At 37.8% G+C, this 546,051-nt stretch overlaps 6 protein-coding genes, 3 long non-coding RNA genes and 1 other non-coding gene across 21 annotated transcripts; 9 read left to right on the top strand and 1 right to left on the bottom strand.

Moving 5' to 3' along the window:
- The first annotated feature begins 25,725 nt into the window (after positions 1-25,725).
- Positions 25,726-34,827, top strand: LOC113526223 (uncharacterized). Of its 2 annotated transcripts, none has more exons than XR_004578251.2 (3): positions 25,726-25,922; positions 31,929-32,018; positions 32,168-32,303. It is a non-coding gene; the product is annotated as an uncharacterized LOC113526223 (long non-coding RNA). The 2 variants fall into 2 exon arrangements; XR_004578250.2 differs by lacking the exon at positions 32,168-32,303 and adding an exon at positions 33,408-34,827 and having other exon boundaries at positions 25,731-25,922.
- A 23,462-nt stretch (positions 34,828-58,289) lies between these two features.
- LOC113526249 (uncharacterized) lies at positions 58,290-60,393 on the top strand. Its single transcript, XR_003402750.3, has 3 exons — positions 58,290-58,369; positions 58,457-58,517; positions 59,222-60,393. It is a non-coding gene; the product is annotated as an uncharacterized LOC113526249 (long non-coding RNA).
- A 27,580-nt stretch (positions 60,394-87,973) lies between these two features.
- LOC113523953 (uncharacterized) lies at positions 87,974-90,828 on the top strand. Of its 3 annotated transcripts, none has more exons than XR_008301773.1 (4): positions 87,974-88,223; positions 88,686-88,767; positions 88,889-88,977; positions 89,225-90,828. It is a non-coding gene; the product is annotated as an uncharacterized LOC113523953 (long non-coding RNA). The 3 variants fall into 3 exon arrangements; XR_008301772.1 differs by having other exon boundaries at positions 89,183-90,828; XR_008301774.1 differs by having other exon boundaries at positions 88,889-89,499; positions 89,637-90,828.
- A 31,512-nt stretch (positions 90,829-122,340) lies between these two features.
- sona (SON DNA and RNA binding protein a) lies at positions 122,341-132,518 on the top strand. The gene is made up of 8 exons (XM_026912716.3): positions 122,341-122,494; positions 124,741-124,859; positions 125,508-125,700; positions 125,782-125,861; positions 125,996-128,515; positions 128,608-129,044; positions 130,359-130,425; positions 131,230-132,518. The coding sequence occupies exons 2-7, from the start codon at positions 124,832-124,834 to the stop codon at positions 130,401-130,403; spliced, it is 3,303 nt and encodes a 1,100-aa protein (XP_026768517.1). The 5' UTR covers positions 122,341-122,494; positions 124,741-124,831; the 3' UTR covers positions 130,404-130,425; positions 131,230-132,518.
- Positions 132,519-134,911: 2,393 nt separating this feature from the next.
- rcan1a (regulator of calcineurin 1a) lies at positions 134,912-144,023 on the top strand. 2 transcript variants are annotated; one of them, XM_026913012.3, is made up of 4 exons: positions 134,912-135,606; positions 142,218-142,391; positions 142,531-142,690; positions 142,800-144,023. In XM_026913012.3, the coding sequence occupies exons 1-4, from the start codon at positions 135,487-135,489 to the stop codon at positions 142,973-142,975; spliced, it is 630 nt and encodes a 209-aa protein (XP_026768813.1). In that variant the 5' UTR covers positions 134,912-135,486; the 3' UTR covers positions 142,976-144,023. The 2 variants fall into 2 exon arrangements, with proteins under 2 accessions (XP_026768813.1, XP_026768815.1); XM_026913014.3 differs by lacking the exon at positions 134,912-135,606 and adding an exon at positions 140,054-141,130.
- Positions 138,590-138,662, top strand: trnat-cgu (transfer RNA threonine (anticodon CGU)). The gene has a single exon. It is a non-coding gene; the product is annotated as a tRNA-Thr (tRNA).
- Positions 144,024-145,546: 1,523 nt separating the features above from the next.
- Positions 145,547-149,376, bottom strand: dnajc28 (DnaJ (Hsp40) homolog, subfamily C, member 28). Of its 4 annotated transcripts, none has more exons than XM_053234051.1 (3): positions 148,083-149,054; positions 147,718-147,864; positions 145,547-147,085 (listed from the first exon to the last, which is right to left on the bottom strand). In XM_053234051.1, exon 3 carries the CDS (start codon positions 147,079-147,081, stop codon positions 145,951-145,953), a length of 1,131 nt encoding a protein of 376 aa, XP_053090026.1. In that variant the 5' UTR covers positions 147,082-147,085; positions 147,718-147,864; positions 148,083-149,054; the 3' UTR covers positions 145,547-145,950. The 4 variants fall into 4 exon arrangements, with proteins under 4 accessions (XP_053090026.1, XP_026802843.2, XP_026802834.2 ...); XM_026947042.3 differs by lacking the exon at positions 147,718-147,864 and adding an exon at positions 149,276-149,372 and having other exon boundaries at positions 145,548-147,085; positions 148,083-148,190; XM_026947033.3 differs by lacking the exon at positions 147,718-147,864 and adding an exon at positions 149,276-149,369 and having other exon boundaries at positions 145,548-147,085; positions 148,083-148,286.
- Positions 149,377-149,380: 4 nt separating this feature from the next.
- mab21l3 (mab-21-like 3) lies at positions 149,381-155,576 on the top strand. Its single transcript, XM_026913033.3, has 7 exons — positions 149,381-150,829; positions 151,045-151,185; positions 151,277-151,348; positions 151,508-151,799; positions 152,661-152,842; positions 154,520-154,714; positions 155,116-155,576. Exons 1-7 carry the CDS (start codon positions 150,782-150,784, stop codon positions 155,347-155,349), a joined length of 1,164 nt encoding a protein of 387 aa, XP_026768834.1. The 5' UTR covers positions 149,381-150,781; the 3' UTR covers positions 155,350-155,576.
- Positions 155,577-168,039: 12,463 nt separating this feature from the next.
- Positions 168,040-179,489, top strand: atp1a1b (ATPase Na+/K+ transporting subunit alpha 1b). Its single transcript, XM_034304483.2, has 22 exons — positions 168,040-168,211; positions 171,759-171,866; positions 171,964-172,023; positions 172,108-172,311; positions 172,408-172,521; positions 172,986-173,120; positions 173,222-173,339; positions 173,450-173,718; positions 173,870-174,178; positions 174,421-174,555; positions 174,856-175,051; positions 175,152-175,327; positions 175,407-175,543; positions 176,481-176,631; positions 176,875-177,043; positions 177,131-177,285; positions 177,368-177,491; positions 178,410-178,555; positions 178,647-178,777; positions 178,900-179,001; positions 179,120-179,211; positions 179,309-179,489. The coding sequence occupies exons 1-22, from the start codon at positions 168,200-168,202 to the stop codon at positions 179,335-179,337; spliced, it is 3,072 nt and encodes a 1,023-aa protein (XP_034160374.1). The 5' UTR covers positions 168,040-168,199; the 3' UTR covers positions 179,338-179,489.
- An 82,862-nt stretch (positions 179,490-262,351) lies between these two features.
- On the top strand, positions 262,352-528,347 carry lrp1bb (low density lipoprotein receptor-related protein 1Bb). Of its 5 annotated transcripts, XM_026912643.3 has the most exons (92): positions 262,352-262,611; positions 343,006-343,128; positions 360,148-360,285; positions 381,637-381,756; positions 382,861-382,989; positions 387,091-387,348; positions 388,932-389,094; positions 406,382-406,604; positions 410,024-410,210; positions 410,403-410,546; positions 412,034-412,270; positions 412,737-412,917; positions 416,725-416,944; positions 417,181-417,370; positions 419,491-419,613; positions 419,797-419,937; positions 420,587-420,712; positions 422,834-422,950; positions 428,089-428,169; positions 428,530-428,700; positions 429,782-429,961; positions 430,827-431,027; positions 433,106-433,351; positions 433,996-434,193; positions 434,805-435,009; positions 436,189-436,353; positions 436,781-437,025; positions 440,177-440,308; positions 441,165-441,392; positions 442,925-443,099; positions 443,371-443,465; positions 443,760-443,909; positions 449,078-449,218; positions 449,867-449,992; positions 450,231-450,362; positions 451,798-451,932; positions 452,043-452,172; positions 453,125-453,251; positions 453,449-453,600; positions 453,930-454,054; positions 455,490-455,861; positions 459,254-459,443; positions 461,308-461,512; positions 463,087-463,279; positions 464,435-464,560; positions 466,867-466,995; positions 467,219-467,338; positions 468,854-468,967; positions 469,645-469,794; positions 470,386-470,508; positions 473,046-473,165; positions 473,566-473,694; positions 473,847-473,969; positions 475,984-476,124; positions 476,473-476,660; positions 479,067-479,250; positions 480,126-480,211; positions 483,175-483,297; positions 488,417-488,598; positions 488,687-488,886; positions 489,913-490,101; positions 490,184-490,332; positions 490,441-490,534; positions 491,014-491,130; positions 491,707-491,826; positions 493,205-493,324; positions 496,505-496,621; positions 497,330-497,436; positions 500,571-500,703; positions 501,238-501,344; positions 501,703-501,835; positions 502,137-502,259; positions 504,148-504,270; positions 504,484-504,624; positions 504,904-505,038; positions 505,984-506,103; positions 507,285-507,526; positions 507,811-508,034; positions 510,165-510,271; positions 511,005-511,121; positions 511,340-511,513; positions 513,841-513,966; positions 517,451-517,615; positions 519,330-519,491; positions 520,178-520,352; positions 521,289-521,393; positions 522,617-522,730; positions 523,697-523,773; positions 524,270-524,360; positions 524,727-524,877; positions 525,371-525,445; positions 525,737-528,347. In XM_026912643.3, the coding sequence occupies exons 1-92, from the start codon at positions 262,518-262,520 to the stop codon at positions 525,875-525,877; spliced, it is 13,926 nt and encodes a 4,641-aa protein (XP_026768444.3). In that variant the 5' UTR covers positions 262,352-262,517; the 3' UTR covers positions 525,878-528,347. The 5 variants fall into 5 exon arrangements, 4 of the variants coding, with proteins under 4 accessions (XP_026768444.3, XP_053089968.1, XP_053089967.1 ...); XM_053233993.1 differs by lacking the exon at positions 522,617-522,730; XM_053233992.1 differs by lacking the exon at positions 525,371-525,445.
- Positions 528,348-546,051: the final 17,704 nt, after the last annotated feature.

Here is a 546,051-nt window from a genome sequence, read left to right as displayed (position 1 = left end):
TTTCTATGCATTTTTACATAAATGGGGTCCTGGCGTTCCCCCTCTTAAGTGTATTCCTACAGTGATCAGCCATAACATTAAAATCAACTGCCTATCATTGTGTAGCCAAAACAGCTCTGACCCGTCGAGACATGGACTCCACAAGACCTCTGAAGGTGTGCTGTGGTATCTGCCACCAAGACTTTAGCAGCAGATCCTTTAAGTCCTGTAAGTTGTGAGGTGGGGCCTCCATGGATCAGCCTTGTTTGTCCAGCACATCCCACAGATGCTCGATCAGATTGAGATCTGGGGAACTTGGAGGCCAAGTCAACACCTTGAACTCTCTGTCTTGTTCCTCAAACCATTCCTGAACAATTTTTGCAGTGTGGCAGGGAGCATTATCCTTCTGAAAGAGGCCACTGCTATTAGGGAATACCGTTGCCATGAAGGGGTGTACTTGGTCTGCAACAATGTTTAGGTAGGTTGTATGTGTCAAAGTAACATCCACATGAATGCCAGGACCCAAGGTTTCCCAGTAGAACATTGCCCAGTGCATCACACTGCCTCTAATGGATTGCCTTCTTCCCATAGTGCATCCTAGTGCCATCTCTTCCCCAGGTAAGTGACGTACACTCACCTGGCCATCCACATGAAGTAAAAGAAAACATAGCTCTTCTGTTCTGAGATTGGACCAGATGGGCTAGCCTTGTCTCATGACCCTGTCGCCAGTTCATTGGCTGTCCTTCCTTGGACCACTTTTGATAGGTACTAACCACTGCATACCGGGAACACCCCACAAGACCTGCCGTTTTGGAGATGCTCTGATCCAGTTGTTTAGTCATCACAATTTGGCCCTTGTCAAAGTTGCTTAGATCCTTACGCTTGCATATTTTCCTGCTTCCAACACATCAACTTCAAGAACTGCCTGATCAGTTGTTGCCTAATATATCCCACCCCTTGACAGGTGCCATTGTAATAAGATAATCAATGTTATTCACTTCACCTATTAGTGGTCTTAATGTTATGGCTAATTGCAGTAAGTACATTTTTTTTAATAATTAAAAAAATATATTTCTGATCAATCTGATCTGATTGTGTAGAGCATTTTGCAATGTATATATAAAGTATAAATATAAGGTATAAATAAAGTTCTGGTGTGAGTTAATCACCCTTAATCCACAGACTGTTGAATTCGTGAATCTGAATGGCCCAAAGGTGTTTATTAATTTTCTATAACAGCATGGATCGGAAAATAGTGCCGGCTGCCAGTTGAAGTCCCAGCTTATTATTCAGTTATTCCTCTTAAAGTATATTATTCAATGCTATTATTATTCAGTGGTATTAATTATTCAGTAACTACATTGAATCTAATAGGACAGGCATGTTGTAAGGAGAGTGAGGAAAGTATAGACCTGCTGATGGATCCTGGAATGTTAACTTCTCTTATTTGTGTCTAGATTTAGATTTAGATTTTTTTTTAATATATTTCTTGTATTTTAATATGTATTTCATGTACATATTTAATTTATCTGTCCATTTAGCAAAATTTTACTATTTTACTTGCATTTTACTATAAATTAACTTCATGCAAAAAATTTGGGCCATATTCAGCATTAAGTTATGCGTGCGTCATGAGGAGTTAATACTGATATTGTGCACATTGATATTCAGACTATGGACTTTCGTGTTACTCGGACAGTTCCACAGAAATTGCATGCAGGGTTGGAGTTTGCCAAAAACAGAGAATTGTCTCAGTTGCACTGAATTCTGGCCTAAAACTTAATCATGTGAAATATCAGATCGAGCGAGGAGCAGTAGTTAGTCCAGCACCACTGTCTGACAGCTTGTTCTGACCACAATAAGTACATCTAAAATATAAATGTGTATGTAATAACTATAGAATGACATTCCAGGGCAATATTAAATACACAAAAATGGCACTATCAATTAATTAATTTCATCATCCCTGTAAGGTCCACAGAAAGGAATTTTTACTGGCTACAACACTTAACAGTAGATACAACATTTTTTTACCACTGCCTAATCTGAATGCTTTCTGTCACTGTTCTTCTAGCTCATCATGCAAAATAATAAAATGTGCTGGATCAGGTGCTTTAGAAAGATGTTGAATAATAAGGAAGGAAGCCATATTGTTAAATTAAACCACATTTGCAGTTAATAATATGATAATTACAACTAGGACTATTCATGCAACAATATACACTATATGACCAAAAGGTTTGTGAACAACTGACCATCGCACCCATTTATGGTTCTTCTCCAAAATGTTGCCACAGAGTTGAAAGCACACAATTGTATAGGATGTCTTTGCTGTAGCATTACAATTTCCCTTCACTGGAACTAAGGGGCCAAAGCATGTTCCAGCATTCACAGCCACGCTCCAAAATCTAGTGGAATAGGACTTCCCAGAAGAGTGGAAGTTATTATAACAACAAAGGGAAAACTAAATCTGGAATGTGATGTTCAAAAAGCACATATAAGTGTGTTGGTCACGTGTCTACAAACTTTGGGCCATGTAATGTATTAGCAATATACTAGACCCCTATTAGATATGTAGACTCAAATTAGATTTAAATGCTTGCCATCATCTCATTTATATAGTCATGGGGAAAAATTGTACCTCCTTCAATTCTATGTTTTTAGTTAGCAGTGCCTAAATAACAATTGTGTGGTCCTTGCTAACTTCTATACGCAAACAGATAACCTCAGGTGATGACAAAAAAACACAACAGATTTCAATATGTAGTCATTTTTTTCCCAAAAAGTAAAGCAACTTTCGGAAATCAGGTGGGAAAAATAAGTACACCCTATAATTTAGTAACACGTAGAACCACCTTTAGCAGCAATAACTTGAAATAAATGTTTTCTATAGTAGCTTATCAGTCTCTCACATTGTTTTGGAGAAATTTTAGCCCATTCTTCTTTACAACATTTGCTTAAGTCCATTAATGTTTGAGGGCATTTGTGTATGCACAGCTTAAGATCCCGCCGCAGCAGCTCAATGGGGTTGAGGTCTGGACTTGGATTTGGCCATTCCAACACCTTAATTTTTTTCTTGTTTAGCGATTCAGATGTTGATTTCCTGGTGTGCTTGGGATCACTGTCGGCCCAGCTTAAGCTGGTGGACAGATGGCCTCACATTTGTCTTAAGAATGTTCTGGTATAAAGTGTCGTTGATCGTTGTCTCAATGACTGCAAGTTTCCCAGGTCCTGTGGCTGCAAAACAAGCCCAAATCATCATCCCTGCAACACCATGCTTAACAGTTGGTATGAGGTGTTTGTGATGATGCGCTGTGCATGATGACCAAACATCTCCACCTTGGTCTCATCAGTCCAAAGTATATTGTTCCAGAACTTTTGTGGGTTGTTCAGATGCAGTCTTGCAAACCTAAGTCGTGCTGCCATATTCTTTTTGGAGAGAAGGGGCTTTTCCCTAGCCACCCTTGCATGAAAGACATATTGTTCAGTGCTTTTCTGGCTGTGCTGTCATGCATATAAACATTTAATTTGCTTACAGAGGCCTGTAGGTCACATGATGTAGCTCTTTGGTTTTCTTTATTTCTCTGAGCATTAAACAGTCTGACTTTGGACTGAATTTGCTGGGACTCCCACTCCTGGGAAGATTGGCAACTGTCTTGGAGGATCTCCATTTGTAAACAATTCTTCTCACTGCAGAATTGTGAATTTCAAATTATTTGGAGATGGCCATATAACCCTTCCCAGATTGATTATTTGTTTATAGAAGTTGGTGAGGACCACACAAATAAATAAAAACTTAGAATTGAAGGAGGGTGTACTTTCTTTTTCCCATGACTATACATCATCATTTTAGTATTTCTTTTGCTTTTATATTATATTGTATTGCAGTTGACAACAAAAAAAATGCCTTCTGCTTCCTCAGTATCCCTTGAGTTTTTCCTTAAAGCCAAGTGCTTGTGTTTAAAGCCTGCCGTCTAGACACTGAAAAACGCAGTCTTGGATGCTTCTGCTCTGGCAACCTGTGAGGCAAACTATTACCAGTCTTAATCGATCGCCCAGAAATTTCACTTAACAACCCACATAAACTGACTCTGAATATGCATAAATATTTATGGATCTTTTGAACTTAACTCATCATGTGAATATCAAAGCATTGTCAATTAAAAAAAAAACATTTTCAAATTGTTCACATCTGCTCAAAAAATAAACGTGCCGCGCCAGTTAAGGTGTTCCGGTGCTGCTGTCAGACTGATTCGTAAATCCAAAATACCTATCTGATGAAAATCCAGTCAGTTCACAGTCTAATGTAGTTGCTGTGGTCAGAAATTACTAAACTGGTTGTAATGAGCATATAAAATAAAAGCAAAATAAAATAAAATGGCTCATGCTTGTGCAAAAATTGCAAGTAGGTGGCAAGATAACGAGACCACTTACTGAACCATCCTGTTTGTTCTCAGATTTCTGCAAAATGGTTCTCTGTGTTTATAATCGTTTTTAAAGATTTGGTCATTGAGCCATTTCCCCAAGCCCATTAAGTTCTTTAACTTCAATTTATCATGGCAAATGGTCTGAACATTTATTATCAGAGGGTAACATAACCCACTGTAAAGCCCTGGCCCAGCATAGCTTTAAACTTTAAGTGCCCTCATGAACTTCTTCCATTAACACTGGGGGACAGGAGTGTATATTGCTTACTGAGATTCAATAACAGTTTTTTTAAACATGGGTGGAGATAGACTTAAATGTTAGTATAGTAAGGCTAGTAATTAATTAAGAATTAACCGGGAGTAATTCTTGAACAGAGAGAACAGTTAATGTACCTTGTGCACAGTGCATGTTAATTGATACACTATGTAAAATCTTGACTGAAGCATCAAGTTCACTAGTACATAACCACTAGTCTAGACAGAAAAGTGCCCCTGTATTATTAACAAAGGGTTTACTAGGAGATACGCTGTGTTTGTTTATGAAAACGGATGTCACACTTATTGTCTGGAAAACAACAACAACAACAACAACAACACCAAGGAAAAGGAGCCAAATCAATGAACCTTGTCATATAGGTCTGGAGGCCATGATTGGAAGGAAAGAGCTTGAAATCTATTTTTAAAAAAGTGTAACATTATATTGGTTTATAGGAATGCTTTTAAATTCAGTTTCACACTCTTCTATGGTAGGGTATTATCTAAAATATGATAGAGGAATGTGTGTAATGACTGCATGGGTGCATTTTGGATTACAGCCTTTATCGTTGTTGGCTTATCACATGTTTGACAGACACTGAAAAGGAGAGAATTTCAATTGCACCTTCATGCATCATGGCAGACCAGTGTTAAGATTTTTTTTTTCTTTGTGGTCTGAATCATTATAGTAGTTATCTTCGGAGACATTCGAAATAAGTGCATGAATATGTAGTATAGATAGCATAATGTCTCTTCAGTACGTTCTTTATAACAACACACGTCTTTGAACAAAATACCAGTTTATTATATATATATATATATATATATATATATAATATTCAGTACTAGTTAACGTTGAATCGGTGCAAATAGAAAAGAAGCCGCTTGCACATCATCCAAAAGACAATATACTTACCTTCTACAAAATACTACATAGCACCCCAGATAGCATACTTAGTAATAAGAGTAATGAATAATTGGACACAGACAAGCACTTAGCATACAAGTCACATAAAAAGATGCTTTAAAATGAGACTCCCACGTACATAGAGAATAGTTGCTTGATTAATGACTCTGAGAGAGGGAGAAAAAAATTGAGATGATTGGAGTTGTTTTCACTTTACAGCCTGCCTTACAGCTTAAGCTGGGCGCAGATGTAGCAGGAGCAAAGGACCATGAAACAAAACACAGACCACCACACCTGCCTGCACACCGAGCCATACTAGAGTCGAAACCCAGAAAAGGAGCAAAGTTGAGAATATTGATTTAAGATTTGATAAAACAAATAAATAACAGCTTGCTTGATGATTTGTGGTATTATTAATTATTTATCTAATTAAAATTGCATTACACATAGATTATGCATTCATTTAAGAATAGAAGAAATGTAAAATTTTTTCATCAGTATACCACAGATATCATGCTTCCTCCACTTGTTCAAATGGATTGTGAGAATCAAAGGTTGTTCACCAAGAGAATATAATGTTTGTGTCTGAATCTGTACTCCATGGTCTGTATGAGCTTGAAACCTGAGCTGCTGAATCTGTGAAGATTAAATTTAACTAGTTCCTCTTATTCCCATGTCTTTGTGGCCCAGTCAGTCGCTAGAAGCATTCATCAGCTGTCAGCCATGCTGTATGCTTCATGTCTTAAAGGGCTCTGCTCACTCAAACACAGCCTGAGAGCTGAAACTAAAAGGGAGACACTTTTATCAATAAGCCATTAGTGGCCCTACACCAGATGCCTCCTGTTTCCGAATGCTGCTTCCTATAGCCTTACTAATAGCCTATTCACCGCTTCTAGCATGGTCCACTCATGCACAGACATGGTCAGCTTGTCATTGAGCTCAGAGTCTTACTGTGGACGCTAGTGATGTGTAGAAATCTAGATGAAGAAAAGAATGCATTGTGTCACTCACTCACTCTTAGATTTACTGAGTCACTGTTCATAGTGTAGATGCTTTAGGCAGCTCTGAGGTTGCATAACTATATCATTAATATATTAGACATGACCAGATGAAGTGTGACTTAATTAAAGAGTTACTGTGAGGATATCCTGTACATAATCATACATATCCATTGTGCCCAATATATACACAAAGACACATAAGTAAGGTTGACATCTGGGCTTAATATATTTTAAAAGTTTCATTTTACTGAGTGCAATTATAGCCAATTAACTAAGATGATCATATGAAAAGGATGGGGTTGGCAGACTCATACACCAATTACACGGACATTTTCCTTCACAGGCATAACGCTTAGAATTATCATGCTCCTGCCTGCACTCTTCAGGTGTAGATCCATGGAAATAGAAGGTAATTTTTATCAATCACTCTTCCTGTAGCACACAGTCTTTCTATTGAGCTTTTCAGATGTCTAATCATGGCTGTCATTCAACAACCCCTCCCACAATTTGTGGAGTGCTATAGGTGGAAAAATGCCTTAAGATGTCTTTTTCCCCCTGCAGAGCAAATAGTGTAATCATTTTAAAACCTCCACTGTGTCAAATCCTACGTCTATAACAGCCTGCCATCACTGAGCCATCAGAGCCTAGATCACAGCTAAACCATATCCTAGATAAATGACAGCAACTATATAATAATTTTGGAACAGGCACTAGGCAAAGTTATCTGGGAAAAGGCTACATCTGCAATTATTTAAAGAGGGAACTTGGTTTTTTAGTCATCTTTTCAAAATTAAACTGATTGCAGTATTTATAGATTTTGTGTTCCAACCTAGCTGCATTAATGAAGAGACTATTATGATAAAGCAACTATATGAGGTCTGACAAGCAACAGCGATGCCAAGCATAAACAACAGAAAAAGGTTTAATATTCATCTGTTTAGATGTTAATTGCATTTAGCTGAAACCTAATATAGTAAAAATTTCCATTAATCTGCATATATAGAGAAATTTTGTTGCTTAATGTCAATATTATATTTTGAATGGTGACATTCATCATTCAGTTCATATGTAGCCTGATGTATGTCTGATAAACTGGCTTTCTGTATCTCAAGTCTACAAAGCCAAACAGGACTATGTTTAGGTTGAGAGAAGGATTTCATCCATCTGTATCTGTACCTTTATCTTAGTGTACAAAATAGATTTTGATAGCAGACACAGATGCACACACACACACACACACACACACACACAGGTTACATTTTCTCAAAGGCTGACTTTGGACTCTAGTGAAGGTCAGCTTTTTTCAGTGTTGCAAGAGCTACCCTTTGTTTTGATGTTGATTCTTTTAAGGCTGAGAATGACATATAGAAATGTCATATAAAACCAGAAATTGTCTACCACCATCCGCTATCACACTTCTTTTTCAACTCTTTTAAATATTCAGTGATGCAGTGAAGAATGCCTGCTAAAATATACCTTGTTGTTCCTCTTGAAGCTCAACTGAATAAGATTCAAAAGAGATGCCAAGTCACGTAACCATTCATAATTGTGTGTATGCTATTCTTCCTCTGCTATTCTTCCTCCTACTGCAAAATGCACACTTTTCACTTTGACAGGAGAATACCCATACGATGACTCAGATTATACAATTTCACCATTATACAATGCCAACATACAATCCAGCACCAGGGTAAAGCTCATCCTACCTTCCAAAAATGTCTCTTAACAGACCAAAACAATTCAGCATTTAACTAAAAACACCTAGCCTACAAAAGCAAGAGTGATTCTGCAGTTTAACCCTTAGGGAAGCTCAGTCCCCAGTGACAGTGTATTGTGGGTGTCCCACATGGATACCTTAAAGTTTGTTCTTGATGGTCCCACATGGGTTGAACTTCCCATAAATAGTTTGTACCCAATACTCACCTGTTCTTCAGTGGATCATATCACCTGGATACTTTAGGCTTGCAGCTAAGAATGTATGTTGTAATCTGCATGAAGACTATGATGCTTATACTTAACATCCATTCAACACATTTAATGCTGTATGACACATTAAATGTGGAAGTGTAATAATAAACCTACTACTAAGGGTCACCCAGAAGAGGATGGGTCCCCTTTTGAGTCTGGTTCCTCTCAAGGTTTCTTCCTCATGTTGTCTCAGGGAGTTTTTCTGGCTTGCTCATTAGGGATCTAAATCTACATCCGGATTTCTGTAAAGCTGCTTTGTGAGAATACGAGTTGCTAAAAGTGTTATAAAAATAAAATTGTAATTAAATTGAAACATTGAGGAGCTATAAATATTTCTCTTTCCATAAAGAAATACACTATGGTTGTTCGATTTTGCAAAGAAAAAAAAAAAAAAAAAAGAAAGAAAGGAAGAAAAGAAAAGAAAAGAAAAAAAGACTAAAGATACTAAGTTACTAAAGATAGTAAGTTTGGTACTTATTTCTCTCTCTCTCTCTCTCTCTCTCTCTCTCTCTCTGCGTTTGTGTCCTCTTACTCTTGCTCCCTCATTGCACCTCATCTCTCCTCTGCTCTGTATTTGCCCTATCATAAGCAAACAGATATTTTGACTTTTCTTATGACAATGAAAAGGAAAAAGGAATGACTGGATGAAACTGACTTCATTTCTTTCATTGCACTTTCATTTTTTCATTGTCCTTTGGAATATTTTTTTCCTCTTCATGCCTTCATAAGCTGTTTCTCTGCCCTGCCATCTCTCTGTCCTCATGCAATGCTGAGTGGAATAAATGTACATTTTCAACACCCACAGACAACATGATTACATACGAATTTTATATTCTGAAAGGTTAAACATGTTACTAGTAAAACTAGTGGACTATATCTTAGATTTATTGTCACATCACAGTTTATGAAGGGATAAAAGTTCATTTGCAGAGGACCAACAACAAAGCAGTCAGATAGAATATAAATAAAAATAGAAGGAAAGAGAAAATAAAATACAAAAATATATACAGTATGTTGTGTAACATAATATAAAGTAAATAAATAGTAGAACAGTACAATATAAATATATGTATCAAGGTATATGTACAATCCCAATTCAGAAAAAAAGCTGGAATGGTAAATGAAATGCATATAAAAACAGAAAGCAATAATTTATAATTTTACTTTGACTTGTATTCAAACAAAAACAGTATAAAGACAGGTATTTCATGTTTTACCTAATGAACTTTATTGTTTTTGAATACATTTGTTTATTCTGAAATTGATGCCTGCAACATTTTTTTTCCAAAAAAAGGTGGGAAAGGGACAATTTAAGACTAATAATGAAGCTACAAATAACAGAGTGATGTGAAACAGGTGAGCCAATCATGTTATAGTATATAAGGAGCCTCCAAGAAAGGCCTAGTCCTTCAAAAGCAAGGATGAGTCAAGGCTAGCCAATTTCCCAACAAAATCATCAGCAAATAATCCAGCACTTTGAGAACAGCGTTTCCCAAAGACAAATCTGTAGAATTTTGGGCATTTCATCCTCTACAGTGCACAATATAATTAAAAGATTCAAGGAATCAACTCTGTCCAGAAGCGCCGCCTACTTCTATGGGCTCAGTCACATCTGAGATGGACAGTAGTACAGTGGAAGTGTGTCTTGTTGTCAGACGATTCAACATTTCAAATAGTTTTTGGCCAAAACAGCCATCATGTTTTTCGGATCAAAGAGGAAAAGGATCATCCAAGCTGTTATCAGCATCAGGTCCAAAAGGCAGAATCTGTCATGGTATGGGAGTGTGTCAGTGCCCATGGCATGGGTAACGTGCACATCTGTGAGGGCATCATTAATGCAGAAAGATATGTAAAAAAAATTTTCCAGGGACATCCTTGCATTTTCCAGCAAGACAACATCAAACCACATTCTGCCTGGATTACAAGTGCATGGTTTCTTAAGCAGAGAGTGTGGGTGCCAGACTGGCCTGCCTGCAGTCCTGACCTGTCTCCAATTGAGAATGTGTGGCACATTATGATGCGGAAAATATGACAACAAAGGCCCCATACAATCGCGCAGCTGAAGACCTGCATAATGGACGTTCTGTGCAGCTGAAGACCTGCATAATGGGGGGAATTCCACTTGCTAAACTTAACAAACTGGTGTCTTCAGTGCCCAAATGCTTAATAAGTGTTATTAAAAGAAATGGTGATGCTACACAGTGGTAAACACTTGACTGTCCCAACTCTTTTGGAGCATGCTGCAGTCATCTTATTTGAAATGAGTGTTTATTTTCAAAAACAACAGCAACAACAACAACAACTATTAAATTCACAAGGTAAATCATCAAATAATGTTTTCTTGTAGTGTTCTAAATATCATGTGGTGCTGAACAGAATTTACAAACAGAATTTGTTTTTTATTAGCATTTCACTTTTGTGGACTTGGGGTTGTAAATAGTTAGGTGGGTAAGTAAATTGTTGAATGCAGTAGTGTATTGCAGTCTGTAAGTACACTTCCCTACATGAAGATAATGTGAAATTAATGGCTGACTAGTGCACTGTACAGTTATTCAGCAGCCTCAAGGCCAGTGGGAAGTAACTGTCTCTGAGTCTGTCTGTGTTTGTGTGTGCTTGTGTTTGTGTGTCCTAATACTGCAGTACCGTCTGCCCAAAGGCAGTTGTGCAAAAAGGCTGTGGTTTGGGTGGCTGGGGTCTTTGATAATCCTCCCAGCCCTGCTCAGGCACTGTCTGGTGTAAATGTCCTGGCGTGAGGGAAGCTCACCTCGAACGATGCACTGGAAGACAAGTGACAGGATGGTAATATGGAGTAAAAATATTTTAGGAAACAACAATTTTAAATTGTTATTATTTTGTCTTCTGGGAAACAATATAAATATTGTATGTAACTTCTGAGGGGCAGTACTAAATAAAAAAAATAATAACAATTTACACCGATCATCCTGTCCAAACATTTACATCACCCTGGCTCTTAATGTAGTGTGTTGCCTTCTTGAGAATCAATGAATATTTGCACCTTTTGTAATAGATTTGTGTGAGTCCCTCAATTATCCTAAGTGTGAAAAGATGGATCTCAACATCATATAGCCACTGTTGGAAAGGGGTCAAATATGCAGAAGATGCTGGAAAAGCAAATAATGTGCAGGAACTGGAGGATTTTTCTGAAGAAGAGTGGGCAGTTTAACTGCTCAGGACAAACAAGGGACTCATGAACAACTATCACAAAACATAAAAACAGTTGTCGATCATCCAGGTAACAACACACACTATTAAGAATCAAGTGTATGTAAACTTTAAAACTGGTTCATTTGTGTAAATTCAGTTATTATTGTGTCTTGTGGACTATATGTAAACATATGAATAGCTTATTCAGGGAAGCACTAAATAAAATGCAAAATGCAATTTTTATGATCCCTCTTTTTTAAAAAAAAAAAAATTATTAACATTTTGCAGATTCTGAAACATGTATGTAAACTTATGACCCCAATTGTATGTAAAGTATTCAATATACTGCAGATTAGTCTACTCTTCATTATAGAAATATCAGTTTTTGCTTTTCTCACAAATGATATAAACTATATTCAGTTACTCTGTGCTGTTTGTATTTTCTTACTTTCTTCCATTTGCATGTTTCCTTTTATCCTGTCCATCCCAACTTAAGTGTCTGTTACAACCTTTGATTCCTGTGATGAGCAATTAACACTAGAGCAGATGTTGCCCTCTTTAATACGTGGCTTTCATTTAGTTAAGGCAGATTTGCTAAATTAGAGTTGCCAATATGATGCTACTAGAGCCCTTGGCTAATTCCTCTTCATAGAATGATGAGGCTAAAAATGTCTCCTTCTGTGTTTCTGTACTGGGAGGTCAAGTCTACTGCTGCTAATGCTCTTAATTTCTGCCCAAACACATCTTCCAATGTCACTCTCAGACAGAGTGAAATGCCAAAGGTCCAGAAGGCTGCAGCAGGGGGTTGGAGCTCTCAAAGCTCAACAATTACCAGTGTGTCTTCATGGAATCTGTGTAGAGAGAAGCATAGGAGCTATAAGTACTTCACATGCTGTGAATGTCATTGAGGCCAGAATTAAAGGAAATGATGGTTTAGTAACTTGAGGTCAAACATGTCCTAAGTCTATTGACTGATATTTCATTTGAATCATTTCTATCAGCCTAGACTTTGCCTAAAACAGCTTAATTAATTCTGAAGATAGTTTAGATGTGCAAATCTCATTTAACCTATTGCAGGAGACCAAGCCGCATATCATGTGTACTGCATGATGTTTTCCATATTAAACCTATATGAAAAGTTCTTAACAAGGTTAGATTTCAGGGTAGAATCCAGGAAGTAAGTAGAATGTATACGGGACATTTTGGACAAAAGTCATTTATCATGTGTTCAAGCAAAATGTTTCTGAAGCTGTAGGAGGTGAATCCATTTGATGTTTGAAATAATGTATGTGGTTGCCTGTAACAATTCCTAAGCTGGGGGAGGGAATGCGGAAGCTGGAGTCAGGCTTGAACACTCGTATTATTTACTTTTGCTTTCAGCACTTTTTATTTTCATGCACGCAAGCACACACACACGGCTTGGTGCTGGTTACGCTCTCTGTCTCGAGGCTCTCATCTCTCCCCTCTTTGTCCTTATCACTGAAAGGCAAAAACTCATTAACAGAATTCGCCACAGGTGCGCATTCCTCACCAATCACCTTCTCCGGCTCTGCCCTCCATTCACAAACCGGCGCCTCCGCTTCCACATGCCCCCACTGCCTGACTCAGGCCGGGTAGCCACCTGGTTTGCCACCGACTACAGATGACAGACACTCCTTCTCTATGGTGCTGTACTTAGTCTCCCGCCCAGAGAGCTTGCGGCTGATGTACAGCACCGGGCGCTCCTTCCTCTCCACCATCTGGGCCAACACAGCCTCCAGCCCTCTGTCCAAAGCCGCCAGTCTGTAAAATGAAAGGGAGAGAGAAGTCAGGAGAGTGTAACAGTGGTCTGCCACAGAGTACGGCTTTTACTTGAGTGAAAGCCTGCTGGCATGGATCCGGCCACTGGACCGGATCTGGCGCCCCCTTTTTAGTGAGATCAGACAGCGGGCTGGTGAAGTCTGAATAATTAGGCATAAACCTATGATAATAGCCAGCCAGCCCCAGAAACTGTCTCACCTCCTTTTTGGTCTTGGGTCTTGGGCAGGCCGCAATTGCTGCTGTCTTATCAATTTGGGGATGCACATGCCCATGGCACAAGTGGAAGCCCAGATACCATACTTCCACCCATCTAATTGCACACTTCTTTGGGTTCATTGTGAGTCCCACCCATCCCAGTGATCTCAGGACAGCCCTCAAATGCTGAATGTGCAGCTGTCAATCATTACTGTAGATTGTAGATTGTGCTGCTGTAATGTCATCTAAATAGGCAGCAGCATAAGCAGCGTGTGGACAGAAAATTCTGTTCATGAGTCGCTGGAACATCATGGGGGCCCTGAACAACCCAAAAGGAAGGGTCATGAATTGGTGTAACCCAAACGGAGTGGGAAAAAAACATTTTTTTCACCAGATATTGGAGTCAAGGGGATCTGCCAATATCCCTTTGTCAAATCCAGTGTTGAATAAAAGCGAGTCGCACCTATCCTATCAAACAGATCGTCATTGATGGCATTTGGTATGCATAGAATTTAGACATCACAATGACTTTTCTAAAGTCCAAACAACAACAGACCATCGTGTCAGTTTTGGGGAAAAAACTGAGCATAGCATTGAGTTCATCCTGAGTTCATCCAGAGTTCGTCCCACTTTTTTGTGTTCAGGCATACGATAGGGTTGGCTGTGTATCACCACCCCTGGGGGTGTCTCTATGTGGTGGTCTATTAGATCAGTGTGACGAGAACATGTCCAATCTCTGCTTGCAATTTCAACGTCTATGATTTGGGACGGTGAAAGGTGGTCTCCATAAGGGACCAGGGTGTATGGAGCCACTATTTTTATGTTTACCTCCGGTTCCAGCTCCTCCCGGTCTGGAACAACCATTGCCAAAGCCACAGAAACCGCCTCCCTCCATGGTTTGAGGAGGGTAAGCCGCAGTGTGACCTCAAAGGGTCCTTGACACATGGCAAGAAATTTAGAGCTTGACGTGGGCAGCAAAACGAGCACTTTATCTCCCAGTGCAAACTCCCATAGCTGAGTACCCCTGTTATACAGCCGGGATTTAGTTTTTACTATTAGAAGGTCCCTCCTCCCAATTTTCCCAAATGATGTCGAGCATGGTGAGAGGCTTGCACCCATATAATAATTTGAATGGGGAGAACCCTGTGGAGGCTTGCGGGACCTCTCATACTGCAAATAAGAGGGGCTCTAACCACTTATGCCAATTCCGTGCATCATCGTGTATGAACTTCCAAATAATATTTTTCAGCGTTTGATTAAACTGTTCAACCAGCGCATCCATTTGAAGATGATACACGCGGGTGGGAATCGATTTAATCACCAGCAATTCGTAAAGCTTGTGTAGTGTTCATGACATGAACGATGTGCCCTGGTCAGTCAGCATCTTTTTCGGTATCCCGACTTGGGAGATAATATGGAAGAGTGCCTCCGCAACATTACGATGCTGCAGAGAGGCACTGCTTCCGGGTATCGTGTTGCGTAGTCCATTAGCACTAGCACAAAGCGATGCCCTTGTGCCGTCCATTCTAATGGCCTGACAAGGTCCATACCAATTCTTTCAAAGGGGACCTCAAAGGGGACCACCGTTTGGGGTGGCCGATGGATTCACCAGCTGACATTCGCGACAAGCTGCACACCACCTGTGAACATCGCCACAAATGCCTGGCCAATAAAACGAGCCATTAGATTGTCTAATGTTTTGTCCTGCCCTAAATGCCCAGCCATGGGATTATAATGAGCCACCCAGAAGAACATTTCCCAATGGCTCTTTGGGACCAACGGTTGGGTCGTTTCCTCTCTGGTTTGAGTGTCCTGCATCACTTGGGACAACCTATCCTTAATAATAAAAAAAAAAAATAGGGGTGGGAGAGTGCAACATTAGGCTGAATTTGCTGATCATCGATTACTCTCACTTGGTCTACTCTACTCTGGACTACTCTCACTTGGTGCCTTCAGGGTCTTGTTGTGCGACTGCTCCAAGGGCAAATCCCTGAGGGGAATCCCCGCCAAGATGGGAGTAGCGGGGCCCTCCCTACTCTCTGTCTCCCCCTGACGTGGAGCTGATGTCGTCGTCCCCGGCACTGCCTCCCCAGCCAATTCCACAGTCCACACTTTCTCTCATTACTGCAGGACCCATCCACAAACATTTCTTCCAGATCACTGCCCCCACCTCCATCAAGTAGCACTGGTCCTGAAAGTGCCTGGGCTCCCCACATCACCAGCAGACTGGCCTGGGGAGCGGGCTTTAGGTGAATGGGCCCCCATTTCTGTGGGGTAGGGAGAGGGGTGGGAGGGGAGCGAGACAAGTGGAGGAATCACCTGCCCCCGGATACGCTGCCAGGTGGTCTTCGGCCAGCTGGACCGCCTCATTGAGTGATGCCGGTCAGTGGCACTGAAACCACTTCGCCATCCCATCCGGAAGTTGGGCAACAAACTGCTCTAGCACCACAAGGTCGATCATATCTTCGGTGCCGTGTCCCTCAGCCAGCAACCACCTCCGGCAGGTGTCTCGGAGCTGCTGGGCGAATGCAAATGGGTGGCCAAGCTCATGTAACTGATGTGCTGTTCTAGGGTGCAGCCGATCCATTGCAAAACCGCGGTTTCAGATCCGGGTATTCCAGGATGTTGGCGACCGAGTTGGGCTGAGAATTGGGCTTCGCCAGTCAGGAGCGGCAACAGGCAAGCCGCCCACTGGCCCCCGGGCCAGCCCCATGCCACTGTGGAGCGCTCATACAACTCAAAAAAGGCTTCTGGGTTGTCCTGTGGACCTATCTTGGAGAGGGTGACTTGTGGCACCTGCTGATCCATTGCCTGAGCGTCAAGCAGGTCCTGGATGCCCTGTTCCTGATCCCTGGCCAGCTGGCCTGATGCTGAGTCTGGTGGAGTTTGGCAAGGGACGTGATGATCTCGGCCAGTGGTGAGGACTCCATGACGGCCTCTTCCTCAGTGATCCCGGGTTTCAGCACCAGTGTAACAATTCCCAAGTTAAGGGAGGGAATGAGGAAGCTGGAGGCAGGCATGAACACTCAAAGTAAAATTTGCTTTTATTCTTTACTTTTGCATTCAGTGCTTTTTATATTCACACACTCGAGCACACACACATGGCTCGGTGCTGGTTACTCTCACTCTCGAAGTGCTCATCTCTCCACTTTTTGTCCTGGTCACTGAAAGGCAAAAACTCATTAACAGAATTCGCTGCAGGGGCGCATTCTTCACCAATCACCTTCTCAGGCTCCACCCTCCATTCACAAACCCGATGTTCCAATTCATATAGCCAAAAAATGACTTTTATTCCACAGTGCAGTTGAATTCTCGAATCTGATTGGTCATAAGATGTTGGTGAGGGAACAGAGGTTTATAGCTGCTGTAACGTAAGTGATAACAGAAACTAACTTGTTTCATGGATTTTCCATAACATTAAATCTAACTATAAACCATTAAAATATGTGATGTGTCATTTGTTTATCAATTAAATGTTGTAATTGTTGGAAAATCAATGTGGTAATCTTATGAAACAATAACTGTGCCACAACAATCTGAATTTAAAATGTACAAATTCGAATTTCCTGCCTTTATTTGTATTTGTAAGTGTAGTTTTGTAGAATTACATCAAATTAAAATTTCATTCCATGACACAATCCAGTACAAATTCAGTTCTTCAAAATTCAAATTGAAATTTTCAACACACTATATCTGGGAACGAAAGGAGCACAGATTCTATCACCACCTTTCCAGTCAGTGATGTAGTATATTGAAAATTTTAATATGAATTTGAAGAACTCAGTTTGAAATAGATCATGCCAAAAACTGAATTTCTAAACCTGATTATAAAACTGAATTTGAAACCTTGCTCACAAATTCAAGCCATGGAGTAAACTTTCAGTTTGATAATTCAACTACAAAACTTCACTTACAAATATAGAGGCAAATTAAAATTCAGATTTGTAAATTTTAAATTCAAATTGTAGTGGAACATCTCTTATTCCATAAGATCTTTTCACTTATGTTTCCTCACTTCATTGCTCTGCAAAACAAACTAGAAATGCAAAATTGAGATGTTATTAATGTTATGTTCATTGCTGCAGAAGGTGACTCAACGGCAAATCCTTCATTTCAAACTGATAAGGGAATCTTCTTTTGGTTTGTCTGATGTACAGCTGATTGCTTCTCTTGCAAATGAAGAGTGATGGGTGACAAAGACTGATCCTTTGGTGTCTGTGATTTTATTGGCTGTGTTAATAAATTTGCATGTTGCACATCTTGAACTGTTGTATTCTGTGGCACCAATTTGTCAGATTATTTACTCCTGATGAACATGGCTTAATGTTTTTGTTTTATCTCTATGAGATGACTGGAAGTTTCTTAAAAAAGATGTGCAATCTCAGGATTGTCTTGAAGGATTTTAAATAATCCAGTCACAGTAATATCAGCAGAATAATAGCACTCTTCTAGCTGGATGATGCAGCACGGTTCAGCTTGGCGAATTACCAATAATTCTCCACGTTGTCACTATTTCCACTGCCACAGGAGCTGTGCCGAGTTGAGATATATGGGTGGAGCTAAAAATAGTGCAGACCATTGATTGATCAAACACAGTCACCACAGAATCATCCTGCTTAATGTCTCTGGCTGGAATTGCTTCTCTACCAGTAGAAAAATCTTAAGTATTACATTAACCGTACTGTTTTCTTATTGCTATGTTGTTTGATCTTACATTTCTTCAACATAATCCAAGTAAAATCCTCCATCTTCTAGAAAATCTCAAATGTCTTTCTATTCATTCTGTTTGCACTGTACACAGGATATAACATAATGGAGCTAGGTGCCTTACCGATTGTATTCACAAATAGTGTAGAAAGACTTTCAGCTCAGTGCAATATTGCTCACTGTGTGTGTGTGTGTGTGTGTGTGTGTGTGTGTGTGTTTATCATCTGGTAAGGTTTGCTCTGTATTTTCTATGGCTGTGTTTGGGAGCATGGGCAGTCATTATGTGAAAGTTTGCTCCTCTATATTTTTACTCAATATTAATGTGTTGTCAATTAAAACAAACTCACTGTGTCTCATGCCTAGGGTACGTGCATACTACAAGCAGCATGACTATCACCCTCCGTTCCCCACTTCATGTACACACTGAGCTATGCTGTGGCATAAACCTGCCAGCAATAGCAGAAGTGAATAAAACCATTCAATTCAACAACCGTTCATGGAAGTGAACTCAGTATGCGAAAACAGGGATTAGCTGTTGGTAGAAGTTATTTTAGCATCCACCACCCGAGTTTAACTTGATTAACTTTAACCCAGCAAGTCTACCAATCTTGGAAGCATAGGGCAATAGTGTTTACTGTGTATTAGTAACATCATGTAACTGTGTATTAGTACTGTGTATTAGTAACATCATGTAACATCCAACATCATGTGCCATCCACTACACTAGATCATGATTCAACCAAGAAAAAATAAGTAAATTATGTTATCAATTGTTTTGCAAAATTATTGATGTAATTAGTCATTTAATATTGCTTTACCATGCTTTAGCCCCAGATTGCACACACACACACACACACAGACACCTAGCTAACATGCTCAAATTATGACTCCATGACATCGCATGCAATTTGTTTGGGAAGACTTTGGCACAATGTTGTTTTGGATCACAGTTAATTATTCCTCTTTTTATAGCCTTTGACAAATTAGAATTTTTTTCAGTTGTTGATTGTAGTCAGTTGTGTTTTACCAGAGAAACAGTCTTCCCAATTAACCAACAAGATCATTGCAATGTTGCTGAGATGGAAATGGAGTGTATATATGTATGTATTCTATGTGCTGCTTTGTTATGTATACAAATTGTTATGTATAAAACATTGATGCAAATATTTTACAGAATAAAGAATACAAAGATATATTAAGCATTGGATACGGCTTATTCAAAACCATCAATTTGTGCTGAATATCGCTTTTTCAAACTATTTTGTATAAAAGAGTCTTGAAAATACAGTTCAAGAATCATTCTCACTCAATAGATATAAGGTCAGAAAGCTTATACTAGGAGTATGAGATGACAAATCCAATATTCTTCCATGTTTGTAAAGGCAAAAAGGTGTCATATTCAGCCACCTTGTGACCCCCCACTGACATGGATAATGAGACACAAGGTTACAGAAGGTCATTCTGAACCAGTGGAGAAAGAAAAGCAGTTCAATATAGTAATGGGCGGAAGTTCCTAAGAACCAACACTTCTGCTATGCCCCTTGAGGCTCACATCTTCACTACTAACAATTAAATGTTTATTACCCTTGATGCTCTGATACATCTGCTAAACTCTGACTGATAGCTGTCTCTTCTGCAGCCAGAGGAGCTAAAGGAAGAAAGAGACAGATTGACGAAGGTGGAGAGAACAGTGGAATAAGGTGGGCAGCGAAGAGGAACTTGAAGAGAAGAACTGTACAGGGGGAAGGATAGAGGGAAGCAAGCTGATCGAAGAGGAAAGTTTAACAAATAGAGAAGCATGATTGTGCTTCAAGTGGATGGCCAAATGAAATGAAATGAACAAAGCAAATATAGACTGAATTGGGCGGAAATGACATTCAGCATCCAAGGCCACTGCAAATTTTTACTAAATCTATAGAAGCCATCAACATGTTTGACATCAACATATATTGAATTTTTTTTTGACCCCTCACATAGAAATACTTTTGGGTTAATCATTTTTACGAATTTTATGAGTCTTCTGAATCTAACTACAAATAAATACCACACAGACAACAGGACCAGACTAATACCTGTAAATTATTGCTACAGTTATCAACTGACAGCTATCAACCTGTGAAAAGAATCTGACCTTCCATTTTCTTGACCTTTGTCATGGTGAAATCTGTTTTTGATGCTCTAGCGAGAATGACCTTTCATCTCCTTAGATGTATTCAAACCTACTGCTTATCTTATATTCTGTATACAGCCTGATAGAATTTGTTTTTCTCACAACCTGGTGTTTGAATCAGCCCTTCATATCACAAATGAAAAGTTTGTTTGTGTATGTGTCTGTGTGTTTGTGTGTTGGCAGAGGATTGCTAGAGTAATGGGTAATGAAAACATGCAAATTCTTCATTTAGACTGAACCCACGTAGATATCCATTGTGCTATCATAAAATTGGCAGGGACAGATGTGAAAGCCAATCCTTAGCATTCACGTCCATGAAGGAATAATTGGAGGAGCTGCCAGAAAGTGCAGAACTCAAAGCAATCATTAACAAACAACCTTCTTCCAAAGAATGATATTGAAAATGGAAGTAAGATTACTGAGAGTCTAGCAGACTGTATTTGTGCATTTTTCAGCCTATGTGTGTAAGCAAAAGTGTCAATGTGTGATTTAGTGGTAGTTATACCCTATAGAATCATACTCATGTATTTGCAGACACTGATTTATGACAGTCATCAATCTCTCTCTCTCACACTCTCATGTTTTGACATAACAAAAAAAAAAGCTTTTTATAAATGCTATACACTGAACACAGAGGCCAAAAGGTGAATATGTACATTATCAAAATTTCCCAAATTCTTCTTACAGTTTTCCTGCAGAGTGTGAGCATGAGCTGTTCCAGGATAAAGAGCACACACCTGCCCATCAAACCATCATCATATCATTATATTCAAATCCCAGCCTCATATTCAAATTTAGCTAGTGTTTAGTCTGATGGGGAAAATCCAGGTCAGACTTATCAAAACCTGTTCTCAGCATGTAGTGTTTGAAACATTCCCCCCACCAAAGACAGGTAAAATATACAGACAGGCAACAGATTAATGGAAAACCACTGGCTGTGTTATGATGTGGTGGCATTTTTCTGGCATGGTTTGTATCCACTTGTCTACTTAAAGCAGAAGAGTCACTGCAAATCAAAATATGGTTGAATGATCACCTTTATCCTATGATTAAACATTTCTATTCTGATGGGAGTGGTCTCTTCCAGGAGTTCAGGAGACTTGTAGAATCTGTGCTAAGGATCACAGAAGCTATATGTGGCTCATGCTGGCCCAAGACCTTACTAATTCACTTCATTGTTTTTTTCCTTTAATTTGTCACCATTCTCTAGGAACAATGTTTTCTTCTTTTCTCAAACTAGCCTGTATGCACTGGCATGATCTAGTAACTTTGCTCCTTGTGATTCATGTTCAGAAGAAACTCCATTTAGTCAGCTGCATATTAAGGAAGTGATGCGGAGATCAATAATGCATTCTGCATGGTCACAGCTTAACTAAGTGCGCTTGCTGAAGGTCCCATTTCCCATGTGGCAGTGCAAATGCAGAAACACTAAAATATGATAGAGCTATATGTGAGGCAATTGAGCTATCAGTGATTAATAGGCTGAAAAGATGAAATATATATATGTCTTACAGGCACACCACAGAAGATCCAGAATCCTTTTAACTTATGTCATTTCCTCTCTTCATTTCTTACAACAGATTTAAAATTCACAGTAGTCTGGACACTGATTAAATTCCTGCAATTATGCTTATCGTTTTGGAATTGAACATCATGATAATGGTACTTCTCAGTATCTTACCTCTCTCCTAATAAGTTTTCGGCTCAAGCGCACTTATCAGTGAGAAGTGTTTAATCCACGGGAGAGGAAAAGCAAATAATCTCACAGCTTGCCAGCGTAACTTAAAAATTGGAAAGTGTGCGAATCTTTAGTGCACTCATGCCAGGACAACAAATTAGTACAGAGTGGAATATTACATCTGAACAGGTCAAATATGCGTTCACTTCTGAAAGCAGCTGAAGAGAAAGCTGTTTAGAGGCACTAAGGAAAAAGCCTCAGTAGGAGTGATAATTAGAAACATTATGGCCTCCAATTTCATCAAACGGTTATTGATTTTGAGTGGAGAAAATCATCTGCGTCAGTGTGTGCATACATGTGTGTACATCCTGCACAGTGTCATTCTGTCTGTCAGAATGGCAGGGTTTCCAGTATACAGGAGTGTTTTATATAATGTTAACACTAAATCTGCAAGCTTTGTGGTAGTATATTATTAAGTCATTATATAACTGAACTTGACCTTATTTGATCTCTCTCAGTCTACATATTTATCATCAATTCTTTATTGACAGGCAGTGCAGATGCATTGAGAGCATTAGTAGGCAGCAGATGCGCAAAATAATCGATCATCAGCTTGAGCTGTGCCTGAGCGTACACTGAAGGCACTATCTTAGCATGCTGCTCTTGCTGTGTCTGAAACAATGCTAATGGTACTAACAACACACTCTCATTGTATTGCTCCTAATGCTCAAGCCATTATCCACCCTATTCCCCCCTCCCCAACACACACACGCACACAAGCATGCACATACACATACACACACACACCCACACACACACACCTCCCCTCATCCCGCTCCTCTGTGTGTTTGTCTGACTGTCACACATCTAAGTCATTACCATGAGGAACAGAGGATCCGGAGTGAGGATAGGAAATGAGCAGCCAATTAATAGAAACCAATCAAGCCCCGAAGAAAGAAAGTTAGACTTTAGTTTTTGTCTTTAGAGTTTTTGTTGTGAGTGAAAGGAGGGCAGGCATAGTGTTGTGAAGGAGCTAGCTACAAGATGTTACTCTACGAGATTAACCTTTTTTTTAATAGCAAATGATGCAGCATTTCCAGTAAAGAGCTGTGTGGCATGACAAAACACTACATTGCCTTTTCCCCTTTCACATAACCAGTTCAGTTTTGTTTTTGAATTAAACAAATCGCCATGTGTAAACGTGTATTTTATCCTGTCAGGAACCAAGTTCAATACTTTTAATTATTTTAGTATGTGGTCTGCATGTCTGGAGAGTAACAGCATTGTTCTACAGCTACAGAGGATGATGATAACATTATTATTTAACATCCATGGCCAAGTTTAGCAATGGTTATGAGCATGAAAGATTCACAGAGTATTGATACAGGTTTGTTTATAACCTACGCTATATGGCCAAAAGTATGTAGCTACCTGACCATCACACCCATATGTGCTTCTTGAACATCCCATTTCAGAGTTGGACCCCTCTTTGCTGTTATAAAAGCCTCCACTCTTCTGGAAAGGCTTTCCACTGGATTTTGGAGAACGGCTGTGTCGATTTGTGGTCATTCAGCCACAAGAGCATTACTGAGTTCAGGCACTGATGTTGGATGAGAAGGCCTGGTGCTCAGTCTATGTTCCAGTTCCAGTTCACTGGGGTTGAGGTCAGCTTTTTGTGCAGTTCTTCCACTCCATCCTTGGCTCTATGGACCTCACGTTGTTCACAGAGCATTGTCATGCTGGAAAAGGTTTGTGACCCTTTAGTCCTACTGAACTGAAATCTAAATGCTATAGCATATAAAAACATTCTAGACAATTGTGTGCTATCAGCTTTGTGTTAACTGTTTGGGGAAGGCCCACATATGGGTGTGATTGTCAGGTGTAGGTCATAAATGAACATGTATCGGCTGCTGCATGAAACCTTCATGCTCATAAACATTGATAAACATGGCCATGGATGTGAGATAATAATGTTTTCATCATCCTCTGTAGCTGTAGAACAACGCTGTTATTCTCTAGACATGTGCACCACGTATAGTGTATAAAAACCAGAAATAAAAATACTGTCAACATCCAAAACTTTAAGCACAAATTTAAGGACATGCATATAGTGTGGAGCTTGTTAATTAATTAATTAATTAATTAATTAATTAATTTTTTTTTATTGTTGTTGATTACCTAGCTGGTAGAGTTAAGAGGCTGATCAGGAGTGACAATGTTAGGTGCTGAGCATTTTCTGTTAAATTAATAAAATGAAGTAGTCAAAATGGCTAACTGTTTAAACAGAGTATAACAGCTGACCTCAGGTATTTAGCCTAATATTTAGCATCACCCATTATGAAATGTCAAGAAATCATTGCCAACATAATATTATTATTATCATTATTATTATTAGTATTATTATTATTATTATAACAATATTGTTGTTGTTGTAGCAAATGTATCTATTAAATTCAATGTTATATGGATTACCATACACACATTAATGATTACGCATACCCTGTACAAAGCATGTACAGTATTATTCTGGACAATAATGTAGCTGCTCAATAAAATTAAAATGTCACAGTAGTTTTCCCTCAGTTTGACAGAGTCGCTTCAATGTAGTTAGCTACTTTTTCTTGGCAGTTTGAAGTGTTCCTAGATACTTTATCAAAAAAAGTAGTTCGGCTGTAGTTTAACTAGTTTAAATAAAGAGTAGGTTGTAGCTTGACAGGTTAGATAAAATGTAGCTTCCCCAACACTGTTGCCATTGCATGATGATATGAACAGAGACTACCTATAGAGAGTGAAACAGGAAAAGCTGGAAGAGTCAGAATCAGATGTGAGACACTGACTACAAGATGAGTATAAGTCACAGCTGGGTGTGCAAAGGAAAATTATTATCAAAACATTCTCTTTAAGTTCCTTCATAACTTGATGCATCTGTGGGATATGGATACGCAGCAGTTTCCGAGCTTCCTTCAGACTTACAGCCAGGAGAATGATTGACATGAGGATCTTACTGACAATATTGCTCTCCACTCTGTGGTATTCTGAGAAACTCATTTCACTCTGGGCTCTCGCTATAGATGGAGTTTGCAGTCAATACACAATGTGCGCTTGAATACTTCATACTTCTTATATCTGAGTAACATGATACTACATTTGTGGTGGGATTATTTATAGCATGTTTTGTCCTGATCCAGGTAGCATCACAAAGCAGAGGCAGCAGGATATACATGCTAGCCTTTATTAAAATCCAAATCAGTAGACTAAATCGTAGTTGAAATCAGGCAGGGGTCAATCGATCACACATTCAGTGCAACGAAGGATAATCAAAATCAAATATGAAGGGCAGAAGCAAAGGTCAAACCAAGAATGGCACACAGAGAAAACAACCCTCAGAAATGCACGTGGGGAAATGGCAAAACCTTAGGCAAGGATTAGAGGTGAGTAAGCTGGTATACACTGAGCTAAAGGAAGATTAAACAGGTGCAGTCAATAATCAGGTGAGTGGGAGAGATATAATATCCAGACTGGATTCAGGTGTGTAGCTGTGGTGGCTCCTGGATTGATGATAGATTTGGATGCTGGATGTAGTATATCCAGGTATTTATTTAATAAATATTTGCATAGACTCTGTAATGACAAAAAATAAAGAATGCTAAAAACAAAAAAACATCAGAAGGTAAGAAAAACAGACAGTATGAACTTCTTTTGTTTTGTTCAAACTAATTTTAAACCTTACAACAGCATTCTGTTATTGATATACAGACCATGCTCTCATAATATCAATTACTATCCTTGTGAACACTACTGAAGTCAAATGAGTGAAGCTTCTGAAGCATTTTGTGACTGAACATCATACAGTATTAAGGCAATAAGCCAAGACAGGACTACTGAGCTCCCAGCACATTAAAAATGCATTACATAGCTTTTGCCTTAGAGGGCAGTTGCTTACCTGCTATTTGATTTAGGAGCAAGAGTTGTTTCCACGTGCTGCTGTATCTATCCCTGAAAAAAAAAATTAAAACATTAGTTCATAATATGCTAGCCTAACACCAAACGAGACCTTAAGCTTGCATAGCTAGACACACATTTTTTTGACAGCACACAAAAATGGCCTTCTCTCTCCTTTTTGTCAGGACACATGACCCATTTTAGAGGACAAGGCAGATGCAGCCAGGCTGCACAGGCTGAACAAGTCACAGTAACTCTTTTTAATAAAAATCCTAAGACATTATTAGATTTTTTTTTTCCTTTTCATCATCTATTATATTTATTCTCAAGACTATTCAGAGCATGGTTAATCATTTTTAAAATGTAATATACTCCTAAGGAAATAAAATTTTTATTGATTCACTCTTTACATTTTTGGTTCTTTTAAAATAATTTGCTCACTGAATGCTGTTCGAAGCAAACAATAGCAGGCCTATCATGAGTTTATGTGGTGCATCAAGTGTGTGACTATCGTTTATGTCCAGACAATCCACCTTTCAAACCTCTGTCAATAGTCACCATTGTGATAAAAATACAGTTTTTGAGGATGATAATCATGTGCGATTCAATTTTATCATCAGCCATTCACTCTGTGTAAACACTTGAGGCAATAACCAGGTTTTTCACTGCATGAATCTGTAAGCACAAGGGTCTTGGGTAATTAAGAAAAAGGGACAGTTGCATGAAAAATGCATCAAAACAAGTGCGTGTGAGGTTTTTAATTTCTCCCAGAGGGTTGGCAATCTGTGCAAACTTGTATAAATAATCAAGGACTGAGTAATATGAGTAAGGCTTGGTGTGTTATAAATATTTTCATCCATTTGTGTATCCACCTTATGTGTGAGTGGGCTTGAGGGAATATAGTTTTGTTGCCACTTGAGTCACTAGAAGGATGCATACATCTAGAAGTAAACACTGCATTCTGCAATGGCTTATACTTCTCTCGCACAAATACGGTTGCAGTGGGATTTACCGGGGAGAGTGTGCAAATGCGGGTGGTTAGGCTAATTTGGAATAACAAAGCAAGGTTGAGCTAATTTAGATGCAATAGATTGTCTCATTAGATTTTATGGTCTAAATCCAATCTTCAGGGTCTGTAACCTAGTCCAGAAGTCCATGAGGACTCGAATGACAATGCAATATTACAGATGTAATGTGCCCACATATTAAACAATATCTCACCATTGCAAATTGGTTGAAAGGCAAGTCAATACATGTACAATATAGAATTTATTGAAATAGAATAGCTGCAACACCGGAGACAGGTTGAACCTAATTTTGAATGTTTTTGTGTGTATATGTGTGTTTCTCTGTTTAACTATAAGCATGGCTGTATATGTAAACATCAGCTACTATGTAGCTGAACAGTTCTTCCTCTCCTGCTTCATCTCTCATTTTCTTTCTCATATTTACACACACTCAGACATGATGGTGTGAAAAGTAGTGGCTGTTCTATACACTTTAATTGCATACATTTTCATCTCATCTTTGAGATGGAAGTGTCACGAAAAAGTGTTTTGATTTAAGTGTATCTGCTGCCACCCTCATGGAATTTAACGAGCAAAGGGGGAGAAACATCTGGATGCTTGCTACAGAATAAATATAGCCCATGAGTGGAAGGCAGAGTCTGTGGTGAAATGACATGCATGAGTGCTAAATTAAAAGTAACAAATTAACTTTCATCAAACACAGTTGATTTATAAGCATAAATGTCTACTAAAGTGCAAATTTCCAACTGATGATCAGATAGAGAATCCTGAGACTGACACCATTTATCTTCTTTTGTTCTTTTTTTCTTACAATCCAACTGTAATTATTTTAATTATTTTTCCAAGTTGATTAAATATTCCACACTTAAAAATCTTGAGCATTCCAGACCGTATCCCCTTCTAATTAGACACTAACAAAGAGACCCACAAGGATTTAAGTGTAGAGTATTTGTTTATACACAGCAACTGTACAGTCCATAATCTAAACTTGAGTGATGGCAAAGGCAGACACAGCCACAAAAACAGCTCCACAAAAATGAAAATACATAATAACAACATAACATTGTCATTATTATAACAAACATTATATGTTATAATTTGCAACATTGCATTATTATATTATTATGTATGTCTACATTTCATGTAGATGTAATATAATAATGGAACATAAATTAGACATGTATTAAAGAATGACTGTAAGTCTAATTAGTACATATTCACTTGTCAAGAGCACTAACTTTGATCAACAGCGGCCTGTGACTAAAAATTTTGGTGGGACAGGACAACATTAATAATGACATTGCCTCAAGTAAAATTAAGTTGGGAGGTTAGCACTCTTGACTTATAGTATAGGCTACCATCTACTGAATTTTTAGACGAACCCCGTAACTGGCAGTTTGAGATTTGACAATATTCGTTTCGAGCAGTTTTAGATGTACCTTTGCTCAACTGTGTTTGATACAGCAAGTGTGTTGTGTTTTTTCTTATTTTTCTCAGCCTTTGCATGGGAAACAAGGTCACCATGGTGCACACGCATTTCTGATGTACAGACTTTATCCACTTTGTAATCCCTCTTTCCCTCATCCAATCCTTGTAATATATATTACAATATAAAGGTTCTGTACAGAAATGGTTCTGTCCACTTTGACAAATTTGCCTTTGATTGTGAAAATATATTAGATTTAATTCCAATTATTTCCTATTAAACTGCTATATTTGCTAAATTTTTAATCTCGCCAACTAGACAACTAGCCAATTTGGTGTAAAACAAACAAACAAACAAGCAAAAAACCATGCCCCTGGCAACATTGTTATTAACTGTCCATCCTGCTGCTCCTCTTCCACCAAAAATATTTATAATGCAAGCAGCATGAATCATTCCCTATTAGGCCCCGGTTAGCACTTTTGGCAGTTCCCATTTTTTGACCACTAATTCTATGGCACTAAATGGGGCACTGAGCATGTTGCCCCATGATTACATAGCATCTAAAAAGATGACCAAATTGGTAATATTTATATATAATATATTGTAATATTGGCTTATATCTATTAAATAGCAAATTATTAAATTAATAAATCCGTGGTCAAACAAAAGAAGTAATTAATTCCTATTTCAAAGGAATTTAAAATGTATGGAGCTGTGAATGAGGACTTTATGAAGATTTACATTTTTTGAACAGGTGATATACATGGTTAGGCTCTGCCCCACCTGCCCCAATGGATGAGCCACGACTGCAATTTATTCAGCCAGCTATTCAGTTTTTAACCACATGTAGCCCTGCCCCAGGCACCACTCTGAAATATTACAAGTGGGAAGTCGAACTTACACAACTATATGTTACAGCACAAAGTTTAGACAAGCAAAACTTCTCTGAACTTGACCTGAATGAGAATCACTTTCATCTGGGTGAGAGTGAGGGATGAGGTGAATATATTTTAAAGTTGGCCACAAACCCCCTTGTGGTTGAGGCTGGATGAAAAGGCCCAGCAGGGTGTGTTGTATATAGTCTGACCTTGCTGTGGTGCCACTGACCTGAGGGATATTACAGAAATCAATCAAACTTTTATGTCCAGGACTCCAAAGCAGCATGCAGTAGTGATAAGGCCAGTCAGCTTTTGATGGAGAATCTACAGCAGGATTGGATCTGGAGAGGAGAAACAGGAAAAGTGGTGGAAAGATGGCATGTGAAGATTACCTACCTTTTCATCCATCTGACAGCCTTTAATAAGGTTTAATTCATCCGTGGTCAATACTATGCACCGTTCCCTGTGCAGGAAAGAGTTAATATTAGTGCGGGCACACTTTATGACTAAGTCCTGTCCTGATCTATATTACGTCAGTTTCAGCAAAGTCCAAGGACTTATTCAAGTGCTGCTTATTCAAGTGGGCCAGTTTCTCAGATAACTGACATTTTGGCTACACAAGCAATAATCAAACATACAAATACTGACAGACTTAAAAATGTCATACAGCATTATGTTTTGCTGTCACCATACTAATTGAGAAAGGTTTGTTTAGTGCCTTGAGGGTGCAGAATTAGACATGGCTGAAAGAAAAGCCTCTCCAGAAAATTAATAGAGTAGAAGTTAATGGGGAACATATGCCTGTGCACTGCTGCATTATGGAGGGGTGAGGGAGAGGGCAGGCTGGATGGTGGCACCCTTCACTGTCACACTGTACTGTAGTATCATGTCTAGAGCCAGGGGTCCTGTCAAGTCAGCATTGTAGTGCACTGCTGAACTTCGCAGTAAGATGACAGTTTAATCATATTTAATACACAGGCAAAGGATGCAGAAGGGTCAGTCTCTCAGTAGTCTCAATTCTCATTATGGTGGAAGATCTGCATAGTGGATTAATAACATTTGCAGTGTGCTTTTGAGGTTTGAGGTGCATAGTGACTCATGAGAAAAAAAAAAACTAGTACCTTTACATAAGAATGGCAAGAAATGACACAGAATTGTAGAGAATCCACAACAACTTTTTTTGACTTTACAACCACTTTGTCACATGCAGCAAAACAGTTGGTGGTAACCTTTGCCATATCCAGGTGAATACCTACATTGTTTTTACTGGCAGAGTATGATTGAACTTTCACCTAAACTGTTTTATTTATACTTTGTTTCTCTCTTGGCATTTAACATTCAGTGGTTGTGTTTTTTTTTTAAATATATCTTTTATTCTCATTACTAATATATTCAGTTTTGTAAAAACACTTACAGTTGTTCATGCTTGTTGTGTTTTATGCATCTTGTAATGCACAGTTTCCCAACCCTGTCCTGCACATTTTAGTGTTTTTCCTGCTCTAACATGCCTGATTAAACTATTCAGCTAATTAATATCCCTCCCTGAGTTGAAGAGTGTGTGTGTGTGTGTGTGTATGTGTTATAGCAGGGAAAACACTAAAATGTACAGGACAGGGTTGGGAAACTCTGTGCTGTAATGCATACAGCTTCAATCACACTGAAGCTCACATGAAATGGACGTAGTGAAAGACAGAAAGCATTTACCCTGCTTTACATTTAGCTTTTGTTTTATTACCTAAATTTTGTTTTGAAAGCTGGTCAGTAGGTTAAAATGATAGCCTAGGGCAACTGGAGCAATGCTTATGAGAAATGAGTATTCACTTTGGGTGTGTAACCTGATCTAAACCAAATAAAAATACCATATACCCAGAATGGAGCCAGACATCTGGTATATATCAAATTTTAGCTTTAAGTGACTGTTGGCCATGTCTATAGCACATGTAAAATTATATACACACTACCTGATAATGGTAGAACAATTTTTCTAAGTGTACAGCCATTAGAGATTTCAGCCATATGTTAAATATAGCAATGTAAATTTGATCCCCTAACAATAGACTCATTAAATGCGTTATATATAGCCAGCAGGTAACGGCCGAAATCACTGCTTGTATTTCATGCTCCTCCCCTTCTCTTCCTTAGAGGTGATCATTTACTATTATGCCATTTCATACTGGAACAGACTTGTATGAATGGCTATGTCTTCCCATTTCTTGGGCCCTGATATCAGGATTAACAAGTACCAAATAAAAACTACAGACATAAGAGGATGTGAACCAGTGGGTCAGCACCAGTGTCATGAGTATGTAATAAATATGTGGCAGTTGTTGTTGTTGTTGTTGTTGTAGTAAGGCTGATGATATGTATGATTTGGAATTTAATGAGTGTTTTGTACTGTTTAGTGTTTCATCGCTTAACCATGGCACCATCTTGGGAAGCTAACAACATGTGTTGAAAGGAAGTAAAAAAGACTGGAGAATCACAAAAGTCATGTAAGTGTCAAAACAATTCATGAAGTCATTCCACATGAAGCTTATGATACTTTGATAGAGCCAGGTCTAATTCATTAATTTCTTATTACCATATGTTTTCAATGTCCAGCAATACACATACACTATAAATGTTGACATCATGATTCCAGGTTATCAGGATAATTTACCAGCTAAGAGTGCTACTGAGGAGCGGGTGAACCTGAAGGTTAACATGTCTTTAACTCCAACATTATGAAATGGTGTAATAAAAGTGATGAAATATGGAGTTTAGTCTTCTCAATGCAGATGCATTATGCATGGTAATATCTCTCTCAAGTACCCCTGTGCAACTCTATTAATTACTGAATTATGGCCCTATGAACAAGGCAGAAGATGAAGTAACGATGGGGAAGCTGGAGAAAAATAGGGAGAGTGTGTGTGCAATACTGATTGCATTACTGATACATCATATCCACATGATTGGATTCCTCATATGCCTCAGTGTATTTCAATGGAAAGAAAGCCAAAAGATAGCCAAACTAAAACTCATATGTTAGGTAAACAGTTATTTTCTCTGTGATATGGTAACATGCCACTGTTGTGACTCAGTAAATAATCTAACCTGCATGTTTAATGTTATCATCAATAATCGATGTACAGTGCTACAGGTTTCATGTGTGTGCTTATACTGTGTATCTACATCTCTACCATGGGAGATAGGAGAATGCTTTACTAGAGGAAAACAGCAACTGTCAAAAAACAGTCACACATACAAATATACACCACATATATTTTCACATACCCAGCACTAAAGGAATCACTACAGGAAGTGCAAATCTCAAAGGTTCCTACTGCAAAAAAACTTTCAAATTTCCTAAAGATAAAGTGTGATATTTTTCAAAGGAAAAATCTTTTTTTCATCAGAGTTCTACTATGAAGAAAATAATAGAATTGATCACACCTAACCATGATGCCTTTCTAACTTCAGAGGGCTCTTTTTTTTCCATTATCTCTTTTAGTTCAGCCAAAACTAAAACTAAAGATACTAAAGATAAATGAATGAAAGAAGAATGAAAAGACAAAGAACAACAACCTGTAAAACCTGTCATTATTGAATATGTTTTATCTTACTTATTGATGAAACCCCACTTATACAAGTGTGCTAGTACCTCTAGGATAAATTGCACTGAGTTCCTTTATTATAGTTGGAAAGAAAACAACCTTACAAGCCAAATGTGTTAGCCATAGTATATTGTATCTTTATATAACTCTGGTTGAAGTCTTCATCATAACTTCTTGGAGGTGTGATTTTAATGACTCAGTGTACAGGTTCTATCTAAACTCAAGTGGAATGGTATGTGCAGTGCCTGAGGCACAGGAGACTCATCTCAGCTTCTCTCTCTGATCCAGGCTCCTCTGAGCTCCTTGCACATAATAACTGTGACAGACACTTCAGCGGGATGGTGGACACTGTATGGGAAAGTGAAGAGAACACACTCGACAGTGAGAAGTTCTCACTGGGATTCAGTCTCAACTCTTCTTTCAGGGACACAGCTCATTAACAGCTCATTAAAAATATCTACCACTAAGTCCTTCAACGACCAATCAGGTTTAGGAGGTGACATGCTTAGGAGGTGCCTGCTGATGTTTTTGTAAAATTAATAAGATTCTAATATAGTGCAGATGTCTAAATGGTTCAGCTGCAAATAAGCATATATAACTGTGATACAGTTGGGGTCATAAGTTTACATATGCCTTGCAGATTCTGAAAAATGTTACTAATTAAAAAAAAAAAAGAAGGATAATAAAATTTGCATTTTGTTTTTTTTTTTTTATTTAGTACTTCCCTGAATAAGCTATTTCACATAAATACAAATTTACACGAATGAACCAGTTGAAAAGTTTACATATGCTTGATTCGTAATAGTGTATGTTGTTACCTGGATGATCAACGACTGTTTTTATGTTTTGTGATAGTTGTTCATGAGTCCCTTGTTTGTGCAGAGCAGTTAAACTGCCCACTCTTCTTCAGAAAAATCCTCCAGTTCCCGCACATTATTTGCTTTTCCAGCATCTTCTGCAAATTTGACCCCTTTCCAACAGTGGCTATATGATGTTGAGATCCATCTTTTCACAATGAGGACAACTGAGGGACTCGCACACAACTATTACAAAAGGTTCAAACATTCATTGATTCTCAAGAAGGCAATGGGATGATAGGTATAAATTGTTACTATTTTGTTATTATTCTGGGACACATTTAAATATCTTATGTAGTTTCTGAAGGGTAGTACTAAATGAAAAACAAAATTGATGTAAATTTGTGTAAATTCATTTATTATTGTGTCTTGTGGACTATATGTAAACATCTGTTATGTGAAATAACTTATTCATGGCCGTACTAACTAAAAAACAAAATGCAATTTTTATGATCCCCTCTATTTATTTAGTAAACTTATGACCCCAGCTGTAAATAAAGATACTTTACTAAGCCTAATACAGATGTAATCATGTCACCACAGACACAGACATGTGATGGACACTACTGACCATGCAGAGCCCTGTCCTACGACTGCTAATTCTACTTCCAATACAAACACTTATAAAGTTTTTACATTACTGTTAAAAATTCACATCAATTCATCAGTATTCTACATCTCTGCATGATGTTAACTCCAGTTTCCATCTCATCGATTTTAAATAGTTTGGCAATGCGATTTACTCTAAATGTACTGATGGGTAAATTGTATGTCACTCCCCAATATGCACATTATTACCCGCATGTACCAAAGTTGTCAGGTTGAAATAAAAGAATGAGTCAAAACTTTTCACTTCACTAAATAATGACAGTGTGGTCATTTCTTCCAAAAGACAGATTTCTTATGAAACTCATTTTTTCCAACTCATGTACCAAGCAAAATCTCAAAATCTAACTTACAGATCTATACTGTTGGCCTATAGTAGACTATATAACTGTTTTTTCATGCACATACAATTCAGTGAACATTCCTGGACCAATATACATCAATAACTTGAGCAATATATGGCAAATATACACTCACCAGTCACTTTAATAGGAACATCTTTACACCTGCTCATTCATGCAATTATTCAATCAACCAATTGTGTGGCAGCAGTGCGATACATAAAGTCATGCAGATACAGGTCAAGAGCTTCAGTTAATGTTCACATCAAACATCACAATAGGGAAAAATGTGATCTTAGTCAGGGCTGAATTTAGTCTTTATTGGGTGTGCAGTCAAAATATCCGGGGGGCATCTTTTACAATCACGCTTACTAATGAAATATAATATTTGCATTATAATGAAGATCTGCAGGCTCCATGCCATATGTTTTGTTTAAATTTTATTTTAATATTCTTTTCTGTGTAGCCATCCACAAGGGCAGTGGAATCGTGTTCCTGTAGCTCAATGCCATCTTGTAGACATGGAAGTGTTATTTTTTGTTATTAATTTATCATTTTATTTTTATTTTATTTTATTTTATTTTTGCCATATAAATCTAAGCCAAGTGTGTCAAACTCAAATTCTGCTCAGGCCACATCTGCATTTTTGTGAGACTCTGACACAACCTAGCACCCCCCTAAATCCGGCCCTGATCTCAGTGCCTGACCATGGCATGGTTGTTGGTACCAGATGGGCTGGTTTGAGTATTTCACATATGCATATCTGTAATTAAACACTACTGCAATATGACTGAAAAAGTTATGGAAAGATGTCGATATTTATTCCATTAGCAGCATGTAATGTAGCTGCATCTACAGCAATCTATTCAAGAAGGAACACTTGCAGACCACAAACTAAATCCTTGTCACTGGCATTTCTAATTAAACAGCAGTGCTGCAATATAAAATATGTCTCCAGAAATTTAGTTCTGAATCAAAAGTGTGCATTCTTCCATTTACAAGCAATCATACGACTTCAGAAAGCTTTTCCATAATTCACCTTATGAGTCCTGTAGCATGAGTTAAGTGACTCTGAACTATCTTTCAACACACAGTTGCAATGAAGATTGCAGTCTATAAATAAATGGACAGTGATGCATTTTCATGTTTTGACTCTCTGCTACAGTTTATTGGCTGTAGATAAAAATACATTTCACTTATTGAAGACAAGCAAAAAAGCCAAAAATCCAAAATAACAAGCAACGAACAAAATAGCTGCATTACAGGCCAGACAAAGGACCACCATACCGAATATGAACAGACTCTGATTGCAAAATAGCTGTGACTAAGCACTAATACTTCAGTACAAATTTGACATTTTGTACTTTATCTTCACACATTTCCTTCAAATTCAATGCACTGGAGTACAGAGAAAAAACTCACAAAAACACATTGCTTAGTTCATCTCAGTAATTTAAATAGTAGTCCAGTCATAATGAAGAAGCCCACTCCCAAAATTCAGACACTATCTCTGTCTCCACTTCTGTCTCAACTGTAATCAATGACTGCTTCTCCCAGTCTTTGTCAATTCCATGCGCTCATAGGTCTCCCAAGGGTCTTAATAGATGTCTGACCTTCCTCAAGTCTCTGATGTAGCAATAGTGCTATTTCTTACAGCTTAGCATCTGTAAGCTGTTACCAGGCAACCAGATCCACTGTATCAATATGCACTATATACTGTAGAGGTACAATATCATTTTTTGTTATATGACATAATGTTATGCTCATATCAGTTTTCCCAATAGTGTGTCTGGAAGAAGAATTGTAGAAAAAAAAACAATACATACTGTATATGATATTTTTTTTCCAAATATTATTTCATATAAGTGATTCATGATAAGAGAAAGAATGTTGTGTATACACAAATTTATCACAGATAAATCCTCATGTACACATGCTCCAGAGGTATAGCCTTAACAATAAACATGACAAACAGAGCGCAGAAGAAGCCAAAATAGAGAGTATAGGGTGCAGAGGAAAGACAGGAGGGGGGGGAAAGTGAAGAAACCTTTGGGCCTAAGAGAATAAAGCAGCCATGGCAGATTTCTCTCTCACAGCTAAGGCCTGCTGAAGTCCTAAAGGAAATGAACTGATATTTTTGTTTGTCTGTGTAAAAAAACGAGGATGGGTGTGAGGGAGCTATCTTGGGGATCCCGAAGCGAGATTCACTGAACTGAGAACAGGCCATGATCATGAGTGACATCAGGTGTATTTATAAGCCATCAAAGTCCTTTGTGAGTGTGTGTGTGTGTGTGTGTGTGTGCGTATATGCAGCTACAGAGTCAGGTAGTGTGAGGAACAATAAAAAAACAAATCTTGTTATCCCTTGCCCCAAATAGAAGTCTCAAAAAATCAATAATAGGTTTGGTATTGCAAGTATTGGTGTTATTTTTCACAGTATAAATGAAACAGTGCATTAAACAGCCTGAAAGTGCAAATGGTGATGTGTCCAAATTGATGTGTTCTTTTCTTTTTTTTTTATGGAAAATGATAGATCCCAATGCCAATTCTCACATTTTACGGTCACTACATCTGCATTTATATTCTATTATAGTAAAATATGTTCCAATAAACAGCCTTATCAGGGTTAAAAAAAAAAAAGCAAACCAAACACATTCTTCTTGTAATTCTCATTACATTCTTAATTACAAAATGAAATAAAGATCTGTAATTAGAAGCCCTACGAACTGATATATCTACTTGATAATATCTGTACTTGTACCCAACTGAGTGAATTTTTTTTTCTAAGGAGCTTACGAATGCAGGTTTTGAATGCTTATTAGCCTGTAGATAATTGTTTTGCTGAGATTCACAGATCCATCAAGCTCATGGAAACCACTGAAAAAAACCAGAAATTTCAATAGAAACCATTTAATTACACAAAAACACATAAGTACAATTCTTGTTGAAAGAAACCTGTTAAATTCCTTCATTATTTTCCTTGGAAAATCACAGCTCGAAATCCTATTGTTTCCTGATGACAACAGAGATAATATTATATAGCACTTCTTATTGTTCAAGGTTGCCTTTATTTACTTATATGGTTATTTATGTGTGTATTTATTTATTTATTTATTTGAGTGTTTGTTTGTTTACCTACCTACTTACTTACTTACATTAACTGCAGCAAGAAGCAATCTTGATTTCAAAGGAAACAGACAGATAATGGTGAAAGGTGCCATGTTATGGATGTTATTCTAAGAAAATGGCTGCATCTTTATTCGGGTAGAAGACTGCAGAAACAAATTTCGTATTGGCATGAAATGAGAGAAATCATCGGCGAGCTCCTGAGGCTCATATAATATTCTTTATGTTCCTTGTCATTCCTGGGGAAATTGGGTAGTGTGCAGAGAAAAAGTGAGTTCTCTATACTATCTGTTTCACAGCGCACAACTTTGGACTCAACATTCAATACATTCAATAGTAAGTGCACTGAATATTGTAGAAGAGTTTAATTGTAGTCAGCTTTCATTAAAAAAGATTAAGGATTCAAAGGATACCGTGACAGTGAATAAAAATGTTTTTGGATGTTTACAAATTCTCTGTACTTGTTGCAGTAACAGTTTAACTTTTTAAAATATAAAAATATTTGAAACTGCTTGTGTAAGGCATGTAAAAGCATTCATAATAGCATGCTATTAATAGCATGCATTCTATTAGGACTAGAAACATGGTGATTGATTGGGCAGGGCTCTAAGCAAATAGAAAACTTTGGACCTTGCACCCAACTACATGATTCATAAAGTAAACTGAGGACACTGGAGCTGTCAGGGTGGCAGTGCTATCCACTGTGTCACCATACTGCCTCACAGCCCCAGGGTCCCCAGTTCAATCATGAGCTCAGGCTACTGAGTTTCAGAGCATGTTCTCCTTGTGACTGCACTGCCTTCCTCCAGGTTTTCTGGTTTCCTCTCTAAGTCAGTTTGTGTTTGATTATTTTAGCAATATATATGTCTTATCGTTTTTTTTTTTTTTTGTGGTTTTTTTTGGCTACATCTACAGTCACAATAGATGCTCCATACTGTGTCTCTGTTTTTATAGCATCACTGGCAATGTTAATTTCCATTTTCAAGCTTGTATATTTTGGTCTGTATATGGCTTTTTGTAAAATGCCACAATATTTCTGTTGAATAGTACATCATATTGTCATTAAAATAGTCATCAGATAAATCATTAATGACATCTAATTTAGGTATTCCTAAGACAGTAAGCATTATGATTGATTTGTACAATAAGTAGTATATTTCTAATTTTGGTATCATTCTTTTACAAAGTAATGCAGTCAGAAGCAGTGAGTCAGCATTTTCTTCATCTCAATTAACTATTTTAATGACATCCCCCTTTTTAAGGGGCATAAATCTTAAATCTTTTGGTAGAACAGAAAGGGGAAAGATGTATAATATTTTCACTGTTTTTATCTGAAATTAACTGACTTTCCAAATTGCTAAGTTTAATTGAAAGTGATTTATGCAATATACAGGATTTCCTCGCCTGAACTAGTAGTCACATAATTAACACCAGAAATACAAACTTTTTTCCCTTTACTGTCCATTTTAAGAGCTGTGTTATTATGCTGACAAGAATAGAAAGGGCATGAACCAGCAGTGTGCGGTCCCATGCTGATGCCCTGAATGGCCAGTGCTATGACTAATAACACAATTAAGCACAACTTTAAAAGTTCCTAATACCTACATTTCTGGCCTCGCATGTAATTGAACTTTACATTTACATCTCTGAGCAGATGTGTAATTGTGAGGGATGGAAAACTTTCTGAACTCTAATCCATAAATCTATATAATGATTCATAAAAATGCAAATGAAAAAGGTAATGAGAGAATTTTCTATGATGAACTTTTAAAACTGAGCAGAGGTAATGATATTATAGCAGTGCTGCTGCAAGCATGGTTCAAGGGATCTCTGTGACTGATACATAGCTGCATGAACATGCACACACACACACACACACACACACACACACACAGACTTATGTGACATGAATGAATGTGGAATGCTAATTACAACAAATGATATCTGAAAATTAAAAATTGCTGGTAGGCTGCATTTAACATGAATGTACAACAAACAACCAGTTTAATATTTTTCTACATTGATTCATAACTTCAAATTAAAATAACTGCATCAGCCAGACACACACACACACACACACACACACGCTACACAAAAACAGTTTTATTTATTTTATGAGATTTTTCTTATCATATTATATTATACTATAGGCTATGTCTTGTATATTTTCTTACATTAAGTCTACATTCTTTCCTAGAGATGTGATTCCACAGAGATACCATAACTCTTTGAAAGAGTTGTCTAGATTTGTGGAGAATGTAAAGTTCTGTTTTCTTATTTTCTTAATATACAGTGAATGTAGAGTTCTGTTTTCTTATTTTCTTAATGTAGAGTAAATATACTGTATATAGACTTTTTTTTTTTAAAGAGTTTTCTTACTGGGCTTTGTGAAATCTTTTTTTTGTCTTTTCTGATTGTGCATTTGGTTTGCCTTGTTTCTTGTATTTGCTTTTTGTCTCGTTTTTCCAGTGTGGAGCAGAAACGTGTCAGCTTGCTTTGGTCCATTCTACCTGTACCGACTTAGACTTCCTTAAAGCTTTAATAAATGTACTCACCACTTACTATTAGCTATGTAGCTTTGAGGTGTTCCACATAAATGTAAAGACGAAATCTTTTGTTGTTAGATAGGTTCAGTGAGTGCTTCAATTATTGACATACATCTACTGTAGATATGTGTTCTGTGTATATGCGTTCTCTATTTTCTGTGTAAGCCATGTCATTCTAAAAAGCTAAAACTAAACTACTAACTAGATAGCTAAATTTCACTAAAGAAGGTGGTGTCAGATAGCTAGCTACTAATTGCAATGATAAAATAACAAGCTATACTATTTGTGTAAAATGATTATGAATTAGGCTACTGACCACGGCAGCTCTGAGCTCGCTGTCTAGCTGGTGCTGCAATGTTTAATTCTGAGGCATCAGTCATGTTCATTACTGTTTCATCGATTGGCAGTTGGTTATGAGATTCTACCCCTTTGAGAGGTCTCCAAAACATCATATGGAGAAGCCATATATCTGGGTGAGACAACTGAAATGTGCACTGTGCAATCAACTTTGAGATATACAATATGTATTCTATTTAAAAGCCACCATCCACATTTCCATTGGGTGGGACTTAAAATTACATATTGAAAGTCTGTAGTCCAATAAGAATTAATATTTCCTCCCATTGAGATAGATTGTAATTCTATCTGCCACAGAAGCCCATAGAAGCCCATAGAACGTACTCGGTTACTAATGTAACCTCGGTTCCCTGAGATGGGAACGAGTACTGCGTCGTTAGACGCTATGGGGAAAACTCCTTTTTCTCCGATAACTGAAGCCTTTACAGTCATGCAGTGAAACTGCAGAGCCATTGGTTCGTGCAGTGCAATAAAGCGAACCGATGGCTCGGCAGTGGAACTACACTCGCACTGCGTCGCTAGATGCTATGGGGAACCAATACATTTACGCCGTGCCATGAAAGTGGAACGATAGGCATGAACCAGCCTTGAGCAGTAAGGCTCAGAGGGACCAGTTTAAGAAGGGTGAAACCAGCAGGAGGCAGGAGGGCTGAACTCACCGAGGACAGCCCAGCCTAAGTGGATAGTTCCAAAATAATCCGGTGTCATCTCAGCACTTTTTAGAAAGGGCCAAGAACGCACAAGGAATACGCCTGTCATAAACAGGCGCGTGCCCCTCAGGCAGATAGGATCCAAGCCTGCAAGGCCGGAACGTCGCAGGGACGGTAGGGGGCTGGGACGGATTAAGCCTCCTGGAACCCTTGAGGAAACGAACAACTAGGTTGTTCTGGCCCACAGACTGTCCTGCTATAAGACCATGGGAAGCTGCTATAGCTGCCACATAGACCTTGAGCGTGGAAGGGGAGCGACCCTTGTCCAACAGCTCTTGTAGAAAGGACAATATCACTGATATTTCGCAGGAAATAGAGACTTCGCCGCAGGTTGCGCACCACCTTTTTGGGGACGAGGAAGTAACGACTGTAGAATCCTGACTCGCTCTGCGCTGGCGGGACAGTTTCTACGGCACCCTTCGCCAGTAGAACCATCACCTCGGAGCGTAGGACGTGAGCGTCCTTGCTCTGCACTAAGGTGGGAACCACACCGCTGAATCGCGGGGGTCTTCGAGCGAACTGGAGTGAGTAACCTCATTTTACAATCCCCAAAACCCACTCTGGGGATGGCCTGCCAGGCTTCTGCCCGTGTGGTGAGGGGTTGGACTGGTTCGAGTGGCAGATCACCGTGAGGGGACCTGACACTCGTTATAAGTGGAAGAGGAAATTTGCTCTCTGTCTGAAAATGTTTGTATTTTATTTTTCTCGCTATAACAGTGGCTGCTTGTGTGGGCGATTTCAGAACGGGCCCAGTGTCCACAACAGTATTTACAAACCTACTGCCACCGGCACCTGGAACAGAATGGGGTGCTTGGGGGCATAACAGAGATCGTTTGGGGGGTGGTTCGGTGATGGCGAGACTTCGCCCCCTCCTCTCCCTGTCTGGTAGATCAGGACGATGCCCGAGGCACAGGATCCAGCATCAGCTTGGGCCGGGGTCCTTGGCATCTCAGGAATGAGTGGCGTCTGGCCGAGCGGGAGCTCAGCAGAGGCTCAGGCTTTTGAGTAGGCTGAACAAGCGCAGGCGCAGGTCTAACCGGCTGCTGCGTTGGAGCAGGTTTGGGGCGACTGGTGAAGCTCGCAGAGCTTGAGCGCTTCTGCAAGAAGTGTCGCAATGCCTGGGACGACTTCTGTGCAGCAGTAAAATGCTCAGCAAACCCTTCAATGGCGGGTCCGAACAGCCCCGTGGGAGAAACCAGAGAGTCGAGGAAAGGAACCTTTCTGCCTCTTTCATCTCCATCAGGTACAGCCATAAGTGGCGCTGCAACACCACAAAATTGGCCATTGACCTCCCGATGGCCTGAGCCATCGCCTTCGTAGCTCAAAGGGCCAGGTCCGTCGCACTGTGCAGCTCCTTAAAAGCCGCAGGATCGGGCACCGACTCGTCCTTAATTTGGAGGAGTTTGGCCTGACAGACCTGGAGCATGGCCATGGAGTGCAGAGCTGAGGCCGGCAGCTCGGCAGTGGGCGGGCAGAGGTGTGCGGCCACTGACTCATCCATCGGAGGTAGTCTCTCATAGCCCTTTTCGTCTGCGCCGCAGCGAGGCTTGTCGAGGGTGAGCAGCTTCAAGTCTCGTAGCTCAGCGGAGAGAAGATCTTCTTCGATCTGAGATCCTATGACGCTATGCCTGCTTATATAGCCAGATGGCTCAGCCCATCCTGACGGGCTTCCTTGTCATAGGCGCGTGCAGTTCCGCTGCCGAGCCATTGGTTCGCTTTATTGCACTGCACGAACCAATGGCTCTGCAGTTTCACTGTGTGATTGTAAAGGCTTCAGTCATCGGAGAAAAAGGAGTTTTCCCAATAGCGTCTAGCGAAAATTATGAGTGTAGTATCGAAAGGGAAGCCTGGCTTCACTGGATTTTGATTGGTGCTGTGTCAGGGGCTTCAGAGGAGTTTTTTGGACAGGCTGTGCTGTCCACCCCAAAACTGTTTGTGTTGAATGAACAAACAGCGTAATATCACAGTGACATATTTGACTGAAAATATTGAAAATTTTGAATTTGAATTTCCAAACACATTTCTACATTTAATATAGAAACATTTCATTATCAAATTTTAATTCAATATTAGGGGAAACCTGGCTTCCTGTAATCTTAAATCAGTCATCTGCCCATGACCTAACTATAGGAGTCTAATATTTTGTTTTGGAAGATTTACCAATACTAGAATCCCTAAATAGTACAAAATTTGTATTTGTATTTTCTGTTAGATGACTGCTTGACAAAGCAACGGTGTACAAATTGCTGTGAACAGCATCCTGTGATGTGTAAATCAAATGTATGCAGTATTGCCTAGTGACTGACTAAATCTATGTGCAGGTAAACCATGCTGTGTAATTTTGCATTCAATTTTGCATTCAATCTTGCAAAGTGGCAAGTTTGCACCGTCATGCTACCTGTCTCTGATAGATATATCTACAGTATTTTTGTATACAAAGATTATACAGTCTGTATTATACAGTCTGGTAGTTTTCATCACTCAACTTGGCCTGGAACCACCTACTTTCATATAAAGTGGTCCTTTGACATCACAATCAACCAACCCCACGATGTTGTTTTTGTGTGATATGTTAACCAAGAATTTCCTCTCATTTATTGAATTTTAAAAGAGTTGATGAAAAATTCTGAAGGCCATCCATCATTTCCATGGAAACAAAATAAGGCATTCAATCTAGACATGCACGGCATTCATATAACATCAAAACCATTCTAGCAACACTTTACCAGCAGAAAATCCCTCTGTATGCAATCAGTCAGCAACAGTGGCAGAACTGCATACTTCCGTCTTTGTGAATGCAGAAGCAGACGTAGTAGCATTTCAAAAGTTTAGGTGAGATAGTGAACAAATCAAACAAAGCAAATACAACACTGCAGTGTCCTTAAATGCACAAATAATTCATGCAAACATCTGTTCTTGAGCTTCATTCATTTTCCGATGTGCTTGACAGAAAGAAATGGCTTTGCGTTATTTGCTGGACTACTGACAACTTAAAGTTCAGTACCACTGTACTACCACTGGCAGTACTACCACTGGCAGTAAACACCTAAAACATGGGACTATACCCTCTCAATTTGAATTGACATCAAACATCTGTTCTGTTCCTGCTACATATCCCAACTACGCAGCTGTTTCTCCTCCAGATAAGTAAAATAACTTCTATATACATTAAAATATTATAAAGTGACAATTTTTATCTTGCCTTGCACATGCCCTGATTGCTGCCAATGTTGGCCAGCTAGCTAATTGGTGTTGTTTTCATTAGCAACTGTCTTAAACAAACTAGCTAGCCAGCAAAATGTGAATAATATAGCTAGCTATTTTCGGATTCACCATCACCCATGCATTTCGGTACATAAACAATGTTTAAAGTGGTAACGGGAATGCCACTATTCATTACCAGATATGACAGCACTGTTGATTTTGATTTACTGTAATGCAACCTCTGAGTAGGAGACTATGGTCCTACTTTATAAAAGTCTTTCTATTAAACATGCAGCTACACACAAACCATACAGGTAACAATTGTGTATGAAGTCATGCTTAAAATGAAGTCATGCTTGTTGGTAAAGCAGTAAATTGCAATTACCTTCACCATTTTACACACAAGAGCCCAAATTGAAAGTAGTATTTACAAGATATCCTCCTGCAATCCATCTGTAACAGTGCAGTAGTTAAATTATAGTTGCCTGCATAGTTTATATGTATTCGCAGAGATAGACCGCAATTGTGAAAATGGTGCTACAACAAAAGCAACAACCTGGAAACAGTGTGGTTCAGCGGATACAATGAAATGCTGTTAGTAATACCAAGGAAACTATTGGGTAACTATTGATGAATCTCACACACTTTTTTCAAACCATGTGACTATATCTTGCTCCAAAACCTTACTGTTGACACTGTATTCAATTTTTTTTTTTTCAGACAGGCAAAAACAAGTGCACAGAAGTGCATACGTAAAGCAGTGTGGAGATTGTTACTGGCAGGACTGTATCTGCATTGCTTCCTACTCCTAGTAACACAGAACGGCCTACAAACATGGCTGCCGACTACAATTCCCAGACCTCCGCAGAGTATACGCTCAGGGTCTTGTACCTGCCTTACTGTTCTACTCTAGTGTTCATGGTTATGAATACGATTTTGATTATTTGGTTTATGTCTTTGTCTTTTGCCCATTTAACTCTTTTTGCATCTCACCTGACTTCTGCCTGTATTCTGAATTCGATTCTGCTTTACAGATTCGTTTGCCTGTTTTAAAATAAAAACTCTTAACCTGCAACTGCCACCGTCTCCGCCGCCTAACCAGGCTACATATACACAGATCAGTCTGTGTTAGATATACACATTATATATACAAATGCATGGCAAAACACTTGACCAGTGGTTTTTGCAGTTAAGTGAGCTAACTCACATTTTCTGATAACTTTGGACTTTTCAGACTTAGATCAAGGCAGTGATGACAAATTTCATCAGATTGGAACATAAATCTAGGATGTTTTGTTTTGTTTTGAAATAAAAAGCTGCAGTTTATTGTTGTTGGGACCAGCCAAACAACCCACTTCACTGACATATGTAGATTCATTTTCATGGAATTTTTTAGGTGTTTAGAAAGAAAATGTGAGCCTTAAAACTGCAGAAGTTTGCTGGGGGATTTCTACCATATTTTGGAGATAGTAAGCATAAATCTTTTTCTTCAGAAATTATTTAAGAAGTACTGCAACAAGATAAGCAGAAAACTGTTGGTAATACAAAGGCAGAAGGTCCATACATTCTCCCTGAGCATTAGATTTCTGAGATATGAGCAACAAGAAAATACTGTCAGAGTGTTACTTCCACTGTAAGGCTTGTCACTGGCAGGAAAGCGCAAGGGACGCATGCACAGTTTGTGACTGACAAGGTGCCCATAAACAAACAACAGAGCAGATGCCATTTGTGGGGAAAAAACCCTCTAGTAAAATTTGTGGCACCTAATTCCTGCTGGCTGTCAGTTGTTAGACTGCAGTAATTAAGCTACTGCTAGCTGCGGCAGTAAACACACAGAATTATGGGACTATTTGAAACTGATGGACTCTAGAGTAATATGAAATTCATTGGGGAACAAGCTCCATAAGAGATGCCCAAAAAAGAAGAGAAATTAGTTCTCATTATACCTGCTCTTTGTGCTGCCACATAGAATTCCAACACCAGTCTCATTAATAGCAATAATTGTAATATTAATTGGTTTTTTATGATTTACATATTATTATGTAAGCATATGTGTATCAAGGACGAATTAATTTCCTAAAGCATTTCATTTTACTTGATGGTCGTCATTCAATGCATAATACAAGTGGGTAAATATTGCAAATTGTGTACATCAACCAGTAAGTAGTCATCATCTAACACTGACTGTCATACAATCATTGATTATAAGTTGTGTTTCAATGGAAAATTAGTGTTTACTAAGGCTCTCCATTCAGCCTCAAAATGATGATCAAAAACAGATGTAACTATGTAGATTGCAGTGTTTGAAATCATTTTATTTTCTTATGATGTCAAACGTCAATCAGGAGCCTGTCACACAGAATTCATTATTATCCACACAGCCTCTATGCTCCAATCTAAAATATTTTCTTCATAAAGCAGTTGTATATCATAGTGTTGTAGAGTATATGCTGCATACATTTTGTTCAGGGATAAGAACTTTGTTGGTGATTAAAATTTAAATCTTCTTACAATGAGCATACAGAAGGGACTATGGGAAAAATGTCCTGTTAAATTACAGTTTAAAGCAAAAAAAAAAAAAAGAAAAAAAAGTATACAGCAAATAAAATGTGTTTCATAACTCCACACTGTAGGTTTCACAAGCTCAGCAGTCTCAGACAGGAAAAATTCACGGACACACAGTGCATTTTAAAAGGCAAACAATTAGTAAGCTGAATAATCATACAGATGATTCTCATCACCCATTAAATCGACTAATTCCCCAATTTTATCTCTGCTGTGCTTAGCATCTAAAACCTTCCACCCTGACAGTTACACTCTTATTACTCTATTATTGTTATTACTGTGTTTTATTAGATATCATGACTGTATATTCTGTTGATTAAATGATTGCTTTGTGATTATTATTTGTAGCTTTCCTGTGTACTAGCACTTATTTGTTTTGCCATTCCTTTTTTTCCTCCTTCAGCTTTCCTGCACTTGCCTCTGGTCAATTGGATACTTAGCTCTGCAGTAATTGTCAGCTCGTCAAACAGCTAGATTATTGCATTTGTAAACACCTTCATTTATAAGTTGCTATGGATAAAAACATCTGCCAAATGAATACATGTGAATGTACTAGTCATCACAGTGGTGCCAAGTTCTTTCACTGTGAACTGGAATATGCAGAAAGATGCTCTGAAAGCATCGGGTAAACACTCTATAAGTCAATCTTGCCAACTATTTGAATAAATTAAAAAAAAAAACAATTTCGTTTTAATTGGCAAGTGTGGAAATAATGACAAAACCATACACACACTTCCTGGTAAGATGTGTACAAGTTAGTTTGCAGTTACCTAGTGTCCATCAGAGAAATGGTGCACTCAACAACAACAAAAAAAAAAACAGGACACAATCCAGGCACAGAGCCGTCCAACAGTGGCTACTTGGTACTCCTGGGATTTGAACTCACAACCTTTTTTTATATTTATTTATGATAACTATGACTGAAATAATTTCTTAACTGTTTGGATAGTGAATGACACAGCATTCTGGGAGATGGAGAAATAAACAGGACAAACACACACATAAAAGCAAGAAAGCAAGTGGGAGAGGGAAAGGATAACATAGAGAAATAGAGACAGAGGAGCTAGATTTGTGTAAATAGAGGAAAGGTGATGAGATTTAACCATGAGAGGCTCCATACATAGGGGGAAAATAACACTTTTTAGCAAAAAACTCTTCCAAAATTTTTTTTCAGATAGCCTTTAAGAATGTCTTTGACAAAGGAAGAACATATTGAAATCATTTTCATGGCTGGATGGACTTTAACAGGAAACATGGCAAGCACATCACATGCGACACTGTTGCCAAACTTATAACAAATTCAAAAAGACTGGAAGTGTTGTGGATCAACCGAGAAATCGACGTCCACGAACATCCACTGACGAAGGCACAATCAACGTGGAGCTGGCTTACATAGTCCGATATTCATGGAGACTTTTGGGACAGCCTTTATATCTATCTATAAATCAAGCTAGCTAGCTAGCTAGCTAACCGGCTATCTTCCTCCCTCTCTGTCCCTTTTTTTGTGATCTGATTCTCAGTCTCTTTTACCAACATTAATTATTCACTCCACTGTTAAAGTTTGTGAAGGGCACAGCAACCTCTAACAATCTACCAAAATTTAAGTTGAAACACCTCAACTTCTCATTACAAGTGTCTGTCAGGCAAACGCAAGGACTACACAAGATGCAATAGTAACTTACCTGTTGGGGAAAGACTTTACTGACCTTCTACACATATAGTCTGTTCTTTTCTCAGTGCCGGTGTGGTTTTGTAATTTCACACATGATGATTCTGAAAAACATTCACAATATGTTAACCTAACTAAAATGTCACATTTGCTCAAACGTGAGCACAGAGCCATTCATCTAAATGGAAATGGACTAAACTTTGAAATGCACTACCTAGACTTTCTGCACTAATTTAAAAGTATTTCACCTTACCATGGACTGATGAGGGTGGCAAAATGAAGCCTTGTGAATAGCAAAAGGAGAGAAGAAAATTCAGCGAGGTGAAATAAAGGCTAATAAGCTTAACCCGTTAGTTGTTTGTGAGGGCAGTCTGCAATTATAGAGACGACTTTGTGGTTTTATTCTATCTGCCCAAGAAGACAGAATAAGAATGCCGCTCACCTAATCCCAATTGCAAATGGTGATTTAGATTTCACACTGACACTGGGTTATAAGACAAAATTTTACCTGGTAGCCTTTATTATTGATGTGGAGGAAGTGCAGGGTCTAGGGGAGAACATGTTCACTCCATCAATAACCTAGTACCTGCTCTGTTGTTAATGTAATCTCTGGTGTCCTAAAAGGTATTGTATACAAAACTCTAAAGTGGATGAATATAATTCAAACACAGGCAGCATTTTATCCAAGCACATTTGTCTGGTTTTGTTTAAAAGGAGAGGTGAGTCCTGTCGAGGGCTTATCAGGCCTGAGCCTGAAGGACTTGTTTAGATAGCACGGTAGCCACCATGTTTAAACATGAGCCACAGAGGTCTGCTGCTCCCTACAAATGAGCACAGGAGCTTTCCAACTGCAAAATTGAGTGCATGAAGTTCCACAGAACATTCACCTAACAAATATCCCAAAGAAATCCACGTGTGAATGTACACACATAAACAGTGCAAGGAAATCTTGGTTTTAGTGGATATCTGCAGAAGTGCAGTGTCAGGTGAAGCTTTCTATGGACCAGAATACCAAGCAATAAAACATGTCAAGTGGTGTCTGTGGTGGCAGAAGGACTCACCTGTCCTCCATCTGCCATTTCCCAAGTTCATGTGCTTTAGCATTAAGCAGCTGTTCAATGCAGTCCTCAATGCAATAATGGTGTACTCGCATACACATGTGCACACACACATACACACACAGTAACGATCTGGACTGACAATATGAGCTGCAGTAATGGAAAAGAGCAACATTTTCTCGACTTCCCACACATGCTGAGACAGGCAGGACGCTGTAGTGGACACCGTTTCTTGGTGATGAATATGAGCTGGTGGGAAGAGACCTCCCTCTGGGCAACTAATGGCCAAACAGTTTGTTTGTTTGTGCCTTGATGCATTTATGTGTTCCATCAAATGGTCTCTACACTCTAGTAATGGTGCTTCTCCCCGAACTCATTTGCAACCTTGGAAAGAGATGAGACAAGAAGTGGGGAGTGGCTGAGGTGGAGGTTTGTTGAGAAAGGGATGGATGTCTATAAACCTCCATATTCACCTTATGGTCTGTGGAGCATGCTATTTGTGTTTTTCTATTCTTTGTTCAGTTTTGCTTTGCCATTTAATTTTTTTTATAATATAAAAATTATTCTATTTATGTCTGGGCCCCATCTCTCTCTCTCTCTCTCTCTCTCTCTCTCTATCATATCTTTCCCAGATATTTCTTAGTAATAAAAGCAGAAAGGCCTCAGGACCCATTTCCATAGTCCAGCCAACAACTCCTCTAAGTGTTCTCTTTGTAATGGCTTTGATACAATCATTTTAAGTGGTCTCCTTGATTTCCTGCTGTTCAAAATTTGCAATTTGAAGAAAACAAGATGGGCCACTACCTCACACTATCCTGCACGGCATGACTGAAAGGTTCAACTATCATGTCTAAGCTTATTTTCTCTTTCTTTCAAAACCTATTTTGGCTGAGAGCCATTTTTGCTAGCTTTTCAGAAGCCATTTTGTGCTGAACTGAATGTAACCAATGAGCCATGCTATTACATGTTATTTACAGTTTATGTGAAATATTATCATCATAGAGGAATAAAATTAGCTTGTTCTGAAAGTTTTCTTTTATTTATACTTTTCATACAAACAAACAAGCCTAAATAAATTGGGAGCCAGCAAAATATGTCACTAATACTCACATCCAGCCCAGTTCTCTAAGAATTAAAAACAAATGCTAATTCCATTCAGTTCAATACCCATGCTCTATTTGTCTGAGCACAGGAAGTATCTAAGGTCATTTGAAGCCTGGCTTAATTTTACAAGGTAAATCTTAGGAGCACCATCCTGTTCTCTGTTATTGCTTGGATTGAATTTGCTTAGCAACTGTTTCAAAACTGTAGCCTAGAGACATTCAACTCAAATTTGTAAAGGTTTAGTTACATCAAAATCCTTGCTTACAAACATCCAGCAACTAACATGACTGAATGGCACCAGCATTCAACTTTTAACCATTAATGATTAGTTTAGGGCTATAAATAAATAAAAAAGAGTGATCATGTTTTGTTTTATAGTGGTGCTTCATGTTATCACATCTGACTAGTGCCATTTTGCATCTGATACATTGGCACTGAATGTGATTCGAGAACAAAAAAGGACAAACTTCTCTGTCCATTCATCTTTAATCATTTTGTTTTTGATGTTTCTTAAAAACAAGCCATGTAATCAGACCAGAGAGGGAAAATAAAATGAAAAATCTCTGAAAGTCTTTGAAAACTCACTCCTTTCTGACCTAATGTCTTTAGCCCTGTAGCTAGTATGTGTTCTGATGAGCACAGTGGATCAGGAGCCTATCTCTGTTTGGGAGGTGGGGGGAACCAGATAACCCAGAGAAAACCCACCCAAACACCAGGAGATCATACTCAGAAACTCAATACAGCCAGCAACACTGGCTCAGGATCTAACCAGGGACCCCAGAGCTGGGAGATGGCAATGCTATCTGCTGTGCCACTGTGATGCCCCAACCCCCCAACTGCATGAAATAATACCTTCAAATGCCCATTGCAATTAGTGTGGATGTTCTCAACTATTATTCCAACATTATAACTTAGTATTACTGCCACAGGGATAAACACATTCTTCTGAATGCAGGCACAGAATGCATCCTACTGACCATGTCCTGAACTGTTGAACCTAATTTTTGGCAACAGAACTACATTACAAACAGCACTGATCCCATAAAAAAAAAGCCTAAGAAAAAAGCATCTAATGATTCATTCATTCTTGTTCATGTTTAACCTAATCAGAATAGCAGCTGATCAGGAGTCTATCCACAGAACATGTAACTGTTAAAATATATAACTAGCTTGATAGATAAAATAAAAACTACTGTATAGGATCCAATTCTGTTTCAGCCTTTGTTTTTCTTCTTTTTTGTTATTTACTTTGCCTATGTGCAATCTAATATGCAAGTCATGAAAAAACATGGACTCGCAGATCTTTTTTCCGAACCTTCCTGTTGTCGCAGTCGTTCCGGTGAGGTGATATTTCTCTGTGTTCCTTTTTATCTGTGCCAGCGCATCACGCTTTGTGGTTGATAAGGGAGGAAATGCCGTGACAGTCACAACACAGACTGGCATTTCGCATCAACAGCAGGCCAAGGTTGTAGGAAAAGTTCAGACTGAGTAATTGGTGTGTAACTCTGGAGAACACTGAGAGAGCAAGACAATACAAAACTGTAGCCGAATGTAATAAAACCAACATGCTGTGTGCATAGATCAATGTAATGATTTTCCTCTATTGCCAAATGTCACCATACAAGAGTGATAGGCTCATTACAAATAGGATGAAATTATCATTCTGCAAATGGTGCTCAGGCCTACTGCCAGTCATGTCTGTTACCCACAGTGAAAAGTGCAATTAGCTTCTGTCTGGCTTTTGTCATATGTCACAGTGTTAAATGTGTAAACACAGGACAAGCTGAATCTGAGCATTTTAGTCATTTAGCTCACTGTGTCAATAGACAACTTGGATGTTATTATTTTTAATTCTTTTTCATATATAATATTACATGACTGGCATTATAGCCTCAACAAAGTAATATTTAGTCACCTTTGACATAATGATTATTGTCCCATGCAACATGATTTAAAGACAGTGGTCCACATCTGCTTTTGGAATGTGGAGAAAAAGCACCAGCAAGGTACTAGCACTTTAATCCTTGTCCTAGCACAAGGGTTCCCAAACTCTTTGGACAAACAACCTCAACTGGACGTTATAAAATTTCTGTGACCTCAAGCCTTGACCACCTTACTTTAATTATTTTTTTTAATTCCAGATTTATAATATAGGACTACTGCAACATTTGGACATTTTATGTTTGTAACATATGTATGTGTGATGTAAACAACTAAAGACCAAAGGAATATTTCTTGCACTAATTTACCAGTTTAATGGAAAGTGTTGTGCTGTTATAGGAAAATCCACACTGGGGTGGTGTGATACAGCCCCACACAAAGCAGCCTGCTTTATACTTGATGCATGATTTTGCGTGTGAATGCAGAGGAAGTGGTAATGTGAGCAGTATTCATACATTCACTTTGTATCTTCTGTACATCTGGAAAATTTAAAAGTAACATCCACTAGATGGCACGTCAGAGTGAAAACATCCCTGTCCATCAGGTTTCCAAGTCGAACTATAAAATGTTTTGCGATTTCATGCACAGTGATGTTAAAACACAATGACCAAATCTGTCTCTCTAAACACTTTCTGCCACTGTCATAATTACTGTAATGTGTCTCAAATCACAACTCTGACCTTACACAACTAACTATAATAGGAAAACCGATTAGTGTTAGAACTCAATGCTCTAGAATAGTACATAAGTATATAATTTGAGACACAATGCTAGTTTGATTAATGGAGGTAGATGGATGGGGGATTTTTATTATTTTTTTTTTGCTGAACTACATTAGTACAGTGTGTCAGAATAGTGAAAAAGACTAAAAAAAAAATCACATATTTCAATGTGGATTGTCTGACTGTGATTCCCAGGCATATTTCCAAATATTTGCACACAAAATCCGTCTTTGATATTTCTACTGTTAATTTGTAAAATAACTGAATGACACAAAACAGGAGATTGTGAGTTTATCTCACGACCCCGTTTGTAACTCAAGTGACTCCGAGGTTGGGAACCCCTGTCCTAGCATCTTATGAGCAAAGGCAAGATGAGGTTTCCGTGGAGGAAAGCTACATAAGCTTTATATACACAGTCTAATATTGTCTATTCTCTAACTGCACTTCCCAAAGAAACTGAACTGACGGTATATTTAATGAAATGAGAGGGCATAATATATGGCCTTGGCTAATGAGGGAATGATCCATTCTCTAAAAATGTTACCCTGACAGCAAATTTATTCAGTACTTAATAGTGAATAAGAGTCAAGGATTTTTTTTTCTGTAACAAAAAGAGTCAAATAATGGTCAGTTCTTCTGTCTGTCTTGTTTATCCTTTTAGCAATGGTTACATTTATTAATCCTCTTTGAAAAAGAACTATTCCTGAATTTTGTATGTATGACCATTGCAAAGACGGAAACTGAACTTGAAACTTGAGCAATGAGGCAGGTATAAACAGATGATGTAAATGATACGAATAAACAAATGAATAACAGTGTAGACATGAGTAGGCCTTGTTTAAATGCTGTTGACATTTGCTATTGGCTGTTGTGATGAATATCTAATAAAGCATCATTACTGAATAGCCTAATATGAATTAATCTTTTTGAGAAACGTTCTCATTATTGAGGTTTAATTTAGATATACTTTCTCATTATTAATGTTTAGTAAATGGGAACATTTTTGTTTATAACTGACTGAAACAGACTTCTTCAAATTTCAGGGTTAGTAAATCACATTTTGGGTGTAAAATTAATAGACTTACACAGGCACTGCCCCGTAATTTGCACATTTACATGAAAAAAAGCCCAATATTCATATTCATTACACTAAATCAACAATGCAAAATGGACAAGTCATGCTATGATGCACAAATGAAGGACACAAACCTCGACAGACCTATTAGTAAAACAGCTTGCATGTTTTTAGGGGGTTTATTTGCAAATGTTATCAAGTTATCAAGATGCTATCAAGACAACTAAAGAACCCTTAAGTAATCTAAATTCCAAAGCTCGTATGACCTTCAGCCCATGACCCTGAAATTAATAGAAGTCTGTAGAGGAATATTTAAAGTTGTATTGAGTCTTCTAAATTGTAAAAGCACTCAGAAGAATCAGGGAATGAGGAGATAGGAGGTTTCCTGAGCAAGGATCCAGCGATGGTTTTTATTATACACTCTTAAAAAATTTAGAACCCTTACCAGTTCTTTCCTTGCACTTAAAGCTTCTGTGTAGAACCCTACAACAGAAAGGATTCCAAGTTGAACCATTTTTAGGAGCTAAGATTATTCAATAAACCCTCAAAGAACCCGTGCACATGCAATGTCTGCATAGTATACAGTATATGAGTTGACAACATAGTGTCATGTACTCCCATTGGGAGGTTTTGAAGCCTTGTTTGGTCTTGAAAGTCTCCATCTTGACTGAGTTTGCGCAGTAGGTCAAAATTGGAGCCAGAGTTTGCGTAGTAAAGACTGTTGGAGCCAGAGCATGAGCAGTAGATATGACCAGTCAGACAGTGTGTCCACCTCTTGCCTGCCCATATTGGTCGTGAACATTCCCGTTCATCGTGCCGGGAGTGCAGACAGTGACAGGCATATGACATGCAAAAAGTTACGATGACACAGCGTTACTAATTAATATGTAACATATGTCGCTAAATTGTAGTTATATTATATATTGATTTCACTGTTGTCAGGAAAAGATTTTAGAGCTTTGAGCCATGACTGAATGAGATACACTTTTCAAGCTAGCTGACATTAGTTAATCCATCATATTAATCAAAGTAATGCAAGTAGAAGTAGCTAATGTAATGTACCAATTGAAAATATACTGGTAAAAAGCAGTTAACATTTACACTCCACTCAAAGTGCAGATATGTGCTGTTTTTTGTGCAATAATGCAGTGCAACATCGAACTGAGTTAGTTACAGTTAAAAAGCTAACAATATAATATAAATATTTATAAATATGGGATATGCTGTGTGTATTGACAGGAATGTTGGGTGTGTGGGAGTTGTGCAAAGAAATCCTAGGTATATATTTATATGTGTTTGTATAAATAGTCCTAGGTGTTGTCCTGTTGAGGGCCCGAATGGCTTGTAGGAAGAAGCTCGTCCTCATTCTCTCTGTGTTGGCCTTCAGGGAGAGGAAGTGCTTCCCTGACTGCAACAGAGAGAAGAGTCCATTGTTAGGATGGCTGAGGTCCTTCATTATCTTCCTGACCTTGGTCCAACTCCGCTTGCTGTAGATAGACTGCAAATCAGGGAGCTCAGTTCAGATTGTGCGCTCAGTTGATTGCACCACCCTCTGGAGAGCCCGCCTACCCTGCTTGGTGCTGTTCCCAGACTAGGCTGTAATGCCGCCTGTCAGGATGCTCTTGATGATGCAGGTGTAAAAGTTCCTTAGCACCGTAGAGGGCAGTTTAAAATGCCTTAAGTGTCTAAGGTGGTAAAAACGCTAACAGGCCTTCTGCACCAGGATGTTAATGTGACCTGACCATGACAGGTCCTGCGTGATGTGAACACCAATGTACCGGAAATTGTCCAATCTCTCCACTGGGGCACTGTTCATACTAATGGAGTGGTAGCTCAATATTAATATTGAATTAATATTATGACATATAGCTATCAAGGTAATTTTCATCTTCCTTTCAAGGTGTTTCAGTTTGCTAATGTTATCTAGTGATTGAGCTAGTTTAAGCATCAAAATTAACCACATACCAGAAAAACTGCAAAGAACTCTCTGAGGGTCTGTTAGAACAGTTTACAGCAAAAGACACCGTAAGCTTCAGGTATTTATTGTAAAGTACATAAGGCTGGGGCTCCTGAGTGGTGCAACAGAAAAGTATTCATCCTATCATCCATAGATGTCAAGTTTGAATCCTGTTGATGTTGCAGCCATCCATGTCCAGGAGCCCAAGAGATGAGTGGTATACTCTCTTCCCTATCAAGCACAGTAACACTAGCCAATCATGGGTGTACGTGCATATGGGGGCAGATAGTGTTTTCCTCCGAGTTACACCGCCCCCTGTGTGAGCTTGAAAGTTACAAGAGTTTGAAAAATGATGCCGTCTGATAGGGGAAAGATGTTGTCCGATAGGGGAAAGATGCCTGATGTGTGGGAATCGGCCAAATCGGGGAAAAATCCCCTAAAATTTTCTTTTTAAAAAGTATGTGAGGTTCGACTATCATTCAGCTATCACCCCAAAACTGTCAATCATCTCATCAACCATACCTTTTTAATCATCATCATCAACAACTCCTATAAAATGCATTTTTCATAAGACAAAACACTGGTTGAGATATCAAGGTCAACTGAACTTGTAAAAATGACAGAAACCAATTCCCAAAAATAATTTGTGTAAATTTGTCTTGTTCTCCATTCTCTAAAACAGGTGTGGGTGGGGTTAAAAATTATACTGCAGCCAGAGGGCCTCAGGGACATCTTTGGCTTCACTTTTTCACCCGTTATGCCGTCCACCCCTATATACAGTCATTGAGCACATGCTGTTAGTGGTATTCTCCACTTCTTTCCAAAAATGAATTTCACTACGCAATATAAATTACTTTGTTCAACAAATGCAAGTGTAATAATATTAATTAAAGAAGAAACAATGGATAAAATTGAAAACTTTGGATAAAAGCTTATTAAAATTGCCCATATGATAAGTCACTTGATAAGTAGACTCTTGCATAGCCTAGAAAATCAAAATTTGAGTATGTACATGTCATGTGCATGTAGAGGTAGAATGCAAGTGTGTAAAATCAGTGTGTAGTTTGTGGAGGTTGTCCAAGAATCACTGTCATAGTGGTCAAGGGGTCAAATAACAGGCAGGTACCATGAATATGTATAATCATAAACTATAATACAATGTGATGCTCAAGACCAACAAACACAATACTATAGTAACACTGACAAGACACAGGAGGGTATAAATTGAAACTAATCAAGGCTTAACACAGAACACTTGGACACAATCAAGAATCATACCTATGACAGGACAGGAGAGGAGACTAGATTAGACTCAGAACAAATGCACATGACCAGACACAAGCACATGATATAAAATCAAAAGAAAAGCAACCAGCGCTTGCCATGGTGGGGAGCATGCTGCACACTGACAGGTAGAATTTGTGAAAGTACATGTGCAGTCATTTTTAACTGATGTTTAGAACACCTTGTTATACATGCTCATATGCCATTATGCTCAGTGACAGGTGCTAGAGCTGTGAAACAAGTGGTCAAGTGATGCCGCATTTAAATAATGCTTCAGTGAGTCTCATTTGGTTAATACTCTACATTTTACATTGATTCCTCCTGCACCTATAATTAAATCAACACCCTATAAGACACAGATAGTGAGCGTCCTAAACCATCTTTGCCCTTTTCACAACCTATTAGTGTTCATGATTTAGCAGATTTCTAACCATAATCACTTGTGTTCAATTACTAAAATAACTATTACAGTAACTCAAAACCTCTTGTATAGTATTGCTAGTAGGGCTGAGCAGTGAACTGAAATTTCTGGTGTATTTTTAGCATTTTCATTTGAGTGTAGCCTCTGGATTTTGCCTTTACTTGTTGTGTCTGGACTCCGGACACTGGTTGCTTGCTTTCTCACCTCATATTGCCTGTGATCCTGCACTGTATGTTGGCTGCTGTTTGTAAAGTCACTATGTTTGTCTTGAGGATAAGTACAGTCTTATGCATGGTAACTTATCTACTATTCTGGCAACAGCAATACACAAAGAGACAAAGAAAAATGTATCAATAACCAGTACCAGTTATTTTCAGCATGAAAGGAGCTAAATGCGCATGGCCCATAAATATATGTTTAGTGCAATTTTAACTGCTTTTCTTGTTGTAAGAATGATTGATAGATAATACTCACTCAAAAAGTAACAATGCAAACGAAGGGATATGTCTGTATTGTAAGACCATGTCTTACCATGTTTTTGTCTCTATCTTCAATACAGAGTGACAAGACAGTGGCAAAACATCCCATCAAATGCCAGGAGCTTGAAGTTAAGTGTCACCTGGAACATTAACCTGTCTATCTTGCACTTGTTTCTGGTCAACTGGGATACCTATATGTCTGTCAGCACTATTAAGAGCATGACAAGTGAAAAGCATCTGTCAAATGCATTAATCCCAGCAATGTACCAGATTAAGCTTAATCTAAACCTGGTTAGAACTGCTTACAAAATGTAATGCTTCCAACATGATATGTACCTTTTGTTCCAGTCATGTAATATCATACATGATCCAGAGAAGCACTGCTTGTTTCTTTGACAGGTGTATTAATACATAATCCTAGAGCGTATGTGCAGTTCTCAGCTACATACCTACAGTACATACATAATAGGTTTGAGTTACTGACTCAAAATTTCAGAACTCAGTGTGGATACATATACTGATGCTGTCCTTGCCTAAATTACAGCCCATTAGACTCATTACTTAGCATTAATCAAGATAACACACACATTCTGAATTGGCATGGCTTCCTTGGGGAGTCTTAGCTATTAAGTGAGTGCAGATTGTGTGTTTAAACTCTGAACCTGCTGATTGCAAATCAGGATTGAACCACCCAGTCAGAACTCATGGTGATAAGGTGAACCTGTGTTACATAATCTCCTACTGCTGCACATTTTCCCAATTATGTTTATGGGGACATTCGAAATGGAAACCATCAGTTTTTACAGCTTAATTAAACCTGAAAAGTTAATCTGCCTTAGATTTGTATTTTATTTACATAATCGTTTTAATTTAACCAAGTTCACGGGGAGGGAAATCCATTAAGGCCTCATTCCACTGGCAGAGATAAAGTTATTATTCAGGTTGAAGTCTTCCTGCCCTAATTATATCATCCGGTCTGCCATGAATATTTCCATGCAGATGTAAGACCCAAACACTATTATGTGTGTTTATGTCCAGCCGCCGGCTGATAAAATCAGCAATACAAGAATATATTTACATATAAATAAAAAATAGATCCAATTAAACTGAGGTTTATTGCCCTGGCTGTACATCACTGTCCATGGAAATGGGCAGGTAATAACACTGCCAGTTTAGTGACAGATATTCAAATGGTAATCAGAATAAATGCAAGAATTATTTATGCTGTAACCTTTTTGAGAATGTGACTCAAATAAAGCCATTAAAATCATTTGCAATCAATCTATCAATCCAGTCTTGACCAAGTTCAAAGCATACTGAATGAGTGTATAATCTGAAGATGTTCCTAAGTGATAAAACTTAGCACTTTCATTGCAAAGTGCCATCTGTAAAACTGATTTTAACTGTAAGCTGCTGAAAGTGATGCCTACAGAGTAACTGCTGCACTGCAACTGAGCAAATATATAATTCTTTACAAAATCCATATTGGTTCAGGTTCTGAATTCCGAGGTAAATTATTGTCTTTGTTAGCAAAGAGAGACTGAATAGGAGACAAAGATATATGAGCCATGTCTCCAGCTCTTTCTTGCTGCTTCTCAAAAAGCTGCTATGCAATTTACTGACATTGAAATGCAGGCCAAGGCCAAAATGAAATCGCAGGCAGTTGCAATCATTCATCAGGCCCAATAATTTAACATACTTTAAAACAAATCTTCTTCTGTTTTTTGTTTATCAGTAACATGACATGCTGTTTTGAGACTGTATGGTGAGACACTGAAAGGGTCATTAAATACAAAAGCAGTGTGTGCAATCAGAGGAGACTGTGCTGCCATCCACAGGACAACAAGATAAAATCAGTCTCAGAGCATAGTCTGCACAGAATACTGTCAAAGGGAACTGTGAAAGGTGTACACACAATACAGGATTTACATAATCCTAGAATATTTTATACAGATTTTCCCCTTGGGACACGGTGGCTTAGTGGTTAGCACATTTGCCATGTGCCTCCAGGGTTGGGGGTTTGGTTCCTACCACTACCCTGTGTGCACAGAGTTTGCATATTCTCCCTGTGGTTCAGGGGTTTCCTCCAGGTACTCTGGTTTCCTCTCCTAGTCTAAAGACATGCATTGTAAGCTGACTGGCATGTATAAATTGTCCAGAGTATGTGAATGGGTGTGTGAGTGTGTGTGTAATTGTGTATTGTGATGGGTTGGCACCCCATCCAGGGTGTCCCATGCACTGAGTCCCCTAGGATAGGCTCCCCATGACCCTGTGTAGGATAAGTGGTACAGAGAATGGATGGATGGATCCTCCCCCAATTTTTCTCCCCAATTTTGGTCACCTGCCAATTCCCAACCACCAGCAAGCTCCTCCCGTATCATACAACAGCTACCAACTGGGAAGGGTAAAGGCTACCACATGCTTTCCACGAAACACATGCAGCCTTCCAGCAGCATCTTTTCTAACTGCTGTTCCTGCTGCGTCACAAAGCAGCACAACCAGTGTTGCCAGCACTTTTCAGAAGAAAGTAGATAACGCATGCTCAAAAAGTGACTAGAAGTTATAGACAAATTTGCATAGTCAGTGATTCATTGTGACCATTTGCACGTCAAATAAAAATTAATGTACACGAAGAATTTTTGAAGACACTTAGAATAGAAGATAATAAAATACAATGAAATAGAGTTCTTTCAACATAGAAAACAATATATTATTTTTTTCGTATAGAAAAAAGTCATCTTTAGTCACAAACTAACCTATTATGTATTTAAAAAATAACAGATCTGCTATCAAAAACATAGACAAAATAAAGCAGTGCTATTGAGAAGTCATGAAGTAGATGTGAAGGAAACAGTTACCGATGGAAGAATTAACTTTTATTACTTGTAAATATCACCAAGAAGAAAGTTTAAAATAAAGAACAAAGAAGTACTATGGTAGGACAAACAGTGGTGATCAGTGATTGGTCGTTGGGAACAATGGTGTTCAGTGATTGATCTTTGGGAACAATGGTAATCAGTGATTAGTCAATGGGAACATTGGCTCATGCAAGCACAACTATAAAATAAGTATTACACACTAATGGAGAGTCATAGAGGCAGTTGCTAACATCTGCTCGAAAGGTCAATTAGATTTGTCCCTAGGCTCATTTTTGAAATAAAGTCACTAAATAGGTCTAAAAAACCTACCAAATCTAGTGTCAAAGTCTCAAAGCTGCCAACACTGAGCATGACACACTCGGAGAAAGGCATCATCTGCCCGCTTCTAATTACATGAGCTCACAGATGCCCATGATTGGCTAGTGCCACTGTGATTGACAGGGGAGAAAGTGTATGCCATCCCTCCCACTCAGACAGCATGGCCAATTTTGCTTCCTTGGCCATGGATGGCTATGGTATCTTCAGGATAGTAACTCACGATCATGAGGGTGACAATCTTTGCCTAATGATCTAATCACACATTAAATCATTAGGCAAAGACACAAATTATGTATCAGAATGAAATCTTCAAAATTTCATTTAGCTTAAATCCCAAATCTTGAGAAAATGTGTGCAATCCCATTAGCATATGACACAATGGCAGTTCATTTTGACTTAGGTGCTTTATTAAAACCATAAATCTCAGAGTTCCACAAACTTGTCCTCCATCTATAGTCCACTGCACATGTGGAGTATGTGTACATCTCTTTAAGGTAGAAGCATAGTGACTCTCTGGAGCTTTGTACCAATCTCGTGTTTTTCCTCATGAGAACATGCAGTTGTTTAAGAACAAACTGTTTTGGATTTCTGGAAAAGCTTTGCCTGGAAGGTTCAGTCTATTACCCAGCCTTAAGTACACATCATGAATGTGTACAACAGTCTCCTCTCTCAGCTAAAGCAAGGGCAATGCTTGTGCCTGTCCTTAGGGGACTCTGAGAGGAAGAGGGCTAATCTCACAGGAAACTGAGCCTAGGAGTTTGATTGATTATGGTCTCTTATTGTCCGCAGCTGTTCACTGCCTGAGTGTACTTGTAGGCTTTTGATTTCTAAAGCACATAAGCTCCTCTGTGATCACAGCTAGATCTCACATAGCATAAATTATTTGTGAACTACTGAACTAATGTCTACCATGTTTTTTTGTATTAAATGTTTACTTTTGCACAAGTACTTTGCTTATAAGAGACAAGGCTGTAAAATGTAAACATGAGCTCAGTGATGCCAGTCTGTTGTCATTAGAGCAAATTATCTGATAACAATTTTGCAAATGTATTTATCTCTCATTTGAGTCGCTGCATGCTTTAGCAGGTGCAACCCTACAGAAAATATCTCTCAAGATCTCTCAATCCTCTTTAAGTATTTTCGGTATTAAAAGCTTAAGATTTGTGTCTAAAATGTCTTTAATCCTCAAGGTAATATTTTCATGCTTTATTCTTTCTTCCAGCAACACACAGGAATATATTTAATTAGAAATCATAATTCGTCTATCCGTTTGTCCATTCATTCATTCATTCATTCATTCATTCATTCATTCATTCATTCATTCATCTTCAGTAACCATTTTATCATGCTCAGTGTCACAGTAGATTCAGAGCTGATCCCTTGCAGCACCGGACATGAGGTGGGAATGCATTTAAAACAATTAGATATAATTGAGTTTTAATGACTCTCGAAATGTTTTAATGGCATGACTATTAAAGGTTAGCCAACATTTAGTGATTGTATCAAAGGGGGGCATTTCCATATATTAACATGATGGCCTGCTATTAGCATTTACATAACATGGTTGTGTCCAGCATTTTTTATTAAAACTTTTCAGAGTGGGTTTGGTTGTTCTGGACACACAGCTCCTAAACTGTATTCTGTTTCCTGTGATGAACATGACAGATGTAAATCTACACTGCTAACTGCTGACCTCCATCATGACTTGCTCTAATCCCTTGTGCGAACATGTGGTGTTGTCCATGCAGTGCTCAAATAAAGGAATTTAGCTCCATATTAATATTTCATATACAGCATACTATGTGTGTTGCTGGTACATGTGTAGCAGGTGCAGCAACATCTTTAGGGATTTTAAACATCATGTTATGTGGACTATGGATCCATGGCCTATCCTGGGAACACAGGCGGTGAGGTGGGAATACACCCTGGATGGGATGCCAGTCCATCACAGGGCACCATGCAAACACACTTTCACACCTACATCACCAATCCACATACCGGCATGTTTTTGGAAGGTGGGAGGACACTGGAGAACCCAGAGGAAACCCACACAAACATGGGAAGAATATATAAAACTCTACACAGACAGTAACCCTTGCTCAAGATCAAACCAGGGACCATGGAGCTGTGAGGCAGCAAAGCTACCCACTGTGCCACAGTGCTAACCTTAATAATATTTCAGCACCACCATTTAATGTACTGACACAGTAGGTTCAAGAAAAGATTGCACTGTATATAATATAATTAACATATGATCAGGTAAAAAAAACTGTTTTAAGCATTACTCCTTGTAACTAGTAAAGCCTATATTCTTTGTATGTTCTCTGGTGTTATTTGAACGAATATTTGTATGTTATTTGATTAACATATATCAGGGTCACTGTGTGAATGACCTTCTGAAGTGGCCAGTTCACATCAGAACAAGCTTCATCTGCGCTTTAGTTATTTTCTTACATCTTCAGATATTTTTTTGCATTTTTTATTCATGCATTTGTGCTTCTTCATGTCTATTATGAAAGCTTCAGTACACTGATATCAGTCTCATTCATAGAAGTATAAAGAAGTGTGTTTGACTGGTTGATCTTATATATAAAGTTTAGACCTTCTTGCTCTTGACCCAGACCTTTTTATGCTATCGTATTGAAATCGCTTGTGTTGAAAGACATATTTGAACTTTCTCAGCCACTTCCAAGTGTGCACAGTGGCCCATGTCTTCTGTGTTTGCCATGCCTTGCATGTGACTCCCACAGCTTCAATGCTCCCTCGCACAGTTCCTACGAGTCCCTGGAACTGTACTGGAAAGAATTAACACCTTTTTTGTCAAAAGATGTTCTCTCCATTGTTGTTTTGATGATGGTGGTGGAGAGTGCTCTGTTACATGTTACTCCAGTGAGTCCTCATGCCCTGTGGATAGGGACATTGTCATCCTGGAAGAGATAACTTTCATCAGGGTAGAAGTGTTTCCCACAGCATAAGAGAACCACTGTTTTTTTCCCCTTTAATTTGTCACCCATCTATAGATGTGTATACTGTATATACATGTCTGTGTACACATTCTTTCAAGTCAAGTCAAGTCAAGTGGAGTTTATTGTCATTTCATCCATATACAGCCAGTTAGTACATAGTGAAACGAAACAACATTTCTCCAGGACCAAGGTGCTACATAAGACAAACACAGAACAACACAGAACTACAAGGGACTACATAAATTTATACATAAAGTGCACAAGTGCAAACATATGCAGACAGCACAAGACAGTACAATGACTACTGGGATAGACAATGGGCACAGTAAGTCCCAGTGCAGCGCCGACTAGTACACAGTTCTATTAGAATGTGAATCCAGTGACAATAGTGCAAAGAGTACAATATAAGTTGCTGAAATAGATGTAAATGTATTGCAGAGATGTGCAAAAAATTGCAAAGAGGATGGAGGATGCACAGTTGTGTGTGTGTCCTTTCAGTCCAGTTTCTGAGTATTGAGGAGTCTGATGGCTTGGGGGAAGAAACTGTTGCACAGTCTGGTCATGAGGGCCAGAATGCTTCGGTACCGTTTGCCAGACAGCAGGAGGGTGAAGAGTGTGTGAGAGAGGCGTGTGGGGTCACATGCTGGTGGCTTTGCGGATGCAGCGTGAGGTGTAAGTGTCTACGATGGAGGGAAGAGAGACCCCAAGTGGTAGGTGGTAGGGTGGGAGATGTGCTTTCCACAGGCTTCTCAGAAAGTACAGGCGCTGCTGGGCTTTCTTTGTTATTGAGAAAGAAAGACATTCTAAACATTCCCAAAGATCTAGCTCCTATAGATTAGCTGGAATATGATAAATTTATTCATATGGACAATGGAAAATTGTTATATCCTTGCATGTGACCTCATACTGTATAATAATTATATAATCACAGCCATTTTGAGGACCGAATAAGGGACTGACTGCATCAATGCTATTGAGTCTCAGCTTCATTAGGGAGATTCATTTTCATTTATACTGATAATCGACTGCTCTAATACACTTGACTACATACAATGCATCTTCAGCAAGCAGCAGTGCAGCAGAACTCCCTGTCATGCTGCCTATGTCTCTAGCTAGCTACATTACAGGACAGCTGGGAAGTTTATCTCAGCAGCCTGTATTGCTAACATCAACAAACGTTATTTAGTTAGCTGATATTGACTTACCCTCCCTATAATGACAGACTTTTTCTCCTCCAGATGAAACACACTGGGATACAGGGATTCAGCACTAAATATTGTATTAAACTAAAAAAAATACATGCATGTTTGGTTCACTTCACGCTTTTGGGTTGATTCAGTGTCGAACTGCTTTCTCTCTGTGATTCAACCTCACTAGAGTTCAACTGGAACTGGACCGAGACCACCTTGCTGAGATGGTCTCGGCCCAGTTGTTCTGCTTCGCACCTGAGTGTAATTGCTGTATTCTCTCCCTAGATGAATCACACAAAAGCAGCAAATGCACCAGGGTTCGACATATTGTTTAAAAGTAGTTGACAGTATGGCTTGCTGATTGTTTGTAGAGTGTCTACAGTGGACCATCCTAATAGTGTTTGGATGTAAATGGCCATTGTAATACACCTTTTCAGTTATGCATATAAAACAATAATAACACTGTTACTGTGTTACATATTATACCAAACAAATATATTTAGAAGGGAAACATGAGTAGGTAATTACAGTATAGTGTAGATTACTGATGTGCATGAGTGTACTTTTCAGTTAAACTGTCTGTACTATATTTCCATGGTGACAGCATCCAGTTGGCCAGTTATTCCTATGCAGCAGGTCAACTGGAAAAATGTCAATGCACAATGGCTTCCTCCTGCTGCCATTCGTCAATGACCTCCCATTACCATAGGTGAAATCTGATGCATCTGTTAGTGTCACTACCACCTCTTCCCTCCTCTTTATCAATTCTCCACTAGCCCTTTAGACTCCGGTTCTCTAGCCTGTGACATTTGTGTCATTTTGTGCAGCTGTTGCTAATAACTGAGGTCACACACCTCACTGAGAAAGTCTAGATCCTGACATTTTCTCCACTAGCTGTAATATCCAATCATTGTGTTTCCAATAACACGCAGGTCACCACCTACATTATTAAGCAGCCACTTGCCTTTTGTTACAAACACAATGCTCACAGAATCTCATTTTCAATAAAGGGGAGGGGTTGCTCAAAAAATGTACAGAGGGTGAGACAATAGAAACAAGGATAAAGAGATGATGAAAGGGTAGAAAATAGAAGGAGTGGCATAATCATTTGAAAATCATTTCAACCGACTGATTTAGAGTGGAAAAGCCATGAAGTAGACAATAGAATGATCATAAACACATTAAATTAGTACTGATTATGGCAGATTCAAAACTTAATATTTCATCCAGTGACTACAGTATACCCATGTTGAAGTGTATACTGTATGAATGTACGGTATGTGTTTGTCTTACTGTCCTTGTGAGGAGCTTCCACTGACATAATTATTAATGCAGCTGTTTAATGCTGTGTATACACCAAAATCTACCCCTAACTTTAAGCTTAAGTACACCAGTTGGCTTTGTTAGTTTTCTACTAAGCTCTAAAAAGAAGCAGTTTTTCTTGTAGGGCTCAGCCAAATGTTCGCATGAGATCAAAACTGTCAGATATTCATCTCCTTGTGGGAACATTTAGTCCCCAAGAAGATATAAAAACATATGCATGTATCTTCCCGCACACTGTAGATTACATCTGCATCTCTTCTACTCTCCAAGTGTTGATTGCTGAACTACAATCTAAAACACATTTTCCTCCTTTATTCCAACTGATTTAAGTATCCATGGGCTTACTTTTTCTTTCCTTCATTCAAAAAACTAAAGCTAAGACTAAGAACCATTAAACTCTAGACTTGTATCTGCCCGTTTAGGCTTCCATCTGACCAACGACCTTTTAAACAAAGCAGTACATAATTTAATAAAACTGCTTTATTTCTGTATTTTATGGCACTAAAGAGAGATTGACTTGGTATATCAGGAAAAAGCCTATCCTACATTATCTACTCATGAGCAGAACCCTAGCCTTCTAGAACATTACCCTACTGAGTGACAAGCTGTCATTTGCATGGTTCAAAGTGGTTCACCTTGTACTGATACTGAATTATAGTTTCCATGTGATGAATCAAATTGCAGCCTGGTGAAGTGGACAGAGATGATAGACTGTTATGCAACCCACTCCTTTTCTAAGTCTGATCTTGTTCACTCCGTGTGTGTGTGTGTGTGTGTGTCTGCTGTCTGTCTATATGTCTGTCTGTCTGTCTCTGGTTTAATCTTCTTTCGTTAGCTTTCCATCTTTTTGGCCTAGTAGATCTAGTTGTTTCCATGCATGTTTTCATTTTCATTAATTCCATCCTTTAATTCATTTTTAAGTTTATATTTGATATGAAATGCTGAGATGCTGAATGAATTTGCTCTCTCTCTCTCTCTCTCTCTCACACACACACACACACACTTACTGAGTCTCTGCCTCCCCTTTCCTTCCTTGCTTTACCTGTCCTTTTTGGCAGAAAAAGCTCATCTGACTACTAGGTGAGCCTTGAGTGTTCCTGTAATTGAGAACATTATTATTGATTCTCCATTTGGCATCTAGTTCTGAGACTTTGGGCAGCAGAGTGTATTGAGGTGTGCACTGACACACTCTAGTCTAGGAATAAGCTCTGGAAATTTGCAATTACTCCAATTTCTCCTGAACTTTTTTTTTCAATATGAATACTAAGCAAAAGTGTCAGATGCAATTGTATTTTAATCTTTCTTTTTAGTTGTCATTCTAAGTCTAAATTCATGTTCAATCCAAGGCAGTTAATTCTACCTTAAACATATTGTGTTCTTATTTAAATTCTCCCCCACTCCTAAGATTTTCCAAGACTGGAGCCATTAGTAGAGTTTGATAAGTTCTGATTGAACCATTCATCTGTGCTGTTGACATTGCCAATGTCACTAAGGACTCTGATTTAGAAATGGTTCAGTGCCTGCATTACCATAGTTACACTGAGTAATATATTACCAAGGCACCCAAACAGTGACATCAGATGTCTTGGTTCAGGGTGACAGGAGCTGTGGAAAGTCACAGTCTCCACTGACAGTGAGAGTTATGGGATCTGAGTTTAAAGTGGCACCTTTAAAAGCAATGGAATGCCATAACTTCCACTTAATGCTGTTGTTTAAGATCAAAAGCTGTTCGTTATATTATTTCATTTATGGACAAGAATATTTCTGTAATGGTGCATTTGGCAGATGTACAGAAATTTGCTTTTCGCAATTCCATAACCATTTTTGACAGAGATCACAAGGCTTACATAGATGGATACTTTAACAGCTCCAGATCACTGATGAAAACAAGAGATTAGGCTGCATGTGTTGAGAAAGATTAAAAAGAGTTTCTCCATTTACGCAGAATACATTTTTGGAAACTATATCATATAGTGCTGTTGATGTAATGCATCTGTTGGTATGTTTATTGACTGAACACACTCTAATTTATTGAAAAGGTCTTAACCATTAACCATCAGCAATGTAAACATACATACTTGCAGTCAGGCATTCAATAGAGACTTTGCAAGAGCTTCTAATTAGTGATTGTAGCTTAAGTGGGGAGAAATAGAAGCAAACAAGCTGGAGTTCTGGGTGATTTCTACTTTGAACTAGTTCCTAAAGGTTCAGTAGTAAGGTGTGAGAGTCACAGAGAATTGATCTTTACACCTATTGAGTGGAAGTGCCAGTGCATTCATGGCTTCTACAGCACTACAGAGGACACAAGAGTGAATTTAACAGACCAGAGGTGGCAAACCAGTGAACCATTATAGAAGACACTGAAACCAATAGATGGATCAGCATGTGTGAAGAACTGCAGGTCTTTAGGACTGACACAACATCCTGATAAAAAGTAATGGAGAATAGAGGAGTCAAAAGGGAAGTTCCATGCTGCAAGTGTCATCCAGAAAGATGGGATCATGAAGTGAAGGGACTGACTTCATGATGAATGAAGGCTCAATGCAAAGAGATATGTCTAATGCTTTGAGATTGATTCAACCTCAGTATCTCAGTATCACTCAAAAGGAGAGAGAGGAAATGCCATGGGAAGGAATAAGACCAAGGATAAGTGTTATTATCCATCATTAGCAAGTATACAGTACTGAGGCCCAGAGTGTCAAAAATATCAGATGTAAGACAAACAAATGTCAAAAATAAGACAAACAGCTAACGAGATACCAGGCACATGCAATGACACTATGATAAGAGAAGCAGTCTGACTGACTGTGGCATTGTTGAGCAAAAGTGAGGAATGGACAAGGCCAGTGATGTAGGCTGTGACAGAGCTGTGAGAAGTTGTGAGAAGTTATAATGAAGGGCTTCCAGCATGAGATACAGACTATGCTGACAGGTTTAAAATGGTAGCTCGTGTTTAGAGGGGACACATGGACACATGGAAAGAAGATGAAGAGATTGGCACTATTATAAAAATCCCAGACCCTTCCTTGACCAGTAGAGAGGACTTAGCAGCAGCAGAGATGAGTTTGTAGCATGAGAGGAACAGATTGAGGATATCTGTGAGACATGGGACAAGCCAAAGTTATCACACCAATTTTTTGGTGGTAAAGAGCGCATCCTTGCCCCTTCACAGCTCCACGGTTCCTGGTTTGATCCAAATCTGACAAGGAATACTGGAAGGTTACTAGTTGTAATTTGTATAATGACATAATTAAAACAGAAATACACTATATGGACAAAAGTATGTCGACACCTGATCATCACACCCATATGTGGGCCTTCAGAAAACAATTACCACTAGATTGCAAGCACACTATCGGATAGATTGTCTTTATATACTGTAGCATTATGATTTCCCTTTACTGGAACTAAAGGGCCAAAACCTGTTCCAGCATGACAATGCACCTATTCACAACGTGAGATCCATAAAGACATGGTTTGCCAAGTTTGGTGTGAGAGAACTTGAGTGGCCTGCACAGAGCCCTGACCTCATCCCCACTGAACACCTTTGGGATGAAATGTGCACCAGGCCACCTTGCCTGACATCAGTGCCTGGCCTCTCTAATCTTCCTGTGGCTGAATGGACAAATCCCCACAGTCACGCTCCAAAATCAAGTGGAAAGGCTTCCCAGAAGAGTGGAGGTTATTATAACATCAATGGGGGACTAAATCTGGAATGAGATTTTCAAAAAGCACATATGGGTATAATGGTCAGGTGTCCAAATGCCATAAAGTGTATATAAAAGTCTTGTTTTTCATTGTTTTAAACAACAACAGCAACAACAACAACAACAACAATAATAATAATAATAATAATAATAATAATAATAATACATCAATTGCATTGTGCTGTTATCACTTCATTATGAACCATAGCACAAGTAGGACTCCACATCATAAACCATGACTAAAGGTGGATACTGGCAGTTGGACAGACTAGGAGACCAATTAAAGCAGCTGATAAAGATAAAGTTAGTTCAGTTAGTTCCTGTAATTACTTACACATTATAGCAGCTATAAATAGTTCTTACATTACCAACTTCTTTTTTCTCTCTCACCTGAAGTTAAAAAGACAAAACGCATACAGCATGACATGTTACTGAGAAACTGCAAAGTTGCAACATCCTCTGTCCTGAAGACTCTCCCATGGTGGAAAATGTACAGCCTGTTACAAAGCACTGACACCTGAGATTCCTTTCACAACTGTAAAAAAAAATCATCTCCTTACACAAAGCTTCACCATCAGCTTCATCAATAATTATGTGTATTTCTTTGTGAAACAACAACACAATTTTAAAAGTCATTTTATTATTAGGCTTATATTATGTTGAGCATCCATCATACAAGTCCCTGTGAATGAACTGTTACTATAGAAATTTTTAACATATTAGAACGATTGCATAAATAGAAGCCTGTGAACTGAATTACAGCTGGCGTTCCTGTCAGAGCTCCTGTTATAGAAAATTAATTAAAACCTTTAGTGCAGGGTTGTAGTTATAGTTGTAAGCCTAATTGACTGGTCCCTTAAATCGAACAGGTTTTAAATTTATGCCAGGCACATTAATATGTTTTTGAAGAAGGTTGTTCAATTCCTAGTTAAATGCCTGTGAACTTACAAGCTAGCATAAATAATGTCAACGCTAAGCTAACTGCAATTATATTAAAACTAGTATGTGATGCAACTTTTTTTTTAGTCTTTTGGGTTAATTTGTAATCTGTGGGCCATAAAAATATCTAGTCACCCTACTAAAAAATAATATTGTAATAATCAGAAAATAAATCTGTTCTGCAATCACAATAATGGATCTCTGTTTGTTTGAAAATCTCTGTTTTATATGTTTTTAATCTGTTTGTGTTCTTGGATTAGGGTTTGGGTTTAAAATGAAGAAATGTCAGCTAACTACAGGGATCTAACTAGCACAAATGAAAATGATCTGCAGTGTAATTTTTGCTCTGTAAACCTCTAAGTCTCCTGTTCCTCTTTATACGACAATACAGTACCTAAAACAGCTCTCTCATTTTGAGGCCTAATTAGCTAGAGAAACAGATCTTTAATTTTCTTCTACAAATAGACCTTGGAAATAAAATCACATTATCCACAGTTCCTTTGAAATTCCTAAAAAAACTGTAATGGTCTTTTGCATGGGTTTCATTTCTTTATGCAACACTGAATTTGAGCTAATTATATCCCTGTGACTCATATCAGTAGTCCTCAGCATTACTGAATGACCAGGGTACAAATTACATTGGATTTGTTTTATCTAAATATCTAAACTGATGGTTTTACTTTCACTTAGAGATCATTGCCTTTGAAAACTGTATGACATTTAAATGAAAATGAGGCAACTATGAATTCAGAAGTCCATTTATTTATTTATTTACTTATTTACTTACTTACTTACCTACTTACTTACTTACTTACTTATTTGGGTAATGGTGCTGTTTAAAGCCATCAGCAGCTGCAGTCTCCTGGTGTTAATAGGACGTTTCACTGTTTTGTATCACTTCTCTTGGGTTGTAAAATTCCAATTCTATCAACAGTCCTTCTGAAACCGTTATTCCAGTAGTCTTAGCGACATCATCAGTAGACAATACAAACAATTCATTTTTCATGAATATAAATTCTGACTTACAATATGAAAGCTTGTCAGATGAATGAAAAGGAAGAAGGGAAGCCAGTTTCGTTGGCTGTACCTTTAACGGGAATGTACATACCACATACATACTAGCCAGCTACCAGTGAGTGTGGCTTCTTCATGATCTATTTCCACTAGCGGAGCAAAAATAATAAAATTATTTGGCCATATTGTGTTTGAAATATCAGTTACTTGCTTCTTATTTATAAAACTGTTGTATAAAAGCAGTATCGCACTCGCAATCTTACTGTTATACTGAATATCTGCATGGCTGTGATACAGCACTATGTTATACAGCAAGAGTAACTTCTAACCCAACTGCAAGCATAAATCAGAGCAGTGTATATTAAACCAATTTTGTTCCTTTTCACACCGTGACCTTGTTTAAACATTGAATACACGTCAAACAGATGTCAGTAACTGTAATCATTCTGAACTTTTAGACTTTTTCATTTTTAGACAAAACTTTGTAAATGCTTTCCAGTGACCTTTTTGATATCATTGCAATGAATAATGTAGCTGATATCAGAAGAATTTATTCTTTCCTCATAGTTTTAAGGAGTTTTGCGAGAGGACACATGGAGGTTTACTTGTAGGCTGAAAGATGAACATGAATGATGATGAACAAGGAATGACAAATATAAAAAGGGAATTTAGCATATTTCAATCACAGCCAGGAGAGACTGATTATTTAAAAAAAGCATATTAAATTAATGCATTTGTTGAATATGCATTCTGTTAAAGGGTTCTGAAGATTAGCCTTGACTTACACTAATTCAACACAAGTTTGTACAAAATTCTTGATATGCAAAACTCTGGAAAAGTACTTACCAGGGCCAAAGTAGTAGTGCATATTCTTGGTAATTTCAATTTGAGAAGTGGTAGATTGGGAGTTTTAATGTCAACCAAACTGCTTAATTATTAACTCACTTATTCACTTGTTAGCCAATTAGAAAGGAGAAAGATCTTACATTTTTTGATTTGTTATGTTGTTATGAAGCATAGCTACTAGGAAATAAATAATTTCTCAATGGTCTTGAAGGAGCCAACATTCAAAATATACCAGTTTACAGATATCCAGTGTAACATGGTGACAGGATAAGAAAGGCACACTGCTCCAGTATGGCCTTAATTCCCCATCCTATTATACACTTACACTAGCTGGATCTCTCAAAACTCTCCCAGCATTCCACTGAGGCCTCTGCCCTTGAATAAAAATTGATGACATCTATATTTAAAGCAGTTATATTATTAACAGCTCACTTTTCATGCTTCCATCTTGGCCCATTTTCTCTGAGATGCTCTCCTCATGGATTTTTAAAGAGGCATCTCTACTCCCCAAAATAAACTGATCTTCAGCTATACCTTGGCAGATCCAGCTGACTTCAAAGGCAGCCAGCCAGTCTCAAGCTTTGCCTCGATCTCCCACTCCTAAGAGCAGATAAGGGGCTGGATATTCCCATGACATGCCCAAGAAAAATCTGTGTTTTAAGTGGGGAGCTGTGATTTCCCCACAGACCTTCTACAGATGCCATGTTGCGGATGGTGTAAGTCAAATAATACATGCACAAAAACATCACAAATATGTATATAGTATACACACACACACACAAAATGCAATGCAGTCAGAACAAATAAATAAATAAAAAATTCACGGTAATAAACCTCATTAAAATGTTAAAAACTAAAATGTTGTTTACAAATGTTATGCAAAAACTTTCTGAGAACACCCAGAACAATTGACAGAACAAAACATTCCTAGAACCTTAATGTTCTGAAAACATTCTCCCAGCCATAAATTATTATCTGGAATAATACATGTCTTCAGCTTACATTCACAGGCCCATATTACAAGTTAGTGAATTACAACTGTGACGTAAGTTCAAAAGTTACATCAATATTTATGCTGGGAAAGTTATGTATATTCAGTAAGCTTACACAGTTGCTAGAGTTGATTTTCTGTGAATCCCATTCAGATTATTAAAATTATCTGCATGTAGCTTTAAGGCTAATACTCTGCCTGCAAGTTTATTCTTGAGTAGTGGTTTCTGAGACAGGGTTTTTCAGTAGCGTCTAGACCACTGTCCTTAAGCCCTGAAAAGATAGGAATAGAAATGCAGACTGAAGGAGCACATTGTGTTTTTCCTCCTTTGACTGTAATATGAGGTAACATTAAAGCAAGAGACAAATTGAATTCAGGTAAATAGATAAGGAATATAGTAAGCATTCAAGTAAATAATAATAGGGATCTAGTAGGCTTTACTGCCAATGTTGTTGTTGTTGTTCTTTCAGCTGCTACCATTAGGGGTCGCCACAGCAGATCACCTTCCACTGTCCACATATTGATTTGGCACAAGTTTTATGCTGGATGCCCTTCCTGATGCAACCCTCCCCATTTATCCGGGCTTGGGACTAACCTAGCCTTGGGACTAGACTAGCCTGTGCACCCCCAGTGGCTGGGGTGAGATGATGATGATGAGATCAAGAGTCCCATATTCCATGACCTGTAAAATAGCACTTGATCCAGTCTGCCCTTTTTTTTTGCACAATAAACTAGAAGTACAGAGTGTGAAGCTTAAACAAAGGTGAAAAACACTGCAATTAGTGTAGCATGTAGCTGCAAGTGGCTGGATAGGTCATGAAAACATTACATTATTTTTAATATTATGCACCAGTAGCTAAATGCATGCTCAATTTAATGTGGCCATGAAATATTAAATTAAGGTCATGAAATTATAATTATATTGTGGTTACCACAAACTGTCAGAGAGTAGCACAAAAATTAATACTGCTCCTCGCTCGAGATGATACTGCACATAACTTGCAAAGTTATTCCACTGTTTTTGCTCCTAATGCAGAATTAATGCTGAAATTGCACATTTCTGTATCCAAAACTTAGACATAAGTATCGACTTACATTTTCCTCAGTAGTTGTGTGAAAGTCTGAAGTTATGTCTGAGGTTTGAATACCAAATGTATGCAATTTCACTATTTAATTCTCACTGTGCACAGTCAACTCAACTCGACTATGGCCCATGACAACACACATGCATGCATGTCTAGCTGCAACTCAAAACACTTTTGAAAACACAGTGAGCAAATGAGGTCTCTTTGTGGGAAGACAACAGCAATACAATGTGCCATAAAGGTTAATGACGATGCTTCACCAGTGTATTTTCATGTTCTGTTCTGTTCTCTGCCACTTTATCTTCAATTGGAGACTTAATTTCAATGAGCTGCCTGTGTGTCGAGATTGTATCACCTCAGTTGCCTTCTGATCTCTGTTGAAAGATAGCATAATCTCTGTGGTGTTTGTCATGCATCTGTGTAAGAGAATGTTCTGTGCTAAATAATGTCTTTTCCATTTTCCCATATTTTTACATTTCAGGTATTTAGGATTGCTCTGAATTATTCAAACTCATACCACTATCACACACCCAGACATGCACATGCTCAACCTTATACGAACGTTGCACAAACAGTCTGCAGCTTCTTTCTCTGTTTGGAAAGTGCAAAAGGTTAATCACTTCTGCTGATTTGTGCTTAATGACTGTCAGAATGTTGTGAAGGTCACTGCATGCTACAGGGGAAAAAGGTTTGAGTCAGGAAGACTGATAGAAATTCCTGAAGGGATATCCATAAGCTAACTCAGCATCTACAGCAGCAGTGAGAAGAATATCATATATAATATTGATGCAGACATTTATTCAATATTAAATATAAACCGTAACCTGCAGGAACACAAGTCAGATTGCCTTTTACAGGGCTAAGGCATGCATATTTTATTGGTACATCTCTTATTAATATATGATTGGTTATTTAAATAAATCTCTCTATGAAACTCTTTCAATCTCTCTCTCCCACTCACTCTCTCTCTCTCGCTCTCTCTCTGTGTCAGCAGTGCGGTATTTGAGGCTGATTGTAATTTGTTGCATACATACACATTTCTCTGTGATTTCAGAGTAGTAGATTCTTCAGCCTGACTGTTTGCATATGAAAGAGAGAGGAGCTCTGTGTGCAACCAGCCAGGCTCAAATCACAGTCACACAGATCTGGTTTTATATACCACATGCAGTATGGCATAACTAGAAAGGCTCAATATATACAAGAGCTAAAACAATAGTCGTATGCACTACTTTTAGATAACTGTTACACCAGAACTATTGATTAATGTGTATATATTGTACATTGTACTCCAGAATTATTATTATGTATACATAAAAAGAATGCATTTTTGCAGTGCTATTATTGTTTTTTCTAACACTAGTTTCAAAATTATTAGCATCCTTACAATTTTAATATTTGGTATAGCCTCCCCTGTAAACAATATTAGCACTGAGCCTTTTACTTTACTGTCTAACAAGAATGTAGACTTTCTATATGCTTTCTATATATTTGTGGTCAATTCAGACCACAGGTTAAAATTTGAAGATTGTGTCAGTTACTGTAAAACAATGATTTTGTGTCCCTTCAACCATTTCTGTGTTGGCTCTATCTACATCCAAGTGTTAACCTCCTGGACCCAGTTTTGGGGACAAATATTCTGGTACTTAGCTGTTCATGATGCAGTCAAGCTTCACAAATGCCTTCCAACACCAGCCCTAATAAATATTTCAAATGATTAAAAGATTTTTTTAGGGAAAAGATTTTGGTCTTGATACCAGTCAAATATCAGTGGTTGCTAATTTACAAAAAAAAAAAAAAAAAATCACTTTCCTCATAAAACCTTCAGAACTTAGGCAGGTCACAGATATTAAGTACTTTAGTAAAAATTAGTTTGTCACATTTCTGATATAGTTGAATAATGATAGAATTTTGTTTTAATTATTTGTTATAATTATTGGTAAGTTGTTAATATTGTAGTTATGGTGCAACCAGTTACCATCAGAAGTCACATAATTATTTGAATGGAGTCTACCTCTGTGCAATTAAAGTGCAATGTGATTTCAATATAAATATGCTTGTTCCTGATTCCTCTTCCAGAGGCTGTTAGAGAACATACCTAAACAAACAGCATTATAAAGACCAAGAGCTATCAAAACAAGACCACACAAAACAAGGAGAGTTCTGGAAAGTTATCAATCAGGCCTTTGCTCATTAAAAAATATCCCAAACTCTGAACATTCCAAGCACCATAAAACCCATTATTAAAACATGGAAAGAATATGGCACAACCACGACTGTCCACCAAAGACAACAGATGAGGCCTTCTACCAAAAGTCAGTGACCCGGTAAGAAGGGCATTAATCAGAGAAGCAACCAGGTGGCCAATGGTAATTCTGAGTTGGAGTTGGAGAAATCACATCTCAGTTGGGACAAGCTGTTCATAGGTCATGGCAAGCTAGGTCTTATGGAAGAGTGATGAGAAAAAAGCCATTACTGAAAAAAAAAACCCATGAAATTCTGCATGGAGTTTGCCAAAAGACATGCTGCAGACTCATCAAACCTGGAAAAAGGTTCTCTGGTCTGATGAAACCAAAATGGAACTCTTTGGCCTTGGCATAAAGTGATACATTTGATGGAAACCTAAAAACACCTTTCCCACAGTGAAGCCTGGTGGGAGTGGCATTGTGTTGTGGGGATGCCTTTCATCAGCAGGGAACGGGAAATTAGGTAAGGTTGAGCTTGAATACATTTGCCAAGAAGAATGTGCAAAAATGTCAGGATCCATATGTGCAAACCTGATATTCCACATATTCATATTTCGCACGACTTCACAGCTGTAATTGCAGCCAAAGGTGGTTCTACCAAGTACTGATTAATTTATTGTTTAATTAACCTTTGTGCCACAGAAAAATATTTTGCCCCTTGAAATCTTATACATATCATGTAAACAAAATCTTAAAACATGAAACCAATCCTAATTATTCAGTTCCAGAATGTAACACTACAAAATCGGGAAAAGATTTGGGGGGAGGGAGGGTCACGATAGTACATAATCTAGTTTATCTGCCATAAGTTTGACATAAGTCTGACAATAGCACAGTTGTGATTATGTCCATGTAAATTGATATTAAAAAAAATTTTCAAATAATTATTTTTTAGAGTGTATGAGGAGGTAATCTTTGCCGTTATCTATAATAGCTTCTATGAAACCCTTCCTCCTATTTAACTCCCAGGGGGCATAACATCACTAATCACCACAATGAAACAGCAAGCCAACTGTACAAACGTTGTGGTAAGATGACATTGACTGCAAGCAGGCCATTGTTAAAAGTTATCTGGCTTAGAACATATAGCTAATGTTAACTTAAAGCTGACGAATCATGCCAGCAAAACAGTAGCTACTCCCATTAGCAAATTAAAGCAATAATAGCTAGTAAGGTAATGCTTATAAACTTAAATTAGCTGATGTTAGCTACTGTTAGGCTCAAGAAAATGTTAATGCATAGTGCTAGCTGTCTAGTGTGTGAGGTTATATTTGTGCATATTACAGCTAATGTTAGCTGGTTAGTTTATGTTAAGCATATTAGTTGTATAGCTAATACAGTTACACAGTATGTAGTTTGGAAATGTTTGCTGCTACTTATTTCTGTTGTTGAATGATTTGATTTCTCTGCTAAATAATTCAGCTTGGTCTTGTCAGCTGCCAAAACACAGGCTGAGCTGGTCAAGCAGGCAGACCATCTTTGCCAGCTGCTAAATTATTTTTTAGCTTCCTTATTACTTGACTAAGATTATAAGGAATAAATATTTGTCTATGATGTAGCATTAGTAGCACTGATTCAGAAACTTTCTTCATACCACCATTTACCAGCTGGCATCTATGGTTACCAGCAGCTTGACGTGTGTTTAGGTGGCTAGCAGCTGGTCAGAATAAGCTGGATTTTTCAGTAACATTACTAAAGTTGTAGCTAGTTATAGTTTCTGGAGATACAGAATGTGTGTCTAAACTGAAGTAGTATAATTTTTACAATGTTAAGGAAATGTAGAGGTAAATATATGAGGGTTAGTTGGCTATGTAGTATTTTTATAGTGTTGTTATGTGTGTGTAGCCTCACCTTACCTTATTCATAATTGCTTTTGGAACTGTATTAAAAAAAATCATGTAGTTTTTTTGTGGGACTCTATGTGCATTTTAATTTATTATAATTCTTGGCAACTCCACACAATGAAGCAGTCATCTGCTTTTTGCTAAATGTTGTATCTAAAAGGTTAGACATTTCTATGACGTGATTAATGTACTTACTAATTTTTCTATCTATTTTCATTTTGTAGAGCTGGGTAAGTGGGTCATGAATTCAGATTGAAGATAATGACTGTCAAAATAACATAATTAAATAAAATAAATGTAGCTGAAGCACTTATAGCTGCAAATGTCATATTTAAGCTCTCAAAAGTGTTAAATATAATCTACTTTTTTTTTTTTTAACAAAATAAGAATAACATTGCCATAACATTTTAGAGAAACTGGATGGTGGTTTGAGAAAATGAAGTGCTGTGAAATGTATTATAACCACAAAAATTATTATAACAATACAGTATGTGTTCCATATGGCACTGTACCACTGGGTAAGCCTGTTATGGCAACCTGTTATGATCATTTAACCTTAATCATCAGATAAATGTACATAGGTAGCTTGCCAGAACATTCAGAAGACAACATTGTAGTAAGCCTTATGGCTATGTTTGGATTATAATCCTAAGTATTCTAATTTACTGCCCAAATCAGACTTTTTGTTAGTTTCCACATTTTATTTTTAATGTACATGATATTTGACACCAGTCAGAATGGGCCATGCTCCTGAACTGACAATGTGAAACCATGCAGTTACCATTATGACAAAAAAAAATGACCATTGTCAATGTGAAGCTGAATGTTAAAGTTGAGATTAATCATATGAAATGAGAAGCGGTCAACATCAGCTAGTTTCTTTTAGTTGTAATTCATGTAAGTACTGTTAAATTGCTGAGCCATAAAATAGAATTACAGTACAGTAACAAAATAGTTAATTTTAGATAGTTTAGAAATAATCACAAGATCGTCATGCAGCAATGTTAGAAAACAAAAATAATATTAAGAAGAAGAGAAGAAGAAGAAAACTGCTGTTTGTCACTCCCCATATCAGTGCAGGTAATAAAATATCATTTGTTGTCAGAATTCACAGATACATATTTTGCTGCATTTCAGACCAGTTTTTTATGAATGTAAGCAACTAAGAAAAATCTTGACTGCAGATCTATCATCTTGACTATGATGACCCTGTACATTTTTAGGAGCACTTTTATTTCTGCTGGCTGTTTAGTTGAAACAGTTCTTGTTTTTTTTTTTTGATGTAAGACCATGAGAAGTCAACGTGATAAGTGATGAAGAAGGCAAAGTAGTAGATGAGGCTGCACTGTGGGTGGTGAAACACAATTATTTACTATACTCACTCTGTTGCTATGGAAAGATTGTTAGTCCACATCTACCTGTCTATCAGTGAAAAGGACAACTGCTGAGCAGATCTTATTTGGGTCTTGGCCCAGTCTTGGCACAGAACTGATAATGACATAGTATTGTGTGGGGCATAGTATCCTGTGTAGCATTGTTCTGACCTTATTAGACATGACTGCCTTGTTACTTCATCTTGTAGGTGTACAGCGAGAGACTATATTTCATTTTTCCCACAATTTGTGTCAATCATTCCCCAGCCTTCATCAATGTCTGTTTCTGACCAGAGGACCAGCACTGCTGGCTGGTTATTTTTGGTTGGTGGACAAACTCAGCAGTGACACTAATGTTCCTGATATACTCATACCAGTACCACACACACACACACACACACACACAAACACACACACACTACTAACTCAGTGTGACTGCTTTACTGAGATTGATTCATTATCCAGATTATATCTGGTCAGTGATGGGTCTCTGGTGGTCATTTTCTATTGATGATTGTGGTGTAAGGGGATTAACAAATGACCTATATGGCAGATGTACCTAATAAAATGACCACCAGTATCTCTGTTGCTGCTAGTGTGTGAGCATGAGAGAGACTAGAGGTTTATAATACAGCCATGAGAAAAAATAAAGCACACCCAAAGTACAGCTCTCTAGATTCTGTTTGGTCTGTAGATTCTGTTCAGTTGTTCAGTCTTTTTCTGATTGTGATGCCATGAACATAAGCATTTAATGTGCTTACAGAGGCCTGTAGGTCACATGATGTAGCTCTTGGGTTTTTCTTTATATCTTTGAGCATTAAATGGTCTGACCTTCGACTGAATTTGGTGGGACTCCAACTCCTGGGTAGATTGGCAACTGTCTTGAAGGCTCTTCATTTGTAAGCCTTCTCACTGGTGAATTTCAAGTTGTTTGGAGATGGCCATATAACCCTTCCCAGATTTCTGAGCAGCAACAATTGCTTCTCTGAGGTCATGGCTGTGCTCCTTCCTTCTTGGCATGTTGTAGCCACACACCTGAGTGCTCCAGAACACCAGACTGCCAAAATGTATGCTTTTAAAGAAGTATTCTCATTTCTTGATGATTAACTAATCTTTTGCATTTCATTAGTAACACCTAGCTGCTAGTCACTCTCTTAATGATTGTGGAAGTAGGAAGGGTGTACTTATATTTTCCCACCTGGTTTCTGAATGTTGGTTCACATTTTGAGGAAAGAAATGACAACTTATTGAAGTTTGTTGTATTTTTTCATTTTTATTTTTATTTATTTATTTAAATTTTTTTTTTTTGGTCACATGAGGTAATTTGTTTGTTTATAGAAGTTCGTGAGGACCACACAACTGTTATTTTAGGCCCTGATAAATTAAAACATGGAATTGAAGGAGGGTGTACTTTCTTTTTCTAGTGACTGTAAATGTGTTAGTGATTGTAAATTGTTAATGTTCTTACCATAAAAATTTAGCTTTGAAGTTCTAATATTTTAGATTTAAAGCACTTCTGAACATAGGAAATAAACGCAATGGAAAAAGAAAATTCATACTGTCATGGCTAACAAACTACAATCATTACTACTCATTTACATCTATATTGCTCTATAAATGCCTAGCTGATTTACAGATCTAATGGAAAGAATAACATTCATGTTTCAGTAATATTTATTAAATTTAAACCAGTAAAATCATGTACATCTTTCAAGCATTAAAGAACATTTAAAAACAATCCAAATAGCATTTTGTAGTGAGGTGCTCTTGGTGAATTCATTGTTAAATTGTGAATGTTTTCAGACATTTCAGGTCAAGGTAAGTGAAATTGTGTCCTTTTGTAATTTTTCATGCATGAAGTGGTTTGTAAAATGCATTGACCAATTCCCAAAATCCTTATATTGTATTTTATATTGTATATTGAAAAAATAATAATAAAAAATCTTCAAGGACTGTTAGATAGCACCCCCTACGCAACATAACACAGTGCATGGCATCTTTCAGGGGACCCATAAAATTTTTATGACCTTTCTGAAAGGGGTGAAACATCTCCAACTGCCACAGTTCCCCAGAGCCTGACATTAGATCTCTAACATGGAGTTCCTTAATGCTACTCTTTACAAACCTATGCATGGTGCCAAACAGTGATAATTTCAGCAAAAAAGAGTCAGAGAAATCCACACCCTGGTGATAATTTCGCCGTGCATGCATTGATGTACATATGGCTGAGTCTAGGATTTCTAGAAGGTCATAACCAGTTTTGCAAATTAATCAATTGACCTTGTTGCGTTCCATGAAGGCAAGCCTCCAGTGCGTACCTTGTTGTGCCCGGTATTGGCCCTTATTTAGAATGTACGAAGGTCATCCAATCCTCTGATCTGTTAATAACTGCCTGAGCTCCTTGTCATTCAGAACTAGTGCTGACCCTGTGAGATCTCAGCAAGAAGGTGTCAGGAAAAGTGACTGTGTGAGTTATTTGCTGCAAATACTGCATCATATATCATTACAAGTGATTCTCGCCATCCCTGGCAGTTATCCAGGGTTCACAGAACCACAATAACATATGCAATTAGTGTTAATTCTAGCACACTGTGGGTTCTTCAGTTTGTCCCTCTATGGAAACAGTAGAGGAAGGTAAGAACCCTTAACTATCAAAGAACACTTCTTTACCCCTTTTTTTTCTAATAGGTACATATACATCTTCTCTTGTCTAAACTGCAATGAATGATTATTTTGATTTGGACCACATTTCTGTGCAAATGCAGGGATATGCAAATACTGTAACCCCATTAATCCCACCGACACTGGCACTAATTAACACTACAATCAAGCCAACACTATACTGCAATCTACATTTCATTAATGAAGCTCATAATTTGCTCTTAGTAAAGCTAAGAGCTTTGTAAAAGCAGTGGGGTAAGACAGGGTTGTGCTGTGTTTATGGATGGGATAACAGCAAACAGCTGTCTCACTGTATCCTCTCTCTATTCAGTCATGATGATCAACCCACTCTAGATCATCCAGTTCTCTCCACAAATTCATGAAAAGATGTTTTCATCCTGTTTAATGAGTTGTTGTTTTATTGCCCCCAGAAACACTTGAAAACGCTGGAAAAAAACCAGAAGTACAAATGCCAGCACCGTCATCATGGTGTGTGAAATCTGGCTCTGACAGTTCTTCAAATCGTTTCCTTTTGCTTCACCATATTTTCTAACAAATTTAGCTGGATCTATTTCCCGAAAATATATAAAAACTAGTAGTCTAATGTAAACCACCAGAAACCTGACTTGGCAGTTACAAAGGATAAATGAATGAATGCTAAATGCATTACACAGCAACTCACATGCATGTTAATGACTGTGGTTTTTCTTTGTCCCATGACCATCGTATTTTATCACTTGTCCACGTAAAAGTAAAATCCTCCACTTAGCCTGTGAAAAAAAAAGAATAGTCCACCTCCTATTTGTATCTGTATTGTATCTATTTAGAGTACATTATCTGTTCATTCTGAAAAATGTATTTGATATATCATGCAGGTGTAGGTCAACAGTTTCAGTTAATGTTCACATCAAACATCACAATGGGGAAAAATGTGATATCAGTGACTTGGACTGCAGCATGGTCGTTGTGCCAGACGGGCTGGTTTGAGTATTTCAGAAACTGCGGATCTCCAGGGATTTTCACACACAACAGTCTCAATGGCTCAAAGCTATATTTACATAGTTTTGATTGTGGAATACTATGACAGGCTTAAGAACATCAAAAGTATTTTTAATCTTCAGAGTCATTTTTTTAAACAAAAAAATCTTCATTTTAATTAGTTCTTCTTACGTTTGACTGGTGAAATTTATTTTCAGCCGAGCTCTTTTGCAGTGAAACATGGCTATGTAGTACCAGCCCCGCATACTTTCATACAGTATGAAGCACTGGAAATTGGAAATTTTAACCAGTGCCAGCTAAAAACTCTAAACATATCCCAGGTTTTTAATTAACAGTAATTTCTCTGACATTTTTCTTTGGGCTTCATTGGGTGAAATTATAAGGCTGGTTTAGGAACACACTCATACCCAACTCTGAGTTGAAATTTGTCTTGGGTACTGATATCTTCTCATAACTGATAGCTCTTTTCTTTGTCTATCAGGTTTGTGGCAACATGACCATAAATTTAGTTATCACTAAAATTCTGCCAAATGCATCTCGTTTCTTCACAGATTTAAGGTTTAGCACTCCATGACACAGAGAGTTACTTTTACTAGATCTTTAAATGACATGCTATGGCTGCTGGATCAGTGATTGACAAAGCATTTCTTTTCATGCATTACCTCTCCTCACCATTATTCTATCCAAATACAGCTTGTGGATTTTCACCTTTACCTGTATTGTATATTTCGTGGCAGTTATGAATCTTTCATAGCCACAGAATAAAGCTCCCCAGATGCCCTGTCCTCATTCATCATTAATGCTATGTGCCAGATCTGGAGACTAATTCAATGGAGTGCGTATGGAACCTTATTGTATCTATATGTATTGTACTCTGGCTCAGTAAATGGGAATTTATTTAGGATTTTTTCAAAGCATAAACACCTGTCTACTATATTTATTTCTTTCAGTTAGAAAATGCTAACAATTTATGCTTACCATACAAATCACAAAATATTAAGGAATAAAATTATAAAACACTAATGCACCTGGTTTAAACATTCACCTGCTCTGGTTCTTCTCTCCTCATAGACCTCATTAATATGTAAAAGTGCCACAGCAGTAGTTTATTGGAAGGCAAAGGCCAGACAAAGCTTATTAATCCTGGGACGATTAACTAAGTATTCATACATCAACATCACTAGAAGAAAATTAGCAGAGAAGTGAGTTGCACAGAAATTGACTATTATTCTTCTTAAATATCTGAAATAAATCCCTACAGATAAACATACTTTACCACTTGAACATACTCTACCACTATTTTCAAAATATTTACTAAAAATATCAAAATGGTCCAAATTCATTATTTTTTGGCAGTCTCTGTGCACTGTGCACCCTCTGTATGTGATCTAGCTATGACTGAAAAAAAAAAAATCTTAGCTTGGAAGTAGGCCTGCATTCCACCCATATAATGCAAATCTGCTTTTATGTCAGAAGATAATGTAATTGTTTTCCTCTCGGTGTGATTTCTGCAAAGTTAGATGTTCCCTTCAGTACATTCCCTTGCACATCTGGCCTCAAGGCATTCTTTTATCTTTCCATCTGTTCTTTCTTTTTCCCCAAAAAAATGTCTCATTTGCACGTTCTCTGACATCATGCCACATGGCTCATTTTTGTTTCTGTTACCCTTCATTGTTACAATGGATGAATTTTCTTTGCATTATGGGGTATTCTTATATATATATATATATATATATATATATATATATATATATATATATATATATATATATATATATATATATATATATTTTTTTTTAAGCACTTAGTGAGGTGCTAAATATTCCACACAAGTGCCATTGACATCATAGCCAGTGACACAAGCAGCACCTGAAAGATACCCAAAACTACAACACTTTCACATTCACCAGAGGCAGAGCAGGAATAAAAACGTCCAAGGCTGTAGAATTCATAATCACCTTAAGCACTCTTGGCTACCAGCTCATAGGAGAAAGCTCAAAAGTACCGTGTACTGTGATGCTTTAATCTGTGCACTAACTTTCACCATTACCTCACAGATCCCCATGAGGAACCCTGTCATCCAGCTAAGCATTTATCCAAGAACCTGCTTCTAACAATGAAGATCACCAACCCTGCTCCTTCAGCATCCACCATCACCTCTTCACTGAGGCTCTCCACTTTCACTAACCCTTTATTGCTTGAAAATAATTTTAAAAAAAAAAACCTCTAAGACTCAACTTGATCTTGTTGTCATGTTCACACTTTGCCTCAGGCATATACGACATCAAGCTCAACGGGAGGGGAAGTCTTAAAAAAATTAATTTTTATGGTTACCACTGGCTCCACCCAATGCAACTTGCTCCATGCCCCCTGAGTACTAACACCTGAGGCTTGTTAATTGCTGACTATTAAACCCTCACCACATGCAGTTCCTTACCATGAGTCTGTCTTTTGTCTTCCTAGCCTAGCCTAGCTCTCTGCTCCTGCTTTGGTTTATTGTTTGTAACCTTCTGCATTAGCTTTCTGTTTCTAGACTGAGTGTCTTCTAGATGCTGCGGAAGGAAAGGCAACACAATAAATAGGAATGGTTAGCATGAAAGAAATCCTAACCTCCAACAACAGCACCAATAACATCAACATCTCCAGCAACTCTCCAATGTCTACCCACCCTGCAACTTGGTCTTCATGGTGACACCCTTGGATTGTGTGATTTTGATCATTACAGTAAACTTTACAACGTGTTGGGACGCTGAATTTTTGGTGTGATGATATTATGAATATGAATCCTGGGATAAGCATGGAACACTTTTTTTCTAATCGCATAAGGATTCTTACACTACAGCAGCAGGAAGTTAGTCATAAGATAGCTTGGAGTCTGATAAATTTAGCTTTTGTTCAACCTTTAGATCTTGCACAATTTTCTAGTGTTTGGTAGTATTTTATATAAGGCATCATAGAATAAACCACACATTATCCATCTATTTCCCTAATATTCAGAGAAACAAGGAAAGTGTGCCCCTGTCCCTGTTGCTTTTTGTCCCTCACAGTCACATTGAGCACTAACGCCAGCCTATAGCTACAAGCAGGAATGGGCAATAGCACAAAGTTTTGCTGTATGCTGATTTTCTCCTCTTTCTCTCATATTCATATGCTTTCACACCAGCAGGTTTGAAAATGCCTTCTGAGTTTGGACAGTTGCCAGGATATGAAATAAATCAAAGTGCCTCCTCTTTCCTTGCAATGATAAGGTATGTCAAATGTCATACAGGTTTTTCATGCGTTTCGTGCACAAGTTTATCTTATCTTTGGGTGTCTGTAACCTTTAGGTATAAAGATCTGTTTCACAATAATTTCTAATTTGTATTGTAGAAGGCCAAGCACACTAAGAAACAGTGGTATGCCCTTCCCCTGTCTTGTGCCATGAGGATTAACTCTGTGAAAATAACAGTGATGCTGAGGTTTGTATTCTTTTCTTAGACCATTCTGACCTTAATGCCCAAATAATATTAAAGACTTAAATGTATATGCACTTTTATTTGGAATACTATTTTACATTTATTAAGGAGGGATATTCTAGAAAGACAACAGAAGAAGAATATTACACATTACTATTTGGCAGCCAATATAGAAAAATTACAGTTTTGGGGTCTTGGTGTTTGTCAGATGGGCAGATGTTCTCCCTGTGTTTGTGTGGGTTTCCTTCAGGGTTCCCCAATTTCCTCCCACCTCCCCAAAACGAGCTGGTAGGTGGATTGGCTACACTAAATTGAATGAGCATGTGAATGTGTGTGTGCATGGTGCCTTGCAAAGGACTGTCGTCGTATCTGGAGTGACTTGTGCTCAGTTTTTCCAGGATGGACTCCCTGACCAGGATAAAGCAGTCACTGAAGATGAATGAATGTGCATCAGATAGAGTTGCTCTACAGTGTGGGCTCTCTTGTAACCTCACTGTTCTCTCACCTGTGGCTCATCACACATAAGTGAGTGTCTCTTAAAGAAACCCAGTGGTTACAGAGGGTTTGGTCCAGTTCAGAGTTCATTTTAACAATGAACAAGCCCTTCTCTCCCTCGCCAAGGCAAATGCCCTGTTCCCCTTCTCTTATTGACTGCATTTCAGTTATGGGAGAGGAGAGGTGTGAGATGTGTAAGAGGAACCGAAGCCGAGTTCAAAATGTTTCGGTTATGTACAGGTACAGAGTTTCATCAAAAATACTTCACTGTTCTTAGGAATCCCTCGGAGTACACTTGAAAACTGAACATTGGATCAAAGTTTTTAAAAATTGCATTGCAACTTGTTGCAGGTGCTTCTCAACTGAAAATGATTTTTACTTTTAAATGTTGGAATTTTTTTTTCAGTTGAGAAAAACAAAATAAACAGTTGAGAAAATAAAACATTTTTAGTGTAATTGAATAGAAGATTTCTTAAATATAAATCTACATGGCCAGGGGTTAGTGTCCATCTTGCACAAAGCCATTCAAAGAGCCTCCATTCCCCTGCTTTACACACTGAAAATACAGTACAGCTGGGGATGAAAATCCCAGAAACAGCTTGGCAGTTAGCAGTAAAACTGGTACGCGTGTCATCGGTGTGCATCATGGTTTGCAGACATGGACTTTACAGGTGGAAGTACTCCACAAGCTCCACTTATTAAGAACAAAATTGGCAAGACCAAAACCACAGAATTAGACACAAATGGTCTACAGTGTCAATGAGGTCCAGGCTCCCTTAGCCACATGTTTTGGCTGTGTCTGAAAGTCCTCTATGTGGGGCATAGTTGTGAACCCCAACCCTTGGCTGTATTATCTGGAGTTGTCCCAGGGGAGGTACTAATAAAAAACACAGGCAGAATTTATTGCTTTCTTCAAAATGTCAGCAAGGCTGATTCTCCCTAAATGGAAAATTGATACCACCCGCTCAGAAAAGCTAGATAAATGAGGCAATGTCTCATCTTAAATTCGATCATCTTAGGCACACTAATGAAGGCTCCACCCAAATATTTTGAACAAGAATTTGTCCAAGTGAACACAAGACACTGTGCACCTCATTTTTACAAAAATCCTATTTAGACATATGAACTCATGTAGAGTTACTTTTCTGGTTGCACGCCTGTCTGAAAATTGACTGAATTGTCTATTTGTACAAAAGCTTCAAAAAAATGAAAAAGTATATTGAATTAATGTTTAATATGATTAAGAAGCAGGAATTGAGGAACTGAATTACAGCCAGAACTATTGTTAGAGCCGTGCTGTTATAGAAAATTAATGAACATCTGATCAAATGATATCTGAGAATTTAACAGGAGAGTAGTAGTTGTGTGTGTGTGTGTGTGTGTGTGTGTGTGTGTGTGTGTGTGTGTGTGTGTGTGTGTGTGTGTGTATATATATATATATATATATATATATATATATATATATATATATATAATTATTTGTACCAAATAGTATTGGTTATTAATACTTACTAATGACCTTTCAATAAATTGTATACAATTATTAATTAATCATAAATTCAAACATCAGTTATAATTAATGAACCATATACAGTATTACTTGCTTATAGAGTTAAAGTTTATTACTTTTAAGCCAAACACCATTTTATGTTAGACCAACGACTTTAGATTTGGTGTCACTTTTATATTAAGATTTAAGTCATTTTGAGTCTATCAAAACAAATGCTCAAGCATTTCAATATAAACATGTTATGTAAATCATTAGATTAACAAATTTATTTTTATAGTCAGTAACAGAAATAATTCTGTCTTTTCTGTTCCACAATCATGTTCAACCTGTGTGGGTGTGCATGACTGTGCAGAATGCGCTGCCTTGCTTTTATTGGCTCTTTACTCATCTTCACAGGTGCAGCAGCCGATAAAGAGTGATGTGTGATAAAAGTGAGTGTTTGAAAGTCAGGCATCCTTTCTGCACAAGCAGATGCTTTTGTTCCTCTAAAGAGGCTGAATTTGTTGTAATTCAATAGAGCAGACAGGCAATTTAATAGCATAAAGTACTTATTTCATTATGCCTTCCACCCAGGCCAGTGCACTACATGTAGCACTGACATTTGTAAAGGTCAAAAACCTTTTTATCAGTGGCTGTGCTTAAAAAAATTTTCACCTCTGTTGCTCACAACCGAGTGGAGAGAATCTCTGTGGAAGTTAAAGGTATTGAGTGTGATGAAAAACTTGGAATTTTAAACATTATTTTATATTCACTACAGGATTTCAGAGGCGTTGATCAGTTCATGAAGATGGTTCTTTTAATATTAAATAATATTAATATTTTAAAAAGCTTCTACTTTATGCCATTGTAGGATTTCAGACTAGAAGTATCACTGATCGATAATTCTTGTATCTATAAGAAAGAAGAGCTGAGTGCTGAATCCCTCTGTGTATTCTCACATACTGCATTGCTGCAGAAAACTTTTACGTGTAACAAATATGCAAAACCCTCAGGAACCTTTTTTTTTGTTAATTGGTCATGCTTTGTGGCCCCAATGTACAAAGGCACTTTTTAATTCTCCCCTACTAAAGCTTTTTTCTATTCACCTCGCTGCAGCATATTATCAGAACTTTCACTAGTGTAGAGCTTTCAGACTGCAGCCATCCTCCATTTGCTGTCTTCTCTGGGGACACTGGCCGACACTGAATTTAAACAGCCAAGAGGCAGCTGGTCACATAGCCAAACTCATGTGAATAATTCAGAGAGCTGACAGTCTCAGAATGGGATTGACGTACTAATGTAATCAGCCAACACATTTCACATTTTACATGAAAATCCTGTAATTAATTGGGGAGTTAGAGCCGAGGCACTGCTGCGCCAGTCCAGAAATGTTCTCCCACAAAGTTAGAGAGATGAAGCCATGGTGTGGGGTTTAATTGAGCATCCAGCATCCCCTACCTGTCTGAGAAACAGAAGTGCTGCCATCAACGGGATGAGAGCTCTCTATGCGTTTCTGCTCAGGTAAAGAACTTTCGAGAAATTACTTAAAAAGCCCTGAGTAGTAGTCAAAATGACAAGATGTTTAATGTTGTGAAAAGAGAGAGGCCAGTGATCTTTTTAGACGAAAAGGTTTAAAATGAGGTGTTCCTGCCAGCCTAAAACTGATGCAGCTTTTAAAAAAAAAATCAATCACTCTAAAATAGAAAAAATAGGTCTGAAAGGAGAAAATATTTACTACTTAGTCCAGGTTTCATACTCACCACTCTAACTTTAATTTTAATCCAATAATCAAACAACATAATATATTTTGGTTTATGCACTGCTAGTATTGCTGGGAGGTTGAATCTCTGATATATATACATATATCGGGGTGTGTGTGTGTGTGTGTATATGTATATATGTGTGTGTGTATATATATATATATATATATATATATATATATATATATATATATATACACACACAAACAAACACACATAACATGATTCATCAGACCAGGCACCTTCTTCCATTGCTCCACGGTCCAGTTCTGATGCTCAGGTGACTACTGTAGGCACTTTTGGCAGTGGACAGGGGTCAGCATGGCCACTCTGACCGGTCTGTCATCAGAGAACGCTGAAATTCTTTTCTGCTCATCATGAAATCTCACCATTTTCTTTTGACCTCTCTTATCAAAAAGATGTTTCCACTAACAGAACTATCGCTCACTCCATGTTTTTGGTTCACTCTTTACAACTGTGGTGAGCAGAAAAGCATCTCAGCATTGGGTTCCACTCCTGTCAACAGTTGAAGATTAGGAAAAAAAAATCACCTGGTCTTTTTCCAGTCTTCAATTTTCCAGTTTTGGTGAGTCTGTGCCCATGATTGCCTCAAATAGCCTTCTTTATAACTAACATCTTTGGTGGCATCCAAGATTTATTTAATGAGATTCTGAGTTATCTTTTTTAGTTTAGTTAGTTAACAGCTTCCTACTTTAGCCACAGAGCCATTTCATTAACTGCTGATAGTTGCACCACTGGGCAAGTAGCCCTTGCTTCATCTTCACCTAAAGAGAGGGGTGTCCTGCACTCTTATCTCTTCATATGTACAGTCTGGTCAAACAGATCAGGTGTTAAAGCTTAGAATTTAATGCTAATACCTCCATCAACACCATTGTGCTTGTCATCTCCTAGATCGTTAACCAGCCGTTTCAAGTCTCTACGTAACTCAGTGCAAATCCATTATATAGCTGCATTGTATTCTGAAATTTTGAGTCAAACATTTGCTGTCTCCATTTCTTCTGTGTTGGATTCCTCATTAATATAACATTGAATGTCACTGGAAAATGGAGAGTCAGGAAAGATGCTCTCACTCTTTCATTTTTAGGCGCTACAAGTGAAAACTGACTAATATCTTATGTAGATTTAGATTTTTATGCTAATGTAGATTTTTTTCTACATATAATATTTTTAAACACAATTGTAACTGCATTAGAAATGCCCCCTGTATAACTTCTCATGGGAAATACAGAAATACACCACCAATCAACAAATTATTACCACAAACTAATACCATTTCAATATGAACATTTTGAATGTGCTTTAGAGTGGGGTTTGCCTTTAAGGAAAAAGCCTGAAATGCCATGCCAAGGCAGTTGGTTCTGCTGCAGTTACAATGAGCTTAAGAGTTAAGCAAGCATAGTGAGGATTTAATACAGAAATTGCACACATTCAGTCCTCAGACATAACTAGACATAACTTCGATCCTTGATTTTTTTGGGGGGCTTAAAGGCAAGTGTTTGTGTTTAAACGTAGTGCTCTAGATGTTATTGAAAATCCCTATCTCAGATATCAAGAAAATGAAAAATCTGGCAACCTCAGAGGTGTGAATTATGCCCAGGTGTTTTGCATAATATGAATGGCACAACCAGAATATTGACTTAGGTGCATATTTAACCTATCTCTGAATACATGTAACTTTCCCCATGTAAATATTGACATAGCTTTTGGACTTAAGCCCCTTTATTGATATAATCAACTAAGAATTGCCTAGCTACTTTTGTGCAATATGTCAGGCATAAATTACTTTTGAATATAATATACCTTTCTGTTACTCAAGTGACAAATGACACTTTTCTCACTGCTGTTAAAAGCAGGGTGGAAAGGCTTTAATTACCACAACTATAAATATTCAGGTCAGCAACCCCCACATTCAGCCCAGACCTACACACTTCACCCAGGTCATATAGATGAGTACAGATAAGGCTACATATGAATAAAACATCATGTTCTTTTTGATAAACAGCACTTAATGTAGGTCACTGGGATAAATAGAGGAGTGCAAATATATACGGTATATTGACATATATGTAAGGATATCTAGTGTTTCACATGAAAGTCCGCTCATAATCCTGGTCTCCTCCTAGGTCTGAGCAGTGGATCATGCTCCGAGTCAGCTAAAGAGCAGAAGCTTCTAACTCACAAAGACGATTATGGCCTTATCCAATTTTGCCCTGCTACTGACTCAGCATTGTGAGCAGAGGGATGAAAGAACAGAGTGAGGGACATGTAATGATATAATCAGTAAAGCAGTGAAATTAGTTCAATTTTAGCATTACTGGTAGATACAGGGCAGGAGTGATGTTTGGTGAAATTTAACATTATCTTGACCCCTGAATGCAGCTCCATAGATTATTGTATTATATTTATACTCATTCTGGGCACTGGTTGCTGACCTGTTTCAAAAATAGACCAAGGTGACCCTGTACTATATTGCACATGTTGGCTTGTCTCTATGGAGTTCGTTACTTTCCCCACACTGTTCGCAAGCAGCTGCTTCTAGGTTATTCCACAAGCTGAAAATATATCAGCACAAAATACATTAGCATATTACTCATGGGCAGTTAATTCTGAAGCATCTGAATAATCAATTATTATAACTGATATACATAATTGAGAGAGCTGTAATTTTGTTCAAATTTCATGGCTTCTGTTCCTGGGAACTGAGGAACAGAATATGCTTAGAAATAGTAAATGGTAACCTTGGAAATATCCATTTAGGCTGCTTATGCATATGCATTTAGGCCAGTTCAACATTTAAGACTAGTAATCTCTGTATTTTTAAGCACTTATTTCAGTATAGTATATGTCGGTATAGATAACCATGAAGATTAATAATAGTATGTGATACCAAACGGTTCTCATATTGACCACATTATAAGTACCATTTTTAGTGGTACTGGAGTTGAGCATCTGTGCATCACAAATGTGCAGCTCTCTGCTTCAAACACTTGATGAAAAACTGAAACCAGCACTATAAGTGTGATAATAATATGTATGATAATATAAAATAATTATTTTCCCTATAAGAACATGTAACCAAATATACTGACAATACACAAAAGTTAGTGTAACTGTATCTGGTTATTCACTATTCATTAGCATTTGCAATGCTAGTATTTTGGGTGAGTGAATCTCATACAAAACCCATTTGAATTTAAACTATACAGTATCTGATTCATGATCCAAGTACTGTAGCTCTACGTGACCCCTCCAGGCATGCAAAATATAAGATACCAACACAGTCTGAAGGCTATTGCTCTAGGCACTAAACTAGAATCAATTAATCAACTCAATATCAACATCAAATCAAATTAATACTCTGCATCTGTTTCCCTTTCAGTTAAAGCATTTTGCTTATAAATGGTAATACTGAGTCTTAATTAGTTAATGTACCTTACATGGCATTTAATCACTGATGCATGAACTATACTAATGAAATTCCATTTTTTATTTCCATCCTTTATTTCATATAGTACAAATGTAAATGATCTGCCTAAGCAGTGAAAGCAGGTGGTAAAAGTGTCCAGTTTGTGCTGAAATATTTTCCTGCCTATAGAAAAAGATATCGTTGTAAATGATATTCTTATATAGTGCTTCAGATTGACTTAAATCTCTTAATAGAGTCATGGCTTATGGGATGAGATTTTGCCTATAAATTTGCCTTACACCAATCAGCCATAACATTAAAACCACCTGCCTAATATTGTGTAGGTCCCCCTTGTTCCACCAAAACAGCTCTGATCTATTGAGGCATGGACGCCACAAGACCTCTGAAGGTGTGCTGTGGTATCTGGCAAGACATTACCAGCAGATGCTTAAAGTCCTGAAAGATCCTTAAAGAACCCTTAAAGAATTTGGGGTATAAGTCAACACCTTGAACTCTTTGTCGTGTTCCTCAAACCATTCCTGAACAATTTCTGCAGTGTGGCAGGGCACATTATCCTGCTAAAAGAGATCACTGCCATTAGGGAATACCGTTGCCATGAAGGGTTGTACTTGGTCTGCAACAGTGTTTAGGTAGGTGGTGCATGTCAAAGTAACATCCACATGAATGCCAGGACCCAAGGTTTCCCAGCAGAACATTGCCCAGAGCATCACACTGCCTCTGCTGGCTTGCCTTCTTCCCGTAGTGCATTCTGGTGCCATCTGTTCCCCAGGTAAGTGACACACACGCACCCAGCCATTCACATGATGTAAAAGAAAATGTGATTCATCAGACTAGGCCACCTTCTTCAATTTCTCCATGGTCCAGTTCTGATGCTCACGTGCCCGTTGTAGGTGCTTCAGGCAGTGGACAGGGGTCTGCTGGTGAAAAAAAAAAATCTTCAGAAGTAGAATTGGCAGCACTATTAGTATGGTGATTTCTGGTGATTTCTGGTGATTTCTGGCTCTAACAGTTCTTCAACCTCAGCTACATCAGCTACAAGTTCATAATTAGACTTTTTCCTTTAATCCTGCTCATGTATTTATTAATTTTATTTGTACCTGCCTACAAGATTTTCTAATGAATTTGGTTTTATTAGCCTAATTTAAACCAGTTATTAAGGATGCTATAAATATATTGCACAGTGCCAAATGTTGTCTTGTGCGCTTCATATCTGGAAGCTTGCTGAAGCCTATAAGAAAGTAAAACCTGCTACTTGCAACTCCCAGTCACGATGCACACCTCTAGTCTCAACCAGATGTCCTGTGAAGTTTTCTGGCAAGCTTTCTCAAAAACAAAATAATGGTGTGCCTCCTATTTGTATCTGTATTTGTCTGTTTAGAATACATTTACAATCTAATAATATATAATTAATACAGATTGTATCTATAAATACAATCTATTAATTACAAATACTGTATTTGTATTTGGTTACAACCTACATTCTCTGGTGTATACCTGTAGCACTGCGCTGAGAGATACAGAATAAGGATCCATGTGCAATAAGGAGGTTTATTATGGTAAAATACAGAGTCAAAACAGGAAGGGTCTTTACAAAAGAATAGGCCAGGGACAAAAAAACAGGGTCGTAATACAGGCCAGGGCCAAAATATCAAAAACAGATCAGCGTCAGAACAAAGGGGCAAAGGGGCAAGGCAAAGGCAAAAACGATTCAAAGCAAAACAGGTCAAAACAGATTCTATCCAAAAGAGTCCAGGCTAGATTTTACAACATATATTCTGTTTTTATAATCTTTAAGTATGACTTTGATTACCATGTTTGCCTGTGATCTCAGCCCTGCTCTGGATTTTAAATTTTGATAAAGCCTAAAAAAAAAAAAAAAAACTGCTCAGGCCTTGCTTTATAGCAATTTAATGTAATGTACTTAGCAGCATACTATTACTACTACTACTACTACTACTACTACTAATAGTAATAATGTATTATTATGTTGCTAAGTGAAAGAAAGCCATGGGGCAGGGGCATTTGCTGCATGTCTAAAATGGTTACCTCTTAAGATGCAGAGTTATTTATATTCATAAATGAATTTCTGAACAGAATGACTGGGGAAGTTTGACCAACAGCTACAGAAGGTCTGAAGTGACATGGTTTAAAATGGTAATTTAAAGATTATATGATTTATCTGTTGGATATGTCTATGGGAGAGTAGGATAATGTCTGCCATAAGATGATATCCATGTCTATGCTAGTGATATTACATATCATCCATATGTTCAGACACTGTTACAAAGTCGGCTACACCATGTCTAGCAGTAAATGAATAGAGTTTTAAAAAGCGCTACTGGCTCAAACTGCAGAGAATCATCTCTCAGTTGAGCTGCTTCATATATCATCTGTAACAGTTTATTTTAAACCTGACTGCTGACTTTAAGAACCCTACAGTGTTATCATGATGTCTCAACAGCTTCTGACAGAGAACAGCACAGTGCAGCAGTAAGCTGACAACAGGACAGATGTTACATGTAAGGCAACATACTGTGTTAGGAACAAGATGCAGCCATCCAACTCTCTTTCGAAGATGAGCGCTGTAGTCAAATTTGCTGGCAACCAATAGTGTGCATCTGTTCTTGTGTTTATGCCCTCCCCCTCTCTAGTTTCCTCTCTCTCTCTCTGTCTGTCTGCCTTCTTCCCCCGGGTAGAACACTGTGCTCTAAGCAAAGTGAGACTGACAGATGCTCAAGTTCACCTTAAACTCAGTTTAATTGAATTAGAAGCCAAAGCACATAGACAGGCACGTTTGAGGCACCAAGAGAAAATTAGAGACACTTTTTAATTTTATTTACTAAGTCATGCAGATAGGTTTGCATGATGAATTTTAGAAGTAGGGAATATATGACATGGATGACTTGTGCTTCCTCCTGTGAAGGAAAGAAAGAACATTAAAAACTAAAAACAATGATTTCAGAACAGGCACTTCTAAACAACAGAAGAGTTGAATTATGTTGCGTTAAAATGGATGGATAGAGCTACAAATACCAGTATCAACATGACGAGAAGAATATCCTTTCATAGTGTAGATGCTCTGAATTTTGGCCAAAATTGACTTTTTCTGCCTATAGCATACTTTTACACCTCTACTTTAAGAAACCATATGTATATTTTACCAAAACAAATTGGAAATGTTTGTGTTTATTACTTTTGAATCTTGCCTAGGCTATCTTCCTGCAAAAATCATGTTGGGTAGAAACCAGTTTAACATATGCAGTGGTACAAACACAGTCTGCATAAAGATGACTAACACCTTTTCAAGCTTTGATCAAGTTGTTGGATAGTTATGTGCTGTAGTCGAAGACTTAAGCCTTTCACTTCAGCTTGGAATCAGATACCAGCTGTCACAATGTCTGCAGTACTCCTGCGCTGTAGAACTGGAATCTTTAAATGCAGTTTTCTCCCTTTCCATTTTTGGGGTTAGCCAAATTGGATATAACTTGTGGTCGAGATACATGCAAAAGTGAAACACATTTCAGTTCAGGAAGGCCTGTAGTTCTCAGAAATATATATAGTAAAAACAATTTTCCAAATTTGACCATGTGGAAGGTTCTCTCTGGCCACCACACATATGTGTTAGCCAGCTAACTCTTTGTAACTTGTAATTCTAGGCTTTCAAGGGACACTCCGTCCAAAATCAAAAATGTATCTATCAATACATCTGTTGTAAACATGCCTACAGTAGTTGTGTCTTACAGCGATGATGCAGTGAGCTATGTAGTGAGATTTTCAGGTTTCAGTACTGGGGAAACCCCTTCCTGATTATATATCTTGGAGGTAGAAGCAGAATTTGAAAGACTACAGCGGCTATTTGGGTGGGAGGGGAATGGGGGAAGAAGAGGGAATGTTCTTGCTAGATAATGGTATGTTCAGGGATGTGAGATAACTGGCTACAGTACCTCTATTAAGCAATCACTTGCTTTGTAAGTAAATTATTGCTAGGGAGCGAACGGATTACTCAAGCAACAGAAATGATTCAATGAATGAGGATTTTCTGAGTTACTGTTAAACAGTGACATCCAACCATACAGGTTTGAGTCAGAATATACAGAAGACAAACTGCACCAGTTAGAAAAACAACAGGAGGCAAGCAGAAAGCAATTCTAGGTCTTACAAAATTACACTGAGCCAATTAACTGAAGTTAGCAACAACAAAAGTAGCTACCATAATGCTAGCTAGCAATGTTACCTTTGTGTTAACAACTTTACTAGCCATCATACTAGTAGTTACATGGGTGAAGACAAGCATTGCTCATATCTCAGTTCAATCCTTTTGTTTTGGGCACAGAGCTTCTCTGCTGTCCTTTTTTGTACTAAATACAGACAGAATCACCATTTTCTTTTACATCTTCTTTGGTGGAAAACCAATTCCTTTTTTTAGTCCTCCAGTTTGAAGTACTGGCTGCACACAGAGAAGTGTGTGCCTCCTGGTTAGAAGTAGATGTGATTGCTCTAGCAAATAAGATACTTGGTTATAATCTGACTGAAGTATCTATCAAGAATTTTATCTAGGAATCAACCCGACATTAGCTAAAATGATATCTGTGTATTATTATGGATTACCACTAAAACACAGCGAGTGCTCTTTGGCTAAAGTAACACTTTTAAATGGTGTATTTTAGAAGATTCTTATGGCTTGGTGTCCTTTCAGTGGCTAAATGATTCTAAGAGGTGGTCTAGTCTGCAAAGAGCAGACATTTATACACATATCTTAAAGAAACTCTGAGCCTTTATACTATAGAGAAATTAATGTAGGCATACAAGTCTCTTGAAGTTTACAACTTTGTCGTTTGTGGGCAAGTTACCTTTCCTTTTACAATCACAGTATCAGGGATATTGTTACAGTGAAAGCCGAGGTGATGCCCAGACGGATGCTTTAAATTCTGTTGTAAGTTGAACAAAGTTATGTGTTCATTACAGGCAACTCATCAGTAAGAACGTGACTGATGTAGAGCTACATTGGTTTGTTAAAGCAATTTATACCACAGCACAGTTGAATTCTTGAATCTGATTGGTCAGAATGTGTGCATTATTTTTGTATAAAAACATAGGTAGTTCCAGCTGTAACATGAAGGATAATATTAATGTGCTCGTTACATGCTCGTTACTAATACGTTACATGCTCCTTTTGTGTGTGTCCTTGTGTATGCGTGCGTGTGTGTGTGTGTGTGCATGTGTATGTGTGAGAGAGAGAGAGAGTCTGGTGAAGGAATGGCTGTTTATTGCAGTTATAACATAAGTTATAACAGGAACTAATTTGTCTCTCAGATGTTCCAAGACATTAAATCTAACTATAAATGTGCAATGTGTCGTTCATTAATAAATGAAACATTGAAATTGGTAAATCGCTGTGGTATAGGTGGAATAACACACTCCAGACTGATGTTATCCAAAAATAATGCACTCCGCTTGCGTGTTATGCCACATGGACACATGTCCGGGTCAATAGAGTGCACAATCCAACATTATAGAAGACAAATTCTGGCTTGCATTTAAAAATCAGTAATCAGTATGTTTTTTCCCAGAACATTACAATGTTATCAAAATACTGCTGTGTTTTGTTTCCTGGATCATGTCAGAGTGAGACATCAGAGTGACGTGTCTCACTCAGAGGTCCAGAATGGTTGATCAGTAGGGATTCTCAATGGTTAAATACATATTGGAGTATTGCATGCTGGGTATTGTAGAGTTTGCTACTTCAATGGGTGAAAACAGGAAAACAACACAAGATCATGAATTCTGCTAGAACACTGACATTAAGTGATACAATCCTGTGCAGTAGGATACTACATTCCATGACAAATAATATATTAAATTCTAATTTTATGCCGGAATTGTTCTTTAAGCATTTTGAAAATGATCTGTGATGGCAGGGTGGCATTTATAAGCTGGGATTGGTATTTTTCAGTTTAGTAGAAGGACTGAAAATTTAACAAAATTTGGAATTTTTTAGTTGCTACTCCTTTTTGGCGTTTCATTTTGCTTATTTCATCGTTTCCTCATGCATTCCCCCATATTCGCAAAGCCTTTCATGTTTCTCAGTAATTCTATGCTGTGGTTTTTAATCCCTAGTTTGCTTTGTATAGTTTCCAGGCTTTGGAACACTATGGAGCTTTTTATTTGGAATGGCAGTGTGGAAAAAGCACAAGAAAAAAGTTTTGATGGAAGATGCAGCAATGTGTTAAAAGTAATGGGCTGCTGGTGATTATGATGATGTAGAGAGTAGAAGACAGCAGGTACTCGGTGGCCTAGCCATGTTAGCTAAATAAGGCTAAGGAATGATAAGCATTGTATATAAGCCTTTTTAAGCCTAGAACTGGTTTGTAATGTGCTAGAATCACACAGTTATTGCTGTTTAGTCTTTCAGAATCTTTACTAAGCTACTTAAAGAGAAATGACAGGTGTGGAGTAACTAGCGCCACTTTAAAGCAAATCCACAGGCTGATTTTTGCTCCCAGTCTGCCCTTGCCTGCAATAGACATCAGCAATTATTTTGGTAAAGAATACTTTAAAAACCTCAAGCAGATCAAGTCTGCTTGCCAGAGTCCTCCATGTTACATTTTGTAAGAGCATATAAGTTCTCAACAGTGCAAAACAGAGTCCCTATAAATTATATAGATTGCAAGAGAAAGGACCTCAAGGCCAACTGACTATGTCAAGCACCACTGACAACATATATGCCATCTAAAAAATACCTTAGTGTCTTTGAGAAGACTTTTTCTGACAACACAAGTTTATGCTGTGCTGAGTCTGTAACTCTGAATGAGATGTTATTTCATGCTCCTGACTTTGGGTGTGCATCAGGGCAATTTCTGAGGCACATACGTCAGCCCCTGTCTCTGCAAATGGAGACAACAAAGGCTTTCTGAAAGGGTTCCTAGACAGAGGCGTTAGAAAAATAACTGTGAACCCCAACAATCTACCACTCAAAGTGATCTGGGCAAAAAGACCAAATTTTCCTAATGCTATGCAATAGAGAGGGTGTGATTATTGAATCTTTTCCAGTGGACTTTGGCTCATTCCCAACTCTCTGAATGCTTTTTTTTTTTAATAATGTTTGATAGGGATTTGTTCATTTCTATCATCCAAGCAGCAAATGCCAAGATGTTTGAATGTTGACATCAATTCTAAAAGACATTGCAAGGACAAGGGGTCCCAAATTGAAAAACACTGGTATTGAGTGAAAACAGTCATCTCTGCACTGTGTTCAACATTTTAGGGTCTGTATTTTCACATTTCACAACATAGAAATGGCCTTGTTTTCATCAAATGCAACAAGTCGACCCACAGGCAACAGAGCTGCTACTTTCCTTTTACACTTGGAATTTATCTGTTCCAGTCTGTGCAATCACACCAGATGACACTTTTCTGATTCTACATTTTCATCTGCAATGCTTTGATTTCAGTGCAGCTGTCGATTGCTTTTACGGCTCTCTCAGTGTCTATAAACCCTCAAGAATTCAATCGGCCTGGTTCTAACAGAATTATTAATATTAAGATGTCTTCTCTGGGCCTTCCCCTGGAGGCCAGTCTTCTTAAAGTCATCATGAATTATAGCCTCATCGCTTCACTTATTGACTTTTCCCATGTCATCTAATATCTCCTCTACCATTTCTCATTCTCTCGAGAACCACATAGTCATTTTAAATAAATAAATAAATACTGTACTTACATACATACATGCCAAATACACACACACACACACACACACACACACATATGTATATGTATGTATATGTATATATCTCTGTGTGTGTAGATATAAAGTTTATTTGTCATGTGCACAAAATGTCAGTGACAGTTGTAGATTGAAATGCTTTTTGTGAGGCTCAAGTACTTTACAACTGTGCAAAACGAAAAAAAATGCATCAGAATATAAAAGAGGAGAGGAGAGTGGAAAGAGGGGGAAAGAGATTATTTACAAATACAGTACATGTTCAAAATATGCAGAATATATTGGTATGTATGGTATGTGTGCCTAGATAGTATAGATAGTATGAAAGTAAAGTGCAAATCCTATCTGTAAACACCAGAATATGTGCAATAACAGTATGTGAACAAGAGTGTAAGACATAGTAAAATAAATAGTAGCTGTGTGCAGTTGTAGTGTCTGAGCAATCCTCTATAGACAGAGGAGAGTATATAAAGCAGATGAAGCAGCAGTACAAAGTAGCATTTACAAAAAGTAAATATTTACAATTAAGTTAGATGTAGTACTATGTGTAGTGTGTAATAAATATGTACAGTATATCAATGGTAATGCTAATGAAGTGGTAATAGTGTTCTTAGAAAAATTGCAACATGCCCAAAAGTGACAGAAGCATGTGAAGAGGTTGTTCGTGAGTGTCCTTGAGCTGTCAGTGAGGTGACCAGTGTGTGGGAGGTAGTGGAGGCATGAGTGACAGAGAGGAAGAAGGAGTAATGACTGGATTACAGTTTATTCAGGATCCTGATGGCCTGCAGATAGAAACTGTTCTTCAGCTTGCTGGTTCTGGATTGAATGCTGCAGTACCGTCTGTCCGATGACAGTCTGGTAAACAGTCTGTGTGCTGGGTGATTGCCGTCTGTGGTGATTTTGCGAGCCTTCTTCAGACATCGTGTGTGGAAGATGTCCTGTAAGCCTGGGAGTTTGTTGCCAATAATGAGTTCAGACCAGACAGTCATGCACCCAGTCAGGATGCTCTCTATGGTGCATTTGTAGAAGTTGGTCAGGCTTTTTTTTTGGGGGGGGCAAACTTCCTGAGCCTCCACAGGAAGTAGCGTCACTGACAAGCAGATTTCACCACGGTCTTAGTGTGAAGGGACCAGGTTAGGTCATCGGTGAGGTGCACACTGAGGAACCTGCAGCCTCCTGTAGTCCATGATCATCTCCTTAGTTTTGCTGATGTTGAAGCAGAGGTTGCTGTCATTGCAGCACTCTGATAATGCCCTGACCTCATCTCTGTAGGCTGTCTCATCTCCTTCCGTGATGAAGCCCAGGATGGTGGTGTTGTCAGCAAACTTGGAAATGATGTAGGAGCTGTGCTTGGCGACACACTCGTGAGTGAACAGGGAGTACAGGAGGGGGCTGAAAACGCATCCCTGTGGAGCTGTGCTAATATTCTTCTCCTTTTCCTTTCAAATCTGGTCAAACAATATTTTGTGACTCTTCCAAGGAAAAAGGGCATCAATTGATATTTTGTTTTGTTGTTGTTCCTGCTGTCATTTTGTTCCAGTTATTTTAAGTGCTCTACATAGCCAGTATCCATACTGACGTAGAGGGATCTGGTCTGCAATGCACAGGGTCTTCGACAATATTGCTGTGGGATTTTATTACGTTTTGCTGCGGTCAGTACATGGTGTGGATTCTGTTCGGCTTCTGTGAGTGAAATTGGATGGTGGTACATTGCACAAAAGTATGAAGTAGTTTATTGCTATTTTGTCCCCTTTGCACAGTGGTCTCATGCCTTGCCACTGATAGGTTGGAATATTGCTGGAGATTACCTGGTTGATGTATACTATTGTTGCAAGTCATAGCGAAGAAGAGTTTTAATGGTTTTATCGGATTTTTCTCTCTGCTTTAGATACTTTATTTTGTATTTATTTTGTATTATTGATTCATATCTATGTTTGTTTTCTTTCATTCAGTCGAAAGGCTTGTGACTGTGGATCCACATGGCTATTGGTTATGTATTGGTCCTAGCCATTCCAGTTTAGTCAAATAAATTCTCTGTGAGTGAGATTTCCTCAGGGTGGCACAGTCACTAGTGAGATCTTATCCTTCTTATATTGGAACTGCGACACCAACATATACTTCTCCCAGTGGAGGGTCACTTTGTTCCAGGCTCACCTAGACAGCTCAAATAGGGACACAGGTAGATCAATACCTGTTCTCTCAAGGTGACCTCTTCCTACAGTCCAAACTCTTCAGAGATATGCACTGTGCAAGAAAGTCAAGTGTACGCTCTATCCAATAACTAATGACTTGAGAGTCATGGAGCTGCACTGCTGTTACAATCTGTCTCTCCGTTTGGAGGTTTATTTGTGTTCTCACTCACACACGCCAGTGACCATGTGAGTGGCACCAGGTATTCAGCTCAGCTATCAATCACAAGACTACACAGAGACCTGAACATCTGTCAACTCGGAGAAAATGTTTCCTTTAATGACCACAGGCAAGGATAAGCACTGCAGCACTTCAGAGGCAGCATGGCTAAAGAGAAACGTTCATTCCAGAAACACTAAGACAATAAGATTGCTTCCAGTATATCCATAAATACACTCATATTCTCTCCTTGTCTCTCTTTCTCACTGTCTTTCTCTCTAGCTATCAGTTTATCTACATATAAAAAGACATTACCGGTTAGGTTATGGCAAAGGGTAGGGTGAGGCAGTAATAACGTTTTCTGATTCAAAACATCAGTGTTGCACATTACAATTCATATGAATTTTTCATGAGAGTGAGTTGCAAAGAGCATTCACTCATTTAATGACAAGGAAAGATATCTAACTACATCTAGTTCCCTTGTGACTTTTTAAAATAGAAATGTGCTCGTACAAACCCCACCTAATTTGCTATATCAACAGGATAACATCTATAAGATAAATCACACTCTATCTGTTCATTTCCTTATTCAATTAGGTGCAGTATTCTGTGAGTATCCAGAGAGTGATTCATACTTCTGAGTGTATAGTTCCTACAGCATGGGAGGCATCATCGCCTGCAGCAGCAGAGATTGCCCTCTCATGTGTTGCCTGGGTTGCTGCTTCACCAGAATGAACCTGAGTTACCCCATGTATCCAGTGACTTTTAGCTGATAGCATACATAGTTAAAGTATATTCTTGTGAATACGAAAAGATGAATGCTGAGAGTTGCTCTTATTAAGTTCAATAAAGAATTCATTCTATGCCATTTTAATGGTCCAGCAATAATGCAAAGCCTGTCAGGCTTTAGACATTTACCTGAGAGGTGTACAATGAAAGATAAGTAATCATGCTTAAGACCATTATGTACATTTTTCACACTACCACTGCCATTTTTTTTAAATAAGTGAACTCATTAATGAACGGAGTTTATCCAAGAATCCAAAAGATGCTTTCAGATGTGCTGACATATTGACCACTGTTTCTTATCATTACAGAACAACCACATCATGACTAAATGGAATAACTCCATTAAACCATATTAAAGCTCAGACTGCAGCTAAGAGTGATTTTCGAGAGCGTGTCAGACTGATGTAGATGTTCATTAGTCATGCACTAAAAGCGGCACTGCTGATGAGTTTATTAACAATGGTGCTTGTTTTAATCAAATTCTCTTTCTCATCCATTTTCAATACCGTTCAGCCCCAGAGGATTTCACGTATTGGCTTGCTTAAGGATTGTGCAATCACTTTAAAAGTACTGATTACACAAACTATATAAATATGACTCTCAGCAAGAAGAGCCTGTCATATTAATCCTGGATAGGTCACTGAACTATGACAGCATTTAATTGTTTTAGTTATTTCTCTTTCCCTCTCCCACACACTGTAGGTTTGGTGTAATTTCTGTGGACCATATATATAGGAACCCTGTGGGAGAAGAATATCTGCAGCTACTGTATATTCAATTTTATAAACTCTACTAATAAATCTTTATCAAAATCAGAGACATTGAGTATTCCTGTGATGGAAAACATAGAAAGTCTCGTATGAATGCATACATTATAAAACTAAGTTCTACTGAGTTCACCATAACACAGTGCAGCACCACCATAAATGCAAATCATAAACCCAAGTGACACAGAAACCTCCTCACTCCAGAACTGCTAAAGAGACTGCTCAGTCATGACATAGACTAGCAACACACACACACACACATACACATGTACATGCTGATGGATTCTCTGAAAGGTAGTATTTTCCACATTGAAAGCATGAGATTGGTTTCCAACTACAGCCTACCCTATTATTTTGTATCCAAATAAGATTGAAAATCGTATCTCCACAACTCTAGATTGCATTACAGAAATACATTGTATGCTTTTCTCTGGTATTTTTTAGAATATCAATATTCACACAGGAGAAAGGAGATGAGGGGATCAAGGACAAATAAGACAGAAAAAAGGAGAATAGATAGGTGGATGTATATTTTATATATAACTAACAAGAAAGGTTCATGAAATGTGACTTGTGTGGTGCAACATGAACCCAAAGCACTGCTCTCAGACCTTTTATGCATCATCCATTTAGGGCTAAATTTAGGAATAAATGTCAGGAAGTACATTTTTATTTAGTGTACCATTTCAACCAAAATGAGAAGCGTAGACATTTAGAAGATAAGGGAAAGGTACAGTAGAGTATTAATGATCCATTCTTTGGGGCTCATTTATCAAACTTGAAATAAACAAAATAATTCCAAAATAAAATAATTCACAGGAGCATTTACACAAGAAATCCATGGTATTCATGAAACTCGGTTAGCTCAGAAAAATGTTTGTGTACATTTACGTATAAGAACTCACTAATATGAACCATGATTTTTAGGCTTTAACTCGTTTAATTTGCAGGACTTACTGCAATTTTATAGATGGATTAAGTTTGTAACTTTTATGGATTGTGTTGTAACTTTTAATCACTTATTTATTTCAATTACACAAGCAAAATTAATGAACATTTTAGGAACATTTGTTGTTTCATATTAATGACTCGAAGGAAACCAATCCAAAACAAATCCAAAATAAAGACAAATTACACTAGCTATTCACAATGGCACATTATAAAAGGAGGAAGAGTTAGAGTGCATTTGTGGTAGCTGGCACACCACTGTAGCTGAGCTGCATTACTGGAGGATTTAGTGCAAGTCTTGTTTAGTCTCTTTTGGTCATCATTTCGTTGTTTTCAGCTCTCTGTGAGCTTTTAAGAAGTTCGTGGGCATCACAAAACTTGGTACTTTACAGTGATTGGTATTTATCAACATATGCACATGAGAAGAAAAATAGCATTACTGAAACTTGTACATTTGGTTTTTGTAAATGTTTTGTTTGCTTTTTATGCACAACCTTTACGAAAAGATCGATAAATGAGGCCCATTATGTCTATTATTGGGCAGTTGGAAAAACCAGTTGATCTGGAGATACCGTTTCCTTGAATTGAGTATGCTTGATTTTTATCTGCAGCTCTGAACTTAAGGTCATATTACTGCTGTGAATACTCTGACCAAATATGAAAAAAGGGATTTATTGGCAGATCTCAGTGAACATTCACTGATGGCAGTCTACTGTTTAGTCACCCACTGACGCAGGTGCTGTAAAGCCAAAAGTAGACTACTTGGCATAGGACCAGTCTTTCTTGGTAAACTATTTATTACTCACCAAGACCTTGTTTTTTTTATCCCCTCCATCCATGAATACTACTGGTACACATGATAGCAGTCTTCAGAATCTGAAAAAATGCATAATTTATACAGTTGTCAAGACAGTTTCATTATTTTGACTAATTTCCATGCCTTCTTGATATTTCGCTGAAAGTGAAGACAGACAGAAGACCATGGCATTTAAAGAGATAAGAAAATAGGGAGAACCCACACCACGTGTCAGCAATACATTTGCTTAAATTGTGAGATTATGTTTCATACAAGCTGCTGTTTGGGTTTGATGGGGCCGTGTTGATCCATCGTGTTCAGAAGATATGTAAGGCTTTAGCTTAAAATGTTGAGATGAATGATTGAAATTCTCATTTGAATCTCAATCTGAAAGATTCTGGCTGCTGTTTTTATAGAGAAAAGTGAGCAGTAGAAAGAGAAAACAAAAGAAGATATAAAGCTTTAAGCTTTCTCTGAATTTCTCAGCTCTGGTGTGGTTTTTACGGAGTACTGTTATACACTGTATGGAAAAAAGTATGTGGACACCTGACTATAACACTCATGTGCTTTTTGAATATCCCATTCCAGATTTAGTCCACCTTTGCATTAGTGAGGTTAGGCAGTGATGTCGGATGAGGAGGCCTGGTGCACAGTGAGCATTCCAGTTCATCCCAAAGGTGTTCAGTGGGGTTGAGGTCAGGGCTCTGTTCAGGTCACTTGAGTTCTTCCACTCCAACCTTGACAAACCATGTCTTCATGGAGCTCTCTTTGTGCACAGGGGCATTGTCATGCTGGTACAGGTTTGGGCCCCTTAGTTCCAGTGAAGGGAAATTGTAATGGTAAAGCATACAAAGACATTCTATACAATTGTGTGCTTCCAACTTTGTGGCAACAGTTTGGTGAAGATCCACATATGGGTGAGATGGTCAGGTGTCCACATACATTTGGTTATATAGTGTAACAAGCTGCACAGTAAGACCCTAAACCAAACTCAACACATCTGAAAGGCTGCCCATATGAACAACATAATGGAAGATCAAGAATTGGGGATGAAAAGGGATCAGAATGGGTAGAGCACTACATAGAGACTGTGTCGGAGTCACCTAATGGATACACTTCTATTATTCAGATAACAGATGGGAAATACATCCTTCTCTCTCATCAGCAATTAGATTTATGGCAAAATATTTTTACTAGCTTTTGATTTGAAGGTGTAACATAATGTCATGTGAATTCTAAGTGTCCTGCAGGAACTGGTCATAACAAAGGCCACAGTGATTATGGGCACAGGTAATCAAAGCAGTAAAACAGAGATGTTCTTAAAAGTTATTATAGGGGTTGCATGCCTAATTATATATGTAATATAGATATTAACATGGTTAGCATGTAATATAAACTACACAGTTCATATCATATTAGCTTAAATATCATATGATCTCATATTAGCTTTTTTAAACATCAAAAAAAAAAAAAAAGATTAAAATTGATATGACTTCAGCAGCACCATTGGCACACACACAAGATGCAGTGACCTAAGAAACTAGGATAAAACCTAATCAGTGGAGAAAATGGATTAATCTGCCAAACTACCAGAGATTCATGGCCACACAGTGTAATTTTTTATCAATCCACACCATCTTCATATTGTATCTTCGTATAACAGTGAACTATTAGCTCATTATGCATGCTTTCTGTGGCATGACAATATGCCCTCTTTGTACTTACATTAAGCAAATTATTTATTATCACAGGCCTCCTTTATCACATTTTTGTGACTCCATCTTTTCCTTTGATCTTTATACAATTCAGCTGAGTGTCTCTCATTAGCTAATGAGAAGAAAATATGTCTTCCATTACCAAAAACACAATCATCATCTAAATGTGTTGTGTCAGTAATTTTGACAAATGCCGTCAAATCAGTAGTGCATTTGACAATCAGTAGGTGCATAAATGTGATTACATGCATAAACAGGATTCCCTTCAGTTTCTGTGTGTGATACTGTTAAAATGTGTAACTATGAGATCAAATAGGAGTAAGGAATAAGGATAATGGTTTTTGTTTTTGGTGATTTACCTTTGGTAATGTGCTGACTTTGCTGATAGGGATGCAGTCTGTCACATTCTAAACTGTAGTTTACTTAAAGAAACAGCGGGGCAGTCACCCAAAAACACATAGTTCACACAGGTCACACAGTTAAATCTAAATGTGATTATAGGTCATAGGTTACATAGTTAAATCTAGCTGTGATTATAGGTGATAGGTTACATAGTTCAATTTAAATGTTATGCAAGAGCACATGTTTTCACTGTTAGGTAGGGTTAGTATACTATATATTACAACAATATATATAACAATATATATATAACAACAAGAAGCTAACAACAAGAAGCTCTTTGGGTCATGTTTTTGAGACACAAGCAAAAACAAGGTGTGAGCTTGGTGCATTGGATCTTCATGACCACTTGTGCAGGTGGAAAATGGTAAAAATGACCAGGGAACATTAATTAGATGAATACATTAAGAGGTGTGGGTAAGTGTGCTGCTTCTATATCCTGTCTGAGAGGATACACAGTGCAGCACAGTGATGTTTTTATAATGACATACATTCGACTTTATAAACATTTTACCGATATAAATAACCAGCTGGCTGACAGGATTAAAGTAAATATATTTCCTGTCTCTGTCTTTAGATTTTATGTTAATATTTTACTGTTAGTCTTACCCAAGAGAGAGTGTGAAAATGCAGCAAATATTCAGGAGAGACAATCTGACCTGATGTGAAGTGCCTATAATGATGTTCGTATTCTAACAGCATTGATATTGCTGACTATTATGTAAATATAGTAATGTTATTTTAGATTTGTAATGGCTTTTTATTTATTTATATGGGGTAAAACACTACTTATATGCATGTAAAATGCAGCAGGATAGATGGATGCACATTTAAATAGATGCACTAGTTAAAACAGAAGCGGGTATCTGACTAAAACATGCTTCATAAAAGATTTCGGTATTAACTGGCCTTTAGGAGGGACAACTGTATAGTTTTTTTTTCTTATTTGTTAATTATTAAATAATTAGGTCTGTCCTATTTATGTTGAAGTGGGGTGATATAAATAGTGAACATCCACAAGACCAAGTAGTGAGAAATGAGACGGGGGCTTATAATGCTGAGCTTGAAGTCAGGAAAAAAAACAATTTATCCATGCTAATGCTACTTTCACCTCGCATTGGAAAAACCACAATTCCCCCTCTTGGTGTTACAATATAGTCAGCAAGGGCTAGGGTATCATCAGCGACTGTATTTCAGAAAAATCTAGTACCCAACATGTATAATTCTGTTCTAATATTTAGGAGTAGCACATTTTACTAGTTTTAGTGCATTTTTTTCCCCGTTTTGTAGCTGTGCTGCTGAAAGTGGATGAACTGTGTATCATCAGCATAGAAGTGAAAGCCAACATCATGTTTGCAAACGGCATGTCCAAGGGGCCAGAACCACATGAGACATCATAGAGCAAAGCAATAGACAAGTAGTTTAGACAGTATTGAGTCTAGAACATTTGCAGCTGGTGCTTTTTGACACAGGGGAAGCATGGTTGTTGATTATAGCTAATACCAAAAAATTATTTAGTACTCTGACCCTTCCTGTGGTTTGTTAGTACTTTTATAATATATTCCACACCCTTTGTAGAAAGTGATCTGTCATACTAGTGTGGAGTCTTTTCAAGTGATTTGAGAAGCACTGTTGGTAAAATAACCAACTTTAGCAAATAATCTCAAAAAAAAAAAAAAAAAAACACAACCTGCATAATGCAAGCAATTAGCAAACCAGCTTTACCACCAAGGATTTGGTTGTCAGCAGGCCAGCAATAATCAACACAAATCAGATTGGACCATCACCAAGTTTCTTTTTAGCTCTTTTTCTAGCAGGGTTTCCCAATTCAGTTTGGTTATTACCCTGGACAAACACACTAATCAGTTAATTACCAAACTCAGTTGTTCTTGGATTTGAAACCTCCCCAAATTTGAGTAAACATTGCTGCTAAGGTCTGGAGTAATTTAGAAATCATAAATGTCCTGCTATTTGTTACTTTAGTTTACAAAAAAAAGAATCTAAACTTCTTCTTATTGCTGTCTGTCAAGCTTGGAAAAATAAGCAACTCATGAGCCTGAAGATAATTAATGAGAGGTGCTTTCCATGCTTTTACAGGAAGCCTCAAGCCTGTTTTTATACCCTCTTCACTTCTTCAACACTGTTTACTTCTTTGATGCCATGTTCATTGTACCATGAGACAAATCTTCAAACAATACTTTTTTCTCTTACAAGATGGTGCTACACAGTGCAGGGCAGACCTCATGAGGTAATGACTGCTTTGGCTATAGACTTAGTGTATAGTCTATAGATATTCTCCCTGTTTAAAGCAAGACCTCAAAAACAGCTTAGAACAGAGGGACTGTAAGTATCTTGCTACACAGGTGCCAAAGTCAGAAACAGATCAACTGGAACCAAACCAAAGTCCAAACCGAAAGGGGCACTTTCCTCTGTATGAACATTAGATCACCAACAATTATATTAATATAGCAATAATAATAATAATCTTTATTTATATAGCACATTTCATACAAAAAAGCAATTCAAAGTGCTTTACAAAATGACAGTTATATAAAACAGTAAACAAATACAGTAAATGCAAAGGATATAGTATTTAATACAAGAAATACTTAAATAGAACATAAAAGATATATGATTAATAAATAATTAAAAATCTAATTTAAACTCAAAATATGAAAATAGAGGAGCGGGAGGGGTGAATTCTTAATATTTACAACCAAGAATTAGTATATGTAGTGCTATTGCTTATTTTCAGTAACACCAGACACCACATCATAAATGGTAGCAATACCTCCATGGTGTCCATGTGCATAAATGTGCATAAGGGTTATGTTTATAAATATATTCAGCTGGAGTACATTTTTCTGGTTTCAGTCACACTTCTGTAAAGCTGAGACAAATCAGATCATGCAAGCATCATAAAAACACTGACACTAACATGGGTACTTCAAAGATATTTTCGAGGTTAATGCTACTAATCGAGGACAAAATGTTGCCTTGGCTTGTTCCCACGTTTGAATGGAAAAAGGTTTCAACCAAGATATTAGCATGACTATGATCAAGTGTAGCCTTAGAATAATCAGCTTATTTGCAATCATAGTTCTTGAAATCATGATCTTGTCATCTAAAAAAAAAAAGGAGTCAGTCATTTTTAGTCGGTTTTACCCTGTTTCAGCCAGGCTTGCCAGAAAACAAACTTCTATTCATGTTACATTTCTTGCTGGCCATTTAGTATCCATCTGTGTTTATATATATATATATATATATATATATATATATATATATATATATATATATATATATATAAAACCGGGTACTCCGGTTTCCTCCCCTATTCCAAAGACATGCATTGATTGGCATTTCCAAACGGGTGTGTGGTTGTGCGTGCAAATGTGTCCTTCGATGTCCCCTGCCTTGTGCCCTGAGTTCCCTGGGATAGGCTCCAGGTTACCCCATGACCCTGTGTAGGATAAGAGGTACAGAAAATGGATGGATGGATAGTATATATATATATACACATATACACACACACATGCATATATATATATATATATATATATATATATATATATATATATATATATATATATATATATATATATATATATATATATAGTGCATTCAGAAAGTATTCAGACCCCTTAATTTTGTACATTTTGTTATGTTGCAACAACAACAAATACTAATAAGGCTCCTGATTATTTCTATCCCTCAGCCTCTAAGGCAGACAGACACATGTTGCCAAATAAATATTAGATAAATCAGAAATTGAGCCATGCAAGATAAAAAAAATTAAAAAAAAACAACAGCAAAAGAAATAATAATCCCCCTTAGATATTGAGTTTTGTAGAGTTTTGTTCTGCTGATTTTCTGATATCTTGATAATAAAATGAATTGACCTTTCGGTTTCTAACATAATTTGCCTGTAGGCTCTCAGGCTTGACCATGGTCTTGTTTCATAGTATGCATTCATGTAGTTATTAGTGTTTATAATTTTCTCTTGTGTGGGCCTGAGAACAGACCCCCATGTTCCACCAACCCTAAACAGTCTGGGGTGAGAGCATTGCTATTTTCTCCACATGAATAAATGATTGTCCTAATTACATCAGATTTAGCTGCACCAGAAATGTCAAAATGCAAAGTGAAAAATAAAATGAATTTGTTTGAATAATGATACATTTTAGTCAGATTCATTTTAACTGAGAGTTTTCGAGTGAGGGTGGAATGAGGGTTGAGGTGCCCTGCGCTGTGTCCTCCAAGCTTTGAAGCAAATGAATGTGAGTATCCACATCAGTGGGCTGTCTACCATGATTACCTGAACAATCTCCATTTCACCGTTCTGCGGTCTTTCTGTATACCCAAAGGTTATTCCATTTTAAAGGCCATATATAAAGAACGTCTGACTGAAATCTGTCTTTCTTTTTTATCTTCATGAGTGCAGCAGGATGGAGCTGGCTGAATGGAGGTGAAGGTCATAAACAGGAGCCTATTTGCCACTGCTGATAATGCCAGCAAGAGTGCAAGTTTGCTACTCCTAACACTCATGCAGCGTTGCCAAGGAAATGAATTTTTTTTTAAATAATTGACGCTTGATGTGAGTGAGTTTCTTTGTTGTCTATCTTGAGGATTTTCATTAAATTCTCTGTTTGATAAATATAGGTTAGTAAATGTAGTCAATAAAGCATAAATTAATTGTAAGTACACAACCACTTACAGTTGTTTGCTTATCTATTCAAAAGCAGGCAAATATTAAATGAAAACAAACCATACTGTGCAAAAACGAACAAGACCCAATACATCGCTTCATCTGATGTGAAGTATGTATATAACGCTTACCTGATGATATGGTAAAGGCTTGTCACCCGACTGAACTTGAGAATGACAAAACAACCTAAAGCGCTTTACACGGTTATTTCTGCCGATAACCTAACACAACACTGTTGTCAATCTACATGTAACTTTAACTCTCCCACATTAAAAGCAGAAAGGACTAATGGCATTTAATAAAATATAATAGCCTTGATGTCACTTTTAACTGAGGCTGTGATTGTCTGAAGTGGTCTCACCGTTGCACTGATTAGTAATAATACACCATTAACCCCTCAACCTTCCGCCTGAGACCACACAACATCTATCTTCTTACATGGCCTAATTGCAGCTTCCCTTCTGAGGACAGAGTAACTCAATCTAATGCAGCGCTCCTACTCTGAACTTGTCTGGATCAAATGTCTGTCAAACTGCTGCAGTTATAACAAACCATGTTTTGTGCCCTCACACGTACTAGTGTTACCCTAAATAAGTGTTCCATCTAGGTTCAAGTGATTGTGAAGGGGATGTGCAGCCTACAGCAAATATTCATACCACCTGAAGTGCAGTATATTACAAAGTAATACACAAATAAACAGAACTGGATCTGTTGTGTTGCACATAAAATGCACTTCCAGACTTGCTACTTCACACCAAGTCATTCTGTTTCATCCTTATATTTGATATGTTGAGTGCTGTTCAATCATCATTATTAGTACAAATTCACAGGAAATAACAGCTGTAAATCAGGTGTCACAGTAATTAAAAGATGGCCATCAGCATTTGTTATCATTTGGGTGGTGGGATGACTAATAATTGCTGATGCAAACCTATCAGAGAGATGTATTGGGTTTCCCATTACGATTTATCCTGGGTGAAGAAGCAAACATAAAAGTCATCACGTTGTCATGTTGTCACTCTTTATAAACATTCGTGTTGCTTATCAGATTATGTGAAATCTAAGATGAATAAAAAGCTAGTTTAAATGTGGGATGAAAATAGCTGGATTTAACTTGCCACAGAATGATGAGATAAATTTGGGCTTGTTTTAATGTTCACTGATGTACAGTGCATATCATCATAATATATCCCAAAGTGGTTACTGAACATATGCTCATCTAGCATACTGAGATTGCATCCACTTTAAAGTCACTCATACACGTACTGGAATAGTATTAAAATTCATCTAACTCTGCTAAGTTAAATTTAAAAAAAAAAACTTTAATTAATAGTCCTACAGAATATAAGAAAAATGTACAATAGGTCCAGACTTATCATAAAAGCAAATGTGAGAGTCATATTTTTGCTTTACCAGATATGTCAGACTGCAGAACGGAACAATGTGAAGCATGGTTTGAGTGTTTAAAATAGGTTTTAAATGTGAAAGGTCTGTTCTACTTGGAAGCACAAATAGGGGTAAGTGATCTATTACTTTCTCCAGTGCGCTTGTCTGCATTATATAATATTTAAAAAAGATTTCATTCTGTTGACAGACCTGTGCTTGATGTCAGTTGACCAGCTAAATTAGAGTTAATGCTGTTTCCTGGTCTTCATGAGTCAGAAACTCAATTTCTGCAGTGCTCTGGACATGCCGTCTTCTACCTTCACATAAGCAGAGCAATTTACAGTGGCCAACCTCCTAGAGCTCAGGTAATTTAATTCAGTCATGCATGGCATTGCGTAAGAGTATTAAAGAGGTGAATTGCCTTCATGTATGCCACCGTGTATCCTATTTTTTACCTCACCATAATGTAAAAAAATATAATACCTCATCATAATGTAAAAAATATAATGTATGCAGAGATAAATATAAGAACTGTAGGGTACAAATACTTCATCCAGTACTGTCTAACTTTCATAACTTTCCTAAAACTGAAACCACTGAAGGTATGAATTATATTAAATATTTTATATTACTAAATGAATAATACTAAATGTTTGTTTATTGAACCTGTTCTTGGATGATAAATAAACGGCTGAAAAACTGTTTTCGATTTGCAAATGGTGATTTTTTAAAGAAACTCATACAGAGAATTATTATTTGGATGCTCACAAAAAGCTCCAAGAGGTCAAAAGGGCAGAGGACAACGTGTACTCAGACCACAGAGGAACTTCATTATTTATTAATATGAAACTGCTGGATTAAAGCTGAAGATATCAGACACTGTGATCTCACACTGCCCCCTGCTGGATATAATTTCATAATTCTTTTAACATATTCCTTGCACTCTAACGAATGACGTGATTGTGCACTGTAGTGGGCCTAGCAATGATCCATTTCTGTGTTTGCATTTGTTTATTGTGTGCTTTGATTTCATGTACATCAACATGTACATGAAACTAGTGTTTTGGGGGAAAAATAAATTTCAAAAATTACTGCAATACCTAAAAAACTGGAAGTTTGACTAGTCTTTACCTATGTTTAGGCTCAAAATATAATTGACAGTAAGTTTTAATAATTTTGTAATATTTTTATGAGTGGTGCCAATAACTGTGGAGTTGACTGGAATTTATTTGTCTTATATATACTAACACTGTCTATTAAGTTTTTTTATTTATCGGATTGACTGAATCATATCTGTAACTTGCAAATAATGCAACCTTAATGACAATAACTTGTTTAGCTTTTTCCAGTTTGCCCTTCTGTACCTTCTGAGCGGCACTAATAGTGATTAAACTGTAATAAAACATAGCTTCAAGCATTAAAAAAAACTATCCTGTCCATTATAAAATATCTAGATAGAACAATAAAATAGCAGACCTAGACACTGCTGACATAAAGACCAAACTACTGCTCACAATACACAGAGCAAAAATCCAACAACCAGAGACTATGCACTAGCCTGAGGGAGGTAGGCCTTGAAAAAGCCTTGAATAAGCCTTAAAAGTGTCAAACTGCCTGCTGTGGATGAGACATGAAACATCCAGGGTACATCCATGCAGTGGTTGCCAAGGATGAGTTGCTAATTTCTCAAACAGATAGGGGTTGTGGATCATGTTGAAACAGATGTGCCATAGCAGCATACGCCCCTCCACTAAATCTACAACCTACAGAAAATCCTGACAATGATTGGAAAAGACCACTCAGAAGTTCCTAACTTAATTCAGAACATAGTAGCAAGGTTCTGAGTGCAGGCATTAGCATGAATTTACAGACACAATCAATTGGCAAGGATTGCATACAGGACTATCTACAAGGAGAGTAGTGTAAAAAAAAAAAAACCTGAGATCATGTGGGACCTCCAGACCCAAACAGATAATAAACCATCTAGACACAGTAATAATAGTAGGAGAAAATCGCAGTGGTGATAGCGGTGACAATCCCAAGTGTCATGGCAAGATCCAAATGAAGCAATAAAAGAAGCTGGAGAAATAGCAGGGATTAAAAAAAGGAACTAGACAGAAGTTAAAGATCAACATCAAGTCTGTCTCATTCAAGACAGAACAACCTGGTGCTGTGACTCCTAGACCAGAAGAGTCTCAGACTGGTAGAGAACAATTTCAGAAGTAGCTAAAATCCTGCACCAGGGGCTACATAATGATTTAGAAGATAGGAGAGCTCTTGGCTACCATCTTTAGTCTGCCTAGCTCTCTCAACTCCTCATATGTGCACTCTACTCAAACACAGAAGGTTCCAAAGCTTGTACTTTGGATGCTAATACTGCAGTTAATGCCATCGTTCTCGTTGTCTCATAGATCTCCTACCTAGCCGAAAATAGAAAAACATATTCAGTGATTGGATGGATGGATGGATGGATGGATGGATGGATAGATAGATAGATAGATAGATAGATAGATAGATAGATAGATAGATACTTTAGTTTAGGAGGGCACTCCTCTACCATTATACTCTCACAAACACACACACACTGAACAGTTAATTTCCATTCCACAGTTATTGCACATGTATATAAATACCAGGGATATTGCACATGTATATATATATATATATATATATATATATATATATATATATATATATATACAAATAGAACTCTAGCATATGTACATACACACTGATCTATCTTTTTTTAATGTTACTCCTCCTACTTGGGCTGCTGTGTCAACTTAAACTTCCCCTATGGAGGATGAGTAAAGGTACGTCTTATCTTATCATGTGCACAAAATGTCAGGGACAGTTGTACATTGAAAAGCTTGTTGTGAGGCTCGGGTACTCTACAGCAGTGCAATACAACCTATATACATAAGAAGATGAGGGAGAAGGAGAAGAAGAAATACACTGATTAGCCATAACATTAAAACCACCTGCTTAATATTGAAGTGAAGTGACTTGTGGCCAAGTATGGTGACCCATACTCGGAATTTGCGCTCTGCATTTAACCCATCCAAGTGCACACATACAGTAGTGAACACACACACACACACACACTGTGAACACACACCCAGAGCAGTGGGCAGCCTTTTTTACTGTGGCACCCGGGGAGCAGTTGGGGGTTCGGTGCCTTGCTCAAGGGTCTCAGTCATGGTATTGAGGGTGAAAGAGAGAGCTGGTCATTCACTCCCCCCACCTACAATTCCTGCTGGACCTGAGCCTCAAACCCACAACCTTCAGGTTCACCGTCAACTGCCCCCATACATTGTGTAGGTCCCCCTTGTGCCACCAAAACAGCTCTGACCCGTCGAGGCATGGCCTCCACGCGACCTCTGAAGGTGTCCTGTGGTGGTGCCAGCATTAACTTTTTCAGCAATTTGTGCTGCAGTAGCTCTTCTGTGGGATCGGGCCAGACGGGCTCGCCTTCACTCCCTATGCGCATCAGTGAGTCTTGGGCACCCATTACTCTGTCGCTGGTTCACCAGTTGTCCTTCCTTGGACCACTTTTGGTAGGTACTAACCACTGCATACCGGGAACACCACACAAGACCTGCTGTTTTGGAGATGCTCTGACCCAGTCGTCTAGCCATCACAATTTGGCCCTGGTCAAAGTCACTCAGATCCTTACGCTTGCCCATTTTTCCTGCTTCCAACACATCAACCTCGAGAACTGACTGTTCACTTGCTACCTAATATATCCCACACCTTGACAGGTGCCATTGTTACGAGATAATCAATGTTATTCACTTCGTCTGTCAGTGGTTTTAATGTTATGTGATACATAATTTCAAGGAGACATCTGTCCAAAATTCCTTCACAAAATTCCTTCCTTCCTGTCAGTGGTTTTAATGTTATGGCTGATCAGTGTATATACAAATACAATAGAAATATTAATATATTAGGCATAATGGTTATGTATATAGAAAATGGTTATGTAGATAGATAGATAGATAGATAGATAGATAGATAGATAGATAGATAGTTTCAGCCTTTATATATATATATATATATATATATATATATATATATATATATATATATATATATATATATATATATAATGTGTGAGTATGTACAGTCAGGTCTGGAAGTATATGGCATTTACCATTTAGGAATTACAGCCATTTTAAGCAAAGTACCTCCATTTTCAGGGGCTTAAAGCTATTTGGACAATTGACTGACAAGAAGTTAATTGACCAGGTGCGGTTACCTCAAGACTAATGAAGTAGATAAAAGGTGTGGAGTTGATATCAGGTATTGAGTTGGCATTTGGCAGCTGTTTGACTGGGACTACCAATATGAAGCCCAAGGAGATCTTGCAAAATGTTTATGACAATAAACGCTTTGAATCCTTGAATCCTTTTATATATATATATATATATATATATATATATATATATATATATATATATATATATATATATATATATAAACGAAGAAATATGTACAAACATTGTATACAAAATATGCAGGATATATTAGGCATACTGGTTAGATAGATAGATAGATAGATAGATAGATAGATCTATCTATCACTAGGTGGCGCTACATCCGTGTGTGTGCGCGTGTGTGTGGGAGGTAAGTGGAGAGCACGTGCTCCTGGGATACTGGACGGTTTACCCGCCGCACAATGTCATGGCGACCATCACCGAGCAACTTTACTGTGCATTCGTAACACAGGATAATTCCGGAAATCAAAGTTAGCGGTCAGTACATTTATTTCATATCTGCACGCACTGTTAGTTCAGTTTACTCTGCTGTACTTTGTATCGCATGCAAAGCTATGTGAGTGCAGCTAGTGAAGAATCGCGCTGTTGTGTAAGCCGCTAAACGAGCTTTAGCTGGCCTGCTAGGAGGCCGGTGAGATTTAGCGACCCTGCTCCTTTTGTTAGCGCTGCAGCCATTCTGTGAAAAAGGAGAGGGGTATATTCCTGCTCCGGCAGCTGCTGGTCTCCTTTATACTTCAGCACTGCGGTGTAATACCAGCAGCTTCTGAATGGTTTGGCGTTAGACTAAAATTAGTGGAGAGACATTTCTTACACACGTTTGCTCGGTTGTTAGCTCTCCACCGAGCCGCTGAGCTAGCTGTGCTCATGGGCCTAGCCAGATGTTTATGTTTTCAGACGAGACGGAAAATACTGTTAATTGTGCCTATAAAGTTGATATTCAGAAAATAATCATTATTTAACAACAAATTCCCACAAAACAACCCTGTTTAAATTATCTTCATGTACGCTGCTGTATCGCTTGTTAGGTAAACTTGGTTAGCTAAGAAAAGCTCAACACAAGCTAGCTAGCGCTGTTCTTCCTGCTGCAGTGTCCTGCGCGTCGCATCAGCCCCACACCGCTCACAGACACACTACCAGCCTTCCACATGGTGTTTAACAGCTTCCCTGCGTCTTCACCTCGCTTTGTGACTGTAGCTCAGAGCTGCTAACTAGGGTGAGCGCTAACTAGCGCGCTAAAACGTTAGCATGGCTAATTCTAGAAGTATCTGCGCTGGCTTTTGTGGAGGTTTCCGTTAGCATGGCTGCAGTTAGCTGTAGCGCAGCTGTACACGGCGTGTTTGAGCCAGTTTTACACGAAGGTTTTGTGTGTTTGTGTCTAACAGAAGTGGGGAGATGTTGCAGAAGTGGGGAGATGCAGGTGTTTATCCGCTGAGTTTTCAGCTCTTTGAGCTGGAGCAGCTCTTTTCCTGACTTTATGACTTTGTCGCTTCATGACTGAAAGTTTTGGCGCTATTTAGCCCCAGCTGCACTCTACCGTAAAATGAGAGGAATAACCGGTTTCCGTAAGATTTATTTACTATTTAAAATTGCTGATTGAAGGCCAGAGGTCTCCTTTAAAGTATAGATAATTCCACAAGATTTAAACCGGGTAGCTGTGTGTGTGTGTGTTTCTCAACAACTTCACTGGCTAAGTGTAGTCCGTTAGCTACTATATAATACCAAGGAAGACAAATCGTAACTGTCGAGTGTGTGTGATATCTGTATATTTACTGTACAACATAATTAGGAAATAGAAATAGTTTATCGTTAATGTGATGCTAAACCGAGTTCCATAGTGATGTGAAAAGGGTTATTTCCAAGTAAAGTGCTTCCCATAAAAAAAAATTTTTTTAAAAAGCTGTTAAAGGCTGTTTTTCTTTTTCTTTTTCTTTTTTTTTTTTATTTAAACTTTGTCTCTAATCAAATGCCGTGCACAGGACATTTAATGTCCCTCAAAAAAAAAAAATATATATATATATATATATATATATATATATATATACATATACATACACACACACACACACACACACACACATACATATACATTATGTGTGTGTGTGTATAAAGAATTAATCATTTCGGGCTGTACTGTTGTAGGAAGGTAATCCACTGTGGGGTGGTGTAATGCGTTCCCCACGTAGATTATGGAAGTGTGTTATTCCGCTTATACCACAGCGATTTGCCACCAATTACACTTTAATAAATAATTTATTAAATTTCTTACTGAATGAAATGTTGCACATTTCAACAGTTTACAGTTAGATTTCGTGTTGTGGAACATCTGCGAGACAAGTTAATTCTGTTCTCTCACTTTATAGCTGCGCCACATTTATTATTTTATAGCCTTGAATTATGTAGATTGTCTGCCATGTAAGTCCCTGTGAATGTTGTTACTATAGAAACGATAACACATCATCCCATGATCTGTAAATGTATGCATCAACAAAACTTGCATAAATTGCGTATGAGGATATTAAGTTTGTTTAAATTCAATAAGCTTTTTTTAAGTTATGCTTGGCATGGGAAAAATTAATTGTGCTTGATAATTTCACTGAATGAACCCAGTACCTAAGTAAAATCAGACATTTTTGTATTGAACCTGTACTCTAAAACATTGTACCTGGGTTATTTGTGTCCAGTGTTGTTGTTACTGTTAACAAGGTCACTTTTGTTTTCAACAGAGTGAACAGTGAGGGTAACATCTCTGACATCCACGTCAAAGGAAATCCCCCTTTACGCTAAACTCGAAAGGACGGCTGTAGAGTTGTAGAAATGGAATGTGCCGTCAACACCAGTGTTGGTATGTTTCACTTAATATATTTTGATTAATATTATAGTTATAAGTAATAATTTTATCTCATTGTAAAATCTACTTCTCAACTGTGCGTTCACTGTCAGACTAGCATTATGACAGCATACAGATCATAACCGAGAAACTGGAGTGTAGTCAAATATGAAAATATACACATTTTACTGATTCTGTGGCAGTACATGGAAAAAAATTTTATGCTAATAAAATAGCACTTCCGAAGAACACACAAAGTGAAAGGTTAGTGATTTGAATAAATAGAGCAAGTGCAAGTTTCCACTAATGGTATGATAATTAGTGCCTATGGGTATAATGGCTGTGCCTGGAAAAGGATATGTTTGTGTTGGGAGGAAGCACAAAAAAGTTTTTGGTCAGCAAATAAATTGGAAGCCTTTTGTGAATATTTATCCGTGCTTTTGGTGGTCAAAAGCAAAAATCTGGAATATATCACAGTTTGAAATTCATTGCAGTGACATCAATGGCAGTTTCAGGATGAGTTAAATGTGGTGAAGAATGTAAACTTGACTGGTTTTCATCAGAGCTCACAGTTGCATATCCTGGATTTAGACATGAGAAATCTTTAATACAATGCAAAAAAAAAAAAAAAAAAAAAGAGCTGTGAACATTTTCCCCACACAGAGAGTGGTGATCCAACTGAAACTATTCGGTGTGAAGATAATGCCCTCAGGGATGGCAGTGAAACACCACGAAAGAAAAACAAGAAGCACAAAAAGCACAAAAGTAAGAAGAAGCGCAAGAAGAAGAAGGATGAAAAAGATAGCAGCTCTGAATCTGGAGTGGAATCCGACCAGGAGTCTCAAACAAAATCAAGGTAAGGGTTTGTTTAATATGCATTTAAAATAAATCTACATTTGCAGTTAGACTTCTAAATGCATTGTGTCTTTTACCCCAGTGTAAAGAAAGAAGACTCATCCAACTTTGAGTCTGTCAATCGTGATGAAGATAAAGAATCAGCAAAAAATTCTGTTGCAGGTGAGAGTTTGTCTGTATTCTTACTTAACTAATGGTAAAGACAAGATTAAACTCATTGTGAGTTTTGTGGACTGTAATGTGCTTTTCCAAATTAATGCTACTTTTCACATGTGTTGAATTTCTTTTTCCGACAGAACCACATGATGACGACTACAAGGCAAGAAAAACAAAGCGTCATACAGGGAAAAAGAAGAAGAAAAAGAGACGAAAAGAAGAAGAAAAGCAACAGAGAAATTCTCCTCGTTCACGTTCATCTGAATCTCGCGCTTCATCTGAATCCGAGTCTGAATCGGAATCTGAGTTAAAGTTGTCACAAGCATTGGACACCTCTAGCTTGGACAGGAGGTCACCAGTGACTGCACTGAAGCTTTCAAATGACAGGTGTAAAGATAAGCTGTCACTACCAGATGATAAAAAGGGAGAAGTCACTAGCAAATCTGAGCATGCTGAAGAAGAATGCATAAAACCAGCATGGAGGGAAGATGAGTCTCCACAAGATGCATATTTGCAAACCATAAATCAAGAACAGCACAATGAAAATGACATCAAAATTGAGAACCTTGAAAAGAACGGAAGTTTTAGCAAAGCTCAGGAGCTCCCTGACATAATCCCCAAGCAGGAGAATTTACACAAAGAGCAACTCGTACAGAAGAACATAGCCAAGGAACCACAAGAGAATCGGAGAGGAAAGGGGGATGAGTCAGTCTCAAGATTAAGGTCTCGATCACGTTCTGATGATAAATCGAGCCACAGTCGTTCAAGAACTCCAAAGAAATCCTCTGGTATATCAGCACGCAGGAAATATAAATCACAATCCAGAGAAAGGTCTGTTTCTAGCTCGAGAAGGAACAGTAGTACCCAAAAAAGGCATTCAAGGTCACCATCAGAAAGTCGCAGGTCACGGTCAAGATCTATCAGAGGACCAAAGCGCAAATCAAGGTCCTTGTCTGGAAAGCGAAGGCGTCGCTCTGACTCCAGGTCCAATACCAGAACCAAACGATCCAGGACCAAGTCCCCACGACGTGGCCGGCGAACAAGATCTCGATCTGTCGTAAAGCTACGCCGTTCACGGTCAAGGTCAAAACGATCAATTTCTCGCAGAAAGAACCGTTCAAGGTCACGCTCAAGATCTGCTCGGAGAGGAAGGCGCTCACAGTCACGTTCTCGAAGGAGGACACCACCATCCCGTACACGAAAGTCTCGGTCCAGATCAATCAGGAGAAGGAGACGAACCCGTTCAAGGTCCATTGTGATCCTCAGGCGATCTAGATCCCGAATGAAGAGAAACAGACGATCTAGATCACGGTCTAGAAACCCAAGAAGACGAAGCAGATCTTCCTCTCCCCTGCGTTCCAGGCGCTCCAAATCAAAATCCCCTGTTCGACAAAGGAGGTCAAAAACTCCACGTAGGACAAGGTCAGAATCAAGATCTCCTAAGCGCAGTAAGCGGTCGAAATCACGTTCTCGTCATTCAAAGACTGCCTCGCCTAAATATAGTAGAGGAGCAAAAATAAGTAAAAGTAAGCGATCGAGATCAAATTCACAGAAAGACACATCCAGATCTAGATCTAATTCAAGAGGAAGACTTTCCTCAGATAGAAGTCAGTCTCCAGCTAAGAGCAGGTCTAGATCTTTGTCACCAGCGAAAGACCAAGATTTGTCAGATAAAAGTGATTATAAAGAAATATCAGAGTCCAAAATAGAAGAAGCTACCACTGAAGTAAACCAAACCGCTCCCACAGAAAAGTGGAAGCCACTGATGGATAAATATCTATCTCCGAAAAACACCTCAGATGAGACCTTGGAACAATCAGAACTTGAATCAAAAAATAAAAACTCCAGTAAAGAGTCTAAAAGCTCCTTGGAGGGCACTGGGAGACAAAATGCATCTAGATCAAGGTCCTCTTCATCAGAACCATTACCTCAGGATGGGAGTTCTGGGTCAGATGATAACGAGCAGTCTGATAACTCAAGATCACGAACACCAAGTCCAGCTAAAAAAAAATCAGGGTTAAAGCCCAGCAGGATGTCTAAGTCACCAATTAGAAGGAAGCGCTCTAGGTCTGCTTCCTCAACCCATAAGACACGGTCCAAATCGAAGTCTGTTAGTGGTAGGGAAAAGTCTAAATCTCCTACAAGGAAACGAAGATCTAGATCTTCCTCACACGGCCTAAGAAAGAGGTCTACATCTAGGTCCCCTGCCCGGCGAAGGAAATCACGTTCAAGATCAGTCACTCAGAGGGGGAAGTCGAGGTCTAAATCTCGTACCAGGACCAAGCGCTCAAAGTCTAAATCTCCCAAAAGAAAACGCTCTAAGTCTAGATCACCAGTACGAAAAAGGCGATCTAAATCACGTTCTCCTGCTCGAAGGAAGAGGTCAAAGAGTCTAGAAAAAAGCAAACGATCAAAATCTCGTTCCCCTACCAGGAAGAGAAGGTCACGATCACGGTCAAGGGCCCATCATTCACGATCTAAAAGATCTCGCTCGGCATCTCATCGGAGGAGACCCGTGTTTCGAGGTCATTCTTTTGACAGGCGAGATCGATGGAAGCGTGAGCCAAGCCATTCTCCCATTCTAATTCTCCGTAAAAGAAGGTCCACCTCAAGAACGCGCCGTAGCACTAGCAAGACACCGCCACGCCTCACTGAGCTAGGTAAGTGCATACATTGAGATGTGTGTCTATGCAGCTGAAAATGGGCATCTTAGCAGCTTGTTCATTCATATTGTTACCTTTTCTTTTCACAGACAAGGATCAGCTGTTAGAGATCGCTAAGGCTAATGCTGCAGCAATGTGTGCTAAAGCAGGGATGCCCATCCCAGAGAGCCTTAGGCCCAAGGCTATCCTCCAGTTGCCTTTGCCAACTCCTACTTCAGCCCCTCTGTCTTTGCCGCTGCCCCTGCCAGTTCCCAACTTGCCCATGAGCATCCCAATGGGAATACCTGGTATGCCTGCAATACCGAACATGCCTATGAATGCTGCTATGGCTAGTATGACAGCAGCCACCATGACTGCGGCACTGTCTAACATGGGAGCCTTGGCAGCCATGCCCCCTATGCCTCCACTGCCCACCATCACCAACAAACCTCCCCCAGCTCCCACTCCTAATCTGGCAAACATTGAAGAAGTGAAGAGAAAAGTGGCACAGCAGGCTAACAGCATCAGTATTAAGGAGCTGACAGAGGTGGGGAAAATTGCCACGCTATACTAAGTGTTTGCAACAGTTTTTTCATAATTGTCGATCTGAGCTACATGTATACACTAAGTAAGGAATAAAACACGATGGGTCGTGGTGATATGGGAAAATAATCCACAACAGGGAGGTGTGATGCTGCCCAACGTAAACTGGAGAACTGTTATTGTTTTCCTGTAACAGCATGCCTTGAAGTGTTTTACTCCTCTTAAATCACAGTGAATTGTCCCAGATTACAGTTTCTAATTTAGTAATCAACAACACATGCTTTTCAAACTTTTATACACTCATCATGTACTTTATTAGAAACACCTGCAACGTTCATGCAGTTATCTAATCAGCCAATCATGTGGCAGCAGATAAAATCATGCACATACAGGTCAAGAACTTCAGTTAATGTTCACATCAAACAACAGAATGAAGAAACAGGGGGATTGATTGTGGCATGGATGTTGGTACCAGACAGGCCAGTTTGACTATTTCAGAAACTGCTGATCTCCTGGAATTTTCACACACAGCAGTCTCTAGAGTTTACACAGAATGGTGCGAAAAACAAAAAAAACATTGAGTGAGCGACAGTTCTGTGGCTGGAAACGCTTTGCTGGTAAGAGAGGTCAGAGGATATTTGAGTTACTATATCATTCCTGTCAGCTCAGACCATTCTGGTCATTCTCCTCTGATCTCTCACCTCAGCAAGGTGTTTCAGTCTGCAGACTCTGTGCTCGCAGGATGTTTTTTGGGTTTTTTGCACTATTCTGTATAAACTCTAGAGACTGATGTTTGTGAAAACCCCATGAGATCAGCAGTTTCTGAAATACTCAAACTAGCTCATCTGGTACCAACAACCATGCCACAGTTAGTCACAGAGTTTACACTTTTTCTTTATTCTGATGTTTGATATGACTATTGCATTGTGCTGCTGCCACATGATTGGCTGATTAGATAACTGCATGAGTATACAGGTGTTCTAATAAAGTGCACAGTGAATGTTGTTTAACGTTATAACACGTCCGCTAGACAAGTTAGTAGCTGTTATCACTTGTTACAGCAGTCTTTTTTTCCCCTCTTTTTGTAGTTAGTAAACCAAAAAAACAGGTTGTCATGTTGCAGAGTTCTGACACCCGAGACTACTTTCATGAATGTTAAATAAACATTTAACAGAAAACTCACCATGTCAGTTATGACTGTTCTGACCATTCAAGTATATAATGTATTATATTCAAGTATATAATGTATTTATCAAATATCTTCATCAAATGAATGCTGTATTTCATCGTTCTAAAAGTGGTGTTTCTCTGTTTTTAGAAATGTAAGCAGATTGCAGAAAGTAAAGAGGAAATGGGTCTCTGATGATGAAGACTATGGAAAATGGGTAAGGTTTTTTTAATTTGCTTATTTGCCAATTATAGAAACTTGCAAATGAAACCAATTCTGGGTAAACATGGAAGTTCAGAATCTAAAGCTCTGCAGTACCTATTTTTAGTTACAAACTACACTACCTGTCAAATGAGATTGTATTTCAGGAGCACTGACTGACCATATGCTTTATCAGCTAGATTCAAATGATTTCCGGATTATTTTAATTTTTTAATAAAATCCTATGTATTATACAGAGGCATTTGCTCCTCAAGATTGTTAACAGATCTTATTAATCTTAATCGACTACTGTTTCTGCAAACTAATTGTCTTCCCATATGGCCATTTAGCTAATATATATTTCCTTATTTTGATCAGTATGTATATGGAGTTTTGCGTGCGTATTCAGTATTTCTTGAAAACAGTAAATTGTCACCAGAAGTTGGCTTGTGCATTCTGTTTGCACTGTGGTCAAGTTTACAGTCAGCATTTTACTGTCTGGAGTAGAATTTTATTTTGACCTGATTGTAATGTGATCAGTCCTGTGAAATTGAACAGTCAGGTCCATAAGTATTTGGACAGTGATACAATTTTGGTAATTTTGCCTCTGTACACCACCACAACGGATTTAAAATGAAGCAGTCAAGATGTGATTGAAGTGTAGACTTTGAGCCTTAATTCAAGGGGTTTAACAAAAATAGTGCATTAACAGTATTAATATTAATATTGCAATTTAGGAATTACAGCCATCTTGTACAGAGTATATTAACCACTTCTGTTAATTGCCTGCACTTACTCTCACATTCTATTTATTTTGCAGTAAATGACTTATGCGTGGTTAACTGTAACCTTCCTTGATGGTAACCCATTGTTCAAAGCTGAATGAGAAGACAAAATGATGACACCACTGGATATTAAACTGTAAATCTAGGAAACAGTACTGATTCCCGTGGATGGTATAACAGTCTCATTTTCTGATGACACCACTGTATGTGGCAGAGTTATTCTTGTCACAGGACTTGATCTGCTACATGAGATCATTTTGTGTGTCTTCAGGGAGATTAAGGGCCTTCTTGTATATCAAGGCAAACACACTGCTTGGTCAGATTCACAGTGAAGTATTGTTTGAATTTCAGTGTGGTCTCTCTTGACAGTTGAAAGAATCAACTTTTTTCAAGCTGCACTCTTGTGGATTTTTTTGACTAACAGTGTGAATTTTAGACCACCAAGCTCCATGACTCGCATCAAATGTAAATCCCATATAAAATGTAAATCTCATTTATAAAGTACTTTTGTGATCAGGATTCCATTGTTGTTTGTTCTTAACTCTTTTGTGAAGTATCCTTTTTTTTTTCTTTTTTTTTTTTTTTTTAAAGAAACTAAAATTTGAGGATAAATTGTCACTAAATGCTATGCTTCATAGATGATATTTTACTTGTGCAGGTTTGCAGTTGTATGTGATCTGACCCTGAACTGGGAGTGTAAAAAAAAAAAAAAAAAAAAAAAGTCACGCTGTACTGGATTTTAGAGCCTGACAGGTGTACAGTACCATTTTATCTTATAATTTGAATTGATTGGAAATGTATATGGCCAGTAGAGGTTTGTGATGGGGTGCTTTTGTTTATGCTGTTCGACATTCTCAGAACGGTCAGATTAAAATACGAGTGCATAATATGTACTTAGGAGAACTGCTCTTGTTGAAACACCTGTACTTTATACAATATGTTCAGTGACTTGTCTAGGTGTTCATGTTCATTTTGGTGCATTTAGCTAATTCTCCTGATTTTCTTCACATATCCTAGCTTCTTTTTTTTTTTTTTAAAATGTCCCTTTCTTAGGCCACTCTGTAATAGGAATGTAATCCACTTGAAAATTGAAATTTTTTTTTTTTTTTTTAATTTAAATAATGTTTAAAATGAGTGGTACTCAACCTATATGAGGCAGTGTGCATTATTGTACCTTTTGTGTAAGTACCATGTTCCTATCACAAAGTGTCGTATCCACAATTTTGATTACACAGTATGGGTTGGATTCTCCTCTGCTGTAAGACAAGCCTGCTTTGTACATAATGCACCATATGATTATTAAAATAAATTCCCATGACCACTGGTTATTTTTTTCTCTTTTTGTTAACAGTTAGCATTATATTCAAGTGCCTCTTTTAAGCAATCATAAATCCACATCCTTAAAACACACTTAGTACAGTTTTACTACATAGTATATAATTGTGAAAAAGAGTAATATACACTCACTGTCCACTTTATTAGGAACACCTGCACGTTCATGCAGTTATCTAATCAGCCAATCATGTGGCAGCAGTGCAAAAAAAATCATGCAGATACAGGTCAAGAGCTTCAGTTAATGTTCACATTGGGAATTGGGAAAAAGTGTGATCTCTGTGACTTTGATTGTGGCATAGGCGTTGGTACTAGAAGAGCTGGTTTGAATACTTCAGAAATGGCTGATTTCCTGGGAATTTCACACACAATAGTCTCTAGAGTTTACACAGAGTGGTGTACAAAACAAAAAAAACCCATTGACCAACAGTTCTGTTGGTGGAAACGCCTTGTTGATAAGAGAGGTCAGAGGTATCATCGGCTCTTTGCAGACTAGACATGTTTCACACAGATGAGAGGCCACAGTGTGCCTTAATACTTACAGATAGGACACTCATCATTGAGGGTTAATTCAGCACATCATCATTTCCTGTATGAGGCAACATTCTTGACCCTAAAACAGAACAATAGCAGGCCTCACTCAACTCACTGTGGTTCACCTGTGTTGCCTTGGCCTGCTGTCTCCCCTACCTCAACCACAGCACCTGTGTGACGCCCTGCATCCCACGAGTAACGGGGAACTACTGACTGTCAATGACCTTCAGCTTGATCAGGACCTGGACCAATACCCACAATTACAGAGCATTGACTGTGATGCGGACATACAAAGTCCTGAAGTAAAGCAGGTTGACTGTTTCAATCCTGAGCTCGTTTTAGTGTCTGTGTGGAGTTTTGAATTTTCTCCCCATGTCTGTGTGAGTTTCCTTCCTTTTTTCCAGTTTCTTCTCACCTCCCAAATACATGCCAGTAGGTGGGTTGGCTGTACTAAATTGCACCTAGGTTTGAATGAGTGTGTGAATGTGTGCTCATGGTGCCCACACACACACCCACTCACACATACCTGATGTGTGTTGTTAATTTATTCTTATGGACCTAGCTATAAAACAGTATTGCACACACTAGCAAGCTGATGAAAATAGCAAGCGCTACAGCTGCAGTCAATTTAGGGCTGGCAACTTTTTAGACACTTAAAGTGACTTTTTTTTTTTTTTTTTAAAGAAGGGTGTAGTGACTGTCCTGCACAGTCGATACAGCTCTCCAGCTTACATAACAGCTGCTACTTCTACAAGTTCACTCAACATGAGCTAACAATCACTGTTTCCCAACAGCCAGTCACTTAGGATGTACAGCCATATGAAGCAGAAGCCTTTATTTGCAACATATACATTACAGCACAGTGAAATTCTTTTCTTCACATATCCCAGCTTGTTAGGAAGCTGGGGTCAGAGCACAGGGTCAGCCATGATACAGTGTCCCTGGAGCAGAGAGGGTTAAGCTAAGCTAGCCTTGCTCAAGGGCCCAACAGTGGCAGCTTGGCAGTGCTGGGGCTTGAACCCCTGACCTTCTGATCAGTAATCCAGAGCCTTAACCACTGAGTCACCACTGCCCATACTAGCCCATACTGACCCTTACGCAGTTTTGCCAAGTCTTGGAAGTGGACAGTATTCATCGAGGCAAGACATTATTTATGAGATTCTTACAAGTCTACTAAGAATTAGTAGCATATGTTTATTAATAACTTCCTTTTATGGGTACCAGCTCATGTGGGAGTCTGGGCAATGAGTTAGTAGACAAATTGGCCAAACTCACATTAAAGCACTTGGATATAGACATTCAATTAAGTCATTATCATTAAGTAAGACAGAGATTAAAGGAAAAACAACTCATGGCAAAAAATGTGGAATAATGAAGTCAAGGGCAGACATTTGTATAATATTCAGAAACAAGTAGGTGATGAGAGAACAATTTATAAAAACAGGAAAGATGATTCAGTCATTACTCGTCTGTGAACAGGTCGTTCTGGACTAAATCACTCATTACTCCTCAGAGGAGAACATGGAACAGGACACTGTCATTTTTGTGGTCAAGCAGAGACAACAGAGCATGTGATATTACAACACAGTAAGTATGAAAAAAAAAAAAAAAAGATCAGATTTTTTTTTTTTTTTTTTTTTAACTTTCCCTGCATGTTGATGCTCCACACTCCAGTCCAGTGGGTGGCGGTAATGCAGCGAAAGCTGGCTTTACCAACCGCACAGAAATGTTAAACGAAGTAGAAGACCCAATCACTGATCACCACTGTTTATCCGCACTTCTTTTTTTTCCTTTCTCTCTTGTTAACAAAATAAATCATTCAATGTGTAACCGTTTCCCCTGAGAAGAGTTGGTTGGCAGCACTGTGTGTAAAGCTCACACCGGGAATGTGCTCAGAGCTGTGAACTCTCACTCAAACACACACAACAAGCTGACTTCCAAATGACTGCCTGCTCCCTGTCAGAGGTCACACTGCGTGTGGTTGGGCTGTAAATAATTGCGTTTACAGACTGTATAGATATCCCAAAACACGACCAGCGGTAGCTCCCTTTTCTGAAAGGCTTTAGATATATATATTATATATATGTAGTTAAATATTATACGTAATTAAATATGAATTAAATAAATATGAAGTATTTCTGTGGCTTTAATTTTGAAATATGCTTTGCCGGTAGTTGTCTACAAAACTCGATATAGTTCACATATTAAACATGAGCTATTTTATGGTTTAATATTATTCTGCTGATATCTAAAACACTTTTACTACACATTTCACAGATAAAATATTACGAAGCCTTTCAGAATATCTGTTTTTTTTTAAACGTTTGAAGTGTGCTAAAAGTTGCTGGCTAACCCACAAGCCGGCTAGCTGGAAGGCTCGCTAGCCGTCATTAGCTGAGCGGAAGGTGAGTGTGGAGACTGTAGTGATGCAGCAGGCAGACATGGCGGAGGAAGAGGAGCTGCTCAATGTGCAATTCACTGCTCTTCCTGAGTCTCTAATCGCGTATAAAGTTGATGAGGATGTGCTCCGACACGGACAGCTCCGAGTGAGTAGCTAACTGACTGCTAGCTGTGTTTATGCTAATGTCGCCTGTTAGCTGGAACATGAATGTGAACACAGAGAAGAACCTGGAGCTTAGATTTCTGAAGGAATTTATCTACATAACCATTTTCTATATACATAACCATTATGCCTAATATCTTGCATATTTCTATTGTATTTGTATATACACTGATCAGCCATAACATTAAAACCACCGACAGGAAGGAAGGAATTTTGTGAAGGAATTTTGAACAGATGTCTCCTTGAAATAATGTATCACATAACAATAAAACCACTGACAGTTGAAGTGAATAACATTGATTATCTCGTTACAATGGCACCTGTCAAGGTGTGGGATATATTAGGCAGCAAGTGAACAGTCAGTTCTCGAGGTTGATGTGTTGGAAGCAGGAAAAATGGGCAAGCGTAAGGATCTGAGTGACTTTGACCAGGGCCAAATTATGATGGCTAGACGACTGGGTCAGAGCATCTCCAAAACAGCAGGTCTTGTGTGGTGTTCCTGGTATGCAGTGGTTAGTACCTACCAAATGTGGTCCAAGGAAGGACAACCGGTGAACCAGTGACAGGGTCATGGGCGCCCAAGGCTCATTGATGTGTGTGGGGAGCGAAGACTAGCCCGTCTGGTCCGATCCCAAAGAAGAGCTACTGCGGACTTGACTCCAGTCCGTTGAATTATTAGAAAAATATGAAAATATTGCACACCCGAGGTGTAAAGTATTACCGTCTCAGGTGTGCATTATTTTTCTAATAATTCAACGAGCCAGAGTCAATTATTCCTTACATATATATATATATATATAATGTGTATGTGTGTGTGTGTGTCTTGACAGGGCAAGCAACAAACAAATCCTATTTTTGTCAAGTCAGGTGGGTTTTTATTGTCATTCCTCTATATAGCTTGTATACATTGGAACGAAATGTCGTTTCTCCTGCACCATGGTGCAACACATAACAGTACAAAAGAATACGTAAAGTGCAAATACACAACAGTGTGAGACGAGTGCAGGACAATAAACAGACAGAGTAATAAATGTACAGAACATCGGCTGTAAACTGTATTAAACTATTGAGTACTGTAGCAGTAATAAGTATAGCAGCAATATTGGAAGCAAACAAGAAAATTATTAAGGTCCATGGAGTTATTTTAAGCACCGACTTTCGTCTTAGCTAGGTTTTTAAACTTCTTATTCATAGGTTAGGGGTGAGTCAGAAATTGTTGTGTTGCCAGAAGCCGTGTAACAGCTTGACTGTTCTGAGTTTGCTTTAGAACCTTTTTAACAGTATTGCCAGTTCTTTTCAGGGGAAATTAGCTAATGTCGTGAGTCACTGGATGACCTCACAGACTAATTTGCGTATTTACTGAAGCCTCATGCTCATTTGCATATCAAAACGTGTTACACGAAGAAGGAAGGTTTTCTGAAGACACTTGGAATAGAACTGTTTTATCAGAATACAACATAATAGATTATAAATTATTTATTATAGATAAAAGCCTTCTTTGGTCACAAACTAAGTATTTACATATTTACAAAATGCTATAATTGCTATCAAGAACACAGGCAAAATGAAGCAATGGTAGTGAGTGGTCTGGAAATAGATACGGAGCAAACTTACAGATGGAATAACTCATAACTTTTATTACTTGAAAACATAGCCAAGAAGAGAGTTTAAAATAAAGAACAAGGAAGTGTGGAAAGAAGTGATGGGACACACAATGGTAATCAGTGATTGATCATTGGGAACATTGGTAATCAGTGATTGATTGTTGAGGAAATAGTGAGCAGTGATGGGTCATTACTCACACAAGCGCAGCTCAGTCAGGCTTTTGGTGAGTCGACCAAACCTACTCTCTCAACTCATATAATCGGTGGCTATGATGTGCGCTGGAGAGCTATACTGAGTGCAGGGAAGTCACTTATATGATAGATTTGAGATAAAGTCACTAAATGGGAGTAAATAGTCTCCATACCTAGCGACAAAGTCGTTATTTTGGCAGCAGTGTTCTTCACGTGTAATATGTACAAGATAATTGTTTAGGTGTATGACTGTGCAACAGTGCTGCAGTATTGTACAGAACAGGGGTTCTCAAACCTTTTACAGGCAAGGACCCCTTTAACTGTTTTTTTTTTTTTTTTTTTTTTTTTTTTTTTTTTTAAAGAAAGAAAATGAGCTCCATCAGTACAGATTTATTTTACAAATCACACAGATACAGAGATCAGACATGGCACTATCACAAGTTCCAGACATTGAACTTTTACATGCAGCAATTTAAAGCCTCTGTCTACTGGTTGATTGTTGTTAGCTCTGTGACAGAAAATAATAAGACAAGGTTTTACTCAAAGTGCCATACATAACAAAAAAGAAAAAAAAATCTTGACAAAAGTTTGTGTCCAGTTTATGAACTAGATACTCAAACACTCCGACATGGCGGTGATGTTAGTTTCCAGATGGGACAGAATAACCAGCTGGGGGGAACAAAAAGTGTGTTTGAGTGGAACAGGAAAAATTTAAAGGTCATATAGTATTCAAATTTCTTAAATGTGTTTAAACCATTGGTGTGGTTACATGTGCCACTACACTGAAAGCTGCCATTATGTTTATTTTTTTTCTTTACACCATACAATATCTAGAACCTCTGTTGTAATTTCAGTCATTTCTTCATCAAGAGTGACTCAGAAACAGTGTGACGTACAGAAATTCTGTAGAATTTTGAATAGTCTAATTAATGGTGTAGTGTGTACTTTTGAATGCTGTCACTGGCATCATTCCTGCATGTGTTTTCTAAATTAGTACTTTTCTACCTATTTGAAAAAGAAAGCCTAATTTCTTCATCCTGAGCCTGTGTAGTATTTAACAGTGGTATTTGATACAACATTGTATTCATAAATTTTTTTTATTATTTTTTTTGAATATTTTAATGTTATTAATATTTATTAATAATTACCTTCAAATAATAATAACAAGGCACCTGGCTAGCTCAGCTGGTAGAGCATGAGACTCGTAATCTCGGGGTCGTGGGTTTGAGCCCCATGTTGAGCACCAAACCCAACCACTGGGGCTGCATAAGCTGCTGCACTCTCACTTTTATCCCAAACCTGGATAAAATGGGAGATTTGCGTCAGGAACGGTATCCGGCGTAAAATCTGTGCCAAATCAAACATGCAGATCATGGCAGTTCCGTAACGGAGACAGAGGATCTGCTGTGGTGACCCCTGACAGGAGCAGCCGAAAGAAGACGACCTTCATATAATAATAAGTCTGATGACTTTCAGACATTTTTCATGATTATACTAAATTCTGTCTTATCTGAGTGCTTTAAGGTGTTTGTAATTAGACTGATTTCATGGTTAAAAAGAAAGAATTGTTTCATTATTTATTATAATAATATATATATATATATATATATATATATATATATATATATATATATAATATAATAAATATAATATAATTTATTATAGGCATCATATGGATTTTCAAAAAAAAAATTTTCAAAATGCCTTGTGTCGTAAGAGTCAGGCTTCAGCTGGACTCGGTCAGCTGATAGTCGTGTGATGGAAGATTCCACTGAGTTAAATGTCTCTGGAAAGTCTGGAAATGCACAAATGGACTGCGATGTTTCCTTAAAGCTCATAAACAGTTCAGTCAGTGGAAAGTGCAAGTTGTTCCTGTTCTGAATCAGGAAAGTCCTCTAAAGGACATTGAGAACGAGACCCGAGCGATCATAGGGAAGCTTGACAGAAGCTTTGTGTACGAGTTCCACAGTTTAACATTACCTTCACTTTGTGACTTGTATACTTTTTGATTACATCATTACCAGTCATTATCCAAAGCCTTGTTATTATTGTTTACCTACAGTTCAAGCTGTCATTATCTTGTGGCCTACTAACATGTCAGGTTTTTCTGAAATGTATGTTGACAGTCGTATTCCTATGTTGTTAAAAAGGATATCAATATGTAATAGTATAGAATCAAGTGGTAGATAAATTACAGACTCTTCTTTTTTAAAGATGTTTAGTGCATGATCTGTCAGTTGGTTGAAATGCCCAAAGCCTCTGTTTAGAGAAATTTCTACATCTGTTAAAGCTGCAGTAAATGAGCAGTTTGAGTTGACTGGAATATGTGGTCATTTGTTAAATGCCACCCTTGTTAGAAGCCCTGCATCACAGCACCTACATTCTTTCCCTTTGTTTTATGTTGGTGTCATATTTCCACCTTTCCACTGCACAAGTGGTCTGGTCTCACTCGAATAATGGTCTTGTTCAGCAAACACACACACACACACACACACTAATGAGTGCTTAGATATAGTTGCACTCATCTCAGTGACTGTGACACAATGGTTTGACTATTTCACCTGAGAGACTTTAGGTTAGGGAAAAGAAAGGCCTGTATTTGTTTGGCTTGCCAGACACGGAGCGAAAGACGTCATGTAGTGTAAAAATAAGTCTGACGTCTTCGTGCTGAATGCCACTTAAAATGATGGACTGACTGCACCACAATAAAGGGACAAATCCACTGGCTCTGGAGTCAGAGAGAAGGGGTGGGGGAGCAAATGGATAGAGCAAAAGCAGAGAGCATGAGAGAGAGAGAGATGAAGGGAATTAACACCCATGGAAAGTATGCTGCAGGGAGCTGTTGATAACACAGCTGCCTCATTGCACAGCTCAGCTGATTTAGATTTTCCATCCCGCTCATGAAGAGGGAGGGTGTTCAGGGAGTGAGAGAGAATCGCTATTGTGTGTGATAAATTACAGTGGTCCAGCTCTACATGCCCAGCTGGAATGTGTCAGAACGGAGCAGACTGAGGTTGGTAAAACTGAGTTTAGGTTATAGTCAGGAGTGACACAAATTTTCCAGCCCTTGTGCTCTCGGTTTGAGTGGAGATGAGTCAGCACAGACAGCAAGGAAGGAGGAATGTAGTTTCACTCACTCCCTCCCTTCCTGAAGGGGCTGGGCCTGTCACTGTGCCGCTGAGGCTCTTACATAAAGAGCAGAGAACCCGCAAGTGTGCAGTCTGACTGAGCCACAAAGACGTTTCATCAGTGGTGCAAAAACACGTGCTCCCTTCCAGAAGATTCTTTTTGGACAACACAGCTTTCCTATGCTCTGCTAACAAGTCGGCGTTCCTCCATCATATCATCTTTTTTTTCTCTCTCTCTCTTCCTGCTGGTTTTGACGTGTTGCTCATTTTGGCTGTGACCTATTTCCGGCATCAAACCCACAGCCTTGACTTCAACAGACAGAGAAAAGAGCAAGATAGAAGAGAAAGAAAAGGCCGCCTAACAGGAAACTTGAAAAAGACTAGGATTTATTTCTGATCCCGATCTCATTCTGCTCTCACGCTGGGGAAGGCAAAACGGACCCCTTTCAGATTTCTCACACCTCAAGTCCGCTGCAGGATTCAGCGAGCATCCATCATGCACCTGAAAACCATGAAGTGCAACCGCTTCTGCCTTATCGCATCCCTAGAGGATCTGGATATGTTTAACAGACCTGAGGCCAGGGTACTGTATTTTAGTGCTTTTAGCCAATGATCTTTTCTGTGCACCAAAAAACACCTGAATGTGACTGTGGTCTAGTAAGAGTAGACTGATAAAAAGATACCTGTTTTTGTTTAGAACTTTTGTATAAACATTTTAGAGGGATTATTATGGATATAAAATTGTACTGCAAACTTCTGACTTTTTAACATCACTTGGCAAAAATGGCAGAAAGTAAATAAAGCAGGATTTGCTAGAGTGATTACAGAAATGTATCCTAGGTTGTATAACTGTATATAATTCTTCTGAAAAGTCACAGAACCGATAATGAACAAGAAACATCTGAGAAAACCATCGGTTGTGTAACTGTTAAACAGCATACCTGAACACACCATTCTTCTACAATACATGAAATTTAAAAACCCAGTTTAACATCAGTTCAGTAGTCAGATATCAGTGGCTTTCCTGAAGTATGGCAGACAGACACAATAGGCAGGGGAGAGTAAGGATGGTGAGGTCAGGAACGTTGTCTTCTGAGTTTAAGGGACATCACATATGCCACTATAATATGGAATTCAGTATTGCTCTGCTTTTCCAGGATACTTTTGTCCAGTCACTACTGTGAGTTAATCAGTTAGTCATGTTGTCAGACAAAAGAAAAAGAAAAGACTGGGAAATGGAAAATAATGGAAATAAGCAGGGGTGGAATGACGAATGAGGAGCAATTCAGAGCTATGAGTCTGACGTGAGTGACGACATAATGCTCAAACACACACATTTATAAACACTCGGTAAATGACTGTGGCTCAGGCAGTCGGCTCTTAATGCAATCCTGACACTGTTTTGCATGGGGTCGAGATCCAGTTTTCTGCCATCATGTCTGTGCTCCTGCATCCCTCAGTGATTCTCTCTTGTTACCCTGGAAACCAAGATCTTCTGGTGCGAGCCTAGAGCCAATCATTTACAGTCCTTGTATAGAATTAGCATTTTGTGTGCACTGAGGATTAATATAGACACACTCACAAAATGTCAATCTGTCGCAGCCTATTTCTATGTAAAATGTGTTTTCAGGTATCTGTGTATTTACTTCAGTGTTTGCTTTCTCCCTTAGGCTAGGTTCGAAGAGCTCTTCCGTGCCTTTGATGGTGAAGTTACCTTTCAGTTTTTCAAGAGCTTCAGGCGAGTGAGAATTAACTTCAGCAATGCTCTGGCAGCTGCAGAGGCGAGAGCAAGACTCCACAAGAGCGACTTCAACGGCTCAGAGCTCCGACTTTATTTTGCCCAGGTATGTTAATGTTTTTTTAATATTTCTTTTCTTGTCTTTCTGACTGGCAACAAGTTTTATTTCAGTGACTGACATTTTCTGAAATCTTTCAGTACCTTTAGTCATTGCTCCCTCTGTGATTGTGTCTTTCCCTCTTTAGTCTGTACATATAGGAAGTGCACGACTGGAGCCTCCTAAACCAGAGAAGCAGTTCCTCCTCTCTCCACCTCCATCTCCTCCTGTGGGATGGGAACAGGCTGAGGATGCCACACCTGTCATCAACTACGACCTTCTCTGTGCCATTGCCAGACTTGGCCCAGGTGCCTTCATGCATACAATAAAAAGAAAAACTGCTTGGTTGTATTTCTTTAAAAAAAAAGTACTCTTTCCTGATCTTCACTCATTGTCTCTCTTTATGAATCTTTCTAGGGGAGAAATACGAGCTACACTCTGGAACCCCCACTACCCCCAGCGTGGTAGTGCATGTGTGTGAGAGTGATCAGGACAGCTCTGGTGCCGAGGACGATACGGACAGCTTCAGACGGCCGCGTCCCAAAATCATCCAGACCCGGCGTCCAGATTACAGCTCCTCCATCACCCAGTGAGCATGAGGAGTATGTCCTTGTGCTGTTAAGTTTGTTTTTCTGTCTCGGGACTGTCGGGCGTGCAGGTAGTCTGTCCCCATAGAGGATGTGTTCAGTCAGAGCTCAGCCCTGCAGAGAAAGACACATTACATCTGCACTGTCTTTCAGGGGAAAGTGAGTTTATTGCATGCATTTGTTGATAAAGTGGCTCATTTCAACACATCTAAAGGTTAAGGGGGTTTCATGGATGGTTTCCATTGATGTCTATGGCTACAGAGAACAAAAGCCTCCTGTTGTGGCTTTATTTATTTCCTTTAATTTGAGAAGCATGTTTTAGGGCAGTCCAAGGTGCATTTTTATGATGGAATTTGTTGTCATGGTTTTGGTTTTTATTTGATTTTGATCAATAGACTCCTCTTTGATGTTGGCATCAGTGGAAATGTGAGGCATTATTACAAAGCCTTTGTATGAATGTTCGTTAATCTTAGACTCTGAACATTTGTGGTAATGGGTATTTTTTTTTTTTACTTTATATGTTGGTTGTAAGGAATGACAAGGAAGTGAAAATACAGATTTAATTTAGTAAGCTTCCTTTCTCAAAAATCATGTTGTATGTTGAATTAACCACTTGTTTACCACTAATTTGACAAATGGTTTTGGTCAGTAGGAAATGTTTATTGGACATCCTGACACATTATCTTGATGATAATATTTGTATGGAAATACCATGTCATGACTGAAATTTGTATTAAGTTCCTTCGACCATAACACTGTAATACAATCAGTTTTAATGAGGGACGACCTTCATGCCCTTTACTAGGATTTGCACAGGTTACATTTGTTACATGGTAAAAGTCATTGTACTAATGTCTGCTTTATTCGGCCTAATTGTGGTGTTTGACTGTGTATGTATGTTTACCTCATTGTAATGTCTTAATTGTCTGACTGCTCAGAAATTTGAAAGAATCTGCTTGGTTTCCACAAAGTTGTTGACTCAGTAATGGCTTGGATGTATGTATTGTATTTGTACCTTAACAACCAAAATAATAAATCAGGATTTTGACATGTACAGTTGTCCTTGAAGTGCTTTTACATTTTGTCATGATTCCACTTGCGTTGTAAGTTTGTTTAACGTGATGATTTTGGGTCCACAAACCACTGAAGTGTTTAAATGAATTCAGTCTTTTTTGCTTTTTTTTTAACAAGGAATGAGTGGGCCCTTATACGCTGCTATAATGCAGTAATGAGGCATGTAGAGGACTTTTCAAGGTGAAGCGTGGATTACTCTAGAAATAGAATCCATGAGGCTCAAAAGACCTCGCATGTCATCACCAATGCCTATTTCAATGTGCAGCATTGTTCCCTCTGCTGTAGCGCTATTAATCCACAAGGTCAAACGGATGTCTGAACACTCTGTTTTTTACTCAATAAGCCCTGTCTGCTTTCTGACATTACTTCTTTATTACATATTCATAAAAAGATCCAAGGATAGGTTACTACTTACAGTTACATTGTGTGTATCAAGTCACTATATTCACCAATGTTATACTGGTTTAAAATATATTAAATTTTATATATACATATATATTATTTTCCCATGCTATGAAATCATTTGAATGACCTCTAATAAGTAGATGTGGAAAAAAAATATATATATATTTCACATCTACTTATTAGAGGTCATTCAAATGATTTCATAGCTTGGGAAAATAATAGAGCATATTTGGTTTCAGAGTCTGCTCCCTTGAAAAATACGTAGCGATGACATGAGGACGTTGCCCGCACCGACCTTCACTCTTTTAGATTCATTAAACATGCTGATGACTTGAAAGTGATGTGTGTGTGTGTGTGCGTGACTGTTTCATGTATGTGGGTGGATCCGTAGTCTCTAAGAGTCTCTGTGTGCCTATAATTTATGAGATAAGATCCAGGGAGGCTACTATACACCACAGGTTTTGCTTCATTAAATCATTTTATAAATCAACCCACTGGAGATTCAAAGGTATGTCTTTTTAGTAGTTTTCTGTGACTGTTTTTTTTTAATGATATTTAAATCTGAAATATATAAAAATTTGATGCTTTTCCTGATGTTGAACTGTAATTAAGTAATAATTCAAAATGCTGAAGAGCAATATTAACTCATTATGGGTTTCTTTTTTCTAACTAGCAAAGGCAAATATGCTAGCACCAAATCATTCAGATGTGCAGTCTCTCCTGCTCTCCTTGCTTCAGCATTATCTTAATGAAACCTGGAACTTTCCAGCAGCGCCTCTGCCTCCTGCTGCTCACCAGCCAGCTGAGCCTTTGAGTGCAGTGCCAGTTAAAGCGCAGAGCCATGGATTCATCTACATTTTACTGATGGTTGGGCTCTTCAGCTTTTTCACCTTCGGCATCATGTTCAGTTTTATCCGCTCTAAAAAGCTGGAGAACTCGCAGGATCCGTACCACCAGTATATAGCCAGAGACTGGGCGAGCGTTCTGGCTCCGTCTGCAGCCATAATGCGGGCTCTCAAAAAGGAGTCTGTGGTTATTGGAAACCCTGCAGCCTTGGAGCATCTGCCAGGCTGAAGAGGCAAGAAACTGGAGCAGTGAGTGAGCACGGATATCTGATGACTGCTAAGTGCAAACATTTTGCTTTTAAGGTGATTACAAAGTCAAATTAGCCAAAAGATTAAATTGCATATTTCTCAAAAATCACAGTATTCACTATATGACTCTTTGCATCTGAAATAGAATGCTTACTTAAAAAAGACATAACACTGTATGTATGTATGTTATTTTAAATATGATTTTATTTACATGATGGTGATTTGTCACAGTGATGCATGAGAACTGAGCCATGTTTAATATATTTTCTCTTTTAAAACAATTCCTGTAATTCCTATATACGCAAATAATAATAAATGATAAATCATTGTAAAAAGACTTGTGTAGTCTCCTCACTTTGGTGCTGTTTACGGCAGCATTCGGAAATACAGCATTATTCAGACATCGTTTCATTTGAGCAGACTGTGAATCCACATAATAAGTCCTTGCCAAGAGTTCTGCTGAGAGGTGTCTGCATTCTCTCTCTCCTCTAAGAGCTTCCTCTCTTTCTCTAGCTCCTTTTCCTTTCTATGTTGTTGATCAGCTTTCAGTACTTTCTCCATCTCTCTGTTCATATTAAAATGAACCATCTGCCAACTCATCAGAGGCACGATCAAGTTAAAATCATCCACTTTCTTGTTGAGCTTGACCAGTTCTTCAGAGAAAGTGGCACAGTGTTCTTTCCACTGGATCTGCTCTGAGTGTTTCATTGGGTTTCCTAGTCTGGCCCGAGCTTCCTTCAGTCTGTTGCGCATCTTCTCAATTGTCTCACTAATCTCCTTCTTGGCCACTATCCACTCAGGTTGGTAGCCGTTATCAATGAGGATGCGATTGAGGTTGTGGGTCATGGGGTCGGCATAGGGGTTGTGCTCAAACTTGCTGAGTGGTTTGCCGGCGCCGCTTAGGTTGTGGAAGTCACCACGTGCCATTGACTCCTGGATGAGATCCTCAACCAGCCTCTCCACAGCCTGTGTTATCTGGATCTTCTTGCTTCGCAGACGTGTATCCCTCAAAACCATGGCTCCCTCTTCTGCCGCTGCTTTCTCCATGATTTTGTAGCGATACTCTAACACCTGATCTGTAGCTCTGTCCATCCGGAACTGTTGATACTGACGTTCACGCTGGCTGGGTGTTCCAGAGCCCACACCTTCATAGCTGAGGTAGTGTCTGTGCTGTGGTGCATGACCTTTAACCTTTTCCTCCTCTTCTTCTTCCCGAGTGTCCTGAGATATAGATCTTTGCCGTGCCAGGTGGGCTAGTACAACTCTGTAAGCCTCCTCTATGTGAGAGAATAAAGCAGCATCAGCGGTGGGGGCTCCAGAGTCAGGATGGTACAGCTTGGCCATGCGTAAGTAGGCTTCTTTGACCACAGCATGGCTGCTGACTCCGTCCTCAGGCAGCTGCAGGAGGCGCAGACTTTCTCTTAAGCCACGGCCAGGTCGAGTCCTGGAGCTGAGCAGGCGAAGAGTGATGGCACTGTAGACAAAGAGGAGTCTGTGATGGTCTCCAGGGTACAGTCGCAGCAATGCAGAGCAGCTCATCGTGCTGAAAAGGAGAACACGTGCAAATATCAAGAGAAAACACAAATATTAAAATCTTACCAATTATCTTTTTTTTTTAAACTAACTGGATACTTAAACTCAGTGGCATGCACTTTTAAAAATATATTAATTTCAAAGTGCTGACCAAAAGGCATTTAAAATCATGTATTTTATAATTCAGATCTTGTGTAGATAATTTTATAGTCAGTACAGCACACTAGTTGCACCAGCTGAAAGTAAGTTCTACCGTAATCTAGTCTGAATGTAAATGGCCACTACATCTGAGTTTACAAACCACTAAATGATTGATGGTTGTATTAGCTTACATGCTCTAAGATTGTGTATACATTGAGCAATGCTGCCACGCACTATATTAAGGGGCCAAACACAGACGGTGCTTAGGCACCCTATTGGAATTGTATGTTTTCTTCTTCTTCTTCTTCTTCTAATACTTTGAGGGGGGCATGGTGGCTTAATGGTTAGCATGTTTGCCTTGCACCTCCAGGGTTGGGGGTTCGCCCTGTGTGTGTGCAGGGTTGGGGGTTCGCCCTGTGTGTGTGCAGGGTTGGGGGTTCGCCCTGTGTGTGTGTTCTCCCCGTTCTTCGGGGGTTTCCTCCAGGTACTCCGGTTACCTACCCAGTCCAAAGACATGCACTGTAGGCTGACTGACATCACTAAATTAGTGTGTGCGATTGTGCCCTGCGATGGGTTGGCACCCTGTCCAGGGTGTCCCCTGCCTTGTGCCCAGAGTGCCGTGGGAAAGGCTCCAGGCTTCCTGCGACCCTGTGTTTGATAAGCGGTACAGAAAATGTATGGATGGATGGATAATACTTTGATAAGGGAATCTACTTATGTCATACACATATTGACCCCAAACTTGCCACATATGTTTAGCAACATGACTTGATGTCAAGAAAAAATCCTTGAGTTCATTTACATCTTGGGAGGGCTACTGAAAAGAAGAAGCAGGGCAATATCTCATTAACGGCTTCACGTTTTACCTTTAGCTCCTTGGGAAAAAGTGCTGATGGTCCCAGTGGCTTCTGATCTTCCCCCATCACTATGGAGTGTGTCCAAAAGTGCCTGGCCCCCTTAATCACTGCTTGCCCCTATATTGTTTTGTTTGTATTTTGTTAGGAGGATTTCTTCATTTGGATTCATAGTATATGAACACTGGAAATGGACACCTCACAGAAACACAGTTTCTGTAAGGGAACACATGAAAGGGAGGGATTATAAAACTACAGACAGGCTATTTTTATACTAGCCAGTGTAGAGAGCTTTTTCATGCCGCGCAAAATGTCGTCAAACTGACATTATCTTCTTCCCTGCGTCTCAGTCATGGAGAAGCTTCTGTTTCTGGTTGTTTATGTTTCTTATGCTACCTTCACGTGCTATCGGAATGCTCGAAAATACGAGTTTCCCCACTAGAAAGCTGCACATGATTGACGCCTCAAGTCGTAATTACGACTGCGAAACTCGGAGATAATATTGATACCCGAGTTTCCGAGATGGTAGGAGCAGAGTACAGTTTCTGTACTGAATGACAGGTTTTGTTCATTTTTCTAAGTGCAGCTAATTGCCATTTTGGTCATATTCATGCATGTACTATATCAGCAACCATTCTATGCCTGTTGTACATTTTTATACCGTGAAAATAGCTTGTATTTGACCAAACCTCCCTAATCATCAGCAAGCTACTTGAGTAATGTGTGTTATGGTGTCAAAATAAAAGTACAATTAAAGAGAAAAGAAATATGTATGAATGAACCTGGCGTCGTTCATGTTTCATGTTCTTTCCGACAACAAAGCATGTGAACACAACTTGCTCGTAATTACCACTTCAGAGGTGGAAAGCAGGAGAATTCAGATAGCACCTGAAGGCAGCATTAATGGCTGGTGATGGTGACATACGTCACTATGTGCGACAGTTTTTTTTTTTTTTTTTTTTTTTAAGATGACTTTACGCATTACTAATTACGAGGTACCTTATTCGTCTATGGTGCAAGCGAACGTTTACACCATTCTCGTTTAAAACTACTCTCAGCATTTGGTTTAGGAGCGACTTTACAGCCTGATTTGGTCAGGTTTAGTTCAGCTGGTGCAACTGGCCCTGAATAGAGACGCTGCTAAAAGGCAAGCCTGTAGTAAATTTAGCGCATAAAATAGCATTAAAACAGAAAATGTCCCATACCTCAGTTTATTCTAAAAATCCTTCCATTTCCAGTAGAGCTCAAGTCTAAATGCCCTTGTGCCGAGAACACGGCGGTTTGTTGTCTTTCGATAAGGAGAAATGCTTGCTGGGATTTGTAGTTAATAAGCTTGTAGTCAAAATTATGACTGCAGTGTAGGGAACTAACCTCAAGATGGCGCCAAACTCCACATACCTCTCTATGAACCTGCAGTAAAATGCTGTGCTTCATTCTCCAAAGTCCGTAAAAAAAACCCTCAGCTAAATGATCCTCTGCGGATAGTAATTTAGGAGTTAATGTACAGTGAATTATATGATGATATTTAAAGCATACACTAACAATGACCAATAACACTGGATTTTGATTAGCCATAAAACTGATGAAGCCTGCAGTAGCCTTTTCATTTTATATGAAATAGCTGAGCGTAGTTAAGTTGTAGGCTGTTTAGTCATATACATAATGGCTCTAATCTTGTTATTCATGATAACATATTGAGGTAGTTGAAGATTATTGAAACATCAATGTACAGACTGCAGAAATTTAAAATGTGACAAGGGTTCCAATAATAAGTGTTAATACTGGGCCCCCTGACGGGTAAATGCTTTGGGCTTCCTGACACAGGAATATATATATATTATTCTCCTGGTCAATTCCTAGAATTTTTCAGGGTTCATTCGGCTTTCCTGTCTAATCAGAGTCCTTGGAATCAACCCTCACCTTCCCCGCTTTATGGTACTGTCAAACAGTGGTATTCAGAATATAAAACAAGTTGGAGACTGTTTGTATTCAGTAAATGATACATATTGGAATTGGTATTAAGAGCACAGCTACTTTACAAATGTTTAAGTGAAATCCTGTAGAAAGCCTTGCTACTAATACAAATCTGTATCAATCTGTAAAAGAAACACAATTAATGCTTTAAAATCAGGCACAGTGGTGCACCACACACAGTATTCAACACCAGAGTTAATGCACCCATTTTCGTGAAATGGTGTCAATACAGCTGGCGATCGAAACAAAATTGAGTAGAGCTGGCCCTTATTCAGGTCACCAGTGGCCCACTGGGTCCTAAAATAAATTTTTACTCTGAAAGAATCTCTCCAATTATACTGATGACTCTAGAATTCAGTCACAGAAAAGTCTTCTTCTGTCTTTATTTATTCAAAATGAAAAGAAGGGCTTATGTAGTACATTTGTAGCACAAATTTACATTGAGACATGCAGATTGTTTGTCTGTGTTCACATGCCTGGTCAGTCTAATGTAGGCTGTGTGAGTGGATCAGTGTTTATTTGGCTCCCCAGAGGACCATGGGACCATTTTACCATCTGAAAAAAGATCAATGCAATGAGATCAATCTGCTTGAGTGCTTTTCCATCAGTTCTGTCCATGTTACGTGGGTTAGGCTACAAAAGAAACGTCGCACAGATTGGGACACAGACCTCTCAAGCTCAGAACACAGAGAAAATATTAAAGCAGAGAAGAAGCCACAGCATAACAGGATTGTGAAATGACGAACTTTACTGAGGAAGATCTGGACCATTATTTACAGAATCAGGTCATGCAAATAATGAGTGGATTTGCAATGATTTATAGAATTGAATTACTGTATATACGCTATAGGACTGTATTTTGCTTTTTAATTAATTGTAGCAAATGGATTGATATTCATGTGTTTAATGTATAATTTATGAATTTGTATTTGAATGTGATTAGGGAGGCATAATTGAACAATTTTGTGGCAAAGTGGTGACATTAATGCATTCTCTGCAGGTGGATCTCAGACACCGGCAGGTCTCTAAATCTGTAGAGGAGGTGCAAAAAATAGTCAAAGACCTAACTGCTGAGATCAGCTCAAAGGATTCCCGCTTCCATTCCATCGCCAACACAGGAGTTCACAATAACAGCTTCAAAGTAATATTTTTTATATGTAATTAATGTATGTATGTATGTATGTATATATATATATATATATATAAACTTGACTTGTTTGTGTTATCTCTAGGATCAGCCTGCTCTAGCATCAAAATGGGCTGCATTACTTCAGGGAAAGGGTACTTTCAATCCTGCCATTCAGGTAAAACCGCTGAAATGAACGCTATTAATTAATAACACTCTTGTACTATCCTTTACAGAGACATCATTCAAATTTCACATGTTGAAGTTGAATATGTGAATATGAAACAAGGTTATATGAAACAAACAACGTTGATCTTGCTACTTGTGTGTACCGCAGGTGCTGACTCCCACTCTGTTCCTGATTTCGGTGCCAGTACGGGGTCTTACAGGTTATAAGGAGAGACGGGCACGTCAGTGGCGGTATTACACAATGAGTGGTTCACAGCTCCTTTCACCAGTCCGAGAACCAGAGAAGCTGCACCAGTGGCTGGAACTGGAAAGCTTCACTAACCCTATTCAGGAGTGGCATGATGCTCGTGTGGCCATCGAAGGTGATCTTGTGCCCTCCAAAGTAGTCAGTGTCTTTAGGGAGCAGGTAGAGGCAGCCATTAAGTCCTGTGGGCTGACAGGTGAGCTTATATATTTCTTAAAATTATTTATTTTATAAAATTCTACATTCTGAAAGCAAAATAAATACCAGATCTTCAAAATCCAATTAGGAACCATGAGGATTGTCCGTTGCTGTGTAGTAGAAATTGTTTGAGTTTGAAAAAAAATGTTTAGATCTAACAAATCTAACACAGTCAAAATGGAGGTTTGTAAAAAACAGGCAAAGTTTATATCATAAATTCATAACATCAAGAGTGGCTTTGTTTTGCAGCATTTGTTATGGTTTATAACTGTTTAAAATTCTAATATACACACACACACACACACACACACACATTATATATATATATATATATATATATATATGTATATATATATATATATATATATATATATATATATAACACACACATATGTATGTGTGTGTGTGAACAGTGTTCAATGTTGCATTCAGTGATGTTGAGCTAGTGGTTTCTGGATGATCAGTTAGTCTGTGCTGCTAATTTTGGACTATCAGGGAGAAAATCTATAGTAAAGAGCAAATCTATAGTAGAGAGACCATGCGAGGTCTGTGCTTTTACGATTAGCATTACTGCCTATGCTTGCCTCAGGCACACACAAACACACACACACACACACAGAGAGAGAGAGACAGAGAGAGAGAGAGTGTGTGTGTGTGTGTGTGAAACATTCAGTGCTCAGGCACATTCAGATACTCACCATTGTGTTACACAAGTCTAGCATCACCACTTCACTACACTCCATGACCTTTCCATGCAGCATTAGCATACTATTCCACTAAATTCTGTTACTCTGGCTTTATGTTGATTCCATGTCCTCTTGCTTTTATCAAACCCTGTTCTTTACTTTTGCTGTGAAAGAGAAATTGAACATTCAGGAGTCACTGGGCTCAGTGGTACGTGTGGCAGTGGAGACATCGGAAGTACAGATAGAAGTGGAGCTGGTGCCTACAGTGGAGGTAATGAACTGCTGGCCTAAGAGAGCCCGCTGGCCTCGTCTACTACAGAGGTGGCCTTCTAAAGAGTGCACTCGCTGTGTTAAGGTGAGAAAGTGAGTTGAGGGATGTTATACATTCGGAAAAAAATAACCCCCTATGTATGTTCATGGTTTTCATGGTTGAAATACACTATATGGGCATATGTGGACACCTGACCATCACACCCATATGTGGTTCTTCCCCAAAATGTTGCCACAAAGTTGGAAGCACACAATTGTATAGGATGTCTCTGTATGCTGTAGCATTACAGTTTCTCTTCACTGGAACTAAGGAACCCAAACCTGTTTCAGTATGACAATGCCCCTGTGCACAACAACACATCATTTGCCAAGGTTGGAGTGGAAAAACACAAGTGACTTGCATAGAGCCCTGACCTCAACCCCACTGAACACCTTTGGGATGAATTGGAATCCCCAGTGCCTGACCTTACTAATGCCCTAACGGATAAATCCCGACAGTCAACCTCCAAATCTAGTGGAAAGCCTTCCACAGAAGAGTGGAGGTTATTATAACAGCGAAGGGAGACTATATCTAGAATGAGTTTGTTCAAAAAGCACATATGGGTGTGATTGTCAGGTGTCCACATACTTTTGGCTATATAGTGTATATTCAAGACATTTGGCTTACTAATATTACATAGCTGCTATGATCTGATTAACTGAAAATGTAAATTAACGTGAATTAGGAAATTTGAGAATTTGTCATTTAGTTTATCCAACTTTTGCTAGTGTGCATCATATCAAACTGCGTTAACAAGGGCAACCCAGTGCTGTGAATGTCCATTCTCAAAAATCTCAAGCTATAAACAAACACTATTAGCATAACAGCCAGTTAATGTTATTTAGCTAGCATTACTAGCTAAAAGAACCTCACAACTGAGGTTACAGCTACAAATTGGACAATACAGCTAATTGGCTGGCTATCATTTTAGTAACTGGCTATCTAATATAAAGTTATAATATTTTGCTTTTCAAAGCAGAGTACTTGGACAACACTTGAAATATGTCTCCAGATTAATGCTAGATGAGCTTTTCATAAAGAATTTTTTCTGTCTTTTATAAATATCAGTCCCAAAAAAATGACCTGTCATTCTCCGGTCCGCAGTGCTAATTAGCAAACAACTAAAATGGATGTTCAGCAAGAAAAAGGCAACTTATCATGCAGCATAAGCTGTCTCTACCTCTGAAAAGCTCTAATGCACTCCCTATTAGCATATCACCTCTAATGAATTTATTTATTTGCCTTACCTACTGGGAATGCCACATAGGATAACAAGGTTTTGCATTTGGGGGCATCCTCACACACTCGTTATAACTTTTCTGGTTCAGCTATCACTATCACTGATAGGAACTGGGTTGTCTTTTGTGTCCAGGGTTTTGACAGGATGATGCATGACTTATCTGTGATGATGTACTATACATGTTGGGAAACACACTAAATCTTACTTGACAGTTCAATTGAATTACTACTTTATGCTTTCCTGTTTGACTCACAGGAGTGCAGGAATACAATTTTATGTTTTTTTACCCCTCTACTACTACTCTTCTTTAAAAAGTTACACTCTTTAGCTTTAAGCTGACAAAACCACATTGTCTATTGTCTATGATGAGAGCTTAATTTAATGGGCTGAATAGGAAACATAATTAAATATTATACATTAATACATTAAAATGGTGGCATTGTTATTTCTTTCTAAACACATTTTGTTTTTGTCCTTTGCAGTCTTTTGGTTTCAACCTCATGGCTACTTCTAATTACCACTGGCTGCTGTCATTCTCACGGGCAGAGCAGGTGCTGCTGGCTGGTATAGATGAGGATGGTGGCTGTAGGAGGAAGTGTTACAGGGTGCTACGACAGCTGAAGGAGGATGTATGGTGTCCAGGGAGCAAACCTGTCATCACTACCTACCATTTACAAGTATCGTATTATTTAGATTATTGCTCTGTCCACCTCGGCCTTGTGCAAATGTACTGCAATCATTAAACCCATGGTTAGGCAGTACCAGTGTAGGCCACTAGAGGTCCCTCTAGCTCTGATTAACATCCTCATCACTCTGCAGTTAGTTACATGATTCACTTTAATAACTTAATAAGAAATTTCACTGTGAACTTTTTTTGAGATGCTTTCTATCTTATATATTTATATATATATATATATATATATATATATATATATATATATATATATATATATATATATATATCAGCTTATATATGTATGTATTCAGCTTGTCACATGTAATTGTTCTTCCAGTTTGGTGTACCTGCAATTATAAACATGTTTGTGTGTTCCTGTATTTTTTTCTGGTTCTGCTTTAGACTCTGCTGTTCTGGACATGTGAGAAGTATCCGAGCACCAGGGATTGGTGCAACTTACGAGAGTGTGTGCTGCGTTTGGTGCAGAAGCTGCATAAATGTGTGTCACAGCGCTATCTCAGGCACTACTTTGTGTGCACCTACAACCTGCTGAAGTACACCAACACAAACGAGCTAGATGACATGGCCAAAAAGATCTCGGAGTTCCTCAACAATCCAAGCGCCTATATTAATTAGGAGCTCTTTTTGCTTCTTATAGCATTGTATTATTTGAGTAATGTGTAATGTGGAATTAATAGCTTGGCACATAATAGAAATACACAGTTAGATGTGCAGTTATGACTAACATTAGGGTCAAATGTATAGATGATACTGTAGAAGAGACAGAGAAGTCAGTACAGTTACATTATGTATTAGATGTTTGAATACATAACTGTTGAATAAAGAAAGCTAATTTCATGTTACCCTTGAAGTCAATGTAGGTTTTTTTTATTTTTTTTGTCAAAGTTACTGAACAATTACAAAAACTAATAGGAGAGTGTTTGGGCAAGACACATGTTAAATGATATTTAATGAATTTTAAATGTTTATTGGTATGTCGTTCATTTCAAGGTTTTTATACTTTCCATTCACCACGATAGGGGAAAAAGATATAAGGATAAAGATGTTATAGAATGAGATCTAATATGAATGTTTTTCATAGCTCAAATGGTATCTATGTAATGTCTGAGACATCCCTGCCTCTATAGAATAATTACGACTAACATGCTCATGATCCACTTAGATTTATAGCATGTCAAGTCAAGTGGGTTTTATTCCCATTCCTCTATATAGCTTGTATGCATTGGAACAAAATGTCATTTCTCCAGATCCATGGTGCAACACATAACAGTACACAAGACTTCATTAAGTGCAAATACACAACAGTGTGAGATGAGTGCAGGACAATAAACACACAGAACATAACAATAAATGTGCAGAACAATAAAAGGACAAAGGACAACAAATACACAGAACATGGGCTGTAAACTGCAAATTATTTGGTAGTGTAGCAGCAATAGATATATCTGTATCAGCAATATGTGTAGCATTCCATCATGTACCTTCTGCAAGATGGCTGGAGGGTGAAGAGTCCATGGGATGGTTGCGAGAGGTCATCTACAATGCTGGTGGTTTTTGGAGATGCAGAGGTTGTTGTACAAGGTGTCGAAGGTGGGTAGAAAGTCTCTGTTGGTCTTTTCAGCTGCTCTCACTATCTGCTGTAGGGTCTTGCAGTCAGAGACTGTGCAATTCCCGTACCACAGGTGAGACAGCAGGTCAGGACGCTCTCCATTTACCCTCTGTAGAAGGTGGTGTATGGGAGTGGGGAGTTTGGCGCTCTTCAGCCTCTGCTGGAAGTGGAGACATTGCTGGGCTTTCTTGGCTAGGCAAGTGGTGTTGAGAGTCCAGGAGAAGTCCTCTGTTATGTGCATACCAAGAAGCTTGGAGCTTTTGACTCTCTCCACAGTTGTTCCATTGATGTGCAGTAGTGAGTGGTCTACTTGGGTCCTCCTGAAGTCAACAATCATGTCTTTAGTCTTATTGACATTAAGAGATAGATTGTTGTCTCTACACCATTCTGTGAGCTGGTTCACCTCCTCTCTGTATGCTGACTCATCATTGTTGCTGATGAGGCCCACAACTATAGTATCATCAGTTGAGTGTCATCACCCTCTGTTGAGTGGTTGGGATGGTAGGTGTACTGAAATGGGTCCAATGTGTGGGAAGGCTGCTCTTTATGTGTTTCATGACTAGCTGCTCGAAGCACTTCATGGTGATAGGCGTGCAACAGATCTGTAGTCATTCAGGCAGAACGCAGATGATTTCTTCGCCACAGGGATGACAGTGGTCGTCTTGAAGCACGCATGGATGACTTCTTCAAAGGAACTGTTGAAGATGTCTTTAAGGACATTTGCAAGCTGATTAGCACACTCCCTGAGCACCTGGCCAGGTATGTTGTCAGGACCTGGAGCTTTCTTTAGGTTAACTCTTGACAGAGTCTTCCTGATGTCTACTGCAGATGGACAAAGTACTTGGTTAGTGGGAGTTGCGGTGGTCTTCCCTCCTGGCATGTTGTTCTGTGCTTTGAACTGTGCATAGAGATTGTTCAGTGCATCTGGGAGCGAGGCTTCATCACAGATAAGTACTTTAGCTTTGTAGTCTGTTATGGCCTGAATACCTTGCCACAGATGGTATGCTGTGAGTCCTTGGTATTTAGGAAATGACCATGGACTCTTTCTGCATAGTTGTGCTTCGCCTTTCTAATAGCCTGGGACATATTGGCCCTTGCTGTGCAGAGGGCTGTCTTATCATCAGACCTGAAGGCAGTGTGTCAGGTTTTCAGCAGAAAGCACACTTCAGCAGTTATCCACAGTTTCGGGTTTGCACGTGTGGTGATGGTCTTTAAGAAAGTCACATCATCTATGCACTTGCTGATGTAGACAGTCATTGCTGCTGTGTATTCCTCCAAGTCCAGTTGTCTTGTGGTATGTAGCAGCCTCTCTGAACATATTCCAATCTGTGTGCTCAAAACAGTCCTGAAGTGCTGAGATGGCTCCCTCAGACCAGGTTCTCGCCTGTTTCAGATCAGGTTTGGCACATTTCAGAAGTGGTATGTATGCTGGAATTAGCATAACAGAGATGTGGTCTGAGCAGCCGAGGTGGGGCAGGGTGCAGCCTTGTAAGCACCATGAATGCTGGTGTAAACAAGGTCTAAAGTGTTTGTTCTACAGGTCCTGAAATCAACATGCTGGTGGAATTTTGGGAGCACCGATTTCAGGTTCACATGGTTAAAGTCCCTGGCGACAGTGAAAAATCTGTCTGGATGCACAGTCTGTAAGTTATTGATGGCCCCGTAGAGTTCACTTAGAGTTCACATTGGAGAGGAGAATGGATGGTAGAGCCAGATGGCTAGGGTTAGCCTTTAGCCTAGCATGGATGCCAGAAAAAAAACAGAGACAATAAATTGATTTAAAAAGTGTGGGTGCAGTTATGGTGGAATGCAGATTAACAGAGGACTAGATATCATTGGTGTAGCAAAGAAAACCGAGAATGTGTTGCTGAGTAAACTGACCAAAAGGAAGTGTGTAAATTATAGAGAAGTGTCTGTCAGTTAGACAGGAAGTGAGATGAGAGGCAGGCCTGAAGTGTCTTATGGACTTTATCAAAAGTCTATTATGGAATTTCTCAAAAGCAAACCTAAATAAAGAAGAAAAAAGAACATTTACGGCACCAGAGCAGCAAAGAGGAGGTCATAAACAACCCTAAGGCGTGCAGTCTTTGTACTAAGAAATAGATGAAAACCAGACTGAAAAAATTTACAGTGACTGTTAGACTGTTAGACTAAGTGAGACTGTAGCTTAGAGGCAGAATTTTCCAGCAGTTTTGAGTTCAGAAGGAATAATGCTAGAGGTCAGGCTAAAATTAACCAAATGGGAGAAGGGGGAGGCAGTGATTGCAGGGGGTTTTTAAAGAGTGGAATGGATGCAGAGTCTATCTGACATGATAATAAATTTAAAATCCTAATAACATGAGAAATATATGCAGACCTGGTGGCCTAAAACTGGAAAGAAGAGGCACACAGTGCTTCGAAAGAAAATTGCAAAAAAGAAGGGCTAAGGCTGGATATTAGGTGGTGACTAGAAATGGTTTTATTTAGAAAGAAATGAGCCACACAGCACAGAAGAGCTTAAAAGAGTAACAACTAGGGAATATAAAGTATGTTTATGGCAGCAAAAAATATTTCAAGCTTCCAACTAGCACTGTTAATGATGGTGGAGCGACATTTAAGACAGTTCTATATGCAGATCAAGCTGGTGAGTGAATAACGAGGCCGGATTTCTTCTAGAGCACCTTAAGTCTACTAGTTCTTTTCATGACCTGGAGCTTTAGATAAAAGTATAAAGAGGAGTGAGAGAAGTGTTTAGACCTAGTCTTCATGGGAACACATTCTTCTAAAGCAGCAGAAATATAATGATTATGTTAGTGCAAAGTCTCAGAGGGGAGAGAAGAGGTGCATTTGAGGGAGAGAAGGAGAGGAGTTCAATAGAGTTCAGGTTTTGAAATAAGTCTTTTTATATGGTTTTGGAGAAATGGAATTCAATACGATTATTGTCAAAAATACCAGTCTCATAACTAGGACACTGAAACTTGAAGTTTTGTTCAGTGAAACATCTGAGTTGTAGATGGTATTAAGGGTTTGGTAAGATGTTTTGCAATCATTAAAACATGTGCATGCCCCTGGAAACTGTGAATTGCTATGTAAACATAACATGGGGGGAGCATAGCTTAAGATACTGTTAGTAAGATTATTTACAATTATACTGTAAACCTCAGAACATTTACCAAGTCTCTATGAACAACTTGAACATAAAATGAAATATTGTATACAAAAGATGCTGAACTTCTTAAAGTAAATGAAGCTGAATGATAACACCTGCATTCTCCACTCTCTTCTTTAGCTAACCTATCTCATACAGAACTATGATTAAACCACCTATCCAGCTTTTGCCAAGGTACACTTTCTAAACTGCTCAGCTGTGTGAGTTTAAACTATGTGATGTTCTACTAAAGCGAGGATGGATAGAGCTATTTTTTCTCTTTAATTAGAGGCTGGCAGCTGTAGAGGTGAACACACAGAGGAGTAAGATTAGATGAAGTGTGGCAATAATTGCAGTGAGAGAGAGAGTGCACCACATGTGAGAGACTGAGTTGCCAGACCGTGTCATAACAATTAACACCTTGTCATGATGCAGAACCATACAGTGTAGCTTTTAAGTAACTATACATTTTTGCCTCTGCGCTGCAGCAAAATTGGAGATGCAAGATGCATCTGTTCACTCAGTTACCAAACTGCATATGGTCCTGTGAAGTGTGGACACTATGCACTGTATATAAAAAGCTCTCTGAGATCTGATGTATTGAGGAAATGCTGTGGACAAAAATGGTCACATAGAACATAATGAAAGTTTACAATATATTATATAATCACAGTAGAACGAATAATCACCAATAAACTGTGCAGCGCTGTCTACTAACATTATTTTAGAGTCTTACATGAACTGACAAGTTATACCGAGTAAAGAATGAAAGCAATAGACTGTATGACTGATTCTAGCTAATCCTTACAACTGAAAAACAGTCCCTAAACCTGTTAGTAGGTGCATTCACTTCTCTAGATTGCCCTTGTGATGGAGTGGTCTGATCCAAGGTATATTCCCAGGATAGGATCTGGATCCACCACCACCCTGACCAGGATAAAGTGCTTACTGAAAATGAATGAACGAATGAATGAATGAATGAATGAATGAATGAATGCAAAGCATGAACAATTCATGTCATACTCTCACCTGACTATTCCGCCCCATACCACCAGAGGCCCCCAACACCATAATACTAGGCCACTCATCTGAAGCTCATCTGATACTCATAACTTCATCATTTACTCACTGTTTATATACAGTATGCCAGGTTTTCATTAGCTCATTGCAAAATCTTTCCTTCCTCTATATTCTCGTGTTTGGTTTTTCTTGTTTCTGATAATGCTAGGATTTGTTTACTGATTGATGCACTTTGCCTGTCCCTCTTGTTTTGATTGCCTATTGTTTGTCTGTTTGGTTTTGTCTGCCTTTGCGACTATCACTGTGTCCTACATTTATTCTGAAATAAACTCTGCACTTGGATTCTGCCTCTCACGCTCTCTCTCTCTCTCACAGTGCAGCCAGTTACAGCATGCATAATAATAATATCTCCCAGAGAACATCTGCTATGGATGAGCCAGCTAATCAGAATCTTTACAAAGCTCTAATCAATTCAAAATTCAATCAGTTGCATTAGATTGGGTTAAATTAAACCCTGTAGGAAGATAGTGCTCCAGGGTCAGAGTTAGTAACCAAACAGAATAACCACTTGATATATCTAACAGCCAGCCACAGTGTCTCATGAACTATTATGCTTTTTTTTTTTCGCTTTATGTATTTTACTAGGTAAACGCATCATAGGCAGTGTCTCAGTCTGGAGTAACTCGGGTCCAATGGTCTGTTTTGTTCTTTTCTTTTCCTTCCTTTATACTAGCTGTTTAAGCAATGACAGTAATCTATACTCTATTATTCACCCAGAATTTAAAATATAGCCTACTTTATAAGCAAATACATTATTAATCAATGTAGAAATTATCTCTTATAGGTTAACCTAATGCACAGACATCGACTCACTTTGCAGTGATTACATTTGAAAGCCTAATTTGAAATGCTAGCTCCATGATTTGTATTGAGAATGTCCATGCCAAAACCACTTACCCCCAAATGATCATTTATCTAAGCGAAAGTGATATACTGTAGATACATGAAATGTTAAATTCTTGTAATTTCATTATTACAGTGTCCCTTTTCCTCTTGTGCATAATATAACATAATACAGACTCGTTTTTATCACTACATTTTATTACTGCAATTTACATCTAAATGAAAAGAGCTCAGCTCCCTTGTGGCCACATCCATTCTGTAAGTCAGTTCTGAATGCTGTAGGTATTTAACACAAATTAAGAGGTTGTAAATACAGTGCTGGCAGGTTGTGAGAATGCTTTGTGACTGCCAGCAATAAATCGACTACTGGCTGCCCAAATCATCAGAGAGATTATTAAAAATAACAAAGCCTCGTGAATGTAGCTTAACTGTCAAATGCCAGGTCCGTGGCTTAAGGTACATGTTGCCTGGCAACAGTAAAGTAGGCTCAGACTAATGGCTACCATCTTTCAAATTTCTCTTCCCTGCTTACCAGTAGCCCATGCCAGACATAATAGAGATTCATGAGCTTGAATGCTGCTGATAGTTTTCTTTCACATTAAGTATGCTTAGTGTAATAGTCAGACAAAATGACAGAAATATAGAAAAGTTTAAGGATTTGATGGCACACGTTTTTGCAGTGCAGTTATTTATGATGACTTCAGTATATTCATAAGTGATTATGTGACTGTTTTTGTCATGCTCACTTTCCCACAGGAGCTTAACTTCCTCCCTGTACAATTGTCAGTTGCTTTTTTTTGAAAGAGCTGACCTATAATCTTTAAAGTATGATTAGATTTTACACAGACTAATTTAGTCTGTGTTTATAGCATTTCTGTGTGTGTGTGTGTGTGTGTGTGTGTGTTTTCAATGCTGTGCTGTCTCCAGTTATTGAGTGCACAGAAACAAGCTGCTCTTTGTTTCAGGTGCCAGGCTTAGGGTAGGCAATGTATTACTGTGTCAGTCTCTTTCTCTCTCTCTCTCTCCGTTATTGACTCTTTAATGTAATCTTGGATCTTTCAATGACTTGACAGACTGATGGTGTGGTGTGGTTGGAATAGCATATGGAAGTAGCGAAGTGGATAGTGACTGCCTAGTTACGCACATGGTTCAGGGAACATTTTCTTGGATGGCCCCCATCTTACACCCTTTGTTTGTTTCTTTTTATTTCAGGTACTGCAAAAAAGGCAATACAGCACAACCACTGAATCACATCCTGCTACATAATAGTGCCAGTGCTGAACAGCTTTCCCCGTGTGTACTGTCATTTTTTTTTTTATAGTCTGAGAGACTATTATTATTGTTATTGTTGTTGTTGTTGCTGCTGCTGTTGTTGTTGTTGCTGTTGTTTAATTATTTAAGGAATTTAAATAATTTATTTTTTTAAAGATTTTTTAAAAAGACAGAAAGTAAGAAAAGCAGTCCATATCAGAGCAGTCCATATCAATTCTGTTCTGGTCTGTAAAACTTTTGAAGTACAAGAAATGCATGTGCATGTGCTTTTCCAGCTTCAAGGACATTCAAGGACCGCTGTCTCATCTGTGCCATTGCTCTACTGCTCTTTATTTTCTGAAGAAAGTCTGAATCTGTTTCAGTATAGATTTACTTGTTCGGAATATGATTTCTTATTGTTGGATTGTTGTTGTTTTTGAGGCTAATAATAATAATAATAATAATAATAATAATAATAATTATAATACTAGGGGTGGCACAGTGGTGTAGTGGGTAGATATTACCTAGTACATAATTTGTTGTTGTATGGTGTTAAAACACCAGTACTGGAATACCATGTAAGTACAGACACAGCCAAATTGTTTCTGCCCTCCAGCAATATTCACATTTGTCAAGGTGTTTTTAGCCCATCAAAAATTGCACTATTAATTTCAGCAAAAAATGGACAGTGGCGCAGACATATGCAGGCTTTTCCTGCACACCAGGGGACAGAATAAATGATGAATATAATTCTAGATTGATCCTTTGTGATCACTGAATAAATGAAGATTTTTTGCTTTCATCTGAAGCTTTCCAACTTAGTCTTTACTTCCAATCATGCCTCCAGACTCGTCTGCTGCAGAATTCTGACTGCTATGTAAATTGATGTCACTACAAATGTGAGTGCTTATAAATTCATGAGGGAGCTGTGTAATTTCCTAAAGTAAAGTACTTTATTTTCCTACAGATTTAGTTTAAAATAAGATAGAATAGAGGGGGTCACAGTGGCTTAGTGGTTAGCATGTTTGCCTCGCAGCTCTGGGGTTGGGGGGCTTGAATCCCATCCCTGCCCTGTGTGCGCAGAGTTTGCAGGTTCTCCCTGTGCTTAGGGGGTTTCCTCTGGGTACTCCGGTTTCTTCCCCCAGTCCAAAGACATACGTTGTAGGCTGACTGGCATTTCCAAATTGTCTGTAGTGTGTGAATGTGTGTGCAATTGTGCCCTGTGATGGGTTGGCACCCTGTCCAGGGTGTCCCCTGCCCTGTGCCCCGAGTTCCCTGGGAAAGGCTCCAGGCTTCCTGCGACCCTGTGTAGGATAAGCGGTAGAGAAACTGGATGGATGAATGAAAGATAGAATAGAACATATTCTAACTTCTTTACTAAAGTTGAGTGAAGACCTCAACAGCACTGAGATGTCAGGTAGTGAGCAATCTACTGACAGCAACAAGAGGAGATTTCTATCCACACAGGCCACTCAGGTCCTTGTTCAGTCCCTTGTTATTTTGAGACTGGACTACTGCAACTCGCTCCTGGCAGGTCTGCCTCTGAATGCCATTCGACCTCTGCAACTGATCCAGAATGCAGATGCCCAACTTGTTTTCAAGCTTATTAATTTCTCCCAAACCACCCCATTGCTTGCCTACAAAGTCAAAAATGGACCAGCCCCCTCAAAGCATTTACCTCAAATCACACCCCGCACTGCACCACGCACCCTCCGATCCTCTAGCACTGCTCGACTGGTTACACCATCTCTCATGTACAAAGAAGGCATGCATCGAGACTCTTCTCTGTTTTGGCACCTAAATGGTAGTTTGAAATTCCCCTAGAGTCACTGGCAGTCTTCAAATGACGACTAAAGACCTACCTCTTCCTGAAGTTCTTAAATTAGCACTTTAATGGCACTTTAATTAAAAATAAATAAATAAATTTATTAATTAATTTAAAAAATGTGTTGTTAGTGTACTTTTCTTACTATATTACCTCACCAACAGAGTTTTTAAGCTCATGATATTCTTAGTCTGTGAACTAGTGAACCAGTATCAGGATATATTTATTGATAGAGATTTCAAATCACTTCTGTAAGTCGCGCTGGATAAGGGCATCTGCCAAATGCCATAAATGTAATTGTAAATGAATAGAGCAGGAGAAAATGGAGACAGAGCCAGCTGGCATGCCACACAAAAAGAGTGACTCAAAGATGAAATATTGACTGACGGAAAGAGAAGTGATACAGGAGGCAATACAGGGCCTCTAATTCACGAAGGTAATAAATAACCATGGGAGACACCAGAGCAACATTGAGTTTAAAAGATAAAACAGTAGGTAAAGATGGATCAGTGGTTTCAGTTTGCTTTGGTTTTAGGGTACAAACTCTCTGACTACAGGTGAAGCAAGAAAATTAAGAGGCCTGGGCCAGACATTTGTCTTTTAACTATAGGGCTTTAGTTCTTATTTGTTTCATTGTTTAGCTTGTTGTATCAGTAAATATCTCAAGTCTGAATTAGTCAATGTTATTTAGATATGTAGTGGACCATAAAGCATAAACTACTTTCAACTGAAAAGCTTATCTACTGATATCATATATAATTGAATTAACCACACTGATTACACATAGCACTTCATCAAAATAATAATGGGTTCACATCATTCACAGTCACTTCAAAAGACATTATAAGCTGTATGTGGAATGTATTTAAGAATGGGAAAGTAAACTCTCTGCCTTGTTTCTGCTGTAGATAAGACTTGTAAAGCTGCTTATCCTCCTCATACTCTGCCCCATGCTGGTCTGTTCTTATCTCACCTAATGAACACTAGCACACACAGTTCCAACCAAAACTACATATAGACACATGACAAATAAATGAATACAAAAAAAAAAACCAACAATCAAATAACCAACCAACCAAACAAACAAATGAACAAACAAACAACAAAAACGATTGCTCCATTATGCTGTGGGGGCATTTGGCTGGCATGGTTTGGGTCCACTAATCCCCTTAGTGTAAGAAACTACAAGTACAAGGTTATTCAGACTGATCACCTTTATCCTGTGATGAAACATTTCTATCTTAATGGGAGTGGTCTCTTCCAGGATGACAATATCATCATCCACAAGATACGAGGGACCACTGCATGATTTAATGAGTATGAAAATGATGTAAATCATATGGTACGGCCTTCGCATCTCAAGCCACAATAATGAGAACACCAACTGAGAGAATATCTTTTGGAATAATGTGGTTCAAGTGGTTCATGGTTCCTGTACAGGTTCAGAGACTTGTAGAATTTTGTCAAGGCGCATTGTTGGCTTTCTGTCTGTCAGCTGGTTTGTCAGCTTGTGGCCTACCATCTTTCTAACACACTTTCATTTCTATACTTTCTACTGCCTCAATACTGAAATGCAAAATGCATTTACTTACATTTTTCTAATAATGATAGATCATTTGCTGAGTCTCTACCCTGTAGTTGCTTTGTATGACTTCATTTTTATCTTAGTTTATAAATTATAGCTGAATAAGAATGCTGAGTCAGTTATACCACCATAATGTTGTCCTGTAGTCACTTTTCTTGTTATTTTATTACTGTTCTGTGGTGTTTGACACATTATTAAAGTCTATTACAAAACAACAGCCTCTATCTGACTGAACATTTTGTCTCAAAAAGTTTTTTTCAAGTAGCCACTCTGAAAAGCCATTCTCTTGCCATGCTGTTATCTCAAGGCTGTGTCTGCAGCATGCCACAACACTCACAGTTTCACAACAGGAGCCTTGAGAAGATAAAGCCCTGGATAATTCAGTGCTGTCCAAGCTGACATTCCTGTGAAATGTGCATTCAACTGCATCAGCACATAGATAATGTGTATGTTTTCCAATTTCTGTTAGAACAGGAAGCAAAAATACAGAGATGCACTTTGGGTAACAGTTTTCACTGTTGAATGAGAACGGGAGAATTGACAAATATTTAATAGAATGTTTGTCAGAGTGTAGAATACAGTGTAGAATAGAATGAGACAGAAAAAGCAGAAAAGAGTTGAATAGCTACAGATGGTCCCTGGTGGTCTAGCGGCTAAGGATCCTGCGCTCTCACTGCCGTGGCCTGGGCTCAATTCCCAGGCAGGGAACCATCCCAGCCACTGGGAGTGTACTCTCAGTGCCGGTCCCAAGCCTGGATAAAACAGGAGGGTTGCATCAGGGGGGGCCTCTGGTGTAAAAAACCTGTGCCAAATCAAACATGTGGACCAGTGGTCTGCTGTGGTGACCCCTAACAGGAGCAGCCAAAGGAACAACAACAACGACTTGCATAGCTACAGATAATCACACTTTTCATAACCTATGTTTTACAGTTTGTGATAAACACAAAATATCTCTTTGAATTTCAGAAAGTGCCACTAATCACTGACACCTTAAAAACAAAACAAAAACACAGTAAAGGGAAACCTATATACTGAGTAACCACATTCTAGATGCCTAAGGGTTAATTCCACATTAAGTTCATTGGTTTATCATATTGCCTACAAAGCCACTTATTAAGTTCATCCTTAAATGTAACCTTTAAAATCAAATGTAGTTTGTTGTGGCCAAATCAAGAACTGACACAGGTTATGGCTAAAGAAATATTGTGTCTATGCAGTGTGTTGATGAAGATATTATTTATTGTTCAATTATAGTGAACCAAGTAAACTGAAAGGTGTAGGGAGTTGGGTATTCAGTACTGGACTGCCAAAGTTTCATTCATTCATCCATCCATCCATCCATCCATTAATTCATTCATCTTCAGTAACCTTTGTATCTTGGTTAGGATGGCGGTGGATCCAAATACTATCCCTGGAAAACAGGTTGTCAGGTGGGAATATACTCTTGATGGGATGCAAGTCCACAGCAGAGTGCCATGTACACACACATTCACGCCTTGGAACAATTTAGAGTAGAACTTCTCTAGAGATACCAGAGAAACTCCACAGGGACACTGGGAGAACATGTGTGACTCCACACAAACAGCAACCCGAGCTCAGGAAAGAGCTGAGGACCGTGTGAGGTGGCATCGCTACTGTACCACCCGGTCCCTAACGTTCTCCGCTCTAACACACCTACTCAACATGGCTACTCAATTCAGTTAAAATGTTGAGTTAGTAAGTAAAAATGGTGAGAATTGTGTGTTTGAGTGGGGATACCACCAAATCAAACATTGAATGATAATATTGGAGGACCCAAACATTTCAAAGAGAAAGGAAAATGAAAAGTAATGTCATTGTTATACTGATATAAAATGATTTCGGTAAGATAATTAAGCTGTACAGTACATTCATCCTCCAAAACAGGGACTGCTCATCACTAGAGCCCAAACCACGCCCCTAGGCCCTGTATTGCCATGGCGACCGCAGCATACGTCATCCGAGTAGCAGCTATAAAACTTAAAGGCGTGTGTCCCGGTGCTGTGCAGCGGAGCGAGTTTAAAGTGTGTCACTTTGTTTTCATTGAGCAAGAACAAGTCGTGGGAGCTCAGCTAGGCAGCGGAGAACTACAGAAAGAACTTGAAGAAAGTTGGAGCTTCAGCAAAGATGGGACGCGGAGTGAGTAAAACTAGACAAGCAGTTATAAACATGTTGGGTGGGAACTAGCCAAAATATGTTACATACATCCAGCCATGATGTAGCATCTTAATACACTGCTGTTAATGAGAACGATACACATTGTACAGGTACAGCTGGTGGTGCATGCATCTGCTGCAATCAGTGTTCATTTCATTCAAACTCGTCATTAAACATCATGGTGGATATTATGTGGAAAAACTCTGACATGGTGTGTGATATTGACTGCCTATGTAAACATGACTGTCATTTCAAACAGCCATAGAGGAAGTACTTGCCCAAGGTAGAAGGTGCTTCTGGAGAATCTGATATGATACTACAGTATGTTCATGTGATATCTGTATTTATGCAATATATAGGCTTGTACTGAACAAATCCCGAGACAACGAATGCAAACAAAAAGCATTCTCAAAGCCATCCTCCTGTGTGGAAAACTCCTATTCTATATACCAAGTGCCAGAATCTTTGTTTACTATGTTCTGAACTAAACTATTAAAGCAAGACATAGAGCTATAAGGATGTAAAAAGTAAAACACCTGTTTGCATGTGGTCTTGTAAAACTGCAAGCAAAAAATAGTTTGATTATTATCATCTGTAAACTGTGTTAATTATGAACTATTTTAGTATGTTTGCCAAAAACAGTTTATAAACTGCTGTATTCCTTGGCATGTAGAATCATCTTATTTTCTTTCTGAAGTATCACTTATGTAAAATTAGGAAAAGGGAAAATATTTTCCCTTAAGATAGAGTTACCGAATAGGGCTCTTATACGCAATATAATGCAGGTGCGTGCTTCAGCGGACTGGACTAGGCTGGCAAAATTCACAAAAAAGAAAAAACTTTTCTTCAATACTTATATTTTTTTCTTCACAATGGAGAGGTCTGTTATGAAGACGCCAAACATGTAAACAGTGATTTTCGTGTGTCTTTTTGACACAGTTGGTGAAACCTGTTTTAGGGTTTACTCTTAAAATTGTATGTATTCATATGTATTAATAATATTAATGTATGGGTTAAAGTTTTTTTTGGGTGGCGACAGGTGGGAAGGATTTCACTCCATTGTAATTTGATGAAAAATCGTGAAGATAAAAATAGGATTTAGACTAACAAGCCAAAAAATGTTTTGTTATATAATCTAGTAGTCCATTCAAATGCCTGCCTGAAATGGTCTTATCATCCATGGCAACTGAACAACCCCTCACTGTGAGAAGACTGATGCTTGAGTGCTCAAATAACTTCCATCCTGCTTTGGATGCACAGCAGCTCCTTTTTTCACTCCCTGAGGCACTCTTTTGGCCATTGTCTAATAGTGGTGTGTGATCCCTATCACAAAGCTTACAGTGTCACAAGTTGTTGTTGCTGTTGTTACTCCTCTGTCGCTCCACTGGGACATATTGTACTCAGTGTGTTATGGTTGAATGAATTATCTACCTCAGTGCAACAGAGTGGAACATGCCATGCTGACTGAAATGTCCTAAACCATTGAGAAGACATGCTTGATAAAAATTATACCACCACACAGTGGGCTGGGAACAAGATAATTATATGTACATTATTTTTATTATATTACATTAGGATTGATAAAGTAGGTCTACTAATTGTACTTCTGATCCTTTCAGCAAAGCACCATGGATGTTCTGGGATTGGTGGTGACTTCATTTATAGATTATAGATTATTATGTACAGATAACATAATGCATATGTCATGTATTATGTAGTCTATGCTATTCGTCACCCCAGATTCTTTATCTAATTGCTGCTTTTCAGCAATATGGGCAATCTGACTATAGGGCAATTTTAAAGTGGTGTAATTCAGTGTCTCTACATGTGACGCACAAAAATATAAACATCCTCACTAACGCAACACTTCAACTGTGAACAGTGGTTGAACAGTCATTTGAATAAAACATGAGTGATAAAGGCCATCAGAGGGTCTTTATCCACTGTGAAACTCCCAGTTTCAGGTATCCAGAGAGCAATTAATGGTGATTAAGTATTAACATACACTGATATTCTTTTTTTGAAATATGTAACTGAGAGGCTAATAAAAAGAAAGGTGACTTTTATGTCCAGACATGCCTTCTTTCCATTGCTGCATTCTTTCCAGTGCAGTCATTTGTTCCACTTAGAGTGACACCAGTTCAGCATAATAGCTGCACATGTGCATAGCTGCGATGGTCATTTAACTACGAAACAAATGTTATTATAGAGCACTGTATTGCTATTTGACTTGTTATACAGGGTTAATGTTGAGAAAGTAAATGCCTAAAGAAAGTAAATTCCTAATAACAAGATCATTTCAGATTGTTATTTATTAGAATATTCAAGTGGTCATGTAAACAGCATTATACACTGTACTGACCACTTTTCCAATTTTACTGACATACTGTGAAGTGGAAACGCAGGTGATGTTGACTGTCACAGATCATACACATGAACACAGGACACAACTTGTCACAAAATATTCACAAGTTGGCATCAGAAGCTTGCAGAAAGTCTCTCAGGTCCTGTGTAGATGTTAGTATCAGGTCAGTATCGGCTATTGGCTGATGGAGCTCTGATATTGGTATTGGAATGAAAATGGGGGAAAATGGGACTGGTGCCTCAATAGTTCTTCTTATCTAATAATATAGTGTCTGCATGAGAATTACATCAGTTTAGGTATAAGTTACTGTGTTCAGTGTTCACCTTAACATAAACCACTTTCTTTGTGTCAGTCTACTGTAGTTTGTATTTTTGCAGAACCAGATTTAATTTAATAAACAAAAACTTAAGTAATTAGTAAAAATTCTCCGGCTGACAAATCTTTCTTAAAAATGTTTTGCGAGTCATTTGGCTTCAGGTTTTATTAGTTCCAGCAGAAGCCCCTTAAATGAGTAGTGAAATATATTTAAGTTTATAAGACAAATCCACATAGACATGAAAAATTATCCAGATGACTGAATACTATATATTTAGCACTGTGTAGGTCAGTCTGTTTAGTTTACAATGACAATAGTCATTATAATGTCTTTTGGCATGACCAGCTGCTACATAATAATACACTTTCCCTAGCATACCTGTACCTAGCTTCTGGTTTATTACAGTTTACTTCTGTTCTGTTTGCATCATTAATATTTTGTACAACCATAATGCAGTTTTTATAATGTAGCGCCAGTAATTATTCTATTATTAATAGGCCTATGTGTATTGCATATATTATGTTTATTGTTTGGTAACATATGCTAATACAACTTCAAATTATGTTTGTGATAATACATGAAGGTTCAATTCGTGATTTGGGCTGTTTTTTTTTTTTTTTTTAAATTGAATCTGTTTTGTTCAAAAATCTGTGACCATGACCAATTTCATTTCTAATCACTATGCCACATACTGCCTTACTCCATAATCTTTGAGATTATAGCAAAATTTTTCTGCAATTTACTTCATTTACAGTCAGGTAATGTTGGTCATAATATGATTATTTTAAAAACGAATTCAAAATAAAGATCTTCCAAAATAAATCTTCGCGTGGTCTGCACCGTCACAGGGAGGAGGACGAGATCAATATGACCTGGCAGCAACGTCAGAGCAAAGTGGGAAGAAAAAGAATAAGAACAGAAAAGATATGGATGAGCTGAAAAAGGAAGTGGATTTGGTAAGCATTTTAACTTTTTTTTTTTGTTTTGATAGCACTGACACTGGAACATCAGACAAAATTTTGAAAATTTGTTTTTACTGATATTTCTGTTAAGGATGATCACAAGCTGAGCTTAGATGAGCTTCATCGTAAATATGGTACAGACTTGAGCAAGGTAAGGGAATTAATGTATTTTCACAATTAAGAGAATTAGTTTGACATCGAACCAGATATTGTTCTATTTAACTATCTCTCCCAGGGCCTTTCAGCCTCACGTGCACAAGAAATTCTTGCCCGTGATGGCCCCAATGCCCTCACTCCTCCACCTACCACCCCGGAGTGGGTGAAGTTCTGTAAGCAGATGTTTGGAGGCTTCTCCATGCTGCTGTGGACTGGCGCTGTTCTCTGCTTCCTTGCTTATGGTATTCTAGCTGCAATGGAAGATGAACCAGCCAATGATAATGTGAGCAAAAATTGGAAATAAATGGTACTTTTAGTCTGTTTTATATAATTATATTAAATATTTTGCTCACATTCTGCCTTTTGCTGTGCAACGCAGCTATATTTGGGAGTTGTGCTGTCAGCTGTTGTCATCATCACTGGATGCTTCTCATACTACCAAGAGGCCAAGAGCTCGAAAATCATGGACTCCTTCAAGAACCTGGTGCCCCAGGTAACTTAATTATTACCTTATAGCAGATATAAAGCTGTTTTAAACATTATGTAGTAATGTGTAATTCTATATACAGTATTTGCATATTTTGAAATGGTTCAATCACTGATCAAAATGAGATCTTTCACTATTTAGGTAGTTTACAAGATTTATTCATGCATTGCAGAGTGCTTTTGACTTAAAAATATTGTCAATATGTGCCCTGATAATCCCACAAGAATAAAGAAATGAACAGAAAGATATCAGAGTGCCCAGAAAGATATCAGAAGCTGTACAGTAGTATTTCCTCTGTTTCTGAGGGAATGTGTAAAAATTAGAATTGATAAGTACCCTGTACGTAATTGCAACTGTAAAGAAATGGAATCAGCTGAAACAGTTAGAAATAGAAGCAAAATAGACTTGGGTTACTTCCTGTTATATCATTTTAAACCTTCTAACTTTTCATTTTAAACAAATCTCCCCAGCAAGCTCTGGTTATCCGTGATGGTGAGAAAATGCACATTAATGCTGAGGATGTGGTTATGGGTGATCTGGTAGAGGTAAAAGGTGGAGACAGGATACCGGCAGATCTGCGTATCATTTCTGCACATGGTTGTAAGGTAGGTCTTATTAAGAGCAGTTCAAAAAATCCATTGTAGATAACACTTACTGGTTACAAGACCAAAACATTTGCATAACACTCGTTTTGACTATTTTATAGGTGGACAACTCATCTCTTACCGGAGAGTCAGAACCTCAGACTCGTTCTCCAGATTTCTCCAACGATAACCCTCTGGAGACCAGGAATATCGCTTTCTTCTCTACGAACTGTGTGGAAGGTACTTCACAGTAATTGCAAGGATGCTGTGCATATTATTTTGTAATATTAATAATAAATTGTTGAAAGTCAGTAGAGACGATCCTGGTAATTGTAGTGATTTACCTTTAGGCACTGCACGTGGTATTGTCATCAGCACTGGCGACCGTACTGTCATGGGCCGAATTGCCACACTTGCTTCTGGTCTCGAGGTGGGCAGGACGCCCATCTCCATTGAAATTGAACACTTCATCCACATCATAACAGGCGTGGCTATCTTCCTTGGACTTTCCTTCTTCATCCTCTCTCTTATCTTGGGCTACAGCTGGCTTGAAGCAGTCATCTTCCTCATTGGAATCATTGTTGCTAATGTGCCTGAAGGTCTTCTCGCTACTGTTACTGTAAGTAAAAATAAGTATGCATTTTAGCTTTAATTTAACCCTGTGTTGACCAAGAAAGACTAAGTGAACCTTAATGGAAGTTATCTTTAATTTTGTCTTTCTTTTTTTTTTTTTTTTTTTTTTTTTTTTTTGTTTTTTTTTGTTTCCTTAGGTGTGTCTCACATTGACAGCAAAACGCATGGCAAAGAAGAACTGCCTGGTGAAGAACCTTGAGGCTGTGGAAACCCTGGGCTCCACATCGACCATCTGCTCAGACAAGACAGGAACCCTGACCCAGAACCGCATGACTGTTGCGCACATGTGGTTTGACAACCAGATTCATGAAGCTGACACCACCGAAAACCAGAGCGGAACCAGCTTTGACCGAAGCTCAGCCACCTGGACCTCCCTGGCACGCATTGCTGGTCTTTGTAATAGGGCTGTTTTCTTAGCAGAGCAAACTGATATTCCTATTTTAAAGGTATTCTTTCCCATATTATAGCCCAATGATAACACAAGATTAGTTATACTTGCTACTGCTGTAGGTGCATGCTGTTTTTGCATATTGGAAAAGAATAATACATTTAACTAATAACTTAAGAGACTGTGATAACTTGTTAACAATAACCACGAAACATTTAAAAAAAGATTATTTAAAAAAAGTGTTGCATTTTGTAATGTAATGTGTACTTTACCCCACTAATGGTCTGATCTTCCTCATAGAGAGATGTTGCTGGAGATGCCTCAGAGTCTGCCCTCCTGAAGTGTATTGAACTTTGTTGTGGATCTGTGAAAGAGATGAGGGACAGACATACAAAAGTGGCAGAAATCCCCTTCAACTCAACTAATAAATACCAGGTTAGCCCAATGGATATTTTAAACATTCTTTTTATTGTGTAACAATTTTTAGCAGTAGCCGCTTCCCAAAATGGTTTCTTATGTTGTATGATATCATATAAAACAGAGAAGCAAGCTATTGTCAAACATCTTAACATGATGCTTAATTTGATGATGAACCCAGATCTAATTTCAGTAAGGATGAGCACTCGGTTGAATAATGCATGATGCATGTTTCAATACAATACAGCTAAGCAGAAAATGACATTTATGAAACATTAATTAATTTCTTATTCCATTCATTTTTATTTAAACATGTAGCTCTCAGTGCACAAGAACCCAGATTCTGCATCAGATTCCAAATACTTGCTTGTAATGAAAGGAGCACCAGAGAGAATTCTGGACCGCTGCAGCACCATAATGATACAAGGAAAAGATCAGCCTCTGGACGATGACATGAGAGAAGCTTTTCAGAATGCTTACCTGGAGCTGGGAGGGCTTGGAGAGAGAGTGCTGGGTAATAAAGGAAAAAGGGGAGATGAAAAGGGAGTAAGTCATATAATTATGATTTAGTCATTTAGCAACTAAAAATTGATTATTACTACTATTGCTACCAGGATTTTGCCACTTCTACTTGCCTGAGGAACAGTTTCCAGAGGGCTTCCAGTTTGATACAGATGATGTGAACTTTCCTACTGAGAATCTATGCTTCGTTGGTCTCATGTCCATGATTGATCCCCCGCGTGCAGCAGTGCCAGACGCTGTGGGAAAATGCAGAAGTGCTGGTATTAAGGTATGGCCATCTGACTGTCTCAACAATTGCAGTACTGTGTTCTTAGTATTATTTAATATTTAAATATTTCCTTTTTCAGGTTATAATGGTTACTGGTGACCATCCTATCACTGCTAAGGCTATTGCCAAAGGTGTTGGGATTATCTCTGAGGGCAACGAGACTGTCGAAGACATTGCTGCACGCTTGAACATTCCTATCAATGAAGTCAATCCAAGGTATGATTGTTTATTTTAATGCCCAGTCCCAAGTTTCCCAGAAATCTGCTTGACTAGACTTAAAAACTGGCTGCTAACATAAATTTAAATTATAACAAGTATATAAATTTACATGTAGGGAGCACAAATCATAAAATAGTCATCCTTTTTAAAGAAAGTATTTGAGGTAGCACATTGTTTTCACCCTAGACAAAAATTCAGAAAGCTGTTGACCAACTTGTGGCTATGAGCTGTGTTTCTCTTAACATTGGACGTAAGATATAATATTCAATCCTGGCTAGCATTTTTATTTTTTCTCAGCATTTCTAACTGTGAAGTGGCTGTGTGTTGTGCTAGCAGGAGGGGCTAAGCAGAAGTTAAGCAGATTCTGAAATGACTGTATTTTGTCCTTGAAAGCTAACCCTAGTAGGACCCAATATGTTTAGTTCAGCAGGCAGTGGGTTACAGAACATGTAGCAAATGCTATAGTTACAGCATCAAGGTGCATTCCACTACTGTGAACTGTGTGTTGGTTAAATATTCATACTAAATAAAAAAAAAATTGTTTTGCAAAAGTCAAGAGAGTAGGGTTTTTTTCTTTCTATGGTTGTTGAATGGGAGAAGAAGAAAAAAAAAACAGGTGACTGCTGGCCTATTGTGCCTACTTGTCCATTAATAGCCCAGCTACATAATCTTCTTGTCCCGTGTGCCTGGGCTACTGATTTGTCCACCCCTGAGCTTGAAACTATACAGCAGTGGACTTCTGCTGCTGAGAAACCCTGCTATAAATAACAAGCACTCAGATTATCAAGAGCAGGACACGACAGTGCAAGCAGGACTTACTTATGTACTGTAAAAGCTGAAACTATAAATGCCTCACTACATCTTCTACAATGAATGAATGAATGAAGAGTAGTCAATGTCTTTTTTTTTTTTTTTTTTTTTTTTTTTTCAAAAGAGATGCTAAAGCATGTGTGGTCCATGGTGGAGATCTTAAAGACCTTAGTTCAGAACAGCTAGATGACATCCTGAAACACCACACAGAGATTGTGTTTGCTAGAACCTCACCCCAGCAGAAACTGATCATTGTTGAAGGGTGTCAGCGCCAGGTAATAATTTCTTTCCTGTTAACCTGATGTGTATTGGAGTCGCATGATCGAGAAATGTTGGAAAAATTTCTGCTTTCATCTCATGTACAATGTTAGAATCACTGAAGTGGCACATCATGATACAAATACAGGAAAATCTAATAGATATTTAATAAAAACTAGAGGTTTTGACTTCTTATTGCAGTGTGCTAGACATCTGTCATCTCTAAATCTCATTAAAACATAATTTACTGTGTGCCACAGGGAGCCATTGTGGCTGTTACAGGTGATGGTGTGAATGATTCTCCTGCACTGAAGAAAGCTGATATTGGCGTTGCTATGGGCATTGCTGGCTCGGATGTATCCAAGCAGGCTGCTGACATGATCCTTCTTGATGACAACTTTGCATCAATTGTGACTGGAGTAGAAGAAGGTACATAAACTGTGTGTTCATGGTATTTGCTGAATCCTGCCAAGAATGCTATGTTACTGTTAAGGTTTATAAATTTCTTCTCTTCAGGCCGGCTGATCTTTGACAACCTGAAGAAGTCCATTGCATACACTCTGACCAGTAACATCCCTGAGATCACACCTTTTCTGCTCTTCATCATTGCTAATATCCCTCTGCCACTGGGAACTGTCACCATTCTGTGTATTGACCTCGGAACAGACATGGTCAGTGTAAAGCCTCCCGTTAACAGTATGCTTGTAATTGTGATGCCAGCTAACGCTGTTTTTTTTTGTGTTGTTTATTAAGGTCCCAGCTATTTCCCTGGCATATGAAGCTGCTGAGAGTGATATCATGAAGAGACAGCCCAGAAACCCCAAAACGGACAAGCTAGTAAACGAAAGACTCATTAGTATTGCGTATGGCCAAATAGGTGAGGATGTCATAATTTTATGGTTTTTAAATGGTAAAATTAAATGACTCAAAATAGCTTCCTTTGAAGCAGACTTCAGTCCTTAGTTAATTTCATAAGTAGCATCTCAGGAGATGTGTATGGGTAGGAAATGGAAAAAACTGAAAACATGGGACCTCATTTTTCAAATTTGATTTGAATGAATTTATTCCTAAATCGTTCACAGGAGCATTTACACAAGAAAATATGAAATACAGTGAAACTGCAATTAGTTCAGAAAAATATTTGTGAATGTGAAGCTTAAATAATAGGCTTAAAATCATATAATTGGCATGAATTACAGCAATTTTATATATGGATTAAATTGTTCAGTTTATATAGCTTATGCACACATTTTAATTAACATTTTGTTAAGCTCAGTTAATGACTTTTAATGACATTTAATATTAATGACTTGAAAGAAAATAATCAAAAACAAATCTATAAATTAATACAAATAAGACTTACCATACAATTAGGACAAAAGAAAAGCCTCCATATAAAAGGAGGAAGAGTTAATGTACACCTGTTGTAGTCAATACGCTGCAGTGGCTGAGCTGCTTTACTAGAAGATTTAGTGCACTCTACCCTTTTACCATTTAGGCATCAGCTCTTTGTGAGCTTTGCCTTTCATTGAGTTTTATGGGCATCACTAAGTGTAAATCACTTGTGCAGTGAACATGCATTGTAATTTACAGATACTTGTCAATGTTAGTGTGACGAAAATCAGCAAATTTCATACATTTGTAAATCTAGTGGGAAATATTAGTTTGTTTTGGCCTACATTTACACATCACACAATACATTTACATACGACATTACTGAAAGACAAATGAGGCCTATAATATGTAAAAGTCTTTGTTTATTCTTTTATGTAAACTGGTTCCACATTCTTCTCAGGTATGATACAGGCACTAGCTGGCTTCTTCACATATTTTGTCATCCTGGCTGAAAATGGGTTCCTGCCAGCAAGACTACTTGGAATCCGTGTGCTTTGGGATGACAAATATGTCAATGATCTTGAGGACAGCTATGGGCAGCAGTGGGTAAGTTTAACACAGTTTTGCTCAAATCAGGCATTATTGGTTATTTATTTCAATGGGTTGTGCTCACATCTTCCTTCCTGTGCAATTTCAGACATATGAGCAGAGAAAGATTGTGGAGTTCACCTGCCACACTGCCTTCTTCACCAGCATCGTGATTGTGCAGTGGGCTGACCTGATCATCTGCAAGACCAGGAGGAACTCTGTCTTCCAACAAGGAATGAAGTAAGTCATGTAGAATAAATAGAGATACTTACCTGAGAATATCAGGAAGCTTGGACCATGGTTATGAAGGGGATATTTTCCCTAATATTAACTTGGCTAAATTTTTTTTTTTTTTTAATCAGGAATAAAATCCTCATATTTGGACTGTTTGAGGAAACTGCTCTTGCAGCCTTCTTGTCTTACTGCCCAGGGCTGGATGTGGCTCTGAGAATGTATCCACTCAAGTAAGCTGATTTAATGCTTTAGTTCTATAAATATAATGTATTTGGTATTAGATGAGGTACAATGAAATCTCTCAATCATGTGAATATTTTGAGATTTAATTATTGGCTCTTTCTTCAGACCCAACTGGTGGTTCTGTGCTTTCCCATACTCTCTCCTCATCTTTATCTATGATGAAATCAGAAAGCTCATCCTCAGGCGCTATCCTGGAGGTAAATACAAAACTGTCTTCTCTGTCTTATCCCAAATATAAAAGCTAGCATCTAAAGACAGTAATTGTAATTGTATTCTTACTCCTTTACTTTTTAGGCTGGGTGGAGAGAGAGACGTACTATTAGAACATCATATCAACAGAACCTGAGTCTTTTTGTTTAGTGCTCTGATAGTTTTGGTACTCTGGATTTTAACCTCTTTACATTTAAATATGTTTTTAACCAATTTTATACACCTTTTAACTGTGTAATATGAATAAACAATTAATGTAGACCCATTTCTTTCATTTAAAGTACTTACTGGTCTCTTTTTATTATATATTTAGGGATATATTCTGTATGTCTTGTGGCATATTTACACTGGATGGCTCTTATAATCTGATCAACAGTGAAAAGATGAGAAAAATAGAAGAAAGTGGTGCCTTGGATACCATCAAGCACCTCTAAAGAATTTCATTTGTAGTGAGGAAGTACTTTGTGGGAACCAGGGTTAGCCTGCACTGGATGTGTTTCAATTCTCCATGACAACATGGTTCCTTTTAATGGCTTTGTTCATTCATTCATTCATTCATTCATTCAAGCCTCATTTATGTGTAAAAGCTATTTAAATGCAACACCACTGTTTTATTCTGTTTTTTTTCTTTTGGAGAGACAGTTATACACAAGGAGACAATCAGTGATGAATTGGTATTGTCCAAATACACATAGTGATGCACATATTAAATTAGAGAATTTATGGTTTTATACACATTATCATTATTTGTCATCACTAGAGGAGAAATAAATGATTAAATGTCTTAGAGAGGGTGAAATAATGAGTTCAAGGGCTTGGTAGCTCAGCTGAGGCTATCTCCAACTTACCACCCACCATCAAACTCTGCCAGAATTTCCCATGCTTCATTAGAATGAATTAATGGGGAGAAAATAGTGTCACTGAGTTGTCAAGCTCTGGGTTTTGATTAATTGTTTCTTTACCGTGGGATGAGCCTAACAAAATATTACACTACCAGGAAAAGATTCTAATAGGTGCTTATACATAAGATATTTTTAAGAATCCATGGACTCCTTGACTATATCCGCTGCCCAATGCGTGGGCCAAGTCACGCTGCATTTTAGCACAGAAAACTGAGGCCCTAGCTCAAACCCTTCTTCTGTTCTGAGGTGCTTGAATTGGGCTTTAGTTGAACTGAGAATGTGACTTGGCAAGAGCAGCTTTTGTGCAGTTGAGTGAAAATGGGGCTCTTGTTGGACTGGAAGAGGGAGCTTAGTTCTGGGGCCCAGCATGTCACACCATGGATGAATTTCAGGTCACTTGTAACTTATGCAATATCAGGGTCTTTATGCACCCATGTTTGTGCATAGTCACAATTTTGGCAGATGAATAGAATTTAGGACCCAATCGCAAAATAAGTTGCTTTAATTATAGTAGTGCATTAATACGTTATACAGGAGCATCATAAAAGGTCATGCAATGTGTTATCAAAGATTCATGAATATTTAAAAATTAATTATCTCTAGCTTGTTTTTTGAATTGCCTTTGAAGGCTGACACCATCGGACTTCATTTCATATAGCTTAGGGGAACTTGTTTGTTGCCTACCTGCAAAATTTAGTAGGTTACAAGGTTTGCTGACTGAGTAGAAATAGAGTCTAGCTGTTCAAGTAAATGGTGATTGTCCAGCTATAAATTATTAATTTGATAATTCGTATTGCATTTGAGAACATGCTAGCGCTTGTCATCTGTCACTGGAGTAGTGCTACTGACCCCAAAGCACACACAAGTTCACAAAGGAATTTAGGTTAGGGTTTTATTTAGAACATAGCCACAGACTATATACAAGTATTGTGGCTCTATACCTTGACTCACAAATGCTTGCACATTCACATCAAAGACCATACAACACCAAGGATATTAGACCTGAGCAGTGGACACAAAAGACTGACCTTTTGAATAATTGATGTGGCAGGAGGACTGGTGAAAACACAGCAATTAACCAAGCTGTCAGTCATAAGGCAACAACAGACTGATACCACACACCTTCAGGATGGCTGGAGTCTGGAGCTGCTAGAGTTATTGGCTAAATACTCCAGTCAAAGCATTCTGTTAGAATCCAGCTATTAAAACACATTTAATAGACAAGGAGCCTAATATATGTTTTCAGTGACAGAGAAGAACTTGGTTGGTATTAAATTACTTAAAGGTAGCAGCATGGAATTAAATAAACAGTGCAAATCTACAATGTAGTGAGAGAGGGATAAGGTTAAGAGAGAAAGGACAAATGTACTTCAGAGAAACCTCAAGGTAAAGGGTTGTGTAGACAGCAATCTCCTTGAAATCTGTGATGGCTGTTTGGAAAAGAGGTTACTGCAAGGATGGGTGGGAACTGTGAAAATCCTCACAGCTTTCTTTTTTTAATGTGGACAAGTGCAAGGCCCCGATGGAGGAGAACAGGCAGCCAAAGAGTCTCTTAGCAGAGTAACAAACACAACCTGGCATTGGAACCAGAGGGGAACCAGACAGTGATGGAGGCAGCGAGGTTACCCTCAGTAATTGCAGAACAGAAATAGGTCTCAATGGGCTTAGAGACATTGCGCTTTCTGAGATGGTGCTGAATGAAGACTGTCTGTCAAGATTTTGTAATATTTCCTGGAATTAGTTTTTTTTATTGAAGGTGCTGCAGAGCTGGTCCCTCAGTATTTAAAGAGTATAACCCCTTCTTAACATAATATTCTGTATTTACAGATATTTATATTTACATCCAGGAGAAGGCAGCCAGGTGGCTGTTTATGAAAGTCCATCTTCACTTCTATTGTTTACCCGTAGATTGATCTATGAACAGGTGGACAAAAAAAAAAGTCATAGTTATTTACAACAATATATACTGTACATGGGAGTCAGTGAAATGCAGAAGATTAAGTTTTAGGCCCTCACAGTTCACTGGAAGAAAGAGAGCAGCTAGAAGCCAAAACACTAATGCTATTATGTGACCATTCATTTCACACCAATGAACAAATGCAAATTTGAACTGAATACGAAGAGCCCCTAGGCTGAAAAATGCCCTCAAGAGGTGGGAAAGGGGACCACAAACGTTTGGACTGGCTCTGGATAAGTAAATGGTGCCACCTCTTTGCCATCCCATGTCTAAAACCTTGCACACTGAAACAAAACATCAATCTAAATATATTTTTGCCCTCAGACAAACTCTGGCTCATCCACAAAGGAATAGATTTCAAGCTGTGAGTCATACATTTGAAATTATACTACTGATTTAAAAGCCAGCCACACTTGCATTTTTTATTTATTAAAAAAAAATAAGAGGCTTGGAATTATTGGTGGTTGTCACACTGAAAAAACACATAAATATTAGCTGAGGCCATCACTGTCAACTCAACTGGAGTAGACCTGCTGAAAACACAGAATACACACTCAATTACATTACGCAGTAAACTCTTCTCTTCTTGTGTCAGTGTTGGAGACAACTGTAGCAGGACCCTCCTCCATCCAGTACATATCAAGCTCCTTTAGTCCAGACACTGAGATGGTCATTGCAAAACACTAGGTCTTCTTCCTACAATCATTTCTCTGTTGGAAGTATTTTGTGTTCATTATATTTTTTGTCAAGGATACACTGCACACAATTCAAGTTGTAGATCCAATGACATTCACTGAACTTCACATGCTGCAGTTTGTGAGATGCACTCAGAAAGAGCTTCTATTGTGGAAACTCTTCCAAAAAGCTTGTTGTTATGGATGTGCTGTCTCATAGCTGATTTTGAAACTTGACAGCCCCAGGAATCAACCGAACAGTGCAATTTAATACATTTAATATAATATAGGTATACCTATATACCTAATAGGTATTTGCATATGTGCAAACAATTTGGCAATATGGTTTGATTCATTTTTAATTATTCTTTAGGGGTGTCAATAATTTTTTTTAATTTGTTAAAAAAAAACAAAACCTTATAAGAATGATTTATATCAGATTAATGCCACATAGTTTTGCTTTTGCTTGAATGGATAATCTGAGAAATTGTGTGTAATGTGTAAATTTTATTTTAATTCAATAACTGTTGCCCATTTTCTCAAAGGGTGCCAATAATTTGGAAGCTGAATTCAGCCTCTACTTAGGTCTGAGTGTCTAGAAGTTTGTAGAGATCTTGTGGGCACTGAAGTGAATTTTAATAATGTGCACTGTATGAATAGTCAATGGGTTTAGGCTGCATTTTCAAAAATTGTTGAATATAGTTGTATTTTTTGACTATGCTATATGCTACTGACAGGTCTGGGGTTTGGAGACATAGCGTCTGTTACAACAGCGGAAAAAATATTCACTATAGAACAGAAACTGAATGACGTTACAGTAAGTGGTATATGCCACTGAGCAATAGACTATAAGATAGCACCTTGTTTTACTCAGAGAGGTTTTTATTTTCTATTGTCTGAGGTTGTTGCTTCTTTTCAGTCTGAAAGGGCAGGACACTTGCACTTGAATTAAACTGAATACACCATGTGCCCTGGAAAGACTCTTTCTTTGTATACACTGCTGAAATTTGGTTTTTCAGAGTTTAACTTTGCTCCCTGCTGAACTGCTGTGAGAAATAAAATGTCTCTTGGGTGTGAATGAAATACTCAGCTACTATTAAAATATGAATGTACATACATATATTTGTTTGCAACAAAATATTTCAAATTGTAATTTTTTATTTTTACACTTAACAGCTATCGATTCAATTAATCAAAAGGACAACACTTATAGTCCAATACAATGATACTAAATGCTATACAAACCTCCTCAGGGAGGATAGCAAGCTGGATGCTTCTTGAGACTTGCACTGGATTCTCAGTTAAGCAGATTCAAAGCTTCTATAAGATTTAATAGAATAATTATAGCCAAATAAGGGTTTCCTTGACTGTGATTAAACCATGGAATATGCAGTATGTGAGGGTGTGTGTTACCTTAGCATACAATTTACCTTAATTGCTACATTAGTGCTCCCTCTTCTGGTCACTTATCCACATCAGTTACATGCAGTTCTTAAGGTTGCGTAGCAGATTAGAAAGTCAATCACATGAGGACAACTGATTAAGATACATAGATATTGTAAATGTATGTAATGAAATTCATTTGTTGGAATTTTTTCAAACATCATATGTGGAGATATTTTAGAAATAATTTTAGAAAAACTTTTATAAATGTAAGTATAAAAAATACTTCAAGTAAGTAATCATATCTTGCACAAAGCCAAATCGATGTGGATATGGTGAGGGCTGTGTTTTAACAAGCAGAGACTGAGGCTGGTGGCTGTGCTTGTGGCTCTCATCAGGCTTTGATTTATGTTCTCTTGGTGAATAGACTGGAAGAGATGTTGGACTAAACCATGCAGAGCTCATGCTGTTAAGCACAAGCGTATGAACTCGACCAAAACAAATCTGCCACATCTCATTGGCTCTCCAGTATGTAGAGAAATCACATTTATATGAGCATTTCTGCTTGTGACCCCCTCACATATCTTCAATTTCAATTTTCTCTACTTTTTTATGATCTCAAGGCCTCTTTTATTTGCACCATTTTAGGACCACAGTATGATGCCAGTGTTATTATCTTCAAGTCTGAGCTTGTGCTGTGACCAAAAATGTCCTATTCAAACTGGGTTGCCTCACCACTCGCCGAGACATTTCAGCTCCACACAGAGGAAGCAATCAATAGAAAATGGAATCGAGAGAATAGACAGAGCCAGCCACTGCATGGCAATGGAAAGTATGAATTAATTATCATTTACACATTTGCATAGTAAGGCTGTTTAAAAGGAAAATGTCACCTGAAATAGATGTTCAAAGGCAATGAACAGAATATGAGTGAAAAGAGGGGGGTTTTTAACTGCATCCTTCCTGTTCAAGAGTGCAAATACATTACAGATGTACACAGTATGAACATGTTCATCCACCACTCTAGACTTCAGCTGTGCTACAATTCACTGGAGAGAACAAAAACTCCTCTTTTAGCACCAGGCCTCTTTTAATTGTAGAAAATCTATTTCTGCAGCATGAATTAATGATCAGGGTTTGGACCCTAAGGTGTCTGAGATATCCTAGAGGCAGCTACATGTACTGTGCATAAGGCATCAAACATTGATCATTTCAATACAAAGGACACAACTCAAAAGACTGACAACATAATGACCATATTAAAAAGTATAATATTCCATTCATTATATGGATAGAATAAGTTTCAGAAGGCACCTATATGGAGACTGTTTGATGTTGAATATTCATGGACCTTTCCTTATGTATTGTTCCCAAGGCACTACTTATATTCATTATATTATAAAGACTTACATGGAAGCAGCTTTGTTTAAAGATTGCATACCTTTCTGATATTCAGCACTTAAAATTGCCCATAATTTTATAGCACATAATGTAATAAGCTATAAATGTGTACTGTCACATGGAACAATTAGATTTTTGAATAGATGATTGAATAGCTGGAAAAAAAAATAAGAGAACATTTCTGAAAGGAAGCAATAGACATTTGAGCTCTAATAGGCTCCATCATGATTTTTTATTAGTTTTAGTCTTTTTTCCTCTATTAGGCCTGTTTGCATCATACACATATTCATTATACATGATGCACGGAAGTTCCCTAACGGATAATCATTACTTTAGAGTAGAGACATGGCAGTATGATAACAATCTGTCATTGTAATGGCTGATAACCTAATTGGGTACACTCTATTAATCCTGCACTAGGGCCTTGTGTTACATGAGTTGACAATTGCTCTATAGACTGTCATATTTACATGGCTGAGGCTTATACTATGTGATCAATGTGTGCTTCAAGCCATATATTTACATGGCCCACTGCATCAGTGACAGTGTTATAATTATCAACCCCGACTAACGATATGAAGATGACAGATACATGCTTAAAAATAATGCCCTTGCTGCTAATTGCTTGGTGACTTTAATTAAACTACAAGCACTTTAAATGAATCCTACAGCTTTCCAGGCCTGTGCTCACAGCAGTGTGTGTTTTGCTCATGCAAGCGTTTCCTTATGGCAACGATGTTTAAATTGGTACACCGTGATTAGAATAGGATCAATGGCAACGAGAGGGAGAGGAATGCATAGGTATTCGTTCCGGCTGGATTATTGCTGGGTCAGCATTCTACAATCAACCAACGTGTAATTTATGTTTGTAGAAAGGGTAGTGAAAATGTAAGACAGGGACTTTTTTCTCTGGAAAAAGTACAATGTTTGCATTACAATGTTGTCAAAGTCATTAATTTGAGCGATTCATAAATTACACTGAAGTGCCACCAGATATTAGCTGTACACACTCGTAGAAATCAAAAAGGGAAATAAAATCTAGAAATGTGCTTACAACTCACACACAAAAAAACCCCACAAATAAGTGTGCATTCTATCAAGGATAAGTGTAATTTGTCACTGTGATTCTATATCCATTGTGTTCAATGGTTCTGACTCACACTGTTGGACACAAAAGAGCATCTTCATTCACTGGCCACACAAATGCAGCAGGAAGGACTTCAAAGCACTTAAAGCTTCGCTTCTCTCTGAAATGTGGCCCTGAGTTGTATTGTTGTTCATGCTGTGTCCTTTGTTTTTCTCTGCACTGCTTGAGGCTGGGAGTTAATGGAAAAGCTGCGCTGCAGTCAGAAGCAAGTTGAATAGCCAATGAGTTCAAAATGGACATGGTGTTTTTACACCATCTGGCCACCTGGTGGCAGTCACATCATTTTGATACGCAGCTATTTATTCACAACTATTCAGTTTTCTCTCCAGCACATGCATCCAGTAATCTGGAAGTCTTTTCACTGTTAAACTTGAAAAATACTGATAAATATTAATAAACACTGAAAGTCTTTTGGTAATGGTATTGCAAGTCAAAAAATGTTAAAATCACACAAAAGAAAGTGAGTTGACACACTGCTTCATTAAACTGCTTATATCCTTCCTTCCTGTCTGATGAGAAGAATGAGAGCAGAGTTATGAGAATGACTGGGTGATATTTTTTAAAATATTTGTCAGAATATTTAGCTTGGTTGGTTTTCTTAGAATGAATGTATTCAGGAGCATGTTTTTTTGCACCTGATACTGGGTTTTCTATCAAGAATACCAACATTTTGGGATCATTATTTTTATTATTATTATTGTAATTATTATCAGTATGTATGTGAAGCTTTATACTGAACATCCTGGGAGTTTGTTCTCTAATTTTTATGGCTGAATGTTGTGCTCGTGAAAAAAAAAGAGTAATGACAACGTGCATTTGCATTTTCACTCAGCGTTTTCCCACACAAAATATCTTGAATTACTGACCATCGATCATGTGGGCTTTAAGATGATTTAATTGTGGCCTGTCTCTATAAAGTTACATTTTTCACAAAGCCACTCTTGGTAGCCCTTCGAAACCCATAAAAGGCAGGAGAACTTATAACCTTGATGACTACAAGATAGAAAATGAAGTGCAGTAACATGCTTTTCTCGTGCACATTGTCAGGCAATCCTGGCCCCTGGGATAGCATAAATTATTCATGTCACTGTGGTATCCTTACACATATCATACAGACAAATGGAGCGATAAAAACTAGCCTTAAGCTCAGTTGAGAGCTGCTGTGTATGTGTTGAACGGCCATGGGTTCTGAGCGGCAGTCCATCATACATGTGACAGACAGCTCATGTTATTGATTCAGCAGGAAGTGCATGGCTGCGAATCTAAGGCTGCCATAGAGGTGATTGAAAAGACTCCTGTTGCTTCACAACTCCATTCACTGCCAGGCTTCACTTCTAGACAAAGGCAAATATGGTGGATAAGAGTGATGAACTGCAGGGAAAATGTCAAGTAGTATACTGCATATCAGTAACTCTAAATCAGATTTTGCTTTTGACTGAATTAGTTCCCTATCTATCTATCTATCTATCTATCTATCTGATCAGTAGATAATACTCTCTTTAAGATCTCTTTTCATTTTCTCACCAATTCCCATTCTTCTGTGCATGTATATTGTATCTAAAATGCACCACTTTTTTGGCATCCTCTTAACCAGGATGCTCCGACTTAACAGTAACTGATTAATTGCTGAGTCCTGATTGTGGTCTTAATGGTATCATTTAATGCCAATGAAGTGAGCAATGCACCCAGACGTGTTCATCCTGGGCATTTGAGCTTGGAAGCCTTGCCTCAAACTTACACTGAATTTAGTTATACATTATATTTAACCATTCATTTATGCTTTAACAACTTCTGTGCCCACAGGTGCAGTACACACAATGCAGATATTACTGCACAATTCAATAGAAATACATGGAAATGCACAATATTGAAGTATCTTCTCTATATATTCCAAAATCTAAAAAGAATACTGTAACATATGTTTGATATATCGAATATATCAATATTTATTATGGCTATACTAGCGCTTCTAGAGCTGCCTGCTCTAATCAAAGTTGAGTGTAAGAAAAGTGTAATCCCCTCTGTCAGGAGATGAGGGACATGTAAGGAATGCCAATACTAGTTATGTCATTAAAAGAAAGAAGAAGGGGATATTTAACCTGCATACGCAAGGTGTCAAAAAAGAATCCTTGAAACTGATAACGAGCTGCTTGATATGGCTGTTTGATAGAGGTGGATGCCCCTGTGGAATGATTCTCGGGCAGAAGGATTGCCTCTTGAGTGGCATGCTAAGCCTTCTGAGGTGATACCTTCATCTCAGGGTAAACAGAAAGTGAAAGCAAGGATTAAGAGTGGCTTAACCACCGACCAGAAAGTGCTAACAAGAAGGTTAAATGAGGTTTTGGTAGATTCTTATACATGTGCCCTTCCCTAACCTTGCGTAACTCATAATACTGAATGACACTTAATACTCCTGCAGTTTTAAATGACAAAACAGTCTGGGAAATCTCACAGTAAAGGGTGATTTGCTGTCTTCTAAGTGATAGGGCACAAAATGCAGAGGACATTGAAGTAATGGTGTATAATGGTGCGTAGTGGAGGCCTGGATCACAAAGACTGTGTCAAGAGAATTGAACAGGCGTGAATGAATGCAACTCCAGATTACATGTCTTCTCATGTACCACTGAAGCCTGTTGCTGTCCCCTGCCTATGTTTTTTCTCTGGGGCTTATTTGCCAAACTGTTTTGTTCTGCAGTGAACAGTGATCAATCAGATTTATAGATTGGACATTATGCTTGCAGTTCAGACTGTGAATGGTGAATAAAAAAAATCAATGAATACCTGATGTGCATACAATGAGTGAAAGCATTGAATGTAGGCAAGGTTATCCATAGAAGGTTTGTTTAAATATTGCACATAGCCCTTGGTTAGAATGGACTTTGGTCTGTTATTTTTGTCCTCTAAGTAGGGGAATATTTCATTTGTTACTTATTAGTTTGTTGGGTATCAAATTGTGCCTAGAATGAAAACTGGCTGAATAATTTGCCTTGGGGATTTTTGCCTTGCTTAATTTTTACTAATTCTAAGGCTTTGAATTATTAAAAATTGGCGAGCAGTTCCTTTACTGTTATTTCACTCTGAAGACTGACTGCGTTTAGTCGGGCAGCTGGTTCCACAAGGAGAATGGATTTCTGTTAAGCAAAGTTCTCCATTCTTGGCAGTACTTGGGGAAAAATGCTTCATCTCAACCTCCTTAACTACCTGTTCCATGTGAATCCGTATTGATTTGAGGGGAAAGACAGAAGTGTGAAGATTTATAGAAATATCTTATTCGGCAGAAATAGTGTTTTCCCCCTGGAAGTCATAAAGTGTGGTAATGTCCTTCCTGTCAATCTATAACATCAATGAATAATCAGCTACCACCTCTTTATAGTACAGAGGAAGAGATGTCAAGCCCTTCCATCCTTTCTTTCTTTCACATTCTCTTTTCCACTGAACAACGATCAAAGCCATCTAAATAGAAATGTCTCTTAATAAAGCGAGGGTCTAAATCATGGGGCAGTGCTTGGTGAATAAAGAAAAAACTATAGCTCACCAGAAACCACTCTTTAAATGTGCTTTGAAGCTTTTGAATGATTATTTTTCCTATGTCACATTTGCTTAATAAATACATTTCCATATCCTTATCATAATCACCTCATGAAACAGATCGTTATATAGCTGATCATATACACTGATCAGCCATAACATTAAAACCACTGACAGTTGAAGTGAATAACATTGATTATACCATTACAGTGGCACCTGTCAAGGAGTGGGATATATTAGGCAGCAAAAGGAACAGTCAGTTCTCCAAGTGATGTGTTGAAAGCATGAAAAATGGGCAAGCGTAAAGATATGAGCGACTTTGACAAAGGCCAAATTGTGATGGCTAGACAACTGGATCAGAGCATCAGAACTGGACCCTGGAGCAATGGAAGAAGGTGGCCTTGTCTGATGAATCATATTTTCTTTTACATCATGTGGATGGCCGGGCGCATTTACGTTGTTTACCTGGGGAAGAGATGGAACCAGGATTCAACATGTGAAGAAGGAGGAGGCAGTGTGATGCTCTGGGCAATGTTCTGCTAGGAAAGCTTGGGTCCTGGCATTCATGTGGATGTTACTTTGACACATACCACCTACCTTGTTGCAGACCAAGTACACCCCTTCATGGCAACGATATTCCGTAATAGCAGTGGCCTCTTTCAGGAGGATAATGCTCCCTGCCACACTGCAAAAATTATTCAGGAATGGTTTGAGGAACATGACAAAGAGTGCAATGTGTTGATGTGTTGAATTGCCCAGATCCCAATCCAATCGAGCATCTGTGGGATGTGCTGGACAAACAAGTCCGGTCCATGGAGGCCCCACCTCACAACTTACAGGACTTAAAAGGATCTGCTGGTAACGTCTTGGTGCCAGACACCACAGCACACCTTCAAGGGTCTTGTAGAGTCCATGCCTCGATAGATCAGAGCTGTTTTGGTGGCACAAGTGGGACCTATACAATATTAGGCAGGTGGTTTTAATGTTAAGGCTGATCAGTGTATATTATTGCACAGATTTTAATGAACAAAGTCAACTTCTCAGTTTTTATGAATCTGCTCTACATAATCCTACTATAATTAAACATACACAAATGTTCTGCCAAAACAGATGTTTACAGATCACAAAAGTAGACCTAACCATTTCCTCACAGAGTGCACAGAGAGTGCACTGTCCTCAACAAATGTGATCTGATGGTCATTAAAGAATGGTCAAGTTTTCAGCCAAGATCTTGTTATTGACTTTTATTTTACATAACAGTTACAGCATTCAAATTTCCTATGTCAAATACCATTCCAGCCTCTTCACCCATCTCATCAGAAAATACACCACCTATCTGCTGTCCACCAGAGAGTGAAATTACAATCAATACACCTGCAGAAATATTACTAACATTGTTCCACATGAGGAGTCCCAAATACAAGATGTTAACAAATGGACAAGGTTAGCTAAAGTTGAGCTAATGTTGCTTTAGCTCCAATGGCAAACCATCAAAATAAAAAGAAACTGAATTGCATTATTCCAAAATGAAAATTCAGAAACCTTTAATAAAAATAAATAAATAAATAAAGAAAGAAAGAAAGAAAGACCTTAAATATTATAAAATGATTGCACCCAAAGTGATAGAGGAATAAAGGCACAGCGACATACATAGATATCAATAAGAGGGGAAAAAGGATGAAAGTATTTAAAAGCATAGAGATTAATTGAAATATTATGGTAAATGATCAGATTTACTTTAGTTCATGTTTTTAGTAAATTTATTCTTAGTGAGGTGTATATACCAGGATGTGACTTATGTGACTCTGCATTGGCATATTTATATAGTGTAGCTGCAGTGTTACATTATAAAACTTCTGTTTATTGGCATTCTTTCTTAAGTTACATTGTTCACAAGTGCACTCAAGCCAAAGGAATAAAATAATAACACATGCATACACTATATGGCCAAAATATTTTGGACACTTGACCATCACACCCATTTGTGGTTCTTCCCCAAAATGTTGCCACAAAGTTGGAAGCACATAATTGTATAGTATGTTCAGTAACTTCAATTCACTGTAACTAAGAGGCCCAAACCTGTTCCAGCATGACTGTGCGAAACTGTGCAAAAACTGAGGTCCATAAAGACGTTATCCCAAGGTTGGTGTGGATCTGAGTGGCCTGCACAGAGCACTAATCTTGACCCCTCTGAACACTTTTAGGATAAACTGGAATTCTGACTGCGCGCCAGGCTTCCTCACCCGACATCAGTGCCTGACCTCACTAATGCTCTTGTGGCTGAATCGGCAAATCCCCACAGCCACTCTCTAAAATTTAGTGGAACTTTTAGCCAATTTATAGTTAGAGAGTTTGAACTGGTGTATAATGTTGAATTATAAGCCAGGGTCTAGCACATAGATTCCATCATACACATGAAAGGTTCTTATTTAATTCCTGTTGCCATGAGCCTCTCAGATGGTTTAGCATTTGTGTGTATATAGAGTTAATAATGGAGCTGTTCTTCTTTCAGCTGCTCCCGTTAGGGGTCGCCACAGCGGATCATTGGTCTGCGTATTTGATTTGGCACAGTTTCTATACCGGATGCCCTTCCCACAACCCTCCCCAGTTTTATCCGGGCTTGGGACCGGCACTGAGCGCGCACTGTTGCATGCAACCCCAGTGGCTGGGGATGCTTCCCTGGCCAGGAATGGTACTAGGGTTGCAGCAGTGAGAGCACTGTGGCCTAACCACTAGTCCGCCAGGGACCAGAGTTAATAATAGAGTGAATGTATAAAATTATACCTTTTATATTTGGCTTTTAATGAAGCTGTTTATCAAAAAAAATGTGCTCTGGTAGCTAAATTAAAATATGGATTGATTTCTATTAGTAAAGTTCACTAAGTGAGACATTGCAATAAGTGAGACTATGAAGTATAGAAGAAAAAAATTGTGGCAATGTGACTGTAGATTTGAGGGACTTGCATAAATTTTCTGACACAAAGGGGGTGAGAAAATTATAATTAACCTTATAGCAAGATGACTAGAATATCTTTTATCTAGTCATCCAAAAATAATAGCAGTAACAAAATCGGGAGGGCCATTCCACCAAGTTCCTTTGGTTCTTGTGCCTTATACAATGGCTCATATTCTTCTATTCTATCTGCAATTAACTTTTCCAAATTATTAAAAATTGCTCTTCCTGACAAATACAAAAATGATTTAGGACAATCATTTAATGAAACTCATGTGACCTGCTAGAGAAAAGGGTAATGTGGACCATCTCAAAAGACCTTTGTTACAGCTTTCAGAAAGTGGGTCAAAGTTTTATTTAAAAAAGGGCATTAATGGAGCATCTAACCTAAATGCCTGGGTATTTTAAGCATGCCATCATCAGTTTAAATGGGATGATCTGAACATTTGCAAAACAGTTTTTTTTTAAAAATTTTACAAATTTAATTTAGAAACAGTTATTCTACCAACAACCAATACAGAAAAAAGAAGATATTTGATTAAATGCGCAAAGCAGCAATTCAAATGTGTATAATGAAACTTTAATTTCCACCTCCACAGAGATAGTACTGACATTTGCCAAGTGGTTGAACTATAATAGTAACCAGTAAAGGAGACAGAAGACCTGCTCATTTTGTACTAATCAGAAGATTAAAACATCGAGGCTATAGATTTGTTCAGACTGAAGTGCATTCCATAATATCAGTATTTTTCTCTGTATTCAGTGAGTAGTCAATGGAGCAGGGTGAGCAGTGTAAATAATGTTAAAAGGAGTTATATAGGTTGTTAAAAGCATTAGATTAGTTAGGTAAAGTTAGCTAAATTAGTTAAATTGTTAGTTAGATTTTTGCTAGCACCATAACGTGTTAACACATTATAATTATTACATCAACTACCTAGCTATTCCAGTTAGCACGTTTTTTTGTTAGCTAGTTTACATAGCACCATTTCCACAGCATCAGAATTCAGCCTCTGATATTGCTGTCATGCCCAGTAAAGGTTTTTAAAATCCTCTGGGAACAGGGGTTGGTGGACAGACATGTACTTCTATTTCGTTAAATCCAGTTTCTGTCCCCCCACCATCTCAGAGTTAGCTAGAGTTTGCAGGAGTAATTGCTAAATAGAGAAGGTCTAATCTTGTACCCAGCTGTCGTAATCTGATTGACATGGAATGCTGTTGTGTAGTGGCGCCTGGACAAGAACAGCCCATAACCAACCCACTGACCACATTACTCTAGTTCAAACGCACACACTCAGGTTAACAGACTGTTCAGAATCAGAAGATTGGAAAATGGGCTACTCCATGCACAGCAAGCAGGGCAGCAGTATGGCTACCAGGGCATGGCCAGTTCGAACACAATGAACCAAATATTTTATGAGGACAAACTAGCATCTAACAAGAATACATTCAGTTTTAATTCATTTGCAGCCAGTGTAATCTACTGCTATAATCTACAGTATACCTACCACTTTGCTGACACTACTGAGCATCAATATTATTTGTATTTTTAATATTAATCTATAACCTCTCTTAATTATACAGCTTAAAAACAAATAAAATTATTTTTAAAAATACTTTATGTACAAATGACAATGTGTAATAATAAACCCATCCAAGTACACACAGTAGTGCACACACACCCGGAGCAGTGGGCAGCCTTTTTTGCTGCGGCGCCTGGGGAGCAGTTGGGGGTTCGGTGGCTTGCTCAAGGGTCTCACCTCAGTGGTGGTATTGAGGGTGGAAGAGAGTGCTGGTTATTCACTCCCCCCACCTACAATTCCTGCCAGACCTGAGACTCGAACCCACGACCTTCAGGTTCACCTTCAGGTTGCAAGTCCGACTCGCTATCCATTAGGCCACAACTCCCCCAAGTGTGCATAATATGCATAAGAAAACATACATAGATTGAAAGCTCCTTATTCCAATTCAGGCTAAGAAAATTAGATATACCTTTAAGAGAAAAGTTAGATTTTTTATCCTTTGGCTCTTCAGGGTATCAGTTGTTTTATTAAATGTTTTATATGATATGATTTTTGTTCCACGGAGAAGACCAGATGACCAAAAATTCATATGCACAAAGTTGAAGATTTGCCGGAAGGTAACAATTCATTAGAAATAAAAGAAACAAAGCTTGCAGAGCATCTTCAGCTCTCAGTTACTGAAATTGTTCAGTTTATAAAAGCAACGTATATTAAAACACTAGCAACACCAAAAAAAAAAAAAAATCATGCCAAAGTAGAACTCAACAGATTGGAGAAGGCCTGGAACACTGTTTTAGAAATCAGCTAGAAAGGCCTTCATGTTTTCTCTGAAATCAGTAAATAAAATGGAGAATTCACTGGCCCAGAATGCAGCATTAACATTAGTGCTCTGCTTGTTGCGTTATTACTGTTGTTTATATAAGAAGATTCATTGGTGATTGTAGCTAATGCAAGTACAAATAAAACCCATTTACAAAATCACTACCACCACTCCAAAAGCTCTCAATGCTTCAGATGATAGTATTTATATAATACAATAGCCATTGGAAGACACTGAAACTTTAAACACTGTTAACTGTTTGGTAGCGATTCTGAGGGACTATTGTAATCTTGTATATTTTAAGAAATTCCATAATGAGCTTTGACAAATGGATGGCTGTTGCTGCATGGTCTTTATTTCTACACAGCAATTATACAGGGATCCAACAGACATGTGTTTCAGTGAACTAAAGTAAACTGAAGTCTCATACTAATTGCATGTCAGTGTTAGTATTTACACACATTACAGATATTATAGCCAGGAGCAGCTAGTACATATAACTTTAGCAAAACAGTATTAAACTCACCCTATGGGTTAGGAATGGGATGGCACTTAAGTTCATATGTGAGTCAAGGCAGGTGACCGAATACTTTTGGTAATATAGTGTATATATATATATATATATATATATATATATATATATATATATATATATATATATATATATATATATATATACACAGTCAGGTCCGGATGTATTTGAAGAATGATGGAGTTTTAGTGATTTTGCCTTTATACACCACCACAATGGATTTGAAATAAAACTTCGATATAGGTATTTATATTCATATTATTATACATACATACATATATATATATATATATATATATATATATATATATATATATATATATATATATATATATACATATATATATATATATATATATATATATAAATATGACATATAAAATATGGCATTTACCATTTAGGAATTACAGCCATTTTAAGCAAAGTATATATATATATAAGGTGTCCAGTATGATGTGGTTCACTTTGCACCATCGACATACTCAAAAGTTTTGCTGCTGAGTGTGAAGATGTTTGGCGGATAGTCCTGTGGATACTATATGTTTTATAAAAGTGTCTTTTACAAAAGAAGTTAAATCAAAAGAACTGAAGTGTAGTATGTACAAAAGTGCAAAAATATTATATTATTGTCTTGTCACTGGTTTATTTCCTTAGTGTGTCATGATTTCTTTCACCTGCTTTTAGTTACTTCCTTGATTAGTTTGTGTATTTAGAGAGAAGCCCTTCTGTTTCTTTGTCCAGTTGCAAGATCTTATCATGCTTTATGTCCGTAAAGTTCCAAGCCGTATAATTCTATGGACTTCCAGCTGACGTGCCCACTGCATATTCCAGTATCATGTGACAGACTAGTTCCCACCAGATGGATTTATATTTCAGTGCAACTTGTATTTTCAGTACCTGGAACATCCAAGGCCTGACAAGATAGAGAAGGTTAGGTTTATGTTATCTTGGCTTATCAGTGAAGCTTGTGAGTGGGTGGAGAACCTGATAATAATATGGACACCCAGGTTTGGAGACCCCCTTTGACATTGGTGGACATTGTCATAATGGTTTGCATTCAGTGATTAATGATCTGAATGAGGCTACAAGTTTGCAGTATGCAAGTGAATATTAGAGATTCAGAGAAATCCTCAATTACAGATTGAGATCAGTAGAGGAGGAAACGATGGAGGGGTTCACATAGTGGTCAATCTGAGATTGTAAGGAATTCTAGTTTTGAAACTCATCCTCTTTTTCAGCTGTATGTGTAAGGGTGTGTGGGCCACACTTGGCTGTATTCCCAGACTATGTTAATGGGCAAACCACTCAGTAAATGTATGACTTTTCTCATATTATCAGCTAACTTTCTCAACCAGTGTTTTACAAAAACTGAAAAGAAACCTTCTCTTTACGTCTGCAAAAATAAGGGCTTATCTTTTCTTTGCAAAGCTAGAATATATTAGGCAGTTTTCCCTTTTCCTTTTTTTTCCTTTACTCCAAGAGACTTCTAACATCCAGAATCATTTTACCTGTTCTATTACTTCTATATTTAGTAATGTTACCAAATGTTATGTTGATAGAATGCTACTTTTGGACCTGTCAATTTGTACTTGGTCAACGGAATATCTTGAGGGACCATAGACAAACTAGTGGAGGCAGTATATCATCAATGAAGCCACATTCAGTCTGTAAAAGTCTGGATGTCAGATGTGAGCTCCATGTCACAGGAGTGGCTCTCCTCAAATGTCTGCAAGCTCTGCTCTGGAGGTAGCCAAACTATGTCCAGGTTTCAGTGTGGGACCATTGTTTTGCATGAAGGTTGGAGATGTTCTGCACCTTTCAGAAAGGTTTTGCCTATTGAATGTGCATAATCGCCTGGGTGCCACTGCAATTGGAATGTGGAAATATGCATCCTACAGATCTATGGTTACAAACAAATGGAATGGCAGTTGTTTTAAGAAGAGATTTAGAGCTCTCAGATCCCACTGGGGAGGATTCTACCTCTTTTTTGGAATCTGAAAACACTTTGGCTCCTTGTCTGTGTACTATTTCTATTTCCCGTTTCTCTAGTAGCAAGTGCACTTCCACAGTCAGTGTAGCCCATTGACTTGGGTATCATGCCTCTGTGGTGCTGACCCAGTGGCCATGGTCAACTGTGAAACTGTAAACAATACTCTAAGGACAGTGTGCTCAGTAGCCACTGATCTGATGTTATCCAGCTCCAATCTCTTTTTGTGGCCATTATCTGCTTAAGAGAGCAAATGTTTTGCTGTGTTATAGATACAATAAATTACATCTGCCACCATATTTTGCAAACTGGCACGGTTTTACACAGATGGAGGGATTTATACACAACGGTTTATCAGCCTGTACCACTAATGAGGAGACTGGTCTCTCTACCAGAGGCATTGATCGCAAGTCTAGGGTTTAATCAGCTAAGTTATCCAGTAGTTAATATATTTGAATTTTGTGGTCTTTAACAGTCAGGAAATTATTTCTAATAAATTCTACTAGTCTGGCAGCATTATATAAACAAGAAGTGCCAGAAATATAAACAAATACATGCCAGAAATGTAAACAAATTTAATTGCACCTCTAACTTAATTAGGACTCCTATCTACCATCTACCATGTGTGCTGAAGAGAAAATGCTACACTAGTCAAACCTTATGCAGTAATTTCACTTGTTTTGTGTCCCTGCACAAACATAATTCAAACAACTCCACAAACATTCAAAAGATGAAATCTATGCAGATTATTGTGAATCTGCAGTATCCCAGAGTTGAAAATAACACAGGTTTCTGTGTTATTTTGTAGATGAGAAGGCATATGGTACCCTCTAGAAGATTTGAAGATCTTGGAAAATATCCTCAGGACATAAATGATTATTTACTTGTTTCAGAATTAATCACAGTAAATCATCATATAGTATTCTGACAGGAGCCTTGTCCAGAAAACAACAAAATAATAAATCAGAATTCTGGTCTTGTTAGGATGACTGAGAGGCCTCTGAAAGCCACAGGGAAATGCTGCTATACTTATCCTGTTCTTCTTTTTTTTTTTCTTTTTTTTTTTCACTATTGGATATATGATATTCATTTTGTGTCATACCTCCCATCTTCATTCTTAGAGGAAGAATGCATTTAAAATTTGCACTAAACTGATTTAATAATATGAAACTGACAACATCTATAAATAGCACAAATCATCCACATCATATAAACATGTGGTATATAAAGGACTATGTAAAATTTTTGAATTTAACAAACCTTACACTTGAATAAGAAAGAAAGAAACATACAGAATATGTAAACATATTAATACCTTGAATTCTATTCGGCTATACTATCTACCATTACTGTGCATTCTAAAGCGGCTACACTTCACATGATGTCCCATAACTAACACCATCTGCTGCATTAATTAACATTAAATAAATAAACCAAGTTAACAAAGTAATGTTAACAAAGTGAGTTAACTCATGCATTAATTGATGTTTGTTTAAAAGTTAACGCAATACACATGAATTGACTAATGTTTATTCAATCAATGAATAAAAATATAAAAGGTTAAAAATATAAATAAAAATATAAAAATAATAATAAGAAGAAAAACATTTTATTACAGCATGGTAGGAAATGTTGATAACTAACTGGATTCTCCAGGTGTAACTACTGAAACTTGTCACACAAATGCCGGAATCCACAAGACTCCACTTCCCAGAACACACTGCAGCCTACACTGCAGCCAGAACAAACATGGCCACCATGGACTACAATCCCCAGCACAACACTCCACCAGCACGTTCACAGTCTCCTGAGTTCTAATCACGCAAACCTGTTCACAATTACACTCACACCCTATATATACAGACTTCAGACACGTACCCAGTTGCAAAGTAATGCGCAGTGTACTCATACCTGAACTTACCAAGCCTCGTATTCTGTGTTTTGAGACTATGGTTTTTGATCTTGTTTTGCTCTCTGTTTTTTTGGATTTGCCCTTACAGTGTTGTTTGTAGATCACCTGACTTCATGCACATTTTGGAACTGTGTGCTAGTGTTGAAAATAAATCTTTTAACTGCATTTGTATCCATCTCCGACTCCGTTGCATGACAGCTATTCAGCCTCACTTCTGGACTTTGCCAATTAACGATTGTAAAAACATGTTAATTAAGGTGTTGGTTCATGTTGGTGATTATGGACTAAATTTTACTCATGGATAGGATAAAAATGGTTTATGCATTAGATTATTTGGTTTATTATCTAAAAAAAATTATTAATATGTGTTAGTATCTACCATAAATCCCAGAACAGTGCACCTCCTTGCCAATAGAGGTCACTAGCTGCGTTTACATGGACACTAATAATCCGATCGTAATTGGACTAGAAGCACCATCAGATTTAAAAAGTCACATGTAAACACGTCAATCGGAATGAATTGACCAAAACTGATTAAAATTTCATTCGGATCGTAAGGGGTAGTTTAAACCTTTTCTAATCCGAAGGAGAGGACATGTAAACACTTCATCGGATTGAAAATGAAACCAGATAGTTCTGCGCATGTGCAATGACGTACAAATCACGTAATGACGTGTGACGCACGGCTGACTGACAGCTGCTTTATCGGCCCGCTCACCATGCCCTTACAGAACATGTAAACGAATTTCTTGACCGTGCTCTTATGGACGCCAAATTGGTTGGAGATCACACGGTATTCTGCACAGCTGCCGTGTTTGCGACTCGCATTGTCAGCGGTATTGGGGCTCTGACCGTAGCCTCACCAGGTGCCATGTACCCCTCCACCATTGAGCATAGTGTCATAAATGACTGTCGTGTCATCCTAAAATTCTCCTTCCACTCCTCGTCTGTGAAGTGGTGCAAGACGACGTTGTCCCACCGGTCCTTGCTTCAGACCCTCATCCACAGACGCCTTGTTCTGGGCTCGGGAAGGGGCATTTTAATTGCTTGATAAATACACGCAGTACCGCACAAAACATCACGCGCTCGTCGTCTTCTAATTAGCAGCTGAAATAGGCAAATGTTAAGTCTGCTTTTTAAAATGAAAAAAAAGAAGCAATGGCAAGAGAGTGGCTGCTAGTATCTGCATGTTGGATCGGCGGGAAACATGTATTCGTGCGCTGTGCGCATGTCAGAAGATCAAATCCGATTCTGTCATGTAAACGCACATATCAACCCGATTACTTTATTCATCGTTCTTGTAAACACTGAGATCGGATTTCATTCCAATTGAAACAAAAAGTGTCCATGTAAACGTGACTACTGTCTCCAGTTGTTCAGGTTTTCATTTCCCATTCACTTCCTGTTCCTTGTTTATATAAGCACATTTCTCATGTCTTAAATTGCACTACCACATTTCCTTTCCTTCCTTCCGTTCCTTGCCTCTTAGCTCCTCCCTCTGTGGAAGCAAGGGGAGGATGCAGAGGAAGGAAATGAAGATAGGATGAATCAAGGACAGACTTTAAAGTGATATCACTTATTGATGACATGCTGAACAGCTATACAAACTGAATTAATTGCACATTAACATTAAAATGCCTAAACATTGGAAATCTTACAAATGTTCCCAATGTTCCCTTTCCTAGACTAAATTGAGCTAATTATTATATTATCAACATGAAATAAAGATGCAGGTAACAAAGGTGACACAAGTAAAAACACTTACATTTACAAAAGGGTATTCCCGCTATGATAATTTGTACTATAGGCTTACATCCAACACACCAATAAAATTACTTCAGCTTAGAAAACACCTTCGTATCCTCACTCTAGAAGCATCCTATTTTTCTGCTCCTTGATTCCTCCAACTGCATTATAAGAATTCTTAGTAACACTTTAGAGTACTGTTGAATACAAATGAATGGTTCTTCAATAAAACTTATCTTAGTCCTGTTAACAACTAAGAGCTACTGGTTAATTACTCAGTAAGTATGTTAGTAAGAGTTCACTATTAACCCAGTGATTACTGAGTTTTAAAGCAATAATTACTGGGTCTTACATTTCTCTGATAGGAGTACTAACTAACTATGGCACTTTTATAATAACTACTGATTAATTACTGATCACATCAAAATTAATTCCCAATAGTTAAACCAAACCTTCCTGGAGACCTAATATAGTGTCTGAAATATAACTGTTTATATGAATTATTACAGGTCTACTCAGAGGAGTACAGGGTCTGTGTGCTGTTTTTATTCAGCCAGTCAAGACCATACCATATCAGGTAGAGATGGTGGGGAATAATTTATGGAAATTAAGCAAGGAAAAGGATCAGCTGTAGACTACACACTCTGGCCACTGAAAGCAGTTGGAATGGACCATCATTAAAAAGCTTTTTGTTGTGGTCTGAATTATGCTTTGTAATCAGAACTGCCATATAAGGATGACCAGCTCTTCCTAGACCAGTTCATTTAACTAGCTGTAAGCACAGAAAACCTCTTAAAGGCCTAATGTCCTTACGTCAGCCCCTGTACAGTTCCACAAGCACCAGAAAAAAAGCCTGAATATGAGGAAATTGAAATAGGTCACATTAGACCATCTGCAGAGGAAAACATTTCCAAAAACATTACTCTGGACTCTATGTATACTGTAGAGAAAAGGGGCACTTCCATGCTGAATTCACCTCTCATCCTCAGAGAACATATCCATCCAGGTGAGCACAGCCCTCAGTTACATATATTTATATGTCTATATTTGTCATTTCTATAGTCTAAACTCCCACTATCTTCCAGGACCGCTTGAATCAGGAGCAGCAGGGAACTTTCTGGATGCAGAAAGAGAAGAACATTTAAACATCCCCTCGTTCCCATGTTTATGCTCCTTCTGTAATCAAGTACACTGGGCCAAGGGAAAGTCAATATGAAAACAGTACCACTGACCATGTACACAGAAGTCACAAAATCCCCTTACAATCCCACACACACACCCCACATGGAAAGATGGAGAATTAACCTTGTTCAGCCCCATACTACAAACAATGCATATCCTTTCCTTGTCATGCCACACAAGAAGAAAATCCAGGGACTAAGTTCAGATCCCTGTCAAGACCTCGCAGAGGTGTTTTGCAAAGAGAAAGCCCCTGAATTACCTCTGCACTGAGCAAGGTTTTCTGCATTCGTCCTTCTGCCAGGAAACTCTTTCCCATGCAATTGAGCATATCTATTTCAGTCCCTGAAACCCAGGCTGTGAATGTGTACATGAAGAAAGCATTGGCCTTGGGGTACATTCATCCCTTCATGTCTCCAGAAGCAGCAGGGTTTTTCTTTGTTGAGACAGGAAACCTGCTTCCTGCATTGATTATTGGGGTTTGAATGCTGTACATGTAACTGTGAAGAGCATGAATCTTTACTTAACTAGACTCCCACAGTGAATATATCCTGACAGACATAATAGAAGGAGATGAGTGAAAAAAAAAAACACATTCATACAGTAACTGCCTATTGTCAATTTGAATATTTAGCAATGTAATATGGACTGGTCAATGCCCTTGCTGATTTAAAAGTCTTCATGAATGGTGTACTTAAGGAGTTCATGAATCACTTTGTCATTGTCTACTATTAATATATATTAATAAAATATATATCAATTTGTGAAAATATATTAGGACAGGAAAAATGCCACAGCATAAAAATATGTACCACTCACAAAGAACCACAAAGCAGTACACACAGTTTGCAGTACAGTAAGAGCATGGCTTCCGCGTATCAGATTTTTAATGTGCGGCTCAAGAAGACAGCATAGATAAACTATACCATCTGCCGAATGTCAAGATCTTTCATACAGATGGTCATCAGGAAAATCCAGGAGATTGTGTCTGTCTCTAAAAATTCTTTTCCTTCGAAGTGCCCTTATTATTTGTGCTCCAAGCGCCAGAGGATTCTCTACAAATGGTGAAACCTTCACTACAAACATTAAAGGGTTAACTTTCATGCATCAGATTTATATCACTTTGCTCACAGCTGATTGGACCAATTTGGGGTGAGTTCTCTTACCCAGAATAAAACTTGCTCCGGAGCAGGTTAGCCATGTAGTGTAAGTTACCATGACAATGAAAACCGCTTAAAACAATCCACCTTGTTGAAAAACCAGAGTTTGCTCAAACTAAACACAAACTTAACTGGGTAGCCACCAAAACCAGCTTTGTGAAACAGGCCTCTGGCCACCGTCACAGTTCTGGGGTATATTATGAGTTCTCAGTGGGTGAAAATGGACATCTCAAAACTGATAATCTCCTGGCCACAACCTAAGAATATATAGACATTATAGTTATATTATATGCAAATTTTTATATAATGTTTATCTGAGATTTCATTTTGTAGCTGCCCCACTTGCAACATAAGCATTAAAAAATTCAGATGGATTTATCAGCACCCTCATTCTCCATCATCCTGACCCCTCACTCCTATTCAACATAGAAGTGGACACTGTAGCAGTAGACACAAACTGACAGAAAGGACACTGTACTGGTTTTATTAACAAAAGGTGCAACTACATATAACAACTGAAAGGAAAACATGATATATAAACCTGAACAGGAGCCTCAACTGAAAAAGAATAGAACCAGGAAGTAAATAAAAACACAACAAACCAGGAAAGAAGCTACAGAAATGGCAAGAGAAAACAGGCTACACAAACATAAAAAGAGTTAGCTGAAAATTACATGACAAGGAATGATCTGGATAACTGATATAGGCAAAAGCATATACTGAAAAAGTGGTTGAGCGAGAGCACTCTGGCAAGCGCAGTGTTGCGCAAGGAACTGATGGCATGGTGAGTCTTTTATAGAACTGGTGCTGAGCAAGAAATGATGTTCAGGTTTTAGTACTCTGGCATGGTGGGGCTCTGGGTTTGCACTGCCGAGGGTGTGGTGTTGTGAGCTGTGGGGAGACGTTGGCTTGCTGGCTGGACTGGGCAGATTACAGACACGTCTGAAAATGTTATCAGGTCCATCTTGCCTCACTGTCATGGTGATCCCAGAAATTGCAACCTTATGCTTTTTTCTCCAGGGGTTCATCTGAGCAGCACTCAATTATGACAGTGGTAACTGGGAACTATTAGCCATATAGGCATCCCTCGAAGAATGGACACATTGGCTGGAGGGGCCCGAGCACCTGTTCTTAATAATCAATGACCACAAAAAAAAAAGAGTATGTTAAAGCAGAAAAGAGACTCAGTCACCTTCACCTGGTTCCTATTTATGGTCACCTATAGACCTGGATCGGAAATTACTAAGGCTGATGCCCTGTCTCGACTCTATGATTCACCACTAGAAGACCCACATGACCAAACAATCCTGTCCTCATCATGCATTGTAGCACCCATTTGCTGGGAAATCCTAGATGATATCAGTAGCACTCAAGAAACTGATCCTGTTCCTCTAGAGTGCCCAGCAAGAAAACGCATGTCTGTCATGAATAGCTACTCCATTGGATTCACACCTCTCTCACTGCTGGACATCCAGGAATTCAGTGAGCCACCACCCTGGTGAGTGAGACATTGTGGTGACACACCCTGAACAATAACATGACATCTAGTTCATCAGATTTTGCAGGATATATTCACAGTCAAGAAGAACACCTTGTCAGTTTACACTGATCAGCCATAACATTAAAACCACTGACAGGTGAAGTGAATAAGATTAATCTTGTTACAATGGCACTGTCAAGGTGTGGGATATATTAGGCAGCAAGGGAACGGTCAGTTCTTGAAGTTGATGTGTTGGAAGCAGGAAAAATGGGCAAGCGTAAGAATCTGAGTGAGTTTGACAAGGGCCAAATTATGATGGCTAGATGACTGGGTCAGAGCATCTCCAAAACGGCAGGTCTTGTGTGGTGTTCCCGGTATGCAGTGGTTAGTACCTACCAAAAGCGGTCCAAGGAAGGACAACTGGTGAACCGGCAACAGGGTCATGGGCTCCCAAGGCTCATTGATGCGTGTGGCGAGTGAAGGCTAGCCCGTCTGGTCAGATCCCACAGAAGAGCTACTGTAGCACAAATTGTTGAAAAAAGTTTATGCTGGCTATGATAGAAAGGTGTCAGTACACACAGGGCATTGCATCATGCTGCATATGAGGCTGCTTAGCTGCAAACTGGTCAAAGTGCCCATGCTGATCCATGTCCACCACCAAAAGCGACTACAATGGGCATGTGAGCATCAGAACTGGACCATGCAGCAATGAAAGAAGGTAGCCTTATCTGATGAATCACATTTTCTTTTACATCATGTGAATGGCTGTGTGCATGTGCGTCACTTACCTGAGGAAGAGATGGCATCAGGATGCACGATGGGAAGAAGGCAAGCCGGCAGAAGCAATGTGATGCTCTGGGCAATGTTCTGCTGGGAAATCTTGCATTCATGTGAATGTTACTTTGACATATACCACCTACCTAAACACTGTTGCAGACCAAGTACACCCCTTCATGCCAATGGTATTCCCTAATGGCAGTGGCCTCTTTCAGCAGTATAATGCTCCCTGCCACACTACAAAAATTGCTCAGGAATGGTTTGAGGAACATGACAAAAAGTTCAAGGTGTTGACTTGGCCTCCAAATTTCCCAGATCTCAATCCGATCGAGCATCTGTGGGATGTGCTGGACAAACAAGTCCAATCCATGGAGGCCCCACCTCGCAACTTACAGGACTTAAAGGATCTGCTGCTAACGTCTTGGTGCCAGATACCACAGCACACCTTCAGAGGTCTTGTGGTGTCCATGCTTTGACAGGTCAGAGCAGTTTTGGCAGCACAAAGGGGACCTTTTAATGTTATGGCTGATCGGTGTATATATGCTTTATATTATTAAGTTTGAGTATGTGAGCTGCTAGGGTCTGCCAGGAATTATAAATGAAATAGAATCCATACGTGTCCAGATATTTAGAAATGCAATATATTTAGAAATGCAGTGTCAGCAAACTGACACTGGATTCAATGATTTATAGATTTAGCTTAAATAATTATAGATATAGCCTCAAATAAAGAAATGCAAGTATGGTATATTTTATAAATAAGCATTTGCTAGTTTTCTAACCATTTATTTAAAGTTATAATAGTGTATGCAGCAAAAAAATATTTGTGAATATATTTAATTTATAAATCAGTAATTTCATTTGGCATTTTTATTGATTTATAATTAATTATTTATACTGATGTCCCATGGGTGTATTCCCACCTGGTACCCAGTGTTCCCCGGATAGGCTCTAGATCTACCGCAACCCTTACTAGGAGACGGCAGTTTTTGAAGATGAATGAATGAATGAACGAATGAATGCATGAGTGAATGAATGAATGAATTACATTTGTGAATCATGTTTTGTGCAGTCGTGTTTAAGGAGACCATAGTCTCGGAGACCACAGTTGTGTTTAAGGAAACCTTCTCCCTTTTTCCATAGTGCTTCCATAGTCACAAAGAAAAACTCACTATAGTGTCACAAAAGTAATGTTTAGGAGGGCGAGTTCTGTTGTTTTAGATCAAAATCCAACTTTCCCTATTTGGCTTACAATTAATGAATGCCATGATTGGGATATATGTAAATATATTCTGGTCTTTATCTATTTATTGTAACATTTCATTTATGCCAATGCTAGCAATAATTGCCTATACTTATGTGGCAGCAGGGGTACTGTTGAGTGCTGGCTGTGAGTAAGGGGAGGAGTTGTAGAGAATAAACAAGCAATGAATGATGGTCTACACCTGTGTGTGGTTATGACAGCTATTTATGTGCTTCTTTTCCTCCTCAGTACACTGCTAGATCCAACAGAGAGTCTTGAGCTGACCTATCTTCCCTGAATGAAACTGAGCCAAACAGTTTTTGTGTTTTTGTGTGTATGTTTATGTGTTCCTTTCACGTCTTCATTTCCAATAAGACTAAATGAGACATATCCCTAGATTTATCACACTCCACTAAGCTAAATAAATAAGAAGAAAGAAAGCAAGAAAGGGGGGAATGGCAGCTTGGTCTCACAAAACGAAATCCGTATTTCACTTTGCTTTGGATTGGCAATGAAATTTGGAAAATGGAATTTAATTTCATACAGGTACAAAGTCCCCGTAATGCCCATTTAGCGATGTTTTATGTACATTTGGTGTTCAATGAGATTAAAAACCTATATTGTACACCTGAATTTATTTACGTTTGTCATAATTAATTGGTCTAAATACTATCAGTGTTTATATTTTACATTTTTACTGAAGTTAATTACCCATAGAAACACTTCAGTTATTCTCCTGTTATTAACACCCGCAGTCATTCAATGTTGAATATTATTGAATAAATTAAAATAGCTGTTTGAAACATACTATTTGTGAAAATCATCTTTTCAAATAGCTGTCCTTGACTGTAAATATCACTGGTAATTTATAGTGCAAAGTGACAGAAGCCATGTATTGCTTGCAGGTTTCTTTTATCCACCATTTTTAAATAAAGAAAGCCAAATAGTGCACTGACTATCTGTAGTCCTCTCAAATAGAGGCACTTCAATACAGAAAAAGATATAACATCCTCTATTTGGGCAAGCAATTGAGATAAAGTGTAAAATGTCTGAAGTATTTGCTACCTGCAGTGACAGTAAGCTTGAAGAGATTTCTCTTTTCACTGCCTTGTACCATAAAGAAGCACTTCAGAGAGACCATGACTAAAATAATATTTATAATAAAAAGCTTGTAATAAATGTTGTTTAGGTTAATGTTTCATTTCCAGAGTCACACTGGAACCATGGCACAGATACCAATGAAGTATTGGTGTACAATGAAGTATATTTGTCTGTGGATAAATGCAGAATTCACTCATCTTTTATGCAGATGATATTATTGAGTTGCTTGTATAACTTTGACAACAGGGGGGAAATGCAGCCAAATGAACCAAAGAAACTATTTGCAAGGTAAATTTTTTAATTTCATCAATTTCATCAACATTGTTATGTTTTGCTGGTTACATGCAACAAGAATGTTGGTTTTATAATTTATTATAGACTGCAAATGTATGCTTCTCTTTATGTCTATTCTTCCATCCCTCTCTCTCACTTTCTTCACTGAACTGAACATCAGGACTAAATGCTTCTCCTCAAGGATCACAGCTCTGCTAACCTCAATTATGCTCTGCTTGATTGAAATGAATATTTAAATGGATGAATATAAATGAACAAAAGGCCACTTCAGTTTGATCCTTCAGAACTTAGCACCTTTTGGCAGAAACACATGCTTTTATAAGTCACCCTGTGTGAAATATTATAGATGCATTTAAGTACAGCATTCTATCATCTTTGATGGGAAGATTTCATGACACAACACCAAAGACACCAGTCCATAAAGAAATGGGGATTTCTTATCAGGTACAAATAAAATATGATTACATAAATGAATTAAAACTGTGTTTCTGAGAATAACTTTTTATCAGTGTCTGGGTAAGGAGCATATTTAAATTTCAAAAGATTCTTGATTCTTGCAAAAATGTTCAGGTTCAAGCAAAAAATCTTGACAATGAAATCAGTAAAACCTTTTGACCATAGTCAAGCAAGAGGGAGTGTTTATTATTTAATCAGTTTCTTTATCTCTATGAGATTAAACAATCATTTATTCATTCATTCATCTTCAGCAAGCACTTTATGCAGGTCGGGGTGGATCTGGAGCCTATCCTGGGAACCCTGGCACGAAGGAGGAACACACCATGTATGGGGCAATAATCCATCACAGGGCAGCATGAACATGCATTCAGGGACAATTTAGAGTAGACAGTCCCACTACTGGCATGTATCTGTGAAGTGGGAAGAAACCAGAGAACCCAGAAAAAACCCACATGGGCATGGGGAGAACATGCAAAACTCAGGAATGACCCTGGGATCCTGGAGCTGTGAGACTGCAACACTACCTGCTACACCATCTGCCATCCTCTATAAGATTATGATTCTATTGTTAATATACATTCCTACCCTCACAGAACAATGGTTTTAGTTGTAATTTCAGTGTACTATGCTCATCTTTGTTTAACTGCTTATTCAGCTTTCTGGGCTCTATAATCTTACTTGTGGTCTTGGGTAAATTCAGCAGCTGCTCTGAGTATATAACTCATTCTGACAGTATGAAGGGAGGATTTTCCTTGTGAGATGCTTAATGAGCATTAAGAGATTAACAGAACAGAGGAGAGAATTTGTGTGGAAGCCTTTTGCAGTGCATTGATTGTTGACAGGATTTAGTTTTATGTCCTTAACTGTTTGAGACGCACCCACAGTCATATGAGATTGACTGTGGCGTGACATAAGCCATCAACCATAACTCAAATAAAGGCAATTAAAAAATATTTTAATAAAAACCAATAGTTCTGTTTTCCAACATCATTATCCTTGTCAGAGTTGAATTTAATCTGAAGCCTGTCCTGGGAACACTGGGGGCAAGGCAGGAATACACTTTGGATGGGATGCCAGTTGATCACAGAGCACACACATTCACACAGTCCTTCACACCTAGGGGCAATGACTACTCTCTAGGGACAATGATTACTCTTTCTCTCTATTTTTATTATTGCATGATTGCCATTCAATCAGGGATTAAAGTGAAAATCTGAAGGTGGTGGAACTCAAATGGTGAACATTGCAATAGAATACTGTTTGTATAGATTTGGTGAATTTCAATTAATTTAACTTAGGTAGTGTTTTTTTTTTTTGCGTGTGTGTGTGTATTTGGAGTCAATTCTGTAGTAACACGATTGGATTACATTATGGACTAACTAGTTGGCTATCTTACTCACCAAGCCAAGAAGCTAGCTACATTTCTATGAAATCTAATAAGCAAATTTAGACATGATGAGGACTTGTGATATTCTTTTCTTATTTATCACCACAAGTTCTGTTAGATCAACTTGGACAGTTAACTCAACATAGACAGTAAACTGGATGATGTCTGTTAAAAATGAAACATGATTGGGTCTTGCTTTTTACATGTGATTGTACTACGATTTTTGTTCCTATTGTCCATCATGCCAGAGGTCAGGGTGCTGTTCTGGATCGTTTCTGATTGCTTTAACCCATGCATACAATCATATGGCCAGTGCGTGAAACTCTTAGGCACATGCAAAAAAAAATGCTAAGAAGCAAAGATGCCTTCAAAAATAATGAAATTAAATGTTTCTACATAAAATAAGTATATAAAGTGCAGTACACAGTAAGCTAAGCACAGTCAACATTTGATGTGATTACCCTTTATTTTTTTTTGCAACAGTAGTCTCAGGTACACTTTGTGCAGTTTTATAAGAAAATTGTCTGGTATGTTTTTATAAGTATCTTGGAGAATATGCCACATCTGGAGACACTGACTGTTGCTCTTGCTTCTGTTTTTGCATGCAAAACCCAGCAGCCATCAGTATGTGGTGTATTAAGTAATTATGTTGCTTTCTTTATTGACATGCAAACATTTTTCTGTAACATTTCATTATTTGTTGGAAAAGTAATATTTGGAAATCGAAAATGTTTCGTATTGATTCAATAATGCATATGTCATAAAATAAGCATCTATAATAAAGTTTGTATTTAAAAAATAGGGTGCTTAAGACTTTTGCACAGTGCTATATATGATTACAGTTTCATACCTGTGTAGTTAGGCAGATAGGATATGGGGGGGGGACTGAAAAATGAATTTTAATACATTGTTTAAGGCTTGCCTGCCTTAATCAAGAAGAAGTACATATTAAATGTATTGGTTTCATGGAGGGACATTGCTAAATTGCCTTGAGCATATCATTAGCCTTTGTTTATTGCATCTTAACTAATACACCTCAAGCAAACACGTCCTCTTTTTTAAACTTCTGTGTTTGTTCATATAACATTTCTTTGACAGGATAAAATTGCTCTCTTCAGAAGGCATGGTAATTCAGGCATGAGCGGAGTCTTAAGAAGACATGTTAATTTTAGTTTACTCGACTGCATTATATTCACTTCTGTCTAATTTATTCATGGTGTTGCTAAAGAGACAGAGTGAAACAAATAGAAAATCTATGTAGCATGAGTTTGCATCCATAAATGCCACAAAATAAGAGTAGCAGATTAGCCATGTCATTACAGTGAGGTAAGAATGCCGGTCAGTGATTCATAGACTGTCTGTCTGAACCCTAGCTTAAAGAGTCTTATCCCCACACATCAAGCTGTCACATAAAATGCTGATCCATTAATTCACTTAAAGCTAGGTTTTATGACTCCTCCTTTCCTCATCCGTGTTTATTGCGTAATCGATCTTATTTTATTTTATTTTAGTTCTTTTAACATTGTCAGTGTGTCTTTGCCACTATTTTCTTTCACGGACTACACAGGCAGTGATTATGTAGAGCTGAGAGAGTGAGTGAGTTGTTTCCTCATCATTTGGAGTGTTTTGTGCTCTTTAAGCTGAAGGTCATGCTTATTGAGGCAATCATGAAGCTGACGCATTGTTTTTATAAGTGTATGCCTGCTCAGTGAGGACTGTAATGTGTGTTTGGACAGCTTTAGCCATAAGCCAGACAGAGCAGGGCTGTTTCATACACACACTACTCACATACACACACTATCTACACTGCACAGTGTATTTAACCAGTGGTCTAAACAGCAGTGTGTTTGGAAACCTTTAAGGCAGGTGAGATAAACCTCTCAACTGGCTATTAATCAGAGTAATTGAATAAAATACAGATCTCTGTGTGATGACAGTTCTGTGCCATGACAATTTGTACAAATATTTCTTAGTTATATTTTAAGCACAAAAAAAAAAAAGATTGTTCTATTATTCATCTAGTGTGTGCTACTATGTGCTATTGTTGGAGAAAGACAGAGATGGCAGCCTGGTGTTTCACATTAATATCTTTTTAAGAAGGTGAAATATTTGCTGAGCCTACTTCAGCTTGGGCCAGGATTCATTACATAAAATTGTCACTCATATATGGTATTTTATTAAAATGATTGAAGGATAAAATATTGTTACATTGCAAAATGACTGTCCAGCTTGATGTGAATTTAACACGCATTAGGGTGAAACAACTGGCTCTGACTTCTCATCTACTGTTTATAGGTCTGGAGCTAACCAGCCACATACAGTGTTCAAGATGTTGGCTTCATCCCCACTTTTATTTGTTACTTTGAAAATTTACTATATTACTAATGATATTTTTCAGACAATAGTAAGAGGGGTGTATATTTATGTATACATGGATAGAATCATATTTAATTGTAAGCATCCAGTTTGTAAGGTTCTATAACCATTAAACAGCAGCTCGTACACTGGCATACACTGGTGTTCAAGGATCTAACCTTGCCTCTAAAATCAATAATGCAGTGCAATTTCAGCAAAAAACTATTAGTATGTTCTTTACAAATATGGCACATATTAATCCAGACCCAGATATATTTGTATCAGTGTTAAAGCTCAGAGTTTAAATATCTAGACATCATAAATGATTCATGAATCTCTATTAAGTCTCAAGTGAAGGAAGTATGGCATAGGGTGAAGTTTAATTACAGTTCTTTCACAGGTCACTTGAAATCATAGCTTATTGATTGTCAGATTTGTGCTCATTAGAAACTTCATTGTGCTACTTTGTCATCTTTACTGATCAGCTGGCTAATTTTCTTGACATGTTTTCCTCCCTCTGTCTGGTTTATTTTTTCCTATTGCTCTAGCAACAGCTTGCTTGTTATTAACCTAACATTTTTAATTTAGTAAATGTGCTGTATTGCTGTTGTCTTCAAATTATTCAAAACACTGTTATCAATTCCAGTTTAAGCCTTTTATATAATATGACGGTTCATCTTTTTTTAATTTAGGCATGAAAATATACTGGCGTAGTCTTTTCAAGACTGAACAATTTTTATCCCAGATGTCTTTATCTGTAATGACCTGTGAATGACTGTTATTCCAAGTGAAATACCTTAATGGATATTATACTATATGTGCAATGTTGATTTTTTGTCACTCAGTACGCAAGGAACCATTGACTGATTCTACTCAATATTAACACCACAGCCTCCAGCAGTGGAAAAAGCATGTCCCTTCATAATTACAAATGATATCACACTATGGGATAATTAATGAGTCTTCTCAGGAAGAGTCCACATTGCCAGTCAACGCTGGCATTTTTAGTGACAATTAATTCAGTGTTGTGTGACTGAAAAGCATTATTCCTATTTGTAGATAAGAGCTCTTACTTATTGGATTTCAATGTCACCTTCACTGCAACGCAGTCATAACACTCCATCAGATTTTTTTTTTTTTTTACATACTTATTTCAGCAAGCATATTGCAATAGGCTGGCCTACTTGAACATGTAGCCTGAAACATGTAGAATGTTCTCCTCCCTAAGGATGAGTGATGTCTGTTTTAAGAAGGGCAAATGTAATTTTATGAATTATCACATAGCATCAAAAAAGAACTCACTTACTCTCTCTTCCACATTTCCCTTCTTTTCTTTCACTTATTCTTTTACTGCATTGTCTTCCTCCCACTGCATTACCTGTCATACTAAATTATCACAAGAAAGAATTTTTAATATGTCAACTAAGCAGTAGACCTTGCCTGTTCCAAATGCCAGATGCTGGAAGTGAGCTTTAATATGACAGCTTTACCAGGCATTAATTTCACACACGTATTTTACTAGATGGACTATTTTACTAACTTTTCGTCCAATGAGGCAAATAAACAAAAGCATAATGATGACTTACAGGCCAAAAAAACACAAACACACTCTGTAATCTGTAAACCTTCTGTAACCGTGTTACCTCCACGCATGCATAAATCACTACGCTCTTAGCACCACATAGGAAAGGTAGCAGTGTACACTACAAATTTACCTTAATACTAATATCATGATTTTGTTTGCACTATTATTTTACATGCTTAGGCATAAATGTAAAATAAAAGTTTGCCTTTTCATATGTGTTTAATGGTGAGCAGTATTTTTGTTGTTTTATTCCGTCTTTTCTTTGTCTATAAAGTATTTCCATGCTATTTTATCCTCAGCAAAAATAAAAAAAAATGAAAATTTCCTTTTCTTATGTTTCTGATTCATGAACATTGGACAGCTTTAAATGGTATGTTTTCCATGAAGAACTGACAGTTAATAATAGCACTGTCACACTGTTCACCTTTTTTTTTTTTTTTAAATAATAGTAATATAACATTACTAGTTACTAGGTACAGTAATACAGTACATTACTGTAACTAGTCCATGACAATAAGCATATTGCACTTGTTATAGTAATTTACCAATTACTGTAGTTAGCCCTTATGGTATGTTTCTGTGGATAGATTTACTGTATTTGAACTGTAATTCAAATCACATTCTTATATTAATGCACTCATCATAATGTTATTGTTTCTAAAGTAACTCACAAGAATTTGTAAAGCAGATAATCCCATAGATTAAGCCTAACAATAAGCACATTTTAAAAGAGAAAATTTAGCAAAGTGTATAAGTTATTTTCCAAAGTAAACCATTCAACTGTTGCTATGGTGAAGTATCCTACAAAGACTTGTATCAGTCAGAGAAAAAGCTGTTCTTTTACGGGGGTGCTTCTGTGCTGCATTTTCCTTTTCTTATGTTTCTGATTCATGAACATTGGACAGCTTTAAATGGTATGTTTTCCATGAAGAACTGACAGTTAATAATAGCACTGTCAGACTATTCATCTTTTTTTTTTTTTTTTTTAAATAACAATAATATAACACTACTAGTTACTAGTTACAGTAATACAGTACATTACTGTAACTAGTCCATGACAGTAAGCATATTGCACTTGTTATAGTAATTTACCAATTAATGTAGTTAGCCCTTATGGTATGTTTCTGTGGATAGATTTACTGTATTTGAACTGTAATTATGTTCTACAGAAATATAGCTAGAGCAGTTAAATTTGCTTAGCATGTATTCTACTGTAGAAGTTTTCTTTTGTTTAATTTCACAATTTTATTTCTGAACAAACTATCATTAGTGGTCAGCCTTTACTTCTAAAGTCATACACTCAAAATATAATATAATTCATTCATCTTTAATAACCATATTGTTGTGGTCAAGTTCACAGTGCAACACCTATTTAATCTTATTTTATGTAATGTCTTTTAATAATTTGTATTGGATCGGTCATAGAACTCAAGACCTAGCATGCTAAAAATGACCTACAAAATTCTGTTTTTACTTTCCTCAACAAGCTTTTACATAAACTTATTCTTAATTATGTATAATTTTTTTCATATATTAGTTTTTGTTCATTATGCTAAGTAAAACAAAGAAAACAAACAAACAAACAAAAAGCAGAATTTAGTTCTTAAATAGTCAAAATAATAAATTTTATAAACATGTCTGACTATTGGTTCAAAATCCACTCAGAACTCCTGTCAGACTAGTTTTTATTAGCTAATAGCTAGGAATTAGCAGGGTAAATAGTGTGGATTTATGAACTCCTGTCAGAATAGTTTTTGTTAGCTTATAGCTAGGAATTAGCAGGGTAAATAGTGTGGATTTATGAACTCCTGTCAGAACAGTTTTTGTTAGCTTATAGCTAGCATACTCTCACCTCTGTCAGATTTGCTTGTGTTAGAGAGTAACTAGCATTATCAGTGAAAAGTCATAAACTTTTATGAATATGGCTTTAAAATCCTGTCAGGTTAGTTAGCGCTAGCTAGATGGTTAGAATTAGCAATTAGAGCTCCAAGGATGTGACTGAAAAGTGTGGCAAAGACTAAATTCACTCCAGCTTACAGTAATCACTTTCAGAAATGTGACATTAGGAATGAATAAAATAAATTTATTGTGTTAGGACATAGAAGGACATTCATCTTTTAGCATTTTAAAGTTTTCAAGATGTAGCAGAGGAGAAAAGTGTGTTTTTATTTAACCATACTGTCATTTGCTGTCATTTTAATTCAAATGTAATTTAATATAATTGCAGAATGACATCACATTAAATTCCCATAATACATACAAATACAACACATATTACAATTTTGTACTGTATGATGTTGTTACAGTATTTTCCTGCAATAATAAAGTTAATTACTGTATAAAATACAGCAAGGGTTAACAATGCAAGGGCTCCAATCTCTCTGTCACTAATCAATAAAAGAGCAGAAAGGTGAGCTCATCTGATATTCTACTGTCCAGACCAGCAGCCATAGGTTTGGAGTCTGTTAGCTATAACATAAAAGAATGTCTGGAGAAAAAAAATGTGAGACTTTACACAGGGACTATATCAGCAGACTTTATTTCAGACACAAGACATTTTCCTGTCTGTGCACCTATCTTCTTTAACAGCATGAGGGAACAGAGGGAAGTGCTGTTCCTAGTATACCTTCCAGAAGATGCATGGTTGTCAGATAGTAGAATGACCTTTGAGTGATGGCATCTGCCTTTGGGAGTCAAAGAAAGAATAAGTAATCAATTCTCAGCCAGCCTGCTGCATCCACTAATAAGGCACACTGGATTTCCTCTGTTGCTGAGGAGCACCACTTTACTGTCGTTTTCTAGGCTTGATGTTCAGCTACATGAGTGTCCTCACTGGATAAAGACATTTCAGGCACCCATTACATTCTCTGTCTGTAAGATTAGCAGGAATTCTCAAGGTCTTGAGAGCTTAATATGCTCTATGCCAGTTTCATTTATATATATATATATATATATATATATATAGGCACTGTTGAATTTTCAATTCTGATTGGTCAGACGGTGTTGACTGATTTTCTATAACAATGTAACTCTGACAATATTCCTGGCTGCAATTCAAATCACATTCTTATATTAATGCACTCATCATAATGTTATTGTTTCTATAAGAAGAATTTGTAAAGCAGATAATCCCATAGATTAAGCCTGACAATAAGCACATTTTAAAAGAGAAAATTTAGCAAAGTATATAAGTTATTTTCCAAAGTAAACCATTCAACTGTTGCTATGGTGAAGTATCCTACAAAGACTTGTATCAGTCAGAGAAAAAGCTGTTCTTTTATGTTGCTTCTGTGCTGCCTTTTTTTGTCTTACTGTATTCATTTCAACAGAGAGATGAAAAAAGAGAAGGGCTAGGTGAAAAACTACCATTCATAGCTTTAATAACATATACTCCTGGACAAAAAAAAAAAAAAAAAAAAAAAAAGGTCATCTGTAAACCTTCTGTAAAAGGGCCAAGGGCAAAATAGCAAAATATTCAGCTTTTAATGGTCTGAACAACAAATCATTCGTCAAGAAATGATCAAGAATTAAACAAATAGATAAAGTTACTTAGTATGGGACAGCTTTACTCTTTGATTTCTTTAAATGTTTAAGCCTTGTGGGTAAACATACGGACAACTTTTTATTATTATTTTTTTAATTTTATCTTAATTATGTATACCCAGACATGTGTTAGTTTGAACTTTACATCAAACATTTTAATCATTATGATATTACCTTTGAATACATGAAGACTATATAAGTAAATTTCCCTGTTTCTAGCTTTTCCCCAAACAGTTCACTGAGGCAAAAGTAAATGAGCAAATGGTGGCACAGGAGGTCTCAGGAGTGCATTTGTTTAATTCTTACTAATTTTCTGACCAATGATTTTTTGTTAAGACCATTAAAACTTAATATTTTGCAATTTTGGGCTTGGCCCTTTTTTTTTGCCCAGGAGTGTAAGTGACAACATGAATTAACTTCTTTCACAGATATTCTACCACATTAAATATAACTATAAATGGATTAAAATAATACAGTACATGAAGTGAGTAATTGTTGGTAAATTTCTGTGGAATAAGACGAATAAAACAATTCCAGATGAGTTCTTATAGGAAAACAATTAACTCTTAACTTAATATTGGGCTGCATCACAGCACCATGTTACTGATTATTTTCCTGTAACAGGATTCCCCACCATATTTTATTCCTTACCTAGTTACCATTAAACCAAAGCAGTTGCAGTGTTTAGCAGTTGATATCAGCATGTTATTACACCTCCATTCTCAAAGAAAGAAAAGGTCCCCGGAGTGTTCTTAGCAGCCAAGCATTTATCACGAACAAAAACTATACTGGAGATGTAGCCAGGGCAAAGGAGGGCTTTAATGGGCATTGAGGAGAAATCAGAATGAAAATGAATATGAGTCAGACTCGCAATAAATCTGAAAGCCTGTTTCTATTGTTCCTGTTCTTCCTTCCTGTCATGGGGAATTGATGGAGAGCCATGTGGTCTAAAAATGGGGACGTACTGCAGATAAGAGAATAATGCTGTGCCAGTGAAGTGAAAAGGATTCACTCTCAAGGGAGGACATCTGGACAGACTCCAAGTCAGTGCAAAAGAAGCTTGGTCTTCACCACCAAATTAAATTTGTGTTCTCCAGAGACATTGGTTCATGGGTGGGGTATTCTACTAATTTCTCTTTTATTTGTTTATTTGCTTTCTGTGAAAAGATTAAATCCGTATATACCTTATTGAGCATATCTGTATTAAGTTAATGTTTTCTTAGCTTAAGTCTAATACAAGACCATATGGAATTCATGCTTCATTTTCCTCTCTCTGAAATGCAAATATTTTCATCTGCTTGTATAATACCTGCCTTTTCTAACTCGGCAGGGCACAATGAATTCAGGAAATGTGTTACTGCTAATTAGAATGGCCTGATTTGCACTGAAGTAGGAAGTGAACCATACATCTATTTCTAGGTGTTTGGTAGGTAAGCCTCATCAACAGGACAATACAAACTGCAATCCTGCAATTTGCCCCTAATTAAATTGAAACAAGAAAAAAAAAACAATTAACAAGGAAAGTAGGTTGAAATCCATTTTTATACTCAGTGGTGTGTTGGCACAAATTTCCACCAGCTTAATAAGTGCCAGGGAGGTTGCAGTATGCAATAAGCCCCCTGAGGTACACCTGTGTATCTCATTCTTGCAAAGAACAGGTGGAACAGGCAAACAGGCACAAGGAATATTTCCAAATTATGGAGAGATTTTGAGAGACAGGCAGGTTCGGTGGAACACCCAGCTTGTCTCATTATGGTCCGTGAATCCCTCATTAGAAATGCCTGGTCTTTCCAAGCGGGCCCAATCAGAGGCCCAATGCATCTCAGCATTCTTTCATTGCATGCCAAAGCCAACAGAGCCACATAAACCCTGCCTGTTGGTAATGAGGTGCTGATAGAGAGTGCTGACCAAATAGTGGAGTGATTGCTGTGACAGCCAGGCTAATGTGAGGGATGATACCCAAGGACGAGTGCCAGAGAGCTGACTAAACATGGTGCAGAATTCTGATTATAGCCAAGCCGTTCAGATTATTGGTCTTTCCGTTTCTTTTAAATCCTCTCTTCCTCTTAGTAACTGTCTTTCTGCCTGTCTTCTTTTGCCTTTTGTTTTTTAAAGGTAACACCACCTCAGCTGACAGAAACATTCTCAGGCAAAGAAAGAAAGAAGTTGAGTATGGATATTAGAAAAATAGCATTTCTGTGAATGTCAAATGTCCTTATTATTTAGCCAGTTGGTGCAGTAAATCGAGATTATTCTCTTTTATCAGCCATGACCAACATGTCTATTGCATAGCCTCACAGGCATTGTTGATAGTCTCATCATAGTTCCCACTCATCTGAGATGCATTTTCTGAAATTTTCGATCTGTGGTGCAGTTCGTTTTCCTCTGTGCCCCAGGATCTCATTTGCATTTTTAACAGAGAATCAAAAATCCCTCTGAAGCTGTGCATACTAACTGATCATAAGGCCAGAGCAGACATGTTGAGAATGAGATCTGGATGAGCCTCATACACTGTAGCTGATAAGTGAATCTCTGTCCATGGTGCTGAAGATCGCTGTGGCTGGCAGTCCTTTAGATTGATTCTTTAGCACTCCACAGGTGCAGAGCCTCAGTCTGGACCTCATTAACTGATAGCAGCAAAGATGGAAATATCAGCAGGGAAAAGTGAATCAGAAGGAGTGCTCAGATGAGGAACTGTCACACAGCAGTTGCAAAGGTGTTGGCTGAACCTAGACAGTAACAAAACTGTAACCTTTCTGCAAGACAGAAAATTCACTTTCTTTGACAAACAAATATATAATTAACACCAATTTTAATGGATATTACACTTCTTCAAATATCTTTTATAAAAATATGATTTTAGATATACACACTCAGCAAAAATAGCACTAAACTGTAATATTCTTTGTCACTGGGGTGGTATCATCAAGGATATTTCTATTGTACATTTCTATTGTATCTTTCACCCTGTAACATGGATATAGAGTACCTGTCAAAATGATTTGAGGTAAATAATTGCATAATTATGTATGAGCGTAAAGATTTGTAAAGATACTACATGTACCTTTCTGGGCAAAATATAAATACAAAAGGAACAAATAGTGTACCATTGATAGTACCATCCCAGAGATAAGGAAAGGTATGGTTTGGCACCCTTTTTTGAATGTACAGTGGGGTCCAAAAGCCTGAGAGCACTAGTGAAAATGCTTCTATCCTTCATTCTTTTCTAATGTAATTCAACAATTTTCATTACAAATGATATTATTGACAACAACTTAAGTGAAAAGTAGAATCTTTGAAATGAATTTCAGAATTTCTTAGTATTTTGTATGTCCGCTTTTTTCTTTAATGACAATGTTCACTCGAGCTGGCATGGACTCCACAAGTTTGTGCAAAACCTTATAATCCATTTTTAATCAAATCCATCGGAGTGTCATCTGAACACTTCAACAGAACACTTCAATGTTTCAATAGAAGAGATTAGGCATGAGGAAAATCTGACATTGTGTACAAAGCAGTTAACATGGTCAATATTACACATTTGCTTACATAAAAATAGTGTATAATCTTGAATATTTAATATGCATATTGATTGAACATTATTGAACATTTACTTTCTTTGTTTTAAATATTTCAAAATCTTAAAACCTTCTGTTTATTTCCAATTTTGAATAAAAAAAAATCCCAGATTTTCAATGAGGTCTCAGACCTTAGGACCCCATATGCTTTTTCATGCCATAGTAGAGCAGCATAAGGTAGGTCTCTCCTCTTATAGCATTGCAGGTAGTAACAAACTGGGCTTAACATAGTCTAAGGCATTCTTCTCCATTTTATTCAAGCAGCTAATCACAAACCCAGTGCACCTGCAAATTAGTTGGATGATGTCAAGTAACGATGCAGATGCTGGCTGGTATGGTGACAGTTGAGAGCTGAATCCTGTCAGCTATGTTCTTAAGAATCCGCACACTTGATGGTTTATATTGTATTTAGTATTGATCATGAGTCTGCAATGCTCAGCCGTGCCACTCAGGAGCACTCAACTTGTGCAGATTTTCCAAATTGTTGGAGAAAAATTACAACAAAAGCTGTCATTTTAGAACCATAAAAAAACCCTACATTTTAGAGCTTGAAGTATGAGTCAGACATATAATTAAACCTCTGTGAGGGTACTGCTCAAGTGTTGCTATTTGATTAAACTGAGCACATAATTATAGTCCTCTTGTAATAGGCAATTAAATTGATGGAGCTGGTATAGCTTCAAATCTGAAATAATTCTCAAAGAACAACTGATAAAACAAAGCCAGGGAGTGGGATGAGCAGGATTGTTTTCTGGGATTCCAGATAACTACACATAACTTAGGCACTTATTTGTATTTCGTCCTTTATTTTGAAGAGCGTAAGTGGGTTTAAAGTCAAGCATGCCAGTATGCATAAATAATCAGCTTTTACCGCTATTAATTATGTGTGTTGGCTGGCATTCTCTGTTCATAACCCTTTTCATAATTTAAAAAAAAAATTTAAAAGTGGCAAAGCATGATTGAGAAATTTGTGAGTATGATAGATTATTATTATAGTTTTCCTCAGTAGGTTTAGGAGATTTATATTAAACTAAAACATATAAAACACATTGGCTGTCAGAGCAATCATTTATTTGTATACTTTTAGTGGATGCAGCTTAACATTTAAAAACATATTTAAAAAATTCCATGCTAACCAGTTTCTGTCAGTTTGTGTGTCAAAACAAGCCTTTCTTATTTTTCATCATTTGAGCATTTAAAAGCTAAAACTAGATTCACTGTTTTTGATATTTTGATGCTACTGCTTATTTGATGATATCTGGGTTTTGATCATGCAGTCACAGTAAGAGCTACCCAGCTGACAGTAGCTAAAAGACATGCTCTTGTTGAGAGGCTTTGCCCTTTCATCTAATACGCAGTAACTGTGACAGTCACATTGACAACAAGTTATTTTATTCTCCTAACACTTCAGTAATACTGAGTAATCATACTAAACAGCATGTCATTACACCATTATTGCCATTACTATTTAAGTACACTAAGTTAATACTAGCATGCATTGTGCAGTTTGGAGCACAGTCTATTCTATCTAAGTGTGTGCCTTTGCAGCTATGACATTTCTGCATGCATTGAACAAACCATACTATGAAATGCTTTTCTGCTTGTTTCTTGCAGCAATTACTCAACAGTCAACATATAATTCAGCAAAAGTAATTTTCAATGAAACTTTGTAGGCACATTTGCAACCAGTAAAAACAAACATGATTTAATGAGAAAGTCATAACCTTTCCAACAAGCAAAGATGATGGTTTTAGTTTTGTTTTACTTTCATGCAAATGAAGGCATAAGAAAAGGTACAAATGCTAACCCTGTCTCTAATACTAACCTTAACTATTGTAACTTTTCATACATATTAAGTTGTTCTAATGCAGCAAAAAAAATACAGGATTTATTCTTTGCAAGACTGTCATTGGATGCTTTAGTATGTAAAAAAGCCTAAAACATTAATTGCTTAAGATGGTTAAAAATCCATATTCATAGACTCTGAAACAGAATGTGTTTTGAATGAAATGCTTTCATTCAAAAGCAAGGTAATTGCTTTTATTCAAAATGTTTGTGGTTAGTTGCACAGCTACACTGTAAGAAATGTCCAGCAAAAACTACAGTACATCATATTGCATGCAATCTACTGTAATGTCATATACAGTCAACTTACCTTTCAGTAGGTACAGTATCATTCAGGCTGTACAAAACCTACTGTGAAACCGCACTGATTTACTGGCAGCAATTTGCCAGTACTGCATTGTAGTTTACAATAATTTTACGATGTAGTCATTACAAGAAGTATGGTTTTTATTTACGTGAAGTCTGCACACACACACACTGCACATTTCCCTCTAATTGACATCAAACTAGTGTATATATATATATATATATATATATATATATATATATATATATGCACTCACTGACCACTTAAATAGGAACGCTTGTACACCTGCTCATTCATGCAGTTATTCTATCAGCCAAACATGTAGCAGCAGCGCAGTGCATAAAATCATGCAGATACAGGTCAATGCTTTCAGTTAATGTTCACATCAAAAACCAGAATGCAGAATGGGGAAAAATGTGATCTCACAGTTGACAGATGAAGGTTGGAAAAACACTGCCTGGTCCTTTTTTCAATCTTTAACTGCCAGGTTGTGGTGAACCTGTGCCCACTGTATCCTCAGATTCCTCTTCTTGGTTGACCGGAGTGGAACCAGATGTGGGGTTCTGCCTCAAGGTTGAAACATGTTGTGTGCGCTGAGATGCTCTTCTGCTTACAACGGTTATAAAAAAGTGGTTATTTCAGTTATTTCTTGTCTGACCATTCTCGTCTGACCTCTATCATCAACAAGGCACTCCTGCCCACAGAACCACTGCCCGATGAATTTTTTTTTTTTTGCACTGTGGTGCACCTTTTCTTTTTTCACACCATTGTGTGAAAATGCTAGAGACTGTTTTGTGTGAAAATCTGAGGACATCAGCAGTTTCTGAAATACTTAAACCAGACTGTCTAGCACCAACAACCATGCAATACACAAAGTCACTGAAATTCAATTTTTTTCCCAGTCTGATATTTAATGTGAACATTAACTGAAGCTCTGGACTTGTATCTGTGTGATTTTATGCATTGTGCTGCTGCCAAATAATTGACTGATTGGATAATTGCATGAATGAGCAGGTGTACAGATGTTGGTGTGTATGTAGTTGCTGAGTATATGTGTTTTTATTTTGTTATGAATTTAAAAAGTATACAGCATTTATATGGTTTAACCAACCAGACTTCTTGCGAAAACTGTGATGAATTTACTGGTTGCACATTTGCACTATTTCTCCATGTAGTACACAATAATAGAAGAGATTTATTTATAATCGCACTATCCAGTGTCACCCAGATGAAGATCGTTTCCCTTTTGAGTCTGGTTCCTCTCAAGGTTTCTTCCTCATATTGTGTCAGGGAGTTTTTCCTCGCCACCATCGCCTCTGGCTTGCTCATTAGGGATAAATTCACATATTTACAATACATTTTTTTAATTCTTTTATTTCTGTAAAGCTGCTTTGTGACAATGTCCATTGTTAAAAGTGCTAAACAAATAAAATTGAATTGAATTGAATTATTATGTTATGAAATAAAACAAATTCAGTTACTTTAAGTGCAGTGTTATTAACTACTGTGAGTTGATCAAAAACAAAAATCAGCAATAAAATACCAAAACAAATTAGCAACATGCCAATGCTAAAATTGGTTAAACTTTTTTCAATCCACAATCTGTGCTTTTTTTATGTGTATGAATGAAGTGAAAAACGCCATAAAATCCATCCAAATGACACCGTCTATTCTTTGTGAACTTGTGTAAGTGTGTGAGAGACAGCATGACATCCAGCCAGCAACATGTTTGGAGTCTAAACAAGAGCTTATAAATGCATGAATTCAATTCTCAGCCTTGTGTGGAAGTAGCATACGTCTTATTTTGGCTATGTTTCTTAAACGATAACGAGCATCAGTTGTTAGAACAAGGTCATTAAATGTAGCTTTTGATTGCATAGGCCTTAGACAAAACAGACATGTAGCGTTAGGTGAAATCACTTACTTGATTATTTGCAGTACTCAACATCAGTACGTCTGTATGATCAGAATTCAGGAGAAGCTATTCTATTTCTACTCATCCAACCTTTGCTCATTTTGTATACGAACCTAATACTTTTCTATATAATAATTCTTTGAAGTATAAGAAGCTGTAGCTAACACAAGACCCTGGTTGTAATTGTTGAAAGATTACTCAGAAGACCTCAAGCTTATTTTTCAGTCATATTCACTCCCATTGTCAAAGATTTTATTTCAGGACAAATAAATTGTTCACTGTTCCATTAGATGTATCTTCTAACAATTGTTTGCTTTGTACAAAATAGGACTCTACTTTTGAAAGTAGACCTCAGTATTTAACCCAGAAATGATTGGATAAAGCTGCGATTTATCACATGGTACACTGATAGTTCACTTAGATCTGGACGTTTATCTATGATGACTGCAGCTGTGTGTGGTTTGAGTACACACTATGTATGTAGACAAGACCTGGTGAAAGAAATTAGTACTCATCTGAAATTCAAAACAAGACAGTAATTAGCTGTGGTGTTCAAGAGGGCTGTACATGTTTTTTGTTTTGTTTTGTTTTCTTTTGTCTTTTTACATATTGAAAACTTTAAAAGAAAAAAATGTCCTTTTATAAAACAGCTATTTTCTGAAATCAATTACTTTGAGTAAATTATGGCACATTCTTAAATGTTCATAATTTCACAACTAATGCTAGTTATTAGCTAACATGAGCTAATCTGACAGGATTGAGAGTATGTTAAATACACATTCAAAGATATAACTGATTGCACTAGCCATCCTTCTATCATGACCTAACCTGAAGGGATTTCTGAAAGGGTTTTAAATCATATTCATAATATACATGATTTTACCTGCAAGCTAGTTGCTAGCTAAGACAAAACTAGTCTGATGGGGATTGTGAGAGGATTTTTAAGCAATAGTAATAATCTATCTTTATTATTTTAACTGCTGAGGACTTAATTTAGCTGTCAGCATTAGCTGCCTGGGATATTATGTTAAAATGTTTTACTTAGCATGATGAACACAAACTAACACAATTATTAAACATTAAATAAGAATGAGTTAAGTTAAAGTCAGCAAAGTTGTTCAGCAAAGGAAACAGCATTTTTCTAGGTCATTTTAGCATGCTAGATACATCCAGCATTTGCCTATATAGAGTGGTAAGCTGTGTAACTTTTTTATTCACTCATTCCTTTTCCTTTTGCTTTTCCCGGTGAGGGTCACAATGGCAACAAACTGAGATATTCAGTCCAGATTTCCCTATTCCCAGCTACAGATTCTCAAGAGAACCAGATGTTCCCAAACCAAAAGTGAGATTTAATCTCTCCATCGTGTCCTGGGTCTGCCACAGGGCCTCCCTCCACTGGGACATGCCTGATATAGCTCTACTGGGAGCAGTCCAGGGGTATCATTTTAAGGTGCCCAAACTACCTCGACTAGCTTCTCTCAATTTGGAGGAGCAGTGGCTCTACTACAAGGCTGTGCTGGATTGTCTAGCGTCTCACTCCATCATAGAGAGTAAGCCCAGAAACCCTGTGGAGGAACTTCCTCATTTTCAGTGCCTATACTCATGACCTTATTCATTCACCCACTCACAGCTCATGGCCATAGATGAGGATAGATCTGTAACTTGTAAAGTACTAATTATTGGAAGGTGTTATTTAACATAAGATTTATTAGGTGATGCAAAACTAGGAAACATTTTATTAAATGAAACCTACCTTGTAAACTGCATGTAGACCGCATTTATACTCGTGGTTTCTTAGTCTTTTTTACTCTTATTCTTGAGTATCAGGATTATACCTGGATGGAGATTATCTACATAAAAATGAAAGTGTAAATGCACCCAAGACAAATTAGTAACAGAAGTAAATCTGATCACTCAAACCATTTCAAGAAGTGGTCTGAGATTAATTATAGCCAAGTTATACAATGCATATGTCCCCCTGAGCCACATTTGATGGCAAAAAACCCTCCTCACAGAATTCATTCTCCTTTTCCAGCAATGGGGCTTGAGTTTTACTTCTCCTTTTTGCACACAAAGATAAGACATGTGCCTAGAGAGCAAAATAAAACATGTTTTGTATATAGCTAGAAACATAGCATAGCAGATTGAGTAAAAACATGCACACATGTAACGAAAGTCTTTATAATAAATTCTCTTTACTCGGTAGCTACCTTGGCAAAGCTCCCAGGCAGTTATTTCCAGTCATACAAGAATGGTGTAAATAATTTTTGGTCTTTGGCTTCAGCAACACAGGAAAACATATTTAATGATGTTGTTCTGACTATCTAGCATGTGTGCATGGTAAAGACATGACAATGCAAACCATATTTATTGCTGTTTCTATGATAATGCTGATAATCAAATCAGAGATCTGAGTGCTAAATCATATATATAAACTACATACGGTAAAACATAATGGCTTCTATACCGTCATGAGTGTACGTGAATGCCAATGTTGATGCTTTTGAAAACATTAGCAAGATTAAAAACAGCATTTTTTTATGTGGCAAGTATTTTATTCATAAAACAACTAAAAACCAAGAACAACATTCAAAGTTAGTGTTCTAATATAATGAGCTGACTTTTATATTAACATGAAATACAGCTATCGGATTTCATTCTGGACATCTGGAGATGTAATTTGGCTGCAAATCCATGTGGATAACATTATAATCAGGATACAATCCAAATACAAGACACATGAAATGGCGAGGTGTAAATGGAGTGTTTGATTCACCGCTCCATCAGGTTGGTTGCATGTTGGTTCCAAGTGCTGCTGAAGATTTGAATTTGTGTGCATCATTCTCTGTGGACGATTGGGCACTGCACCAGATCGTCCACTGTGACACCGTGACAAACGCAGCTGTGCTGCAAGTGTGCTTACTTCTGGTATCAGACTCCTCCCAAAAGTCAGACCAAAGCCATAAATTAACTTTGACTGTTACACCGATTTCCAAAGGTAAACCGGATTTGGACCACAGTCTGCTATTTGAGTAACTAGTTTACCTGAGGTTTAGCTAATCCAGCTTTTACAGGTTATTTCATTCAGGGTTCACAAATACTGGTATTATCAGTGTATTACATTACTAATATGTTATTTTGCCCAAAGTGTAGCCTTCTAATAGCATTAGAATTTAACCTTTATGATGTGCAAATGATGAGGAAATAAAAATACTTCTGTAGTCACTGTGTGTGTGTGTGTGTGTGTGTGTGTGTGTGTGTGTATACTCTCAAGCATGTAGGAGTGCATGTTACCATGACAAGCAGACATTTTGACTTTTTATTTGTACATTTTTAAAGGTAAAAAGGAATGTAGTGGGGGAGAACTAATGTACAAATTGTGCAAATGTACAACAGTGTCCCTGAAACATGAAGGATGAGGACAGTCAACATGTGGCACAATGAATAGCTGCATATTTTTTGTTTATTCCTATTATCTGTAAGAATCATTGTCATGCAAACATTTTGTGGACTTATAGACTGAAACAAAGAAACAGCATAAAACAAAAGCAACAGGGTGTGTTTGCTCAGGTATGATGCTTGTTTCACACACTCCCTGTGGATTGAACCACTGAATGGATGCGTATCTGCTTTATAAAAGCTGTCTGTTGTATTAGCCTTTAGTGGCCACAACTGCATTTTTAGTTCTTATTTGTTTCAGATAAAATAAAAAGATAAAAGTCTGTTGTATTTAGTTTGTATTTAGCTAAAGTGTCCCATTTATATTGAACATTTGAACTTTTTCCTATAACTTATGACTAATTCTATACGATTTCTTTTAGTAGTTGCTATTTCTCATCTGCTAAACTCACCTCTATCTCATTAAACCTACCAGTCTGTGAGGTGAACAGCTAACATGTTAATCATCTACCATGTCACTCATGCTGCTTTAATTCTGTACAATTGATCTAAAAAAAATTCAAAGTGGCAGTACATCACACCTAATGGCAGCACAGCTAACTGTCTTCTTGTATATATCATATATCAGTTACAGATGTGTAATAAATATTGTGAATTTTTATGAATTCCTGTAAGCTCCCATAGCACATCATAATACAAGATATATGCATTATATCAGTTATGAATACTATAGACAAGGAGTTCTTTTTTACAGTAAATCATATTGGTGTCCATTATTGTAAGCATTGCTCATTACACAATGCCACTGTAAGCAGCGTGCTCTGAGGCTTAATCTGCCTATGCTCATGATGAAAAGCATAGGTCAAATGATTTTGTTATGATTGAGTTAGATGTGCTGTATTTCTTGACTAATGGAATGTAAAATACTACACTACAAAGTCTTTATTTTACTGACTAAAACATATTTACTTTGCTTCCAATGATTAATGCTTCTTATTTTCTTACACTTATTTCTCTGCTGTAATTTATCGGTTAATCAGGGTATGCAAGATGCTGGCTTTCCTGAGGCTATTACAGAGGATTAAGTATCACCTATGCCAAGCATAAACAGCAATGTTATTCAATATTCAATGCATTTAAATCAAGTCATTCTGGATTCTCACAACAAGGTTGGAATTTACTTACAGTCCCCGTGATGGCATATTTTTCATAAATAATTGCATTCAGCAAATAGCGCTGAGACGGTGCTGCTACTTAAGCTTAGCCTGGTCATAAAGAATATGATCATGCTCTCAAAGACTCTCACAATGGGCATGTAGAAAAGAGAATTTAATTAGAGGAGCTTAATGCGTCCTTTTATTAGGCCTGGAGGGTATTCTTCCCCTTTTCGTCTGCATATTCATGACTGCTCTCGTCTATTGTGAGGCATTAAGAAAAGAGCACAAGACTGTGGTAGAGGAAACAGGCTTCTTCAAGTAGCACAAAAACAGCATGGTTAGGAAGTACTGATCACAACTGACAGCAAGTAAAGCACAAGATAAACAGAAATAGGGTGGCTGGTCCTTAGTGCAGCAGCTTCAAAATGCATTTGGTGCAGGCGGTCCCAAGGTTAATAAACCAGAGTAGTGGGACGAATGACAAGCACTTGACATGGAAAGATCTGCGGTAAACATTTTAAATTTTCTTTTTACTCTGAAAAGGTATGAGACAACTACCATGAAAGCAATGAGAAAATTCCACTATAAAACGGAGAATATAAGGCTTTGGGCCTTTGTCTTCTTCTTTTCTTATTCTTTTTTACTTCTTCTTCTTCTTCTTCTTCCTTCAGTAGCACTTTACATTAAATAATAGAACTAAATAATAGTGTTAAGTAATAGTAATAAATGAACACTATTAACCAAGTTATCTAGGTTAATTATTCAGTAAATAATAGTAAATTAATGATTATTAATGATGATATGAATAGTAAATTAATGATGATAGTTCACTATTAACTTATAATTACTTATAATTAAGCAGTGATTACTGTTACTCAACAAACCAATAACTTCATACCTAACAAGGGCTCCTTGATAATACCTACTAATTAATTGCTGGGCAAGTCAAGATTAATTGCCAATTGCAGCATCTTACCTTCCCCTTTCCTTACCCCATTCCAGCACTGAAATGTAAACGTCTATTTCCTTTACTATTGTTCACACAAACAGGTCTCCTCAGAGGAGCACAGGGTTGGTGTGTTGTTCTTTTTATTCAGCCAGTCGAGTTCTAAAGGGAGAAATGGACAACAATAACCTAAAAACTACAAGGTAGTAATGTAGCAATGAATTTTTTATTAATGGGTTGGGATGTTTTCACTGTTCGTGGTCACACTGAGGATGCAGTAAAACCACCCTGCTTTTCACTTTAAAATACTGTTCAAGATAATTATAGGCTCACATGGCAGGAACATATCTTTCTTTATTTCTTTCTTTCATTTTTTGAGTAGGTACCAAAATTGAAGCTGAAGTGCATATAATATGCAGAAATCCATTATTAATCAATATTACATGTGTCACTGATGTGTGTCTGTATCAGACAAGTTAATTTCACCTCTGTCCTTTTCAATTCCTTGAAGAAATTAAGATGCCGTTCCAACTGTGATGGGCTGACAGGGTATTCAAAAGTCTTCCTGCTGTAATAACTTTATCCAAACAAGTTGATCGTATTAACATAATTGAAAAGATACCAATCCAAGGCAGCATCAGAAGGGAATGTCAGGTAGACATGGTTCTAATGGATTGTAATAACTTTGTTAGACTCATTTGTAATCATGAGAGACCTATTTCAAGACCAGTGAGGATCAGTGAGACCTATTTCAAGACCAGAAGAATGAGTATGATAGTTCATGTGAGCACGAATTAATTATAACATTTGAGGTCTCAAGACAGAATAGCTAAATCACAAGATTTCATAAATATGTTTCATTTGCTGCTGTTGTGTCACAGCTTGTGACTGACCCCACATTTACAGTTTAAGCAAGCTATCATATAATTATGTTCCTTCAGGAGACTATAAGTTGTCCTCATTAGTTATTGTGGCAAAACCTGGTTTCATTAACTGGACATGATAGGCTTTTATGCCATTTATGATCCATTTTAAGCTGTACTAATTTTGTTGGTGAAATTTCAGTTCCAAGCATCTGTTTCTATATTGGTAGAGATTGACAGTTTTTTTTTTTTTTTTTTTTTTTGACTCTCTTCATTGTGGAGGGCCGCTGATGGAACAAGATTGAACATAATGATGTCTCTTCATCTAAATCCTGCAGTCAGTGTGGTAGCATGACTGTGACTTTCCAGAGGAGGACAGCACACTGCAATATGTCAAGAGTTTTTTCACTATTACACATGAGAACGTGGACCCGTATCACAGCCCATAGCCAAGCATTATGGACAGATCTTCAACTCCCAGAGGAAGTCATTATATTAGGACTCAGCTGTACCACAGGATGTCTACTGAGGAGGGAGAGAGAGAGCTGCCAGGGAATACAAGAAAATGACAGAATAGCAGAGACAGATTGGAGGATATAAGAAAGAAAAAGTCTCTCCACGTCAGCAAGTCAGTTCCCCGTATCAATATTTTCAGTATCACAAAGAAGTTTGGACTTCTCTCCATAACAACAGTGTGAAAACACTGGATAGAAGTTATTTTACTTCCCTGCATTGTTCATCTTTGAATACAGATGAACGATTGTTAACCCAGCTCCAGAGATGGCTGGAAGCAGAAGACAGCATTCAGCTCTGCTGCTTCAAATATTAGTAAAACTGCCTGTTGTAAAGAAGGACGATGCTGTCATAAGATGCTTAAACAAAATGGCAACAGCATAGTGAATGCTATTAGTGTCTAGTTACCACCTGGCCATACTTTTAACAGGCTTTTTCCCAGGCACAAAAATTATCTTCCAAGTTTGACAACTTAACACCTACCAATCTAATACCCACAATAAAAATAAATAAATTAAAAAATAATAATAATAAAGAAACCTAGGCAGTTAAATGAATATATTGGGTATTGGGTCATGCTCCAGGATAAGATTGCAATACCTAATTTAATTAGCATTTCCAATAAACATTGTAATGAAATAAGAGTTCTATATATGCAATTATATCTAGTAATCTAGTTTCAGTGGAAATTGTAGTAGCAATTCTGCATTTAATAAAATTTCATTAGGCTTCTTTCACTTTAGGAAATTTTAATGAGTTTGCTTTTAGGTGCAAAGAAATGGAAGATGAACAATGGGGTATCTGGCAGTGTCACATAGCTACCAGTATGCTTAATTAAGCAGGATAAGGACAAATAGACCTTAATTTGAGTATTAAAAATTAAACAGTTTTAACATTCAGCAAACATTTTCCTAAAATTGTGTTTATGTGTGTGCTGATATTTTGAATTATATTTTTCTTGGGACAAACTCAAGTTTGTTTATTTTGTTACAATATAGTTATTGAATTTCTAAATAAAATATTATATTGCTGGTATCACAAACCACCTCTCTTAGTGCTGCTCTCTATTGTTTTGTTTTTTTATATTGACCATGTCAGTTTTGTTTTGACATTCAGTCTTATCTCCACCACTGCCCTGTCATTGCTGTGTTTCCTGATTGTGTCCAGAGGTTGTGTGTTTAGTCTTTGATTATGTCTTTATATAGCCTGTTGCTATTCTAGTTTCGTTGCATCTCAAGGCTTCTTGTTGGATTTTCTTGATTACCTAGAGAAGGCATAAACATAACCATGAACATAAAAAAATTCCTATGCCATTTATTCTGAAGTAGCATTTTCATTTAAACAGCATGCTAATAAGCAAAATAGCACATAGCCAAGTGTAATATAGAAGATAATCATATTGGTAACAGGTGCTTTATTAGTATAGTTGAGGAAAAATTCAGTATGATTTATCCTGCAACAGAAGACTATGGAATGCAGACTGAAGGATTTGCAACAAACTATTAAACATGACAGCTTTATTGAAAGTTTTGGTGATTTGTTTACTTTATATTTACAGCCATAGTTTTAATCCTATTTATTGGAGTAAAGAGCCAAAACTAAGCTTGCATCACCTGCCAGGGATTTACAGACTACATTGCATGAGCTGTATTCAGAGTAGACAAGTCCCTAAGTTACATCAATATTTACTCAGGGACACACACACGTGCTTAAGTCGATTTTCTGGGTGATCCAGTCAGATAAAGCAAATGACCTGCATGTAGTTCACCTTCAAAGTTGCCAGTTTTTTCTTGAGTAGAAGCATCAGAGATGACGTATTCCAGCACATCCTATTATTTTGTATTCTTTTTTTTATATTTGTGCACTGACATTTAATCTGTGCATACAACTTAATGAAGCCACAAGATACTTAATGGAGGCCATGAAATCGTAAAGTATTGTAATGTAAGATATCTATTGCTCTTTTAATTCACTATTTTGAGATGTGAAATTAATAAAATGTAACTGAGGCACACCTCTGTTTACCAAAAAAACAAAAAAACTCCACCCCACATGTGTAACAAGTGTACAACTTCTGAAGTCCAGGGTTACATGTGAGGTCTGAATACTGATGTGCTCAATTTCAGCATTAAATCCTCACTGCTCCCATGTGACTCAACTCCGAATATGTCCCTATGTGCACATGTTCTGTAGGTGCACAGTGACATTTTACATGAATATTTACTTGCAGCTATTTATAGTAAATCTGAACGTTCCAACCACAGGTATATAGGCTAACAGATTATCCCGACCTCATTTTGTAAGAAAAACATAATGGACTGTGACACAATCCTTTGATACACTGACAGCACATGTGGAGAGCAGATAAATTTTGCAATACTATTGGACAGGTTTTGATAACCTGTCAAGCACCACATGGTGCCTTGGAGAATGGGCCAACTTGAAAAAGCTTTGAGCAGGTTCTCTGGGTTTAGCCATAATGTAAAAAAATAACCATTTCAGCAATTTGTGTCAAATGTTGTGAACCACACATCTGCTTTATGTGAACTGTTACTTGGTCTGAAATTGTGATTGACCATCTAGAACACACACATGAAAAAAAAAAAAATGACAGAAAAGATTAGTCTGACTATACCCGACGGGAAAGGAGTGGAAAATGGTTAGAAATGGAAAAGTGGTTGTGGTGCCCTAAAAACATATCCTTCCTTCAACTCATCAAAGGAAGTCCTCTTGAGGTGCAGGACTTAGCAAGCCTAGGAAGTACTCATTCATTACTTCTCTGAAGTACTTGATTGATGTAATCTAGTCCTCTGTCGGGGTTTTCAGCAGTAAATGACAGTGGCCTTGCATCAGACCCCCACTGATTTCTGATGCTGTTTTGACACTTTTTCCCCTTCAGTTTAGCTAATGAATTGTAGATTCGCACATCTTGGGCAAAATACAACATTAATTATTATAAACTTTCCTCATTTTCCTTCGAGATAACCACCTGAACACCTTATGAGGTGCATAAAACAGAGTTTATAAACAATATGTGGAGAAAAAATGCTTATTTTCTAATTGTTCTTTATTGATTTCTTAATTTCAGTAAAGATTTAATTTCGTTTCAAAATGATCAAGGACAGGTGATGTGATGCTGTTGCCACCCCAAAGTTGTGTTTTATTCCTTACTTATTTCTTGGTCTTAACTAGCTTACAGTGACATTCTCATCCTTATGTGTACAAGTTATAAAACTTTGTCATTTCTCTCTGATGTCAGTATGCACTCACTTATAGCTATGAATGTAGTATTCAAAGATATTGCCTAAATTAGGGTATATGGAATAAGTCTATAAAAGCCAAAACATTGATGAACAGTAACGCACAAATACCTTCAGCTGTCTTCCTCTCAGAATATATGTGTGTACGTTTCTATCTATGTAGGTTGAGTGTTGATTGACCGATGACAGATGCTCCCCACAATTAAGCTTTATAATGTATTATTGTTACTCTTACTATTACAAATACACCTTTTTAAAATGCCTGTGAATATCTTGTGCTTCTGGTTAGTTGATGGAAACTTAATCTTGTGATTCTACAGCTTCCAGTGGCAGTGTGTGGTGCTCCAGGAAACCGCATTAGATGTTGCTGTGGCTGAATGAAGTATCCATAAGCATATTTCACCAAAACAAAATTTAATCTAATCTTGCCTAGGATTTCTTTCTGCAAATATCAGTAGACTCTGTAGAGATGACACTGGACAAAGTCTAATAAGGTTATAATGACATAAAAAATATAGGAAATGTAACCAACAGAACAGAACTGAACGAATTAATCAGAGAATTCAGCACAGATGTAAGAGAGAACAGTGACCAGTGGAGTGAAGAGACCATGATGAGGCTCATGTTTAAATGCAGAGAATGACATTTACCTCAGCTGATTAGGTGCTGATGAACATGATCAAAGTGATTATACATTTCTCATCATAAACCTATAATTCTTTGATAATGCTGTTTTCCTTATGCTCGTGCATCATTTTATTATCTATTTCAAACTGACAGTGACAACAAATAAGACAGAATGAGGGAAAATGGAGAGAAAAAATATTAAAGAGAAAGTGGTGTTGTGAATATATATTTCTGGCTTTCCTTAATAGAGTTCTTCTGCTATTATGAGATTTTAAAAATATACATTACCACATAGCTGGGAGTCATGTCCTTCAGAATGCAAGCTCAGAAGCTTGAGAAATTGTTTGTGGCCATGCAGTGTGGAGTGCTGGACATGTAAACATATGATGAATGTGGCAATTCGTCTTTATTGTGCCCAGGTGGGAGATGCAGCCTGACCCACTTTACACTTCATCTGAAGGTGACAGAAAATGTTGGAAGGCCAAGAAAGAAGGGGAAAAGAAGATAGAAGAAGGAATATCTCAAACCTCTTGAGACTGAATCAGTGGATTTAATCACCCACTTTCTTCTAAGTGTATATTAAGTACGTGTGGCAAAGGTTTGTCCTTGTTTTAGCTCTGAAGGTGCAGTGTCTTCAGCTAGCATATGCAGATATCTGTTTTTATTTATATTTATATTTATACACAGCCCATTTGGCCTCACTACTTGCTAGTATAAAAATAATCAGATGAGTGCTATGTGTGGTTTCTTTTACTGCATCTACGTTTTTACTGTTCTGGTTATTTCTGTGCAAATTTTGTAAGTGTTCCAAAATAATATGATTTGTAAGGAATATTGGTTTTAGATTTATTTTACAAGTTAAAAGTAATCATTTGAAAAGTGAAGTGGTCTTCTGCCTGAGATGTGTAGCATCGGAAGGGCACAGGCTGTTTTGTTGTGATGATAGGTTAGGTTGTATACTACTACCTGTTATGACATGCTAAACCTTGGTATTATATATACTTCATATTTAATATATTTTCATAGGGTTTATTTTTATAATGAAATAAGTGTATTTCTGGCAAATCCTTTCCTATGTTAAATGATAAGTATATTTATTTTTACTTTTGCTTGTCAAAGGGCAGACTGAACTTGGAAACGCATAGTAGCATGAGGTGTGAGAATAGTTTCAGTGTAACTTGGTACAGATTCTTCAAGTCTCTGCAACTGTACTGATGAATACTATTCTTCCAAAAGATATTCCCTCATTTGGCATTTTACGATGGTGGAGAACACTGTCTAAAATATTGCTCCAAAATCTGCCACAGGTGTTCAAATAGGTTGAGATATTTTGACTGCGATGGCCATAGCAGAAGATCTATACCATTTTCATGATTGTCAAATAATCCAGTGAGCCATGTTGCCCTTTGGATGGCAGTGTCATCCTGGAAGATACCAATCCCATCAGGATAGAAATGTTTCAGCATAGAGTAAAGGTGATTAGTCAGAGTAACTTTGTGATTATTCTGACATTTGCAGTGACTCATCACCGGAAGGGGACAAGCAGCAAACCATGCCAGAACCACAGTAACTTGTTGATTAGCTACGTTTAGCTACGAGATGTTTAGGTATATTTTGAGGTTCAGTGAGCTTCTGTATATGTTCTAACAAACCAGCCGAAATGTCTAAGCTACAGACTCTCTGTCCACGGACTGCCTGATTTCTAATGTACAGTTATCAGGCCATAAATATCAGAGCCAGTTACAACCATCCTGGCTCTCTGCAACTCTGTAAATACAAATATCTGTGCACCAGTATGTTTTCAGTAATGGGGAAACAAACTTTTAACTGGTTTTGAACTGGCTGCTGCACACAGGTCAGTTATTATTGTTCCATCTTTTTTAACAATCACCTCTTGCTACAAGTCATACAAGAACAACAGTCAGAAGATTGTTGAGGGAAGAGTCAGTCAAATAGCCTCTTTTTGTGAAAATAAGCAGCTCTTGACCATGTTTAGTGATGAAAACTGCCAGACTCTGGCATATAATAAGGCAAAAAGAATAAAAATGTTGTCATTCTCTTGCAATCAGCCCAGAATGTAATATAAAGCTAAGAATCAATTTATGCTGAGCCATGCACTGCTAGTTTTCTGATTCCCACTTGTAAGCTACCCTGAGCTTTGTTAGTATTGGATCTGAATAAATTGCTGTAGATGAAGCCTTGAATACATAGTCATATTTTCATATGAGTGGTACTTTGTTAGTCTGCTACTGTAGTTCCTAGTCATTTGGATATATATTCTTTTCTTTTGTTTCGTGAAGCAAACTCTTATATCTTTATTCATCCTTTCATCGATTTATCCTGGTCAGGTTCCCTGTGGATCCGGATCTTATCTAAGGAATAGTGAGCATGAAGTGGGAACACACCCTGGATGGGATGCCAATCCATTACAGAGCACCATACACACTTACATTTACACAATCATTCAAATCTAGGGTCACTGTTCCACCTACTAGGACCAGCTGCCTGACCATCTCAAATATGCCCAGATTGTGCCATCTTTAAGTCCAAACTTAAAACACTTCTCCTTTTCTGTGCCTTTGACACTTTGCACATTCAGCCTTTCTTTTTTTAAATATATTTTGTCTACATACAGTATATGTGCTATATAAATAAATTTGCCTGGCCTTGCCTGCTGCCAAGTTTTTGGGAGGAGGGAGGAAACCAGAGAACCTGGTGGAAACCCACGTGGACATGTTAGCCACATCAGTTCCTCTTCAGCGGACATGACAAATGATAGATTTTACATGAATATAACTTTTGACTTAAAATATGCACGCTCATCAGATGAAGATGAAAAGGAAGAAGGGAAGCCAATTTCACCAGAAGCACCTTTAATGGGAATGTACAAATCACAGTGAGCTAGCTAGCCAGCCAGCCAAAGGGCTATAAAGTGCGTGTGCCTTCTTTTTGATGTTGTTCTGCTAGCGGAAAACATATGGCTATATTGCGTACGAAATGTCAGTTACTCGATATTAATTTCTTGTTTATAGAACAATTGTATAAAAGCAATATTGCAGTCACAATCATACTGTTACACTGAATATCAGCACGGCTGTGATTGCCTACAGCACTCAACCTGTGGCTTCAAGCCTATGCCGAATCACAGCTGTCCCAATATTCAGTATAACCACACTCTTACTATGTATGGTTTACAGGTGTGAAGAAGAACAAAGTAGCTCTACACATTTTAGTACAAAAAATGTTATTATAAAGCCCATACGTTGAAAACATATGAATTTAGCCATATCTTTAGACAGGTTTTTTTTTTTATTTTGTACATACGTTGACATTAAAATTACACGTTGAAGGAAGTGTGATGAAGTGTCAATTGTGAAAAGGAAAGAAACACATCTGCCAAGTCTGCCATGCTTATCAATTACTACTAGTGACGTGATTGGCATATAATTGCATAATCAAATACAACCTCAAATACCTCTTTTTTCCACAATTATACAGAGGTGGAGACGGGAACGGTTTTGTAGCTTTCAAAATGCATTACAGTGACTGAGCTACTGGCCAAGAACATGCACACAACCCTGCCAAGCACTGCCACAGGCTGATGTTCATAAAATGAATTTTACAAAGCAACTTGGTTGTGGTATTTTCAATACACTTGCCTAATAATTCACAACATGTCCAAAATGTTAAATATGTGCCACACAATAACACAAAGTTCAATTTGTCAGAGCAAGGACGAGAGAGATACATGCTGGGATGTTAAATGTAAAAATAGCATGGCTCCAGTTCCTTAGTGACTTCAATCAATGCTGGCCACATCACACTGTCTTTGGCCATTTTGACCCCATATTTTGGAACATGATTTGCTTCCCCAATGTTTCTCTGCTCTTTGTGCATGTTCTGTGTGATTATGCAGAGTGTGGGCCAAAGATGATAACACACTAGCTCCCCTGATCTTCTGTAGCAGCCTTGGCAGAGCCTTCAGTAGTAAATGCCCTAACCTATTTTTAAGAAACCATGGGGGATGCATGCATTTTACATTAAGACATTTTGATTTGGTGAAAGACTCCTGCACTGAAAATGAAATAACATTTCTGGAAGTAGACAAATTTTAGAAACATTATGAAATGGAGGGCTAAGAGCGGGATAAGATGCGTAAGGTCAAGTCTGTCTGCAACATTTATTTTGTTCATTCTTAAACAGTGTAGAGTGTTCAACTTTAATAACAAAAGAAGCCATTCAGTTCCAGTGTCTTTCTCCTTTTGTTATTTATACTGTGTATGTGCAGTAATTAAAATCCAAGTATCATTCAATGAAAAAGTTCAGTCTCTTTTGAACCTTCAAAAAATTCACTTAATTGCATCTGCCTCTCTCATGCCCCGTGACCAATATTCAAAGACAAATAGAACTGACTTAACTGTGGATTTTAGGGGCAAAAACTATCTATGTTTCATTTCAGGCTCCAGTGGAGATGAAACAATGGATGAACATTTCCACACATCTCTTGAGTTCCTTTCACCTTTACTTGTGCAGAGGCATTTTTCTCTTACACTTAGGAGTTGAAATCCTCTGGGTGAGAGAAACAATTATTTAGGAGAAAGCTGTGGGCAATTTTTTTCTTTGCTCAGAGAGGTGTTAATTACCTCAGGTAGTTCAGGGGAGATTGTAGAATTTCTCCTTTCTACCACTTTTATTGGCTTTTTAATTATAAATGAATGCACAGGTGGTACATTTGGGAGAAAGGAAAAAAGAAACCTTCATTTTCGGATATAAAAATCTCTACTCTCTCTTTGTCTCTCTCTCTCTCTATCTGTGTCTCTCTCTTTCACTCTTTCTCACTCTCGTACACTCAGTGGGGTGCATGGTTAACATGGGAAGCCAAATTAGTACTTAATTAATAGAATTACAAACATGGTCATCATTAAAATTAAAGCTCTTGCTGAGTTATTGTTGTATTTAGTTTGTATGTGGAAATGATCTTTCACCAGAAGACATCATGGCGCTAGTAGCAACAACATCTCAAAGATAAATAAATACAGCAGAGTGAAGTACCACAGGTCACTTTTTGTCTCACCTCTGTTAGAGGTGAGTAGCTGAGAAAGCATGAGTAGGATGGTACGTCTCTGGAGACAAAGTCACTTGGGGAAAGATGAGGTTCTTCATCATCGGGGACCCAGTTCGCTGATGTTTTTCTCATTGCTGCCACACACTTCATCACATGGCTAAATAAAAAACCATTTCCATGTTTGCAAATTCTTAAAACGTCCGCATCGCTTCTTCCTTTTTAAATGGGTCAATGGCATCCTTAAATCTACAGAAGTATGCACTCTGCATGCAATCTTTAGAATATTCTTCTACTTAACACAGTTTTTATCACATTCTTTTAAAAATTTCCACTTCAGATGTATTAATGCAGACCAGGTTAATCTATGACTAGGCACCATCAAAAGGTATTTATCTAAGACAATCTTTATAAGATTGCGACTTCAAATTTTAAAGTCCATCAGAATTAATTGGCTAAATATTCATACTTGACTGTTGTCATAGAGGAAATCCAAGGATTCTTTACACACCCATAAAAATGTAAGGAATAACTAACGATAATAGCTCTCATGGTTTATCTTTGTGAACCTAGAATACTGTTTCTGGCTGCTTTTCACAGCCTTGCATTTCTGAGTATAACACACCTGATTCGAAAGCCTTAAACCTAAAAGCCTTAAACTTAAAACCTTCTATTAAGAAATGTTCCATGACCCACTTGCATAATTAAGGATTTGAACTACTTCACCTTTTTAACATCTCTTCAGGACAATGGCATGACAGAGAAAACATATCCTAGTTCTTAAAATGACCACTACAAGGGGCAATTTGAATTTGACTCTTTGCAAATTCAGTAAAACACTGACAACTGAGACTTTGCCGTGTTTCTGGCCAGGACATACATACAGTAGATATATAGACAGGGACTTGAATTGTCGATGCTCTACATAATCTAAGTGTTGTTGTTTAACAACTAAAAACATGTCATTGTTGATATGCTGAAGCTTTCTGTACGCAGACTTGTATTTAACATTTATGGATGTAGTCTCGGGTGACGGCTCTTTGTAACAGTGAATAAGTTTTCTGCCAGGGAAGAGTCTTCAGGACAGAGGACTTGCAGTTTGTTGGTAACATGACAACTTATAACACTTTATAAGAGAGAGAAAAAAGAGTCTGGTGAAGGAACTACAACATTTGTAACTGCTATAACATAAGTGATAACAGAAACTAACGAAAGTATCAGGGACATTCCAAAAAGATAAATGTAACATGGAGTGTCATTAATTAACATAATGAAAACTACAATTGTTGGCAAATTACAGTGGAATAAGAAGAATAAAACTCTTCATGATGTGCTTTTATTGGAAAATACTCAACACTATTAGTCAACACACTAATAACATGCAGTAAACTATTTAACTTTATAAAAGTTTAGAATATGAGATCATGGATAAATTTGTATTATGTAGCACAGGAGAGTAAAGCTGTACATGGTGTACGATGCATCATTCCTTCTCTGTAGTCTTGTTAAACCACAGCGGCTCTGGGATGATGGAGAGCAGGAGAGTGTATAGGGGGTATGATGGATCAGGATTGCCTATTTGCCAGAGTAAAAAAACACAATGGAAAAACTGTCCAGGTGCCTGGTGGTTCTGCTCTTAATGAACTTGAAACATGTTTTAGATGAAAGTTTTCTGAACAGGTGGTGTCTCAGGTGGGATTGGCAGCAATGATATTCTTCTGTGTCCTGCGTTACAGTCTTCGTATTGTCCTTCCCACTTTTTCACTGGAGTTGAATTCCTACTCCATTTTCTTGCACAGTAAAATGTGAGTTCTCTCATATGTGTTGTCTATGTGGTTATTTTGATACATGTATTATTCACAAGCATTATTACTTTGTCTGAAAGGCATTTGATGTACTTGCATTGATAGTGAAGCAGTCTGATAGCCATGAGCCCAGCTGTGCTGTTTTGTGTTTGGGAGGTAATTGCAGATTTATTTTCTGATACGCACATTTTGAAAGTGGCTTCTTTGATAATGGTTCTGAATAAAAAGAAGCCTTCTGAAAGTACTTTTTCTGCTAATTCCACAGCATTAGTCAGTGGTTTAGTAGCTTTGTGTACAAATTGTCTGATTGTAACAAGTGACATAGTATAAGAATAGCAAATACTATCCACCAATGAAGATGTTTATGTTAAATCAATATGTCTTACTGAATTTTTATATGTATACAAATATAATACGTTTTTGCACCTGAAAGTGTATTTTATGCAAGAACATTTGTCCCTTGAGAGGCTGATATACCCATGGTGTAATCGCTCACCCACCGAGCAATATGTTATTTAGCTTTACTCAGTGGTGCATATAGCGCACCTTTCCTCTTTTTGTGGTTTAAGTTAAATAAATGGAGGAAATAAAATGACATACTTGTACCTTTTGCCATCACTCAGACAGGCAAATATGAGAGGTGACATGCACTGACCACAATGTGTCAACCTTGATAAACGTTATGCTCCAATTTCGGTGCCAAATAAACAATGGCTTTCCATTAAAGAAGGCTTGGACTGCGGTTAACTGGGCCAGAGCACAGCAGGTCAGGACTGAAGGCTGATGAAGCCTAACCTGACAAATTCACTCTAAAATCAAAACGCATGCAAACCTTTTTTTCACTTATCGACTAAGAGACACGACGTAATTATCAGAGAAGTCGGCAATCACTAATTAGCCTCTAATGAATTTGTCGTTAGGTTTTCAATGAGAGGGTTTTTTTTTTCCACATTTTTTTGTCCTGTATGTGTTTTTTTCAGGTTTAACCTCCCAATATTTCCCTCCATGTTATCTCAGTTTGACACTCACAGGTCCTCAGTTCCCACGATTTGCTCCCATTGCTCCGTAACACTAACATGAATAATGATGAAAGATTTTGTCATACCTTCCAGGTATATACACAGAAACATGCTAAAAGGAGTGATAGGCTGAACCTTTGCACTCATGTTACATTTTAGAAATACAGTGCTAACTGGTAGTAAAGATGCATGTGCAATAGTTTACATATTCTGATTTTTTCCCCTTCTCTTTTCTCAACTAATGTCAGTCCTACTTCCACCCATTTTTGTATGATGTTTATAAGTTCATTTCATAGAGGGTCACTGCTAATTACAAATTGACTGGAGCTTGGAAACATGCTGCTTTCACAGTTAATAACCCAGCTGAATTTTAATCAAATCAATACACCTCAGGAGAGATGAATGTTATCACCTCAGGGCATGATGGTGAGTTAGCTCATCATCTCTCATTCCCTCATTCTTTAAAAAATAACATAAAAAGTTGCATCACTGCAGATTCTGCTAGAACCAGTTTAGGTTTGTCTGAAATATACCTGTAGGTGCAGTCAGGTGCGATAATTTCATGGGAATGAAAGGAAAACAAAGGTTCTACATCTGTGTGCATAAAATCTGATTTCTGTGATGTCTGCATCAAAAAAGTAGATTACAATGACAAAACGGTGCTTATGTCTGGGACTGATGCTCATTAAACAATAGCAGCTCAGAGATGTAGCCCAGTCTTTGAGCCATCCCAGATGCCCTGACATTTTTAAGCATGTTTTAAAATTATTGTCACTAGATCTTGTAGAGTGCGCATTGTGTGGTGTAATGGAGGATCCAGCACTAAATATTAGGAAGTCATTGTGCAAATGGCTAAATGTTATTACATTCAGGTAAAAATTGATATGAATATTACTTCGTTAGTTAAAACTTGACTATAACAAAGATCGGTGTGTGATGTATGTCAGTTTATGTGTTAAATACAAATATGCTCACTTATCTATGACTAGCAGGGCAGTGGATACTAGGTGCTTATACTAAGTAATAAATACCCAACTGATAAGGTTAATTAAGATGTGGCAACTATTTATTTGCCACAATTCCATCTGTAAGTGTTTGTTAGATTAATACAAAGTGATTTACTAACCTATAAAATTCACAACAGGACATAAACAGAAGAACATTAAGGTCATTTGAAAAACAAGCCATGTTTGTGTTAACAGATGAGTTTGGTTTAATCATGAGGTTGATGTGAGGGGTAGTTTAATTTAATCACTGATAATGTTTAGCTTGTCCTTTTAAGTCCTTGGTATTAGCTAAATGAATTAGACTAGATTTTATATCAACTGGTAATATTTCTGCTGTGTTGTAGGAGAGCAGGGCAGCAGGATCAGCATCATCCTCAGACTGCCTAGCTGTTTCATTATATTAAATACATTGAGTTTTGGGGACTTTTAGGATGTTTGTGAAACATTGGCATATTTAGAATAATTATTTAACTTGACTTCTTAAACACAAATTGAGAATTTTCTTCTAGATATTTAGCTAAAACTCCAGTGCTCTTTCTCCACAACTGATTTATATGTATAGAGAGAGCAGAGGGGAAAAATACAGTGATCTATGCAACCCCATGAGTGCTTTGTCTATAGCCATGATGGAAAGTGTTATGTGTTATGGTAGCAGTGTTAACTTTCAGACTGTGACCTATAGTTCTTGACAATATAAATGACTATGTAAATAACAACTCTGTCCCCCAACTACTTCTAAAATGTTTGCTCTGCCTCTGGCAAAGTATGACAAGCAGTGAAATGAACAATATCCAATGAGCATGAGAGAGGAAACCAGTGAATGATGCAGGACTGAGTACACAATCATGTTGTGATCAAAGCCTCTCCGCAGTCTGTTCACGATCTGCAGAACAGACCATGCTTTCTCTCCACATTTCTCAAACCAGTCTCTCCTCCATAATTTATACTCCATCTTCTTCTCCCATTTTTCTGCACAGACAAGCGTACAAACAATTTGAATGCAAGTCCACCTTGTACGCAGTTCAGATGAAAAGAAACAACTGGTTCTTGTGTGTGGTTTTCAGGATCAGATTGTTTTTTTTCCAGATGAACTATTTTAGAATTTCGGAACTTTCTACATTCTACATTTGAGTCTTTAGTGTTGGCATCACTACATAATTAATGTAAATCCAGTAATTTGTGGTTTTAGCAAGTCATTTAGTGTGCAATTAATGCAACAAACAGTATTTTTTTATTTGTGTTATGAGTTTTCATCATCAATTAGGGATTAATGCATTATTAATGGGATTAATTACTAATTAATTTGTAATTAATTTCTACTTCATTATTAACTAATTCTAGGTGACAATTAAATATTACCAAAACAAAGCTTCTAAATTTCTCTTTTAACAGGGTTACAGTATCATTGTGTTCAAATCATTATCTCCATACATGCACAGTTATATTCTACCACCTATACAAATTACAACCTATACAACACCCTACACCCTATACAACATGCTACACAGTCTTATTATGTTCTGTGTTTAACAAAAATGTAAATAAAATAAATAAATAATAAAAATAAGTTACACATGAAATAAAACAAAAATGTGAGCTTAAAGCCAAAAAACTTACCTATATAGCAAATACAGTATTGTGCAAAAGTGTTAGACATGCTATTTTTAATAGATTTTTATTTTATGACTTCTTCATTATTGAGTAAAAACAGTTTATATTACCCAATATTAATTTTCAAACAAAAATTTATTGTTATAGAAAAAAAAAAGTATGTCAGTAAAGAAAGCAGCATTTTCAATAACAGACCATTTTCCACTTTTCACACAAAAAACTTAATGAAGTCTGCTGGGTCAAAGTTTCCAGAACTGTGGCAGATTCTCCAAGATGCTCAGTAAAACTTACCAGCTAATTTCCTTATAAAACTGCACAAATCTCCCATTTGGGCTTAACTGGATATCAGCCATCTCTTTTATTGGAAGAAAGAGTTTATTTCTGAAATATCTGTGTAGGACTGCCATTGCCTTAGCTTGGATGTACAGCTAAAGTTATATTCCTTTCAAACATTTTTTGGTGTTAGTTTGGTGCTTTCATATACTTTTTAGTTTCATTCTGTTCCAAAAGTAAAAAATAAAGAGAACAGTATGAACCCATGGAAATTCAAAAGGATGTTTCCTTTTGAATTTCCATTAGTTGACTGACTAGAATTTCTCATCCATTTTTTACTTTCAAGCTTTCTGTGTGTCCTTCTCTCTTGCCACAGGTCAACCCCAATGAGGAGTATTCAGGAAATGCAAACATAATAATTTTGAGCCTTACAAACATAATGGGCTGAATGTGCATTCACTGTCAACCATTATTGACTGACTCAGTGGTATAAGAAAGACTTGATGAACAAGAACAAAATGACTGTCTAATCCCCGCTTTGCTGGAATATGTGAAAAGACATTATGTGTCAAAAGAAATGTGAAATTTGCTCAAATATCATCTTGTCAAAATGGTCATTGACTAGAATTGTCCATTACTATTCATGTGTGAGCAGAGAGTCGAGCTTTAGTATGGTCACGTGTCACTCACTGCCTTTGCTGCCTCACACTAGTGGGATAATTACATATTTATTTTTCTCAGAGACGACCTCCCTGTGTGTGTGTGTGTGTGTGTGTGTGTGAGAGAGAGAGAGAGAGAGAGAGAGAGAGACAGTGGCAACTAGACCTTTGTCACAATACCTGAAAAGCATCACAAGAGAAGAAAAACTGAGTGTCAATGGCAGGGGACACTAAGAACATAATAAAGTCCTTAGATGAAGAACATCAGGGAAGAAAAACTGTACCCATTTCAAATCACTGACACAAAAGCACACTACAAGATTGAAATTAAAATTTAAAAGTTATCCCTAATGAGCAAGCCAGAGGCGAGAGTGGCAAGGAAAAACTCCCTGAGACGACATGAGGAAGAAACCCTGGCTGAAATCACGTACTGGGACTGTACGTACTGCATTTGATTCAGTACCTACTGCTCGCTGATCAGTATATGTGTGTAGTACGAATACAATCTGGACATACTACATCTGCCATGTCGGCACTGTCATGTGACCTGCGACGTCATACTAACCGCAAAAACTTAAAGAGCCTGCTAGATTAGAGCAACTGTTTTTTCTTGTTTAAATCTTCAACAAGTTAACAATTTACTCAGGTGTTGTTAAACAAGTACGATTTAAACACAAGGAACAAGGAACAACATTTAATACCTATAGCACTTACACTTAAAAAGAGCAGACATGCTGCCTTCCATGCCAGTTCCATTGCCTTATGGGATAGCTCAGTGTCCATTGCTTTCATACTGCAGAATCTCAGTGGGAACATTAGGTCACCTGGGTATTTCTTGCCTACTATGAATACTGAGAGCTCGCACATACTACTCCTTTGGCGTGCTGCTTTTCGCCTTATGTATAGTAAGGTAATACAGATATTCGGATGCAGCCCTTGAGAGAAACCAGACTCAAAAGGGAACCCATCCTCATCTGGGTGACACCAGATTATTTCTTTTCTTTAACTATACATTATATAGTCAGTGCTAGCTGTGTTAACAGGAACTTTTGTATGAGCATCGTTAGAGTTTTAACTTTAAGTCTATTGCATCAAACTGAAGTTATTAACTGTTCAGTGATGGAGACTTGAGTCTAATAGTAACAGTAATAGCATTTGTATTAGCTAAAATCTGAGGTGAGTTTACGATTGGTCAACCTCTTTAAAAAAGCTGGCTTTTATTACGGTAGTTTATTGATTTTTTTTTCCTGCTAAAGAGACCTGTGTGTGGGAGATGAACAGCTTGCTCATGTCTGCAGTCACTCAGGTTGTTCAAATTGTGAACCCCAATAATTCACAGTACTATAACTTTTGATATCTAAGTACATTTCCAAATATTTTTGTACTTTAACTCAAGAATAAATATAAATAGAATACCTTTACTTTTATTCAGGTACAGGATTTTTCCATTTTGTTAGCTGCTAATTATGAGTGAAGATATTTACAGCACATATATCTGTAAGCTACTGCTATGAACAGAAGTAGCTAATGTTAGCTTACTAGCAAGCCAGTCTCACAGTTATATCAGAGAACAAACAACTCCTGAAATAACTTTATCCTTGTCTGCATCAGCTGCTGTTTAGGGACACTGGACACCATGGGCTTTCAAGCAAGTAGCTAATCTCAGTACCATTTTGTTCACATGTGAACTTTGTTCACATGCAGTTTAACTTACATTTATGTGTTGATATCGTACTAACAAGAGCCACCTCAGAGTTTTCACTGGCACATCAGAGCCAAAACACATCTCTGTGTATAGATACTCCTTCATAGGGCTTCTCTCCACAAAGTGAAAAGAGAAAACATACGGCCTCTTTGGTGTTTTCTTTAGAGTTATAGCTTTTAACAAAAAGCCAATGAGCTTCTTCATGTTTTGGAGGCAGATGGAGATCCTATGGGGTCTCACATCCACATTCAGCTCTGGTGCGTGGTTTATGGTCAAAACACACCTGCTCTAAGAAAGCTTTTTTGTTTGTGCCAGTTATTAAGGCATCCACTAACTCCACAAACAATACCAGTTTTCTGTGAATCCATAACTATTCATGTTAATGAGACGTCGATAGTGTCGATAGATGCTGTGATGAATACAAGCCAGCCAGCTAAAAAAACTGAAATTGCCAACCCGAAGTCTTACACAAAAACCTTAAACATAAGGTGGAAACTTCTGCATTTATGCATATTTGTACTTTTGCGTCACAGAGAACCCCTAAAAAGGGTCTAAATCCACTTATGATGGGAATCCTTAAAGGTTTTGTTTTACCCTATTTTCTCCCAGTTTGCTTATTTGCCAATGCACACTCATATAACATCATAACAGCTACCAACTGTGAAGGCTAACAAGTGTTCATTCGAGACACGTTAAACCAATTCTGAAGACTAAGAGGCGCCTTCAAGACATGTGAAACCAGTCACTTCATCTTTTCCACCTGCTGCTCATGCAAAGGAAAAGTGGTATTTGCCCTCTTCTGCTTACAGTGGATATAAGATTTCTACATACTCCTGTTAAAATGGCAGGTTTTTGTGATGTGAAATTACAACATATAAACAATCAAATGACAAACAACCAGAAAAGTTTTAGGGGAAAAAAAGAAAAACAAAAAACTTCAAATACCCAGCTTGCACAAGTGGGCACACCCTTTCAATAATCACATTTGTAATTGGGAATGTGGCAGTGTTCAGAATTAACCAATCACTTTCAAACTCATGTCAAGAACTAATTAGTATACTCCTGCCATCAATTAAAGTGACTGATTACCCCCAAATAAAGTACAACTGTTCCTATAGGAGTTTCTTCTTGGTAACATCAACTGGAAAAGCCATGGGCCACAAAGACCTTCCAAAGCAGGTACAGGATATAGTTGTTAAGAAATATCAGTCAATAACTAGTCAGTTTTGGAGCAAACCTTAAGGCTTCTGTTACAACACTTACGATGAAGAGAAAGTTCACCTTTCAGCATAACAACAACTCGAAGCACACATCCAAATCAACAAAGAAATGGCTTGACCAAAACAAGATCAAGGTTGTGGAATGGCCCAGTCAGTGTCCAGATCTAAATCCAATCAAAAATCTGTGGGGTGCACAGGACATTCTGTCCACATTCTGTCTGTGGAATGAACCTAGATGTCCGAACAGCTGAGTCACAGGCAGTCTTCAAAAGACGTCTAAAGACTTACCTCTTCATAAAGTACTTAAGTTAGCACTTACAAAAAAAAAAGTATTGTCTGTGCGCTTGTCTATTACCTCCCCAACAGAGTATTGGACTGATGGTATTCCTAGTTTGTGACCTAGTGAGCCAATATCAGTATGTATTTTTGATAGACTACAAAGCAGTATTGTAAGTCGCTCTGGATAAGGGCGTCTGCCAAATGCCGTAAATGTAAATGTAAATGAGATGCCCAGCTAATCTGACAGAGTTAGAATGCTTCTGCAAGGAAGAATGGCAAAATATTGCTAGGTCAATATGTGCCAAACTGATACCCAAAAAGGTATGGTAAGGCCATGATAAACTCTAAAGATGCTTCAACTAATTATTAGTTTCGGGGTGTGCACACTTATGCAACCAGGTTACTGTTCATTTTTTATTTTTATTTTTTTCCACCTGAAATGATTCTTATTGTTTTTCACTTTAATTTATATACTGCAATTTTACAATAAAGGAAGAAAAAGTTCTGAAATGACTTATCTTGGTTTCATTTTTTTTAACATCACAAAAACCTGTCATTTTAACAGGGGTGTGTAGACTTTTTACATCCAGTGTACATGAGCTTGCAGATGCAGATAATTGGCTAGTGTCTCTCTGATTAACAGGAGAGGGAGTAACGCCATCCCTCTTATGCAAAAAAAAAAGGCAAATTTGCTCACTTAAGCTCCCAGCTATGGACAACTGTGGCATCATCATGATTCAGATTCCTCAATCTCCTGACAATAGGGCAAACACTTTTTTGTTGTGTAATTTGGGAGCCTCTTTAAAGAGTTTATGTGAAGCCCTTTGAGAAAGCTAGAAAAAAAACTTGTTTTTCTAGGAACATATTAAATTAGCAATTGTATAGAGAGAGAAAAGAAGAAATTGAGAAAGGACTAGAAGGTGGTGGGAGGCTCTGACTCCTCAATAACCCCTCCAGATTTGCTGTATGGTGGCTCTTAATTTCAATCAAAGGCTCTACACTCATTAGTTGGGGATCTAAGAATACATGTGTCCTCTGGCCTTTGGCCTTTGCTCCTTCCTTCAGGATGTCGAGTCCCTCAGTCTCCTCCACAGGATGATGACCAGTGGTGATTACACTCTGGAAACCTTTTTTCAGTCTCTAGCCAGACTGTTCATCCATGACCAATCGATGGGAAGGGACACATGGATGAAGTGTGTGTGTGTGTGTGTGTGTGTGTGTGTGTGCATAAGTGCATATCAGAGAATACCACCGGATTATTTTCTGATTCTTTGCTTGTGCTGCTGCCTTGATTACTGTGCAGGGGGGAAGCAGGACCGAGCTGGCCAGAGCAATAGAGTGTTATTACTCCTGTGCGTGCAAAAGCACCAGCAACAGCCTGTTCTGACTCAAGATCTTCACTATATACAGCATAGTGAAGATCCAGTCACAGAGCTCCAGTACTGGAAAAATGGATTAGTCCAGCTAAGAGCATATACGTGTATGTCTATGTCTGCTTTCATTACATCTCAGTGCATTGTCCTCCAGTGAAAGAGGAAACAAGCTTTTGTTGTTATGCCTTGTGCTCCAGTATTACAGAGTTGGTCATCAGGACACACACAAAGCTATCTCATAATTTCAGAATTAGTATTTCATCTTCAAAGAAGGTTGCCTTTGAAATACAGGATGCGGTGTGAAATTTATATATTATCACAGGAAATTATGTTTTTAAGTAGATTACATCGTGTATTTTCACTGTTATTGTTAGCTGAAACAGAACATAATAATGCCCTTAAAAGTAACTAGCTTGTCTGCTGTCATCGTTATAATCTCTGGAGTTTGTTTACCAAACCAAATTGTACATTTTTTATTGCTGCATGTTATTATATTTCTTACCATGTGTTCATTGCATTGTTCATTCCACATGCGACAAAAACATAAGATTAGTATAATCATTCATTCATCTTCAGTAACCAGCTTTATCGTGGTCATGGTGGTGGTGGATCCGAATCCTATCCTAACACTGGGTACTACACTCGGTACAACACCCAGGATGGGACACCAGTGCACCGCGGACGTATGAATTCACACACCCATTCACAACTAGGGGCAATTTAGCTCATTAATTCATTTATCTTCAGCTTTATCTTGGTGGCAGTGAATCTGGAGCCTTTCCTATTGGGCATGAGACAGGAATTAACCCTGGACAGGACACCAGTCCATTATATACACATTCATACACTCATTCACATCTTGGGGAAATTTTACTGTAGCCAGTCCACCTACCAGCATGATTTTTGGGAGGTGGGAGGAGATGGAGAACCACACACACAAGGAGGACATACAAATGTCCACACAGACAGTAACCCAAACTCAGGAATCAACTGGGGACCCTGGAGCTGTGAGGTGGCAATACTCCCCACTGTGCTATGGTGCTGCACCTAATAATACTCTTGGTCATGTTTTTTCACACTATACATACTGTATATACCTGATTATACCAGATAATAACATGGTTGGTTTAATAACATTATTAGTAACATTTTTATTAATAAGGCTGCAAGTGGGATGGTGTATCAGATGTAGAAAAATAATGAAACACAAAGACTTTATTTTGATTTGATGACTAAGCTGATGATAAGATAATTAAAGTGAAAATTCTGCTGCTGTATCTGCCGGTTGACTAGTGCCTTCCATTCAATCATCCAGAAACAGCAGGCGAAATGAAACCAAGCAATACCCACAATACATTATGCAGCTTCATGGCTCTACACAATAGTCTGTCAGTGCTGCCTTAAGGGAGCTGAATAACAATGTTCTCGTGTTAGCTAGTTGAGATCAGGAATGCCTGATTCCAGTCCTGAAGGAGCATAGTTCAGCACAGTTTCGTAATTTTTCTTCTCCTGATTCATCTCGCTGGGTAATGACCAGGTTTAATGTGTTAGATAGCATAGAAATCATAAAACTGCACTCCATATTTCTGATTTAGAATAATGTGTATTTAGTATTAGACTGCTTTGTTTTAAGCAAAACAGGACTAATGTCACACCAGATGTCTGAAAGTTGACCTATACATTTCACTGAAATTGAATTGGCTTCACTTTCACTATATCTCAGTGTACACACTTGCTCCTAGATGCTGAAAGACACTCACTGTATACCACTCAAGGTCTTGTTTAAATTCAGATCCTGCACAAGAGGATTTTGCATCAAGATTAGGCTTAGCAAGGTCAGAATGTATTACCCCAAGGACCTGATCACATGGTTTTCTGGTTATTAATACGATGTGGTCATGAATTAATATATCAAGGCCACAAGATAATATATAAAGGCCATGAGTTAATTTTCTCGAGATCTATTTGTTGTCCACAATACGTAGCTTGTGGCCTTCAATCGTAATTTTACTTTAATCTTGGAATGACACAGAAAGATCTACTGGAGTCACTGCACTGTAAGATTGATATACACTATATGGCCAAACGTTTGTGGACACCTGAGCATCCACCAATATGTGGGTCTTCTCCATACTTTTGCAACAAAGTTGGAAGCAAACAATTGCATGGAATGTCTTTGTATCTATAGCATTACAATTTCCTTTACTGAAAAAAAGGGGCCCAAACCTGCTCCAGCATGACAATGCCCCTGTGCACAAAGTGAGCTCCATGGAGGCATGGATTACAAAGGCTGGCCTGCACAGAGCCCTGACCTCAACCCCACTGAACACCTCTGGGATGAATTGAAACCCTGACTGCAACACAGACCTTCTCTCCTGACAGCAGTGCCTGACTTCACTAATGCTCTTCTGGCTGAATGGGCAAATTCCCACAGCCACACTCCGAAATCTAGTGGAAAGCCTTCCCAGAAGAGTGGAGGTTATTATAACAGCAAAGCAGGACTAAATCTTGAATGGAATGCACAAAAACACATGTGGGTGTGATGGTTAGGGGCCCACAAAACTTTGGCCATATAGTGTCCATTAGCCTGTGATACCTTAAGCAAATTCTCAAAGCGCATAGACTTTTTCATCTGTTTCCAAGAAAAATGAACTGGAAGCCACATATTAATTATGGCATGACCACAAGATATTAATCTGTGGCATTAGATACTTCATTTGTGGCCTCAAATATTAACTTGTGGGTTCAACATGTTCATTTGTGGCCATACCCTGTTAAAATATAACCATCATGTCATTGGGTCAATTTAAAAGAATTGACAGAGAGAGAGAGAGAGAGAGAGAGAGAGAGAGAGACTTTTAAAAAGCCTTTGTTGGTACAATAATCTTCTGTGAAAACCACAGAAAATTTATCTGCAAAACATTTTATCAAAGAATGGACTTTCCTGATAAATTCAATTATTCATTTTTATACTGAAAAATTTATATTTCATACCAAACATAGAGGAGAAAATATGGAGATGAGACCTGTGTACATGATCCTAATCACTCAGAAGCCAGTGAAGCAGTGAACTGCACATTAAACATTGATAGAATCAAATGTATGCAAACATTTTACTTGTACGCCTTACTTGTTCGCAATTTCCACTGCATACTGATGAGGCAGTCTACCTTCATTACGTTTCTGCAGAAATGACCACAAAGGGGCTTTTCTCATAAATATTACAGAGCTATATCACTGATGTTTTGTATAGTAACATCTTACTTCATATGAATGCAGTGGAGATTTTCAAATATCAAGGAGTGTTGACTTTTTTAATTTCTAAAAGCATATTTGTCTTTTCAACATGTATATGAAGCAACACGTTCATTTGGTTTATAGTATCATGGGGTTATTAATGTGAATTGAATTTAAAGGTTAAAATCCTGATTCTGTAGTTTCTCTAGATGGCAGTGTTAAGTCAATCATTTCTCTGTGTACCTGAGTGCATTGTACACTTCACTGAGAAGTCTCTGTGTATATGCTGAAGCATGTACATGTGTGTGGGAGTGTGTCTGTGTGGGCCTATGTGAAACACATTGATGTGTCACCTTGATTTTTTTTTAAGTCCGACCAGCTGGCTTGGGAAATGCTGTCACTCATTGCATACTGAAATACTGACACTGTCATAACATGTCATAGGTAGGTAGTTAAGACTAAAGACTTCAGGGTATTTTAAAGTCTCTGTGCTCCCTTTATAAGATCTTGACATGCATGTTGATCTCCCCATGTATATAAATATTTACAAGAGTAATAATCAGGCAGACACCTGTGAAAAAAAATATAACAAGCACCTGGTTATTGAATTTCTTGATAAATAGGTTTGCCAACACTTTTCATGATGAACTGTGAAACTATGAAATATGCAGCTCATGCAGCTCCTTGGGTAATGGAGGCACAATTGTATGGTTTAATTTATCACCCGTATGACAGTGAATCCGAACTCTTATATCCCCTTGTTAATCCCTATAGCACATGTGCGTGCACACACACACACACACACACACACACGCACACAGAGGTGGTGGACAGCAATGTCAACATGAACTAGTCAATCCCAAAGGATCTGAAGTTATGGGGCATATGGGGTAAAAGTGCAATTATTTTTCTTTTCAACTTGACTGAAGTGATTCATCTAACAAATAGCTGTCATCTCGGCTCTTGATTAACATTGTATCTCAGACCCTGGGGTGCATCATTTGGCCTTTTCCACTTAGTCGGAGTGCTGCACTGAATTTCTGCACTTCAGTTAGAAACCCCACCGAAGCTCTCTTCTTATTTTGAATTCTGCTCCACTGTTACAAGTGCCTAACCTGTTCTGCAAATACTGAATAATTATGTTGAGGAAGCACACATTCTAAAGAATACTGCAATGACATACAGTACACTCAATGGCCAGTTAGTACATTTTCCATCTGTCACTATTCACAATTTGTCAGCTTCCTCTTCGTCGTCCGTTAGTGGGAACAGACCACCATTGACCTGATATTATTTGGGTGGTGGATAATTATCAGCACAGTAGTGACACTGACATGCTAGTACCAGTGTATCAGACACAGCACCTTAATATCAATGCCGGGTTGAGAAACAGACCGCCAACCAAAATATCAAGGCAGCAGCATGCCATTGCTCAGAAACTGGCACTGATAAAGAGACAATAATATGACCATAAGAGTCATGTGTAGGTATGGTCTCTCACTGTACATTTACAAGCTCGGCGGTGTTCACAGTGTTGAACAACCCCAGTAATGATGCTGTACCTCATACAACAGTACCAACACCACACACACTAAAATGGCACTCCCACGTCAGTGTCACTGCTGAGAATGATAAGCCACCTAAGTAACATCTAAGCTACAGTCAACACATTCTGGTGTATCTGAAAAAATGGCCAATAAGTGGTGTAACTACAATGTAGATATACCAAGTAAGATGGCCTCTGAGTGTATCTACATCACACTCATCCTAACAGAAAGAAAACTTTTTTATTATAAAATTCTCCATGGTGATGATGGATAGAAGAACATGTCGGGTCTTAAGAAGAGAAATGTGTGGTTGTAAGTGCATTGGGCATGCAGACCAGAGGTGATGCTCAGCCTCTGTGATAACGCCAATCTAACACACCAGAAACTTGTAAAAAGAAGGAGAGTATGTAAGCATACAGTAAGAACACTACCTAGGGACAGATTCTATTCACTGGCTTATAAAGCATGGACAGAGGGTGGTGAAGAAAGCTGGGTGTGGAGTCAGTGGGGCAGACCGGTGGCATGTTCACACGTGCTGGTGGGCTTGTGGAAGTGCGGCAGGACCTAGAGGTTCAGTCTGAGCATCACTGCTATTGACAGGGTCAAAGACCTCGACTACAATGGTAGAATAATTATTAGCACAAGGGCATTGCATCATTATATGTGCTTTTCTCTTTGTCTAGCTTTCCTACTACTTAAACACTGAAGGTTAGCTGCTGAGAGTGAGGTGCTGATGTATAGTGAAACCTAACAGCTTATTTATACATCTTATATAAGTACTTTGTGGCATTATATTAAGCTACACAAAATGGTGCCTAATTAAGTCAACTGTTGTACAAATAGAGAAAGGATCCTTTACTGAATGAATATAAGTGATATATCACTTGCATGGCAGTGAGCTATGCAATTAGCGCACTTTGTGTGTATTTGTAGCTTTGTGTCAAAGGCACTGGCAGGTGGCAGTAACCCACATAAACTAGTCTGTGTCATGGAAATGTAATCACTCTTTGAATTATAGCAAGTTTTTTTTTTTCCTCAACTGCAGTTCTAACAACACACTCAGCCTCATTTGAGCCAGCTCGTAAGACTGCACCGCTTTTAATTGCTGATCTTTAAGAAAAGTCCAATCATTTCTACATTTCTGTGCGCTGGATTATTACTGAAAGTCAGAACTAAAACAAGATGTCTCCCGGTCTCCTAAACAAAAATAAGAATGATGGTGTGAAGGTCTTAATTTAGTGAAAGTACAGTTGAATCCTTTCAAAATTAGAAAAAAAATCAATGAAGAACGACCTGTACGTACTTGTACTATGAATTATAGGAGGAGCTCAAAGTGCAGCATTTACTCTCACTATTGTTTTAAATATCATGAAGTGACTGCACAAAATGTAGTAACATACATACAGAGCAATGTAAGTGCAAGAGGGAGAATGGTTTACAAAGCAGAGCTCTGTTGCTAGCTTGGGGTCGAGGAATATAAAGAACAGTTGGTGGTTTCAGTCTGAAAGCCGGAGCTTTATAGAGGCTAGTACTGCAGATGCATAAGCTTCCCTGGAGCGTGTTGTTGGTTGTCCACTGTGTGGGCAGTCTTCAGTAGCCCTCGTGCTTTCAGTTCCAAAAAAACGAACTTGACTTTGTGTCTTCCACATTTCATCTCTCGGCCCTGCAGAGTCCCTGACCAGTGGCGATAAGATACAGACAGAAAGCCATTAAAAAACAGTTTAATACTGTCAGCATGCTTCATCCACCATGTGGTGGGGTTCACATGTAGCTAACATCTAACATACTGTATTTTCTGTTCTAGGTTTGCAAAGCATTTAATCAACAAAGCGAAAATGTATTTAATGTAAGAGCATAATATTATCTTAGTGCATGGGGCATAGCACTGTAGTGGAGAACAGCTCCCTTACCCCGAGGGTGCACTAGGGATAAGCAGCACTTATAAAGCCCTGATTAGCCCCTACAATCTGGAATCAGAATCAGGCCATGAGCTTCTGCGGCTTGGAGCTCAAAAAGTTGCAGTGGTAATATTTTCAGATGTTAGGGAGTATATGGCCCTACCAACATGACTATTGTAGCATGCAGGGAGCATTTACATAGACAAACAAACAAACAAACAAACAAATAAAGTTAAACAAATACACTGCTAAATGATATCTTCACAAGTAAAAGTATCTTGAATCTAGGCAACTATAACTAATGTATATTTTTATTTGATTATTTTAAAACAAATATAAGAATATTAAGCCTATTTCTAGATAGTTTTACTCCTTTCAAGCTTGAAATTTTCTAAATCTATCGGCATATAATTTCTTGTTTCAAATGTTTACTTCTAGAAATAAGCAAAATGATCTGCCAGTACAATAAGACAATTTTTCAAGCTTGAAATGACTAAAACTATCTAGAAATAGGCTTAATGGTCCTATATTTGTGATATAATAATTTTTCATAATGAGAAATATTAAATAGGTTTTCCTTTATTCAAGATATCTTCATTTGTTCTCATTTTTTGCAGTGTATCAAATGGTCCAAATGCTGAGCAACATTTTCTATGACCACAAGAAGAGAAGATCTTGAGAAAAGCTAGCTATGAAGTTTGAGACTTGATCAAGACTGAGAGCAAAACAGAAGCTGTTAACATATGTTGTCACATGAACAAGGCAAAATTGCTGACGCAGTACATTGTTGTCTTATAGAAAATTGGAAAGAAAATTACAAGGCGCATGCTAGAGCATTAACGCTATGAAAATAGCATTATAAAGATCTGTTTTGATTTATGCCATGTCCCTTAGAGTCCTAGACTCATGATGCAGTATTCTCAGGTTATTTTATGTTTAATCCAACTAATCCCCAGGGAAAGTCTATCCTCAGACCGCTTGACATCTGGGAATAACTTGATATCCAATGTTATGTGTGTCACGGATAGATATTCCCATCTCATTCTCTATTTATGGAAATGGACTTCATGATTTGCTCCCTAGAATGATCTTTGTGGAGTGATATCTGTGCCATACTTGAGGTGGTTTATACAGACTTAGTGGTTAATAAAGGAAAAAACCTTATTACCCTACTTATTTAACCCCGTGGATGCGTTTTTGCCGGCCTACCCTTATTATTTATTTAGCGCTGGACATGTGTCCTTGTTTGTCTATCAGTGTAAGTCACAGACTATCATCTAGTCATTCATGATGAAATCAAATGATTTATAAATGCCATTATTATTTTCCAACACATGCTCATTATTGTAAATTGGTTAGAATTCCACAAGAGGACTCATATGCAAAGGTGCCATAAAAAGTGAATAATTCAAATGGACTCCAGAGAAAATGCTCAGTACATTAAATTTCCAATGGTCTAAAATTTGTGCTGGTTTCCCTGCTTGTATGGTGAGGGAGGGGGAATAACGTTCTTTTGCTTATTCTTTATGGCAGTGCTATAGTAATAGTGAGGGCATGGTTTGATTTGCATAGGATTGGGAGAAACTTTAAAGTGATTTACTGTTGAGCGTTATCTTAGGGTTGTTTTCAGTACTTATTCTTTGACTATATTTCCAAAAACAGCCTAGTGACAAATGTAGCGATTTTTTTGAGCAGAAGCATGGCTTCGCAGCTTACATCACAGCTGCTCATAAGAGTTGAAGGAGCAGGTTCATTTGACTCACCATCAGTGTGTAAAGCCTCACTGAATTGTGCAGGGCTGTGTTTCCAACAACCAATCACTGATCACCATTGTTCCCAACAACCAATCATTGATCAGAATTGTTCCCAATAACCAATCACTGAACACCATTGTACCCAATGACCAATCACTGATCACCAATGTTGCCAACAACCAATCACTGATCAACATTATTCCCAACAACCAATCACTGATCACCATTGTTCTTAACAATCAATCACTGAACACCATTGCTCCCAATGACCAATCACTGATAACCATTGTTCCCAATGACTAATCACTGATCACCATTGTTCCCAACAACCAATCACTGATCACTATTGTTCTCAACAATCAATCACTGTACACCATTGTTCCCAATGACCAACCACTGATCCCCATTGTTCCCAATGACCAATCACTTATCACCACTGTTCTGAATGACTAATCACTGATCACCATTGTTCCCAACAACCAATAGCTCATAATTTTGTGTCCCATCCATGCACTTCTTTCATTTTGAGCTCTCTTCTTGGTCATATTTACAAGTAATAAAGAGCTATTCCACCTGTAACCATTTTCCTTTGGGTCTACTCACCACCACTGCTTCTTCCTGTTTGCCTTCTAAAGAGAAATTTCATGTTGTAAACATGTAAATAGCTTGTGGTCCCGTGAACAAAGACGTCTTCATTCTTTAAGAAAGGAGTTATAATCTCTTATTGTTTATTCCAATAAAAACGAGCCTGTTCTGTCATCTGATTACTTCTAGTGACATGTTGAGCATGCAGTAAGCAACTTTCCCCTCTGCCAGCACTGGAACACTGGTGTGCACGTGCGTCAGATAGTCTTGCTTGGTTCTGAAGTGCAAGTTCCCAATTTATACGAAAGAGCTTTGCTCCCAGTTTGAGTTTACCCATCAGTAAGAAATAGAATTAAATCTCCCTTGCTCGTTGCAGTTCGTATTCAAAACTGGGGCTGTGTTTAACTGTTCACTGCATCACTGTCAGTCAGGGTTTGGTGCATGTTTTCCCTCCTTCTGTCTCGAGAGGCCACATCACTACAGCCGCTCACCATATAGCGCTGTCGCCGCAGTCTAATCTGTCTGTGAGTGCAATTCTCTGCCCATCTCCACCTTTTCCTCTCTCTCTCTCTCTCTCTCTCTCTCTCTCTCTCGGGTGTCGCGCGCGTTCTCGTGCAGTGCGCGCAGAGTCTAAGCGCGAGAGAAGTGTGCGAGTGTGTGAGGAAGGGCACGTTATACACGTTATACACACACATACCGAGATATCCACACACGCACACACACACACAGACACACTACAAACATTTCGGTCCTCGCCTACAGCCGGAGGGCTGCACTCGGGTTCAGTGGCGGTGAAGTGCGGCGGCGTTAGCCCTCACTCGGCCACCATGTCCCAGCTGCTGCTCGCCGCTCTGCTCGTGTGCGGACTCGGGGATGTATTGTCACACAGCCACGCGCCGAGACCAGCCGCTGCTGAGGAAGGTAAGACCGCAAGGCTAAGGGAGGGGTGCGTGTGCGTTACGCACTATGATAAAAACTTACTGCGCGGCTTATTCGTGCCCACTGTGCACCCGAGGCTTGCAGGTTACCTGAGATGCTGCGAGAGCTGAACCAGATCTGCGTTTGTTTGTTTGTTTTTTCTTCAGTGCAACATAAAGAGTTGGATTTTTTAAATTTATTTCAACCCCTATTAGAAAAAAAAGCCACAGTGAAACATGGACGCTCCAGTTCTTCTGCGCTTCAGGGTGACATTTCTGTTACGCGCAGATCACATTAAACACTCTCCAGGCGCTGCACTGCCAAAATCCCACTGGTGAATTTGCACAGAGTGTTCCGTTCACTCTCTCAGTGCTTCGTTGGATTCAGAATTTATATATACAAGCACTGTAGAAGTGCATACTGCACGGCGTTTTCGATGTGTGTGCATGGGGTTATTGTAGCACAAGACAGCAGGTTGATCTGCGGAGCCTGAAGCCAAGCGCGAGCTCACACTGGGGTTTGGGCTGCATGTGTCTCAGTGTCTCTGTGTCTCTGTGTGTGTGTGTGTGCTGTGGAGAACTAACAGCATGGCACACGAGTTCAGGAGATTGAACAGTCTTGTATTCATGTTGCAGATAAATGCAGAGAAAATATAGTTCTCTGCCTGATAAACCATATGCCATAAGTTATGGTTTGGGAGTTTTCAGAGTTGTCAGATATAGACTGACTAGATTATACATCTTCTGTAATCTCACAGCACCTCTGTAGATGCTGGAAGCAGTCAGTGTCTCTTTACTCTTTTAGTGCTCTCAACTTGTACCACAGGTAGTCTCCATTATCGTTATTGGTCTGGGTCACTAGATGATCACTAAGGATGCAATAGGTTGTAAACACTGCATAGAGATTTGTTTTACAGTGCTCAGCAACAGCAAACAGCACAGCATCATGTGCAAAACATTTTTTTATTATTATTATTTTTCCATGGACTTCTTACTAAGTCTTTAGATAATAAGTTTAGTGAATGATGCTGTGCTGTTTGCTGGCCTTGTCTTGTAATAGCTAGTAGCTGCAGTTATTATACCCCCACGACAGATTATTAGCGAAAACACCCGTTAAGTGTAATTTAGCCTCATAAAAATTGACTTAATCAGCATGTATTCAGGAGAAGAAATGTGACATTTCTAAAAGCTGCATATTCATCATATCAGATGAACGCCAGATGATTCATCAAATCAGATGAAAATGTCAGAAAACTCTCTTCAGAGATTAGCTGAATGGTCTGCCTGTGAGACTGTATTCTCCTTCTGAATTTATACATCTCAAAAGCTTTACAGCCCTTTTAAAGGCTCCCAATTATCATCCTGCACTGCACTCTCTTCTGACATGCTAGCTGGGGATCTGTGTTTTAAGAAACTAGAATGTGGGTTGTCAGTGTCTTTTCAGTTTCTTAGTGGTCACTTAGAGTGTTGGTGAAACTGCTTCCCTCATTATCCATTTACCACGACCAGCCGCAGCCTTTTAGGGATCGTCATCAAATTGTAATTTGGCTTCCCCCTCTTCAGATCAGTTCACTGTCACTGACATAAAATACAGCACTGACAGTGTTAAATGTACAAAACCCAAAACTCAAGGCTATCAAAACTACTCAAGAAGGACTGATAAGTACATAATTAGATGGTTTATTGAACGATGACACTAGATGGCGTACTAAAGGTGTGGCAGTGAAAGGGGGAAGAAATACATTTAGGGATTAGTACAGTGTTTTATACCCGGGAACCAAACATTGAGATTGAACCAAACATTGAGATTGAGATGAAAAATTAAGATTACAGAAACACTCCAAAATATTATTAATATTCTGTAAATTAATTTGTATGAATAGAGTTACTTCAGTATTTCACACACACACACACACACACACACACACACGCACACTAAAGGTACTATATCAATCTGTGTGTGTGTGTGTGTGAAATACTGAAGTAACTCTATTCTTACAAATAAATTTGCAGAATATTAATACTATTTTGGAGCGTTTCTGTAATGCCTAGGCAGAAATCATATTTGTTTTCCAACACTGATATTGGCAGTATTAATGCCAATTAGCTGGTTATCTAAGCTACTCATGCTTATCTCCTATTATCTGTAGTCTCTCATAGCTTGGTTGACTATTTGTAATCATACATTCACACTAGCAAACAACAGAGCAACAGGGGACCATTCACTTTATATGTACATGTGCGACACACAGCCATGATTTCAGCAACAGCAGCCAGTGACAGCACGACAAGCGACATCTGAATTGACATATTTTTCAATTCTATGCAAATTAGGTATAATGCGGTAAAGTGACAAATCCAAGTGGTTGGCTTGAATGATACCTTGGTCCAATCCTACAGTGCAATGGCTCCAATTTTTTTTTCAATTCTGAATTCATTGTTTGTGTAAAGCTGCTTTGAGACAATGACCTTTGTAACAAAGCGCTATACAAATAAAAATGAATTGAATTGAATTCACAGCTTTACCTGCAGTTAATTTTCATGCAAAAAAAGGAATAAAAATATATAAGCATGGTTTTATGCTCTCCTGTTATAAATGTCCTCTCATTAAATGTGTATACAGGCATTTATGAAGAAAAATGAAGTTTAGATGGAAGTAGCATAGATTGTTGGTGCCTCTGTTGTGTGTACTATCACATAACATGTAAATCAAACCATCAATTTTCTTGTTGATTAGGGCATTAATTCAATTTGTGTTGAACTAGCTAGATTTAGAAGTAACAACCAATTAATGTAGGGTAATTTATTTAAAAATTTCATACCTCAATACTTTGACCAAATCAAACATATGAAAAGATTAATGCTGATGGTTTTATTTCTTTGTTTATCATCTTAGGCTTGGTATTGAGCACTAAATGTCCAGCAGTTTGTGGCTTTCATGTTAACTACCTAGCTAGCTAATCAGCTAGCTTGATTGACTAACTGCTGCTAGCTCACCACACCAAAGCAGTACCAAATGACCATATTGTCATGAACAGTACAATAAAAATAAAACTATGTTTAATTAATTGTTCCTTTTCTTCCTGGGTTTTCTTTTTTTCCCACTTCAGAAGCCTTCCAATGAAATCTCACACAGTGCTGACATTCTCTCAATACAGCTATAAGAATATACAAATTTTATTGAATTTAAAAGCCCTTATCAAATATATATTTTTTTAATTGCCCATTGTGCAGACATTCATCAAATATGTTGGAGGTAATTATGCTATTATTATTATTACTATTATTATTATTATTTTTATTACTACCCTTTTTTCCAGCTTGCTTAGCTCTTTTATTTGTGTAGCCAGTCCTATATTTAGTGCAGTCTTAATTAATATTTGCAATCAAAGCCAGTGGTCTGCTCTGATGGGCAGACATTATGGCTATTGAGGTTACACAAACCATAGCATCATTTTATCTGCTCTACTTTTACCGTTCTTTATCTTGGTGTCACACGAGATATTGATCAGCTATAACAGACGTCTCAAGGTTGCTGGAAACATATGCTCTGTAAAAGAGTACATGCCACAGCCCAGGAGGTAGATTAAGCACAATCATTTCATAATGAAATTAGGTGGATGGACCCCAGAGCCTAATTAACTGAGATTATATTGAAGCATGCTGTGTTAGCTTATTGTCCAACTGTGAGTTGTACATGGTATTGGAGCCAAGTCAATAACAGCATAGACTACCATTCATGCGAAGGGAATGTTACCAGTGTTGTATTATTAACTACACATAGGATCACAAGGTATGTAGGTATTTAATCTTACATATTGCACATTTTTAACAATGTATCTATCTTTTTCTCCCATACTGTTGCATTTTCCACTTGGAGCAAGGCGTCACCATCAGTTTGAGAGAAAAGAAGGTCAGCTAATTCATCCTTTGATATGGTTAACAGTTAGAATTGTGTCTTTTTGAATTAACAGCCATAGATATTGCCCCCAAACACAGAAGAACTTTCAGGCTAATATATAGCATAGAAAAAACTAGTAAGGGATGTTCCCCTCCTGTGAGTGAAAATGAAGCAGGCGCAGAACCTGAATCCCAGCTTTGGAACATATTTCTGCTCAGCTGGAGGTAACCTCTGCTACTGGGAGATTCCTTTAAAACATAAAGCCTTCCACAAAACCTCCCCAAATAGTGACATCTGATACCATGCCTTTTTCAAAATCAGAAAGTACTTTTGGTGAGCATCTCAGGGTAGACTTTTCACACCTGTCAGTGTGAAAAACAGTTAGGTACAGTCAACTCCAGAATTATCGGCACCCTTCAAGAGAACAGGAGAACATGAGAGTAAAAAAATAAACATTATGCATAATTATTAAAATTCCCCCAAACAATTGGAGAAACTAATTTGTTTTAATAAAATTCATTATTTTGAGAACTGATTTTTATACTACTACTACTAGTACTAATAACAATAATAATAATGATAATAATAATGATAATAATAATAATGGGTGGCATAGTGACAGAGTGGGTAGAGTTGCTGCCTCACAGCTCCAGTGTCCCTGGATCAATCCTGAGCTTGGGTTACTGTCTGTATGGAGATTTATGTGTTCTTTCAGTGTCCACAGAGGTTTCCTCTGGGTTCTCTGGTTTCCTCCCACCTTCCAAGAACATGGCAGTAGGTGGATTGGCTACCCTAAATCGCCCTTTGTGTGAAGAAGTGTGTCAATGTATGTTTGCATGGTGCCCACCAATGGCCTGGCGTTTATTCAGAGAGTATTCCTGCCTCATGCCAGTGTTCCAGGGATAGGCTCAAGATCCACCACAACCCTTACCAGGATAAAGTTGTAAATGAAATTAAATGAATGAATTAATAATAATAACAAAGATCTATGACTGTTTAAAATGTACCAAAACAGTTATTTTAAAGAGAGTGGTCCACATGTGCAAGCCTGAGAATATAAAGTAACCTAAAATGTTCTGCATGATGGGTGGTCCAAGATTCTCTACAAAACAATCTCGATATACATTACAGGAAAGGGCTTAATAATCTTATTCTCTCCAGGGGAGGCTTCACCAAAATATTTATTTTGGGAGTGTTGATAAGTTTAAAATGAGTGATTTAAAAAAAAAAAATATATATATATATATATATATATATATATATATATATATATATATATATATATATATATATATATATATAATGTTGTGTGAAAATAAAACTAAACAGTGTCAGTATTTAAGTTTAAACATCATGGCAACATAATAAAATTATGTTTATAAAATCACTCACTGAATTTTATTACATTTTTGTTCAACTTCTTGAATGGTGCCAATAGTTCTGGAGTTGACTCATTTATTTTCATAACTTTTTGCTTCAGTGTCTGAAATGGCTTATGTATTGATGTGCTGAATTGTCATTTCTGCTCATTTGTAGTCCTTACATAGACAGTAGTGCTGTTTCAGGGTTTTATGTCTTTTTCATCCAAATAAATGACCCTGAGCCATCACTAGCACATAAAACATATGAGCCTCTTAAAACCAGGATTCACTATGACATGTGTAACAACATATATATCGAATGTTTCTAGAAAATAAATTTTCACGATGAGTGAAAAAGGCCAGCCACAGTATGCGCATTCTGTGAAGAGCTGCACCATTCACTCATGAAGTGATTCATTTAACATGTGTCTTTATTGTTTTTGTTGGTGCTCTATTGGTCTAAGGTCTAAGGGCCTTGACCTTTGAAGGATGGACAGTTTAGGCTAGAGTTTTGGAACTGTTCCTGTAAAACTCACCTAGTCTGCTGCAGGCCTGTGAAATCATGGCTCATCAGTGTTCTATGGTGACTTAATGGAAGAACCCACCAAATAATCTAATGGGGTATGGGGGGTTTTCTGATATGTTTATTATATGCCACAAGATGTTCCATCATGGAATGGCAGTCGCACACAGGTGAAAATCAATGTGCTGACATTTGGTGAGATGCCTCCGATGCTTACCTTGCCCACATGTCAATATTCAATATTGAAGCAAATGCATTGGAATGTGTTATTTTTCCAAAATGAGATTGCAGTCTCAGATAGCATGCTATCAATTGGATGTTATTAATTGAATGTGAATGACTTTGCACAGTTAAGGTACACTCTATTTTCATCAGTTTGGCATACGGCACGTAGGCCTGGTATTGGGACGTGACTGATGAATTAGTATTAGCTGGGGGAAGGGGTTGGTATGTAGTCTAAACAAACTGTGTTGCTTTTTCACATTATTCTAAAACATTAGATTTCAGACTCTTTTTTTGGGGAAGTATTTATGCATATTAATCTAGTTATCTCTAATTTTTTCCACTTTCTTGCTGTGATGTGTTCCATTTCCTGATTCAGAAAATACCTGCTGATATGCATCAGTAAGAGCAATACAGTTATTGAGGTCTGTTAATATAATCTGCCATGAGCTAAGTTGTTATTAGTCTTACCTAAAATAACGAGTACAATCAAAATCCTTTTCCCCTAGAACTGAATGACTAGGGCTACCATTTTTACATTTTCAAATAATCCATAGAATCATATATCATACATTCAGATATTCTGTATGGATATGAAAAGCTAAGCTGGGTTTCATTTTAATGATGTAATAAAAAATAATGTAATAAAAAATAACTGAGGGATGTAACATTTAAGTAAAAAGTTTAAACATTGGTGCTACTTGATGCTTTTTTAATGTACTTATATATTATATTCAAATTTAAGGCCTTTCCAATATCATGAATAAAATGCTTAGTTAAACACACTTTTCCCTTTTGGATTGTATATATTAAATGATTTGAGCTGCACACACTAATCTCAGTGATGTCAGTTCTTATGCCAGGTCATTATGTTTCCAGTTGCTCCAGTCTGTTATTTCGCGTGTTGTCATTTATTCAAATTCTTTTCTGACATGCTATAGCAGTCTGAACAGTAGGAATAGTAGGAAATGCATTTAGCTTGCACCAGACGTTAACATTTTATTATTGCTCAAATTAAAGATCCAAAGCATTAGATATTTACCATCATTTAGTTCCACGACTTTCAGATTGATGCAAATAAGTGCATTTTCACACTTCACCTGAGTACTAGAGTCCACACTCATGACTGATTCTGGGGTCTCTAGCTGCATAAATAAATAAATAAATACCTATAAGGAAAATATATTATTGGTGCCACACCATGTGAAAGTGACAAGCTGTAATTCAGTGACCTGTGGTAAACATATTATTGGAAGCAATGAGGGACACAATAATAACATAAGTTATTCTGATGAAAGTGACAAATCAAGGAGTGTTCATGGCTGTGTCCCAAACCACACACTAAGTACTAAGAAATATGTCAAAATAGTAACACTACTTGTATAATGATATTCTATTTAATATTGTAGTATATGGTTTGGGACAAAGTTGACACATTTAAGATAGGTCCCTCAGAATTACAAAGTGTTATGAGGGAGGAGAAAGAAGTAGCACTAACAATGGTAGCTTAGTAGGCATGCAGACAATAAATATTCATAATGTGTGTTCATGTGTTCATCATGATACATCATGAAGTAGTGGCTAGGGTAACATGCTTGAGCAATGCAGAGAGTAAGACACATCAGAGAAAAAATACAAACACCAACACCAGGCCTGCATTTCAAATGACTACCATCAATCGAAACTGAAGTTTCGATACACGCATACAGAGAAGTATATGAAACACAGATATTTAGCCAACTCGCAGGCAGGCGGCAGCTCACTAGCTAAAACAGAGCAGAGGATTAAAAGACAGATCAGTGGATGAAACACACCAAAGGTGAACAGGCACTTTGATCCACAGCATCTTGCCCAATATAACTCAGTTATAATGAGTAACATCAAACACAGTGTACGCCAATACACAACAATATCACAATTGGATAACGATAGAGTCAAATACCACAATAAAGGTATGGTAACGATTTCTTATTCCTTACATGCCTAGCTAATTAGATAACAAATAAAATGCTTTACCTGTTCAGTTAAAGCTAGCTTGACATCTTGGATGATTGTTTGGGTTACTGGCTTTTGTCTTCCAAGTACAGCCTCCTGTGATAGTGCTAGCATTGATAGTAGCCAGACATTCTTTTGTGCCTAAGGTTATGACATAATGATATATCATTATCTGTGATGATGTATGAAGTATACACCCAAAACTCCTGCCAAATCGGACCCGAACGCTCTGACTGTGAATGAATATTACAGGCTTGTCAGCAGCTCAGGAACACCACGTTTTAGTGTATTATTTCTCCCCTGTCTCGATAAGGATGCTAATGCTGCTGGGAACAATGACTTAGCACTGATTATTTAAATGATTTTCCTTTTTAAATATGTCAAATTGACCATTTTATGTAAAATTGATGGAATAAGCAGTGTAGGCGTTACAATGACCAAGACAAAGGCAGAGAAAGGCTGGAAAGGTTATGCTGAAGTGACTTATGTGCCATAGATAATATACTGGATAAGCGATATTGTGTAATTAACCAGCATAATGTGCTAAAGTCTGAAGTATAATTATAATGCAAGACTGAGAATAATGAATACAGACACTTGAAGTGGCTGATCAGAGCATAGAAATAAAGTGTGCATATCAATTTGAAAGCTTAAGGATGAAGTGCGTAGCCCAGGAGGAGTAACATGATTTGATAGCCATGAACCATGTTGTACATTGCATTCTTTACATATTTTGATATTTGTGTTGTTTTACTGGATATCTGTCACACACAGCCTGCCACAAAATGGGAATGAATGTCATTATAATTGTTCTAAATTTCTGGGCTGGATTTCCTGATATTGACAAACCTTAGCGATATTGACCCACTTTGCAATGGGTTGCAAAGATGCAGTACATGTGCTACTTTTTGCTGTTACCTGAAATTGTTCATCATTACTGACCCCTTGAGTGAGTTTAAAGTTTTTCTTCGTTAAGTGGACCCCAACACCAGCTTGAAATGAATAATTAGTGTATAGATAAAACCATAGGTCTTTTGGTCAAGCCATGATACTGTTCAAAAAGTGTGCGTTCAGATAGGTATCCAATTTGCTCCAGTTTTTTTTTTTTACTTAGCCTAAAAAAGATACTATTTTCCTGTTATTAAAGCATCAAACTATATATTTTAAATATTAGCTAATCAATCATTTTATGTATTAATTTGAAACTTAGTTAGTGGCTTTTGAGTTGCTGAAATTTTCAACTGAATAATCTCATTTTCTTGAGTGTGCACTATATAGTACAACAATGTTTTAATATTTATACAAGATTGCATTTCAATAACATATCTCATATTGATATTTTAGTGGTGGAATTGACCGAATGTGTGAATTTTTGTGATTCATTTAAACAACAAATGTATTCACTGGGTATTCACTAAGTTGGGAGCACTCATGGGCATTTGTGAGTCTAATATTAAAGTTTATTAAACATTAGTTAGACATCCTATGGATTCTGTTAATGATTCCCATTTAATAACCACACCTAAGCAGGATGCTCTCATTTGTTAAAGATAAAATAAAATTTAAAAAAGTCAGTCAAATTTGTTAATAGTTGTTTGAAATAGCTTATTCATATTGAAGTGTGGTGATAATAATAGTGTACTACCACAAACCCAAGTTGTTAGAAAATGTACAGGACTTTCATGGCTTTGCTTAGTCAAGAAAAAGTAGTGGACAGTTGATCTTGTTTATTGGCACTAAAGTCTTCTTAACATATGTATTTTGTCCATATCATTATACCGGTATGAAAGACTTTGACATGAGAATGCAGTGTATTGCACATAATACTCACAGAACGAGATGTGACACAGCAAAAGACTGAGCAATATGAAATAACATGATTTTGCTTGCATGTGACAACGAGCACTGCGGGACATCACTCAGTGTTTGAAAATCACTCACACTGTCTTTATTTCAGCTTTTCACTTTCCAGAATGTTCAGTCAGTAATCACATTCGTATGATGTGAACTGTGTGACTGTAAGGACGTTGTGGCTGCACTGAATCAGCTCTTAACTATGAAGGCTATCAAAATCATTAGTTTAAATAATTTTATAATAATTTTGCCTGTAAACACAAAATAACAGATATGCATCTGATTTTCTCTAAATATATTATTACCAAATAAATAAGCTAATTTTTATACAGAAGTAGGAAAAGTGCATAATATTGGAGTTGATTGCGGTGCTGTGATTGACTTAAAAACTAAAGCATTCAAAGGTTTATTTTTCTAAATAATATTTTATATTTAATAATTATTTATAAATGATTGTATTCTATCTATAAATATAACTTTGAGGGGGCATCACATTGAAAACACGAAATAGTTTTTGCCTTGCGTCTTTGCAAAGGAGTCCCAATAGGCCGTATTTTTAGCGCAATCACTGGGCTGGCAGATCTCAGATGCCACACGCCCTGTTGCACCTCCCTGCCCACATCAGCACAGGCGTTTTCTCTTCTGGTCATGAAAGTAGCAGCTGGGAGAGAACACGAAAATCAATTGGCTTATGCCCAACCAGATTACGAGTCATTAGGCTAAGTTGTTAAGAATCGCTTGCGCTTGCATGAAAATAGAACCCTACATTAGTTATCAAGGTACTTGTGAAATATGTGCATATAATGAATAATAACAGGACAATGTTTACTATGCAGTTAGAGTTTAGTGCTTTCAGGAAACTTGCTGAAGAGGTGAGTGATAAAATATAACCGAAATTTAATATCATGATACAGTATGTTCATAATTTTGGGTTTACACATTTTTCATATATGAATACAGTCTTAACTTTTGGCTTTTGGCTTAAATTTAAATTAGATTTAAATATTGGTGCATTTTACAAACATAAGGCATTAAACACAAACAGATGTAGTAAAAAACAAAAGAACTGAACCATTTTGGGGTCAGTACAAAAAAAGAGATAATGTTCTTAATATCTTATTAAATGGTCCTTACAAATCACTCCAAAACTGTCTTCATTCTCTTAGATGTATGGATTCAGGAAACTCACAGCCACTCAGTTTTCCCACAGGGCTTCTGAAGGTTGTAACTGATTTATGGTGGATGGATCCGCACTACAGCCAGGGTGTGCTTTTTTTTTTTTTTTTTTTTTTTTAAATAGTGTAGTCATTTTGGGTTTCACATGGCTGTTGATCGAAGTTGTGAGCATGAACCTTTTTCTCGACTATTTTCTTTTATCACAGGGACGTTTAATTCCAGCTCTATAAACCAGCAGTCTTGACATTGCACTACATGATTGTATGTGCAGCAGTTTTGTAACAAGAAAAAGCAAATACTATGAGTTGTCTTTATAGATTTGCCAACTGCAGTAGAAACTGCAATTTCATTTCTGCCAGTACTTTGCCCTCCAAGTCCACATTCATAGCATAGATGACAGAGAATTCACAGCAATCCCCAACTTCATACGGATCAGAAAATTAAAGGCACTGACGGAGGAGCACCGAAAGTGTCTCTCAATTCTGTCACCTTTCCTCTAATGGTGCCCTAAATTTTCAGTACTGATGTAATCTCATAATATTATTGGCTCATTCAGTTGCACACTTGTGGCCAGCATGTATGATCAAACACTGTCCAAGCACATATCCTACATGGCCTTAGGGAAACGCTGCTGCATTTCCCATAGTCCCCTACACCATGTGGCAGACTGTTATGGCAGTGAACCGGAGCCACTGAGCCAGATTAAAGGAGAACTGTCCCAGCTGCCACCTGGCATACAGCGACGGCCGAGGGCCTGACGCTGGAATGTTCTAGAAAAGCCACACAGCAGAGTAATTCATCCAGCCATCCACACTCAGGAGAAAGAGCCTGGAGCATTAAAGGAGCCTCACGCACTGTTTTTTAATGGCATCCTTTGATATCATAGAATTAATTACGCCGTACAATTAATTACAGCCTTTAATATGATATGTAATCCTATTCATCCACATCCAATCTTTTTGAAGATAGATCCATTGACTGATATTACATGCACTGAATCATATTACACTGATCTGCATGCAAGGCACATTCTTTTTCAGTTTTAGAGATAGTGTGCTCCAATAACTCGTAGCCTAGCAGTGATGGGTGCAGATCATCAGAGGAGGCTGGAGATTGGATGCCATAGATCTGAAATACTGATGTGCTTAGATGTACCGACATTTTCACAAATATGAAATCTCCACGGCTTCAGACTGAAAGCTTTTATTTTGGTGCAGTTAATTTGGACAATGAGGGTTGTTCTGACTGTGTACTCTGTCAACGCCGCAGCTATTTTATAACCATGTGCAGAATGACCTGCACTCCTTTATGAAAGGCTTAATAATTGCTAATATATTTTAAGAAATTCAGCCCCAAACACAATTATCTTTGCTTGTACATTTTGCAAGTGCATTATAAAGTAATGTGCAAGAACAAGAAACTTCAGCAATAGTCCAGTCAGAAACATCACTGCTGGTATTACACAGACAAGCCAAAATGTCACTTTATTAAAAATACTGTTAATTTAATGAAATAATGACTAAAATATAACGGTTCATATAAATTTCCTACTTGAGTATGAATAGGAAAATATTTGAAGTGCATTACTTCTTACAACGGATTGTTAACATTTTTTAACATTAACATTTCAGAACAAGTAGTGGTGAGTTTCAGTATAAATAAATGAAGGTAGAAATAATTTAAACTCATGTAACTAATATGATGAATATGATGACCTATAGAACATACATTGTGTGAGTGTGTAAAAGAACCTTACGTATTCTGTAGCATATCTACTTGCTATAGCAATTAACATTAACATTATCATATATATTTATTATTTTATATTCTTTGCATTTGTAAAAATTGGACAATCATAAACGTAGTATTTTTATTTCCTTTCAGGTGGCCTGAATCCCAAATATCTTCCTATTTATTACATATGCTGTCTATAGCGTGTATAACATAATGCCATTCTTCATCCTGTCTAGTGTAATATATCCTAGTGAACAACATTTGGGATTCAGACACAGAATAAAAGTGCAGCCTTTTTACTAATCTGGTAGTGAAGCTATTGGCTTAATTACGGTTTACAGAAGTGAGGTGGCGCGCAGACACTTTTTAGATCAAGTAGATTATAAGAAATTAACAAATTTTTTGATTGATTAGTGGAATAGTGCTGATAAACATCTTTTTTTGTTCTTACCGTAAAAAAATATATTTTTCATGGTGTTTTTGTTGGTTCAACAGAGACAGAGTTTCTACACATGCACATATGTAAAATAATAATAATAATAATAATAATAATAAAAAGAGAGATCTGATTAACTGTAAATACAGGTGGCTTTATGAGGTTTAATGAAGTCGCACAAGAACCTCGCTGTGATTTCAGTATGATGTTTAGTTGAATACTTAATTAATCAGATAAAGGCTGGAATTTACTGCTTCAATGTTCACTTGTGTAAGACCAATTTTGATGGTGAAATGACCAGTACTATTATTTCCTTATAAATTATTAACACATTAATATATATTTTTTTCCTTTTATACAAGTAGTTGCCTGAGCCATTGCTAAGATCACTTACCTGCACTTACTGGCTATCCAATTAAAGTGCTTTTTTGCATTTATGACCATGTTTCTTTCATATTTTCCCCATCTTTTATTTAAATAAGCCACCTGCATGGCTCTGCCACAGCTGAGCTTCTTTAGTCTCTGACTCTTTTTGTTCTAATTAGCGATATGCTTGTTTGTTTTTGTTTCTCCTGTCTCCTTATTGGAGAAGTGCATTCAGCCTCTCTGCCTTTCTGCTGCGCCTCAGTGCACTGCAAAGGGAATGGAGATAAAGCACTCAGTCTCACAAACATGGCCTGTCACAGGCTTTCACTGCTTGCTGCAAGATAAAGAACACTTCTCTTGAAAGTTGTTCAATACTTTCAGGAAAAAAAAAATTGAAGCAGCACTTTCTACACTTTCAGCAACCATGCTAAATTGGCTATACTGTGTTTTGGCTGAGATGGGTTTAGTTGGTTTCAAAGATTGCATTGCATTTCCTCCTGGCATCAAAAGGTGCTCAAAGAGTAGTGAAGGTCAAGTGTGCCCTTCTGCTAGACAGACAGCAATATGTTGAGGGCAGAGTTGAATGCTCACGGCTTTTATGAGCCAGTTTAAAAAAAAACCAGAGCTGAATTTTAGCAAGCATTGATGGTTAAAGAAACCTAGTGGTAAACTGTGTAGTTTACTTTAACTCAGCTAAGCTATATTCAGACTGCAAAGTTGAATTGAATAAAATGCAGAGTGGATTTGTTGCCTGACATGAAGATTTATGGGAATGGGCATGTAGGAAACTTCAAATTAGACTTGGACAAATTCAATTAAGTGTGATTTTGTAGCTGTTTAGAGATCAGAATATTTTCAGTTAGGGCTGTCCCGACACAATATGCATTATCAGTATCAGAGCTGATCAAAACGTGTTTTAATTTATCATTTTCAGCTTCATGAAAGAAGAATAAATTCTGATCTGTTTAGTTTTAAGCCTGGTGATTTGGTCTAATACTGGGCTGGCAAGACTAAAAGATCTTGGAAGACCGCTTTAAGAAATTTGTAATACATTTGCATTAGCAATATACCGTCTGAATGCAGTGTAGTCAGACTTTAGATTGTGTGTGACCACATTTTAATAAATTTTATTTACTGGCAAGTTAAAAAAAATGTATGAAATAAGCACAAGATCCAAATAGCATACATCATTTAAAAGGTTGTGGTGCACAAAGTATGTTTTTTCGTTCCTTCTATCTTGCATTTTACATTGAAACGTAAATAAGATTGAGGAAATATAATTTCCGGAATATATAATGTAATTGAAAAATACAAGTATTAAAGGAAAGCTGTGCTGGGTCTAGTTGGTAGACATGGGCAGTGCCAGCTGACCTAATTAATTCTGGTATTTTCTCCCTGATGTTGTTCTGTTGACCAATAACGTGCTACTTACATAAATAGCTTGTTACTGTGGGATTCCTAAAGCTGGCTGCTGAAAAGGTTCATCTAGGTTTTTTACCACACTGATCCTGCAGTGGTTTGTGTGTGACCTGCAGCTTGTGTTTGTCATTTGTTATTCATTCTCCCTAACGCCTTCTATTTTCTTTAAAGCACAGCTTTTGACGTAGCAAGCAAACACAGGTAAAGGGAATGAGTGCTGGAAACACACTACAGCAAAAGGAAAACGCAGTCAAGCTGCGACAACTGTGTGTGGTGTGTGCATCCAGGAACATAGCATTTCCTCTCAAGGAAACTAAGTATTATCAGCTATACTATTCCATAATGTGGAGTTGATGTCTGTATTCCTAATCAGTTATAGTCTATTGTTGGAGTTGGAGGCAAAATACTGCTTGAGAGATGAAGCCTGCTGACTCATCCTGTGGCTGTAAGTTTTATTTGTTGTCATGTGGCATTCAGGGAGTGATTAGATGTACTGTAATTTTAGATGTTTTACATTCATATTTGCTATGCTTGTGTCCTTTCAGTTAGAACCGTAGAATTTTCTCAGAAATCAAAATATGTTTTGAATAATGTGATTGGAATTTTGATGGTTGAGAAGGCAAAAATAACAGACACTACAGTTCTATAAGGAGCTACAGTTCATTTCTCTGTACCAGGGATGGAAAATGCTTGAGATATTATCTCACTAATCTACTAAAGTATTATTTTGGCTTTTGTGTACTTTACTTGCATGTCATTGCAGGTGAATACTTGTACTCTTACTTAATTACATTTTCCAAGAACTAAAAAACCTTACATTTTTACTCTTGACATTTTTATTTAGACCTTCAAAGCCGTCATGACAAATCAGAAAAGGTCTCCACTTCTCTCATCCAGCCTATGGCTGTACTGAATACATTAAACGAACAGGTTCAGTTTAGCATCCAGTCATTTCAGTTTAGCTTCCAATAAATTTAGTTTAGCGTCCAATTGTGCCTTTGAATGACATTCTCATGCTACATGATGTAGTTATCACTACAACTATCTGCTATCCATGTGCATCTGAATAGGAATAAGCCATAAGATTGCAGCATGGAACTTGAGGATGATCACCCCTGGCTCTAACTCAGTAAAATGTTTTAATGAGCTCCATCAAATTTGAAAAAGCATATTGAGGTAAGTTTTCTAATTTGCTAACTTGAACTGGCTATTTTTAACTAAGTTGCCCTGTTTTCATTGCTAATGCCAGATAAGACTTGCATCAAATCTAGTACTTATCAACATTGGCTACAAAGCAAGTCAAATTCCAGCTAATGGTAAATATTTGTAATTTATATGATATTTTATTTCTGATAAGAAATTATCAAAGGCTTTATTTGTCACATATACATTAGAGTACGGTGACATTCTGTCTTCACATATCCCAGCTTTATGTGTGAAGAAGTTGGAGTCAGCCACAATACAGCAGACCTGGAGCAGAGAGGGTTAAGGGCCTTGCTCTAGAGCCCAGCCATGACAGCTTGTCAGTAGTGGGGCTTGAACCTCAAACCGTCTGAACAGTAACCCCCCAGCCACCACTACCCTAAATATTAATCAAAATATGTAGTGTTAGTCATACATATCACAAGCTGATTGATTACAGAGATTGAATGATGTTTTCAGTGTCGTTGCTCTCAAATGAAAATCATCACATAAAAACATGACATTTCATCAGTTCAGACATTTACTTTCACTTTGTGATACATGAGTACATTTAAAAGTAGCAGCCTTATTACTTTGACTTGAGGTTTTTTTTTTTGCTGGATTTTGACACATCATGTATACTTTCCTTAGGTATAATTACTCTTTTTTAATTATTCTTTTTTCTACCCCTGAAGATAACTGTGATTCTGTTGTCAGTAATGAAACAATAGGACATTAATATTAATATTAATATGATTATTTCATCTGGTTGAACATGGGAATCTGTGTGACACTTCAACATTTTGCTCTTAGAGAAGGGGGGAAGTGCAGCCAAGCAGTTAAGTTGCAGGCTCAGTGCTAAACACATTTGTTAAGAAAGATCAACATGTCTACATGTTGAGGAATCAGTCTTATACACAGTGTGTTGACAATCATATCAGTGGCTAAGTATTCCCACTCCAACGGTGCTGATATCTCTAGAATGAACAGATTGCTTCTTGCCGAAATTGGTAGCCAGATGAAAGATACGTACAGCGCTGCTTTTCACCGCACACATCATTTTCTCAATCTGCTGTCAGGCTGAGAATTGAAAATGGGCTAACATGGGCTAAAACGCTTTATTACATCCTTATGTTTATGACTTTTTTCACAACTGGAATAAAAAAACCTGCCAAATAATGGGAAAACAGTAAATATGTAGTTTAAAAGTGAATGTACACGGATGAATTTGATTTCTTTAAAGGAAAGGAGAAAGTGATATATTGAGAAAAAGTCCATAATCACGAGGATTAGCATGGCATGGCTTATTTTGAGGTGGATGCAAGAGAATAATGGTTATATGATTTCTCTTATTGATTAATTGAATTCCATTCATAAGATTTACACACATTGTACTGCGAGTTCATGCCACACAATCAAGCAATCATGAATAACACACACACACTTACTGAGGAGGACGGGGTTATGTAGAAGTGCACTTCTGCAGTGGAGTGTTTAACAGTGCAGCACACTTTAGTTTCAGCCTTGAAACTACATCAAGAATGGTGGATTTTCTTTAAAGAAGAGGAAATGATAAAGGATAACAATCAACAGAGTAAATAATGCAGTGAATCTTGAGTTTTTCTTAACATGTAATTAAGTTAGGTATGTCATATCAATTTGGTTATTATATATGGAGTTTCCTGCGTAGTTACATGTTTGGCATGACAGGAAGTCTGTTGTTGTTTAAATCCGCCATTCCCTTTTAAATTATTATTTTACAGTTTGACCAGTGCAATCACATTACAAACGGTTTCAGAGTTTCTAAGTTTAGAGTTTTTTCCTCTTTTTCTCCTAGTTTTAGTCATAGCCAATTCCCACCCACTACCTAGTTCTCTCCTATTGCATGGTGTGTACTGCGCTTGAAGCACTTTATGACACACTGTAGAGCAGCTGCTGAATCAATTAATATTATTTTTGTCCACCTCCTAATTGCTAGGTTTTTTTTTTTTTTTATTTCTTCTGTACAAAATACACCAAATCAATAGGAAGGTAAGTGAAACATAAAACTGCAAAAAAAAAGGGGAAAAAATGTTCAAAATTTCTTAATGAAGTGCTATGTACCCAAAGTACAGTGTTCCTAAGAAGCATGTTTCCCACCACAAGGAATTCTCAGGTACAGGTGCAGGCAGAAATGCTGCAAGCAAGTTTTTAAAATGATGTGTCTGTCTTAAAAGACATGTCTGACCTTCATTGGTGTGCTTTGTCTGGTTTTTTTTTCCGGTTTGTTTGTTTTTGCTGGTCTTTCTTATGCATAACACATTCTTTTGAATCGAGTAATTCCAAGAATTTGCAATCAGTGAAGAAAAAAGGTTTCCAAACTAATCATAGCAAAAAGATATTTTGAGATTTAGATAATGTTTTCGCACTACTGCACAGTGTGCAAAAAAAAATCAACCTCTGTTTTTAATAATCTTTTATTGAACAAAAAATGTAATAAAGGTTACAGTTTAACGTAAGGACAGGAAACAACGCCAAAGATTCTTCCTCTTCAGCAGTCTTTCAGTAATTTCACCTGACAGTCTGAGCCATTTTCTGTCCCTTCCCATTGGGATACCCTAAAGAGGTCTTGTCACAATAGCTTGTCTCCGGGTGCCAAAATCTGACTGAATTATTTAGCACATCCTGCCTGTCAGGTCCATTATTCCTGATAGAGAGACAGATACATAGATATGGACTGACAGCATGCCTGTAATCAAAATGGCTTTGTGCAATTTGGATGCCTCTTTACTCTTCAATACAGCAGCCAGCAGGTGCCCGGGGGGATCCTTTGCAGATAGCACTTCAAAACATTCATTTTCAGAGCTGGCGAGTGAAAGCACCGGCCTCCACCATTGTTTCCCGAAGGAGCACCATCACTTCATTACAAAATGGGCCCCCACATTACATCTTCCACACTCCTATGACCTAATGACTTTTCCTGGAGATTCAGGGAGGGAATTAAAGCTTATCCTGATTTCTTTCTTCCTAAAGACTGTCACAGCTCTTAACTCTCATATTTATCTTGCACCATTACTCACTGGTTGGTCAAATCCACTTTTTCACTGCAGCTATAGAGAACAACATTTACATTTATTTATATTTGGCTGTCGCTTTAATCCAAAGATATGTGCAGTTAAGACAACATGCAACCTCATCATACAGCGTAGCACTCATGGGACTAATATCCTGGGTACTCACTCAGAACCTTAACCATTAAGCCACCACTGCAATGCAGTTGGATCTTGTCAGAGTGGACATTTCAGATTTTTATCTTTTGCTTGAATAAGTCATAGATAAACAATTAGGTATGCACAAACAGCATTAAGATTGCATGATGGCATAGCAGGGCCTGTTGCTGCCATAAAGCTTGCGGATCCTTGGTTCAATTCTGAGCTTGAGTTGCTGTCTGTGTGGAGTTTCTGTGCGTGTTCTCCTTATGTCTGTGTGGGTTTCCTCTGGGTTCTCAGGCTTTCTGCCACTTCCCCAAAAACATACCAGTAGGTGGTTTGGCTGGAATAAATTGCCCCTAGGTTTGCTTATGTGTGTGTGTGTGTGTGTGTGTGCGTGCATGATGTCCTGCACTGGACTGGCATCCCATCCAGGGTGTATTCCTGCCTCACACCCAGTATTCCTGGATTGGCTCCATACAAACTCTTCCCCCCTGATCAGGATGAAGTGCTTACTGAAAGTGAGTGAAAACCATTTAATCAAGCTTTAGAGGGAAGAGGTGAGATCTGTCCAGAGAGCTGGTTGATATTTACAGAAAGCTGAAAAACCAAAATAAATTGTCTTCGTAGTGTGTTGGGGTACTACAAGCCACCAGAACTGCTTCACTGTCCCGCAGGTTCAGCAGACCATTCTTCCAAAAGATATTCCATCAAATGGTGTTTTGATGGTGGTAGTGGAGAGCACTGTCTAACATGTGAGTCTAAAATCTGTCAAAGATGTTCAGTTGGTTTGGGATCTGGTGAACATAACATATGATTTATATAATTTTCGTACTATTCGGTGAGACCTGGAAGAGGCCACTCCTATCAGGATAGAAATGTTTCATCATAGTGACACTTCCCACTGAAGCTTGCTTAAATGGTTTTCACTCACTCAGTATTGAGTGAATAACTGAGCCACCTTTTTTTTCCTTTTGTTACATGTTTGAATATGGCGTTTATATTAAAAATAAAATACAGATATGTTTGAGTTGTTTTGTAAGTACTCCAGAAACATATCAATGAAACAGAATGCCAGCATGTCCCACTGTCAAATAATCTTTAATATCATTCATAATGATTTTTTGCTTTGATATCACTGTATCATTAGTGTTATTGTGAATCATTTATCAAAGCGGATATTGCATGAGGCTGCTATTTGTTCAAGGATCTGTTGAGTATGAACGCCAGCGGCACATTGCATTACTAATAAAACCCTGTCATATTGTTTCTGCAAATGATTACCAACAGAGAGAGGGACTTCCTATCTCTTGTTTTAGACATTAAGAGAAAGGGTGAAAAAATAAATGCAAATTGCAACTGGAAATGGAATAGGAACATGTTGCTATTTACCATTGCTGCATGCTTCAGTAACTGTATTCAGTACACTAATATCTTTGTTAAGCCATATGTGATAACTTGTTTGTAAGGCACAAAGTGTGTTTAATGTACAAGTGATGGATAAAACCTGAAATGAGATGCCTCTGCAAGCTTATTATCTTAATATGCAAACCTGTGCAATCATATCTATCCAGCTGTGAAGGAGCGCTGCAGAGGGTCATCAATGTGCGGCTTCAAAGTAGAGCTATACCACAGAGATGATATTCGCAAAACCTTGATGGTGTCATTAGAGCTGCGCATGCAAACGTAAAGACCCCTGCTACTGTAAAGTATTTACAGCGTATCAAGCATCGTGGAGTGTAAATATCAAACATTGGGAACACAGTTTTAAACAGATGTGACTTTGTTCAGCAGAGCTCATCCACCATTGCCGCCTTCCCAACAAACCTCAGTCAGCAAACATGTCATCAAATTGCCTGTTTACACACGGGGCCGAGGGTTTCAGGGATAGTGTTTTCCTTCGATGTGTATCAGGCATTCATTACAGTGATAGGGAGCTGTATAAGCCAAGGGTAAGACAATATATACTGTATGGCACATCTTTGAGGTTTCATTATCACTGTTGGCTCTCTGACAAGATGTGATTAAGATAACGGACCTTATGATGTCTAATCCGTCAAGGCATGAACTTGTAGAACTGGTAAATGGATTTTATTTAGATAAAGGGTGCTGGCATATATATATATATATCTATTTATATATATATATGTATGTGTATGTGTGTGTGTGTGTGTGTGTGTACACCGATCAGCCATAACATTATGACCACTGACAGGTGAAGTGAATAATATTGATTATCTCGTTACAATGGCACCTGTCAAGGGTTGAGATATATTAGGCAACAAATGACCAGTCGGTTCTCGATGTTGATGTGTTGGAAACAGGAAAAATGGGCAAGCGTAAGGATTAGAGAGACTTTGACAATGGCCAAAATGTGATGGCTAGATGACTGGGTCAGAGCATCTCCAAAACGGCAGATCTTGTGTGGTGTTCCCGGTATGCAGTGGTTAGTACCTACCAAAAGTGGTCCAAGGAAGGACAACCGGTGGACCAGTGACAGGGTCATGGGCGCCCAAATCTCACTGATGCGCGTGGGGAGTGAAGGCTAGTCTGTCTGGTCTGATCCCACAGAAGAGCTATTGTAGCACAAATTGCTGAAAAGTTAAAGCTGGCTATGATAGAAAGGTGTCAGAACATACAGTGTATCACAGCTAGCTGCGTATGGGGCTGTGTAGCCACAGACCTGTCAGAGTGCCCATGCTGACCTCTGTCCACTGCCAAAAGTGCCTACAATGGACAGGTGAGCATCAGAACTGGACCATGGAGCAATGGAAGAAGGTGGCCTGGTCACATTAATCACATTTTCTTTTACATCATGTGGAAGGCCGGGTGCATGTGCATCGTTTACCTGGGGAAGAGACATGCACTATGGGAAGAACGCAAGCTGGTGGAGGCAGTGTGATGCTCTGGGTAATGTTCTGCTGGGAAACCTTGGGTCCTGGCCTTCATGTGGATGCTATTTTGACACATACCACCTACCTAAACATTGTTGCAGACCAGGTACACCCCTTCATGGCAACGGTATTCCCTAATGGAGCTGACCTCTTTTGGCAGGATAATGCGCTCTGACACACTGCAAAAATTGTTCAGGAATGGTTCGAGGAACATGACAAAGAGTTCATGGTGTTGACTTGGCCTCCAAATTCCCCAGATCTCAATCCAATCAAACATCTGTGGGGTGTGCTGGCCATCAAGTCCGATCCATGGAGGCCTCACCTCACAACTTACAGGATTTAAAGGATCTGCTGTTAACGTCTTTGTGCCAGATACCACAGCACACCTTCAAGGATCTAGTGGAGTCCATGCCTCAACAGGTCAGGGCTGTTTTGGCAGCAAAAGGGGGACTAACACAATATTAGGCAGGTGATCATAATGTTATGGCTGATCTTATCTATATACACTGCTCAAAAATATTAAAGGAACACTTTGAAAACACATCAGATCTCAATGGGGAAAAATATCATGCTGGATATCTATACTGATATGGACTGGGTAATGTGTTAGGAATGAGAGGATGCCACATCGTTTGATGGAAATGAAAATTATCAACCTACAGAGGGCTGAATTCAAAGGCACCGTGAAAATCAAAGTGAAAAAATGATGCAGCAGGCTAGTCCATTTTGCTGAAATTTCATTGCAGCAACTCAAAATGGTACTCAGTAGTTTGTATGGCCCCCAGGTGCTTGTATGCATGCCTGACAACGTCGGGGCATGCTCCTAATGAGACGAAGGATGGTGTCCTGGGGTATTTCCTCCCAGATCTGGACCAGGGCATCACTGAGCTCGTGGACAGTCTGAGGTGCAACCTGGCTGCGTCGGATGGACTGAAACATAATGTCCCAGAGGTGTTCTATTAGATTTAGGTCAGGCGAGCGTGGGGGCCATTCCAGGAACTGCCTGCATACTCTCGCCACATGAGGCCGGGCATTGTCGTGCACCAGGAGGAACCCAGGACCCACTGCACCAGCGTAGGGTCTGACAGTGGGTCCAAGGATTTCATCCCAATACCTAATGGTAGTCACGGTGCCATTGTCTAGCCTGTAGAGGTCTGTGCGTCCCTCCATGGATATGCCTCCCCAGACCATCACTGAACCACCACCAAACCGGTCATGCTGAACGATGTTACAGGCAGCATAACGTTCTCCACAGCTTCTCCAGACCCCTTCACGTCTGTCACATGTGCTCAGGGTGAACCTGCTCTCATCTGTGAAAAGCACAGGGCGCCAGTGGTGGATCTGCCAATTCTGGTGTTCAATGGCAAATGCCAATCGAGCTCCACGGTGCCGGGCAGTGAGCACAGGGTCCACTAGAGGATGTCGGGCCCTCAGGCCACCCTCATGAAGTCTGTTTCTGATTGTTTGGTCAGAGACATTCACACCAGTGGCCTGCTGGAGGTCATTTTGTAGTGCTCATCCTGTTCCTCCTTGCACAAAGGAGCAGATACCGGTCCTGCTGATGGGTTAAGGACCTTCTACAGCCCTGTCCAGCTCTCCTAGATTAACTGCCTGTCTCCTGGAATCTCCTCCATGCTCTTGAGACTGTGCTGGGAGACACAGCAAACCTTCTGGCAATGGCACGTATTGATGTGCACACCTGGAGGAGTTGGACTGCCTGTGCAACCTCTGTAGGGTCCAGGTATCGTCTCATGCTACCAGTAGTGACACTGACCCTAGCCAATATATATATATATGACATAAAGGTAAGATCAAGAAGGGAACATTAAATTTTAATGCTGATTTAGGCTATGAGGTAATGTACACATGTCCATGAATATGTGATAGCAAGTAATTTCTAGTTATTGGAATCTTGGTGTCATTAAATCAACTGCAAATCAGAAACCTCAAGGGCCTTTAATTAATAGAAGAATCCAGGTTATCATAAGACAGTAGCTTTAGGCAAATGCAGTGGATTTTACAAAACGTTTTCCTTTGCAGCGAACCTTCACCTGTTATCTCTTTTGTTACCTGATCGCAGATCATTTCCTCTAGTGAGAAAACTGAATTTTTATCCTTTTTTTAATACCTGTCTGGCTTTATCTAGCATGGTCGTAATGAAAGAAGTCTCCTTTAAGCACCAATCTGGATTAATTCGAGCCGCTACCTCTCTGGGATGCACATATCTTTCATGATCATTTTATGGTACCTGTTTAATTGAAATTTCTTTCTCCCTCTGATCTCCTGATTTGTTGCTTTTGCAACAAAGTTCAATAAAAGTCCCTAAAGCCGAGCTTTAAATCAAACTGTAATTGCTGTGTTGGACAGAATTGTTCTATACATAGACACCACACAAGCATATTATTAGGTCATTTATAGAGCAGTGTATTCTCTGTTGCTATGTTACAGCTTAGCTAATGCACAGTAGCTGAGGTAAGGCACATAAGTGTTGTCATAAAAGTGAAGGTCAGCAGAAAGCTGGCAGGGCCTACTGGCCATAAGTACTGTGTAATGATCATGAGAGTCATTAGAACTCTGCTTTATAGTCATATCAATTTAACGATCAATGACATAACGGTATATACATTACAAAGGCAAAAAATTTTAGACATACAGTCCAGGTTATATGACCATAGTTGCTCTCCAAATATTTATTTAAAAAGGGGGTTAAGTTTGCTAAGGAGCACTGCACAATACAAAACAATATACTGGAGGTGTCAACACATTAATATATTATTATTATCTTTTAAAGGTGGGAATTATTAGAAAAACTTTATATCACTATACTTGAAGACATTACGTATTATAATATATAGGACAGAAAAAAAAAAAAAAAAAAAAAAAAAGAACATTGGAAAAATGTGTGTGTAATTGGGGGGGGGGGGGGGCATCAAAGATTTAGCACATACATTTTAACAGCAAACTGCTTCTAATCAATTTGTCATTGGTATAAAACATATAACATAAAAAAGATATCACAATACCAACAGTATCAATACCAAGTGTTTTGTGGCAAAACTGATGGCTATACTGATATTATACTGTATCATCATAGTGCCTAGGCCCTTTATAATTTATAATCTTTATAATGCACATTATTATATACTGTGACAGTAAATGAGGCATGGTCTAGTATATATATAGCTGGAATCAGTCTGTGATTTTGGGAAAAGGTGGCTGTCTAAGAAGCCGTGTATCATGTCAGACACTTACTGCTTTTCCTGTGGCTGTGCTGATCTATTCTGGCAAATTATTTCGCTGTCATTTAAAGTCTACCTCTAGTGGTTTAGGTAATGCTTTCCATTACAGTACTCTGAGTTTTAGGTATTAACTGGATAAGTGAGTGGTACAAACTCTAAATTGTAATAAAATTATACTGAAATATCAACAGTTTATATATTACAGAAGTAAGTTCGTGATAGAAAGAGCATAAAATGTTCTGTAATCTGCTGTTTATCCCTATTTTAGTTGATAACTGCAGAAATATTATATCAATGACAGTAGCTTGAATCATAGGAGAATATGTTTAGTGAAAGAAAGCATTAATTCTTACTATTTTAATTGTATTGTGTCCTTACCATGACCTTCAGAAAATGAATTCTGCAGATCAGTTTTCAGTGAAATGCAGTGAACTGATGTAAAAACAACACACTGATCGATTACTGGTTCACATACTTTAATTTTTGTAAATAGTACAAAGAGTACTAAATTGCATTATTATGCTACAAGAGGTGCCAAGAAAATCTTAGCAGACAGAAAATACTGAATTTTACAACAAAAAACAGTGTATGTCATGAAGTAGACTTTTTTCCCCAAAGTGCATTAAAAAAAAACAATACAACAACAGCAAAGCAAAGTTCCAGGGTGACCACTACTTAACTTAATAAAAACTCCTCAATTTTTCACTGACCAAAGAGCCCACGTTCACCAACTTAATTTCTACTTGCTCACTAGACAGAGGCTAGATAAATAAGATAGATAGTCACCATAAAGTGAAAATAACCACTGATTCTAATGTACATTTTTCATGTCCTGCGTCCTTTCTCCTTCAGTGAACAGTTTTCATATTTTAAAGGGGTCAAAAACTGTAAACGCTATGGCCAAACTGTAGATGTGCTAATAAATTGCTACTAAATTTTACTTTTACACTAAATTTTAAAATTAGACTACTAATTAGTACTATTATACTAAACTATTAGTACTATTATACTAAATTGAACTATTGCACTATTTCATGTTTACAGTGAAATAGTAAAATGTGGTGTAAAATGTTGTGAATTTGGTATAAATTTACCATCTTGCTACTTTTACAGTTATGATGTATTATGACATGTAAAATTACTGTGTTTTCAATCCAAAACTTTTCTACTGCAGAATTACCTGCTTAATGTCTAGAACTCACTTCACATTTCAGTGTACTTTAGTTGAAATGTTTTAGTACTTACCACTAAATGCCTAGAACTTGTGGCACTGTAAAAGAAAGCATTGCCGAGCCTTATTTTAAGTGTTGCCTTTCAGACTTTACGTTCAGTCTATTAGCTATTTATTTTTCCAGTGCCCCTCCAGAAGCAACACACCTGTTGAAGGAGCTGTTGGTGGAGGAAGTGTGTCACGTCTCAGTTACAGTTGTACTTGGCTTTCACATAAAGAATCCTTGATAAATCCCAGAACAGAACAGCATTACTTGGCAATTCTAAGAGCAGACACATAAAACCCAGACTTGCAGGGCTGTTCTTCATGTCCCCATTATGTTGGTTTAGAAAGTCAATTTCAGTGGACATTTTAATGATGATTTCATGCTTCTTTGAAAGTGGTCTTCAGTAAAGGTTATCTTGTCCTAAAATTGGCAAGATTTCTGGCATTGTATGTTTTGAAGATAGATTATAGTAGGCATTGTTGAGAGGAACAATACTGCTTTTGAAAAGTTTGGAATTCTCTGTAATTCTCAACACTCTACAATGACTGGTCATGACCAAAACAAAATGCCTTAAAATACCTTAAAAAACTGATAAGTAGCCACCTTGAATCCAACTATAAAACATACAGCTATGACCATTTTTCGATAGTCTATCTCTCCCCAGTCTAGGAAGTTAGGTTCAGGTGAATGTCACCATTTCACCTTTCTGTGCTGCCCTTAAACCAGTATCATGGTAAACCCTGAAGTCCTTGATTTAGCCATATGACCAGCCCAGATGGCTGAATAGACACCCAGCTCCTGAAGATAGAAGGAACAGAACAGTCTTCTCCTATGCATAAGTATGAAGCCTGTTGCAGGGCACAGCTCTCTCTGGGAGCCCTTGCCAAGGCAGCACATGGCAGATCTGGGAGGTAAAACTGGATCCCACCCGCAGGGCACAGCTCTGTACTGGTCTTTACACTGACGTGTGTGTGTGTGGAGCAGGTGTACCCTAATGGAGTACAATTGTGGCAGTCTGCAACTAAACACCCCTAACATGGCTCAGACTATCTGCAGAAGTGTTGCTTTTTAGAATTTATTGTCCCTTTTGTATCGACTGCAGGACAACAGATTGTCTCCCATTCTGCCATTCTCAATGATTCTCTCGAGTCAGACTTTGGCATGAGCATGTGTTTTCAGGAGCCTGGCACATTTTCTAGGCCGGGTTGGCTGTGGAAGCTCCTCTGTGATCAGATTTTAAGATAATCTGATAATGTAGTCCAAACTTCCATAATGGAAGAGCAGTACTGGGCTCAACTGTTCCTGCCAGTAGCCAAATCAGTGTCTGAAACTGCAAGTTAACATTCACACCGTGCCAGCATACTGCCTACAGAACGTGCTGTGGCACCCAGCGTTGTAAAGTAACAGATAATTTTATTTTCTAATGAAAATCTTGGTAATGCTTTGTTGATATCTGATTTCTCCATTTGTTGCAGCTTGTTGAGGTCAAGTAGACATTCAGCTACTCCTTTTCCTGTTAGAGTAGTGACCAATGTATTAAATATGGTACTTCACAGATAAGTAGTCTCTTTCACAGACCTGTGGAAATGAACACTTTAAAATGTAAGAATGCTCATGTTTGCAAATGCATGACTTTTTTCCTAAACAATTTAAAGTCATTTTATGGCCAATGTTTATTTTAGAAATAAATTCATAAAATAAATAAGTTAATGCCTCCATATGAATTTATTTCCAAAACAAACATTGGCAATAAAAAAACACACCTTACCCTTCTAAAAGTGTTGGAATTGGCAAGGCCAATTCTTTTGTTTTTTGCTATACATTGAAGACATTTGAGTTTGAGATCAAACAGTGAATATGAGACACTTGATTATACTTTCAGCTTTCATTTCCTGATATTTACATCTAGATGTGTGATTGACTTGGCCAGTCTAAAACCTTCCACTATTTGGCCATGACACTACCTCCACCAATGAGCTTGTATGTTTTGTGTAATCATGAGCAGATCTTTTCTATCTCCATACTTTGGCCTTTCCATCACTTTGGTAGAGGTTAATCTTGGTTCCACAACTTTTGTCAGTATTTCTTTGCAAATTCCAATCTTACTGCTGATGAGTGGTTTGCATCTTGTGGTATGACCTCTATATTTCTGCTCTCAAAGTATTCTTTGAACAGTGGATTGTGATACCTTCACCCCTGCCCTGTGGAGATTGTTGGTGATGTCAGTGACTGTTGTTTTTGGGGTTTTCTTCACAGCTCTCACAATGTTTCTGTCATCAGCTGCTGTTGTTTTCCTTGGCTGACCTGTTTGATGTTTGGTTGTTAGTACACCGGTGGTTTCTTTCTTTTTCAGTACATTGCAAATTGTGCAATGGCTCTGATTAATTTTCCTTCTTTTCTCAGCTTCAGAATGACTTGCTTTTCCCATAGACAGCTCTCTGGTCTTCATATCTATATCTATAGTCTCATATTCATCTTTTGTTCTCAAACCCAAATGCCTTCAGTGTATAGCAACAACCCTTCCAACAATTGGCCTTTCCATTCCATTAGTTTTGGAGGTGGCTGTATATTATTCACTAATAGGAGTTTTTAACTAGTCAACCAATAAATTAAAAAAATGGTCTGTTACTCACAAGCAAAAACTGGTTTATGGTTGTCTTTTTTGGCTATTTTTTTAGTGTAGTTAAATACTGATAAACAGTAGCAAAGAACATGTCAAACTGCACTTCAGTTAACAGCCATACATGGCTATAAATGGTATTTTCAGCTTCAGTGCTTTTTCAGTCTACACTGATGAAAATAATTAAGTCAGTGTTATAATGTTCAAAATAATAATTCTGTACATCATATTAGTCCCATTAGACTCTGAGCAGGATAAAAGGGTTACTGAAGGTGAATGAATGAATGAATGGATGAATGAATGATATTTAAGCTTCTACCAGTTCTTAAATGCACTTGTGTGGACGACTTGGTAAGAGGAGCCTAAGTTGAAATCATCGAGATAATATATACATATATATATATATATATATATATATATATATATATATATATATATATATATATATATATATATAAACTACTACTACTTAACGACTTCAACTACTGGGAATTATTTTCAGACTAATAAAGTAACTCACTTTCTTTACCGACTGCCTCGCTGTCTTTCCCATTGCCCCGATCATTTGTCAGCTCCCCACAGTAGTGAAAAGTGAATGTATTCATTACATTTTTTTTAAAACTTTATGACTATCTTTAAATGACAGACTTGTCTGGTAGAACCTCGAAAACAGATACAAAAAAGTAACATGTTCCTAATTAAGTAAAATTGATTAACAGATAATTGCATCTTAATCAATTTTTAATGTGTATTCAGAACAAAAATCAATTTGGAGCTGTTTTGGGCTCAATTACTCCCTTTGTAAATGGATTTTTTTCCAGTTAAACAGAATAATGTTGTTGGTAATGAAGATTATGGCACTACTGAAATTACTTGTGTTTATCAAATTGACTGACTCATTAAACTGAGGCATTGTTATACAGTTTCAATACAGTTTCAATACAGTTTAGGAGCAAAACTAAAATTGTATTCCCGAATTCTGTTCAGTGTGTCCATGGAGGAATCTAGTCCATTGTGGAAGCTGGAGGAGCTATTTTAAAGGTGGTGAGATACGAAGGAAATTCAATTTAACTTTTATGCTGAGCATCATTTTATATATCTATTCACATTAAGCAGTAGCTTTGCGTGAGAGGGAAGGCGATTTTTAAAAGCTATTTATTTATTTTTCTGGTGGCTGTAATGCAGTGTAAGCAGGAAGTGACAGTTGGATCATCAGTCAGCCTGGCTGGCTCTTTCTTAAATGTGGGAATCAGCAGCGTCCATGAAACCAGACAAAAATTCACACCATCACTGCCATTCTTTTCTAGTACACCCACGCCAGCTCTAATCAATCATCACAGGCAATCCATGTGTAAATAAATACAGTGGTTTCAATTTGTGAAGTTAGTTATTTGTTTTCACTTCGTAATAGGCTGTTGGTGGAAGGGTTAGTTGTAGCTATCATTCTTAATCATTACAAGGGGACTTGTTATAGATTGGGTTACATCCAGCTCTTTTAGAGGACAGAGCCTATTGGTTAGTCTGTTTGTGCCACCATTGCATATATGGAAGTATTTAAGTCATTATCCACCTGAGCAGAAATGCTATGTTGAATATGATGAATTTGATTACAGTATAGTACAATTGCATGATATATTAGTACTAGAAAATACAGATGTACCAAAAAGTGATAATATATATATTTTTTAAATTTTGGTGCCTGACGAAATGTGCTGCACTTGCTTTATATTGCATTCAGTGAAAAATCATGGTACCGTTGAGAAGCCATGTCGTGGGTGTGCCAAGTCTTTATGGTACCAAGTTTAAAAATGTTGCTATTGCTTTTTAAACTAATGTGTATACACAAAAAAGGAAACCAACACCAGGATACCTATAAATGCTCAAGCTCTCGGCTGTGAAGGATGTGTACGATTCCTAGAAGGTCTTTCTCATCATAAATGAAAATGAAAGCTCACTATAGTGAGTCTAATGGCACATTGCCCACTGATGGGACCACTAACCACCTTAATGAGGTTCAGGAGTCATGCTCTAGCTTCAGGGCACTCCTCCGCCCAAGCTAACATATTGTCCCTCTCAACTCATGCTTGCAAGTCATTTTTTTGGTGCTGCAAACACAATGGTTGGAAACTAGGCCTGATATATTATTGCACAATGCAATTTTGCACTCTTTGATTATTTACTCTGTTTTCTGGACACACTGTCATGCTCATGTGGAGCAATTTCTGAGACCCTATGAGGAAATAGTCTCCCATTATCTTTAATGTTCCATAAAAAAGCCACCTGTCCTCCCATTTCCTCCTCTCTGTGTTGGGTGGGATGCACTAGCCACGCTGTAGAGTGCTGTGGTCCCGCACTCCCAGTCAGCTTTCTCAGTGCATGACCTTATTCCCTGTGACATTTTACACCATTAATCTCTGGATGTGGAGTGATGGAGTGCCTTTCCAAGTTGCACTATAGCTGTGTTACACCACTTTATGTGCAGGGAAAGGGTTACGCACCCTAGTTGTGAGTGACTTACCTTAACCAAGAGGTGGCAGTGATTTAATTGCCTCTACCTGGAGAAGAACTGCCTGACTATTTTCATTTTTTTCATGGGTGTATAGCACAGGGGAGACACAGAGTTTTATTTGCCAAATATGTTGTCAGGTTTTGCAGTGTTGATAAATGTGATCAGAGTTATATGTTTATGCAGAAAAAACTATGAAATCTGATATCTCTGTATGACCTATTCAGTTTCTTATGCAACAGCATTACTATGCTTCAGAGGTTATACATTGCTTTATTGTAATTCAGCAATATTAGGTCCTTCTGACCTGGCTCTTTATCTATGTAATGATTATCCAAGCACTGGCTAAACAAATATAAGCCCATTTAAAGATTGTTTAACTCATCCTAGATGGTGGGGCATCGCAAACAAGATTATTGCATGTTTGTGTAGTGTTTAGGGAGCACGCAGTTGCCTCTGCGGGCATATGAAACCAGGCTGATGGATATTACAGGAAGGGCCCAGTCCTCCTATCAGGCCTGGCGTATCATAGCCTGTAATAACATTTTATGGATCTGTTGACGGACAGACCGAGACAATCTTTACATGCTGAGCTGCTTACCACTGTGGGAGCAAACTGAATTAATGTGCTTCCTGCATGCGGTGTTCATTATGACCTCGGGCTAGATTCAGCTACTCTGCGGTGAATCTTGGTGATATTCTCCTGATGAATAGTGAAATCGATGTAGCTAGGAGAATGCAGTTATCCCCAATGTCAAAGAAGTGCCTTTGCATGGGACATTTATTTTTGTGGAGGCAGCTGTTGGAACAGTTCTCTAAAGTACACTTTGATATCAACTACTTTGGCATCCTCTATAAAGTGATTGAAATGTAAGAGCCTCATTTGAGGCCATTTATAAATGCTCGCAGAAATGATGGCAACCTTGAAGAGCATTTCACTCTCAGAAGAGAACATAATTCTTTTATTCTTTAATTTATGATTATTTAGGCGCAGTTGTTTTAATTGGGAATTGGGTAAGAGCCCAAAATATGACCTACAGAGGAAATTCCCTGTTTTACTAACACTTTATCACTCTTTTCCTGTGTTGATCCTCAGATATGATTTAGTTCCAGTTTGATAAACACCTCAAGCATGCCCATATATGAGTTACATAATAGCCTTTTTGGCATATCCCACTGTCAGCGTGTCTCAGTTATGGTTTTGCTAATGTGTTTGATCAGTGATCTCCATATGACTCAGTAATTCATGAGGAGATATTATTTTTTACCATTTGATATGCCTCACACTGCTGTAGGATTTTATTTATTCTCAAGGCAAGATCACAAGGCATTTAAAACACACTCCCTCAAGCACTCAGTTGTCACTTCTGGAAAATAACTAGTACATGAGATATATGAGAACTGCTGCTGTAATCATAAAGACTAATCCCACCCTCTGGTGTTGCGCTCAGGGAGTTTTTCCTTGACAGTCACCTCTGGCGTGCTCTTTGGAATATAAATCTGCATCCAGATTTCTGTAAAGCTACTTTATGAGAGTTTGTTAAAAGTACTATACAAATAAAATTGAATTTGATTGAATATTACTTTCAGGTGATTGAATTATCATAATGCTCAACTTTTCCATTGTAATAATTCATTTTTATCATTGCAAATGTAACGTTGAATGCAGAGCTTTTGGTTACCAGGGGTTCTGTACCCTAGAGGCATATGCTGTAGCAGCCCTGGATGAGCTCAGCAGTGACCCTCATCATTCAAGTGGCTATATTGACAGGCAAGAGGCAGGTCAGAAAGCAAAGCTGGAGTATTACTCCTTCAGGTCTTCAATTTCTCATCTCGGCCTTTGAAATGATACTGCTGCACCTATGAGTCAGAGACTGAATTAATAATGAAGCATCAGGAGACACCAAATGTCCCATTCAGCCAGAAATCACCTTGAAGTGACTTTGCTAAAGTGCTGAATCCCAGTGGCATATAGATATTTGCTGCAAGATTTTGTCTTTTAACCCTGCAAAAAATGGATATGCTTTTTTCTCTGCTGTTGGCCCACGCTACCAGATTTCCAGCCTTCACGTCATTGTCGCAGGACATAAGCTCAAGAGCAGTGAGAGTGCTGTGTGATTTTCAGGGTAATTAAACCCGCGTCTGCCTGCAGTGTCTTTCCCACCGCTTCTCAAAAGCGTGGCTTGAAATGAAATATTCTCACTGGCTTTTTGTGCTTGAATGTGCCGTGGTCTGCTTTCTCTTGGCCACTATACTGTAATCTCCACAGAGATCGGTTCCAATTTTACTGGGCTGCATTCAGCAAAACAAGACTGTTTTTTTGCTTCTTTGCTTTTGTGCAAACTAATAAATTATGCGTTGGCCAAACATTATTTATAGAGCTGTTAATCAATACATGTCACTGTTTTCATGTCGGAAATTTCCAAAGAGGTGCCTTGTCATTCTGTCAAACATCATTAGGCATACATAAAGAAGGATAGATTGTGATTTGGAAAGAACTGCAGAAGTAAGCACTGGCAAAAAGATTACGCTTCAATGCATTACATTCAATGAATTACGTTGAGTGCATTACGTTTCTTTTTTTTTTGCACACATCCATTTTGGAAAAGAGTGTATAATATTTATTCTTAACTGATTAAATAGAATATCTTTATGGGATATCTTAATACTCTAAAAATCTTAAAATTTACACATATGTAACCTCTGTGATGGAGTGATGGCCCAAATTCCGGCCTCACGCTCAGTGTTCCTGGAATAGACTTGGTATGCACCGTCACCCTGACTAGGATAAAGAGGATAGTAGAGATGAATGAATAGACAGTTGTAACCTAACCCCTAGATTAAGTTTTCATGTATTTACATTGGGGTGCCTCAAAATTATTTCTGCAGTATTCTCAGTGATAATGTATAGTTTCAATGTCCAGCTGAAAATCAAGTGGAAATAAAGAGGAAATATGATGCAGAAGAAAACACTAAATCCATCCATCCAACACATCCATCTAAGTCCATTCACCCCATTAGAATTCTCACTTGATCTAAAAGTTTTTCTTACTTTCATGAGCTATTCATTTTAACTGCAAATGAAAATGGCATTTGACAGAGAGAGAGAGAGAGGGAGAGAAAGAGAGAGAGAGATTTCTGTTGTCAGTTTGCTTTCTGGTGTGAACCCCCCTGTCTCATTAATGTAATATTTGATTATTTGCTCCTCAAAGTTATACAGGCACAAGGTGATTTTTTTTCTCTCTCCAGAGATGTTCTCATTAAAAGTGACCAGCTCAAAAGTTCACCGTTGCGATGTGACGAGGAATCTTTGTACACTTGTCCCTGGATGATGTTGCCCCTTTGCAATTTCAAATACGGTCCACACTGTACCAGTATAAAAAGCATAGGCAGAGTCATTACCTGTTCCCTGTGGGCAAAGTGGGAGGAAGTTTATGTGAAAGGGTCAGTAAGAGCAAATGGTTAGAAGGTCAGTTCAATTACACAGCGTGTGATTGTCTTCGCTGTCGCAATGAAAAAGAAGTCTTCACAGCAACTCCCACATCATTCTGTTCCTCTTCAGCAGCACATCAGCACAACCATCAGCATCCATTGGCCTCTGAGCACACACAAAGGTGGTGGTCTGAATGAGAATCCAGGGGTGACACAGATCAGTGTGTAACTGCCTCATAACACAGCACCATGACACTGCTATTAATAAAGAGATTAAATCAGTCAGTTGAGGATGTGCCTATATGTCAGTAAAAGAAGTGCAAAGAAAGAAAGTTTACACTGCGAGCTGCACATGTCTTCTCTTTGGTTAGCAGCCTCAGATGTGCAGTATTTGCACAGGCTTATCTTAAAGCTACAAACACATTTTGGCTCCCTTAGGAATTATGGAGTCTCTAGTCCTGAATATCATTACGAACTCGTCTGTAACAAAGGCCTGACTTACTTCTTTAGAGAAGAAAGTGAGGTTTTGCAGAAATGAATCAAAGATTAATTTCCAAAGTCTTTTCTTGTATACCATTCTGCCAATTTCGTTTTGTGGGGGAATCATAGTGAACATGATTGGGGATGGGACACTAGAAATTTTATGTGTGATTTTTCTCCCTCCAATCAGACTGCATTGTCCACATTCTATTAAAGGGCCACCAAGAGTATAATTGCTCTTTTGGTTTAACAAGGAATGTCAGAAACAGAATTGGATTTTATCTGGCCTTGCTATTGTGTGAAAATAAGGTCATAGTAATTATAGGCCTTTTTTGTGCTGCGTGTGTCAATCAATGACACAAACTCAAAACCATGCATGGGAATTCAATAAGTCATTTCTACATTCTTGGAAGGTTTGCTTCTCTGTAGCAACGTGGAGATGAGGAATATGAGGAGAGGGGAGGTGGATGTTGATTATACTCAGGGAAAGAGGTGGAATGAGGTGGTTTAGCAGTGAGGCACAGGGGCGGACATACGGCACAGTCTGATTGAGAGCACTGTCCATCCGTGATAACTTATCAAAGCGAGGGACTGCAGCTGACTGACCACTCAGGAGAACAAGTTTCCTCCCTGGAGAGCTGATATTGGGCAGCTGAATTTCAAGCACTTAGCCTAGCTATCCTGCTCCCAAATCTTGGCAAGGAGGAGTGAGAAAAGTGGTGTACTAGTCACTGAGAGTGATGAGGGAGAATCAGCACCTCCCTCTCACCCCAGATTGGATTTGGAGTGCCTGTTGGACTGATGAAGCTATCGGCTAAACCACAGCCTTATTTCCGTGAAAAATACTAATGAATGTTCAGTAGTGAGCTCGCTGTGAGAAGTCAAATGTTAATCAGTAGAACAAGCTGGTAAATAAGCTTGTCCAGCGGGCGACAGAATTTCGACCTGTTTAACACAATGGTGCAATTCTTATGCTGTTAATTTCTAGGTCTAATTCTGATTTCAGAATTTCAGTGTCGGCATGAGTGTTTTAATATCCAGCCGCCATGTTAGCTCATGTCTTCTGGTCAAATGAAGAGATAATCTGCATGCCAGTGACGCATTAGACACAGCACAATTATGGTGTCATTCCTCTTTGTTTGGCAATCTGCAGCACTATCATTTAAATGAAGGAACAGTGAGTCTTTTCATAAGAAATGAGGAGAAAATGTACCATTAGCATGCTGAGAATAGAAGCAGAAGGTAAGACAATCTCTTGGTGTTTGCTGAAGTAATTTCACCGAGGGCCACTTTTCAAATAATCAAGGATAGTTCGTCCCATAAAGGTACCATTCATGTGAGGAGGCAGATTTTGCGGCAGCACCACTGGGATGTAAGGATTTGCATCCTTGTCTTTAATTGTTTGAAATTTAATTGGCCTGATCCACAGACTTTTATGTGGTCGTTTTAAATTTCTATTTGCAGCCTTCGCCTTCGCAGTAGTTTATGTTGCATGCATGATTGACACAGTTTTATGCAAACAATAAATATGCATTCTGTAATGGTTCATACTGGGTTTGTGGAAAGAAAGAAGGTGCTATTCTTTTTGTCTGAGGAAAATACCTCCTATCTAACCACACATTATGTTCAGTTTGATTCCATTGCCAAATGACTTGCTAAATTATGTATCAGTTTTTAATTGGCTGCACTTACAGGAGATGGTGGGATTTCTGTGGGGGAGTGTGTGATGTGCAAGCTGAAGCTAGAGATTGGCTTGCAGATCTCACCCTGACCCAGCATCAGGGGTCAGACCTCCCACCAGCAGGGGGCTGCAGTTACGTTAAGCTCTCTGTCTCACTGACCTTTAATATTTCATTACTGGCACTGTCAGTCAAATACTGCCATGTATATTGGAAAACATTCAAAAGTCATTAAAGTGCCTTCATTCTATTGCAGTTTAAATCACCTCTGATATGCTTATGCACTATTTCATCTGTAATAGCTTTGAATAGTAAAACAGCATGCATGCGGATTACAGCCAATTTTATCCTATTTTATAGATTTTATCTTGCTGTCTCCTCAGTTCAAAGCTTTTTCATTTCCTTTTCTGTAAAGTCTATCAGTTATAATTCTCCACCAAGGACTCTTCGATTTATTCAAAGATCTTAATTGTTTATCATTGTACAAACAGATGTGTATATCTTTTTCCATAGAATGCTGATTAATGTTGTCCAGTGCATCAGAGTTAGTCTAATCCTCTCTGCCTGCATTTACAACAAGCTACTATGAATGCATCTTTAATTTGTATGCACATTGACATCACTGGCAAACATTCAAAAAAAAAAATGTTGTTTAGTAGTGGGTTATGGGTTTGTATTTCAAATTCAGCAGATATGCCTAGTCTGGAGATATGATATGTAAAACAGAGCTGGGAGTAAGGCTGCTTTTATAGTGTCTCATATAATTATATGAAACACTGTTTAAAATCTCACAGCACTTTCAGATGCCAACGGAAGACATTGAAGAGCGTTTCTAGATACCCACGTAGCATCACTCATAACAAAGAAATTTCAGCAGATGTTGTTTTAAAATCAAGCTGTCACCAAGCAGCACTGTGTCAGTATGTGTGCAATGACGTGTACGCTACACCTCTTCACCTGGTTATGTGGCAGCCTAACTCTGTTTATTATTGACTTTTTTTGGGTTGAGTTACACAAGTTTCTGCTATGAGGATTAAAATATCCTGTTGTGTCCGAACTGCTTTGACCTTTACCTGTCTCTCCTTGTTCCATCAAACTGGGGGTGGCCTCTTTTGTCATTGGTCCCTATTTGACCCTCTCTGCGGGTGACAGATGTGATTATAAACTCATAATGCTGGGAGAGTGTGCACACTGTCTATGCACTGAAAGCTCTTTGTGTAGACACTAGGCAACTCTTCTCAAGCTGAGCAGAGTGCTTTGCTAACGTGAGCTGCATCACATACTGGTCATTATCTGTATGGAAATAGACCTTCCCTCCTCCTAATGTCCCATTAGCTCCACTACTTAAGGCTGTAGATGAATTGCAGGTCATTGATCTGTATTAAAAATGAAAAATGCAGATGAAACTTGGACTAATATGAAACCTTGTCAGTTACACTTAGTATAAGGAACATTTGAATAGACAATGAAGATTTTAAGATATTAACATGATTATCATTTCGTTTCACGTGATGTCACACTGTATATTTGATGCCACTTTGAGGACCGAATAGGAGACTGAATACAATTCTATTGAGACGGTGCTTCATTAAGATGATGCATTTTTACTTATATGGATAATCGACTGCCCTAATACACTTGACTACATACAATCTTCAACGAGCAGCAGTGCAGCAGATCCCCCCTGCCATGCTGCCGCTTAGCCATGTTTGCAAGCTAGCTACATTAAGAGACAACTGGAAAGTTTATATTGGGAGCAAGTGTTGCTAACACTGGCAAAAGTTAGTTAGCTTATAGCAACTTTTATTCTTCCTATAATGACAGAAAAAAAACAGCCTTTACCCACCCGTATGTGAAGTGCCAGTGGGCTTCTGTACTCTTAATTGCTTTGAGTCAAGCTCAGGAATAGGGAGAGCATTTGCTTATACATAAATTTACAGTACATATCATGAAAACACAACTTTGGTTTTCTGCCTGTTTAAGTGGAATCAGCATTTCAGGTGGAAAGGACATAAGGATCACAATCTATTTTATGGACTTTGTCAAGGTTTACTCTCTTCTGAAGTAAGGTGAGTTATTTTAGGCATCTTTCACCTCTAGTTATGTTCACTTTGTTCAGTGAACCCGTAAATTCGGTCCAAATATCACGAACATGACAAAAAAATCATGTAAGTGAAATGCTAGGATATAAGCTCTATTGAAGTGTTTAAATGTCATTTTAAATAAACGACACATGCATCAGTGAATGGTTGTAAACCTGGTTTTGTCAAAATTGATCCGACTGCACTGAAAGTACATAAAAAAAATCCCTGATGCAACCTGCAGTAAAGCCACAAAAATGCCAATTAAACATGTTAAGGATTGACCTTAAAGTGAGTAACAACAAAAAGAGACAGGGAGAAACCAGTACAAATATTATACTCTTTTTTTCTTGTAGTTATTTAATCAAATGATGTCCCCAGGTGATCACTGCATGCTCCTTGCCTACTTCCTCCAAGATTGTCTGACCTTGACTTACATACTGAAGTATCTTTAAAAGTCAGCACACAGCCTGACTTTGACACCATGTTAGAACAGAAAACATGCTTGTAGAGGAGGTGCCAGCAGGCTGGCAAAGTAGCCAACCCACCTGCCTCCGCCAGCTCGTGTCATTCTCCCAGGCGAGACATGATGAGCTGCCTTCTGACGAGCCAGGGGCTGGCCCCCGGCCCTTTCATATGCAGTCAAGTCCTTCAGTCTGGCTGTGTCACCACAGCACTCTTCTCATAACATGCAGCCATCTGGGCCTGTACAAATATCTTTGGGATAACCGTCAATTTAAACTCTGTATTTCAGAATGCTGCCAATCCCCAGACAGCTCACATGCCTACTCTCCTCTCAAACTGCAGGTGATAATGCAAGGCATCCATCTTAACATGGCAGCTGGCAAAGCCACGGAGATCTCACTAATACACAACCTGTTAGTCTCTCATGAAGTAGAATAAGAGCTTATGTGTTAAATGACTTATTCGACTACATTATGGTATAGGTATGTGGCTATTCTGGTTATTTTTAGAATAACAGTTATAGGTGTCTAATAAGGTTTTCATTCATCATTTTAAAATGCCTAGTGGAAATAGCTAAGGGGGGGCTAGACTTGTGGTGTAAACCTGAAGAAATGTTGTTACTTGCAGGTCAGATAAAAACACACACTTATGGATTTGTATCATGAGTCATACTAAAGAAAAGCTAAAATAATATCCTGTGCCACACTTACACTGGCTGCTAAATTAATCTGAAATGATCTTATGTATATATATTTCATTATATATATATATATATATATACTGGGCTGACATTGGTTCAGGAGAAACTATAATACATGAATGCAAATCTCAGGCTCCAGGTCACTGGCCTTCAACTGGAACAGTCTCTGTGTGTGCAGTAAGTAGAACAGAGAGTAAGGACATCTGTAAAAAAAAAGATAACACTGCCTGTCAGAATTACTTCTTTAAACTTCTTCTTTCTGGGCAGAAAATAGTTGGAGTGAATAATCGACTTCATTCTGAACACACTATCCGAGAAAAATCAAGATGCTTTTGATATAAATGCTAACAAGCTTGAGAAAGAGATTAGGATTTAGTGCTAATCAGCTATGCATTATTCATAATGCCCATGCAACAGAGGGAATGAGGGTTATTTAAAAACGTTTATTGAGAAACAATTGGTTGACATGTACACGATGAAGACCATTTAATAATCCAATGTGCATTAAGAATTAATGGGTAATTACGCTGAATGTCAGTCACAGAGTACTCTCAAGACTAGTACCATTGTTAGTCAGGAGGGTTGGATGAGAGAAAGCAGCAAAAGCTCCTAAACAGAGTTATATCTGTCTACCGAGCTGTTGTGTGCATGCTGAAACATATTATCTGCATGTAAACAACAGCTGGAAGTGTATACGTATCTAAATATAATGCCTGTACCAAAACTAGATAGCTGTAATACATCACTACTTTCCCAAACAGTTCTTTCAATCCCATATAGAATCACACAGAGAATATGAGAAGTGCATTGGAAGCCCATATTTGTTGGCAGAATATGTGAATAATGGCTTTTAGTGGAGCTGTAACTTTTGGCTTTTGGCTTTCTATACAGCATAAAACTGAGATGGTGCAGATGATCACAGAAGCTTCTGCTACTTGTTCTTCTAGACTGTGCAAATGTTTTATGGTGTAGTCTGTATTTTAAAGAGTCAATAGAGAAAAGCATTCAATTATTGAAGATGGCGATTACAAAGGCATTAACTGGTTCACATACAAGGAAGCTATCTGTACGCAGTAGGAAGTCGAAGCTGATCTGAAAATCAATTCCCCATGATTGTGTTGTCTAAGTAAGCTAATATGAGATATAATTTAGGTGTGTGGGTTCTGAGATGCTGCCACCAATGGAAGCTTAAATCTAGAAATCTTTATTTAAAATATAAAGAAACTGATAGAAGAAGAAGATGATATGCAGGTGTTGGTGATGTAAGGAATAAAACATGACAGGGCACGCTGTTATAAGAAAATAACCGATGAGGGAATGTTGTGATGCACCTGAAGATGATTATTTTCCAACAACAGCACATCCTGAAGTGTTTTTCTCATCTACAACAGCAATTCAGTTGGCACTGGGGGAGAGCGGGCACAATGGTAACACTGCACAGTTGTAACACTCTGGTTTTTTTCTCTAAAAGCACACATGCAACTGTGACTTCATTACATACGTATATAAGAACATCACTTCTCCTTGTACATATGAAAACAGCAGGATTTATCCACACATGATACAGATATTTGTAAAAAAAAACTTGAATTCTCCCATATATGTAGCTTAAAACAAACTGATTTTTTAAAATATTATTTTTCCTAACCTGTTCAAAAACTGAAATCTGTGCAGTTGTGTACACTTAGCTATACATTAACCGTTAGCATAGCTTTCAGTGTTTGTGCATGCTGCTTCTGTTTGTAAGTGCAATCTGCGACCTGTGGTGTAATTGTAATACCTGTTATAATTATACAGAATCTTGCTTCGGAGACTGTTCAGCATAGTGAAAGGTGCCAGCACTGAGACAGAAAAGATGCATACACTAATTATCATGTGCATAAGAATGAACTGCAATCGACGCACAGCACATGAAGATACTATCCTTTTTTAAATCATATAATTATAGTTAAACCATAGTGACCATAATCATGATTACTATGATATAACAATAAAATAAAAACAATAAAATGAAAAAAACCCTGAAAACAAACAAAAATAGAAAGGATATCAGCTTTTCTGTCCCTATCTTTTCTTCTGCATCGTCAATCAATTACAATATGTGTTTAAATGGGTGACTGTTCCGTGTGCACTTCTCCACATGTGCGGAATGGACATACAAAGATCTTTTTAAATTGCTTACTATTACCAAGCAACCCTCAAAGCAATATCAGATGGAGAAATGAATGCATGATGGTTTAACTTAGATTTTTCCTGATTTACATGCAAGTTTACAGATTGTGTTTGCGTGGTGTTACAACTGACCCATGCAGTGTTATAATCATGGCATTTTGCCCATACAGTTCTAACACAGCCTCCTTTTAGTTTCAGTGGAAATGTACATTACTCACTGATGATATGGAGAAACTTGCACAAGATAAAAGAAGTAAACATGTGCGTGATGTTAAGTAGTAAGTACAAAGTCTGTAATTTAAGTCGTCGTTGAATAATTTAACTCAAACCAAACAATTATAATTGTGCTCTCGCCATGTTGTTATAGAAAATTAAGCAGCACCTTCTGGAATCAAGAATTCAACAGTGCCATGGTGTGTAAATAACTAATACACGCTACCGAATACATGTTCTAAAATGTAATGTATTCTGTTAGGTTACTCAAGCTTGACACTTTAAAGTCCCAGCCTTCATCTGTTCTTCGTAAACCATATTATTTAGTAATGTCAACGCCGGAATCGGCATCCCACTACACGACCCATAACACCACACAGCCTACAAACGAGGCCGCAGTTCCCAATACACACACACACACACACACATACATGTTCCCTTTCACCTGATTACTAATCACAGACACCTGGACTCAGTCACACTCCACAGTATATAAGGACTCATAGTCACGGAGCTCATTGTGAAGTATATGCTAGGTGTTTCTATACCAGTCTGTATTAAGCATTGTATTCTTGTTATAGTCTCTCTGGTTTTTGGATCCTAGTCCTGGGTTTCTCATTTCAGATTTTTGCCTTGCCCTGTTCATGGCCTGTTTTATGACTTTGTCTCTGCCTCATGTTTTGGATCTTGTAGGAAGCTTTCTGAATAACGCTGTTGTGTCCCTGCATTTGTGTCCGTATCTGCCGCCTGACAAGTAACCACTACGAATTAATCAGTTACATAATTGGAAAGAGTTTGGCTTAATTTAATTAGGTAATATCTGTCTTGTACCACATAGTTGCTTTTATAGACACAGAGATTCTGTTAGCAACTGAACTGACTAATTGCTATGTGAAACCTAATAAACAGTGAGGTACAGGAAGCGGCAGTTCAGCATCACTGATGCTGGAATGATTGATTACTGAAACACCATGCTTACTGCACTCTACTTGTAACTGTATTTTATCACTTTAAAATTAACTTACATTAACTAGATGGCCTGCATTAGTTACTGGAATGTGTTAGAGAAAGTTTGCTATTCTCTGACTTTAGTCTTTAACAAGACATTGTTTGGCACAAAGAAGACAGCAGACTGGATGTTTTGGTAGCAGTTTGTATGAAAGCTTACATCCTACGATTTGTTCATTATTTTTGATGCTTAAGTACACATAATATCAGATGCTTCACTTTCACCCAAGTTTGCCTACTGGGTACTTAATCCTACATGGATTTGGAGTGTAATATTGTCTTCACGGGAGTCTTCAGTACTGCTAAAATATTAAAGTTGTCAGAGTTTTGAGACAAAAAGACCCTTTAGCAAAACGAGGCTTGGTTTTTAATGCTTATAATTAACAAGGGACTTGTGCACACCTCACTGATTTGCTCTCTTCCAGAATTCTGACCTTTTCTGACTGAACAATATATGGGTGAATTACCTTCCCATGAGTCATATTTCCAAGCCAATTTTTCTGTCAGCTCACCTGTCAAAGCTGTGAGTCACCTCACTATGAGTCAGTTTTCATACACTGCTTGTCACCGCTGTTGAGTTTAGGAGTTCAGTGTGGACGATGGACGATGACTGTGTGTATAATATGCATGGCCAGTACTCTCAGGGAGACCTGGTACTGTGTGGCTCACATAGTAGAGGAGACACACAGTGTTTTTCTCCCCTGTGCCTCCACGCTGGACTCACTGCTTCCTCCTGATCACCACTGGCATTTGCTTTATTGATCGGTGAAGGTCTTTGCACCAGTCTGTGCAGGTCTGCATGATTCAGCAATGATAAGAGAAAGATTCTTTGGGAAGGGCTGGGTTTTAGACAGCAGTGATGGTCACAATGATTAGAGGAGCAAAGAGAAAAGAGACATGTTAAAAAAAAGTTTTAGGGTTTAGCCAGTTTTCTGGAAATATGCATTGTTGCATTGTATATGGTCAGAGCCATAACGATAGAGAACTCTCGATTTGATACGGAAGCATGTCTAACAATACATTCAACACATTCGGCATAATAAAGTAGGCTATTCATCATAAAATGCAACTTATATTACATGAGGTGAAATAAACATTTAAGCTTAATCAAGCCTATACTTCCTCCTCTGAAAAAGTAACTTCCTCTTTATCTTGAATCAGGAGAGGCTACAAGGGGTTAAAAACATGTTTCTCCTAAGCACAATGCTTTTCCAAGTGGCAAGCAGGAGCTAGAAGATTTCCCCAAGCCTTTAACGTCTTGTGGACAATAGCACTTTGGCATCCCAGTAAGTTTTGATGCTGACAGCCAGTGAGTGGTGGACCAAAGCGTTACAGTGTGCCAAATCCGCCAAATATGTGTACAATACACCAGCGCTAATACGTACAGTGCACACACACACACATGTGGGCATGCACAGCAAACTCTGTCCTACATTTAGCAGCCCTTCTTCTCTGATTTAGTCCTGGCTAAAGAAATCACTATGGTGGTTATAAAGTTCATACTCGAGAACACAGGATTCAAAAACACATCTAGGTTTACAGAGAGCTGTGTGACTGTGTGACAGTGCAACTAACTAACATCAGGATAAGAAAAGCTCCGTGCTTTAGACACACCACCCACTGAGTCACCTCAGTGAAAGCTTAGCCATGATTAATTTGTTTAACTGTTTAATTAAAATGTTTAATCAACCCCCATTATATATGACAGGAAGCTACTGAATAAATTATTTCATAAGTAATTATACATATAATGCATATACAGTCTATGTCAGACAGTGATGGAACAGATATTATAAGAAAATTATCAAAATATTTACCAAATATGTACTCAGTCCAGTACTTTTTCACATTTATTTACTCCCTTAGCTTTTGTCACCTTCACAAAAAAAATGAGTTTTCAGTGGTTATTTGCGCTTATTTGTGGTCATCTCCACCTGAACAAAATAACTCTCAATGACAAAATTTTTGTGTTTACAAAAGTCTAATAGGACAGATGTGTGTGTGCGTGTGTGTGTGTATATATATATATATATATATATATGTATATATATATATATATATATATATATATATATATATATATATATATACACACACACACATAGACACATTACATTAATTACATTACATTACATAAATGTATACATTTACTATTTGGTGTTTAAAGATGAAGCAGTTTTTTCCTTTCACATGATATGTGCGATACACATGACAGCTAAGGTTTTATAAAAAAAAAAATTAAAAAAAAACACTTCAATCCCCACCAGCTGTAGTTACAGGAGCATAAAATTCTAGCCTGTGAGTCATGCTGCCCTTGTTTTTCCCTCCGTCTGTTTCTTTTTTTTCACTTGCACGCATAACTGAAATGTAAACACCATAGAAGTAACTTGGAGCAATCATACAATCCCTTATAAAATGCTCATTAATTCCTTTATAAATTGACTGATTCCGTTTTCTTGCTGTAAGGTGTCAGCAATTCATATCCAAATGCTCATAGTGTGCCCGCATTTTTGTAGAAAATTTTGGAAAAAGATAATGCTATGAGTCCAATTCAAATCAATGAGCTCAACCTGAAATGTTGCCTGGTTTAGCCAATTGAGACATCTTGCTTTTCATTTTTATGGACAAATTTAGATTTTAGTTGATAATTACAGTGGGGCCAAAAGTCTGAGACCACATTGAAAATCTGGGAATGTTTTTTTAATGTAAAATTGGAAATAAACAGAATGTTTTTGAATTTTAAAATATTTAAAACAAAGAACATAAATGTTCAATATCTTGAATATTTAATATTCAAAATTCTGCACTATTTCTGTATTTAAATATAAGCAAATTTAAGTCAACTGCTTTGTACAAAAGGTTAGATTTTCCTCATGCCTAATCTATTCTATTGAAGCACGTGTTCAGACGACACTCTGATCGATCTGAACTAAAATGGATCATTTTGCACAAACTTGTGGAGTCCATGCCGGCTCGAGTGCATATTGTCATTAAAGCAAAAAAGGGACACATCAAATCCTAAGAAACTCTGAAATTCATGCAAATATTTAAAAAATTCTACTTTTCACTCAAGTTGTTGTCAGTAATATTATTTGCAGAGAAAATTTTGTATTAAATTAGAAAAGAATGCAAAATAGAAGCATTTTCACTAGTGCTCTCAGAACCCACTGTATGTAAATGCAAGGCGAATCCCACAGAACATGTCTCATTTTTCCTAAAAAATATGCAGTTACAATGGGTTATGGAATACTGCAGATCAGTATGATTGCTAACAGTCATAAAACTGTCATCTTTATGATATACTGTAACTTAAAGAAATATTTGATTATGCTCGTGCCATATAGGCTGTTAACAACTGTGCAAAATAATGCAAGACATAAAGAGACGGGTGGCAAATTAAAGGACACCAGTGGCTCAGTTTTGCTGTGGGGACATTTTTGCTGGAATGATTTGTGTCCACATGTCCCCTTAGAGAAAAACATCACTGCAAATCAATACAAAGTTATTCTGACTGATCACCTTTATCCTGTGATGAAACATTTCTATCCTGACAAGACTGGCTCTTCCAGGATGACAGTGTCCTCATCCACAGGACACAAGGACTCACTGAATGATTTGATGAGATGAAAATGATGTAAATCTTATGTTATAGCCTTCACAGTCACCAGATCTCAACTTATCTGGACACCTATGAGAGATTTTAGACACTGCTCTCAACCATCATCATTAAAACATCAATTGAGGGAATATTTTTTTGGAAGAATGATGTTCACCCCTCTGGTACAGTTCCACAGATTTGCAGAATCTAAGGTGTATTGAAGCGGTTCTCCTGGCTTGTGGTGGTTTACTAAGACACTTCATTCTGGTGTTACTTTAATTTGCCACCTGACTGTATGTGCTATTTTCATGACTCGTCAATGTGCTGAGGATGTTAATTCATTACCACAAATTCAAATAGTGTGCACAGTAAGATGGATTCACCTTTTGGAAATGCCCTTCTGGGTGATTCCTTGACAAACACAGGGCCCATAATATTAACTATCAGAGTTTTTCATAATCTCTAATTACAGAGTCCAGACCAGAACCACTTTTCACCAGCAGTTCTCAGATCACCATCACATTACTGTGTAGTGTGAAAGGGAATGCACTGATATCTGTCATGTTCACAGTAATGGTGGGAGGAGAGGCAACCGAGCATGTGAAACGGAAAACGCACCAGACGGAAGTTTCATTTGTCCAGATGGAGAGAGTGAGGGGCGGGCCCAGCAGATGGTGGATTTAAGTGGTGAGGAACGGATGGGTCAGCATTTTAATGTGGAGGGTGAAGGAGACAATTTCACTTCTCAAGTCCCTTCATTTGGGTGAAAACTTGTATGAGTGAATGCAGCCATGTTTTTTGTTTTTTTGTAATAATTACAGATGGAGAGAAGCATCAAGCTGATCATGATCAAGTGGCTTCTCGTTGTTTCTTTCCATGGATAATGGATCAATAAATAAGCATTTTGTTAGATGTCACAGTGCTGTTTTGTTATGCTATAAAAAGTGGTCATGTGAATTGGACTGTGCCTGTTAATGAGGGGGCAACACTGTAATGAGTGGAGCAATACAAACTGCTGTAATACCTTCTTACACTTTATATTGCTTTAGTTATCCTATTTAAAGCTGTTTTATAGCATCACTCCTCTCTGCATTACCCTACAAATGTGACCAGAAACAAATTTAGCATATCTTTTTATAATTAATGCCTTACAAAATAGTCCCCAATGTAGTCCACATTTTTGCTCTCTCCCAGCTCCCAACACATATGGCCATCAAGTACACCCAGTACCTGGTTCAGAGAAAAGCACAAAACAACAACAAAAACATGTCCCATCTGGGGGTGCTCCAGGATTAGTTTGAGAAGCGCTGATGCAATCTAAAGAATACTTACGATAATTAGCATATTATTAATGTTTCATCCAAAGATTGATTAATAGACTGCAATTTAAATGTGTGCCCTTCCATCATTGAACTCAGTAATTAGTTGCCTAGATGAAGTATGAGGGAGCTGCATGAAGCATGAAGTATAAATGAACACCAATCAAATTCCCAACGAGAGTGAAGTGACCAGACCAATGAGGAGAACTTGAGGAGAACTCAAATATCAAAGCTCAAATATTACTGGGAAATGGCTCTAGACGTTTAGGAAATTGACTGGATTTCTTCCCATCTTTGGATGTAGAAAAGGAGCAGTTATGGCTGATAAGTGGCATGCAGAGGTTGTGCTTCGCCGTAAAGTTATTTCCATATTAATTTTATATCCACACATATTCAACACAAAAAGCGAATTTACCACATGTATAACTTAAGCCTTAAATTCAGAGTATAAGTATAAAAAAAGTATAAGCAAAAACATGCAGTTTGCCAGTATTATGAAACACACTATGCATAATACTTTTTTTTTTTTTTTTTTTTTAGGTCAAATGTTATCCTAATCATGGTCAGATCACTAAAATTAATGTTAATGCACAGTGTAAATGGTGACCAAATTATGACTAGGAGCAATAGCGAGTGCCCATGAAGAACTTAAAAGCACTTTGTACTGCTCATGAAAATGTATGTACACATGTATTGACCTGCTGTTAAGTGGGAGTTGAAGACTGAAAGAAAAGAAGCAGATTGTTTAATTAAACATGTCAGCCTGAAACATTATTTTTAAAGCCTCTGCGAACATGGATTAATTTAATCATCATTTTTTGTGATATTTAAGGTCTGTCACTTAAAAAGCTCCTATCTTCTGCATGATCAGAACTATGTTGGTGTGTCAGACTGTATAATGACTGACAGCAGTGTCTCCACGGCAACATAAGCAATTTGTCTATGTCGCTAGTGCTTCTGTTAGAAAAGCGTGTAGGAATGACAGACTGAAGCTTCCATAATGTTTTTGTTTTCACAAGTTGGGAGTAAAGTTGAGTGGTGTGTTTGTGTTTTTTGTACATATCTCTAGAGGAGTGACGCTCACAGAAAGCAATGCAAATAAGGTAAAATTGTGCTTTTCATGGCCTTGTCTGCTTCTTCGTAACTTCCATCTAGTCATTAGGTGATTATTAGCAGAGCATTGTACTGCAAATGTGCAGAAGTGGCACACTTATTGCATCTGGTTTAAAAATGTGCTTGCATTTAACTTGTGTTTGCATTGAAGTACAAAAAAAAAACAGACAAAAATAAATGCAGAAATTACTGAACTGAAAACACCAACACTAGTTTTGTTTTTTTCCCCTCAGTCAACACACAGAAGTTACAGGTAGTAGTAATAAAGATAATTATGAAAATAAGTTTGTAGGGGCTTTAATATTGTAGTGCAACTTTGCAATATGCATAAATTGCATTTTTTTGTTACTGTGTTATAATAATTCAGTAAACAGCTTTATTTGTTCTTATTTTGTAAAAATCCAATAAACACTTATCTAATATTTCTTTAGCTTTCGACATTCTTACACCAAACAGAGCCATCAACCCCTGTAGGAAACATCTAAATACTTCATCATATTGCTAAGCAAATTAGTTAAAAACAAGAGGCTTTTGGCCAAGCTGGAGAGCCACAGAAAGTAACAGTTAAGTAGTTACTAATGCCTTACTTAGGAGCAATGATGTGTGGAGTAAATGAATACTGGTTCATAATACATCTGCATACTACATCAACTCACTGGTCACTATAATAGGAACACTTGTACCCCTGCTCACGCATGCAGTTACTCAATCAGCCAATCATGTGGCAGCAGTATGATGCATAAAACCATGCAGAGATAGGTCACAGTTCACCGAAACTACACAGTTAAAGACTGGAAAAACAACATCTTTTCTTTTTTCAATCTTCAGCTGCCCATTTTCAGTGAGTTCACTGTGCTCACTGTAGCCTCAGGTTCCTGTCCTTGGCTGACAGGAGTGGAACCCAATGTAGTCTTCTGCTGTTGTATCCTATCTGCCTCAAGGTTTGACATGTTGTGCATTCTGAGATGATTTTCTGCTAAGCGAAGTTGTAAAGAGTGGTTATTTGATTTACTGTAGACTTTCTGTCAGCTCAAACCATTCTGGCTGTTCTCCTCTGACCTCTATCATCAACAAAGTATTTCTGCCCACCAAACTGCTGCTCACTGGTTATTTTTTGCATCATTCTGTATAAACTCTGTAGACTGTTGTCTTAAAAGCCCAGGATATCAGCAGTTTCTGACAAGCTCAATCCAGCCCGTCTGGCACCAATAACCATGCCACAATCATTTTTTCACATTCTGATGTTTAACCGGAGCTCTTGACTTGTATCCGCATGACATGCATTGCACACCTGCCGCATGATTGGCTGATTGGATAGAGTAGAGTTGTTCCTGTTAAAGTAGCTGATAAGTGTATGGTAAGAAATTAGTCACATTAACTCCCTGCCTCTTTCCACAGTTTGTATCTTGGGTCTTCAGTCTAGCCTCTGATAAGATTGGTAGGACTTTCCCATGTGAACCACTTCTGTTGTCTGCCATGGCACTGCATTCTTTTTTCTTTTTTTTTTTAATCTTATTCCTTATATATTTGAAGCATTCTTCTATCAGTTCATGTTTGGGGGCCACTGCATGGATGTTTCGCATCTCATCCACAGCAACCAATCTGACACAGCCTAAGGCCTCTCCCTCCAAATTCTAACTGCATATTAGATTTTGGGTTTGGTGCTCTGGTCTTTTTTCCTATCTTTATATTAGCATTTTTCAGATTTGAGCCAGTTTATTGAGCCAGCTGAGTACATTGTCATTGGCAGGGGATACTTGTTGATGGAGTTGATATTATTGTTCTAATTTAGTCTGTGTTTCAGGATATGAAAAGCCTGCTAAAAAGTCCCAAATTATAAAACGTGATGGTGTTTTAAAATATATGTAGTGCACAAGGTGTTCAGTAAAATGCCATCTGAGATTCAGATAGTTTAAAAAAATGTGTGAAAATACCATAAATTAGTGTAAATTACACAGTGTGATTAAACACTGTGTATGCTTAATAATTGACTACATACTGTATATCTGTTTGAAAATATGTGGTGTGTATGATAATATATGATTAAATGTGATCACCTCAATCACGATTATCTCAAATAATTGCAGTTAGGTGGTTATGCTGATGAACATTGTAGCCCATTATTATGAAAGAAAGTTTTGGTTTTTACCAAATAAGAAGTGGGAATTGCATAGCAAAACCAGGAAACCCTTCCACATACTAATTATTTCATTTAGATCAGAAAATCCTAAGAGGCATAGTTTCTGTTTAATACCTTCTTTCCTTTTCAAAGGTCTAGTCTTATTCTACTGCTGGCTAATAACATGTAAAGATCATAACTCATTCATTCTCCTACACTCACTAATGATAAAGCTATATAGACTAAAGACATTACTGTAACACCTAAAACCATTGTTTGTGTACAATCATAGTGTCACAGTAAACTGAAGCCGTACAGGGTAAACTAGACAAGTTATTGAAAATTTAATTAATGCATAGCCAAGTAGGCAGACAGCTCCGAGTGATATTTTAAAAAAAGCATTTTTTAAAGATGTAATTTAAGTCTGACTCTCATTGGCATGATATATTGTAAGTTTAACAGTCTTATATATAGCATCCTTAAATATTCAGGGAAGGAATAACTTTAATGAATGATAAGTAGATTAATTATATATCATATATAAATTTGAACCTTATGACATGATAATTGTATTATCTATTATTATGGTATAACCATAGCTGCTTTAAAAACTTTGGGTTGAAAGGCTCGTATTCTGATAACAAATTGGTAAAATCATCATCATAAAATTACATTTTAAGTAATGCAGTGATAATCATTGTTAAATGCTGGTAAGTCATAATATACTGAGTGTAAAATATTGACAGAGTTAATATTAATAATCTCAGTTGCCTTGAACAGTAAAAGTTCTGAGTAGCTGCTGTAGGATCATTCTGGAATTTTCTGCTCTTCCTTGAGGCCTTGAATAAACCATCCACAGAGTTTTGTGTGCACGAAGTTTTATATAACAAGAGAACTGATATTTTCTTCATGGCCTACACCTCATAAAGTCATATTTTTTGATAACAAAGCATTGCTTAGATTTAAGAGCTCCAGGCAGGGTTACCTGTACTTCTGTTGTTTAGCTGCAGTGACGAATTGTCCCAGTAAGGTCAGAGTTGACCAATCCTCATTCAGCTTCCTCAGCAACATTCTGACTCCAAAACAATAGTTCCCTTAATATTTTTAGCTGGCGGACTGTTCTCAACTAACAGTGATTTTGACATGTTTTAAAATAAAAGCAATGTGCACATCAGAGCACAGGCATCCAGTGTGTAAGCAAACTTTCGAACCCTGTGAGTCAGTGTACTTTAGAGAGCACGGTATATTTACAGGATTTAAAAATGGTTATTTAAGGTTTTTTTTTTTTTTTTAAGAAAAAAATGTGTTGAATTTGCCAACAGACTCCATTGCATTGTTGCAGTCTCAGTCAAATGAGATCTTCCTCTTGGAAGTAGGTGGTTCTTGGCCACATTTAGTGACAAAACCAGATTTTGTAGTGAATGCTAGAAATCTGGCTTGCGAATACCCTACAGTGAGTAATGATATGCCTACAAAGTGTTAGACATACCTGACAATATGGACACAAAGTTTACAAGCCTCCCAGTACTTCTAAACTCCTATTGGCTGAGCCGTGTTTGAAGCCATTGTAAAATCCTTTATATACGCACACCTCTGACTGCAACGGTTACAGTTATGCCTAGTGGACCCATGATTTCAAAATCTCAGTCATGCTGTACTGCTCATACTATATGACTTATATCACTTGTGTTCTGTTGGTTTGTGGATGTATAATTATGCACACTACACGAGCTATCGCTTTGAGGCACACACACACACACACACACAACACTATCTTTCAGTATTTTGCTATCATGTTGATCTGCACTTTTTTATGTAAACAAGAAAAAAGAGAAATAAGAGAAAATGTGAAGGAAGGATTAGTTATGGAGATTTAGGCAGTAAGGACTGTCTGTTCTGCAAAGAGAACTGGAGCTATAGCAACTACAACACCCTTACCCATGATAAAATGACTTCAACGTGCACCCTCTCGTGGATCATTGCTTTATTATAGTCAGTAGTTCATATTTTATAGAAAATGGTTCATTTCATACTAAATACAGAGTGTGTTTTTGTGTATTTATTCACACATGACCTTGATTTAAACACAAAATTTAAGAGTGCAATTAACTGGGCACCAGTAGCATAGTAGCACCTGTTAAGTGCAAACCTCTAGCATAAACATACAGCAAATTCCGTAGCAAAATCTTTGTAGCAAATGCTAGAAATCTGGCTTGCGAATAGGCTACAGTGAGAAACCATGTGCCTACAAAGTATTAGACATACCTGGCAAAATGGCCACGAAGGGCACAAGCCTCCCAGTACTTCTCAACTTCGATATGCTGACTCGTGTTGGAAGCCATTATAAAGAAAAAAGTGTGAACAATGTCTGAATGGATATTTATTTGAACATTGTAACAGTCTTATTTTTTAAGGTATCATTTTGTGTTTAAAGATGAATTATTGAGGAGGGTACCACTTAAAAACCATGCAGATGGCTTTGGACCACATATAGTTACACAGTTATGCTATGATAGCTTTAGGACTACAATTGCCATGAGCAGTTTTGCACTCAAGTCTCCATCAGTGAACATTGGATAAGTTCAACAAAACAGATTTCATGTTGAAAACTGTAATGAATTTCCTGGTTATTCACTCGCACTATTTGACCATGTAGTACACAGTTATAGACGGGATTTATTTATAATAGCACTATGCTTTGTCGCCCAGATGAGGATGGTTTCCCTTTTGAGTCTGGTTCCTCTCAAGGTTTCGTCCTCATATTGTCTCAGGAAGTTTTTCCTTGCCACTGTTGCCTCTGCCTGCTCATTAGGGATAAATTCATACATTTTAAAATTTATATCCTGAATGTATTTATTTCTGTAAAGTTGCTTTGTGACAATGTCCATTGTTAAAAGCGCTATACAAATGAAATTGAAGTTGAATTATGAGGGTTAGTTTGATATTTATTTGATATTCAATTTAGCAACATTGTTACTGATTGTAAGAGCCTATTAAATTAGTCATTGCCAGTGCAATCAAGATTTAAACAAGATCATTTGGTATGATGGTCTATCAATCTGCAATGAGCATTCTGTAGTAGGTTAAACTTCTCTTGGCTCAGTTTGAATCACTGATCTTTTAAATGTGGAGTTGAAATATGCTTATATAACTTTTATTAGTATGTTGTAACTTTAACTTTATATATAACTATAGTTTGAAGAGCAATTACTTTAAAATTCTACAGTAAAATTAATTGATCTTTATTGTGAGCATAGACTAGGTCACTCTGAACTGATGTGAGTGGGTTTGAGATTTGAAAAGTCCATTTTATTTCAGCAGTAAGTTGAAGTAAAATATTAATAATTTGGTGTCAGAGACTTCCTCTGTGAAACGAACCATCTACACTTTTCAAAATTTTATTTATGGTTAGATTTATAATAATAATAATAATAATAATAATAATAATAAAGTTTCTTAAAAGATGTTTTTAGTAATTTTTTTTATTTGGCTTAATTATTTATAGCATCTTTTGTGGAAATTTTGTAAAAAGTTAAGTTGCTTTGGTTGTGTAGGAGCTCGCGGACACTCGCTTTCTGCTATCGGCGCTATTACCGCTAAGTGTGTAAAAGCTGTGCCCCTAACATTTACGTGAGGCTAGATTAACTGCGTTCGAAGAGCAGGTAGCTTAACTGCAGTAATTTTCCTGCAGTCCTCTTTGAGGATTACAGGTCTAACACCCTTAAACAGCAAGAAACTCTCCATGCTCTTCAGCAAAAAAAGACCGCTATCCAGTGCAACACGTGAAGAAGCAAGTAACTTCTGGGTCATAGTAAACCGAAAAAATAAAATGTTAAAATGAAACTCGACTTTTGACCCATTTTCTTATTTTTATCTTGAGTATGAGATTGAAGGAACGGAAAAAGACTTGTAATTTGTTTTTTCATTTTGGATTTGTAAATGAATAATAAAATAACAAGCCATATTTTCATTTTCTGTTACTTGGCCCTTAATTGAATTTGAAAAAAGAATGATACACGGATTAGTTTGGCTACACTGAAGGCCACTATTTCTTTCAGACCTGCAAGCACTGGCTGCTGTGATTAACAAAATAACAGACATGGCTTCATTATTTGTAAGTAAATAAGAGGCATCATAAGAGACAGTGGCATCAATAAGTAAATAAAATTAATGTTTATTTTAATGATTTCTCATATATTCTAACTAAGCAGTTTTAAAATAAAAATATGCTTTTGCAGGCACACTGTAATATGTTAGTTAGCTAGTTAGCTAGTTAGTTAGTTAGTTAGTTAGCAAAGGGAATATGTTAGCTTGTTACACTACTGGTAGCTGTGAGGTCATAAAATTCACTTAATACCATACATGACTTAACAATCACAGTATATTCAGTAGATTTCTGATGGAAATAGAGAGGGTGGATGATTGGATAGATGAATGGATTGATGGATGGATGGATTGGAAGGAAGGGAGTAAAGAGGAAAGGAAGAAAGGAAGGGATGGTGACTGAGAGAAAGTAAGAACATAAAGTTAGAGAAAAAATGGAAAGAAAGAAAGAAAATATGGGAAGAGAGGTAAGTGAAAGAAAGGGACATTATGGGGTTATCATACATCTTGTTTATGTGAATTTTGTTAAACTTAACTTTAATTGTTGTTCTTGATTTAATTAACAAAAGCCACATTAAATGTCACTGTGCCTTTCAAAGAGTAATGGACAACTGGAGATGAATGAATGAATGAATGAACAACGGTTAACAAATTTATCAATTATACTTCTGTTTTGGTGTCCTTTGCTTTCTGTGCACAGGTGAAAATTTAACAACAAACAAATTTAAAACTGTGAAATGTTTGAACAGAATCTCAGCCATTGAAAGTAAGAATGAAAAAAAGAAGAAAATGTATGAGGAAAAAAGACACAGAAAAAGGGACAGAGAAAGTGAGAGAGAATTCCTGTGACTGAAGAAACATAGAGCAGAAATAGGAGAAAAAAATGAAAGTGGGAATAAAAGAAAAAAGAAGAGATAATAGTGAGTGTGAGTTTAAAACAGAGCTGCTGATTGGCCCATTGTAACATCGCTAGTGGCAGATGAAATTCAAACTGACACGCATTGTGTCATTCTGTACACATTCATATTTTAATAGGAAAATATTAACCTATAAAGTACCTAATATTATTTTTATTATTATCCACAAAATAACAATATTTTTAAAGACAATTTCTTTACAATACTGTAGCATTAGCTACATATTATTATTATTATTATTATTATTATTATTATTATTATTACTGTTGTTGTTGTTGTTGTTAAAGATAATTAAGATCTGTATGGCTTCACACGACAGATCTCATGAACAAGCCCTCCACACTTCATAAAGCGTCCACTGTGATTTGGGCTTGTTTGCTGTATGCGTGTAATTAGCTGAGGCCATGAAGGGCACGAGCAGGCAGAGACACATCACTTGATTACATCCATTAATCATGTCTCAGCGAGGAGTGTTTGGGAGCTGAAATGGACTGTGTCATTTTTAATGCTCCATTTCAACTTGATCTTCACCCCCTTTAACCAGATCCATTGCTTATGTGTCACACACACACACACACACACACACACACACACACACACATATATATATATATATATACAGTATATATATATACACACACACACACACACACACAAACACACACACCGATCAGCCATAACATTAAAACAACCTGCCTAATATTGTGTACGTCCCCCTTTTGCCAACAAAACAGCTCTGACCTGTTGAGGCATGGACTCCACAAGACCTCTGAAGGTGTGCTGTAGTGGTGCCAGCATTAACTTTTTCACCAATTTGTTCTATAGTAGCTCTTCTGTGGGATCGGACCAGGCGGGATAGCCCTCGCTCCGCATGCACATCAGACCCTCTCGCCGGTTCACCAGTTGTCCTTCCTTGGACCACTTTTGACAGGTACTAGCCACTGCATACCAGGAACACTCCACAAGACCCTAATATATCTCACCCCTTGGCAGATGCCATTGTAATGAGATAATGTTATTCACTTCATCTGTCAGTTGTTTTAATGTTGTGGCTGATATATGTGTATGCATACATACAAATATATATATATATACACATACATATATATTAACGGAAATTGAGCTACAGTAGAGGGTCACCATTGAGCTACAGTAGATGATCCCAGTATCTTCAGGGCAGACATTCAGGGCAGGTATTTGAAGATTAAGTGCAGACCCTTGTATTTACCTAGAGAATTTTCAGCCATTGTTGTGACTGCAGCTTACATTCTTCCAGATGCTAATGCTAAACTAGCTATGGAAGAACTCCATGCAGCTATCCGCAAGCAACAGTCTGCACATCTGGATGGAGCTTACATTGTTGCTGGAGATTTAAATCACTCCAGTATGAGTGTACTCCAATTGTACTTCCAAAATTCCACCAGAATGTCTCCTGCTCTACTAGAGGGGACAATACACTGGACAATATTTACATGAACATTGTTGAGGTGTACAAGGCCATTTCGCTCCCCCATTTGGGTAAGTCTGATCACCTGTCTTTGTTCATGCTACCCAAGTACATGCCACTCATAAAACATGTGAAACCATCAGTAAGGACAGTGAAGGTATGCCCAGAGGGGGCAGGTTCTTCACTACAACAAGATACTGACTGGAACACGTTTGCCTCACAGGCCACCTTGGGCATGCACACAGATCTGAACGCTTACATATCTTCTATCCTGGATCATATTAACATGTGTATAGACAATGTCACAACCCTCAAACATGTGAAAACCTTTCCTAATCAGAAACTTTGGATGAACGCTGAGGTCCGCCTACTGCTGAAAGCAAGAGATGCTTCTTTTAAATCTGGTGGTGCAGAGGCCTATAGCAGAGCCAGGGCCAAACTGAAAAGGGGCATTAGGAAAGCTAGACATTCTTGCAAACTTTGCACTGAGGAGCACTTCCACAGCATCTCTGACCCCAGATGCATGTGGAAGGGCATCCAGACCATCACTGACCGCAAACCAACAACACAGACTCTCCCAACCAGCAATGACTTCCTTCCTGATGAGCTCAATCACTTCTATGCTCACTTTGACCAAGGCAGCAGGCAGCACACTGCAAATGGTGACCCTTGTACTGTTGGCCATCCCCTCTCACTTTCCACAGCAGATGTGCATTCAGCACTGAGCAGAGTAGATGCACGTAAGGCCACTGGCCCTGATGGTATATCCAGGCTTGTGCTCAGGGCATGTGCTGAACAGCTGACATAGGTCTTTACTGACATCTGCCACCTACTCTGGACTCCCACCAGTTTGCCTACTGCCTGAACAGGTTGACAGAGGATTCTGATTCAGATTTCCACTGCTCTTCATTCAGCTTTCACCCATGCTCTTCACCCAGCCTTGACCTGGGCATCAGCACCTCCATATGCAGTTGGATTCTGGGCTTCCTAAACAATAGACCTTGGTCTGTTAGGTTGGGCAATCACATGTCCTCTACTATCATCCTGAACTCTGGCATCCCACAGGGTTGTGTGCTGAGTCTGCTGCTCTACCACCTGTTCACACATGACTATGTACCTCTGCATATCTCCAACATGATCATCAAGTATGCAGATGCTACCACAGTTGAGGGTCACATCAGCAACAGCGATGGCTCAGCCTACAGGGAGGAGATCCAAAGCCTAGCAGCATGGTGTTCCACCAACAGCCTCACCCTCAACGCCGAGAAGACCAAAGAGCTCATTGTGGACTTCCGGAAATCTAAAGGCAGCAGACACTCTCCCGTCTATATCAGTGGGACTGAGTTAGAGCGAGTCTCCTGCTTCAAGTTCTCTGAGGATCTGTCCTAGCACCATAAAACTTCAGTTCTTGTTAGGAAGGCGCATCAGCATGTTCACTTCCTGAGGAGGCTGAAGAAAGTTCATCTGTCTCCCCAGTGACCCCTGATCTTCTGGTAGATGCTAAACTGCATTTCGTTGCTGAGAACCTATACTGTGCAATGACAATAAAGTTGTATCTATCTATCTAGTTATCTATCTACCTATCTATATATAAAGTATCAGGAGTTCAGGAGTTGGCTAATGTCCACACTTTATACTGTAGATATCGTACAGAAATTTCGGTGAGTATATCATAGCCATTGTCAGTTCACTCATATAATTAGTGGTTTTAATTGTTGAGGTTGTCTAATCAACAAAGTCGATACTTCATCTTAGAACACAGCAAGGCTGTGGTGGATGCTGTCTCTTTGGGCTAAGATTATTAATTGGGGGCATCAATAATGGCAGTCTGTGTTCTTCTGTGCCCTGAAGAGCACATTCATCATATGAGGTCAGTGCAGTCAGGCCAGGGAAAATGGGACAGCATTTGGCCACTATAAGCTCAGTATTGGTCCCTTGTAAATCTTTCCAGCCTCACCACATTGACAAAATGCCATAACAGAAGTGATGCTTGCAGTGAGATAGCTAAACCATGTTGCTGCCTGTGTGTGTGTTTTTAGATGATAAATCAAACCCGGTATATTTTCACCTGGATAAACCTGACACTGTGCTTTATAGTCCTGGATTAGACAAGTACGTTCTCCTTTGGTGTGGAATAAGGGAGCAGATCGCAAGCATGAGTAAATCAGAAGACTGTCTAAGCAGAATGAAAAATGTTGTCTCTCTGGTTGTTAAAGTCTAGGCAGACCAGAAAAAAATGCTCACCAAAAGCCTTTTGACATTAAATTGAATAGAGTATGGAAGGGTGATGACTTTATTTAAACCTTTCTGTCCTACTTGCCTGTAATGAGGAATTTTGCATAAATTTGGAGTGTGGATGTCAGAGCTCATATTTTGCAACATAACCAAATGAATGAGCTCATATGTTTAGTCTCTTAGTGGCACACATATCCTGGGCAGACTGGAGCAGAGCCCCTCTTCTAGGAAAATATTCACTGAAATGTTTTCATGGAATAAAATATGTATTCACACAGACTTATGCATTCACCTGTCTGATTGTGTTCTCAGGGTTTCCCTTTGATTTCTGACATTCCTTATATGCTTCAGTTCTCCCAGCATGTGGATTTCCTATTTATTCAACCTCTTCAATTTTTTCATTGAATTCTTTTGAGGATCTTCAACTGAGCAGCATTCTTTCCTCCTCCCACCCCACTGTAAGCATTGCACTAGCCTCACTGTATGACCTTCCAAAGAGCTAGATGTTGTATTACTGGAATTTCAAAAAGTTTGTAAGCTTGCATTAAACTACTTTAAGCATTTAACACTTAAGCTCCAACCTTGTTCATACTACAGCCTGGTCACAGCCTTAATTCATATAAATACTTTCCTGAAAGACCATTCCCTGTATTATAAAACACACTAATTTATGGTACATATACAAGGCATAATATAAGCAAGGCATAAAGGATCTGTTATTATGAATATTATCGAGTATGGTGGTCGATTGTGGTGGTTGAGTATGGTGGTCGATTGTGGTGGTTGAGTATGGTGGTCGATTGTGGTGGTTGAGTATGGTGGTCGATGGTGGTGAAAAGATTTAACCCCTTTTTACTGTGTGTATGTTCTGCATACTTGCTGAACTTCAGGTCAGTTGTTAGTTTGATGCTCATCTCATCACCCATCCAACCTCACAATTATTTTTAAATATACAACATGTAACATGAATTGTGGTCTGTGGAGTGCATTGTGACGCAAACACACATGTGCATAGTACACACAGATTCTGACAGCGAGAGAAATCAGACATACGTGTGTGCATAGCTTCTATTCTTTTATTGAACAGCTTATTAACAGGACATTAACCCACCTCATTCAATCAGATAGAAAATACGCTGGCGTCAGTTGGTTTACTCTATTCCATTTGAGGTGTACACATGGAAGTTTACTATTCTGATTGATCAGTTGCATGTAAACATAGCCACTGATGTTGGGTAAAGAGGCCTGACTAGCTGACTTCAGTCCAAAGATGGCTCTGCGCATTCCGGTCAAGTTCTTCTATACCAAACTCTGCAAATGGACCTAGCATAGCTAACTGGCTACCAGGTAAGCCTACACCTATCCATTAACATAAACAGCCAAGGGGGCATACATTTACTAAATGTTTTGCCCTTTGTAATCACCTGGATTTCTGCATTAATTATTCATAAAATGTGACTGGATCTTGCTTCAAGAATGCACTCATTCTGTCTAAACTAATAACACAAGGGGCTATTATTATTTCCTAGCTCTATAATTTCCTTTTTATTAGTAGATCTGGTAGAACCTCTTTTAGCAGCAATAACCTCCACCAAAGGTGTTCTGATAGGACTTGCACAGTGAGGAGGAATTTTAGACCAATAGTTTCAGATCAAATCTAAAATTGGTAAAGACTGGACTCTGACTTGGTCATTATAAAACATAAATTTTCTTCTTTTTAAACCATTCTGTTGTTCATCTATCTGTGTGTTTTGGGTCACTGTCTTACCATAACACCCAATATTCACATCAGTATTCCCTCAATTGCAAGCCCAGACACACATTTTAAAACCTAGACTATTAATGTTTAAACAGTATACAAGTGCTTGTGTGTGATCAGTTTAGTTGGAATGGGTTTGTCTGTTATTATAACTTAGATGAAGATCAGACAACATTATGAGTAATACAGAAATCAAGGAATATTTTTGGTACAGATAGCTAGGTAGCTACTGTAGTTTTTATATAGCCTTTATGCAGCTTTTACTATATTATACTATTGCAGTAATGTGGGAGCACAGAGAGACCCTCCCCAAACCTTGGGCTTCTTGGCACTTTCCTTGTTTCAAACATACTTGAATTTCTGATTGGCTGGGAGGAGACAAGGATTCTGCGTATTATAGTATTTGTAATGGCAACATCAGAAGCTCACAGTTAAATTAATCACACATATATTCATCTGTGTGATGAAATTCATCTGATATTCATGACGCAGAAGCTAAACATAAAGTAAATATGACCTTTTTTCTATGAGACCGGATGTTAATACATAAATTCACTGTGGCCCCGGTAGAGCCATAAACACGCATGTGTGGTACACATCCATTAGCCTGACACAAATAACAAAAAAATTAACAAATAAAAAAAATTAAAAAAATCAAAACTAGAATGATGAAATATATATAATATACATATACTAAACACTAAAATATATACAAAGCGCTTACAGTGGTGAAAAAAGCACAGCTTTTGTGGAAGCACCGGGGATTAAAATAGTTTCATGTCATATGCATGCCCTATGGGATCATACAATAAATATCACATATGAATCACAAGTAGAATTTGTGTGAAAGTGTTACAAATATGCTGGATGGTCTTTTAGTACACTATGTATGAATTTTTGTGAGACATTACTGCATATTATCTGTATGTTCTTCAGCAAGGTGAGACAATTTTAGGAGTTGTTCATGGCTGCCATTTGGACACTTGCTATTAATATTATTACTATAATTCATTCTGACATGGAATTCATCACTATAAAATGACATAAAATGTTTTAAAAGGAAGTCAAAAATCTCTTTATCCTTGTGCTTTCTGCAGATTCTTAAACTCTAGTTCCACTGAAATTTTGTGGCAGCTGCTCACTGTACTTTAGATAAAGAGGCTGTAATTCAACGCTTTACCTGTCAAAGGAGAAAGAATGAAAGCTTTGGTGAGCATTTTAGGTGAGACAGCAACCAGAATTTTTATTTTATTTTATTTTTTTTTGAAAAGCTAAAAGTCTTCACTGAGTTTTTCCTGGTAGGCAAAGTTTGAAAAGGTTGATGGGGCTGATTTTTAATTTAATTATAATTTAATTTAATTGTACATAATTTTATATGCTGTTTCTTCACTCAAGTTAATGAGCCATTCTGCTCAAATTCTATAATTACTTCAATCTTATTCAATATTCTCCAGCCATTGTGTTGCTAATGGTGACTTTTAGGCTCCATTCACACTTTTTCCACAAAATAAGTATGCGCTTAAATGTACTTAACAGCCACACTTACTCTATTTGCTAATTCACATGTGCATGCTTGTAGTGGATTGACGTTAACTGACGTTACATCTATGTGTAGCTGAGTACAAAAGTGTATCTGCTGTAGCAAGGATGTGGTTGTTATGGTTAGCAATGACGCACATGGCGTGAACAAAGCAAGCTAGCTAGAACATGGACAATTTAGTGAAGCAATTAGTGCTGTTTGTGCTTTTTACTCCTGTGTTCCTAATGCTACCCATAGATGATGACTCTAAAGGATGCTCTCTGTGCAGAAATAACCTCCTGCTTAGACTGCAGAATAAAAGAGTAATAATAATGTATACCATTAGCACCTGTTGCATTTAGGGAGGTTAAATTTAGCTGAAGTGTAAATGTGTCTGATGCAAAATGTTAAATGAAAAGAAAGTGCAGCTGAAGTAGAAGACTGTGGAAAATGGAATTAATAGTCGGCAAGTATTATCCAGAATGAGAAACAAAAATTGTCCTAAAATCACTAAACAACATAATAAATTCATTGATAGCCCTAGATTCAGAGTAATTTATCTGAAATACTATTAAAGGCAAAATTCCTCTTAATGTTTGTCTGAATGCATGTATTACTTCTGTCTGAAACATTAAAAGAGCAATTAAAATGACTTTCACATAACTAGTGTTAAAAAAAACAAGTCCTGCTTATAATATGTAATAGCAAATTTAATCACTTTTTGACATTTCTGCTGAACCCATCAAACTAGACAGTTTAACTGTATATTAATGGCATTCAATGTGCAGCAAATCACTGGTGTTAAAGTACCACTTGGAGCCCTTGTTAAAGTTCCACTTGGAGCCTCTGTTCTTTTTGTTAGTATGTGCTTGGTACACACTGGTACAATACTGTTGGAGATTGGAGACCTTAGATATTAAAGCAGAGAAAGTAACTAATATCTAATATAATTAATATATTCAATGTTGCATCATTCTATATTATACAAATACATTGCCTTAATCTTCAGAAATACGCAGCAGTAATATAAATTATCCGTAAGTGGTTTGGATGGGATGCATAGTCTCGGGTCTAAGTCTAGGTGTTAGGTGCCTCTTTTATTGCTGCTTAGTCACTGCACTAGTGTTTAGGACAAGCACACTTTCAGAACATTTCTCAGATGCTGTTTTATACTCAATTATGGTATTGTATTTATTAAAAACATGCAAAGAAACTTAAACATGTCCAAGTCAAAAATTTTAAGAGCAACGAAGCAGCAGTCCCAGTGTGTAATTTTCGAAAATGGTTAATTTAATAATATATATTAAACCAATTAAATTAAATAATACTTATCCTACTGATCAACTGAATTAAAGAATGAGCACATTAGTATGGAGTAGTTGTGTCTCAGAGTTGTGAATGAATGAAAATATAATATGTACTCTAATGTTCAGAAACCAAAACAGATTTTAAAATCTTAGCTATGTGATAAAAGGTATGTAAAAATGAATATCCTTCCTATTCAGAACATGAAATACTGTATTTAAAGATTTATTGTATACAGCACTTCTTCTGTAATACAATAATGAAGACTTGGAAGCACAATATTCATTGTAGACAAACCACAAAAAGGACACTTAAATGTAACCCATGTTTAAATGTATAAGGGAGGACAATTTACTGAAAGTGGGGCAATGTTTAGAAAATAGGAAACGCTGCTGTGGAGAGGCTTGTAGAAAAGGACCAATTGTGTACAGCTTTATACATGCGTTTCCCAGGAGAATTCAAAACCTCTTCTTTGGCCTTCAATGAGTTGGCCATTACTGTAGTGGCCAGAGTGTCACCATTTTGCCCACGGTTTGAATACAAATGCAGTTCAAGGCTCGACAAACTTAGATACGTTTCAGACCCAAAATGGCAAAAACTGTGCAACTTTATTTATTTAACTTTATTTATTACTATGTCATTGAGCCACTGATTTTTCATATTTTTACAGAATTGGTTTATTTACTTGTTCTTAAGGTTCATTAAAGCATTTGTCTGCTTTCATGTACCAGCTCTATTTTTATGTTATTTCAACACCTTTCTGTCCCTTAGCGTAGAACAGGCTATTTTTGAAAGTCTGACTTTTAAGGCCAATTACCAAGAGAATGTGTTGAACTTAAAACAGGGATTTTGACACTTGCAAAAATAAAACCAAAAAAAGTAGTGTGAGTGAGAGAGTGCATATGAATTCCACTTTAGAAAATACAAGAGGTTAAAAGACTAGGCTTACCTTATAGCTATTAGCTAAATAATGTCAACCAGAAATTCTGTTTTCTCCTATATGGGGCCTTTAATGCTAATATTCAGAAAGCATCATATTCAGCAATACTTGTGTGGCCTTTAAGATTTCTCCTAGAGTTTTACAGGTTCCAGTGCACATAAATCTCATAATACACTACTATATTGGTTACTTCCTTGGGCTTATATTAATTATATAATATTTCATGACTGTAGTTATCTAATGTGCAATTTATACTAATATATTATCAGAGGTTTCATGATGTATAACTCACAGTCTCATCAAAATTCATAGATATTTGTGGTAAAAAATCAGCATTACTTATGCAATTAGAGCTTGTCGCTTGTCTTTGCATGTGTTTGCTATAATAATTTTTGCTTGCATTTTTTAATAATAGTAAGACAACATCCTTGATTCCATACATTTTAATGAAGGCATGGTGCTACTGACAGCCTTGCTAATTAACTGTAGAAAAAAGGTCAGATGCTCAGTTTCGAAGCAGTTTACTGAGATGTGCTGCAATTAGACAAGTTTTTGCCAGACCACCGAACTGGAAAAGGCATGTTCACTCTTTGACTGAATGTCTGACTGATGACATGCACGTGGATGGGAGTTGTTCAGGACATCTTCACACGTGGAGGTGGGATGCTTATCTCACCATTTTGAGAGAAATTCTCATTATTTTGACTGGATGTACTGATCTGTTTATGCCCATTTTAAGGCACAATTAGGCTGAATTCTGCATACAAATCCTTGGGTGCTCATGTACTAAATTGGAGAATGGGCCTAAATAAATAGCTTAAGCACAAAACAATGGGAAATGCAGCTGATTACATATTCTGTTCTATGTTTTAAATGTAGGCAATTAGCAGCAGATAGATTTGCAAGTAATTTAGTCAGCCTCCTAAAACTAGGTGCACTTCAGTATCGTAAATGTTGGTCAGTGCATTAGAGACAGTGTTGTCAGGTACATACTTCCTTCAGATTGAGCTACTTTTCATTAATTCTCCTAATTATTATTTATTTGTTTGTTTGTTTATTTATTATAAAAATATGTATTAAGATAAGACCTTTAGGACCTTGATGAAATAACAGTTTAGACAAGTTACATGTTTTAATACTGCGTGTCTGTTGGGCTGCGTTCTTCACACAGACCTGGCAGCAATGCTCATAGGAACAATATGTCATATGTCACGAACAAATAAAACAATTTTCCTCATGTTTAATAAATAAATCCAACACATTAAACGGGACGTTGTAACATCAGCAATCATCTAAATGTTACAGCAGTAGCAGTCAAACACATGCAAAATACAGTTTAATTACACACAGGCTAATCTGGATGCAGCCTTTTATTAGGGTAAAACCAGCAGGGAATCTAATGTCATAACAGCCGTGACCTCACTGCACTCCACACTGTTTACTTGTTCTAACACAAGAGTCTCATTAGTGAACTTGCATTTCCTCTGTAGTCCAATGCTTTACCACAGCTATGGCTGACCGTTTCCACCATAATTTGCCCCTCATGCAGAGTGAAGTTACTGGCAGGTCGTACGCTGATCTACAGTCTTAGTAAATTGAAAGTTGTTTACAGATGCATTGCGAGTGCATTTTGCAACCACAATAAGTCACGTTTTTCTTAGCTTTCTTTCACGTTTTTCTTTAGCTAGCCTTCTAAAACATGATAGCCCCAGTAAGTTATATGAACTTATTTCATCTCTTTAACTTCAATTGTCATGACAAGTTTTGGATTTTGAACTCAAGTTTATAAGTTTTCAAAAATTAAACTTAAAGTAAAGTTGAAACAAAGGTTATCTTCATGTTGAGTTTACTCACGTTTAAAAGGCAGCGGGTGAACTTTCAGTCCTAAGTTTAACCAACTTGAAATGTCTTACAGTGTACCTACATTATTATGAATCATGGTTTAAGTTTTTCTCCAAGTAGTAGAATGGGCTAATCCGATGACTGGACAGTTGTCAAACTGTGGAAAAAAGACAAATATCCAGCAAAAAAACTTTGTCAGGATGCAGGTATGAAAAAAATATTTTGTGGGTTAAGGCAGATTTCAGTCCGGCAACCAGTCATACCTACTTGTATTGGTATGGGAAACTACAAGTGAATTGTGAAAGCATGAGTGCCTTCTGAAGAGTTCAGTGAGAGGCCCTTAATTACAGTGGCCCACAGACATACAGAACAACATTAACACACAACAACAAACAAAACCTGGCAACACAACAAACCCACAACCCACAAAACATTTCAGAAAATACTGTATTTGAGAAAACAATAAACAATAAAGGCCCACAATGGAAACATTTAGAAAATTACACATAAGGAAAAAGGAGGTGCAGCACACAAGTCAAACAAAAAAACACTCACGTCATGGAATTGGTAGAATGTGGAATCTACTGAGCGTAAGAAACTATTCATTCTTTTAGAAGAGATATGTTTTTCACTCTAGTAAAGCCTTTTATATCTTAACAAAAAAGCTTTTGTTATCATTTAGTGGTAACTTTATAGGAAACGTGTGCAAAACATGAGGTTTTCTTTTTCAAAGTCTACAAATATTGAATTTATTTGTATACAGCTATTCACTAAGAGGCATGTTTTAATGGAGTTACAAGGTTTTTACACAATAACAGAGAGTTATGAAGTTTCGACTTGAGGATACAGACAATTTATACATGATTTAAGTCGCTTTGATATTTACTAGATGAAACTGACATGATTATCTAAAACATCTGCTGTTTTAACAGCAAAATGAGAGCTACCTTTTTCCTATTTCTATTTTTTTCTATTTTATGGACAGAGTGAAATCAAATGTAATCTTGCTACATATTCCAAGTTTCAATTATGCTGATATGTTTCAGTAGCATCCTTAGAATGAAAGATTCGACAGACCAATTTTACAGCCAGAGCATTCATAATATTTTATTTCATGCAATTTTAGACCATTTCTTTTGGCCTAAAATTGCTTGAAATTTCTAAAGAAACAGGCACAGATTGTAGGGCATGGTTACAGATTGTAAGGCATGGTTACCAGTGGTAAAGTTTCTATGGGATTTGCTGGTATCTCCTCTATATACAGTGTATGTGAGAGAAGATTGACAGGCTGCTGTGTTAATTAAAAGCGTAGTAACTGTGGCAGCATTTGAGGCCCCAGAGAAAAGCAGTGTCTGTTGATCATGGCTGCACCCTGTGCTTATGGAAATGTTTCTAATGTGTCATCCATTAGTGACAGGAATCTGAACAATAGTGTAAAAATGGAAAGAGGTTTAACTCATTGTAGCGCTCTAAACATTTACCTGCTTGCTCGTAAAAGAGGTTGAGTAAAGCTGTTGAATGCAGAGAAGGTTACTGACTCCACTAAGATAGGTTAAGATGAATCAAAAAACAATGTCTGTTCAGTGTGTTGTATGCAAAAATACCCATTTTGACTACTGTATATATGTATACAGTCAATAACATACAGCTATCGAGTATACAATCTAGCAGCTTGTTTGAGAGGTTTTAGACTTACCTTTGTTTCAGGTATTGGAAAAGGGAGACTTATTTTTCTTATTTTTTCACAGATATGTATATATATATATATATATATATATATATATATATATATATATATATATATATATATATATATACATAAATGTGTGTGTGTGTGTGTGAATGACATTAAAATATTTCTCATTGAAAGTTAGTTATAAGACACTGTTAACTTTGGAAATTAATTCGTTATTTAGCATTCTACAGGGCATTCTTCCATATACAAATATGGAAACAGTACTCCTATTTTGTGGGTACCACAGAAGTAGTGTTACACTTTAAAAACTCATTTTGCTTACTCTTATACTTTCCACAATGTAATATACTTTGTAACTGTGGCAGCTTGTTAATACGGGCAGGTGGGTCAAGTCCTTATTCACAGCATAACATACATTTTAAATTCCACTGAAATACCACTCACCTCTTTTGAGTGATAAAAAAAAATGTTACAATTTGACATATATAAACAAATGTTCTGTTGATTTGCTCCCTTTCCTACATGTTGCACCTAGTGGCCAAAACCAGGAACTGCAACAAACGCTAACAGATGCCCATTGGGGCAGGATTCTCACTGGGCAGGGACAGTGGACACGACACTTAACGGAGCTGCCTGACTGAGTTAGTTTAAAAATATTCAGCATCCACCAAAATCTTGTTTTATAGCAAATTGTCAGAATTAAATCTAATAAAATGCAGACAGCGTATCTATGATGTACTTGCTTCCCACGCAAAAACTGTGGAAAAAAAGAAGAAAAATTGGTCTCTCTTTTCCAATACCCGAATGTTTTGGGCTAGTTTCCAGTCTTTTGTGTGCATTTTGACATGTAGTTGGGCTTTCGACGGCAAACCTCCTGTATTACAACACTGTCGAACAAAGGTACATCTAAAACCACTCAAAACAAGCTGCTAGACTATGAGCTGGATGGCTGTATATTGTCAAGTCTCAACTGCTTATTATGGGGTTACTCTAAAATTCCCTTGATAGTAGCCTTTAGCAATTTTGTTTGTGGCTGTGTCATTATTAATGCCCCATGAAAAATTTAAGGTCACGGACCATTGCGGCTTTGTAATTAATTTGCACTGTAATTAAATGTGTCCTGCAGAAGTTCTAAAAAACCTGTAAAGTTAAACTATAGGTTAGAAAATGATGCAGATGATGTTCTTGGATGCCTTATATGGCATAAGCACATACTGTATGCACGAGTGTACTTGATTATGTACAATGTTTTGTGTCCATGTTTGTATTTGGACAGAACACTGTGTATATGGACGTATGCTTTGCAGAACACTGTGTATATGGACGTGTGCTTTGCAGAACACTGTGTACTTTGCAGAACACTGTGTATATGGACGTATGCTTTGCAGAACACTGTGTATATGGACGTATGCTTTGCAGAACACTGTGTACTTTGCAGAACACTGTGTATATGGACGTATGCTTTGCAGAACACTGTATATGGACGTGTGCTTTGCAGAACACTGTGTATATGGACGTGTGCTTTGCAGAACACTGTATATGGACGTGTGCTTTGCAGAACACTGTATATGGACGTGTGCTTTGCAGAACGCTGTGTATATGGACGTGTGCTTTGCAGAACACTGTGTACTGTGCAGAACGCTGTGTATATGGACGTATGCTTTGCAGAACACTGTGTACTTTGCAGAACACTGTGTATATGGACGTGTGCTTTGCAGAACACTGTATATGGACGTGTGCTTTGCAGAACACTGTGTATATGGACGTGTGCTTTGCAGAACACTGTGTACTGTGCAGAACGCTGTGTATATGGACGTATGCTTTGCAGAACACTGTGTACTTTGCAGAACACTGTGTATATGGACGTGTGCTTTGCAGAACACTGTGTACTTTGCAGAACACTGTGTATATGGACGTATGCTTTGCAGAACACTGTGTATATGGACGTGTGCTTTGCAGAACACTGTGTATATGGACGTATGCTTTGCAGAACACTGTGTATATGGACGTGTGCTTTGCAGAACACTGTGTATATGGACGTGTGCTTTGCAGAACACTGTGTATATGGACGTGTGCTTTGCAGAACACTGTGTATATGGACGTGTGCTTTGCAGAACACTGTGTATATGGACGTGTGCTTTGCAGAACACTGTGTATATGGACGTGTGCTTTGCAGAACACTGTGTATATGGACGTGTGCTTTGGTGTGCTTTGCAGTACACTGTGTATATGGACGTGTGCTCTGCAGAACACTGTTTGTGTGTGGATCTGTGCTTTCCAGAACACTGTTTGTATATGGACTGTGTATATGGATGTGTGCTTTGCAGAACACTGTGTATATGGATGTGTGCTTTGCAGAACACTGTGTATATGGACATGTGCTTTGCAGAACACTGTGTATATGGATGTGTGCTTTGCAGAACACTGTGTATATGGATGTGTGCTTTGCAGAACACTGTGTATATGGACATGTGCTTTGCAGAACACTGTGTATATGGACATGTGCTTTGCAGAACACTGTGTATGTGAACGCATGATCTGCAGAACACTGTTTGTATATGGAAATGTGCTTTGCAGTGCATCTCTTGTTACACTGTTACTCCAAAAGCATCTGATATAGCTTACTGCCCCTTTAAGGGTTATGTGTGCCATTATCATTTTTGCATGTTTTAGAACAGTATTATGAAAGTAATAATCCCTTAAATTTTGACAGAGTTTTCAAGCTACAATAATGTACCTGTATGTTTTTGTAATTAATCTGAAATTAAGTGTTTCTATATGACATTACAAAAATATTGTCTTAAGTTAGTGTCTTAAAACTTCCTTATAATAAGGAATAGTCTAACATTTTCACTTTACTTGAAAAACTCAATTGATTTTTAAATGTTTATAATGTTTTTTATATAAATGTTAATAAATATTACAGTTGCTTTATAAGTTAATGATAAAGTACTGTATGTGCAGTACACTACATGGCATTATAATCAATAGTAACACTTGCATTGCAACATGATTATACATTATCAAGGAATGTATGTCTTGTATTACATTGCATTATATTTCTAATATTCATAGCACACTGTTAGACCTCTGTAAGCAAATATTAGAGTTTATAAGATCCTTAGAATAAAGTATTACAAATATAATGTTAAAATGATTGTTTTTTTTTTAAGTCTTACCAAAAATCTTTCTCAATAGATTTTTTTCTGATAATGTTATCATCACACTTGCAGTCCTGTTGTCTTCTTGCACATGAGCAGTGAAGAGTGATAGTGTTAATAGGTAAAGACACTTTTATTGTCTCTAATTGCAGCATTTGACAGTGAACGCCAGAGGTCACAACTAAAGGATATGTTAAATTCCTGGATTTTGAAGGGGATAACACACTGGACATTTTAACGAGACATATTCTAAACTCTGTTGTTTGGCAGTTTATCTTCTGGAATGACAAAATCCCTATCTGCTGTGACGCCTATTATTTTACAGATTGATAATCATAGCATAGGGGATTAACTAAGTGTGTGCAGTGTGGGGAACTACAAGTATTTCTTTAATGACCTTGAATAGCGGACATTATTAGCATATACTTTGCATTAGCATAGACTTTGCATGTTGAATTAGCATAGACTTTGCATGTCGCAGACATAGTACAATGTAGATTTTGATTAAATGGGAAGCCATTGGTGGATTTTAAATGACACATATTACATATATTCTTGACTCATTAGCCTAAAATTACTCTGTGAGAAATGCTGTTTTATACCATCCAGTAAGGTTATTAAATGTAGAGTCCGATTTGACACTGTCTAGTACGGTCTCAAATCATAAAAGGCAGCTTTGAGGATCCAAGATTTAAATTCAGTCCAATGAATAATTCATTGTTTACAAGGTAGATTATGCCAAGGAGTAGGAGGCTATTCTTGCAATGGCTGTTAAAAAGCTACCCATGTTCCCTTTGATAATTTGTTGACATGCCCCTGCTGTTGTTTAGAAAATATAAGTGACCTCCCTGGAAACTGAAGGTCGGGTCATACCTAATGAAGCCACTCTTTTTCCTTTCCCATTGATGTCTCTCGCTGCAATGCTAGGATGCAGGCAGGCCAACTCAAAGTTGCCATGGTAAAAGCCTTCTGGCACAGGATGCGTTTCCTGGATGGGGTGCTGTGTGGAATTTCTAAATGTGTGGCACCTTCAAGCATCGCTATCCACACCTCCTAAAACCCCCTCTTCCTACATTGGAGCTTACTGGAGTCTTTACAGCAATTTGTGTGGAATATTTCTTGAACTGCTTTGGGGGAAAGTAAAATATGGATGATTGTTGATATTTAGTGGACTTATTTGGGCATAAGCTTCTTTGGTATGAAGTGATACTCTGAGAGCATTCATATGATTGCTGTCAATATTATCAAAACAATTTTATAGGAGAAGCTAAAAGTAAAAATGTTAAGAAGAGCAGTTTGTAGTTTTTAGGGCCCTACAGTGTCTATGACATTTCATTGCAATGAAAACAAGCCTTCTCCTTCCCCCTCTGTAAAACTAAGTGTGTTTATATGGATGATTATCTTAATAGGTGTGGACTTCCCTTTTCAAATAGGACCACAGGTTTTCAATCGAGTTTAAATCCAGAGACTAAGATAGTCATTGCAACATATTGATTTTGTGCTCCTGCACCCATTTCTGTGATGTAATGGAAACCTGTGGGCTTTTCGGGTGTTTAGTTGGGGTTATTACATCATTAGAAGGACATCTATAGTCATAAGGTAACCAGGTTTTGGCCAAAAATATTCTGGTACATTGGGGAATTCAGTCCTCGACTGCTAAATGCAAAACAGCTCCAAATTATCATGTGAGATTCTTAGTTTGATGGGGCACTTGGCAATTCCAATAATTAATGTAGCTCTGAAGCAGAAAGAATAGAAAGGTGCTGGTTTACACTAGTTTAACACGTGCAGCTTTAGGATGTGACCACAAAAATATGGCTATCCAGCACTCCATCATTATCACTGTCACTGCAACAGCATATACATTTTTTGCCCCCTCATGGGAGTCACCATGGAAGATAACTCTTTCACTGATAATGGCATTGCTGGTTTGAAAAAAAAAAACAAAACATGCCGTAATTACAGTCATAATTAGAGTGTCATGTTATCAGTGAACAAAGCTGCCCTGGACAACCAGGAATGCCAGGAAACTCTAAACTGTCTGTGAAATCGCATTCAGGGGAGAAGGTCTAGTTGCCTCGGGCATCAGTTCCCTAACCTGCTACTGATGGCAAGAACAATATTTGATCATAGGGCACCATCAAGAACTATAAATAACTTATATCTTATATCTAGTTTTTTGGGGAAAAAAAGCAACTGTGTAAATTATCCATAAGATTTTTCTGTTACATTTTCACTTGCTCTTACATATAATCTGATTCACTTATAGTGAATTCAAATGTCAGCAGTTGTTGTTGAGGTATAATGTTGAAAAGTGTCCTTGGAGATAATATGTCTGACAGACAGATTTCAGGGCATTTACAAGATTTTATTCCAAGTAATTAGGGACTATATTTATTAGTTCATTCACCATAAAGGACAGACAGCATTCTAAATATTTGAAAAATGTGGTTATGAATGTTCTTCTGACAGCTACAATATAACAGACAATCTTATTTTCGATCAACCTTGAGGCAGATGAGAATTAGATCAAAATGTGGATTTATGTCAAATTGAGATTTGGATGTTTCAGCAATTCAGTTTATGAAGGATTTTGAAAATATAGGTCTCATCTGAGAGCGGCTCTGTGAAACTGAGCTCAAACCCAAGCAGCAGACTCCTTCAAGGGTGTATTTGCTGTTTGTATTAATAGTCTAGGGCTCTTACAGCAGGGTTTGAAATCCACTAAAAAGCCTGTCTGGACTATATGTGCCAAAGTTTCACACATATATTTCTTTTCGAGGTCTTAGGATATAAATCTCTGTTTGATGGTGTTTCTACCTTTGGTGCAGTTTTTTTGGTGGTTCAGTTTTAACTGGCTATAATCATTGCATTGCCCCAGCAACCCACAAGGACACAGATTTGGAGAGGTTTCTCTTTATTGCAGCTCAAATGAGAAATGTAAAAAAAATCCACAGAGACACACTGTTGCTCGTTTTCTAGGTAAAGCAAAGATCCAGGGAATGTTGACAGAGAACAGTTGGAGGGATAATGAGACTCAAGACAAAGGGAGACTTAGGAAGAGGGGCTTAACAGCTGTTGAGCATCCAATCGAAGCTCTAAATTAGTTGTGCAGCTGCTAAATGATTCCATTTTGAGGGTTACTCTGATTCAGCTTCATTAGCCTACACCTGCAGGTATTGACATTTATGCCTTATAGTTTGTGTCCTGTCCCATATATATATATATATATATATATATATATATATATATATATATATATATATATATATATATATATATATAAAATCTTAAATCCGAAGATGATGCATGTCACATTCTCTTAATGAATGCTACAATCCTCCGTGTAAAACTGACGTGCAAAGAGGCCTAGCAAGAGATGACTATATGTTCTGACAGACTCACCAGAAATGAAACACTTTGTTCTCTCTTTTATGGAAGAGAATGTGTCTGAGTATCCACATGGAGTTTTTAAAGCAGTGTCATCTGTCATCTGTCCACTGTCTCTAAGTGACAGGTTTGTGCATTGAAAGCTGGTGACATTACAAAGGCTGAGAGACTTTAATGAGCCAGTGTGTTTAGCCCACTGAGGCAGTTGGGTGTCAGAATTAAGCTCATAATAAGATGCCAGTCCAGGCTCGGCTGAACATTTCCAACTGTTATGGTAATGGGTTTACTTTTGCCTGACTAAAGACGGGTGCCATTTTGCCGCTTGGTTATTTTTATATCCCTTCCCTGAATTCTGTTTGAAATTATCTTCAAATGACTGAAATTTTAGCGTTGCACCATATCATTTGGTTCTTTCTTATGCAAATTTTTTGTTTGTGTATGAAAACGAATGTCGGAACATTTGACTCTGTGAATACAGGCTTTTTAGCCTTGCATTTTCTTTCCCGGTTTTTGTTCTAAATGGTCAGAGTGCTGTAGGGAATCAGGTGAGGTAGTGCTACGGGAGCATCAAACACTTGAGTAAAGAAAAGTGGCCCTCTAGATGTGTGAGGCAGGTTGAAGTAGCATGAAGGGTCAGGCTGAAAATTCAGATTGGACTCTTCGCTTTTAAATCACCTCAACATGAAAGATGGAGCACATCAGTAGCAAGCTGCACCTCCAGGGTCCAGAGGTTGTCCCCTCTCCAGTTTCAACCACCAGCAAGAGGAATGGCTCTGAACCCAAGAGTAGACTGTTTCAAATGCTAATCAATTCAGCTGCAAAGGCAGAAATACCTCCAGGGGAGATTCAGTAAGCCAGACACATTATGTCCACTTCAGAGACCTCCTTGTCTGTATCAGCCAAGCACTAACTGTTTCTTGCTGTTTGTGCTGAATTTGGGCATCTTGTGTTGTAGATGAAGCATGCAGTAATGCACTTGATTGAAAATGTTAAGTGAATGAAGCAGTTGTCAATAAGGGGAGAGTCAGCTCACAAAATTATTTCAGTTATCGTCAGTTGGATGATGTAAACATACTTTCTTTATGGCCACCCCTGTAATCAAATTGACATTGCAATTCATTCTGAGCAGAAGCTGTTGTTCTGTGGGGTGTGGGATGCGGGACAAGGGCCAGTCATCATCATATTTTCTGTAATTGCTTTTTGCCTGATGTAAAACTTGCTATTGAATTAAATCAACACAAACTACCAGCTGAGCTTCACAGACCAATCTGACTGCACAGAAAAGGCATCTTTTGTGGAACAACTTAGTCTTTGGGCAATTTTCTAGGACTGTTTTCGTTTACAATTACTGGAGATGAAAATCTAAAAAACACTGTTCATCAGGAATTATATTTGATGATTTTTGTGAGTTTTTCCAGTGATGTAATTTATAGTTGTTGCTTTTTATTTGCTGAAACTTCTCAAAATGTATGTTATTTTCAGACCATGCCCTCAACTAAATAGAATGGAGAAGGACTGTGCATCAGTAATTTTGGGCTGGAGTTGTGGGCAGCTTCTGCTTTGCTGGAGACAGCCAGATTTTTACATTGAAAAACGGGGAGGTGGAGTATTTGGTAAATCTGTTAAGAGTAGAAAAATGGGGGAAATGTGAATTTATAGATATTTGTAGTTAAAATTTATAGTTAATTAGGAAGAAGGTAGTGTTTCTGGTAACCCAGATTAAGGTTAAACCAGTTATAATTCTATTTTTTTATATGTTTGAGTCTCTCTACGTAAATGCGTGTATGAGGAAACCTTAAAAAAAGACCCTATACATGCAAGTACAACATCATATTTTATAAACTATAAAAATTTCATACCAAGGCCACACTCTTATGAAATTTAGAGACCTTAACTGTTGTAGACAATTCAGTAGCACTGACGCCCAGCACAAGAACATTATGTGTCCAGTTTTTTATTTGTAGTTGTATGGTTTACTAGTAAATTCAATAAACAAAAAAGAAAATAAACCCATTGACTAGAGCAAAACAGAAGTTTTCATTTAGGGTGTATTAATGAATATAATGCACTTCATGGAGATATGAAACCTCAATGCTATAACTACTGCACATACCCTAACTTAATCCCACCACCTGCTGCACTACACACATCAGCTGAAATGAGAGCTGACTGACTGTATTGCATGCGTGGATGACAGATCTTTTTCAGAATCAGGAACATGCCTTAAATGTTAAACACATTGAGAGAAACTATAAGAAAGACTATAGCTAGACTAATAATATTTTATGTGCAATGCGAGGACATCAAATGTCCAATGACTTGCTAACTTCCTACATTAGAAACTTTGTTAGAAGAGGTTAATTATAAACGTGTTAGTTTCCCTTATGCAGTATTAACCCACTTAACTAGCTAACTTTTCTGCCATATGTTACTATATTACTTTAGCTACAACTTCATAGCCTAGCCAGTAACAAAATAATGAGACTCTGCAGCACATTGTAGCTTTTACTTGTCTGGTGGGCTAGCTAATAAATGTATGGATTTATTTATATCCTTAAAGGTTCTAGGTAGAACCCTATAGCAGTGTTTCCCTACCAGTAATAGTTCCAAATAGAAGCCTTTTATGAGGGTAAGGACCCCTAATTATGCAATTACCCCTTGAAGAATCCTTGACGAATATATGTTTATCAGTTTATGCCCCTAATTTTCTATGGAAGCTGTTTAATTTTTTTGTTCATTACGTTTCCTAAAATTGCTCTGCATTCTTGTGCATCAAATTCCTCAGATGCTGTCTATGTTTTAATTTCTATTTGCTGTTATTATGCTTGGTGTTGATTCCTGAGTGCTGTCATGGTACTTAATGCAATATTGGTGTGTGGAGGTGGAAATGATGGCGTTGTGAAAAACACTAATATTCAAGCAAACCACTTTTCTGATATTTCACATTCATAAAAGGTATAAACTAAACTCAGCTCCACAATATTCTACAGTAATGGGTCAGTAAGCAGCTCTTTTTATGAGGAGTTTGATACGAGGCAGTAAACAGTGTATTAGCTCAGTGGTTGGAAAACAGATGAAGCTTTTTCAATGTTTCAGTGTTTCCCCTTGATTGTGAATTTGCTGGAAGGCACTAGAGGAGAAAGCGGCAGTGTCTAGAATTATCCCCAGCAATCTGTTTACTATTAACCTGACCCTTTACTCCTACTACAAACCTTCCAAAGGTGTGTGTTTGCTCAGTGTGGTTTACATGACGCACCACATGCAATTTGCCGCACAGAACCTCAAGTTATTTCTTTATTTAAAAGTAGAGCAACAGCTCACAGCAGCAGGGTGGACATGGAAGTGGTTGAGTGTGAATGTAAACTCTTAAAGAACTATGCTGTACTGAGGCAAGGGGATACAAAAATGCCTCTTTTGTGTGGAAACAGACTGGAGTCAAATCTTGTAGTGAAATATACGGCACATCTTTAGTGATCCCTGAATGTATCTGACAGCCGCTGGCAAAAGGCGTATCAACATGCTGTCAGATTTGGGCTTTAGAGAAATGCTCATGCAATGCCTTCACGCTTACACAGTGTTACATGCCGGCTGTAAATCTGAAATGTTTTGGAAAGATAGAAAAGTCAAATTACATTTGATAGTATACAATAATATTTCCTGGCTTCTTACTTTGTTTCTACTTGTTCCACCATTCTCTGTAACATAGCATCACAAAGGATGGTTATAATAATGTAATAACATATTAATAACAGTATAATAACATTATTTTTTAAACCATGCATGCCATACCAGCATTCTACCATTTAACTATTGTAGCCATCCATTCCATCTCATAGAACATCTGTTCTCTCCAACTTTTCATGTTGATCAGAGGCGGTTGTGTGTGATGTCGGCGAGTTTCTGTGTGATGACCATGTGACCTGTGTGTCTGAGAGCTGGCTCTGTGATGGAGAAGCCGACTGTCCAGACGCCTCTGATGAAACCCTGCAAAGCTGTAAGTCATTCATCCAGCATAAAGCATTTCCATACCAGCTCATAATCATACTGTATGAATAAATTTACATTTATGCATACTTGTGCCCTGTGTACAAGCCAAGTCTGCAAGAAAACTCTCTCAGAGCTGCTAAAACATTGAGAGCTTTCTTATTTGTCGCTACCAAGCATATTCATCGAAAGATTGATCAGTATGTGCTTTACAGCAATTCCTGATTACTTTATGTTGGTGGAGTTTTCCACAAATGTTAATTTATTCCATATTCCAGGCACAGTGGGCCAACTCTTCCCTCCTCTGGTATTCCATTATCATTTAGATTAATCACGTCAGCCCCGTTTTATGTATAATGCCCCTGAGTGGAAGCGAGAATTATTTATTATAGGAATTTTGAGTAGCTCATTATCATGGATTAGGTATTGATAGGAAATGGAATTAAGCAGGTACCCTATCAGTTTCCTCATTTACAAGACTTCTGTATCTCCTGGGTCACTGCCAACACACAGTTGTTGCCAGGAAAGTTTATGATTATTGGTAATAAAGGCAGATGGTTTCTTAAATGTTGTCATGTATATTACAGAGAAAATAAAAAGTAGTTCCACTAAAGGTGCACTAGGTCTTTTTTGTTGTCTTTATATTACAAATACTGTGGACATGCTATATTCAATGGCCAACATCTACAGTTTAGCTATAGCATTTATGAGATTTTACCATTTGCTACAGTAATACTGGAGCCACCTGAAATTATGCTTTTCTGTTTTCCAGATAAAACAGTAGTCAGACCAAAATCAAATAAATTTCCCCTGGTTGAAAATCAGTTCACAGAAGGGGAAAGGACATGGGTCTTTTGCTTCACACTGACTTTGTCTAGGTGAACTCTGACCTGTGAATTCAGACACCCCGATCACATGAGTCAGTAGAAGTGAGTCGAACTGTGATCTCTTTATCCAATACAAATGGAAGAGCTGATAATTATTAAGTAGTATTCATTATTAATTATTAAGTAACAAATCATTCAAAAAGTTATTGTTTTTTACATTGAAACTAACAGACCTTTATTTGCTCAGCACAAATGCCAATTTGAAATATTTACAGTATATGTTCCATCCTAAATTATGCTCCTTTTGTGCTTTTCACATTACTGTCCTTGGATTTTTTTTAAACTTTGCAGTACAAAGTGCAACTTAGGCTAAATTATAATTCTTATGTGCTTTCCTCAAGGATTTTTTTACTCTGTGTAAGTTATGTGTATTGGCCCTGTGTATTTTTTAAAATGTTGACATTTCAGTGATTTTTTTTTAAAGTTCTGCCACCATGGAATGTAATCACCTCATTGTGTTGCCTCGAGGGAAGGGTGGCTGAGTGTTTCCTGTGCCATATGGCCAGAGGGAACCTGGCTTAGCCTCTCATCCAGCAGCCCTCTGGGACCAGCCAGACTACTAGGGCTAGGAGAGGGAGCTGGAAAACAGCCTGCTCTCCTCTAATGGGGAAAAGAAAGTGGGATGACAGGCCTGAAACACTCCAAGCACGTTGCACCCCACTCCATAATAAGAAGGAAACTTTCTCGCTTGCTTAAGAGCTATTTTTCTGCCCAGTTTAACTTCATATTTTTCAGTGAACATTTTTTTTCAGTGTTAAGGTTTGACTAAAGTAAGAGAGATTTACAGCAAAAGATTTACAGTTTTAGTAGAACTGTGTGGTTTGTAGGCAACACCTCAGGTAGTCACTGTTAATGGCATAATGGTCAGTGTTGTTATTTTTTCCACATTTCTATTGCAATAAATTGTGCCTTTTGCACTATACATGGCTTGTAGGTCTTATTTATAAGCACTCTACTTCAGGAAAGTCTTTCACATCTCCAAAGATACTATAGCAAATCATTGCAACTTAAAATTTTGCCGCCCGTATTATTATGTATTTCAGGATGTCATCAGTATAGACATTAATAATAATAATAATAATAATAATAATAATGCAGGTTTGTGTGTGTGTGTGTATGTGTGTGTCTATGTGTATGTGCACTTTTTATTGTCTAGTCATTCTGGATGAGGGATGTGCAGACAGGTGGGGCAGCGAAACTGTCTGTTGCCTAGGGCAGTGAATTGTCAGATGGAGTGGACATTCATATTTACATCTGGAACTTTCTCCTGCTACAGTCGGAGCTGTACACTACACTACTCTCCCCGCTGACACTGTCAAATTTAGTTATTTCTTCCAGAGACTGGAGTCTAATACACATTAACAATACTACAAAAATGACACAGTGATATTTAAATATAAATATGAATGTCCACTCCCCCTGACAATTCACTGCCCTAGGCAACAGACAGTTTTGCTGCCCCACCTGATGTCTGCACATCCCTCATCCAGAATGAACAGACAATAGAAAGTGCACACACACACACATACACATACTTACATTATTATTATTATTATTACTATTATTATTATTGCTTTCTATACTGCTCATATCATGAAATACAACTGAAAAGTGAAACCTGACCTTGGTGAGACAACTACATAGCAGTAAAGATTTGTCTTAATATGGGTGGGAAAATTTTAAGTTTCAGTGATTTGCTATAGTATCTATGGTGATGTGAAAGACTTTCCTGAAGTAGAGTGTTTATAAGTAAGACCTACAAGCCAAGTATAGTGCAGAAGGCACAATTTGTTGCAATAGAAATGTGGAAAAACATCTCCACTGTTTACCCTGACCCTTATGCCATTAACAGTGACTAGTTCGTAGTTTGTATTAACCCATGCTTTCACAGTATTAGAGTTACCATGACTGCCCTGATTACTACCAGATTTACTACACTATAATACACCAAAAACAAAGGCACTGATTTGTTTAAGTGAGATTATACTTCAGTATGAATTTGCATGAAATGCTATTTTCCTTTGGGGTACTGTTTTCTCATTTTCACACACTGAATGAGCAGTCCATTCAATTAAAATGTAACTAACTTTTCAGCATTGGTTATTAGACACTTTAGCTGATGGTATTATTACATTTGATGTCAGACGAAGGAGAATTTTATGTGCATTCAGCCTCTGCTGGCCAATCTGATATTATAATAAATAGATAGTAAATGTTTCCATTCCCCTGGAGAATTGGCACCTGCAGGAAAGAGGTCTGGGAGGTAATGTAGCGTAGCGTCTTGTTATTGAGCTGAAGGGCAGCCATTTTGCATTGTGCGGTATTTACCTCTGCAGTTAACAGAAAAGCAAAAAAGAAAAATGGCCTGGTAAGACCCTAAAGTAGTATGAATTTAGAAATTGGTAACTTGGAGCCACCAGAAATATAGTATATTAGTATATGCAGTATAAATTTAAATCTCAGACCACAACTTTCAAGATGCATAGCATATATACACTAATGTGCTGATCAATGTGAGATAATGAGCTTTCGAGATGATCCTGTTTATTTTGTTGAAGTCTTTGTACAGTGCGAGTGTACTCTTACTCACTCCTCTAACGCTTGCCATCTGCTTTGATGCAGCAAATAAATAAGTAGAACAAACAAAAGAAAAGCAGTCTCTCTTGTTTGTGAAGGCTCTGGAGCTGTAAGCCTCCGAGAAATTTAGAAAGAATGTAGACTCAAATACTAGCTTTAAAAATGAAATCATTTGGCGTCCAATTTTGCTGTGACAAAAAGCTCAAAGGAGGGTTGTAATAAAATATACATTCAGGCAGCATTGTTCTCATGAGCCGTAAATTGCATAATTTAGCAAGTATTTTAGTGCTGTTCTAGCAAGCATGTTTAGTCCTATTTTATTCAATATGTTTATGTTTTATATATTGTCAGATTTGCTTTGCCATTTTTCTTTTTCTTTCCATGTAACTGCAGCACCATTTTTCCCCTCTTTTACCCCTCAATATTGTTTTGTTGGTGACAAAATCATCAGCATGTGACTTGCAGCTTTCTGAAAAGAGCATATTTCAAAATCTGACAGTTTGCTGTCATGGTACCATTGGGTGACATCAAAGTATTAAAGCCTACATTAGGCCCCTGCTGTTGCAGCAGAGATGTGTGTTGATACACTGCGTGCTTTGATACACCAGAGCAAGCACATGGCTCACTTTTGGGGGAAGGAAACTATACTACGTAACACATCTGCACAGAAACATGTATGTATTCCACTGGGATGTGTTCTGTAGGAAACAAATGCTAAATCACTAACACATTAATAGTTTCTTCTCAAAGATTTTATTTTCTCCAATTTCCAATTGGCTTGTCATATCACTAATATCACTCTAATATCTTGTACTAATATCATTTCTTGTACATTTTTTCCTTTTTACTTTTCCTTCACTTAAAATGCCCTCATCTGCATAATTTTACTATATTAATGGACCTGCTTCTGCACAGATTTAGCAGCTCATTAATTCTTTGGCTATTCCTACACAATATTCCAGTCTTAAATAATAATACAGTAGCAAATGCCACATTGTAATTGCGCTGTATGTTTTAGGCTAATAACTCCAATATTTTAGATTATTGTCTGTCACCTTAGAAGAGTTGTATTCAAGTGAGATTATTTGAAACAGAGCATTTTGTATTACATTTCAGAGGTTGCAATACCCTGAGAATACCATGTAGTAAATGTTATAATATAATTATAATATAATATAACATAGTATATTAACATAGTGCAATTAAAACATTATTAATACAGAGGAATATAACAATAAAAACATTATACCACAGCACTACTGAATTCTCAAATATGATTGGTCAAAAGGTATGGATTCATTTTCTATGAAAGGCAAATCACAGGTTTATATTTATGCACTCACTCTAATACATTATCATTTCTATACTAGCTGCTCATTCACAGAGATTGTATGGTGTATGCTTTACATAATCAAAGACTAATAATAGATGGATTAAAAAGCATGTTGTTATTTAAGAAAGAAAATCATTTAATTGTTGAAATGTGGCAAAGTTTTCTGTTTATTTATCTTTTATGGAAGGGGTCTGCAGTGTCATCACTTCTCAGAGTTTTCTGCCGAGGGGAAATCTAATGACAGGTTTTTCCTTAACAAACTGCATGTTATTAACTTCAAGAGACAGTGCAGGACTGACTATTTATAGCTGCTATGATAACTAAATTTGTAATTTGTAACTAAATTGTTTCACAGACGATCCTCAATGTTCACTGTAAGCATTGGCAAATTTCTGTTATATGAGAGGAATAAAACACTTCAGGGCATGCTGTTATAGGAAAATCAACAACTTTAAGCTAGTAACGTCATCACACCACCAGCACACCTGCCATGTTTTATTCCTTAGTTAAATATTATTAGCATTCTAAATGATATATTAGCTCAACAATGGATTCTGTCCATTTACAATCCAGTATAATATTACACAGTTCCTTTTTCCAGAACTCTTGATGCCAGGGTTTGGATTATGACAGATTTTGTTTTGCAAAATGTATTGGAGTTACTAAAAAAAACTCAACCATGTCTTCTCTGGAGGGGTGATAAATATTTTAAAATATTACAAGGGCTGGAATGTTTTAAACAGCAGGAATACTTACCTAGGCACTTGCCCACCTACTGTATGTTGTGGTTAAGAGCACATACATACTCTCCAGGAATTCTACTGAGATGGCTGCTGCTGCCACATGGGTATTCTACACTCAACAGTACATTTATTCCCAGACTAATGGGCCAACAGACTTGTAGTAAAATGCCTTTTTCAAATACGTGTTTGCATAAAAGTTTGCATTTGGCTTACTGTTCTGTTCTAAAAAAGCCATGCATTATTTATGTGATTGACATTAAGGCTAAGGCACACTCCTTGGAATAAAGCCCATACAGAATATATACATATTAGCAGACCTTAAAACATGTGAAAATATAGAAATTCTATCAGCCTTGCCAGAGGTCTGACCTCCATCCCATAGGATTGTATCTTAGACACTGAGAGTGACTGGGGCTGTGTGTTTAAAAATGCATGGCTCAGTGCAGGTGCTGAGTCCCCTGCAGCGGCACGGCTGTGATATATGGATGCTTTATTGAACAGTGAGTAGTTTTGAATGTGATGTATTGAGATTTGGTGGTTTGAAAGGCGTACCCGTTTGAAGGAAGTGATGGCTCCATTTCACTGGATGTTGATTACATTACTTGGTGATGATGAATGGCTTTAATTAAATTTCGTCTATGATTTACGAAGTATGCATGGCTAATGCGAGCCAAGGAACAATAGACTCAGTGCATATTGTGTAAGAAGGCGCAAAGCCCGTGCTACTGCCTTGAGCAATGAGGTTGAACAGTTGTGTTTACACAAATATAGCTGGTGTTTCTGTTCAGCATTACACTTAATTGCATATCGGACAGAGGATCACTGTAGCTTACAGAGCAATGTTTTGGTCACACGTCTTTAGAATTAGAAGGAATGCTGTGAGTGTAAAATCACAGCTGAGCAAAGCTCAGTTCCACAACCGCAGCTAGGCATTGGTTTAGGGCCTAATTAAAGTACTACAAGAATTAATTCACTCTATTTAGGCAACCATTCCTTTTAATCAACTTTGTATTTATCATGCATTAACATCCATTTGATCGAGTTATCCTGGCGAGTGTTGTGCTGAGCCATGTGCTGATAAAGGAGTAATGTGAAAGTCTGCCCCTATATAGGACGAAGTGGAGGAGATGAAAGATGTGGACAGTGAAGCCTGGAGCTAATCTCTTTGACATTTGAAGATGAACCCTTATGAACGTCAATATGAATGCTACTGCCTTTCAGAGCAATCCTAAAATCAGAGCAGACATCAGACAGAACACAAACAAACAAGTCTTGTACCAATGCAAATGGCAAAAGCAGATTCTAGAGAGGATTGAGTGTAGTTAGGAGGGCACTGTGTGGTAAACTGGGAATACTGCTTTACTACGGCCAAGCAGCATAAGCAAGAGCAAACAACCGATAAAAACATTGCTATTGTAGTGCAGTGTGAATGAACAGTCAAATATATATATATATATATATATATATATATATGTGTGTGTGTGTGTGTGTGTGAGACTGGAACTTTAGATTACATTTATCAAAATCAAAATCAGGGGTAAAAATTCAACTAAAGGTTTTTACAAAGGTCTGGAAACTTCCATGACTGAATGGTGACAACAGTTATGTTTTAATACTCATCCCTTAGTGATTAGTTCATGACTATAAACAAGACTGTTCAAAGTGGATACGTTTTGTTTCACACTGGCATTTCACCCTTTCACCACTTTTGACTGTAGCCATAGATTCGTGGACAAACAACTCATCAGTGTCAAACTTTAAAGCAGAGAATAAACACATACATCTATAAACATTCTGTTTTGTCACTGGCTCTTTTCATGCTATATCACCACTTCACTAATTAAACCAGGAAGGTTAAAATCTTCTTTTTCTCTATGAGCTGCCTTCAGCTAAATAATTTACATAAACACATGTGACAGAGAATCTGTTACAGAAGCAGCAGTGGGTAATGTTTATGAAACAGGAATCACTGAACTATGAACATTCTTTTTTCATACATTTATCATCTGCAATATTTATGCTCTGATTTGAAGTGTAATTTTCATATAAAGGGATCTGATTGAGAGAGTTTTTATAAATAATATTCTGGAAAATGAAAAAAAGTTAAGGTACAATCTAAAAGACAAAAGCCTTGCACTTTGTGTTTCCAGCTACAATTTTTTCATCTTAAAATAAATCGTAAAATGCTTTTTAGAACATTTGTTGAAGTACTTATATGATGGGAAGTACTTACAATTGAGTCCAAAAGTGTCTCCCTTGTTTCTTGGGAGAAAAAAATGAAATATAAAAAATGAAATATTGAGCTAGTCAGTATTTATTTATTAGCAAGCTCAAATTTTGCATTCCTGTTGACATGTTCTGGTTAATTGAATTAAATATGCCTCATTAAGATGTCTAATGAATTAAAGCAGTCAGCATATGCTCATTTTGAACTATTCAAAGTTTCTTAAATAAGATTTAACTAACAGGCTCAAACTTTCCAGAGGTTTTCTGTAAGTAGTTCAGTTAAAAGTTAGTGGAGTTAGAATCAGGGAAAGACTTGGCACACACTGCCAAACATGGAAGAAATCCAAAACAAAGCTCTAAAGACAAGTTAAAAAAAATCTACGCTAATGTTACATTCATTACATTACATGTGATCGGCTCCCATCCAGGGTGAATTCCCACCTTGGGACCAGTATTCCTGGGATAGGCTCTGGATTCAGCAGGATAGGGTGGTTATTGAAGATGAATGAATGGAATAAGGGAATTTGTAAAACTTAACTGGTGTTTAATATCTTGTTGGTTTCATCAGATCAAAGAAAGAATATATAAACTTTTGAAATCAACTGTGTGTCTGTGACATGACGCCACTATATAAGAGACCCACTGGATTGTAGTTTATTGAGCTTCTAACTAGTGAATTTTATTTATTTATTTTTTCCCCATTATTTCCCAGCATGGCCCTGATTAAAATGATAATCATAATTAACAAAGCAGCTAAGATTTCAGCCAGAAGGCTTTCATCACACATTAAATAGATGGATTAGCTAGTCCCAGCTGATTTCTCCTCATTCACATTGAGGAAAAGAGGGTAAATATCACCATGACTTTTTAATTAAAAGTAATATGTGCAGGAAAGGACAGAGACTGCAGATTTATTTTGGCAGCCGACTTGCCTGAAAATGACATTGGAGCCATTCTTGTAAGCTTAAAAAGGACAAAACCTTGTTTGTTTATCGAAGGTCTGCTTTGTACGGAGTGGGAATGCTCATCTGTATGCTTAGTGTTCATGGCAAAACATTTGATTTCCTGAGACCCTTCTGCAATAGGCTTGGTTTTTCAGCAGTCTAATTGATGCTCATATTTGCATTTGTTTCTGACAGTCATGTTACAATGAGGCATGACAACTGACATCTCAAAGAGGAGGCATTTCCACTGGAATGAATACAAGAGAAATAATGTGCTCATTTGGACGTTTGAGAAAGTAACCGGAATCTGGAATTTGGGGTTTAGAAATAGGTGTTATTGTGTCAACCTTTTGTTCCTTCTTGTTCACTTGAATGTAAATCAGTTTTATTGTGCCAGGTATTTTATACATATGAGGGATTTGGTGTGTGAGTGCTCATGTAGCATACTAACTGGTTGCCTGGAAACCTATGCTGAAAAGCAATACCTAATGTAATAATATATAGCAAGCTAGTTAAGTTAAGACTAAGGGACACAAGGACATATGTGACCTGGGGTGAGGAAGACAGTGTAGCAATAGTTCTTCTCCTGATAAATTTTTGATGTAGCGACCTAGACAAAATGTCATCAAGTAGTTGGCAAACGTTTCACCTATGAGCAGCAGTGTTCTGTTCTCACATCATAAGTAAAGACATTATTCAACTCTGGCTAACATCTTTATTTTCCTCAATCAGTAGCTGCGTTTACATGGACACTAATAATCCGATCGTAATTGGACTAGAAGCACAATCAGATTTAAAAAGTCACATGTAAACACGTCAATCGGAATGAATTGGCCGAAACCGATTAAAATTTCATTCGGATTGTAAGGGGTGGTTTAAACCTTTTCTAATCCGATGGAGAGGACATGTAAACACTTCATTGGATTGAAAATGAAACCAGATAGTTCTGCACATGTGCGATGATGTACAAATCACGTAATGACGTATGACGCACGGCTGTCAGCGGTATTGGGGCTCTGACCGTAGCCTCACCAGGTGACATGTACCCCTCTACCATTGAGCATAGTGTCATTAATGACTGTCGTGTCATCCTAAAATCCTCCTTCCACTCCTCGTCTGTGAAGTGGTGCAAGACGACGTTGTCCCACCGGTCCTTGCTTCAGACCCTCATCCACAGACGCCTTGTTCTGGGCTCGGGAAGGGGCATTTTAATTGCTTGATAAATACACGCAGTACTGCACAAAACATCACGCGCTCGTCGTCTTCTAATTAGCAGCTGAAATAGGCAAATGTTAAGTCTGCTTTTTAAAATGAAAAAAAGAAGCAATGGCAAGAGAGTGGCTGCTAGTATCTGCATGTTGGAACGGCGGGAAACGTGTATTCGTGCACTGTGCGCATGTCAGAAGATCAAATCCGATTCTGTCATGTAAACACGCATATCAACCCGATTACTTTATTCATCGTTCTTGTAAACACTGAGATAGGATTAATCAATCTGATTGATTTCATTCCGATTGAAACAAAAAGTGTCCATGTAAACGTGACTAGTGTTGGTAAATTAGAGACATTTTGGCTAGATTTGGTGACTCTTTAGACTTCATTTCAAAAAAAGAGCCTAGCAACAAACATGGCTACTTTTTGCGCAGATGTTAGCAACTGTCCTGCACCCAGTACATCTTGCATTACACCTGCTGCTTATGTGAGTTGAGTCAACTCACCACCAGTTTGTAGCTTGACTGAGTTGCGCTTGTGTTGCAAGCTGATGTTCCCATCCAGCAATCACTGATCAGTGTGTTTGTTCCATCCATGCACTTCTTTGTTCTTTGTTCTAAACCTTCTTCTTGATGATATTTAGAAGTAATAAAAGAGTTATTTCATCCATAACTGTTTCCTTCATACCTATTTCATGACTCCTCACTACCACTGCTTCTTTTTGTTTGTGTTCTTGACAGAAGGTCCAGTATTTCGTAAATGCATAAAAGGTTAGTTTGTGGTGTCATGATTAAAGATGACTTCTTTCTATATGAAACAAATTATAATTTATTATTTTCTGTTCTAATAAAACTCTATTCAGTTCTATTTTATGGTCTTCTATTCAGGTGTCTTCCGAAAATCTTACTTCTTCATATACCCTAATTTGTAATTTGATATGTAAATGACTGTGATTAGGTCAATGAATATGCAAATTATGACATTTATGGCATAGGGGTGTAATATATAAAGTCAGGTCACAATTTTATTCGCTTCACAATACTGGCTTCACGATTCAAATCAGTTCGGTTCTCAGAATATTTTGAACAAAATCTGAATGGAGAAAATCATGACAGAAAAGACTCCTTTTTTATTTCTGAATCATAAATAATGCAAAACAGTGTGCATTTTTGTCTGTATGAAAGTAAATAAATCAAAAATAGCTATGAACCAAGGTTTAATATTGTAAACAAAATGTACTACATTTTCACCATATTTCACCATCAATAAATAAATAAATTGATAAATTCTCCCAAAGATTAAATATACAAAGTCTCCGACATAGGGAAAATGACTGACTGAATAATAATGAGCTCTGTAGAAGCACCTGAGGTGTCATTTTGACTGTAAATTGAGCAACAAAGTCGGCTAAAATGCCCGACTTCCGCAACCTCTTTCATGGGCACCGTAGATAGCAGAAGCGTGGGGCTAGTGGCATTTTAAAGCTACTGTATAATATGTAATGCATGTTGGTCATTGTGATCCAGAGCTATTGTTGCACAGACTAGGACCTCTGGTGATCAAACAGTGCAGTTGCATTAGATGCATAATTAATAAACTGCTAATTCCCATCACATCACATTGCACATTTTCACAATGCACAGTAAAGCCTGTTCTACTGCTAGCCAGATTGCACATTGCGTAGTGTGTGTAGTCTAGCAGTGGGGGGAATCATGTCGTACCACAGTGAATTGCATTACGTTTAAACATACACGATAATGAAAGGTATTCTTTAGCAAAAGTCAATAGGAAGTAGGATTTATGTCATTGTCTGCTATGCTTGTCCTGGGTACTGAAGCTACTGATTTGTCCACGTCCAGCTTTATGGAACAGTAGAAGAAATAGATGAGGAGGTTTGTTGTATAATGAAATAAATGTGAACAAAATATTGAATTTGTACATGAATATATTTATATAGTATATATATATTTATATAAATGAAATACAGTATAGTACAGTTTGATATGGGTCATTGATAATGATATAGTGTTTAACAGGCTACTTTTTAATTTGAATCTTATTTAGATTTACATTTATTTCTAAAAATGTTCTCTTCCATATTGCACAGTTCTCCATGAAGGATGATACAGCATAAGCTGTGTCATGGCTTGTAATTTAGTGCAAGGCAATGAGAACTGATTTCCTATCATCCTGCACACCATCTGTTATTGTGCTTGGTGCATATCAGGCTGCTGAATATTCATCTCTCCCCTCATCTGATTAGATTAGTTCCCAATCAGTTTGTGAGTGGAAATGATTCCGTAATCAACAATACAGTTTTATTAAGATAATCACAGTTTGTCGCAGATCTTCAGTCCCCGGTGTTAAATATGTGCTGTATGTTACACGTGAGCACTTATTGCAGAGTTCTGGTGCCGTGTTTATTCGTCAGTAAAAGGAAATTGCCACATGAATTCATAATTAGACAGATGCTTGCCAGTGTATACAATTTGTAATTGAAAATTAGCAGGGCTATTAATCATCACATTTTGGATCTTGAAATTCTTCACACTATTAAACCATATACCATTCTTCTGTACTGAAGATGACTGTAACGTCATCCGCCTGCTATCATATTTTTGCTTGATAATCAGGCAGTTAGTGTTTGACATTTCATAGTACCTCATATCCTTAGGCTTTTGAAAAAAGTGGAAATGAAATAAAAGAAAGGGACAAAAAAAAGTTAATATTTCTTTAAAATAAGAATACAAAATTAAGCCAATTATGCACTTTGATAGCGATACCTAGTCCGTAGCATTTTTCTATCTCATGAAGAATAAATGAACATCATGAACCATTCAGTACCCACTTAGGATATCTTTGTTGGCCAGGGATCAGAGCGGTGATGTAGTAGGGACTCTGGAGATTTGTAAGAGGCCTTGTCACGTGGGCAATAAATCTCATGCTAAGTGGCTGTGTTGCAGTTCTGGTAATTGATACCGGTGTAGTTAAGGTGCAATGTGACACATTCACAGCATGCAAAATGGAAGCTAATGTTTCGCTTAGACATGTTTTATGTGCTCTAGTGGCTGCTCAGCAGATGAGGGTCACCTACGTGCCTCATGAATCTTTAAACAGCTGCTGGGTGCAGAAGTGTCAATAAGGAGATCACTGAGGCTGTGTTTTCTCCCCCTCTCTCTTTCTCTCTTTACCACTCTGTCCATCTCTCACTTTCTCTCTATCAGTCAATGGTCCAGCATTTTTCAGCAGCATCTGTTCATCTGCTGGTACGAAGAGCAACACTATGCTGTGAAACTAGGGCTGTTAAAAGTACCATAATAATTCATAATAATTCATTAATTAATTAACGAATGTGTTAAAATGTAAAATGCTTCTTTTGTTTAAGGCCCAGGGATATGACTATCACCAAATGCAGGGAGAAAAGAGATACAAAGATTAAACCCAAGTGGCTTTGAACAAATGTGTCTGTGCAGCCTCCAGGTTGTGTAATATTATGTTTATGTTTGTAGCCATTTTCTCTTTTGCTGAAATGTAACTCAAAGTGCAAGATACGTTTTTAACCTTAGCAGGAAGCAGCTTGCGAATGGAAGCTTGACCTGCCTCTATAAAGAACATGCAAAGCTTTAAACAATCACCCACAACATGATGTCAAAATTACATCAAGACCCCTGGCTTATTTCTTTTCAGCTAAATTACAGGTAAGGTAGAAGAATAGGCTAAATCCTAGGTAGCATAAGATGCAAAGGACTAAGTTAATAACAAAGGCAGAGAACAAACGAGTGAACATGCTATACAATGCAAGACAATATCAAGGTATTGGCGAAGAGCAAGCAAAGGTGCAAGACTTCTCAAACTGAAGCGCTGAGAGGTAAATATACAGTCTCGAAAACAAGTCATGAAGCAAGCTGCAGGTTTTAATATTACGGGAGGTAGAACAGAAGTTTTCAGTAGTGTTCAAATCCAGAGATGGAGATGATCATCCCAAAACATTGATTTTGTTTTTCTTTAACCATTTTGGTGCTAAATTAGAAATATATTTGGCTCATCCTCTCGTTAAAAAAATTCTGTCTATGGCCAAGCCTGAAACTCCTGGCAGAGGCAAGCTGGGATCACATTTATTAACCATGCATACACATACTGTAGTTTTTGTGTTATACACACATTGTGCATACACACATTTCTATGCATTGAATGTGGTTGATCAAGTTCTTGATAATGAGGGATTTTTACGCCATTGTAAGGCTTCTAAATTCAGTTGGGATAAGAGAATGCACATGTATCCATAAATAAAAAAAAAACATATATTTCATATTTATATTTTAGATAAATCATTTGTGCAACAGTATCTCTACTTCACTGTCAGTGTAATTCATCTTCTTAGACCTTTTGACATGCTCCCTGTTGTTGGCAACAAGCAGTGCCATGAGCAGGCCACGGCGCTTTTAAAAGAGAAGTTGTGTTTACCATATATTGTGATTTGGGAATGTTTCTTTTTGCAAATGAGCGAGGTCATGCATGAACACAGCAATTTAGAACATGTGGGATTTATCAAAGTCCATTGTGTACAGCTGTGCTTACGCACATGTGGTAAATAGTAATTTCCTTATGCATACTGGCACTTCTTAGACACAAATTTATAAGTAGTTCTACACATGCTTTGATAAATGAGACCCCTGAAATATTCTGGTAATTAGCAGAATTCATGATGCCATCAGTCTTCACAAGAGCCCCAGAACCACCAGTAAAAATGGCCCCAAAACATTAATGATCCAGTGCCATATTTTACACTGGGGTTTCAGGTGCTTTTTCATTAAATGTGTTGATGGTGTGAATGAGCAAAGAGTTTGATTTTGGTTTCAGCAGAACACGACACATGCCATGCCAATCCTAATGATGTTTGGTGAAGTTTAGGTGCAACAAGATGCTCTCAGGATGGGTTTCTTTCTTGCAATGCTTTAAAAAAGATGTGTTATGAAAGTAGCATTGAACAGTTGATGTTGAAACTTGACAACCACAGTCTAAACCTGATATTTGGGTTCTTTTTTCCTCTTCTTCAACATGCTCCTCACTGTGAGGAGAGGCAATGTGCTCATGGATCCAGTTCCTGGCAAATTTCCAACTGTATTAGTCATGTGAATCTTTTCATTTTAGCTCTAATTGTGTTTAAAGGTATTTTTTTAACTTCTTATGTATTTTTATGTCCATTACCTTATTTGTGCAGGTCAATAACCATATCTAAAATTTTCCAACAAAGTTTAGGAACCTTTAGGCCTTTGTTCTAACAATCTTAGTCATTAGAAGTACATTCTTGTTATAATAGTATATATATTTTACCTTAGAAATATACATTATGTGCCAAATTATTGATACCATTTCATGTTTGTCATTCATGAAAAAACCTTTAACCATGTCACCACAGGTGATATTTTTTAAATCTCCAACTGTCCAGCTCCAGTGAACCTGTGCCCACTGTAACCTCAGATTCCTGTTCTTTGTTGAAGGAATGGAACCCGATGTTTTTCTGTTGTTGTAACCTGCAGGTTTCAATGTGTTGGGAACTTTTCTGCTCAACATGGTTCTAAAGAGTAGTTATTTTAGTTCCTGTTGGGTTTAGTTACTGTTCTAGTTGCCACAGTTTTCCCCACTCTGATTTTTGATTTGAAAATGGCACAATGTGTGTGTGATCCATTCAGACTCTTATCAGCATGCAACGAAACAAAAGATGTGCATTAGAATGCAACACAATTAAGCATGGCTAATTAAACATTAGCTCTCTGGCTAAGCTTTATGCAGTCTGTTGAAAGTATTGTTCGATACACAGACGTATCAAATCGAGAGGCTTGTAGTCATGAGGCTTTAATGCCTGTCATTATAAAATGCTTTGTATTGAAAGGAATTCATGTCACACTGAAATGTAGTCATTACAGTAAAAAATGTGAAATGCAGTGCACACATGGCATTACTTTTCATTGGTGACATGTGCCAAAATGAAAAGTAAAACCTTCACTGTAGTGCTTTCTTATCACCTGATCTCTGTACTAGAATATAATGTGTGGATTTGCATTTAAAGACTGAATTTGTGTCGGAATTGATGGAGGCCGCTTTCAGCACAGCGGAAATGTCTTGTGCAGTGCTGTAGTGCAAGATTCATAGCACAGTCCACAGTTATAAAAATGTACCAGCTGTCCCCATCACAAATCTTTTGCTCAATCTTGTTTTCACACAAATTCAACATTGCATTCTTTAAATTCAAATCCACACTTATTGTTCTTCAGTAAAGAATGTAGGCAGCAGTGCAATTTTTAACTCTGTTTAATTTCATTAAACAGTAATCCTATTAGTGCATTGCATTCTACTTTATTTCTCACTGTAATGGTTACTTATAAAGACAGCATGAATTTCAGTGTTATATATGAAATGTATGTGGCTGACACACACACACACACACACACACACACGACAGTATAATCATATGGTACATGTACTTCTTTTTGTTCGCCTGTAAAAGTTCCACATTCAGCCTAAGTGATTAATTTATCATTTGAGTTAACCATCATAATAAAGGAACATACATTCACAAACAGCCCCATCTTCAGACAATGGCTGTGGACTGAACGTGTTTAAGTGGCTTTTCCAGAATTAGAGTTTGCCTACAGCAAAGTGAGATGAGCTATTCTACAATACATGGTGAATTAAATGCCATGTAAAATGAAGATGTAGCACGATGATAAAGAGAAAAGACACTTCTGTAAATGATAATGCAAAAAAAATTGCCTTTACTCCTCAAAACCGGTGAAGGAGAAGGAAGGCAAATTGCAATATTTTATTTTAAATAAAAGACTTTATTTAAATAGTATTATTGGTGACATTAGTAATACCCACAGTCATTTGTGTTTATGGAGATAATAATTAATTGCCATATTGCCATTTTTTGCAATTCAAATTCAGAATAACACTGCTGCAGTAACTGTGTATGTATGTTTGTGATGTAGTATGAAATTCTTCACAGCTATATCTTAAATCTTGGAAGGTCATGGGTGCATATGGTATGTGCTGCATAAAAAGCTGTAAATCTCATGTTAACTGCTTTCATCATTTCTTCTTTAGGTACCAGCGAAGTAATAGTCAGATGTCACCTCAATCACATACAATGTCCTGGAACAAGAAAGTGCATACATTTCAACAAGCTCTGTAACGGAGCCAAAGACTGTGCGGATGGCTTTGATGAAGGAGTTCACTGCAGAGGTAAGACACAACATCCATATTAATTTGGATCATGCAGATGTCTGATCATCTCAGCTGTCACTGTGACAGTAGCGACACTTTTGATACCAAAGTAGATGTATCTCTATATATGAATATATGTATGACTGAGCCCAAGCCAACTGTTAGTGATAATTGTAAGCATTCCCATTATATCTACAGTTCGATTTGTCTTACACACACATATCGGAGAAGCGAGTTACGTTCAATTATCATCGCCAGATTTTTTCTCTCTTTTTTTGACACTTTAATGAACAGCTGCCCTTTAATAGGGATAGTACTTCTCTTGGGAAGGCACAAATGCTGCCCAAAACTGCCGCCTACCTAGATCAGAACACACTAATGGTCTCGTTTACATTCCTAAAATGCTCAGACACTAACGAAAGAAAAGTTTAGAAAGGTAAATGTTTATGATTTGGTACTGTATGTGATTAGCAGCTGCAGCATTTGCTTACTGAGCAGGTGTTTATTATTGCCTGAGCAAGTGTTTATTATTGCCTAGCAGAAAAGTAGGTTCAACAACCCGAGGAAGAAAAAAAATCCTACTCTTTATTGATTTTCGCAAAACTTTAGTCTTTAGTATTTTAGCATTTTACTGTTAATGCACTTCATAGAGGTATAATAATTATAATAATAATACAAAAATAATAATAATGATCGTAGGATAATGATACACAGAGTCATCCTATACTAGTTCATTTCCCTTAGTTTGTATTAATGCATTTAACTAGTTAACTAGATGGAATGGGCACGAATCCCCTCAACTGCATTCCAAAATTTAGTGGAAAGCCTTCCCCGAAGAGTGGAGGCTATTACAGTAGCAAAGGGCAAACAACTCGATAAATAATGCCCATGGTTTTGGAATGGGATGTTCAATACTCAGGTGTTTGCATACTTTTTGCCATATATAGTAGCTTGGCGTAAATCACTATAGTATGTTAGCGTCTACATTATGTTAGCCAAAACATGAGACTTTTAAAGCTTTTTCTTGTCAAGTGGGTTAGCTAATTTATCATTTGTCCAGTCCTGGTTCGAATTGTTTATCTATGACGGTAGGATGTAAATTTGTGCATGGCTCACAACCTGTCAATCTTGCACTATCAGCTACAATGCAGGTGAATAGTGAAGCATGTCCCGAGCACCAGGTGTGATGTTGGACACAGCCTACTGTTGATCACAATCACCTAAAGCACAATAACAAGCAAGTGCAGCCACCTGGCCTCTGTGATATAATAATGCACACTTGGCAGTCCGCACTGGGTGGATGCCCATTAGCTGCCCAAAGCCGTGACCTTTAGTGAACTGAAAGTACACAGCACCCACACAAGCCCAGCTCCAACCTGCTGATCCTGCCCTTTGATCTAATGCCTGCTTGAAGAAAAGCCACTCACCCATATGAAACAGAGAAGATTACTGTGTCAGGTTAAATTTGACCGAGTTCTTTTTGTGCTTGGAGCAAAAAATTCTTGTTTATTCTTGGCTAAAAGCTGTTGCTTCCTCACTTAAAAGAGCATTCTCCTAGAATCCTTAATTCAGTCGGATGCCTAGTAGCAAAGACAGAAGGATTCTAGCTAGCATTTGCTGAACACCTTGGTTTATTGGAAAGAAAATCACCTAACCATTGTGTCATATTTTGCAGAGTTTTATCTCTCGTCACATAAGCTCAGTGCCTTTTTACCTGCCCTGAAGGCAGGTCTTGCCTTCAAACATCTCTTACTGCAAAAAGCTGCAATAACCTCCCAGCACACAGAGCAATTGATGCAGTGGACAGAGGGGGGAGAAAGATGAAGCTTGGGCTTTTTTAGGTAGGGAGTGGTGTCTAGAGGCTGCAGTGATGTATCACAGAAAGTTATCCTAAGGTCTTAGGAGACATTAAGCTACATTACATTCATTGTTCTCCTCCTCCATTTGTTTGTTTTTAGATACAGCTAATTAAGCAATGAAGGCAGGGGCGATAAATCCTTCCCCTGCTCTTTTCTTCCTCCAGTGTTTACCCTGCTGTAGTCTGAATACCCTGAACATTCAAACACATCTCTGTTTTGCAAGACAGTTATCAGAAGTTGCAAAACAAGTCAGTTCCTGTTGTCACTTATGTTACAGCCGCTATAAGCAGTCATCCCTAACCAGCCTCTCTTTTGGAGTTATTAAGGCAAAAAAAAAAAAATAATAATAAAGTGGCTTGTTGTTTAAAATTGATTGAATAATTAAATTTTTTTTTAAATTTATTAATGAACAGCACATTATGCTTCTAAGCATTTATAGTTATATTTAATGTTGTGGAACATCCACAAGAGAAATTAGTTACTTATTTATAGAGTTTATAAACAGTCATTCCTGCATCAACTTTACTTTTTTCGTCTCTGTTGAAGTTAATAAGACTCATGCCATAATTGTTAGCTAAATGGCCCCTTGCAAAAAGCTTTATCATATAAAAAAATGTACTGTAAGCTTTGTTAAAGAATCTAAAAAATGATAATGTATAAGAATGAGTAGAACAGAGGCATGCTGTTATAGAAAATTATTCAATACATTCTGACCAATCAGATTCGAGAAATCATCAGGGCTGTGGTATAAGATGATATAATATCGATATTGTGATAAATTATGTCACAATACACTACACTACTCTACAATACGTGTATCACAATATGAATTTTTGTCACCCCTGTTAAATGCATTGTAAACTTGCAGCCTGTTATTCATCGTGTGTCTCTTGGGAAGTGGAACTGAAAGTACTTGATTATTATGTTGTATGTTAAACCTGTTGGAAATGTTATTACAGAGTGTGGAGGCAGCCAGTCTCAGAAGGATTGCTAGTAGCTAGAAGCTATTTGGTGCCTTTAACATGTGCTGACGTAAGTGTCAGGGTGGACTTAATGAAGTGCGAAAATCGAATGAGTAACTCTGAGTGGTTTGGGCAGGAACATACGGCATGTGTTCCTAACCACACACACATGGATGCACACCTGCAGAACACACACTCGGGTAGAGGGGAAGAATTGGGGTCACCAAGTTGGAGCACAGCTGTTGTGTCTTTGTTGCAACTTTCTCTCCGCCTCCCATAATGAATATGCATAACCAGTCCCAGGGGACTTCCCAAAAAGCTGTGCCCATATGGAAAATATTCTGTTTCACCTTTACTGAAATTCACTGTGTTATATTTTGGTCATGAGCAGAACAGAACAGAAGGCTTCATAAGGAGGAATGATAAAGTCTTTGCTATTATGCCACCTTTCACATTCAGAGTGCTTGCCTTACCTCCTAACACTGAACAGGTGGAGAGGACTGGAGAGAAAATATGTATCAGGGACTGCAGAGAAGCTCTTTAAGCGTAAGCCATGCTCGGTGTGAGAAATGACAGTCAGAGTTCATCCATTCATTGAAAATGGTCTCTGAGTATTGTTTACACGTTTAGCATAAATTGAACTTGAACATGAATTCAACTTAGTGAATTATTTAACTCTTTAAACTCCCAGAATGCATTGCCAAGTCCAAACTTAAGCTACGGTCACATGGCAAGCCTGTGGTCAAATCAGCAGTGATGTGACGCAACAAAACAGCTGGAAGTCTGTTATTTACTGAGAGCCAGTCAGTGATACTAGCCAATACTGCTGGGGGATTGATGTGTTTGATTTAACCAAAATTAAATGATGCAGTGTTTTTTCTGTCATATTTGTAGTTTATTATAGGAACCACATTTATCGCCTCAAAACCAAGCGCACATTTAGGAGCATAGCTATTTTATATCAGTGTTAAATGTGATTCTAGTTAGTGACTCAGCAGTACAGTACATAAATAATGTGATTTACAACAAACAGAAAACAAGCTGACGTTAATTGCTTCTCAATTAGATGATCTTACATCTTAAATGTTCTGTTCCAGTTCTTTCCGTCTGAGCAATGGTAGCCTTGTTAACCTTGCTGAATAAAGTTGCTTCTTCGCTGCAATTGAGTTGCATGCATTTTTTATTTAAAGTTAACACTGAGTAATTGTCAAGTGGTGTTAAAGTATTTTAACATAAGTTGTTTGTTTTGATCCAACTTGCAAAACTGTAAAGCCAGCCAGAGAAAGAAGTCCAATAGAAGTTCATAAATCTGACAACCAAGGGCAGTGCTTAAGCTGAGACTAGTTGCAGTGTGAAATGTGAAATTATAACAAATGTCCACAACAATCTGCCTGTTCAGACTGAGGTCACATGTCAGATCTGTATTGGATTCCAGGACCACATACTGTGGCTGGGCAGTATAACAACATCAATATTATAACCTGATAGACTTCTGAGTATATGTGTGAGAAAGATGTCCTTGAGTATTGTGATATGATGTTTTTTCATATTGCCTTTCACATACATATAAAATGGCCCAAGGTGGGATTGATAAGGTCAGACCAGAAGATCTGTGCCATATATGAGGAAAAAAATGTTTTTTTGTTACGTCTTCCAACAGTGCTGTAGCTTTATATTCTATAACTATAACTCCATAACTATATTCTGTAACTATAGTGATCACAATCTTTTGCTGGTATTGCTGTGTAAATAATCTAGTAGCCGTCACTGAGTAATATGCTTTAAGAAGAAGCTAGGAGTTGCTTAATATTTATAGGTAAACATTATTTTGTTACCCGTGGCAGATGTGCTTTGTTGCTCATTTTTGTGTTTAGTTTTTCATTCAAATTTGAAATGATTAAAATAAAATAATGATTAACTATAGGGATTAATCAACTCCTAGCTTCTTCCTAAAGCATATTACTCACTGACTGCTACTATATTTTTTGTCATTTGAGTTCATAATTCAGAATACAGGCTCCCACCCTGATAGAGCAGCAGTTGGGATAACAGACCTGCTTTAATATTACAGATATAAGCAAATTAGGCTTTATGAACAGTTTACGCTTCTTGACAACAAAGAATTAGTGGGAATTAAATACGCACTGGAAAACAGATCTGTGCCTGGGCTTGTTTCAGATAGAGAAGAAGTGTGTCTCTTTTTCCAGCATTCCTGGAAGAAGTAATTTCTTCTCCTGCTCGTATTCCTCCCATCAGGGGGACTGCAGTAACATCATTGCTAACAGTTTGTTCACATTCAGTCTAAATTAGTTTTGATTCCATGCTGATTGTTTGTACTGGACTGGATTGGATTAGTTTCTCCTTATTGAGTGACTGAGATAATAACTACAAAAGCATTATGCTAGAGCTCGAGATCTCTGTCTGAGCCGTTCGTTGGCACAGACAGCTGCTTAGGACATCATCTAGAGGAGGCATCATAGCTAATACTAAGATGGCTACTAACTATTGTACAGACCCTTCAACTGTGGGTCAAACTGGAGCTGTGATCAACATGCAGCCAGTGTCTGAGTACATCTATTAAATATACCACTGCTGTCTTTAATGTGGTCCCACTATGGCCTAAAGACACCTAATTCCACACCCTCACATTACATGCAACCCTTCACACACCCCCTCATTACACACCGCATTATTCTGCACCACTGTTTGAAGCTTGTCAATATGTCCAAATGTGCTAAGACCAGAAGCGATCATTCTATCAGTATGTACAGATGTTTTTTGTTGATATTGATTATTGAATGATAAACTGCACACAGATATTTATTGGCAAGTAAAAGAAACTAACCTTCTAGCCATGACTTTATCTTTTATAGGCAAATGTAAACAGAATGACAGGTAAAATAAAATTAGTTGTTTTCACACTAAGTGGACTTATTGGCATGTATTAGACATACTAGATATATTTTCTTCCTAACATTTATTCACTAATGGAAAAAATACCAATTGTATGAGATTTAAACATACAGAAAATGTCTATGAACATTTTCTTCATCTGTTGTCAGTTTTAATATGTTGATGATTTAAAAGCAATCAAACAAAAACATTATGGTAAATACACCTATTATCAATCAAGTAGATATTTTCATAGTGAAATAATTTGCCCTTAGTATTTGGGGGAGATGGAATTGTTAATAGATAATGCCACCCTTGCGTAATCATGAAACACAATGTTGCACATGTACTTTCCCTCCCTCTCTCTGCCTCTCAACAGCATTCAATTATCTCACTTGATTAACTTTTCATTACCAACCATTGAAACAAACAAACAAACAATTCTCTCTGGGGCCAGGGCAACATTGATAAGAACGGTCTCTGATTCTAATATGAATATCCATGAATAGAGCACAAATCATTTACTGTGCTTTTCTGTTTTAAAGAAAAAGAAACATTCACCTAAATGCAATTCATTACCATATTTATTACACTCATATTCATATAATGAAATGCCATCTAGGATGCATTTAGGTTGAGTTGAGTTACACGGGCATAGTGAGGAGTTATTACTGAGACTGCACACGTCAGTATTCAGACGTCAGATAGAACTACGGACTTACATGTTACTCGAACAGTAGCAGAGTTTTCCAAAAACAGCCATTTCCCAGTAACGCATGATCCTGACATACGTGCATTTTCTTAAATACTGCTTGATCGATGAGCAATATTTAAGGTAACCACAATATGTAACCTGGAAATATATTTTTGTGCAGTAAATACACTAAAGAAAACTAGGAAATGCCATTTGAGACCAGTATTAAATACATAAATACGACACTGTTAATTAATTAATTATATCATTGCTGTAAAGCATGCGGAACGAGACAGTGATTATCTCAAAGTCCACATAATTTCTCTGGATAAAATTAGGAACTACACTTGATTAAAGTGTAATTGTGAGCAGATGAGTGCTTGGTGATGTTATCCATTTAACCATGAACATGCGTTCATTAAGGAAGAGCACACTGAATTAACAAAATCACTGATGTTATTTTATTAATTCAACACCTAAGAATAGTGAAATAAAAGTGTGATAAAGTAGCCTACACCCATTACGATTTCATGGCCTTGATAGTCAGCACATTGCCTGGCCAGTCACTCGCTGGTTGATCACTCTTGATAGTAAATACAGAGTTTTTCAGCCTTTCTTTCAACCTTTCTGTCACTTTTAGTTCATAGTGCAAAATAATACACTCTCATAAAAAAGGATATTAAACTGTACCACCTTTACCAGGTACCTGGGGTGGTACCTTCAAGGGTACTTCTTTTGCATGTATCTTTTACCTAGAAATGGGCCTGTAGTCAGCCTTTAATGCTTTACCCTTAAAATTAATTATGATCTATTAACCTTAAATCATTTTTAAAGGTACACTGTATCTACATTCGTGGTTGAAAGATATACTGCACATTAAAGGTTAAAAAAATAGATATTCCCTTGAGGGTACCTCTCCAGCAACAATGAAAAGTACAGTTTAGTGCTATTTTGTCTGAAAGTGTAGCAGGTGCTGGATCAAGCGCTGTTTAAAAATCTGCTGAATAATGAATATAATGAATAATGTTGATTATGCCATATTGTTGAATTAACACAAATTCACAATGAATCATGTGATAATTACAACTAGTACTATTCCAGCTCTCAGACACCCCTACTCAAGCAACACCTGACAACCTCAGAAGTGTGAACTACACACGGATAATTTTAATAATCTGTATGGGCTGCCTCAGAAAATCAACTTAATATATGCGTGAGACAACTCTGAATACGGAGAATTTTCGATGTGTAAATATTGATGTTAAGTCAGCAACTCTGAATACGTCCTTCATGCTTAGTTTCACTGTGTATTTTGTGGGATTAAAGCTTGAAGTGTGCAATCCTGAAGTAAAGGAGTGAATTTTCCATATTATCACTGTCACACTAAGAAGAAAGAAAAAAAACTAATATAAATAAAATAATTTAAACAGAGGGAAGACGCAGGCAATGATCCATAGAAGAAATGCAACAGAGAGCACAAAAGAGCTGTTCTATGTCCGGCTCCTTTTAAATTTACATTACCAGGTAACACGCATTCATGTGGCAGGTGCCTTTATTCAGCTTATAAATGAGGCACTAGACAATCCAAGCATCTAGTCTTTGAACTTTTTGAATGCTCATTTGTCTATGAGCAAGAAAAGCTCTTTCTGTTTTTCTTTTTTTCAGTCTAAAGCATTAGAGGTAGCATCTTATTCCTGAGCCATATGGACTGCTACATGTGACCAGCTGGAAGGCAGGAATTTAAAGATTGAAGGCAAAACACAACCCCACAGAATCTACTTAGAATTTATTTACACGAGCTAAGGAAGAAAATGAAACATGATTTGGTTGTTGGAGCTGCAATCTAACCGTATTACAGTCTGTGCCTTTAGCAGAAATCTGGTGGGTATTATTTGGCTATATTTGTTTAACCCTGTTTATCCAGTGACTCAGACATAAAAATTGTGCAACCCAGTCAAATCACAGTCTCTTTTTATCCAATTTTAAGACCCTACTGCTTTAAAAAAAAAGGAAAAAGTTTAAAGTATGAAAGAAAGCTCCAGCTGAAATTCAAAATCTGTCAGAAATGTTACTTAAATATCAAATTGCAAAAAGTGACTTTTAACATTTTTAATTCAAAAGGAGCGAGTTGAAGTTTGGCAGATTTCTACATTTTTACCCATGCAAAAAGAGCTCGGAGTGTTTGAAAAATGACAGGCCTCTAAATCAATACTTCATGTTTTTTTCTGGCATCCATCAAATCTTTACGTCTTTCTGTAATGTGAGAAAACATTCTGGCAATATTTAATCTTGTTAAGAGGATTTCCTCTTCTTTCTTATCAGGACAGATGGATTTAGAAATTAATTGATTTGAGTGATGCCTTTGTCATGAAACTGTCAATCTCATGACTGTACACATGCAGCTGATGTGTAGCCTCATTCTGCTTTTGTTAAATGGCTAAAATACAGGTTTAAAGCTGATAAAATGATATTAGTTTATGATTTGGTTTATGTGTGAACTTCTGTTTTATGGCCTTTTATGGTTTAATAATTCCAAGTTTGAAATGCTCTCAAGGACACTGTGTATACTGTTACCCTATTCTACCCTCTATTATACCAGACAATAGCTACATTTATATATGAACTTTGAATTCCAAACAAACAGCTGTAATAAGCCTAAAGGATGAAATCAGCCACTAATTTGAGTGTAATAAATCCAGCAAGCTTACTAAACATTTCCGCATCTCTATGGGTTGCATCGTGTGCTCGAGTCAGCATCTTAATTTTGTCTCACATTAATTAGAGTGCTCCAAGTCCAAATGCATAGGCTGGAGGGATGAAGGTCAGCCTTGATGGGCCAAAGGCTTTGGAGGTCCTCAGTGACTGTAATTAGTCCATATGGAGAGTGGAAATTTGGGCTGCCCTTGCACCCCTCTCATCATAAAGCAGGATATTGGAGGGGACTAAACAGCAGCACTGCTATCAGTGCAGTAGCCGTAGCATCTGGGTGGCTTCCTTTTTGAATACTGCAATTATAGTATCACTGTTAATTTTACCTCATACAATAGGGACCATAGCGGGCACTTACAGTGGATAGAAAAATTCTACACACCCCTGTTAAAATGGCAAGTTTGTCATGTAAATATATGAAACCAAGATAAATCATGTCAGAACTTTTTCCACCCTCAACGTGAAATTACAACGTATAAAAATGAAATGAAAAACAATCAGAAACATTTTAGGGAGAAATAGAAAAAATAAAAAAACCTACAATAACCTGGTTGCATAAGTATGCACACCCTAAACGAATACATTGTTGAAGCACCTTTTGATTTTATTACACCAATCAGTCTTTTTGGCTAAGAGTCTATCAGCATGGCACATCTTGACTTGACAATATTTTCTCACTCTTTCTTGCAAAAAAACATTCTAGATCCATCAAATTGTAAGGGCATCTCCAGTGCACAACCCGCTTCAGGTCACCCCACAGATTTTTAGTTGGATTTAGGTTCTGTGCTGTGGCTAGGCAATTCAAAAACACTGATCTTCTTTTGGTTAAGCCATTCCTTTGTTGATTTGGATGAATGCATTGGGTCATTGTCGTGCTTTTCATCTTCAGCTTACTAAAATTGACTGGTATTTGTAGCTATTCATGATTCTCTTCACCTTGATAAAAGCCCCAGTTCTGGCTGAAGAAAAGCAGCCCTAAAGCTTGATGCCGCCACCACCATGCTTCATTGTGGATATGGTCTTCTTTTGTTGATGTGCTTTTTTTTTGCACCAAACACACCTTTTTGAATTATGGCATCATTATATCTTTTGGAATTGGTCTCATCAGACCATAAAACATTTTGTCACATGATCTGGGGTGATTTAGTTGGGCTTGGATGTTTTTTGTGAGAAAGGGCTTCTGTCTAGCCACCTTACCCCATAGCACAGACATGTGAAGAATATGAGAGATTGTTGTCACATGCAGAGAGTAATCAGTACTTGTCAGATATTCCTGCAGCTCCTTTGATGTTGTCATAGGTCTCTTGGCAGCCTCCCTGGTAAGATTTTGTCTTGTCCTTTCGTAAATGTTTGAGGGACGTCCTGTTCTTAGTGATGTCACTTTGGTGCTCCATTTTACCTCTCTCCTGATCGATATCTTTCAACAGTGGGACTCTGTGAAGAGCTGACAATGGCTTCAGAGGTCAGATGAAACCAAGGAGACGTCAAGAAAATCCTACATCCTGCATCTTTATTTGGGGTTAATCAGAATAATTTCATTGATGACAGCTGTATGCTAATTACTTCTGAACATGAGAATGAACGTGATTGGTTCATTCTGAACACAGTCACATCCCCAGTTATAAAAGCATGCACTTTTACTTTACAAAAACCTGCCATTTTAACAGGAGTGTGTGGACTGTTTATATCCACTGTAGAGCTAATACTATACTCTAGGACAAAGGATAGTTGAATCAGCATTTTCTAATTAGCATTTAAATTTGAAGTATTTTGAAATGTTAACTGAAAATCTTAACAGTGCAATATATACATTTAAAGGGTCATTATAGTATTATCTTATACTATAATACTTTACTATAGAACACATGACGGTTAGAAGAGAGAGTTCCTTTTTTTAATTAGATACAAATTCTTATCTGCTTTCGCAGCTTTCTGTCATTATAGACCCGAGAACAGCAGGCATTTGACAGCAGGGGTTGCATAATAGAGCACAACACTTGTTATGAAGTTAGACCCATTTCATCATTTCCTCTAAAACACCAAAAAGTCCTGTTTAGAGCTTTTGAGTGAGAGACATACACTGTATGACCAAATGCTTGTGGACACCTGACCATCACACCTATATGTGCTTTTTGAACATCCCATTCGAGATTTAGTCCCCCTTTGATGTTATAATAACCTCCATTCTTCTGGGAAGGCTTTCCACTACATTTTGGAGTGTGGCTGTGGGGATTTGTCCATTCAGCCACAAGAGCATTAATGAGGTCACACATGTCAAGTGAGGAGACCTGGGGCACAGTCAGCATTCAGTTTCATCCCAAAGGTATTCAGTGAGGTTGAGGTCAGAGCTCTGTGTAAGCCACTCGAGCTCTTCCACAACAAACCATGGCAAACCATGTCTTTATGGACCAAGGGCACTGTCATGCTGGAACATTTTCCAACTTTGTGACAGCAGTTTGGAGAAGACTCATATATAGGTGTGATGGTCAGGTGTCCACAAACTTTTGGCCATATAGTGTACCTCTTTGACAGTGTATAATGTAATGCAAACAGATTTGCATTTGTCGTTTCTTTTTGGCCAAATTGGAGCATGAGGAAGAGAAAGTGCAAATGCAAGGATTGATATTGCTTCTTCAAAATGGCAGTTTAGACAGTGAAAATGAAATGGCATACAGAGTTTGCATTTTAATTTTGCCAGCCACTCAGTGTTGTTGGTCATAAAAATGCAATTTTAAATGTGTATTTTGCAAATGCATTTGATTTATACCTTCAATTATGCATGCACACACACACACACACACACACAGGAAATGCAATTGCAAATATATGTTTGAATTAGCATTTTCTAATTAGCATTTGAGTTTGAATAAAGTACTGAATATGCTGCCATAATAGTGTGTGCATGGTGAACTTAAGGAAAACACTTAAATCAGCAAGCCTTCTCTACTATTAGGAGCACAGAGATAATATTTGTGTAAGCATGGTACAAAAAATATGGTTCTAGGTCAAATTGACCTAAAATGGTGGATTAGGTCACATTAGGACTGTTCAGCATGTTTATACTTGTATTTAAGCCATTTTAGTTTACAATTGGACACACTTATTACAAACAAAAACCCAATTCCAAATAACAATCTTATCTCTATGCATTACTTGTGTGTCTTATGCAAGCAGAGGGAATGCGATTTTGAATCTAGTGAATGTGTTTACGTGTTCCAGCAGTAAAAGAAGCACAGAGAATAAAGTGCACACAGTAGCACAGAGTGTTTTAGAAGATCCCTCTTGGGATTAATTCCTCATCTGCTTCCCAATGTAGAAATGGCCTTACTCATCTGCTGAGGTATTTGCAGTTGCTCCCAAATGACTTTTACTTTTCAGAATGACTTTTAGTTTTCCGCTGATGTCTAGCTCCTAGGACAGCCTTCAGAAGTTTATTACAGGAATACACTGCACCTGTGAGGGAAAAGTCATTTCATATTTATTGTCATCCTTCACTATATTGTGGTGCTGTGCTTTATTTCTACATCGGTGCATTTTAACTGGAGTTGAACAGTCTCAAAGATAAGAGTGTCTCGTTGTTATTTGCAGTTTGTGTGCTCTGGGGGTTTACTGAAAGTGTTAAAGGCATTCATGTTAAACTTGCTCCCCAGCTTGCTTAGCTATGTGTTGTACTTTTTTTTACACACGTATTTTAGTTGATGTTAATTTATCTAAAGATTATTTATAAAGCTTTTTTTAAATAAAATAAAATAAATACATAAAAATCTGTCCTCCTGTGGGTTTATTGTCAGCTGTGGCACATAAAGTAAGAAAGTAATTGCTGACATTAAAACTGAACGGTTTTTAGCATGCAGAATGTTTGTAGTTCACTAATGCCTTTTGCTCTCTGTGGCTTGGAGTCCATGAGGGCATTAGCGAGCACGTGCATGGATTAGCACTTAGACTCCAGCTATCTTTTGACAAGAAGAACCACGATAGAGGCAATTGTGGAATTGTCCAGATTAACACTGGCTGTGTAATTAAAGCTTGGAGGAGCATTAGTTAAAGATGGCTCTTTCTGAAGTGGCTTTAACACTGTCAAATGCAGTAGGACATATTTGTAGAATTGAAAGACATCATCTGTACATTTCACATTTTTGTGAATGTTCACACTGATGAAAGCTTTCATAGCTTTTATGTGCAGTTCATAAAACATCAAGGTCTTCCCAAACAGATGTGTTTTTGAGCCTTTGAGTAAAAGCCTGAAGGGATTAGATATGTCTGAGGGGCTGTGATAGAACATTTCATAAAGGAAAATTGGAGGAGACAGCACCGTATTCTATAGCATCTTTTGTATAAAAGAAAAGTTTTACTAGTAATTAAGATAAATCACGAGACGCTCTTTTCTGTGTATTACTACACAGTGACTTTTTTCATTTAAAACTGGAAATTAACAAATGCTTTAGAATTTTAAAAGAAATATCTTGAAATGTCCAATATTCAATATTCTGCACTACTTGTAGGTCACTATTTAAAGTGAAAGCAAATTTGCAGTGCGGACCATGTTAACCCGTTTGTACACGCGATCAGATTTCCTTCAGTCTTATCGCTTCCATTGAAGCACATGTTCAGATGACACTCTTATGGATTTGAACATGAATCATCAGGTTTTACACACACTTTTATTCATGCTAGCTCAAATGTCATAAAAGCAAAAGGGGAACAAACCAAATACTAAGAACTTCTGATATTCATGTAAATATTTTCACGATTCTACTTTTTACTGGGTTTGGAACGAGTGACGATTGTATCAGGAATCGCTGATAGATTTCTAACTATTGCGTTAGCTATCAAGTTGCATGATTTAAATGCCAGTCAGAAAACATGGTGCCTGTAGCTTCAAGACTGACAAAAATAAATTGTGCCGTATCTCGTAATACGTGTTTCTGCTGCTGTTGAACACAGAGCATGTTCATGTGTAGTTCATATAATTTTATTTAAATTTATAATGAGCTTAGTTACAGTTAATAACTCATTAATCCAAAACAATCTGACTAAATGCAAATGCTAGTGACTAGCAGCTACAGCTGATGCATAACCAGCTTCCGCTATTTTCTCCTCTATAATAATGTAATGTGCACAAGACGCATGGCGTATATCTTGCCACGCCTTCTTTTTTCCCCTCAGAGCCACAGGTGATACTGTCATCAATCAGCAATAGTTAGACGATGCCATGTTGGGCATGATCTCACAAGCGTCACTCAAGTTATTACTGATAATATAATTTTTCAAGAAAGATTTCTATTAAATTAGAAAAGAGTGCAAAATAGAAGCATTTTCACTCAGACTTTTGGACACCAGTGTGTGCATGTTCCGTCTGTCGTTAGTAAGTAGTCGGTAAAACAACCTGTGCTGAACAGTCCAGTGTGCATGTTTATTTGCATCTCTCTGTGTCTGGTAAGGGGGATGTGTGCCTGTTGTTTGGCAGTAGATATGAGGATTAGTCCTGAATATTTGTCTGCTCAGTATCTCCTCTCTGCATAATGAGATGCATACCAGTTAAAAATATAGCATGAGTGTGATGGCCTGTAGTGTTAGTCTGCTGATATGTGGACAGCAGGACTTGAGAAAATGCTGATATATTTTCTTCAAGCAAGCAATGCACAGATGTCCTTTAAATTAAGGCTGATTTATTTATTTTGTGAGCACTTGTTAAGAGAATGTAAATTAGAAATGGCTTTGTGGAAAAGCTCACTGAAGTGTTATATTACATGGATCATTGAAGAGGACATATGGTTAAATCATTTTTGTTTTCTTAGATTAAGAAATAGAGCAATTAGTTTTGAAAATGTTTGCCTCTGATAGGGTATAACTTGCAGCTAATTGTACATGCTCGTTAGAAGATTCTGTGGTGTGCTTTGGAAACTGAATGTATTCAGCCTCTTGATCTTGTATTCCCTTATCACAGAAATACAGGACTAGCTCCTAGTGATTTTCTGTTACAATTATTACGATATTCTCACCATATCTTAACACTCATTCATTCATTCATTCATTCATTCATACGCTAGGTAACGTGTAACCTGCTGTAACATGTGACACATTTTTATTTGTGGCCTGTTTATATGGAGACCAGACTTTAGATAAAAATCTCTGTTCTGGCCTTTTGTGGTGTTTTACAGTTTTTTTTTTCATACAGGGTTTTCCGTTTCCTACTTTTGAGAGAGTGCTGCATTTGTGTGTGCAAGATAGTGAGTTGTACATTATATTCCCCCCCCCCCCCCCCCCCCCCCCCCTCTCACACACACTTGCTTTTTCGTTATCTTTCCTTCTAATGTTAATTACAATCTGTGCTGACAAATACACTGGCTGAAAATGAATATCTCTCTAGATGTTGCCTAATCAATAACAATGTTTTACCCTCCAGATGAAGATGTCACTGGCGTCAAATGTGCAGGTGTCAGTTGTCTATTTTTTTTTAATGAAAATATAATATGTCAAACCAAAAAGCTGAGACTTTTGTCTTCACAACACTGAAACGTGGTGCATGGTCAAGGGGATTCAAAGTGACAGAGCGGGTCACATACTGTATGCTCTGCATTACAGCAGCAGTCCTCTTGCCAAAGCTTTCATTTTTTTAATGAAATTAAGAATAAATGTACCTTTAAATCTCCACTGTCTTTTTTACTATTTTATTTTAATAATAATTATGTTCTGCCATTTTACTGTCAGAGTGATACAATTAAACAGTGACTGCTTCTGTCTTCTTTTCTGCAAGTGTGCAGATACTGCAAAAAAAAAGACGTCTTAGCAAGTGAAAATATTGTGAATATAGTCAAATTTATCTAGATTTGTCTAACACTACCATAAACAAAATATGCTATATTAAACCTATATATATATATATATATATATATATATATATATATATATATATATATATATATATATTTAAATATTAAACCTATTTCTAAAAATGTTTTAAAATATTTATGAAGTTTCAGGTTTTACATTTTTCATTCTGTTGGAATTTAATTCTGTTTTGCTTCTTTCTAGAAAAAAAATGCTCAAAACCAGCAAAATTATCTGTCAGAAAAATTTCAAGCTTCAGGTGAATAAAAATGTCTAGAAATAGCTTTAATAATCTCATATTTGGTTTATTGTAATCTTAGGAGAACAACAGGAAATGCTAGATACATTTCACTATATTCAAGATGTTTCTCAAAGTGGTGTTCAAACAAACCAGAATATATATTATATTATAGGCCTAACTATCTGGTCATTTATGTGTGGTAGCCTGCGACACCTTACTATATGAAGTTCTTAGCTGAAATACGTTTCTCTTTTGATTTTACCTCAATCACCAGTAAATTTATACACTGAAGTTGTACACTACATGGAAAAGTAAAGTTATACACTATATGGTTCTTCCCCAAACTGCTGCCACAAAGTTGGAAGCACACAATTATCTAACAGTAACATTATATGACAGTGTCCCTGTGCACAACACGAGCTCCAGGAAGACATGGTAGAAGAATGGAAGACCTCGAGTGACCTGTACAGAGCCCTGACCTCAACCCCATTGAACACCTTTCAGATAAACTGTAACACAGACTGTGTGCCAGGCCTTCACACTTGAGACCAGCGCGTGATCTCACTAATGCGCTTGTGGCAAAATGGGCACAAATCCCCACAGCCAACGCTCCAACGTCTAACGGAAGGAGCCAAACGAGTTATAGCGCAATGGGAGAACAACTTGATATTATTGCCCATGGTTTCGGAAAGGGATGATCAACGAGCATATAGTGTATGATGGCCAGGCATCCAGGTCAGGTATCCAGGTATTTTAGCCATATACTGTAGCATTAAAAAAATCTAGGCTACAAGATCCAGTTCTCGAAAGTCTTGTGAACCAATGTTCTGTATGTGTTTTATGGCCTTATTTCAGTGACTTAAAAATTTTAGTTTTTCACTAACCACGCATAAACGCTGTTTTCTCAAAAACACAATCATGTATAAACATGCTGCTCACATATTATTGTAGCCCAGTTTGTGCTGATTACAGTATTATCAGACTTTAGCCATTACTATATTTAAAACTGAAAAAAGCACAAATGTCAGGGCATGTCAAAATTTGTCCAGGGCCCCAAAACACCCTCAGACCCCAGAGGGTTAAGGTCTGGTTATGCCCAAAAGTGAAAAACTGCAATATAAGATTTTGGAGGAGGAGCAGGAGCATAACAGACATTTTGTCAAACGCTGTCTGTGTATAATCCAAATTCATTAGGCCAATTTTCCATTTAACTATGTAGCTGTCCAACAAGTTGATCAAAGCCCAACATTCACTGTGTGAAGAAATCACACTTAGCTAGCAAGGTTTTAAACATCTTTAGGCAGAATGACTTTGACTGGCTCCTTACCCAACATGATCTTTCCTGGAAGATTACATAGCCAAGGTTAAAATGGAAATAAAAAACATTCCCACATTGTTTCGGTGAAATATGTTTATGGTTTCTTAAAGTAGAGGTCTCAAAGTATGTTATTAGCAGAAAAACTCTAGCTTGGCCAAAAAAAGTATTTTTGTTATTTTTGTCTCTCACACACACACACATTCAGTAAAAGTTATTTATATGATGCAAAACATTTCTAATCTACAATTTAACACTGTATAACAGGTTCGGTTCTGTAGGTGAGACGTTGAGAAGTAAAAAAGTTAAAAATAAATTAAAAAAAAGTTTCAGAAATATGAATATGATGATTCAACACATTTTGGTAACAATGTGGATAATATCTGAATAATGGAATTTGTTCATTAAATTAATCAGCTGCAATTAAGTGGTCAGTGATTTTTTTTCACTGAAAGTGTTTCCTGGATTTAAAAAAAAACCCTAGATACAGATTAAAAAGCGCTCTATACACAGTGTGTTATGCACAATAAGTTATTATTTGGGAATTGTTAATTGGTAGACTTTAGTTATAATTGCAAGTACACAATTATAACTCATTATACATCTACAGCCACAAAAATTCTGAAGTGAACAATAGCTACTGCATTAGACTGAGAGGCTGCTTTGATCAAGACCTGCCACACATTTCAATGTAAGAAAGTCATTTTGAAACTCGTTTTGAGAAATGTCTTGATATGTTCTTTTGTTACCAGCTCTGCATGAAAATAATTGTGGGTTGCTACACTAGTATTGCACAGACCCATGTCAGGAGTTCCATAGTGACAGCTGCCACATGAATTAAAAAATAATTAACAACCAAAAAGCATTTCTCAATAGAAAATTGCCATGTTTACTGAATCAGCGGTACAGCATATGAAGTGGATTGAAATGTGCAGTTGATGGTTTCACATCAGTGTGCAGCCATTTTTTAATTTAATGTGTAAAATAAAGTAGCAGGCTTTTGTAGTTTGTGATGCCTGTTTTATATTGTATATAATCTATCTATCTATCTATCTATCTACAGTGGATATAAAAAATCTACACACCCCTGTTAAAATGGCAAGTTTTTGTGATGAAAAAATGAAACCAAGTTAAATGATGTCAGAACTTTTTCCACCCTCTATGTGAAATTACAATGTATAAAAATTATGTGAAAAACAATCGGAAACATTTTAGGGAAAAAGAGGAAAAGTAAAAAAGTTGTTGCATAAGTGTGCACTTGCTTTTATAATTGGGGATGTGGCTGTGTTCAAAATGAACCAATCACATTCAATCTCATGTTCAAAAGTAATTATCATACAGCTGTCATCAATGAAATTATTCTGATTAACCCCAAATAAAGATCAGCTGTTTCTGCAGAATTTTCTTGACATCCCCCTGGTTTCATCAGACGGCTGAAGCCATTGTCTGCAAAGAGCTGACAAAGCCTGTACAGAGTCTCACTTTTTGAAAGATATTGATCAGGAGATGGATATAAAAGTATTTCCAATCCATTAGATGTACCATGGAACATCATGGATACCATCATCATCAAGTGGAGAAAATGTGGCACCATAGTGATATAACCAAGAACAGGACGTCTCTCAAACATTTACAAAAGGACAAGACAAAATCTTACCAGGGAGGCTGCCAAGAGACCTATGACAACATCAAAGGAGCTGCAGGAATATCTGACAAGTACTGATTACTCTCTGCATGTGACAACAATCTCTCATATTCTTCACATGTCTGTGCTATGGGGTAAGGTGGCTAGACAGAAGCCCTTTCTCACAAAAAACATCCAAGCCCAACTAAATCACCCCAGATCATGTGACAAAATGTTTTATGGTCTGATGAGACCAATTCCAAAAGATATAATGATGCCATAATTCAAAAAGGTGTGTTTGGTGCAAAAAAAAAGCACATCAACAAAAGAAGACCATATCCACAATGAAGCATGGTGGTGGCGGCATCAAGCTTTAGGGCTGCTTTTCTTCAGCCAGAACTGGGGCTTTTATCAAGGTGAAGAGAATCATGAATAGCTACAAATACCAGTCGATCGTAGTAAGCTGAAGATGAAAAGGAATTTCACCTTTCAGCACAACAATGACCCAAAGCATACATCCAAATCAACAAAGGAATGGCTTAACCAAAGAAGATCAGTGTTTTTGAATTGCCTAGCCACAGCACAGAACCTAAATCCAACTAAAAATCTGTGGGGTGACCTGAAGCGGGTTGTGCACTGGAGATGCCCTTACAATTTGATGGATCGAGAATGTTTTTACAAGAAAGAGTGAGAAAATATTGTCAAGTCAAGATGTGCCATGCTGATAGACTCTTAGCCAAAAAGACTGATTGGTGTAATAAAATCAAAAGGTGCTTCAACAATGTATTCGTTTAGGGTGTGCATACTTGTGCAACCAGGTTATTGTAGGTTTTTTATTTTTCCAATTTCCCTAAAAAAAAGTTTCTGATTTTTTTTCCTCTTCTTTACTTTACATTGCAATTGCATACTAAATCCAGGAAAAGATCTGACATGATTTATTTTAGTGTCATTCTTTTACTTCACCAAAACTTTTTACAGGATTGTACTGTAAATGATAAGCAATTACAGCAGTGCAATTGTTTATAGTAAAATATCAGAAAACGCGATGCATATCTAACATTTTTGGCAGGGGCGCTTAAATGTTTTACAGTATAATCTATATGGCCAGAAGTTTGTGGACACCCGACTATCACACCTATATGTGCTTTCTGAACATCCCATTCCAGGTCTCTTCCCCCTTTGCTTTTATAATAACCTCCACTCTTCTGAGAGCGCTTTCCACTCCAGATTTTGGAGTGTGGCTGTGGGGATTTGTCCATTCAGCCACAAGAGCATTAGTGAAGTCAGCCACTGATGTCAGGTGAGGAGGCCTGGGGTTCAGTCAGCATCCCAATTCAACCCAAAGGTGTTGAGTGGGGTTGAGGTCAGGGCTCTGTGCAGGCCACTCGAGTTCTTCCACTTCAGCCTTGGCAAACCATGTCTTCACGGACCTCGCTTTGTGCACAGGGGCATTGTCATGCTGGAACAGGTTTAGGCCCCTTAGTTCCATTGAAGAGAAATTGTAATACTACAGCATACAAAGACATTCTATACAATTGTGTGTTTGGGAAAGAGCCACATATGGGTGTGATTGTCAGATGTCTGCAAAACCGAAGATGAATGAATGAATTATTTTGTTGTTGTTGTTGTTGCTGTTAACATGCAGAATCATGTTGCTAGTCCTGTTTGGAACAATCACTATTAAAGAACAGAGTTTATATTGACTATTTAACTATTTTTAATAATAGTAATTTTCCTTTCTGGATTTGTATTTGCAGCTCTTCATCTGTATTGGTATTATTGATGGGGGATTTATTGTCCTTTACATCTGCTGTCAAAACTCCCTGGTGGCCGTTACACTACCTCCAACAAGAACAATCAGAATTGATCAGCACTGATTTTTAATATCATTTGTAGAAAAAAGCTTTTTAGGAAAAAGCTAAGCAGATGTTGATGCAGATGCAATGCATTTACAGTAGGCGAATAAGAGATCATATATGCTTTTGTGGACTGCTCTTTCTCAGTTTTCAAATGAGCAGTTACAAGTGTTCTTATAATTTCATAGCCATGTTTCTGTCTGCAGCACATTTCTGATTCTCTATGCAGCTCTGCTAATTCCCGCCTCAGGCTCACGGCTGTCAGCACACAGCCGCGCATCTCCGTGCTGATGGCTGAGGAAGTAGGTCGAAGAGAGCAGAATCAAAAAGTAATTTACATCTCTGTTTCTCTCTTCTGTTTCTCTCTTATTCTATATCACCTACAGAACTCTTGTCAGCCTGCCACGAGCTTCGTTGCCGCTATGGCTGCATCATGACCAGGAACGGCACGTTCTGCTTCTGCGCAGACGGTTTCGAGGTGGGCGAGGACGGCCGCAGCTGCAGAGGTAGGTCTCTCACCTTTATTAAATGAAAGATTGCATGGGATATACAAATTTATGACAAACTGAAGGCAAAATCGGTGGCTCTGTTACATTGTGGGGGCATTTTGCTGGCACGGTTTGTGTTCACTTGTGTTTCCCTTAAAGAGAAAAGTCACTGCAAATCAGTATAAAGTTATGCCGACTGATCACATTTATCCTATAATGAGACTTTTCTATCCTGACGGCCATTCCAATATGACGGTGTCCCCATCCACAGTACATGAACACTCACTGAATGATTTGATGAGTATGAAAATGATATAAATGATGTGCAATGGCCTTCAGAGTCACCAGATCTCAACTCAGCTGAACACCTATCGGAGTTTTTGGACTGATGTGTTAGACAGTGCTCTCCACCACCATCATCAAAACACTAAGGGATCTAAGGAAATAGCTTTAAGGAAAATGGTGTTCATCCTTCCAGTACATTTCCAGAGACTTGTAGAATTTTTGTCAAGGCACATTGAGACTGTTCTGATGGCTCATGGTGGCCTAGCACCTTACTAAGACAATTTATATTGTTTTCTCCTTTGATCTGTCACCCATCTGTATATAGCGGCAGGAGATATTTGTCTCTGGGGGGCCTTTTAACACTTTCTGTCTGGCTTTCTATGACACATGGCATTGACTTCAGAAAAATGGAAAGAACTGTTTGACCTGGTTTGGTCTAAATGATGGCTTCTGAGGAAGGTTGTGATGGATATTGATTGTATAGTGCAGATTGTTGGTGGTTATGTTTTTGTTTTTATTCTGCAGACACCAAAGATAGGATTATTTTCTATAATTAAAAAAACTGAAATAAGCAGTGGCTATATTCTTATTACTATGGCGCAACTGTTCCAATAACACTGTTCATAAATAAGGGAAGAATAATCAGTAAATTACTGTTGTTAATATACCATGCTCTTTTCTGAACGCTCTGGAGACTGGTTCACAGAAGGACAGGTGCACTGATGTGAGATGGCCCTTACAAAAGACAAAGCACGGCCACATTAAGCGGGTTTTATGTATTTGGGTCACGTCTGAGCATACCTAATTTGTCATAAGTGACTCTTCCTCTGTGTGCAGATCATGATGAATGTGCAGTGTATGGGATATGCAGCCAAACCTGCACGAACACCTATGGGTCATATCGCTGTAGCTGCACAGATGGCTACAGACTGCAGCCTAACAGACACTCCTGCAAAGCCGAACAGGGTAAGGATATGATGAATTAAAGACTGGAAAGCTGCATGCTTCTTAAAGTTATGTAAAGCACTCCTTTTGTTGCTCTGAGTTCAAACAACATGGTATCACAGTATGTGTCAGTATTACTGGGGTAGAATAAATCACTGCAGAGATTCTGGAAACACAAACATATCACTGATATAAATCAACTGTAACCTACTGATTTATTGATGATCTGATTTGGATGTTCTGTGTTACTGAAAAAGAATTTATAATATGTTTGTGTATGTTTAAATAAGGAATAAAACATGACAGAGCATGCTATTGTAGGAAAATAATCAATGGTGGGGTGGGGTGTGAGGTCGGTTGATGTGAAGCATAGTATATTAATAGTGATTTATTCATCATACCACAGCAATTTGCTAACTTTAACATTTTTTTTAAAGAACAACAAGCTTTTTATCTATTTAGAGTTACATGTAATGTTATGGATTGTCTGCAAAACAGCAACCTGTTTTCAATTGTTACAGCAGTATAAACAGCCATTAACTCACCAGCTTTTCTTTTTTCTAGCTCATGGAGTTATTAAGACAAAAACCAAGGTTGTGATGTTACTGAGAAACCACAAAACACAAAGTCCTCTGTACTGTAGACTCTCCCATGGTGCAGAACTTGAAGTCACAGCTTTACCTTTGACTCTTACAAAGCCCTGACACTGGAAACTCCTTCCACAAATGTTAAATAAACATCTCCTAGAATGAAAATAAACAATATAAACAGCTCCTAGAGTGAGCATGTTAATTTGAACCTGTTAGTTGAATTACAGCCGGCATTACTATCAGAGCTGCTGTTATAGAAATTTAATCACTTTCTTACCAAACAGAAAAGAATTCAGCAGCACTGTGTTGGAAAAACTACACATTTCTGGTACATAAATGACAAGTAAATCTTTGAAACTTTGATCCCCTACTCCCTTTGAAAACTGATTGAACCATAATCAGCAAACAGTATACAGTATGCTACATGAGACATTTGATTGAAGAAGAAATTAAGTGTAGAAATCAGTGCAGTGTAATCCCACATTCTCAAAAGTAGCTTTGTTTCACAGAGGTTACTGACAATGGGCCTCGTTTATCATGCTGGATAGGAACGGATTTATTCGTAAATTGTTCATACGAGTGTTTACACAAGAAATTTAGTATTCATGAAAATCATGTAAATTCGGAAAAATGTTTGTATTCTACTCCTGCTCCTGAGTGTGTATATTTACATGTAAGAAAACTAACTGCTGTAAACATCGACATGATCGACTTCAAATCATAAAATTTGCATGAATTACTGCACTTTAATATTTGGAAAATATTGTCAAGTTAAATTGCCTATTTTTATTACGTTTACAGCATTTAGCAGACGCCCTTATCCAGAGCAACTTTAGAAGAGCTTTGGAGTCTCTGTCAAGAACACATCCTCATGCGATTTCACTAGGCCAGGAAATAAGAATTTTGTGAAAATAAATCATTTTATATTATTGGCATTAATTAAAAAGTATTAAAAAAAATTAAGAAAGCGAGTCAACACAAACCCATAAATTAATAAATTAGACCAAAACCATAAACAAATGCCTCAGCTCTCAGAAGAATTAATGCTCACTTATTATTAGTAATATTATATATAATAAATATATTTAATTATATGGGTGATCATTCACACGCAAGTACAAAGAAAATCAGCCTTTTCCGAAAGTTTTGTAAATCCAGTGGAAAATTTTAGTTTATGTTTGGATTTCACAAAAACATTTATACACAACGTTACTACAGGATTGATAAATGGGGCTCAGTGTGTGAGTTGTACAATTGTCTGAGCCCCGATTCTTCCATTAATTTTACTGTGCTGAGAGACATGTAATGGAGCCTTTGCCTGCAGATAAACCAGCCCTGGAGTGGAAAGGCATTTTAGTAATAGAAAAACCTGAAGGAGAGCTATTCTTGATCTGCATCAGGACTGCCCATAGATTAAATGCCTAATGGCACCAGGGTGGGAGTGCAGCTGCTCATGGGTCCGAAATCCAATCACTTTTATCATTAAATCTGCTGCTCTGTAATGAGGCTTTCAAAGGGAAACTGAGAACTACAATTCTACACAGATGCATTCACAGGTCAGATCGGCTAAAAACTTGGTAGTGTTTAATCAGGAGAGGAAACATATTTCAGGGCGGTGATGGATTGTTAGATTGTAGCTGCTGGTAGAATTTCTGTCTGCTTAGGTGAATGAAGTTGAGTGGCCAATTTTATCTCTCCCAGGCTAACATCATTAGTGCTAGGCTTTTGTAAAGGTTAGGGAGAGTAAGTTAATTACTGTGATTATGAAGCTGCCTGTTGTCATTTCGAGGTTTCAGAATCATTTTTCATTGGTCCCACAAAGAATGCGTCTCGGTTTTAGAGCCCACATGGCAGGGCCTGATGTAAATCCTTTAATAAATGCATAACGGGAATCACAATACAAATTATGGATTATAAGTCACAATATAGTATAGTCCGCAATATGTAAAACCACAAAGGTTGGGTTCTCTATAGGAGATTGTGACCTGGAAAAATGAAGTGCCCTTGTGTATTTATTGGTCTGAAACCAGATTGCACAAGTGTTGAAAGCAAAGAAATTGAATGGGGATTAAGGTACAGTACGCTCAGTGGGAAATAGCTGCAAGGCACAGCACACCTTGCAGTAGATGCAGCATCAGGCTGCTTTTAATCAACGTGACTGCTTTCCTAGGAGGAATAAACTGAATATCATTACCCATAAACTTAACTGAACTTACAGCTCACCTACATTAATATTCATTTAGCAGAAAGAGGTTGTAGCATAAGGATAACTATGGAGTTTCCATTAGTTGTAAAAGCTCATGCATATAAATTTTGGTGCATTCCCACTTCCTGGCCATCAGGTGGGGACGGGCAGAGTATGAAAAATCCATTTGTCAAGTAAATGTTTAATAAGATTAAAAAAAAAAAACTCTGCATAAAAATGTAAAAAGGAAACTTCATCAATTTGTTATGGTTGCCACAAGATACTGTTGGCATTTAAGTACTGCTGATTTATTTTTGCAGGTGATTACCATATAGTTTAATCAACACTGGTTCCATTTTCTCTCATATTTTAATTTCATGGTATGTGTTTTAGTTGCAACTATAACTCTTTCTCATACTTTTTTAGGACAAATCCTTGAGTCATGGCATTTTTTAGATACAATATCCCATGTTTTTTTCTTTTTTACAAAATAAAAGTTTCTCTAGTTTCCTGTGCAGCCATAATAATTAGAGCCAAAGTGGAAATGATGTGGCAGCCACTTATTGTATTCCCAGAAAAAAAACTCCACAAGTAATTACTAGCCTCTGCTTTGTGATGTGGGAGGCAGCATTCAGTTTTAGTAGCTGAAAAAGGACAGTTGATTTATAGAGTTTATTAGAGTAGTGGCTATGAAGGTATACATTTTTACTGAAAAATAAAATACTTTATTGAACTTTTGGCTGGGTCCATAAATAAATCTTTGACCATAAATATAAAAGGCTTTGTGAGAACTGTAGGTAACATGGAGATAAATTCATGGAGTAATTGCAATGTTCTTCAGTATAAAGGTTAAATTATATTACACATAATTTCTAGGGAAACATAATTTTTCCTTTGTTTGAACATCAGATGAAAGACCTTTGTTGAGAACATGTGCCTGTAGTAAGCTTCAGTCAGTCCTAAGACTGCCAGCTAAATTAATGCTTTTTTAGTAGTGGTTACAATTTTAATAAATTTGTCATTCTAATACTCTCAATGATTTGAACATGTCTTGATGGTCACTATCAAATCTTAGCCAGACTCTAATGTTGAAATCCCTGTATGGATTTTGCTTACATCTGAAATGAAAAGAAGAGTCCAACACCAAGCAGATCATCAGTGTACATCAGTTAGCACATAATGGCATATAATGACTTCATTATTCCTAGCAAAGTGTTGTTCCTATCCTCTATTCTCATTCTCACAGCTCAAAACTGCATTATCTCATCACGCTGAATGCTTCAGATGGCTGGGAAATGCCTGACTGCATGCTGACTTGTTACTATTTTGCCCTTATTTTTATTTTAGATCCCAGTGAGAGTCCTGCTGCTCTGATGATTGCGAGCTTGGATAATATCGTGATCACAGCTCTTAATGGATCTGGTGTGCAGATCTTGAAATTCCTGGACGCAAATGGAACCCATTCCTTGGACTTTAACCACAATGAGGATTCAGTGTGCTGGGTCACATCCTCTAGATCAGCTGGACAGCTCTGGTGTGCCAAGATGAGGAAACCGAGTGGTTTTTCCAAAGAGAGGGAAATAAAATCAGTGCAGAGTTTTCACAGTAAGACATTATTTCAGTTTGTATTTGAATCCAATAATGCTGCGTTATGCTTAATAGCAATGTCTGATGACAAACACAATTGTAAGTAAGAAACAAAAGAGAGCTGGAGCAGAAATAGAAATAGATGTTGAAAGTTAAGAGACATGGTAATGGGCATTCAATCATATATTATAGGTATGCGTATGTATATAGGTCAGTAAATTGTTCAGAGCACTTCATTTCTAATTTCCTACTATGTATCTAACTGCCACACGTTCATCACATTTTATTCAACCAATGGTTTCTTTTGTTATCCTCTTTTCTAATCATATTTAAAATAGGTTGTAGTCTGACTTATAGACTGCATATTCAACTAGTCCATAAGCTATACTTTATACCTTTATTAGAATTAATAAGTTTTGAAATAATAAACTGATTTGATTTAAACTGCTATATCAGGGGTGGACAAATCAAATAAAAATCTATTAGTTAACCCACAAACTCCAGTGTGCTGCCTGTTCCTACGTTTTAGTTGCATGGAAAAATTATTCACTAGGCTAAAAAAGTGTTAAGTTTGTAATTAAGACATCGTGTTTGCGCCCTCCACAAAACGTCTGCAAGTCATTGGCCAACGTTTCTGCTATGAGATTTGGTGTTCTTTCTTTGCATTGCATTTAAAAGTTATTTTTCAAGCGTAGCTAGCATCTTTATTTTCTCTTGATATGTTTGCTGCGAGACGATTATGTGTAGTACGCAGAAGAGTTAGATGACAGTCTTGTGCTACCCTTTATTTTGCTTAGGTGAATATACTTGTATTGCCATCCATGCACGCTAGTTAATCTACATAGTAAACACTATTCTACTGACAGCAGATTGCACCTCAGACGATGTGTGTAGTGCAGCAAGGGGGTGGGATTTGTATTGTGCACTACACTTAAAGCACCAAGGTGCATCACAACACTGTGAAGGACATTATGTATAAACATAGCTACCAAAGGAAAGCTTGTGATTTGTGAAACTCAGTATGTTTTTTTTCTTTTTTCTGTATGTTGAACCTACTTGTTTGGCGGGCAACTACGAATAAAAAACTAATAGCCAAGACAAGAAATCTGCTTGTCTACCCCTTCATATAAGTTGCCATTCCTGTACAAACTTGTATTTCCTGTTAAAACAATTGGTGCAACTACCACAAAAAATTCTAACTGAAATATTAATGTCTTGGAATTTTGGACTATAAGCTCTGTTTGAATCTGTTTGCTTCATTGTCATATTTCTGTCCTGGATTGCCACCTTCTTCCAGGCCAGTTTATTTGAACCTAGACAGAGTTGTGGGCTGTGCATTAGAAGTTTTTGTCTATTCATGATTAAATTTGTTCTGCTGGCACATGGTGATAGGTTCTGACAAGCTGCCATTATGTCTGATAACTGATGAAACCATGCGTCTGTCTTGATAATTGATTCATTCTGAAGATTTGTAAAAACAACATTACACTTGTCTCTTTGAGATTCATTGCTAATTCTAATTATGCCTCTCAATGTGAGGCAAGTCCTAAACGTTAGCACTATTTTACTCCATCTCATCCCTCTTCTTTTTTTCCATTCAGGTGTTGAACAAATGGTGATCGATTGGCTCACAGGAAACTTTTACTTTGTGGACCGAGCGAACGGCAGGATATTTGTTTGTAGCTGGAATGGAGAGACGTGCGTTACTATAATAGACCTGGACCTGTTGAATCCAAAAGGAATAGCTGTGGATCCTCTCACGGGGTAAGTTAAATATGCATGAGGTGTGCCAAATAAAACAAGGACATACCATTCTTAGCTTAGACATTACTAATTATTTGCTGTTTAAATATTAAAATTCCCACAAAACCCCTTGTTCCAAGGCTTTAAACATTTATACAAATGTGCCTTGAATGCTGCAGTCCCTGTGCTAAATATTTCCTCTTCTCTGCGAACGTGCCTGCTTGTGTAATTTCGTAACAATTCCTCCTGTCAGGAGTTTCATTAGTATTCCATGATATATGTAGCATCTCTCAGTATAAAACACCCCTGCAGAATGCTACTTTGCAGAATTTTCTCTTTTTGTTTTGTTCTGACACCAGAAATACGGTGCTAAAGTGAGCCTGTGGAGTTGTCAGGTTGAGTGGTAACTTTGGAAAATATTTGGGGAGACAGGACTGAAGGAGCACAAAGGCTCCTTGGAGGAAGAAATGGCAGTGTGATTATTCCAGTTATCAGCGGCTAAAAGGGAGCTCAGTTGTAATATGCCCAGCGAGATGAAACTAGGAGCTAAACAGAATTGGGGTACCACTATATTCATGAGAGGACAAGGACAGAGAGAGCTTCGAGACTCAGTGCAGGCTTTTAATGACGCTCCCCTAAGTACTGCAGAGTCTTAGCACCAGTGTTTGAGGGTATAGCGAAGACCGCAGTGTGAGCTGAGAACAAAATTAAACTAGTGCAGCTTTAATTATTTGTTGTCATTGTTCGCTCCAAAATAGTTTTCCTTTTTCTGTGGCCTTCAACAAGGAGAACAGGTCAGTGAAAAGTCTGTAAAAAAAAAATTGGACTGTGTGTTTATAGATAGGAACACATGAATATTTCATCCTTAAATTCTGTAATATGACAGTGACACTTTTGTTAAGCAAAATCATTCTGCTGTTTGTTCTAACAGTTGTATTAGCACCAACGTGTCATAGCAACAACAAGGGCTGTAGATTTGATGCAGCATTAATGAAGGAACATATTTGTCTCAGGTTATCAGCATGTCACCAGATAATGGAAAATTCAGAGATTATAAAACAAACCACATGGCGCTGATACACATGCACTCTTTTTCCAGGTTGTTTTCTTATCTGTATTCCTTATCTGTTGTGCTAGGTAGCTAGTTAGTAAGGTAGTTTATAGTAATAAATATAAATTTGTAGTGCTTTCAAGTTCAAGTAACATTTCTGCAGTTAAATGACAGCATAAATAGTACATCAAGTACATCACCAGCCAGAACCAAACATCTTTTATAATAATTCCTATTTAATATACTAGATCTTCACCAAAGAAAACTGCAAAAATCTTGCTAACTACATCTTGGTAATGTGCTAATGTTATGTGATACAGTGTGTGTGTGTGTGTGTGTGTATATATATACCCAATATACCCACTGACAGGTGAAGTGAATAATATTGATTATCTTGTTACAATGGCACTTGTTAAGGGATGGGATATATTAGGCAGCAAGTGAAGAGTCAGTTCTCGAAGTTGATGGAATGGAAAAATGGGCAAGTGTAAGGATCTGAGTGAGTTTGACAAGGGCCAAATTGTGATGGCTAGATGACTGGGTCAGAGCATCTCCAAAACAGCAGGTCTTGTGGGGTGTTCCAGGTATGAAATGGGTAGTACCTTCCAAAAGTGGTCCAAGGAAGGACAACCGGTGAACCGGAGACGGGGTCTAAAGTTTCTGTAGCACAAATTGCTTGCTATGATAGAAAGGTGTCAGAACACACAGTGCATCGCAGCTTGCTGCGTATGGGGCTATGTAGCCGCAGACCGGTCAAAGTGCCCATGCTGACCCCTATCCACTGCCGAAAGCACCTACAATGGGCATGTGAGCATCAGAACTGGACCATAGAACAATGGAAGAAAGTGTCCTGGTCTGATGAATCACATTTTCTTTTATATCATGTGGACAGCCGGGTGTGTGTGCGTCGCTTACCTGGGGAAGAGATGGCACCAGAATGCACTATGGGAAGAAGGCAAGCCGGCAGAGGCAGTGTGATGCTCTGGGCAATGTTCTGCTCAGAGACCTTGGGTCCTGGAATTCATGTGGATGTGACTTTGACACGTACCACCCACCTAAACATTGTTGCAGACCAGGTACACCCCTTCATGGCAACGGTATTCTGTAATGACAGTGGCCTCTTTCAGCAGGATAATGTGCCCTGCTACACTGCAGAAATTGTACAGGAATGGTTTGATAAAGAGTTCTCCAGATCTCAATCTGATGGAGCATCTGTGGGATGTACTGGACAAACAAGGCCGATCCATGGAGGCCCCACCTCGCAACTTACAGGACTTAACGTCTGCTAACGTCTTGGTGCCAGATACCACAGCACACCTTCAGAGGTCTTGTGGAGTCCATGACTCGAGGGGTCAAAGCTGTTTTGGTGGCACATGGGGGACCTATACAATATTAGGCATGTGGTTTTAATGTGTGTGTGTATATATATATATATATATATACATACACACACACACAAACACACTTACTGTATCGCATAACATTACAAAGATGTAGTTTTGTTTGGTGAAGATCTGCACTCTGCTTTCAGAACCTCTAGTCCTCTAGTCATAAGTGCTGGCTGCTCACTGGCCGTAAATATACATGCATAACCATTTTCGTAAAGTAATACATATTTTCCAGATAAACAGTAATAAAAACACTTTTTGCACTTTTTATTTACTACACTGGTTATACTGAGCTCTGCTGACAGTCTTCCACTGAATCAGTGCTTTTTGAAAGAAAGAATATCTTCTTGTATTTTTTTCCTTCCCTTATTCCACTGAATATTTCCCTTATGCAGCAACTGGCTAGTAGCTCACAAGTGCTGTATTACTAATGAATAGTTACTTGCAGTGACAGTTCCCAATGATCATATGACATACTTGTGTATTCTGGGTATTGAAAAGACAGAATGATGCAGGATGTGATTGCAACAATAAAAAAAAGATAATTCAAAATGCTGAGGCTGAGAGATATAATAATGCAGTTCTGTTACAGTATACTATATAACATGGCAAATACAGTAACACAATAAAAAAGTTTTATGCCAAAACAACATTAAATCACTCGGAAAAATTAATCCCAGCCATACATAAAAAATGCTAAGCATTTGTCTTCAGGATACCTTTACTGACCAGCCAGCATGCTGTTTTTTTCTGGGTTGTCATATCCCTTCACTAACCCTCTGATGTTGTGTTTCTCCTGATTATCCAAGTGCCTATGCTGGTTCTCTGGATTGTGAGTTTCTTAACTGGTCTCCATCCTACAGATGACACTGTGCCACAGCGACAATGCCCATCTCCTTTCCTTCTGCCAATTATGGACATATTGCCTGTGTGCCCCGCCTCCATCTTGTCCTTGTCATTGCATGTTAAGTGGGAGGTTATGTTATGAATCATCTCTGTTCTGAGCTGGGAACCTTTTCAAAAGCCTGTTTTCATCATGTGTTTCCGTTTCAGTTTCTCCGTGTACTTTTCATTTTGTTATGCCATGTGTCTTTGTTTTGGTTTTGGTCTATTCTCTGCTTCACATTCTGTCTTTGCTCTGTTCCTCAGTTGTGTTCTTCCGTTCAGTGTTACCCTTTAATTAGTTTTTCTGTGAATAACCTGGTGTTTTTTTGTAGCATCACAAAGTCTTACAGTGCACTCTAGGGTATGTTTTGACAATGATTATGGATCTTCAGTGTTTAACTGTCTGCATCTGACCTTTGAAATATGTGGCTTGTGAAAATGTGTTTTGGATAGCCTCACTCGTGTCCTGCCTCAAATTACTACTGCACATTACAGAGTTTTTTCAGTAGCCTCTGCATTGTGGTTGTGAACTAAATTTTTTTTTTAAACAAGTTCCTGGAGCTGTTTAATTACAGTAACGAAGAGCAGCAGAGGAAAGTGAAGCACCTTCATGTTCTCAAGTGGTATGTTTTGTATGGTAAAGTGAAATCTAATGAAAATACAATTAGCATATTTTTTCTGGCAACTTTTCTCTTAGTACTCTCTTGGCTGTTTCCAGCAGCCCTATTTTCAGGATATCTCTATGGTTCTTTAACAGAAAGGGGACTGGTGTGTGTAGCTGTTTGGTTCATTGAGTTCTGCTAGCTCTAGGCCTTTTTAAGTGCATGTCCCGAGTGTTAATACAGACCATTAAACTGAGGAGGATCTTGCCTTTCCGACACTATTGCACCAAAAGTTCATTTTCATAATGTGAAAGTGAATTGAACAGCGTCATTAATCATATAATCAAGTAAAGCACATTTGTCAAATATATCATAGTCTGCCTGGTGTTCTGTTTTTTTGTAACCTGGTGTTCAAGCTAGTTAGTAATGGTAAGATTCTGAATTACTGCTATTGGCTTAGTATTTTATAGCTTGTTCGTTATCTAGCTAATGATTGGAAACCACAGTGTTCATATCTAACCTATTAACATATCACAAAGATAATTGGCTAGCTACGAAGATGCAAGCTTCTCTGCAAGATAGACTTCTCTGCAGTTGTACTCTGTTTAGCAATTGGGCTTCCATCTCAGTGTGACCAAATTACCAGCTCCTTTTTTTGTCATAAAAAGAAATAATCTCAAACATATTTCCATGAAAATGTCCGTCATCCCTACTTCTCTGCAATGTGGTCTACTCATTTTCATAGCAATATAAGGCCATTTTGGGATCTTGGAACTATTAGCAGTGTTTTAATACTGTTTTAGAATGTAGGCTATAACATTATAACAATTATTGATGTACATCTAGAAAATGATAGCTTGATTTTAAGAGCTGTGTATAGGAAAGTGGATATTCTTGATAGACATTAAAGTGGATATTAAAAGAAAAAACAAAGGCGGCTACCAAAGCTAACTGCTGACTAACAGACATTTACATTTACATTTATGGTATTTGGCAGACGTTCTTATCCAGAGCGACTTACAAAAGTGCTTTGAAGTCTCTATCAATAAATACGTTCTGATACTGGTTCGCAAGGTCACAGACTAAGAATACCATCAGTCCAAAAACTCTGTTGGGAGGTAATAGTAACAATAGTAACTGTTGGGAGGTAGTAACAAGCACTCAGACAATACAGGACATTTTTTTGTGCTAATTTAAGTACCTTAGGAAGAGGTAAGTCTGTAGACATTGCTGGAAGACTGCCAGTGAGTCAGCTGTTCAGACATCTCGGGGAACCTTGGTGCCAGAACAGAGAAGAATCTCGATGCATGCCTTCCTTGTACCCTGAGAGATGGTGGGACCAGTCGAGCAGTGCTAGAGGATCGGCGGGAGTGTGGTGCCGTGGGGGATGTGATAAATGCTTTAAGATATGTGGGTGCTGGTCCATTTTTGGCTTTGTAGGCAAGCATCAGTGTTTTAAATCTGAGGCAGGCAGCTACAGGAAGCCAGTGGAGGGAGTGTAGCAATGGGGTGGTGTAGGAGAACTTAGCAAGATTGAAGACAAGTCGTGCATCTCCATTCTGGATCAGTTGCAGAGGACGAATGGCGCTCAGAGGCAGACCTGTCAGGAGTGAGTTGCAGTAGTCCAGTCTCAAAATGACAAGGGACTGAACAATCCCCTGTGTGACCTGTGTGGAAACAAATGGACGAATTCTTCTGATGTTATAAAGGAGAAACTGGCATGAGCGTGTCAGATTAGCAATGTGAGAGGAATAGGACAGTTAATTGTCCATGGTAATCCCAAGGTTGTGTGCAGTAACCAAAGGCAAGATCAGAGAGTTCTCCAGGGAGATCGCAAGATCCTGAGATGGGGATGAGTCACCTGGGATGAACAGGAATTCAGTTTTGCCGCTATTAAGTTTCAGCTGATGAGTTGTCATCCAGGATGAGATGTCTGCCAGACAAGCTGATATCCAAGCAGAAACATGCGTGTCTGAGGGAGGACTAAAGTTATCTTCCACTAGCACCATAATAAAGACAATACAATTCATGGTAGCATTATTGGCACTACCCTAGGTTAGTGGCCTTAAGTAACTTGCCTGGTTTGCCCACATTGTGTCATGTCTACACAGGGACCAGCATCAAACTCCATATCCCAGACTGCACCACAAACTATAAACATGAACTCCCTGGACTACAACAACCTCACACCACATTCAGTGTCATGTTCACAGTCACCTGAGTTCTGATCACACACACCTGGACTCAAACACCACTGTACCTACTTAAGCACACTCCAAGCGCACACACACACACATGTACACCAAGCCTGATGTACTAAGCCTTTTGATTCTGATTACTGTTTCTAGTTTTGAATCTGGTTTTTATCTCATTTTATGATTTTTGCCTTGAACTCTGATACCCTGTTTGTGCGTCTCCTGACATCACACCTGTCTTTCAACCCTGACTACGTCTAGTGTTTTTGGATCTGATTTTGCGTTTGTCAGTCTTTTTTAAAATAAAGCATTTTCCACAACTGTCGCTGCCGCTGCCGCCTGCTTGCAGCTCCTTCATCATTTGAGAAAGCTTGCACAAATGCAAAACCTTTTAGATAACAGCAATGTAAAAATCCAGCTAAAATTGGTGCGACATACAAATTCTTGTATATTCATGTTTAATGCTTAATGCATATACCTCAGCTTAATTATTCTCTTTGACCTGTAGAAAATCTAGCTACGAGTATTTGCACATTTTCAGTGTGCTAAGCTAAGCAGTTCTGTTTCAAACTGCATACAAAACACACAGTCTTGGTGGCTATGGAAAACAAAGGGATTTATTTCAGAAAGGTTAAAGTATCCCCTTAAAGGTTAGTAATTCCTCTTCCCCGATTCTCTTTGGAAAGACTTTAAGGTCCTTTCTGAAAACAGGCACTGGTCTGTTTGTCATGCTTCTTATTCTCTCCATGCCTTATCCTGAATGAGAAAATCCTGTGCTGCAAAGGGGTTTTTGCATACCCTGTTATACCTCTATCGAACAGGCACAGTAGCACTCCTTCTCTTTTCACAGGGGATTAGCTTTTGTATCTTTGTAATGCCTATGGTAATGAGCATAATATGTTAGCAAAAGAAATACTTACTTTCTGACATTATTAGGTTTAGAGGGTTTATGTGAACGTAATTTGTAAGTATTTTCATTTCTGATTATTCTCTCTCACATTTAGCCATGGTCTCTAGGTGGCTTCTTCTGCATTCTCAGTGTTAGGAGACATGAGAATAGCGAAAGGGTTCTATGTAGAGGTTTAATCTGTAGGGCTCATAACAGTAAAGACATTTAAGCACACTTATACCACAGTGCTGTTTAATTCTTAAATCTGATTGTTCAGAAGGTGTTAATTACTCTTCTTACACAGCTTGGAAAAGTAGTTCAGACTGCAAATATGTTACTGTTTTTATAGTAAGAACTTGTTCACAGGGACTTATGGTGGATGCGCCGCATAAAAAACATGCAAAGTTTTCTGCCCCGGGAGAATCTTCAGAACAGAGGACGTTGTGCTTTGTGGTTTCATGATAACATGACAAGCTGCAGTTTTTTTGTCTTCTGTGGGATTATTATGTTATGAAAGATACATGATTTAATCATTTAAGATCAATGTAATGTGATTTTTGCTTACTCATGATGCATACGTGTCTGTCCTTTGTTCACTCATAATGTGTACATATCTGTTGTTTGGGTTACAATGTTTTTGTCCTTGAATATTTTTTTCTCTTATGTCTTCCTCTTATTAGCCTTGGGTATTATCTATATGGTCTTGACTGTGTCCTTTGCACGTATACATTTGTATAAAAGTCGACTGTGTCCAAAGTATATTTAGATTATAGAGTGCCCAGGCTGTCTTCACGCACACGATAGACCATCTCTTTTATTACGCTTGGTCTCCTGATTCATCAGTCATCTTACTTCTGATGAAACTGCAGTCTTTCGTTGGTCATCCAGAAAGATTTACAACACTTCTTAACTTCTAAAGAGAAACAAAAGCAACGCTGGTGATGGCACTCTATAACACGATAACAAGATGTTGTTACGAGGATGTTCCATTAAATGTAACTATGAATGAATAAAAAGTACAGCTTTGTTCTATAATTAATAAAAGTAAATGTTTGACAAAAAAGGAATAAATATAATAATTCGAGTGGTAAGAGTAACTTTTGGTAATGTTTTGTTTGTTTTGTGTGCTTAATTTTCCCTTGGAATTTCTCCTCTTTTGCTGCCAGGGAGTGTTGATGGAGTTATCTTTGAGTTGAAAATGAAAATTCTAGTCAGGGAATAAGAGTTGGGAAACACTTTGTTTAACCCCACTTCAGAGAGTTCTGGTTGATTTCCTTAATACAAATGCAGCACAAGATAGCAAGAGATGTTTTGTTGTTATAAATGGTGTATGTGACTGAAATGTGATTTGGACTGAAATGGAAGCAGAGCTGTTTGCTGAACTTTATATCTAGCCTTTCGCTATTTGTTGGTTTGGTAATCTGTCTTGCTGGTGAAATGAGAGGTATTTTGACCGTGTTTTTTAGACAGTAATGAACACAGGCAAATATTTGTGCATCTCTAGTTCATGTATTTGATTTATCAGAGTGTCTGTTAAATTGATTGCAAAGGAGTAGAACTCAGATGAGATGCATGGCTACAGACAAGCTGCTGAGTCAACTGATCTGAGCTCTCTTTCAAGACTGTTTTTGTCTTTTTTTTTTTTATTTTTATACAAATGGTGATATATTTTGAATATAATTTGACTGGGGCAAAAATAGTAATTCATGATGTTTTGAAATGATTTCTGATTTGTCTGTTCCATGTTACTGAAAATAATCCTTGAAAAAAAAATCATGAAGACATCTGTCTAATACACGCTATGCATCATCATATATAAGTTTGTGAACAAACTGCCAGGAACACAGTAGTGTTAAAAAAATGAACTGTACTTGTTCATTAATTTATACAAAAATAATTTATTTCATTTGAAAAGGAGGATAATAAAATAAAGAATGAAAGATCTGTAAATAGTAGCTATATCTAAATGTTCAATTGGTACCATTTCCAATCAGTTATAAAACCATAATGGCATAATTAAACTATAATGGTTATAATGGCGACAATATCTTAAAAAGTGTATATAATTTATCACAATATTGATTTTATGTCATTATATCATATTTCCCAGCCCTATCCAGTAGACCTTATTTTAATGCAATATATACTGTTACTAAAATGTTGCACAGTTCAGAATATACAGTAACATGCACTATATGGCCAAAAGTATGTGGACTCCTGACTATTACAGGCATGTTTGATTTTTGAACATCTCATTTGGGATGTTGTCCCCCTTTGCTGTTATAATAAGCTGCACTCTTCTGGGAAGGCTTTCCACTAGAAGTTGGAGAGTGACTGTAGGGATTTGTTCATTCAGCCACAAGAGCATTAGTGAGGTCAGGCACTGATGTCAGGCGAGGAGGCCTGGAGCGCAGTCTTTGTTCCAGTTCATTCCAAAGGTGTTCAGTGGGGTTCAGGTTAGGGCTCTTTGCAGATCACTCAAGTTCTTCCACTCCAACCTTGGCAAACCATGTCTTCATGGATCTCCCTTTGTGCACAGTGCCAGTGGCATGCTGGAACAGTTTAATTAATTGTAATTCCAGTGAAGGGAAATTGTAATGCTGCAGCATACAAAGACATCCTATACAATTGTGTGCTTCCAACTTTGGGTTATTACCTTTGAATTTACACTATGTGGTCAAAAGTATTTGGACACCTGACCATCACACCCATATGTAGATCTTCCCTAAACTGTAACCACAAAGTGCCTATTTACTTGTAGTATCATTATTAGATCATTTAGCAGTTATATTGGTGGATTTAGCAGATTTTTTTGGAGTGTCTGCCTGACAGGCCCCACTTGTATATTCCGCAAGTAAAATAATAAAATTAACAAGGACTGATGCCTCATACAATAGATATAAAAAGTCTACACACCCCTGTTAAAATGGCAGGTTTTGGTGAAGTAAAAGAATGACACTAAGATAAATCACGTCAGATCTTTTCCCACCTTTAATATGCAATTGCAAAGTATAAAGTAAAGTGAAAAACAATCAGAAACATTTTAGGGAAAAGAGAAAAATAAAAAATACTTGCAATAACCTAGTTGCATAAGTGTGCACACCTAAACTAATACTTTGTTGAAGCACCTTTTGATTTTATTACACCACTCAGTCTTTTTGGGTATGAGTCAGCATGGCACATCTTGACTTGACAAAAACATTGTAGATCCATCAAATTGTAAGGTCATCTCCTGTGCACAGCTCGCTTCAGGTCACCTCACAGAATTAGTGGAGTTCAGGTCTGGGCTCTGGCTAAGCCATTCAAAAAAGATTGATCTTCTTTTGGTTAAGCCATTCCTTTTGTCCTTTCCTTTGTCCTTTGGATGTATGCTTTGGGTCATTGTTGTGCTGAAAGGTGAAATTCCTTTTCATCTTCGGCTTTCTAACAGACACATGAATGGTTTGCACTAAAATCGGAAGGTGATTGTAGCTATTCATGGGGTCCCTGGAGGACTAGTGGTTAGGCCACAGCGCTCTCACTGCCACGGCCCAGGCTTGATTCCAGGGAACCAACACCAGCCACTGGGGTTGCACAAGACCAGTGCCAGTCCCAAGCCCAGATAAGATTGGGGAGGGTTGTGTCAGGAAGAGCATCCGGCGTAAAAACTGTGCCAAATCAAATATGCGGACCAAAGAGCCGAAAGAGGAACAACAACAATTGTAGCTATTCATGATTCCCTCCACCTTGATAAAAAGTTGGTCACAGTTCTGGCTGAAGAAAAGCAGCCCTAAAGCATGATGCTGCCACCACCATGCTTCAGCCTGGGTATGGTGTTCTTTTGTTTATGTTCTTTTTTCTTTCACCAAAAATACCTTTTGGAATTATGGAATTATTATACCTTTTGAAATTGGTCTCATCAGACCATAAAACATTTTGCCACATGGTTTGGGGTGATTTAGTTGAGCTTGGATGTTTTTTTTGTGAGAAAGGGCTTCTGTCTAGCCACCTTACCCCATAGCCCAGACATGTGAAGAATACGATAGATTGTTGTAACATGCAAAGAGTAACCAGTACTTCCTGCAGCTCCTTTAATGTTGCCACTGGACTCTTGGCAGCCTCCCTGATAAGTTTTTGTCTTGTCTTTTTCTTGGTAATTTCCTGTTCTTGGTTATATCACTGTGGTACTCCATTTTCTCCACTTGTTGATGATGGCCTTCACAGTGTTCCATGGTACATCTAATGTTTTGGAAATACTTTTATATCCATCTCCTGATCAATATCTTTCGACAAGTGAGACTCTGTACAGGCTTTGTAAGCTCTTTGCGGACAATGGCTTCAGCAGTCAGATGAAACCAAGAAGATGTCAAGAAAATCCTACAGAAACAGATGATCTTTATTTGGGGTTAATCAGAATAATTTCATTGATGACAGCTGTATGATAATTACTTTTGAACATGAGATTGAATGTGATTGGTTCATTCTGAACACAGCCACATCCCCAGTTTTAAAACTTTGTGCACACTTATGCACTGGTGTCTCATTCTGGGTGTGTCTCCATTTTGTACTCGATGTTCCTAGGTTACAGTCCGGATGCACTGTGAACCTGACCAGGAAGAAAAACATTCATTCATTCATCTTCAGTAAGAGCTTCATCCTGGTCAGTTTCACAGTGGATCCGGATCGTAACCCAGTGTTCCAGTGTTCCTGGGTTACGATCCGGATCCAGTGTGAACCTGACCAGGATGAAGCTCTTACTGAAGATGAATGAATGAATGTTTTTGCAGTTATTGATATGTTGCTTGATTGTTCATTTACTGTTTCAGCAGCACCTGCATCTCAAAAATGTGACATGTACAATCCAGGTGCATTTTACTGTTCAGTGACAGATCTGTGCTAAAAAAGATGGAGGAAATTTGTCAGTCTGGTCTTACAACAGTGACCCTGTTTCTTTTTATAGATTAAGTGCTTCCTGCTGCCTTGATGTCACCTGTCATCAGTTAAGCATGTGCAGACTTTATAGCCAACCAATATTAAATACTTTGAATTGAAAATCATATTGACAGACTAATTGTTAAACAGTTTTTATTCCAGATTTGATTCTCATAAATACTCAATAATTTAGCCAGTGGCAGCTCATTCATTGGGGCAGGTGGAGCAGAACCTCACCAATTGTATCAGCCGTTCAAAAATGTTAATCTTCGTAAATCCTCATTCATAACTACTTACTTTTTAAAATCCATTGAAATACTAATTACCTCTTTTGAGTGACCAAAGATTTTAAAAAATATTATTTGACAGATATAAGCTTCTATAGATTTATTGTTGCACCTAATGGTCAAAATTAGGAATTGCAACTCAATTTTAAAATTTCTGAGATGAAAGAAGGCTATAATAGTAATATTATCTACATGAGCTTCAAATGAAAGACTGGAGTCAATAATCACACCAAGGTCTTTTACTGCTGCACATGATGAAACAGAAAGGCAATCCAGAGTTATTATGTAATCAGAAAGCTAACTTCTATCTGCATGCGGTCCTAGTACTTGTGTTTTGTCAGAATTAAGTAAAGGAAGTTAATAAACGTCCAGTGTCTAATGTCCTTTACACATTCCTCAACTTTATTAAGCAGGTGTCTGTCATCTGGTTTTGCTGAAACATACAACTGTGTGTCAGCAGCACAACAGTGGAAGTTAATACCATGTTTACAAATTATTTTGCCCAGAGGTAGCATATATAAAGAAAAGAGCAGTGGGCCTAAAACAGAACATTGTGGAACACCAAATTTTACCTTAGTATGTGTAGAGAAGTCACTATTTACATCTACAAACTGATAACGATCAGTCAAAGAAGACCTGAGCCAGGAGAGGGCTGTTTTCTTAATGACTACAACATTTTCTAGTCTATCAAGGGGAACAGCGTGATCATTATTGCAGCCAGCACTAATAGAGGCCCATTGGTGCAGGAATCACACTGCCTCGTGCCTGGGGGAGGAGCAGAGGGCAGGACAGTTAATGACATGGTTGTCAGGGTGGACTATCTTAAAAATACTCCACTGCTGCCATAATCTTGATTTGTATCAAATCATCAGAATTAACTCTAATGCATTTCTTCAAAAAAGGCACAAAGTGTAACTGCATACGTTGATATACAGAACCATTTCTATTGTAAGATACACTCTATGGCCAGAAGTATTTGGACACCTGACTATCATACATATACATGGCCATTCCCCAATGATGAATTGGAATCCTGACTGCACACCAGCCCTCTTCACTTGTCAGCAGTGTCTGACCTCACTAGTGCTCTTGTGGCTGAATGGGTTAGACCCCCACATCCACACTCCAAAATCTAGTGGAAAGCTTTCCCAGAAGAGTAGAGGTTATTATAACAGCAAAGGGGGACTAAATCTGGAAAAGGATGTTCAACAAGCACATATAGGTATGATGGTCAGGTGTCCACATACTTTTGGCTATATAGTGTATATTGCAAAGATTGAAAGAAGTAATGGGGAATTATGGAGTGGATTATGTCCATACATCAGAGGTATGTGTGAAGTATTTGTTTCCCCACACAAAGGCAGAGAAAAGTGAAAATGAAAATTGAAAAAATTTCCAATGCCATATCTTTGGGCTAGTTTCAGGTCTTTTGTGAGGTTTTTGAGAAGTACTTGAGTTGGAAAATTTGCTGAAACCTGTCTACCTTCATTAATCATATTACCTTGAACACAGATGATCATCAGCAACTCATATACTGTATGCTGGATGACTGTATGTTGTTGACTCTCAACTGCCTATTACAGGGATTACAGGGATAATAAAAATTCACAATATAGTGGCCTATAGCATAAGTCAAGTGTTATAACCTCTTGACTTAATTTTGTTTGAGACTATGTTGTTATTAATGTTGTCCTGCCTCACCAAAATCTATGTTCATGAGCACCTGCTGACTTTAGCATTAATTGCCAGTGTTATAATTCATACCTGCCATGCAAAGTCCCTAGTCTAATGGTATTTCAGTGGTTAAGCTTCTGCTCTAGCGAGTGGAGAGAACTGTAGAGGGTCAGCTGAAACATTGTGCTGCTGTCAAGCCCTTACTCAAAACCTTTAATCCTCAACAGCTCAGCTCTGTGTGTGAATTGGAGTTTTGTACTTGTAAGTTGCTTTGGATAAAAGTGTCATCAAATGAATGAATGTAAATGCATTTATTTTTGCTCTATTCACAGACAGACAGAAATTACTGTTATAGAGTTGTCCACTCAGACATAGTTTTCACTCCATAAATTGTTAAATAAATCATCACAACTTGGTGGCAAAACTGCATTCGAGGCTGATATTAGTCACTTCATTAAATTATTTATCTTCATACTTTAGCTTGTCTTATGAAGTTATATTGGTACTGCCACCCATGTAAGTCACAGCTATAATAATACTAAAGCAGGAAACAGTAGAATAGGGGTCCTGCCCAACCCCAACCCCCCCTAAACTAAACACCTCACACACTTTAACACACATTACCTCATTCATTCAAATCCTTTACATGCTCATCCAGTCACCCACTGCTTCACATCACACACAATGGTAATTATAATGGTTAAAAATATTAATGTATTAACATTCAGTGGGAGATTATTACATTACATATATGTTTTATAACTAGTTTTAAACAATATTAGACTTGCATTCATAAACTACATGGTGTTGAATGTAACACTGTAAATGTACAAAAGTATATCCCTGTCTTTCTGTATGTACTGGAGTAAGATGACAAAGTAGCCACTAAAAACTATTCTTAAAAGTAAAATTTCAAAGCCACTGCTGCTTCACATATTTTGCACAAATCATCAGGCTGAGAAGGTCATTTCATGTAAAACTGAAGTGCTGATGGAGATGCGCCTCTGCTTTTTTGCTCCAATTCTTTCTCACTTACATTCTCACTCCTTACTGTTTTTCCATTGCTTGCCTAACAGGGCTCATCTTTTCCAGCCTATGAGCTAACAGTAGCCGAGTGTTTATGGTTCTGATATGATATGACCTGCGCGCTCTCTCTCTCTCTCTCTCTCTCTCTCTCTCTCTCTCACACACACACACACACACACACACACACACACACACACACACACAGAGTGTCACCTATACATAGTTCTGCTTTTTGGGTGGTGGTAGGACAGTATTTGGTTTTTTGTTTGTTTGTTTGTTTTTTGTACAGATTCTTGTGACTGTAAATTGTGTTGTTAGAGTATGGGTTGGAGCCAGAGAAAAGTTCCTATTGAACATAGTGAAGCTTTTTTATCTTTGTTGTGTGTGTTTATTTCCTGGGCACAGTAAATGCCGTGGGAGTGTTTGGTTAGTCTGAACTACTTCCATTTTGGATCTCTTAAACTGCTAATTAAATAAGTATTTACAGTACTGAAATTCTGCAGACAGAAGTAAAATAAGTTTTGTTTTGTTTTTTTTAGATACTTGTTATGGATTTATTGCCAAAGATTGAATACCCAAAATGCAATGCTGTATTGTTCTAAATTGCTTTAAATTAAGTGCATGATCTTGCAGGGAAAAAAAAAACATGTTGCCGCTAACCAGAGTTTGAGTATTTAATGATAAATGTATATTCTCAGATATTCTTCTCTAACTGAAATACTAGCAAGTAATCTGTGTTCACACTGGAAAAGAGCAGATGCTACTAACTGGAAAACATCACACATTAAAGAAGGTTGGCTAAAGACGCGCCTCCAAGTTTCCGTCATGACTTAACACAGAGCCGCAGGCATTATAACAGAGAAGCCTTTCCCCTTCAACAGTCTTTGAGCCAGATAGCTTGCAGAGACACACAGAACCCCACTGACCAATTGTAAACTCAATCTGCAGACCTACACGAGCAGCATGCTGACAGATGCTAACAAAACAATTTCTCCTACGATTTATGTTTTAGGTAGTGTGCAAGCATATTGACTAGCTTGCTACTGTCAGCTTTATGCAATGATATGATCTTGCAAATCGAACACATTTACACCAGGCACTGGGTGAAAACAGCGATCACGATAAAGCACAAAATGTATACGTTAACTAGCTAATGTTAGCTAAAAGACAAGCTGTTGTTGGGAGAGAGGATAAAGGAGAGAGGTTTTACTCAGTAACTGTGACAGTCACATAGATATGTACAATAAGTAGGGAATAGCATGACAGACCATGCAGTTATACTAAATAATGTTATACAAAATAATGTTATACAAGTGCATTATTTTCGTATAACCTGATGGTCTGGGGTGTGTTATTCTGCTTATACCACAGCAATTTGCCAAAAATCGTAATGTTGAATTTATTAATGAATTACATGTCGAACAATTAGAATAGTTTGAATAGTTATAGTTTATAGTGTAGGTTTATAGTTAGATTTAATGTTGTGGAACATCCGAGAGACAAGCTAGTTCCAGTTCTCACTTACGTTATAGCCATGATAAAGAGTTGTTCTCTCCCTTAGTTTCTCTCTCTCTCTCTCTCTCTCTCTTTCTTTCACTCTAAAAAAAAGCAGCATGTAATTTTATAGAGAAACCAGAAAGTGTAAACTCCTCTGTCCTGAAGACCTTCCTGTGGTGTGAAACTTTGCAAAGCACCGTGACTGTTACAAAGTGCAGACACTCGTGACTCCTTCCATAAATGTTAAATAAATGTCTCCTAACAAAAAATGTTGCCACATCACCTACTTTGTTAATCAAGACATTTTTAAAAATCTGTTTATTATTAGGTTTAGATTATGTGGAGCATCTGCCATATAACCCCCACATTATATGAGAAACAATAGTGTAAATATGAGCACACTGTCTGAGCCATGCTGTTATACAAAAATAATGCTGCTATACAATGCTGTTATACAAAAATAATGCACACCTTCTGACCAATCAGATTCAAGAATTCAACTGCATAATATATATAATGGTATAAAGTTTTTTTGTTTGTTTGTTTATTTTTTAATCATTTAACTTCTTTAATATTTGGGACCTTAACAATGCCAATGTCAGTGCCAATACCTTCCAGGTTTGGGACACATCCCAAACCACATACTATTTATACTAAGTAGTATATCAATATACCAATAGAGTCTGTATTAATTAGGTATCCTATTTACTGTGCCAAATGCAGTTTGGAACACACTCCTGAATTCTTTTTGAATGTGTATTGTTTCTTACAGTTTTCTACCAGAGAGGGCGAAATTACACAATCTTACATCCTGTAGCTTTAGATTTAAAATATACTTGGCATGCTCTTTCTTTAGATTCCCATACTGTGTAATGTTTATTAACTGTGCTTGCTCTGTTTCAGGATGATCTTCTTTACAGATTATGGGAAAGTGGGCAAACTGGAGCGCTGCCACATGGATGGCACTAACAGGACCCGGCTTGTGGATTATAAGGTTGAGCAGCCAACCGCAGTGGCACTGGACGTGGTAAAGAAACTGGTTTACTGGGCAGATGCATATCTGGATTACATTGAGGTTGTGGATTACAATGGCAAGAACAGACACAGCATCATCCAAGGAAGCCAAGTGAGTGCCAAATGTCCTGCTGAGTTGAAATGACAAATCTCTACGTTGTTGCGCTGCCAATTTGTTCGAGTGCCTTTTTTACAATGTGTAGGTGGTTTAAAAGCACTAGTTAACATGGCAATGAATTTACCTAGTGGGATACAGGGTTCTGTCTTCTCTAAAGTCATGCCATCAGTGTCTTGCATCCATTGGAACCTTTTAAAGTTCCAATTATATTTGCAGAAGATGCTGAAAATGCTGCACAGTTCTCTTGGTTCAGTGTGGAGAGGAATGGTAATGTTGATGCCATTTTTGTGATTACTTAGATTTATTTAAGAACTACACATTGAAGACTATTGTGCATTATTTACCAAAAAAAAAAACTGAATTATATTTAGGGCTGCAAATAAGGATTTTGAGAATCATGAGAATCGATTAATCTATTGATTATCAATTACTCAGATTGCTTTATATATATATATATATATATATATATATATATATATATATATATATATATATATTTGCAGCATTTCAATCAATTATTACTACTACAAAGGCTTAATTACCTAGGCTTAATTAAAATAACAGGTCACTACCTTAATACAACATCACTAGTCACGTTTACATGGACACTTTTTTGTTTCAATCGGAATGAAATCAATCAGATTGATTAATCCTATCTCAGTGTTTACAAGAACGATGAATAAAGTAATCGGGTTGACGTTTACATGACAGAATCGGATTTGATCTTCTGACATGCGCACAGTGCACGAATACACGTTTCCCGCCGTTCCAACATGCAGATACTAGCAGCCACTCTCTTGCCATTGCTTCTTTTTTTAGTTTTAAAAAGCAGACTTAACATTTGCCTATTTCAGCTGCTAATTAGAAGACGACGAGCGCGTGATGTTTTGTGCGGTACTGCGTGTATTTATCAAGCAATTAAAATGCCCCTTCCCGAGCCCAGAACAAGGCGTCTGTGGATGAGGGTCCGAAGCAAGGACCGGTGGGACAACGTCGTCTTGCACCACTTCACAGACGAGGAGTGGAAGGAGAATTTTAGGATGACACGACAGTCATTTATGACACTATGCTCAATGGTGGAGGGGAACATGTCACCTGGTGAGGCTACGGTCAGAGCCCCAATACCGCTGACAGCCGTGCGTCACACGTCATTACGTGATTTGTACGTCATCGCACATGCGCAGAAGTATCTGGTTTCATTTTCAACCCGATGAAGTGTTTACATGTCCTCTCCATCGGATTAGAAAAGGTTTAAACTACCCCTTACGATCCGAATGAAATTTTAATCGGTTTCAGCCAATTCATTCTGATTGACGTGTTTACATGTGACTTTTTAAATCTGATTGTGCTTCTAGTCCAATTACGATCGGATTATTAGTGTCCATGTAAACGCAGCTAGTGTCACAGCATGAGAATATTATCAAGAGCTTACAGTATGTCAACCAAATGAGACATACAGACTAACTCCAGGTGATGGATATATTTTTGACTGACTCTGCACACTTTTTTGCCACTATATGATTTATGTGCATTTAAGGCATTTATCTGCCCAACACTGTATAATGCTGCGTGGCATGAGTTGTGTTTTGAAGTGAGAAAACATTCGTCATATAGGCTAATCATTCGATACCATATTCTCCATCTTTTTTTCTCAAATTTCCATTAAGGAATGATTACAAGTCAAAATAGTACTTACATCAAAACACAGGGTATATCATGAGGCCATAGTGTAATGTAAAGAGTTCCCATACTTTAGAGGAGGTTTCCTCTGATGTAACATTTTCCATCATTTCCATCAAATGCGTCTCTAGTCTAAATAAAGTGACATCCTGTGCACCACAGCATGCTTCATAACACAGTCTAACTAATCGATAATGGAGTTCATTGCCGACTTTTTATAGCTTTTATAGATTTTGTTGACTAGTCATTGCATCCCTAGGTATACTGAGTAATATTGGCTTGTCAAATTCAAAAAAGTGCTATGGATGTGAGTTACTAACCAGTTTAAAAGCTGGAAAAAGCCCTCAGTTCTTGGAAATAATGACCTCTTGTAAAACAAAGTGAAAAAATCAGCATGGCTGCATCATGTCTATGTAATGGAAGCTGATTTTGGGGGAAATGGCTTTTTACATGAAAGCATGGTTTAAAATCATATAAAATTACTGCAAATTAGTGCATACAGGCACATAGAGGCACATCCACATTTACAAATGGAAGACAGGGCAGCTGTAGATTAGGTATTGATTTTAATGGTTATGGCATTTATCTCCAGCAGCTACTGTATCTGCTTGGCTTCTTTTGAGTGCTAATTTCACTGCAACATTCAGGGATTAATTATCTTCAATGAATATACAGACGAGAGACAGGACTGTGTGAAATAGATTCAATGTTAAACTATTTTACCTGAAGTGCACTTATGAGACCAATAATTAGGGATTATTATTATTCAAAAGAAGCAACCTGATGGGTCTCTCATTGAGTGAGGGAGGGGAAGGGTTGATAATGTGATTTATTTTCACAGCAAATGAAGTCACTGTTCCACTTCCTCCAGAGTCGTGTTTGCCCTTGTGACCTCATTGTTCTCCAAAAACATTCAAAAGCTTTCTCAGTGCTTCATCTCACCATACTTATGAACCTTTCCATCTCTCTGCATGATTCAGACCCTACTCTCACATGCTAATTTTTCTGCTTAAAGCTAACACAAACCCACATGCAGACTCAATGGAACAAAAGACCGATATTTTCATCTTTATTCATTATAATAATCATACAAAGTTTGAAGGCTTGAACTTATGAAAGTCTTTTCAGTATGTTGTCATCCTCAGGTAAAACTCAGCATTTAAAGAGAGAAAAAGGAGTGATCAGACCTTACAGTTGTGCTGTGGTTCAGTGCATAGAGGTTTTAGCTTGGGTTTTATGCAGGAAATGTTATGAGCATGTTCTCTTGTCCCTGTAAGAGGATGTTCACGCCTGTAGAGATGTAGCACGCAGAGCACAGGATGTTTCCAGAGCACCACACTCTCGCTTTGACCCTGCACTGTCTCCTCTAATACAAACTGACACTCTTCATATAGATTCAGATTATATAAAATGTCATGTCTCTGTTCAGACATTAGGCACAGCTGGAGCGAATTAAACGTTGGAGGCCATGGCATGGTTCATTAAGACTAGACAGACTGAGTCTAGGCATGGATGATCAGCCATGTTGTGCAAAAAAAACTGTGTTCATTGCATTCCGTTAGTTCTAAACAGGAACCCTGTAAGTCTAATAAACTTATCACTGTGGGTTTTGGCAGTTTGAGCCAGCAGGCTACTTTTTCCCTGGCTAAGTAGATTTGTGATGTTTTTTGATTAGCTTTCAATTGTGTTTGGTTGATTAGCTTTAGGTAGTAATTGCCTCTTTTTTGTTTTAGGTAGCCTATCTGCATGGATTATCTGTCTTTGAGGACTACTTGTATGCAACTCGCTCTGAATCCCTCGGTGACTCCGTGGTGGACGTATTGCGGATAAATCGCTTTAATGTCACAGACCCGGAGATACTAACCAGAATGGGGAACTTCAGGGCAATTCGTGTTTACCACAAACTCACTCAACCGAAAGGTAAAGTCCGTTTGATCCATCTCTGTGGGAAGCACTTTGATGCACCTCTTTGCTTGCCACAGTGCATTAGTTTCTCTACTTCTGAAATCGTATACAAACTTTGAACCTGTGAAAATGCTTTGTACTGAGGTTGTGCTGGTGTGTGTGTGTGTGTGTGTGTGTGTATGTGTGACGTGTCTGTTTTCTCTTCAGTCAGGGGCCATGCATGTGAGGTTAACTCCTACGGTAAAGCAGGCGGATGCTCTCACCTATGCCTGCTCAGCGGGAGCTACAAATCTAGAAGTTGCCGCTGCCGCACTGGCTTCAGTCTGGGGAGTGATGGCCAGTCCTGCAAAAGTCAGTATGCTTGCGGTTTGCTTTTTCTCTTTTCTCTACTGCTACAGTGAAAATACTTATTCATATTTCATCTGGTAAATGTGTTTTTTTGTTGTTGTTGTTTCGTTTTGTTTTTTTTAATCAAACATCTGAGGTGCTATAGCTCGTCTTTTCCACTGTAATTTAAATTTGTTATTTGTTTGTTATGCACAATGAAAAGTGGTACTCAGGTATTTTGGTTTGTTTTAGAGCGGATCATAAGAGCAGAGTGAAAATCGGATGTGCATGTTGTGTAATTTTTTTCAGCTTTTTTTCCAAATCACCAGCATAGCGAAAGAAGATGCACCGCATTTTGCTGCACTCTCAAGCTGAAAAATTAAGTGCCTTAAACATAGGCAGTGTATCTTTCCGCTGATTCTGGCAGACAAAGATAAAGATGAGCGCTTAACAAGATTGCTCTGCTTCAGAATGATGGCGTGCCGTTAAGCTATTGACCAGCTATAGGTGCGATTCATTATGTGTGGATAATGTCATTTTGGCTCTGCGCTGCATCTGTAGCCCCAGGTGGTCTAGTGACATTTTGTAGCTGACAGGAAAATTTGGGGTCAATTAATAACGCTATCCAGAGTGCTGTAGTGATGCGCCACCAGTAATGAAGACTGCGCTTGTGACGTGTTTGATTTATATTTATACCCAGATGTTCTTTAGACACTCTGTCTTCCCCTCTTCCTCTCTCAGTCTAACAAGACTCTTTGCTAAATGACTGCCTGCCTTCATCACACGCTCACCATGTATCATGATATCTAGGTCTCAGAGCGCTTAATTGTCTTCAAGGTGGCAGAGTTCTCCGGCTCAGAATGATAAATTGAAGTGATGCCTGTGTGGTCTCACCCACACTGACTGAGTCTCTAAGGGAAAGAAGCTGACAGTGAGGGAAGGTCTTTCTACACCATAGCTACTTACACACACACACATATACCACCCCATATCCCAATCCCTCACACACATCCTCCTCGTCTCCTGGGGCAGCATTAGGACCCGCAATCATACACTCGCAGTGTCCGCCCTCTATATTATTCCCACAGCGACAAGAGCCTAATTTATATTGGTCTGGTGTGAACCCATTGATCACTTTTCTTGCGTCGCAGTGTTAAACTGTCAACAGGGGATTTATTGTTTAAGCAGAGTCTCACTTAACAAGAATAACACTGCTGCAGACTGACAAATGAATGAATCTGCTCAATCAAGACAAATCTTGTCTGGGAATACTAAGTGCTCCTGATTGCACTATTCATTTCTCTGACCTGTCAGGCATACTGCCAAAATGTGCCATTGGAGTTCGTTCCATAAGTTATGTATTCAGTTGCAAAGAATCTTTACGAGGTCACCTTTCACGTGTCCCTTGATGGTTGTGCACTCAGTGTTTTAAATGCACGCCGCAGTTTTAGAGGCTTGTGAATTGCAAAACAGCTGTTGATTAACCTATTTTTCTATCCTTGCATTTGCAGAGCCCAAGAATGATCTCTTCCTTTTCTATGGGAAGGGCCGTCCTGGAATAATCCGTGGCCTGGATATAAACATAAAGTCCAGCAATGAACACATGCTCCCAGTGGAGGACTTGGTGAATCCACGAGCACTGGACTATCACGCTGAAACCGGGTATATTTACTTTGCTGACACCACAAGTTTCTTGATAGGACGCCAAAAGACTGATGGGAGCAGCCGGGAAACTATTCTCAAAGATGGTAATTGTTATTTTATTTCTTTATTTAATTTTTGTTGTGAACAAGAATGTATAGTTTATTGACACAATGCCGATACAATGTACCACTGAGAGCATCAAGGAAAATGTTTGTGGTATGAATACATGTGGAGCAGCCTGGGAAAACCCTTCATATGCTGAAATTTCTCTTTTGAACAGAAGTAAAGTTACAGCATTTTAAAGTCTGGCTACCCCAAAAAGCGAAATAGTACTTATATTATAATCTCTGTGGGAAGATATGCAAGATTAGAAAATGAATTTTAAAGAAAAAATCATATTTTTTAAGTTGAGATGTCAAAGTATGTTACAGGCAGAAAAAAACCTACTTTAGCTAAAACCTGATTTTGTCTGTTTGTCAGTAACACAGCACAGTACCATCTGACCATTTTTTTCCCCAGACACACTCACAAATAGTTAAAGCTTTGGTCTGTCTGGTTTCCTCTCATTAGATCTTGATAATGTAGAAGGCATTTCTGTGGACTGGATTGGAAATAACCTGTACTGGACGAATGATGGCTACAGGAAGACTATCAGTGTGGCCAGGCTGGAGAGGGCAGCTGATACCAGGAAAACTCTTTTAGAGGGAGATATGTCTCACCCCAGAGCTATAGTGGTGGATCCACTCAATAGGTACAGTATAAAGAATGTCTGCTCTCATCCTGAGTTGGAATTAACTTGGAAAAAAAATGGACTGACCTGAAAACATATCTGAAATGTCTCTAGTTCCTGATAAAGACATGTTCATAAATTACCATTCATCATATTCTCTCTTGTTGTTATACTAATGTGCATATTAAATGTTTTCTAGTTAAAAAAAATACAATAATCCCAGTGGCAGATATAAATGCAAATTCATGGGAAAGTCAGGCTGTGAGTTGGAGCAGAGTTCAGTCAGCACAGCATGGGAAGTGTGTGATCTAAAGCCAATCCAAACACGAAAGCTCACTCCTCATTACCATGCATTTCCAAACATTTGTTTGTGCCATGCTTAGCTTCAGACACAGTTGAGAGGATAGGAATTTGCATATGTGATAGGTGTATTGTCTTTATGACAGACCATATATTCCATAAATATATTCTACGTTAAGATAACATGATGTCAGTGTTCTGTAGACAGCTTGTAGATTGTATTGTGTTTATGTGAACAAGGGACCCATTAATGCAGCTTTCATTAAAAAAAAAAAAAACAGACAGATGTTGTTTGCAGTAACTCAGGTTGAGGTAAGGATTAGATCCAGGGGTAGACAATGTTTAGTTACAGCAATACACACGTGCTTAGAAATAAGTGTGCATGCATGTGCATATCTGTAAGCTGACTTGGCTCAGGCAGTGAAGATGTGAGGTCGATGGCATGAAGCCACTCTCATTATCACCTTTCCTGGGTGTGAGAGAAACTGTGGAATCCTGAGGAGCAGTTCCCAGCCAAAGCCGCAGATGTAAAGACTTATGAAACAAGCACCGTTCCCTCGATTCACTGCTCTGAGGATGGCGTGTTCAGCGGTTATTCTGTTACACTGTCAGTGCCATGTATGGCGCAGATGTCTGGTAATTGCTAGCAATACATTAGCACTTGATTGTAATGTCTCTAATTGTTCTTAATAATCAATCGATGAAGGCTGAGATTTCAAATGACAATGTTCTTATTTACTGCATGTTAAACATACACTTGTCACTGAGTAAATCCTGCTTTTAAGAATCAATTTATCTTTCTAGTAAACCTTGGGAAGTGTTGATTATGGAGTTATTCATACATGGGAAGTGACAGTGAAATAGTTATATTATTTATACACACAATGGGGTTCATTAGCTCACAGCCATAATTATGTTCATCATTCAAAACCTGACTTGATGCAATTTATGTAACTACCTCTTGCATTTAATGAAGCAAATGTTTCCTAAATGATAACATCGTCCACAGAATGAGTAAGCAGCACTGAAAGCAATAGGGTGTTACTGTGTGTTTAACCTGAAATCAGGAAGTGTGTACTGTGTATGGCAATGAGAGTAATACATAAATGCAAGATGTTAGACGCTAGCTCTTCCTAGCATTTGCCACGGTCTCATTGGAGCAAATTCAGGCAAATGAAACTATTGGACTTGTCTTGAAAAGCATTCTCTGCTGAGCTCTTCCAGCTTTATGAAGTCTTCATATCACTGCCATCCGGCTGTATCACTGAGTGAAAAGCAGCCAGCAGGAGCAGCCAACATTCTGACAGCGACTGGAAAGTGTAGCTGCATGCAGCGTTCTCAGAGCTCTGATGTGCAATGTTTTGACAGCCAATAAAGAGAACTCAGACCAACAGAGGTTAGGGGGAGGTGCTACATTAGAGCAGACAGCTGTGTGTAAAAATTTGACCTGTGCTACAGGATATTAGGAGTCAGAGAGCACAGTCTTTGGCTGAAATGCTGAGAGACCTGACATTTACCCGCACTTGATAAACATGGACCCTGTCAGCAAGGGGCTTTTTCTGTAACTACTGTTATTAAAACTGTGCTAGTTAGGATATTTTCTTTTAGCATAATATGTTTTTGTAGTGTGTGTATTGGGTCTTAACAAAAGTCGGCATGCACGGTAGAAAACATTTATAGCGCGATCATCGAAATGACATTCATGCATGACATAGCTCTATAACATATGGGAACAGATGGGCATGAAGCAGGAATACATTGTGGATGGTACGTCCATCGCAGGGCACTGTACACACTCGTTCACACCTAGGGTCAATACTGACATGGCTTTAGAAGGTGGGAAGAAACCGGAGAGCCCTTATGAAACCCGTGCAGACACAGAGGAAACATGCACACAGTCTGTAACCCAAGCTCAGGACCGAACCCAGGACCCTGCAGCCGTGAGGTGACAACGCTACTGCAATAGGTCTTAAAAAATCTATTAATATAATCTAATAGAAATTTGACTACATGCAGTATGTTGGCATAGGCCTGTTTTAGAGATGGGTTGAGGTCCTGTGAACAGAATGTGCCCATCGATCAGGTAAGCAGCTGGCATGGTGATCTCTATCTGCCCTGCTAGATGGGATTCCCCTGCTGAAATAACAGCCACCTGTCCCTGTACCTATCCCTATCTCTCTTCCTGCAATACATCTCTGTCTGTCTGTGTCTCTCTCTCTCTCTCTCTCTTTCTCTCTCTCGCTCGCTCGCTCACTCTCTGTGTGCCACTGATAGCCTGCCTTAATATGATAAGAATTAACTTGCCTGACATACTAAACCCTCCACCATCTTTATCTCTACTTTTTCCTATTTGGACTCAATCCATTTACTCTTCTTTTTTTTCCATTTTTCCATGTTATTGTCACTTTCGTCCTCTCTAGTGCCTTCAGCCCCCAGAGAGCTTGAAGATTATGAGGGACAAATACAAATAGTGCTGAAATTGTTGCTGTGTATTTGTGAAAGAACTATAATTTGTTGAAAAATGAAATACCATGACTTTCAATAGGCTTGCCAGAGGATGGGAAGTAGGCAATTATTATCAGCAATTCTCTTTGATAATGGTAATTTGCTTTGGACATTATTTTCAATCATAATGTAAAAAAATCTAAAAGTTGTAAAAGACAAGGCTTGTGCTACATGCCTCATTTGCTCTCATACTTTAACCCACTTATTTATTCACTGACCCTCACATATTTACTCACTCCTTTACTTGCTCCCTTATTCACACTCACGTATATAATCACACTCACTTATTGGTTATCACTGACTAATTCACCTATTCACACCCACTCACTTATTCACTCATTCACACTCGTACACTCAGAAACTCACTCATTATCACTGATCAGTTCACTTATTGATGCTTGTTCACTCAATAGTGAACAATGTAATAATTTTGACCATATTTCCCTGGAATAATTTCTCTCTTTCCCTTGCATTAGCGCCCTCACAATCCCTCCCTGTCACTCTGCCCCCCCACCCCATTTCCCCTACATCTCTGTCCTCTTATTTTCAGTTTGCATATCTGACTGCTGATTCTCTAAAATCTTTTCAACCTAATGCAGTGACAATATAGAGAAAGTTGATAAAACAGATGAGGACAAAAAAAGCTGCTATTTAGAGACAAATCCCTTAAGTACACTTACTAAAGAAAGGATCATATCTCAACATTGACCTGCTCACGTCTGAAATAACACTGCACCCTTGAGAGTGGCCACTTCCTTTTAACAAGCATGTAGCATGCTGATGGAGAGGAGTAAGAAAATAAACAAAGCTGTTTCAGAGGCTGCTGTGTAATAATGGCGTAGTCTACTCAAACAATATTGGCACACTGGTGTCATCTGGTATTATGTAGTACAGCAGATCACAGTGACCTGCTACCCGCGTCATCCTTTATTGTGTTTATTTTGTGGATCCTTCGGCTCAGTAGACTACGTTACCCTCTCAGTATAATGGTAAAACACCATTAACCTGCTGTATCTGTTTCAGCTGGATGTACTGGACTGACTGGGAGGAGGATGAGGTAAATGACAGCATCGGCAGAATCGAGAAAGCCTGGATGGATGGCTCTCACCGCAAGATATTTGTCACCTCTAACATGCTGTGGCCCAATGGACTCACTCTGGACCACGGGAGCAGCACAATGTATTGGTGCGATGCTTATTATGATCACATTGAAAGAATCTACCTCAATGGCACTGGCAGAATGGTATGTTTACTGAAGAACTGGCACTGATTCATTTATATTTTAGAACTCGTTTCATTATGCACTCATTTGCTGCAGACTACAGACTACAGTTGTAAATTAAATTACTGAGTAATAAGCTGGGCAAAAATATAAAAAGAGGATGAAAGAACAATCTTGTACAAGTACAAACAAAATTTTTTGACCTATTGCTGTATCTACAGCTCCAGCTAACCATCATTGTGTTTTGTTTGATCTAGGTGGTGTACAACGGCAAGGAGCTGAATCATCCCTTTGGAATTTCACACTACAGAAACTCGGTCTTCTGGACTGAATATATGAATGCCTCCATCTTTCAGCTGGATTTGCTTTCTGGGGAAGTCACACTGCTAAGAAGTGAGAGACCTCCTCTCTTTGGCCTTAGAGTGTTTGATGCACAGAGTCAGCAAGGTAAGCACATTCACATAAATGCTATCTAAATAACTGAAGGGCATTGATTGTTGTTATTATGGGCAGTTATAATTATTAAATTATCTTATATTAACAGCAGTAACAGATTATAATGTACAGATACTGTATCACCAATGTGAAGATAGATTACCCATTTGTCCATTCATCCATTGAATGGTGACCTGGAAATCCCTTTACACTGACATTTTCTACTATAAAGAGTTCTGAAAACTACATGGTGATGGCGTGATGGAGCAGGTGCTTCCTGGACATTTTATCAGCCGGTATCTACAGGCTGAATTGCTTAGGCTTATGCTCATTTTACAATGGCCTGTAACATGGTAAAATATATTTATGTGTTAGTAGAGATGTATATTAAAGTATATTTTTGGCAGAATAACTAAATCTTTCCAGAATTCAGCTGCAGTGACTTCCGACAGGTCAATTTTTTTTATCTTATTTATCATATTAGAACTCATATTAGCATTATAAACAATACAATAAGCACGCAAAACTATTTTCCATGCTTGGAGATCTTCCTATGCGGGTGTGTGTTTGTGTGTGTGTGTGTATATACACTTTATTTCATATTTCCTTTCGACTCTATAAATGCATACTGATATACTGTCACACCCTAATATGAGCTAAAATCACCTTTTCCTCACAAATATTTTAACATTTTTATTTCAGTTTCCCACTCTAAGAGCAACATGGCCTGAATATACATTGTACAATGTACAATCATATTTGTAGAATAAATTTGATTTAAATTTTGTATTTATTATTTACAACATATGCTCTATATGTTCAGCCTGAAACTCAATGCATTTTCTCAGCTGCTGATTCATGTTTTTGCAGATTTTGCTCAAAATACTGTATTACCATTGGTTCCTGACTTTTTGGACATCCTGTATAGAATATCAAGCTTGTATTGTTCCACTTTTGCTAATAGTTTAAAATGTTCTTTGACTGTAAGAGAACATAAGGGGTTAAAACCCCACCTCCCGATTTCATAGCAGCAAGGAAGATTTTATATTCTGTGGGAGATCGGCCTCTGTGTAATTGTGTGACAGTGATTAGTGTAGCTGCAGGTAAAGGGCTGGAGCTGCGCAGTGGGGAAGGTGGCTGGGATCTGGGTGGGTGTGGACTGCAGCAATGCTTAGACTGTTCAGCTCTGCATGATGATTACTGTCATCCGCTCTCAGAAGCAGCAGCCAGAGCACATAGAGGGAGGGACTTGGCTCAGTGGGGTAGCCAGAGCACAGCCGTGTTTTGCCTCCCGAACATTTAATCTCTGTACCTGCAGGTAATGTGTTTGAGCGCAGTGGGCCATTTGTGGTCATCATAATAGACTCGCTTTCAAAAGGCAGCATGAGAGCACATACGCAGGGCTTGATGGTTCAGATGTGGTAGTCCGAAGGCTGAACTAGTTCCAATGTGTGTGGGGAGGCAGTCCTGTGATGTCCTTAGCACCACATGGAGAGATTGCCTCCAGGGAAGGACTCCAGTTATGTCATATTATCCACAATACAAAGCCACTGAAATAAGCATGGCAAAAAAAAAAAAAAAAGTGCTCTTCTGATCAGTCGTGGCCACGAGTAGGATAGGGAATTCAACCATCCCTTTTTCTCTGAAGCTCTTGTCACCGGAGAGAATAATTGCATCCCCTCTGTTTGAACTAGTGCAGATTGGCTCTCACAGAACTCTAGCCTTTATCTCATTGGTCCAGGCACCGCCTTCAAACCTCTTCCCAAATTAAACATTACAATAGTTCTCATGCCCCAACTTAATAAATGGCAGGTTTCTCACAATGCCGCCTCTTTTTCTTCACTGCCTTGAGCTTATGCTGCATTGTCCACAAGACAAATTGCTCTAGCAAGAGGACAGAAGTGTCAGATGACTCTCTTCAGTGGTGAATTCATTTGACATGGGATGGCAAACAATATGTCTCCAACATCCTTCAAAAGCAGGGAAATGGTCAGGGATGGAGAGAAAATTGTTCTCTGCTAAGCTCTGCTGCATCAAGAAGAAAGTCAAAATGCAGTAAATACACATACAGGCACAATGATTCTGTAAAGATTTGTAGAGACCTGTTGTATAACCCTATATTTGTTCTTCAGGTGACAATGCCTGCAGGGTGAATTATGGAGGCTGTGCTACCCTCTGCTTGGCTATCCCAGGAGGCCGAGTGTGTGCTTGCGCTGACAACCAGCACCTGGACAGGAACAATGTCACCTGCTCAGGTAAGCCATTTTAAGCATGCTCGCACTGAAAATATGCATTAGGACAGAGACTTTCTCTCAACATTCTCTTTGAATGATAAGATCCTGCTTCAGTCTCAGAGCTAATGTGGGCATATTATGTGAAGTAGTCTCTTTTATCCCCAACAACATGCCTTCTCCTGTGATTTGTGACTTCCTGAGTAGACGTGACAGGTGATGAAGAGCAGCAGCGCTGTAGGAGCGAGCAGTTTGAGTGCAGGAATCAGCGGTGTGTGAGAGCAGCCTGGAAATGTGACGGAGATGATGACTGCTTAGACGGCAGCGATGAGGATGAGCATGTCTGCGGTGTGTATCTGCAGCTCCCGAATCTGTCTCTAACCACCTGCTGTGTGTGTGCGCAGCTAAACCAGTCAGGCTTGCAGATGTGACATTTACTTCCTGCATGTGGCATTGGCTCATTGTAACATAAATATTATACTTAACTTAGTAGCTGCTATTACGCTATTAAAGGTTTAGCTAGTTGGGGGATAATACAGATACAATCCAGATACTTGGATAGCCTAATATAGACATTCACACAGATATACACAGTTTATGAAACGGCCCCTCCACCCACACCAGCCCACTGCACAATCACCTCATGAATTAATCAATGAGATGTGCAGAAAGTTCACCAGTTTAGAATTAACTTAATTTTTCATCAGGAGAAATGCTATAGTGTGGTCTTCTGTCAAAATGAACAAAATTGAAAAATCAATGTTCTGCTCTGCGTGGATGGCCCATAATGTGTCTGACAATTTATGGTTTGAATAAGCTTTCATTTGTCCTTTGAATGTTTTATTGTTTGTGGTCTTTATAGATGTGTTCATCCTGAAGTACAGGCAAATGATTCATTAGTGCAAACAAATTTGAAAATTAGGCCAATTGTAAACAGGTCAGAGGGGGCAGTTAATAATGTGTGATCAGATCTTTTATTTTGTGCAATTATCTACAGCTAATCACAGCTGTACCATAGACCAGTTCAAGTGTCCAAATAATCGCTGTATTCCCAAGCGGTGGCTTTGTGATGGGACAAATGACTGTGGTGACAACGAGGATGAGTCCAACAGAACATGCTCAGGTAGGACACAAGTCCATTCATCAACCAGTAATAATAAATAATAATAATAATAACAATAATAATAGTAATTCTTATTCTTCTTCTTCTTATTATTATTATTGAATTTCTGTTACTTGTTACTTAATATATTTCTAATAAGTTGAATTTGTTCGTTGGTGTCCACAGAGATCACTGTTTTCGTACAAGAGAATATTGAAGAATCTTGTGTCTTTCATTTTGCCTTTCTCCCCTGTGTTTCTAACTCTGTTTTATTCCTATGATTATGTTATACTTGAATGAATGTTACTATAAATATTAGCGTGACCATGGTTGCTGATTCAGGCCATTATCACTGAGAATCTCTTATCATTGGGTCAAAAGTGCCCACATACTTCAAATCATCTTCCCCTTGAAGAATAGAATAGTCAGGCTAAATGAATGCCAGTAGCCCTAATGCCAAGAAATGCTTTGAGCTGTAAGTCCTCGACCCACTCTAGTTTTCCTATAGAGTGAATGGTTCAGTAGATGATGCAATCAGCCATGGTTCCACAGCATACTCTCCCAGCTGAACATTAATTCCTCCATCTGCAAGTGGATTAGTGATTTACCGACGGCAGAAGGCAGTTCATGCAGACCCTAGCTGACTATCTTACTATCCATCAGCATGGATGTGTGCTTTGACCTGTTCTGTTTTCACTATAATAGTCACTGGTTACTGGTTCAGAAAACTACTTACTGTAGAGCTCACAAACAGAAAACAGGTTAACATTTTACAGCAATGTTCCCCTGCAGTTCCTCCTCATAATTACTGATATACAGACATGTGACAAATTAAAGGAAATCCAACATAAAAGTGTTGGACCATCATGAGCGACCAGCACAGCTTCAATGCTCTTAGGCATAGATTCTACAAGTCTCTGGAAATGTATTGTATGAATGAACACCGTTCTTCCAAGAGAAATTCCCTCAGTTGGTGTTTTGATGGTGGTGGAAGAGCCCTGTCTAACACTGCTCTCTTCTCTTGTTCAACTGGGTTGAGATCTGGTGACTGTGAAGGCCATGGTATTTTATTTACTTTATTTTTTATACTCATCAAACCATCCAGTAAACCCTCCTGTCTTGTGGAGGGGGACATTGACATTCTGGAAGAGACCACTCCCATCAGGATAGAAATGTTTCATCATGGGATCAGTCAGAAGAACTCTGTATTGATTTGTGGTGACTCTTCCCTCAAGGGTGACAAGTAGACCAAAACCCATGCCAGCAAAATGCCCTCAGAAAACTACGTATATGTCACTCATCTGTAGCTGTCAGTGAAACTGTTATCTCAAACAATCTCACCATCACTATTACCAAATAAATCCCAACAGAGACAGTATTTCCTATTTCATTTATTTTATAAATTGTTAATATTAGCAATATCAGAGATATTGTGTGCAGATATTTTGAAATATTACTGTATTTCAAAATATTACTTTGGTGCATCAGAATGAGCACCACACACCACTTTTCTTTCTTTCTCTGCTTAACAATCCCCTCAACACTAACTAGAGGCTGATTGTACTCCCCGTCTTGTTTTTTTTTGCAGTAGTGTTATATATACATATATATAGACTGTATGTTGTGGCACATATGTTAAAAGATTTCTTGCTGATTTGCCAAGTCAAACTCCTGTGTCCTTTGTACATTTGTCAAATTATGAGGTTTGGATTCTAGTGCAGCTTTTTCATTACTAAGAGTACATCAGAATCACTTATCTCTGACCTGCTTTTTACATACTGCAGTAAAACCTGTCTTATTGCCAGCTATAACACCCCTGAGCTCATAAGTGCTGTAAAATCAATGAAAGTCTGGGACAGGTGTGATAAATTCTGTCACGTCAACACTCTGACATGGCTCCATTACAATTCAGCTTCTCAGTGTTAAAACATCAGGCACGCCCACTGAGGCCTCTCCTGTCATTCCATCACTTCACAAATCCTTTTGCTAATTGCCTGCTAATGGAAACCTCAACCATTCCCATCTTACACCTTCTCAAAGTCAGGTGGGAAAATGTTGCTTGGTTGTGTGACAGCAGATGTAAACGTGCCAAACATCACAGACTCAGATTGTCGAAACCAATCACTTGCCATTCTTTTACAGCGGAACAGTGCCAGACTGGACAGTTCTCCTGTGGAAGTGGTCGCTGTATACCTGAATCTTGGCGCTGTGACCGCGATGATGACTGTGGTGACATGTCAGACGAGTCCACTTCCTGTGGTAAGTCACTGACTTCCTGTTTACTTTTTGGAAATTGTGATTTTTTTGCATTAGCACCACTGAAGTTCTATCAATCCTAGATGATTTAGCCACTGAGCTTGACTCACACACCGTAGCTGCAGCTGTCTGCTGGATTTTTCTCCCAGAGAAGAGCTGCATATCAGTATTCAGTACATGGTAACCAAGCAGATTCCGCCAGCCTCTGAGTCTCTGCTTGTAGGAGCAGAAAGGGAAATGGGGACTAAACTCAGATTCAGGGGCTTTTAAGCCTAAGGTGGTAATACAAATCCCTCAGTGAGTCTATGATCTGAGGTTACCACAACCACATCCTCGACCCATAGTGCAGATGAGAGCAAATAAACCAGGCTGTTCAATGGAAATGGTATAAATACGTGTCCCCTGTGAACTTCCCATAGCTGATTTTGTAAAGCCGACCTTCTGATCTGCAGTGTAAATGAGCTGTAGGGCCTTCTCGAAAGGGTTCTCAAAGCTTCCATTGTAAGATATATGAAATATGTATTTTTATATGTATTTTAAATATCTACATTATTTGTATACTTTTAGCTTGCAACAGGAATTAGGCTACAGTGTATTATTTCAGTGTATTTCCTTCCTGATTTAAAATACGGAGTGTACAGCGGCATAAAATGGCATGAATAATTTTATTTAATTTCCTGGTTATAATGCACAAAGTGAATATAATTACCTTGAAAGAGGAAGAGAGGGAGTCTGTGCAGAGTTAGTAAGATCAGGGGACACTTTGTGTTTCTTTCTAATCCTGCAAGTATTGAATGTTGAAATGTTTCACTCATCGAAAGCTGTACAGTGTAATGTTTCACTGTCTGTCTTTATGCCTCGACACCTTGAATTTATTCTATTTGCCAAAAATATGCTTGAGACTAGAGTTATTGGGTAGAGTCCTTCAGTGAAGGCATCATCTGCTAAATGACTCATGAGATAAACTCCTGTCAGATATGAATGCAAGCATCTGCAACATCAGCATTAAAAGACAGACACCTATCTGTCCTTTCTGACTGAAGAAACATGTACTGTCATTTTTAAAGGGCAGAGACAACCTGGCAAACTACATGACACGGTACAGTAAAATACTACCCGTGAAGATCTTTAAATCGCCTCCCTGTGTTCCTTTTCACCTTAGAGAGTAAACATGCTGATTTCTAAAATCTTCCTTACCAAGTGCAGCAAATTGCTCTGAGTGCAATTGTGCCTGTTACCTCTGTTGCGTCTTAAGCTGTCTGAGCACTCTCCCACACAAACCGAGTCAGTGTAAGCAGTAATTAAAGTGCACGCTTGGCTTCACTTAATCATAATCAAGCCGAGCTGAAAGAAGCATATTCTCCGACACATTGTAGCCTGTGAGTCCTACTGCATGGTTGGAGCTTTAGTGCCATTGCTGCACTGCGGATCAAACACTTGGAGCACAATGGCTCAGGGATTTCAGCCTGATGCTTATTCATATTCCATCACAATTCTCCAGACCTTTTCTGTCATCTAATTTTTTTGGGGTTCAACATTTGTGAGCCTTTGAGTGTTTATCAGTCATTCAGACGTCATGTTCTCTTTGTTTTGATTATTTGAGCTAAGCAGACAAAGCACTTCAAAGAAGAATTAGCATGACATGTAGGATACATACAGGGAAAAGTGTTCAGTAAATTATAAATGAATTGAAAGAATTGTCTGCTATGAACAATGATAAACCTTTTTTTTATCTATCTATCTATCTATCTATCTATCTATCTATGTATTTATTTATTTAATCTATTTGTTTTAATGTCGAGCATGAGAATAGCAATAGTCTGGGCCGTAAAGAAGGTTCTCAGGCTAAAGTTAAAGACGAGAAAAACATCACCTGGTCTTTTTCCAATCTTCCGCTGTCCAGTTAACTCTGTGCCTAGGCTCAGATTTCTGTTTTGAGATGGTTTTCTGCTCACCGTGGTTGTAAAGACTGGTTCTTGGAGTTGCTGTAGCCTTCCTGTCACCTGTCTTCAGCAAGGTGTCCCCCTGGAGTGTGCCTGCAGAAATGTCACCCACTGGATGGGTTTTTTTCCCCACCATTCTGTATAAACTCTATAGACTGTTGGAGCCAAGGAAGCAAAATTGGCCATACTCTCTGGGTGGGAGGGATGGCATACTTACTCTCCCCTGTAAATCACAGTGACATTAGCAATCCTTGGGTGTCTGTGAGCTCGTTTATGCTGAGCAGGGCAGATAGTGCTTTCCTCCAAGCATGTTACGCTGCCCATTGACGCAGCATAAGCAGCAGTTTGAATAGATGTGGTTGGCTGGCTTCACATTTCTCTCAGGAAGCATGTGTTAGCCTTCACCCTCCCTGGTTGGTAGCTGTCAGATGACAGGGGAGAGCTGGCTAGTGGATGGGAATTGGTAGGTGACCAAATTAGGGAGAAAAAAAAGAAAGAAAAAAAAAACTCCAGAGACTGTTGTGTGTGAAAATCCAAAGAGATACGTTTCTGAAATACCCCCACCAGCCCATCTGGCACCAGCATGCCACTGTCAGCATCACTGTGATCACATTTTCCCCCATTCTAATGTTTATGTGAATATGTGAATATTAACTGAAGCTACTAACCTGTATCTGCATGGTTTTTTTGCACTGTACTTCTGCCACATAATTGGCTGATTGCATAACTGAATGAATGAGCAAATGTACAGATGTTCCTATTAAAGTGGCCTGTGAGTGTTTTTTTTTTTTTTTTTTTTTTTTTTTAAAGAGTGTGCACCGGAGAATTATTACTCCTGAACTCTCTGGTAGCAGCCCAATATCTTTTTATTTGAGACTGGCCTGGTGTAGGAAGTGGAATTCTAAAAAAAAAATTAAATAAAAAAAATAACACAAAACAAAACAAGGCAATCACCAAAATCATGGGACTGTAAAAAATCAGTTTGAGAGGTACTGTTAGCTGCTGTCTCCAGTATTAACTTTTTTGACATGACTTTGCAGCAGTACATTTTTGTTTTTTTTATCTTTTTTTTTCATTTTTGAAATGAGTTGTCCAAACTGCAATCTTGCTGCCTTTAGAAACTAATCTCGCGCTTTCTCTCTCTCTTGTGTTTGCACCAGCACTTCACACTCAGCTGGACTCTTTAAGACTTTCTCTCACATGATTGTCTTGTGATTGGGTTAGAGGAGCGTGAGACATAACAATGCCCCATAAGGCATCTTAGATAAAAATTACGGATCTGTCTCTAGTGAGCAGTTTCACATTTTCATGCTTCATATACAGATGGGTGGCATTAAAGGGAAACCGGTGGCTTTGTTATGCTGTGGAGGGATTTTGCTGGCGTGGTCTGTGTCCACTTTATCCTGTGATGAAATTTCTATCCTGATGGGACTGGTCTCTTTCAGGATGACAATGTCCTCATCCACAGGGAATGAAGACTCAGTGAATGATTTTATACATATGAAATTGATGTACATCATATGCTATGACATTCACAATCACCAGATTCCAACCTAGATTTTTGAAGAAATATCTTTTGGAAGAATTCAGTACTGTTCCAGAGACTTGTAGTATCTGTGCCAAGGCACACTGAAGCTGTTCTTGCCAATTGTTGGTGGCCCAACACCTGACTAAGACATTTATGTTGTTTTTTTCCTTTAATTTGTCACCTCTGTGTGTGTATATGTTTTAAAGGTGGAAAGTGTTGCAGCAAAAATACGGCCATATATGAAATTCAAGCTGTTGTTTGATTAATTGCTCCTGTCAGTGAATTTGGGCCAAAAAGAGAACCTGATTACGGATTTTATGTGTCATTTTTTGTAAACCTCCATTATTATGTAGAAGTAAACATAACAGTGTAATTAGCACTAAGGATATTGTCAGTAACAAACATTAGTCATAGACCAGATCACAGGATAAGTGCCAGATAATGACACTACTGCCATCTTACACTAAGTGGCTATGCAGTTATAGTGTAACAGAAACAAGTCACATCTAAAACGAAAATAATTACAGTAATAATTAATAAAATATTCAGTACCTTTATGTAAAAACAAAATAGAGTTGACATCCAAAGGTGTAAATCATAATAGGTTACATGAGTGGTAAGGGAGTAGCAGCATGGAGAGGGAGGTCCTCATGTTGATAGGCTAAGCACTAATTGAATGACTGGTTTAGTGCACACTTCTCACTGGAAAGGAGAGTCTTGCTCCATGGTAATACTGTACAGATAAACAAGCGGATGCTGACTAATTACCGAAGTGTTCATTATCTACAGTGTCAAACTGTTGATATGTTTGGCTAAATGGTGTGCCACAGAGTCCAGAGCATCCAGCAGAGAGACATACACTGTTTGTTCGCAGGTTATGCACTCAAATTAAAAACGCATCACTTTGACAGCTTGTTATGGATGTCTTGTCTTTGTTATAAAACCCCGCTATCCAGAACGTAAATAACATGTTGTAATTTGCATCAAAAGTATTTTTCTCTGATGCATTACAATGCCTTATATTATATAATTACACTATATATATATATGTATAAACATTTTCTTAAAGATGCTCCTTAAAGATGAAATCTGACTGTTGCCTTGATATTGCCTTCAGACACCTTCTTATTGCCTCAGACTATTTTCCACAGCCTCAGCGAGCTCTGTTTTCCCAGTTGTTCGTGACTTATTTTTCATTAACCTCAGAGAGAAAACACCAATAATTCACTTTGACATTTTGCATGACCTTCAGGGTGCACAGAGCTTACTGTTAAAAAAAAACAAAAAAAAAACTGTATGACTGCAGACAACTGCAGGTTGTTTTTTCTTCTTCTTTCTTTTCTTTTTTTTCTTGCAATTTTCTGTTTTTTTTTTGTTTTTTTTTATTACTGGAATGCAGGCAGTGCTGTAGCAAAAGTCCATCTCCTCATACTTGCAAAGACTACCAGATTTACTGAGGACAAAAAAAAACTCAGAATTTAATCTATTAGCATGACAGTGCAATCAATGCCATGCCAAACTTCTTTTGCAATATATCAAAGGTAAATGCAAAATTGAAAAATGGTCTTTCTGCTCCGGTGCATCAAAAAGACAGTGATATATTGGGTTCGGTTTGGAGCATCTGCATCTTTGGAGTGCATAGTCCCCATGGTCTCCCTGTCTGCCCACAGCCTTTCCCACGTGTGAGCCGCTTACCCAGTTTAGCTGTGCAAACGGAAGGTGTATCAGCATCAAGTGGCGCTGTGATTCGGGTGAGTCTATAGAGTGACACATGACATTCTTCAGTTAGATATGTGCAAAGCATAGCAGCTTGGATATAGCGGAAATTGATAATTCTCTTCAATGCTCAGGCAATAACAGACTTTCTATGATTCAGATTCCCTTAAAAGTACTGCAAATGGAATTATATCCATCCCTTAAAATAGAATATTTTTTTCTGTCTCTTCCACTTTTGTCACCTTTTTTTCTTTTCTGGGTTAGAGCTTAGCATAATGTCAGATCATGATATGGAAGCAGTATTTTTGAGGTGAGGTAGAGGCACTGAACTCCTTGCCAATATTTCATAATCAGTCCCTGTCTTTGTGGTTTTTTTGTGCCCCCTGTGTGAGTAGATGATGACTGTGGGGATAACAGTGATGAGGAACTGTGTGCCCACGCCTGCTCCACTGGTCAGTTCCAGTGTTTCACTGGCAGGTGTATCCCTGAACACTGGGCCTGTGATGGAGACAACGACTGCGGTGACTTCAGCGATGAAAACGTGACCTGTGCAGGCTCTGGTGCTGGTAAGACTATTCTCTTTAGCAGCTTACCTCACATGACTTATTTCTACTCTGTGACAGTATAAATGTGTCTGCGTTATCCCTTAATGAGAGCAAGCGTCAAACATAGATGGTGCTTTTTCACTCATTTTTAAAACACGTATGAGTAGCTTAACAAGCCTATGAAACATTTCATTACCACAGCATCTGCATAAAACAGCTGATTAGCAAATGAACATGAAGAGCAAGAAGATAACCATCAAGTCAGCTGCTCATAATTGGCTTAGTGCAGTGTCCCCAATTTGCTGAACATAAGTTTGAAACTTTCTCTCTCTCCCGCTACTCGGCAGATCTGATCTTATCTGTGCTCACTGGAGAATGGCCCTGCAGATTTGAATCTTTTAATCTCTTGTAATTACCTCTGAAAGCTGAGATTGGGCTGCGCAATGCTTTCAGCTCACTAGCTTGTCACAGAAATGAGGAAGCCATTCATCAAATCGGCTCCTGGAGAAGGCCTTCACCCTCCGTCTGTCTCCAGGGGGCTGCCCAGCTTACTGTTTCTCATTGAAGGGCCCTGATCAGTGTGTAGCCCTCACTCTGGATGTGTGAAGTGCCAGAGACACATGATCAAGCCTTAAGCAAATCAGCCTGCCACTGCTGTGCAATCTAGTTTAACTTTAGCACCTGTCTCATTGAAAGAGACAATTGAGAAACTGCGACGTGCAAACTGGTGTTTAGTAATTAACTTGTTAAATGTTTAAACACGCTTCAGCAAAGGTGTATTTAGCACCTGTTGATTATCTGTGCGGAAAGCAAATCAGTGATGGCCAACCTGCTAAAAAAAAATTTCAAATGACATCTTTGTTGTTCATTTTCTTCATTTTGTTAATTTTACAAGTGTACAAAACTAAAAACTCTGCTGGTTGACTATAACTTAATTGGTTATAAACACTGCTTGCAAATAATATTCCATCCTTAGTAGAGCCTTTCAAGTAATACAGTAAAACAATACTAGATTGCAATAGCATGTGAACAGGGTGGATTAGTATTATTCTGTGAATTAGTATTATAGAATAATGGTGTATGGTGTATGATATCTCCTCAGTATTGCCCCCTGTGGAATGCAGCAGTGAAGAGTTTCACTGCCGTGCTGATGGCACGTGTATCCCCGAGCGCTGGCGCTGTGATGGGGACAAAGATTGCGAGGACAGCAGCGACGAAAGCAATTGTCAAGGCATCAAGAGGACGTGCGACCCCCAAGCCAAGTTCACTTGCAAAAACTCGGGTCAGTGCAAGTGTTAGTAAGGAGAGAGAGACTCTGTGACCTTTTACTGCTGCAGTACTACAGATAGTTTCTTTTGATATACTGCACAACAAAGAGGCGTTCTGCATGCTGTGAGCAGCACATTCTCTCTAAAGGCTGAAAAAAACTAGTGGACAAAGATTAAGGCTAAGAATGTCAAATAAAATCTATTTATTTATCTATTTATATATCGACTTATCTATCAGCTCTGGAACTTGGCATGCATAGCAAGGCATTTTGCCCAACCCCATGTTCAAAAGAAATTAGTCGCAGTGAGACTGTTTGATATTCCACTTCATGACTGTTGCCTGAAAAACAGACATCAGTGAACAGCATGATAAAAAAACATAACTCATTAAATGTTTTGTTCTTTTCTCTTTGGATTGCTGGCATGCTAATGCCCTACACTACGTCTAGACCACTGGAACAGTAACAGATTAATTGTGCTGCAGGTTTGTTAGAGCTCTGCATTAGGGTGGAAAACATTTTGGCATGATCATAAAGACAAGCCTCTTTAACCATACCAAACTAGCAATACCAGATCAGAAACGGAATTGGTTCATCTAATTATACAGCTTTCTTTGTGGACTGAAGATGTTAAATTCTGTTTCTTTTTTTTTTTTCATTCTGGAACTGTGATCAGGGTGATAACGAGCAATTTCGATTAATCACTGTTGAGAGCTGTTATATTCGGGCTTTATTTCAGGATCCTTAAATTCTGCCTTCCCCTGTATTACTGCATTTTTTTCTTCATATCCTTTTATTTCTTTTGGGAATATCAATATGCTTACCTGAAAATACCCAATTAGGTTTGACAGCTTGATGTATTTCTGGGTTTCGCCTCTAGGGAAGTGCATCAGTAAGAGCTGGGTTTGTGATGGTGACAACGACTGTGAGGATCGCTCAGATGAGGAGTCATGCACCTCATCCTTGTGTGACCCTCCCACACAGCCCTGCGCCAACGACACATCCACCTGCCTGCACCCTCACCAGATCTGCGACGGGAGGAGCGACTGTGCCGACCAATCAGATGAAGGCCCGTTTTGTGGTGAGTGTCTGTGAGCCTTTTGGCATGGATGAAAGCTGCATGCCTTTAGCTTTTGTGTCTGAGCAAGATCACTATAAATCAAAATTGTGGGGTCATAACTGTCAAATAAATGAATGCAGTATTACATGGCATTCCTCACTATTCTCTCCAGTGAAGAAGTTTGCTTTTCGTCATCTTTGACTGCTGTCTCTTTGATTTTTTTATAGCTATAACAGATGTAATATCTCTGTGAAGGAATTACATTACTGTCTATATTTCTGAATTTGTTATCTATATTTCTGTAACTTGGAAAGATCATCTGCAAGGTTCCAACAGTAAAAGATTCATCATACGTTATATCAGTGCACATTGATGCTTTTCAGATCGTATCTGACATTACAACAATAATGAATACTGGATAGAAATGCACTGTGTGTGGTGTGTGGCAGAACTGATACACACTGGAGCAAATCAATGTGTATTGTGTTTACCACCTAATGGCTGAACAGACCCTGAAGTTACTCTATTCATGTTAGCACACAATATCCCGAAGGTTTTCTTTTATTCCTATATTACATTCTATCCTAGAGAAAGTGTTACACGTTCAAGATGTGACCCTTGTTGTGCAGCCCAACTGATACTGCCTTTGATGATGTGTTTGCTTCAGTAGCCGTCACTATAGGAATAATCTCAGGGGAATTAGCAAAGTGTAATCCTTTAGAGCGGGACAAGATAAGCATTTTGGTATATTTAATCTCGTTGTCAACAATAGCCCATGGGAGACCACTGGCCTTGTGCAGGAACAAGGCGTATGGCTTGTGTGAAAGGACCCACCATGGCTCAGCCATCTCATTGCCAATTATATAGTACAGTGGTAGCTTAAGGGGCTGGTTGATTTGAGCCAGCACAGCTAGCCTGTTTCCTACTGTATCCTTGGGGATGAAAAGTTTCTGCTCCTCTGTGAATTTCAGGGCCCCCCGTGGACTAAATTAAATCCTTGTCAGTGCTGACGGGATCACCTTAATCACTAAAACCCGTGAGTCCTTGGAACAATGTCATTTTACCCAGCTTTTAAATCTTGGTTTTCCTTTCTTTAAACAAGGACAAGAGAAAAAAGAAGAAAAGCTTTTCATTAGAGATGAGAAAGGGAGAAGTATGAGAAAGTGTGTGTTTTTTACAACTCTGAAAAGAGATACACAACCTCAGTTTCTGTTTTCACTTGGCTTGAAGCACTATAAGTAATAAAGATATCTTCTACTCAGACAGGGTTCATCTTGTTTGCTGTGCTCACTGCACAAAGCCAGTTTCTTTAATGTAATACTGCAGCCGCTTCATTTCATAAATCGTGCCTGACTTTTCATAATGCTGTACTGTCACACTTAGCTAGTAATGTCCGTTAGCCCAATGTAATTAAAATGTAAACATATTTACTTTTCTTTTCTGATAAGAACCCTTTATCTTTTGGTTATGTTTTTCTGACCACATGTGTATTCACCATTTCTACTGCATTTAAGTTGTTTGCATGAGCCAAAAAAACTGGCCAGCACGGTCTGTTATTTAGAGCCTTTTAGATTTCACAATGCCTTAATACTCACTAATATTTCCTCACTTCCCATTTATTATAGTTCATACAGTTTCAGCCAATTACCAGGCTTTAACCATGGAAAAATTTCCAATTATTATCTACTTAATTCCCCTTCAGGACTACTTATCTGTGAAGTGGGAAACTGCAACCAAAAATAATGGCCTCATTGGGGTGCAAAGCTACTTCATTACATTGATAACACCACATGCCAACCAATCAAGTTGGGAAAGAAGCAAATAATATTGAGAAACTTCTTTTATGAGATGCACACATGAGAATGGCTGGAACAGAATTTATAGGCAGTCCATCAGCTATAAGTAATTTGCCAGGCATCAATGAAATGGTGCAGTGAAAAGTATTTAATATGCTATTATTATAGTCTGCTTCCACCCATTGAATAAATTAGCTCATGAATGAATAAATTAATTAATTAATTTACTTACTTACTTACTTGCTTGCTTACAGTTAAGCCCTTTCCTCCAAATAATGTTTTCTCCCCTTTATGTATTCCCAGACAAATGCTTGCAGGCGAATGGGGGCTGCAGTCATCAGTGTAGCGTGGCTCCCAGCAGAGGGGTGGTGTGTTCCTGCCCCACTGGTCTCCACCTGGCGTCAGACAATAAAACCTGTGAAGTGGTGGACTACTGCACCCGACACCTGAAGTGCAGTCAGAAGTGTGAGCAGTATAAAACCACAGTCAAGTGCTCTTGTTACCCCGGCTGGAGGCTTGAACCGGATGGGGAGAGCTGTCACAGCATTGGTACTTTCACAGTTTGTGCACTTTCCTCATTCAAATGTCTACTATGTCATAAACTGGGTGCATTTGGAGGCACATCAAATTGTAATGCAAAGAAATGATGTAAATAGAGTTTTGGCAAAATAGCAGTTTGTAATTATTGCTTGAGTCAGCTAGAAAGCTGGCTATTTTCACTCTGTGCAGTGCAAGTAATACCACAAAACCCTAGCATAAATCTGCCTAAGTGGCACATTTTACCTAATATTCCCATTTGATATCATGGCTGTTAATGAATTCATAGCGGAGTTACAGGCATTTCGAGCTTTATGTAGTGGATGTACTCACTGCGCAAAGCAATAAAAGGACCAATAATCCAATGACAGCAGGATACACAATCAGGGGGTTTCCAGTGAGAAGCTAATGTCTTTACAGCAGCATGCCTGCCAAACACTTTTAGATTGTCTCAGGCAATCAAATTTGGGTCATTAGCTGGTAGACGACAATGAGCATCTGCGTGATTTACTGTGGGTTGAGCCTGAGAAGCATATGCAGAACAGAGTTGGCTCTTATTTCAGAAAATCATGACATTCGTTATCATTTATGATTGTCCAACTATGATTTAGCAAAATGGGATTTAGCTGTCTACATGTCTCTTTCCACACTGTCAGATCCCTTTGAGGCCTTCATTATCTTTTCCATCCGGCATGAGATCAGAAGGATCGACCTTCACAAGCGTGACTACAGTCTGCTAGTGCCTGGGCTCAGGAACACCATCGCTCTGGACTTCCACTTTAATCACAGCCTGCTTTACTGGACCGATGTGGTGGAGGACAAGATCTACAGGGGAAAGCTCTCAGACACTGGAGGTACATGCTCAGTCCCACAGCCAGAGCAAAATACCTTAGTGTCCAGATCCCTACTGATTTTATTCTGCCTTAAACTGAATTAAAAATGGATCTGATTTCCACCTTTATTCTGAAAGTAGGATATGGTTTTTGTAGAAGAATGTTTCGAGGCCTGCTGTGACAGAAATGGGGCTGTCTTTAAGGGAACCACAAAATCTCGAAAGAAACTGATGAATGCTGCTAGTTCTCTGGGTGACCATTTAGCAGTGGGCACCCCCGCCGCATTTATCACACTAGCCTGTGTGTTTCTCTCTATGACCTGATGCCTGTATCCACAGCCCCGCTACGGCTATTGCATACACTTTGTTAGCATTTCATAAAGCTCTCCGCAGCCAAGGATAATTGCAAACAGCTGGATTATAGACAGTCTGGGAAAGGCTTTAATGTTTAATAGAAAGCTTAGAGAAAGCTTCCTTCTGTCTATAATGTTGATCTGCTCTCCCCCTGAGCTTTCTATTTTCTCCTGATAGCATTTTGGGGAAATGAAGGCACAAAAGGTGGAATGCTTTCATGCGATGAATTCTACTCACTATTTGCTAGTGCTAGTGATGTTGGTGTGATTGCTGTTGCAGGTGTTACTGGGATTGAAGTAGTGGTTCAGCATGGTCTGGCCACTCCTGAGGGACTGGCAGTGGATTGGATTGCAGGAAACCTTTACTGGATTGACAGTAACCTGGATCAGATTGAGGTGGCGAAGCTGAATGGAGGAATGAGAACTACGCTGATTGCAGGGGGGATGGAGCACCCTCGTGCCCTTGCTCTGGACCCAGGCCAAGGGTTAGTATTAGTGCACTAAAACGAGCCAAGTGTATTCTATTTCTCTTGAGTAAATTAGGACAAATAGAAGAGCATTCACCGAAATACACAGAGAAAATACATTAAAGATTTATGCATTTCCTTTAATGAAAGAAAATTATCAAACCATTTTTAATAAGAAAGTACATTCCTGAAAGATATTCTGACATACATTTTTAATAACATGTCAAGGAAAATGTGTTGTGTTATGCTTCCTTTTTCTATCTATTTGCACTTCCTTTTTCGTGTTCTGTCTGCTCTGATGCGCAGTACCATGTGGGAGCACTCTCAAGGCACTCTCAAGGCACCATGTGGGAAGGAGGAAGCCTCAAGTATGACAACATGAGCTCAAAATAGTCACAGGCCGATCCCAGTAGCATTTAGTGCTTAGAGAATGCTTGTTGGCACTAAAAATGAATTGAACATAGTCTGGTGGCTTATGTTGCCTATTTCAGCATTGCAAATAACTCCTATTAAGTGCCATAGGCAACACAGAGAGGACAGACACAGTATCTCTGCTTGCAAGCTGCAGCTCATGTTGGCACTCAGTTGAGTAACACACTGTAAGTCTCACTGGAGGCTGAAGTGATATTTTGAAATAATAAAATCTAACAGATTTTGCAGTCTAACAGCTTGCCAATTGTTAAAAACTATACCAAATGTATCGGTTTGGGAAGAGAGGTTCTGAAAATGAAGGGATTAAATGGAATAAATAGGCAAAGAGCCTTGAGATGTCTCTGCACTCACATATTGTAGAGTAAATGTTAAATGTTGTCATATAAAATGCTTTTCGAGTGTTTACTGGTGTGTAGCTATTTGCTATTTAGTATGATCCATGAGGCAGTATGTGTGTGTGTATATATATATATATATATATATATATATATATATATATATATATATATATATATATATATATATACACACACATACAGTGATTATTACTGCATCTTTATCAGTGGTATATTCATCTCTGTTTGAAAGTTTGCTTATTTATGGCAGTTCATAGGACATTACTCATATAATTCATCACTAGATGAGCGTAGTGAAAATATTTGGCTGTGAGATTCACCCTGCAGTGTGTGCTATCTGTATTAGTGAATCTCTGCTCTGCTGTTATCAACTGTGGGAAAATAATTTTGTGGTTACGTTTTTTTGCAGAATTGTTTTCTGGACAGACTGGGATGCAAACTTTCCACGGATTGAGGCTGCATCAATGAGTGGAAGTGGGAGGCATGTAGTCTTCAAGGATATGGAAATAGGAGCCTGGCCAAACGGGCTAACACTGGACCACCTGGAGAGGCGCATAATATGGACAGATGCTCGGTAGGCGTGGATATGAGGATGATATAAATATATATTTAAGGAATAATCAGTTGAGCGCATTGGTGGTGATGTTGGAAAAATTGAGGTTTATTTTTTTTTAAGAATGGAAAAGACAAGGCAGCTGCTGCTATTAGACAAAATCAATGTGTAACAACAACACATAGTCATACAGAAACCCTCTCTCTCTCTTTCTCTCTCACACAAACACACACACACTTTACCAACAAAGCTGCAGAAAAAAGATGACTACATAGTGCAACTTTCATCTGTCTTTCACTTGCAGTCACTAGTCTGACAAAGTGTGAGTGCTTGTAGTGGAAGTCCCGCAGGACATCTATCAGCTGTATCACACCTTGTCAACAGTGGCAGTTCCAAACTGCTGTGGGTGTGAGAAGCCCTCACAAGGTTTTACTTGTCTCTTCAACAGCTCGGATGCTATTTACTCAGCCTTGTACGATGGCACAGAGGTCATTGAGATCCTAAGGGGCCATGAGTACCTCTCACACCCCTTTGCAGTGTCTGTCTTTGGAGGAAGTGTATACTGGACTGACTGGAGGACCAATACTCTGGCCAAGGCTAATAAATGGACAGGACACAATGTCACAGTCATACAGAAGACTAGTGCCCAGCCGTTTGACCTACAGATTTACCATCCCAGCAGACAGCCAGAGAGTAAGTATTTCTGTTCTATTTTAATACCCCAGGAATGTTGTAATGCAGTATGTCTGTTGTTCATGTAACTAAAATCAGCAATAGCAAATCAATCAATCAATCAACCAATCAATTAATCAGTCAAAGTAATCACAAGTGATTGGTTAATTAATTAATTAATCAATTAATCAGTCAAGCTTCTTACGCAAATACCATTAAGCCTGTTAACGTGCTGTGCTGCATATTATAGTGGAGATAATATGATCTGTCCTGGCTCAGGTTTTGTGACAGTGAAGTACAGAATGAATAAATCCAGTGGCCACTTTATGCTATGGAAATTCATTTGAGCTGATTCCTGCTGTTCATTCATTTCTCTTGCCCATCAGAAAGTGCCTCCAATGAAGGTGGTGCATAATTGAAAAAAAGTGGTCATGCAGAGAACAAGCCAGCCTAATGTGGCCTCTAGATGTGTTCCCCTACTCTGCCTAAATTTATTTTAATTGTGTCTTGGTAGTTTGTCAAGCAGCTTTTTCTATTCTTTCCTTCCTGGCTGGTAAGGACAGCTTCAATTTATCTTCAGAATGCACACAGTGCCCTCTGCGACTTTAACCATTTCAGAAAAAAAGCATTGTAATGAATATAACAGCAGTATAATGTGGATATATGCTATCTCTAATGAGCGGTTGCCTAATTTTTCATGTACTAAGAAAATATTTGTTAATTAGGCTCCTATCAGTGTTAAATACACAACAAAGTGGTTTTACTTGCAAAACCGAAAACAATTAATGTTAACTATTATAGTTTTATCTCCAGATCCCTTAAATGTAAAGCATCATTTCTTTTACACTTCAACATACTGTTGTAAGGGTGACAAAAATATAGTGAAAATCTTCTTTAGCCTTTTATTGGGAGGCTATTTGTAGTTTCTCATCTGAAGTAATCTCATTTGCATCACTTCAACCCACCCAAAACAGCAGAAAATGCTGCCAACAAGCACAGACTCATTTCAGATCTTCTGCCAGTGCAGTCGAGTGACTGTTTTACTCTGATAAGTGCCGACAAATTGTGCTACCTTGCCAAGGAAGCCAATAAGTATAGCTAATCCAATCTTAAAGAGCCCGCCGGGAAAGGCTGGCTATCACTGCCGTCCAAGATCGCAGCTAACAGGCCACGGAAATTGGGTTTGTGTTTGGTGTTACTGTGTTGGCAGGGGAGGGAGGGAAACTCTGGAGTGTAATGGGAGAAAATGCTCAGTGGGTTAATGGGGCTAGACTGCAGGCATCAACAGGCTGTAAATATGTAATGTGTAGTGGAAGAGCTGAGGGCATCATGAGGTTAAAGAAAGGGTGTCGGGCACCAATCTTCCACGATAGCTAGAGCACACTGTATGATTTCCATTGTTTAAAGCATTTTTACTAATGTTCACATATGCCTACAATCCCATTTCAGAATGCAATTTGTGGATGTAAATCTCTAAACTCAACAGAGGCAAATCAGTAGAGTGCTGGCAAGCATGAACATTCTGCTGTTTTTTTTCCTTCCTTATCTTACTTATATTGCTATTTATCAGCACAGGCTGATGAAGTGTGTCACGTCTTTGTATCACATCTTTGGCCTGCTTATCATAAAAACGGCAGTATAACCAAGAGTTGCCTTCCTAGCAGTCAAGTCGAGTACACTGCCTCTGTTTATCTAGATTTTTTTTTCCAAACAGTGTGATTTCCCCAGAAGACCTAATGAATGTATAATTAATTCACTGGGTCGCTAGACTATGATTTAGTTGCTTATTCATGATAATGGTAAATAATTACAAAAATATGCCAAATGCATGTATTAAAATTGGGGGGGAAAATAATGGGCCCATTTACGAAAATCCCACTGGAGCTTTTTTTTTTTTTTTTTTTTTTACGAATGCGAGTTAATTGTGCTGTAATGTAACTCTGGGTTCACCGAAGGGTTAAAGATTCTGGAACTATTATCTGTATAGTGCCTTTATAATGTGGGAAATGCACCAATCCCAGCTACTTTAGCTAATATCTAATGCCAGGCCTAACTGTAAACACTGTACCATTCCTAAAATAAAAAGCTGAAGAATCATATCATGTCAGAGTAAATCCAATTAGCAGGCTATTTCCAAAGAAAAGCAGCTAGGTCATAACCTCTCCTACCTCAGATATAAATTACAAGAGGTTTTCAGGACGTGTCCAGAATCTTAAAAAAAAAAAAAAACTCTCCCATGATACACGCTTTCTTAGTGAAGTTTGCTTGTAGTGCGAGTTATATTGTGTCACTGCGGTTACCTTGTATAAATATTACGGGTGATATTGCCAGGAGAGCTCTCCTCTTTTAACATCTGGATGTTCTGTGCATGCATTTGTGTCCATTTATCTGTTCCCTTGGTGTTCTTGGAATAGTGCTGACAAAGATAGCTTCGTGAAAAGTGAAAAGGCATAGCGAGCTAATTGACTATTCTCCAGTGACCTCTTAGCCATTATCATGTGATCTGCCTGGTCAGCAATAGTCCCTGATGAAGTACCCCAGAAATGGGCCACTCATGAAACAGATATGCTAGAGGTGTTTCAGAAGCAGCTAGATGTGTTTTTTTTATTTTTTATTTTATTTTTTTTAATGCACTGCGCTACTGCACTGTAAGGTTATGTGTGGTTCATAGCAGTAGTTTGGATGAATAACATTGTGCAAAGGACATAAAACAGTAAGCAGATCTCTTCATGTGCTGTAGTAGCCTTGTAGGTTTTGAGCCAGATCCTATTCTCTTTTAAATTGAAAAGGTTTTTTTTGTTTGTTTATTTGTTTGTCTGTTTTTTTTTCTGTGTGTCTTTTATATTTGCTTCATGGCAGTGTCTGTAGCCACTTCTTTTAATGTAAGCAGTTGAGCCGTTACCTCGAAGGCCACAACTTTTAATCAAGAAAAGTCATTTCCTTCATTTTCACTGTAAGTGCTCTGCGGAGTGTTTTGATAGTCTGCCTGTGTCTGTCTGCACTGGCAAGTTTTGAACACAGTTTGTTCAATTGATGTCAGCAAAGGTTAGCTCATATTCCTTTAACGATGGCAGCATTCTTGAACCAGCAGCCATTATACTTGGTATTGATTTCTCTCTTCAGTGTGTTTTCTTTTGGTTGCCCTGAATTCATGTCACTGCTGGTTTTCCAGCCTCAAACCCTTGTGAGGAGAATGGTGGAAGAGGTCCCTGCTCACATCTTTGCCTAATCGATTACAACCGAACCGCCTCATGTGCGTGCCCTCACCTCATGAAGCTCTCACCCAACAACCATTCCTGCGTGGGTGAGTTAACACCTCTCTACTCGGCTTGGGTTCACAGACCCTTCTCATATTATGCAGTCACACAAGTTGTGTGTTATTGTGAGGTTGTGAGATGCTTTGTGACATGCTCACCTCAACATGCTGCGGATTTTACAGGATTTCAGTGCTGAGTGTTTGCAGTGGCTTAGGCCCTTAGACTAACATTAAAATTCAGCTCCTGTGTCCTTGAACCTTTCTTACTTTGACTCATATCACATCACCATTCCTATGTAAAGGTTCCTGAACACTCTACATACATCACACAAGAAGTCTTTCAGTCTTTATCCACAGTGGCATTCATCTATCTACAGTACTGTGCAAAAGTCTTAGGCACCCTTTTTGTTTTAGGACAAACTTTGTTATAGATTTTTATTTTATGACTTCTACATTATTGATTCAGTACAAAAACTTTTTAAATTTCCAAACATTAGTTTTCCAGCACAAAATGAAATGTTACAGAAAAATGTTTGTATGTCAGTAAAGAAAGCAGCCTATTACATAAGAGACACTTTTCAGACAAAAAAAACATAATGAAGGCTGCTGGGTTTTGCTGCAAGATTCTCAGTAAAACTTACAGCTCATTTCCTTATAAAACTGCACAAATTGTACCTGAGACGACTATTTTTTTTTTTAAGAGCGAAGGATCGTCACACCAGATATTGACTTTGTTTCATTTATTACTGTTTACTGCTGTTTATAGTATTTTTTTAAATGTAGAAACCTTTAATTTCATTATTTCTGAAGGCATCTTTGCTCTACAGCATTTCTTTGCATGTGCCTAAGACCTTTGCGCAGTACTGTATGTGTTTGTATGGTGTTTTTGCTGTCTGTTTCCCAGCATTGAAGAGGTTTTTGCTGTATGTGAGACGTTCTGAGATCCGAGGTGTGGACATCGATAATCCCTACATGAACATCATGACTGCTTTAACTGTCCCCGACATTGATGATGTCACGGTTGTGGATTACGATGCTCTAGAGGAACGGATTTATTGGGCAGATGTGAAGACTCAAACTATAAAGCGGGCCTTCATCAATGGAACAAGCCTTGAGACGGTCATCTCTGGAGGTAAGGTAGTATTTTTAACAGGAAAAAAGTGACACGGCATTTTTCCTTTACTGCTTGATGGCAGATTTAAAGTGATAAGAATCTAATAAATTAGTGCCATTTTTATTTATTAGCCCTTACCCTGTTTATTGTAAATTTTGTCCCCTATATTGAGACTTTGAATTATAAATGAAATCTTTGTCCTTTAAGTTTTCTGAAACCCAGTTTTAAATTGTTTTTCAACTACTGGAAGAACATGTTCAAGATGTGATAGATGACAGATGAAATGACAAAAAAACGGAGTGTGCTTAGGAAAATGATGTCTTAATAAAACGCTTGATTTTTTTCAGGTTTGCTGTTTCTCTACACTGTATTAAAAAGGAAGAGATTTGAGCAATGAACACACTTCTCCTGCACTTTATAAATATGTAGATTACCCATGTTATTTTTTTCGTTCTTCAAACTACATTTAAAAAGAAAAAAATGAGAAAGTGCTTAATTATAACATATGCAGCAAAGCAGGTATAATAAAAACACTTGTACTTGTGAATGTGGAGGATTAGTGTTATTAGTGCTAATGCAGCTTGCTATCCATTTCAGAGTGGACAAATCATAAATCTATTAGCCCTCTGGGCAGGTGGAAAATGCTGTGTGCTGCCCAGTCCCATGTTTTAGCTTCCCACAAACCTAACTGACTCAAAAGTGGTAGTTAGTGTAATCTAATCATGTGTAATGAGCTAGTTAGCCAGTTAATTGAATACAGACTAAGAGAAATGCATGATTATAAGATTATAATCACATATATCGTTATAGCACATTGTCTGAACGCCCTTGACCAAAAGTCAGCAAGTTGATGGCTAACATCTTGGCTATGAGATGTTATTAAAAGATATTATTCAAGATTGACCATTCTCATTGATTTTCTCCTAATGCGTTTAACCATGAGGTAAAAATTACTTATAGGAGGAAAGTTATATGACAGCTTTGTGCTGCACTTTATGTTGCTTGGTTGGTGTTTTTCACATATCTGCATGTTCCTGATTCTGAAAAGATCGTCTGTCATCCATGCACGCTAATTAATCTGCTTAGTAAAAAATGTTCTACATCATCCATCTTGTGCTTCTGCCATTATAGGTAATGCATGATATTCACTGAATTTTATGGAAACAGTTTTTCATTTGGTATGTAGGCTATATTTAAACTAATTAGTGATGGAAATTCCAGAAACGAGGTTTAGATTTTCTTAAAATAAAGAGTAAAAGTTGTGCCTAAATTTAGCAAAAAATGGCTCATACATGTAAGCTGGCTCTCAAAGTTCACCTAAAATAGCCGATACATCACTACTGCATTAAAGGGTAGCATAAGTTTAAACACAGGCTACATACCCAACGTTCTGGTTGTTGAATCTACCTTTCTGCTGATCAAACACAAACAAAAAACTAACAGCCCGGACATGAAATCTGCTTCTCCCAGGCATCCAGGCTACTTATTTGTCCACCACAGAATATGCTAAAGTTGATGCCTTTATTGTGAGTTGCTTCTGGCATTTGCAGATATTCAGAACTGCCGTGGCCTAGCAGTAGATTGGCTCTCAAGGAATATGTACTGGCTGAGCTCTGAAAATGAAGAGACCCAGATCAATGTTGCTCGACTGGATGGAGCACTTAAAACTTCAGTCATCCATGGGATTGATAAGCCAAAGTGTCTGGCAGTACATCCAGCGAAAGGGTATGCAGTCCAAAAAGTATTTTAGTACATTTAACATATACTGTAAAAGACGTTTGTAATACATTACTCTGTTTAATGAATGTATGCATTTGCTTGACAAAAATACAAGCGGAACAAAATTAGTCCATGGGCAAAGGTTGGCAATTTGGTATCAGTGTCCAATCCTTTAACAGTTCTAGGCTTAAGTTGTATTCTGGACAAATATCTAATATACTGTACTACATTAGAATAAACTAGACTAGTGTGTTGTCTTTTCAATTGAACACTATAGGAAGATATATTGGACAGATGGGAATACGATAAATCTAGCAAACATGGATGGGAGTAACAGGAAGGTTCTTCACCAGAACCAGAGAGATCCAGTAGGTAAGTCTAATCACATACATTTTTTTCTATTTCTCTGACCTATTTTAACCTCTACTCCAACATAATTCACTTGTCATATGTCATATGTCCACTGCTGGATCAAAATAGGATCAAAATTAAAAAATTGTCTTTTTATAAAGTTCACATAGACTCACATAGTACTGCATAAACTAGTTTACATCTGGAACCGCACACATTCACACACATCACATATTGCTCTATTCCAAAGTCCTCTGAACACAGATACTATAAAGTCATACAAATCCTAGTCCTAACCTTTTACACCTGCCTTAGGTCTCTCAATAGACTTTCCTGCAAGCAAGTTGTACTGGATTAGCTCAGCTAACGGCACAGTCAACAGGTGTAATCTGGATGGCAGTGGCTTTGAGGTGACTGAAACTACGAAGAAGAACTTAACCAAAGCCACAGCTCTGGCAGTCATGGGTAAGAGGTTGAGCTCTGACACCCATCACACTGACATTACATCACACTTGATTGGAACATCTCAAGTTCTTATATACATTATATATCATTGAATTAATCAGAAAATTAGTACTTAATGGATGATAATTTTTCAATTAAAAAAGTGCACTGCTCCAAAATTTTAGTGCTGCTGGTTTTGTTTGGACCTTATATTGCTGATCTAGTCACTCTTACTGACAAGGTTTCTACTATGTATTTGTTATGTAGTAGTATTCCTGTAGCTTGCGGTGCTGCTATGATTGTCCATTCCTTTCAGATAACAACACAGCACTGGAAGGAGTACTTTGTGTTACCATGGTACCATGGTTTGAGAAACTGAGATATTTGTTATCCGCAGCAAACCCTCAGTGGCCGTAACATTTCCAAAAAAAATGTGTAATACTGGGTTTTTGGATAAGGAACAAAATTTCCAATGAGATTTACCTGCTTCCCATTTAGCTGCTCCACTGGAAGCAGTATAGCTCACCAAGTGGGGGAGTAAATGTAGGTCTCAGACTGAAGCCAAGCATACACTTGCCTACATAAAAAAAGTGGGGTGAGAAGATATGATTGATTTCTGTCCAGATGGAACTGGATAATGAAGACGGGTTGTTTGGATAGACACCCAACTGCTGTAGAGCATCTGCTTTTTAATCACACCATTCGCATTAGGCTGGATGTAAGACTCAAATTACAATTCTTTCCATATGCCAGAACTCGGATTAGGTACAGCTCTTGCAGAGAGAGGACATGCTGGCAGTGGTCAGTGGTTACCATTAATCTAAAGAAGGCGGTATGTAGAGGGTGGTAATCAGTAGAGATCAATCAAACACTAGAATCACTTAGAACAACTCATATCATTTGCAAATTTATTTCTCCACCACTCGGGAGGAAATCATGAACAATACGCCTACATCTATGCTGGCTTGCCAGGGATCATTGTAGTAATTGACAGAAAGGACAAAAAAAATGAACAAGCATGTGTGACTTGGAAGATTTTACAGATAAGAAGTATAATTAACAAGACAATAATTTTCTCTTTTTCTATCTTTTTTCTTTAATTTAATGTTAGAAGTGTAACACGGTTTGTTAATCTGAAGGACATTTTTTGCACTTTAGAAGTTTTCCCTCAATGTATACAGTAATTGCTTCTGTAAACACTTTCATGAGACAACAGCGAAGTATGCAATCTTTATGCATATTAATAATAATAATCACATATGAATAGTATTAACACACATTATTAATATTAATGCACATATTAATAATATTTACACACATATTAATATTAATATTAACATGACACAAGTATAAAGAGTACATGCACATACCCTCAGTACTCCTTTTTGAAACTAAGGCTAAGTAGTTTTATAATGTATAATGTATAATGTATAATGTAACTTCTAGGCCCTGTGCTGAGCTGTGAGTAATTTTAGTCATAAGAGCATTTCTAGCACTATTCTTATGAATAATTGTCAAAGGCCTGGTGAATACGGGTCCAGGATAACAAAGCCAAAAGCGCAGTCAGGTCCTGCCAGCACAGCACATTGGCTACGCTATGACTCGTTCCTAATAGACTGGTAACGGAGGATGCTTTAGCAGGTGTGCTACTGTTATTTGAAATCCTTTGTTTTCACAGTGCCTACCCGCTGACGCCGTTTCTGACTGAGGCTGTAAGTTATTATAAAAAGTGAAACAGAATGAAAGGCCATCTGAAAGAATAATGGTGTAAGTTTAAAGAAGTAGCAGGCTACAGCATAAGGGCAAAATGAAGCTTTCACTAGGCGCTATCCATCACAATTAGTCCGTCTTTTTCACAGTGAGAAAAAGCTTTCTTGGACTTTTTTTGCAAAGCCATCTGAGTCTGTTCAGAAGACAGTTATGTTTGCTATTTGGGTAGGGGAACAGATTTGTGTAAAAAAATTTAAGGAAGGTTATAAACAACCTTCCGCAGTTACCATGTCATGTAAATTGCTGTGGTATGAAGAGGATGGAACTGTTTCAGCAGGGTTTTTTTCTTCTTCTTCATCTTCTTCTTTTTTAATGCTCAGACATGTTCTGAGTATTCCAGTCAGTTTCATATGAAAACCATGTTTGTTGATGTATTTTAGCTATGAAGTTGTATGGAATACTTTTAGAAGCACTTCTGCAAGCTTTTTTCCTGCTGAAAGTGTTCAAGACACATGGTTCTTGTTGAAAAATGGGGTGATTATTTGTTCTCTACAAGGGCTTTTAGTTCATAAGTGCAAAACTGAAACCTTTGTGTGTGTATATGTGTGTCAGTGTGTGCATCTATCGCTTTGTCCCAGTCTAGGTAAGCCTGGGGGTGGAAGGATGATCATGCAGTCATGTGTGTGGGTGTGTGAGTGGGTAGTATTTGGAGAGTAGTTTCAGAACTTTTGTTTCACTGTGCAGCAACTGTGACATAAACTCCTATCTGGTTGTCTGTTTGCTGGTTTAAGCACATGCTTTAAACTTTAAACAGCTTTTAAATGATAGAACACACCTATCGCATACAGAATAATAACACTAGTGGATAATATGATCTCTGGAGAAAGTGTCAAAGTGCCCAAGATCTGCTTTTCATGGTAAAGTCTGCTGATACTCTCATACACATAGGTAAAGGTGACACAAGTGAACAGGTGAGTTTTTTTTTTTTTTTTTCAAATCCCTTTGCTCTTTCATCATGCCTATGACACAAGGCAGCAGGGACTCCGGGACTGTACAATGTTGCTTTCAACCATATTGATCTCTCATTTGTTAATTACCTGCTTGAAGTGATAAAAATAAACCTATTAGGATTCTGTAGTTACGGCTTAGCTCATTCAAGGTTAATCAAAGGTATTGAACTCCTATGGAACAAACAGCTCCTTCCGAGCCCTCTGATTTTCAGAATCAGCGCAATCGATTAGCTATTTGGAACACTGCGTCTGGGTGTCCTGAGCCGACACCCTGTGAAGATTGAATGAGATTGTGATCTAAGATCTTTGGCCTGTATCTTTGCCATCTCTCTCCCAGCGAGGGCACCTTAATTGAAGAGATTTACCAAGGTTAACCATCATGCCATGTTATCAGTTTATGCCCCTATAAAGCTGTTTCATCTGCAGAGCTGTAAAAAAAAAATGCTATCTGATTGTATTCACCTGCCATACAAATGTCCATGTGTTGGTCAGGTGCAGAGCAGAAAGTGATGACACACAGGTCATATCTTTGCACAGAGATGCAGAGGGAATATTCCATTTACAAAGCTCTAGCCTAAAGTGGGGTTAATATGCAGTAAATCCTGGCCATTTAATTAAGGCAGATTTTCTTTGTTAAAAAGCCCCAATCAATCCATGAAGAGGAAGTCAAAGAGCAAGATGACTGAAGGAATTAAAGCATTTTTATTCTTATTTATTGACATGAGGCTGGTTTGTTCCCTTCCTGGAAGCTTTAGAAAGATTTGGTGTGAGATGTACTGAGAGCTCTCATTCAGATCATGTGACTTCCCTTCATTTGTAATCAGATCGAATGCTTAAAGCGGAAATTGTTCTTGATGAGCTGTGCTGTAAACCAGCCACCACTCTGGATGCCAACAAATGTACACTGTCAGTGCTGGTAACCCAGGCATGATGTTTGGAGGCTCAAACATTTCGGAGGCTATTTGTATGTCGCCGTTTTCATTTAAATCCATGCAATTATTTAATCACAGCTAGATGCCAGTTTCGTCTAGGTCACGTATAAACCTATACACCCACACAAACTGTAATAATTTTACACATCTGCCTGAGTGAGAATTCTTTATTCTGGCATTTTCCTCCTGTGTAACTCTAGCTATCTTTCTTTTCCATTTTTTGTGAAGTATAAACGTTATTAAGCCTAGTGTAAGTTACACAGTGCATATAGAGTTTACAGACCTAACAGCTGTAACATGTCCTACTCCAAATTTTTAATTTTTCTATAACATGACAGTGACAGAGTCGTCAAACGTTGCCATATCTTTTGATTGAATGCAGTAAAACTTCATATGCATAGTTTTATACTTAGATTTCACACCTATTGGTCCATTTGCTGAGTCCAAATAAGAGTGAAATAGCAGTGCTAAATAACTGCATACATAATTATATAAATATATAATTTTATATAATTTATAGCATTTTGCAGATGCATACACCATTTCTCTTTGTGTTCGTCAATCCAAATATCCTGAACATATCTCATTTCTGCAGCACGTCAGAGCTGTCCTTTGGCTCAGTTTGCACCTCGCGTACAGTAATTTTAGCAGTTCACATCTACAGACAAATCCTGCACATAATGCAAAATACATGGCATGTTTTATTCACTTCCTGCAGATAGGGTGATTCAGAGTTGAATCACTTTCTCACTGCATTGAAACTGCACAAGAGTTCACTTCAAACCGGACATCAATGATCCTCAGTCTTGCACAGGTTATTTTGGAGCTCAGCGTGTGCAATTACTGTGTTCTCAAGCACAAAAAGGGAGAAGACACACCAGGGCTAAATTCAAACTGACAAATATGTGCAATCCACCTATGACATCAATTTGTGTTTAGAGTACTTGTGCATGTCTAGGTCACTAGTGATGATGAGATATGCACTAATTATACATTCATTGAAATCCACACCTTCTCACAGATTATATTTCATTAGATTTTTTTTTAATTCTCCAAAGTGTCTAAAATCAAGGTCACCTTTTTCCAGACTGCTGAGAATTTGTACTCTATAGCCTTTATTCTAATATCCCCGGTCACCTGGTGTGTCAGCACTGCCTGCCTCTCTGCAGCACGCAGGCACAGTTCAGGCTCCAAGCCAAGAACAACCTCTGTGGCCCTTTGTTGCACACTGTGCCTGAATAGGGACAACACACAGACTGCTATCTACAGTGATGTTCTGACATTGGTCGCACTCCGACGGCTCTATGAATGGAGAGACCTCTTCTCAGACCAGGGCATTGTGCCAGGATGCTCTAAACACTGCTTCATTGACTTTCCTAGAGACAGAGACAAGCACAATGCCCTGGCCCTATCTAGTGTAGTTATGATTTACTAATGAGCTGGAGCAGACCCATGGGTGCAGTACTCATGGAGTGAGCATACGTGCATGACAATAGCTTATAGCCATGGTCAATGAAAGATTCATATGCTTTAACAGGTGGCAAGCTGTGGTGGGCAGACGACGATCTGGCACAGCTAGGCACGGTGGCAAAGCGAGATGGCCGCAGCCTTGTGGCACTGCGCAATAAAACCAGCGGAGTGGTTCACGTGAAAGTGTATGACCGAGAGGGCCAGAAAGGTGAGCTGCCAAGAGATGTGTAAAACAAAAATCCTATATGTTTATGAAAATGAGTTACTTTGAAGTGTGTTAATATAAATTAAAATGGCCTGTGAAATTAGATGTAAATGAAAAATAATGGCTGACTGGTTTTTCAAGGGTTTTAATTTGATGTTGATTTATTCTTGCATAGATTATAATGAGTAACATTTACAGTTTATGGTTGGACTATTACATTAAGTTTGATAACAAATCCTCCCTTTCTCTTTCAATATGTAAAAGTGCACTGCAGATTTATCGGTGAATCACTTTTCCATTTTCTGAGTTATTAGGCAAATAATTCAGGGTAATGGCAGGTCCATTAACAACGTTGCCGTGGATCCCACTAAACTGTCCACTTGAATAAAGAATGACCATTAAGCAGCTCTGATGTATATCTATTCAGCCCCTAAACTTTTCAAGCAGCAGTTAGCTTCTCTATTCATATTCTGCTCTGTCTCATTACTGTCTGAGACAGCTAAGGAGTGATCTCCTTGGGAGCACAGCAGGGTACATGCTTCCTACGTGCTTCTCTTCAGTCATTCAGGGATTATTATAAACTAAAGGCACTAGTTTGGGAAACATCCATTGAAGCGTTCAATTTTGTGGGTGTTGTATTGCATTTTCTAGGGAGGAACGCTTGTCAGTTGAACAATGGCGGCTGTTCTCAGCTCTGTCTGCCTACGTCGGAGAATACTCGCAGCTGCGCGTGCACTGTGGGCTACAACTTGCGTGCCGACCGCCTCTCCTGTGAAGGTACACACATGGTTACAGTGATTGAGCAGTATTAATATGCCAAAATATGGGCATGCTTTACTGTGTTAAGACAAAAGTTAAAAACGCATCATAAAGTCATAACATCTGAATCACTGATCATAATGATGATCATGATAATGCTGACCATTTTTTCTTAATATGTCACTATATATACTATAGCATCAGATATAATCCACTGGAGACCGTGATTTGTTTCTGTGTGCTTATTTCATGTTAGGCCTCAGCTCCTTTCTAATGTACTCCGTTCATGAGGGCATGCGTGGAATCTCTCTGGACCCAACAGATCATACGGAGACATTGATGCCCATCACTGGCACTTTGTTTGCTGTCGGAGTGGACTTTCATGCCGGTAAACATCCATCATTCTGTCTATTCCTGCACTGTCTCTGTCTTAGCCTTTATCTGTGCAAGTGTGTGGTACCTTCCCTCTCAGAATTCTTGTCTTACCTTGCTCTATGATCTTTGTGTTCACATCAGAGAAATGTACCACTTCCTAATCATCACGTTTTCCATGTTGTTTACTGTCAGACATGCAATCTAATATTAGCTGCTCAGTTTTGCACCTGTATAAAGGCAATCGAATACGCTGGTATATCATCTTTTGTAGAGATAAAAGGATGAGATGGGTTTAAGTAAGTTGATGCTGGAGGCACCACAGATAAATGTTCCTTCATATCTTCTAAACCCAGCATCACAGGGTACTCACTGTAATATATTGGACAATCCATCAAACAGAGGTTGGGTGTAGTAGACACGGCTGTGCAGGAACCTGGTGTTATGCTGGAAATTTTGTGAGTTTCTGCATTATTCATACCCCCAATAGGCTGCTCTGAAGTGAATTTGTCACTGCTCACGTGCAACCTGATTGACCCTGTTTGCTGAAAATGCAATAGTGACAAGTGGCACGATGAGTGAGTGCAGGAGAAGCGGCCCTTGTGTGATGCAACAGAATAATTAAAAGCCAGCCAAATAAAATAAGTTCTAGTTTCCGTAAGTGTATCAACAGTGTACCGTGTTCATAACCGAATGATTTGAACTGCTCCTCACAAATAACATGAAAGTTCAAATGCGTGAACTGAGCTGAGAGATCGTGTCCCATGCCGCCCCCAATTTCTGTGACCAAGGAGGCATAGCTAAAAGTGCTGACCTAAGCCAAAGGGCAGAATGTACAGATGGTCGGTCTATCTCTTCTCTGCTCCCTTGATCCCTTCTCTACAAGGGCAGCACGTTCCGGCTCAGCTCAGGTGAGCAGGCTGAACTTGAGCTCAGCTCAGCCCGTGACAGCTGATTCCATTCGCATAGATTTTGCATGCCGTTATTAGGCAGCTTGTTGGAGTATGAAACGGATGCGTGCCTTCCAGCTGGCTACCATCGTGTGTTCGATATCCATTATCTGAATCTAAACTCTACATTTATAGAAGGCTGCATTTATTTAAAATAAACCAAACACTACCATGCTACAGATTTATGTGGAGAAAACATTGAAGCTGATTTGTGTGCTAGTAAATTCTGACTCCAATGAGAACCTCTTAGTGCAGGAGACAAGTATATTCAACGATTTATGTAAATCAGTTGTGGTTATAGGCTCTCAATTTCACTATCAAGAATTCAAGATGGGTTTTTTGAGTTGATTGACAAAAAAATAACAGTACACACTCTACACAAACACCGTTTATCTGCTGTTCCATGCAAAGGAATTGTAAAAGATGCAGCATATGCAAAAGGGAAACATCTTGAATTCAATGTTTCGGCTCCTGTTGTGAAATATGGTCTCCTTTCCACAGGCAATGACACAGTCTACTGGACAGACATGGGCCTGAACCGTATCTCTAGGGCCAAGAGAGACCAGACATGGAGAGAGCACATTATTACCACCGGCATCAGCAGAGTGGAGGGCATCGCTGTAGACTGGATTGCTGGTATCATTATACTCTACATAAAGTGGACGTGATTGTTGTAAAGTGTTTCTTTTGAGTGCTACTCCATTACAGACTTCAACTTCAACTTTATGTTGAATTTCTCCATAAAGAGAATCTCTACTGGACAGACCATGGCCTTAACCTCATTGAAATTGCTCGGCTGAATGGCATGTACCGTTCTGTGGTGATCTCAGAGGGGCTGGACCAGCCGAGAGCCATCGCAGTGCATCCACAGAGAGGGTATGTCACTGTACCAGAAAGCCTTTGAGCCAAGATAAAGCATTGATTTTCTCACAAAACATCACCCTCACTGACCTCATTGCAACGGGCAGGTTCACAAACTTTGCCCTTTGGAGATGTTTCTCAGTTGACAGGAAATTGTTTGAAATTCAGGGTTTGGTCCAATGAGCTGAACACAGACTGAAAAAAAAAGTCTGTTATATTTCTGGTATGGTCAAAACTCATTTTCCAAATATGCATCAACAGAAATGAAATTCAATGTCTGCAAAAGACCACTGAATGTAGTGACTTTAAACTGCTCATTAAGGAAAGGAAAGTTACTTTATTTATGTTTGCCAGTTAATAAATGTTTATCAGTTCATAAAATTAGTCAATAAGACCATTAATCCTTCTGTTTTTCTTCAGTGTGTTATGATTAGAAGTTAAGGTAATTTACGGTATATCAGGATTTTCCATTTTTGGTCTTTTAATAACTCAAGGTTTAAGTACCTGTGTTTCTCCTATAGGAGAGATCCTCAGTCTAGTCTGTATCTTAGATTAAAACAACATTACTGCCAAATAATTATAAGTTTACAGTAGGAAATGAATTGTTACTTTGATCATTACCATCCACAACGGTCTCTGAGGTAAAAGTCATTCTCGGCATTTAAATACAAGCCTCATCGTCTTTTCACTAAACTGATCTCTAAAACTGATCTCAACAGTGGGGAAATAATCACTGGATCATTCAGTCAGTTCTGTTCTGTTGACTGCATTTGGCATCTTTTTATATCCTTTTATATCATTTAAACATTTTAAAAGCATTTCAATGATTTTTTGTCATTTTTGTCTGTTTTCCGGAATTTAGTCACAGTGACATCTGAAGGGTTTCCCATAACACCATGCATATGTAAATATTTATTAATATTTAGCAGAACCTTAATATACCTGATCTTCATCTGTCATTGAACAGCTACCTATTTTGGACTGAGTGGGGGAAGAATCCTTGCATAGGCAGAGCACGGCTGGACGGTTCAGATCAGGTCACGCTGGTTAGTTCTGGCATCGCTTGGCCAAATGGAATTTCCATTGACTACGAGGTACGGTAAAGTGCTCTATCTCTCTCTCTCTCTCTCTCTCTCCCTCTCTCTTTCTCTCTCTCTCTGTATGTCTCTCCATCATGCTCCCTGATACTTCCAGCCTGAGTCTTGTACCTCATTCCTCTTCTTCTGCTGATGATAAAATGGACCTGTACAAAAGAAGATGCGCTGATGTGCATTTTCAAATTGCTTTCCAGGAAAATAGATTATATTGGTGTGACGCTCGAACTGACAAGATAGAGAGGATCAACCTTGAGACTGGGGAAAGCCGGGAGATTGTACTATCAGCTGCCAATGTGGACCTGTTCTCTGTGGCTGTGTTCGGGGCTTACATCTACTGGTCCGACAGGTAATTTATTATTTTACTAAATGCTGGGCTTTCCAAAAGTGGCCCACAAAGCCAGCTGCTACAATCTTGGAGGTTTAACCTCTTCCATGCAAGGACACGGAGAGACATGTTAAGGCTCTGACATTCTCTCAGCAAGATTCCTGACTTTATGAAAATTTAGCAAACTTTTACTAAATGTAATTTTCAAGGTGAGGTTTAGTTTGGCTAGTGTTGCAGATGCAGCTGGCTTGTGAATTTAATTAAGCTCCATCTCGTTTAATTATATAAGTACTACTGGTTATACTGATGCCAGTTTTCCTTTCCTGTTTCTGCTATGCTGATTGTGGCAGAGCTCATGCCAATGGTTCCATTCGCCGTGGGCTGAAGAGTGATGCCAGCGAGGCTGTGACAATGAGGAGTGGTCTGGGTGTCAACCTGAAGGATGTGAAAATCTTTAATAGAGGCCGGGAGAAAGGTTGAGGTTTCAACTTAATGTTTTGTTTTATTTTTCTTTGTAGGTCTTTCTTTATTAAATTGCTTCACAGCACAATTTTAGATTACTGTGTCCATGGCCACTGATAAATGCTTCATCATTACAACCAGCTTTTAGTCCACTGAATAATGAATTCTACACTGATCCATTCCTTCCTGTTTTTGTATCCATACTGGAACATTTTAAAATACCCAGTATATCTTATTTTCATTTAAATAGCAGTATAGATCCACAAAACTCACAAGCTGAGGGATCCTCCTTACGTCAGGTGTGTGTGTTTGTGTGTGTACATGTGTGAGAGTAAATAGGTGCGAATAAGAGATAGAGAGAATGGGAACTTTTAATTAACCCACACTACCAGTCAAGTTTGAAAATAGTTGCTGTTAGAAGATTTTTCTTCATTACCACTATTAAATAATGCAGTGGAACTATGGGAATTATGCTGTGACCAAAAAAAGTGTTAGACAAATCAAAACTGTTTTAAATTTTTAATTCTTAACAATGTTCTTGATGAAGCTGTGCACACTTCTGGAATCTTCTCAACCAGCTTCATGAAGGAACTTCACCCAGGAGGCTTTTCTAAAAGATCCCAAATAGGCCAAGCACTTATTGGCTGCTTCTCCCAAGTTCTAAATGAAAAGATAAATTTAAGTTAAAAACTACTTCAGAAATACAACTACTTTTGAACTACGGCATTATACATGAGAATTAAGTATACTATTTACATTTGCCTTAGAAACAGATTCTAACTGTAATGCTTTAATAAAATTTCTTTAAGATAACTGGTAGTTCATTACTCTCTTTTTAAATGATTTATAAAAAATATTTTTAATGTTACGGAAATTGAGCCAGTTGCTTAAAATTTAATACATTGATTCATCTTCACTAACAGCTTTATCCTGGTCAGTGTCACGGTGAATTCCTAGCCTATCCTGGGAACACTGGGCGTGAGGCAAGGTTAAACCCTGGATAGGATGCCAGTCCATCACAGAACACCATGCATACACACACTCATTCAGTTCAATTCAGTTCAGTTTTATTTGTATAGTGCTTCTAACAATGGACATTGTCACAAAGCAGCTTTATAGAAATAAATAAGAATCATTCACACCTTGGGTCGAGTTAGCTTAGCCAATCCAACTAATGATATGTATTTGGGAGGAAACTGGAGAACCCAAAAGACACATGGGAAACATGCGAAATTCCACACAATAACCCGAGATCAGGATAGACCTAAAATTTAATGTTGGAAAAAATATAGTCTAAATTTTAGTTCAAATGTAAAAATAAATATAGTGAAAATGGAACAGAATACAAGGCATATTTTTCCTGTTTACTTGTTTGTTTGTTTGTTTTTTATTACCATAAGTCATTAATTGTTCTAACGTTTATTAAGGCATGTGTTTGCCTTCTCTAGGCACAAACCCCTGTGCTAGGAATAATGGTGGCTGTCAGCAGCTCTGTTTTCACCTGGGAAGTGGCAGGAGGACGTGCTCCTGTGCTCATGGCTACCTAGCAGAGGATGGCTTCGCCTGCCAGAGATACGAAGGTTACCTACTCTACTCAGAAAGGACCATCTTGAAAAGCATCCACCTCTCAGATGAGAATGACCTCAATTCTCCCCTCCAGCCATTTGAAAATCCTGAGTTCTTCAAAAACGTTATAGCGCTGGCCTTTGACTATCGTCAGCACACCTCTGACCACAACCGCATCTTCTTCAGTGACATCCATTATGGGAATATCCAGATGGTTAACGATGACTGGTCTGCAAGGCAGATCATAGTTGACAGTAAGTTTAACATTCATTATTTATCTCTGTGTGCTGCATGGTGAAAGTGACATGTCCTGTGGCCGACATTTAATAATAGCTGCTGTTTAGGTCACTTGTAGACTAAATGTTGTAATTCTGTTGCTTACACATGAAATTATGAATTTCCCAAAGGACAGCTGGAGAGTAGCGGGAAGTGTGCATGCACTGTGAAATCTGTTTTCATCATGATGTCAACTTGTCAATGCACTGACCTGCATATTGTTAAATGTTCTGCTACCACATCCATGCCTGCCTCTTACCAACCATTTGTGAAAAGCCATTTGCTGGAAGCCTTAAGTGTCAGGTTGCATGATATATTGCTGGGTCCTACTGCATGCTACACCCAGTAAGAGTGTTATAATGGCCACCTCCATTTTTCTTCAACTAAATGGGAGCAATTTAGCTGTCAGAAATGATGTTTACAACATTGCATCTCTCTCCTTGTGCCCACTATTGATGGATTAAAATATCTTGCCTTGTTTCCACCCTTCTCAAAACTATAACACAAATAGGGATGGAAGAGGGGGTGATGCATTTTAAGCTTCTAACTGTCATGCTTATTGATTTCTCTATGTAAAATATACAGCATGGGAGACATCCTGGTAGCAATCAATAGCTGTTTCTGATGTGGTGCACAGTGAAAAATTTCAGTGCCTAACAATGTTTTATTACCAATTATTGGCCTAATGAGCCTGCTGAAGCACATGCTCTCATCTGCATAAAAAAGATTTACCTAATTACAATCTAAACAAGGTGGTTTGCATGATTTACCCTATTAGTTCTTCTTTTTCCAGTAGGCATAAGGTTCTCATTAACCTTGAGTGATTCATATGGATGCTTTCTCTTCCAGCAGCTGTACAGAAATAGTGATGATTTAAAAAAAAAAAAAAAAAAGGATCGATAAACGAGATACTGAAGATGGCTGAATAAATGTCTGTGACAATATATTGACTAATGCTAATTAATATTTTAATGCATTTTAATTCTATTTTAAGTCATTAGGAATTTAGGTAAAGGACTTTGGAAACCCTAGCCTATAGTGACGCTCATGACCTCTGTACTATAAGGTTCTACCTGTCAAAAATTAGTAAACTGCGTAAATTTCATCACTGGAGGATTCTTTACTCTTCTGTAGTGTTATTTTAAATCAGTTAACAGTTGTTAAGCAGTGCTTAGATCATATTACTCTAAATTTAAGTCATATTAATTAATACTTAAAATTGCTTAATTAATATGGAAAATCATTGGGTAATGGTTAATTGAGTTACTCTTAACTGGTTAGTAATGTTTAATACAATACAACGTATTTAATACAATATTACTTGGGGATGCATTGATGTTTTCAGATCAAGTATAAGTACATGTTTTTTGGTGCTTGCTGATATCGAAAACATCTCAGCTGTGTTTCTGTATGAGTTACTGGCAGGAGAAAGAGCACTTTGATTTTTGTTTTATCTGATATAATAAAATAAAATGGAATTGAATGAGGAACTTATGGAACTTATTTAGTTCTGTTTGTGTTTCACTGGTTTAAATAGTGGTCATGACAAGCACACACATGTGTTCATGCAGTTAGGTTATTAGGCTTGTTCTTTATAACATTAGCAGGTTTATTTTAAATCAAGTGCATTATTTGGCTATGTTAATTAGCTTAGATTGAGTAGGTTTGCAGTGGAGAGGAACAGGTTTTGTTTCACTTCAGAAAAGTTCTTCTGTACAGCTGTAAAAAATATATTTATTATGTTGGAATCCCTCACTGTCAATGACTGATTGGTGGTTGATCATCAAAAACAATATACTGGCTAAAAGCTGTTATTTCACTCACCTAGCCTCGTCTGTAGATGGTTTTTTTTTGTCTAGGCTGCTGAGTTTTATGTAAGATGTTTAATCAGGTTATTTGTATTGTAGGATTATGCTATTGTTCCTCCTCTTGATATTTTCACAGAGCACAGTTTGTAGTCTGTTTTGCTTTGTTTTGATTAATTGTGAAATATGTCCAGATTTTGTGTCATCTGTTCATTAGCACAACAATATACACTAGGCTTACGTCACCTGGTACGATAACTGATAGCATCACCTGGTATCGGTTGTCAGTATCGGGGCATATTTTACAAGCACGAGTATGAGTACCCAATACCAGTATCGCCATTGATGCACACCTAATATTAATTAATATTAAAAATACAGAAAATAAATGCCAGTTGCCATTATTATCCTTATTTAATGGTTAAATGACTTATTACATAACTGTTTAGTATTGCTTACCGCTGTATTAAGTAATGATTATTAAGGTAGCATTATTGGTTACAACATACGTTAATACAAATATTTCTTTGAAAAAAACAGTAAAATTAGTAAAATCATATGAGAACCTGGTCTGATTCAAATGCTACTATTGTCGAACCAGCCTGACATTGAGGTCGGTTGAAATCAGTTGTTTAATTACATAAAAATAACCAAAATAACACAAAAATTGTACCAAAAAAGCAAGATCTACATAAAGAAGTAAGAGCTGACATGCTTTGCTTCATCACTTCCTTTACGAGACAACATAACTGTGAAAAATAGAGCTTTTTAATGGTGTGTCCTATTCAGCCTAGACTAGCCTGGGCTGTTAGGGTTATTTCACACCTGAAATGAGATCACATCATTTTTAACACAATGCTGGAGTCATTATGTTATATAATCTGGTGTTGTAAAGCCTGTCTCTCTGCTACTGTCAACAGGAACACCTTGGCTAGATGAAGTAGCATTATTTGTTAAAATTAGTTGATGAAGAGCTAACATACAATGATAATGGCTCCATACATACACACACACACACACACACACACACACACACACACAGAGGGAGAGAGAGAGAGAGACTCTTCCTGTCATTGGACGAAGGTGAAGATGTTAATCATCCATATTCCCCTAATTAAGACACACATACCCTATTAATTACTGCCTGGTTCTCGAACTAGTTATGAAGAAGCATGCTGCCAGACGTCATTTATTGTGAAAAATTAATTAGTGATAGACTCCTGTAGATAGCTTCTATTCATTTAAAATCTTGTAATAGGATAGTTCATCATTTGGCAGTTAAGTGCCGTTCTTTTGTTATGCACAAACCTACCTGAACGTTTTTCATATTTTTCCCTATTGCTGATGTTACCTTAAAGATTTTGTATTTGAATTTAATTAAAGACAATTTTAGTTTGGCAAATAGAAGTGTATATCATGATCAAAACACAAACACAAACCCTACTATATTAAAAGGTTTTCCCCTGAACTGATTGTTATTCTATAATCAGAGCTGTGTGATCCTCATGGCTGTTTGATTTATATGCTGACAGTGTTCTTCTTCATTCTCCTCCACCTTTCTTTAGATGTGGGCTCTGTGGAGGGCCTGGCCTACCACCGTGCGTGGGACACGGTGTACTGGACCAGCTCCACTACATCCAGCATCAGCAGACACACAGTGGACCAGAGCAGACATGGAGCCTTCAGAAGGCAGCCTGTAGTCACCATGTCTGAAGATGACCATCCACATGTGCTAGCGCTGGATGAGTGCCAAAAGTCAGTGACATTCTGTTGGCATTTTTATGCACCAAGTATTATGACCTATTATTTTAATAATAGTACAATAACTAGTCATTCGAATCAGGGATTAGAAATATTACAGGAAATGAAAACAAAAACCAAAAACGAGCACATTTTTTTATTGAACATAATCAAAAATGCAAATAAAATCACTCTAAATTGTTCCAGAGTGAAAAAGTACTTATTTTTCCATTCCATTTGATGTCAAGAAAGTATAGCCTAAACCTAAACATTTTCCCAATAGGCCTAAATTCCTATGCAGAATTTGTCATTTGTCCTGCATGGAAGAAGTTTTGACGTTAGATACCTATCTATAACCAGTTTTTGAAGATTGGGTGACAGCAGGAAAGTCCATGAAGATGCTACAATTCTGCATGCAACAAATCACACTCCAAAGTAGAAGAATGTTAAAAACAAATACACAAGTTTCTGGTTAAATGCAGTGTTTTGTTTTATTTATACCCAAGGCTTCCTGTAAGCACAGGAGGCAATCTTATGTAAAGAAATTTATTAAACATTTTTCCCACCTAATAGGTTTAAAACTAAACAGGGGGGGCATGGAGCACTGGAGCAGGAACGTAAAAATCGCTTCTGTTCAGAAAGAACCAAAATGAAAAATAAATCGTTTCTAATCCCTGATTCTGTTAGTGTTAAAAATTTACTACTGCTATATATAATCTCCCCCAGATTATAATTATTATTATTATTATTATTATCATTATTATTATTATTATTCAGTACTTGTGCAAAGAACTTTGATCAAAACTAAAAAAAAATGAACCTCATTCAAGAACATTAAAATCCACTGATAAAGTCTTGCATTAACTTCAGACTATAAAACATGACCTTTCTTGTCTGATTTCTCTTGAATTCTCTTAACTACACTTCTCTGCAGACCTCAGTGACCACATAATCAGGCTGTGGTCATGTAATTTGACATTATGTATATGAAGCACAGCCAAAGGCTGGGAAATAAAGAGATTAGTCATCAGCTGGTCTGTTGGGACGTCATGTTCTATCTGCAGCAGTGGCCTTCCTTCCAGAAACCATTCAAAGCATTTCACCTGATACAGCTCTCGGCTTTATTCTCACGGAAATAAATAACTTCAAAGCAATTGTAGAAGACAAAACAATTTATATATATATATATATATATATATATATATATATATATATATATATATATATGATTTTTATACCGTTATTAATATATTTTATATTTATTTATATAACCTGAGTAGTGAAACTGAAAAGAGAAGCATTTAATTGGTAAGACTTCATAAATTGCTTTGACCTGAAAAATCTGTATGTAAAATATTTTCACTACAAGAATAATTTAATATTTTCACTCAAGAATAATTTAAAAAAACGATCAGACTGCAGATGTATAGCCTCCAGCCAGCAGTGCTTATGTCGAGGACTAAGTCATACTGCTATTCATATTATCTTCTGACCTTGGGTTCATTGACTAAATTAAACTTCCAGCCTCTGAGAGAATGTCCTTAGTTGGTAATTTGGTACATTTTAAGATGGACTACAGACTGCTGTTAATTAGAGTATAACCTAGAATGATTAATTGGCACACATTGCCATGCATTTCACTAATATTCCATTAGTGTGTGGAAGCTGGACTTTTGTCAAAAGACTATTTGCGAAGACGGCTGTGAAGTTACTGTAGGTCTCTGTATGCAGTATTTTCTGTTTCAGATCTGCTTATGGTATTGGATGTATTTTGCTACTTTACTGAGTGAATGAGGCTGATTGATTCCTATTTATTGATTTTAAATTACTTAGTTGTACCAGTGTTGCTTTTAGCTGTTGTCTCTTTTAAATTTTTCAGCCTAATGTTCTGGACTAACTGGAACGAGCAGCGGCCGAGCATCATGCGCTCCACACTGGCTGGGAACAATATAAAAGTGGTCATTAGTATAGATGTGTTCACTCCTAATGGACTCACTATTGACAACAAAGCAGAGAAGCTCTACTTTTCTGATGGGAGCCTGGGCAAAATTGAACGTTGTGAATACGATGGCTCCAGTAGACACGTGAGTACACCTGCTTTTATGTTCTTCATTCTTTAGAAAACTGATGATTTTTTTATTATAAACTTGAAATTGTAAATTTGTTCCGTTGTAGCAGGGCATAAAATTTAATCCATATTTTAAAAATCCAAGTAGCATGACATGAAGTGAGCCCCTAAAAGTGTTTTCCTGGAAGCAGAAAAAACATTAAGCATGTTTTATAATTTAGTACCCTAAACAGATGATTCATTTTTAGCTGTTTTAAAGATACAGAGTGTTTCCTATAGACACCAAAACACAATCAAATGATATGTGTCTGGATATGAAAGTGTTTTAATGACCACACAAAGGACCTTGGTTAGTAATTAGCATTCACTGACACACTGTGTTGTTCATGGTGCACAAGATCAATTTAATTATAATTAATTATCCCTTAAAAGAACTTCCTTTACATGATGGCTGGAATAAGTGCAGGCCTTTAGCTTTTGGCTGTACTATATATTAAATCTCTCTACACTGATTTTACTGCATTTCAGTTTTCAATTTGTGCTTGGCATGACTTGTTCTCAGCCCACCTCAATTAGTCATACATGAGCTGGCATGGCCAGGTCAGACTCCATAAGTATCTCACACGTCGGCCTCCCTGAGGCACAATTCCAAAAACTTGGAGCTGCTAATGAAGGCTTACATTAAGACCCCTACAGAACTAACCGTCAGCCAGCCAATTTAAAAGTGAAAAATTAAGCAGAAGCCATTGTCTTCACAGCTGTGGGTTCGTGGCACCACAGTAGGAGTCAGCCTCCCATCACTGGTGAAGGGCACAGCGTGTAAGTGTCAACCTTTAGGAGCAAGTTTACACTGGACTCAGTTCGCTTCTTCACTCGGCGCCAAGTTTATATCAGAATTTGTAGCTTACAGAGGATTCGAACAACAAAAATGAACAAAAATGGATGATTTTGTATTTTCTCACATACTATCACATAGTAGGTTGTGTGTAAATGTACATGTCTGTGCATTGCAGCTAACTGAAAAGTGTGTTTGACAACTCTGATATTACATAAACAGAGATAATTGGTGTTGGAGTAGAAAGCTTGCACCGCAAATTTAATTTCTAGCCAATATGCTGCATCAAAAACCATCTGGCACACCCGCCATCTTCCCTCCTCCGATCGCCAGTTGTTGTTTGCTCAAGCTGGGTTCTCTTAATCAACACCTGTCCTATTAATCCCGCTATGGTGGCGGGGCTAATGTGATCACGGCTACAAGCGTGTTTCTGTTAATGGCTGAGGCTCCAGAGCCGCGAGATATCCTCCCATCGCCAGCTCAGAAAGTCCCACAAGGAGTCGTGTGATGTATATCTGTGTCCACCGCCATGACACCTGCATTAACACTAGCAGGATCTGGGCTAAACTGGCTGCTGGGGGATTATGCACAGACCATGTCCTCTACACACACATTAGTTTTAGCTTTCTCAAACACACTTTCAGCCAGGCTTCAGAATGTTTTTTTTTTCAGTGGTTATCATTTCAAATGGTATGCTACTGTATTCCCTCTACATGTAACATGGGCTATAGTAGTTTGAGTTTCTTTGATTGCAGGTTATTGTAAGGTCAGGGTCTGGGATGTTTTTTGGTCTGGCTATTCATGGGAACTACATCTTCTGGTCTGATTGGGCACGACGGGCCGTGCTGCGAACCAACAAGTTTACTGGAGGAGACACAAAAGTGCTGCGAGCTGACATCCCTCACCAGCCGATGGGAATTATCGCAGTGGCCAAGGACACCAATAACTGTAAGTGCTCACAAAATGCAATTGTGGCATGTTTAACTCAGAAATTAAATACTCTTTAAATGCACATTATGTCACTGACATTTCAGAAGGTGGCATTTGACTCATTTTGTGTCATTTTCCATCTCTTTGATAAGCATGGTACTGTGTAAATTAGCAGCTGGGTATCTACTGCTTATAGCTGTTTAGATCTTTAAGGAAGAAATGGAATGATAAATGATCATGGTCTTAATTTGCTGGGAAGAAACCTTAAGTGGGAGATGTAATTAATAAAAAAGTAGCCTTGAGTTGCAAAGGGCGCCTCTGAAGTGTTGCAAATGCGAAAAGTAGGACATTGGGAAATGGGTTTAAGAGGCTCCCGGCGGCCTGTGTTCGCAAGCCTGCTGTGAGGGATTTTCGCTTCTCATTTATTTCATCATAGCAAATGATTGTAGCTGACTGCCATCGACCGTTCTTGCCAAGGGAAAAGTAACAGTCATCAATGCTGAGGAGACAGGGCCATGAATCGACAGGTTACTGATGCTGCTATTTTTAAAATCAGCACGTGTATCTTGATTTCAAGCATGACACTCCTCCATCCTGAGAATCATCACAGAGGGTTTTTTCTGGATTGCTGTAATAAGATGAGACGCCAACTGTGTTGTGAAGACTCATTTCCATAATCATGCAGTCATTGTGCAGTGAATTATTGATGCTACAATCATAGATGGGGGGGGTTTTGCAGTCCACAGAGACTCAGCTGCCATAAGTCCTTACTGTGATACTATGCATTATTCCAGTGAGAGAGAAATGAAACTTTTGCCAGCGCTGCAGGGATTTATCAGTGTTAGGCAGACTTTTACCGTTTAACACTCAGGCTTTTTTTGGGTTTCTCTTTTTGTGTAGTTTTGGCCTTAAAGATTTCATTGGTTTCATTGGTTCATTTTCCATGCATAGCATTACCTGTATAGAGATTATTTGACGGAAATGTCTTCCTCTGTTTTGCAGCAGAATATTGTTCTTAACATATTTAATATCAACACAAAATGAATGTAAAGACCTTCAATTATTAATGCTTCCTGACAGCAGGTTAGCTTCATTCTCTTATCTCTACAAATGTCATGGAACATGCATTGCTGTGTGTGCGTGTGTGTGTGTGTGTGTGTGTGTGTTCTCCAGGCGAGTTGTCCCCGTGCAGGGTGCTGAATGGCGGTTGTGGTGATCTGTGCCTCCTGACTCCAGACGGCACAGTAAACTGCAGCTGCCGAGGAGAACGAGTCCTGCTAGATGACAACAGATGTGTGTGTAAGTCGTCATAAACTTGTTTTCACATAGTTCTCTTCAAAAACACTTGAGGAGCAGCTGCAGAGCAATTTCTGTATTTCAGTCCATGTTATGTCTTGAATCTGTCTGTGTTGTTAAAGTTGTAGAACATTCACTTAGTCGCCAGTTTAATAATCACCCCCCACCACACACACACACACACACACAAATAGTAGATTCCACGTCATAATGTGACTGTGCTATGTTGCATAATTAAGACACATCTGCATTTCCAGCAGCATAGAGTATAATAATAAGTGAAATGTTGCAGGACCTCAGTGGCTTTGAGTGTGGCATGACAGTTGTTGTATCTCCCAAATGGCTGCTGTTTGTGCACCATCCATACACCACCTTGTTTAACTACTTGATCAGCAATTGAGAATTATGAATCATTTATCAACCCTACCAAATTTCTTTTGGGTGAAGTGAAAAGAGCTGTTCAAAGAAAAGCCATCCCATGTGCCTCAAAAACAAAACAAGATCAAGGTAACAACTTTCCTGCACAATGCATCCATGGGGTAGACTCCATGCCCAGATGATTTCCTGCATAGCAGATTTTTCCTGTGCAAACATTCCTGTGTAATTAGTTTTTATCTGTATTAATCAGTTAAATTATATATTAAAGGGATAGTTTGACCAAAGGTGGAGTTTATACAGCCTCCTTCTTCCAAACCTAAAGTTCAGAAAAGAAATCAGGTAAGATGTGTTTGGTCTAAAGTTTGCTTCTTCCATTTTGGATTGGAGCTTCAAAGCTAATGTAGCTAACAAGTAAGGGAAGCTTATAGTCTCCAGTTTGTCTCCATCAGTCAAACTACACCTGTGAATAAACATTGCTTCAAAAGATATTTGTAAATACTTTGGAAATCGGAAAGCAACCTCCTGCTTGAGCCGCCTTAGCTACAAAATGGCTGTTTTTATATATTCCCTGTCCATCAGTTCATTGTATTAAATAACATTATGCCATACAGTGTTAAAAACCAACAAGTCTATTAAAGTACACAAAATCTCAACAAGGTTTGAGGTGAGGCTAATTATTTACATGTGCAACCTAAAATTACTGTATACTGTAATTACAGTATACTAATATAATTATGTATAATTATGTATAATTATATAATTATCTTTAGTGGAAAACTAAAGATGTAAATATGACGACACCAAACATGTCCTGGCTGATTAACCCCACTTTCCGTTAGCGGAATATAGTAAAAATGTCATTTCTGACCAAAGTACACTGTATTAAGAGCAGGTGTACACCTGTTCTTTTATGCAGTTATCCAATCAGCCAATCATGTGGCAGCAGCACAATTCATAAAATCATGCAGATACAGGTTAAGAGCTTCACTTAATATTCACATCAAACATCAGAATGAAGAAAAAGTGTGATCTCTGTGACTTTAACCTGCCGATCTCCTTGGAATTTCACACGCAACAGTCTCCAGAGTTCACACAGAATGGTGCAGAAAACAAAAAACAGTGAGTGACAGTTCTGTGGGTGGAAACGCCTTGTTGAAAAGAGAGATCAGAGGAAATGGCCAGATTGGTTTGAACTGCCAGGAAGGATATAAGAACTATAGTAATCACTCTTTACACCCGTGGTGAGCAGAAAAGCATCTCAGCATGCACAAAACCTCGAACCTTGAGGTAGATGAGCTACAACAGCAGAAGACCACATTGGGTTCCACTCCTGTCAGCCAAGAACAGGAATCTGAGGCTATCAAGGGCACAAGCTCACCCAAACTGAACAGTTGAAGATTAGATCTCCTCTGATCTCTCTCATCAACAAGGTGTTTCAGCCTGCAGACTCTCTGCTCACAGGATGTTTATTGCTTTTCGCACCATTCTGTGTAAACTCTAGAGACTGTTGTGTGTGAAATTCAGTTTCTGAAATATTCAAACCAGCCCATCTGGCACCAACAACCATGCAACAGTTAAAGTCGCAGCGGTCACATTTTTTCCCCATTCTGATGTTGATGTGAACATTAACTGAAGGTCTTGACCTGTATCTGCATGATTTTATGCCTTGTGCTGCTGGCAGGTGATTGGCTGATTAGATAACTGCATAAATGAGCAGGTGTACAGGTGCTCCTATTACAGTTGACAGTGAGTGTATATTTTCCATGGCATGTAATTTATAATGAGATTTAATTTCACATTCTCCTATTTATAGAGGAGGAACTGCATTCTTTATGATCCTATTACCTTAATTTGAATATTTTATGACCCTGGATTAATGAGAGCTAAGATGCAGATGCTTGACTGGACAACATTTTTTCTTGTTTCTGCAGCTGAAAACTCTACTTGCAGCATCCACAGAGAGTTTGAGTGTGGAAACGGGGAGTGCATTGATTATCAGCTTACCTGTGATGGAATCGCTCACTGCAAAGACAAGTCGGATGAGAAAATGCAATACTGTGGTGAGTGATTTTGTCTCTTCAGTGTTGGTGAGCTTCCACATCAGGAACAGAGTAAACTTCAACCTCCACAGCACTTAATAAAGTGAGCATGAGATTTCAGAGCCTGCAACCAGGGCAGCAAATGAATGTAAAAAAAAGGAAGAAGCAAATAAAGGACTGTGTGTGAAGGTCAGGTTTTCACAGAGTAAAAGATTTCCTGTGCTATTTCTCATCACACTGCTAGATAACAGGAGCTGCAGAAAGGGCCATAGACCTTGCTACAACAGGCGCTGTGTGGCAAATAATCACTTTTGTGATGGAATTGATGACTGTGGAGACAACTCGGATGAAGCTTTTTGTAATAGTGAGTATGCTGTTCAATACACCTGCAAGATCTTATCATATTTTATATTAATACTCATAGTATTTTAGTTACTCTAGAGTTCTGGTCATAGTTAATGGCACCCTTGCATTTCAGGTCTATCATACAGAGAATCTTCACAACAAATTGGAAACTTGACAACTTTTGATCACAATGTTTTGAGTATATCCTAAGTTATACAACATAAATGTGTCTTTTCACAGAAGGAAAAAACATTCTTGGCAATGATGGTGTTTCTTATAGTCATCTATAAGTGCCATACACTTTTCTTCCCACTCCAATATATGCTTGGAGGATTTCTTTCACTGACAGCAGATTTCAGTTCTTTCCAAAGGGTTTAAATTGAATTGAGAGCAGGAATCAATTTTTACAGTCCTTTTTTCCTTTTCCCTCTTCCTTTTGTGCTTTTGGATGTGTGTTTGGGTCATTGTCCTGCTAGGGGAAACCTTGATATTTGACCAGGACCTAATTTGCTGACACTGGGCACATTTTGCTCTAAAATGCCATGGCAATCATCTGCTTTTATGATTCATTAAAAACAGGCCTCTAACACCAGATGTAGCCACGCAATCCCTCAATATTATGGAAGCTCCACCATATGTAGTTAGGGTGTTCTTTTTCTTATAAGCTTGATTTTCCTCTTTGGTCCTCAACCATGAAACCCTTTTCAGTTTAGTGTGTGGTATATGGTACAGGTTGATACGATTATTCTAGATTGCTTCAGGTCAGCTTTAATCTCTTTGGATGATACAGTGTATGTAATGTTTTTCCAGTAGTTTGCACCAGCCTTTGGTGATTTGTTTGGTCAACTTTCCTCTCCCCACCACATCCTGGGAGGTTCTCGAAAGTTTCATCAGCTCAGAATTATTTTTGATGATAATATATATATATATATATATATATATATATATATATATATATATATATATATATATATATATATATATATATTAATTGTTCTGGCAGCTCTATTCTCTTCTATTGTATATTTCTTTTGTCAAAAAGATATGGGCAATGAGGTTCAGGGTTTTTTTAAAACATTAAAGCCATCATTGATTGGTCAGTACATGCCATGTAACCACTGGCAATTTATTGCCAATGAGTCAAATAAAAAAATGACAATCTAGATTCTCTAATGAACCTAATTTGAATTAATATTCAAACTAATTTGAATAGTATAAAAGCCATATTCACATCATGTGCCAAAAAGCAACTGTGCCAGTAATGTTGACAGGACAATAGTTTTTTTAAGGTGCTAAAGAAATGTATGAAATCTAGTTGAATCTTAGTTTAATCATGTAAAAAAATAACAATACTATATTGCCCTCCCATGCTGTGCAAATGTTCTAGGTTCATGTCGTACTTATGGCGTAATGGAAAACCTGCCTCAATTTCATTGCATATCATAGCAGTAACCTCACACATGCTCCACTGTAATCACAGATTCCAGCATTTTGTTTGCTTCTTCTCTGTCTAAGTGAAATATTTCTATTCCAGATTTCACATGCTCTGCCTCTGAGTCATCATGCCAAGATGGAACTTGCATACCAATATCCTCTTGGTGCAACCAGGTCATCGACTGTGCTGATGCATCTGATGAAAAGAACTGCAGTAAGAAAACAGTGCTCAAAGAACTGTGTCTTCATATCACTTTCATTCCGAAATGCAGATTATTCATTTTGGTAATAAAAGATTTTTTTTTTTAACTGGACCCTATTTGTTTGTTTGTTTGTGTAACTATTCAGCTTACCTCAGTGGCAGTGTAAAAGCTTTAAATTTACTGCTAAAATGATTTTTATGTTTACGGAGCTGATGCGCAGCATGGTATTTAGATAAAGCTCTCAGGCACTGAGGTTTAATTCTACTGGGATATATTGCACCTTGTTAAAAACCAAATGTGGTTGATAACACATTTTGTGAAAAAAACTCATCTTTCAACTTCTTAAAGAAACAGGTGGACTTGATTGGTACCTACATGTATTGACCCATAAGCATTCAATTATGTTGATAAAAGCAAAAACTTGGGGACATAATGCATTTTGTAAATAAAAATTTGCAAATTGTGATTTGTAATATATTCTAGTGGAGATAGTTATAATTACATATTAGCACATCATAAATGTTTTCTGCATGTAAAATAGTTACAGATAGGTTGCTAACTTGTTGATAGTAAATATCATTAACAGTATATGTTATTGTTAAGTTTGTCTTGTGTTTTTAGAGACCTTAGAGAAGTGTGCCCAATGGTTGATAAGAAAAATACTTAACAGAGTGCACTGTTTTCTCAGGCAGCACCGATTGCTCCGAGTTCTACAAAATGGGCGTCGCAGAAAAGGGTTTCATCAGTTGCAATTCCACATCCTTGTGTATTCATCCTTCCTGGGTGTGTGATGGAGCCAATGACTGCGGGGATTATGCAGATGAGATGAACTGTCAGGGTAATTCTTTCCTCTCTGTGCTCTACAGCTTGAGTAAGTCAGGTTCTATTAAAACCAAATTAATTTTGTCAAAACACTGTTTATGAGGAGTGTAATGAAGCAGAGACAAGCCCCTGTCTTTCTCGTCATGCTTCAGCAATCACCAAAGGTGCTTAAAGGGGTGAATAATGTCTGGTAATTGTCACTGCTCACCAAGGGCAGGAGGATTCGAAACACTTTGATAGTGCTTTCTTCAGATTCACTGAGACACAGATGATGTGACAGTGAGTTATTGTGTGTCTGTCACATTGGAAGGAAGAGAGAACTAGAACAGAGTTTATCAGTTTCTATAGAGATACAGTACACAGTACTTTTAATATAGATAAGAGATACCTCCTGACAGGATTGTTTAATATTAAGTTATTTTCATTTATTTGGCTGCGAATGAAAAACAGCTGGTGTTTCATTAAGTTTTTACAATGAGACATCTACCAAGGGAGAGATAATGACCAGAACAACCACTGATCATCGCATCTGGCAAAACAAACTAATGTTCCTGGCTTACTCTCATAACTAATTCTAAATTTTCTTCTCTGTGTTGGGATATCCCAGCATCCCATGGGCCCAGGTGTGAAGAGGGCCACTTCGCCTGCCCCAGTGGGAACTGCATCTCCAGCGTCTGGCTCTGCGATGGCCAGAAGGACTGTGAGGATGGAGCTGATGAGTTTCAGTGTGGTAAATATGGCATATTTCTTCACTGGGATCCTATCAAAGTTTGATTTCTCATGTGGAGAGAGAATAATGTCCATCTGTTGAGACCAGCTTTGACTGCAAAACCTGATTCAACTGCAACTACTGAAAACTATATGTAAACTATTGAATCCTCAAATTTTTCCCAGAGCATTTAGGAACTATACACTACTGATTTCTAGTTTCTCTGACTACTGTTTTCACATAAATTAATGAGCAAACTGATTTTTGCACTTTCACATTGGTGCAGTCGTTTATGCAGGTGAACACAGCATCTGCATTTGGGCTGGACCAAAACAACAAGGTTTTCTCAGTCTTGTTCTGGGGTGATGGAGAAATTTAAGATGCATTGGCCATTATCTGGAACACAGCACCTTCCCTAATTTGTGAATAGATTTTTTTTTGGCAGAAGCTGACACTTCTGTTCACATCACACTGACAAATTAGGCAATTGATTTAAGGCATTGTAACTTTGAGGAAATAACTGTACTCTTTTTTTTTGTGGTCCAACATCCTCTCTAGACACTTAAAGAAACAGAGAAAGATCAGCTACAGAGCAGGACCCCAGTTCAAGTATATTGCTCAAGGGCAAAACAGTGGAAAGTTGAATTAGAATTTTGACAGCAGTAATCCTCCAACTGCCAGCTCTCAGCAACTTCTCTCAGATGCTGGGGTTCAAACCCTTAACCGTTCACTTACTGAGCCATCTCACCACTTCAGCACACCCCAGAATAATACTTTATCTTGCTGTGTTCCCAAGATTGCTTTACTCTTAAAATTGGAGATCATTGTTACATAGAAATAATTTGTTGTGGACAATCGTCCCACCCACAGACAAATGTAAAGCCCTTAGGAAATATATGGAGAGCACTTGTACTCTCTTGTATTGTGCTTGCAGCTAGTAAAATTAGTTGTTTTCTCAAATAACAAGAACATGCATTCCCCTTCCTACTGTCATATTTAAGCTTATAAACACTGAAAGTTCTCAGAGGGTAACCACTCATAGCCACTCAGCTTTACACAAGTTATCACATAACTAAACCGAATAGTTGTTCACTGTAAATTTTGGTGTGTGTAGTGAAATGAAACACCCTGGCTCATCTTATGCATAATACATGTTTAAATGTTTTAGGATTTTAAATGCTTTTGTAGCTTCATGTACACTATATGGCCAAAAGTTTGTGGACACCTGACCATCACATCTATATATGGTTCTTCCCCAAACTGTTGTCACAAAGTTGGAGGCACACAATACAATGTCTTTGTATGCTGTAGAATTTACGATTTCCCATCACTGGAACTAAGGGGCCCAAACCTGTTTCAACATGACAGTGCCTCTGTGCACAAAGCGAGGTCCTTGAAGACATGGTGTGCCAAGGCTGAAGTGGAAGCTCTCGAGTGGCCTGCACAGAGCCCTGATCTCATCCCCACTGAACAGCTTATATTATTATACATTTGCAGTCAAAGGTTTTGATGCACCTAAAGGCTTTCTTTATTTTTCTATATAAAAGAATAGTGTAGGCATCAAAACTAAAGACATCTGCAGTATAAGTAGCCTTGACAGCTTTGTATATTCTTGGCATTTTCTCAACCAGCTTCATTACAAGCCTCCTGGACTGCTTTACCAGCAGCTTTAAAGGTTCCCCCATGCTGAGCACCTCTTGGCTGCTGTATATAAATCCGTTAGATATTTTCGATTAGACGTTTACAACAATTAATTAATCAAATGAACTCTTAAATCAAAGTCTTAAAAAGATAATTGCAGCTATTATGTGAACAAATGAGACAAAACTCTCCTTCTCACGCTCTCATGATCCTTGTCAGAACTGAAAGGAATATAGGAAATTTATCCCATCTTGGAGAATTTTGAGTGAGTGCATCAGATCATCAGAAACAGTCAGGTACATGGGAATGTCAGACCAACTTCTCCTGCTGTGACTGATAATTCCATTCTCCAGGAGGGAATCTGGCAGGTCTGCCTCTGTCAGCATATTTTCACTGCTCAAACAGGCCTTGCAGATGACAGAATTAGTTATAGAACAAGAGTAAGGTAATCTGAACCAGGAGAAATCAGATTTGAGGCATTCAGTCTTTCAATTGTTTTCTGTATTGTCTGCTTCTCCATTCTCTGTACTGCGTACTTTTAAAGGGGCTTATATTCAAGGAGGTCTCTTAATCATGGTTTTTAAAGTGCTAGTGCAATTGGTGGTTGAGTTGTGCAAAAAGATTGTGAGCTTTCAGGATTAAAAATAGTGTTTTTTTGTATATAACTGTTATTATCAGCACAATACCATCTGATGTTCATCCTTTTTACTAACACTGTAAGTATAAAGAAGCTGCACTTTCACATTTACTCAGTGGTGCTTTCATGTATTTCAAATTCTAAAGTTTATGAAAAACCAGAGACAACTGAACCAGGTTTGAGAGTGAAAATCTCTCGAAAATCACTAGAGATACAGTTAGCTGTTGGAATTGTCTCTCCCATCTCTTATCCACCACTTCTGAACTTTTGTCATTGATAGATTCCTCCTGTCTGTGGAACCAATTTGCCTGCTCCAAGAACAAGTGTATAGCCAAGCAGTGGCTGTGTGATGGAGAGGACGACTGTGGGGATGGAGTGGATGAAAGTGATGACCTCTGTGGTACGCACTATAACACATGTAACACATAGCACATAGAGGTTTTCTCCTATATGACTATAGGAGAAAACATGGAAGTCTAGTGTAAATGATATGCAGCTATTTTGATTAACCTGGTGATAAAAATCTCATGATGTTGAGCATATTAATAAATGTTAGTAATAAACATTATTTTAATTGGATTGTAATGAAAAATCAGAGCGATATTAACAGAGCTGCTTAAGGCCTATTAACAGGCAAATGCAATTAAAGAAACAAACTATTTTCAGATTAGTTGAATAAATATCACTTAAGTTTTTATTCATTTGCATATGATATGCATGTGAATCTTCTTAGCACATTAAAGTATGAACATGAAAAGTGAGGAGCAACAGCTTTACTAACATGATGCATTCATGCACAGGCTCCGTGACATGTGGCCCCGGATTGTTCAGTTGTTCAGGGTCGTACGCTTGTGTGCCCAAGCGCTGGCTCTGCGATGGAGAACGGGATTGTCCTGATGGCAGTGATGAACTGGCAGCTGCAGGCTGTGGTATTTATTTGTTTGCTTGTTTGTTCATTTGTTCATTTATTCATTCACTCATTTACTCATTCAGTATTGGGTGTAGAGATAAATGCAATAATTTATTTGTTTACAGTAGTTAAGTGTAGCAACTAATTGCATCGTCTGGTTTCTGCTTGCAGCACCTAATAATACATGTGATGAGAATGCCTTCAGATGCCTTAACAAGGCCTGCATCCCCAAACGCTTTGTGTGTGATCATGACAACGATTGTGGAGATGGATCAGATGAGTCAGTAGAATGTGGTGAGTGTTACCTTTCCTTTGTCTTTATTACTCATCTGTCATGAATAGTCCATCTGTTATAGTAGTAGTAGTTGTAATAGTAGTAATAATAATAATAATAATAATAATACAAAATGCTGCAAGCAGTGATTAAGGGGCCAAGCACTTTCTAGTCCCATGCTTACCAGCAGAGGAACACCAGAAGCCATTGGGACCATCAGCAATTGTTCCCAAGGAGCTATACTATATTTGATGCAGTTATGTCAAACCATTGCTGAGATATTACCACATTTCCTGTTTTCAGTATCTGTCTCAGATTGCAAATGAACTCCAAGCTTATTGTTAACATCAAGTCGTGTTGCTAAACATATGTGCCAAGATTGGGTTCAATATGTAAAAACATTGCTGAGATATGCTCTCATTTCCTGTTTGGTGACTTAACCATCAAATTCATTTGCATTTTATGGATGAACCATCCTGAATATCTACTTTGGTTGATCTTATGTTGCTGTGATCTAAATTTTGTGATTGTTTGATATGAACTTATGATAGTTTTTGTTAAAAAAAAAAAAAAAAAAGTAAAAATGCAAGGCTTCCTGTTTGGCAAATCACAATTTCGTTTCATCCAGAACACTCAGCTTTCCAGGCAATCAACACAAAGAAGAATCATGATTTGATGTTGGGCGGTTCTCAATTATATGTAAAAAAAAAAAAAAGAAATTCAGAATGGCAGAAAATCCAATATGGCAGAAATTAACATCATGGTATCCACTGACCTTGACATGACCAAAGAAGCAGTGGAAAGTGGAATCAGGTTTCTACGATGTTACATTGCAGAGTTCTTATTGCAAATGTTTGATTTAAAAAAAAAAAAGTTTAATTAAAATGAAGTTTAATGAATAATTTGTTATTATTATTATTATTGTTGTTGTTGTTGTTGTTGTTGTCGTCGTTGTTGTTGTCGTTGTTGTTGTGTATGTATTTATTTGTACTTTTATATCTATTTATTTGTTTACACTGGAAATAGAGAGAAAAGTTTCTCTCATTTTAGTTCTGTGAAGGAGAAAATTTCAACTCAAACACAATAATTTAAACATAATGACCAAATGACCAACACAGTTTTGATTCTGTTTTAAAGGCCAAGAGTAGCACTAAAAGTTTTAGTGGATTAATTAAAAAGTGCACATAAGTAATTAAGTTCATTTAACATTTGAACCAAGCATTCTGCTTTGAGCTGCATGTATGGGATGTGTGCTTTTAGCTCTACTGAAAAAAGAAAACAGTTTAAAGAAATGGCTCTGTATAAAAAAGAAATCTGGGGAAACTGGGGGTTTGTGCTAAGGCTATGCCATCAGTGGCAAATCCTGGGCAAGTTTGTCACTCAGCTGCTTTTACTTGAAGCTGGGAAATTTCATAATTATTAGAAAATGGAGTAGTAAGTGTTTATGAAAATTTTCAAACAGTCCTGACCACTGTAACTGGCACTGCAATGCGAAAAGGTGCTTTCAAGATACGAAGTTTCCAGAGGCTTTCATGTTAGAAGATTGAGCATCTACAGTTAATCCATTTACACATTTATAATCCATGTTACACACATATAATCTTCTAGTTTGCAAGTTATAGAGAATCCCAGACACATCTGTTTTTCATCTGTGTTTTTCAGAATTATTTTATCAGGTCAATCTCTAAATGTGTCTGGATGTTAAAAGCAGATGTGGCTGTCGTCTTTTTAACTAAACTAAATCTTCTAAATAATGCATAGCATGCTTTAATTGACCACTTCTCCTGTTCTGATATTTGTGTTCTCTATGAAATAAGTGCTATTTCACATTATAAGTAGATGAGACCCAATAACAAGGAGTTTATTACAACTGAGCATGCCTGCTTAAGGAAATCACCATCATCTATATTTGTATCTGAAGCTTTAGTTACTGTCTGATTTTGTTTTTAGCCATTAACGAATATGTTTTTGTGAAGTATTCAAACAGTGGTGGGAATGAGAGTCAGCAGGCTAACAGTGAAATCTCTCCTGCAGCGTACCGCTCATGTGGGCCAGACGAGTTCCGCTGCGCTGATGGCCGTTGCTTACTCAGTGCGCAGTGGGAGTGTGATGGTTACCCAGACTGCCCAGACCACTCAGACGAGCTCCCCCACAATCTCAAATGCCTGGCAGCTGGTAAAGAGCCTGCAGAGTGCTGATGAAATGTGTTTGACTGATGGACATGGGGTTTACTGAATATCTAAGGGAATACAAATGGCAGTGAGAACAGTGTGCATTAAAGCAAGAGCTTGAAGAGAATCAGGCTGACCTGAGGGATGGCATGTTTTTCACTGAATGCACCTAGTGTCTGTAGAAAGCCTTTGAGCTTATTGGCACTTGCAATATGTGCAGAATATTACGTGGCCTTCTGCTGTTTTTGCTTTTTATGGCAAAGTAGAAAACATTATTTAGTTGAATTCATGTTTTCTCAAAAAGCATTTGGATTTCAGAGAGGTCTGTTTTCTTTTCTTGCCATTTGTCCAGAGAGTCTGTGTAATGGCTCCTTTTTTATGTGCTCCAATGGCCGATGTATATCTGAGACGAGCCTTTGTGACCAGAAAGATGACTGTGGGGACCGCTCAGATGAGAAAAACTGCAACGTTAATGAGTGCCTCAATCGACGTGTCAGTGGCTGTACTCAGGACTGCCAGGACTTACTGGTGGGATACAAGGTTGGTTAGCGGTCACAGCAAGGGCTAACAGTCTTTCATGATGACATGCCTTCCATTCTTATACTAATTACAGTATCATAATGCCTGATACCAAAACAATACTATGGCAAAAAAAAAAAAAAAAGCATTATTCTGAATTGTTTCTGGGACCATAATCCAGCATATGTTGCCAAATAAAACATCTACTGTATGTACTGTATATACTGATGTCCCTGAAAAACTGTATATACTGTATGTACTGTATATACTGATGGCCCTGAAAAACTGTATATACTGTATGTACTGTATATACTGATGGCCCTGTTTGTTAGCAGCATTTTTTTCACACATGATTGCCTTAATTGACTTTAATTCATAATTACAAGTCACTGTGTCTCTATGTTTTTGACATAACACCAAAGTGTTTTCTTGTTCATTTAAAAATCAGCTATAGACTATAAACAGTCCATCAGCACTTGCTAAATAGCAACACATATGAATGCTTGCACAGCTCTATTATAGATAAGTTAATATAGCATTACATGAGCATTTGAGCAAAATGACTCATTTATAGGCATAATACAATGTCATAACAGCCATACTATTATGGAAAGTTAGAGTAGTAAGTTGTTTACCACATTGTAGCCTCAAAACGTATTGACATTTCAATACATCGATGTTCTTTTTTTAAAACATAATAACAACAACAAATACAGTTGTACTGGATTACATAAAAGTTCTCTTTGTAACCCTCAGTGGTTACAAAACTTATAATAATAATAATAATAATAATAATAATAATGGAAAATAAGGGATTTTAAGTGAAAAGTGTGATATAAAGAGAAAGAAGCAATATAAGAGAATGGAAAAAAAATAAGAAAAGCTCATCTTGTGCTGACAGTCAAAAAATAACCATTGTATTTATTTTCCCATGTTACCATTCAACCATTCACAAACAGTCTCATTTCGTTTTCCATTTGGCATTCACTAGATTCATTTATTTGTTTATTTGACTGCCTGTTTGTTTGTTTGTTTGTTTGTTTGTTTAACTGGCCTGATAGGTGTTGAGACGCGTCAGCTGGTGGACTAGCTATGGGACTGGTGTTAATTTGCATATCTAGTTTCTGAACTAGCTTTTTAACTTAAAATGACTGAAGTGTTTTCCAAACAACCAGAGTCATGTGTATAATCACTTTGAATAATTGCTTCAGGCAGGTCTGGCACTGATGATTGAACATTTGAATGGAAATAGAGGTTGGGCTTAAACAGAATGTGGGCATTTTGGTTGTACATTTTTCTCCATGTGTGGAGGATGAAGCAGCTGTACTCACCACATGCTAATATTTACTTTTCAGGTGTCAGGTACTGTTTTTCACCCTGGTCATAACCTTATTACATGTTTAATGCTGAACATATAGACCAGTTCATTCTGCTTTTTGTGTTCATAAATATTCTCTTGTGTGATTATTTCTATAAAGTTTGTCCTGACTCATCATCTCTTCTGCACAAATATGGCTCACAAAGTTTCAAGGTCTAGTCTGAAAATCATTTCCATTTTAGATTCCCTACCTACAGTAGTCCTAGAATAAAGATGTGTCTAGCTGACTATACAAAGATAAGCCCAGGCTTGGATGGCTATGACCACTCAGCCTATGATTGACAGTTTCTGAAAGGTGGATAGGCTGTCTGGTTCGTACCAAAGTCACAAGTGTCTTCCCCATATGACCTTTGGCAATCAGAGCTGTCATCGTGGACCAGCTATTGGTCTAAGGTGAAATTCTGTCCAATATCTCCTTCTCAGAATCAATAAAGGGTTTATTGAAACACAACAAATGCCAGAGGACACATAGGTGATGACCTTTATCTTCAACCAGGGAGATATAAGACCCTGCACAAAGCTCTGTAAGCTGAGCACAGAATGCAGGAGAAATACAGTAACTGACTCAGCCAAAAGTCTAGAGAGATTTATTGCTGTGCTGCTCAACTAATTTTCCTTCCATGAAAATTGCAGTAGTATCCAATGGATACAATAAAAAATATATGTATTCTATATATGGGTTGTTCTGAAAACACAATCATGAAAAAAAAAGTTATGCTTGCCTTGAATTGATATGCTTTTTACGCATCAAATTTTACTGCATTACTGTATCTTCCCATAACTAAACATTGCATTATTATTTCTGAATTACTTGGAAGTGTCTCTACGAACCATAGCTTCTGCCTCACTAATTCATTTATATTTTTAGCTCATTTAAAAGCTTCTGGAAAGAAAATAACTGTTGGCAATTTTTGCTGGGTGTAGTGCAATAATGACACAGTTTAAATGGTTTCAGGGAAGCGATCATAATTCATTTTTTTTGCAATTGGATAGCTTAAAGGTGCAAAACATTTGAATTGCTTTCCATCATTTTTTGTCCATGTGTCTAGTGTAAGTGCTGGCCAGGATTTCACCTAAAGAATGACGGGAAAAGCTGTGTTGACATTGATGAATGCTCCACCACTCTCCCCTGCAGTCAAACCTGCATCAACACTTACGGTTCTTACAAGTGTTTGTGTGTGGATGGTTACGAAGCCTCAAAACACAACCCTAACAGCTGCAGGTCTCTCTCTGGTAATTACATCTATTCCATACATCATGTGGCTATGTTGCAAGAATTTGTTTGATTTTTGTTTGTTTGTAATGGAATCACTGAGGCATAAAGCATAAAGAGGCTACGTGTAAGGAAATAAAACATGACAGGGCATGTTCTTCCAGGAAAATAATTAACGGCTTATACCACAGCGGTTTGCTAATGATTACAATTTATTAATAAACAACACACCACGCTTTTAACATTCATAGTTACATTTATAGTTTATACTTACAATATATTACATTATAGCAGCTATAAACAGTCATTCCCTCACCAGCCCCTCTTTTTTTCTCTTTCTTGAGGTTAATAGATTGGTTTAAAAAAGACAGGTTATTATGTTCCAGAGAATCTGCAAAATCCTCTTTCCGGAAGACTTTCCTGTTGTGAAAAACGTACTGACCACACAAAGAGCTGACACCCGAAACTCCTTCCAGAAATATTAAATAAATGTCTCGTTAAAGGAAGCTTCACTGCATTAATGACTATAGGTTTTTATTTGTTAAATACCACTTTTTTAATCTTTTTTATTATTAGCTTTAGAATATGTGGAGCATCCAAATAATACAAGTCCCTGTTACTATAGAAACAGTAAAGAGCATATTAATATAAACCTGTGATTAGAATTACAGTGGGCAATACTGTCAGAGCTGTGCTGTTGTAGAAAATTAATCAAATTAATCGATCAGTCATATTTAAAAATTCAACATCGCTGTGGTATAATTGTTAATATTATATTTACTGAGATGCACCGTGTTTTCAAGTAATAAATGTGAAAAGCTTACATTGACTTGCCGCAAACAGGATAATACTGTTTAGAATGTGCCCTCACATTTTTCTGTCTTTCTTTATTCAGCTGAAGAGCCTGTTCTTATACTTGCCGATCATCATGAAATCAGAAAACTAAGTGTTGATGGCTCTAATTACACTCTCCTGAAACAGGTAAACATTTCTGCCTCTTTCTGTTTTCTCCCTGCTTTATTTACTTTACTGTTGCAATCCGTTCTTCGCAACTGGTTGAAAAAATCTACAGCTAGGCTTAATCTGTCCCGCAGAATGTGTTACTATAAATCTCAGTGGTGATTCACAGAGCAATCCATGAAACTGAACTGTTAAAAGCTTAATAGAGTCCCAATTAAGAACCATGGTGATGTGATTGTGATAACAGCACACTAGCAGTTGTTGGCCCTCTCTTTTGAAAAGACTAATTGAAGTCATTAAACAGTGCACTTTCTGTGGAGCTTCACATTAATAGAGTGAAAACAAATTGTGTGTCCATTGCCTGCCTGGAGAAGTTGTAATCCCTCCATGACATGTAGCACGCTGTTGATTTTCTTCTGTCCTATTGTTTCCTGCAGTAGCTTTATGGAATCTTTCAACAGAATTTTTTCCATTTAATATTCATTTATTATTATTACTTACTTTTTATTGTTCAGCTTGAGTTGATTTTTTAGTTACTACTGTATGTGTTGTTGCAATGTTTTTAATTGTTTTATTGTTTAGGTCTGGAATAATTCAAAGCTAATTGTGAATTCACAGCGTTTATAAGGCTTTTGAAATGATCCCTCTTTATTAAATTATTCCTCTCTATCCAAGGCTGTCATTATCAGTCACTTTAATCATTATTTTGATTTAATGAATGTCTACATGAGTGGATGTAACCTCATATATCCACCTCATAGTTGACCTCATAGTTGACTATTATGGTACCAAACGTTCACTGAAAGTCAGTCATGGCAGTATTCTCAGGGATGGAAAAATCAGTAGCCCAGGTACCTGTGATAAGCAGATTTGATATCAGGGCTATTGATTTTTTTATGTGCATATGCCTGGCAGGAGATTTAACAATAGAAAATAATCTACCCATTAACTTTCACAAACCAAAACCTTTAATTTGGCATGAAGCTATGTTTAAGCTTAATGCAGTTTATGCTGGTGTGATGCACTACAATGCTGTAACTAGAGCACAAGCTACTTGTTCTGAATCCCACCACATGCTGTGCTAGACCAAGGCGCGATCTGGATTATGGTAGAACGAATTTCCCTAGGAGGATTAAATATTGTGTACTGCTACAGACAATCTTTTCAGAATCAGGAGCACACAGGAAATGCGGAAACATTCATGAAACTGAGCAAATTAAATTAGACACAAAGCTGTCATATAACTCTCCTGCATACTAAATGCAGTCACCTCACAGTTAGACATGTCAAGAGGCTCACTCTTGAGGCCAGACTTCAATAATATCTTGAAAATTAAACACAAGGAGAGAACACCAAGTGGCTGGCCAACCTGACTTTTTTTGTCGAGGATGCAAATATGCTCTTCTACAAACTTTTTTAGAAAAGGATAATAATCATAAACATGTTTGTTTCCTTTATATATTAATTTGTATTAATGCACTTAAAAAGCTACCACGTTTTAATTAGTTTTTCAGGCAAACAAAACATGGGACTAGGCAGCACATTACATCTTTTACTTGCCTATATGAATTTATGATTTGTTAACTCCTGCATATAGTTATTCTGAAAACACTGCACTGGTTTGAAAACTGAAAATGGCAGCATGATAATTTATTGACTGGCCACTAGATTAATCATACATTCAGTGTGCTTTTGATCCATATTTGGATCTTCTCCAAATTGTTGACACAAAGTTGGAGGCACGCAATTGTATAGGATGTCTTTGTATGCTGTGGCATTACAGTTTCCCTTCACTGGAACTAAAGAGCTCAAACCTGTTCCAGTGTGACAATGCCGCTGTGCCCTGTAGACATGGTCTGCCAAGGCTGTAGTGGAGGAACCTGAGTGGCCTGCACAGAGCCCTGACCTCAACCCCACTGAATACCTTTGGGATAAACTGGAACACGGACTGCACTCCTCACCTGACATCAGTGCCGGACTCGCTAATGCTCTTGTGGCTGAATGAGCAAATCCCCACAACCACGCTCCAAAATCTAGTGGAAAGCCTTCTTATTTATAGTTATAATAACTTTAATAAATATTTTTATTAAAGTTATTATAACAGTAAAAAGGGGACCAAACCTGAAATGGGATGTTCAAAAAGCACATATGGGTGTGATTGGTCAGATGTCCACAAACTTTTGGCCATATTGTATTTTGCTGAAACATGGAAATTGGAAGGGATTTACAACTCTGTGAACCTCATTTCCTTGCATAATTTTAGTTTTTCTCTACTTCTAGCTGATAAATGGCTTTGAATATGAACTAATAAGCTGTTAGTTGAGAATATGAAAAACCTCAAACTGTGCTGTTACCAAAGTTCATATCTTACCCTTCTAAAATATTTTCCTTCTTACAGTTGAATTATTAATCACCCAGTCCCTGTATCTCAGACTTTTGTTTGAGTCCCTGGAAATTCAACATTCTGTGGAAATGTTGGTGATCTGATGAAGGTGTCATGTCTGCTTTCACATGATCTTAGCACCTGTGCTGAGGTGAGCAGGGCTGTGCTGGTGAACAGCAAACTGCCTTTCCTGACTGACTGACAACACACTGATGCCAACTTGACAGTAATGGATGTAGCTCAGTATCCTAGTGGAAGGCTCTCTGAACCCTGCTTCAGCACATTCCTCAGGCATCAATTGCACAGCCTGCTGTTCTAAAATCAATGCACTGATTAGATATCAAAGGGGTGTATACATGCTGTGTTTCTCATCTACATTCCTGCCAGATTCACTCTGCAAGACTAAAGGAAAAGTGCATATGGAGTGGCTAATTAAGCTCTCCAGCTAATTGAGTAACAGAACAAGGCTGCACGTCTTGCTCTTTTGTGCATTAGAGAAGCTGTGCTGCTTCATTTCGATCATCTGTTGCCTGAACAACAGAGATGTTTTACTTTGGCTGTGGGAAAATAACACTTTCACTTCCTCTGTTCTTTTCTAAAGGGTCTCAACAATATTATCAGCTTGGATTTTGACTACAGAAAAGAGTTCATCTACTGGGTTGACTCAAGTAGACCCAGTGGTCGAAGGATCAACAGAATCCGGCTGAATGGTAGTGATCTTAAGGTATGGTTAATATGCTTCTATTGTTCTTTAGGAAGTAGTTTACTGAAAGATCAACGCAATCTTAATCTGATTATTCATTGGTTAATTCATTCATTCATAATGGATTTGTACTGATATTTTAGAGAGATCCTTTGCTGTGGTACTGGGCCAGTGTCAACATAATTACAGTTTCTCTTTTTAGAAATGATCATCAGCATTTAGCAGTGCTGTTATCTCTAAAACCATTTGCCTCACAGACTTTGGTCTATGGAATACTGTCAACTACAGAATTATTGTTACCCATGAAGAAAAATGATTGCATAAAAGAAACATTGTGCACAGTTACACACCTGTAAGTCTGGTAATGGATGTAAAATACATACAGAAATAATGCTACCATTATGCACAAAGCTAAAAATCGTAAAAGCTTTTGCCAGGAATTTGAAACATGAGCATACCTTATCCGCCACAGTCAGGAGGACGGTGAGGGAGAGGAAGAAGCAGCCAAAGATAACATCTGTATAACAGTTGTGTTGATTCTTGGAGTTAAGGTTTCAAATTAATTATCAGACTCCACATCCATAACAATAAGCAGTTTGCAGCTGGTTTGCAGTTTGCAGGACTTCACTATGTGTCACTGGAGCCATATTTAGATCAAAGTGTTAGTGAGGTCCATGTTGAAGAAGTGTGACCCACTTCATATTTAATATACCACAATGCAGAATGTGTATTATATCAGGTGCTAATTTCTAATCTCTGTTATGTTACACTTTAATTCTTAAATAAACTGTTCTGACTTTAATTGAGTTAGGCTTTAATTTTATTGAATTAAATATTTTGGTTTAAGGTTTTCATCAAAATCCAATTTTTGACCTGAACACCGTCAGTATATTTGGCAAAAAGGGAAGTTAATTGAAAGAAATGTACTTAATATCCACTGTATAACAAACAAACAAACAAACAAACAAACAAACAGTGGATTGTTGATGCTTAGATCTGTGAAGGGTAGAAAGAGATCTTGTGAAGGTTGCTGAGATTATAAATGTCATATTTTAGTCCAAAACCTGGCAGGAGGCTAAGACTTAGTCACAGGTGGATCTCTCAAGAAGAGAAAGACCCCAACATCAAAATTAAAACAGACCTGGTTGCAAGAAAACATAATTATTTTTGCAATAACCATCTCAGTCTCTGGAATTGATCCACTGGCCTACTTTAAACAAGGCACATGCACGAACATAAAAATATTATAAATATTAAAAAAAAGCAGCAGCCTTTTGTTTCTATGTACCTAAGGTCTGGAATACATTACCATTAAACATTCATCAGGCTCCATCTATCAGCAATCAGAGGTTTTTTTTTTTCTTCCACTGTTTATTTACTAGATTTTATTATTTGTCTTGCTTTGATAGTAATAATTTTACTTTACTTACATTTACATTACTTTTATATTATTTTATTCATCATACATTTATTCTGTTTGTATCCTATCTTTTATTTCTTTTATTATTTTTAATTGTGATTTTCATCTTTCTGTCATTGCTATTATTTATTTCATTATTATTTGCCTATTTTATTATTTTATTTTGACTACTTTTTGTTCTTCTCTGTGTTTAGTTCACATTGTGAAGCACTTTGATCTGCATTTTAAATGTATGAAGGTTTCAAGAGAAGCTTCAAACAACTATTTACTTTTTTATATTTATTATTATTAATATTAATTTTTTGCAGACATTCTGTTATTTAAGAAATCACCAATTTCATGCATTATTCATTTCATACTTTTTGCTCATTGTGCTCACCATCAATTTAATGAAGAGTGATAGTAATTAGATAAATTGGAGCTGACGATAGCTATAGATATGAATTCTTGCACTAGGCTTGTGTGTGTAGTAAAAAGACCACATGGCTGGGTCTCAGATGGAAGCGTGTATAGAGCTCCTGCTGAGCCTTGCTTCTCTCCATCTCGTTAGCTTCAGTGTGAGGCCAAAAGCCTCATTTGGCTTCATTACACCCAGAGCCCCTTGCCCTCCTTCTGATTCATCTCCCTCTCTCTCAACACTAAAGCCATCTCTAGTCCATTAGGGTTTGGGGGAGCGATTATCAGAACACTGAAAATTGGAAAAAAAAATCAAGCTGTGATAGTATGTTTAGTCTGAAAGACCATATCATTAACATGCTGAAAGAAAATGGGGGAAAATGCTCTACTCAACAGTGGTCACACCGAACACAAATATAATCCACCTGGTGAAAAGCTTAGTGACTTGAGCGGAAGAAGACATGCTACACAAAAACTGCTTCCAGCAGTTAAATTTGCTTCTAGATTAACTTTAACCCAGCAAATTCATCAGTCTGGATAGCAGTGGTCAGTAGGAGAGAGCGGGGCTGGGGTTACATCTTTCTAAAAGTCTCAAACAAAAAACTGCTTATTATTTAACATTTCAGGACACCCCGTTTTATACAACAGCATTATGTACATACACACACATTTTAAGCAACTGGTTAGCAGGAGCTAACAAAGTATCACTTATAACTAAATGAACCTGCTAATAATAATAAGCTAATAAGCTTGTTATAATATATTTAAAATATAATTGTGCTTAAAATATAAAGATGTTTAGGTTAAATGTTACAAAAAGATGTTAAAAAGATGTTAAATTCAGGTTAATGTCATACTTAATACAGAGTAATGCTATACTGAAAAAAAAATAGTTTCAAAGATGTTTACAAACTTTGATTTTTTTTTTCTTTCAATAGTGCAAGGGACACCTATGATGATTAAAAAAAAAAAAAAAAAAAACTTTTTAGCAGCATTTATTATTTTTATTTATTTATTTATTTATTTTGGGGTTTTTTTTGCTTTTAGCTTTCTTAAAGTTTACAGTAATAATGGGATGATAGATGTTTTGGGATTTGTTTCAACTATATTGTATTACAGTTGGCGATCATCATCATCATCATCAAGAAAAAAAAGACCTCCACAGGCTCATTAAATTGACCACTGTACAGGCGCTATAACATAACAATCTCATAATATTATAGTTGTGGTTTCATGTAAATAAATTCATAATACAATAATGTAGTAATATTGCTGTGTGCAAACATGAGAAGTAGGAAATAATGCATGCATGCTTTGTTAATTAGTAGCTATGAGTTCACGTGATTCTGATATCTTCACAAAGCGTTTGGATCTTTTGCCTGCTAAATATTAAATGGTTTAAGTGACTACATCAGGCATATTGTATACATATGCCTGTGTATACAATAAGTATAACAGAAATATGTGTAATAAAAAGGTCAATGTAAAATGCCACCCATTGTAGAAAAAAAGTTTTGTTTTTGTCTGATTTGTGGAATTCTGGTGGTAAGTTCAACAGAACCATATGGACATTAGGAGTAGTACTGTGACTAACTATTGCTAGAGAAAGACAGATGGAAAGCTATTGTTTGAATTCAGCCTGGTTTGAAATAATTTCTTATTATAAGGTTTCACCTTTATAACCTGGGAAAATAAATCATGAATATCTATTGCTGAGTAGGTTGGTCCACAATGAGCCACAATTTTTCAAAGTACTTTTGTATTTTTTCTATATATCACATAATAGCTTGAAGCACAGAGATACAGTAGCTGGCAGCAAAACTCTTACTTCATTACCTGTTCTGTTTTGATCTCTGTACTTGTAATATGAAGATTTATTAATGGTTGTGGCTGTAGGAACTTTGCCTTTGTGTTATTCATGTAATTTGCATTGCCGTAGGTGATGCCTTTGGTGCAGTCTAATAAGGAAACCAGAAAAGATATGTAGTAATGAAGGAGAGTGTTATAGGAACTAGTGTTTATATGTTCTGTAGACTTACTGAAATTCAATACCTTGTCCTTTCAGATTTAGGCATTATTCAGGAAATGTATATTATATGCATTATCAATGCACAGATAGTGGAGTAGAGATCAATAAAGAAACCATTATTCAACACAGATTCTATGTGCGTAGGAAATGTTTTCACAATTTTCATTTTTTTTCTATGCTGATGTATTCAAATGTTGACATTTTAATTACATTAACCTTCTATTTCCATAGAAGTCAGAGCTTCAAATCAATGTGGCATGATCTCTCCAGAATAGCATAAGCTTTGCTTTTCCACTCCGAATATTAATGTGTTCTCTCCTCTTTAAAAGTCGCTTTAGTGCTTTAGTTTCAGAAAATGTTTAAAGCTCAGCTCATGAAATCACTGCTTTAGGTGCAGCCTTGTCAATTAGAATAGTCTAGTATATACCTGAGAATATAAGGGAGCTTGAAATGTTATGCATGGAGGGGAACTTCAGTACTGTTTTTCACATGCCCTCCTCGCCATTTACCCATCGTTGTCCCTTCCTCTATTGTGTAGCAAGTGGCCACTTGTGTAACTGGTTTTACACACTTCTGAGTCAAGAGAGGAAGTCAGTGAAAGCAAACAGTACTGAAACAGGGAGTCAGTGTTGTTATTCTATGCAAAGACGTTCTTGCCAGATATTAAATGAAAGAATGCTGTAATTTTCTAACCTGTTTTGCAAAAAAAAAATCGCACTTAAGAAAACATTTTGTGTTTGGAAAAAATTGTGTTTAAATAAAATCATACAATATGTATGAGCTCAGACTATCACCAGTTGCATGTGTTATTCCTTGTACACACACACACACACACACACACACATACATATATATATATCTTTGCTCATACTCAATCATAGAGCTATTATGACAGCATGGGTTGCAGTTTCAAGGTTTTTAAACATAGCACATGAAAAAGCCAGCTTTATTTACAAACTGACATATTTGCTTAGCCCACAAAGGAAGTGTGATCTTTGCACGCAGAGAAGAGACAGCTCATTTAAGCATTTGTTTGTTTAAATTAGCAGAGTTTCTAAGCTCTGACACTTTGTTCATTGCTTATGACATCGACTTTCTTACCTGTTATTTGAAGATATAAGCCCTGCATTAGCATTTTGGCTTTGCCCTTATTTTCAAAAAACATATTTTAGTGGATGTCAGATCTGGTATTGCATATAACCAGTGTTTGTCATGTTACAGACCTAATCTTTGCTCTAGTGCGAGAGGTGGGTGTATGCAAAAGAGTCATGAATATTTATGTTTCTGTCTGATAGGTCGTTCACAGAGCAGCTGTTCCGAGTGCGCTGGCTGTTGACTGGATTGGGAAGAATTTGTACTGGTGTGATATAGAAAGGAAGACCTTAGAAGTGTCCAAATCTAACGGCCTCTATCCCACAGTCTTACTGAGCTCTGGCCTACAGAACCCCACAGATCTGGCTCTTGATGCCCAATTAGGGTATGAAACCAGTACTATTTGTTTGGATCTGAGATATTCAGAATAGCGACATGCTTGTCTTGAGTTTGTGTGTAATGCATTTGTTTAGGTATGTGTTTTGGATCGATTGCTGTGAACACCCACATGTGGGACGTGCTGGCATGGATGGTCAGGGCCAGATTGTGATCGTGGACAAGGAAATCTACAGCCCCTCTGCCCTCACCATTGACTACACCACCAAGAGGATCTACTGGTCTGATGACAGTCACATCCTCTTCGCTAACATGGATGGCTCTCAAAGGCACAAGGGTACAAAGACAACAATTACTCATGTGCTGTTTTAAACGGAGAGCTTAGTTGTAACTTTTCATACCCAAGTGCACAATCTACTCGTTTATGGGAGACTTTGACCACAGTGCCTTTGAATTCTCAAATCTGATTGGTCAGAAGGTGTTGATTAATTTTCTATAACAGCAGCACTGGCAGCAGTGTGGGCTCTAATTCAAATCCAAGGTTTATATTAATGCACATATTCTAATACCTTATCGTTTCTATAGTAACAGCTCATTTGCATTGACTTGTATTGTAGGCACTCTACAGAGTCTAAGGCTATAAAGTCTTTAATAAAGAAAAATGTATAATCATTAATATGAAGACGTTTTCTGTTAGGAGAGGTTTGTTTAATATTTATAGAAGAAGTCGAGTATTAGTGGTTTGTAACAATCAGTAAGTATTCCACCACTGGAAAGCCTGCAGGACGGGATCTTGCGCTTTCCACTTCCTTAGCAACATGACACACTACATTTTTTTGTCTTATTAAGTTCAACAGAAAGAAAAAAGAGAGACTGGTGAGGGGTTAGCTGTTTATAGCTATTGTTCTATAAGTGAAAACAGGAACTAACTTGTCTTTCAGACATTACATGTAACTATAAATGGTTAAAAAGCAAGATGTGTCATTCATTAATAAATTCAAAATTATAATCAATTGACAATTAAGTAGCTGTGGTATAAGAGGAAAAACACGTTGGGACATGTTGTTATTGGAAAATAATATATAACCAAATAACCAAGGTATGGAATTTATTATTTTCCTGCAAGAGCATGCCCTGTCATGTTTTATTCCATACATATTAAATAGAGATAGGAAAATACCTACGTTTGTGAAATATGAGATCAGCTGTAGAAGCGCACCTGCTGAATAACCAAAAAAGGGTGTAATGTTTACAAGTGCAAAGGATCTGTAACTGAGAGAGAAAAGAGTGCTGACTGTTTTATTTGCAATACTGGTGTGAATTGGTCAGCAAAATAGTTTTTGACTGCTATTTTCCACCTTAGTTCCTCACAACCACATCCAGGGTGTGATGGGGCTGACCTTGTTTGAAGACTTCATCTATTGGACAGATGGCAAATCGAAGTCTCTCCGCCGTGCTCACAAAACCTCTGGTTCCCATGCTGTTGAGCTGCTCAATTCCTGGCAGGCCATTAAATCTGTAACAGTTTATCACCCTCTGCGCCAGCCCGAGGGTGAGAATCCCCTTTACTGCCATTTTACTGGCTTTCTAAAGGTAAAGAGTTCTGCCTTTAAACCTGTTATTTCTTCCTCTAGTGCCCAAACATCAGTGTCAGGTAGCTAATGGAGGCTGCAGTCACCTGTGCCTTTTGTCCCCTGGTGGAGGACACAAGTGTGCATGCCCCACTAACTTCTACCTAGCTTCCGATGGCAAGACCTGCCTGTCCAACTGTACAGCCAGCCAGGTCAGGAAGCCCTCATTTTCTAATTCAGTCTCATGTGATGAAGTGTGAGCAGAAATTTATTCATAATCTGCCTGTTCGGTTTGCATGTGTTCGGCTTTTGTCCTGTAGTTTCGCTGTGGCACAGATGAGTGTATACCATTCTGGTGGAAGTGTGACACAGTGGATGACTGCGGTGATGGTTCAGATGAGCCTGCAGACTGCCGTGAGTATTTGAGCAAGAGCATTACCCAGCCTGACCATATGGACTGAACAGATCATTAGTGCTAATTATCAGTAATTGTTATTCTAGCCTCTAAATACTTCTACCCCCACTGGGGAATCATGTTGCCTGAGAGTTACTGCATTGACACAAATGAAAATTAAAATAAAATGCTATGTTATTTTACAATAATTAACATGCTTGAAGGAAATCATTTTTTTCACATTTAATCTTTCTAATTGTAAGACTTGGCTTGATTGAAAACTGCAGTTATTAATGTCTGAATGTCACATTTCACCATATAAATGGTCAGGCTGTCAGTCAGTAATTAAGGGAACTGCTGCTAGTCTGAAAAGGGCAGGTAGGAATAATTCTCACAAAGCTAGATTCCGATTAATTTCATTCATTTACGCCTTAATAAAACACACACATACAAATTTCTGGGTCGCAGCCCAAGTTCACTGTGAATCGTCATTTTTCAGCCGAATTCAAATGCCAGCCTGGGCGTTTCCAGTGTGGCACTGGTCTGTGTGCGCTTCCTCCTTTCATCTGTGATGGAGAGAATGACTGTGGAGACAACTCAGATGAGGCCAACTGCGGTGAGATTAAAACTGTTCCTTAAATTCGGTTCTCTCTTTGCTAAACCCAGTGTTGTTTTTTCTATACTATGCAACTCATATCTTCTCTTCTTATAATGCAGAACACATATACAATATGCACCACACACCAGCAATAATGTCTAAATGGAATTTTTTCATCAGTAACAAGTCATCTTTATTGCTGTTTTTCTTCAAAGGTTCAATAGCACATAACTCTATCATCAAGTGATCGATAACCACTTTATGAGCATCAGGAAAGATTACAGGGCATTTTGATGTCCAACACCAGTAATGTGGATGTATTACAGGGAGCACAGATTTTCAGCCACAATGATTAATGATGTGCATTGTTCTTCATATTAAATATAGCCAAGCAGCTTTGTACATTATCTATGCAGTATCAGTACCTTGGCTTTTTTTTTTTTTTTAAGGATTGTGATTTATGTAATTGAATCCTTTTTTTCCTCAAGCCTCTTTTTCTAGCAGCTTTCCTCTGACTATTGGTGATGACACCCTGTAGCAGGTTTCATAGTGAAGCCTGTTTCACCTGCTCTGAAATGCCATCTCTTTCTGCAGATACATATATCTGTCTGTCGGGTCAGTTCAAGTGCACCAGGAAGCAAAAGTGCATTCCGTTAAACCTGCGCTGTAATGGACAGGACGACTGTGGAGACAGCGAGGACGAGACAGACTGTCGTAAGAAATATTATGATGCTTTATTTAACAGCGCTCTTGAATTCCTCAGTTTCTGATTGGTGAAAAGGTGTTGGCTAATTTTCTATAACAGCTCGGCTCTGGCTGTAGTTCTGGCTGTAATGCAAATGATAGGTTTATAGGTAATGCTAATACATTATCATTTCTGTAGTAACAGCTCATTCACAGGGACTTGTATGGCAGACGATCTACATAAACTAAGCGAATTGTTGTTGCTGTTGTTCTTTTGGCTGCTTGTGTTAGGGGTCGCCACAGTGGATCACTGGTGCGCATATTTCATTTGGCAGTTTTTACACCGATGCCCTTCCTGACACAACCCTCCCATATTTTATCTGGGCTTGGGACCGGCACTGGGAGTGCAATGTTGTGTGCATGGACCCAAACTAAGCCTAAGTATAACCAAATAAAAAAGTCTAAGCAAAGAAAAACGTATAGTTGTATAGAAATGACTGTTTATAGCTGCTATAACATATGTGATCACAGGAACTAACTTGTCTCACAGACATTCCATAACATTAAATGTAACTATGAACTGTTAAAGTCCACAACATTAATTTATTGATAAATGAAATTATTTTAAATTTTTGGCAAATTGCTATGGTCTATAATGAATAAAACACATCATAATGTGCTGTTATTGGAAAAGAATCAACTTCAGGATGGCAACAGCATCACGTTACCCCGCCGCTGATTAGTTTCCTTTAACAGCTCTTCAGTTGTGAGGTATTGTGATAGAATGACACAGATTGTCCCAAATCTACCTCTCCTGAGGAATATTAATGATCCCAACTGACAGATCTGGAAATAGCTTCTAAGCCACTGAATGAGTCTCAGTTGGGCTGGAACTAGCAGACACTGATTAGGCATTCAGAGGATTGAGTAGTGGAAACCAAAGGCCTTTCCTGCCAGAGGTAGAATTAGATGTCATGGGAGAATAGAGTGGCTGGTTGTTAGGAGGGGCGGTTTTTATCCCTGGATGTACCTCTTAGTCCCTGTGCATTAAACCTGTGACAAACATTCCACAGCTGTCAATGCAACTGACAGTGATAATTATAACAGACCATGTGATGAATGTGAAGATGCAAAACTGCTGACAAGATTTCCCATGCCTTCTTTGTTTATTCCAGTCTAATTACCTTGATGTTTATGTTTAAAGGTGGTATTTTGGTTTGAGGATTTGACCCAGTGTCATTCTCCTTCTTAAAAACGATATTTCAGTAGTACCTGTCTCTTTTAATCCATAAATAATAGTCATAATTATATACAATTTATTTTCTGTTATTATGTTTTAGAAGACTAGTTGAAGTCATTTGTATTTACATGCCCTTGTTATCCCTGTCTATGTTTGAACCCGTGTCAGCTGAGAGCACATGTTCTCCAGAGCAGTTCCAGTGTAAGGCCACCATGCACTGCATCTCCAAGCTGTGGGTGTGTGACGAGGACCCAGACTGTGCTGACGGCTCTGACGAAGCCAACTGTGGTGAGTGAAGCTGCCTTATTATTCACAAATCAGAGCCTCATATGAACTCGTAGGACTCGCAGGAGATCTGATTGGGGCTAATGTGAATTCTGTATGCTTGTACAGTCCCCTGTCTCACTGATGGAGGGTCAACCTTAATCAAGAAACACTCAAAGCTCTTATTATCTGTGAGTTGTAACAATTCATCAGGGCCTGTTTTGTTGCCTAAATGTCTGATTTAGTTTGACAGTATCACATCAGCAATTGCCTCACATATTGTAGTCTTCCCTTGCCACGTGGCCCAGTCACTGAAAGAGCTGATTCTCTAATGATGGAGTTTCAAGTTTCAAGAAGTTGACAATGTAAAGATAATTGCAGTGGAGAATAAAGTGAACAATGTCTGTTTGCATTTTACTCCGTGAAATCTACGTAAACCACATTTTATAATAATTCCCTCATTTCAGGGGATGTGTATAGGAATATTTTCACAGCTCTGTATCTGTTAGATCAGTAATCATTTGCAATTAGTTCAAGAAACATGCACAAGAGGGCTAGTAAAAGAGATTTTTTACTAGAAATGGCTCAAGTTGATTCTGTTTTCTCTCAACCTGAGGACAAAAGCTATGCCAGTGTGAGCAAAGCTGTTGGAAATCAGAATATATCAGAAACATACTGCAGTTAAACATCGGTGTATCAAAATCAACTGTTTACTACATTGATAAGAAGCAGGGATATGTTGGCAAGCTTAGATAGACCTCACACTATGACAGAGCAGAGCAGAGGCAATTGAAAGAGTGCTTTCAATCACAAAGAAAAAAACTGTTGAGTAGATCAATATCACTCTCCAGGATGTAACCATAAATGCGTCAAAGTCTACCAATAATAATAATAATAATAATAATAATAAACAGCTTGATCAGTGTGTTTACTAAAGATGCAAACCACAGGTAAACTTCAATCCATTGCTTCCTGTACAATTATGGTACTACATCTTATACTTGAGAAAAGGAATCTTACAGGTCAAAAGCATACCTGCAGGCGAAGAGTGCAATAATGGCATGTATGGAAATGGACCACTTCACTAAATCTTACTTATAATGGGACTGTTACAGTAGACAGCAGGAGGTTGATTTCAGATAAATGTGAGATCTTGAGTGGCATTAAAGGAATATGTACTTCTATTTTGCAGTTTAGCTACAAATAAAAAGTTAAAAATGAAATGCAGTTGTGTCCTGCAAAGAGACAATCCAAAAAATAAACCTTCAACAGAAAAATACAAAGTCAGGTTTCAGCATGACCTTCTCAGTCTCAACCTGACTTAAAGAAGGACATATAGAACAATAGAGGTAGAACAGGGAAGTCAGGAAGATTTGTATTCATATTTTTATTTACATGTATCGGATTTAGCAGACACTCTTAACCAGAGCACCTTACAGAAGTGCTTTCTAGCCTCCATCAGATCTCCACACTAAGCGGAGAGGAGTTAGTACAAGGAGTTAGTACAGCAACAAAGTGCTCTGTGATGAGGTGGGTCTTCAGTGTTTTTTGTTTTTGAGAATACATCCTTTCTCTGTGAAACTATTGAAAGGAATTGTTCTCATTTGAGAAAAAAAGAACATTTTCCTTTATTTGTGGCTTTGCATGCATTGAGGATAATCCTTGTGTTTGTCATTCAGGTCCATCCTCTTATTGTTTATATAAAAATCACCTCATATTGTGTTCTGTTGTCTAATTCAAATACAGACTGGTTAATTAGAAAGCACTGTGATTGTCCCTGGTCTCTAAGAAACAAAGCTCTTTTTTCTGCTGTTGTTTGAGAAAACAGAATCAAAAACTAGGCCATTTTTGAAAGAAAATATTTTCTCCACCGGTTTGAGTAAGAAATTTCATGTGATCTCCAGTGCTGAGCATATGGGTTTTATGGATTTTCACTAACGTACTGATACAGTGTGTGTAATAACATACGCCTTGCCAATGACTACATTGAGCTGGTTCTCTCTCTCTCTCTCTCTCTCTCTCTCTCTCTCTCTCTCTCTCCCCCTCTCTCTCTCTCTCTCTCCCCTTACTAATTGTTTTCCTCTTTCTTTATTCGCATCTTTCTGTCTCTCTCTCTCTCTCTCTCTCTCTCTCTCTCTCTGACTCTGTTATCTGTCGTCTAACATTACATCTATAATAACCTGCATGTAACTGTAGGGTTTTTTTTTTTTTTAATCTCAGCTAGTGTTGGGTTGCATTTTAGTAAGCAAGTTTTCACAGTGGTTTTTATAAATCAAATATTATTAGTGATTGAAATGGCAGGAAGCAATATGTACACTGTCAGCCTATAATATAGCTCCCTTTTGCTGGATTTGACACCACAGCTAGCAAATGACTCTAGTTATTAGTGAAGACATTATGGCATTATAGCAGCACACGCAGTATCAGCAGTTCATGCATTTTGCTTTATTGAAGTCCATCAATTTTAATAAGAGGTATTCATGTAGACTGTGAAAAATAGAGCTTTTCATCATTGCATTCATTGTATTATAATAAAAAAAAACACGACTGTTACACTTAATTAGTTGGACTGTTATTTTCTTAAATCATCTCTTTTTGTGGGTGTTTCTTTTCAGTCTAGCTGTATAAGGCAGTGAAGCCTAATTAGTCAACATTTTCATCAAATAACACATTTAAGGTTATTCACTAAAGATGAAAAAGGGGAAAGAAAGAAAAAAAGGAGCTTCTTGTTTGCTTCTGCACACATAACCAGACCACTGAGCCTGCAGTGCTGGTGAGCTTGTTTTGTTTTTTGCCTCAAATACTGACCTTGGCTCTGGTTCATAGTGTGCAGCCCAAACAGGGGAAGATAATCAGAACAGAAGTTTCTCTTTCCATATTTGTTGGAAGAAGTTGAGCTCAGATGAGAGAGTGTGTAACAGCAAGTTGCAGGTATTGGGCTCTGTGGGGGGTGGTGGGGTTGGGGGGGGGGGGGGGGGGGGGGGGTCTGGGGGAACAGTGAGTAGTAACACACTCAGGTATTTCACCATGTATGCTGTGTTGATCTACCAAGTTTGGGGATGTTTTGAACTCTGTGTCAAACATGCGTTTGGGACACCCTGAGGAAATGATGATTACACGTCGATGTGCTGTAGGGGCACATTAATATTCATGCACTTTTGAAGCCATTTTCATCTGTGTGTTTGTTTGTGGCTGATGAAAAAGATGAAAAGACCTGTGGACCTCATGAATTTCGCTGTGAGAATAACAACTGCATCCCGGACCATTGGAGATGTGACAGCCAGAACGACTGCGGAGACAACTCAGACGAGGAGAACTGCAGTGAGTCGTCCTCTTTCTTTGTTCACAGTACAACCATTAGGGGGCTTCGGTCTGCTTCTGACTGTTAGCTGGTGCAGAAGATTTTTTTTGAAGTTCCATTGCTTTCTGTATCTCAGTCTCTGTTTGTTTGCACCAGTTTGTTGTTAATTGCTGCCAAAGACAGTCCTTTGAAGTTCTTATCTTTAACAGTTTGAGGTTGCAGAGATACTTTCAGTCTGCAATCATTAAAAAGAAAACACTGAAATAAGGAAAACCACAGGTTTAAATCATTTGTTAACTTTGTTTCTTTATTTCTATATCTTGTCTTTCGAATCAGCATTACTGTATACACTCTTCCTCATAAATATAACCTTAAATAAGCTGCAAAGTAAAAGCAGTCCTTAGTGGCACGGCAGTATTTGGCAGCTATTTGCGAAATTAGATCCTGAATGTTCTCTTTGACACTTGTAGACACTCTTATTGCTAATTAGCTTGTAATAGCTCCCCTGAACATACCTGGAAAAAACTTTCAAGAAAGGTGGAAACAGATGGTACAGTGGCACTTCATGTCCAAATGATGGCTGCACTCTCATTTTCTCACCCATTTTTTCTCTCTCTCCCCCCTCTCCATGCCCTTTGCTAGAGCGCACTTGACAGTTCAGCTACAATATCTTCTCAGCCCTTAGTTGCATTATTTGAGCTTTCCTATATGCTCCCCACTCAATGCAGAACCAGTGACCTGTAATCATAAGGATTTTGCCTGTGCCAATGGGGACTGCATCTCTGCTCGTTTCCGCTGTGATGGAGACTATGACTGTGCCGATAATTCGGATGAGGTAAGTGACTGCCGGACTTAATCCAAATCTCTCAGCCAGAACTAATGAGTTTATATAGCACATTTTAGAGATGGTGTGTTCTACTCATTCAACGGTTAACAAGTCACAGGGTCTCCAGCAACATATATGTATATATATATATATATATATATATATATATATATATATATATATATATATATGTGTATGTGTATTTAAATATATATATATATATATATATATATATATATATATATATACATACAGACACACACACACACACACATATATATATATATATATATATATATATATATATATATATATATATATATATATATATATATACTTGATATTAGGTGAACTTCACTGCTGCCTATTTTTATATAATTGCTCTTTAAGGCAGAGCTCAAGACCATCTATATGCTTATAAGTCTGGGATTCAGAATCAGAGTGATCACTCAGAGCTCGAGGGGAGTGCTCAGAACTGATATGTATTCTGCAGTGGAAGTGGAAGTACCGGTGATACTGATGGAATATATATATTTTTTTCATCATAAAAAATACACATTAACTTACAAAAGATTTATAGTTTCCTCCCCAAATATAATGTATTTATTGTGTAGTGTTATAACAAAATATAAAATGATAACAGTTCTGATCTTGGTATAGAATAAATGGATAGAACAAAGGAAAAAAATCTGATTTTAACTGGAATTTTGTAATGAGGCTGATCTTCAATCCATAACTAGATTCAGACTGTGCAGTAACCAGAACGATCTGAGAGAAGCATAACCAGAGCTAATAACCTAAACAGATTTGACAGGTCAGACACACCATCTGGTGTGATCCAATGTTGCAGAAACCAGGATGTTTTTTTAACATTTTTTTTTAAATCTCTAGAGACCAACTACCTCACTTTGTGCTGTATGCTACAGATATTTCTATAATTATTCCATAATTACTGGAACCCTTCAAGAGAGTGGGCATTTTTTTTTTTTTTTTGGTTTAAAATATGCAGGTGGTTATTAGGTGAAACTGACAAAAAAAACCCTGCTCATTTCATTACATACAGAGAAATACGTACCAGAAAAGCACCTGAAACCTACTGTAAAATATGGTGGAAGAGCATTGATGCTTTGAGCCTGTTTTGTGGATGGTAGTTCAAGGCCTCCTGTGAAAATTAATAGCATCATGAATTTTGCTAAGTACCATAATATTTCAGCCCTAAACCTGGTTGTCTCTTCCAGAAGGTTAGGAATCAGTACAGCTTATTTGGAGTTTGCAGTGTACTATACAGTGTTCCTGTATGTTTAAACTGAAAAAATGACTAATTGCATATGTTAAAAAATTACTAATTGCATATGCATATGTCAGTCAGACCAAATGTGAATAAAATCTCCCACTGGAAAAAGCCAGTTCACTGAAGGGGAAAGGACACAGGGCATGGAAGTTGTATTTGTTTTACACCAGTCAGAAGCATTCTAATAATCTGTGCAACTCATCTGTATTATGTAATCAGACTGCATCTAGCCAAAAAAAGTATGGCTGAATAAAGGTGCAATGTGTTTATTTGTTTATATAAAAAATTAGTACATTTGCACTTTTGCAATTTCCTTTTTAATATATTGAGTATTTTGTGTTCCTGTTAGTTATGTTTGATTTGTTTGATATTTTATTTATACTTATAAATACATTCAAGTAAGTCAGTTGATCATGAGGGAACATATGAGAATACAACTACTCAAAAGACCAGAGACTAGGTTTTAAGTCCAACTGTCTTTGTTTTCAAGCAGTCTTGGGCCTTAGAAGTTCTCCTTTGCAGGCGGTCTGGTGGTGCTTGAGCCTCGCTTAAGTCCTCTGTAAAGTAGATGGCGAGAGTGACAGAGAAAAGGCTAGTGTTGTTCACTCTACTCTCACTCTCCCTTGTTTGGGAATGTGAGACCTTTTTATTCCTCATCAGTGTGGCTGTCAGTGTAGTCCAAAACAGGGAGGCTGAAGTGGGGCACTACTGGTGCTTCTGCACCCTGGACAGCACCCTGATTTAATCATCCAAGGCCGGTGGGTAGACCCTCCACCACAATCAACAGTAATTATGTCTTTCACTACAGTTTAGACAGTAGACAGTTTAATATCATGTGGACATTGACCAGACTGCAGACCTGTTTAATGTTAATTTTTTTTTTAATAATTGTAGAAAGTAAGCTTATAGACTCAGCTGTTTGCTTATAAATGCAAACATTTCTATAGTTATATATTTTTGTCACTTATGCTGTTAGCATGGAGCTGTCCCATCCGCCGACATGCACTAGAGTTCTTGTGGTAAAATTCTATTTTTTTTGTCTCAGCCTGCTAGGATTTTCTTGTTAGCAAGGTTGGCACCTCTGAGTATTGTGCCATTCTTTGTTTTGTATTTTTTTTTTTCTCACTACTTTCAACACCATACAGCTTCCAGTCCTGGACAAAAGGGAAAGCAGTGCAGCACACCAATTATCGCTGGGATGTTGGGCTTTCTACTTTGGAGGTCTCAGTTTGTCAGACTCCCCAGTGTGTGTGAGGTGCTGCTGTGTTGCACCATCCTCACTCGCTTCCCCTTCATACTCTACAGTGCAGACTCCAGCTGTAAAACTACTCGATGCCACCTGCAAACAACTTGAGAGGAATTGTTTACTATGCTGCATCAGCAAAAAGATGATAGTAGATTGTAGATTCCAGATGAAGCAGGAGCTTGGAACGGCAGTTATTATGTACCTAGAGAATGTGGAGGTTGTGCAGTGCTACAAATAGCTGTGGGTCGGTGTTGACAAAAATAATGGAGTGGGCAAAACACATTCTCTCCCTTTGAGCTTGTAAAACGGTAGTTATTCTTCTTTCATTCAGACTCTGAGTATGTAAACAATTTATAAGCACTGTTGCTACCAAGACAATATTGAAAACATGCCCTAGTTTAGGGTTAATAGTAAGCTGAGTGAGACTCATTAGCTTGAAAAAAGGTTTCAGGTTCAACATAATATTTCTGACCTTTTTCCTTCTTTTGGTCTTACACCTTCTGTGGCTGCACTTGTCATGGCCACAAGGCCTTTGCCACTTTAAAGTCTGACCAGACTTCAGCATTAGCATTTAGCACCTTCTCCTGTGTGTTTATGTTTTTCCAGAAGGACTGTGAAGCCCGTTGTGCACAAGACCAGTTCCAGTGCCACAATAACCTCTGCATTTCAGCTAAGTGGCTGTGTGATGGCCAGGAAGACTGCAAGACTGGAGAAGATGAGAGAAACTGCCCTGGAACAGGTAAGTCACAAAAGTCTTTACCGCTTGTCTAAACATCTCTATGTTCATTCATGTGTGTAGCGTTAACTTATTCAGGCAGTAAAAGATAGCCTTGACATCAATAGGTGACATTTCATTACAACTAAGTGATCTACTGCACATGGTATATGTAAGGGGTTGTATATGTCGGATTCTTAGTAAGCAAGTAAGCCTCAAACACACACAGGCTCACAGTTTTGATGCTGACCCACTGAAAAAAAAAAAATTATATATATATATATATATATATATATATATATGTGTGTGTGTGTATGTATATATATATATAGCCTTCAGAGAGAGCAGCATGGCAATTTCAAAACATTAATTAGGGCAGGCAGTAGTTTACCATCTTAGACAGTTCTTTTCTTCTCCAAGATATGCTGTTTTTATTTATTTATCTAGATAACCAATGGAACTGCCCCAGTGGATTCGTGTGTCTTCCGTATGTAATTTGTTCTGTAGCTGTCAAGGTAAAGTCAACAATGTGTGATCTTGTGTGTCTCTGCTTCGCAGTGCTCCCTTCCTGTTCAATCAACGAGTATGTGTGTGCCAGTGGAGGATGTGTGTCGGCTAGCCTGAGGTGTGATGGACATGATAACTGTCCTGATAGCTCTGATGAAGTATGTCCTCCTGCAAAGCCTTCACAACCCAGACACAAACACATTAGGAGCCTACACCTGGCTCAATGTGCTAACCTGTAATAAAATGTAGCATTGTGTCATTAACTAGGAACCTGAGCAGTGCTTTATATTGCGTCCAAGTACAATAGAAAGTATATACATGGTGTAAAGTATTATTTATTCAACAGAAATGGCCAACATAACTGACATTATGTGCTTACTTAAACTGTGCGGCTCTCACTGTTTCCATGGAAACGTTGCTCCATTTTTTCCCTTCCTCCTCCACAATAAGGTGAACTCCACCCATGGAGAGTGCCTGTCTGATTATCTTAGTGTCTCTTTTCTGGTCTCTCACCAGATGGACTGTGTAAAAGAGTGCAGAGAGGATGAGTTCCTCTGCAGAAACCATGCTCACTGCATCCCGAAAAGATGGCGCTGTGATGACGTGTTCGACTGTGTGGATCACAGTGATGAGGAAAACTGTGACCACGGTACACAGAAGCTATAATTTCTTGTTTTATATTTTCCATTGCATTTATTTCGTACTTATTACAGCTTAGGCCCCCGGTGTAATGTTAGGATAATAACTCAGTTTGAGAAGCAGGTACATTTAAAATATATACAGCCCTTACATGGAAGTCTTTTTGGTTCAGATGAGGATTTGATTGAAGTAACTGCTCCCAAAACGCCTTCACATTGTGACGAATATGCTTTATGTGTAATCTGACACCTAATGAAAGCGATATTCATACCTTCAATAATATACATATTGGCAAACTGCTGTGATTTCAGGAGCATTTTTCTGCCGTCCTGATGAGTTTCTCTGCAACAATACCCTCTGTAAGCTGCATTCCTGGGTGTGTGATGGTGAGGATGACTGCGGAGATAACTCTGATGAAGATGTTGAGTTGTGTGGTAAGAAGTCAAATTCAGACTCTGAAGCTACTGTGCTTATTGTCCATTCATATTCTATAAACCTTCTATAAGCTTTTATTTGATGAAGGCTGTTATTAATCAGTCAAATACTGGCCTGCTTAATAAGGTTATTTGTTCAGACAGTGGAATTTCAGTGATGAAACTTCAGCAGCTGAAACTGCATGTGCAGTTTTACTGAATTGTCAGGAATAAGTTGGGAGGTAGATGGGATAACTAGACTTATATTGTTTTCGTGTTTTACTGCTTAGGGCATGGGTTGACAACTTGTGCACTGTAGTGTACAAATTCTGACTGAATGCTGACCCAGTAAAGTATTTTAGTGGACCAAACCAAGTACTTGAAAAAAAGACACAGACATTCAGAGATTTAATGAATGGCTTTAAAAAATAAGTTCACAAGAAGTATGCGTGTATTTTTCTTGCTTAAAATTCAAAACATGTCTTGTCTGTTGAGTCCAGAGGCCTGTTGTTTCAGTGGATACCCAGGTAAGTTTGTGTTTAGCAGGTTGCGGTACTCCAGAGGTAACTTACACTACACAGCTAACCCGCTCCAGAGCAGATTGTATTCTGGGTAAGAGAATTCAAACCCAATTTGGACCAATCAGCTGTGAGCAAAGTGATACGCTTGAAAGTTAACCCTTTAATGTTTGTAGTGATGGCTTCACCATTTGTAGAGAATCCTCTGGAGGAGTTTGAAGGGAAAGAATTTTTAGGGACAGACACAATCTCCTGGATTTTCCTGATGACCATCTGTATGAAAGATCTTGATATTCGGCAGATGGTATAGTTTATCTATGCTGTCTTCTTGAGCTGCACATTAAAAAGCGGACACGCCAAAGCCACGCTCTTACTGTACCGCAACTGTGTGTATTGCTTTGCGGTTCTTTGTAAGTGGTACATATTTTTATGCTGTGGCATTTTTCCTGTCCTAATATATTTTCACAAATTGATATATATTTTATAAATATTTAATTTAAAAAGACATTTATATTAAATGAAATTACATGAAATATTTTGGGGTTATACATTTTCAATCCATTTATTCTCATTGTGAGCCTATAAAAGTAAACTTACACATTTACACAATCAGCAATTTTCCAGAGCTTTGGCAGCCACAGCGGTGTTGCTTTTTTGCAGTTAGTGTAGGTTTAAATTCCACATATTTCTGCATAATAATTTCTTGCTCTTCAGCCGGAAGTATGCTCACCTGCTTTTTTCCATGTTGAAAACTATTGGCTGTTTGCTGCAAAGCTCTGGCTTTTATGTGCATGCGCACGCTGAGTAAACACTGATTCAGGGTTAAAACGTGGGTTGACTGACAAAGTTGATAATCAGCGTCATGAAACCTGTTCACCTTAATTAACCCGGGTTGGATCTGTTTGGTTTTGTCAACTCAAAACTTACTCTGGAACTCTGAGTTTGTTCAACTCGCTTCGTGCAACAGGCCTCAGTCCATGAGTCAGATAATGAACTAAAGAACTAATCACTCATGGTTAAGCATAAAATTGTAAATGATGTCACTGTGCAGTCATTTTAGTTGCTTATCCGGGCCTTTTATGTAACCTTCACAAATTATTTGAATACCCCTGGTTTAGGGTTTAGCTAACTAGCTAGCTGCTCTTCCTGAAATCAGCTGAGTTTGAATATTGTAAAATGGCAGGCTATTAGGGGCACCTACAAAATCATACATCCCTGGAGTGGAAGGTTTTGTTTATTTCATATTCATTGGTAAAGAACTACAAGTAGGAATGTCCAATGTAGTTTTCTGTGTACTATTTAAGCAAATAGTTTATTTCTGGAAGACTGTACAAGGTTTGTATATGGATTTGCTATGAAAAAAACAGACTATTTTTCACATCTTTCTCCAGCTAAGCTGCCTTGCCCTCCTACAAGACCACATCGCTGCAGAAATGATAGAGTGTGTTTGCGGCTTGATCAAATCTGTAACAATGTGGATGACTGTGGCGACAATTCAGACGAAGAGCAGTGTGGTAAGTAAAATCTAGCAAAACACAACTATTGGATTTTTTTGAATGCATAAGACAGTTCCTGTGTGTCGGGAGACGTTCAGTTAGCATGGATTCATGGTACACGAATCACAGGCAGTAATTCTTTGTTCTGATTTCTTAGTCTTGTTTGAGAGAGAAAAAAAGTTGGCAGGAATTTAACTCTACAACTGAACATTTGAATCTGCTCCAAACCAGACGCTGTGTCTGCCAGGCCAAAGCCATGTGGAAAGAATGAGTTTACCTGCAGTAACAAGCACTGTATACCTGCTCAGCTGCAGTGTGACTTATTTGATGATTGTGGTGATGGAGGATCCGATGAGCATGACTGCAAGGCCTGTAAGTATCTTTATATCCTTGCCACCAGAGTAACATGTGCATTAACATGCATTTAATTTGAGTGGAAGATCTAAAAATGTCAGAAGAAAAAAAAAGGTCAGAAGAAAAAAAAATTATATATGCTGCATGTGAATGTGACACAGGCTCTGAAAAGCATTCAAGTTTTAAATATTTTCCACAATAAATATTTGATTTGGAATTATATATGTTCTCTTCTGTTTACTAGAAAAGGGGATATATTTACAATGTGTGAGATTTCAAGGCTCTCTTTCATTCCAGTTTTGAATGGAGACATATGTGGGAAAAGGATGAATCCATGTGGAGAAGATGCAGTGTGCAATCAAACAAGTACCAATGTAATTTGCCAATGTAAACCTGGATTTCAAAGGAATCTCAAGACTAAACGGTGTGAAGGTGCAGTGAACCTTTTGCTGCTAATCTGCTATAAAATAACTGGTATTATAAGGTTCAGTCTTAACTCAGATAGAATCCTATAATACAAAGGACTCAGGTTTTCAACTTAATGTAAACGCAGCTCGGAACTGTATCCTGATGATTCTTACAGTACATTCAAAATGTGTAGCTATTGTGCTGCTGGATTTAGGCTATGGTGTAGCAATAACATATTGGCACATCTTTATATTGTACTTTACATACAGGAGATTTCACATTGGAAAGTGGTTGTGGATAATAAACAGTGGGTTTGAAAGAGTGATTTAAAGGGCCAGAAACTAGTTTCTCCCTCTCCATTGCAAACAGCAGTAATGACTTGAGTTTGTGAACATTCTCAGGATTACAATTAATTGTCATGCCCACCATCGACAATTCCTCTCCAGACCACGAGAGGGCACCCTCACTCATTGTTTGAATTTCTTCTTTTGCTGTCTCCTCCGGTTCCTTCCTTGATTGTGCCCACCTGTTTTGTGTTTCCCCAATTAGTTCCCTATTTAAGTTCTGTGTTTTCCCCTCCTTAGTTGTTGAGTGTTGTGCGTGCATAGTTGGTATGGTTGCTGGCATGTTATAATTGCACTGTGAGTGGCTTTTTTTTTCCCTTTTTCTTTTCTTTGCCCAGCCCAGCCCCTTGTTTTAGTTTTTCTAGTCTTTGGTTCCTTTTTGTCATTGTCTATTATTTTTTTAGTTGTTTAAAATAAAAGATTCTGCACTTGCATCCACTACCTCTACAAAATCATGACATTACTGACTGTATATTGAGACAGAATCAACCCCCATCAACTATAGAACCTCTGCTGTGAAAATGGTATCACCTTCCTCAAAGTAGAGAAAATTCACTGTGGTGAGGTTGAAGGAGATCAACGAAGAGTAACGGGTGTAATAGAATATCTGATTCTTCTTTTTCAGAAATCAATGAATGTCTATATTTTGGCACTTGCTCACACTATTGTACAAATACTAAAGGATCATACAAATGTACATGTGACAAAAATTATAAGGATATCAGTGGCAACTGTGTAGCTAAAGGTAAGGACCTACACTTTCCAATGATTTAATTTCTGCTGCATCATTTTAATTTTTTTCTTCATGTTTCATCTACCAAAATGCTCTTATCAGAAACAAAAAATAGCATGTGACAGATTATCCTTAAGTGCATTGGCTTAATTTACAGGACAGTAACATATTTTAAATTCAGCCATTAAATTCATTTGGCTCTCCTTTAAATTAGAAATTTTAAATGTATATATTCAATAATTTTAACTAACCTTTCTTTATCATAGTATTTGGTACTGGTATGTTTTTTTCCTCAACTATTATTTGACAGACAAGAGCTATATTGAATAATTTACTACAGTAATGAATCTCCTCACAGGTTCATGTTGATTAGGCACATTGTTATTTGTTACAGATAAAATAATAGCCCATCTTAGTGGTGTGTTCACGTTAAAGAAGAGGTGACATAAATAGTTTACATTCCCAAAACCAGATCATAAGAATGGGGCTCGACTATGGGAATGTGTTTGTGCTAAGAGGGACTTAACAGGCATTAGCACAAGCCATATTTTGCACCAAATTGTGTTCAAAAACATAATGGCACTGGCTAATTTTGCACTTAATGTTGCACCATGCCATTCACGTCAATGTGGGCATGTTCATTTCTGACAACAAAAACAGCAACTGAGAGAACTGGGGAAAAATTGATGCTCAACAAGCTCCTGTATATGCTAGAATTATATCAACAAATTATATGCACTTGCATTAAAATACATCCAGTATTCTTTAAAATTGCATTTTAATCATAATAATAATGGGGTGCTGAAACCCTTGTACTTAAGTTAGTTATAGAAACAACCTTCTGCATCTACCATTCATCATTCATTGTAGCTTTCAAAATTCAAAACCATTTCCATTATATTTTCACAGTTGTAATACTTTGCTTAATGTAAAAAGAAATGTATAAGATATAATTGTTGTCTGTACTGCATAGCCAAGTTACTTCATTTATTGTAGTTTACTTTAAGTAATATTTTATAGAATGTTTTATACAATTCTCTTTCAAATAATATGCTGTTTTAGCATGTTCACCTATGCATTGATGTATTAAATTTAATTGATGTGCATCTGTAATTTTCAAACTGTTGTCTTAAACCCTAAATGGAATTTAGCCACTTCTCATTTTTTTTGCATATTAATAACTCAACGGGCAGGACCAGAAGATCGAGTGCTCTACATAGCTAATGACACTGAAATCCGAAGTTTTGTGTATCCATTTAACCAGAGCCACGGACACAAAGTGCTCGCTCGCATCGAGGAAAATGCCCGCATCATTGGGATGGATGCTCTGTTGCACCAACAAAAGTTTATCTGGGCTACCCAGTTTAATCCGGGTGGACTTTTTTACAAAGAAATCATAGACAGGAGTCAAACTAAAACAAATGATGGAATAATAGTAAGTATTGCTAACTATGGAAAGCATGTTATCAAGGGTCCTCAGGAATATTCTTTGTATTGAAAGTTCTTTCTTATTTTCTTTGTGTTTCCTGTTTAAAACATGTTGCGAGACTGTTGCTTTATTCCTACATGTAGTTATATATTTGTGTAAGATCAGACTTTGAGACTTTCTGATACACTCTCTTAAATGATGACTTTAGTTGCTGAATACATGATCTTTTTTTATTATTATTGTTTAGGAAATTGCTTGAAAGCTTTCATTTATCTTCCTGCCTGTTGCAGTGCCCAGACTTTCGGCGGCCCAGAGATGTGGCAGCTGATTGGGTAACTGGAAATATCTACTGGACAGATCACTCGAGAATGCACTGGTTCAGCTATTACACAGCCCACTGGACGAAGCTGAGATACTCCATTAATGTGGGCCAGCTCAAGGGACCCAACTGCACTCGTCTGATAACTGATATTGCTGGAGAGCCTTATGCTATTGCCATCAATCCAGTCAAAGGGTAAAGGGTTTTTAGTTATTATATATACATACATATATATACACTGCTCAAAAAAATTAAAGGAACACTTTGAAAACATATCAGATCTCAATGGGTAAAAATAGTATGCTGGATATCTATACTGATATGGACTGGGTAGTGTGTTAGGAACGAAAGGATGCCACATTGTTTGATGGAAATGAAAATTGTCAACCTACAGAGGGCTGAATTCAAAGACACCCCGAAAATCAAAGAGAAAAAATGATGCAGCAGGCTAGTCCATTTTGCTGAAATTTCATTGTAGCAACTCAAAATGGTACTCAGTAGTTTGTATGGCCCCCAGGTGCTTGTATGAGACGACAGATGGTGTCCTGGGGTATTTCCTCCCAGATCTGGACCAGGGCATCACTGAGCTTGTGGACAGTCTGAGGTGCAACCTGGCTGCGTCGGATGGACTGAAACATAATGTCCCAGAGGTGTTCTATTGGATTTAGGTCAGGCAAGCGTGGGGGGCCATTCAATGGTATCAATTCCTTCATCCTCCAGGAACTGCCTGCATACTCTCGCCACATGAGGCCGGGCATTGTCGTGCACCAGGAGGAACCCAGGACCCACTGCACCACCGTAGGGTCTGACAGTGGGTCCAAGGATTTCATCCTGATACCTAATGGCAGTCAGGGTGCCATTATCTAGCCTGCAGAGGTCTGTGCGTCCCTCCATGGATATGCCTCCCCAGACCATCACTGAACCACCACCAAACTGGTCATGCTGAACGATGTTACAGGCAGCATAACGTCCTCCACAGCTTCTCCAGACCCTTTCACATCTGTCACATGTGCTCAGAGTGAACCTGCTATCATCTGTGAAAAGCACAGGGCACCAGTGGTGGACCTGCCAATTGCGGTGTTCAATGGCAAATGCCAATTGAGCTCCACGGTGCCGGGAAGTGAGCACAGGGCCCACTAGAGGACATCGGGCCCACAGGGCCCACTAGAGGACGTCGGGCCCTCAGGCCACCCTCATGAAGTCTGTTTCTGATTGTTTGGCCAGAGACATTCACACCAGTGGCCTGCTGGAGGTCATTTTATAGGGCTCAACCCGTTCCTCCTTGCACAAAGGAGCAGATACCGGTCCTGCTGATGGGTTAAGGACCTTCTACGGCCCTGTCCAGCTCCTCCATGCTCTTGAGACTGTGCTGGGAGACACAGCAAACCTTCTGGCAATGGCACGTATTGATGTGCCATCCTGGAGGAGTTGGACTGCCTGTGCAACCTCTGTAGGGTCCAGGTATCACCTCATGCTAGCCAAATGCAAAACTAGTGAAAAACAGAAAAGATGAGTAGGGAAAAAAATGTCAGCGGCCTCCACCTGTAAAACCTTTCCTGTTTTGGGGGTCGTCTCATTGTTGCTCATTTAGTGCACCTGTTGTTAATTTCATTAACACCAAAGCAGCTGAAACTGATTAACAACTCCCTCTGCTACTTAACTGACCAGACCAATATCCCAGGAGTTTAATTGACTTGATGCTATACTTTGATTAAAAAGTGTTCCTTTAATTTTTTTGAGCAGTGTATATATATATATATATATATATATATATATATTGGTTTGGCTTAAAAAAAACACAATAACTTTAGAAATCTGAAACTTTATTGGTTATATTAATAATGAAAGGGAAAAGTGAAAACTGAGGCAAATTAGATATACTATATATGATTTTGGATTCAATTCAGCTGTGTACTAATGAGAAGAAAATGGATCCTTAATGACTTGGTGGGGATATTTAGTTTGCCCCATAATTTTTCCACTGTTGTTCAGTGAAGTGTCAGCATGGTTTTGTAGGTGTGGAGGGGCTTTGTTTACAGGAATATGATACTAATTTTTGTTTCCAAATGTGGAACCTGAATAGCCTACCCTTTCTCAAAAGCCCAATCAAAAATCAGTGGCCTCTTACCATGTTGTGCTTTAATCATGACATTAAGCAGAGATGTTCTTATTAAAGTTCAACAATGCTATGGTTTAAAAATATACTATCTACTCATTATAAAACATTGTGCCAGGCCAGCGCTATGATGAGAACTTCCCCAATTTTTGGTCATCTTATTATACAATATCTCACTGCCATCACAGAAATATCCATGTCTGTTACAGGATGATGTATTGGTCAGTTATTGGTGACCACTCACATATTGAGGAGTCGGCAATGGATGGCTCTATGCGTAGAGTGCTGCTGGATAAGAAACTCAGGAGGCCTACAGGTATTATTCTTTACTTTTGGACACTGCAATAAATGTACTGTATTTCTTTATTATCCTTGTTATGCTGACTATCTTCCACTCACTTTACGCATTGTATATACAACAGAGACTGAATTATGGAGACTGGAAATGGGTTTTTGTAGATCACTGGATAGGTTAGAGTAAATTTTGTGTTTAGTTTTAGTACTTCTTATTACTTTAATTAAAAGTTCATCTATTCTCCAAACCTACTGTATGCCAGGCTTCCAGTCCTTACACTTTCTGCAACTCCGTAAATTATTGCTTAATAATATTAATGTCTTTTATATCTATAGCAAATCAGGATATATTAATTTATATACTGTATATTTATAATGTGCATCAATATCATAAATGGTCTACTACTTGCATAATACTGACATGGTTTATGCCTTAGAGAGAGCTAAAGTCAAACTCTCAATATATTTGTATTAAATCATGTCTTATGCTTCAAGTAGAAATAGCTACTTTTGAGCTTTTTATTCATTTAAAAGCTAAAAATGGTGCAACAGTGGAGAAAAGTATTCACAAGCATGCATGGCTTTCATTAAACCTGTAGGAAATTTCCTTCTGGAGACAATAACATATGTAACACTTGAATTTGGTTTCCTTTGGCCTCCTGTAAGTGTTTTTAGTGTACTTGACTCCATGATATATTGTGAGACCTGTTGATTGATTTATAAGGAAACTAAATGTGTTCCTAATCCTCCCATAGGATTAGCACTTGATTACTTCAGCCAACATTTGTATTGGGCTGATGCAGAGCTCTCAGTCATTGGGAGTGTGTGCTTGGATGGCTCAGATCCACGGGTGGTCATCAATGGAAAACAGGGTAAGTTAAACAATTGAAAGCTATTGTTTGTCTCATAATCTTACTTAGCATCACATTCCATGATGGGAATTGGCATATGGGAGGCAACAACACAGCACGCACATTTTAGATCACTTTAACATTAGTGACATTTAACTCTGCATGGTTCTGGAAGAACACATTAAATTAAATAACTGAAATGGGTATTAAGTAACTATGCTATGTAATCTATTATACAGGGATATCACAGCCATACAGAATTGACATTTTTGAGGACCTTATTTATGGAACTGATCTGAAACATGAAGTATTCCGAGTGCACAAGTATGGCAAGCAGCATGTTGAGCTTCTGGATCCAGCCATAGAAAAAGCTACACATGTCATGATTGCACATCGTTTCAAGCAGCAAGATGGTAAGATATTTTTTTTCCACATTCAAATTGATTTCCCCTCTGAGCTATATCTTTTACAGAGGCTGGCGGCTGGTAGGAATGTGATTTTGATTTTTCAGGAGTTATGTTTATAGGTTGTGAAAGGTGCTGGTTTAAAATGAGCCTTGAGTTTATTAAGAGGCTAGAATGTACTTTAAAATCTGTCTTGCAGCTATTTGAAGTTTCAACAGAATGATGTTTTTTTCAGAGAGGCAGTAGGTGAAACAGTTTATTATACAGAATATTCCATCATTTTGATATGTTCAGAAGCAAAAAAATAAATAATTTTTTTTAAAAATCATATGGTGGAATCATAACTTTAGGTTACATATGCTATAGACTGTAGTCATCTCTTTTCATTTCTGTTCTAAGGCTTCAATAATGTTTTATTACTTCAGTTTAGTCTTTCATCACATACAAGAGATTTGTATTTGATTTGGAAATGTACCAGTATGGAGCAGATCATTCCTTTCACTTTTTAACATGTGATTATTTGATTCAGCTGTAGGAAAAGCCTGTTGTGCCCTTTCATTACTTCTTGATCAGAAAGCACGCTTCATTGTCAAGGATGCTTGCTGTTTGTTCTCTGAGTATGTTTAATTGGCTCTGATAGATCTGTGCTAGTCAGGGTGTTGCATTGTGGGCCAGCTGTGCCTTTCCCCACTGACTCATTAACTCTAGAGCTTTACTCTGAGCAGGGAACTTGCACTGCTAGCAAAACCTATAAGTTTGATGTCTTCAGCAAAACATGGATTAAACCCTTTTGCTTCTCTCTGCTGTTTTTCAACTTTTCACAGGATACCTAGCCAACCATAAACCACAGAGTGTTCTTGGACATGCCTCTGTTGGGTTTTGTAGACATCTTTGAAAGCACCATGTTTCACATGCATTGCTGGTGTGCACCCAAGCCACAGCTGATGAATTGTTGTATTGTTCCATGGCCATGCCTTTAGACAGGGAAAAATGAAGCTTCAGCCCTTTCCAAAACTATTGGAACAGCAAGGCCAATACCTTTGTTTTTGCTATGCACTAAAAACATTTTGAGATCAAAAGATGAATGAGACGATAGAACAGAATTTCATCTTTCATTTCTTGATATTTACATTTAGATGTGTTAAAAACCTTAGAACATGGCACCTTTTGATTGAGCCCACCTATCTGTCAAGTGATTAAAAATATTGGAACATGAGTTTTATAGACTGAAGAGAATAACCTCTACCAAAGTGTGGAGAAAGAAAGGATCTAAAACATACAAGCTCATCGGTAAAACACGATGGAGGCAGCAGCATGGGGGGAGTGAATGACCAGCGCGCTCTCCCACCCTCAATACCACGACTGAGGTGAGACCCTTGAGCAAGGCACCGACCCCCCAACTGCTCCCCAGGCGCCGCAGCAAGAAAAAAAAAAAGAAAAAAGGCTGCCCAATTCTCCGGGTGTGTGTTCGCGGTGTGTGTGTGTGTGTTCACTACTGTATGTGTGCACTTGGATGGGTTAAATGCAGAGCACAAATTCCGAGTATGGGTGACCATACTTGGCCACAAGTCACTTCACTTCACTTTAAGATTATCTGTTCCAATAATTTTGCTCACCTAAATTTGGGTGGTCTCCCACCAATATGCAATGTTCTAAGTTGTTTAACACGTCTAGATGTAAATATCAAGAATCAAAAGCTGAAATTCTGATCTGTTGTCCCTTATTCATCTTTTGATCTCAAACCCAAATGTTTTCAACGTCTAGCAAAAACAAAAGAATCGGCCTTGCTGTTCCAATACTTGTGGAGGGGACTGTAATGAAACATGTTTTTCATAGAAGAATTTCTCTTCATACTGGCATTTGTTTTGATATATTTAAATGAATTATGGAGGAAGAAATAAAATGTCACACGAAAAATTAGTTTCAATATTACTAGACAGTTGCATAGCTGTTTGGCTGCCATAACACATGAAATGTCCACATGGTATTTTTACTTCTGATCACCCACGCTTGGTCGTTGAGTTTAAGTACATCATAGATGTTTCACAGAACACTTAGAAATATGTAGGAAATCTAGCCTCAGATGAATATTTAACAGTTTTTTCTACAGTGTTTTGCATTTATGCCATCTTTTTCAGCCACACAGGCAACTTTTCTACAATGTGAATTCTGCACACTGTGGACAAGACTCACATATAGATTTTTTTTCGAACTCTTTTAAAGACAAGGTTTTATATCTATTCTGGGAATATACTGCATATCTGCATAGATTGCATGTTTTCACTGCTTATCTGTAGTGCGATGATTGAAGGCATCTTTTTGTATTGCATTCTCAGTGACTAACCCATGTCTAAAGATAACCTGTGACTTCATGTGCCTGCTCAATCCAACTGGAGCCAGTTGTGCGTGTCCTGAAGGGAAGACCCTGGTTAATGGCTCCTGTATCGATCCCAACGTATCAGGTCAGCTATTTGTCCTATAATCATGTTGCAAGTGATATATGATAATTTACTCAAATTTTCTTGTGACATTTGTGTGTGTGTGTATGTATGTATATATATATATATATATATATATATATATATATATATATATATATATATATACACACACACACACACACACACACACACACACACATACATAGATAGATAGATAGATATAGATATAACAAATAGGAGGGGCACACAATTTTTTATTTGTTTGTTTGTTTGTTTTGAAAGCTTGCCAGAAAGGTTCACAGGGCATCTGGTTGAGACTAGAGATGTGCATCAGCACTGGCATCTCAGAGGTCACAACAAGAAAACAGGAGGGTTTTATTTTCATGTGTGCGCCATTGAGCAGTCAGATATGAAGCTTGTGGGACAAACAAAAACCACATTCATTAACTGTGTATGGCATTAACTCAATCAGCCTCAGTAACTGTCTGGGCAGGGTAGTAGTGGTTTAAATTAGGCTACTAGTTTTTCATATTTTGGGAACTCAATTCGTTAAAAAATAAAGCAAAAAAAAAAAATCCAAAACAATTTTCGACTACCCAATTTTGATGAGCCATCCTGTGTAAACTCTAGAGACTGCTGAAGGTGAAAATCCCAGGAGATCAACATTTTCTGAAATACTCTAACCAGCCCACCTGGCACCAACTATCATGCCACAGTCAAAGTGTCTGAGATCACACATTTTTCCCATTCGAACATTAACTGAAGCTCTTGACCCATATCTGCATGATTTTATGTATTGTGCTGCTGCCACAAGATTTGCTGATTGGATAACTGCATGAAGGTGCAGGTTTACAGGTGTTACCATTAAGTATATATACACTAAATTGCCAAATGTATGTGGACAACTGACCCCATATATGGGCTTTACCCAAACTGCCACAAAGTGGGAATATAACTGTATAGGATGCTTTTGTACACTGTAGCATTACAGTTTCTTTTCACTAGAACTAAGTGGCCCAAACCTGTTCCTGCATCACAATGCCCCTGTCCACAAAGTGAGGTCCGTGAAGACATGGTTTGCCAAAGTTAGAGTGGAAAACTCAAGTGGCCTGCACAGAGCCCTGATCTCAACCCCACTGAACACCTTTGGGATGAACTGGTACGCTGACTGCACCCCAGGCCTCCTCACCTTACAGCAGTGCCTGACCTCACTAATGCTCTTGTGGCTGAATGAGCAAATCCCCACAGTCATGCTTCACAATCTAGTGGAAAGCCTTCCCAGAAGTGTTGAGGTTTTTATAACAGCAAATGGGGAACTAAATCTGGAATGGCATGTGTTATGGTCAGGTGTCCACATACATTTGGTCATATACAGTCGGGTCCATACGTATTTGGACAGTGACACAATTTTGGTAATTTTACCTCTGTACACAACCACAATGGAATGAAGCAAACCACAGTGGAATGAAGCAAACCACAGTGGAATGAAGCAAACAAGATTTGATTGAAATGTACACTTTCGGCTTTAATTCAAGGGGTTTAACAAAAATATTGCCTAAACCGTTTCGGAATTAGAGCCATTTTTTACATAGTCCCTCCATTTTCACAGGGTCAGAATTGGACAGACTAACATAATTATAAGGATTATTTTTAATACTTGGATGCAAATCCTTTGCAGTCAATGACTGCCTGAAGTCTGGAGCCCATGGACATCAACAAATGCTGAGTTTCCTCCCTTGAGATGCTTTGCCAGGCCTTCACTGCAACAAACCTTTATTTGCTACTTTTTTTTTGCATCTTTCTGCCTTCAGTTTTGTCTTCAGTAAGTGAAAAGCATGTTCAATTAGGTTGAGGTCAGGTGACTGACTTGGCCTTTTAGAACTATTACATTTCTTTGCCTTAAGAAGCTCTTGGATTGCTTTCGTGATATGTTTTGGGTCATTATCCATTAGTACTGTGAATCGCGGTCCTATCGGTTTTGCAGCATCAACAGTCACATCATCAATAAACAGCAGTGACCCAGCCATACATGCCCATGCCATAACACTGCCTCCACCATGTTTAACAGATGTAGTTTGCTTTGGATCATGAGTCCTACCTTTCCTTCTCCATACTGTTCCCTTTCCATCATTCTGGTACAAGTTAATCTTGGTTTCATCTGTCCAACAAATCTTGTTCCAGAACAGGACAGGCTTTTTATATGTTTTCTAGCAAAGTCTAATCTGTCGTTTTTGTTCTTGAATGTTACCAGTTGTTTGTATTTACATTCATGAAGGTGTCTCTTGATTGTAGACTTTAACAATGATACACCTACCTCCTCCAGAGTGTTGTTGACTTGGCTAGATGTTGTGAAGGGGTTTTTCTTCAACAAGGAATGAATTCTGCAATCATCCACTTTAGTTGTCTTCCATGGTCTTCCAGGCCTTTTGGTGTTGCTGAGCTGACCAGTGCATTCCTTCTTTTTAAGAATGTATCAGATTGTTTATTTGGCCACTCCTAAATTTTCTATCTCACTGATGGGCCTGTTTTGTTTTTTCAGCCTAATGATGGCCTCCTTCACATCGACACCTCTTTGCACCGCATATTGAACGTTCCCATGAAAAGCTACAAATGCAAAATCAAGTGCAAATTCAACACTTGGAATCAACTCCAGACCTTTTATCTCCTTACTTTGTTTAAAATAATGAGGAAACAGGCCATCACAGGCCATGAAACTGTTTATCAGTCAATTGTCCAATTGGAAAATGGAGGGACTGTAAAAAAAAAAAAAAAAAATTAAAAAATGGCTGTAATTTGTAAACAATTAATGCAATATTTTTGTTAAACCCCTTGAATTAAAGCTGAGCATGTACACTTCAATCAGATCTTGATTGCTTCATTTCAAATCCATTGTGGTGGTGTACAGAGGCAAAATTGTAAAAAATGAGTCACTGTCCAAATACCCATTGAACTTTTCCACAATTTTTAGTGAGACAGCCTGGACCTGAATGGACTTAATTGGTACAATATGTCATGAATCTACACAAAATGGCCCAAAATTAAATAAAGTTTGCAAAATTATTTACAAGTAAAATTTCTAAAAGTTGTTTCTGCATTAGGATTTACCCCCATTGTGGTGAAACTCCAAAACTGGTCCTTGTGTAACCAGTTGCTGTCAGAAGTTACATAATTTGTTGAATGGAGTCCATCTCTTTAATTATAATGTAAAATGATCTCAATATAAATACACCTGGGTTTTTTTTTCGCAAACTTTGAACATCCCATAGAGCACCATTAAATCTGTTATTAAAAAAGAAATTAAAGCAGGCTGAAATTGCCTTTAATGTCACTTTTAAGCTTCTCTGTGTGTTGCAAAGCACGACAATGAAAACAAAAAATGATCATGTTCTTTTCTAGTCCCCAAAAAAATCCCATGGAGCACTTTCACAGGGCAAAGTCCATTGGGTTTGGATGTGTAGTGCATGCTGCTCTGTTTCAATGTGTTTTTGTTCTGCCATTGCTAAAGGTGAGCTCTGTCGGCCTGCCTGTGAGAATGGAGGCCGTTGTGTGGCCAATGAGAAAGGAGACTGGCGCTGTTATTGCTGGCCTGATTTCTCTGGAGAGCGCTGTGAAATTAACCACTGCACAGACTACTGCTTAAATGGAGGCACATGTACAGGGTCTCCTTTAGGTAAGAAAAACCTTTACCTCTGTCAGCTTAAGGTTTTGCTTTGACTTTTTTTTTTTCATGAAGAAGCTTTCTCCTTTGACCTGCATCTTCTGAACCTCTTCTGTGATACTTACACTCAATTAAATGCAGCCATTCAGGTCTGCTTGAGTGGGTGCTTTGTTTGAATAGCAGGTCAGTTTTTCTTCAACATAGCATTCAGCATCCCCAGCTTATTCCTGTATCTTTAACTGTCATTGTCACTGATGGTAAAAGTATACAAAAACAAACCTCTATGGTAGTGATCTCTTGGAATTAGATGGTCCAGGCATGGGTTTGACCTGTTCTGCCAAACGAAAAAAAAAAAGAACTTTGAATGAACATTCAGTGAAACACAGTTGTGGTTTTGAGAGTGCAGTACAACTCAGTCAAACAAGGGGAACTCAGAAGAAATATTCTCTCAATCCACAGGCAGGTAGTTTACATAGTTTACAACTTAAAAAGAATTTAGCACTGTTGCTGCTTTCCCTGAAGACTTCTGATATAGAATTCCTAAACCTGGGTCAAAAAACCCTAGGCAACTTCATCTGATCACATGTGGTCTGTGGTGATTAGTCTATGAGTCCACACGAAAAATACTGGGAAGTTACCACATGGGAAGCAACTGCTTTTTAAGTGCTTTTAAGGTACTCTGAGGTACCTTTATTTTATTAATAGCATTCACTGGGTCTGGGTATGTGTTTAGTTTTATGTTTGGGTTGCAGTTGCTGCTACGCCAGACTTTGTATTATTATTATTATTAGTAGTAGCAGTAGTAGTCGACTTTGTGGTGGTGGTGTTGAGTCACAATTCATATATTTTGTGAGAATAAAATTTTATTTAGTGGCTGTTAGTTCAAAGACAGAAGCAAAAACTTCCGTTTACTATTTTTATGCACGACAGCTGTTATGTACTTTAATTCTTTTTGGCATCTGAATCAGCCTGTTTTGAATATATAATTTCTTGAGTATGCGCCATGAATTATTTTCGTTTTGAATGAGATGTCTTTATCAGCATTGCCACCTGTTACAATACTGCTAATGATAAAATCAGCCAAGTGTGTTTTATATAGGCCTGAAGTAAAATCAGTAAAGTGCCGTTTTCTATCTGCAATCAGTCTTATAGTATGTGAAGCACACATGAAAGCAATTCACACTGCATCTTTCTGATATAAAAATAAATGCATTTTGCTTGTCTAAAGCATGCTGCTTTTTTAGCATGAGTTTTAAAATAAAAACGTTTGCTTGAAAGTTTGAAATTGGTAAAATTTGTAGCAATTGTTTCAGTAGCAACAGATAATAAATATCTAAATTACAAATATTATGTATTTATAATATTACTGTTGATTACTGTCCATTGTTATTAAAAAAAAAACTACCTGAAAGTACATGTATTTACTGATAGCAGAATAATCTAGCACAATATGTTTTTATCCTATTCAAATGTTATTGTTGGCTAAAAAAAAAAAAAAAAAGGAATTTTCCAGTGAATGTGGATTATTTGTCTACAATGTCATTTATTTAAACAGATAAAACAAATTCAAGGACATATTTTAAATGTCATTGATAATCAGTTTAGTTCCTGTGCTCCTTAACAAAAAGGTTAAATGGCAAAATGAAAGACTCTGCCACCATATCAAGGATAAAAAGATATCTTTTTCACTGACTCCAAGAAATAATGTGTCTCTCTCCCCCTGTAGGGAAGCCAACATGTCGCTGTGCTGTGGGCTTCACAGGGCCTATCTGTGAACGGCGGGTGTGTGATAATTATTGTCTGAATGGAGGAACATGCGATGTCAGCCAGGGAAACCAGCCTGTGTGCCGTTGTTTAGCAGAGTACACAGGTGACCGCTGCCTTTACCGTAAGTGCCCTAAGAGCATTAGCTCAGCTCATTCAATTGCATTTGTAATTACAAACTGTTTTTTCTGACTCATCCCAGTTCTGTGAAAAATTCTTATTGAAACAATCAACCTTTAGCAGTCAAGTGCAGATGGTACACAAAATTAAACACAAGCAAGATAAAAGATCCTGAAAGATAGGACTGATCTTCAGAGACATTGGTTAAATGTCTAATATTTATTTTCATTTAATATTCAAAGCCAGTTTGCATTTTTTTAGGTTATTTGAAAAAGTACTATTACTTTCCATTGAGCTGCCAGCAGCAATGTTATAACCAAAAGAAAGGACAATCATTTGTCCACTAGTGAAAGCATTTGTACGGCTTGTGTCCACAGAGGGTTCAGAATGCCACAGTGATGACCTCAGTGTTTGTGCTCTACTGATTAAAAAAAAAAATCCTGCTATGTAGTTTTTGTTATGCTTCATAGCAGGGATTTTGTTCCCTCTATCATTTATGTATTTTCTCTGTAGCACACCCAATGCGTGATGTGTGTTCATTTATGTACTAGATACTTGATGCAGATAATTAACTCTCATTAAAGCTCTGTAAAAGTCCAATTAAACCAGCAGATAATACACAGGGTAATTTTCTCCCAAATTCTAATTAGGCACTCACAAATGACTTTTTGTGTATTTTTCCCATGACAGACATCTGTCACCATTACTGTGTAAACTCTAAGGCCTGCACGTTGTCTGGGTCTGGCCATGTGGAATGTGTGTGTCCAGCTCGATACGAGGGGATCAAATGTGACACAGACAAGTGCCTACGGTGCCATGGTGCGCCGTGTATTATTGATGCAGAGACTGGAGACGTAACCTGCAAGTATGTTTCATAATACATTCATATATATATAACACACACACAGTGGGGTCCAAAAGTCTGAAAGCACTAGTGAAAATGATTCTATTTTCTTTTTCTAATTTAATACAAATTACAAATGATAATATTGACAGCAATTTGAGTGAAAAGTAGAATCTTTTAAATATTTACGTGATGTTCAGAGTTTCGTAGTATTTGGTATATTAATGACAGTGTGCACTCGAGCTGGCACTGACTCTACAAGCTTGTGCAAAATCTTATGATCCATTTTAAATCAAATCCACCAGAGTGTCGTCTGAACACATGCTTCAGGAGAAGAGATTAGGCATGAGGAAAATCTGGCATTTTGTACAAAGCAGATAACATGGTCAGTATCACAAATTTGCTTACATTTAAATAGGGACCTAGAAACAGAGCAGAATATTAAATTTTCAAGATACTGAACATTTTAATTTCTTTGTTTTAAATATTTCTCTATTTATTTCCTGTTTATTTATTTGTATTTATTACCCTTGTGTTTTTTGTATGTAGCCATTGACTAAATATCCTACACTAAATTAATTTGCAGGTGTAGTGAGAAAAAAAGTCTAGCTAACTGTGTTAACACAGTCTGCTGCCACCATCAGGTGAAAGGAAAAAATGCAACATGTTGGCCAGTCATACATTCTAAGAGAGAAGTCTTGGGCCAATTTACATCTGTCTGCAGGCTGCATTTGGCCCTGGGGCTGGACTTAGGATGCCTCTGAGATATAATTTCTGTAAAACAGGAAGGGCATATAATCTTGTTCCATTCATATCTGACATTAGGAAGATGTGACATTTATCCATGCCACATACTTTTTCCCACCGCTTGCATTATATTTTGAATATTGAACATAGTCAGTCAATCTGATTAATTTAATCAGATCTACCCATCTGCACTTTCTTTCCATCTTGCAGCTGCACCAGTGGGAGAATTGCATCCAGCTGCCAGCTGTGTGATGGCTACTGCTACAATGGAGGCACCTGTCATCTGGACCCTGACACCAACCTGCCCTTCTGCCAGTGAGTAATGACTAAATACCTTCTTTTGTCTAGGTACAAATCCCAGCAATTAGACATGCACAACGCAATGCCTCTCAACATCACTATTCACTGGCAAAATGTTGCAAAAATGCCAGCAAACACACATGTATTTCTCACCACATGGGACCAGAATGGCTCTGCATGGGGTAGACGAGTCCGTTCTGAAATTATGAGTGATATAACAGGTCTCCTTTTTATTGGATGTCCAGTCCGGTTGTCCAGTTCATCAGGTAGTATTAGCAAAAAAAAAAAATATATGACACCAGACAATCAGCTGAAAGAATCTATTTAGGGCATTAACTAGAATTAAATCTCAGTCACTTCTCTTTAGGCACCAAGCTGAACCAAAGCATGCCAAGTACTTCTTGTAGTTTAAATGACATTTTTGGCAATGCGTGATACGACTGAGATAAAATCAATTTCTATGCAAATTATCTCATTGGGTTTTCTGGGAAGTTAACAGATCCTGGAAATGTGGTTTATTGACTCTATCTCATGGCCCGAAAATCTGTGCATTGATATAAGTCTTTGCTGTCTTAAAATAATGAATCTTCTTAGCATGACTTCCTGCTGCTCCTACATCTTAATTTATGTAATTTATCTTGGTTTTGTGCCAAATTATGTTAAGAACTTTTTGCATATCTTCTACCTATTGTTGTCACTATGCTTTTTAACAGAAGACTGCTCCTGAGCCATCAGAACTAAATAAACCTCATTTCTTTACATTACCCTATTGAATGTATGTTTTTCCCCTGCATACGTGGCTGTTCCAGGGATGTTTATTATCTCATAAACTCTACAGTTCTGTTGAGAATTTTGTTTGACATTAATAAATTTTTTTTAACTTATTCCACTCTGCTGTGTAAGAAGTAGCCGTAATGGGTTGTCACTGTGGTATAATTAAGGATAAGTGGGATGGTGTTAAATGTCATGCTTTTTTATGACAATACTGCATGTGACATGTAATAAAAGAAACTCCAAATGTGTTGGCAAGTGGACAGCTCATTGTTTTTTTTTTCTTCTAAATGATGAAACTAACTGTACTTAATACATGCACATAACGAATATATACTTTCATAAAGAATATATACTATACATAATGAATATATATTCACCCAGTGTAATGGGGAGTGGAGTTTTCTGCCAGTGGGAGCTGACTCTCAGCATTGTGATTTTCCTCACACCACTGCAATTTCTTGCAGCTGCACAGCTGGTTTCAAGAACCAGCGTTGTGATGAGCTGGCCAACCCCTGTGATTACTACTGTCAGAATGATGGGATATGCACAATAACATCCCTTAACAAACCCCGCTGCAAGTAGGTCCCCTATCAGTACCTTTACCACCCAGAACTTTCATCTCCAGTCTGCTTCATCATCCAGCAGTGGCCCTTCCTCATATACACCAGCACACACGTCTCATAGTCCCCCGTGTCCATCCCATAAGGGAGCATATCATCTATGTAATCACTACAGAATCATGCAGCGCTGCTTGCAGTGCCTAACACTGTGAAAGGGTCATAGTGTAATAGGGGTATATGATTATCAGTGTTGCCATAACACTAAATTGTTTTTTAAGTAGCATTCCTAAAATAAACACATTCATATTGTGTTTGCATATGGAGAAGGCAGTGAACGTTGTTATTGAATTGCAGTCTAGCACAGTTGTGGTGATAAAGACCTCCGTGTCAATGTAAATCTCCAGTAAGAGAAAGAAAAAACAGTTTATATAATCCAGTGCAGGAAGTTTTTTTCCTCAAGTGAATGTTTATGAATTATGTAAGCATAATAACTCTAAGGATTATAACTGTAGAAGTAAATACATACTGTATACTTTGTTCGGTCTTTTAATGTTAGACTTGATTTTTTGTATAATAAGTGGGCTAATTTAGAGACTAGTAAATACTAATTTAGAGAATACGACATACTTGCACAATGACTGTCATGTTGGTGGATTATATTAAAGTTGCACAGTTGGTGGATTATATTAAAGAGCTTCCTCATGATCCCATACAGTTACCATTCTCACCTAGACAACTTCAATCATCAAACATCTGCTTAGTCACACATGCCACACATTCGACGTCTTCATCTGAAATTGAGATGACTCGACCTTTTGTACTCTGTACGGCGATTCTTCACGTGTTGATTTACTTTTCTTTCCACTGGCTGTCTTAATTGTGTCTAGACTTCACTCTCTGTTTGCTCAAACCTTCCACATTTCATCTGAAGTGATTAGCATGCATAAGCATCATCTGATCTTTCCTGTGGATGATTTTAATCAGGTGTTCAGCCAATTGGTCGGGGACGCAGTGTGAGCGGCCCGCCCCAAAGAGCAGCCGCTCCGACAACACGCCTGGAGGTGAGTGAGCACAAAGATGGCTTCCTCTTTCATTACTGCACACTCATGGCTTTGATTAAAATCATCTGCTTGCTTTCAGGAAACATGTAGCAAAGGCATCAGAGCATGGACAAATGTGATTTATGATGTAGGAGATTTACCGTAATCCCCAGGAGGGATTAAAGCTGCTCAGAACCAATCTATCCAGGACTTCTTCATCTGTATTTCATTTGCACTCTGTAGACACGTTTGAACACATGTAACTGTTTATATTTGAAAGCTGTCAGAGAGATAGGAAGACCGTTTTTGTGTATATTTAAGTCTGATATGAAACATTGTGCTGAGAATTTTTTAGTTATTTTGTTTTTAACAAGGTAGTTGCCTAGGATTGAACTGTAATGGTTTTACATGCAGTAAAAAAAAGCCATGCTTTTCTGCAAACAAGACTCGACCCCTGCCTTGGAAGTTTATGATGACTGGAGTTTAATTCCTGCTTTTTCATTCTTGTTCACGGCAGGGAGCATAGCCATTATTGTGCCTCTGGTCCTGCTGGTTATTTTGATAACAACAGTCGTGGCTGGGGTCTTCATCTGCAGAAGGCAGCAGAGGTATTACAGGAACACAGCATGTGGCTGAGAGGATGGCTGCTCTTTATACTTTAAGGGTTAAAATGTGCACTTGTTGCCATGGTGCAAAACTACATCCTGAGAAATATACTGTATGCAAACTATTACAATTGGTCCTTTTACTCCGAGTGACCACTTCACAGGTTTGCAAAGTGTGCACTGTGCAAAATTTTCCTACTCACTCAAAACATTTACAAATACTGTTACTGAAAAAATGACTTTGTGCAAGCCCTTGACATCAGTGTAACATTTTAATATGCAAACAGATACAGTTCAGAATATTTTTTCAGACCCCTTATCTTAAATGTCTTTGATGCATGTTGAATATATGTCTGTGACCTGACCTAGGGGAAAGAGAGTACAGAGGCAACCCATGACTAATGGAGGCATCAATGTGGAGATTGGCAATCCATCCTACAACATGTACGAGGTGGAGCATGATAACCACGCTGATGCAGGGAGCTTTCTTAAACCAAATTTCACACTGGATCCACATAAGGTTTGTTTGTACGACATGTTCACTGATGCATATTATTGTACATGTCGAACAGCTGAACTCAGCAGCCGTAGGTTCAGATCTTTAAATAACAGAATAGCTTTGATGCTCACAAGAAACATTTATATGTACAGAAACAGGTCATCAGCTTTTTAACCCCTGAGACTTTCTTTGCATCTTTCTAAGGCATGTCAAGTGCATTTTACAGTCTGTATAATCTTTTTATAATGGCTTGAATGTTTTCAGTTTGACATTACCATCGTTACCTCTCAGCCCTGTGCTTGTAGAAACTTGTAGTGGTTTATTAGTGCTCCTTTTAATGCAATAACAGCTTACACCCACACACGTGCTTATTCTCTCACTACACCCTAGAGTGTTGCTTTCACTCTGACAGGTGTTCTGAATGCCATTTCTGTATGAAATTAACTTTTATGTGCTGTATAGAAGAAGAAACTTGGTGTTGGCCAGATTTCAAGCTAGAGTGTGTGTATTGCAGGGGTGGTGTGTAAAATCCAGTGACCCTCGCACTCTGAACATACACTCTATCCCTAAAGAAGTTATACCTGGACAGGTGAAGCCCTTTGTCTTAATTGGTGGCTTTGACCATTGCATTAGAGACACTCGTGATCATCTGTGTTTGTGCGTGTTAAGTGTTCTTACCTGATTTTTCATAAGCATTTTTCTTCACCTTTAGCAGAAGTAAAGTCTAAAATTAGTTTCACTCTTAGAAATATTTCAGTATAATATACATTCAGAATACAGATGTTTCATTTTCTCAACATCACTATTCTCAATAATCCAATTTAAATGATATTTTCCCAACACGGTAAAATTCAAATTTCTCTGAATTCTCTCCATACAGCCTATGAACTACTCCAACCCAGTGTATGCCAAGATATACATTGATGGACAGAACTGTCGGAAGCCAGTCATCAGCATTGATGAAAGGAGAGAGCTGCTCCCAAAGAAATTAGAGGGGACAATTCGGGAAACCGCCGCATAGCCTGACTTTACACTTTGTACTCTTTTTTTACGTGAGTGTACAAAATGTATAAAATGTGGAGAAAAAAAAAAAAAGAATTTTCTATTTCCTATCAGGTCCTGCTAATGTACTTAGGTTTGCTTCTTTGTTCGGCAGCAGCGTTACCTCTCCATGTGCGATAAACTTTGGACTTCATATATGTCCTCTCCATTAGTTTTTGTTGTTGTTTGTTTTATTGTTTTTTTTTTTTTTTTTTTTTTTAGGATATATTACATATACTACACAGTATATTTGCAGATTACCCAGCCTTTAACAAAGAAATGACAGCAGCAAAAATATTTCACCCCCTAAAACCATGTATTTTGCCTTACGGTGTTAACTCAGTGATGGTGTGAGATTTGTTTCATGTTATTTACTTTGTTCCATCCACCATAGTTTTATTATTGTCTTTCAATATTCATTTATTTTGTACTTAAATTATGCTCCGTTAATGTGAAACTTAGTTTCACATCTATATATATATCTATAGGGACTGGATTTTTTCATGTTCTTTGTCCATGTTTGTCTCTACAGAGGGCTACTGATATCCATTGCATTCATCTTATCCATGGTTATATGTTGTGTGCTTATAACGAAACTGCCCAGTCATATTTGTCACTTCTCATTCAAGTGATTTTTGCCTTCTATCACTGAGAATAATGCTGCATATTAAAAGATACTGTCTCTTCATCCAGCTAAACCACGTGATATGTTGGGGTGATCAATACTTAATGGACAATTTGTGAGAGTACATCATTATCTATCTTTGACAATTAGCTTTTTTTTACGAGGTAATTTCAGCCCAGTGGAACAGCAATCCATCTGGTGAACTTAACATAATCTCTTCAGACGTGTCTGATACATGAAAGACACAGATAATTCATCTTGTTTAAAGTCTTACTTATGAAAACACAAACTGAAAGGCACCCAAACTTGCTGACTGATTATTATTGATCAACTTCAGTGACAGTAGAATTAGGTACTCGATGGCTGGCTCGTCATACAAGATGTGATAGAGAAATTAATCTTACTTAACTGCTATGTGGAGAGAGGTATGAATGAAATCCCTTTGTCTGTTACTCTGAGAGAGACATTACTAAGATACAGTACAACAGATTTTATAATTTTGTATTTGATTTATATGTTGTTCGGCTGCTTGTATTTTGGAAAAAAAAATGTATTAAATGTAAGTATCTTTTATATAAAATGCATCAGTATGAAATAAAAGCATTTTATTTCCATTTCAGCAGTGATTTGTATTTGATTCGTAGTGAATTTTTTTATCTATTTAATTTGTATGATCAGCAGCCATACACAATGTCTGGTCACAATGTCAAGACATGAATGCTGTAAACTGATGTAAATGTTTTGGTACTGGTTTAGAGGTAATTACATTGATGACTGCTATCGGAGAAGATCTACAGGAATAGCTGTAGGGAATTTCAACATTTGCACTGCATTTTGATCCATTTTGATTAATCAAAAACACCTCACCGCTGTTTGTCATTAGTGTACAGTGATTATAACACATTGGAGATTCGTTTCTATACTATCCTATTACACTATACATCGTTATGTACGTAACGCTTCATATCGATCATTTTTACATCTGCTACATGTGTAGAGGGAAACACTTCTACATATCTTTCCAACTCTAAGACTGGTAACATCTGGCCCACAATTCTGAGCTAGGTTCCTCTCAGTGTGATGAAGAATGTTATGCTACAGATAGAAACAGAAGGAGCGACAGTAAGAGTGAGCACTGCAGAAGAAGTAAATGAATGTTGTTAGTATGCCTCTTCTGTGCACTGGGTCTGTTTAATAAAGAAATCTCATCTGCTCCAGGGTAGGGTTTTGTAGCTATAAAAAAGCCATAAAGCAGAGAGGATTTCATCCAGCTTTATGGTAAGCAGCCTGTGTGCAAAAATGAAACTGTAGAGTTGCTTGCTTGAGAGGGTCAGGTCTGCGTAGTGCTGTTTTTCACCTGGCCCAAAGATGGAAAAAAAAGCCAGTGTAGGAAAGTTTGTAGGAAAGTCATTGAGTGCATACTGGAAGTCTGCAGTTGAAGTGCCTTCATCACGCAGGCTGGCACCAAGAGAGTGTGAGATTAGCCCAAGTCAGGGTTTTCAAAAAAATTTCAAACTTTCCAGCCAAACTAAAATCTCAAAAATAAAAAGACCTGAAATTAGCTCAAAAAGTTTTAGCAATGGAAAAGGAAGACAAAATGCTCTTGTTTTCTGAGTCTTTGCATGTGAAAAAGTTTGCCATGGTGCACACACATTTCTTATTTGCAGTATCTGCAGTGCACTTTTTTTTCTGTCACTTGGTACGTCCATTTTCCACTCCATAATCCTCCTTTTTCCCCTCCTCATATATGTCTATATCTTAATTATATCTTACAACAGAAATGGTTCTGTGTAGTTCATAGATACACTGTCTGCACTTACATGTTCCCTTTGTTAGGCCTATAGCCTATGTTCATAGAAATTAGATTAAATTAGATTTAACTTGATTTACTTCCTGATTATTTGAATTAAAGCAAGATCTTGGCAGCCGTGTAGTATTTTTAAACTTGCCAAAAAAAAAACCAAAAAACCCTCCACTCTCACACTTGCTTATTACACACGCAACCTTGTGACAAACATATTCCAATTTGGCGTGAACACTGCAACCCTGGCAACCCTGTCCCAAGCTCTCCCCTCAGGCCTGCTGGAAGGGATGGGAATATATTAATTGCTGAAAATATTCACGAACCTTGTTTGAAGTCAAATATCACATTGAAGTATTTTATTTAAAAAAACAGATTTTTTTTTGTTTAATTTTAAATAAAACAACCACAAAAATAGGCAGAAACCTTACAGCTAAAGATCTTGGTGCATGGAAGTAGGTGGAGATTCAATCCAGTTTTGAGTTTGAATCCATTTTACAAGTGAGCTTAAGTGCTAGTTATACATATATAAAATAGATATCAGAAAATATATTATTCTGGTGCAGTGAAAATTAAGTCCAGTGGGTTGCCAGTTTCTGTGAAGTTACCAGCAATTCCAGTGAGTCGCCAGATGCTGACACACCCACCATCACACACCTTCCATCACACACCTGCCACTCTTGCTGTAACATTAGCTGACTCTCTGCCCTCCTGCTCCTCCAGCTCAAGCACCAGTGCTGCAGCATTCAGCGCTCATCCCAGGTCAGAAGAGTTTAGTTTCCAATAGCCGTACATTATTATGTGGATCTATAATGCAGTATTGTGTTTAAGCCAAATTTGGTTTAAAAATGAAGGTTTTCACTGAAGGTTAAATTATGCAATTAGAAAGACATGCCTTGGTGATAACCAGTACGTTATATAAATTAACAACAGAAACAGTTTATTATTGGTACCACAAACTAAATATCTGCAAAATATAACAAAATATAATTTCTATCAAGAACTCAGACAAAATGCCATGGTAGTGAGTAGCTGGGAACCAGACACAAAGGAAAACAGTAACAGGTGTAATTATTTACTTTTATTATTTGTAAATATTATCAATAAGCAAGTTTACATTAACAAAGATGTAAGGAATATGGAAGGAATGAAAAATGACAGAATGCTGTGACACAGCCCAATGCAAAGCATTACCAAGTTGATTACTTTCCAACACCACCACATCTTGAAGTGTTTTATTCCCCTTAAACCATAACAATTTGCCAACACCAACAATGTTTTATTTAGTAAAGAATGACACAACATTTTAAAAACATTTTTAATCAGTTTATAGTTGATTTAATATTGTGGAATGTCTGCTAAATGATTTTCGGTTATTGGTTATGTTAATGCAGCTCTAAACAGTTATTTTCTCATCAGCCTGTCTTTTACTTTCTCTTTGGGAGCTGAACGCCTGCAAATGCTTTCTGTTGTCAGAAAAGACATCTTTTCATCTGACTGTTCCAAAGCACTGACACCAGAGACTCCTTCCAAAAATGTTATTTAAACATATCCTCACAGAAAACTTCACTACATCAAAAATTACACTTTTTTTAATCCACTTATGTGGAGCATCCACCATACAAGCCCCTGTGTAAGTTGTTACTATTGTTGTTACTATAGAAATGATAACATATTAGTAGGGGTCTAACGATTCAATTTGATTGTCAGAAAATTTGAACAAAATTTGAATGAAGAAAAAAAATGACTGAAAATATTCATTTTTAATTTGTTTATAAAACTTTGTACAAAACTAAATAAATGAAACGACCAGAGATTTAATATTGTAAGCAAAATGTACTACAGGTTCCCCATACTATGAAAATAAATAAATAAATAAATACATTTATAAATTCTCCCCCAAAATTCTGATTGATTAAACCAAGTGTCTGACCCGGGGACTTGTTTTGTGTTGGTTATTGTAATCTGGAGCTATCAGGCTATCAGATCACAAAAGAATGTGATCAGCATGCTCTTTATATATTTTAACTCTGTGCGTTGTGCAGATTGGGACCTCTGATGTTCAAACAGTGCAATTAATGCTGCAATTAATAGAACGCTGATATCACACATTTCCACAATGCACATCATCACATTTTTGCATTACGATGCATCATGTCATGCTGTATCGTTACAATCCTACATATTAGAACAGGTGCATTAATATAAACCTTGTAGCCTAACAACTTTGGCAGATTTGGCTGTTTTGGCAGAACTTTGGCAGAACAACTGCCAAAGCTGTGCTGAAAATTAATCAATACCTTCTAGCTAACCAGAATCAAACATTCAGCATCATGGTATTAATTTATATCATATAATAAGCTGTAATAAATATTTCACCTTTTCACGTCATTTCCTTTACAGAATGGAGTTATGATTTGAAAATTAAACAGAATCCCAGTTCTTATCCGCTTTGATTATGGAAAGTGGTGACTGTGCATAATTGTTCATTAGTCTCGGGCAGGATTGTGCATAAGACATTAAGTCCTCTTTCGAGGTGACATTATCTGGGTGTAAAATCCATGCATGTATGATCCTAATCCTGTTAATGAAGGAGCAAAGCCAATTCTGAGCAAGCCACAATTCCACATAGGCAAAGCTGCCTAATATTCAATTTCTCATTTTTTAAAAACAAAAAGAGAATTTAAATTTCGTTTAAGTGTTTAATATGCTTTTCATAAAATAATTATAATGTTGCACACATTTGTTCTGTATACAAGAGTATTTTCTTTATCGGCCTAATTGAAATGTTAAATTCTCAGTCAAACATCTGAGAGATATGTGCTAAAGCCAGGTTTTCTCTGGCACACAGCAACAGACACACAGCTGTCTACAGTTTTGTGATATGCACATTATGGGCTTCTTTTCCATTATCATATATTAGATCGTGACTTTTTATGTATGGCAATCTCACAAACCACCCTTGGTTTTGTTCAGGATAATTGCTATCCAACACACCAGTAACTCTCCAAATTGAAAATCAGTCATCTCACTATCCTTTGAAAATCATTTCATATAGTAGTGAATGTGCTGAAAAAGAAATATGATGGCAATTTACTATGGTCCCTCTTTTTTATGATAAAGACTCAGTAATCATGACATCAAAAGAAGCCTGTCATTGGTTTATTAATGGAGTTGGCTGATGTTATTCATGCTATGAAAGGTGGAAATTCAAATGTTCATTATGACAATCAATCTTGTGTGTGTGTGTGAATTGAGAACAAAAAAGGCGTATGATGGTGTATCAAACACAGTAAGATTTATGATTGATGTTTAGCAGTTCTCTGAGATATTCTAGCAAGCATATTAATAGTCCTAATTATAAATAAACAAAATCCTATCTAGTTGAAAGGGCAATTATTCTTATATATATATATATATATATATATATATATATATATATATATATATGACTATGTCAAAGGGTGGCATATACCTAACCCTAGGTAGCAAGTAAACAGTCAGTTCTCAAAGTTGATGTGTTGGAAGCAGGAAAAATGGGCAAGTGTAAGAGACTTCTGGGGTGAATGATGGAGTAAGATGTGTTTTGAGTAGCTCTGCAGATTTTCATCTAAATCTCATTAAAACAAGCCAAACATTAAGCTCACTATTGATTTCAATATCTTAATAGTTTAATTAATATATACATTCAATATTGACTCTAACTTGTAAGTTAGATGCCTCCAAAGAGACCAGGGAAAAAAGATGTTGCTGAGGGAGAATGCCCAGCCGAGACTGCAGTGAGCGAGTCACTTCAGGATAACGACCCTGTGCTTCTGGCGATTGAACCTCTCTGAACAGAACTCTGCAAGGTCAAAACTGAAATTAAAGAAAGCTTGAGAGGAAGGTGGCGTTGCTAGAGAAGAAAACTGATGCAAAGTTAGATGCAATGTAGTCGGTTATTGACGGCCACCCAAACATCTTGAACAAGCTGCAACAACTTCATCAGGTGATGTCGCAACCCCTCAGACGCACCATTGGACTTTTCTGAGGTCTCAGAAGGGTAACAAACAGAGAATGGTTTCTCCTTTTTTCTTGTTCTTTGTTATATCATTCCTTTGCCATCTACTTCATGGTGAGTCATGCTCTACATTTGTTCTTGTAACAGCTAGACATGTTCAGTTATTTAGGGGTTCTTTGGATGGGGGGTGGGTCAGTGCTAAACACACCTATGGTAATTACTATGGGTGTATATATAAGTGGTTAGAGCAGACTAACTTAAGTGTCATACTCACAGTTTAGGCATAATGGTGCGAATTTGAATGTGAACTGGGTCTTTCTGAGTTTCACTAGTTGGAATGTAAAGGGTGTAAATGAATCAGTTGAGAGGGGGGAAATACTATCCCACTTAAAATCACTGTCATCAGATATTATGTTTCTGCAGGAAACTCATTTGAAATGAGATGCCCATGGTAGATTGAGGGGTAAATGGATCGGACAAATATATCACTCCCAATTTTTCTTCCAAAGCCAGAGGAACAGCAGTACTTATCTGTAAAGGGGTTCCATTTAAGCATAAATTGACTATTTCAGATAAAGAAGGGAGATATGTAATAGCTGTTGGGGAATTACACTCTGTCCCATTGACATTAGTCAATGTTTACGGGCCAAATTACGATAGCCCTGAGTTTTTCACAAAAGTGTTTGATCGAAGTCCAGTTATTTCAGATACGAATCTCATAATTGGGGGTGATTTTAACTGTGTTTTAGATCCATACCTGGACAGATCTGTTACTACAAAATCAGCCAGTTCCAATTCCAGTACATTCGTAAATGCATATATACATAATACAAATTTGTTTGATGTGTGGACAATTCTTAATCCAACTGGTAAACAGTATTCTTTTCATTCGCCAGTCCATAATGTTTATACTAGAATAGATTACTTCATTGTGGATGGTATATGATATGAAATATGATAATATTGTCATTTCAGATCATTATCCATTGACCCTCTCTATTAGAATAAGTCACATGGAAAGGCCACAAAGATATTGGAGGTTTATTCCCCACTTACTTGCAAATACAGCCTTTACTAATTACTTAAGCCAAGAGTTTAATGATAGGCCAGACATACCTATGGGAGTATTTTGGGACACATTCAAGGCAATACATTAGAGGATGTATTATTTCCTATCGAGCGTCCCAAAAACAGAAAAGTAGGGCAGAACTAGTGTTATTAGAATCCCAAATACTGAGAATGCTACCCATCCATCTACTGAAAATCACAAGGAAATATCTGCACTTAAATACAAACTTAACCAAATTCTCTCATTAAAGATATGCAAATCTTTTCAATACATAAAGCAAAATTACTCTGAATTCAGTGATAAACCTCAGAAATTTTTAGCGCAGCAACTCCGGAAATTAGAGTCTGAACGAACTATATACAAAATTAGATCAGAAACAGGAGAGCTTCTCACTTCCTCAGTGGACATAAATAGGAGGTTTCTATGAATCATTGTACTTGTCCAAGGGGAATTTAGATCCTACAGCTAAGGAACGGTTCCTAGATCAATATAACCTTCCTTCCTTAAGTCATCAGCAATGTGAGGAATTGGGTGGGGAGATTACTATTAAAGAAATTTCTAAGACTATAAAATCTCTAAAAGGTTGCAAAACTCCAAGTCCTGACAGGCTTTGTAATGACCTATATAAGGTTTATGATAAACTGCTATCACCTTATTTACATTAGGTGTAAAGTCATTTAAGGACCAAGCTTTGCCACCCTCTATGGAAGAGGCACTCATCACTGTGGTTCCTAAAAAAGGAAGGAACTCAGAGGAACTATTTCACTCTTAAATACAGACCAAAAAATTTTGGCCAAAACCCTAGCACAGAGATTAAATATTGTAGTTGGACAATTACTGCACCCAGATCAAACTGGCTTTATACCAAAGCACAATTCCTTGCATAATCTTAGACGTCTTTTCAACATTATGTATACCCGCAGGGGTTTTGTGCAAAACCTAGCGATTTTGTCACTGGATGCAGAAAAGGCATTCGATCAAATTGCGGTGTTGACAAAATTTAACCTTGGAGACAATTTCATTTCATTGTTACATTCTATACCACGTGCTAGAATTCTCACAAATCAAACACTTTCATCTCAATTTGATCTACACAGAGGTACAAGACAGGGTTGCTCGCTGTCACCACTCCTGTTTGCATTAGTAATTGAGCCATTAGCTGAGGCTGTTCGATCCCATGTAGGCATTATTTTTTGTTATATGCAGACGATGTACTTTTATTTATTTCTGATCCCAAAATTAGCATTCTGAATATTCTTAATTTGATAAAAACATTTGGTACGTTTTCAGGATATAAAATTAATTGGGATAAGAGTGAACTAATGCCAATTGTCATAAAGAACCCCTCTTGGCTTCATCATCTCCCCTTCAGGATCGCATCAGAACGGTTCACCTATTTAGGAATTGAGGTCACAAAAAGTACTCCTCCTTGTTTGAGGCAAACTTTCACCCTCTGCTGGCCAAACTCAAAACCAGTATTAAGTCCTGGAGAACCCTTCCTGTCTCTCTTTTAGGTAGGATTAATGCAATCAAGATGATTTTTCTCACACAATTCTTATATCTTGTGCAGAATATTCCCTTGTTCCTCCCTAAATCGCTTTTCAAGAAATTGGATTCTACTGTGGTCCCTTTTATTTGGGACTCTTGAACTCTCAGAATCAGCAAACACCACCTTTGTAAACCAAAATTACTTGGGAGTTAGCCCTATCTAATTTTCTTTATTACTATTGGGCTACAAATCTGAGTGCTTTGATTTCTTGGATTGACGATGAACGTGAAGGGAAGGGGTGCTGGCTGAAGCTAGAACAAGAGGATTGTCGTCCATATTCCATTAATGCATTACTCCTATCCCCCACAACTATCAAATATTCACTGTATATTTACAACCCTGTCATTCATAATTCGAAAACTGGAAACACTTAAGGGTACATTTTAAGTTTGACCGAATGTACTTTTTACTTTTTCACCCTCCATGGAGAAAAAGAAATCTGCCTGGGAGTAGGAGCTGGGTGTGGAGCTACCTATTGAAATTTGGGAACACAGCCTTGAAGTTATGCGCAATTGTTCCATCAATTCTAGACACTGTCTCATATAATTTAAAGTGCTCCAAAGGCTCCATTATTTTAAGGAAAAAGTGAACAAATTATTCCCAGAAATATCCCCTCAATGTGTCAAGTGTCAATCCCAAGATGCAAACTTGTCTCATTGCTATGCCCATTGTCCGAAGTTGCAAAGTTTTTTTTTTCAGACACTCTTGGCAAACATCTTGAGCCAGATCCTATATTAGTTATATTTGGAGTTTCTGAAAAATGTATGAGTCTGACATTGGTGCAGCAACAGTTTGTCTCTTATGCGATAATCACTGCCAAAAAAATGATTCTTTTGTTTTTGGAAGAAAGAAGATGTGCCGACAATTAAACTGTGGCCTATGGATTTAACTAACACATTGATGCTCCACTTTTCTTATTGGATAGGACTGATGGGCTAAGGTTGGGAGAGATGTGGGAATTTTTTTTCTTCTTTCTAATGTCTTGGCAGTTTAATTGTTTGGTAGTCTTCTTGCTTATTTTGTTTTATATATGTATTTATTTCAAATTTAAGTTAGCATTGTTATTATTACTGGGATTTCACTTACTTTCATTTTATTTCTTTTATTGTGTGTAATTAGGAAGTTTTATTTTTCTTTTGTTTAAATAACTCAAAATGTGCAATTGCACATGATACCATTATGTGAAATCCCAAATTAAAAATATGCAAACATAAAATGTGCAAGCGTAAGGACCTGAACGACTTTGACAAGAGCCAAATGATGATGGCTAGATGACTGGCTCAGAGCATCTCCAAAATGGCAGGTCTTGTGGGGTGTTCCCAGTATGCAGTGGTTAGTACCTACCAAAAGTGGTCCAAGGAAGGACAATCGCTTAACCGGAGACAGAGTCATGGGTGCTCAAGGCTCACTGGGGAGCAAAGGCTAGCCTGTCTGGTCCGATCCCAGGGAAGAGCTACTGTAGCACAAATTGCTGAAAAAGTTAAAGCTGGCTACGATAGAAAGGTGTCAGAAAACACAGTGCGTTGCAGCTTGCTGCGTATGGGGCTGCGTAGCCACAGCTCAGTCAGAGTGCCCATGCTGACCTCTGTCCACTGCCGAAAGCACCTACAATGGACATGAGCATCAGAACTGGACCATAGAACAACGGAAGAGGGCAAGCGGCAGAGGCAGTGTGACGCTCTGGGCAATGTTCTGCTGGGAAACCTTGGGTTCTGGCATTCATGTGGATGTTACTTTGGCACATACCACCTACCTAAACATTGTTGCAGACCAAGTACACCCCTTCATGGCAACGGTATTCCCTGTTGGCAGTGGCCTCTTTCAGCAGTTTGCCACACTGCAAATATTGTTCAGAAATGGTTTGAGGAACACAGCAAAGAGTTCAAGGTGTTGATTTGGCCTCCAAATTCCCCAGATCTCAATTTGATCGAGCATCTGCAGGATGTGCTGGACAAACAAGTCCGATCCATGGAGGCCCCACCTCGCAACTTCCAGGACTTAAAGGATCTGCTGCTAACGTCTTGGTGCCAGATACCACAACACACCTTCAGAGGTCTTGTGGAGTCCATGGCTTGACGGGTCAGAGCTGTTTTGGGCGGCATAAGAGGGATCTAGATAATATTAGGCAGGTGGTTTTAATGGCTGATCAGTGTATATAGTCATGGGAAAAAGAAAGTACACCCTCCTTCCTATTTCAAGACTATGTATTTATTTATCAGGGCCTAAATAACAATTAAATAAAATAAACGAATAACAGGTCCTCACAAACCTCTATAAACTAACAAATAACCTCAGGTGACACAACAGATTTCAATATGTAGTCATTTTTTTCCCAAAAAGTAAACCAACATTCAGGTGGGATAAAATAAGTACACCCTTCCTACTTCCACAATCATTAAGAGAGTAATTCGCAGCCAGGTGTTACTAATGAATTTTGCTACTAATGTTACTAATGAAGATTAGTTGAAATTCACCATTCTACAGTGAAAAAGGTTGTGTACAAATGGAGAGCCTTCAAGAGAGTTGCCAATCTTTCCAGGAGTGGGCAGCACAGCAAGTGTCATCTGTCCAAGGTCAGACCACTTAGTGCTCAGAGATACAAAGAAATACCAAAGAGCTACATCATGTGAACTACAGGTCTCTGTAAGCACATTCAATGTTTATGTTCATGGCATCATAATCAGAAAAAGACTGAACAAATATGGCTTCCATAGAAGGGTGGCTACGAAAAAGCTCCTTCTCTCCAAAAAGAATATAGCAGCGTGACTTAGGTTTGCAAAATTGCAACTGAACAAACCACAAAAGTTTTGGAAAAATATCCTTTGGACTGATGAGACCAAGGTGAAGATGTTTGGTCACCACAAACACCTCAACAGTCATTGTGCATTATTCTAATATTCTTGAGACAAATGTGAGGCCATCTGTCCAGCAGCTTAAGCTGGAATAAATATACTTAGCTTTAATTTTCAAAAATACATAAATTAGTAAATTAAACAAGTTTTGTCACATCTGTTTGTTTGTTGCACTTTATACACTTTATGTCCTGAGCGTGAAAATGACACGAACATCCCTCTGTCAAATTGAGAACCTTCCTACACTTGACATGCTTTACTTTTAGGCAGTACGTAAAGATAATAATATGATTGTTTATGTGATTCATTTCCTGACTTTTGATGTGTATTAATAATAGATTTTTCAGTAAATGCAGTACTTTAAGTGCTTACCTGCTATAATACACTTTATAATTTTTACTTCTTTACAGTTTTCATCTCTAGAGTCATAAAACACCTAAACAGAAAAGGATATACTGTACTCCCACAGAACACGACTCCTCTCACACACTGACCAGGTGTGCTGTATGCTTGTGAAAGGACTCATATAATTGCATTTCAAATGAGCTTCAAGGCTTCCACTTCTTTTCAAGCTCTGACAAATGATTTATTTTGGTAGCAGTAACCTCAGAAAAGAAACAGGATAAAATTGGATTTTCTATCCCATTTTCTATCCTCCCCAGAGCCGACAGTGATTAGGTCCCTGTTTGGACTCTCATTTCCCTGTGGGCTGATGCATTTCAAAAGGTTTTGTATTAGGATCAGAGTTGGGTTCACAAACCCAATGTGTGGATGATAAGATTGTCAGCACATGTACACAATGCAGGATGAGTTTAAAGAGTCATGATGCAGGTGCATGATTACGCCTCCCAAAAGGCCCAGACGCTCTTTTTAAGAGTGTGTGCTATGAAAACTGGAAATAGGCGAGATGTAATCAGTTAAAAACCATTAGTTTACAATATAGTACATTATATTTTATACACCCTATCTCTTAAACATTTTGATGTTTTAACATTTTTATATTTTTAATTGTTCAACACATAAATTACATGTAGGTTACATCCGTCAACACAAGTATTAGCGAGACATTACATCCCCTTACTTTTATAATAATGTTCATGCATTCATTCCTTCATCTACAAATCCCAGTTTTAAATTGCCTTCACAATATTATATGTACATCAGAGAACAAAAAGCAATTAATATTAATAGATTATAAAAGTGGTGGTGGAACTATAGAGTACAACTAGCAGATTCCTTTTAAATAGTAATGTTATCAATTTTTACCTAAGAGTCAACAGAAGCAGACTTCGCTCAGTTCAGTAGTTTCAGTAAATAACAAATTAAACATGACTTTTAGATGCATTGGATTTCAGAAACAGTGCCGTGGGCAGGAGTTAAATTAAGATGGTATCACACTTGCAAATGGCAGGCCGTGTTTTCAGTCAACAAAATTATGGAGGCACACAGCACTGGATCATATCAAAGCATTCAAGGACAACTGAATTAGCACAGTGTCCTTGGTCAGGCAGTTTTTAAACAACAAAGATTTACAACAGGTGCTATGTAAGTCTGGTTTTATATAGCGGTAACCATTTCCCTGGCATTACAAAAGTAGAAACAGACAGTAATGTGAGAGTTGAACCAATCATGTTACTCAGTATGTTGCCCCAATGAAATTAGTTTCCACACCTGATGTGGACCATGCTGCAGAACCCCAGACCTCTGTTTTCAAAAGGGCCAGGGATCAGATATCTGGACCACTCTCTGGCTTGAAAACTGCATTCACCCTTTTGTAATGAACTCTGGGCTCAATCTGGAGAAAAAAAAAAGTAAGCACATATGAATTATGTGGTAAGATTTAGTCTTGCTTTGTCTTGCTATGTTAAGACTGATTTGTGGACAAACACTATATGACCAAAGGTTTGTGGACACCTCACCATCACATCCACATGTGTTTTTGGACATGCTATTCCAGATTCAGTCCCCCTTTGCTGTTATAATAACCTCCGCTCTTCTGGGAAGGCTTTGCACTAGATTTTGGAGCATGGCTGTGGGGATTTGCTCATTCAGCCACGAGAGCACCAATGTCAGAAGAGGAGGCCTGGTGTACATTCAGCATTCCAGTTCATCTCCAAGGTGTTCAGTAGGGTTGAGGTCAGGGCTCTGTGCAGCCCACTCGAGTTCTTCTACACCAACCTTGGTAAATCATGTCTTCATGGACCTCACTTTGTGCACAGGAGCATTGTCATGTTGGAATATGTTTGAGCCCCTTATATTCAGTGAAGGGAAATTGTAATGCTACAGCATACAAAGACATCCTCTATAACTGTGTGCTTTTATAACTTTGTGTCAACAGTTTGGTGAAGGCCCACATATGGGTGTGATGGTCAGTCATACCTTTGGCCATGTAGTGGGGTTTACCAAAAATATTGTCTGTCTATACATTTTTATTTTTGTAAAAATGTCATGTGCAATACAAATTAAATATAAAAATAACAATACACAGAACCTTTATTATATTTACAGTATGCTACAAGTCTGGAGGGGTAATATCTGTCTAGTACTGCTAGAAAATGGGCTGACTAAATGTGTGCTGCAATCTACAACTACAAGTATTTTCCTGTCAATTCTACATTTACCAAAATCTCCTGGAGCATTATATTTAAGGATCCTTTCAGCAAGTAGATCAGGTTTCAGCAAGTATGTTGATGATACAACATTCCAAGCCTTTTCAATTGGTAGAGTTTAATAACTGAGAGATTATGAGAGCGGGGAACACTGCTGGCAAACTGAGTTAACTGTAAAATATTTTTTTTAATGTCAAAATCACTGCTGCTTGTATACTTTAATTAATGCTTGTCACCTTCCTTTAAAGTCAAGTATTTTAGCCTCTTCTAATTCATCTGTTGAAAAACACCATGCTCTTTCAGGGATGCTTAAGTAGTATCATTTCTGTTCAGCTATTGTTCTCAAAATTGTTGTTTAGTTTGCTTGGCCTAAAGTAGTGGTTTTCGAAGTGGGGTCCAGGGACTGTGAGGGGCCAGTGAAGCACAGTCAGAAGGGCCATGGTTTTTAAATTAATTATTGTAGTGGATATCTCAATCCACCATTATCAAAACTACTATTTTTTTATTGACTGGTCACTGACCGGTTCAAACATCTCTATTCACAAGACTCAGGTTCAGTGTTGCAAATAAACACAGTTAAACAATAAACACATGAAAAACACAAAGATGAGTTTTGGTATTCAGGCATAGCATTATTACAGAGAGATTCAGCTAATACTCATCAATTCATACTTCAGTGTTTGACCTGTAAATAGGGCACATTTGAAATCACAGAATGTAACTATGGTGTGAGTTATTGATTACAGTTGTAATTATGCAATCAGAAATTTCAAAGGGAATGTTTTTTATAGTAACCTCACCAACCCTGATGAGACTACCACACCAGTCAAAACGTAGCTGTGTGTGTAACAGGATGAAGGGATTCTTACCCTGTCTCTCACACCAGGCAATCGGATAAAACAGTGGGGAAGATGATGGACCAAGGCATAGTCTAACATCTCGATTCTGATCATCAACACTTCAAAGACTGAATCACAAACTCCTGCTGATGTCATTTTCACATTCAAGGACCATCCCACAGCACCATCCCTGCAGCACTTCTTCATAGTAGATCTTTTCTATCAGAAAATGTATAATCTCTCTCTCATATATATATATATATATATATATATATATATATATATATATATAAAAGGTCCAGAAGTATTTGGACATTGAGTTTTTGTGATTTTGCCTATTTTGCCTAATAAGATTCTTTGGACTGATGAAATCAAGATTAACTTGTACCAGAATGATGGGAAGAGAAAAGTATAGTGAAAGAAAGGAACAGCTCATGATCCAAAGTATACCACATCATGTGTCAAACATGGTGGAGGAAGTGTTATGGCATGGGCATGTAGGGCTGCCAATGGAACGGGCTCACTGGTGTTTATTGATGATGTGACTGCTGACAGAAGTAGCAAGGTGAATTCTGAGGTGTATAGGGCTATACTCTCTGCTCACATTCAGCCAAATGCTACAAAACTGATAGGACGCCGCTCCACAGTGCAGGTGGATAATGACCCTAAACATACTGCGAAAGCAACTCAAGACTTTTTGAAGGCAAAGAAATGGAATATTCTTCAATGGCCAAGTCAGTCGCCTGATCTCAACCCAGTAGAGCATGCTTTTCACTTACTGAAGACAAGACTGAAGGCAGAAAGAACCAACACAAAAGCAGCAACTGAAGGTAGCTGCAGTGAAGGCCTGGCAAAGAATCTCCAGGGAGGAAACTCAGTGGAAACTTGGTGATGTCCATGGGCTTCAGACTTCAGGCAGTGATTGACTGCAAAGGATTTTCATCAAAGTATTAAAATGATGGTTATATTTACAATTATATCACTTTGTCCAAATACCTTTGAGCCCCTGAAAATGGAGGTACTTTGCTTAAAATGGCTGTAATTCCTAAATGGTAAATGCCATATTTTTGTGGAACCTCTTAAAATAAAGCTGGAAGTCTACACTTCGATCACATCTTGATTGTTTTATTTCAAATCCATTGTGGTGGTGTATATTTATTTTTTAGTGTTGTCCATCTTGCCCGCACCAACGTGCAGGTCATTAAGTCCCTTAAAGTATCATTTTGAATGTTCCCATTTCTTTATATTCCCAATTTCTCCCCTATTTTCGTTTTTTTTTTCTTTTTCCCTAAATCCCAGCACTGACATTTTGACAATGCCACCCTATGGAATATTAACGACTACAGTCAAATTTATTGCTTGTATTCCTTATTAGGAGAAACAAGTTTGAGAATGTCCTGGGGTTATAGATAAAATCAAAACTGACAGACCAAATGAAACTTTCAAACGCAAGAAGCACAACCCAAATCATTTATTTGGCCTTCTTTCAAATGGTCTCCAGACACCAACAGTTAATTAAAAATTAACCTTAGCTGATTTATCGCCACCCCAGAGCACAGGGCTCAAGCAGATTTCTGTTATGTCTTGTTTAAGTACATTTGCAATTATATAGCCATAAAGACAGGCAGATTTACAGGTCATCTTTAGTGTTTTATGCTTCTTCTTTTTTTCAATTTCATACTGAACAGTGCCAGCTTAACACTGCAGTAGCTATTAATAGTGGAAATGTCATAGAGATTCCTGTGAGCACAATGTTATACATTGACTGGATTTCAGAGACACCTCAGAGATCTCAAGTCTAAATAAAATGGACCTAAATATATCTAGTCTTGGTGATGTTGAGGAGTGGTGGAGAAGCCTATTTCTCACAGTCCTAAACATGTTGCACATCTATTCTAGAAAAGTGAGTTTATATCAGCTTTATGTGGTTTAAGGAGCATTCAGTAAATTAGAAATAATAGACTGTTATTTTCATTGTCTAAAGCAGGTGAATTCAGATAATGCACTTTTTTTTTCCCGATTCTCTACTTAGGGGAATTGTTTAATACTTATCCAGAAAACAGCATAGTTAATCTCCTACCAATGTGGTTCCAAATATTTTGATATATATAAAAACAGCCTTTCTAGCAGACAATGGCTTTTATATAAAGAAAGAATTTGTGATGATACATTAGCTACAGTATATAATGTACAAGTTGCCCAGTTGCATTCCTCAACTTTAGAGCCTATTCATTCCTGATATGGTTCAATGCACATGTGGGGTTGTTTTGGAGGAATCAGCAAAAAAATGTAATCTTAAGGGCAAGCTTCTAAAAAAAAATTCTAATTTTGTCAGGTAGCCACAATATTTTTAAATCTATATTGGGAACTGTTTTAAATGCAGAAAGTTACACACTACCAGCTATGCATGCTGTCAGAATCCTGCCACAGCTGTACAGTGAAGTAGCCTTTCATATATTATTTACTGCAAAGACCCTGTGATTGTAGAAGCATATACTGAATTAAGAACGGTATAAAGCAGCTACTTTGGCACAGAATTAATATTATTTACCATATTTATACCACACGTGTTGCTGAAGTATCGATTCTGATTGGTCAAAAGGTGCTGATTAAGCATGGCTCTGGCAGTAATGCCAGGTTCATAATATTGCAAAAATTCTAATATGTGATTGTAGCAATAGGCATACTTATACAAAAGTACTTATGCAAAAGGCACAGGGTGGATGCGCTACATACATGGTTAAAGAAAAATGTGTTTTTATGTGGGTTTCTCAGTAGCATTACAAGCTTTTTCTTGTCTTATTAACTTCATAGAGAAAAAAAAAATGAGAGGCTGGGGAGGGAACAACCGTTTATAGCTGTTATAATGTAAATAATACCAGGAAATTTCACAACATTAAATGTAACTATAAATGGACAAAATGTATGGCATGTCAGGCTTTAATAAATAAAAATGTTAGCATTGACATATACTGTGGTAATCAGAGGAATAAAACATAGGATATGCTGTTATTAAAAAATAATCAACTAACAGCATTGATCATTTTCCTATAACAGCACAACCTATCATGTTTTATTTATTTTTTCACTTAATTTCCTTACTAACAGCCTGTCCAGTATGCCACTCTGTTTTGTATTTCTTAAAAAAAAAAACACTCTGAATCTGTTTTTAAACTGAGGGCTGTAAAACAGATAAAGTTACAATCTGACTTTGGTGTCTGTCAGAGATCTCATTCACCTGAGCTTTGAGCATTTCTGGAAAAATGCCAGTAATGCTGAATTGGCAAGTGTATGGATTGTACTAATTGCTGAGGCAAAAGTACCAAACAACAAGGGTTCAGTCTTTGTAGGTGAAAACTGAGACAAACATGTTATTAGTAGCCAGCAGCTTTCAAACACCACACAGTGCAGCCTACATTACAAATGGAAGATTTGTGTAGAATAATGCTGTTCCATGGAAAGAGAAAAGGACACTGTCATTTGCATTAATAATCAACAGGTCTGCTAAACTTATTTTAATATTTATAAAATATTTATGAAAAGTGATTTAACAAGTCTTTTAGTTAATAATTATTATATATTTGTATAGATGTCTTAAATGCTTTTTTTTCACATACTCATAGATGAGAATATCTAATTTTCATTTGCAGTCTTGTTATATGCTCTTATACATTGGTCACAGTTTCAATAATCTGCCTGCTTCTAGGACTTAACTTATATAACTATATTTAGGTGCAGATTCCTTAAGCTTTCAGTATTACTTTTTTGTCAGTTTTGGGTTCATCCACACAATTTCAAGACAACATGGGAGTGGGGCTGTGGAACATGAATCAGCTGCAATCACAACACAGATCACTTAAAATGTGGCAAGAGAAAGTGGGACAGTGAATAAACAGCATATTTGTTCTTATCCTGGTTACAAATGTTGGTGTAATGGATATCATTACTGCTAGTACAAACTCGCAGCTACAGGAGAGAGTAGATTATGAGTTTAAATAAAGTTCAAAGCATATAGAAAATAGTGTATGATGTGAACAGACACATCAAAAAAAAAAAAACAAAAAAAAAAAACATACTTATTCACTTTGAGTAACCACTTTATCCTGGTCAGGGTTGCAGTGTACATGGAACCTTTTATAGGAACACTGGGCATGAGGCGGGGCACCCTGCACATTCACAGTCACACACTCATTCAGAATCAGAATCAGAATCATTTTATCCACCATATACATTACATGTATTAGAATTTTTCTTGGTGTTTTGTCACAACACGATAAGCTTAATTGAATACGGGTTTGACTAATCTTATGTTTGGTGCAAACAATTTGATTTTCTTTACAGGGTTAATATCCACTGTTGTACTATGACCTGTTGTTAAGCTTAGTGAATACTGAACATATTTGCCTGTGTCATTCATTAGCAAACTCATCTGGCTTTTCTCGGTCTGTGGCTTCACATCCTGCTGATTTTGATAGATCATCCTCACCCCAGCCGGTCCAGTGGAGCTGAGGATTCAGTAGGATTCTCTCTGTGTGAAGCCCAGATGGATGAGGAGGCGGAGGCTGACACCCATCATTGCATTTAAAGGGCATGAACATATGCCCAGGCTTGCATATGCTGCTCGCAAAGAACACTGAAACAGTTTTAATAGAATCTGCGTCATTAATTTCATGCTATGTAAAGTCTGAAAGCTAGTAAACAAATATAAATTGACAATAGTTTCCATTCAGGTAATAGCATCAGATTGTGTGCAAATTAGATTCAATGTGCAGGCGTCTTATCAAGAGAGCTCTTATTGTTATTTCCAGAA

The sequence above is a fragment of the Pangasianodon hypophthalmus genome, chromosome 5 (assembly GCF_027358585.1).
Source record: "Pangasianodon hypophthalmus isolate fPanHyp1 chromosome 5, fPanHyp1.pri, whole genome shotgun sequence".
Taxonomy (NCBI): Eukaryota; Metazoa; Chordata; class Actinopteri; order Siluriformes; family Pangasiidae; genus Pangasianodon; species Pangasianodon hypophthalmus.
Note: the sequence above shows the minus strand (reverse complement) of the source record. Positions and strands in the feature narration are given on the sequence as shown.

Coding starts and splice junctions, on each gene's coding strand:
- sona (XM_026912716.3), top strand. CDS start 124,832: ATGGAATGTGCCGTCAACACCAGTGTTG. Junction 128,516..128,607: donor GCCACGCCTCACTGAGCTAG/GTAAGTGCATAC, acceptor TTCTTTTCACAG/ACAAGGATCAGCTGTTAGAG. Junction 129,045..130,358: donor GTATTAAGGAGCTGACAGAG/GTGGGGAAAATT, acceptor CTCTGTTTTTAG/AAATGTAAGCAGATTGCAGA.
- dnajc28 (XM_026947049.3), bottom strand. CDS start 147,081: ATGAGCTGCTCTGCATTGCTGCGACTGTACCCTGGAGACCATCACAGA.
- atp1a1b (XM_034304483.2), top strand. Junction 173,719..173,869: donor GTCTTCTCGCTACTGTTACT/GTAAGTAAAAAT, acceptor TTGTTTCCTTAG/GTGTGTCTCACATTGACAGC. Junction 178,778..178,899: donor GTCTTCCAACAAGGAATGAA/GTAAGTCATGTA, acceptor TTTTTTAATCAG/GAATAAAATCCTCATATTTG.
- mab21l3 (XM_026913033.3), top strand. CDS start 150,782: ATGACGAACTTTACTGAGGAAGATCTGGACCATTATTTACAGAATCAG. Junction 152,843..154,519: donor AGTGCACTCGCTGTGTTAAG/GTGAGAAAGTGA, acceptor TGTCCTTTGCAG/TCTTTTGGTTTCAACCTCAT. Junction 154,715..155,115: donor TCACTACCTACCATTTACAA/GTATCGTATTAT, acceptor GTTCTGCTTTAG/ACTCTGCTGTTCTGGACATG.
- rcan1a (XM_026913012.3), top strand. CDS start 135,487: ATGCAGCAGGCAGACATGGCGGAGGAAGAGGAGCTGCTCAATGTGCAA. Junction 135,607..142,217: donor TCCGACACGGACAGCTCCGA/GTGAGTAGCTAA, acceptor TTTCTCCCTTAG/GCTAGGTTCGAAGAGCTCTT. Junction 142,691..142,799: donor CATTGCCAGACTTGGCCCAG/GTGCCTTCATGC, acceptor GAATCTTTCTAG/GGGAGAAATACGAGCTACAC.
- lrp1bb (XM_026912643.3), top strand. CDS start 262,518: ATGTCCCAGCTGCTGCTCGCCGCTCTGCTCGTGTGCGGACTCGGGGAT. Junction 410,211..410,402: donor CAAACTCACTCAACCGAAAG/GTAAAGTCCGTT, acceptor TTTTCTCTTCAG/TCAGGGGCCATGCATGTGAG. Junction 469,795..470,385: donor AGATGAGATGAACTGTCAGG/GTAATTCTTTCC, acceptor GGGATATCCCAG/CATCCCATGGGCCCAGGTGT.